This window comes from Capricornis sumatraensis, chromosome 5, assembly GCF_032405125.1.
Source record: "Capricornis sumatraensis isolate serow.1 chromosome 5, serow.2, whole genome shotgun sequence".
Classification (NCBI taxonomy): Eukaryota; Metazoa; Chordata; class Mammalia; order Artiodactyla; family Bovidae; genus Capricornis; species Capricornis sumatraensis.
Genome location: NC_091073.1, coordinates 55,959,105 through 56,466,498, shown reverse-complemented (window position 1 = coordinate 56,466,498; position 507,394 = coordinate 55,959,105). Strand labels below are relative to the sequence as shown.

At 39.8% G+C, this 507,394-nt stretch overlaps 3 protein-coding genes across 7 annotated transcripts; 2 read left to right on the top strand and 1 right to left on the bottom strand.

Annotated features, from left to right (window-relative positions):
* Positions 1-58,014: 58,014 nt before the first annotated feature.
* On the top strand, positions 58,015-115,395 carry CAPZA2 (capping actin protein of muscle Z-line subunit alpha 2). Its single transcript, XM_068972380.1, has 10 exons — positions 58,015-58,132; positions 86,288-86,351; positions 91,659-91,710; positions 97,086-97,149; positions 101,354-101,560; positions 103,005-103,084; positions 107,924-108,002; positions 110,529-110,600; positions 113,290-113,352; positions 113,953-115,395. Exons 1-10 carry the CDS (start codon positions 58,094-58,096, stop codon positions 114,091-114,093), a joined length of 861 nt encoding a protein of 286 aa, XP_068828481.1. The 5' UTR covers positions 58,015-58,093; the 3' UTR covers positions 114,094-115,395.
* Positions 115,396-148,042: 32,647 nt separating this feature from the next.
* On the top strand, positions 148,043-421,915 carry ST7 (suppression of tumorigenicity 7). Of its 5 annotated transcripts, none has more exons than XM_068972729.1 (16): positions 148,043-148,198; positions 297,286-297,368; positions 307,943-308,102; positions 318,167-318,221; positions 318,846-318,961; positions 319,583-319,658; positions 321,763-321,831; positions 323,735-323,889; positions 326,311-326,408; positions 353,812-353,926; positions 374,646-374,718; positions 376,194-376,296; positions 395,162-395,297; positions 408,050-408,142; positions 410,841-410,980; positions 421,690-421,915. In XM_068972729.1, the coding sequence occupies exons 1-16, from the start codon at positions 148,048-148,050 to the stop codon at positions 421,783-421,785; spliced, it is 1,719 nt and encodes a 572-aa protein (XP_068828830.1). In that variant the 5' UTR covers positions 148,043-148,047; the 3' UTR covers positions 421,786-421,915. The 5 variants fall into 5 exon arrangements, with proteins under 5 accessions (XP_068828830.1, XP_068828829.1, XP_068828828.1 ...); XM_068972728.1 differs by having other exon boundaries at positions 395,162-395,312; XM_068972727.1 differs by lacking the exon at positions 421,690-421,915 and adding an exon at positions 412,043-412,966 and having other exon boundaries at positions 395,162-395,312.
* Positions 421,916-461,267: 39,352 nt separating this feature from the next.
* Positions 461,268-506,966, bottom strand: WNT2 (Wnt family member 2). Its single transcript, XM_068972968.1, has 5 exons — positions 506,841-506,966; positions 504,502-504,728; positions 498,660-498,937; positions 481,392-481,656; positions 461,268-462,216 (listed from the first exon to the last, which is right to left on the bottom strand). Exons 1-5 carry the CDS (start codon positions 506,921-506,923, stop codon positions 461,987-461,989), a joined length of 1,083 nt encoding a protein of 360 aa, XP_068829069.1. The 5' UTR covers positions 506,924-506,966; the 3' UTR covers positions 461,268-461,986.
* Between the last annotated feature and the right edge of the window lie 428 nt (positions 506,967-507,394).

The following is a 507,394-nucleotide window of genomic DNA, read 5'->3' as shown; positions in this document are numbered from 1 at the left end:
AGAAGCAGGGAGGCTGTTGAATAACTCCAGGCATGAAATCAAGGCAGGCTTGAAGTTGCATAGAGGTACTGGAAGCAGAGCTAAGTGGATAGATTTGAGATGAGTTTTAAGGAAAAATTAATGCACCGTGGTCCTGAGTTGTATGTGGGTAAAGAGGGGAAGGGAAGGATCAAAAAATCATTCCTGGGTTTTTGGCTTAGACAACTAGATGGATAGTGTCCCTACTTACTAAGAGAGAAAGCTGGGAAAGTCACAGGTCAGATCAGGAGTCCCACTTTGGACATGTCAATTTTGGGTGAGTTTTAGACAAAAAAAGTGGAAATGCCAAGTAGACATTTGAATATGTAAGTCTAAATCATGGAGAGGCAAAAACATCAATCTTTGGTGGTATAAAGCTATGGAACCAGATGAGATCATCTAGGCATGGAAGCTAGAGAGGGCCAAGGATGGAACCCTGAGGGACCACAGTGTTTAAAGGTGAGGAAGCTGAGATTGAGAGTTGCTCACCTCATTATAAAATGCAGAGTTATCATCTAGAAAGATTAAGTAAAAATATGTATGTTTTGTTACTACCTGATAAAGACACTCAGTAGTTGTAATTTCTCCCATTTTTTTAATCCTCTCCCCATTCAATGACTCCCACCATCCAGATATAATTAACAAATTATATCCAAGCTTCTCTTCTTTCATTTTGAAATGGGAAATTGTGCATCCTGTACGTACCTATTCATCTTGAGTCCTCAACTCCTGCTCTTCCTTAGATGACAAGTTTATACGATCATTATCATACTTAGAGAAAATCCCCAGAAACAAAAAGGAAAAAAAAAAGTAGTGATCCTGTGCATCAGGATTAGGTTCAGAAAACCACAAAACAATGTGGCTTAAATGAGAAAAGAATTTCCTTTTACACAAAACAGGTTGGGAGACAGGTAGTGTGGGGCCTGGGATGGAGGCTGCAAGATGTTGTCAGGGACCCAGACTCCCATCTTTCTGTTCTGCTATCCCAATGCACAGCTTCTCTCCTCAAGGTCACCTTTGTGGTTCAGATGGCTTTCTGAGTTTCAGGAAGAAGGAGGAAAAGCTGAGTCAGCATTCTAAAAATTGACATACAGTATTGTGTTAATATTGCTATACAGCAAAGTGATTCAGTTATACATATATCTACTCTTTTTTTATATTCTTTTTCATTATGGTTTAGCATAGGATACTGAATATACTTCTCTGTCCTATGTAGTAGGACCTTGTTGCTTTCCCATTCTATATATAAAAGCTTACCTCTGCTAACCTCAACCTCCCGTTCCCCCTTGGCAACTACCAGTCTGTTCTCTATGTCCCTGTGAATCAACATTCTTTAAGAACCTTCCTTAAAGGCCTGCAAACCTTTAAATTCCATTAAATTCAGTCATCCTGCTGAATTAAAATCCTGCTAAATTCAGTCATTATGTAGTCTGAGTCACAGCTAGATGCAAGGAGTGACTGGGAAATGTAGTCTTTTATTTTTTGCCCCCAGTATACCCAGCTAAAAACCAGGGTTCTGTTAAGGAATAAGGAGAGAATGGATGTTGATAGGCCACTAATAGTCTCTACACAATGTGTTTATAAGACCATTATCAACTAGTGTTTTTTATGGAATAAACCATTTCATCTTTCTCTTTTAATGATTAATTCAATAGAAAGATCTATCCCTGACACAGCCATCCACTCTGGGTCCTTTGTTCAAGTTTTATTCTACCAGTTTCAGTAAATTCAACAATTAGTGGACCATCAGTGTTGTATGAGGCATTTGCTTAAGGAAAGTAAGAGATAGAAAGATTTACAAATCCTCAATTGTAAATCCTAATTTACAATTTTATTAGAAAAGAAAAATAAGGACAAAAATCCTAACTGCAATAGGTTACTATAATAGGCATATAAATTAAGAAATCTGGGAGTTCAGCACATAATGAGATTCATTATTCTAGAAGGCTTTAAAGATTTAGTAAAAGAAGATACATATGAATTGGGGCCAGGTGGATGGACAAGAAAAGGATATTTCAAATGGAGACAGTCATGTCAGTAAAGTATAAGAATGGTTAAGGAACAAGAGAGATTAATTTGAACATAATAGTATTTGTAAAAGACATAGTACTATGTCCATTAATAATAAGCCTTGATGTGTGATCTACTGTGAGCCTCCCTGCCTTCAACATAGTGAACTTTCTTATTCTCTCATGATTCTGGGAAGTGTTTGGAAATTGCAAGATGGGGTTGGGTGATGGGAGGATACAATCAGGATAAAAGAGGAGTGGGGCATCCTTTGTCCTTTTTGGCTTCCAGCCCCTTGCCTCCGGCCATGCCCCCTCCCCCAACTCGTGTCCTGGGAATGAGCCCATCCAGAACCTTCCATGCCCATAGATATGATGCAATATAGAAGCTGCAGATGCTGCACTCGGTGGTTCTCTCTCTTGGAAGAACACGGTACACAGTCAGGCAGATCGGATTGCAAACATGTTGTGAATGAAGACTCACGTGACTCTCATGAAGCTAAGGTGCCTCCTCCAGAGAGGACTCAAATCATCAAAGGCCTTTAATGTCACCTTAAGATGTTAAGAAATGGGAAGTGACAAAAGGCTTTCAAAACAGAGGGGCAACAAAATCAGGACTGTTACTTGGAATAATAATTCCAACACCGTTGACTCGAAAAGGAAATGTTTCAAACACTCCATTAAGAGACTCCATTTTGTCTAGTTAACTAAAGCAGAAGCTACAGCTGTACTGAAGGAGAGTGACAACAGGTCAGCAGCCCATGATCACATTGCACTGTTGCTTTATGGTGGTGTTTGATGGCACAATTGTTTACAACCCTCTGCTTTCTTCCCTGCCTTATCATTAGTGTTACTTTAGAATAATGAAGCCTGTTCAATCCATTAACTCCACTAACATTTGATCTCCCCATGGACTGAGGTTAAAAATTAATTACTCTTCCAACATATTGATTACATGACTATAAATATAAAAACAGAACTACAGAGCAACTAGAGGGACCTTTGTTTAAATAGCATGTTTGCTCTATTTAAAGGCGAGAATTAATGTTGAAGCACCTTCCTGTTAGTGGAAGATGAAAAGCGACCCTAGAGTGCCATCTAGTGTTCACAATATATTTAAATACAGTGAATCAAAGAAAGGTCTGATTTCAGATACTGTGTGCAGCCTTCTTCCTGTTAGAAGCTAGGCAACATCTGACTTTTTTTTAATTGAAGGATAATTGCTTTACAATATTGTGTTGGTTTCTGCCAAACATCAACAAATGTCTGACTATTAAAAGAGCAAATTCTTCCACTGCCTTTACTGCTTGTCGTCTGAATATAGTTCTCAATTTTAAACAAATACTCATTTTGGAATTTCATCGTGACAAAGGCCTCAGTTCAGCTTACAGGGAGTGGTGTGTTAATAGAACCGGAGGGCACTGTTTGCAGCTTTGTATCATCCCTCATACAATGCTCTCGTTTTATCTTTCTAGGAAAAAGTTTGCCCTAAGATAGAGCTAGATTTTCACTCTTTATCTCTTTAACCAGTTTCAGACTAGTTTAAGACCATTTATCTTTAACTAGTTTCAGACTATTTCACCTAATTAAAAGTGAACTCATAATATTTCATGAATTAGAGGATGAATAGTATGGAAGAGGTTAAGAACTGGTGGTAAAATCTCCTGCCGTGGAAATTCATTGTTACTGAGGTGGCTCATATATCAGAGCACTGCCTTTTGCAGACATTAAAATTCACTTTGTTTCGTGTCCCTAATACTGCCCAGCCCTTGGGAAGCACGAATCTGACATTATATTAGGCAATTCACACTGACCTAGTAACTCAAAGCAATCATCACTGGAAACTTTAAGTGACTACACTCCAAGTGAAATAGAGCCCAAGGTCACAGTTGTAAATCTTGCCACAGAAAGGCCAAAGATTATAATCTTTATGCCAAGTGCTGCAGATTCCTTTCTGCTGAGCAGAGTCATATTTCAAAGCCTTTACTAATTTGAAACCTATAGGCGGTTGTGACAATAGCAGATATGGCTTAGATGACATCAAACACAAATTTTAAAGAATACCGGTAAATCAGTGGAAAAAGGGCAATTACATTTATTATAGCTGAGGTTGAGATTTTACAGTGCTAGCTTCACTTTATAGTGAAATTTGATTATCGTAACATTTATGAATTGAGAGACTAACAAATAATTGAATCATGCTTAATTAAGGTATGTGATCCTGTTTCAGTGTATATTTATAAAATTTGCAAGCAGACTCTGAGTTTGCTATGATTATTTGTAGACTGGGAGTTTTAATTCATTTGGAGCTTTTTGCTCTTGCAACCAAAGTCAGAAGTTTGATTTCTAAACAAAATAGACAGCTTCAACGATGGGTCCCTCCAGGCATCTTATCAATGTTTCCTCAGTGGGCTTTGGGACAGTGAATGTGTAAGTTGGCCACTGCTAAAGAAAAACATTTGTTTTAATTTGTTGTTATTCAACATTTATTACATAAGTAATATATACTTTCTGTGTGTAAAATAATCTCAAGATGTAATTTTTTAAAAGGTAGCATTTTTGCAGATTCTAGCAATCCTCTCCAGTGCTACCCTGGTCCAATAGATGCTCTCACTTCCATATTTTCATGCCTTTCATAGAAATATAAACATATATGTTGATTTTAGAGCTTTTAAACAAAAATAGGATTATGCTATGTACATAATCTGCAGCATGATTTTTTTTTCACTTAGCAGTATAACACAGGTATTCTTCTGGCATATAGCTCAGTCTTTTTCATTGCCTGATACTTTTTAGAATGGCTGTTTCCAAATTCACTTAATCAAACGCTTCTTCCTAAGCATTCAGGTTGTTTCCAAGTTTTTTGTTTTGTTTTATTTAGTTTTACAAACTAATGCAAAAAAAAAAAATTCTCACACATAATCTAATACACCAGCCTTTTTATCCTTCTAGGATACAGCCCTAAAGATACAAAAAAGTAATAAATAGTTTGGGTAGCCTTTAATATCATGTAAAATATTTGCAGCTGAAAGAGAAGTTTTCTCTTTTGACACACAATAAATCTGTGCATGTTTCATAACAAAAAGGCATGACACATTTGCTCTAGATCTGAAGTTCTGGAGAAAACATTTAAAATGGAAAAGAACAACTCTTTATTGTTGATATTAGGATCCTCAATGTACTCTCTCCCAAAATTACATTCTATGAAGTGATTTCATAAGATGTAACAACATTAAGTTCTTATTACTGCTCTGTAATCCTGTTATGAGTTAAGTAAAAATCTAAACAAAATGTCCTTGGCTCAGCTACTCCTGAAAAGAGCATTTCAAAAAAAAGTTATTTCAACTTGTTTTTCTAAGAAGAGGACTAACTTGAATGATAGGAAGACCGCTAGACTTGGAGTCAGAGAATTAGGTCAAAGGCCTGGCTGGGTCACTTTTTAATAGCCAGTGTTTATTGAGAACTTACTATGTGCCAGACATAACACATAATGCCTTACATGGATTAACAGATGCACTCTTCACAGTAACTTGATGAGGTACATACTATCATTATCCTCGCTTTATAGATGAGGAAACTGGAGCGCAGAGAGTTAAAGAACTTGCCCAGGATTGCATAGCTAATAAATAGTTAAACTAGGAATCAAACACAGGCAGTGTTACTCCAAGAATCCATGCTTTTAATCATGTTCTATAAGTGGGTAACCTTCAGCCCTTTCTTTCCTAAGACTTAGATAACTTATCTGGAACATGAGGATAATAAACCTATTCTACCTATTTCCCTAGGTCATTTTGAGGAGTGAGATCATTATATGTAAAAGTCTCAGTAAGTTATAAACCATTCAGTTCAGTTAGTCAGTCAGTTCAGTCACTCAGTCGTGTCCGACTCTTTGCGACCCAATGAACTGCAGCACGCCAGGCCTCTCTGTCCATCACCAACTCCCGGAGTTCACTCAGACTCACATCCATTGAGTCAGTGATGCCATCCAGCCATCTCATCCTCTGTCGTCCCCCTCTCCTCCTGCCCCCAATCCCTCCCAGCATCAAAGTCTTTTCCAATGAGTCAACTCTTCGCATGAGGTGGCCAAAGTACTGGAGTTTCAGCTTTAGCATCATTCCCTCCAAAGAAATCCCAGGGTTGATCTCCTTCAGAATGGACTGGTTGGATCTCCTTGCAGTCCAAGGGACTCTCAAGAGTCTTCTCCAACACCACAGTTCAAAAGCATCAATTCTTCGGCGCTCAGCCTTCTTCACAGTCCAACTTTCACATCCATACATGACCACTGGAAAAACCATAGTCTTGACTAGATGGACCTCAGTCGTTAGTTTTCAATTTCTTTTCTGGTTTTCAGAAATGAGAAAGATGCTGCTGCTGCTGCTGCTGCTGCTTAGCAATGTCCACCTCTTTTGTAATCCCATGGACCGTAGCTCACCAGACTCCTCTATCCATGGAATTCTCCAGACAAGAATACTGCAGTGGGTTAACATTTCCCTCTCCAAGGGATCTTCCCAACCTGTGCATCAAACCCATGTCTCATGCATTGACAGCTGGGTTCTTTACCACTGAGCCACCAGGGAAGCCCGAGTAAGATGCATCCTAGGTTAAATTCCCAAGTAGATGTATCTTTTCAACAGAAGTGTTTATAGTTAGATAAAATCACCTGGCATTGACCTTATAAGACAACTGTACTTTAAAAGTGGGGATGATGACCTTTAGATACAGAATATAAGTATAGCATGTGGAATGCATAGGAGATCTAGAATCAGAGATTCAGACCCAACACTGGTTTCACCTCTTACCAACTTTGTGACATACTCTCTTATTCTTCAAACTTCCCATCTGTAAAAATAGTTCCTATCTCACAGGGAATGAAAGTAGCATACCTGCATGTGCTTTGTAAAAGTGAAAGTGAAGTCGCTCAGTCGTGTCCGACTCTTTGTGACCCCCGTGGACTGTAGCCTACCAGGCTCCTCCGTCCATGGGATTCTCCAGGCAGTAATACTGGAGTGGGTTGCCATTTCCTTCTCCAGGGGATCTTCCCAACTCAGGGATCAAACCCGGGTCTCCCACATTGGAGGCAGATGCTTTAACCTCTGAGCCACCAGGGAAGCCTACCAAACAACAAGCTGTTGTTTGTATTACTGCCATGTCAGGGAAGAGTAATATACATGTAGCTCACTCAGGAGAAGAAGGAAAGGGTGCCACTAGCAGGGAGTCAACCTCAACTGCCTCAGTGGGTCAAAAACCCTGGAGACACAGTGAGGGAAGGGGAGGGTGGAGCGAATGGGGAGAATAGCGTGGAAACATGTACCTTACCATATGTGAAATAGGCAGCCAGTGAGAAATTGCTGTGTGACGCAGGGAGAGCCTGAGTTTGATGGCTGTGGCTTTTGTCATACTTTATTTTGCCAACCACAGTTGGCTGAGGCTATTGCCTTGATTCTCTGCCAATCACATGGAAACTATTTTTTTCATTCCTTTTTTTCATTCAAGTACCAATATATTTGTTGAGCATCTGCCATATGCCCAGCATTGTGGCATTCGTAATAAACAGTGGGAATACAATGTAATCAAAATAAAGTCCCTGTCCTTATGGAATTTACATTCTAGTTGTTCAGTCACTTAGTTGTATGCAACTCTTTGCAATGCCATGGACTGCAGCCCGCCAGGCTCCTCTGTCCATGGGATTTCCCAGGCAAGAAGACTGGAGTGGGTCGCCATTCGGTCCTCCAGGATTCTTCCCAACCCAGGTATTGATCTGCGTCTCCTGCAAGTCTCCTGCATTGCAGGTGGAGTCTTTACTGCTGAGCCACTGGGAAGCCCTTACAATCTAGAGGAGAGACATGAGCAAAAGATAAACGAATACACAAAAAATTAAACCAAGTGATAAGAGCATGGCCTACGTGCTAGAAGGAAATTAACACCATAGGTAAGAAGATGGATTGGGAGAGACCCACTTTGGATGGGGTAGTAGAAGTAAAGATGGCATCATGAAGATGGACAAGGGAAGACAGATTTAAGTTCTAAAGAAACCACCTGCAATTCAAGAGACCCAGGTTTGATTCCTGGGTTGGGAAGATCCCCTGGAGAAGAGAATGTCAACCCACTCCAATATTCTTGCCTGGAGAATTCCATGGATAGAGGAGCCTAGCAGGCTACAGTCGATGGGATTGCAGACTCAGACATGATTGAGCAACTAACACTTTAAAGGCAGAACTGGTGTAACTTGATGGATCTGTTGACAGATATAAGGAAAGAGAATTAGAAGATGACTATGAGTCTTCTGCAATAGACAATTGAAAGAACTGTGTCACTATTTACTTGTTCATATGTGAGATGTTGGAAGAGTGGTTTTGGAAATCAGGAGTACCATTTAGGATATGGCGATTTTTAAAAGTCTTTAAGCCAATCAAAAACTGTGAAAGTGTGAGCCCAGAGCACAAAGTCAAGGGGAAAGTCAAAGACTGAAGGGGAAAAATTTGGATGTCTTTTTTCGGGGGGAGGGATGTCTTGACAGTACTGAAAACCATAGGGATCTATATTAAGCTGTTGAATATTACTTTTGCCTTGGTTATTGATGTACTAATCAATAATAGAAGTCTGGAAACTATCAAGAATGGAGTTTTTAAGTCCCTATTAGTGAAATTTCAAGAACACTATAATCCTCAGGAAAAATATTTTGGGCCAGAAATTGAAACGGATTTCTTAGACTCTGGAAAGTTATGCCTATGGTGTGATCTGCCATTCTGGTTGGGACATGATGAACTGGAATGAGATCGAACTTGGACCAAGACGGACCTGGGTTTGAATTCCAGTTCTCTCACCGTGAAGTTATGTGGCTTTAAGGAAGTTTCTTGTCCTTTTCATCTTCTGTTTAATTACCTAAAGAACAAAAATTAAAATGCCTACCTTGTAGTTCAGTTCAGTCACTCAGTCGTGTCTGACTCTTTGCAACCCCATGAATTGCAGCATGCCAGGCCTCCCTGTCCATCACCAACTCCCAGAGTTCACCCAAACTCATGTCCATCGAGCTGGTGATGCCATCCAGCCATCTCATCCTCTGTCGTCCCCTTCTCCTCCTGCCCCCAATCCCTCCCAGCATCAGGGACTTTCCCAATGAATCAACTTTTCGCATCAGGTGGCCAAAGAATTGGAGTTTCAGCTTTAGCATCATTCCTTCCAATGAGCACCCAGGACTGATCTCCTTTAGAATGGACTGGTTGGATCTCCTTGCAGTCCAAGGGACCCTCAAGAGTCTCCTCCAACAGCACAGTTCAAAAGCATCAATTCTTCAGCGCTCAGCTTTCTTCACAGTCCAACTTTCACATCGATACATGACCACTGGAAAAACCATAGCCTTGACTAGTCAGACCTTTGTTGGCAAAGTAATGTCTCTGCTTTTGAATATGCTATCTAGGTTGGTCATAACTTTCCTTCCAAGAAGTAAGCATCTTAATTTCATGGCTGCAATCACCATCTGCAGTGATTTTGGAGCCCAAAAAATAAAGTCTGAAAATTACAAATAATATATGCAAAAAATGCCTAGCACAGGATGGTGTTCAGCAAATAGTGAAGTGAAGTGAAGTCGCTCAGTCGTGTCCAACTCTTTGTGACCCTGTGGACTGTAGCCTACCAGGCTCCTCCATCCATGGGATTTCCCAGGCAAGAATACTGAAGTGGGTTGCCATTTCCTTCTCCAGGGGATCTTCCCGACCCAGGGATCAAACCTGGGTCTCAAACATTGCAGGCAGACGCTTTAACCTCTGAGCCACCAAATAGTAGCAACATTAAACTCCATTTCTTCCCTACATCGTAAGATGTCTTGAAAGACACCACCTCTAATTTCATACCTCATTCTCCCCTTCAGTCCAATCAAGTTTCCCATCCCTCCAATTCCACAGGATCTCCTCTGGTGGTGTTAAATTTGTCCTCGGTTTTGCACCCCTTCTCCACAGCATTTTGACCCAGGTGATCACTTCTCCCTTGCTGATTACCTTTCTTCTCTTGGCTTCAATGACCATACCATTCTGGTTTCCTGCCTGTATCAGAGAAAACTCCTCAGTCTCCTTTGCTGGATCATTTCCCAACTCAGACTCAGTGTCTCAAGTTCAGTGCTAGAGACCCTTTTCTTTTGTGGCCTCACTCTCTCCAAAGTAATGTTATCCAGTCCTGTCATTTTTAAATACTTCTATACACTCCCAAATTTCCTGCTTCCCCTGAATTCCAAATTCATACATTCAGCACCTCCTTGGCATCTTTGTGTAATAAGCCCATCAAGTTTAACAGATAAAAAGACAGAATTCGTGACCTACTCCACTCAAATCTTCTGCCATCCTAATAAGATGGTGTCATAATCCACCTAGTGATACTCTACCAAAATCCTACCCATCAGCACACATTCTCAACTCTACTTCCAGAGTATATCCACAGACTGTTTCATCCATGCTGCCAACCCCCAAGACCCTGTTCTCAGAGTTCCTTATCTAAATTATTGCTCAAATGGTCTCCAAGATTCCACTACAACCCATTCTTCCATAGCAGTCAGAATGAACTTTTGAAGATATAAATCAGGTCATGTCACTTGCACATCTTAAATCTTTAGTTGGATTTCTTAGAATGAAGTCCAAGTTGTTTATGTGGTTTGCAAAAGCTTTCATGATTGAGCCTCAGCTTCCTTTCCAATCCCTTTCATTTTACCCTACCCTCCTATCTCACTGGCCTTCTTTCTTTCCTCTAAGCTTATTTTCCCATCAGGGTCTTGCCCTACTCGTTTTCTCTGGCTAAAACTCCCTGCTCCAGATCTTGTCATGTTAGGTCCTTTCTCATCATTCTCAAAGAGGCCTTCCTGATTATCCAGTCTCAAATAGCACCCACTTCCCTCAGTCATGCTCTGCATCAGTTCAGTTCAGTTCAGTCGCTCAGTCGTGTCCGACTCTTTGCGACTCCATGAATCGCAGCACGCCAGGCCTCGCTGTCCATCACCAACTCCCGGAGTTCTGCATAACCCTGCCTTATTTTCATTTTTTTATAGCTATTTGAAATTTTCTTATTTATCTCTGTGTTTACTTCTGTATTATCTGTCTCCCCTCCACTAGATTATCGACTCCAAGAAAGCAGAGACAGATCTCTCTTTTTCATCTCTGTACCCTTGAGAACCTCAATGGAAGCTAACACACAACAGACTCCCAAATATGTGTATCAAATGAGTGAGTGAGCATTAGTTGGTATTGCTCTACCCTTATACACCTGAGACTCAAATGCTGTGGAATGTCATCCTCTACCCAGCACAGTTTTTGTCACTTGACCCATTTTTTCTGCTTTACCCAAATGCTTTTCCTTCTCTTTCCTGAGGCCCAACTAGCCATTAAATTCTGTCAACCATCTGTTTCTCTCTTGTCCTCTCCCACCCATGTCTACTGCTTAACCTCAGGATCTCGTCATCATTTACCTTAACATTATAGTCTCTTAATTGCTCTATCTCCCTCCAGCTTCATTATTCTTAAATCGAATAGTGAATTTTTCTAACATACTGATTTCAGTTAGTAGCCTTTAGAATCCCCACTTGTTCTTAGATTCCTAGGTAAGTGAGTGAGTGAGGGAAGTCGCTCAGTCGTGTCCAACTCTTTGTGACCCCATGGACTGTAGCCTACCAGGCTCCTCCCTCCATGGGATTCTCCAGGCAAGAGTACTGGAGTGGGTTGCCATTTCCTTCTCTAGGGGATCTTCCTGACCCAGGGATTGAACCCAGGTCTCCTGCATTCCAGGCAGACGCTTTAACCTCTGAGCCACCAGGGAATGTAATTGGGTTCCTGCCTTCAGTGAATATCACAGTTCACAAATTCCCCTATGCTCAAGCCATTCCAAAATGACTTTCAAATGGCTTCTAAATTTCACCTTTTTGCTATTCCTCCTTCTGGAAATGCCCTTCTATCAGCCTATACCCTTCCCATCTGTATGTTAAACTCATAATCTGCCTTTACTAACCAATTTAAGGACCTCCCCTTTATGCAGAATCTTCTCCAATCTACCAAATCCATGTTAGTCTTTTTTGCCTGTGTGGCCTCTTTAACATACTCTTTTTGTTTTACTTTTCTAGCTATATGACAATTATTTACTAGCTTGGTATCATGTAGTGAGCTCTGTGATAACAGACACTATGTTTTATCTTAGCATCTCTAGCACTCATCCTGGGATATTATAAAATGTCATTGATAAATAGTTGCTTATAGAAAAAAAACAAAGAATCTAAAGACAAATGCATTAACAACCATACCAACATGAATTATGAAAAATAAGTTGTGTTTCTAAATCACCATTTAGAAAGTATCAATGAAAGATGTCATATATTATTACTCTTCAGTATTTACCAGTAAGGAGTGATGGGAAAAGAGAAATTATATTTTCTGAAAACCTGCTTAATGATCAAAGCTCAAAGACTTGGAAATCACACAGTTTTGAGAACTGTTTGTCATTGCGATGCCTCTCCTCTCCATTTGCTGTTTTGCAAAACCCCAGGTAACAAAATCTTTATTTTGCATGCATCTTATAGTTGCTTTGATCAAAAAAAATAGCCAGTAGTCTGCTTTTTATGAGCCGTCTAGGTTGTTTTGGAATTCCTGAATTAAATACACTAATCAGTTCTAATAGTCCTTGGAAATACAGAGCAACCAAGCAACTGCTAAAAGGAAAGGAGATGCTTGATGTTCTTTTGGTGGAGCCTGAAAATACTAGGAACACTAAAAAATGCTGGAACCATTGCACTGCAGAGTCATTGTTAACTGGAGAACTGCACTAAAAATATAAAGCTCTTTTTTTCCCACTGTTATTCCCTAAAAATATCTGAAAAATCTACAATAGGATGTACATCTCAACTATACCATGAGATCTCTCCTGCACAAAACAGAAAACAATCTTCCCCACTTCTCATGGCCTGTCCTTCTTACTACTAAAGTTAGGATATTATATTTTTTAAAATCCCTGTTAAAAAGCACCTATTGAAGATGGCAGAGGAGTAGGTGGACATCTCTCCACTGATACATCAGGAATACACCCTCAGACACAGAAGTGCATGCAGAATGCCAGCTGAGAGTGAACAAGAGTACCTGACCAGTGGAAAAGAACATACTGGCCCATGTAAAACTCAGTCACTTCAGTCGTGTCCGACTTTGTGTGACCCCATAGATGGCAGCCCACCAGGCTCCCCCATCCCTGGGATTCTCCAGGCAAGAACACTGGAGTGGGTTGCCATTTCCTTCTCCAATGCATGAAAGTGAAAAGTGAAAGTGAAGTTGCTCAGTCGTGTCCACCCCTCAGCGACCCCATGGACTGCAGCCCACCAGGCTCCTCTGTCCATGGGATTTTCCAGGCAGGAGTACTGGAGTGGGGTGCCATTGCCTTCTCCGTAAAACTCAGTAGGACGAAGGAACTAGGTGGAAAAGGGGGAGTGTTAGAAGGCCTGGAACTGCCCTCAGCAGGTGGGGGACCTGAAGCAGGGGTCTGACCCCGACATCGGGGCAATTGTCTGAGTCAGAGGAGAAACATTTAAGGCTGAGAGGGAAATAGCTGATCTTTGGCAGCCTAAATGGAATGAGAATCAGACAGTCCTTTCCGCAGCCGTACATACCACAGACGGTGCAGCGGCTGGGACCTGGAGTTTAGGGATTGTGGAGCAATCCCAGGGTGAGGGCTGCTGTTGACTGCAGAAAGACAGATGGAGGGGATGTGAGGGAGGAGACTGTGGTGGGAAAAGCCTGTGGAGGAAAGCAGGCAGCCATGGAAGCCAGGAGATAGTGCTGAGTCACATGTAGGGGGTGGAGCCATCACCACAGCCTCTCCTGCCATATGCCATTGTTCATTGCAGCACTATTTACAACAGCTAGAACGTGGAAGCAACCTGGATGCCCATTAGCAGGTGAAGGATAAAGAAGTTATGGTACATATACACAATGGAATATTACTCAGCCATAAAAGGAACACATTTGAGTCAGTTCTAATGAGGTGGATGAACCTAGAACTTATCATACAGAGTGAAGTGAGTCAGAAAGAGAATGATAAATATCATATTCTAATGCACATATATGGAATCTAGAAAAATGGTTCTGAAGAATTTATTTACAGGGCAGCAATGGAGAAACAGACATAGAGAACAGATTTATGGACCTGGGGAGAGGGGAGGAGAGGGTGAGTTGTATAGAAAGAGTAACATGAAAACTTATATTACCATATGTAAAATAGATAGCCAATGGGAATTTGCTGTATGGCTCAGGAAACTCAAACAGGGGCTCTGTATCAACTTAGAGGGGTGGGATTGGGAGGGAGGTTCAAAAGGGAGGGGATATACGTATACCTATGGCTGATTCATGTTGAGGTTTGACAGAAATTCAAAAACAAAATTCTGTAAAGCAATAATCCTTCAATAAAGAAATAAATTAAAAAATAAAAATTTAAAAAAAAATTTAAAGCACCTGTTAAGGTTTCTTCTGTGCAGAAATTCTCATTACTCTGTTGACTGTATTAGTCTGTCAGATTTTCAAAGAGAAAGCAGTTCCCAAGAGGTAAAAAGAGTAAAAAATAGGAAGCTATTGACAGAAAAGGAATTCTGAGAAAGGAGGAACAGAACTGGATGCAAAATTCAGTCTACTTTTGACTAAAACAGGCCTCAACTTTTACATAACAGATGTGGTGATGAAAACCTGCATATAAAGGAACCGGAGCAGTGGCTTTCCAGTGTGATAAGAGTTAGGATCCGTTGACCTGAAACAGACTGCCAGATATTTCTCAGCAAAGAGGAGTTTATTTGGCATCAGTTGTTTAGTTGTTCAGTCATCTCTGACTCCTTGCAACCCCATGGACTGCAGCAAGCCAGGCTTCCCTGTCCTTCACTATTTCCCAGAGTTTGCTCAAACTCATGTCTATTGAATTGGTGATGCCATCCAACCATCTCATCCTCTGTCACCCCCTTCTCCACCTGCCTTCAATATTTCCCAGCATCAGGGTCTTTTCCAGTGAGTTGCCTCTTAGCATCAGGTGGCCAAAGTATTGGAGCTTCAGCTTCAGTATCAGTCCTTCCAATGGCATCAGTAGAGAATTACAATTCTGCAACCATGGAGAGCCACAGGGCAAGGGAAAAAGAAATCTTTTATAGAGGGAAAGGGCATAAGGGAGGTGTGTAGTAAACAAAGAGTCCATGGTTTTTCATTGTCTGAGTCCTTGCCAGAACAGAAGTCTTTCTTCTTGGGGCTTGCTGAGCCCTGCTGTTGTTGCAGGGCATGGGAACTCCCCCTTCTGGTTGCCCAACTGTATTTAACTGAGGCTTCTCTTAATTCTTTTTTACAGATTAAGCCTCAAGAGTCTCTGGGGCTCAAGATGATTCTCAGTCTCCAAAGAAAATCGTTCTTTGTGTTGTGCTAATCTTGCAGTGACAAAGACAGAACTCATAAGTTTTAATGACTTGCATAAGCATCAGAGATTAAAAGCAAATATAGAGTTCCTAGCTTGGAGTGGGCTTCATTTATAATGCCTTACATGGGACCTGACTGAATAAGATCACTTTACATTTGCATTTTCATTAAAAGTGTGAGAAAACCTTAAAAAAACAAGAACTCTGCCTAAAATGTCAGAACCAGAAGGGAAACCCACAATAATGAAATGTTTTGTTTGTGGGAGTTTAAGAAACAATATGATATACAAAACTGCCTGTACTTAGTACACCAGGGTCAATAAACCCCACATGTAACAGATTATAGATTTCAAATGGTAGGTACATTAGAAGGGATCCCAAAACTGAATATCAAACATCCCTGTGGTAGAAATGAGTGGCAGTGTAGAAGCTGGAAGTGGAGAGATTATAGGCAGACCAGTGAAAAATTATTATAGTAAATAAAGTCTCTTTACAGACACAGAATAGAGCTATTAACTTGGTTATTGAGATCAGCTGTTAACTGAAAATATATTTATAAGGGCACATTCAAGGTTTTAAAAATGACTTTCAAAAGCTATAGCTATCTTCCTAAAAAGAACAGTAATAGTAAATCTTTAATAGTGAATTGATGGTGACAATACTGACTGCCTAGAGCATACCTGAGTATATTCAATTTCTAAGGCTGCCATAGCAAAATACCACAAACTAGATGGCATAAAACAACAGAAATTTATTCTCTCACAGTCAGGCAGCTAGAAGTCCAAAATCATGTGTAGCCAGGGCTATGCCCTAAGGCCGAGTAGAAGCCTTTCTCACTTCTCTCTGTCTTCCAGTGGTGGCCATAAATCCCTGGTGTTCCTTGGTTTACAGCTCCATCACTACGATCTCTGCCTCTATCATCACGCAGCATTCACCCTATGTGTCTCTTCACATGATGTTTTCCTTCTCTTCCAAACACAGCAATCATATTAGATTAGTGCCTACTCTAATTGCTTTATCTTAACTTGACTACATCTACAAAGACCTTATTTCCAAACAAAGTCACAGTTACAGGTACTGGGGGTAGAACTTCCACATACATTTTTGAGGGACACAATTCATCCCACAAGACCCAGGATCCTTTCCCTTGATCCAGCTTCCGGTGATAATCTAAAGTAGGTTAAGTCCTAAAATAAAATTGTCCCAACCTCTAAAATAAATATTCCAAGCTCGCTAATTCCAAATGAGACCTGACATCTGTCTTTCACCGTAACCAGTATTCTTTTGGTAATCTTATGAAACTAATCATATGGTCTCTGTTTCTAAAATACCTTTACCTTTGATTTAGATATCATGTAAATAGATTAGTACTTTATACATTCATGTTTCTTTTGCTCCACCTATAGTTCCCTGACATGTGTCTATTCTTGTTTGTTAGCTCCCAGAAGGCATGACTAATTAATGCTTTCTTCTCTCTTTCCTGTTAAGCTCTTTAGAGGGAGTCCTACAGCAGAGTTCTTTGGACCCCTAAAGATAAATATCATACTTAGAAGCCTGGTGGGATTGATTCTACATCAGATAGGTTCATGTGCAGCCACACATTGTATTTGGGATCTTCTTTTACCTTCTAACTCAGACTTTGACCTAAGTGACGTAAGTATCAGAACCCCTGTACTCCCTTATAAAGATTTTTATTTCAAAAATCCCATTGCCCTCCTTTTAATCTGATTTCCCTAAACCTGTTCTCCCATGAGTACATCAAGCATTTCTCTATATGACTAAACACCAAATATGGCCAAGTTCTCTCCACTGACACTCCTGTGGCCCAGACAAATTAAGAGATATACTTGAAAATCTGCTTAAGTGGTCCAGGAATATTTTCTTCATTGTCATCGTTATCATACTCATTCCTGTCATCATTTACAAAGTGCTTAACAAGTATTTTCTCACCAAAAACCCTGTAAGACAGGTACTTTATCATCCTAATTTAATTTACAGACAAGGAAAACTAACGTTCAAGGATTTTAAGTAGCTCACCCAAAATCACACAGCAGTAAGTGGCGGAACACCAGACGTCATGGCATCCAAGGAAGCTCATCTGCTTGAGGACACAGAGGACTCCAGGAAACTCTTACCTACCTTCACTCACAAGTGGCTGGTAGCTAGGACCCAGAAAATATGTTGTGTTATAAAGAAACATTGTATGTATAGGAAGGAAAAATAAGCAGTATTGTATTGGCTGTAGGTTTAAAGTAGTTGACAGCCTCCTGGTTAAGCAGGAAAGCTGTGCTTGTGCAAAATTAAGCTGAGAAAGAAAGAAAAACGAGGGACCTCTGAGGTCATGCTTCTCTTCCAGACAACTCTAATTTGCTCTTTTCCCAATTAGATGAACTGTTTCCTATTTGTTGTTGTTGTTGTTCTTTAGTTGCTCAGTCATATCTGACTCTTTGCAACCCCATGGACTATAGCCTGCCAGGCTCTTCTGTCCATGGGATTTCCCAGGCAAGAATACTGGAGTGGGTTGCCATTCCCTTCTCCAGGGGATCTTCCCAACCTAGGGATCAAAACCTTGTCTCCTGCATTAGCAGTTCACTTTTATTTCTGAGGATTAATTTAGAAACTAATTTCCCTAAAAATGTCATGAGTGAGCCAATACATAATAATGAGAAGAGAGGTGGGGAAAGAATGAAAATAAAAATACTAAGTTTAAAATAATGTTAGAGCTACAGAAAATGGAAAGGAGAGAGGAGGAGTGAAACTCACTCAGTCGTGTCTGACTCTTTGCGACCCCGTGGACTATACAGTTCATGAAATTCCCCAGGGCAAAATACTGGAGTGGGTAGCTGTTCCTTCTCCAGGGGACCTTCCCAACCCTCGGATCAAACCCAGGTCTCCCACGTTGCAGGTGGATTCTTAACCAGATGAGCCACCAGGGAAACCCAGAAAGGAGAGGGAATGAGGTAAAATGAAAATCTTTATAAAATCCCTATAAAAGAACCTAGAAAGGTTTCTCCCATGTAAAAATTTGCTGTCATCATTCTGCTGGGTGTGTTTGTCAGATTTCCAGAAAGTAAACAATGACATGTAAATTCCAAACATGTAAACCAAACAGTTTTCTGTTGCAAGCATAAGGCTATAGATTGTATGTACTGCCCTACATTCTCTTTGGAAGAGAAAAATATTTGTTAGTGTTTGTTTTTTTGTTATCAAAAACACAGCAGATCCTGATGGTAATTTTTGTAAATCAGTCATTTAAAGTATATATCAGTCTGCCCTCATTCTGGTCAGTAAGACTACTTTTACTTTCTGTTTGAATACAAAAAAATATATATATGCCATTTACTGATAAATGGCTTCCTTTTCAGAATCACTTTACATACAATAATGTTAAAAATACTATTATTTGCTGCATAAAGTCAAGAGGGATGGAATCAAATACCACTCTGTAACCCTTACAAAAAATTTCATTTCAGGTGTAATTTTTTGTTTTGCTTTCTGTTTGTCTGTTCTTCTTTTATTCCTTTCTTTTCCAAGAAATATATTTATACAATTAATTCAAAATATCTTAAGACAGCAGAGCTTCTGAGACTCTTTCTGCCAAGAGCTGGCTTGATGCAATCTTGACAAGTGAGAAGTTCACTTTGGTCTTTCACCCTTCTCATTTTTACCTCACTCTTTCTGTTTTTTTAATGAATTCTCACCAAATCTCTTGTTGTGTGTATATGTTAATGTAATTAAGATACTTGAATTGTTTAAGTGGACTCTGGTAGATGCAGTGCTAAGCCTAGAAGAATAACTGTTGAGGATATTTAAATGGTTGAGATGATTAGGGAGATCTTTTTAGTGAGTGCAAGTTTTGGTGTTCCTCCAGTCCTGCCATGAAGCACTGTGCTAGTCTACCTCCATTCCAGGCCCTGACTTGATTGTTTCCTTGACTTTAGCCAGGACTAAGTCAAACTTATCATATATATGCCTAGCAAGAAGTGGGCCTACTATCCATGTGTCTCATCATGATAACAGTAGTGTTTTGTTTTGTTTTTTTTTTTAAGGAAAGACAGACCCTGATCTGAGTTTGTTTCTTGGGTTTTTTTAAATTAAAAAAAAAATTGATCTATTCATTTTGGCTCTGCTGGGTCTTCATTGCTGCACAGGCTTTTTGCTAGTGGCAGCAAGCAGGGACCGCTAGGGGCTTCTCTTTGCGTTGGCTTCTCTTGCTGCAGAGCATGGGCTCTAGGGCAGGTGGGCTTCAGTAGTTGCGACACATGGGCTCAGTAGTCACAGCTTCCAGGCTCTAGAACACAGGCTCAGTAGCTGTGGCTCGTGAGCTTAGTTACCCTGCAGCAGGTGGGATCTTCCCTGACCAGGGATCAATTCTATGTGTCCTGCATTGTCAGGTGAATTCTTTACCACTGAGCCAGGAGGGAAGCAGTATTATTTTTGAATTGTTATATTACATATTCAAGACTTGAAGAGAATAAAATAATATCTATTCATCATGGTTGGTATATACTGAAATGTCCTAAGTATCAAGAATGTTCCAAGCATTTGACTGTTATATCTCAGGTAATTCTCTCAAGAACCTTTTGAAGTAGGAATTAAGTTTACCATTGGAAATTGCTGATCTTTGACTGCCTATAACCTATAAAAATGACAATTTGATTTTTTAGACTAATACTATTATCCCATTTTACAGATGAGTAGACTGAGGCTTCTGAAGATTAAGGAATTTGCCTGAAATAAGTGATGGAGCCAAATATCTGAATTGACATAGTGTGAATTCAAAGCCCACAGTCTTAAAGATGTTTGAATGACATAGTATATAACAGAATCCATTTGGACAAATATACACATTTTTACTTGTGTAAAAACGCTCTGAAAACTGTTACATGTGCTTCATGCTCTTCATCAAGGATAGTTTCTCTTTTTGAACTTGTAATGCTTTTCCTTTTGATACCCAAATACTTAGAGCCAAAATTTTGAAGAAAACATCACTATAATGAATTGTCCATTACTTTCTGAAAGATTCTACTCACCTAGTAATTAACCATTGGTCACTTTTCTGGCCTTTGTCACAGTAATTTTGAGGATTATCACAGGGCTCCACCAGCCTGGAAATGATTCATCCAGTCTGTGCAATTTGTTGGGTGGTTTGATTTGTAGGAGAGTAGGGGTGGCAACCCACTCCAGTACTCTTGCCTGGAGAATCCCATGGACGGAGGAGCCTGGTAGGCTGCAGTCCATGGGGTCACGAAGAGTCAGACACAACTGAGCGACTTCACTTTCACTTTTCACTTTCATACATTGGAGAAGGAAATGGCAACCCACTCCAGTGTTCTTGCCTGGAGAATCCCAAGGACGGCAGAGACAGGTGGGGTGCCGTCTATGGGGTTGCACAGAGTCGGACACGACTGAAGCAACTTAACAGCAGCAACAGCAGCAGCAGGGGTTAAGTAGATCAAACTTTAAGCCATAACCAAGATAGAGGAGACTTGCATTACTGGTTACCACCTATGCAGGCAGCCTAGGAAGGTTTTTGGCTTTGGGGTTTTGTTTTTCTTCTTAATATGTATTTATGTATTTGCCTGCAGCAGGTCTTAGTTGCAGCATGCAGGATCTTTAGTGTGGCATACAAACACTTAGTTCTTACCAGTAATAGAACCCAGGCCCCCTGCATTGGGAGCACAGAGTCTTAGCCATTGGACCACTGGGCAAGTCCCTGGCTTTGTGGTTTTTGTTTTTGTTTTTGTTTTTTCAGATGAATATGAGATGATCAGTGTCCCTGTTACCACTAAAATATACTCCTAATTCAGTGAAAAAACAAAAACCAGACAAAACATTTTATGTGTGTTAGTTGCTCAGTCATGTCTGACCCTTTGCGACCCCATGAACTGTAGCCCACCAGCCTCTCCTGTCCATGGGATTCTCCAGGTAAGAGTACTGGAGTGGGTTGCCATTCCCTTCTCCAGGGGACCTTCCCCACCCAGGGATTGAACCCAGGTCTCCTGCCTTGCAGGCAGAGTCTCTATCATCTAAGCCACGAAGGAAGCCCCAAGACATCCTAAATATGAATAATTTTCTCTATCTTGAACATATTATTATTGAACATAGAATGCTAAAAAGTAGAGCAAGCTATAGAATAAAAGAGATGAACTGAAAGACATGGAAGAGCACATAGACCCATTGAGGAAATGACTGATTCATTTTCAGGATATTTGGATGAGGCAACTTCTTAGTGAAGAGAAGCAGCTGAGAAAAGACATGTCTTATTACATGCCTTATTATTTTCATTGCTGTTACATATGCTTTCTTGATCTCAGTTTATCTTTATAAATATAGAATAATCATTAAAAATAAAGCCACTTTATGCTAAACAAAATCATAATCATTTTGACATAAATAATTGGCACATGATGTACAACAGTGGTTTTCAGTTCTGTCTGCACACTGAGCATTTAAAAATTACTTATTTCCCCTTAAGATAAATAATGCAGAATTTCTGAGAGTAGAGATAGTTATTTCTTCCCAAGTTATTGTATTGTGCAACCAACACTGAAGACCACTGGTCAACAAGAATATTTATTTCTATGGAAAGAAGAGAAACTGCAAAATTCAAAACTCTTTACAGTTTCACTTATTTTCTATTCCATCCTACATTCCAATAGAAGCACAACCAATCAATATGATACCCCAATAGTTATATTGTTTCACAAGATTCATTTTCTTGTGATGAACAAGTTTAGCTTAACTGCTAGCTAGGAAAAGCCAGCACTGACCGTAGGATTCAGCCAACATAAAATAGAGAAAGCAGTAATCAAAAAAAAAAAAAAAATCTATCTGCACACCCAGCCCCCAGATCTTGTTTTCCAATACCACTCTTCAATTTAAAAAAAAAAGAACTAGATCTCTAAGAGAAATGGCTGAGTCTGGGACTGGGGCAGGAAATATACAAGATGAAGCTGGAGCATCTTCTAGTGATAGAAAGCAAGAAAACGCCAAAACATGCACACAGGCACACCCCAGAACACAGTAAAGAGGAATAAGGGAGTGAACTGCAAGAGTTCCCAACGAACAAAGCTGAAACAACCTGAGCAGTAAAATAAAGTGGTATTGATTATAATCCAGAGTATGTTCTAATCTATAGATTGGTACTAACATAAATAAATGATTTAATCAATAAAGAAACTGGAGGAGAAAAGACAAATCTCTCATGCAGAAGAATTCCAAATAATCATATAACTACTCCTCCCTTGACGAGGTGGAAAATAGCCCCCACTCCGTGTGTGTGTTCAGAGCATCATGACTTCCTTCCAAAGGGTGCAGTTTGGAAAGTGACACATGTACGATGCTCTATAAATGTGCATAAATCCCTGCACGTCTGTCACAAATTGGGATCCCTGGGAAATAGCCCCTGAGGTGGAGATTATCATGCCAGAGATTTATTTGGCAGTGTCCTCGGAGGAAACAACTGTGGAAGGGAACTGAAGGAAGCAGGGTGGACAGGGGAAGAGGTTGATCTGCAGTGCAGTCTTAGTGGAGGTCTCAGCCAACCATCAGAGAGTTTTGAAACAGAAATGTCCCTCCAGAGTTGTCCTGACTTGAGGGGAGGGAGCAGGTCTTTCTATAACTACACTGAGTAGTCACTGGATGCAAGCCACCCTTGGGAGAAGGTCTTGACCTTGAGAGCAAAGCAGCTCTCTTTCTGCTGAGGCCATCCATGGGAGGTGGGGGAGGGGGAGCAGCAAAATCTAAGAGCTTTTTACTGACCATGCTCCTAGCACCTGGGACTAGATCCTTTATTCCTGAAAGGGATCAGGCAGCACATCACAATGTCTCCCACAACATGGTTTATGTGTGGTATTTTTCACAGTAAAAAAAAAAAAAAATGGGCAAAGCAGGAAAACCAGGCTGTAAAAGGGAATCATTTAGGAGTGTTGCAGAATCTTGGACAAGACAGGACAAAGTCAGGAACCTAATGTGATGAGACAGAATGTGGAAGAAAACTGAACGCTGATTTAGGAGTGTCCATCCATAGAGTAATAAGTGAGTTTTCCACTGTTAGAGGCAAAACAAGTGAATCAGATGTGACTGGGTAACATTACCCAGACTACCATGATTAACAAACAGTGGAATGAGCAGAATGAGTTAGGTTGACAACTCCCAGGAAGCTAATGTTGCAAATTTGGCTTCTGCTTTGTCCCCGTGAACTGTAAGGGACAAATGTGGATGAGAACTTTTATTCTGTGTCCAAGAATATCTGTATTCCTTTGAGTATACAACAGAAAGGGACCCAATATGGTAATGATAGATATGTCAAGGATTATAGTTTTGAAATAATGCTCATATGATAACAAGAAATCACTTTGTCTTCTATTGCCAATCATCTTGTCACAATAGATGCTATTTATTAGTCCCATCACTATGAACCAGATACCATTTTAAAGTGCTTTATAAACATTGCATCATTCATTCCATACAACAGCTAAGTGGGTAGGTGCTACAATTATTTTCATTTGATTGATAAGAAAACTAATCACTTACTCAGTGTCTCCAAGGGTGTAATAGGATGATTATTAAATTTAAGCAGCTTGGCCCCAGAGACTGTCTTCTGTCTGAACACGCAACTGCTTCCCAGAGATGGGAAGACATTAATGTAGGTGGTGCTGTTTGTTATTCAGTTGCTAAGTCATGTCTGACTGTTTGCAACCCCATGGACTACAGCATGCCAGGCTCCTGGGTCCTCCACTATCTCCTAGAGTTTACTCAAATTCATGTCCATTGAGTTGGTGATGCTAACTCATCTTTGGCCACTCCCTTCTCCTTTTGCCTTCAATCTTTCCCAGCATCAGGGTCTTTTCCAATGAGTCCACTCTCCACATCACTGGCCAAAGTATTGGAGCTTCAACTTCATTATCAGTACTTCCAATGAATATTCAGGATTGATTTCCTTTGGGATTGACTGGTTTGATCTCCTTGCTGTCCAAGGGACTCTCAAGAGTCTTCTCTGAGAAGCACCACAATTCAAAAGCATCAGCTCTTTGGTGCTCAGCCTTCTTTATGGGCCAACTCTCACATCCATACATAACTACTGGAAAAACCATAGCTTTGACTATACAGACCTTTGCCAGCTAAGTGATGTCTCTGCTTTTTAATATGCTGTCTAGATTTGTCATATATTTCTGAGCAAGTGTCTTTTAATTTTATGGCTACAGTCACCGTCCACAGTGATTTTGGAACCCAAGAAAATAAAATCCGCCACTTCTTCCACTTTTTCTCCTATTTGCCATGAAGTGATGGGACCAGATGCTATGATCTTTGTTTAATGTTGAGTTTTAAAGCAGCTTTTTCACTTTCTTCTTTCACCCTCATCAAGAGACTCTTTAGTTCCTCTTCAGTTTCTGCCAATAGAGTGGTAACATCTGCATATCTGATGTTGGTATTTCTTCCATCAGTCTTGATTCCAGCTTGTGATTCATCCAACCCAGCATTTTGCATGATATACTCTGCACATAAGAGGACTCAGTACTGATAAACCTATTTGCAGGGCAGGAATAGAGACTCAAACATAGAGAACAGACTTAGGGACACAACAGGGGAAAGAGAGGGTGGGATGAATTGAGAGAGTAGCTTTGAAATATATACATTACCATGTGTAAAACAGATAGCTGATGGAAGTTGCTATATAGTGTAGGATGCTCAGCCTGGTACTCTGTGATAACCTAGAGGGGTGGAATGGGGTAGGAGGTGGGAGAGAGGTTCAAGAGGGAGAAGACATGTGTATACTATGACTGATTTATGTTGATGTATGGCAGAAACCAACACAACATTGTAAAACAATTATCCTTGAATTAAAAATAAATTTAAAAAAAAGAGTACTCAGGATTCCCAGGTGGTGCAGTGGTAAAGAATCTACCTGCCAATGCAGGAAACAAAACAGACATGGGTTTGACCCCTGGACTGAGGAGATCCCTAGAGTAGGAAATGGCAACCCACTCCAGTATTCTTGCCTGGAAAATTACATGGACAGAGAAGCCTGGCAGGTTACAGTCCACAGAGTCACAGAGTCAGACACGACTATGGCAAGGACTCTGAGGGCCAGAGACAGCCTAACCCTGGCTCTCACTCTGATGCCACAGAAGTCTCCGGGAGCTCCACCCTAAGCCACAAAGCCTGTTCTGTTCTGCTCCCACGGGCACAAAAATAAGAAATAATTAGGATCATGACGTTCTTATTTCAAATAAGAACCTGAAGTTCTTATTTGAAAATGGATTCTGAGAGACTAAGTCATATAGTATCAGTAGACAGGAAAGAATGTTTTGAAGATTTCTCAGTTTCTTGAAGAGGCAGCAGAAACTGAGTGAAAAAAAAAAGGGGCGGGGGGGAGAAAATGTGTTCTCTGAGTCAGAAAATGTCAATACTGGAATAGGAACTTTTTGAGCTATCCCCATAACAGAGAGTTTAAGAAGCAAACTGGCTGGGTCCATGGCCTGACTCCACAAATGAGTAACCAGGGACCCTGAGCAAGATCCTGAAACTCTCTGTGCTTGAAGCATGGAAAAGATGGCACCCACCTCACAGCACCACCAGGAAAAGCTTATAGAGTTAACCCGGGGCCAGTGTTTAGAACTAGGCTTGAGCCAAGTTGTTCTAAGTACCTATGTGCTATTATTATCTCTTCCTGGGTAGCAGGGCATTGTTTGCCTTGACAATTCCATTCCGGTTTTTTTTTCTGCAGGAAATGAGGGTGTGGTTCTGGGATCAAAACCATTCAGAGTAACAAAGTGAGGAACCATTCTGTCTGGAAGGAAGGCAAGTATCCAAGGTAAAAGGCAGGCTATTTCTATTCTAATTCTAGAATAATCAGGCTAGTTCTAATACCTGGAAACACATCAAAGTTTATAATTTAAAAAACAGAAGACACAATCATATTCTTTGGCCCTCTGGTTCCTTATATGTGGAGTGCGGTGGGGCTTGTGGACTAAATTGGTGGCTCCCAAATTGGCTTCTGCAGAGTCGTTGTGGTATTCCTCAGAGGTGTCAGAGGCCTCTAGGGTGGTGTGAGCTGTGCAGATGAGACCCCAGCTCCTACATCAACGAGAACAACTCCACTTGCATCTGTTTTACATATGATTATAACTGTAAGAACAAAACACCTGTAGAACCACAGTCCCTTGACTAAAAATATAATCAAGTTCTTCCCAGAATAAGAGCTTCAAACCTCTTTTTTTTTTTTTGTAATTAAGGGAGGAGCCATTAAAATATTATACTCTTTTCTTTAATTCATAACAAATCCAAATGAGCATGATTTGGGAAGCAGCAGAGAGGGGAATGAATCTGAATTGATTCCTGTGCTGAATATTCATGTTGTTGTTCAGTCACCCAGTCATGTACAACTCTGTGCGACCCCATGCACTGCAGCAGGCCAGGCATCCCTGTCCCTCACTATCTCCCAGAGTTTGCCCAAATTCATGTTCATTACATCAGTGATGTCCAGCTATCTCATCCTCTGATGTCCTCTTCTTCTGCCCTTGATCTTTCCCAGCATCAAGGACTTTTCCAATGCGTCGTCTCTTCTAGTCAGATGACTAAAATACTGGAGTTTCAACTTCAGCATCAGTCCTTCCAATGAAATATTCAGGGTTGATCTCCCTTTAGATTGTCTGGTTTGATCTCCTTGTTGTCCAAGGAAGAGTATTAACGTAGTGCCGCAGAAAGGGAGATGCTTTACAAATTTAAAGTGAAAAGTGAAGTCGCTCAGTCATGTCCGACTCTTTGTGACCCCATGGACTGTAGTGTATCAGGCTCCTCTGTCCATGGGATTTTCCAGGCAAGAGCGCTGGAGTGGATTGCCATTTCCTTCTCCAGGGGATCTTCCCGACCCAGGAATCGAACCCAGGTCTCCCACATTGCAGGCCGACGCTTTACCGTCTGAGCCACCAGGGAAGCCCGAAGGCAGTTGGAAAATACTTTTATCCTTCTTAGAAATTTTGACATCTCCATATCTGAGAAGTACTTTTCTCATGGCAGATGTGTGTGGTTGGTCGAACAGGCAGGCCCACAAGGGATGACTTACACATTAGACACAGTAGGCACGATGCCTAGGGCCCATAGCACTTTTAAGGCCTCACCAAAATGTTTTCATTTTCATCTCTCTTTAAAAAAAAATTTTTTTATTTATGTTTGGCTATGATGGGTCTTCTTTGCTGTGAGGGCTTTCCCTAGTTGTGGCAAGCGGAGAATACTTTCTAGCTGCGGTGCTCAGGCTTCTCATTGCAGTGGCTTCTCTTGTCGTGGAGCATAGGCTCTAGAGTGGGCAGGCTTCAGTAGTTGCAGCTTGTAGGCTCAGCTGTAGTGCTCAGGCTTAGTTACCCTGTGGCATGTGGAATCTTCCAGGACCAGGTATCAAACTGGGTCCCCTGCATTGGCAGGCAGATTCTTAACCACTGGACCACCGGGAAAGCCCTCATTTTCATTTCTTTTGAAATCAATAGAAGAATATATGTACATTATTATTGTTGACCTTACACAAGTAGACTGCCAGGTATTTCTCCAGTAAAGATGGGTTTATTCAGAATCAGCAGAAAATTGCAGTTCGGTGAGTCACATGCCAGTTTCCAAAAGGCAAGGGAAAGAAAGTGCTTTGTAGACAGGAAAAGGGAGCTGGGAAGGCTAGAGGAAACAAAGGGTCCCCAGCTTTTCATTGGCTGAATCCTTTCCAGAAACAGAGGAAGCTTTCTTCTTCCTGCTGGACTCAGCTATGTCAAGGGTGTGAGAGCTCCCCCTTCTGGTTTCTCAACAGTATTTGAGCTTTCCGGCTTACTCATTTGACATTATATAATGTAAATTTGGGGCTTCCCTGGTGGCTCAGACGGAAAAGCGTCGGCCTGCAATGCAGGAGACCCGGGTTCGATTTCTGGGTCGGGAAGATCCCCTGGAGAAGGAAATGGCAATCCACTCCAGCGCTCTTGCCTGGAAAATCCCGTGGACGGAGAACCCTGATAGGCTACAGTCCATGGGGTCACAAAGAGTCAGACACGACTGAGCAGCTTCGCTTTCACTTTCTTTCCATGTAAATTTACCCTAGACAATATTCATCTTTGTACCAATCATAAAATGTCAACATTTTTATGGAGAAAGGTGTCCATAAAGCAAACATGCGTGCAGCCCGTTAATATCATAATGCAGCCCGGATGCCTATAGCTTAGAGTAACAGGTCACAAGGAGGACAAGATGAGCAGAGCCTCAGCCCAGCCCAGAGTCCCCTTGAGGGCTAGATGCCCTTGTCAATGGAACTTGGTCATGGTGGCAGTCTTCCCAGTTTGTTCTGATGAATCCCTTGCCTAGCATGTTATGCTGCTGCTGCTAAGTCACTTCAGTCATGTCCAACTATGTGTGACCCTATAGACGGCAGCCCACCAGGCTCCCCCATGCCTGGGATTCTCCAGGCAAGAACACTGAAGTGGGTTGCCATTTCCTTCTCCAATGCATGAAAGTGAAAAGTGAAAGGGAAGTCGCTCAGTCGTGTCCAACTCTTTGAAATCCCATGAACTGCAACCCACCAGGCTCCTCCATCCATGGGATTTTCCAGGCAAGAGTACTGGAGTGGGGTGCCATCGCCTTCTCCGAGCATGTTATGAGAAACTTCCTATTCAAACAGGAGTGGGAAATCAACATAATATCATCACCTGGGGACTTGTGAGAAACGAAAGCTCTCAAATCCATACCAAGACCGAGTGCATCAGAACCTGCATCTTCACAACATTCTGAGTGAGTTATAAACACATGGAAATTTTTGAAGCATAGGACAAGGCCAGATGATTGAATTATAGGGAACAGAGGAATTCAGAGAGAAAAGTCTCACCCTGGAGCGAGGTGAGTGTCTGAGAATCACCGGAGATTTCCTTAGTAGGAAAGGGACGGCACAGGTAGAGGTAATTCTAAGGGCAGGGGAGCCAGGAAGGAAGGGAATTGGAATTCAAGGGCATCTTTCAGAGAGGTTTTGCCTTTATGGAGCTTTCCCCACTGGACTCTGGAAAAGGCTCTTTAACTCCTTCTGTCTGTGTGGAAAGTCAGAACACATGACCACCCAGCATGTCAGAGCTTCAGAGGCTGAAGGCAAAGCATGGTAGAATCAACAGTTGACTTCGCCACATTCTCCTCGTTGACCTGGGCCCAGGAGAGGGCACCACATCTCACCAGGGCCTGTGCCCAGAGCTCCCTGAAGGGGACCGGTAGCAAAGGGAGCTGTGATTCAGGTGGAGTCAGAATCGAGACAGAAGGTCGAGGGGCACCAAAGAACAGCTTACCTCTAACTATCTTAACAGGCATGGCTGTCTGGGGAGGCCTTACAAACAGCTGTGAAAAGAAGAGAAGAGAAAAGGAGAAAAGGAAGGATATAAGCATCTGAATGCAGAGTTCCGAAGAATAGCAAGAAGAGGTAAGAAAGCCTTCTTCAGCGATCAGTGAAAGAAATAGAGGAAAACAACAGAATGGGAAAGACTAGCCATCTCTTCAAGAAAATCAGAGATACCAAGGGAACATTTCATGCAAAGATGGGCTCGATAAAGGACAAAAATGGTCTGGACCTAACAGAAGCAGAAGAAATTAAGAAGAGATGGCAAGAATACACAGAAGAACTGTACAAAAACATCTTCACAACCCAGATAATCACAATGGCGTGATCACTCACCTAGAGCCAGACATCCTGGAATGTGAAGTCAAGTGGGCCTTAGAAAGCATCACTACGATCAAAGCTAGAGGAGGTAATGGAATTCCAGTTGAGCTATTTCAAATCCTGAAAGATGATGCTGTGAAAGTGCTGCACTCAATATGCCAGCACATTTGGAAAACTCAGCAGTGGCCACAGGACTGCAAGAGGTCAGTTTTCATGCCAATCCCAAAGAAAGGCAATACCAAAGAATGCTCAAACTACTGCACAATAGCACTTATCTCACATGCTAGTAAAGTAATGCTCAAAATTCTCCAAGCCAGGCTTCAGCAATACGTGAACCATGAATTTTCAGATGTTCAAGCTGATTCTAGAAAAGGCAGAGGAACCACAGATCAAATTGCCAACATCCATTGGATCATCAAAAAAGCAAGAGAGTTCAAGAAAAACATCTATCTCTGGTTTATTGACTATGCCAAAGCCTTTGACTGTGTGGATCACAATAAACTGTGGAAAATTCTGAAAGAGATGGGAATTACCAGACCACCTGACCTGCCTCTTGAGAAATCTGTATGCAGGTCAGGAAGCAACAGTTAGAACTGGACATGGAACAACAGACTGGTTCCAAATAGGAAAAGGAGTCTGTCAAGGCTGTATAGTGTCACCCTGTTTATTTAACTTCTATGCAGAGTACATCATGAGAAACACGGGGCTGGAAGAAGCACAAGCTGGAATCAAGATTGCCGGGAGAAATATCAATAACCTCAGATATGCAGATGACACCACCTTTATGGCAGAAAGTGAAGAGGAACTAAAAAGCCTCTTGGTGAAAGTGAAAGAGGAGAGTGAAAAAGTTGGCTTAAAGCTCAACATTCAGAAAACGAAGATCATGGCACCTGGTCCATCACTTCATGGGAAATAGATGGGGAAACAGTGGAAACAGTGTCAGACTTTATTTTTAGGGGGCAAAATCACTGCAGATGGTGACTGCAGCCATGAAATTAAAAGACACTTACTCCTTGGAAGGAAAGTTATGACTAACCTAGATAGCATATTCAAAAGCAGAGACATTACTTTGCCAACAAAGGTCTGTCTAGTCAAGGCTATGGTTTTTCCTGTGGTCATGTATAGATGTGAGTGTTGGACTGTGAAGAAAGCTGAGTGCCGAAGAATTGATGCTTTTGAACTGTGGTGTTGGAGAAGACTCTTGAGGGTCCCTTGGACTGCAAGGAGATCCAACCAGTCCATTCTGAAGGAGATCAGCCCTGGGATTTCTTTGGAGGGAATGATGCTAAAGCTGAAACTCCAGTACTTTGGCCACCTCATGTGAAGAGTTGACTCATTGGAAAAGACCCTGATGTTGGGAGGGATTGGGGGCAGGAGGAGAAGGGGACGACAGAGGATGAGATGGTTGGATGGCATCACCAACTCGATGGACGCGAGTCTGAGTGAACTCCGGGAGTTGGTGATGGACGGGGAGGCCTGGCGTGCTGCAGTTAATGGGGTCGCAAAGAATCGGACAGGACCGAGCGACTGAAGACCAAAACGTCTGTTTTCCCACTGCAACCTAGACAAAGGGGAAGTAGACACTAGCCCATAGGTTATATTAGATTTCATCTAAGTTTTCTTCTTGAAGAAGTGATTGCATTGTTTTAAAATGTTCCAAAGCTTTCTAACAGGAATGAACTCAAATTCCCTCCTGCTATAACGTGGCCTTTTCCAGCCCTACTCCCCTCTGACTGGGAAGGTTTGGGAGAACTAGTCACCGCCTTCCGCTCTCCAGCTTCTGAAAGTGAAAGTGAAAGTGGAAGTCACTCAGTTGTGTCCAACTCTTTGTGACTCTCTAGGCCAGAATACTGAGTGGGTAGCCTTTCCCTTCTGCAAGGGATCTTACCAACCCAGGGATCGAACCCAGGTCTCCTGCATTGCAGGCGGATTCTTTGCCAGCTGACCAGTTGAAAAAATGTACACAGGGAGCCTGAAGATAATAAAAGGACAATACAGATTTTATCACTGGTAATGCTGAATAGAGAAATAAAAATTTTCCATACCCCTATAAGTGGCTCTCCAATGCTGCTTGCAACCTATTCAAGCCATCAACTCACCTCTGTTAACGACTTTTAGAAACCAGCCAATTGGTTTTAATCCCTTTATCGAAAGTCAGCCAATCACAGACTCACCTCAGTAAATACACCACAGCAGCAGCCAATTAACAGCCACAACCAAGTAACCAGACTTCCACAGACAATATCTTTGCTCTAAACTTCTGCAAAGCCACCAGTCCCCGAACTCTGCACTTACTGTGTAAAACACCAGCAGTCTGCTTGGAGAGACTGTCCCTCCTTTACTAGGATTAGCAATCAATTCACTTTTCTTGTTTTATTATTGAAGGAGAGTCACATCAGCCTTTGACACCTTGAACGTAAGAATTTGTAAGAATGCAATGTCCCCAAGCAGTTGCAGCTAACTACATAGTAGTCAGCTAACTACATAGACAAAAAAGCTGTAGCAGAGCCTAGCATTCTTACCAATGAGTGTATCCGCTCGAAGAAGAGAATGAACACTTGGTTTTCACTGTCCAGCTATCCACAGAGTGAGCTGTCCTCTGAACTGTTTCTATTTCACCAAAACTTAGTTACTTCTCAGGTGAATGAGCACAGAAAAGAGGGAAAATGAAAGGATGAAGAGAGGAGGCAGAAATAGTACAGTAGGTCCCATACATTGGAGCAAGTTCCATTCTGAGCCTTTTCATAAGTCCAGATTGTTCACAAGGCCAACAAAGTTAGTCTAGGTACCCAACTAATACAATTGGCTATATAGTACTATATAGATTCATAATATTTTTCACACAAATAATACATAAAAGACAGGCACAAAAATAAAAATGCTTTTAATCTTACTGTACAGAAGTGGAGAGTGAAAAAGGTCACTTAAAGCTCAACATTCAGAAAATGAAGATCATGGCATCTGGTCCCATCACTTCGTGGGAAATAGATGGAGAAACAGGGGAAACAGTGTCAGACTTTATTTTGGGGGGCTCCAAAATCACTGCAGATGGTGACTGCAGACATGACATTAAAAGACGCTTACTCCTTGGAAGAAAAGTTATGACCAAACTAGATAGCATATTGAAGAGCAGAGACATTACTTTGCCAACAAAGGTTCATCTAGTCAAGGCTATGGTTTTTCCTGTGGTCATGTATGGATGTGAGAGTTGGACTGTGAAGAAAGCTGAGCACCAAAGAACTGGTGCTTTTGAACTGTGGTGTTGGAGAAGACTCTTGAGAGTCCCTTGGACTGCAAGGAGATCCAACCAGTCCATTCTGAAGGAGATCAACCCTGGGATTTCTTTGGAGGGAATGATGCTGAAGCTGAAACTCCAGTACTTTGGCCACCTCATGCAAAGAGTTGACTCACTGGAAAAGACTTTGATGTTGGGAGGGATTGGGGGCAGGAGGAGAAGGGGACGACAGAGGATGAGATGGCTGGATGGCATCACGGACTCGATGGACGCGAGTCTGAGTGAACTCCGGGAGTTGGTGATGGACAGGGAGGCCTGGCGTGCTGTGATTCATGGGGTCGCAAAGAGTCGGACACGACTGAGTGACTGAACTGAACTGAACAGTACCTTGAAAAGTACAGTAGTACAGTATATTGGTTGACAAACAGGGGCTGGCACTGAGTGAACAAAGAAGAGTTACTGATTGGGAGAGGAGATGGGAGATGGTACAGCTGAAGGATCATCAACAATGGGAGTTGGATGACCAGCTGCAATTTCACTCATGCTTTATGTTCATGGCACAGGTTCTGATTTCTTCCTGGATTCATTTCTATCTACCCTCTTGCTTCCAGACATCCTGGGCTTGAAATAAAGATACTGTACAACTGTAGTCTAGAGCACTGTACAGTGAAGTATACAAAAGCACAGCCTCCTGTAGAGGATTCACACCTGTGACAATGTATGCCAGACACGTCAACTAATGTGGTGTGGGACATGTAATCTATGGGACATGAAAATCCATATTTGCATTTTTGAAAGTTTACAATTTGAAGATTCTTATTTAGAGGACTTACTGTACTCCAAAACTATTTCTTCCTGAAATTGAAGACTAATCTCTTCACAGAAACAGGAAGAAGAGAGAATAAAACTTCCCCCTAAACATTCTCTGTATTAACAGCTTTGCAAACTGTTTATGGTCAGAATATGTAAATAAAACGATTGAGAAACACTTATAGGACAAAATAGTCTGAGAAAGACAGTGCTATTGGGAATAAGATGGTGAGAAAAGATTTCATAGAGAAAATAGAATTTGAAATGATCTGGGAAAGATGGATTAAATTCATCAAATGTGATCAGGTGTTTATCAAGCACAGCCTGTGTCAGGAGGTGGGTGCTGGGGTGTATAAACAAAGATAAGTAAGTCACTATCCCTTGAAAACTTACCATAAAAGAAAAAATAATTTGGTCTTCATTAAAATTAAGATTTTCTAATCATGGGAAATAGATGGGGAAACAGGGGAAACAGTGTCAGACTTTATTTTGGGGGCTCCAAAATCACTGCAGATGGTGACTGCAGACATGACATTAAAAGACGCTTACTCCTTGGAAGAAAAGTTATGACCAACCTAGATAGCATATTCAAAAGCAGAGACATTACTTTGCCGACTAAGGTCCATCTAGTCAAGGCTATGGTTTTTCCTGTGGTCATGTATGGATGTGAGAGTTGGACTGTGAAGAAGGCTGAGCGCCGAAGAATTGATGCTTTTGAACTGTGATGTTGGAGAAGACTCTTGAGAGTCCCTTGGACTGCAAGGAGATCCAACCAGTCCATTCTGAGGGAGATCAACCCTGGGATGTCTTTGGAAGGAATGATGCTAAAGCTGAAACTCCAGTACTTTGGCCACCTCATGCGAAGAGCTGACTCATTGGAAAAGACTCTGATGCTGGGAGGAATTGGGAGCAGGAGGAGAAGGGGACGACAGAGGATGAGATGGCTGGAGGCATCACTGACTTGATGGACGTGAGTCTGAGTGAACTCCAGGAGTTGGTGATGGACAGGGAGGCCTGGTGTGCTGCGATTCATGGGGTCGCAAAGAGTCGGACACGACTGAGTGACTGAACTGAACTGAACTAAATCATTAAAAGATAATATCATGAGAGTAAAAGGACAAGCCACAGACTGATGGAGATATTAGCAACGAATATGTCTAACAACTACAAATGTACCTCCGTAAAGAATCAGTAAATAAATCATGGTATGTTGATAAAATGGAATTTATTGTTGTTGCTAAATTCTGTCTGATTCTTTTGCGACGCCATGGACTATAACCCGCCAGGCTCCTCTCTCCAAGGGATTTTCCAGGCAAGAATACTGGAGTGTGTTGCCATTTCCTCCTCCAGAGGAGATTCTGACCCTGGGATTGAACCTGAGTCTCCTACATCTCCTGCATTGCAGGCAGATTATTCAGCACTGAGCCACTGAGGAAGCCAAAAAGCACAATCAGTAACAGTAAAAATGGGAAGGAAGAAATGACACTGGGGGACTCAAGGATGATGGGCAACAGAATTTGAATTTCCAACAGAGTGAAGAAACAAAAGCTACTACTGTACATCGGTTTCAAGATTCACATCTTTAGGACAGTAGCAATCACCGCCAGCACTAGGAACTTTGAAACAAGAAACCTTACTGAGCAACTGGGTGGAACTTTTTTTTCTGTTTTGGAGCATGTGATTTCGTAATTTATAATTGTTGTTTAGTCACTAAGTCGGGTCTGACTCTTTGTGACCCCATGGACTGCAACATGCCAGGCTTCTCTGTCCACTGTCTCCCGGAGTTTGCTTAAACTCATGTCCATTGAGTCAATGATGCCATCCAACCATCTCATCCTCTGTTGCTCCCTTCTCCTCTTGCCCTCAATCTTCCCCAGCATCAAGGTCTTTTCCAGTAATTCAGCTCTTTGCATCAGGTGGTCAAAGTGTTGGAGCTTCAGCTTCAGCAACAGTCTTCTAATAAACATTCAGGGTTGATTTCCTTTAAGATTGATTGGTTTGACTTCCTTGCAGTCCAAGGGACTCTCAAGACTCTTCTCCAGCACCACAATTTGAAAGTATAAATTCTTCAGCTCTCAGCCTTCTTTGTGGTCCAACTCTCACATTCGTACATGACTACTGGAAAAACCATAGCTTTGGCTATACGGACTTTTGTCGGCAAATTTGTGTCTCTGCTTTTTAATATGCTATCTTGGGTTTGTCATAGCTTTTCTTCCAAGGAGCAAGCATCTTTTAATTTCATGGCTGCAGTCACCATCTGCAGTGATTTTGGAGCCCAAGAAAATATAGTTTTCCACCATTTCCATTTTTTCCCCATCTAGTTGCCATGAAGTGTTGGGTCCAGATGCCATGATCTTAGTTTTTTGAATGTTGAATCTTAAGTCAGTTTTTCACTCTCCTCTTTCACTTTCATCAAGAGGCTGTTTAGTTCTTTGCTTCCTGCCACTATGGTGTTATCATCTGCATATCTGAGGTTATTGATATTTCTCCCAGCAATCTTGATTCGAGCTTGAGCTTCATCCAGCCCAGCATTTTTCTTGATTAAAGTTAAATAAGCAGGGTGACAATACACAGCCTTGATGTACTCCTTTCCCAATTTTGAACCAGTCTGTTATTCCATGTCCAGTTCTAACTGTTGCTTCTTGACCTGCATGCAGGTTTCTCAGTGACTAAACCACAATTGGCTACCAGGGTAACCAACCTTGTGACTAGGGAGTTGGAACTTTCAGCCCTACCTCTAGCAGGGCTGGAGATTGAGTTTGGTCACCATTGACCAATGATTTAATCAGTTGTGCCTAAGTATTGAAGCCTCCGTTAAAAATCCAAATAATGTCCGGGTTTGGAGAGCTTGTCGTTCTGGTGCACCAGAACACAACCACAGGCCTTGGTGCCAGGCCCCAAACCCCACAGGGACAGAGCTCCTTTGTTGGGACCTCAGCCTGGCTGTTGATTTGTATTCTTTAATACCCTTTGTAATGAATCAGTAATCTAATGAGTACACTGGTTTCCTGAGTTATTCTACAAATTAGTCGAATCCCAGGAGAGGGTCATGGGAACCTCTAATTTATAGCCAGTGAGTCAGAACCACAAATAAAACCCTCTGGCTGTGATTGGCGTCTGAAGTGCAGGGTGGACAGAGTTCTTCACCTGTGGAGTCTGATGCAGTCTCTGAGTAGGTAGTGTCAGAACTGAGTTAAACGGTAGGACACCCAGCCGTTGAAGAATTTACTGGTAGTGTGGAGAAATAACTCACTCATTGGAACTGGTTGTCAGAATCATGGAGAGTAAGCCCAGGATATCCAGGAGGAAGTGCTTTATAAACAGGTGGAAATATAAATTTGAGAGACAGCATAGGCATTTTAGATAGAGCCTGGAAAAAGGACTAGACCAGAGGTATGGGGAAGGCATTCAGGATTGGCTAAGGAGATGGTCAGAGCTTTACCTGCAACAGGGACTAGATGCCTTCCTTGGGACTGTTTTCCTAAATATTTTCCCAGCTACACTTAATAAAATTTATAATATAACAAATACACATACATTTATTTGTGGAAATCAAGTAAGATTTTTTCTAGATCAATCGGTTTCACACTTTTGTTTACAAAGAACTATTCTGGGTGAAGTTAAGAAAAAATATCTAACATGATTCTCTTGTTTATTTGCTTGACACTTCGGTGTGTTGCAGAGCCTTTGTCCTAGGGTGGTTTGTAAATGCTAAAAGAAGAATCTAAGTTTCTCAAGTTTATCTGATGAGAGAATTCTTTCTTCTTGGAGCACTGATAACATCTCCTGGAACCAAGGTTTTGCTAAATCACTTGGAAATCACTGATCGAGATTAGGGTAGTAAACCCGCATCAGAGTCAGTGAGGTGCTTCTGAAGGCAGATGCCGGCACTCTACCCAGGACCTGAAGAATCTGTCTTTAGCAGGCTCCTTCAGGTAATTCTAAGTTGAAGTCAGCTTTGGAAACAGCTGGTCTAGATCATTTCTAAGCCTTCTTATAAGACAAAATAAAATGTTTGGGAAAGGAGAATTTGGAAGAAGAAAGAGTTGTCAGAAATGTGTTTGGTATCAAACAAGCAAGATGAGGGATATCATTGAAAGTTGACTAAGACAAGGTCGAAATTACTTTATTGCATATTTGGTTCCTGTAAACTGAATTCTACCCATTTCTCCAATACTTTTGTTTCTCCAACACTCTTATATCTGTTCACCCTTCCTCTTGTACAGAAAGCTTTGAGAGAAAGTTGCTTAAAACTATTAGAGAATAAGCCAGAAGTGACTCATTTTTTCCCTTTGTATTTCTTTCTCTCTTCCTGCTCCCCATCCACTTGGCTGGCTCCTTTACAACCATCAGACCTCAGCTCAAATGCCATTCCTCAGAGAAGTTAAAGGATGGATCACCTGTGTGGACTCTCCTAGTTACAACTTGTTCCACTGTTTATTTTCCTTTATGGCACTCTTAGAGAAAATTATTTTTTAGAAACAGACTCCAAAATACAGCTGGGTATTCTCTTAAATGCTTGACAAATCCGTTTTAGTCATCATCTTGCTGCCAATGTCCCCCCACCACCCTTCACTCTGCGTCTTGGATTTGTGTACAGACACCTTTCCCAAGACTTGGGCATGGATTTCTGGGTCTCTGGGATTAGTGTCAAGCTAGGGTTAAAGACCTTTCAGGCTTCTGGTACTTTGACTGCACTAGTTTCCTACAACTACAGAGATTATGGTTTGCCTACAGTCTCCCTTTTCTGTGAGCCACAGAGGGGGAAAAAAACCTCTGCCTTTTCCTCTTTCTGTTCGATTTTCTTTCCCCTCTGTAGCCACAGTGTCTCATACCCCAGGCTCCAGCCTCCTCCTACCCAATCAAGGAAAACCTCAGAAGGCCTTTCTTGTCTCCCACTAGGCTCTGGACTCTAGTGAAAACAATTCTGAATTTGTAATTTTATATATATATATATATATATATATATATATATATATATATATATATATATATATATATATATGGAGAGAGAGAGAGAGAGAGAGGGAAGTTCTGAGAACACAGAATCCCAGCTTCCTCAACCTTCTCTGTTTACCTCACAATCAGATTTTATATATAAGGATAAGCACCTTATATATAAAATATAATAAAATATTATATATACATACAAAGTATAATATATATAAAATGCAGAATAATTCTTATGAAATATAACCTCATTTTTTATTTGTAAGGGTAGAAACACAATCTTTTGCTCCCATCTCAGATCCACTGAGTTTGCCTGCTTGATTTGCATACAAAATTGAGTTGCAGTAAATTCTACCAAGCCTGTCCAGGCAAACCACTGGCTTGGTAACAGGACTGGAAAAGGTCAGTTTTCATTCCAATCCCAAAGAAAGGCAATGCCAAAGAATGCTCAAACTACCACACAATTGCACTCATCTCACATGCTAGTAAAGTAATGCTCAAAATTCTCCAAGCCAGGCTTCAGCAATACGTGAACTGTGAACTTCCTGATGTTCAAGCTGGTTTTAGAAAAGGCAGAGGAACCACAGATCAAATTGCCAACATCCACTGGATCGTGGAAAAAGCAAGAGAATTCCAGAAAAACATCTATTTCTGCTTTATTGACCATGCCAAAGCCTTTGACTGTGTGGATCCCAATAAACTGTGGAAAATTCTGAGAGAGATGGGAATACCAGACCACCTGACCTGCCTCTTGAGAAATCTGTATGCAGGTCAGGAACCAACAGTTAGAACTGGACATGGAACAACAGCCTGGTTCCAAATAGGAAAAGGAGTACATCAAGGCTGTATATTGTCACCCTGCTTATTTAACTTATATGCAGAGTACATCATGAGAAACACTGGACTGGAAGAAGCACAAGCTGGAATCAAGATTGCCGGGAGAAATATCAATAACCTCAGATATGCAGATGACACCACCTTTATGGCAGAAAGTGAAGAGGAACTAAAAAGCCTCTTGATGAAAGTGAAAGAGGAGAGTGAAACAGTTGGCTTAAAGCTCAGCATTCAGAAAACGAAGATCATGGCATCCAGTCCCATCACTACATGGGAAATAAATGGGGAAACAGTGGAAACAGTTGTCAGACTTTATTTTGGGGGGCTCCAAAATCACTGCAGATGGTGACTGCAGCCATGACATTAAAAGACGCTTACTCTTTTGGAAGAGAAGTTATGACCAACCTAGATAGCATATTCAAAAGCAGAGACATTACTTTGCTGACTAAGGTCCATCTAGTCAAGGCTATGGTTTTTCCAGTAGTCGTGTATGGATGTGAGAGTTGGACTGTGAAGAAGGCTGAGCGCCGAAGAATTGATGCTTTTGAACTGTGGTGTTGGAGAAGACTCTTGAGAGTCCTTGGACTGCAAGTAGATCCAACCAGTCCATTCTGAGGGAGATCAACCCTGGGATGTCTTTGGAAGGAATGATGCTGAAGCTGAAACTCCAGTACTTTGGCCACCTCATGCAAAGAGCTGACTCATTGGAAAAGACTCTGATGCTGGGAGGGATTGGGGGCAGGAGGAGAAGGGGATGACAGAGGATGAGATGGCTGGATGGCATCACTGACTTGACGGACATGAGTCTGAGTGAACTCCGGGAGTTGGTGATGAACAGGGAGGCCTGGCATGCTGGGATTCATGGGGTCACAAAGAGTCGGACACGACTGAGCGACTAAACTGAACTGAACTGAAGGGTTGAATCACAATCTTTTGCTCCCATCTCAGATCTACTGAGTTTGCCTGCTTGATTTGCATACAAAATTGAGTTGCAGTAAATTCTACCAAGCCTGTCCAGGCAAACCACTGGCTTAGTCCCCGGATCAGTACCCACTACACATCCAAACTGCAAGATAGTTAGCCTCAGTGGAGCTATTGCCTTGATTTATAATGTTTAGTCTGGCATCAGTATGAATTTCATAACTTTTTAATATGGTCTTACTTCAGTCAGTTCAGTTCAGTTCAGTTCAGTCGCTCAGTTGTGTCCGACTCTTTGCAACTCCATGAACTGCAGCACGCCAGGTCTCCCTATCGTCCATCACCAACTCCCGGAGTTCACTCAGACTTACGTCCATTGAGTCGGTGATGCCATCCAGCCATCTCATCCTCTGTTGTCCCCTTCTCCTCCTGCCCCTAATCCCTCCCAGCATCAACGTCTTTTCCAATGAGTCAGCTCTTCGTATCAGGTGGCCAAAGTATTGGAGTTTCAGCTTCAACATCAGTCCTTCCAATGAACATCCAGGACTGATCTCCTTTAGGATGGACTGGTTGGATCTCCTTGCAGTCCAAGGGACTCTCAAGAGTCTTCTCCAACACCACAGTTCAAAAGCATCAATTCTTCTGTGCTCAGCTTTCTTTATGGTCCAACTCTCACATCCATACATGACTACTGAAAAAACCATAGCCTTGATTAGATGGACCTTTGTTGGCAAAGTCTTACGTCACTAAAAATTAACTAATAAATTGAGTATTTTGCTTAAGTAGAAGATTGGAACATTCCAGGGTTTACACATCTCTAGTTATGTAAGTACTCAAGTACATTTTTCTTTCTTTTGCAGTCATCATCATCTCCTCAAGAGAAGTAAATGTGAACCTCAAGGGCTCTCTTTAGTTCTAGGATAGGATGGCTAGGGGTAAGAGAAGATTAACTTGATTAAAAGGTGCCTTGCAATTTTGTACATTCTTTGGGCAGTCTTTACCTCCCACGAGTACTGAATTTAATCAGGAAACTCATTGTATGAATTACTTTAATAGAATGGTACTATAAAATAAAACGCAAACTACTACATTTTGAAGAATAAGCCTTGTCTGTAACTTTAAAAAGCCACCGCTAACCAGAAAGGGACTGTGTAGTTGATTATTATCCAAGATAAAAATCATTGTTATCATTTATCAGTGAAAGGAAATTTTTAGATGTGATCATAATAGGGTTCCTAGGTTCCTAAATATTATATATATATATATATATATATATATATATATATATGTATTCCATTTATTTTATTTATCATACCAGTTGGTTTCTGTGGTTATGGAGGCCAAGAAGTCTCAATCTGCTGATCTGCCAGGAGCAAGCCAGAGAACCACGAAAGCTGATGGTGTAGTTGTTCAGCCTGCATGCCTGAGAAGGGGAAGAGAGGCAATGATTAAGTCTCTGAGTCTGAATGCCCAAAGATCAGGAGCACCAGTGTCTAAGGGCAGAAGAAAGATGGATGTCTCGGCTTAATCAGAGAAAATGAATTTGCCCTTCTTTTACCTTTTTGTTCTGTTCAATTCCTCAGTGAATTAGGTGATGTCTGCCTTCACTGGAAAGGGGGATTCTTACTCATCCTACTGATTCAAATGCTAATGTCTTCCAGAAATACTTCACAGACACACCCGGAAATAATGTTTATCAGCTATCTGGCCAGAAAAAACATCCTGAGAGTAGACAGTGAGGCCACATGGAATGAGATCTTTTCCCCAGAAGAGATGGCAGGTACTCCTTACAAGCTTGAACTGGAGACTCAGAGAGTATTAACCAACGGAATTGTGTGACAGAGCAAAATCTTTGTGTAACCAGAAACCCCTCAGGAAAGTGGAGACCAGTAAGTGGCACTTATCTTCCAACTACATCCCCTCTGGCTTTCTTTTTTTTTTTTTTTTTTGCTTTTTCAGACACCTAGGGTGGGAAGGCATATGGCTAAATAATCTTTCCCATCTTAATGAATAGTACCTGTGTTCACCTAGTTGATCAGACCAGAAACCTCAGTATCACTTTTGACAATTCTTTCTTTACTCCCCAACTTTAATCCATCATCAAATGTACATCATCAAAAATGTGTACATCAAAATATCATTTGATGTATATCTCTCCATCTTTACTACCTTTTCCCCTTTTCCCCCTAAGACTTTAGGTCTTTCCTGGACTTGGACAATAACCTTTTAACTTGCCTCCCCTCATCCACTTTTGCCATTTCCAACCCATGCTCCACATAGTATCTGGAGTAGGTAACTCCCCTACTAAAATTTTCATAGCCCTTAGAGAAAGTCCACAAGTTTTTTTCATCGCTTAAAAAGCCCTCTGTGATTTGGCCCTTGTTCATCCCTCCAGCTTCAATCAGCACCATTTCCCCTAGTTTACATGGTTCTAGACATACAGCCCTTGTCTTTGAGTTCCTCAAACCCACCAAATGTATCCAACATGTGTTTTCTTGGCCTGGAGATTCCTTCCTCAGTTCTTATCTTATCATTCCTCTTTACTCTTAAGGTATCAGTTTTATTGAATCAATAATTCAATAAATCAGAGTATCTACTCTGACCCATGTTCTGTGCTAGGCATTGTAAATGCAATAGAAGGCAAGACAGACCTGGATCCTATTCCACAATCTTATAATTTCGGTGAGAAAAGTGGGCACCAACAAATAGCATCCAGAGAAATGTAAAATAGCTACACGGTGCGAGGAGATCCTATGATGGGGGATTTTATCTCGTCAGAAAGGCCCGAAGATAGAAAAAACAACTGAGTAGAAATCTGAAGAAGGATATCATTAAAGAAAAAACGGGAGGTTATAAGAAGAGCAAGTTATACATGCAGAGAGGCCCAGTAGAAGAGGAATTGTGGAACTTACAAAGAACCAAAAGAAAGCCAGTGTGGTGAAGCTGAGAGGAGGGAACTGTGGTAAGACATGAACTAGGGATGTCAAAACACGCAAGGCAGAGGCAGATGACTCTGCCGCTCAGGGACTGGGCAGATAATGTGAAATTGCAAGAGGGAGGAGCAAAACCTATAAGAAAATGAAGACTATAAACCTTGCTTCTAACAGACTTGTATTTTGCAAAATGCAGTGTTTTGCAAAACTAAGAAAGAAATCAAAAACAAAACTGGATAATATCCTCATGTGGTAAGATATTACACCCTGCAATCAAAACAAGATGCTCTTTCCAGCTGCAGTGTGGTGAGTGGATTGGAAGTTCTAGGTATGTTGGTAAAGTTCACACATTTATCTAGTTCTTCCTCCCTGACAAAACCTCACTAAAAGAAATTTTTTAAATTAATAAACATATAACAATGTGGAGGAAAAAAAGGAAAGGATATAAAAGGCCAGGAATTTTGAGGCTGGAAAGCATAGGGACAATTGCAGCAGATTTAAGGACCTCAAAAAGCCAAAGCCTAAACTAGTGATGGCAAAAACCAAGAACGAACCTCATTTGTACCCACAGAATCCTCAAGGGTCCGTGACTTTGATAGCTCCAAGCCCTTCTGAAAATCGGAAGGACTAGCTGAAGACTATATAAGAATCAGGTAGATCCTCGGATCCCCTCTCCTACTCTACATTGCTCAGCCACTGCCCCTTCCCCACCCTGGCAGAAGTCTGAAGGTTTATTCTCTGGAGAGGGTAAGTTAAAGGGATTCTGGACTGGTGGATACCAAACATAGTTAAAGGTTAAGATATTATGCCAAAATTAGGAATTAAAGGAACTTCCGGATGGCAAAACACCCAGCCTTTTTCCTCTACTTGGCTTCTGGAATACTATAAACCAGGCCTTTCCTCTCTGGCAGAAGATTAGAAGAGTCTGTTCTGGGGATTCTGACCAAAACAAGATGATCGTTACAGAACAGCCCAATCAGATGTTCCTAAAATAAAACTAAACTAGTTAACATGAACTGATAACAAATGAAAGAGAAACCTGGTAGTCAGGTTAGTCAGGGCTGTTACTTGAAAAAGCAGGGTTAAAAAGAAAAGATAAGACTAAACAAAAACAGAACACCAATCCAGGAAGTAGACTATTCAGATAACTGGAGTTGCAGGGAAAGCAGAAGAATGAAAATCATCAATGAAATGATTTTAGTAGTTTCTCAGAACTGAAGGACATGACTTTCCAGATTGAAAGGACCCACAAAGCCAGAATAAAATAGATCCACAAAAGTCACTTTGTTGTGAAATTTCAGAACACTGAACACAAAGAAAAGATCATAAACTGAAAAAAAAAATCTAGAGACAGCGGAGCAATGCCTCCAAAAATCAGAATGAAAATGAATTTCAATCTAGAATTCTGTATAGAATTAAACTGTCACTCAAACATGAGGGTCAGGATAATGATGTTTTCAGGTGTAAAATTTTACCTCACGTGTGGTCTATACTTCTATATCCCTTTGCTTAGGAAGCTTCTGGATGATATGTTCTACAAATATGAAAATAAATCAAAAAAGAAAAATTATTGGATATAGAAAATAAGAAAGCTGACACAGATGTCTAACAGATTCAACACACAGTACTAAAGGAGTTTCAGGAGAAGGAAAAAGGGAAACACCAAAAAGCACTTGAAAAAGAGGGGCATATGTCCAGATTGGAGCACAGTGCGCCTCAAGAAATGGGACATGTTGAGAGAGCCATCAAGGTAAAAATGCCTACTGTAACCTGAGGGTTGAGTGTGGAGGTGATCCTCTCAAGTTCTATCAAGTCAGGGACCATTTCTGTTTTGATCATCGTTCCATCTCCAGTAACTAGTAAGTGCTGATATACAATAGAAGTATAGTGAAAAAAGTTTTTAAGAATTTATGCATTATTAGACTTGAATACAATAAAGACAAGACCAGAATATTAATAACAGTTTACTCATGTCACAAGGTATAATATACTTTAATGATAATTCTTTATATTCATCCATCACTTTTTATCTTTCAAAGTACCTTTTACACGTTATTTCACTGTTTCACAATAAATCTTTGAATTAGATGAAGATATTAAGAGATTCATACGAGATCACTGGAATTTTAACTGCAAAACAAAAAACCAAAACCAAAAAACAGGGCTGAAACATGGGTATTCTAAACCAAAACTCTTTCTTATAGTTCATAAGGCCTTTTTGTCCACAAAAATTACAGGATAGGACAATGTCAAAGCAAACTGAAGAAAATATCTTTTTTTTCTTCCTTTTCTTTTCTTAAAGATGTTTTTTATGTAGGCCATTTTTTAAGTTTTTATTGTTACAATATTGCTTCTGTATTATGTTTTGGTTTTTTGGCCGTGAGACATGTTGGGTTTTAGCTCCCCAACCAGTGATCAAACCAGCAGCCCCTGCATTAGAAAGAAAAGTCTTAACCACTGGACTGCCAGGGAAGTCCAGAGGGAAATATCTTTTTAATATTTTGTTTAAAAGAAAAGCTAAACATTCATGGCAATATTTTAGATATTTATTATGCTTATCACAGTGACTATGAATGAATACAATTCAATTTCCATCAGACTATGAATTACAAATAGCAATGATTTATATGTTTATAAAGTATGCAATGGGCTTCCCAGGTGGCTCAGTGGTAAAGAATCTGCCTGGCAGTGCAGAAGACACAGGAGATGTGGGGTCAGCCCCTGGGTTGGGAAGATCCCCTGGAGGAGGAAATGGCAATCCACCCCAATATCCTTGTCTGAAAAATCCCATGGACAGAGGAGCCTGGTAGGCTATAGTCCTTGGAGTCACAAAGAGTCAGACACAACTGAGCGACTGAACATGCACAGAGTGTACAGCACATACATATTTTTATCACAAAACACAATGAGGTAGATATCACTTTTGTTTCCCTTTTAAAAGGTGATAAAATTGAGGCTTAGAATTATTTCACTAATTGGCAGAAATCACAGAGGTATTTGTCCTAAAAATTAAATACAGAAATATTACACTGAAAATATGAAGCTTGCTTATAAAAAGAAATGACTCTTCCATCCCTTTCTTCAATACTACTCAAAGCAGTACTGAGTAGTTTACTTATTCTAATATACTCTGCTATACATTAACCTCTTACTTTGGCTACTCTGTCAAATATTGTGAAATTAGGAAACTCTTCTAAGATAAGTCAACTCGTCTAAGAAGTGGTTAGTATAAACTCATAGAAGCAATCACATGTATACATCTTTAGAGTATAGATTTTCTCTGGAAGCATTAAGATTTAGATTAAAAATAAATATTAATAGCTTAACATTGTAATATGCCTATATTCACACTTTAGCCATGAGATAGGCAGTGTAGCAGATTACGAAATACAAAGAGTAGAGTAGTATTCTCTATTTCCTCCTTTCATCCATTGCTTTAATATGTTTTACATCCAATCTTATAGGAAAACATTTCTCATTCATGCCAGTTATATTGCACTCATCATATTGCATTGTAGGCCCATATTTTTATAAGTCTAGCTTTCAAAACCAGAATGTAAGTTACTTTAGGATACAGATTATGTTCTATAATATAAAATTCTCTCTTGACTCCACCCCTTTGTTTTGCACAGTGTCTGACCCAAGTCAGGTGAGTTCCTGGCTTTGCTCTATTTCTCTCCATATTTAAAGTCACCTGCAAAATTAGCTCTACTGTATTACCAGGGCTAATCTTACTGAGGCAAGAATCAACTAAAGTCTTTCCAAATCAATATTTTGGGGTTCATATTCAAGCATTTCCAACCTTGGTGAGGTACTCTAAGTTTGATAACTGGCCTCCCACCCCTCAGTCTTGAGCTCCAAAGTGCTCTTGTGTGCAAAACCTATCTTCTATTCTATTGCTGTTCTCCAACAGTGGAAACAGTGTCAGACTTTATTTTGGGGTCTCCAAAATCACTGCAGATGGTGACTGCAGCCAAGACATTAAAAGACGCTTACTGCTTGGAAGAAAAGTTATGATCAACCTAGATAGCATATTCCAAAGCAGAGACATTACTTTGCTGACTAAGGTTCATCTAGTCAAGGCTATGGTTTTTCCAGTGGTCATGTATGGATGTGAGAGTTGGACTGTGAAGAAGGCTGAGCACCGAAGAATTGATGCTTTTGAACTGTGGTGTTGGAGAAGACTCTCGAGAGTCCCTTGGACTGCAAGGAGATCCAACCAGTCCATTCTGAAGGAGATCAGCTCTGGGATTTCTTTGGAAGGAATGATGCTGAAACTGAATCTCCAGTACTTTGGCCACCTCATGCAAAGAGTTGACTCATTGGAAAAGACTTTGATGCTGGGAGGGATTGGGGGCAGGAGGAGAAGGGGATGACAGAGGATGAGATGGCTGGATGGCATCATGGACTCAATGGACGTGAGTCTGAGTGAACTCTGGGAGTTGGTGATGGACAGGGAGGCCTGGTGTGCTGCAATTCATGGGGTCGCAAAGAGTCAGACACGACTGAGCGACTGAACTGAACCGAACTGAACTATTCCTAATCAGAAAGCTTTCCATAATACCTCAGTCACTCCCAGGAAAGGCAGGAAAGGCAAGTTGAGATGGGTTTTCTCCTTCAGGAGGAATCTGGATTGTAAATTATACCTCAGAGAAGTTCTGACCTGAGGCTCGGGAGCTGGGTTTTCATACGCCATCATCTGACAGCCATTGGTTGAGAACTGCTTCACCGCAGCCATGGTAGCCCAAGAGCCATCCTCCAGAGAGAGTTAGGTTCTGTGAAGTAGAGGTGAAGAAACGCTGGAGCATAGAGATAGTCAAAGTGATCCGAGGGGTACTTCCAATGTCTGCCACAACTCCAGCCATCAGAAGTAGCTCACCAGACAGAAGTGCAGAAAGCTGACTGCCCCACAGCCTGTGGCAGTGGCTGGGATCATCATAACACCCACCTGCAATGGATGCAGCTAAAGTCACAGGAGAAGAAAGCCAGGGGACGTGAACACTGAGCCATCTGTCCCATGCGGCAACATCAGGAAAGATGCCCGAGCTGCAGCAACTGGAGAGTTCTGATGAGATAGAGAGCAGCAGAGATGATAACGGCCATTGTCAAACGACAGAGGAAGACCTCACTGTAAATATTTCTGAATAGGCATGAACCACTGTGGCACCTCCGAAGAACCAGGACTTTGGGCTAGTACTCCTGCAGTTCTTTGGAGGCTTCCCTGGTGGCTCAGTTCATAAACAATCTACTGCAATGCAGGAGACACGAGTTCGTCCCTGGATTGGAAAGATCCCCTAGAGAAGGAAATGGAAAACTACTCCAGTAATCATGCCTGGGAAATCCCATGAACAGAGGAGCTTGCCGGGCTACAGTCCTTGGGGTCACAAGAGTTGGACATGACTAAACCACCACTACCACAGAGTACAATATTATTGTAGGTTGGTGTGACTTGAGGAAACACAAATGACAAGCTTTTTTCTCTGCTATACTGTTATTCTGCTATTACTGAGTCCAAATAAGGGTTAAAAATATTACCAGACATTAAGGGAAAAAAAATCAAACATGTTGGACCTATGCTTTTACTTGCTAATAGCAAATCTATTCATTGTGTTGCTTCATTCTCCAGGTCAAGAGTCTGACTTAATTTTTACTCATGCCCCATAATTTAAACTTGCCAAATCAGAGAAATTTTTTAAGTGAGAAATTAGTCTAACATTCTTTATTCATGTTGTTTTCAAAATCATGCAAGAAATCAGACTTATTCATTTGATCCATAAATACTGTTTGAATTATCTACCATATTAAGTGGATTAAAAAGATAAAAAAGAAACAGTCCTGTGTTGGGGAAAAAAAAAAAAGGCATGGGAATGATGAACACTAGATTCAGGTTAGTGCTTACCCATGGGAAGAAGAAATAGAATGGGATCTAGAAGGGGTAAAATCTGTTTGTTTGTTTTTTTTCCCATATATCTGACATCTTAATAATAATTAAGTAGATGTAAATAAATAAAAACTTTAGTATTTTCTAAATACTAAAGTGGACTTCCCTGATGCCTCAGACTGGAAAGAATCTGCCTGCAAAGCAGGAGACCTGGGTTCAATACCTGGGTTGGGAAGATCCCTTGGAGTAGGAAATGCCAACCCACTCCACTATTCTTGCCTGGAGAGTCCCATGGACAGAGGAGCCTGGGGGGCTTGAGTCCATGAGGTCACAAACAGTCAGACAACACTGATGCTTCCCCTTTCAAATATTAAAGTAACCAACAGTTTAGACAACTAAACTACAAGTAACCAATAGTTTAGACAACTGTTTGACTTAGAAAGTAATTACTTTGAAAATATACATGATTTCTAACATTTTTCTACTGCCATAAAGGATATTATTTAAGACTAGTTGTGTTGATCATGAGAGACTAAGAACCAAATAACACTAACACTGGCAGTTTTTCTCAGAAGTGAGGTAAGCCGTATTTTTAAACTACGGATATTAGTTTTTCAGTGCAGAGATTAACTAAGAATACTGGTGAGTAGCCATTCCCTTTTCCAGGGGAAATTCCTGATCCAGGGATCAAACTCAGGTCTCTTGCATTGCTGGCAGATTCTTTACCATCTGAGCCACCAGGGAAGCCCAATTGTGGTGTTACATGAGTCTGTATCTGGTGCAAGTATTTAGCAGTTCAAAATGAATACTTTCTTCCACGGCTTAACTGCAAATCAATAACCTCAGATATGCAGATGACACCACTCTTCTGGCAGAAAGTGAAGAGGAACTAAAAAGCCTCTTGATGAAAGTGAAAGAGGAGACTGAAAAAGTTGGCTTAAAGCTCAACACTCAGAAAATGAAGATCATGGCATCTGGTCCCATCACTTCATGGGAAATAGATGGGGAAACAGTGGAAACAGTGTCAGACTTTATTTTGGGGGGCTCCAAAATCACTGCAGATAGTGATTGCAGCCATGAAATTAAAAGATGCTTACTCCTTGGAAGGAAAGTTATGACCAACCTAGATAGCATATTCGAAAGCAGAGACATTACTTTGCCAACAAAGGTCCGTCTAGTCAAGGCTATGGTTTTTCCTGTGGTCATGTATGGATGTGAGAGTTGGACTGCGAAGAAAGCTGAGAGCCAAAGAATTGATGCTTTTGAACTGTGGTGTTGGAGAAGACTCTTGAGAGTCCCTTGGAGACTCTCAAGGAGAGTCCAACCAGTCCATTCTAAAGGAGATCAGTCCTGGGTGTTCTTTGGAAGGAATGATGCTAAAGCTGAAACTCCAGTACTCTGGCCACCTGATGCGAAGAGTTGACTCATTGGAAAAGACTCTGATGCTGGGAGGGATTGGGGGCAAGAGGAGAAGGGGATGACAGAGGATGAGATGGCTGGATGGCATCACCGACTCGATGGACATGAGTTTAAGTGAACTCCAGGAGTTGGTGATGGACAGGGAGGCCTGGCGTGCTGCAGTTCATGGGGTCACAAAGAGTCAGACATGACTGAGCGACTGAACTGAACTGAACTGATAAATTTTATAATTACTTTTAATTGTATCAAGTGGGTGATAATAGGAGGTTTTTGAAAGAATTATCAGAAACTATACATAACTGCTGGTTGTGTCACTATCGGGAACTGCATTTAGAGTATCACTGAGGTTACAATTATCAACATGCGTGTGTGTGTGCTAAGTCACTTCAGTCATGTCTGACTCTTTGTGACCCTGTGGACTATAGCCCACCAGGCTCCTCTGTCCATAGGATTCTCCAGCCAAGAACAGTGGAGTGGATTGCCATGCCCTCCTCCAGGGTGATTATAAACATAGTCTGACTCAAATTATTACAAAACAGTACCAGATTTGGGAGAGGTTTCCAGAAGAAAAGAGCAGCCAATTAGTCAAGCAACACACTTACTGAGTACCTGACAAATTATTGATGTTAGGTGTTGCTGAATGAACAGAAACCAAAAAAAAAGGAAGAAGAATAAAACAGAAATACTGTTGATGAAGCAGGTTGTGGTGAATACCAGGGTGGTAGAGTAATCAACCTTCGGTAAGTTTTATCTGATGGAGAGTGCCTCAGCTTTAGAGAGGGAGAAGGATCTCAAGGTGGAAAGAACGTGGGAGACATACTATGATGTTAGAATCTAATCTCAATTTAGTCACTTAGGTGCAACCTTGGGCAAGTATTTTTTCTGTTTTTTTCTCCTGTAAAATGGAGTGTAATGCTGATACATGCCTTCCTTCAGGGGGCTGCAGTGAGAAATCGTGAAGAAATTATTTGTAAATTGTAAGAAGTAAACATATTCTTTATTTACATCCACTAAGTCCTTGATCAAACTGTATGGTATATCCTTTACCGTGTCTTCTCTTCACCATTTACCCTCAACAGGGCACCTGCTCTTCCCTGCATGTGTCAGCAAGGTTTCCCTTCCTGTTCTCTCCCCAAATGAACTATGAGCTTTTTAGTAGCACACCTTCTGTTTGCTTTCCATCCGCAAGAAACGATGACTGGCACACCATGACCATTCAGTAAATTGTGTGTGCATGCATGCTCAGTTGCTTCGGTCATGTCTGACTTTTTGCGACCCTATGGACTGTAGCCCACCAGTCCATGGGATTCTCAGTCCATGGGATTCTCCAGGCAAGATTACTGGAGTGGGTTGTCACGCCCTCCTCCAGGGAATCTTCCCCACCCAGGGGTCGAACCGACGTCTTCTACGACTCCTGCATTGCAGGCAGATTCTTTACCTGCTGAGCCACCAGGGAAGCCCCCAGTAAATTACTTAACAATTAAGTTTTACATAGGAAAAATTATTTTAGCTCTTTAAGGTATTCTCACGTGTCATTTACATGCAGCTGTCAAATTCGTCTTGCTAGACGTAGTGATGATGTCACTTCAAAAGTTGCCAAGTGTCTCATTTTCTACTCAATAATGTCTTTTTTAAAATATGCTTTTAAAAATTGAAGTATAGTTGATTTACTATGTTGCGTTAGTTTCTGGTGTATTGTGAAGTGATTCAGTTACACACACAGACACACACACTGTATATATATATATATATATATATATTCTTTTCCATTATGGTTTGTTATAGGATATTGAATATAGTTCCTGTGCTATTCAGTAAGACCTTTTTGCTTATTTATTTTATATAAAGTGATTTGTATCTATCTACTAATCCCAAACTCCTAATTTATTCCTCCCCCACCACTTTCCCTTTCGTAACCATAAGTTTTTTTTTGTTGTTGTTGTTGTTGAAGCATAGTTGATTTACAATATTGCATTAGTTTCAGGTATACTACTACTACTACTAAGTCGCTTCAGTTGTGTCCGACTCTGTGCGACCCCGTAGACGGCAGCCACAGCAAGGTTAATCAATCATGTATATATCCACTCTGTTGTGTTCTTTTTAGATTCTTTTCTCATAGAGGCCATTACAGAGTACTGAGTAGAGTTCCCTGTGCTATACAGCAGCTATTATTAGTTATCTATTTTATATACAAAGTGAAGTGAAGTGAAGTCACTCAGTCGTGTCCGACTCTTTGCGACCCCGTGGACTGTAGCCCGCCAGGCTCCTCTGTCCATGGGATTCTCCAGGCAAGAATACTGGAGTGGGTTGCCATTTCCTTCTCCAGTTTTATATATAGTAGTGTGTATATGTCAATCCCAATTGCCCAGTTTATCCCTTCCCCCCTTTTCCCCTGCTAACCTTGTTTGTTCTGTCTGTGAGTTTGTTTCTGTTTTGTTAATAAGTTCATTTGTGTCATAGTTTAGATTCCACACATTGTTGTTGTTCAGTCATTCAGTCATGTCCGACTTTTTGTGACCCCATGGACTGTGGCACACTACACTTCCAAGTCCTTCACTATCTACCAGAGTTTGCTGAAACTCATATCCATTAAGTCAATGATGCCATCCGACCATTACATCCTCTAACACCCTCTTCTGCCCTCAGTCTTCCTCAGCACCAGAGTCTTTCCCATTGAGTCCAGTCTTCACATCAGGTGGCCAGAGTAATGGAGCTTCAACTTCAGTCAGTCCTTCCAAAGAATATTCAAGGATGATTTCCTTTAGGATTGACTGGTTTGATCTTGCTGTCCAAGGGACTCTCAAGAGTCTTCTCCAGCACTACAGTTCGAAAGAATCAATTCCAGCCTTCTTTATGGTCCAGCTCTTACATCCATATGTGACGAACAGAAAAACCATAGCTTTGACTCTACAGATCTTTGTCGACAAAGTGATGTCTCTGCTTTTTAAATGCTGTCTTAGGTTTGTCATAGCTTTTCTTTCACAGAGCAGGCGTCTTTTAACTTAATGACTGCAGTCACCATCCACAGTGATTTTGGAGCCTGAGAAAATAAAGGCTGTCACTGTTTCCATTTTTCTCCCTGTCTATTTGCCATGTAGTGACGGGACCAGATGCCATGATCTTAGTTTTTTGAATGTTGAGTTTTAAGCCAGCTTTCCACTTTCCTCTCTCACTTTTATCAAGAGGCTCTTTAGTTCCTCTTTGCTTTTAGCACATCTGAGATTATTGATATTTCTCCTAGAAATCTTGATTCCAGCTTATAAATCATCCAGCCCAGCATTTCTCATGATATACTCTGCATATTAGTTAAATAAGCAGGGTGACAATATACAGCTTTGACATACTCCTTTCCCAATTTTGAACCAGTGTGTTGTTCCATGTCCAATTCTAACTGCTGCTACTTGATCTGCATACAGGTTTCTCAGGAGGCAGATCAGGTGGTCTGGTATTCCCATCTCTTTGAGAATTTTCCAGTTTGTTGTGATCCATACAGTCAAAGGCTTTAGCGTAGTAAACAAAGCAAAAGTAAATGGTTTTCTGGAATTCTTTTGCTTTTTCTGTGATCAAATGTATGTTGGCAATTTGATCTCTGTTCTTCTCCTTTTCTAAATCCAGCTTGTACATCTGGAATTTCTCTGTTCACATACTGTTGAAGCCTAGCTTGAAGGATTTTGAGCATTACCTTGCTAGCATATGAAATGAGCTCAATTGTGCAATAGTTTGATCATTCTTTGGCATTGCCTTTCTTTGGGATTGGAGTGAAAACTGACCTTTTCCAGTCCTGTGGCCACTGCTGAGTTTCCCAAATTTGCTGGCATGTTGAATGCAGTACTTTAACAGCATCATCTTTTAGGATTTGAAATAGCACAGCTGGAATTCCATTAGCTCCACTACCTTTGTTCATAGTAATACTTCCTAAGGCCTACTTGACTTCACACTCCAGAACATCTGGCTCTAGGTGAGTGACCACACCACTGGGTTTATCTGGGTTATTAAGACCTTTTTGAACAGATCTTCTGTGTATTCTTGCCATCTCTTGTTAACATCTTTTGCTTCTGTTAGGTCCATACCGTTTCTGTCCTTTTTTGTGCCCATCTTTGCATGAAATGTTCCCTTGGCATCTCTAATTTCTTGAAGAGATCGCTAGTCCTTCCCATTCTATTTTTTCCCTCCATTTCTTTGCATTGTTCACTTAGGAAAGCTTTCTTATCTCTCCTTGCTATTACTGGGAATTCTGCATTCAGACGAATATATCTTTCCTTTCTCCGTTTTCTTTCTCTTCTCTTTTCTCAGCTATTTGTAAGGCCTCCTCAGACAACTATTTTGCCTTGTTCCATTTCTTTTCCTTGGGGATGGTTTTGGTCACCACCTTCTGTACAATGTTATGAACCTCCATCCAGAGTTCTTCAGACACTCTATCAGATCTGTACGATCATAAGGGATTTGATTTAGGTCATACCTGAATGGCCTACTGGCCTTCTGTACTTTCTTCAGTGTAAGTCTGAATTTTGCAATAAGGAGCTCATGATCTGAAACACAGTTAGCTCCAGGTCTTGTTTTTTCTGATCGTATAGAGCTTCTCCATCTTCAGCTACAAAGAATATAATCCATCTGATTTCAGTATTGACCGTCTGGTGATGTCCATGTGTAGAGTTGTCTCTTGTGTTGTTGGAAGTGGGTTTTTGCTATGACCAGTGAGTTCTTTTGGCAAAACTCCGTTAGTCTTTGCCCTGCTTCCTTTGTACTCCAAGGCCAAACTTGCCTGTTACTCCAGGTATCTCTTGACTTCTTACTTTTGCATTCCAGATTCCACATATGATTGAAATTATATGGTATTTGTCTTTCTCTTTCTGACTTCCTTTACTTGGTATGATAATCTCTGCTGCTGCTGCTGCTGCTAAGTTGCTTCAGTCGTATCCGACTCTGTGTGACCCCATAGACGGCAGCCCACCAGGCTCCCCCGTCCCTGGGACTTTCCAGGCAAGAACACTGGAGTGGGTTTCCATTTCCTTCTCCAGTGCATGAAAGTGAAAAGTGAAAGTGAAGTCGTTCAGTGGTGTCCGACTCTTCGTGACCCCATGGACTGCAGCCCACCAGGCTCCTCCATCCATGGGAGTTTCCATGCAAGAGTGGGGTGCCATTGCTTCCTCCGATGATAATCTCTAGGTCCATCTATGTTGCCACAGATGGCACTATTTCATTCTCTTTTATGTTTGCATAATATTCCATTGTATACATGTACCACATCTGGTTTATCCATTTATATGTCAATGGACATATAGTTTGCTTCCATATCTTGGCTATTGTAAATAATTATGCTATGAACATTGGAGTACATGCATCTTTTTGAATTAGAGGTTTCTCTGAATATATGCCCACAAGTGGTATTGCTGGGTCATATGGCAACTCTATTTTTAATTTTTTGAGGGACCTCCATACTGTTTTCCATAGTTGCTGCACCAATTTCCATTCCCTTTAACAGTGTAGGGTGTTCCCTGTTCCCCACATCCTCTCTAGCATTTGTTATTTGTAGACTTTCAAGTGATGGCCATTCTGACCAGTGTGAGTTATACCTCACTGTAGTTTTGATTTGCATTTCTCTAATAATTAGTGATGTTGAGCATCTTTTTATGTACCTATTGGCCATGTGCATGTCTTCATTGCAGAAATGACATACATTTCATTTTTTGATTGGATTGTTTGGTTTCTTGTTATTGAGTTGTATGCCCTGTTTGTATATTTTGGAAATTAAGCCCTTGTCAGTTGCATAATTTGCAAATATTTTCTCCCAGTCTGTATCGAATATACTTTTTTATTGAGATATAATTGACTTGTAACATTATGTTAGTTTTAGGTGTACAACATAATGATTAAAGTATTAATTCCTATCTAAACTCTAAGGTATTGCTACTCAATCTGTGGTCTCCCGATGGGTAGCATTGACATTACCTGGGAGCTTGTTAGGAATACAGAGCCTGCAGCCCTATGCCAGACCTACTGAATCAGCAACTGCACTTTATAAAATTCCTATCCAGTTTAAATACACAGCTTTGACTATATCTTCATCGCTTTCCAAACTTGAAGATTCAGAAGTAGATAATAAATTGACAGACATCCAATAAAATTTGAAAACATAAGTAATTTTTTGATGTTGCTCAAATGTTTCATGGGAGAATACTTAAATTATATGTAATATTATAAGTTATATTCATCGTTTATCCGAAATTCAATTTTTTACTGGGCTTTCCCATATTTAATCAGGCATTCCCTATTCAGAAGGGTAGGATCTATGTTTAACATAACTGTGTATTACGTTCGTTTAACGAAGAAGCAACAAATTTCTTCAGGACTGAGGTTTCTTTGGGTTTTGCTAAACATTGTACATCTCCAGAGACCGCATTACCCGCCATCCACCCCGCACCCCCGCCCCAATGAGCGCGCGTGCGCTCACACACACACACACACACACACACACACACACACACACACACAAAATAAAGGACCAACAGTTATTTCTTTAATGAATATATCTGAACATCTTCCAATTATATACTGGGTTGTAAGCGCATATTTTAACGTCAAATATTTTTTTCGTCACTAAAAAAAAAACGTGTTTAAAAGCTATTTGTGCACTTGTTCACATTTTAGCTGGCAGAGTTCAGGACTTGATGGGAACATAATCAAGGGCTCAAAATGTACTCGTCGCAGACTGACTCCATATGGTCCAACAGCGGGGAAAGAATTCTAAGCTCAGGATGCTGACAAGCCCGTAGCAGACGGCGGTAGGCAACGCCCCCCCAGTCCCCGGCCGCGGAGACACCCGCGCACGCGCACAGCCGTCCTTCGGGCCCGTGGGCCGGGTGGAGGGAGGCGGGGCTCCCAGGGCGCGTGCGCGGGCGGCCTGGGCTGTGAGCCCCTCCCTTGGCGGGGGCGCGCAGCGAGGAGGACCGCACGGAAAGGGGGAAGTCAGGTGCCCGCTACCGCCGCCGCCGCTACCGCGGTTTGTCGCCAGAAGAAAAATGGCGGATCTGGAGGAGCAGTTGTCTGATGAAGAGAAGGTAAGAGCCTCGGAGGCGGCGGAGCTAGTCGTTCGGGGAGCCAGTAGAGCCCCGCTGTATCGGCCCGGAGTCTGGTCGCCGGAGAAGGGCTTTGGCCGCTGCCCTCGGCTGCCCTTCCTTCCCTTCTCCTCGCGGCGCCCGAGTGCCTGCCCCTGTCAGTCACCCGAGGCCGCGCGGGGGCAGGTCTCCGCCGGGCCTGCTCGCTCCGCTCCTTGTAGGGTGTGTGCTCCGAAAATAGGAAGCGCGAGCTGGGCGGCGGCGCTTGGCGCGACGGGCGGGGGCGGGGGCGGGGGGCGCGGAGGGCGGAGGCCGCCGGGGACCCTCTCCTGGCGCCTCGGCCGCGGGGCCCTGTGTCCGGGTCGGGAACTGCAGAAGGGTCTGGGTCCCGGCCTGGAAGCGGCCCAAGGACAGTACGCAGCCCGAAGGCCTGGCCGGGGTGAGGACTAAGGGGGAAAAATCGCTTAGGAAGCAGACCTTGACTTCTCTCTTCTACTCCCTCCTCCTACTAGCAAAATGCTTCCTTTTCTAGGTTCTCTGGTTCTTTTTTTTCCCCTTTACCCGTGGAAGTCTTTTTTTTTTTTTTTTTTTCTTTTCTTTTTCGTCTTTAGGTGTAGGCTCTGCAGTTCCCATGTTCCCCTGGAGGTAATGAAGTTGCTCACAAAAAGACACCCCCCTCCCCCAGCTGTTTGCTACCCTTCTTGGCAGCAGCCCTCCTGGGGGCCGATTTGGTGGAGCCCCACTGTACTGCTAGACTTCTTCGGAAAACGGGAGATTGTGCAACTCCTTTTACTGTATCTTAGATGCTGTGACAGCATTGGAACCAGATGAACTACTCTAAGTTCTCAGGCATTTGAGGAAATCTGATCATTGAACTGGTTCTCTCGCGGTTTCATTTGGCCCCTGTGAGGTCCCACTCCCCAGTCTGTGTTTTGAGAGACAGGAGTACCCTACTAATTTTGAGTATTTCCTGGGAAGATCCTTAATCTTTCCCAAACTCAGAAGTAACTAACATAACTTTGAATAAGATAGTTACAGTTTTCGAAGTGTCCACTCTTAATTTAGTAAGGCTCATTTTCTTAAGCTTCAAAGCAGTACTGTCATATATGAAACACACACATACTGGTGTTTAAGAAATCTTGTTGTAAGCCTAAGGATATTTTCGGTTGGAACGTTCTGCTCCAAGTGTTTTTATATCCTGTGTTCTTGTACTGAAATGTCATGTTCTGTCTTCCCGTTGTAAACGTGCAGCAGTCAGCCTCATCATTAGTTTCGGAAAAAAAGTTGTTTTTTTCAATAACCTCTGTGCTCTTTGGTGAAAGTGATAAAACTACAAAGTGGGGCAACAAGGTTCTCCATAATTCACAGGCCTTTTAGGCAGATCCTTATGTATATAAAAGTTGCTGCGCACTATTCACATGTATGATACTGGTAAATAACCATAAATTGGTAACTGAAAATGTAAAGCAGGTGTGCATACACATTTAATATTAAGTAGTGGTAAAAAGTTTTTTGCAAAGGGATTGTCATGTTTTTCGTTCTGCTGTTTGTAAGTGGTGATTAGTAGCTCAGTTGACTAGAAATCTAGCTGAGGAGAGGAGTACTATAGACCTGCCATGTGTTGTAAACGCCTAAAATAGCGAAGTTTTTTTCAAAATGAGATGTCACGATTTCTTCTTATCTGGCGGTAAACTCCATAAAGTTGCAGGAATGAGGTGGGGGGTCTTATTCTTTATGCATGCCCAACACCATGTTTTAAGAGTAAATGAATGAAAACTCATTTGAAGGAATTTCATGGGTTTGTTTTTACTTAGAGTTTTGTAAGACTATTCTGAAAATATTTTACCTATAAATTTCTGATTACTTTTTTTCGTGATTTAAGAAAAATATTAATTGTGGGATTAAATTCAAGTAACTGGTTAAGTGAAATTCTAACAGTCTTGTTACTTTGTTTAAATGTTCTTTTTAATCTGTTGGAGAAGGACCCATCACATAGAATCGGAAATAGATTTAAGGTGATTTTTTAAAACTAATATTTGAATCATTTTACTTTTTTGCCACCTTGTTTGTAATTTTCAAGAATAAGTTTTTAATACTTCAGTGCTCTTGGAATTTCCGTTACTGATTGCAGATATAAGGAGGGAAACTGTTAAGACATGCAGTACTATGCTTTGTATATGCCTAACTCAGAAAATACTTTTAATTTGTTGTAAGTTTGAACTAGGTTTTATTACTGCTGCTAAGTCACTTCAGTCGTGTGCGACCCCATAGACGGCCGCCCAACCAAGCTCCGCCGTCCCTGGGATTCTCCAGGCAAGAACACAGGAGTGGGTTGCCATTTCCTTCTCCAATGCATGAAAATGAAAAGTGAAAGTGAAGTCTAGGTTTTATTACTACTATTTCACAAAATAATTAAAATAAGTTTTGAAAAGCTTTAAGTTATTCACAGAAGGACACTTAAGTAGGCAGTACAAATGTACTATTTAAACCTTAGTTTGTCTGAATCAAAAGTTGATACTCTTGTAACATTAGTCTTCCTTAACAATTGAGGATGGAATCTGGACTTAAAAGTTTGTTTTTAGTTTGACAGCTTAATTTGAAAAAGGAGAAACAGTAGTTCTGTTTGGTTTTAATAGAAATTGTAAATAACTAAATGTTAAATAGTGTTGGGTTTTAATTTTTGTTTTGATCATTTTAAAACAAAGTTTAGTTTTCTTTGACATTTAAAAGTTTCATGCTGCTGGTATAGTTTCATATATACCTTGTGGTAGGAAGCATTTTAGAAATTAGTCTAGAATAATATCTTTGCTTTTTCAATCATGTACAGTTGTTTCTTGAGGATGCTGTGAAATTAATAACTTTTTTTCCTTTGGCCACTAGGTTAATAGGGAAGAAAATTATTTGAAGAAGCACAGTGAAGTTCTTTAAAGTTATTTGCTGTGGTGTGTCCTATAGACCTTTTTACATAGTTACAGAAGCCCTAGGCCAGAACAGTTCCCTGTTTGCATTCCTTAGTCAGCTGCATTGTACAGAAAAGCATTCTTTGTGATTGAAATTATGTGAAATTGTGGTTGGTATAAGGGCTCAAATGAGAAGAACTACTTCCAAATTGCTCTCTAAATGAGAAATCCTGAAAGTCACTCCAGGCTTTGGAAAACGCCTTAGTTACTGACTCGAAAGGATCTACGGCCCCTAAACTCACCCACCCCAGTGAGTAGAGTGATCCACTCTCATAACTTCAACTTTTGTAACTTTGTAGATGTGTCTCAGATACATAGCTCAGCCCTGCTTCTCTCCTTAGCATTGGTCACACATTTTTATCTGCTGGTCCTACTCACAGTAGAGATGCTCACAGTTAAGGAGATGCTCAGATGGAACCTGTCTAAAAATAAATTTATAAACTCCCCTCTCTCTCCCCTTACCCAAAGCAGGGCAGATAGATACCCATCTCCTCCTGCTCATTTTTCTCTTTATGACAGTTCTCATTATTCAAGTCCCAGGTTTTTAATTTCAGGTTTATTTTAACTTTTTTTCTGCTTGTGCTCTCTGAACCTAACACTCAGTTTCCAAACTGTGTTTTTTCCATCAGAATATGTTTTATTCTAATTATTTTTTGCTTGAAAAAATTAATTCACTTATATTAATATTTTACTTATAACCTCAGTTGACCAGACCATTAACAATTTATGAACAACTGTTGTTTAGTAACAAATTTTTATTGTATGAACAAAATGCAAATTGATTGTTCTGTGATTACACAGTTGAAGAAATAAATCTAAGGGAAGAAAAAGAGAAGAATGTCTCATGTCTGTTTTATTTGCCACTGCTGGACTTTTATTATAAACTCTCTAGACAGATCCCTCTATCTTCCTGCCATTTTTCTACTCCCCAGCTTTTAGTTGCTGGATTCCTCCATTGCTTTTATGAGGAGGCCCAACTCTTGAAAATGGTGTTCGTGCCCTTGTATTCCATTCTAACCTAAACAGTTCTGACATTTCCAATATATACTGTTATTTAATCATGCTGTGACTTCAAAGAGACCTGCATGCTAATCCGCATGTAGCACCTTGAGTTCATTGCTCAGTAGCCTCTGTTTACTCTAAAATGTGGGAATATATAATAGAAGGTTCATTCTCCATTAACTTCCTGTAAGTGTGACCGTTGCCTGGCATGTAGACACAATACATTTCAGTTCTTTTTCTCTGCTCCTGACTTACCTGCTTTGAGAATTGGTACTGCTCCCCAATTTCTCCCCTTTTTTGAAAAAATGAAAATATTACTCATCCTTCAAGATTTAGCTCAGCTCACTTGACTAGTTTTCTTTCTCCTGAAAGCTGTTTTCTCTTTCTTCTGAACCCTGTAACACGTCATTAGTGTTAAATAGAGTTTTGCATATTATTTGTTTACTTGTTTTTTTTCCCTTATATTCTATTGGAATTCCTTAGTGCAGAAATAATGCCATCCTTAGCATCTGTACAATATATGTGCTGAGTACAGGGGTTCAATGAGTGAATGAAGAAAGGAGTCATGAATTCACAGAATTAAGGAAAAAAAGATGAAAAGTAGCAGCATATAAAGTCAGGTTTCAGAGGGAAAATCTAGTATGCCCACATTTTTCACTTCTAAATAATGTTATAGATTTTAAAGATTCAGATGAAGTTCCTGGTGCTCTTTGAGGTGCAGGTGGTGATACTGGCTACAGTTCAAATCACTTACACATGCTAAATATGAATATGCAGTTTATATACTTCTCCCTCATGCACAATCCTAATCGACCATAATTTGGCTTCAGAAGTGTTGTTTGTATGTAAAAACAAGGTAAGCTGCCAGTATATCTCATCATGCTGGGCTCAGTCTCTCAGTCGTCTCTGATGCTTTGCGACCCCATAGACTGTAGCCCGCCAGGCTGCTCTGTCCGTGGGATTCTCCAGGCAAGAGTATTGGAGAGGGTTGCCATGCCTTCTCCAGGGGATCTTCCCACCCAGGGGTCCAACCTGCATCTCCTGTATTGCAAGTGAATTCTTTACTGATGATCCACTGGGGAAGCCCCATATTTCGTCACAATTCATGTAAAGTCAATATTGTTGTTATTAACTAAAACAGTAAATCAACCAATAAGCTATTAATGTAGAAATTATACATTCTTAATTCCATTCTGTAGGTGAATGAATCCTGTTTTTGCACCAATAAAATGTAAAAATTCCTACAGCAAGCAGAAACTTGATAGTTGCTATAACATTCGTGGAGTTTTTCAGACTTTGCACACTAAAGCAAATTTGTAGTACTTTTCTGTACATTGAGGAATCATTCCTACATAAATGTAGAGGTAGGAGAGTCATATACATAGAGGGTACTCATATAAGAGTAGTCATATACATAGAGCATTGCGTTTTATAAGGATTTTTGAAAAAAATTTAATGTTATTTACTTTTGGCTGCACTATGTGGCATACAGAATCTTAGATCCTCAACCAGGGATCGAATCCAAGCCCCTTGCAGTGGAAGCATGGGGTTTTAACAGCTGGACCACCGGGGAAGTCCTGCGCATCGAGTTTTAGTGTCAGAACACAGTACATAAAAACACTCGGAGACTACGGAGTAGATTTTAAGGTTGAAAAGTATGATGGGGAAACTTGACTTGTGCTTCCCTGTTCTGACCTAAAAGCTTAATTGCCTGAAGCAGTAATTTATTGCAAGAGAGTCATATATATCAAAGAAAATAGGGGTTTCATAGAACCACTTGTAGTTGTCAAAAAAAGTTTCATAAATTTTATTTTGAAGGATCTACTTTCTTTTAAGACACATGTTCTACTGTGAACCTATGGATGAGAACTTTTCTTGCTCGTTTTAGTGCACAGGTGTTGTACAATGTTCCTACTGAGAGTGAATGGAAATAATTTTTGTAAACTACCTGGAGGTAGTTTCATTCATTTATCAAATATAGTAATACCATTTTCATTGGTTTCACAACTCATCATTTTCCATATTTTAAAATCTCTGAAATCAAGCTGCATTGTACAATGCATGGCTTGTGAGACTGGTAGCATTTTTCCTTTTTTAGTGATCCATGAAATTATGCATCTTACATTGATTCTGAATCAATGAAGCAAGGATATAATGATATAAGAAACACACTGAAACCTAAACATGAAGGCGTTGGTCTCACTCATTCTTTGTATATCTAGTGTGGGTCAGCGGCAGAAGAGCCGTGATCAGTGAAGTCATATAGTTTCAGGCTCTTGGAGAATTTCAGTCTAAATGTGGGTTTTCTGATAAGATTCTTACACACAATGGAATATTATTTAGCTGTGAGAAAGGAGGATAGCCTACCATCTGTGACAACAGGGATGGACCTTGAGCACCTTGTGCTAAGTGAAATAAGTGTAGATAAAGACAAGTACTGTACATTATCACTTATATGTGGAATCTAAAAAAAGTCAAACCTGTTAAAACAGTAAAAGGTGGTTATCAGGGAATGTAGAGTGGGGGAGTAAGATAAGGGTACAAACTTACGAGTAGTAAATAAACCATAGTGAGTTGATCCTCAATATAATGAATATAGACAGTATTGTACTAAAATTATGTGACTGAATATTGCTTCAGTGGCAATCAAGGTACAGTATATAAATATATCCAAGTAACAGGCTGTACACCTTAAATCCACAAAACAGAGCATGTGAAATTTACCCTTCCCCTCAAAAAAAAGTCTTAGACTTTTTTTTTACCACTGTCCCCATAGCAGTGGGAAAGAAATGCAGTGAATACCATACTGGCTTTTAAAGGTCTCTTCCCCGACTCCTATCCCCCCTTCTCCTAAGAGACTCACTGCACTTCTGCTTAGATTTCCATTTTCTGAAGCAAGTTATATCTATAAACCTAATTTCAGAGGGAGCAGGGAAGAAGAGGAAAAATGCAGTATTTATGAATAAATGAAACCATAGATTAAGTCTTATATTCACTGAAGGCTGGTGATGTGGTTACCTGTTTGGTAGACACAATGTAAGACTATAGATAGATTCAGAGGTGAATTGGACATAGATAACATTCATATTACACAGAGTCAGAAAGCAGTACGTTCTTGGAAATTCAGAAGATGGAAAGGTTATCTCTGCCTTGGAGGATGGTAGGCATCAGTTAGTGTACAAGCTCATGCTAGAGAGCACAACATAGGAAGAAAAATGGAAAAGTAGGAATGAGCAGCAAGTGTGACTTAAGTACATTTTTAAGTAAGAGATGAAAAGACAAACTGTGCTGTTAAACAGCACAGAGTTTCTCAGCCTCAGCACTATTCACTTTTGGGCCAGGTAACTCTTTGTTATGGGACTGTCCTGTGCATTTTAGGATGTTTGGGTATCCTTGGCCCATGTGGTCACAAATGTTTGCTTTAGTATGAAATCGCCCCTGGTTGAGAACCATGGGTCTAGAGAGATTGGAACTAGCTATTGAGACCAGTTGGGAAACTGACTTAAATGTTAGGATGTGATTTAAAGTTGTTTTCACAAGTCACAGAGGGAAGAAAAGAAAATAATTGCTAACATTTCAGGGTTGGGATCAACAAGACATGGTGAGTGTAGAGAAAGGGAAAAATAAATGGTAACTGTGAACATTAAAATCTGGTTGACTGAGAAGTGGAACCACCACTAACAGCTAAAGAAAACAGGAGAGAAGATGCACAGATTGGGGGAATAATAGTGAATTTTGTGTGGGTTCTGCTGAGTTTGAGGTGCTAGCAGAATGTCTCTGTAAACACCTAGCAGATATGGAAATATAGAAGGAGTTTGGACAGGAGATCAAGCCCAGAGATTTTATGTAGATTTGGAGATCCTCACTGTGGGTTCAAGAGAGGTGAGAGTAATCCTTTTAGGAGAACAAATTCAGACGTAGCAGAGGAGAGGACAGAAAGCATGTACTTTTGGATACTTTCGTGTTAAGTCATAAAGAGGAGAGAAACTAGAAGGTGAGGAGTGACTTTTGAAGTAGCACAGGGTAGGTGCTCATCTCACAACCTGAGGGGAATTTCTAGGAGCAGTGCAGTATTGCAAAGGGATTAAAAAGGAATACAGGATTGAGAGGAGCCTTTGGCTTTAAGAGAAAGGGATGAGACACAAACAATATCTATTATGTCCCAGTATCTACTGTATTAATTACTCAATTAATTGTCAGAGCAACCTTGTTATTATCCCTATCTTGCATATGCTAAAGCTGGTGCAGATGAGGTGGACTGTTTTAAGTGGTAGGTGTGAGAGCATTAGTGACCTTTAAGAAAGCAGTTTAATAGCATTATTGTCTACATTGTACTTCAATAATCTGACTCAAAGACATCCCTCCTCTTTGCATACCCTGGCCTATCTCTGTTCCCTTAGCACTTTGTACATACCGTTGTTGTAACATTTACCAATTTTAATAAGTGTCCTGATATTCTTATTTGCTGTGTTCTTCAGGTGCAGGCTTTGTGTCTTATGCTTCTTGGTAGTGGCAGTAAAGTGTATGGCATATAGTAGATCAGTGATGTCAACTCTGGCTGCACATTAGAATCATCTGGAGAATTTATAAACGAAGATGCATGCACAGACTTCACTCATAGGTGAGACCTGAGCATCTGTATTTTTTCAAAAAGAGCTTCCCAGATGATTTGAAGATGTCACCAGGATTGAATTTCACTGTATTAGGTACTCAGCAAATGTTGACTAAAGGATGAGAAGTGGAGACAGTAAGTATAAATTACTCTTTTTTCCTCCTGTGTTTGTCTTTTGATTAATTTTTAAGCTTTAAAAATTGACATATAATTTATAATATTTTATTAATTTGGGGTATACCATGTAGTGATACAGTATTTTTGTCACCATGATAAGTCTTGTCACCACAGACAGTTATTACAATGTTATTCTCAATATTTCCTATGCTGCATATTCTATGCCTGTAACTCACTTACTTTACAACTGGACATTTGTACATCGTTAATCTCCTTCATTTAATTATATGTCAGTTTTGAAAAAAATTCAGTAGAGAAACCCAAAAGAAAGAAGAAGGAATGGATAGTACTTCATTTTTTTCTATTTCATTTTAGGGATACTTTTTTTTTTTTTTAAAGATAGAAAAAATTTAGGAGTGTTTGTGGGCTGAGAGGAATGATTCAGAAGAGAGAAAGAAATTGAAGGTTTAAGATAAATAATAGTTTGTATAACTTTCTCAGTTCATGATAATACCTACTTTGGATTCACAGGTTTCTTAATATTTTAAATAAGTGGTAAAAACATATTAAAAGAACTAGATGTTGAATTCAGTGGATGACCTAGTTGTAGATTAAGTGATATGGGCCCTCTTTTTAATTACCATTCAAAATGATTAATTATAAATGAAAAGGACTCGAAAATTTATCAAAACAAATTTCCTCTTATGTATACTCAGTAAATGAGTCTATAACACAGACGTGCAATTGATGATCACTTGATCATAAACTATGTAAATAAATAACAATAGAGTTTTTTAAAAGCTACATTTTTTTACTTTTATTTTACTTTTAACTCTCAAAAAGGCATAGGAAGTTTTTAGAGAGTTATGGGATATAATGTCAAGTAACTCTTGTAGTTGAAGTAGAAAAATTCTTAATAGCTTTTTAAAATTTTACTGCTGGTCTCTAAGTCAGTGACCCTTTTAGGGATCACATTCCTTGAGAATCAGGTGAAACCTATGATTCTTTTCTTCAGAAGACTGAATGCCTCAAATTTTGCATATATAGGCCCTTACAGGTCAGTAGGTACAATATCTGGCAGCCAGTCGTAGTCACTTGGGGAGATTTTCAGAAATAAGATTTGTAGGTCTCAGTCCTCTGGAAATTGATTCAGTAGGTCTGGAATGCAATGTTAGAGCTCTCTCGCTCAGTCATGTCCAACTATTTGCCATCCCATGGACTTTGGCCCACCAGGCTCCTCTGTCTGTGGAATTTTCCAGGCAAGAATACTGGAGCTCGTTGCCATTTCCTTCTCCAGGGGATCTTCCCAACCCAGGGATTCAACCCTCATCTCTTACCATCTCCTGCATTGGTAGGCGGATTCTTTACCACTGTGCTACCTGGGAATGGCACATGGAAATCTGTATTTTGTCAAAAACTGTGCCAGCAGCTCTACTAGGCATCTAGATTTGGGAAATCTCTACTCTAGTGTCTCTTGCCTTGATCAAGGAGGAGATGAGTATGTGGGGAAATGTCCGACATATAGAACTTAGAGGGGTTGTAGGTAGGGTTCTCAGACAGAATACAGGATGCCTAGTTAAGTTGAATATAAGGTAATTTTTCATAAAAGTATTTCCTATGCAGTTTACTTTGGAGCTCGTGTAGAGGGTAGGGCTGTTTGCCTCTAAATTTAATGGATCTAGATAGCTATTTTTTGTGGTGTGCGTATGCTTTCACGCACATGCACTGTCTGCTTTCTATACTTTTTATCTCCTTTTTCTCAATCGCTTAAATATTTAAAACAATTTTTTTCAGCTTTATATATTTATATCTGCTTTGGAAACAGATTTAAATGGAAGAAGACTCCATTTCTTACTTAATAATTAATGTTTTCTTCAGGCAGTCAAAAGTCTCCTGGATTTTGCCTTATTGTTTGTAAATATTTTGCCAATTCACAGTGCCCAGCAGAAGCATCAGAAAAATCTGGAGAACTCAGACACAGTCAGTTCAGTCGCTCAGTCGTGTCCGACTCTTCGCGACCCCATGAATCGCAGCACGCCAGGCCTCCCTGTCCGTCACCAACTCCCGGAGTTCACTCAGATTCACGTCCATCGAGTCCGTGATGCCATCCAGCCATCTCATCCTCTGTCGTCCCCTTCTCCTCCTGCCCCCAGTCCCTCCCAGCATCAGAGTCTTTTCCAATGAGTCAACTTTTCACATGAGGTGGCCAAAGTACTGGAGCTTCAGCTTCAGCATCATTCCTTCCAAAGAAATCCCAGGGTTGATCTCCTTCAGAATGGACTGGTTGGATCTCCTTGCAGTCCAAGGGACCCTCAAGAGTCTTCTCCAACACCACAGTTCAAAACAGTCAATTCTTTGGTGCTCAGCTTTCTTCACAGTCCAACTCTCACATCCATACATGACTACTGGAAAAACCATAGCGTTGACTAGACAGACCTTTGTTGGCAAAGTAATGTCTCTGCTTTTCAACATGCTATCTAGGTTGGTCATAACTTTCCTTCCAAGGAGTAAGTGTCTTTTAATTTCATGGCTGCAGTCACCATCTGCAGTGATTTTGGAGCCCCAAAAAATAAAGTCTGACACTGTTTCCACTGTTTCCCCATCTATTTGCCATGAAGTGATGGGACCAGATGCCATGATCTTCGTTTTCTGACTGTTGAGCTTTAAGCCAGCTTTCATAGACACAAGTTACCATTAATTTTGCCAACAGCTTTTATAAATTGTACCAATAGTTGATTGACAACCCATGGTAAATTCCCCACTCTATTGTACTTTCCTGTTCTAGCTGGTAATCACAGAGTTGCAGTAGCACTGCCAGATGCTCACCTCTTCCAGTAACAGATGTATCTTCAAGAGGCAGTGTAGGCCTAGGGAATCGAATCACTTCTATCCATGGCTGCTGCTGCTGCTCAGTCGCTTCAGTTATGTCCGACTCTGTGCAACCCCATAGATGGCAGCCCACCAGGTTCCACTGTCCTTGGGATCTTCCAGGCAAGAACACTGGAGTGTGTTGCCATTTCCTTCTCCAATGCATGAAAATGAAAAGTGAAAGTAAAGTCGCTCAGTCCTGTCAGTCGTGTCCGACTCTTCGAAACCCCATGGACTGCAGCCCACCAGGCTCCTCCGTCCATGGGGTTTTCCAGGCAAGAGTACTGGAGTGGGGTGCCATTGCCTTCTCTTCTATCCATGGCATTTCACCACGAAGCTTGGCTTCACTTGCGTAGGGTGCTTTCTATACATTAATAGACTGACAGAGTCAAGGACTGCAAAGCAGAAAGCTACGTATGGAATTTATCAGCCCATTTACCCTTTCTTCTCCTTCCCTGAGAATTTTTTCAGGTTTATTCAGCAGTGTTGATAAGATGGTAGGTTTTAAGAGTATAGTCCTAAAACTGTAGTCCAGGTAACACTTAATGTGTTGTTCTGTACTCATTGTACTCAATGTGTTCTTAGAGATCACCCAAGACAGCAATTCAGTATTCTGTTGATATTTGTCTAAATCGTTAATCTATGCCCTACTGTTGCTCAGGGTTTTGATCACAGCTTCCTATACCAGATGTGCTTATCTTCCATTTGTATCTGTTGCAGCATTGAAAGTACCAAGGAATTAGGAATTCCTTTAGAAAAGTAAGCCGTCCTTGCTCCATGGGTTTAACCAGAAGTAGTCCTCTTTCTAGGTGTTGTGACTGATCTCTTTCCATCACTGTGGCAGTTTGACTTCTACACATACTGGTCCAACATAATGTGCAGGTGCCACATAATTCATCAGTATTATTTGTTTTGCTCATAACATAGTCTCTTAGTCAAATTGAAAAATGTTCAGAGAAACTGATTTCTGTCTGTAGGCTCAAGCTGTGGAAGGCACTGCACAATTTGAGGGGCTTCAGCTTCTCTCTCTTGCCTGTAGCACATGAGGAACGATTTGTGCAGGCAGCTTCCCAGCATTAACATAGCATTTCTTTCACTATGAGGCCCCTCTGGTCCTAGGTGACTATCTACTGACATTCACAAAGAGAAAGTGATGGGTGGTGGAGAGTAGGAGAGAATTTCCTGTAAGATTTATCAGAATGAATAGTATTTTTACTCAGTGGAAAAGATAGCATTCCCTCCTTTCTAGGAAAAGGCTTTGGTAAATTCTAAGAATAGTGGAATCAACTTAATTTGATAAGATTTTGAAAGATGAATATCCTTACTTTTCCCTTGTCTGAATGATTTAATGCTTTACAACCAAACTCCATCCATTTTCTTCAGGTATTTATGAGGATTATGGTCCGAAGAAGTTTGAGCAGATGGTACAGTGTTCATTTTTGAGGAAGTTCATTTTACTCTCAGGCCTTCTAATTTGCTCTGTGGAAGACAGCTTCTCACTGCTTGTCTGTCTTGGGCTGTGCTGGGTCTGCACTGCTGCGTGGGCTCTTCTCCGGTTGTGGCGAGTGGCGGCTGCTCTCCAGTTGCAGTGTGCAGGCTCCTCTTGCTGCGGAGCATGGACTCGCGGGTGCCCTGGCTTCAGTAGTTGTGGAGCACAGACTTAGTTGCCTCATGGCACGTGTGATCTTCCCAGACCAGGGATAGAACCCATGTCACCTCCATTGGCAGGAGGATTCTTTACCACTGAGCCACGAGGGAAGCCCTATTTCTCATTATTTAATAAACTAACTTTATCTTCTTATTTCTGAACTAGCAAATAGTTTTCTGTAGGTCAAGGAGTAGAGAAGACTGAACGAGGTTGCCTAAAATTGTGAAAGAGCCTGTAATTCATCTTGCACTTCACTGGCCACATACACAAGACTTTCCCCAGTTACTCAGTAACCCAGTAGGGTTACAGTAACTCTGGAGATTTTGAAATGTTTAATCTACATCATCCAATAATGGAAAATTCTGATCTTTGTTTTTATCTGAGAAGCCATGCAGCCATGAAGTTGAAAGATGCGTGCTCCTTGGGAGAAAAGCTATGATCAACCTAGACAGCATATTAAAAAGCAGAGCCATTACTTTGCCAGCAAAGGTCCATCTAGTCAAAGATGCTTTTTCCAGTAATCATGTATGAATGTGAGAGTTGGACTGTAAAGAAAGCTGAGGGCCAAAGAATTGATGCTTTTGAACTGTGATGTTGTAGAAGACTCTTGAGAGTCCTTGGACTGCAAGGAGATCCAACCAGTCCATCCTAAAGGAAATCAGTCCTGAATGTTCATTGGAAGGACTGATGCTGAAGCTGAAACTTCAGTATTTTGGCCACCTGATGCAGAGAACTGACTCATTGGAAAAGACCCTGATGCTGGGAAAGAATGAAGGCGGGAGGAGAAGGAGACAACAGAGGATGATGGTTGGATGGCATTACCAACTCAATGGGTATGAGTTTGAGCAAAGTCCGGGAGTTGGTGATGGCCAGGGAGGCCTGGCGTGCTGCAGTCCATGGGGTCGCAAGAGTTGGACACAACTGAGCAACTGAACTAAACTGAGAAGTTTATTGATGTAAGCTTGTAGTTATTCTTAAATAAAAATTCATGTCCTAGGAATTTCAGAGCTCTTTTTTCACAAGATTTGATTTGTATTTTTTTTTATTCCTATAAAAGAACTTTGTTTTCTGCAGCCGTTGTCAGCCTGTTTTTAATGTTGTAAGTATAACTGTCAAACTAACCCTTCCTTCAGATCCATGGAGGGTGGAAAACTAGATAAACATGCTTGTGAATTTATGTCTCAAATAAAAATAGAGAAGCTATATGAAGAATCTCATGCCCTTCTAATGTTGGAACTGTATGTCAGCTTATTTGCTTGTTTAAAATATTGGTTTGGGCAAAAAGTTCATTTGGGTTTTTCCTTATGCTGTTACAGAAAAACCTGAATAAACTTTTGGGCTAGTCAAATATATTTTAAATAACTGAATTCCTTGCTTCTCAATCCCCAATTAACATCTGACATTCAGGCTTCCTAGAGAAGCGAGATCCTGTTTATCAGCCTCATCTTCACTGTGTTGATGAGGGAGGGGTTCCTGCTATAGGCCTATAGGGATGGCTGAACACACAACCCCTGACATTGAAGAGATGAGACGGATAGCAGTCTATTAATACATATACTCAACATCCCAGGAGATGGGGACATACTTGAGGGAACAGAGTGAATGAGCAGAGGCCATGGAGGCAAACTTTGCAGTATCAAGAGGCTAGAGTGATTCTTGGCTCCCGCAGGAGGGTGTGATTGACTAGTTTGAATAATTCCGCAGGCTGGCAGGGAACTGAAGCCCACTACTCAGGGATAAGCAGGAACTGTGTCTGTTCCCTATGGTAGAGGGTCTTCTGGCTAGAAACCTTATCTGCAGGAGCAGACTGAGCATGGGAACTTGGGGTCAGGCTATTCAGGGTCCTCCCGTTTGCCCCCTAATCACGGCGCACATAAAACTGGGCTTTAATTTTAGCCTTTATACTGCAGTTCTCAGTAGTAGTACTAATGCTTTATCAAAAGTATATGCTAATGATTGCTGTACTAAATACGTCAGGGTGTTTTAAAAGCATAATCTGATCTTTGAGATTTTCTTTCTATGTGACCTTTTCTTCTGATAATATGCAAGGTTTAAGATATTCTGCTGCTGTGTACAATTTAATCATAGTAGATAAAAGGTGACCAAAACATATATGCAGTGATGTGGAGGCATGAGAGATGAGAGTTCTCATCTGAAAGAGAGAATGGAGTAGTGAGACTTCAGTACTGTGTATATGTGGGATGTTGTAGGAGCTAGGAAGTAGCATAAAAAGGTAATAGCTGTTAATTGAGTGCATGCTCTGTGCCAAGTGCTTTTCTAAATGCATGATCTCACTGCAAGTGAGGAAACTGAGTTTAATATGTTTTTGGTCATGTAAGTAAGAGTCAGTGGAGCTGTAGTCTGCGTACATACAGTCTTATTTAGGGTTTATGCTGTTAACAGTACATTTTACAGCCTTCAGATTTAGAAAGCCTTATGTGTCATGCTAAAGACTTTAGACTTTACCTTGTTGGCAATGGGCAACTATTAGATGATTTAAACAGAAAAAAAACGATAGGAATTTTCATTGAAAAATACCTATATGATGGCAGAGTGGAAAATGACTTTTGGAGATAAGACTGGAGGCAGGGCAGTTGTAACAATCCAGAAAGTGACTGAGTCTGAAAGAAATGGAATCAAAGAAAAGAAGATTAGATTTGAGAGAGAGAGACACTCTATCATGTGGCTGACTGTGGGAGAAAAGGAGAAGTGTGGCATGTATCCGGGTGGTGCCAATTAATTTTTATGACAAACAGAGGGAGTAGCTTTGGGTGAGACAAGTCTGAGATATCTTTGAGGCACTTGGTGTAGATTTCTAATAACTGAGTTATATTTAGAAAAGTGGATCTTGATCTTGAAAGAGGTTGTAATAGGTATATAGGTTTTACAGCTGTTGTTATGTATGATAATCGAAGTAGTGGAAGTAGAAGAGATTGTCCAGATATTTGGGATGTTTCTTCCGAACCATCATAGGAAGATTATGCTGTTTTGGGAGGCAGCTCCTAAAAGCCTTAGACTTCCTCTGAAGAATTCATTCAGATCCCAGTTCTGAATCTCATTTTTTTTCTTTTTTTTCATGGATTAAAAGTAGTAGCAGTTTTCTCAGAAGGTAATTGTAGATAATATTTAATTTTATCTTACAGACACAAGGGTTTTAAAAGGTTAAGAAATAATGATGTATGTTATCTCCCTTAATTTGCCTATGAGAAATGGAGATTTACAGAAGTTAAAACCTGGGTGCAGACAAAAATCATTTGTCTTAGCTTAAATGAAAACCCACAGGTTAACTGTACATTGCTGTCACAGAACTCAGTTCAGTTCAGTCACTCAGTCGTGTCTGACTCTTTGCGACCCCATGAATCACAGCACGCCAGGCCTCCCTGTCCATCACCAACTCCCGGAGTTCACTCAGATTCACGTCCATTGAGTCAGTGATGCCATCCAGCCATCTTATCCTCTGTCGTCCCCTTCTCCTGTCCCCAGTCTCTCCCAGCATCAAAGTCTTTTCCAATGAGTCAACTCTTCACATGAGGTGGCCAAAGTACTGGAGTTTCAGCTTTAGCATCATCCCTTCCAAAGAAATCCCAGGGTTGATCTCCCTCAGAATGGACTGGTTGGATCTCCTTGCAGTCCAAGGGACTCTCAAGAGTCTTCTCCAACACCACAGTTCAAAAGCATCAATTCTTCGGCACTCAGCCTTCTTCATAGTCCAACTCTCACATCCACACATGACCACTGGAAAAACCATAGCCTTGGCTAACTAGGAACTAGCTTTTTCTTCCTGTTGCACTGCTTTTTGAGGTGAGCAGAGTAGAAAGGGGAGGGATGAATTCCAGGGGAAGAGAAAGAATGTTGGTGTGCAGAAGTGAGTGTACTGCAGGAAACACAGAAATACATGCGCATAAGCCACCGTTGTGCCACTTTGGGCACAGATAAGCATTTCACATGTAACTATGCTAATGCAAATGTATTTACTCTCTGCACTGCTGAAACTAATATTATTATTTATTCACCCAAGTTTACGTAGCTAATGAGTAGTAGAAATGAAAATCCAACTCATTCAATCTGACTCCAAAGATCATATACTCTACCACTTCTTGTATTAGTGTAAGTTTTTATGGTTTTGCATGTATGTTATTTGAAAATTAACTGTCCACATTACAGAACTGCATTAGCAGTAACTCATAGAATGCTGATTTGACTGAAATACTACATTCCCTGACCATCCTAACTAAACAAATGAGAGTTTTTTCTTGATTATAAATTTATTCATCATGTAGTACCTACCAAATTTAGAATATAGGGTTGCTTGCTGATATTTTTAAATATTGAGACATTCTCGAGGAAGTTACATTTTTGCAGTTACTACCTGAATGCTGACTACTAAATGTATTAGACACTTTCAGAAGGATCTTTGAAATTTATTAAAAATTATGATGTGTTTTTCATATCCCAGATTGGAGGGGAAAGAAAAAAGAAAGTAACTCACATTGAAAAAAATAGTACTGAAAAGAGTTACTTTTCTTCTTTCTTTTATTTATTTATTTGGTCCAGTGGGGAAGAGAATCCATTAAAAAAAAATAGCAGTAGGATGGTTTATTTGTCCTTATGACAGTGTAATAAAAAATGAATCTATTCCACATCATACACAAAAGTCAATCTCAGGTGAGTTAATGGCCTAAATGTAAAGAGCAAAACTTTAAAGCTACAAAAAATATTAGAGAAAATTCCTGCAATTTTAGAGAAGGAATTTTTTCCCCCCACTCTCTAAATACTTCACTATGTTTAGGGCTGTGCAATGATCAAAATCAAGAAATTTCATATTGATACAGTATTAAACTCTCTCAATGAAGGCCCTGTTCAGATTTCACCAATCCGTGGTCCAGGATCTAATCCAGGATCATATTGAACTTTGTTGTAGTGGCTCCCTGGTCTTTAATCTGTAACAGTTTCTCAGCACTTTTTTGTCCTTCATGAACTTACCACTTCGGAAGAGTGCAGGATAGTTACTTTGTGGACTCTACCTCGATTTCAGTCTATTTGACGTTTCCTCATGATTAGATCTGCCATGAATTTTTGGCAGGAACATAACAGAAGTGATCGTGTCCTCAGTACATCTTACTGGGGGGCACATAATGTCGGTCTTTACTCTTAGGATAACTTAGATCATTTGGTAAAGGTGATGTGTAGCAAGTTTCTTCAGTGCAGAGTTACTGTTTATCCCTTCTTAGTTAAGTATTGTGTAGAAAGGTTCCCTCACATTTTATAAATTATCCTTTTAGACTGTTACCAACTAATTTTAGCATCTGTGGATGACAGTTGCCTGCAACAATTACTGTTGTTGCTCACCCTGGGTGATTTTCTAATTCAGTCATTACTTCTGCATTTGTTAATTTAAATTCTGCTATAATGAAGAGCTTCCCTCCATTTGTTTATCCATTTTTTAATATCAGTATGGACACAAGAATTCTTATTTTATTCTGTGGGTTTCTGTCATTATTTAATTGGTTGCTTGAATTGTAGCCCGTAAGAAAAGCAAAGTACAAAAAAGTTTCATAGTACTTTTGTGTTTAACAGTCGATGGGCAGAAATTATTTTTTTTCTCAAGTAATGTGTACTAACATTTTGGGTGCTGTTTTCAATGTACTACTCTGTCTTCTGCTTACCCTGGTGGCTCACTGGTAAAAAATCTGCCTGCCAATGCACAAGACACTGTTTTGATCCCTCTGTCAGGAAGATTCCCTGGAGAAGGAAATGGCAGCTCACTCCAGTATTCTTGCCTGGGAAGTCTCACGGACAGAGGAGCCTGGGGTGCTACAGTCCCTGGCGTCTCAGAGTCAGACATGACTTAGCAACTAAACAACGATAAGTAGCATTATAGTATTTGCTTTTTTTCCAAGAAGCACAAGAGTGGAATATACCATTTATGTTAGGTTTATCTTTTTTTATATTTTATACAAAATAATGTTTGGATCCTAGAGAAAGCAAAGAAAAATATAGTTCTTCTAGCTTTTAGCTCTGTATTAACTTTTTAAAACTGTTTTCGATGTGATTGTTATGAAGTATCCTGTCACCTACCAGTCACTAACATAGATAAGAGAGAGTCTCCCATCCAGCCAAACCTTCCCAACAAAACCAAGGCATTCTCCCTTCCCCAACCTAGAGTTACAGTTTAAAAATATAGTAAAAATACTAACTCTTTCCTGAATCCTACGCCAGTTTAGAAGGACTTGAAACAGAGATCAAATTGCCAACATCTGTTGGATCATCAAAAAAGCAAGAGAGTTCCAGAAAAACATCTACTTCTGCTTTATTGACTACACCAAAGCCTTTGACTGTGTGGATCACAACAAACTGGAAAATTCTGAAAGAGATGGGAATACCAGACCACTTGACCTGCCTCCTGAGAAATCTGTATGCAGGGCAAGAAGCAACAGTTAGAAATGGACATGGAACAGCAGTCTGGTTCCAAATCAGGAAAGAAGTATGTCGAGGCTGTATAATGTCACCCTGTTTATTTAACTTATATGCAGAGTACATCATGCGAAATGCTGGGCTGGGTGAAGCACAGGCTGGAATCAAGTTTGCCAAGAGAAATGTCAATAACCTCAGAGTATATCATGAGAAATGCTGGACTGGAAGAAATACAAGCTGCAATCAAGATTGCCGGGAGAAATATCAATAACCTCAGATATGCAGATGACACCACCCTTATGGCAGAAAGTGAAGAAGTACTAAACAGCCTCTTGATGAAAGTGAAAGAGGAGAGTGAAAAAGTTGGCTTAAACTCAGTTTTCAGAAAACTAAGATCATGGCATCCGGTCCCATCACTTTATGGCAAATAGATGGGGAACCATGGAAACAGTGTCAGACTTTATTTTTGGGGGCTCCAAAATCACTGCAGATGGTGACTGCAGCCATGAAATTAAAAGACGTTATTCAATGGAAGAAAAACTGTGGCCAACCTAGACAGCATATTAAAAAACAGAGGCATTACTTTGCCAACAAAAGTTTGTCTAGTCAAAGCTGTGGTTTTCCCAGTAGTCATGTATGTGAGAGTTGGATCATAAGGAATGCTAAGCGCTGAAGAATTGATGCTTTTGAACTGTGGTGGTGTTGGAGGAGACTCTTAAGAGTCCTTTGGATTGCAAGGAGATCCAACCAGTCCATTCTAAAGGAAACCAGTCCTGAATGTTTATTGGAAGGACTGATGCTGAAGCTGAAGCTCCAATACTTTGGCCACCTGATACAAAGTACTGACTCATTGGAAAAGACCCTGATCCTGGGAAAGATTGAGGGCAGGAAGAGAAGGGGACAACAGAGGATGAGATGGTTGGATGGCATATCGCACTCGATGGACATGAATTTGAGCAAGGTCCGGGAGTTGGAGATGGTCAGGGAAGCCTCGTGCTGCAGTCCATGGGGTCGCAAAGAGCTGGACACAACTGAATGAATGAACTGAACTGGCTTTGAATAATATCATGTGGAAGAAGATGATGGTTAATGTAGGAGATTTTGCTGTGGGCCTAGGAGTATACTAGGGCTTATCCAGAAAAACTCTAATATTCGCAGGTGTAGATTGAGTATAGCTCCATGTGTGTTAGAGTTTGAGGAAGTTTGTGTCTGATTATTTTCAGACTTTAATTCTGCTCTTGAGACCTCTTCTTGTTAACTTGTATGACTTTTTTTTCTTTCTTGGATTTGGAAGTGGGCTAGAATAAATAATTTTTTTTTAAAAAGTTAGCTAGGAAGGATGGGTGTAGGGGAATGTTTAGTCTGTAGCAGTGTTTAAAAAATACCCTGATGATAGAACAGTTTCTCAGGAAGGTAAGTAATCCTTTACTGTGGTGGACACACTTTATTTTCTTTAGCAGCTGAGAAATCCAAAAATCTTATCTTTTGAAATTCACAAAGACCAGATGAAGATACTTCAGTTATAGCTGGTAAAGTCCAAGTTGTGTTTTGGATTTTCAGTCAGCTCCCATCACTTCTAAATACTCAGTGGCACTTCTTTTGACCCACTGTTCACTTTGGTAATTGTGACCCATCTGTTAACTCTTTTGGGTTTACTGTATGCATTTTGTGCAATAACATGGGCAAATAAGTCTAAGATGAGAAAGTATAGAGCAGTTTTGCTTTCTCGGTAAAAAACCAAAATAAAACTGAATAAAAGTCTAAATGATATGTATTTTTTATTAAAATAACAAAAAAAACTCAACAATTAATCATTTCACTAAATATGCTGCTATGTGTATTATATATGTGTGTGTGTGTATATATATATGTCCATAATATACTGCTTGCCATCAGTACTTTAATTTGTCAGCTTACTGGTAGTGTGTAAGTCTTCAGGGCTAGTAAAAACAATTTCTTCAAAATTCTAAAAGTTTCCCAAAGAAATATTTGATAAATTCATGAGCAGGATACCACAATTTTTATTTGTTGCCTGTGGTAGTGATTAAGGCTTTCTTACATTTACCCCAACAGAAGAAAGAGAGGAATAAGGGAGCAAAGGAAGTTAAGACATTTATATAGACATAGGAGATTCCAGTGTATGTTTAGTATATGCTGTCTTCCATTCTCTACACCACCTTTGCCTATTAAAAAAATTACTTATTTTCTATATTTTGCCTTTTGATTTTAATAATACTTTTAAACAGTTTAGAAGAAAATAATTTGAAAACACACGAAATATATATTTTTAATTAGCATATAGTAGAAGTGTGCCCTTCTCTTTTATGACTTTCAACATGTGTATAGATGCATGTACCTATTACCAAAATCAAGATATAAAGTGATTCCATCACCCCCCAAAGCTGCCTCATTTTCTTTTCCTTCACTTCTCCCATTGTGTTCACACCCACTTCTCCCAGCCCCTAGCAGCCATTAATCTGTTCTCCCTTGCTATCAAATATTGTTTATTTGAAAATATCATATAAATGGAAACATATCATTGCCGTGTAACCTTCTGAGACTGGTTTGTTTCATTTAGCACAAGGCTTTTGAGATTCATCCAAGTTGTTGCATGCATTGATAATTTGTTCCTTTTCATTCCTGGGTAGTATTCCATTGCATAGATGCCTTATCACTTACCCATTCACCCATATGTGGACATTTTAGTTGTGGACTGTTCCTGGTTTTGAGCAATTTTGAATAGATTTTTGTGGAAACACAGAGTTAGATACCTGGAAGTGGAATTGTTGTGTCATATGATGTGTGTTTATAAGAAATTGCTAACCTGTTTTCTCTGCAGTTGCACCATTTTGCATTGCCAAAGCAATGTTTTAGAGCTCTAGTCGTTTTGTATCCTCGCCAGTACTTGGTATTATCAGTCTTCTTTATTTTAGCCATTCTATTAGGTATATAATGGTGTTTCATGATTTTAATGTTCATTTCTGTAATAATGATATTGCACATCCTTTTTTGTGTTTATCTTCTCTTTATCTTTGCTTAAGTGTGTTCACGTCTTTTGTTTACTGTTTTCTTACTGTTGTATTTTGATAGTATATGTTCCAGATACAAATTGTTTATTGGATATGTGATTTGCTGATATTTTCTCCAGTTTATGGTGACTCAGATGGTAAAGAATCCACCTGCAATGAAGGAGACCAGGGTTTGATCCCTAGGAGAAGGGAATGGCAACCCACTCCAGTATTCTTGCATGGGGCATTCCATGAACAGAGGAGCCTGGGCAGGGTACAGTCCATGGGGTGGCAAAGAGTCAGATATGACTGAGCTACTAACACACACTCTCCAATTTGTAGCTTGTCTTTTCATTCTTTTGTTGTTGTTGTTATTGTTCAGTAGCTCAGTTGTGTCCAACTCTTTGCAACCCCATGTATTGCAGCACGCTAGGCTTCTCTGTTGTTCACCATCTCCCAGAGTTAGCTCAAACTCATGTCCATTGAGTCGGTCATGCCATCCAGTCATCTTGTCCTCTCTCATCCCCTTCTCCTCCTGACTTCAGTCTTTCCCACCATCAGGGTGTTTTCCAATGAGTCTGCTCTTTGCACCAGGCGGCCAAAGTATTGGAGCTTCAGCTTCAACATCAGTTGCTTCAGTGAATATTCAGGATTGTTTTCCTTTAGGATTGACTGCTTTGATCTCCTTGCAGTCCAAGGGACTCTCAAGAGTCTTCTCCAAAACCACAGTTTGAAAGCATCAATTCTTCTTTTGTTTTTTTAGCGTCGATAACAGAGCATAAGTTTTTAATTTCAGTAAAGTCCAGCTTATCAGCTTTTTTAATGGATTGTGGTTTTAGTGTCACGTCTAGAAGCTTTTTGCCTAAGCCCAGGCCATGAAGGTTTTTCTTCTGTTTCCTTTTAATTTTTGTTAATTTCTATATTTTTCATTTAGAGCTATGATCCATTTTGAGGTAATTTTTTTTGGTAAGGAGTGAGGTTTGCATAGTGTATTTTTTGCTCATGCATATCTAATTGTTTGGATATCATTTGTTGAAAAGATATTTTTCAACATTGAATTGCCTTTGTACCTTTGTCAAAAATCATTTGGCTATATACATGTGGGATATATTTTTTGGCTGTCAACTCTGTTCCATTCATTGTCTATCCCTTTGCCAGCACCATGCTATCTTAATGACTGTAACTAACACTTTTTATTATTGTATTTTTCTTTTCCATTGTGGTTTATTACAGGATATTGTACATAGTTCCTTGTGTTCTGCAGTAGGACCTTGCTGTTTGTGCATCTTATATATAGTAGTTTGCAACTCCTAATGTCAAACTCCCAATCTGTCCTTGCCTGGTGCCCCCAAAACCACAAGTCTGTTCTCTGTATTTGGAGTCTGTTTTTGTTCGAAGGTGTGCTCACTGGTGTCATATTTTAGATTCTATATATAAGTGGTATTCTATGGTATTTGTCTTTCTGACTTCCTTTCCTTAGTATGGTAGTCTCTAGGTCTGTCTGTGTTGCTGCTGCTGTTAAGTCGCTTCCGTCGTGCCCGACTCTGTGCGACCCCATAGACAGCAGCCCACTAGGCTCCCCCGTCCCTGGGATTATCCAGGCAAGAACACTGGAGTGGGTCGCTACAAATGACGTTATTTCATTCTTTTTTTATGGCTGAATAGTACTTGTTTGTGTGTGTGTGTGTCTGTGTGTGTACCACATCTTCTTTATCCATTCAGCTGTTGATGGACATTTAGGCTGCTTCCATGTATTGGTTATTGTGAATAGTGCTGCTATGAACTCTGGGGTGTATGTATATTTTCAGTTATAGTTTTGTTCAGATACATACCCAGGAGTGGGATTGTGGTTCTTTGGCAGCTCTTTGTTTTAGTTTTTTTAAGGAACTTCTGTGCTGTTTTCCATAGTGAGTGCATCAATTTACAGTCCCACCAAGAGTGTAGGAGGGTTCCCTTTTCTGCACACCCTCTTCTCAGCATTTATTATTTGTAGATTTTTTAACAGTGGCCATTCTGACCTGTGAGGTGGTACCTCATTGTAATTTTGATTTGCATTTCTCTAATAATTAGCGATGTTAAGAATCATTTCATGTGTCTATTGGTCATCTGTATGTCTTGGAGAAATGTCTGTTTAGGTTTTCTGCCCATTTTTTGATTCAATTGTGGTGTTGAGTTGTATGAGATGTTTCTATTATATTTTGGAAACGAAGCCCTTATTGGTCACATCATTTGCAAATATTTTCTCCCAAATAGGATGTTTTTTCATTTTATTTATGGTTTCCTTTGCTGTGCAAAAGCATAAAATTTTGATTGGGTCCCATTTTTTATTTTTGCTTTTATTTCTTTTGTCTTGGGAGACTGATCCAGAAAAACATTGGTAAGATTAAGGTTAGAGAATGTTTTGCCTTTGTTCTCTTCTAGGAGTTTTATGATATCATGTCATATATTTAAATCCTTAAGCCATTTTGAGTTTATATGTGTTTTAAGCCATTTTGAGTTTATGTGTGTTTTAAGCCATTTTGTGTTTTGATGTGAGCCAGTGTTCTCATTTAATTGATTCACATGTGGCTTTCTTAACACCACTTGCTGAAGAGACTGTCTTTTCTCCATTGTATATTCTTGCCTCCTTTGTCAAAGATTAATTGACTGAGGCATATGGGTTTATTTTGGGGCTTTGTATTCTATTCCATTATGATCCATATATGACTGTAGCTTAGGTGATGTGAACTCTTCAACTTTGTTCTTTTTCAAAATTGTTTTGGCTATTCTATTTCATTTGCCATTACTACTTTGCGTTTACTACTGAAAGTGAAAGTTGCTCAGGGGTGTCCAACTCTTTGCAACCCCATGGACTATACAGTCCATGGAATTCTCCAGGCCAGAATACTGGAGTGGGTAGCCTTTCCCTTCTCCAGGGGATCTTCCCAACCCAGGGATGAAACCCAGGTCTCCCACATTGCAGGCAGATTCTTTACCAGCTGAGCCACAAGGGAATCCTGTTTACTACTGAGGGTGTGAATAATATTTATTTCCTCTAATTTTCTAGCCAGAATCTTTTTTTTTTTTAATACTTTGGTGATGTTTATGGCTGTTCTGGGCATTAGAGTGATTTCTTGATCTTGCTTGCATTTAAGGGAGGGTGTATTAATACATACCCAAAATAATCTGCATTCATTGGATTCTTCAGACGTAGAAAAATAATAGTATAGGAAGCATTGGTGTTAGAATAAGCTTGTTACCATGTATCAAAGAAATTCTTCTTGGATCTTGATTGGACATTCATTGAATTTGTAGAATAGTTTGGGGAAAATTGTTATTTTACAATAGGGAGACTTATAATCCATGAACCCAGCATATCTGTTTATTTAGAGCTTCTTTGATTTCTTTCATCAGTTTTGTGTAGTTCTCAGAATATTAGTCTTGCACATATTTTGTTAGATTTTTACCTAGGTTATAGGTTCTTGCTCGCTCCTCTTGCTTAGTCTTGTCCAACTCTTTGCAACCCCATGGACTGTACCCTGCCAGGCTCCTCTGACCGTGGAATTTTCTGGGCAAGAATACTGAAGTGGGTTGCCATTTCCTACTCCAATTTTAGGTTTTTGAGTAGTTTTCTTTATTTGTTCAAGACTCCTTGGGATTTTTCACTGGAAAGTATCATGTTTGCAAGTAGAAAGTTTTATTTATGAAATTGCCTTTCATTCCATTTTCTTACCTTATTGCGCTCTCAGTGTGATGTTAGATAGGAGGGATGAGAACAGACATTCTTGTCTTGTTCCTGATTTTAGGGGGGAGCTTTCTGTCTTCGACCACTAAGGATGATGTTATCTATAGGTTTTTTTGAAATATCTTTTATCAGATTAAAGACACTGTCTTTTTAGTTTGCTAAGAATTTTTATCATTATTGGTTGTTGAATGTTATTAAATAATTTTCTGCTTCTATTGAGGTAGTTGTGGCTTTTCATCTTAATCAGTTGATTAATCATGAATTACTATCATTTATTTTCAAACATTGAAACAGCCCTACATTTCCAGGATAAACTCCACTTGGTTGTGATGTGTTATCCTCTCTATCTATAATTGGATTAAATTTGCTCATATTTTATTGAGAGGATTTTTGCATCTACCTTCCGGAGGATTTTGGTCTTTGAGTTGTGTTTCTTATAGTATTTTAGTCTTTGGTATAAGACAATGCTGTTCTTTTTAAAAAAGTTGGAAGTTGTTTTCACTTCTGTTTTCTGAAATAATTAGTATAAAATTGGTATTTCTTCCTTAAATACCTGTTAGAAGAAAGCCTGAAGTTTTTATTTGTTGAAATGCTTTTAACAATAAATTTGATTCCTTTCTAGATCTAGGACTATTTCCTTTTTCATTATTTCTAGTTTCCACATCAGAGCAGTGACAAGTGGACAAGATGAAATAAGGCTTTTGTTTTTGCCAAGTGTGGTCCCTTAATTCAGTGACTGCTTGAGTGTGTATTTTAAAAATCACCTGGAAAGCTTCTCTCAATCGTGTGTTCTGGGCCTCACTTCCAGAATCTAATTCAGTTGGTTGGGTAGGGCTCATGAGTGTACATATCTGACAAGATCACTGATCAGCTTAGTTTTATTATATAGTGATTGGGAAATTATTATAATTACTCATAATTTCTTCACTAAATGATAATACTGGGCTTGTCATCTAACCTTTCAAAATATATATATATGTATGTATATATGTATGTATTCATTAGTGTTAATCTCTGTAATATAGCCCTTATTCTCTTGAAATATGTCTGTCAGTATATCTGTTGATGGTGCTTCCTTGGTGGCTGAGATGGCAAAGAATCTGCCTGCAATGCAGGAGACCCGGGTTCAGTCCCCTGGAGAAGGGAATGGCAACCCACTCCAGTATTCTTGCGTGGAGAATTCCATAGACAGAGGAGCCTGGCAGGCTATAGTCCATGGGGTCACAAAGAGTCTGACACAACTGAGTGACTAACAGTTTCAAATTTCAGTTTCATACCTGTTGATATTTGTCTCTCAATTATTTTTGAGCTAAAATTTCCTAAGATTCAGTCAGGTGTCATGTTCAGAGCATTTTGAATTTATGCTTTCTTCCTCGCTACATTTTTCTTTTTACTAATTTGTGACTTTATAGATAAGCACATCTGTGACTGTATAGACACATGCATATATTTTTGTTGTACCTAAATGTTTCTTAATTCTTCATACATATAAATTTTCTTGATGGGTCATTTTTTTCCATTTTAATTTAAAAGAAAAATTTGCTTATAAGAAAATCTTTCTATGTAGGCAGCTTTGAATCCTTAAATGCATTAGTTATATGTATATTTTATCTGCATTCAGCTTATGCATTGTGATTATATTAAATTATTAAAAGAGTAAGGGTGTTTGAGTGAAAAAAAAGCCAGTCTTTAAAATCTTAAGCCATTTTCAATAGAATTTTGAAGCAGTATAATTCCTCATGGTTCTTTTGTTGTTTTAGCAGAGGCCTATGCTATGGAACATTATATCTTCCTTTCTGTTTCAGGTGCGCATAGCAGCCAAGTTCATCATTCATGCTCCTCCTGGAGAATTTAATGAAGTGTTTAATGGTGAGTGTTTAATTCATAAACAGTAAGGCTTGAGGTATCCAGTACTCATTCTTTAAAGAATAAATTACATAATCAGTAACTAAGCTAAAGAGAATGGGTAGAAAAATCTGTATTTTCTGAATTGCAATGAAATTTTTGTCCGTCTGCATTATGTAAGGTATACAATATATTTATGACATAGAGTGTTGTACCTGATAAATTTTAATCCTCGAAAAAGAATAACATTAAATCATTTTAAAAGAAAAGAAAATTTTAATTTTAACTATTCTTTGGAATTGTAATGTGCTTTTTTTAAAAATTTCTTTCAAAGAAAAGATTAGTGGATTAATAAGAACAGCCAAGAAAGGGAGAAACACTGTTTCACCATGCCTGTTTCACCTGCTTAGAAAATGACATCACATGTAAAAAAATTTGTTGTTTAAATTATAGCTCATAAATCAGTTACCAGTATGCCTTTCTTTAAACCTCATACTATATGACAAACAGTTTTATAATTGTTAACCCATAGATGAGAAATTTAAATATAACATAGTCTCCTGGTTGCTGTAAGAACTCTAAAATACTTCGTTTTAACAGTAAGAACAATGTGGTTGAAACATTGAAACAGTCATGCAGAAAATGGCTTGTAGTGATCTTTATACAAGACTTTTTTTTAAACAGTTTTGAGAATAAGCTACCATCAGTTCAGTTCAGTTCAGTTCAGTTGCTCAGTCGTGTCCGACTCTTTGCGACCCCATGAATTGCAGCTCTCCAGGCCTCCCTGTCCATCACCAACTCCCGGAGTTCACTCAGACTCACATCCATCGAGTCGGTGATGCCATCCAGCCATCTCATCCTCTGTCGTCCCCTTCTCCTCCTGCCCCCAATCCCTCCCAGCATCCGAGTCTTTTCCAATGAGTCAACTCTTCACATGAGGTGGCCAAAGTACTGGAGCTTCAGCTTTAGCATCATTCCTTCCAAAGACATCCCAGGGTTGATCTCCTTCAGAATGGACTGGTTGGATCTCCTTGCAGTCCAAGGGACTCTCAAGAGTCTTCTCCAACACCACAGTTCAAAAGCATCAATTCTTCGGCACTCGGCCTTCTTCACAGCCCAACTCTCACATCCATACATCTACTTCAAATGTTTGGCCTTTACTATGTCTTGAATGGGTATTCAGTTTCATTTTTTAAACATTCTACTCCAGAGTAAGCTATTTAAACCTGTTTTTTAAGAAGTTTAATCATTCATTTTCATTCATAGTATAAGATATAATGGAATCTCACCTCAGAAAAGATTAGTTTTGAAAGTCAAAAAATGAGGCAAAAATTGCTGCTGTTGTGCAGTCAATCAGTTGTGTTCGACTCTTTGCAACCCCGTGGACTACAACACGCCAGGCTTCCATTTTCCTTCACCATCTCCTGGAGATTGCTCAAACTCATGTCCTTTGAGTTGGTGATGCCATCCAGTCATCTCATCCTCTGTCATCCCCTTCTCTTGCCTTCAATCTTTCCTAGCATCAGGGTCTTTTCCAGTGAGTCAGGTCTTCACATCAGTGGCCAAAGTATTGGAGCTTCAACTTCAGCATTAGTCCCTCCAATGAATATTCAGGATTGATTTCCTTTAGGATTGACTGCTTTGATCTTCTTGCAGTCCAAGGGACTCTCAAGAGTCTTCTCAAACACCACAATTCGGAAACATCAACACCACCTTCTTTATGGTCTAACTCTCACATCCATACATGTCTGCTGGAAAAACCATAGCTTTGACTATAGAGACCTTTGTCAGCAAAATGATGTCTCTGCTTTTTAACATGCTGTCTTGGGTTTTTCATAGGTTTTCTTCCATGAAGCCAGGCGTCTTTTAATTTCATGGCTGCAGTCACCATCTGTGGTGATTCTGGAGCTCAAGAAAATAAAGTCTGTCACTGTTTCCACTGTTTGCCCATCTATTTGCCATGAGTAATGGGACCAGATACCATGATCTTCATTTTTTGAATGTTGAGTTTTAAGTCAGCTTTTTTCACTCTCCCCTTTCACCTTCATCAAGAGGCTCTTCAGTTCCTCTTTGCTTTGTGCCGTAAAGGTGGTGTTTTTGCATATCTGAGGTTATTGATACTTCTTTTGGCAATCTTGATTCCAGCTTGTGCTTCATCCAGCCCGGCCTTTCACATGATGTTCTCTGCAAACAGGGTGACAATATACAGCCATTATATACTCCTTTCCCAATTTTGAACCAGTGCATTATTCATGTCCAATTCTAACTATTGCCTCTTGTGCTGCATAAGGCTTCTCAGGAGACAGGTATGATGACCTGGTACTCCCATGTCTTTAAGAATTTTTCACAGTTTGTTGTGATCCACACAGCCAAAGGCATTAGCTTAGTCAGTGAAACAGAAGTAGATGGATGTTTCTCTGAAATTGCCTTGCTTTTTCTGTGATCCAGCAGATGTTGAAAACTTGTTCTCTGGTTCCTCTGCTTTTTCTAAATCCAGCCCTTATGTCTGGAAGTTCTCAGTTCACGTACTGTTGAAGCCTGGCTTGGAGAATTTTGACCATGACCTTGCTGGCATGTGAAGTGAGTGCAATTGTGTGGTAGTTAGAACATTTTTGGCATTGTCCTTCTTTGAGATTAGAATGTAAACTGACCTTTTCCAGTCTTGTGGCCACTGCTGAGTTTTCCAAATTTGCTGGCATATTGAATGCAGCCCTTGAACAACATCATCTTCTAGAATTTGAAGTAGCTCAGCCATTTCAAATCCTAAAATACCCTAGAAAAATCCCCTAAATTATCCACAAACTGTATTAATGTATGATTTAGTACATAGAGTTACATATGGTAGTTTTTACACATTTAAAAATTTAACCACTGAGTTACACTCAGGAAGAATGGTAGTCTATATTGTGAAAAATCTGAAAGTTAAAATATTCTCCCTTTCAAGATAACTATAAAATCTGAAGCAGTAAGTTGGGAAGCTGGGGAGAATTCAAAAATACTTTTGTTTCCTGTAGGGCTTAAACTCTGTTTTAGTATTCAGTCTTTTTAATCTAAATACCTGTTAATATGTGTGATGGTTGGGACATTAAAGAAGACAGAGTCTCTTCTCCCTTGGGTCAAAATTGGTGTTTAAAACTGAAATTGATAGGGGGAAATTGCACTAAAGTCACTGGCTCCCAAACTCCTGTACAGTTTACAGAGCCAAGAATAAATTATAATTCTGAGAGAAGTTTTTCACTTACTGTTTTGAGTTAAATGCCTTACAAATGTATTCATCAGAAAGACCCTTGAAGAGTATATGAGTCCTATAAATTGCTTTTGTAAGTCTCATTGGAAATTAATGTTGAATTGATACTGGAAGTGGGAGATACAAGATATGTAGGTTTTAACTACATATAGGAGTATGTTAGTGTTAAAAAGGAATGAAATATTTGAAGGGGAAAAAACCTCATATGTATTTGATTATTTTTATGCTATTTTTGTTGATAACATTAACATCAATAATTTCATGGATGCCACAAAGGTTAGAAATGCAGAGTCATAATCTTGTCAAATTAGTGCTTCCCAAGTGCTGTTTCCCAGATTGACTGTTAGAATCGTTACAACATAGATTTTTGGTCTTAGTTTTCAGGAACTGATGTGTTATCTGGGCAGGAGTTCTGACGTGTATACTGTTCTTTGTTTTTTTTAGACTCCCACTCATCACCCATTGTTCTAATGTGTGGTCTGACTTGAAACCACATCCCTTAAGAGTAGTTTTTATTTTATTCAAATTCTTCTCTTTCTTTCATAGTATTCTACATATGATAAAAGTGTGAACTTTTTTTTCCAGAGTGAAGATAACAGGATCAATAGATTCTGCTTTTAAATTATTTTCCCATTTAAATGGGAGAAGAGACACTACTGTGCAAAACCACTGTTAATGCTTGTGCTTTAAATACTGAAGATACAGGAATCATATGTGTCAAGTAGAATTGCCAGTTTACTTTGTGAGAAAGAAATACCTATAATTGTAAATATCTTTGTTTTAGTTTTTCAGGCAGAAGCTTCCATTGTTTAAAATCAGTTAATTTAGAAATTAAATTGGAATTGTACTAGTGGTTAGTCAAAGAGATTTTTTTTTTTTTTATTGTGACCTACTGCTGAAAAGAGGTATGTGAATAGGCAATATTTTTTCCTTTGGAATAACTTTATATTTTTATTGATTCGTAGTCATTTTAAAATTTCTAAAGTGCAGAAGAGAATCTAGAATCACACAGAATTCTACCCTCTCTTCTCCACTGTTTGAATAAAATACTTAAAACATTTCTCAATTTATACTCATGTATATAACATTACATAAGTTAGTACTTACTATGCATGATGAATTTCCTCCTTCCTGTTCATTGTATATTTATTTCCATGTTGATAAATGCATATCTACATTATATCTACTAGAAGCCCAGTTTTACACTATAAGAACTATTGTCTGTTATATTTAACCAATTTCTTAAGTTATTTGTGTTATTTTCATTTAATGAAAAAATTAGGATACTTTGTTATATGTATATTTTATGATAGCAATTATGTACAATAGCCAAGTGTGTAGGGAAAATAATGAAAGAAAAAACACCAAGACTAGAGTAGAATTTTGTTTGGTTTCTGGTGAAATTTTGTAATTTTTTTTTCCCAACTAAAAATAGTAGTTCTGTTTTAATGATTAATAGATAAAATGTCTGCATAGTTGAGTCTAAAATTAGGACAAAGTTAAGAATCAACAAACAAAATGAGATTACTCAATCAAGTAAAGTAGTTATCTATATCCAACTAAACACATTCGTCTGTCATTGAACATGAGATGTCTGAGAAACAAAATGCCTACGTCTGTACTGCGTTCACAAGCCGTTTCTTGTTTTAATCACTTTTTCCATAAACCAAATACATTTGAGACTCATGATAGTATTGTCACACTAAGAGGCATAGTCCTCAGTCTTTGGCAGATCTGTTCACATCATCTTTTTGGTGTAGGTTATCTTCACTTTATTCTTTGGAGACACAAAGAAGAAAGTTACAGGTACAGGTGGTTACAGTCTCAGTCTGCCTGCATTTGAAATAACATATTTTTATTTCATTCCATCTCCTATTTCCTTTCCAAAATCTTTTCTTTTCTTATTAATACCATGATGTGTTTCTGTGGTTATTTTGGTCATCAAGGTAATATTTTGATCTTCTGTACATATTTTGGGGGGTGGGTAGGAGGCTAATACATGACTGAAATAACTTAAATTCAGTCCATAGAAATTTCAAATATAGGAAAATAGTAATACTGAAAACATAATGTTTGTTTTGCAGATGTTCGGTTACTACTTAATAATGATAATCTTCTCAGGGAAGGAGCAGCCCAGTAAGTATTATGTATTATATTAACATAATTAAAGTGACATGGGAAAAACTTTTAAAGGGGTTTTTAGGTACTAATCCATGAAACAGATACATGTACATCAAGTTCATATATATGTACTAGATTAGAAGAGAAATATTTGGACCACAGAGGGATATAGAGATATAACTATAACATGAAACTTGGTATTCATTGTGTGTGGCTTATATACTTAAAACTACATTTTGACATTTGCACAGTTGGATAAAACTATTTTAGAAACTTTGATTTTTAAAATTGTGATACTTTCAATTTTATGCAAGCTTAACTTTCTATTAAATGCTTGATCCTAATAGATATTTGAGAAGGACCGACTACTATATAGCACAGGGATCTATAGTCAATATCTTGTCATAACCTGTAGTGGAAAAGAATCTGAAAAAGAATGTATATGTTTGTATTACTGAATCACTTTGCTGTACACCTGAAATATTACAGATCAACTGTACTTCAATTTAAAAACTAGATTTTTGAGGGTTAGGAACTTATTTGTCTATAAATACCTAACATAGTATCTGACAAATGTTTACTTAATAAGTATTTACTAGATTTGTGAGTAAATCAAAGAATCCCTAAGCAGTTCTAAATCTTAGTATATCATCTTTGGACCAATGACCACAATCATGACTTGCCACAACTATCTTAAGATTTCAGAGAAATAATTTGTTTTCTTTTCTTCTCTTACCTCCTTGAATAAGGCCTGTGGACCCATATTTAACTAATTTCTTTACTCATTTGAAAATGATGAAGTTAAACTTTAAGGTGCCTTACAAAGAGTGTTCAGTATCCATACAGCCACTTACTTTCATCTTAGAATACTACCAGAATGTGAAATCTTGACTAATGGAGAAAATTTGCTCTAATCCTTTTTTTGTAATGTTTGAAGGCTTTATCAAATAAATTTGTTTTTTAGAGTTAATTCTAATGAAGGTGGAGGTTCAGCAGACTTCTAGACATTTCTGATTTAAATTCCTGTTATCTTTTCCCCATTTTTTAAATTGAAATAGTTGATATACAATGTTACATATGTTATAGGTGTACAGCATAGTGATTCACAGCTTTTTAAAACTATATTCCATGAGTGATTACTGCAAAATGCTGACTATATTCCTTGTTGTACAATATATCCTTGTAGCTTATTTATTTTACACATAATAGTTTGTGCTTCTTAATCCCCTGCCCTTTTCTTGCCATACCCGCTTTCCCTCTCCCCACTGATAACCACTAGTTTGTGCTCCATATCTGTAAGTCTGTTTCTTTTTTGTTATATTCACTAGTTTGTCCTATTTTTAGATTATACGTATAAGTGATACCATACAATAGTTGTCTTCCTCTGACTTACTTCACTTAGCATAAATGCTCTCTGTGTCCACCAATGTTGTTGCAGGTGGCAAAAATTCAGTACTTTTTATGGCTGAGTAGTATCCCATAGTACATATTTACTGCTGCTTCTTTATCCATTCAGCTGTTGGTGGACACTTAGGTTGCTTCCGTATCTTGGCAATTGTAAATAATTCTGCTATGAACATTGAGGTGCAGGTATCCTTTTGAAGTAGTTTTTTTGTTTTCTTCCAATATAAACCAAGGAGTGGAATTGCTGGGTCATAAAGCAGTTCTGTTTTTAGTTTTTTGAGAAAGCTCCATATTGTTTTTCACAGTGGTTACACCAATTTATATACCCACCATCAGCGTAGCGGGGTTCCCTTTTCTCCACATACTTTCCAGCATTTGTTATTTATGTTCTTTTGGATACTAGCCATTCTGACAGGTGTGAAGTGATATGTCACTGTGGTTTTGATTCACATTTCCCTAATGATTAGTAATGTTGAACATTTTTTCATATGCCTGTTGATCATCTGTATGTCCTCTTTGGAAGAAGGTCTGTTCAATTCTTCTGCCTATTTTTTAATCAGGTGGTTTTTTTTTTTTTAAACTACGATTTGTATCAACTTTTTATATATTCTGGATATTAATTCCTTATCAGTTATATATCATTTGCAAATATTATTTTCTGTTCATTATTTTGTCTTTTTGTTTTGTTGATGGTTTCCTGTGCTGTGCAAAAGGTTTTAGGTTTAATTACGTTCCTTTTATTTACTTTGCTCTAGGAGATGGATCTAAAACTAGTTGCGATTTATATCAAAGAGTGTTGTCTATGTTTTCCTCTAGGCATTTTATGATTTCCAGTCTTACAGTTGGGGCTTTAGAGTTTATTTTCATATATGGTATTAGAGAATGTTCAGATTTTATTGTTTTCCATGTCGCTGTCCAGTTTTCCCACACCACTTACTGAAGAGACTGTCTTTTCTCCATTTAATGTCTTATCTTCTTTGTCATAGATTAATTGAATATAAGTATGTGAATTTATTTCTGGGTTCTCTACTCTCTTCCATTGATCTATATGTCTGTTTTTGTGTCAGCACCATACTGTTTTGATTACAATAGCTCTGAATTAGATTGGCCCAAAGGTTCATTTGTGTTTTTCCTTAACATCTTATAGAAAAAAACAAACCTTTTGACCAACCCGGTGTTATAACTCTGAAATATGAAAGCATGATTCTTCCAGCTCTGTTCTTCATTCTCAAGATTGTACAAGCTGTTAGGGGTCTTTTATGCCCTGTTATCTTTTAATAGCAATGTTTATATATTATTTTTTATTGTGGGAAAAATATACCTAATATAAAGTTTAACTTTTTAATGTTTTTTAAGCACACAGTTGTTTGGCATTAAGTACATACACATTTTGTATAACCATCACCACTATCCATTTCCAGAATTTTTTTTTAATTTTCCAAAACTGAAACTCTACAATTTCCCATTCTCCCCTCCTCTTAGCCCCTGAGAATTATATTCTATTTTCTGTATGAATTTGACTTCCCCAGATACCTCTTATAACTGGAATCATACCGTATTTGTCCTTTTGTAACTGGTTTATTCTAGTTAACAGAATGTCTTCAAAGTTCTCCTGTGTTGAAGCATGTTAAAACTTCCTTCCTTTTTAACACTTGCTGTGTGTGTTTTGTGGATGAAAAAAATGTATAAACATTTTGTTTTTTCATTCACCTGTCAGTGGACATTTGGGTTGCTTCCACCCCTGTTAATGATTGACGTGCTTAATAGAAATAAGTTTACTTGATATCTTTGACTTCAGTCATTAGTTTCTGAGTGAATAGCCTCTTATTCCTAAGTTCTTTAAACCTTTTAGATTATATATCCAAGTAAAATTTATTTTCTTTCTTACAGCATATAGCATGTTGACAAAAGTCTTAAAAAAGTAAAGGAAATGGACATTGTTCATGACCTTTTAACAACAGTACTTTTCAGAGTAATTGTTTCCTCTTGAGTTCTCTGTGGTAAATAAATGTGGGTTGTTTAATGTAGCTGCAAAAATCAGTGAATTTTTTTTTAAGTTAAGGAAATAAGAAACTTGATTTGTTGAAAAAAGTTTTTCCTGTGCAGAATAAAGTTTAATAAAGGTCACAAAAATATTCATAATTATATAAGTGTATAAAATAGCCATACATTTGAATAAAGTATGAAAGCATTGAAATTTTATTTATCCAAAGGAATGTTTATCTGATGTTTGTTACTTTTAAATAAATTGAATTTCCTTGGAATGTGAGCTATATTTCTCTTCTGTTATAAACCAAATTTCAGGGACAGGACGTCCTGGTCCATGTTTTAAGAGGTATATACATTAAATGCCTGATATTCTAATTTTTTAAGATTAGTCTTTGAGGAAATCAATACCTAGTGATAAAAACAAGATGTTTATAAGTATGACTTCAAAAAACATCAAAACCTTGAGTAGAAACATCAGTTTTTCTTGCATGTGGTTATAGTTGCAGTAAATGATTGCTAACTAGATGAATAAGGAGAGAAAGTATTGATTCTTTTTGTTGACTTCAGTTGTAATCTTTGTACAGAATTTCTCTTTATTCAAATTCATTTTGCAGATTTTTGAGGTTATCTGTAAAGTACAGAAACACACCTTAAATCATTGGTTGACTTTAGAACTGTATTACTCTGATTTATACTGTCCTATGAAATAATTTTCAAACAAATATTGTGTTACCCCGCCTCATTGTTCCCTTTATTCTAAATTACTTTTGAAGTATCTCCAAACCTGGTTTCATCCTCAAAAGTTAATGTATCACCTGTCCTTGAGACTGTCCAGAGCTATATAACATAAGTTTGGAAAGCATTATAAAAACATTTAGAATGTAGCCTAGTGGCAGTTTCATCAGAGTAAGTGCATAGCCATAGTCCTGTTGCTGCTTCACTTTCATTTTTTGATATTGAATTTCTTTAATATAAGCAGTCTCTTTCTCTGTACTTCTTTTCCACCTTCTGCCTTTTTCCTATTGCTTTAACTCTTTTAATTTTTTTTTAATTTAGTTTTGAGAAATTTCTGTCTTTTTGTAAGGGGAAAAAAACGTGGGTTTTCTTAAAAAGTGGCTTTAATTGGACATCTTTGCTAAAAGGCATAAATTCAGTATATTTCATAGTAAAATTAGGCATACTGAAGACTTGGTACTCCTAAATCTAGAAAACTTTGAAATATCCAGAAATAGCCTTTTATCTAACAGATGTATGAATACCAGACTTTACTGTGATGATGAGACAAATAAACCTCTTAGGGATTTCCCAGTGGGGAGTCAGACATGTTCAGTTTCTAGCCAACTGAAGAAAGTATAGAGGCATATTGGAGCCCAATATCAAAGGCCTTTGGAGCCCAAAGGAAGAAATTTAAAATTTCTATTTAGAGATGATTTTTGAGCTGAGTTTAAATAATGAACAGAATTTGAATAATAGATAAAAGAAATTAGTGGAAATACATGGTGAAAAGTAAAAGATGTGAGTGACTCATAGTAAAGGGCATAAAAATATCTTAACTACAAGGAACAGGTGACTTAGAAATGGGTGATTGGGCTGTAGGGGCAGAGAAATTATTGGTTTCAGTGTGTTTAACAGAGTGCTTAACACCTAAATATTTGCATGGATGGAGAGGTAGGTAAATGGATGAAGAGTGGGTAAATGGAGTGTTTTCTGAACTAGAAGGAACTTTGGAAGTCATCTAGTTCAAACCCCTCTTTTTGTGGATGTGATAAGTGAGGCCTATACTAGCTAAATATTGAAAGCTGGATGTCATTCATCAGTTTTTATAAAGCCATATCTATATAATATATACCTAATATAAGATCAGTAGTGGAGAATTACATTTTTATTTAACTTGTCATGTGCAGTGCAGGAGACTTTTATTGACAAGTGAATTGTTTGTGATTTTTTTAAGAGCATTAAATACATAATTTTAAATAACCGACCTTTTTCTTTTTTAGTGCATTTGCACAATATAACTTGGACCAGTTTACCCCAGTAAAAATTGAAGGGTATGAAGATCAGGTATGTACATTTCATATAAACACAAGATCTGCTATTCTTTATTGCACTTATAATGGTTAATGTATCCTGCAAAAATTGTAAAGTGGTATGTTTTTTTAAAAAAATTTTTTTAAGTGTTTATTGTAACCATAGCCAATTAGGGGCAAAATAATTGAAAATGTAGTTTCTTTTATTGAGACCAATAATGCTATTAGCAAAAAGTCCCTTTTAGAAATACTCAAATATAATTATTTTAAGCTTTTTTAAGATAATTGCTTTAAATATACCTTATTATTTTTTATAGGGAAAAAAATCCTATGTTAATCCAAAATCTAGAATATATATTAGTAAGATTTATGTCATAATTTGGTTACTCTGCAATTCTACAGTTGTTCATGTGAGTAACTTAGCATTTAGTAATTATTAAATCTTTTCTTTCCAAAGTGCAAGTTGGAATTGCTAAGCAAAGAAAAGCCACAAAAAGTCACTAGCATTCTTATTTTTCATTTTTTGGTTTAAAGTTACTAATAATTGAACAGTAGTTATATTCATATTATGCTTACATGAGGCACAATTTATAGAAAAGATGAAGAAGGAGCTCGTAGGTAAAACACAACAGAAAGTAGTAAAAGTCTCAGTGGCTAATTAAAGCTTGCATTTGGCATTATGTAATATGTGGTCCCCTAGTTACAGGGGAAACAGAGAGACTAAACAAAAGATGACTTATAACTGAAGGGAAAAGGTAAATCTGGATAGGTAGATAGGAAGACAAATAGATTTATGCATGTATGTAAATACACACATGTATATATAGAGGCTTATAGTGGGTTTCATTTTATAAAGCTGTTAGTTTTTCTTTCCCCTTGGGAGATTTTGGGTTTGCTTTTTTAACTGTTATAAACAGTACTGTGCTGAACTTCATTATACCTCTGAGCACACGGACCATTGTTATGTTGAGGTAAATCCCTAAAAGATTGGCTAGATCCAGGGAGTGCATATTTTTAAAATGTTGGATAGCTCTCAAATTTGTTTTATGAACCTATCATAATTTTAATACTTAAACCTAATAAATATAAAACAAAAAAGCACACTACACTAATCTCTCATATGACATAAGACTGTAGATTTCAGAACTTTTAAAATATTGACAAATAGAACCCAGAAGTATATCAGAAGAATGATATGCTGAGACGAAATGGAATTTATTATGGAAAGTAGAAGTGGTTCCAAGATAATATATGGCTCTATCAATTAGCCAACAAGTCTTATGATATATCAAAGGACAGTGAAAAGGTGTTTGAAAAATCCAGCAGCTAATCCTCATTACAAAAACCCTATGTAAAACAGAGGTAGAAGAGAACCTCTTAAATATAATAGGCTGTTTAATAAAAAACAGTAGTATTGACTTCCCTAGTGGCTCAGACGGTAAAGCGTCTGTCTATAATGTGGGAGACCTGGGTTCGATCCCTGGGTCAGGAAGATCCTCTGGAGAAGGAAATGGCAATCCACTCCAGTACTATTGCCTGGAGAATCCCATGGACAGAGGAGCCTGGAAGGCTACAGTCCTTGGGGTCGCAAAGAGTTGGACACGACTGAGCAACTTCACTTAATGTGAAATAGAAAACTATCTAGATATGCCAGCTTGTCACCATCATTATGTATCATAAATGGGAGGGTCGCAGATAAGACAAGAGAGCTTTTGAAGCAGAGAGAACTCTTAGGTGACATGATTTTTATATTAAGAAGTAGTGAGAAACTCCCATAAATTAACCTCCCAATCAAAAGAACCTATTAGACTTAAAAGAATTTTGTGAGATGGCTGAATTTAAGGTAAGTATACAAAATGCATTAACTTTCCTCTATTGTGGCAAGTAGGGACTTTACACTAGAAATAATTGGAGGGGGAGAGGTTTCATTTTAAATAGTGTTAATACTGAACATGGGGCTTCACTGGTGGCTCAGCAGTAAAGAATCTGCCTACCAATTCAGGAGATCTGGGTTTGTTCCCTGGGTTGGGAAGATCCCCTGGAGAAGGAAATAACCCACTCCAGTATTCTTGACTGGGGAGTCCCATGGATAGAGAGGCCTTGTGGGTTGCAAAGAGTCAGACATGGCTTAGTGACCAAACAACAAATACTAACATAAACCTTAACAGGAAGTGCATGGGATTGTGAAGAAAGTGATGGATATCTTCTTGAAAAACATAAAATAGTTTCTGAGCAAATAGAAAAGCATAGTGAATTCCATTTTAAAGTAGAAAGTTAAATTATATAAAAACTAAAATATGAATTTAATGCAATTTGATTTGAATCCTGATAGTTTTAATTGGTCAAAATTTTCATAAACTTTATATGAAAACCATGCTTAAAAAAACACTTAGAAAAATGTTTTTTAAGGTGGTGAGAGACAGTTGTATCGCTTGATAGCAGAAAATGCTTTACAGCCAGTGTAAAGTCATATCAGAGTGATATTGTGCAGACAAGCAGATCAGGAGAGCAGCGTATCAAGTTCAGAATTAAATGAATATTTTTATACATAACAAAGTTATAATTTGGACAGGTATAAAGGGTATTGGTACAACTGATTTCTATCAACTATACAAATGAACATCAAGTGGATTAAAGATTTGTAAAATGACTAGAATTTTCGGAGGAAAGCATCTACATGTGTAGTTTAAGGGCAAGGGAAACCATCTTAAGACTGGAAACCTAGAAACTGTAAAAGAAAAGACGAGCATTTTGCTGCTTATCAATTATTTTAACTGTAGAATAAAACAAATCACTGTAAATAAAGGAAACTTGCAAGTTAATAAGAAAAAATCACTCAGATGAAAAATATTAAAAGGTACTTAACTCACAGAAGAAAAATTGGTCCACAAACTTGGAGATATTTGGACTTAGCCAGAGAAATATAATTAAACTAATGAGATATATTTTATGCTCATCAGACTGAAGACAAGAACTCTGTGCTTGTTGATGGTGATAATATGCAGGGAAACATCTCATTTATTGTTCTTAGAAATATAGATTATCACAGCTTTTTTTCAGAAAGCAATCGAATTATGTGTTTAAAAATATAGACTTTACCTACTGTTCTCACTGCTGAGAATCTAAGAGAAATAGAAGCATCCAGTGGAAATAGAAACATTAGCATGTTACATATACAATAATACTTCAACATTTTTAATGTGCTTGATCCTCCCCCCCCAAAAGAAAACAACCTGGAAATAAAGAGATGGTCCAACATAGTGGAATGGCCCAATAAATTACGTTGTATCTGTATCAAGGGATAGTATGCAGCCATTTAAAAGAATGGTGAACAGTTTACCAGTTGACTTTGAAGGATTTCTGTAAGGCATTGATGTTGAAAAGAACCACGTGCAGAAAAGTATGTGTGCATTTTCATTCCTTTTTCATAGAACAGTGACCAAATAAAACCCCTCAATGTGTGTATGTGTGTGTATTTATCTGTATCTGTAGAATAACATGACTGGAAAAAATTTAAAACGTTTGCATAATTTATTTCAGAGGGCTGGGGGAGTCCTGATATAGGTATGGAGTCAAGTATTGGGAGAGTTGCATGGGAAAGAAAGAGTGAAAGTTTTAAAAACAAAGCATAAAGTATCAAATTTATGCATATATGAAGGAATATATACATAAATGAAGAAATTACTTTTTTTAAATTCAAAAGTCAATTGAAAACAGCTGTCAGTGATTAGCTTACTAAAAACAAGCAGCAGGCACTCAACAGTAGGTGAAATTGTGGCCCCAGGAGTAATGTAGGACATACTGAAGAGGATTCTAACTGGATTAAAATCATTCCTTGGTAGCCTCATTAAAGGTTATTACCAGTTCCTTAGTTTTGAGGAACTGGAGACTGATCATAAAAATAGTAACCTGTTCATAGGTCTCCAAAACCAAACCAAACCTGACTCCAGCAGGATATTAGAAGATGAATTTTTTCCCCCAGCTGGGTAGCTGGATGTTATACTGGGAGAAAATGAGATCCACTGATGTAAACTGAATAAGACCACCCTCACTATCTTTATAGTCTAATAATTTGAAGTATTTTAGTTATGCCATATGGTTAGATCAATTGATTGGAGTAGAATTATTTTATAGTTTTAAAGAAAAAGCTTAAGGAATGTATATTAGTATGACAGTATTTAAGTACTATTTAAAAAGAATTTTTTTTTTTTTTTCCAAAATTCTTGGCATCATCGAAGGTACTGATAACAGAACATGGTGACTTGGGAAATGGAAAGTTTTTGGATCCAAAAAACAGAATCTCTTTCAAATTTGATCACTTACGAAAGGAAGCAACTGATCCAAGACCATATGAAGCAGAAAATGCAATTGAATCTTGGAGAACTTCAGTAGAAACTGCTCTACGAGCTTATGTAAAAGAACATTATCCGAATGGAGTCTGCACTGTGAGTCATCCAGTGTGCACTTTTATCTTTTGTCCTTTGTAAATATGACGTGTTTTTGTAATATCTTGAAATTTATAGTAACTTACAGAATAGACATTTAGTAACAATATTTTTTAAGTAAATACTTCTGAGAATGTTTACTAGTTTTTTCAAGAAACTTTAAATAGTAAATCTGTTGTAATCATTAAAAATGGAAAAATGGTTATACCTTGAATTAAATCCAAGTAGTAATTCTCATATATTGGTTAGAGGAACATGATATGATGAGATTCTTTAATCTCATGTTCATGACTCATCTCCATCAGTTTACAGCAAACTTCTTTTCATTAAATTACAAGATCTTAAACAAAATTATTGGAAGTGAACTCTTCTCCTCGTGTGTTTTATAACCAAATTTCTTATATTTTTAATGTGGTTTTTTTTTTTTTCATAGATTTAACCTACTTTTTATTTTCAGGATAAAATATGATAGAAAGTAGGAGTACTTTTTTTCTTTCATAAAATTGTACCTGGTATGCTTTTTAGTCCCCTACATTTGTGTTTCTGTGATCTTCTCCATAACCAATGATCTCCTGAAATGCAAATCAAATTATGAAAATCTCCTCCTTAAAATTCTTCAAAGATTTTGCATTGCACTTCAGAAAGAGTCCAGACTTCTGGACATGGCTTTCAAGGCTCTGTGAACCTGGCCTCTGCCTACCAATCTAAGAAGACTGTACATCTTGGTTTATACCTTCTGTCCCAACTTTGTTATTATAACAATAGCCACCCCATTTCACTCTTAGAAGATGCCTGGTTAGGACAGAAATTCATATGGTTCCCTTAAGTATCTAACTCTCAGTAACTATTTGAAAAGTATAGCACCATGACCTGAAGTACCATACAGGTTCTTTAAGTTATAAGCATGTTGACTAGGATTCTTTTGGAAGAATAACTCGAGGATAAGGTGGTGTGGTTGAGTTAGAGTCCTCACTTATCCCCAGAGGATTGAAAGACACAAATTATTCATTACTTTTAAAACAGTTGGCAAGAGATGAAATATTAAAACATCAACCCATTACAGGCATTCTCTTAGTGAACTTTCTTAGTTATAAGTAAATTAACTTTCTCACTTCAGTCTCAGTACTTTTTTATTTTAAATGTCTAGAGAAATGACAACCCCTGAGATTGTGAAATATTTTTGAACATATGAGAGTACAGTTAGTTTTTTCCCAATAAGTTGTACTTCATCAATTATGAGCTATTTTATGATTCACTAAGAATCTGTGATTCAGTGTATAAGTACTTGTTTTCCTAGCTGCTATATTGGAGTGATGACCTACTTTGTATTCTTTTATATGTTCTTGCCACAGTTCTATACAGTTTTCAATATTTTATAGATGTTTAAAGTTGGACATTCTGTGGCCCTAAATTCACTCTTGTGTTTATTTTCTTTACCAATAAGGTATATGGTAAAAAAATAGATGGACAGCAAACCATTATTGCATGCATAGAAAGCCATCAGTTTCAAGCAAAAAACTTTTGGTAAGTTAAATTTTGTTTTGGGGAATTATGACATTGCTTATATTCTTTGTAGTTCTTGCTTTATTGATTGGGCCTATACCTTGTTTTTGTATGATTGACCAAGAACAGTACAGTATAAAACTTCGGCCTTTTGATATGAGAGAAATACCTGCTCTATAATCCACCCAGTCATTTAAAGGTAGCGGTAAATCTGTTGACACTCAGTGAAAAAAAGGTGGGAGAGGGAGGAGTATTTTTTAGAGTAGCAAGCAGCATTCTAAGGGAACATGTGTGCCTAAGAGCAGACCAGTTGGCAGGCCCATATGTTCATTCTGAGAAGGGGTTGTTCCTGAATGAGACTTAACATGGGGGAGGAAGACAGAGATACTTAATAAAGTGAAGGATGATCATTTTTGTGTGTGAACTTTAATGACTCTGAAGTAGATTTTTCATATGGATTGCTTTATGTCTGGTTGGCCAGTATGAGGAAATAATGACATGTTTTGTACAGTGAGGCAAATTACAATCATACCTTATAATTTCTGTACAAATCATTTGATTTTGCCTTGTACAAGTCCAGCTATCCAAAATACTGGTTTTCCCTACTCATCTTGAAAGTGGAAATGAAGTTACTCAGTCATGTCCGATTGAGTGACTCCATGGACTGTAGCCTACCAGGCACCTCCATCCATGGAATTTCCCAGGCAAGAATACTGGAGTGGGTTGCCATTTCCTTCTTCAGAAGATCTTCCCGACCCAGGGATCAAACCCTGATCTCCTGCATTATAGGCAGACACTTTACCGTCTGAGCCACCAGGAAGTCCTATTCATATTAGACCTTTATTAATCAAGTTGTTGGGCCTTTTTATTCTAGACAATCCTATTTCTTAGATCTCTCCTATTATAAAATTCTGTGGCCCTCCAAGACTTTGTAAGTTCGAAATTGAATGAAATCTTTACTTTTATCCCCATTTTTTGATACTACATGCTAAGCCCTCAGAGTAAGTATGCTTATAGTATTTACCTGAAGTATTTTAGTCTTTGACTTGTTAGCCAAGTTGGTTGGTGGTGTGTTTAAGGTCCAATAGCATGTATCAGTAACCTCTGTGGATCAGTTTTATCTATGGTCCAAGGTTGCTCTACTGCTTAACCATCACAGAAATAAATGTAAGGTTACAGGAACATTTGGAGGAAAGCAGATCCGTTATCACTGAAGGAAAATCAATTCAATTTGTAGATATATGCCTTCTTGACAAGCTGAAGTTTCCTAAAAGTTCTGTTGTATTAACTTACTTGTATGGCCTTAATATAAATGTATTTTGTCCATTTTAGGCCTAAAAACTTGTTGCATTGATTTACTGGTATCTTAAGAAATAAATCTTCACAAAATCACTATTAATTTATGCTCTTTGTGCCAGGATACTTATAATGAAAGCAATCTTGTTGAGATTTGGACTCATTACTCAGTTTTAGTTTAAAATATATTGAGAAATGTTATAGTAAAGTTACTAGTTTATAAATATAGTAAATTTGCTAGTTTTCAGAAACACAGTTTGTGTCAACATATATAAAATGAAAATGATGTTCTTGAATTTTCTAGTCTTTTTCACTTCACATATCTATCTAAATTTTTTTCTAAACCACTGTGAACATTATATTATTGAAGCTAAAATAAAATCACTTCCACTTTTTCGAAAAGATAATTTTATATTACATTCTAAAGTACTAGACATCACATATCGTAATATCCTCACTAAAATCTAAATATTTTGGTATAATGAAATTACTTCAGTTCACCTCAGATACAGATAGAATAAAAATCAGAAGATTCTAGTCATGGACATTTCTTAGATTTCACTAGAGATATTCTTTTCTTGGTCTCTACTGTTTTGCTAACATCCAGCAGTATTGGGGGCTTAATAAATGGTTGTTGAATAAATTCACATTTGTAATTAAAGCATTAATAGAAGAGAAGGGAAGAATATAAGCAAAGGCTAAGAAATCTTGGCTGTTTACTCCATTGATGAAAGGGCACTGTCTACACAGTGCAATATACTGTTCAGTTCAGTTCAGTTCAGTCACCCAGTCGTGTCCGACTCTTTGCGACCCCATGAATCGCAGCACGCCAGGCCTCCCTGTCCATCACCATCTCCCGGAGTTCACTCAGACTCACGTCCATCGAGTCGGTGATGCCATCCAGCCATCTCATCCTTTGTCGTCCCCTTCTTCTTCTGCCCCCAATCCCTCCCAGCATCAGAGTCTTTTCCAATGAGTCAACTCTTCACATGAGGTGGCCGAAGCACTGGAGTTTCAGCTTTAGCATCATTCCTTCCAAAGAGCACCCAGGACTGATATCCTTTAGAATGGACTGGTGGATCTCCTTGCAGTCCAAGGGACTCTCAAGAGTCTTCTCCAATACCACAGTTCAAAAGCATCAATTCTTCTGTGCTCAGCTTTCTTCACAGTCAGATTCTCACATCCCTACATGACCACTGGAAAAACCACAGCCTTGACTAAACAGACCTGTGTTGGCAAAGTAATGTCTCTGCATTTCAATATGCTATCTAGGTTGGTCATAACTTCTCTTCCAAGGAGTAAGCGTCTTTTAATTTCATGGCTGTAATCACCATCTGCAGTGATTTTGGAGCCCAAAAAGATAAAGTCTGACACTGTTTACACTGTTTCCCCATCTATTTCCCATGAAGTGATGGGACCGGATGCCATGAATGTTGAACTTTAAGCCAACTTTTTCACTCTCCTCTTTCAGTTTCATCAAGAGGCTTTTTAGCTCCTCTTCACTTTATGCCATAAGGGTGGTGTCATCTGCATATCTGAGGTTATTGATATTTCTTCCGGCACTCTTGATTCCAGCTTGTGTTTCCTCCAGTCCAGCATTTCTCATGATGTACTCTGCATAGAAATTAAATAAGCAGGGTGACAATATACATCCTTAACGTACTCCTTTTCCTATTTGGAACCAGTCTGTTGTTCCATGTCCAGTTCTAACTGTTGCTTCCTGACCTGCATATAGGTTTCTCAAGAGACAGGTCAGATGGTCTGGTATTCCCATCTCTTTCAGAATTCTCTTTCAGAATTTTCTACAGTTTATTGTGGTCCACACAGTCAAAGGCTTTGGCATAGTCAATAAAGCAGAAGTAAATGTTTTTCTGGAACTCTCTTGCTTTTTCCATGATCCAGCGGATGTTGGCAGTTTGATCTCTGGTTCCTCTGCCTTTTCTAAAACCAGCTTGAACATCTGGAAGTTCACGGTTCACATACTGCTGAAGCCTGGCTTGGAGAATTTTGAGCATTACTTTACTAGCATGTGAGATGAGTGCAATTGTGTGGTAGTTTGAGCATTCTTTGGCATTGCCTTTCTTTGGGATTGGAATGAAAACTGACCTTTTCCAGTCCTGTGGCCACTGCTGAGTTTCCCAGATGTGTTGGCATATTGAGTGCAGCACTTTCACAGCATCATCTTTCAGGATTTGAAATAACTCAACTGGAACTCCATCACCTCCACTAGGTTTGTTGGTAGTGATGCTTTCTAAGGCCCACTTGACTTCACATTCCAGGATGTCTGGCTCTAGGTGAGTGATCACACCATTGTGATTATCTTGGTCGTGAAGATCTTAATGGCTTTGGAAGGATCTTTTGAAACAGCTCTCAAAGTGGTACCATTGCTTGATTTGGAATTTTTTTTTTTTTCCTTTTCATAATCAGTGGTGATATGTGCATATTGCCATTATAAATCAGAATTGTGTATGCTTAGACCTCACTAGTTGTTGATACAAATACCTAGATAAAAGGAATAACCTCTTTTGGAATCGTGAAATAAAAATGAATAGATCTAAATTCTTTTTCCAAAATGACTGAATTGAGTCACTCAAAATCAGAACATGTTATAAAGTTGTCTTTTATTTTGTAGAACATATGCTTTGTTCTAATTATAGTACTTCTCAAATAAGTGTTGATTTTAGGTTTGAGAGTACTATCATACTGTAGGTTTTTGTGATTGGTCAGATTGCAAGACTACTGAAGGGAACCCAGAAATAATTCTGTAGCAAAGCCTGTATAGTGAACCATTAGCTCTGTGAGTATTTACATATTGTTTAAAAAAAGAACTGTTAAGTTTACATATGGATACGTCTTTAGTATGCAAAGAGAAAATAGAAGTTGAAAGCAAAGAAGTTGCTACGAAAAAGCTGTCAGGAAAAAATAAAACCCGTTATCTGAGAGACAAAAATAAATAACATGCTTGTTGCTTGTTTGTAATGTCGCAGTTTCCTACCATTAATCTGTACCAATTTTTATACCAAAAATCATTTTGAAATCTAGGAGGAGGATGTTGTACCTGTTATTTGGAAACTAAATCTAAAATAGGAAAGAAAAAAAATCTGATGCTTATAACCCTTCTCTTTCCAAATATCAAAATCTCCCTAAGAATGTTGAACTGCCATCCATTCTTTTAAAACTATGGTACTTAGTATCATTCAGTGGATGGTAAACTTGTGAAAGCCCTTGATAATCTGAATATTTATTCAGTTTTTTCTTAATTAAGGCATAATTGAGAAAATTGATGTAGTTTTGAACTGTATTTTAAGCCTTAAATTCTGAAATTGCATTCATTATGTAGATCCTTATCAGTCAGGTGAAGATTAAACTAAATGTAGCTTATAACTAAACTTAACCTCTTGATTCTTTTGAATATTTCAGTGATTAAAAAAAATAAATATACATCATCTATCCCCCACACTCTGTCATTATGTAGCGAAAATTTAAGTCTGGAATTTAAATAATTTAAAATTTATTCAAATTATTTTCCCTACCTTATTTACAGCTGCTGTTTTTATTTTTAAGGAATGGTCGTTGGAGGTCAGAGTGGAAGTTTACAATCACTCCTTCAACCACTCAAGTGGTTGGCATCTTGAAAATTCAGGTATGAAATAAATTAGTTTGCTGATGTCTAGATGATTCTGAGCAGAGAAGCAACTAATGCATATGTTTATATTTTCATAGTACTCAGTAGCTATTTCTTTCCCAGATCTTTGTTCAGAGGTAATGGGGAAAAAAAGTAGTGCTGATTTTATCTTTTAAATAACCTTGCAGTTCATTCCCTAGTCATCAGAACTCTACAGGGGTGGTTGGCAGACTCTGAAAACATAGCTAAAACTAGATGCTGCCATTTGGTCTGGTCTTCATACAATTTGGTCATCCAAGCATCTTCTGAGTTGAGTTGTTCTGTTCTTTAAAATTGGGGTGGAGTTGAATGAAGTATAATATTAATATATGTGTGTGTGTAGGTGTATAAGTATGTATATTAATACATGTACCTGTGATATATATCTTAAGTATCTTCTGTACTCATATTTCACTTATGTGAAACCCACTAGAACTGACTCAGTGTAAGCTCAAATGTTTATGTAGAAGAAATCTAATAACTAAGAGTATCTGAATATAAATATTATTAAATAAGTTACGGAGAAATACTGCCTGGTCTCTTCTTGGTTCACTTATTTATACAGTAACATTTATTATATCATGAAACTATCATGAAAGGTATTATGCTAAGAGCCATAAAGGAATAAAGTTGGATGAAACACACTGCTCTATCATTTGACTCCAGAATATATTATTTCTAGTCTTATGTCCTATTACGTTTATGTCTTGATGTAACTGTCCCTTAAGGGCTAGAGAATAGAAGTTATGAACATGGATTCTGAAACCAGATTGCCTGAGTTTGAATCCCCAGCTCTGTCAGTTGAGTAACATCAGGAAGTCATTTAAACTTTTATTTCCTCATCAGCTAAGAAAAAAAAAAAGAAAAATAGCAATAATGGAATAGCTCATACAGTTTGAAAATGAGTTAATATGGGCAAAGTGGTTAGAACAGAGCCAGACATAAAGTGTTAATGAATGTTACCTGTTATTGTTGACATTATTCTTTCCTTCAGTCAGACCTCAGTATCTCTCACCTGCATAATTTCTGAGATGGTGCTCCTGTTGGGCTAAAGCTTGTTAAGAATAAGGATTGTCTGGTGCTATCTTCAGCACTTAACATGATGCCTAGCATATAATGTTTACATTGTTTTGTTGATTTGCTGGAGCCTTTGTCATCGCCTAATCCATTTTAGGGCTTCCCTGGTGGCTCAGATGGTAAAGTATCTGCCTGCAATGCAAGAGACCTGGGTTTAGTCCCTGGATTGAAAAGATCGCTTGGAGAAGGGAATGGCAACCCACTCCAATAGTCTTGCCTGGAGAATGCCGTGGACAGAGGAACTTGGCAGGCTGCAGTCCATGGGGTCGCAGAGTCAGACACGACTGAGCAATTAATGCACACAGTCTGTTTTTTTACACTGCCATCAGAAAGGTGATTTTTTTTAAAATTTAAATCTGGATATGTTACTTGTCACTTGAAACCATTTTATTGGTACATTCTCCTATTAGATATTCCAGACAATACTGCATAGCATACAAGGCCTGCTGTTGTCTTGTCCCCTTATTGTGTATTCTATCAGCCACTCCTCTTCCTCTTCAAACTCACACATGCCGGTCCTAGGTACCTGTAGGCCTTTCTAAAGTATACTCTTCTCTAAGCTTAGTTGCTTCATCTCCCTAGTCCATTATACTCATTTTACTAAACCCAAGAACAATGTCACCTCTTTTCCGAAGTCCTTTTAAGTTTCAGAGAGAGTGGAGTATTGCTAGTGTATTTTGTACGTACCTGTTACTATGTTGTGTTGAAATATGAGGTCAGGGATTGTCTTTTAAAAAGCTTTATGTTTCTGTAACCTCCTGTAGTAGCAGTCGTCTATATTAATGTTTATTGAGTAAATTCATGTCTTTGGATTTGAGGAGTTAAATGCTGCTGCTGCTGCTGCTAAGTCGCTTCAGTCGTGTCCGACTCTGTGCGACCCCATAGATGGCAGCCCACCAGGCTTCCCCGTCCTGGGATTCTCCAGGCAAGAACACTGGAGTAGGTTGCCATCGCCTTCTCCAGTGCATGAAAGTGAAAGTGAAGTCGCTCAGTCATGTCTGACTCTTACCAACCCTGTGGACTGCAGCCTACCAGGCTCCTCTGTCCATGGGATTTTCCAGACGAGAGTACTGGAGTGGGATGCCATTGCCTTAGTGGAAATATACAGATGACTGGTGTTGGGAGAGAACATTGTGAGTTCAATTTTGGAAATCTTGTGTTTAGATACTGGTAGAGGATCTGTGAGGTAAAATGTCCCACAATCCAGTCAGTGGAGGGCTTGCCTGAGTAACTGCAGGAATTGCTGCCTAGTTCCTCACTAGTTTGAAGGCAGTAAGATGCTCACTGAAGTTTAAAAGGTCAGGAGCTCAGCAGAGAAGCCTGGGTTAGAGCCGAAATCGGTAGTCATCTGCATTGGTGTGATTGTTGAACCCGTGAGGATCTTGATAACTCCTGAAGTGTGGTCTCTGTAATTTCTTTTTCTAATAGGTTCATTATTATGAAGATGGTAATGTTCAACTAGTGAGTCATAAAGATATACAAGATTCCCTAACTGTGTCTGTAAGTAATTAATTCCCAAATAAAAGTTAAACAACCTAATACTTCTATCAAACCATAACAGTTTTGGAATTAACATTTAAAGTAGTATTTCTGCTTCAGATTTAAGTGTTTTCAGATAGAGGAAAGATGGTAAGTACTTAGAAATTGGTACCTAACTTTTTTTTTAAGCAGCTTTGTTTAAAGAGATATAGTTCATCATTTGGTTCACCCATTTAAAGTATAAAATTTATTTATTTTTAGTATATTAACAGGGTTATACAACAGTCACCACAATCTTTTTTACAACATTTTCATCCTCCAAAAACCCAGTGTACCTATTAGCAGTCATTCCTATTCCCTCCTACCAGCCCTTCCCCCAGGCCCCTCTCAACCCTAATCCACAATGAATCTACTTTGTAACTATGGATTTTCCTATTCTGGACATTTTATATAAATGGAATCCTACAATATGTGTTTTTTTGTGATAGGTTTTTTTTCCTAGCACGATATTTTCAAGGTTCACCCTGTGAGAGAGGTGTCAGTATTTCTGTCCTTTTTATTGCCAAATAATAACCCATATACCATTATGTATTTATCAGTTGATGGACATGTGTCTTCTTTTTCACTTTTTGTGCTGTGAACCTTCATGTACCATTTTTTGTGTAGAAATTGTTTTAATTTCTCTTCAGTATATACAGGGTGGTGGCTTTAGGTTGGTCAAGCCTTTTGAGAAACTGCCAGACTGCTTCCAAAGTGGCTGAACTATTTTACTTTCTATCAATTGTAGTTTCTCCACATCCTGACCAAAACTTGTCTACCTGTTTTGTTATAGCTATCCTAGTTAGTATTGATCGTACCTTACTGTGATTTTTATTTATATTTTCCTGATGGATAATGATATTGGGCCTGTTTTTGTGCATTTATTGGTCATTTGAATAGCTTCTTTGGAAAAATGGCTTTTCAGATCTTTTGTCTATTTTTTGATTAGTTATTTGTATTTTTTTTTGTTGTAATTGTTGCTTATGTATCCTGATACAAGTCGTGTGTCATACATGATTTACAGATACAAATTCTGTCTGTCTTTTGACTTTCTTGGTAGTATCATTTGCAGAACAGAAGTAACTGGTTTTGATGTGGTTCAGTTTGTTTTTCTTTTATAACTTGTGATTTTGGAATATTAATAGAAACCATCACCTAACCCAGGATCATGAAGATTTACTCCAGTGTTTTCTTCTAAGAGTTTTATGATTTTAGCTCTTAAACTAAGGTCTGTGATCCTGTACTTTAACTTTTAAGCCCTGTTGTAATTTTTTTCCCCTCTATTTGGATTATGATTTAATGAAGTTTTTTAAAGTTCAGCTTTCAAATTCTAGAAATTTTTAACTTTTTTTTTCTTGCAAAGTTCTTTCACACATTCTTTTCATTGCAGATACAACTATGTCTTTGTGGAATTTTTTTCTCCCAAGGGTATTACTAGTACATTAATAATAACATTTCTGATAAACATTTGTGTTGTATACCTAGAACCATTAGTATATTATAAACATCAACTACTAATACTCAAAAATTTACAAATTTTTTTAATTCTAAGAAAGCATTTAATATTAAGAAACATGTGAGACTGTATTAGGCCAGATTCTACCTGAAAAGAAATGAAAACTGTGGGATTTGGGGGTTTTCTTTCTTTTTTCTTTGCTTTTGTTTTTGTTTCTTTCAGTTTTTCGTTAGCACTAAGGTGATTTCTGATTTCTTGCTAAATAGTATTCTTGCAAGATTTGCCAGGAAAAATAATTACTGATGTCTGATTTTCTATAAGGCAGTCCTCAATATAGTTCTTTGTCATGAGTATACATGTAAAGTTACTTTTGTAGCAGGGTACTTGGTACTGTCTTGAGTAATTTGACATTGAGTAACAATTCTTCCTAAGAGAGATTTGCCTGCAAAATTATAGACTGGAGTTGTGCAAGATCTGGTTGTAGTAATTAAACTTGACTAGTATGCCAGTTTGTGCTGCTTATTTTAGGAATTACCTTTTCACTTCATCTTAGAGAATTTTTGTTTGTTGTTTTATTATTTTTGGATAGAAAAAAATGTGCCCATTGTATAAATATAAATATATATAAAGAAGATATTAGATAATTTTGTTAACATTTATTTATTTAAAAAGTCTCACTTACCATTAGCATTTACTATTAGGAAAAATGCAAGGACACATTATATTGAAATGTTTACAAAATTTTCCAGAAAATATTTAAACGCTAAAAATTCACCTTAAACTTTAAAATATGCTCTTTTCTAATTGGTAATATTTTTTAAATGTATCATTATGGTGGTGAATATTGTTCAGTAAGTATTTGGCATATAGTCATTAATTAGAAATCTGTGACTAACTTATCTGTAATGATTATTGACATGTTTCTAAGTATTATAATTGAATTTTTCACCAGCACATATTACTAAGATTTCACTTTCTTTAACCAGGGAACACTAAACACACTCATTCTATAGACTTAAAACATTTTTGCCTGGTTCCCCTGGAATTTAGAATAGTTGATCTTGCAGTATTTTCCCTTTGTCATAATTTCCACCTGTGTTATTTAAATTGTAACAAATCATTAACTGGACATCTATCGACATACCTATTTAAAAGTAATAGTGATATAGTTTTAAGTTACTATTTTATTTTCTTTCGATTTTGTTTTTCATTCAGAATGAGGTGCAAACAGCAAAAGAATTTATAAAGATTGTAGAGGCTGCAGAAAATGAATACCAGGTATGAGTTTCAAAAATATTATATAATCTATGTTTGCTTATAAATATTGGCACTGAAATTTTAATTTCAGTCATAAGCTTGAACTTTTTCATCATTTCACCATAATAAGATAGTCTTTTTTCACTTTATTTCAAGGGCGGACTTGTGAAAATGTAGTAAAAACTTAGTTTTAGCCAACTGTAATTTCTGAGTACTGGTCAAAGTAGACCAAGATTTTGTATGGCTATTTTGTTTCTGACTAGAAATTCTAATATAGGAGGTGTTTCCCAGAACAGTTAGATTATATGTGATCTGCTTAGATCATAGTTCATTTTATACTCTGCTTTTTACAATATAGTCTTTATCAGCTTCTAAACTGCATTCTTGGATTTAAGCACTTATGTATTGGACATGTTTTCCACTCATCACAAATAGCAATTTGTGAAATTGTTCTGAGAGAAATAATAAAATAGATCCAAAATAAGAACACACAGAAAATAAATCTAATTTATAATTTCATTTTATTAAATTTAGTTATTCAAAATGATTATAAGTTTTTTCTTTTAGCTGCTTTTAAATAGCTTTTAAAACCATTTTGGGATTTTTACTTGTTTTTTCTAGACTGCCATCAGTGAGAATTACCAGACGATGTCAGACACTACTTTCAAAGCCTTACGTCGGCAGTTGCCAGTTACACGCACTAAGATTGACTGGAACAAGATCCTTAGTTACAAGATTGGAAAAGAGATGCAGAACGCATAAGATGAACATTGCATGACCGGATCATTTTAGTGTCTTTGCGTTTAAAAAAAAAAAAAAAATCATTGCAAAAGTATTCAAAACTGTCAAGCTACCCAGTCAGAGGGCTGTTGCCATTTAAAATCACTGTAATTAATTAGTTTGGTTAGAGCACAAAGCTTAGCTAATCAACCATTTTTTTTAAAATTTCTTTTATTCAGAGAAGATTGAAAATCAGTTTAGTTTAAATGTCTTTTACTTTCTGTTGTGTCTTTCTTTCTTACAATGAAGACATGATTCCTCTAGTTTAATGTCAAAAGTTTTTGAACTGTTTCAAAAGTGTTTTACTTACCGTAACCCTAAAGTTGTTGTCTTTTGGTCTATGAAGTGGGTAACTGTTGGGGTCAATAATGGACATTCTGGTTTAAGGTGGTTGATGGATTTAGCCATATATGCTGCTAAAGAAATTGTCTACCTTCCCCCCCTCACCTCTTTCATTTATGTAAGATTGAGATTAGAGGGAAAGCATTTTCTATATCAATTATGTTTAAACCTTTCAAGAAGGTTATTTAGCTAGCTTAGTGTTTAACTGAACTTTTTTTAAACAAGGCCAAGGTCTAATGCTGTTTTGAGATTCTGAATTAAATGAAAATTCTTATTTCAGAAATGCATTTAAATGCTTTTTTTTTCTTGTGACAGTTATGCAAATTAGCTTGGATTCCATATGTCCCTGAGTTATTTTTATCATAAAGCCACAAATGTATTATAAGGCAAATTGTAATATATATAATCCTAAACTCATGACCACGTCTCAGTTTATTTTTTTCTTGGAGTGAAAAGTACTGAAATTCAATGTGACGTTAAAATGAAAATTTTCCTATTTATTTGAGTATAAAAATCACTTACCAGTGAATCATATACTATTTTAAAATACTTTCTTTGGATGTTTGTGATTCTTTACTGGTTGTGAATTAGAGAAGCTGGGAACATATGGTGTACAGTGAAGTCTGAATTTTCCCATCCTCCTGTGCATCGTAAGCATGTTTGTAATATTTTAAAAAATACATTTACTGATGCTACAGGAATTTCAAGCCTGTGGTAAATGTTAGTATTTACTGTAGGGAGGGTGGATTTGTGGTTTCATTGAATTCAGTTATTGCTTATTATACTCCAGTGGAATCCTTTCCTCACATACTCCTGCAGATGTCTGGGCCTGGAAATGTTTTTTTAAAAACACTTTTATTATGTACAATAAAATATTTCATTAGCTTGAATTGTATAGATTTTGAAAATTCTCTCAATGAAAGCATGTTGTTTATTTTTAAAAAATCACAATTGGGCTTTGAAAGCATTGAGAATATAAACATACATAAAATTATGACACTTTTGGTTAGATCATTTTTTCTAGCTTTAAAATACAAGTTTTCTCATATTGAGGTTCCAGAAGAAAGTTAATTAATAGTGTTAATTATTCCCTTTTTAAAAACACATTTTCAAAAGTCTAATAATGATTCTGAACTAAGCATTAGGTAAATCTTTAATTGATTAGCTTAATTATGTCAACTGGTCTATCATGGGTTTGTCATGCACTGAAGGTTAATTATTTCGACTCTATTTTATGGCCTAGAATGCTATGTTAAAAACATATATGTAATTGTTTCTGAGGTGATGTGCATGTAAAAGGTAATATTTATCAAAATAGAGTGCAGTCTGAGTAATAGTTGTGTAATAGACTTAGTCTTTCATAGTCTAAACTGTGCATTTTATTAAAGTAGAAAAAGACTAGAAACACTCAGTGTCCTAAAACTCAGGGTTGTCTTTTTAGTAGGAGTCGTAACTGAGTGACTGAACTGAACTGAATGTCTGCTTTGTTGAATAGGCCAGAGTGTGGAGGTAAAGGCAAAACGAGAACAATTATGCCGTAGTTTGGTGGATAGAGAAAGCTGGCTTGGCCTAAGGTGGTAGCTGTAGGCTGTATAGGTAGTGATTTCTGGATATATGTTAAAGATAAAAGCATTTGGATTTGCCAGGATTGGTTGTAGAATGTGAGATAAAGGGAGATGGCAAGGACATTCGGGGTTTGAGAAACTACAGAAGATTCAGGGCTGGGGAGGGCTGGGAGCTTAGTTTTCAAGGGGGAAGTACCTTGTAGCAGTTAGATACTGGAGATAGGAGGTAGGCAGATGCCCTAGACCAGAAGAATAGGAGAGCTGACAGACCTGGGAAGCATAGTTAATAGCTAGGCAAAATGGAAGACTACTAAGGTTAGTGATAGTGAATTTATTCACTTTCACTTTTCACTTTCATGCATTGGAGAAGGAAATGGCAACCCACTCCAGTGTTCTTGCCTGGAGAATCCTAGGGATGGGGGAGCCTGGTGGGCTGCCGTCTCTGGCGTTGCACAGAGTCGGACACGACTGAAGCTACTTAGCAGCACAAGTAAGGCAGTGTGTTATCTTCGGCCATGTAAAGCAGCATGAGTGCAGGCCTAGAGCAGGTGAATTGGATTTAACAGAGGTTGCCACAGGAGTCTTACTGACCCGATGAAGGTAGGTGTTGCAGTGATAGCCTGGGAACTTCAGCTAGGTAAACAGGGAAGTACAGATGTGAGAGGAGGAGAAAGTGGAAACGTGGCACCATCGATGGACTATAAGTCTGCCTAGAAAGGACAGTCTGGAAATGTAGGAAGTGGAAGTTAGCATGATGTGCTTAAAGTTGAGAATTTGAGGAGTTACACTTAATCTGTTATGACAGGTATTATCAAGTATGACAAGTATGATCAGTCAGTCACTGACTGAGGTGAGACAAAAGAGGAATTCAGGAGCCGTGAAGTCCGTGCTTGCTGTGGATATTACAGCCAAGAATTACAGTAGATTAGGTGTTCTGACGTGAGTGCTGTTTTTCTCAGACTATCTGAATGTACATTTATAATACATTTGATAGATAACTGAGCTGTTTCCTCATTTGGGATTTTGGGAACTAAAATGGGAACACGAGCATTCAAAAGGTATCCTGGAGGTTCTGGTTCATTATAAATGTTCTTGGAAAGTGAAATTTTTAGGATAATAATTGTGGACAATTATAGATATTTAGGGGCTTCCCAGGTGGCTCAGCAGGTAAAGAAACCCCCTGTAATGCAGGAGTCAACAGGAGAAGTAGTTTCAATCCCAGAGTGGGGAAGATCCCCTGGAGAAGGGCATGGCAACCCAATCCTGTATTCTTGCATGAAGAATCCCATGGACAGAGGAGCCTGGTGGGCTACAGTCTGTAGCACTGCAAAGAGCTGGACACAACTGAAGCGACTGGGCACTCATGCACATAGATAACTGTATAGCATTTGGGTGGCCCTTCCTGTGATTAAAATCATTTTTGACTTTTAATCACACCAGAAGGCTTGGGGATAATGCAAGGTCCTTTGAAAAGAACTTCCATACTGATCATCAGTTTATATCTTTGCCAGGTATTGGTTATAAAATATAAAGACATACCTTGCCAAACACAGGAGTTTGGTAATGTATGTGTGCTCCTAAATTTCCTAAGAAGGTGTATTTCTGTTCACTTCTCTACAGATTATTTAAAAGCAGAATCGCAATGTCCATGCTGTTCGTCAATTGTGTTTTGGAACAGCTTAACCGAATTAAAAAAAAACTTTTTTTAAGGCAAGGCTCTTTGTATAAGCATCTTTTTTTGACTTTCTGCATATTTTGCAAAAGCTTTATTTTAGGATTGGCTAGTAGTGCTAGCTGTTAGAGAATATGCAAAATATTCACCAATTAAAATAACCAGTTGAACTTCTAAAAGGCCTTACTGGTGTTAGAAATTGATATCAGTTCACTCGTTACCCACTCCAGTATTCTTGGGCTTCCCTTGTGGCTCAGCTGGTAAAGAATCCACCTGCAGTGCAGGAGACCTGAGTTCGATCCCTGGGTAGGGAAGATGCCCTGGAGACGGGAACGGCTGCCCACTCCAGTATTCTGGCCTGGAGAATTCCATGGACTGTATAGTCCATGGGGTCGCAGAGAGTTGGACATGGCTGAGTGATTTTCACTTTCACTTTCCAAATTAATCATGCTGTGTTCAGAGGACTGTTCTAGGCAGTGCAGAGTCAGGAGAATACGGAACTATTCCTTAAAGGAGTCTACAAGGTAGTCGTGGGACTATAGCCATGTTTTCTAATTTTTTCACATCATAACCTGAATGGAAAATGGTGGTATTTTTAAGGCATTCTGGGAGAAATGGATGAGACTGCTTGCCAACTGTCCTAAGGGTTGTGGGGATCAGACTCTTTGTACACCTTGAGCCTATTTGGGAATATGTGTAAAATACTTGATAGTTTACCAGATAAACTTCAAGCCTAACTTAACCAAAGGTAGCTTTTAAAGGGATGTCAGGCCAAGGAAGTTGTCCTGGGAAGGATGAGTTGATACTACTTCAGCACAGTATTTTGGTTAAGTGTGCATGTGACTGGTAGGCAGGAAATCCTCTTGTATCTCATCGAAGTATCAAAATACAGATAACAGCATATCAGTCTCACTGGGTATACATATTATGGGTCAAATAGAGTTACCCAGTTGAAAACGAAATCTGACTTTTTATAAAAAATATATTTCACAATACAAAATGAAGACAGCACAAAGGGTAAAATTTTGAATGTGTTCTTACAAAATTGGAGTATGACTAGTAAGATACTAAAGCATTTTTATCTCTAGTTTTGGTATAAGAAAATTGTACTAGTTAGTTTAATGTTAATATGTAGCGTTAAAAACTTATCAGTTTTCTTTTTTTTTCTTTTTGTAGTGTGACTCTATTGGAGAACTTTTTTTTTTTGTCGCAAACTGACTAGAGAGTACACCAGCCATGTCAAACCAGCCATTCATTCTAATAACAGATATTCACTACATGAACTTAAAACTATCTAATAAATAAAAGCCTGTTAAGGAAACAAAGTTGGTTGCTATGTTTGAGGAGATGATTTCTTGAGGAAATTTATAAAATGCTCAGCTCTTAAACCAAACAAACATTCAAGGAGTTCTCTTACTAGAAGATACCCTAGAAGCCTTACTGACTCAACAGTAAAAATCACTGCCTTCCTCAGTGGCTTCAAGTTTTATGCTTCTAACTTAGCCAAATCTGAACCCGGATGTAAGTCTCTTCCACATTTCTACCTGATGCAGGTCTCTTCCACATTTCTACCTGAAAATGAGGCCTTGCCCCTTGTTTTCCCAAAGAATGTTGAAGAGAAATATGAGGGAACTACAGATCTCTTAGAGATAGTTGACACTGATACTTTAGTTCTTTTGGAATGTGCAAGAAAATAATAGATCAATGTTGAGGACACAAAGTGTCTCAAATGAGGAAAATGCAAAATTTAGGGGAAAAGAAAATATCGGGCTTTTGTGCACCAATTTCCCCTTTGAGCGCCCTTTATGAAGGAGAAAGAAAAGATAAAATGACAGAGACTTGCTGTGGCAAAATCTTAGGCCAGTCTAAATATCCAGTAACAGAGAATGATTATAGGTGGTGTGGACTGTTAACACTGAGATAGCATACAGCTTTTAAAAACTTACTAGCCAGAACTTCATGTGCAACAAAATTATAAATACTGAGAGAAAAAAACAAGTTCCAAAAGGTAAGTACAGATTTGAGTGTAAATTGAAAACCTCTGAAACATATATGTGTGTATGTGTTGTTTTATGTTTACAGTAAAAAGCTAAATCAGGATAGTATATGTGTGGAGAGGAACATAGGAGAATGGAGTTGGGAAACAATATAGAGAGGTTGAGTTATCTGTAAGATTTGTTTCCCAAAATGGAGTGATAGGTATACAGGTCCTCATTACAACATTACTTGGGTTTGTTGTTGTTGTTTTTTGTCTGATATATTTTCTAATTTAAAATACAACTTACATTGACACATTTGAAACTTTAGGAAATGACTCAGTTTGAAGGTAATGAAATGGCAAAGGTCATAACCATAGAATCAACTGTATAGGAAGTTTACTAATACCTCTTTTAAAAGTCATTGAATCCATATTGTTTTATAGTGAATTTTTCAAGCTTTCCATATTCAGATTATTTCTGCATTTTAGAAGTAGATGGACCTCTATTTTATGAGCCTGGCATACCCTTAAATTAGCACCAAAAACATTGATGAAAATTCCTTGTTTCCCTGTAAAGTTAAAAGCAAAATTCTTTAACACAATAATAAAAGCATACTACATTATAACCAAGTAGGACTTACCACTGGAATGCAGTGTTTCTTGATAGCAAATTTAGTAATGTAGCTCACTACATTAGCATATTAAAGGAGATGACAGACATAATTCTTTCAGTAAAACAAAAATCTTTAAACCCAGTCCTGATTTTAAAGACAGCATTTCAAATCATTGAGGTAAAGATGAATTGTATTGAACAATGGGATGGAAAGCTGGAAAAAAAAAAAAAGTTGAATTAAATCCACACTCCAACAAGTTATACCAAGTTAAAACTGGGTCAAAGATTTATTGGTATAAATTGTCATTAAAGTTCTTGAATAAATCATAGTAACCAATTTCTAACTAAGAATAATAGAGTATTAGAAGACAGATAAAACCTTCAGAATCCACATAATAAAATCAATATACTTGATTTTATTTAAAAAAATATAATTTTCTGTAAACTTGAAATGTTCTAAGCAAAGTCAAAAGAAAAACTACCCACAGGAGAAACAATATCTGCAATTTATTGGACAAATGGTTACTTTTCCTAATGTCTAATGAGTATTTGCAACACAATAATTAAAAGAGTCCAGTAGAATTGAAACCATTTACCTCAGATTGGGACTCAACCCACATGGCTGGGACTTGAACCCAGCCAAAACCCAGTTTGGGACTTAAACCCATGTGGCTGAGATTCAAACCCAGCTAAAACCCTGCTTGGGTCTTGAACCCACGTGGTTCGGTTCGGTTGTCTCAGTCATGTCTAACTCTTTGCGACCCCATGAATCGCAGCACGCCAGGCCTCCCTGTCCATCACCATCTCCCGGAGTTCACTCAGACTCACATCCATTGAGTCAGTGATGCCATCCAGCCATCTCATCCTCGGTCGTTCCCTTCTCCTCCTGCCCCCAATCCCTCCCAGCATCAGAGTCTTTTCCAATGAGTCAACTCTGCATGAGGTGGCCAAAGTACTGGAGTTTCAGCTTTAGCATCATTCCTTCCAGAGAAATCCCAGGGTTAATCTCCTTGCAGTCCAAGGGACTCTCAAGAGTCTTCCTCCAACACCACAGTTCAAAAGCATCAATTCTTCAGCGCTCAGCCTTCTTCACAGTCCAACTCTCACATCCATACATGACCACAGGAAAAACCATAGCCTTGGCTAGATGGACTTTAGTCAGCAAAGTAATGTTTCTGCTTTTGAATATACTATCTAGGTTGGTCATAACTTTTCTTCCAAGGAGTAAGCATCTTTTAATTTCATGGCTGCAGTCACCATCTGCAGTGATTCTGGAGCCCAAAAAAATAAAGTCTGACACTGTTTCTACTGTTTCCCCATCTATTTCCCATGAAGTGATGGGACCAGATGCCATGATCTTCGTTTTCTGAATGTTGAGCTTTAAGCCAACTTTTTCACTCTCCTCTTTCACTTTCATCAAGAGGCTTTTTAGCTCCTCTTCACTTTCTGCCATAAGGGTGGTGTCATCTGCATATCTGAGGTGATTGATATTTCTTCCGGCAATCTTGATTCCAGCTTGTGTTTCTTCCAGTCCAGCGTTTCTCATGATGTACTCTGCATATAAGTTAAATAAGCAGGGTGACAATATACAGCCTTGACGTACTCCTTTTCCTATTTGGAACCAGTCTGTTCCATGTTCGGTTCTAACTGTTGCTTCCTAACCTGCATACAGATTTCTCAAGAGGCAGGTCAGGTGGTCTGGTATTCCCATCTCTCTCAGAATTTTCCACAGTTTATTGTGATCCACACAGTCAAAGGCTTTGGCATAGTCAAGAAAGCAGAAATAGATGTTTTTCTGGAACTCTCTTGCTTTTTCCATGATCCAGATGTTGGCATTTTGATCTCTGGTTCCTCTGCCTTTTCTAAAACCAGCTTGAACATCAGAGTTCACAGTTCAAGTATTGCTTAAGTCTGGCTTGGAGAATTTTGAGCATTACTTTACTAGCATGTGAGATGAGTGCAATTGTGTGGTAGTTTGAGCATTCTTTGGCATTGCCTTTCTTTGGAATTGGAATGAAAACTGACCTTTTCCAGTCCTGTGGCCACTGCTGAGTTTTCCAAACTTGCCTCCATATTGAATACAGCATTTTCACAGCATCATCTTTCAGGATTTGAAACAGCTCCACTGGAATTCCATCACCTCCATTAGCTTTGTTCGTAGTGATGCTCTCTAAGGCCCATTAGACTTCACATTCCAAGATGTCTGGCTCTAGATTAGTGATCACATCATCATGATTATCTGGATCGTGAAGATCTTTTTTGTACAGTTCTTCTGTGTATTCTTGCCACCACCTCTTAATAGTTTCTGCTTCTGTTAGGTCCATACCATTTCTGTCCTTTATCGAGCCCAGCCTTGCATGAAATGTTCCCTTGGTATCTCTAATTTTCTTGAAGAGATCTCTACTCTTTCCCATTCTGTTCTTTTCCTCTATTTCTTTGCATTGATCACTGAAGAAGGCTTTCTTATCTCTTCTTGCTATTCTTTGGAACTCTGCATTCAGATGCTTATATCTTTCCTTTTCTCCTTTGCTTTTTGCCTCTCTTCTTTTCACAGCTATTTGTAAGGCCTCCCCAGACAGCCATTTTGCTTTTTTGCATTTCTTTTCCATGGGAAGGTCTTGATCCCTGTCTCCTGTACAATGTCACAAACCTCATTCCATAGTTCATCAGGCACTCTATCTATCAGATCTAGACCCTTAAATCTATTTCTCACTTCCACTGAACCGACGTGGCTAGGACTCAAACCCAGCCAAAACCCACAGTACCTGGTTTCAGGACCTAATGAAGCGCATGTTCTTGATGTCTCATCACAGAATTCAGTGAGAGACGAAGTGATAGGTAAAAAGTGGGTATATTCAGATACAGGGAGAAGCACTCCACAGAGCGTGGGCCCTTGCAGAGGGCGAATGTGGTGGTGAAATGCGGCATAGTTAGTTTCGTAGGCTGGGTAATTTCATATGCTCCTGAGTTGGAGGACTTTTCCAGCTATTTTGGGAATGGAGCGGAGATTTCCTGGTCTTAACAGTGCCTTGGAACTGTCATGGCCCCTCTGGGTGTGTCATTTCACTTGCTAATTCAGGATTAAAATCTGCCACCCTGGCCCCATTTGATTCTAATCAGTTTATGTTGTGTCCTTGGGCTATACCATTCTTTCAAAAGTTGTGCCTTGTCCCTTTCCCTCCTGTTGCAGAGTGTTGAAAAGCAGATCCTCTGAAGTCTGAGTCCCTGACAGAGAGCCTTAGCAGTCTTGGTCAGCTTAATTGGAATTTACTGAGAAAGATAGTAGCTTCTTTAAGCCATTGCTGTTTGAGACATTTTTAAAAGCCACTTCTGCTCTGATTGTACACATAATTTGTTACCAGAAGTGGGATCCTAAGGCATGGCATTGCTTAGAGGCAGCGTACATCAACAGGGTTCTACTGAAGTTTGAATACAGTGTGGTGTGCACACTGTACTCTGTCCCGCATTTATCACCTCTGCCTGCAGGCACCAAGTGCCAGTGACATCATCTAATCTTAGTCAAAAATGCTCCCTAGAAGAAGGAGTATTGTTCCACTGGCTAGGGGGATTCCATAGGGCACAGATACTGGAAACTAGAAAGCTGATGACCCTTGTTCAGTTCAGTTCAGTCACTCAGTCGTGTCAACTCTTTGTGACCCCATGAATCGCAGCACACCAAGCCTCCCTGTCCGTCACCAACTCCCAGAGTTCACTCAGATTCACATCCATCGAGTCACTGATGCCATCCAGCCATCTCATCCTCTGTCATCCCCTTCTCCTCCTGCCCCTAGTCCCTCCCAGCATCAGAGTCTTTTCCAATGAGTCAGCTCTTCACATGAGGTGGCCAAAGTACTGGAGTTTCAGCTTTAGCATCGTTCCTTCCAAAGAAATCCAGGGATGATCTCCTTCAGAATGGACTGGTTGGATCTCCTTACAGTCCAAGGGACTCTCAAGAGTCTTTTCCAACACCACAGTTCAAAAGCATCAATTCTTCGGCGCTCAGCCTTCTTCACAGTCCAACTCTCACATCCATACATGACTACTGGAAAAACCATAGCCTTGACTAGATGGGACCTTAGCCGGCAAAGTAATGTCTCTTCTTTTGAATATACTATCTAGATTGGTCATAACTTTCCTTCCAAGGAGTAAGTGTCTTTTAATTTCATGGCTGCACTCACCATCTGCAGTGATTTTGGAGCCCCCCAAAAAATAAAGTACTGGAGTTTCAGCTTTAGCTGAAACACTGCAGGTGGTGACTGCAGCCATGAAATTAAAATAAGCTTACTCCTTGGAAGAAAAGTTATGACCAACCTAGAGATGGCTGGATGTGATGACCCTTGTTAGACCATGGCAAAATATTGAAATTCTTGCCTGTGAATACCTTGGAAGGTAGAATGACATGGCTTTTATAATAGGCAGGGTGACAAGATTGTAAATGGTGACCTGTGCCCTCAGGCTGAAGATAGCTCCTCTATAAGCTGGGTTGAAAGATAGAAGGAAGAGGTTAAGAACTGTACTTACTTAATCTTCAACTTCTGAGATCCTTGTAGAGCCAAGCCCAGTTGAATTTCTTGCAACATCAAATCTTGTGAGAATTGCCATGTGCTAATTACTGACCCAAAAATGTTGCCAAGTCCACTGAATCTGATTGTCAGGATCATTCATTCTCTCACTTGTAATTTACAGATTGCAGTCCAAAGTGATGACATCAACCAGATAAGGTTGAAGGCAGATAAAAAATAAGGTTATCTGAGCTGGACTGTGAAGAAGGCTGAGCAACAAAGAATTGATGCTTTTGAAGTGTGCTGTTGGAGAAGACTCTTGAGAGTCCCTTGGACTGCAAGGAGATCCAACCAGTCCATTCTGAAGGAGATCAGCCCTGGGATTTCTTTGGAAGGAATGATGCTAAAGCTGAAGCTCCAGTACTTTGGCCACCTCATGCGAAGAGTTGACTCATTGGAAAAGACTCTGATGCTGGGAGGGATTGGGGGCAGGAGGAGAAGGGGACGACAGAGGATGAGATGGCTGGATGTGAGTCTGAGTGAACTCCGGGAGTTGGTGATGGAGAGGGAGGCCTGGCATGCTGCGATTCATGGGGTCGCAAAGAGTCAGACACGACTGAGCGACTGAACTGAACTGATTGCCTTCTGCCCAAGCTTATTGTTTGAGAAGGTGTTTGGTTTTCTATTGCTGTGTAACAGATTATCACAAAGTTAGCATCTAAAATAACAATACAAGTTCATTATCGCAGTTTCCATGGATCAGGAGTCCAGGTACCTGTTAGCTGGCTCCTCTCTTCAAGGGTTCCCCCTGGCTAAGCTCACGATGATGTCTGGGGCAGCACTCTCACCCGAAACCTAAGGTCATCTTCCAAGCTCATGTGGTTGGCAGGATTCAGTTCCTTGTGAACTGAATTGAGGAATGAAGTAATTTATTATCCAAGCCAGAGTACTTTGAGTGGCTTTGAGGAGATAACCCACGTCCAAGCGCAAAGGAGAAGCCCTAGAAAGACAGTAGGAGTGGCAAAATGGCATTTAGACTCAAACCCCAAACCCACTAGAGATGCTCAGAGGGCTCAAACAAACCTTGTGTGCACCAGGACCCAGAGACCCCGCAGAGACTGAAACAACCGTGTTTGAGCATCTCCTGTGGTGGTACAGGTCAGCAGTGGACTGCTCCAGGGGCAGGGGCTCTGGGGCAGCAGACCTGGGTACGGCATAAGCCCTCTTGGAGGAGGTCGCCATTAACCCCACCATAGAGCCGCCAGAACTTACACAGGACTAGGGAAACAGACTCTTGAAGGTCACAACAAAACCTTATGCACACCAGGACCCGTGAGAAAGGAGCAGTGACCCCACAAGAGACTGAGCCAGGCTTGCCCGTGAGTGTCCAGAGTCTCCACTGGAGGTGTGGGTTGGCGGTGGCCAGCTGCAGGGTTGGGGGCACTGAGTGTAGCAGTGCGTGCATGGGAACTTTTGAAGGAGGTCACCATTAACTTCATTACCTCCACCATAGATTGGCCCCTGGGTAAATAATAGAACATCAACTTCTGTTTTATTGACTATACCAAAGCCTTTGTGTGGATCACAACAAACTGTGGAAAATTCTGAAAGAGACGGGAATAGCAGACCACCTGACCTGCCTCCTGAAAAATCTGTATGCAGGTCAGGAAGCAACAGGCAGAATTGGACATGGAACAACAGACTGGTTCCAAATAGGAAAAGGAGTATGTCCAGGCTGTATATTGTCACCCTGCTTATTTAACTTCTATGCAGAGTACATCATGAGAAACCTGAGCTGGATGAAGCACAAGCTGGAATCAAGATTGCCGGGAGAAATATCAATAACCTCAGATATGCAGATGATACCACCCTTATGGCAGAAAGCGAAGAAAAACTAAAGAGCCTCTTGATGAAAGTGAAAGAGGAGAGTGAAAAAGTTGGCTTAAAGCTCAACATTCAGAAAACGAAGATCATGGCATCTGGTCCCATCACTTCATGGCAAACAGACAGGGAACAATGGAAACAGTGACAGACTTGAGTTTTTGGGCTCCAAAATCACTGCAGATGGTGAGTGCAGCCATGAAATTAAAAGATGCTTGCTCCGTGGAAGAAAAGCTATGACCCACCTAGACAGTATATTAAAAAGCAGGGACATTACTTTGCCAACAAACGTCAGTCTAGTGAAAGCTATGGTTTTTCCAGTAGTCATGCATGGATGTGAAAGTTGGACTATAAAGAAAGCTGAGCACTGAGGAATTGATGCTTTTGAACTGTGGTGTTGGAGAAGACTCTTGAGAGTCCCTTGGACTGCAAGGAGATCCAACCAGTCCATCCTAAAGGAAATCAGTCCTCAATGTTCATTGGAAGGACTGATGCTAAAGCTGAAACTCCAATACTTTGGCCACCTGATGTTAGAACTGACTCATTGGAAAAGACCCTGACACTGGGAAAGATTGAAGGCAGAAGGAGCATGGGACGACAGAGGATGAGACTGTTGGATAGCATCACCAACTCACTGGACATGAGTTTGAATGAACTCTGGGAGTTGGTTAATGACAGGGAGGCCTGGCATGCTGCAGTCCATGGGATCACAAAGAGTTGGACACAACTGAGCAGCTGAACTGAACAGAGTACTTTGAGAAAGGGAAGCTTCAATAATTATATTGATAACAGATGTAAACAGGTACTATTCTAGGCAAACTGCTATATTTGAGCGTTGAAAGCGATGCAGCCTTAAGTTGTAGCCAGGAAGGACAATGAAGAACATTCTTGAGAAGAATGGGCAAGGACATCTTCCCAAAGAGCAAAATCAGGGCCTTCCCATTGACTAACCTAGGAACAAATTCTACAGCCAGCATAGGGTTGAAATTCCCACAGAGTGGTATGTGATACACAGTGACAATAAGTGATTGCCATTTTGTTCCATATTTGAATTGTGATTATTCAGTTCTGGTACATCCATTTTTACAGTGGGAGTGTTTGGGCAGATAACATCTTTATGGTTTGCTGGACAGTGAGGAGATACATTTGTTTCTGATAAGGAGAACTGTAGACCCAGATGTCTTGGACTTTTACCTCACTGCAGTAATGGGATGGTTATTTGGGGAGTCTCCCTTGGGGAGTGATGAATATACTACTCTGTGGTAAAAAGTGTGTGTTTGCATAGGTTGAAGGGATAATCTGTGGCAGAAAAAGCTAGTTGTTCCCTAATCATTTTAGTGGCTCAGCTGCTCTTGCAAGAGAAAGACTACTTTTCTCAGCTTTCCTAGAGCTGTGTGCCTAAATGCTGGCTACCTGGAAAAACAAGTGTTAATTTTTGTAGGGTAACTTTGGGGAACTTGCCTAGCGGTCTGAACCTATGTGCTCCCTCCTTGTTTCCCTCTTCCTGTTGCCTGAAACTTCACTGCTTCCATTTTGGGCCATCAGGTTCAAAATGGATCCAGGCATACATGGACCCGATTTGCTTGAAAGGGAAAACACTTTGGATTTTGTGAGCTTAACGTTTGAGTGGGATGTTAGGGAAATTTTCACCAGGAGTAGTTATGCTCATAGTTCCACAGGGAAACCAGTAGGTGTCACTGTTCTCATTTCAGGCAAAGGAAAGCTACTGACAGAGAAATTAGGCCACCATGTGCTTGGACCACGTGGAGCCAGGGACTTGTCATGACTTGGCTGTTACTCAGCGGAAGGACACTGCTTGTTCTAGGAAAGAAATATTTCAGTTAGCATCTGAGGCAAGGGCACTTATGATGTGGAAATGTTTAGCAATAAATTAGAGTTTTGCCCACTAATTCTTCAAGGCAGAGTGCAGCCTTTCCTACTGTTCTGAAAGTCAAGGAGTGCTTTGAAAATGAAGGAAACTAAGATACTTTTCTCAGAAACGTGCATGTGTGTCTGCACATGCATACTTCTTTCTCTCTCTCTTGGCTCACTTTCAGCATGCGTATACACTTCATACTATACAACTTAAGGGAGTTCATAGTCCTGGTAATCTAGTCCTGATCTGAGTACCATTCCAACATATTTTATAGGAAAAATATTTTGTAAAACTCCACTGTTGGAGTGAAATTATTATTGGAGGGGATTCAATTATTTTTAATGTATTTAAATTAAAATTATTTTAAATCATCACTCATTCATTTAACAAAATTTTCTTCAACTCCTCCTAGTGCCCAACACTGTTTAGGTTTTTGCCAGTGTGGCAGTCAGTTAAACAGCGAAGTCCTTACTACCGGAGAGATGGGCACTAAGCAAGTAAATAAGAAAATGCCAGTTAGTGATAAGCATGTAAAGAAAACAAAATGTATCTTAGTAAGTTCACTTCTGCTCCCAGTATCATCACCCTCATACAAACCATCTGGCCTGTGGAAGCAGTCTATGGGGTTTTGCTTCTTTTATTGATCTTCTTCACTATTGTGGCAAATACTTCTGGGTACTTACTCAGTTGCCTTTCTCTTTCCCCTTTTCCCTTCTCCTGTCCCTCTATACCCTCTTTTCTTTCTTCCTTCCTCCGTTCTTTCCTTATTTTTTCCCTCTCCCTCCCCCCCGCCTCTTTTTTTTTTTTTTTAATTAATAGACCTCAGAGTATGTTGAGGGTGGCAATATGCCTTGTTAACATATGTATTTGCCTAGCTTCCTTTGCAGTCAAGGATGGACAAGTGATGAGAGGTGAACAGAAGTAGCTGGATAGGGCTTCAAAAATGTTCTTTAAAGGAAATAGCTCTTCTGATTCCCTCTCTTTGGCCTTTTGCCCTCTGCCCTTCTCCCTGAAATGTGGACCCGTTTCCTGGAGATGCTGCCGCTGTCTTGCAGTGATGGGAATAAAAGCTACACTCTGTACTGGAAACACAGCAGACCTGCAGAAGGACCAGGACTTTGATGACTTCCTGGAGCAGCTTCATGAGCCCTAGACTCTGAACTTCGTGCTGTGTGAGAAAAAGAATCCCCCTGTTTGGCTAAACCACTTTGCTAGATTGTCTGTTATATCAGCTGAACAGTCTTAATGGGAAAAGCCTAAATCCCTAGCTCCTAGAGTGGGACCACTATAGAGGGTTCTCAGTAGTCATTTGTAGAATGAATGAGTCAAATGCACGTGCAGCACTAAAACCTCATGCAGTGGAGAGCTGTAAGGTAGGAACGGGATGATGCCAGTCTGAAGGCCCCTTCATATCCTTGTGGACAGCTCTCCTGAGGCCACCATCAGCACAGTGTGGACACTGCCCCAGGACACACAGTAGGGGGCACTGTCCAGATCACCCCACATGAACATAAATCAGCTTTTCATGATTATCATATAAATGAACAGACTTCATTTAAAAGCTCTTGCAAAGTTCTTTAAAACCTCACAGATCTCCAAGAATATTCCAGACTGAGAGCAAAAGTCCAGAAGGACACTGGCCCTGAGATTCAGTCACAAAGAAGAGGTCACATAACCCATGAAATGTGGGTGCCCCTTAGAGCATATTTTATTGGTAGCCATGATCAGTGATCAATGCAAAGAAATAGACGAAACAATAGAATGGAAAAGACTAGAGATCTCTTCAAGAAAATTAGAGATACCAAGGGAACATTTCATGCAAAGATGGGCACAATAAAGGACAGAAATGGTATGGACCTAACAGAAGCAGAAGATATTAAGAAGAGGTGGCAAGAATACACAGAAGAACTATACAAAATATACAGATCTTCATGACCCAGATAATCACAAAGGTGTGATCACTCCCCTAGAGCCAGACATCCTGGAATGCGAAGTCAAGTGGGCCTTAGGAATCATCACTACGAACAAAGCTAGTGGAGGTGATGGAATTCCACTTGAGCTAGTTCAAATCCTAAAAGATGATGCTGTGAAAGTGCTACACTCAATATGCCAGCACATTTGGAAAACTCAGCAGTGGCCACAGGACTGGAAAAGATCAGTTTTCATTCCAATCCCCAAGAAAGGCAATGCCAAAGAATGCTCAAACTACCACACAATTGCACTCATCTCACACACTACCAAAGTAATGCTCAAAATTCTCCAAAGTAGGCTTCAACAGTATGGGAACTGTGAGCTTCCAGATGTTCAAGCTGGATTTAGAAAAGACAGAGGAACCAGAGATCAAATTGCCAACATCCGGATCATGGAAAAAGCAAGAGAGTTCCAGAAAAAACATTTGCTTTATTGACTATGCCAAAGCCTTTGACTGTGTGGATCACAACAAACTGTGGAAAATTCTGAAAGAGATGGGAATAGCAGACCACCTGACCTGCCTCCTGAAAAATCTGTATGCAGGTCAAAAAGCAACAGTTAGAACTGGACATGGAACAGACAGGTTCCAAATTGGGAAAGGAGTGTGTCAAGGCTGTATATTGTCACCTTGCTTATTTAACTTATATGCAGAGTACATCATGAGAAATGCTGGGCTGGATGAAGCACAAGCTGGAAGCAGGATTGCCAGGAGAAATATCAATAACCTTAGAAATGCAGATGACATCACCTTATAGCAGAAACTGAAGAACTAAAGAGCCTCTTGATGAAAGTGAAAGAGGAGAGTGAAAAAGTTGGCTTAAATCTCAACATTCAGAAAAGTAAGGTCAATGCTTCCGTTCCCATCACTTCATGGCAAATAGATAGGGAACAATGAAAACAGTGACAGACTTGAGTTTTTTGGGCTCCAAAATCACTGCAGATGGTGAGTGCAGCCATGAAATTAAAAGATGCTTGCTCCTTGGAAGAAAAGCTATGACCAACCTAGACAGTATATTAAAAAGCATTACTTTCCTGACAAAGGTCAGTCTAGTCAAAGCTATGGTTTTTCCAGTAGTCATGTATGGATGTGAAAATTGGACTATAAAGAAAGCTGAGCACCAAAGAATTGATGCTTTTGAAGTGTGGTGTTGGAGAAGACTCTTGAGAATCCCTTGGACTGCAAGGAGATCCAACCAGTCCATCCTAAAGGAAATCAGTCCTGAATATTCATTGGAAGGACTGATGCTGAAGCTGAAACTCCAATACTTTGGCCACCTGATGCAGAGAACTGACTTATTGGAAAAGACCCCGATGCTGGGAAAGATTGAAGGCGGGAGGAAAAGGGGACAACAGAGGATGAGATGGTTGGATTCACCCACTCAATGGACATGAGTTTGAGCAAGTTCCAGGAGTTGGTGATGGACAGAGAAGGCTGGCATGCTGCTGTCCATGGGATCACAAAGAGTTGGACACGACTGAGCGACTGAACTGAACTGATTGGTAGCCATGAGCATGATTTGCTATCTTCTAGTTTTGTAATTTCAAGAGACAAAAGAAAGAAAAAAAGTATGCCCGTGTATGCCTGCCCTTACTAAATGTCTTCAGTTCAATTCAGTTCAGTCACTCAGTTGTGTCTGACTCTTTGCGAGCCCATGAACCGCAGCACACCAGGCCTCCCTGTCCATGACAAACTTCAGGAGTTCACCCAAACCCATGTCCATTGAGTTGATGATGCCATCCAACTGTCTCATCCTCTGTTGTCCCCTTCTCCTCCTGCCCTCAATCTCTCCCAGCATCAGGGTCTTTTCAAATGAGTCACCTCTTGGCATCAGTGGCCAAAGTATTGGAGTTTCAGCTTCAACATCAGTCCTTCCAATGAACACCCAGGACTGATCTCCTTTAGGATGGACTGGTTGGATCTCCTTGCAGTCCAAGGGACTCTCAAGAGTCTTCTCCAACACCACAGTTCAGAAGCATCAATTCTTCAGTGCTCAGCTTTCTTTATAGCCCAACTCTCACATCCATATATGACCACTGGAAAAACCATAGCCTTGACTAGACAGACTTTTGTTGGCAAAGTAATATCTCTGCTTTTTAATATACTATCTAGGTTGGTCATAACTTTCCTTCTAAGGAGTAAGCGTTTAAATGTCTTAGCAACTTGGAATTTCGAAGTCAGCACAGTTTAGTGCACAGGATAAAACTATATTCTTCTTTCAGTCATAGGTACCTGACAATTAGCACCGTCTATTTATTCACTCATAAAGCCCTATTCACCTGCAGTAAAACATAAAGCTATTTTTGAATTCTATATATAGGCCTACAAGTGTACAATTTATTTTTATTTGATACTCTTTAAAAGCAATTCTTTCCACCTCCTCAGGGTACCTATAAATATTTGCAAGAAACAGTACTTAAGTCACTCAGCAAGGTAAATCATTACCTTATGGAATTAAGCAAAAGAAAATTATTAAGGTATATCGAAAGAGATTATTGTCTCTTTCCTCCCACTCCTACAGGATGTAAGTTCCAGGATGCAAGCTCCAGAAGGACAGAGATCTTTGTTTTGTTCACCAATGTAGCCCACGCACCTACAACATTGACCAGCATTCAATGATCCCTTCATGATGAATGAACAAGCAAACTGGACTGAAGGCAGCATAACAGCATACTGTGGAGACAATAGTCTATAGGGGACTGTTGTTTGAAATGCAATAGACTATTTCATCCACCGAACTGAATATATCCTATGATAACTTACAAAATATGCAGAATCATTCCTGGAAACATTTTCACAAAACTGCACTTATTGTATAGCTCAGTTTCACACCATACTTATCCCTTTGCTGAATTGCCCCTGTATTTCTACCTATATCCCCTTTCTACAAGTCCACCCAAACCTTCAGGCCTGATCCAAAGGCTATTCCCTCCTAAAAAGCCTGCAAACTAATCTCTCTCCTTTTTTGAATTCTTATAGCATTTGATTTGTACTTGTCTTAAAGATTCATCCTATTATAGTTATTTTGGGAAGATTTTAATGAACTATGACTCTATTTACCATCAGACCTGAAGCGACAACAACAAAGGGACAAAACATGTGAAACAACAATTTTCAAGATCTAAGAACTCAAGGCAATAATGGACAGTGATCCCTCAATGGTTGAGAAACAAATGACCAGTCTGTGAGAAAGTTCCAAGGTCTCAGTGCATGGAAAGGAGACCGGTACAGAGCCTAGCAGACCTCCTGAATTGAGGTGACACTGCTGAGAGTTTGGGGAGAGCAGGATAGCTAAATGTCACAGGGAAGAGTGCTAGCTAGGAAAGAACTACACAAAAAGAAAACCCTGGAGATCTGCAGAGGGGTCCCTGCAAAATATTTCGTCGAGTACTGTTCAATGCACGTGTGGGGAGCGGAGCACCCTAAACTAAGCATTAGAGAAACCAGTTCCCAGTGCTGACATGAGGCTAGGATACTGCCTATTCCCCTCAGCCAAACTGGAGGACCTCATAATTTACAGAACATTGGCTAGACTACTCTCCAGAGTCCTTCTTCAGTACTGGGAAATAACTAGCTCTGAACTAAGCACAGCCCTGGTCCCATTGCACAAATGTTAGAATCAAGACCCTAAAGGGTCAGGTTGTTTTTAAATAGCTTAACTGTATCCCAGAACAAACCTTAAGAACACAGTAAAAATAAGTTCACAATGTCTGGCATCCAGTGAAAACTTATGAGGCATGCAAAGAAGCAGGAAAAATGACCCCTAATGAGGATTAAAATAAAAACATAAGATATTTAGAAGTGTTTAGAAATTCTCAAATTTTATACATACACACTTTTTTTAGCAACTTAATAATATCACGAAGAGAGTTACCATATTCAAGAAAGGCAAAATAGTTTTTGAAGGCAGAAGTTCTCTTAAAAGGAAAACTGAAAGGAAATATCAGGATTAATGGAATGAAAATGATTAAACAGTAAATAGTATTACATCATATTTCTCTGTTACTTTGAAATGCTCTATGATTACTAATGACTTGAGCTTTTTAAAGAACCAATGTGAAAAAAAAATCTAAATTGGCATTTTGTTCAGTTCAGTTCAATTCAGTTCATTTCAGTCGCTCAGTCGTGTCCGACTCTTTGCGACCCCATGAATCGCAGCATGCCAGGCCTACCTGTCCATCACCAACTCCCGGAGTTCACTCAGACTCATGTTCATCGAGTCGGTGATGCCATCCAGCCATCTAATCCTCTGTCGTCCCCTTCTCCTCCTGTCTCCAACCCCTCCCAGCATCAAAGTCTTTTCCAGTGAGTCAACTCTTCTCATGAGGTGGCCAAAGTACTGGAGTTTCAGCTTTAGTATCATTCCTTCCAAAGAACACCCAGGACTGATCTCCTTCAGAATGGACTGGTTGGATCTCCTTGCAGTCCAAGGGACTCTCAAGAGTCTTCTCCAACACCACAGTTCAAAAGCATCAATTCTTCGGTGCTCAGCTGGTTAGAATAACCTAATTTCTTTTGTAGCTATAACATGAAACCAAGGATAATAGCTCTTTTTATTCATCTTTTTTTTAAACTGAAGTATAGTTGTTTTACAATGTTGTATTAATTTCTGCTATATAGCAGAGTGATCAGTTTTTTATACATATATATACACACACATATGTGTGTATAAACATTATTTTTAATATTCTTTTCTATTATGGTTTATTGTAGGATATTGAATATACTTTCCTGTGCTATAGAGTAGCATCTTGTTGTTTAAATAGTTCTTTATTGTAAACAGATTTCACATCTCCAGACTGTTGTTCACCACTCCAAAAGGGAGAACAAGAGTCTGCAGGGTGAATGTAATGGAGGTTGGATGGTGGCTGCCCCCGCCTCCCGCCAAAAGATATGTCCACATTAAATTCCCAGAACCTGTGGGTATTAATTTATTTGGAAAAATAGTCTTTGCAGATATAATTAAGATAAAGATCTCGAACTACGGAGATCACCTTGGGTTAACTGAGTAACACATAAGCGTATAGGACAAAGGCAAAGGGGATTTAGCACAGACAAAACAAGACGAGAAGAAGATAATGAAAAGATGGAGACAGAGATGGGGTTATGCTGCCACAATACAACGAGAGCTAATGGGAGCTGGAAAAGGCAAGAAAGGATTCTCCACTAGAGCCTTCGGAAAGAGCAGAGCCCTACTGACGCCTGATTTCAGGCTTCTGGCCACAAGAACTGTGAGAGGGCAATTCTGTGTTGGTTTAAACTCACAAAGTTTGTGGTCATTTGTTGCAGCAGCCTCAGAAAATTAATACACGTAGGGTGTAGTTTAACCAGTAAAACTTGTTTCTTTGGAAGGTTGCTTCTTAGAGGGAGTTTTAATGACTCTTTCCTAGACAGTGAATAAATGCAAACTCTTGAGAGTAAAATGTGATTTCCAAGGGATGAGGTGTCATTTTAATGATACAGAGTTAAGTACTGCCTTCAATGCACAGTGACTTAAGTTTGCAAATTTTGGAATTTATCTAATGGACTGATGGAAAGTGTTGTTCTCTGAGCATTAAATTATTTTCTATTACAGTTTATGAGAAATTTAGGATGGAAACATGTTCCTCTTAACAAGTCCACAGTCGTATTTCCCCAATTTTCCCTGACAATGTCTATTATATAACTTTGAGTAAATAAATGGAAATGAAAATCTAGTTACGATGAAATTTAGGGAACTATCTGACCGGTAATACTCATAATGCCACAGATAAGATTTATTTGAATCACAGGGCAGAACTCATAATGTATGTTGTACAATCATTTTAAACCATGCTATAAAGTTAAAGCTATGGTCATTTAGGATTTCATACAGCAGGATGAGTGGAGTTTTTATGAACTGCTTTTGAAGAGAAACTGGGCAGCACATATCAAGGAACATGTTCTTAACTTTGACAACTGAGTCCACCTCTGCATATCTATCTCAATAAAATAACCCTAAATTAAAAAATAAAAAGTTATAAATGCAGTGATATTCATTCTGGAATTACTCAAAATAGCAAAATATGAGTAAGTTTAATCTTGGAATGGTTTAAAGAATTTTTGTCATATGGAATATTATGCAATCATTAAAAATTTGCTTTTGAAGACTAATAACATGGAGAAATCTTTTAATAATAATATGTAAGAGTAGTCTGCAACAATAAACTTAGAAGCTCATTAGAATAATGTAAGCAGTAGGCATGGAAAAACTAACTGGAGGAAGTATGCTAAAAAGTTTACTAACAGAAGGTGTATAGGGTCATGATTCTTCATTATTTTTGTCTAATTTTCTTAATTTCTGAATGTTACTGTGATTATTCTGGCTCAAGTTGACCAAAGCCAGTTTGAGCATGTGCACTGGATTTTTTTGTTGTTGATATCAATTGCTATGAATAGCCAAATATAAGCCATAGGTCTTCCCCCCTCATTTCCTTATAGCTTCAACATCCTAGCTACCAGGTAGTATCTTAAGATGAAAGTAGGAAGTTAATTTTTCTTTTTTTTAACTGTTGGCCCAAGTGTGAAACCATATCTCTAAACCTACATATTCACGTACTAAATTTCATGTTGCTTCTACTTTATCATGATTCAGATCCCACTATAGCTGCTGAATATCTGGATTTGGAGTTTCATTTAGGAATTCAGGTGTCTTGAGAACTAGACTAAAATGACAATCTCAATTTGCAGAGGAGAGAAGAGACAGTTTCTCAAATTTAAGTGTCTTTCCAGTGTATTTTTATTAAACCTTTGCCTATTGCTGTTATTTGTTTTCCAGTCCTGGTAAATGATAAAGCAGATGAATAAAAAATTAACGAAGAGAAACAGTAAGATAAAGATGTTTTTGGGGTTGACTGCTTGTTTTTTTTTTAATATATGCATGCTCTTAGCTATGACTTTTTTCATTGCAAATGTATAATATACACATATATTTATTTATTCTTACTTTGTATGCTGGAATTAAACTTATCAGCATATAATAAGGTTCCTTAAGGCACTAGACTCCCAAGATATGCTGATGCCTGAAGACATTGGGAAGCATCATTTTATTTTACAGCTTTGATGTCTGGTGTTTTTTAATAGCACTTGGAAGGAAGAGTAACTTTTTCAGTTGACATAAATTTTGTTTACATGTAAATGAATCAGTAGGAGAGCAGATTTTGAGAAAATAAAAGAGAAGAGAATGAAGGCACTAGGCAGCTGAGGAAGAGAGAAGGCCTGCTAGGAGGTGTGGAAAATAAACATCCTTCTACCTCCCAGTTTGCCTGGGGTAGGCCCTGCATCTTAGAAGCTTATGACTAGAAAGAAAACTCAGAGGTCATTTCGCCCAACTGTGACTGAGGGGGTTCCCAGGACATAGGACTTTCAGTTTTAAAACTGGGAAAGTCCCAGCAAACCTTGTGCAACCTCCCACCTTCTGCAAGGATCCCTTCCTACATGACAAACAAAAGCTACCATTGTTCCCACTTTACAGATGAGGCTGCTGTCAGCCAAACATGTGGTGATCTCAGTGATGGGAAGCCAGCTAACTGGTCTATTGGAGGCTTCCTCCTCAAACAGAAGTATTTTCCGAACATTTACATGTCTTGGTGTTTCCTTATAGGAAAATCACACCGCACTTACCTTTTTAAAGTCTAGAAAACCAACTTGAGAAGTCAAAAATCAAATAACCCCTCACTCTTCAGCTCAATATATATAATCATTTCAATTCAATTTAGCATTCAAGGTCTGTGTTAGACTCTGGAGGGTATCTGATAAAAGAAGAAAGACTGATGAATAAGTCTATTAAGAATACTTGGTTAAATGTATCTAAACATGATAGCCCAAGATAAGAGCCTCTGTTGGAATAAAAGTGTAATATGTGTATATGAGAAATCCAAATGCAGATAATTAAATCTAGGTCATATCAAGCTATTTCCTACAGTGTGTCCAATCAGTCACGCTTGACAAATTAATTCAGATTGGTTTAATTATTTGTACATCTTTACCTCAAAGGGTGAATGACAAACTTTGATCAAAGAGAAAAAAATTATACTATAAAAATAATATTATAAAGATAATTTTGAAGGGGAGGAAAAACTCAAGGGAAGCCACAGTTTCAATTATGACCCATATTCATTAACTGTCATTATTAACAAGGAGATAAATCCTGTTATAATTAAATGTGTATAAGGTGCTAAATTTAGCAACTGTGCAATAGCATTGCAACTCAGAATAAAAGGGAAGCCTGGAATAATTTTTCCAAGACAAAGAAGAGAGCTTAGAATTAATATTAGAAATACAATAATTCCTCTGGAGCAGACAAGTGTATTACTTAATACCAGCCTGAAATGTGCTTTTAGATAAAAATAGTCTGAATTTTCTTTTCCCTCTTTTTAGATTAGGTTTCTACACAGGCCAAATACACCAGATGATTGTGAAATTTTCACTTTAATTTGCATGCCTTAGTTTCACATTAGAAATGAGAACAAAATGCAATGTAACTGACAAAGTGTAAGGGAATACCTCTTGGTTAAAGAACAAAATTAATTATCAAAAATTAAAGAAAAAATGCTCTGTGTCAGTAAAAATAAATTTAAGCTAATTCCATGACTATCACATTTTTCTTAATTCTACTAGTAATTCTATAACATTAGTTTAGCCCAATTTCTAGATTTTTCTGAATGCAACAGATTGTTTAACTGAAGAGTCAGTTGCTTTGGAGGTTTATGCATGAACTTGAAATTTGAAGTCAAAATCACAAAATAACATGCCATGCACTTAGCCAGTAAATAGCATATTATTTTTGTACTTCTCTAGAAATTATTTTATATGATGACTGTCACTAGTTCTGGGTATTTTTGAAAACCTGTAACTTTTAGCAAAGAGATGTGTAGATGTGACTCTGGTTCCTGAAATTCTAGCCAGTCAGGGGCTGAAAATATGCAGTTTCAAAATAAAATAATAAAATTTGGATAACCAATGATATTTTACATATAAAAAATTTCAGACAATGGATTTTTATTTTGATTAAAAAGTGTTATTTTTTTTTTAAAAAACCCTCTTGAGTTTGAATATCAAGATTAAAAAGAAAAATACTGCTATCATTTCTGCACTATTTAAAGTGCAACTGAAAAACCAGCCCATCTTATAGTATCTTCCCAAGAATAAAGATATTGAGTAGCATTGTTAAGAATAGAGTATTAAGATAAATAAGAACTAGGAGTGTAATGTACAACATGATAATTATAATTAACACTGCTGTATATTATATAGAAAAGTTGCTAAGAAAATAAATCCTAAGAATTATCATCACACACAATTTTTTTCAATTTAATTTTGTATCTATATGAAATGATGGATGTTCACTAAACTTTATGATAGGCATTTCAAGATGTATGTAAGTCAAATCTTTATGCTATATACCTTAAATTTATATAGCACTTTTATGTCAGTTATATCTCAATTAAAACTGGAATAAAAGTAAAACAGCAAAAATAGTCACAGACTAAATAGAGTAGGTCATGTTACCTCTTATGATTGGTTAGTCTAGGAAACAAAGGATCAGACAACTTCAGAGGATTCCTTAATGTATGTTTCTGTCTTATTTTTCCTGACTATATCTGATCTATATTATCTCTCAGAATTTTTTTTTTTTTTTTTGAATCTCAGTTTTCTTTTTCTGGTCTCCTCTCCTGATTATATTTCAACAGTGTAAAGGAGTAAACTCCAGGAGATGCTGAGGGACAAGGAAGCCTGGGTGCTGCAGTACATGAGACTTGACAACTGAACAACTGCAAAGAAGACTGTATTGATTCTCTACTTCTTTCCAAAGGAATTTTGTTTTCTGTTTCTCTTTGAAAACAGGGAGCCATTCTCCACTGGCTAGAGCAGGTTTTTAAGTTGAAGATAGGAATAGATTGTCTTCAGGTTCTTTATATAAGACTTTGTTCTATTTTATATTCTTGTTATCAGAATTATTCTGTATATCAACAACACTTATCTTATTAAATAGCTTCCCTGATAGCTCACTTGGTAAAGAATCCCCCTGCAATGCAGGAGACCTGGTTCCATTCCTGGGTTGAGAAGATTTGCTGGAGAAAGCATAGTCTACCCATTCCAGTATTCTTGGACTTCCCTTGTGGCTCAGCTGGTAAAGAATCCACCTGCAATATGGGAGACCTGGGTTTGGTCCCTGGGTCAGGAAGATCCCCTGGAAAAGGGAAAGGCTACCCACTCCAGTATTCTGGCCTGGAGAATTCCATGGATTACAGTCTATGGGTCACAAAGGGTCGGACACGATTTAGCGACTTTCACTTTCACTCATTAAAATAAGCTTGATTTTTAGAATAAATCAGGAAGGTTAAGGAATGTCACTGAGAATTGACATGTCTGTAAAAGGTTTTACATCAGTCAGTTCAATTCAGTCGCTCAGTCATGTCCAACTCTTTGCGACCCCATGGACTGCAGCATGCCAGGCTTCCCTGTACATCACCCCTGAAAGATGAACTCCCCAGGTCGATAGGTGCCCAATAAGCTACTGGAGATCAGTGGAGAAATAACTCCTGAAAGAATGAAGAGACGAGCCAAAGCAAAAACAACACCCAGTTGTGGATGTGACTAGTGATGCAAGTAAAGTCCAATGCTGTAAATAGCAATGTTGCATAGGAACCTGGAATGTTAGGTCCGTGAATCAAGGCAAATTGGGAGTGGTCAAACAGGAGGTTTTGCATAGAAACTAATATATCTTTTTTTAAGGAATCAGGGAGCAAAAGTAAATGTGATTGTAATTTATCACATAATATCTAAGTCTAGTCATTGTGAACTTTTCACTGTAAGATAATCATGTGTGTGTATATCAATTTTATGGAAGTGCATCCTTCCTTAAATATGCAGTATTACATCTTGGGGAGAACTGCAGAATTCTTTTTTAACCGTACAAGGATTATTGAAATTTTATCTCTTCAGTACTCTATGAGAAATTATGTTGTCTTAAAAGGTAGAAATGGCAAATTCCCTCTAAATCCGCATATCTGTTCGACTGTCTCTCAAATCTAAACAAAGTTAAATTTGTATTTACTCAGTTCTAGGTAAATAGCTGGGCTTCCCTGGTGGCTCAGACAGTAAAGCATCTGCCTGCAATGTGGGAGACCCGGGTTTAATCCCTGGGTTGGGAAGATCCTCTGGAGAAGGAAATGGCACCCCACTCCAGTACTCTTGCCTGGAAAATTCCATGGACGGAAGAGCCTTGTAGGCTACAGTCCATGGGGTCACAAAGAGTCGGACACGACTGAGCAACTTCACTTTCAGGTAAATAGCTAAGTAAGGATAACCACTTAGGATGATATTCATGAACATAGACTATTGACTAATTCATAAATTCAACCAATGAACATGGTGAGCTTTTTTTATTTTAAACACCTGCCCCCACCCAATCAGAAGTCATTTCTTGCATTTAAACCTCAGATAAACTCTGAAAATCATTTACAAAGATATATTAAACTTATAACAAAGCATAAAATTATGACAGCCAACATGTGCATATATATTTCCAAACACCACCTACAAAACAATACAAGAAGCAACAGAGAAGTAATTTTTTAAAAAAACCTTTTATTTTTTATTGTTATAGCCAATTATCAAACAATCTTGTGATAGATTCCCGTGAACTGGGAAGGGACACAATCATACATACGTTTGTATCCATTCTCCTCCAAAACTCCCCTCCTGTCCAGCAGCCATATATCATTGAGCAGAGTTCCATGTGCTATACAGTAGGAGCTTGTCAGCTATCCAGTTTACACAGAGCAGTGTGTACATGTCCATCCCAAACTCCCCAACTATCCCTTCCCCCAATCCCCCCACCCAACCCCCCAAAACCATAAGTTGATTCTCCATGTCTGTCAGTCGCTGTTTTGTAAGTTCATTTGTATCATTTCTTTTTAGATACCACATATAAGCAATATCATACAATATTTCCCCTTCTAACAGAGAAGTAATTTTAAATTACTCCTTAACTTGGTTTCTTGGTTTCCTTTCCTCGGTTTCTTACTCAATTCAGGTAGTTTAACAAAACATATAAACCAATTTAAAGGAATTTAGTAATATGTTGTTACAGCATAATTACCATAAATGGTCATTTAAATCCTATTATATAATCCACAGGTGGTTACACCTTCAGAAACAAACTTTCAAGGAAGCTCACCATATGGTGGAAGACCAAATCTTAACTCTCATCTCTGAAGTAAATCCAAGTATAGTATTCTTTGTAAGATTTGGAATTTCTTTTGATGTAATTCATTTTTTATTCCTTCATACAATATTCTCTAAATATGAATATTTATTGAGCAGGTACTGTGTGCCAGATACAGCACTATTTGTACTAAGAGGTAAAGAGGTCTAAAATAAAACAACAAATTACTTAACTCTAAAGGCCTCAGCCATGAAATTAAAAGACGCTTACTGCTTGGAAGAAAAGTTATGACCAACATAGATAGTATATTCAAAAGCAGAGACATTACCTTGCCGACTAAGGTCCATCTAGTCAAGGCTATGGTTTTTCCTGTGGTCATGTGTGGATGTGAGAGTCGGACTGTGAAGAAGGCTGAGCGCCGAAGAATTGATGCTTTTGAACTGTGATGTTGGACAAGACTCTTGAGAGTCCCTTGGACTGCAAGGAGATCCAACCAGTCCATTCTGAAGGAGATCAGCCCTGGGATTTCTTTGGAAGGAATGATGTTAAAGCTGAAACTCCAGTACTTTGACCACCTCATGCGAAGAGTTGACTCATTGGAAAAGACTCTGATGCTGGGAGGGATTGGGGGCAGGAGGAGAAGGGGACGACAGAGGATGAGATGGCTGGATGGCATCACGGACTCAATGGACATGAGTCTGAGTGAACTCCGGGAGATGGTGATGGACAGGGAGGCCTGGCGTGCTGCGATTCATGGGGTCGCAAAGAGTCGGGCACGACTGAGCAACTGAACTGAACTGAAAGGCCTCAGTTTGCAAACAGAGAGGAAAGACATCAACTAGTCTTTGTGCTAAGCATTTCTGGGGCACTAAGCATTTGTGCTCGGAGAAGGCAATGGCACCCCACTCCAACACTCTTGCCTGGAAAATCCCATGGACGGAGAAGCCTGGTGGGCCGCAGTCCATGGGGTCGCTAAGAGTCAGACATAACTGAATGACTTCACTTTCACTTCCATGCATTGGAGAAGGAAATGGCAACCCACTCCAGTGTTCTTGCCTGGAGAATCCCAGGGACAGGGGAGCCTGGTGGGCTGCCGTCTATGGGGTCACACAGAGTCGGACACGACTGAAGCAACTTAGCAGCAGAAGCAGCAGCAGCAGCAGCAAACATTTGTGCTAGGCATCTCACGGGGACATATGTAACAGGGGGCTTTGCAGGTGGCTCAGTGGTAAAGAATCCTCTTGCCAAGCAGGAGGTGTGGGTTTGATACCTGTGTGAGGAAGATCCCTTGGAGAAGGAAATGGCAACCCATTCCAGTACTCTTGCCTGAGAAATCCCATGGACAGAGGAGAGGAACCTGGTAGGCTACAGTCCATGGGGTTGCAAAGAGTTGGACACAACTTAGCAACTACAGGACAACAAATGTAACAGATACAAGTATAACCCTTTGTACAGGTGAACAAAGTGACTCAGGGAAAGTTGCTAACTTGTAAAACACACCCTATTATTCGCAGGGCTAGGAGTAAAGCCTGTCATTGCAGGGCTTTAGGCCTGTGATTTTAGAGCCCACCATAAGCTTTGTGGTACTGCAAACTCAGGGAAGAGAGAACTCTAGGGTGGGGAGGGAGCTGGTGTCACACAGGAGGTAATATTTTAAGTGCATCTCTAAATAAGTTGTGGCAAAGAGAGAAGGTTGAGGTGGGAAGGATAGCACAAGTAAGTATGCTCACAAATAAGTATGCTACAGGCAGGTCCCGTGGAGCAGCTCCAAAGAGAATAGCATGTTTTCCAAAATGCTGGTGGTAAGAAGTGTTTAGGGTGAGATATGAGGCTAAACAAGTTGACAAGAGTGCCCTAGAAAAGGCCTTGTGTACTATCTACAGTTTATCCTTTAGGACTGGAGTGGAAGGAGCCTAAGGTTTGTGCTTCAGAGGTAACTCTGTTAAAGAAATGTGGAAGAAGGTGGATTCAGGGGGTGATGAGGGCAGGTGGTGGTGGTTGTTCTGGTGGTGGGGTAACTGGAGTCAAGGAGCCCAACCGACTTGTTCTCTGTGAGAGATGATCAGACTGGAGAAACTAAAAGCTATTGAAGGGGAAGATAGAAAGTGACATATCTGACACACACCTTGAAGCACCGATGCCCCCAGTTGAATGTGAAGAGGAAAGGTGAGGGAGGGGGAGGAGTCTAGATGACGGGACCCTCAGAGTCCCGAATTAGCGAGCTGGGAGGGTGACACCCATCCCCCAATGGAACTTTAGAAGAGTAAGTTGATGGTGAGGAAGTAATTAGTTCACTTTTGGATATGATGAGCTTGGGGTGACTGTGTGCCAGCCCACTGAGAGATGATCAACCAATTAAGGGACATATCTGGGGTGTCACTATTTCATGAACAATCCCACTCAATAGCCATCCTTCACTCTTTATTCTTTCCCTGCCTCTCCTATCAGTAACCAAGTTATGTCAACTCTACCTCCTTGGTATGTAATTGCCACTTACATAAATCTTGGTCATTTGGATTAGTGTGTGCAATGCCAAATAACTGTGAACACCTTAGCATTTCTACAAGGCCCTTCACATTCAGACACTCTCCAGCTTTATCCATTTTGACACTGCTCTGTGAAGAGCCTGCATTCCAGCCATATTGAAGCAGTTGCAGTTCCCAACAGGTCTTGTTCTCAGTCAGTTCTGCATCTAACCATAAAGACACGTCTCCAACTCCAATCCCCAGCTCTGGCTGCACACCAGGGAGAGGCAATGATGAGTAAGACAGACTGACCCTCCAGGAGCGCCTAGCAGTCAGAATACTGGTTCACCTGAGTCATGTTTATGTCCATTCCTTGAGGTTCACTGACAGCAGAAAGCCAGACTCTAGGATATTCACTTAAATTAAATAATCCTATTGCAGGGAATCTGGTGGGTTACTTAATCATCACAAAAAATAGATGTTTCATGCTCTCATGTTGTTTTATTCTACTGAGAATCCAGGGACCATTGTTAGATAAAAATTTGTTTTGTAAATGTGGCAATGCTGCTGCTGCTAAGTCGCTTTAGTCGTGTTCAACTCTGTGCGACCCCACAGACGGCAGCCCACCAGGCTCCCCCGTCCCTGGGATTCTCCAGGCAAGAACACTGGAGTGGGTTGCCATTTCCTTCTCCAATGCATGAAAGTGAAAAGTGAAAGTGAAGTCGCTCAGTCATGTCTGACTCTTAGCGACCCCATGGACTGTAGCCCACCAGGCTCCTCCATCCCTGGGATTTTCCAGGCAAGAGTACTGGAGTGGGGTGCCATTGCCTTCTCCAAAATGCTGCAATAATTATCTATAAAAAGGTACAGGTGTATCATTTTCTCTTATCCTTTCCAGTATCTCACTGCTTTAGTAGATCAAATGTATCAGAGATACCAGTAGCTTGAATTGAGGCTTGGAATTAGTGAAAATGTAAAAGTAGCTCTATTATGTAAGCGATAATATGTAAAATACATGCAAAAAGTTAAAGGAGCTTGTTTTATTATGGAGGAAATGACAAGTAAGCAAAACAAAATTTATAATAAAATATTCTGCTGAATGCTCAGAATTCCAAAAATGTCTTGGCTGTGGATTACCTGCCACTGCATCATTACCATCCAATACATAGAAAGTGAAATTATTTATGGACAGAAAAAGAAGAAAATTTTATTTGGTGAAGACAACATTGTACTCAGTACAGATAAAAGAAAGTTTATAATTATTGTTTAAAGTAGCCAATTCACTGCGATCCAAAAGTCTACAAGCAATAAATGCTGGAGAGGGTGTGGAGAAAAGGGAACCCTCTTACGCTGTTGGTGGGAATGCAAACTAGTACAGCTACTATGGAGAACAGTGTGGAGATTCCTTAAAAAATTGCAAATAGAAATGCCATATGACCCAGCAATCCCACTGCTGGGCATACACACTGAGGAAACCAGGATTGAAAGAGACACGTGTACCCCAATATTCATCGTAGCACTGTTTATAATAGCCAGGACATGGAAGCAACCTAGATGTCCATCAGCAGATGAATGGATAAGAAAGCTGTGGTACATATACACAATGAAGTATTAGCCGTTAAAAAGAATATATTTGAATTAGTTCTAATGAGGTGGATGAAACTGGAGCCTATTCTACAGAGTGAAGAAGGCCGGAGAGAAAAACACCGATACAGTATACTAACACATATATATGGAATTTAGAAAAAAGGTAACGATAAAGAGACAGCAAAAGAGACACAGATGTATTGAACAGTCTTTTGGACTCTGTGGGAGCGGGTGAGGGCAGGATGATTTGGGAGAATGGCATTGAAACATGTAAAATATCATATGTGAAACGAATCGCCAGTCCAGGTTTGATGCATGATACAGGGTGCTTGGGGCTGGTGCACTGGGATGACCCAGAGGGATGGGATGGGGAGGGAGGTGGGAGGGGGGTTCAGGATGGGGAACACATGTACATTCATGGCGGATTCAAGTCAATGTATGGCAAAACCAACACAATATTGTAAAGTAAATGAATTCATTAATTTTAAAAAAAGTAGCCAATTCAGAGTAAGCCAAAATTTCCCAGAGAACTGTTTATATTAAAAACAGGTTGAGAGTTTTTGAACTATCATCGCCCTCCAAACTGGAAGATAAACACTCTTCTTGTGAAGATTTCTTTCAAAACCCCCGGTATGGCTTTAGGGAAGGCAAAACAAAGGTAAATAGCGTGCAACCCAAATCTCGTTTAACAGAATGATTTATTTTCCGGCCTATTAATCGGTGACAGGACTACATCTGTTTTTTTCTGAGTGCTGCGGGTTTATTCATCCCTCTGAATCTAAATTCTGAGAGAAAGGAGCTAGCATTCATCATGCTGCAAATGAATTTTGGCTCCAGCTGAAGGTAAATTGCTCAACCACTTTGTGCCTCAGTTTCCCTTATCTATATAATGGGGATTGTTGAAGGATTAGGTGAGATTGTACAAACATAATAGGAAGCCCTCAACATAAGTCAGTTACCATGAACATGTCAAGGGTTTCCCTCAGTACGCCACTTGGCTTTTCTAAGTATCAGCATAATATAAGTGGCATCAGAACGTGAGGGGCAGGAGCCACGTGATCCTTCCACGAAAGCCACTTGTAGGGGCCTTCAGAGAGTTAGTAATAAGGCTGGGAAAGAAAGGCCAGCGTGCCCGCGGCCCGCGCGCGATTTCCCGCCGCGCCCGAGTCCCGGGCGGCCTCCGGGGGCGCCCGGGCCTCGGCGGCGGCGGCGGCGGCGGCGCGAGCGGCGCCTCCGGGCCGGTGAATCATCCCGGCAGACACCGAGAGCCGCGGCAGCAGAGAGCAGCGCCGAAAAATGGCTGAAGCGGGCACGGGCTTTCTGGAGCAGCTCAAGTCCTGCATAGTTTGGTCTTGGACTTATCTCTGGACCGTATGGTTCTTCATCGTCCTCTTCCTGGTCTACATCCTGCGGGTGCCCTTGAAAATCAACGACAACTTGAGCACAGGTAAGGCCCGGGCGGCCGGGCCCGCGGCGCTCGCCCTTCCCCCGCCCCGGAAAGTTAGTGCAACTCGCGCGGGGCCGCGACTGGCGGGGGTGGCGGGGCGCGCGCTCGGGGACGCGCCGGCGCCCGCGCACCGGACGCCCGCGGCCAGCAGGCGAGGGCTCGGCGCCTCGGGCTGGGGGGCCGGGCGGCGGGGTCGACGGGACGTGCGAGGGCGGCCGGCGGCCTTCCCGGCCCCGCGGCCCAGTGACCCTGCGGAGGAGGCGCCGCGCCGTGAGGCGGCCCGGGCCAGGAGGTTACCGCTCCTCCGCCTGAGGGGCTTGTCGGCGGGCGACTGAGGGGACGGAGGTCGGGAGCGAGGGCGTGCCCGCGGACGCCCCCTCGGCTGTCTGCGCGTGAACGCCGAGCGCTCCTCAGAGGTGGACCGTGTCCGTCCTCACACGCTGTTTGCCGCCAGTGCCGAACACCCGAAGTGTAGTCGGACGAGGCGTCCCTCCCGACACCCGCGCGACTCCGCCGGTCGCGGGCGCCCCCGTGAGGGTGCTACCCATCGGCGAAGCCCCCCCGAAGGCGCCGACCCCGCACCTGGGGCCGGGACTGCCGAGATTTGAGCCCCCCGCCCACCCCGAGTTGCGGGGATAGCGGCGTCACTGTCTTATAGACGGGAGAGAGATTCTCGAAGGTACCATCAGGGCTATAGATGACGTGTCAGGTTACCAGAGGGAATGTCACAGGGACAAAAGGAGAGACAGGAAATCTGGAATTTATGATGATTTTTAATGATCTCAGCCCTTCTCTCTCTCCTTGTCTCCGTTTGCATAACGCTTTGGTAACTAGTCATGTTCAGGATCTTAGATAAGGCTCCACATGCTAAGAAGGGAGCCCCGCAGGTCTTGTATCCACGGTCGTAAGTGCCAAATAGAACAGGATCTTAAACTTGCAACCAGCCAACTGAATCATTAAAAAACAACCACAAAGAAAACACACACCAGCAGTAACACCCCAGAGACAAATCAAGAACACAAAGTATATTTTGCAGGAAGGGCTATAGTTCTTGAAGTCTGGAAATACTTGTGGGAATCGTCAGAAAACTTTTCTTTTTTTAAAGTTGACAGTAATTTGGGTAAGCCTTTCAGTCTTAACTGAATATATATGCATTCTGCTTAGTGTGTGATTTACATAATCAGAGAGTTAGAGTCTGGAAATGCATTTTCCTGTGTGTTGTTAACTACACTAAAATAATTTTTAGAACACGATGTAATGTACACATTTTGTTAGGTACTTGTGCTTTTAAATGGAAATCTTGATATCTTGAACTCATGTTCATATTTATGTTTGTTTTGTAATATCCCTTGGGATGTTATTCCTGGGATGCACCATGGAATCTGCCCCGTAGAATTCTACACCGTAGAATCATCTTGCCAAATTTATAGGAGCTGTTCAGCCCTTGGATTCAGTTTTCCTAGTGATAATGGCTTTCTGGCTTTTCATCTGTTATGAGTGGCTGCTTATCACAATACTGTCTCCTTGCTTGTGGCAAATATATCTCTAAGATAAGTTCTAGTCCCAGAGTTTTGTTATTTTAAGAAGTTGCTTGAATCTATATGGCAATGAAATCTTATATTTGTTGGTAAGTGGTTTGATTTTTATTCTCCCAAAGAATTCATTTTGAGGCTTAAAAAATGTGAATCTCATTTAATGCACATTTAAATTTTTTATTTCAGAACACACATTTGTTCAGTTCAGTTAGTCTGTCCAGCTCTTTGCGACCCCATGGACTGCAGCACGCCAGGCTTCCCTGTACATCTCCAACTCCTGGAGCCTGATTAAACTCATGTCCATCAAGTCGGTGATGCCATCCAACCATCTCATCCTCTGTCCTCCCCTTCTCCTCCTGCCTTCAGTCTTTCCAAGCATCAGGAATACTTTGTAATACACACGTGTAATACTACATTTTCTTTGTTGTTTTTCAGTCACTAAGTTGAGACCCCATAGACTTTAGCACACCAGGCTCCTTTGTCCTCCACTATCTCCCAGAGTTTGCTCAAATTCATGTCCATCGAGTTGGTGATGCTATCTAATCATCTCATCTTCTACTGCCCCTGCTTCCTTTTCCTTTTTCTTAAAGTAGTTTAAATAATCGTCTGTGAGCGAATTTGTGTGCATGTGCACGTAAGTGCCACAAACCAATGTTTTATACACAACAGGCAAGGAGCAAAATTGGGAAAATGCAAAAATATTAAGGAATAAAACTGTTAGGTCCTCTCCCAACAACTTTAAATCTTTTTCTCAAACTCCTTTGTTAATTTGTATTAGCATCGTTAACTCACTTAGGCTTATAAGAGATAGAGAAAATATGAAGATGAAAAGGCCATCTGCACTGAATCTCATTAGACACATGATGGAACCTGAGACCATTTATCCCAGTGATGCTGGACTTCTGTTTTCATTTGTAGTTTTATGTAGTTTTAGTCATAAAGGAAGGTAAAAGAGAAGCACACAGAGACTCATCTCTCTCTGCTGCTTCTGTGAGAAGGTGAAGGGAGAAGTCCCCTCCTATGTGGAACTTGTCCTCCAGCGAGATTTAAATGGGTTCTAAAGGGACTCATTTTGCTGTTCCTAGGCCCTGTGGTGTTTGCTTTTCTTGTGATGATGAAGGTACAAGTCCCTGAAGAGGCAGCAGAAGCTAGAGCTGCTTTTAGGAAGCTGTGGGTGGCCCAGGCCTCTTTCCTTAGGCAAGCTGACACCATTGGTTGATTTGTAGATATTGAAAAATCTTTGTATCTGTGGGATAAATTCCACTTGATCATGGTGTGTGATCCTTTTAATGTATTGTTGGATTCAGTTTGTTAGTATTTTGTTGAGGATTTTTGTGTCTATATTCAGCTGTGATATTGGCCTGTAATTTCCTTTTTATGTGATATTTTTGTATGGTTTTGGTGTCAGGGTGATGTTGGCCTTATAGAATGAGTTTGGAAGGGTTCCTTACTCTGCAGTTATTTTGGAAGAGTTTGAGGAGAACAGGTGTTAACTCTTCTCTAAATGTTTGATTGAATTCACCTGTGAAGTCATGTGGTCCTGACCTTTGTTTGCTTGGAGTTTTAAAATTTAAACCGTATAATGAAAAATGAATTTTAGGAAAGACAAAGGAGAAAACAAACATATCAGGAACACAGTGGTTAGCTTTGAAATTCATTTGTGACGTTCTACCTTGAGTTGGATAGAAGAATGTTAAAGTAGTTCTACGATTTATTGAAAGTATAATGAACTTTTAATAAGATTTTTGAAAACCCCAAGTTATATTGTTATTTGTCAGTTTTCAAGTGAATTAATTATCCTAAAGCAATGCTTTTCCTAAAGGGCAGAACATTAATTGTAGTTAGGAGCAATCATGCAGTCTGGTATTTGAGAAAAAGCAGTAGCATAGATTAATGTTTAAAAAATAGCACTGTAACTTGCTATATATTGTGGTGTTGACAGCACATTCTCATCTTTCCTGAGTTCTGAGATTTTTAGATGCTGAATTTGAAACACTTTGGACCTTTGTTAAATGTATATCTTTTGACGTTTTTTGTACCAAGAAGCTTAAGTGATTTTCCAGTTCTTTTTCTGTTTCCTGGAAAACAAGTTTTCCAAGATCTTTTAAATCCTATTGTATTCCTTTTGGAAAGCAAATATAATAGTCTAACCTAAGTTTGATTGTTTTTGTTATATAACTCTTTTTTGGTGTTAAGATGATAAATACAGATGCAAAACTCTTACATTACTGAATGGAAATATACATAACTTTAGGCACAGTTCAGATTTACATATTTTCATATTGGAAATAGTTGCTCTAAACTTATTAACACTCTGGATTTCTTATCATGAGGGCCTTGTTGTAGTTAACTTAGGTATTTTTTTGCCCTAGATGTACCTATTGTCTAAAATGTTTTTTCCCACCTGTAAAGCCCATCCATGTTTCAAGGACTAGCTTGAATGCTGCCTTCTGATTCTCTCAACTGGATGTGATATTTCCTCCAGTTTTCAGTGTACGTTATCTGAGAGGCATGTTGAAAGATTTTACCTTGCATTAGTTATGGTTGTGTATGTTTCATATATTTTGTTGGCCAAATATTTCTTTCAGCTTTTTCCATAAGGTATTAAAATAATACCCAAACAAACTTTTTGGCCAATCCAGTATGTTTCAGTGTTTGTATATATGTGTCTCTCTTTCTGTATACATACTAGACTACTAGACTCTGGTTCTTCATTTTCCACTGTACTTCGTTGCACATAGTGGTTCCTTACCGTTCATCGCATGAATCAGTCTCCAACTTGTGGTGTACTCAGTGAGTTGGAACAATGAAATTGATCAAACACATTACTGGCTGTGTGCCTTATTTAAATTTTCAGCTTTAGATAGAAGTCAGAAACTGTCACAAAAATTTAAGAAATTCCATGTTGAGTCATACGTATCTAATCCATGGTGGTCCAATTTATGAACACATAAAAGGACAATTTTATAGTTGTCAGCTTTGAGTTGAGGATAGATTCCAGACATCTTAGTTGCCTTTACTTTACTTTTGGAGACATTTCTCTCAGCCGTAATGAAGCAATCTGAATGATGCTTTTCTTTTCTTTTTTTTTGAAGACCCTTAGTTTCTGTACATGTTTAATGATAGCTTTATATTCCTTAAGATCCTTTCTAGCTCCAGAATTCTGCTTCAGTGCCTTGGGATAAATTTCATTGAGTACAGATTCTATAACCAAGCAAATACATGGACTTGAAAGAAAGAGTTAGTCACTCAGTCATGTCCAACTCTTTTTGATTCATGGACTGTAGCCTGCCAGGCCCTTCTGTCCATGGGATTCTCCAGGCAAGAATACTGGAGTGCATAGCCATTCCCTTCTGCAGGGGATCTTCCTGACCCAGGGATTGAGTCTGGGTCTCCCGTATTGCTGGAGAAGGCAACAGCAACCCACTCCAGTACTCTTGCCCAGAAAATCCCTTGGGCAGAGGAGCCTGGTGGGCTGAAGTCCATGGGATTTCCAAGAGTCGGACATGACTAAGTGACTTCACTTTCTCTTTTCACTTTGAGGCATTGGAGAAGGAAATGGCAACCCACTGCAGTGTCCTTGCCTGGAGAATCCCAGGGACGGGGGAGCCTGGTGGGCTGCCATCTATGTGGTCGCACAGGATCGGACACGACGAAGCAGCTTAGCAGCAGCAGCAGCTCCTGTATTGCAGGCAGATTCTTTACCATTTGAGCCAGCCGGGAATTCTAATTCTTAGTAGACACAAGTCCAGATTTTGTGTGGCTTCCTTCAGTGTCTTTCCATTTCACTTAAAATAAAATAAAAATATGTTATCCTGGCTTACAAAATCTGATGACATGACCCCTTCCTACCTCTCCTGTCTGAACTTTGCCACTTTCCTGAGGTCACTGTCTTCCAGGTGGCTGTGATATTTTCTCATTCTTAAACTTGCTTTTCTTGTTCTTGCCTTGTGGCCTTTGCACTAGCTGTGTCCTCAACCTGTAATGTTTTCCTACTTGATTTTTATGCAGTCATGTTAATACTATTCACAACTCTGCTTAAATTCACTTCTTTTGAGAGGTTTTCCCTGATGATCCAATCCACAATGACCAGTCACTATAAATGTCACCGTATTTGGATTCTCTGTGTGTCACTTAGCCCTGTTTGAAATGGCTCTTATTTGTTTATTGCATTCTCATAGTTTTCCTCCATGTGACTGTAAACTCCATGAGAATAGGGACCTCATTTGTTGTTGTGATTTGTCTGCCTTTTAGTGGGTCCTCAGGATCTTGAACAGTGAGTGAGTGTTTGGACCTAACATATGCTTAGTATGTATTTGCTGAATGGATGAAAATCAATGTCAGTTGGTTGTGGTGACTCAGAAGTAACACTGTCCTTTAGGAAATGATTTTGGAATATATGTGGTAATTTCTTATAAGATTTAGAATTGTGTTTACTGACTCTAAGTTATAAAGATTACCTTGAAATATTTACTGAAGTTCCAAAATTTTAATTCATTTTGATCCATTTTCTTAGGGGCAGAGTTTAAAGAAGGTTATTAAGAGATGGGAATACCAGACCACCTGACCTGCCTCTTGAGAAACCTATATGCAGGTCAGGAAGCAACAGTTAGAACTGGACATGGAACAACAGACTGGTTCCAAATAGGAAAAGGAGTACGTCAAGGCTGTGTATTGTCACCCTGCTTATTTAACTTATATGCAGAGTACATCATGAGAAACACTGGGCTGGAAGAAGCCAAAGCTGAAATCAAGATTGCTGGAAGAAATATCAATAACCTCAGATATGCAGATGACACCACCTTTATGGCAGAAAGTGAAGAGGAGCTAAAAAGCCTCTTGATGAAAGTGAAAGAGGAGAGTGAAAAAGCTGGCTTAAAGCTCAACATTCAGAAAACGAAGATCATGGCATCTGGTCCCATCACTTCATGGGAAATAGATGGGGAAACAGAGGAAACAGTGTCAGATTTTATTTTTTTGTGCTCCAAAATCACTGCAGATGGTGATTGCAGCCATGAAATTAAAAGACACTCCTTGGAAGGAAAGTTATTACCAACCTAGATAGCATATTCAAAAGCAGAGACATTACTTTGCCAACAAAGGTCTGTCTAGTCAAGGCTATGGTTTTTCCTGTGGTCATGTATGGATGTGAGAGTTGGACTGTGAAGAAAGGTGAGCACCAAAGAATTGATGCTTTTGAACTGTGGTGTTGGAGAAGACTCTTGAGAATCCCTTGGACTGCAAGAAGATCCAACCAGTCCATTCTAAAGGAGATCAGTCCTGGTTGTTCTTTGGAAGGAATGATGCTAAAGCTGAAACTCCAGTACTTTGGCCACCTCATGCGAAGAGTTGACTCATTGGAAAAGACCCTGATGTTGGGAGGGATTGGGGGCAGGAGGAGAAGGGGACGGCAGAGGATGAGATGGCTGGATGGCATCACCAACTCTATGGATGTGAGTTTGAGTGAACTCTGGGAGATGGTGATGGACAGGGAGGCCTGGTGTGCTGCAATTCATGCAGCAAAGAGGGGTCACAAAGGGTCAGATGTGACTGAGTGACTGAACTGAACTGAACTGATTCTGGTCCATATTGTAAAGTATGGCTGTGATGCGCAGCATACAGAACTTCCTTAACCACGCATCAAACCTGTGCCCACTGTGGTGGGAGCACAGAGTCTTAACCGCTGGACCACCAGTGAAGTCGTATTGTGAAGTAAATTTATACAAAGAATGTTAGGAGTCCAAAAATTGACTGCTTTGGAAGCCAATTTATGTAACATAACTTGAAACTTCAAACAAAGGAATTTGCTGAACTAAGTGCCTCATATTATCTATAAGGATGGAACTTGGTTTCTACCTACATGGAAAAAATACTTGTCTGTATGAAAGGATAGAGTAATAGAAGAAATAGTTGATTGAGACACTCTTAAGAACAATATTGTCAGGCATTATGAAACTTCATAGAAACATAATTTGAAGTGATTCAAAATAATTAAGCATAATTAATTTAGTTCATATATTTGCATATTTCCCTTCTCTAACCATAGAAACCATTTCTAAGTTTATATGAGAAGCCAGAGTGAACATAGTGTTAGCATTACAGAAGTTTGCCTTATTGCCAATTTTACTGAAATACTTATTTCTCCATGAAGTATTGTATATCTGAAAGAGAGATAGCAGCTCTGATAAGATGAAAGGAACTTTGGATTTAGAAGACTTGAGTTCAAATTCCAGGTTGCCAATTGTTGGGAAACTTGGATAAATTACTTTGTAAGATTCTTTCCACATTTGTAATATGAGAACAGACTAGAGAATAATCTCTATTTCATAGTTGTATTTTGAACTCTAGATGAGATCTTTAGCATTGAGCCTTGAGCATAGCACATAAGAATATTAGCAGCCATATATCATGTACCTAGTCCCAGTCCATTTCATTGACTCTGAACTGTGTTCATTCATTGGTTAATTCATTCATCCACTGGTTTGTTTATTCATTCACTTTGAGCAGCGGATGCCTGTAAAATTGAAGTTATGTTATTCTTGTTATTATTTGGACACACAGTCTCATGTCAGTTATACTTCTCCTAGTTCTGCAATTATTTTGTGTGCTGAACAATGAAAATCATTTAATATACTGCCTAATTCACTTGTGCTTCTAGATACATTTTGTTCCCTATGATTAAGAATGCTGCATGGTAGAAGTCACATCTTAAAAATAAGACTGAAAATCTACTGGGTGAAACTAGGAAGGGGTGAGGAACCAACCTTTATTGAGTCCTTACATGAGCCAGGCTCTGTGCTGCTTGCTTTGTTATGGCTTGTTATGCTCCCTGGGCTTGACAACGAGTCTGGCTATATCCCATATAAATAGCTATATAGTTGATATTCTCTGTACCTGTGAAATGAAAAATGTTCAAACAGAACAAGTATTGCTATAATACTAGTTGTCCCGTTAAAGGAAGCAACACAGATGAACCCATTAAAAAATGTATTTTGATGGGAAAGCAGCTTTATTAATGAGGATGAGAACTTGGTGGAAACTTTTGAAAGGGACTGTTTCTGGAGTATACTCAGAAGAGCTTGAGAAAAGGGATTATGAATTTTTCATCTTTATATTTCCATCATATGATCATTGCTCATGGTGATACATGGAAAGATGAATGTGTAAATGACTCTGGGTGTTTTTAAGGCTTTCCAAGATTGATGGCACCAGTGGTCCTTTCCTTAGTTCATTTTACCACCTAAAGTTTTCTTTATCTTGGTTCATGGCCATATTGCTAATACTCAGCACTCAAGACTGAATTTGTTTTTTGGCTCACAGATGAAGGCAATGGCACCTCACTCCAGTACTCTTGCCTGGAAAATCCCATGGGCAGAGGAGCCTGGTAGGCTGCAGTCCATGGGGTCGCTAAGAGTCGGACGTCCGACTGAGTGACTTCACTTTCACTTTTCACTTTCATGCATTGGAGAAGGAAATGGCAACCCGCTCCAGTGTTCTTGCCTGGAGAATCCGAGGGATGGGGGAGCCTGGTGGGCTGCCGTCTGTGGGGTCTCACAGAGTCAGACACGACTGAAGAGACTTAGCAGCAGCAGCAGCAAGACTGAATTTGTTATTTGGCTCACAGATGAAACTCAGAGATAGAAGGATTCTTATGAGGTAACTGGACCAAGGGTTTGAAGACAAGGGAGGGAAAAGAGTGTTCTTGTGTATTCTGAAGAGGTGAATGCCTGAAGTGGAAGTAATGGAAAAATTCAGAGCAGGAGTACACTAAAGGGAAGAAGGGTTAGTGTGGTATAAGTTTGGTTAGGATAGCTTGGTGGTTGTCTAGATGTGGGGCTGGAATGGGATTGACAAAAAGTGTGTACCTGGCCAAATGTCACAAGTTAAATTGTGTTTTTTCTTTTTAAATACACTGTAATTGGCACAACCCTGGGCATTCTATGAATGTTTGTGTGGCTTAGATAGCTGCATTTGGGTTTCCTGCTTGGTGCAGAATGGGAAGGCAACTTCATATGAGATGGTAAAATGAATGAGAAAGTGCTTTGTAGACTGTAAACTACTATAGTCCAAGGCATTAATAGTAGGTTGTTTCTTTAGAAGTTTCTGTTCTCTAGGCTTTGTCTCTCACAGTGAAATAACAAGTTAAGATATATAATGGGATCTCTTTTATCCTGGATATTCTTTCTAGAGAATAATAAATTAGACATTTTTCCAAAGAGGAAATGCAGATGGCCAACAGGCACATGAAAAGATGCTCAGCATCACTAATCATCAGGAAAATGCAAGTGAAAGCCATAATAAGATATCATCTCACACCTGTCAGAATGGCTATCATCAAAAAGAACATAAATAAAAAATGTTGGTGAGAACACAAAGAAAAGGGAACCCTCCTGCATTGTTGGTGGCAATGTAAGTTGGTGCAGCCCTTGTGGAAAACAGTATGGAGGTTTCTCAAAAAATTAAAAGTAAAACCACCATATGACCCAGCAGTTCCACTTCTGGGTCTGTCCATGTGCACCCGTGGCTGATTCATGTCAGTGTATGGCAAAAACTACCACAATATTGTAAAGTAATTAGCCTCCAATTAAAATAAATGAATAAAAAATTTTAAAAGATAATGTACCCCAATATTCATAGCAGCATTATTTACAATTGCTAAGATATGGAAGCAGCCTAAGTGTCCATCAACAGATGAATGGATAAAGAGAAGTGGTATATATATACAGTATAATACTACTCAGCCATACAACGAATGAAATTTTGCCATTTGCAACAGCATGGGTGGACTTGGAAGGTAATATGCTAAGTGAAATAAGTCAGAAAAGAAATATACTGTATTATATCACTTATGTGTGAAATGTAAAAAAATACAGCAAACTAGTGATTATAATAAAAAAGAAGCAGGCTCATACGGAGAACAAACTAGTAGTTACCAGGGGGAAGGGGCAATATAAGGGTGGGAGAGTGGGAGGCACAAGTTTTTGGGTAAATAAATTGTTTAAAATATAAATTGAAAGAATGCCAAAGAATTGTACTAAGAAGAATAATGAATTATTATTGGATTATTTATAGCCACACTATTGAATATCTGTTGATAACAGGAAACAATATCTACCAACTTCCTTATTATATTTGAGATGTCATTGTAAAGTTATCTATAAAGGGTTTTGAGTTTCCTGGTAGAGAGGGACTATATAATAAAATTCATTTTTTTGTTACAGTGGAGCAGGGCAGTTGCTCATGTGTTATTGTTAGTAGTCATTCAACTATGGCAAGCTTTCCTGAACTATCTGCTGTGCTAAAATAAGAAGCTGACAGGGTCATTTAGCTCTAGCAGTATGTCATATTAGCTATGGCTGGGCCCAGAGAGTCATTGTTTAATTGTAGTTACTACATCTCTCAGCAAAATAAGGCACAATTTATCTGTGGGAATATTTGTTTTCCCTCTAAATTTTGAGAAATTGCAGGTGTTCTAGTAACAAATATACTTCATGTAGAACCCTAAGTTGGTTCCATAAGTTGACTTCCAGATATAATAAAGGTTCTTGGTTAAGTGTTAGTCTTTCTGAAATTTTGAGGAAGCCTATAGATAACTTTAAAGGAATCTTTAGGTCAGTGAGTAAGGACTTTTTTTCTTTTCAATAAGAAAGCTTAATTTAAAATAGCAAAAACAATTGACAAACTCTGAGGCAGAAAAGTCTTTAAAAAAAGAAGTGTCTTTTTAAAAAAATGAGCAATTTGAATCTGAATCTACATATGATCTAGAATTAGGCTTCTGTTTTGTTTTGAAGTCTGCTGTAATACCATTCTAAAATGCTATTCTATTTTGCTGTTTAGTTGCTAAGTCGTGTACCTCTCTTTTGGGACCTCATGAACTGTAGCACACCAAACTTCTGTCTGTGGCATTTCCCAGGCAAGAATACTGCAGTGGGTTGCCATTTCCTTCTCCAGCTATTTTATTAGCAGTAGGTAATAGTAGAATGCTTACAGTTCTTCCCTCAGTTAAGCTTTTCCAATTTCTAGTCTCCTTCTCTTGGAAACAAGAGAATAAAATTTACTTCCTTACCAAATTGATCTTTTCATTTATTCGATAGGTGCTGTTTAATGGGCATTATTAGTAGAACTTAGAAAATACTGCTCTCGGGGTGTTTTGCAATTTATTACACCACTTGACTCAATTGGTGACATACATTTAAATTTCCTGTAGTGTCACATAGTAAGAACTGGTGCGATCTAGTTTGTACTTTTCCCCTGGACATTGCTATAAGGGAAAGAGAAATACTGTCTTCTACCACTGACTTATTTTATTTAAAGTAAAGCAAATTATACTTTTCTCAGTTCAGACTCAGAGTACTTGACATTATGATTTAGAGAAAAACCATAGCTCTTTAGCAAAACCGTAGCTGTTTGGCTCTTTTAGCAAAGAGAATGTTTTTTTATTGCATCTTACATTTGAGAGATGAAGTATGGGAGGTTAAACTACAGTTTTTAAATATTAGAAACTTGCTTCTCAATTGTTTTTTCTCCAAACTGAAAGTTGTGTATGTATTATCATTCAGTAAAAGCCTGAAATGTAAAGAAAAAAGAATCATATAGCAAATCTAATCAATTGAAGAAAGTTATTATCTTAAGAATAATTCATTTTCTTTCTTTTACATAATTTGAACAGTTTTTTCAAGGGAAAGTGCATTAATGAGGACAATATAACATCAATTAAGTCTGAGCAAATATATGCAGATATAAATTAGTTTTAGCTATAAAAGTATTCCTAAAAGTGGTTTTTACACCAATAGTTAAATTTTTTTTTTTTGCTTGCTTACTGAAAATGCAGCAATTTATGGTAGATTTTAAAAGCAATTAAAGGAACTATAATTCTTTAAAGTAATTATTTTTAGTTTTAACCATGAGAATATATGTGATGGAGAAGAGTAATTCAAATATTTTAAAAATATAAGGTAAGGAACATGTTATTCTTCAGGCTGGTGAGGCTCGAAATTCAAAGCTTGTGTGAAAACTGACCAACTGCTAAGAAAAAATAAAGATTTCTTTAGTCCAAAGAGAAAATTTACATGATATTAATAATGTTAGTAAGTATAGTGATTGCAGGCTGGGACTAGCTGGGGAATGGAGTTGTAGTAGTGGTCACAAGCAAGGGCTTTTCTCTGCCATGTCTTGAGCATTATGACCATCTATTGTCTCATGTCTCGCTCACTTCCTAGTGAACAAACATGAGCTAGAAGTAAAATATAAAATGCTTTTTAATATATATAATTCTGTTTGTAACACCTGCAAAAACCAAAGATGGTATAAAAATATTTAGACATTAAGACAGTATTTTATTAATACATTACCTGCTTTTGTTATAATCATTTATTATTTGGATAAAATGTTATATTTCATTAAAAATATGCTATTGATATGTGAATGCTCTTGATACTTGGCTTACAGAAATCTCTTTTTAACACTGACTAGTGGCAGCTAGACTGTGTTAGTCCTTTCAAGTTGCTTTTGTTTTAAATAGTTTAGTTATAGTTCACCTGCACTCCTAGGCAGGAAGTCCATTTGTCTTTGTGAAATAACATTATTTCCACTTTGGATTTTAGGTGAAAACTGCTCTCTCCCAATCTTGACACATTGCTTTCACCTCTTTTCTTAGAGGCACCAGAGAAGTTAACAATTGTTTGCAACACAACGTTGTGTGCCCACATTTAACCTGTCCTAGTTTTCTTATCTCAGGATGCAGCAGATTATCCAAAATGAGATGGTAAAATTCTCAATTAATGAGAAATTAATGTAGCATATATTACTATTAGAAATAAGATGAGTGTTGGTAAATCAAACCCCCTATGATGTGATAAAGTGTTGCAAAATATCAAGGGATTCACTTTGCTACTTATAGGTTAGCTTGCTCCTGATTACAAAGTAACTCAAATCTAAATGTTTCAGGTTATATTTGCCTACAAATGTCAGGCTGAGGATATGTTAGAATGAATAATTAGTAACAATTCTGAGCCCACAGGGTCCACCAAGGCCCCTGTGCCCCCTCATGACTGCTGTTAATGCCCACTCCTGCCCATGAGTGCTCCAGGGCGGTGCTATTGTGACCTGGTAACCCTTGTCCCTTCTTCCCTTGTCACTGGTAACCATTGTTGAGGACATTAAAGAGTGGCCTTGATCAGGCAGCCTGTGTGTGTATATATATACAGTAGTTTGCATTTGCTAATCCTCAACTTCCAATTCACCCCTTCCCCACTCCCCACTTCCTGATGGTTTTTGTTCTCTATGTCTGGGAGTCTATTTCTTTTTCATAGAAAAGTTCATTGGTGACATATCATTTTTAACCAAAGTCTATACTTCACATACATAAATTTCCTTAGTTTTTACCAAATGTTCCTTTACCGTGTTCCAGGATCCCATCCAGTATTGTCACGTCTCCTTAGACTCTTTGGCTGTGACACTGTTTCATGCTTTTGTTTTGATAATCCTGATAGTTTTGAGAGGCGTTGGTTAGGAATTTTGTAGGCTGTCCCCCAACTGGGATATGTCAGGTATGTGTCTCATGATTTTTCTGGGATCATGGATTTGTGGAGGGAGAACCACAGAGGTAAAGTGCCACTTTCTTCACATATCAAGGACACATGCTGTTAATTTATCACTGTGGATATTAACCTTTCTCACCTGGCTGAGGTGGTTCAGTGTTTCTTGAGTTCTGCACTGTGAAGTGATTCCCTTCTCTCCTTCAAATACCATAATCTTAAAACGGAAGTCACTTTGCCCAGCCCATACTTCTGCAGTGAAGAGTTTTGCTTTCCCTTGTGAAAATACACAGAGACCACCTAAAAGAGAACAAGTAAAGGCTATTCAGGGCTTTCCAGTTGGTACTCATGGTGAAGAACCTGCCTGCCAATAGAGGAGACATAAGAGACACAGGTTTGATCCCTGGGTCAGTACTATTGCCTGGAAAATCCCATGGACAGAAGAGCCTGGTAGGCTACAGTCTATGGGGTCACAAAGAGTCAGACACGATTGAGTGACTTCACTTTCACTTTCAGGAAGATCCTCTAGAGGAGTGCATGGCAACCCACTCCAGGATTCTTGCCTGGAGAATCCACAGACAGAGGAGCCTGGTGGGCGACAGTCCTTGGGGTGGCAAAGAGTTGGACATGGCTGAAGCAACTTAGCATATAGGCTATGTATTGCAAATTACTTCTTTGAAAATATGACTGGTATTACAGAATATGCTGATGTTGTGAGTTTCAATCAATGGATTTCTGGGGCATTTCTCTGGGAAGATGGCTTATTGTCACTGTTCCATCTGAGACAGTGCTTGCAGGTGGGCTCCATTCAGGTGAGATGGGTGGGGAGGAAGAAAGGTACCTGCAGAATTTCTGCCTGGTACCTCTAATCCCATTTATGCCAGATCAGACAGACTAGTTCCAGAATGGTGGTGTTTTTAGAGAACACCACCGACAATAACAAAAATGAGTGGAAAAGAATTTCATTCTACACTGCCATTCTTAATGGAGATACAGTTCACAATCCCAGCGCATTTCTGGTGTCCTCTTTGGCTGCTGTTCCTCATATTTGACCCGCTCCTTTGTTCTCTCTCCTGTTCCTAGTCAGTCAGGCCTTTTACCTCCTTACTCTCTTCAGGCTCAGTATTTTATTGGAGAGATTGACTCTTCAGTAAGCCTTTTCTCTCCTCCTCCCCTCTCAGGCCCCATCTTGTCTCTTAGATCCAGTGCTTCTGTGCCCCTTTCTCCTCTGCATCACAGAAAGCCTGGGGACTGCGGACTAGGAGAGGCTTCTGGATCGTGAGGCTGGTGGAGTGAGCAGTTGAGTAGAGTATCTTACTGGGTTCTCCTTGGCAGGCTGTGGACTGGGGGAGGACACATATGCACGGGCCACTGTTACTGCCTTTGTACTGTCTCGCAGGAAGGGAAGGCTGGTTTGGGGCTCTGGGGTGTCCAGTTCTTCCTGTTGCCCTAGCAACCCTTAGCTAGGAGCTAGGAGTTTTAGAAAGAACATGGAACGGAGGCAAGGCCTTCAGAGAAACAGCTATTGAGGCACTCCTGGTTTCTCTGGGACTGAAAAGTCTTGGTATTGGCAAACCAGGTCTGTCCTACAATAGTATATGGACTGTGTTTCTTCTTTCCTGCAGGAATAGCAAATTCTTCTTCTTCTTCTTCTTTTGACTGGACCATGCAGCACTGGAATCTTAATTCCCTGACCAGGAATTGAACTTGTGCTCCCTGTGGTAGAAGCACTGGGCTGCTAGAGAAATCCCCACATAGCACATTCTTATGTGACCTGATACTAAAATGTTCAGGTCTTTTCTGTGCGATTCCTTCACTTTTCAGTGTGATTTTTAGAAATCCCATGGCTTCGTTTTGGTGCATCCCTAACCCAGCCCCGCCTTCCCCCACCCATATCCCACTCTTTAAATACCTTTGGACAGTTGTCACCACTGCAGCAAAATCAGGGCCAATGTGCCTGCCTAGTTTGGTCCTAGAGGGCTGATTTTAATCTGGGGTGTAGCTGACTGGGGCACTAAATCCTGAATGGTAATGAGATCTTAATCTCTAGGCCACAATATCAGCCCACAATGGGCTGGCAGTGCCAGAATTCTCTTTGACAAGCTAGTGGTTGGTGACTTGCTACATTCTTCAGCATCACTTATGTTAGGTAAGCAGGGAAAGGTCAATTTTTGTGCCAAGGGCTTAGCTGAGTCATTCCTTGGCCCCTTCTGGCCATCCTCACATCCTTCGGTAAGATAGGTATGCTTACTGGCCACTGGCCATCTTCAAAGAGAGGAACAGTAGGTCAGGAAGGCTGGGCCACTGTACGTGGAACAACACATTTTTTTTGCCAGGGAGGGGAAAGGCTGCTTCCTGATCTGTAGGTGTGAGCTTTTCTGATGTCTTCAGATCTGCTTTTTCTTGGAGGCTCAGCTTCCTCAGGGGCTAGTGAGGATGAATCCCAGTTCTGATGTCTTAGAATCCAACATCTTCAAAGGCATCAGAGGAGACCAGAGATAGAATGGACCAATTAGCTAGACTGGATCCTAGACTAGAATGTTGTGTAGGATTTTGAGTGGGGGAAGTTAAATACTTTGATATATATTATGTGTATAATTATTGCTGGCAAAGATAAGGGCACTGTCTTTCTATGTATTTATTCGTGGCTGTGCTGGGTCTTTGTCGCTGTGTGGGCTTTTCTCCAGCTGCAGTGAGTGGGGGCTGCTCTGTGGTTGCAGTGCACAGCCTTCTCACTGTGGTAGCTTCTCTTGTTGTGGAGCATGGACTCAAGGACATTTGGACTTCAGTAGTTGTGGTTCCTGGGCTCTAGAACAGAGGCTCCGTCGTTCTGGTGCACAGGCTTAGTTTCTCCAAGGCATGTGGGATCTTCCTGAACCAGGGATCAAACTGGTGTCTCCTGCATTGGCAGGCGGATTCATTGCCACTGAGCCCCAAGGGAAGCCCCAAGGGCACTATCTTAATGAAGGTCTCAGCAGGAAACATATCATATACTCAAATTGTTAATTGAGAAGAATTTATTAAATTTTTGAGCAGGAAAATAATAAAGGAAACTGTATCAATAATGAGAGATAGTGCACTGCTTTGGAGCTGGCAACAGCGGGGAGCCATTGCCATCTGCAGGTCTACAAGAAGTAGCAGATATTGGAACCTGGAGAGATGGCTGTACAGAAGGCTGAGGTCTTTCTAGAGAGCAGGGGTCACACTCACTCTGAGGTGAAGCTGTATATTGGGAGCCAGAAAAGAATGTCCTCCCCCTGTTCCCTGCCCACCCTCTTCATCCCTTGTTGGGGTCTCCCATTAGATGAATCAACTAGAAGGCAGAAGGTAGGGTAGAGAAGGTGGAAAGTAGAAGATGGGCAGATGGAAAATGTCTGACATAAGGTACTTTGCTCTACCTCCTTGGACCATTTTTTAAAAAGGGTTTCTTTTTCCTAATGAGGCATTTCTCAAGATTCTGTTTTTAGTCATCTTCTCTTCTTATGCTGTACCCTTCAGTAATCTCATGTACATGAAACCCAAATGTCTTACTTCTTTTCTGTCTCAGATTCTAGGTTTGCGTTTTGAGTGGCCTGTTGGATATTTTCAGTGACATGCAGATCACTAGCTTTGTTCTCTTCCTCGCAGCAGAGCTCAGTTTCTCTTTCTCACTTTCAAGACTCATAATTATCTTTATCTATTAATATTCTTTCCTTTACATGTGTTTAGTTGACAAATGCTGTCAAATTTTAGTGCCTCATGAATGCTCTTCAATTCCTACTTCTTTCTTTATTTCAGCCTTTATAATCTTATTACGATAATCTCCCAACTGATCTTCCTGCATCTAATCTCTCCTAATCTATCCTGCATACTGGGATTTTGCTTTCAAATCCTTTAATGTCTTTCTGTTGTCTAGTAAATAAAATGGAGACATTGCCAAATTCAGACTTAAAATTGAAGAAAGTAGGGAAAACTGCTAGACCATTCAGCTATGACCTAAATCACATCCCTTATGATTATACAGTGGAAGTGAGAAATAGATTTAAGGGTCTAGATCTGATAGATAGGAGTGCCTGATGAACAATGGAATGAGGTTTGTGACATTGTACAGGAGACAGGGATCAAGACCATCCGCATGAAAAAGAAATGCAAAAAAGCAAAATGGCTGTCTGGGGAGGCCTTACAAATAGCTGTGAAAAGAAGAGAGGCAAAAAGCAAAGGAGAAAAGGAAAGATATAAGCATCTGAATGCAGAGTTCCAAAGAATAGCAAGAAGAGATAAGAAAGCCTTTTTCAGCGATCAGTGCAAAGAAATAGAGGAAAAGAACAGAATGGGAAAGAGTAGAGATCTCTTCAAGAAAATTAGAGATATCAAGGGAACATTTCATGCAAGGCTGGGCTTGATAAAGGACAGAAATGGTATGGACCTAACAGAAGCAGAAGATATTAAGAAGAGGTGGCAAGAATACACGGAAGAACTGTACAAAAAAGATCTTCACTACCAAGATAATCATGATGTTGTGATCACTAATCTAGAGCCAGACATCTTGGAATGTGAAGTCAAGTGGGCCTTAGAAAGCATCATTACAAACAAAGCTAATGGAGGTGATGGAATTCCAGTTGAGCTGTTTCAAATCCTGAAAGATGATGCTGTGAAAGTGCTGCACTCAATATGCCAGCACATTTGGAAAACTCAGCAGTGGCCACAGGACTGGAAAAGGTCAGTTTTCATTCCAATCCCAAAGAAAGACAATGCCAAAGAATGCTCAAACTACTGCACAATTGCACTCATCTCACATGCTAGTAAAGTAATGCTCAAAATTCTCCAAGCCAGGGTTCAGCAATACTTGAACCGTGAACTCCCTGATGTTCAAGCTGGTTTTAGAAAAGGCAGAGGAACCAGAGATCAAATTGCCAACATCCGCTGGATGATGGAAAAAGCAAGAGAGTTCCAGAAAAATATCTATTTCTGCTTTATTGACTATGCCAAAGCCTTTGACTGTGTGGATCACAATAAACTGTGGAAAGTTCTGAGAGAGATGGGAATACCAGACCACCTGACCTGCCTCTTGAGAAACTTATATGCAGGTCAGAAAGCGACAGTTAGAACTGGACGTGGAACAACAGACTGATTCCAACCAGGAAAAGGACTGTGTCAAGGCTGTATATTGTCACCCTGCTTATTTAACTTATATGCAGAGTACATCATGAGAAATGCTGGGTTGGAAGAAACACAAGCTGGAATCAAGATTGCCGGAAGAAATATCAATAACCTCAGATATGCAGATGACACCACCCGTATGGCAGAAAGTGAAGAGGAGCTAAAAAGCCTCTTGATGAAAGTGAAAGAGCAGAGCGAAAAAGTTGGCTTAAAGCTTAACATTCAGAAAACTAAGATCATGGCCTCTGGTCCCATCACTTCATGGGAAATAGATGGGGAAACAGTGGAAACAGTGTCAGACTTTATTTTGGGGGGCTCCAAAATCACTGCAGATGGTGACTGCAGCCATGAAATTAAAAGATGCTTACTCCTTGGAAGAAAAATTATGAGCAACCTAGATCGTATATTCAAAAGCAGAGACATTACTTTGCCAACTAAGGTCCGTCTAGTCAAGGCTATGGTTTTTCCACTGGTCATGTATGGATGTGAGAGCTGGACTGTGAAGAAGGCTGAGTGCCAAAGAATTGATGCTTTTGAACTGTGGTGTTGGGGAAGACTCTTGAGAGTCCCTTGGACTGCAAGGAGATCCAACCAGTCCATTCTGAAGGAGATCAGCCCTGGGATTTCTTTGGAAGGAATGATGCTAAAGCTGAAACTCCAGTACTTTGGCCACCTCATGAGAAGAGTTGAGTCATTGGAAAAGACTCTGATGCTGGGAGGGATTGGGGGCAGGAGGAGAAGGAGACAACCCAGGATGAGATGGCTGGATGGCATCATGGACTCGATGGACATGAGTCTGAGTGAACTCTGGGAGTTGGTGATGGACAGGGAGGCCTGGCGTGCTGTGATTCATGGCGTCGCAAAGAGTTGGACACGACTGAGCGACTGAACTGAACTGAACTGTCCTTCATATTACATGCTCCACTCAAAATATACTTCACATATCATCATCATTTTCATTATGCTCATTTATTAATTACATAAAAAATTCCTCACTTTTTTTTCATTATGAAGACCAGATGACTCCTGTAAGTTTACCTGATTAAATAGTTACCCAAATCTCCAATTCTTAATGCCCCTAAAACCTATATATCCCATTGGCTGTTTAACCTCCTTGCCCTGTGTTTCCTGAGAAACACAGAGTCTCACTCCTACTCATGGTACATCCAGGCCTGTCGGCCCCTAAACTCTGGGGGCCTTCAGTCCTCTCCTCCACAGTGCATATTCCTTTAGAAGCTGAGCCCTTCTATTTGATGTTGTTCACAAGGCACAACTGACAGTCAGTATGATTCACTAGCACTCCTGATTCACTTTTTTTTAAATTAAAGTTTTTATTTTAAAAAAGTCTCATTTACAGAGAAGTTGAAAGTCAGTACAGTTTTTTTTTTTTTTTTCCCTTCCACAATCACTAGAGAGGGCATTGCTGATCTGATTCCCTACATTTTCTTTAGTATTCCCTACAAACAAGGGTGTTCTCCTTCACAACCATAGCAAAACCATCAAAGTAGATTCTGCTAACTAATCAGTTTAATCAGAAATTGGCACAGTACTGCTATCTAGTTCTCAGGCCCTATTCGAGTCTCACCAGTGGTTCCAATAATGTGCTTTATAGCAAAATGATCATTTCCAATTGCGTAAATTGCTCTGTCTCTTTAGGCTTCTTTAGTCTTGAACAGTTCCTCAGTTTTTTCATGACTGTCGGGACCTGGATCTTTTCGATGAATACATGCTGGTTATTTGGTAGAAGGTGCTTCAGTCTGGGTTTGCCCAAATTGATTAAGTAAAGTCAGGTTATGTGTGTACCTTGACCAGAATTTCACAGTAGCAACACTGTGTTTTTTTTTTTTCACTTTGTTCTGTCTCGTACGGAGAAGGCGATGGCAGCCCACTCCAGTACTCTTGCCCTGAAAATCCCATGGATGGAGGAGCCTGGTGGGCTGCAGTCCATGGGGTCGCGAAGAGTCGGACACGACTGAGCGACTTCCCTTTCACTTTTCACTTTGATGCATTGGAGAAGGAAATGGCAACCCACTCCAGTGTTCTTGCCTGGAGAATCCCAGGGACAGGGGAGCCTGGTGGGCTGCCGTCTATGGGGTCACACAGAGTCGAACACGAAGCCGACTTAGCAGCAGCAGCAGCAGCAGCTGTCTGGTAGCTCATGATTTTTATTTGCCCTCTTACCGATGATGCTCATTTTGGTAGTTTGAATCCTTGTGTCTGCAAGAATTTGTTACTGTAAGGTTTTTCTTACTTCTTTTGTAGTTAGTAAGTATTTTGTGGAGAAGAGCCTTAAAAGTATATAAATTCTTCCTCAGACTTTCAGTGTATTCATTTAGTTCCTTATGACAGTATAGACTCCTGGTTTCCTGTGTTATTCAGTGGGTGATAATTTGTAATTATCACCCTTATTATTTTGATACTCAAACTGTGAGCCCCTTCAAGCTGTTCTGTATCCTTCTGACATGTCCCTGTCATTCCTTGAGAACTTGATTATTTTCTAAGATGTTCCAGTCTCCACTTGTACTTTACCTACTCTAGCCTTGGAATCAGCAGTTTCTCTAAGAATCCCCTTTTCCTTTTAGTGGAGAAAAATGTTTACAAGCCAAGATCTGGGCCCAAGGTGTGGTTATTGCTGCTGGGGTTTTACTGCTCCCAGCCCTCTCAGATGATAGAGCAGGGGAATATATGTATATATGCATATATAGAGATAGGCACATTTACCTGTGTATTTCTTTATATCTGTTTATTCCATATCTCTCTCATGAGTTCACATTGATACCTCTTTCTCATCCCTACAGGGTTCATTCCAGTTTTCTTTCTTTCTGTATTTGTTTCTTCACTGACAATGAGGAACTGGAGTCCCAATATCCTCAATATACGTACTGTTTGCTCAGTATATCTGTATGTACTTGCATCTCTTAACATTCCTTCTCACCTTCCTCTGGCTCTGACATACTTAGTTCTGAAACTACATGCTGAACAGTCCTCCGAGGCCCAGCTCTTCTTGTTTGGATTTTAACCCCCAGTCCCTCTACATTCCTCCCCCCCCTGCCCAGGACAGTGTGTTCCTCTCACTATTCAGCTCTGACCCCAAATTTGGGGCCACTCCCTGTTCCTATGCCCCCTCTTACTCTGCCTGGGCTCTGACACCCTGAGCAGAGGTGCTCCCATGTATGGATGCTCTCCTCACCCTGCTCTGGGCCACCAATTATTGTGTGTTGCCACCCCGGCAGAGAGGCCTCCTTGCTTTGCACCCCCTATGAGTTTTGATGTTGTTTTTCAGTGGCTCAGCTGTGTTGAACTCTTTGCAACTCCATGGACTGCAGGATACCAGGCTTCCCTGTCCACTATCTCCCAGAGTTTGTTCAAACTCATGTCCATTGAGTCGATGATGCATACGGCCATCTCATCCTCTGTCACTCCTTTCTTCTTCTGCCTTCAGTCTTTCTCAGCATCAGGTTCTTTTCCCATGAGTCGGCTCTTCCCATCAGGTAGCTGAAGTACTGCAGCTTCAGTTTCAGCATCAGTCCTTCCAGTGAATATTCAGGGTTAATTTCCTTTAGGATTTGATTGACTGGTTTGATCTCTTTGCTGTCCAAGGGACTCTCAAGAGTCTTATTCAGCACCAAAGTTCAAAAGCATCAGTTATTCTGTGCTCAACCTTCTTTATGGTCCAACTCTCACATCCATACATAACTACTGGAAAAACCAGAGCTTTGAGTATATGGATCTTTGTTGGCAAAAGTGATGTCTCTGCTTTTTAATATGATGTCTAGGTTTGTCATAGCTTTTCTTCCCAGGAGCAAATGTCCTTTAATTTTGTGGCTACAGTCACCATCTGCAGTGATTTTGCAGTGGAAGAAAATATAATCTGCCACTGTTTCTTGTGAGTTTAGTATGAAATTATTTAGGAAGAGAAAGAGAAGAGGTACAATCACCTTTAAGATTATCCCCCCCTTCTTCTTTCATTTTAATTTTGCAAACAATTCAAATAATCTGTTAATCAATTATGGCAGACCTGGCATTTCAGTAGACCTGGTTCCAAAGTTTTATCCTCTTCTGTCAAGCACCATCATCTATTTTTTATATCTTTTCAGTTTTTAAAATGGAATTGATCTAAATCTGTGAATATGTAAGGCCCTGGAGAACTGAACTTTTTTGCAAACGGTATGTCTGCTGGAAAGCAGAAGTTTGAATTCAAACCCCAATTTGTACATATTTGTTTGTGTGAAAGAGAAAGGGGAGAGGAGAGAGGAGAGAAGAGAGAAGAAAGAGAGAGACCATTTTGAAAGTTGTGATGAATAACATATGAAAGCCTCTCTTGTGAAGGATCCAGTTTTTATGCAAGAAAAACAAAATTCTGAGAAACTCCTGCTTTTTGCCCTAAACTAGGTTATGGATTAAGTAGCCTCTCCAACTGTGCCAAAAGGACACACTGGTCTGTCACTTTCTCTTCTAGACTATGAATTTCTCAAGGTCAGGACTGTAGGCTCTTTGAGAGCAGGTCATATCTACCTAGAAACTTTCGTGTCCCCAGCACTGTGCTCTGCTGCGTGGGAGGCATTCTGTTAATATTAGTTTGTAACACTGGTTTTAGTTAGGCCTGACACCAAAGTCCATGAATTTTCCACTACACTTAGTCCTGTGTTCAGGACTAAGATGGGCTTTGTCCTCTTTGAGATAGCAGTCTGATTAATCTCAAAGACTGAGGGATTATCTGTCATCCCATATCATGTCTCTCTTTTCTATGTTGGAGTCAGTTACATGCGGCCTAAACTAGTGCTCAGTGAGTTTGTATAAAGTGAAGTGAAGTCGCACAGTCATGCCCGACTCTTTGTGACCCCATGGATAGTAGCCCGCACCAAGCTCCTCCATCCTTGGGATTTTCAAGGCAAGAGTACTGGAGTGGGTTGCCATTTTCTTCTTCAGGGAATCTTCCCAACCCAGGTCTCTCACATTGTAAACAGATGCTTTACCGTCTGAGCCACCGGGGAAGTCCGAGAGTTTGTATACACTTCATCTGTTGTATTACTTTAATTTTCCTCCCAAGGATCCAGTTACAGTTGGAGGAGCAGTGGATGGGAAGGTGACTTCATCACTTCTGTCTGTAGGACTTAAGAAGTCCTTTAATATATGAGGTTCAGCTTCCTCATTTGCACAGGGGAGACTTTAATAACTTCCTTACTGGGCTGTTGTGGGGATTAAATGAGATGTAACATATGTAAATATGCCCAACACATTGCAGAGTGGGGGCTCAATGCAGGTGTTAGTTCACTTCCTTCCACTTCAGATTGAAGAAGGTCATTCAAGAGTGTTAAAACAGCTGAACCTGGACTGTCTGAATGAGCATTTAGTTTTAATCTTTGTTCTTAAAACTGTTCTTAAAACTCTTGATTTAAGAGCCACATGGTTATTAAACATTTTAACAAAACTGGGTCCTAAGCAGCGAATGTCTAAGATTTAGATTTTGGGTAGTAATTTCATTTAGATCTGTGCATGCATGGTCAGTTGTGTCCATCTTTTTGTGACCTCTTGGACTGTAGCCTGCTAGGCTTCTCTGTCCATGGAATTTTCCAAACAAGAATACTGGGTCGGTTATCATTTCATCCTCCAGGGAATTTTCTCTACCCAGGGACTGAAGCTGCATTTCCTGCATTGGCAGGCAGATTCTTAAACACTGTGCCACCTGGGAAGCTACTCTTTAGATCTACTGTCAATGATCTCTTTATCTGGAGTAATTCTTTTTGCCACTAGATGGTGCTTGTCCATACATTTGTGAGGCTTTCCTATATAAAGTTATTTTATTTGGGGGAAAAGACATCTTGTTACTTTTGAGACTTGTGTATGTGATATTGATACTCATATTCAACCTGTTGATTAAATATTTTAAAGTTAAACTAGAGGTTGGGGCAAAAATTACTAAGAACTTAAAAGTTCCTTTAGAGCATTCTATTTGTTTATATAATTCCTGAATTTAAACATATGACATTAATTAAACAAATAAAGAGATGAGAGGAATTAGGTGAGTAAATATGTTATTCTTATTTTTGAGACATACATAAACTTTGACCTAGGCTAATTCATGAATTAGTTATAAATATCAAAGTAATAAACACTTTGTAGGCCTATGTATAATTCTCTTGATTTTTCAGTATGATTAGAAAGACTGAGGAAACAGTTCATCCTCAGATGTATTAGTAGCAGATAATTAGCATCATATTTAGCTCAGAATACTTGTCATTTGAAGGATGGTGATTGTTTTACAAATGTGAAGCATTTTCTATATTGCTTTGTGATAAAATTCAACATTTATCAAGCCTGCCTCTCATGGGGATATAGAAATGAGGAGATCCGTGGCTCTTTCCTCTCATGAAGTCATGAATAATTAATTATGTTTGGCTGCTTTAATAGAGATTATGTGGGATCAGAGGCCGGGATTATCATAATTTGTGGTATAGGACTTTTTTAGATGAACTGCAGGGGGAATCCTGTTAGAGATTTCCTATTCATTGTGTTTTCCATGGATAACTGGACATAACCAGTTTGGGAATAAATATTTACATCAGTGAAAGATAATTTTAATTTTAGAATTTCTCGGTTAACGTAGAGAACAGTTCTGGGCATGTATGATTAGAGTCTGTTATAATTGAAAGTGGGATAACTGCTTTTTCATCGTACCTGTACATAGAGTGAAGGAGAGACGACAGAGTTTGGTGACAGATTGGGAGTTGGTGGTGATAAAGCCAAGTCAGTGAACTGAGAGCTGGTGATTTTGCCCAGTAAGGGGTTTTAGTTGCAGGCAGCACAAGCAGCCTGACCAATTTAAGGGAAAGTGAAAATGTTCATAATCTAATGAAAAGCTGAAGAATTAGATTTCAGAAAGGACAAAATATTGCGCATCTCCAGGGATCTAAGTGTCAGGAACTAGTGGATAGTTACCTTATATGCCGCTGTTCAATGAATGAACATCAGCTACTTCAGTTTTTTGTTTTTGTTTTTAAAAAATACTGCAAAATATCAGATTGCTTGGAGAGATTATCCATGTAACCATCCCACTTGGCACCAAATGAAATGGGGAATGCTAGTTTGAGTGGAAGGAGGAGCAGGTTTGGGGGGAAGACTCATTTGGAATATGTTAACTTGGAAATATTCAGATATTCAAATGGGAGGTATAAGGTAGGGAGTTGGATATTTGAGTCTGAAGATAGAGATTTCAGACACAGTTTATAGGTAGTATTTAAAGCCATGACGTTAGATTAGATTGTTGAAAGAGTGAATACAGAGAAGAGAAAAAGCTCTAGACTGATTCCTGGAGCTTTTCAGTTCTCCGAGATTGGAAAGAAAATGAGGAACCAGCAAAAGTGATTAAGAAGAATGTTTAAGGTCTTCTCTTGCAGCTGGGCCTTTTACTGAGAATTCACGTGCATGTTTTCATCCACCAAGCCCTTTTAAATAGTCCACATTCCCTCACCTCTAACCTCCTAGCCACCAATGTTTAGTATTACTCAAGTCCTTGATCATCCAGCAGGGCATTAGCCAGTGTCCAAAAATTTATGTAGATTCTGAGCTTCAGCCTTTTCTTCTTACAGATGTGTTATTTGAAGTTCTGCCTGCCCAAAGCATCTCTCTTTTTCCTTATCCTCAAAGTCACTCCAAAGAAGGACTGTAAATTGTGAATGAGTGCTAGTGGGTTATGTAGAGCCGTCTAAATGGGCTTAGTGGTTTTTGTCTGTATGCATCTTAGTGGTTCTGGGGAAGTCCCCCTGAAGCCAGGACGTGATTGAGGGAAGGAAACCTTGGGCAGAAGTGCCTCACTGGGACCATGCATTCTCCTGAGACCTTCGGGCTTGCTGTAGCATCACTGGCCTGGCTGCTCAAGACTGTAGCAAGAAAACTGCTCCAACTTGGATTTTCTATGCCTCGTCTCATATTCTTGTTCCTGAAAACTGGCCCTTGCTTTGGTTCTTGACTCTACACCACCCCCTTGAATTTTGTATGTATTATTTCCCATAAGATTGCTCTTGGCACTTTATTCTGCAGATTCATTACTGACCTTACTCCTTACTCAGACAGACCTCACAGGAAGCCTATCACCCAGGGCTTCTCTTGTTCCCACATCTGGAGTCACTTTCTATCTAGTATTGGGACTCACCCATCATGACCACACTCCTCTTTTCTTATTTTCCAAGATTCCAGAGCTGGCTCTTCCTGTTACTAAACATTATCCCTTTGCTGCTTTAGGAGTATTGGCTATTTAGCCTTGTTCTGACCTTAAAAATTCAAAGTGCTTGAGGCATTTTTACAATTCTTTAAAAGGATTCATAAGTACTTTCCTGAATCAGCTCATTTCTTAACTTCATTGGTTGCTTTGATAAATCTAATAGAGTGTTTATTTGGCCATATTTGGGGTGATGTTGGTGGGAAGATTAGATTGCAAGTTTACCCACTTGAATAAAATTGAGTATTTATTGATATTAAAAAAATAATACTGAATAATATTTTCTCTTCTACTTTCACTAAATTGGTTTGAGGCCCATATTTTAGCTCTTCACAGCAATTAATTTTTTACTATGTTTTTTTCTCAGTCTTTCTGCATATTTCCATGTACAGATTTCATGGTTAAATTTATTTTAATTTTTTTGTAAAGCAACTTGATCCCTCTGGACAAATGTATTTACTCTAATACTATTATCAGTGCTAGAGGACAGACTTTAAAAAATGAGAATTTTCAATTTTTATCTTTTGTTGGTCATTTTAAAGTATTTTTGGTATACTTTATAGATCACAATTTTTTCCTCTCATACACTGTTAGAATCTGATGATCATTTTACTCACTAGTCTCAATTATTTGAATAGCTGTGATCACAGAGATTTTCAAAATCAAGAAATGAGGAAATTTGTTTTTATTGTCTCTGTTTCTTCCATTTGTCTTTTAAAAAGAAGTGATTTTGTTGTTTTTGTCACTGTTTTTTTTCTGTTAGAAATTTTCTCTTCACATATCTGGTAATATGTGGCTGATAGAAAGGTGTGTGTGTGTGTCTGTGTGTGTGTGTCTGTGTGTGTGTGTGTCTGTGTGTGGTAATATGTGGCTGATAGAAAACTCTGTGTGTGTGTGTGATGTTTTCAGGAGTGGGGAAATTGGTGATTGTTTAACGTTGACTTTACTGTAAAAGTCAGTCAGTAAGTGAAATGAGTAATTTCTCCTTTTACTTTCTTTTATCTCCAGTTTGGACAACTTTCTTTCTGGTCTGGGTTTTTAACTTTGACTTTTGTTTAGCATGCTAGCAGTGTTTGTGCTTAAGAATCCCTTTTTTTCTAAGGAGTCAGACTGGTTTTGTCCTGTTGTGTTCACATATGAGGAAATAGCCTTTAAAAAAATTACAGTTATCTAGGTTGTTATAATTGCACTAAAATAAGGAAGGAAGGTGGAAAATAGGTGGATAGTTTTCTCTATGTCACATAAATTGCAGTTTATAAGCACAGGTTGAGCTATGTGTTCTAGGTACAGTCCCTTAGATAGCTGCATGGTTCACATGCTCACTTTTTGAGGTTTCTATTCAAATATCACCTTTTCAGCTCAGTTTTCCTTGACCTTTGAAAATAGTAAATCCCTTACTTTACCTGTCTACATACCCATTCTACTTTCTGCCTCTATGAATTTGACTACTTGAAGAACCTAATATTAAGGGAATCATACAATATTTGTCCCTTTGTGACTAGTTTATTTCACTTAGCATAATATCTTCAAGGTTCTAAATTTTTTTTTGAAGCAAACAGATATGAAGATGTTCAGCAATCCCACTCCTGGGCATATATCCAGAAAAGATGAAAACTCTAGCTTGAAAAAATACATGTACCCCAATGTTTATAACAGCACTATTTGCAATAGCCAAGATATAGAAGCAGCTCAAGTGTCCATCAACAGTTGAATAGATAAAGAAGATGTGGTGTGTGTATATGTATATACACACACACAAGGGACTATTACTCAGCCATAAAAAAGAATGAAATATTGTCATTTGCAACAACACAGGTAGAACTCAAGAATATTATGTTAAGTGAGATAAGTCCCATAGGGAAAGACAAATACTATATGATATCACTTATACGTGCAATCTAAAAAGCTAATACAGATGAACTTATTTACAAAACAGAAACAGACTCACAGCCATAGAAAACAAGTTTATGGTTACCAAAGGGGAAAGGAAGGGAGGGATAAATTAGGAGTGTGGGATTAACAGGTACATCCTACTATATATAAAATAGATAAAGAACAAGGAGTTATTATATAGCACAGGAAACTGTATTCAGTCTGTAATAAACTATAAGGGAAAAGAATGTGTAAAAGAATATATATAACTGAATCATTTTGCTATACACCTGAAACTAATAATATACTTAGTTGAAATTAATACTTCAATTGAAAAAGGAGGATGTTTTGCACTTGATTAATAAATATACTTAACTTTGTAGAAGTTAATATTTCTTTCCAAAAGTATGAAAGAAGCTTAAAGATATAATTATTTGCCAAAAAATATGTCTAATTGACCAGTGATTTTTGTACATAATAAATAATAGAATCATTGACTAAAGGAAGTAACTATAATAAAGATATTCTGATTTTTATAGTAGAATTTCCTAAACGAGAAGATATATTTACTTTCAAACAAGGAGAAACTGGTGGGCACAGTGTTTTTAGATTAAGAGAAAATCCTTGGCGATATTTTTATACCAAAGACTATTAGACACAAATTCATTAAGGCACTAGAAGGAGTACTTTGACATGAAGGAGATCTGACTTAGTGACCACCATAAAAAAGAGAAATAAATATGTAGTTCTTGAGCATGAAGTGCTAACAATAGTTCTATAGAGAAATTGATGCTGGAAATATATGTGATATCTTTTCTCCTTTTAGATAAATAATTGGAGATAATTTAGATAAATAATGCACTGGTCATCTTCTGTTTTCTCCTTCACATTCACTTTTTTACCCTTATCTTCTATCCTAGGAGGTGACTAATATAGACTTTTCTAGTCAGATGTCTGGTTTCTGGTTGAGTTTAGTCAATGGGAAAAAGCCTGGTAGGGAACTGGATGACCTAGGGAGAGTGAGTTATCTGGCTGTGCCCCTCTGTGAAAGCCGCATTACCTGTATATGAATTTCACTGTCTATATGGTTTTCGTTTTCCTGGTTTTGGTAATTTCTTCTTGGCTCTTTCCATCTTGGGGGATAGTAATGGTTCTAGGGAACGGCACTATTCCTTATCATAATTCAGTGCCCTTTCCACATCATTGTAAATAGTTCTTTATTAATCTCTGCCTAAAGTATTCTGATCTTGGTGTGATATCTTCTTCCTGCCAGGGCCCTGCCTAATATACATAATGGAATTTAGTGGTAGTTGGAAGAGAGGAAAGAACCACCAGCCCAGGAGATCTGGATATTAGCCCTGGTCCTGCTTTGACTTGTGAGAAACTTTAATTTCTTTTGGGCTTGCCTGGTGGCTAAGAAGGTAAAGAATCCACCTGCAATCTGGGATACCCGTGTTCAATGCCTGGGTCAGGAAGATCCCCTGGAGAAGGGAATGGCAACCCACTCCAATATTCTTCCCTGGAGAATCCCACCGACAGAGGAGCCCGGCAAGCTACAGTCCATGGGGTCACAGAGTGGGGCACGACTGAGCGACTTCACTACTACTGCTATAATCTCTTTTACCTTTTGACAGGTTAGGAGTAGTAATGTGCTGTGTAGGTTTGTCATGACTTTCCTTCCAAGGAGCAAGCATCTTTTAATTTCATGTCTGCAGTCACCACCTTCAGTGATTTTGGAGCCCAAGAAAATAAAATCTATCAGTGCTTCCACTTTTTCCCCTTCTATTTGCCGTGAAGTGATGGGACCAGATGCCATGCTCTTAGTTTTTTGAATGTTGAGTTTCAAGCCAGCTTTTTCATTCTCTTCTTTCACCTTCAGCAAGAGGCTCTTTTTCCTCTTCACTTTTACCTCAGTTTGCTAAGCAATCTGCTGCATAAAGTCTCTGAGCCTGTCAGTTCGTAGAGGATCAGGGACGGAAATCAGGCATGCCGTTGCTGCACTGCCTTCCAAATTACTTTGAAATGTCCCCTCTTCCACCTTTTAATGGTGGACGTATTAATAAACTTCAGTACACCAGAAGTTTTGGAAAATTTGTTTATACAGAATTACAACAGAATTACTGCCCTAATCTTAGAGTTTCCAATAGTGGAGAGGTAGAAAAATACATTTACAGTCTTACCACCTGCTCTTTCAGGAATTTGCATACTAAACATTCTATATAGTTGTAGTGTAGCCTCCCAGGCTCCTCCTTGGACATAATTCCAAGTGTGGTAAGTGAGCGAACTACAAACCCTGTGAGCAAGAGCACTCAGGGACAGATAAAAGAGAAGATGAACTACCTTTGAATTTGGGAGGGAAAAATAGGAGCAAATCTATGCCTTTGTGGTTCCAAAGGGCTACACAGAGCCTTGTGGAGGGCATACTAGCCACCAGACAGTTGTGTTAATAAAACAAAATTGTGACACTTGGTAGATGATAATTTGGAAAAGAAAGATTAGATACCTTCCTAGTATTATTCCACTGATTAATGTCATCTCGTAGAACAATTTGTTTGTGACTATTTTAAGAAAGCTGAACCATTCTGTAGCTACTAATCAACTTGGTCTAATATTGAAGTTTCTGTTTTTGATGTTGCCCATGTCTAGAATTTTGTTCCAAAGGCTTAACTGTTAAAAAAGTTTGGATTTGAACTATGATTACATAAGTGTTTTCTATCACTGCCACTGAAGAATTCTATGCCTTTGCTGTGAATTCCCTTCAGAATGGCAGTGAGATACACTGTCATATGCTTAGGAAGCTTCAGAGCAGTGCTACCCAATAGAACTTTCTGTGACAGTGGAGATGATCTAAAATTAAGCATCTGTTGAACATATGTGACTGGTGTTACTGAGGAACTGAATTTTTAATTTAAATATAAATAGCCATAGTTAGCTAGTGGCTACCATGTTGGATAGGAAAGCTTCAGAGGCAACTTTAATATGAGTATTTTTGTAAGTGACCAAGAAACAAAGTGACCTTTTGGACTTTTTCAAGCTGCATGTTAAACGTTCCTTTAGGGTTTAGTTCTATATTCAATATCATTTTCATTTGTATCTCCATTTAGTTCTGTAGCCTATCAAAATAATAAAGTTAATAAGAAAAGCTTTGTGCAACTTCAAATTTAAGATGGTAGGGAAATATAGTATTAAGGTTGGGAGGACAGTGCTGTCCCACTAGCAGCCATGTAGAAATGTGTGTGTGGGCTTTGTGTTGTCACAGTGACTGGTCGTGGTTGGCCTTTAATGCCTGGGGGCCAGGGATGTTAAAACTGTAGTGTTATTGCTTAAAATACCCATAGTGCCCTCACTGAGAAGTACTGTTGGATCTTTTCGATGGTAAGAGTTATGTTACAGTTGAGAAATCCTAGTGTCCAAAGGCTTATCTCTTCTCTGAAAAACTCAGATAATTTTTCTCTGAAAAATTTGGAAGACATTCTCTAAAGCTTCTGGCTATGAGATTTTTCTCTGTTCTGTAGCCTATGGTGTTGTGAATCTAGGAGTTCTTTTCAGCACCAACCCATTAGTAGAACATTTAGATGTTGATGTTGGAAAACACTGTTTTGTCACTTGCTTAGCGCAGAAGCAGTGAAACTAGAACTTTATCCAGTGTGCATAAAAATCCACAGGGTGGATTGATAAAACTGTTCTGCTGCAAATGAATGGAAGCAACAGAGGTCTAGTCATTGTCAACTGAGTCCTCACCCAAACAGGGCGCACCTCACTCTGCTTTAAAAGACCTGTCAGTCAAACTACTTGTAGTACTATGTGGAGACATGCATGTATTTATAGAATATATTTCCAGATTTAAAGACCACTTTCTTCCTGTAAGAATGAAGTAGAAAACTTCCAATGCTAAGTGCAGTTGAATGGTTTTACTGCTATTTTCTGTTATGGTCCCTGGAGCTCAGGTGTCTGTTTTCCTGGGAAGGAACCTTTCACTTGATAAATGAGCTGGAAAGAGAGGCTTTTATATCAGTGTGAGTTATGGAAAGGACTAGTGGTTAGTAAAGGTGATAAAATTGCAGGGATCAGGAAATGATACTTTCAGAAGCAATCCATGTAGGCTATTAACAGAGCCTACAAACCTTCAAGATTGTTTCTGGGCCAAGCTTGGGAAAAGGTGTGTCATATATAACTGTCATAGTAGCCAGAGACCATTTCTGATACATTCTTGTTTCTTGTGTTGCAGTGCTTTTTTCCCCCATTTCTTGTAACTATGGGTGGTAGATTCATAACTGTATTAATGTCAGTTTTGGGGGTATACTGACTTTTCCTTATTTTTCCCCTCAGTGCCATAGAAATGGCAGAATCCTTGTCTTATTCTAGCAGAACATAATCTGATTTAATCTTGCTTAAAGGCAAAATGTAATTAAAAACATATGGAAACCTGAAAAGATGTCATGCTTTATAAACATACTTTCTTAAATATTGAAGTTTCACTACATAATTTTTGCTGAAGATCCAATCAAGAAAGAATATTTTTGGGAGGAGATTTCAAATTTCTAATGCAGTATTGTTGTTTTTATACAGTATTTGGTTATGCTTACAAGCTTCTTAATTACCTTCAGTTGATAACATTATTAATGCAGCCTATTTCAAATTGATTAGGTATATAGAATTTGTGCTGGTTCCCTAAGGGCTTCAGAGTGTGTGTGTGTGTGTGTGTGTGTGTGTGTGTGTGTGTTAAAGGTAGAATCCCTTCAATGAAAAAAATATGCAAGTCAATAATAACAAAATCTTACTCTTTTTTCTACAATGACAGATTAATTTACTGAATTAGTTTTTTTAGAATGTGCTTTTAAAAATGTTTCTTTGGAAGGAGTTCTAAATGGGTTGTCTATCACTCATAAATTGCTGCTATATTGATTCATGACACATGGAGAGTGTCTTTGCAGGGTGACTACAATCTTTAGAGACCTCACTTTCATTTTCAGTAGTTTTTGAAAATTTAAGGTGAGGGTCTCTCAAAATGATATACATCATTATATATTTGTCTGTTTTTTAAATTGAGAAAACTGACTTTTATGGTATCTTATTTTAAATAATGTTTAGGTTCTTTGTTCTCAAAGTTTCTTAACATTCATGTGGATTAATGTTGAACAGTATGCATCATATTTCTTTGACAGAATAACTTGATTCGGGTGGAAAATGGTTATATTGGATATATAGTAAGAAAATTATTAAATTAAGAAGGGAAAAACCCAGTGTCCTGAAAATAATCTCTTGGACAGTGATAATCAGAGATCTAGGGAGATAGTTAAAGGATTCTTTGACCTTGTTTTTGTATTATCCACTTGGCTCAGAATTTTACCGTTTTGTTATGTTGCCCATGTTCCTTGAAGAGAAACGATGAAATATTCAACTTATTGAATCTCTTAATTCAGAAATATGTTGAAAAGAAATTAACAGTGTATAGAAATTTTTAAAAACTCTGGTAAGATTTAAAGCTTTTGATTGCCCTTTGAAAGAGTCCATTATGATTTTATAGCAAGATGGAGGCAATGATTATGATAATGTAATATATGACAGTTTCTATCATAGTGTTTCAATGTCTCTGATACACATACTAAAGAACCTAATAAATGTAAGTTGTTGTCTTGTTTTTTCTTTCTTTTGTTGAAATGTAAAACAGTCATTTTTTTGGACAATATTATGTAATTTCTAAAGTTATATTTTTTGTCACAATTCAGACAAATACATTTGTATTCTGCCAAAAAAGGGAAAACAACCTCAGTCCTCAGACATTAACTCAAATTCAAAAGTAGCATGCCTCCTATGTAAAGTGAAGTCGCTCAGTTGTGCCCGACTCTTAGCGGCCCCTTGGACTGCAGCCTACCAGGCTCCTCCATCCATGGGATTTTCCAGGCCTCGTACGTACTTTCCCCTAATTCTTTCAGTGGATTTGGAGGACTGTGTAACCAAGTCCTGCTCTGTGCTCAGGGAGAAAAATGTAGAAGTTATAATTGCACTATCCCCCAAATGACCTAAATAATCTATTCACCTTTAGGAAATCGGTCTTTGAATAGGCATTGATTCTAGTTGATGAGTGTCTGAAAATAGACTTTTGATTATAGAAATAAAACATTTTTCTTTTTTATGCATTTTAGTGTGCTTATGTTTATGTCTGGTATTAAGAACTGTCTATGAGCCTTTATTTTTATCTTGTAATGCTTTAGCAATAAGTGCTTTACATTAACTTAAAAAGAGTACTTAATTTTTAAAAATGTGTAAGTATAAATAATTAAAAATATGACATTTTCCATGGACTATTTTGAATAGAAGAAAACATTTATGATACTTTAATTTCTATGAAGACACAACTCAAGTATAATTAGGAATATTTTAGGTAAGTACTTGTAGGAACCTAATATTGAGTGAACTCCGGGAGTTGGTGATGGACAGGGAGGCCTGGCATGCTGCAATTCATGGGGTCACAAAGAGTCAGATACGACTGAGCGACTGAACTGAACTGACTGAACTGAATATATATTTAATTTCCTCAGATATTTTTGAAGCATGGCTATGTTTAAGTGTTTTGCTATGGTATAATGCCTGGAATTCACTGACACTTGTATTTTGTTCATTGTTATACCATCTATCCTCAGTGTATATATGTTTTAAAGAAACATACACACATTCCTAGAGTCTACATTCTCAATGAAATACCATGACATAGTTCTTTTGAATCTAATTTCACTGAAGCAGTAGGTGTTTGTTGATACACTATAATATTGACAAAATAGCTTAAAATTTCTCCCATTTTGTTGATCATTATTCATTATGATGGCAGACTTTTTATGTTAGTAATTCATATTATATAAATATAAAATGTAATATTATTTAACATTGTACAGAAAGGAAAATCTAAAATCTGTTGATTCTAAGTCTAGTCTCGGTTTTCAATCTACTTCACCTTCAGTTATCTCCTGTGGTGATGAGTCATACATAGTCCTTGTTTTTCCTGTCTGTCTCTGCATTGATTGTTATCATTAATATAAAAACATTTCCAGTTTTCATGATTAGTTATGTATATCAAATTTTTGTAAAATGCTATAGAACATTACTGATAGATCCCATAAGATTCAGTTCCTTCTTTGCATATTATACTTCCTGCCTAAGTGCTGATCGGCTGTGGAAACAATGACTAACATGAAGCACTGTTTTCAGATACAGTATGCTGAATTCCCAGACATAAATTTAAAAATAAATTATATTCATGAAAAGTATGTAAGGCATGTTTCTGCTAAAAAAAGGTCCTGGGAAAAAAATCTAAGTTGAATCAAGGAGATGGAGTACCAAGTAAAGAATGATTCAAAAGACAGATATATATATATATTTTTAATCTTTAGGCATTTAACATATTCAAAAGCTGGTGTATGAAGAAATACGTAGATCTTAAATAGAAGTGTTTCAGACATGTTTCCCAGGTGGCACTAGTGGTAAAGAACTCGTCTGCCAATGTAGGAGATATAAGAGATGCAGATTTGATCCCTGAGTCCAGAAGATCCCCGGGAGGAGAGGGACTCCGATACTCTTGCCTGGAGAGTCCCCATGGACCGAGGAGCCTGATGGACGACAGTCCACAGGGTCGCAAACAGTCGGAGACGACTGAAGCAACTTAGCATGCAAGCTTACACAACTAATTAATAATAATAAATAAAGGACTTCCTTGGTGGTCCAGTGGTTCAAAAACTCTGTTTTCCCAATTCAGGGGACACAGATTTGATCCCTAGTCAGATAACTAAGATCCTGCATGTTGCACAGCCTGGCCATTAAAAAGAAAAAATAATACTAATTCCTGACATTTTACCATTTACAGAATGGTCTCACATATGAAATATGGGTAATAGATTCCTGAGAGGCTCATACATTTCATATCTGAGAAAACTTGAGGTACATTGTTGCCTAAAGTAGAATTCAAAATTGGATCTTGCTGTAACTCCAAGTAATTTTTCCAACTCATGTCTTTTTCATAGTTGATTTATAGCAGAGTTGATGCTATTTATAGCAGCATCCAATAAAATAAGGACAGTGCCTTTTTAAAGGACAGTGTCTATATTTGGGCTTCCCTAGTGGCTTAGCAGCAGCAGCAATGGCTCAGAGGATAAAGAATCCATCTGCAATGCAGGAGACCTGGGTTCAATCCCTGTGTTGGGAAGATCCCCTGGAGGAGTGCATAGCAACCCACTCCAGTATTCTTGCCTGTAGAATCCCCATGGACAAGGGAGCCTTGGATTGTAAAGAGTTGGACATGACCGAGCGACTAAGCACAGCACAGTACATATTTTATTGGAAATAGTAAAGTTTTCAAAGGAGAAAAGTTGTTACAAGTCTGTCACCCTTTTTATTTACATCTTTTAAAGTTTCAGAGTGAACTCGTTCCTTTCCTATTTTTTTGTCCTTATATTTTAGGGATGCTGCCACCAGTTGGTAGCAGTGTAATATAATTATATATTCTGAATGCTGTGTAAATTTACTGAGATTCAAGGAGTTGCTGTCATTTCAAGTTTGTCCACTTATTCACTTAAGTAGACATTGAGCATTGCTAGGCACGGAAGTTAAGAATGAAATTTTTATTCTTTATATGCTGTTTCATTCAAATTTAAAATTTAAACAAATTTTGAATAAATGCCATTTAAAGTATTTCCCTCCAAATTTAATAATACAAATATATTTATTTTCACCAATCCTTTATCATTCTTATAGTCAGCCATTCTGACTTTAATTATATGTATAGTTCCTGGTGACTGCATTTAATCTTAATGTATTTCGACTAGATGAATGTAGTTCCATGTGCTTATATATATTCTTTTTCAGATTATTTTCCCTTATAGGTTATTATAAAACATTGAATATAGCTCCCTGTGCTATACAGTAGATTCTTTTGTTTGTTTTATATATGATCGTATATCTGTTACTCCCAAACTCCTAATTTATCCCTTTCACCCTTTCTCCTTTGGTAACCATAAGTTTGTTATCTATGTCTGTGAATCTATGTCTGTTTTGTAAATAAATTCACTTGTATCATTTTTTAGAATTCCACATATAAGTAATATCATATAATATTTCTCTTTTTCTGTCTGACTTCACTTAATCTGATAATCTCTAGGTCCATCCATGTTGCTGCAATGGCATTATTTCATCCCTTTTTATGGCTGAGTAATAGATAGATAGATCTCACATGTTCTTTATTTATTCATCTGCTGATGGGCATTTAGGTTGCTTCCATGTCTTGGCTATCATGTATAGTGTATTGTAAACATGGGGGTACATGTATCTTTTCAAATTATAGTTTTCTTCAGATATATGCCCAGAAGTGGGATTTCTGGATCATATGGTAACTCTATTTTAAGTTTTTTAAGGAACCTCCATGTTGTTCTCCATAGTGGCTGCACCAGTTTACATTCCCACCAAGAGTGTAGGAGAGTTCTTTTTTCTCCACACCCTCTCTAGAATTTATTTTTTGTAGACTTTTAATGATGGCCATTATGACTGGTGTAAGGTGATACCTCATTATAGTTTTGGTTTGCCGTTCTCTAATAATTGATATTGAGCATCTTTTCATGTGCCTGTTGGCCGTCTGTATGTCTTCTTTGGAGAAATGTCTGTTTAGGTCTTCTGCTCATTTTTTCATTGGGTTATTTCTTTTGATACAGAGCTATATAAGATGTTTGTAGATTTTAGAAATTAAACCCTCGTCAGTTGCATCATTTGCACATATTTTCTCCCATTCTGTAGGTTTTCTTCATTTTGTTGATGATTTCCTGTGCTGTGCAAAAACTTTTAAGTTTAATTAAGTCCCATTCATATATTTTTGCTTTTGTTTCCATAATTGTAGGAGACAGATTAAAAAAAATCTTGCTGTGATTTATGTCAGAGTGTTCTGCTTATGTTTTCTTCTAGGAGTTTTAGAGTAACCAGTCTTACATTTAGGTCTGTCATTAATTTTGAGTTTATTTTTGTATATGGTATTAAAGAGTGTTTTACTTTCATTCTTTTATACATAGCTTTCCAGTTTTCCCAGCACCACTTATTGAAGAGACTGTCTTTTCTCCATTGTATATTCTTGCCTCCTTTGTCATTTATTAATTTGTCATAAGAGCATAGGTTTATATCTAAGCTTTCTATCTTGTTCCATTGATCTATGTGTTTTGTGTGTGTGTATGTGCCAGTACCATACTGTTTTGATTGCTGTAGGTTTGAGTATAATCTGAAGTCAGAAAGTGTGGTTTCTCCAGCTCTGTTCTTTATCAAGATTATTTTGGCTGTTTGGAGTCTTTTGTGTTTCTATACAAGTTGAAAAATTTTTGTTCTACTTTGTGAAAAATGCCACTGGTAGTTTGATAAGGATTGCTTTGAATCTATAGATTGCCTTGGGTAGTATGGTCATTTTAACATATTGGTTCTCCCAGTACAAGAACATGGTATATCTTTCCATCTGCTTGTGTCATCTTAAGTTTCTTTCCTCAGCATCTTACAGTTTTCTGAGATCTCTTGCCTTCTTTGTTAGGTTTATTTCTAGGTATTTTATTCTTTTTGATGCCATGGTGAATAAGAGTGTGCCCTTAAATTCTCTTTCTGATAGTCGTTAGCATATGGAAACAGCAGATTTCTATGTATTAGTTTTATATCCTGCAACTTTGCCAAATTCACTGATAAGCTCTAGTAGTTTTCTGGTGGCATCTTTAGGATTTTTCTATATGCAGTATCATGCCATATGCAAACAGTGAGTTTTACTTCTTCCTTTCCAATTGGGATTCCTTTTATTTCTTTTTCTGATTATGATGGTTAAGACTTCCAATACTATGTTGAATAAAAGTGCTGATAATGGACATCCTTGTCTTGTTCCTGATCTTAGAGGAAATGTTTTCAGCTTTTCACCATTGAGTGTGTTAGCTGAGGGTTTGTCCTGTATGGCCTTTATTATTTGAGGATATGTTCCCTTTTTGCCCACTTTTTGGAGGTTTTTAAGTCATAAATGGATGTTGAATTTTATCAAAAGCTTTTTCTGCCCCTATTCAGAAGATCATTTGTTTTTTATTCTTCAGCTTGTTAATATAGTGTATCACATTGTTACACCATATCAAATCAATCACATTGATTGATTCGTGGATATTGAAAAATCCTTATATCTGTGGGATAAATGTGATAAACTTGATCATGATGTATGATCGTTTTACTGTATTGTTGGATTCAGTTTGCTAGTATATTGTTGAGGATTTTTACCTCTGTGTTCATCAGTGATATTGGCCTGTAATTTTCTTTTATCATAATAATTATAATGGATGAGAATCTGAAAAAGAATATATGTACATTAAAAACCAAATCACTTTGGTGTATACCTGAAGCTCCCACCACATTGTAAATCAACTATACTTCAATTAAAAAGAAAAAGACTAATTGGACCTTTAACCGCTAGATTTTTACAGTTTTCAGGCTTTTAGGCTTACTTTACATATAAAAATGAAAATGCATTTTTTCCCCCTGGGTTGAATGTTTTCCACAGTGAACTCATTCTGCTTTTGCAGCAGTGACAAATCGTATAAAGTAGAAGGTGAAAATCGTCAGTAGTTATACTGCCAAAGGAGTCCATTGTATGCTTTTTTAAAGTGTCTTAAATTTTATTTTATTTAAAACTTTACTGAAAATTTTAAATTGTGGGAAAATTTGCATAATGTTAAATTTACCATCTTGGCTAGTTTTTAAGTGTACAGTTCAGTGGTGTTAAGTACATTCACATTGTTGTGTAACCAATCTTCAAAACTTTTTCTTATCTCACTGAAGTGCAAGTGCTACGTCCATTACAATTCCCCTCTCCCCTCCTACCAGCCTCTGCAATGACCCTTCTACTTTCTTTCTCTATGACTTTATCTACTATAGATATCCCATGTAAGTGGAATGATGCAATAGTATGTCTTACCATGACTGACTTATTTCACTTGTTGTTAGATAATGTCCTCAAGATTCTTCCATATTGTAGCATGTGTCAGAATTTCCTTCCTTTTTCTCACTGTATGCTTTTCAAAAAGAAAGCTAAAGTATTAGCGTATTATTCCTATTTTTTAAGCTTAACAACATGTTGCAGATATCTTCTCAAGAACATCAGTATTTATATACCATTGTGTATGTATCATTTCCATTGCTACCAAGAATGGTGTTCCTGTTCCACAGATGGGGAAAATAAGACTTGGAGGTGAGTGAGTACCTTTCAGTTTACAAGTAGCAATGGCAGGGACTGAATTCAGTTTTGCTTGATTCTAGAGGCAGTTGAAGCATGGTTTGTATAGATAAAGGATGTGATTATTGTAGAAAAAATGAAGCAGTTTTAAAGACGAATTTCTGTAGTAGCTAAAGGACCTGATGTGTGCTTTTGTTAACGAAACTTGGATTTTATGGTTGCAGCAGACACAAATATGTGTCTCTGGAAGCATCTTCCAAGTATTATACTGCATTACATTTTCTCTTAAATCACTTATATCTGTGTTAAGAATGGGTATTTCTAAGGAGGCAGCAACTACTCTAATCAGAAGTGTATTTTCAGTGGTCTTTCGAAAAGCCAGAAATAAAAGAGCAGAGAGAAAATTATCTGCTTCTTGTCTGAAGGATAATGAAAAGTGGAAATCGCTGAAACTCTCAGTGAGTTACATCAGATATCATAATTAAAGTACATCAGATATCATAATTATGTAATTACATAATTAATGTAAATAATTAATGTAGCTCTAAAAATTTTAGAGCTAGAAAAGTACCAAAATAATCTAAACCTACTTCTTAATTTCATAAAAATCAGGTGGTGTTGTGAAATAGCTACCCAAAGTAGTTGAATATGCACTTAGTCTTGAAATCTAAGTTTCTTATTTCTCAAGAATTCTCTTTCAGCTACTGTTGGTGAATGGGGTCAGCTTTTTCCATACCAAACTAGCTGTTATTTGTATTTTATTCTCTGAGTGTACTTTGTACAAAGTTTTCTGGCTTGTAGTATAGTTGAGGTGATTTGGAGGTGTTAATGATTTCCATTTTTATATAATTTTTGAGGGCTATAGATGAACGTGGGTTGGAAATGTTTTTGTTACACTGAAAGTAGTTGACTTCTTACAAGTTAATTCAGCATTTATCACTAATTCTAACATGCTGGACAGTGAACATGTAGTGTGGGCTGTCAAGACTAGGTGTTGCTCTTATCATTAAAATGAGGGGAATTGGAATAAAAGTTTTCTTGAGTTTTCCACCCTGATCCATCAAGCTGTTTTTGATGGAATCCATTACCTTTGTGAATTTTGTTAATGGTAGAGACCTAACTGAAAATCAGTTCTTTCAAAGAAAGGTCAAATTAACTATAGTAAAGATTATAGAACAGGGCCGGCAGACTATAGTCCAAGGGCCACCTGTTTCTTCAAGCTAACAATATTTCTTAAAAGTATTTTAAGTGGTTAAAAAAAAGAAGAAAAACATTTCATGATACATAAAATTATAAAAAATTTAGTTCCACAGTCTGTAAATAAAGTTTTATCGGAATACATTACATATACTCATTTATTTATGTGTTGTATGATTACTTCAGGTGTTTCTTGACTTCCTACTTTTGCGTTCCAGTCCCCTATAATGAAAAGGACATCTTTTTTGGTTGTTAGTTCTAAAAGGTCTTGTAGATCTTCATAGAACTGTTCAACTTCAGCTTCTTCAGATTACTGGTTGGGGCATAGGCATGGATTACCATGATATTGAATGATTTGTCTTGGAAATGAACAGAGATCATTCTGTCGTCTTGGAGATTGCATCCAAGTACTGCATTTCTGACTCTTTTGTTGACCATGATGGCTACTCCGTTTCTTCTAAGGGACTCCTGCCCACAGTAGTAGATATAATGGTCATCTGAGTTAAATTCACCATTCCAGTCCATTTTAGTTCGCTGATTCCTAGAATGTCGATGTTTACTCTTGCCATCTCCTGTTTGACCACTTCCAATTTGCCTTGATTCATGGACCTAACATTCCAGGTTCCTATGCAATATTGCTCTTTACAGCATCGGACCTTGCTTCTATCACCAGTAACATCCACAATGGAGTATGGTTTTTTATTTGGCTCCATCCCTTCATTCTTTCTGGAGTTGTTTCTCCACTGATCTCCAGTAGCATATTGGGCACCTACTGACCTGGGGAGTTCCCCTTTCAGTATCCTATCATTTTGCCTTTTCATACTGTTCATGGGATTCTCAAGGCAAGAAGACTGAAGCCAGGCTTCAGCAATACATGAACCGTGAACTTCCAGATGTTCAAGCTGGTTTTAGAAAAGGCAGAGGAACCAGAGATCAAATTGCCAACATCCGCTGGATCATGGAAAAAGCAAGAGAGTTCCAGAAAAACATCTATTTCTGCTTTATTGACTATGCCAAAACCTTTGACTGTGTGGAACACAATAAACTGTGGAAAATTCTGAAAGAGATGGGAATATCAGACCACCTGACCTGCCTCTTGAGAAATCTGTATGCAGGTCAGGAAGCAACAGTTAAAACTAGACATGGAACAACAGACTGGTTCCAAATAGGAAAAGGAGTACGTCAAGGCTGTATATTGTCACTCTGCTTATTTAACTTATATGCAGTGTACATCATGAGAAACGCTGGGCTGGATGAAGCACAAGCTGGAATCAAGATTGCCAGGAGAAATATAATAATCTCAGATATGCAGATGACACCACCCGTATGGCAGAAAGTGAAGAGGAGCTAAAAAGCCTCTTGATGAAAGTGAAAGAGGAGAGTGAAAAAGCTGGCTTAAAGCTCAACATTCAGAAAACAAAGATCATGGCATCCGGTCCCATCACTTCATGGGACATAGATGGGGAAACAGTGTCAGACTTTATTTTTGGGGGCTCCAAAATCACAGCAGATGGTGATTGCAGCCATGAAATTAAAAGATGCTTACTCTTTGGAAGGAAAGTTATGACCACCCTAGATTGCATATTAAAAAGCAGAGACATTACTTTGCTAACAAAGGTCCATCTAGTCAAGGCTATAGTTTTTCCAGTGGTCACATATGGATGTGAAAGTTGGACTGTGAAGAAAGCTGAGCCTCGAAGAATTGATGCTTTTGAACTGTGGTGTTGGAGAAGACTCTTGAGAGTCCCTTGGACTGCAAGAAGATCCAACCAGTCCATCCTAAAGGAGATCAGTCCTGGGTGTTCATTGGAAGGAATGATGCTGAAGCTGAAACTCCAATACTTTGGCCACCTCATGCAAAGAGTTGCCTCATTGGAAAAGACCCTGATGCTGGGAGGGATTGGGGGCAGGGGGAGAAGGGGACGACAGAGGATGAGATGGCTGGATGGCATCACCAACTCAATGGACATGAGTTTGGGTAAACTCCGGGAGTTGGTGATGGACAGGGAGGCCTGGCGTGTGGCGATTCATGGGGTCGCAAAGAGTCGGACACCACTGAGTGACTGAATTGAACTGAACTTATGATTACTTCTGCACTAAAATGGCAGAATTGAGTAAGTGTGAGAGACTGGACTGTCCCATGTAATCTAAAATATTTTTGTTTGGTTCTTTGTAGAAAGAGTGCTAGCCCCTGTTAAAACATCAAGGTTAGTTTATGTTTTGGAGTACATATGGAAATTTGTGACTTTCTTTGCTTACCCAAAACTCTAGGCTGAATACTGCCACATTTCTTGAAGGATTCTCCACTGTTTTTTTTTTTTTTTTGTCTCTGGGACAACCCACAATAATCCATTCGTGACTATTTCTCATGACTTCCTTTGCTTATTTTCCAGTGGTTCCTTTTGCCAGCCAGTTAAACAGACTGAGACCATACAGGTCTGTGGTTTTTCTAAAGAAGCTTTGTACAGAAGGATATGCTTGGCTTGGGCACCTCTCTGTTTGTTGTAGAAACCTGGATTTGCTTGTGATCTTTCCATTAGAGCTTAGATTCAAGCATATATAAAATGATCCTCAAAGTGTAAAATGAACAAATACAGTTATTGTTACATCCATATTCATGGGAAGATCTTGATCTTTCATGTTTTTACCAGCCATTTATTTTCACCCTGCATCCCCCCACCTTTACCAGGCATTTTAATAATATTAGTTATGTTTCTCATGACTCTTAACTCTATGTCAGGGTTAGTTGATGGATTTCTCACTGGTTAACTTTAAACATTTAAACTGATGTCTCTTTTTACAATACTGTTCTGATAAAATAAAAATATCAGTGGTATTCCACCTCTTATAAAAGTTATTTTCCCCCTCTCTCCAGCTGTGGTTACTTGATATCACTGTTTTTGGAGCTCATGAAAGCAGGGAGTGACCCCTCCTACTTCATAAGAGGTCTGAGTTTTGCAGCTACTGAGAGCTTTGAATCCTGCCACCGTTGACCTTATTCTTTTCAAATATAGCAGAGAAGTTGTCTCTGGAAATAATCCCTATCTCAGGGTTTGGAGTTGGGTAAAGTAGATCTGTCAGATTTCACCTTGCCTTTGGTCATAATTGTGCTTTTGTGCTTGGTGAGGATGATTGTTAACTTTCTTGAAGAATGTATAGCACTGGTCTTGGTCCATGGTATTGAGTTGAACAGTTCCTGTCCTGTTTCGTTATCTGGTTGGTGCTTGATGTTGCTGTGTCTTAGTTTATTAAACATTTTGAAGTATGGTGAGCACACTCATGCAAGGAGATGGGCTAATGCTGTTAGAATTTTCTTTAGTCAGAGAACCCTTTTTGCTATGGAGTCTTCTCACATATGGGAGGGACCATGTGATAATCATGTAGACCTGTAAGCAATGAAGGATGACAGAACATGAAAAGCAAATACTGAGGCTGATGCAGGCTGTAATGTGTTGGTAGGAAGCATGGATAAGCAGTGACTTCTTAGGTAACCTTTGTTCTCCCTTAGAGTAAATGGAAATTGGGATGAGGCATACCATTAAAGCATTTTCACTTAAGTGACTTGTTGGTGAGGAGGATGAGAATAGAGACAGGAGGGAAAACTCCATCTTTTCATTTCTGGGATAACAGAGTGAGCTTTTATAATCCAACCCTAGGCATGGGGTTTTAAAATGTGCGATAAAGTAAGTTATTCTATCGGTTGGAAATATGGTGTAAGGTATTATGGTACAATTATGGTAAATGGTATTCAGGTTTAAGAGGAAAGTGTAAAGTGGGAGCTCTGTTTATTCTCTTTCTCTAAGGAGGTGAAGGGCTATGGGCTCACATACAAGGAACTACTCCAGATAGGAAAGCCATGACGAGGAAAGCGAGGAGATCTGTGTTTCAGCCCTGAGTTGTCATCTGTAGGAATCTTGGCAATCCCTGTCCAGCCTGTCTCAGTTGTGTTTTGGAAGGAGGGGTCACGTTCAGAAGCTTTATTGCTGGTACCCAGACCTTGTTGTCCTAAGAGGTATGATCCACCAGACCATGAACTCACCAGTAAGGAGGGCCTCCAACCAGTTGTTTCTATTGTCTTTCGTGAATGTTTGTATTTGTCTGCTCACCCCTATGCTGAGTTACTAGGGCTTGTCTAGTCTTTCACTTTTCACTGTCATGCATTGGAGAAGGAAATGGCAACCCACTCCAGTGTTCTTGCCTGGAGAATCCCAGGGATGGGGGAGCCTGGTGGGCTACCGTCTGTGGGGTTGCACAGAGTTGGACACGACTGAAGTGACTTAGCAGCAGCAGCAGCAGCAGAGAGGAATAGTGTCTGAACCTTTGGAGAAATTAGACATTCAAGGTAAATGCACTAGATTTCAACAATACCTGCTGAGTCGCTGGTTTCCCACCCCTGAGGTGGGGCTGTTCCCAACACCCTAGCACGATGGAGGGGTGGGTGATGTGGGCTGGAGGAAAAGGAAGCACTCCCTGCTGGAAGTCACTTCAGTTTTCTCATCCAGCTATAATTGGCTTAAAGTAGAATCCTGTATCGTTAGAGTTGCACAGGGTTTTAGTGATCATTCAGTTCAACCTCCTCATTTTACCTATGAGGAAATAGGTAAGACACATATATAAGTATTCCAGAACTTTTCCAAACCAGAGAGGTAATGAGTAGCAGTGTTGATTCAACAGGTCTGGTTCAGTAATTTTACTTCTTCTGGCTTGGACCATGAAGGGATAGATTATAGCCCGAATCTGGGATGGGGTTCGGGGATGCGGTGTGGGCAGTTCCTGAGTCAGGCAGTTGCACTTAGGACATTTGTCCCACGGCTGTAGACTGGGAACAGATGACTTGCAAAGAACCTGTGACTCCCATGACTTGTAAGTGTGTTTTGGGGAGGACTGTGATGTAATTGTGTCTGTGTCTGAGGGGTGCATCTAGGCATACTAGTGAGTCTCCTTTGTTGAGGGTGAGATGAGGCTAGAGAAGACTCTTGGGGAGGAAGGCAGGGGGATCTGCCTGAAGGTGCTGTCCTCCTGAGTAAGCTTTGAAGTTACAGTCAGAGGAAACTGCTCAGCCTCTTTGGAGGCCAGATAAGTCGTATCTTCTGTGACATTTGGAAACTGAAAAGTAGAGAGGGGAAGGAGGGACTTAGTGGTTGCTGGGAGAGTGGGGTAGTACACAGTACAAGTCCTTTTACGGTTATAACTTTCTGCACCTGAGTACTTATTTCTGCTTAACTGGCTAGTGCAACTCTCATTTTAAGCTATCACAATGACTTTAGACATTATCCCTTTCATCCTGCTTATCTGTTTAATTTTTCTGTGTATTGGGATTGAACATAGACTATAAAAAGAGTTTTTATGAACTCTGAACTAAAATATTTGGCAAACTGTAGGACTGGTTTTATTGGAAAGAATGAACCTAGTTTTTGGAAATGATCTTTCTTGTTCTGCTTCCATTTATTGATCATCTATCTGTGGAGGTGGTTAAGCACAAGAAATCTAAGTGAGGCTACTTGGGTTGAATCCTGGCTTTGTTATGTATGGTGTGTGGCCTCAGTCAAGCTACATACCCTCCACACCTCAGTTTCCTCACCTATAACATGAGGATAATACCTCACAGGGTTATCGTATGGGTTAGGTAAGTTATTAATGCATGATTCAGAACAATGCCTGGACCACATTAAGTGTGTTTACACACTAGCTGTTGGCACAATCCAGATGTTGATCTAGGCCCTTTGTCACTTAGTTGAGATCAGAGAGATTTAAAAACTTGCTTAAGATTTGTCTGACACAAAGCCTGGCTCTTAACCACTCTGCTGGCGTTCTGAGGTGTGGTGAATTACTTAACTGTGGACTGTAGGTTTTAGAGCCATCTACCCATCTATCTGTCTTTTACTTTCTCATTTGGATTTTTCATTATGTTCTTATTTGTGAATAAAATGCATTTCCTTAAAATATCTGTGATTTAAGAGTTATAAAATATAAAGGATAAAAATAAAACAGTTATTCTTAAAATGATGGTGCTCAAATCCATGCTGACAGCACTAAGTTGTGAAATGCTCAAAACATCATTTCTTGTGACATCTGATAATGGCTATCAGTATTTCCACATACTTGTAAGTTGTGTGGAAATTAAGACAGCTATTATTAGAAATTTTTAACTTACCATTTTAAAACAATCATAATGTTTTAGCCATTTGCACATTTTAATTACCAGGAAAAAAGTATATCAAATTTTTATGGCTCATGGAAAGCTCCCCAGTCAGTACCCTAGATTGAGATAAAGAGAATTAAAACCCCAGAAGTAAGACAGGGCTGCTTAGCAACAGTGACAGGTGAAGTTGATGGGAATTAACAGCTTTTGACTGTTAGCAGAATGGTGGTGTAATGGGATCTGCTTATGGTAATGAAGCATCGCCTAGATGGCTGAATGTAATGATGCTTTCTCATTCATTTCATAGAACTATAGATGATGTTGGGCTCAAAATGTTTAAATTTCTGTACTGTTTATACTTCTGATGTTATATTGAAGATTAGAATCATATTGTTTAGTTTTGTCAACTTTGTAATTATCTCATGGAGAAACCTATTCCACGGAAAGAAAAGTGGCAAAATATCCCACTACTCCAATAAAACCACTCAGAACATCAATACTTTTCTTTCTCAAAGTAATTGCAATCTGGGAGAGTATTGCTATATTTATAAACTGGAAATTATCCAACCATTCAGGTTGCTGAAAAAAAAAGACAGCTGATAAAAAATTTAAAAATTTGTATCTTGTGTCTGTGCGAGGTCTAAAGAATTGTTGTGTCGAGATGAGGTAACCATTCTTAAGGTTTCTTTAGCCAGGACATATTCAAGATGAAAACAATTGGTAATGAAGGAAAAGATGGCTCAGTGCATGTGGCAATGTGACATAAAAGATGACGTCAGATACAGTCTGTTACAGGAATGACCATATGTCCTTTTCATCTGATGTCTGTTTCAGGGCTCAGATAAATGCGTTAAAGGTTTTAGATATGCTCTAAAAGATTGTTCTTTCATCACCTGTATTAGGTTTGTTTACAAATCAAATGTGTTTCAAGTAGATCACATGTGCATACTATCAAAGGAATGAGCATAATGACAAAAGACTGTTTTTCCTAAAACTTTGGTTGCTGACTCTCTTCAGGTTATGCTGCTTGGTAATGTTGAGTATTAGGATGAAGTATACATATTTTGAGTTCTTTTCACTCAGAGAAAGAACAAAATTTATTTTTTCCCTAGTTTTAAACTAATAATATAGGAATGAAATGGGAAGAAATAATACTTCTCTTCTAAGAAAGACTTTTCTAAGGATGACTAAAAAAACAGGCAAAGGAGAGCAGAGCCATGACCGTTGCAGCTTGAATAGAGATAAGCAGAAGTGTGTGTGTGCTCAATGTCACATGGCAGGAGGCTGTCCCCAGAGCGGTTTGCCTGTCCAGGGAGCTGTTTCATTTTGAGTTTGATAGAGTTTTACTTTGGAAAATACCCGGTTCCCTGCCTACTGCTTCTCTATGGATTATACAGGTAGAATTAAATTTAAAATATTTTCCAGCCATGTAGAATTACTTAAAATATGCTATTTTGAATTATTTAAAATTACATTGGTTATGTTTGTAAATGAAGGTATTTAAAAATTACTATGCATTAGTTTACTCCTGTTGTATTACTTTGTTGTATACAAATCATGATTAATTTAGCATACATATATACTTAAGGGAATTTGTCAGACATATGCTTGTTGTTTCTTGTATTTTAGTTTGAGCCATACACAGTTCAGTTCAGTTCAGTTGCTCAGCCATACACAAACAGACTTAAAACAAATAGCAACTCATATTTAATTCACATTTTGATCCTCTGGTCAAGAAGGTTTGGAGTACAAACATCTGAGTTCAGACTATGCCACAGAGAGAATAAAATATACACATGTTTGACATTGTGGTGGTTGTTTTGTACATGTGTGCGGCTCCATCTTTTAGATGGAGTTGACATAGTGAAGTGAATTGGAGAATTTCAGTTTTTATCCTAAATTTCTGAGTGTAACTAGCCTGTTCTTTTTTTAAACTGGTTAACCTTGTTCTTAGTTTCTAGTTTCACTGAGTGATAAGTTGGTACAAGAGTAAAGTTAAGATTAAGTTAACTGTGGGTGGTGGTTCTTGATGATTTAGTAGGGGATTCCCTTAGATTGGATGGGGTGAAAGTGGGGTTGAGAGGTGAGGTGGTAATAGGAGAAAAGGGCATGGATCTTTGCTCAAAATTTGTGCAACTAGTTCAAAATTATATTTCCCTAAATTTGAACTTTTGGGTTATGGTGACACTTTTCTGACATATTCCTTATAAACTAAACAACGAAAACTTTAAGAAGATTCTTCTGCCAGGGCAGAGACCTATTTTCTGTACCCCAAATAATGACAAAATTCTAGTGTGCATTTAAATTAAGCTCTTACATGTTCTTTATAAATGATCCCTTTTGCTCTGTGGATAGATCTTTAGCAAGATAGCTAATTATGGTGAAAATCAAATTATTGTGAAATTGTTAATAAAATGCAAATTTTAGTAACTTGCTATGTAAAGGACTTTTGTGGTGAATATTTTTTGAAGCTGAAACATTTAGAAGTAATTAATTATTCTAAATACTCAAATACATTTTTTCTATAAATCCATATTTCCTATTTTAGAGCTCTTTAAAGCAAATTCAATAATAGTATCTCTCTCTCTGTCTGAATTTTGGATTTTTTTCTTTTTGACTTTAATGTACCAGAATTTTGTGCCAGGACTCTGAAATAGAATATACTTATTTGTTAGAGGGCTTACATGTATGTTAGAAGGCTCTATGTCTGTTTCTATGTTGAAGCAGGAAGGAATACATTTTATAGACAAAGAAATAAAATTTCTGAAGTCCTACCAGGGAGCTTTACTATACATGTATTTTTAATTATAAATTTGTACAATTTTTTCCCCAAAGGATAGAATCACTGATTTTTAAAGTTTTTCTGTAGTTTATATATTGTCATTAAAACACTTCTCTGTTGTTTTTAAGTAATAACCCATACATGGTATTTTTTTTCATAGATGGTATTTTGAAAGACACAACTTTTAACATGCTAAATAAACATCAAGAGGAATACTAAGAAAATAAAACTTTAATGTGAACAAAGGATACAGCTGCAGAGGAACTCCAGATATGACACTTTTAAAATTGCTGTATATACTCTTAAGAGGAAATGAGGTTTAAATTCTTACCAAATTAATAGAGATAATTAAATTAATTAAATTAGTTGTCTGATGTGGTGGGAAGCTATTTTGAGTGTTGTCTTCTATGGTGATTTTTAAAAAATATTTCCATATTTGCAAAAATAGGTATATTTGGTATATTAAACTTTGATGAGGAGAACACATGTTTTCAGCTCATGGGAGAGTGAATTCTTTTGCATTCGAAAATAGAGTTTATTTTGCTGTCAGCACAGTTTAGCACAACCACTTTTGTATTAATGACAGCATCACAGCACTAGAGGGGTTATCTTCCAAGAGAAAATTGAGTCTTAGTTATTTAAGAATAGATATATTTTGTTTTTCTGGAAAGTTCTTTTCCCCATGTAGTTTCCATGTTACCCATGTGGTTTCTTCTCAGTTTTTCAGGTCTCTGTTGAAGTCATCTTTTTAGGATGACATTACTTGACAGTTTTACCTAAAATAACCCTCCCATTCAATCAGTCTTCATCCTCTAATTCCTCTTATCTTTCTTTATAACATATACCCCCACTGAATACATTACATATTTGTTTGTCTGCCTCACCCTCTGGAATATAAACTCCATAGAGGAGGGAGTTTGTTAATGGCTAGACCCTTAGAGTACAAGAACAGTAGGCTTTCAGGAAATAGTTGTTGAGTCGATTTATGAATTGGGTTTCTTCTAAAAATTATTATTGACTTACTTTAATATTTTACTATTGTTTTTCTCACAACATTCTAGTTTAACAATAATTACTTTGACCACTAAATTATTTTGAATGTTGATCTCTTCTTTCATTACTAATTTTATTCTGAAATTAACAGTACTGATTTTACTAATAGAAGGGCAGGGTGGCAGGCAGGCAAGGTCACAGGCAGGCATGATTGTACATAATTGATAATCCAAAGATCACTTTGGTTTTAGAGTATATTATGTGATTTTATGAAGGAGTGTGGAGGACGTTAGTCAGTTTTATTCTTCCTTCATGTCCTTTCTTTACATTTTCCTTAGGTAGCATATTAAAATTTGTCTTCATTCTCTGAGCTCATGCTAGCTGCCCAGAGGAGAGAATGGGAGCAAACTAAAATTTCAAAATCTGTATTTTCAAAGACGGGTCTTCAGCCATATGGATTCCAACCTTCCAGAGGTATTTAGAAATACCTCTGACATCTGAAGATTATAGAGACCTTAATAGGAATTAGAGGCTGTCATATGTGTCCAGTTTTGCGGCAAGTGAGACCTAATTTTTTTTTAACATACTGATCCTGCTATGCTGCGCTTAGTTGCTCAGTCGTGTCCAACTCTTTTCGACCCCATGGACTGTAGCCCGCCAGGCTCCTCTGCCCATGGGGATTCTCTAGGCAAGAATACTGGAGTGGGTTGCCATGCCCACCCCCAGGGGATCTTCCCAACCCAGGGATTGAATCCAGGTCTCCCACATTGCAGGCAGATTCTTTACCAACTGAGCCCTAGGGAAGCCTGATCCTGCTATAGTTATCTAAAAAGTAGATGTCTTGAAAAATAATGCAGCCTCTAATTTACTGTTAGAAGTCTGTGCCAGGAAATAAATATAGGCACTCAAATGTATTTACATATGCATATAGACATCTTCATGTATGAACTGAAGAGAGGGGCTACATCAGTGAGTTGGCAAGAAGTTGTATATAGACTATGGAAAGTACATTTGTCACTCAGTATCTGCAGGGGATGGTTTCAGACTATCCACCCCAAATCTCCAGATGCTCAAATACCTTATATAAAAATTGCGTAGTGTTTGCTTATAACCTACACACATCCCCTCTGCATATTTTGAATCATCTCAAGATTACTTATAATACCTAATATGAGATAAATGCTATGTAAGTTGTAAGTACAATGTAAATGCAATGCAAATGCCATGTCAAAAATAGCATTTTTGACACAAAAAACTTGTGTCAAGTTCAAATTTTGCTTCTGGAACTTGCTGTAATATTTTTTCCTGAATGTTTTGATCCGTTGTTGGTTGAATCCACAGATGTGGAACTGGTTCATATGGAGGAATAACTATATCTGTTATCCACGGATCCTTTGCTTATTCTACTTTTCCTTTGCCTTTCTTTTGGCCACATCCACCCCCTTTTGTGTGACTATTCATGTGCAACATCTGGTATACAATTTAAAACAGATCTCATGTAAGATAATATTCTGGTTTTAGCCCTTTTGAAGTGTATTGCCCTTTCCTACTTCCTACAGCTATATATATCAGCACCATTATTGATACAGGCATACCTCGTCTTCTTGAGCTTCCTTTTATTGCTCTTTGCAGAAATTGCATCCTTTTACAAATTGCAAGTTTTGGGGAACCCTGCATCAAGCAAGTCGGTCAGCACCATTTTTTTCCAACAGATTTGCCCACTCTCTGTCTCTCTCTCACATTTTGGTAATTCTCACAAACTTTTCGTTTTTCATTTTCACACACTTTCATCTCACACATTTTTCAAACTTTTTCAGTGTGACATTTGTTACAATGGTGACCCGTAATCAGTGATCTTTGATGTTATTACTGCAACTCACTGAAGGCTCAGGTGATGGTCACTATTTTTTAGCAATTAAAGTATTTTAAAATTAACATTTTTTAAGACATAATGCTGTGGCACACTTAATAGATTTTAGTACAGTGTAAACATAACTTTTGTATACACTGGAATACCAGAAAGTTGTGTGACTTGCTTTACTGTGGTGGTCTGGAACAGAGCCTACAGTATCTTTGACTTATACCAGTGTTTTCCACTGGTTGTTAACCTGGACTGCTTATTTTGGGAGGGATGCATTTTTCTTAATTTTTGGAATTTTCTCTCATTTTTAGTGTTTTTGGTGACCTTTTTCTTCTAAGAACTTTCTTCTCCATATTTTTTATTGATTTCTATTTTCCTTTTAATTGAATTCTTAAAATATAGTTTTGGTAATTTTTTTTTCAAGAGACATTATAGATGAGTAGTTACGAGCATATGTGTGGAAACCAGAGTGCCTGAGTTTGAATCCCAGCTTATCATTTAGTAACCTGCATGACCACCATCTATCAAATGTGGATAATAATGGTATCTGCCTTGTAGGATTGTTATGAAGATTAAGTAAGCTGATATATGTGAAGTTTTCAAAATAATACCTGGTACAGAGTAAACATTTAGTAAAAATTGGTTATTATTATCTTATGTGTGTGTTTGTTCCGTCACTTCAGATGTGTCTGACTCTTTGTGACCCTATGGACTATAACCCGCCAGGTTCCTCTGTCCGTGGGATCCTCCAGGCAAGAATACTGGAGTGGGTTGCCATGCCCTCCTCCAGGGGATCTTCCCAACTCAGGGATCGAACCCACATCTTCACCATTTCCTGCTTTGCAGGAGGATTCTTTACCACTGAGCTACCAGGGAAGCCCTTAGTATTATCTTTGTTAATGTTAATGTGTTAGTCACTTAGTTGTGTCTGACTCTTTGTGACCCCATGGATTGTAGCCCACCAGGCTCCTCTGTCCATGGAATTCTCCAGGCAAGAATATTGGAGTGGATTGCCTTGCCCTTCTTCAGGGGATCTTCCTGACCCAGGGATTGAACCCAAGTCTCCGGCATTGCAGACAGATTCTTTACCATCTGCTGCTAAGTTGCTTCAGTCGTGTCCAGCTCTGTGCGACCCCATAGACAGCAGCCCACCAGGCTCCGCTGTCCCTGGGATTCTCCAAGCAAGAACACTGGAGTGGGTTGCCATTTCCTTCTCCAATGCACGAAAGTGAAAAGTGAAAGTGAAGTCACTGAGTCGCGTCCAACTCTCAGCGACCCCATGGACTGCAGCCCACCAAGCTCCTCCGTCCATGGGATTTTCCAGGCAAGAGCACTGGAGTGGGGTGCCATTGCCTCCTGAGCCACCAGTAAAGCCCCATTATTATCTTACCTACAATAAAACATTTGTTCTTATGTAGCATCATTGCAATTTCTCCATAATGGTTTAACTTTTTCGGTAAGATGAAGGTCAAATTACCCTTATGCACATCCGTACGATGGACTATTATGTAACCATTTAAAGATGAGGTGGATGTACATATACTGACTAGAAGAACTATTAGTGATGTTTTTAGATGGTAATTTGCAGTTCCACAACCATATAAGAATTTAGTGTTTAAAAGCTGTGTTATCTAAAGACATGCCTATAAACTTTAGAAAGTATTAGAAAAAGTATATACCTTAGATGAATGAATGGAAAAGAAACTTGAGCTTTTGAACTTCTTGTTTTATATAACTCTAACAATGGGATTATTGAAAAACATCCACACATTTTTGTGCATTTCAATATTTTTAAAATATTGAAACAAACTTTCTTTGCTTATGTTGGATAGATATTCTAGTAAAAGTCCGTGCACTTATAGATTTTAGAAAAAAGTAGATTTCTGAGAGTAAAGGTAATGCAGGTAATGAATCAGGAGACAAAATAATAATATCTTCTTTGTCTTGGTGGGCGGAAAAGAAATATGATTGTCGATCATATATGCCTACTTGCACACAGGTGTACACAGGTGTGTGTACACAGCATTAACATTACTGAGTTACCCTGGAAAAATGACAGGAATTATCATAAGACAAAATAAAAATAAAGCAAAAAAAATAGGATAGGAAACGTGTACATACACATATTCCTGGAGTAGTGGTTTTCACATTTGCATAATAGTTGTAAAATAGCTAATAATGTATTCATTAACATTTGAGTGCTCACTGGGTGTCAAACAGTATTTTAAGCCCTTATAGTGTTGTTTTGCATTTGCTTGTGAATTTGTATGCCAGGATATGTGTGGAATAGTGTACATATTTTCACATACTTGTGATTGAGTATACAACCCCTGATTTGTCAGTCTACCCAAGCCTACTGAAAAAGCAATGAACTCTAGAGTTATTTTAAACGGTAGGTTATTTTTCTCATTTCTCATATTCTTAATTCCTTTGAAAAGTTCCACTTGCTGCATAAACTCAAGAACCCTAATTTGCATATCTTTGAGGTTGGTTGCTATAAAGCCAATATTTAAATTTCTTTGAGGTCTCTTTTAGAGCCTAGTATCTCAGGATGAAGATCTTGTCAGGAGGGTGAATATATATGTGAATATGTATGTGGCTCTTGGTCTTGGGCATTTTGTGACAAAGGAATTCCCCTTTGAATTGCCTGCTCCCCTGAAGCCCCTGGAGCCTCTGGCTCAAGCAGCGCAGTCGGTCTGTGCAGTGTCTCTGACGTCACCAGTGTATGCATAAGCCCTGCTATTGTCTTACTGCTATAACTGGGCTGGGGATTGCAGTATCCGCTGTTGCTGCTGCTCCCAGTCTTGCCCCCGTTGCTACCTAGTCCTGCCTCCCTGCATCCCAGAAGACCCACATCGGCCTGCCTTTCCCTATTGGATTTTCAAAAGCAGCTCTTCGATTTTTGGTGCTGTAGGAGACCTTGCTTTTCAATCACACGGGAGAACACTGAAGCTTGTAAGAGGAGAATCTGGCAGCTGGACACAGCTTGGACTGCATTGTCTGTCTTCATGACCTCTGCTGTGTAGCAGCTCATCTCTCCACTCTCACACGTACACTGTCCTCGATTTTTTTCTTCCTTCCTTCTTTCCTCCATTCTTCTAATTTTTTAAAAGCAGCCTCTGGAGCCAGCCATGTTTGGCACTGAATCTTCATGTAAGTAAATGGATCTCACTCTGCTATTTAGAAATCTGCTTGCTGTCATGGTTTCATTGGCTTGGAGTTCATATCTCTTTGCCGTAGGTCATTACCAGCCTTTGTATTTTGACTCTAATTACAGATAAATTGGTCTCAGGTAAAGGACTTCCCCTTCACTGGGTTATTCATCCTTAAGGCCAGGGATGTCAGTGTGGTCAAAATCAGGCCTCCAAGAGGGAGGGAAGAAGACAGGAATCTAGGCAGCCTCCCCAGAACATGTTAATTGATGGGATCAAGTCTGTCACTGATCTATTGTTGTGGTTCTATAATGGCCTTTAAACCCTAAAATAGATACTGTGAGGATCTGAGAAGTTAGTGTTTATTAAGAAAGAAAAAAACGCTTACATTTTTTAATCTAAAAGGGAAAGAGGTGTCATTATAGTTTCTTCCCATATTTTTACAGAAACATAGGGGCAGACATTATATGTAGATACAAAGAATAAAAGTTAAGCTTTTTTTTTTTAATGGATTTTTTTTTTTTTTTACACAATGGCTTAATTTTGATATGCTGGCTAGTGCCACAGTCCAGCAGCAGCATATCTGTCTTAAAACTTATACAATGAAATTGCTTTGGTGCAGAGCAGGCCCCGCAGAAGGGGCTGGGCTGGATGGCACTTGTGGACAGCTAAAATGGGCATTTGAGAAATGATGACCAGCCTAAGTAACGTGAATTATTTAATGCTGGATGTAGAATAGTATAACTTGTCAATGCAGTTTTACAGGCTCTGCAGAATATTTTGTCATTATCCAGAAGCAAAGGTGACAGTTCAGAATTTATAAAGAGACTCGACCTGCTGACCTAGGACTTTAAACATTGGCAAGACACTGGCTTTGTGGGGAGAGAGGGTTAGGGCAGGAATTTAAGAAACACATTTCTTATGAGTATATAATTCAGTCTCTCCTTTCTGATTTTGGGTAATCAGTGTGATTATTTATGCACAGTTGATAATTATTCCAGAATAGCAGTATTTCAAGAGAGCGGATACTTCTCAGGTCTTCTGTTTCTTGATTGGCTATTTTAAAGGGTGGATTATTTTTGTTGTTTTACCTACAAGCATCCCATTTCTGAAATTACCACAATGCCTTATCAAGGTCAAGACAGAATAACAATGAATGTGATTGCCATTCAGCATGTGATAGTTTTATTTTTTTAATAATTTAAAAATGGTTTTTGAATTCACTTAAAATGATACATTTGGAATTATTGTCACCCAGGATTAGAAACAGATTATTTAGTGGCGAAGACCTTCCAGTTTCGTTTCAGTCATTGAATTTTGTTTAAGTAGGAACCTAGGTAGAGTAGATAGGAGTATTTACATCCTAAAGGAAAATTAGTCTTATTACTTTGTTTAGCTGAAAATTGAAGTTGAAACTCAGTGTGGGAACCTTTGGGTTCTTGACATAGGGCCTCTAACATTGTCTGGCCAGGTTTACCCAGCAGACAGCCTTTCTTGATCGTTAAACCTCATCTTTTGATAATATCACCCATGCGCTATGATCTATGTTTGAAAACTGCTGGCTGCTTTTGGTCTCCATAGCTACCAAATTACTGTACAGATAGAATGCCATTCAGATGACAGAACATCATCATGTAGGTTGTTTTTGTGTTTTTTTTTTATTTTAACTTTACTGAGTATTAAGTTTTGTTTCCTGCTTGTCACTAGAAGACCATAGATAGATTTGTACTGTCAGTGGCTGCAAAATGTTCAGAATGGACTGCCTTCCTTAGATAAGGAGATTCCTTAAATGTGTACTTGGAGTTGAGACAAGTGTATTTTCTTTGTGTTTTGAGGCATAGCTTTTCTAGGCCTTTAGTTTCCATCTTTTGGAGGCTGTTTTATAGACTGAGACTATATTTAGAATATTCAGAAAAATTGTCACATTAGAAGTTCCAATTAGTTCAGAAGGGATCTTCCAAACCACTTGGTATATTTTTACTAAATTTTTACAGTAAATACTTGTTTAGCTATCTATTCTGTGTACAGTGCTATGCTAGATCTTGGAAAGTTTCATTTTTTTTTTTCTAACATATTCTAATTTCATAATTCTTATCCTTAATTTCTGGTTGCAGTAACTTACTTGTATTGGATGCTTTTACTTTTAAATTGAGGTATGGTTCACATACAATAAAATGCATAAATCAAAATGTGGAACGAATTTTTGCCTGTTTACACCTTGGAACTGCTACCCAGTTTGAGATACAGAGCATTGTTTTTACTCCAGAAAGTTCTTTTGTGATGACCCTTCCCAGTCAATATTGCTTGTCCCAATATTACTTCTGTTCCTTGCCAAAAGATGATCACTATTCTGAATTCTGTTGATATTGTCACTTGTACGTGATTAAAATTTTCTTTCTCTGCTTTTAACTCTTTGCCTATAAGAAAAGGAAATGTCAATAGCAATTTCCATGCCTTCATTTTCAAGTACTGGATTGATTAAGTTGACTTCATGTTTCAGGTCAGGAATTTGAGGTAACCTAAGAATCACATTATAACATGTTAAGTCTCACTGAAATCGTATTACCTAATGTAAATGCCCAAAAAGCACCCCCAGCCCCCACCCCCTCCAGCCACACACATTTTAAGAGTCTTTAAAATGACAAAAAAAACTTACCTGGAAGAGTAAAAAGTTTATCAGAGTTAAAACTTACATAGTTATGGCAACAGAATTAATAAATGCCCTGTCTGACCTCGCTTCAGTGAATATCTTCTTGATTCACTTTACAGAAGAACTCCAACAGTGCTGGAGTCTCATTTTTTCTAACAGTATATCTGAATCTCCCGTAGTTGTATAAATTGGACACAAAATATTTTCAGCCTACTTTGAAATGAAAGGGTTCTATGTTACGTGTAAATTAATCATTAGTACAAAGCAGGAAGCATAGCTTCTGTAATCTGTTACCATCTTGATGTATTTCACTGAGCTTTTCCTTTACCGAAATTTCCCATGTCTAAAAATGGGAGTAGTAGGTCTGCCCTTTATCTGCTTTGAGGAAATGCAATTTTAGTCTGGTCAAAGTAATTTAGGCTTAGGATGTAAGTACTAAAAAGAAAGTTTAGTGAGGGGAATAGTCATTTAAATGCATATGCTGAATGCTTAATTTAATGATAGTTCATATTTTTAAAATCAATGGAATTCCACAAAAATTAAACTTTCTTTTCCTGTTAATATTTTATAAATAAAGAAAAAGTTCCTCTTTTCTTTTTGTGAAGTAAGGGACACTGACTTTGTACTGTTGCCATTTGGTTACATCCTTCATCATAAAGCCAGTTATTCTCCAAAGAGTAAGCATTTCAAATACATGGACATTTATTCAATTAGTGTTTTTCTAGCTCTGTCCTCCTCCTGCCTCCCTTCCCGTGTTTTTTAGTTCTCAAGGGTACCATTTAAGATGTGCTGTGGTGGGAATTGTGCTCTTTTCTAACAAGTTAAAGTGTTTTATTTAAAAGCACCTACCTTATTAGTTCAGGGAAGAGAGCAACATCCTACCTTTTCAGAAACAGTGTACCCTTGGGGCAAATAGTGTCATCTAATCCCTCCTTTGAACAGTTTGTTGTAGTTGTAACATATTAGAAAGAATATCTACTGTATCTTGAAAGGGAAAGAGAAATTACCCAAATCCCAGCAGAGCAGTAGTATTTTGTGAGTTTAGTGGTGATGGGTATATGGTAGACCTGTGTGTCAGATTGTCAGTTCTCTTTAGCTGTGGTATGACTGTCTTGCAAATCTTCCTTGCCATTTTCTGCATGCCCATCTCACCTTCAGTAGGCAGCTAGATGCTGGAAAGGATTTGTGGTATATGTGCTGCCACATATGATTTTTTTTTGATGCATACCAAAAGGGCAGCTGTTGCTTTTTATTTTCATTACTGATGAATGCATTAATTTGGAACTGACAGCTTCTCAGTTTTAATAGTGAGTATGGTATCATGCTTCTAAGAACAATGTAATTATCTCAAATTTTGAGCCATTATGTGAGAGATAGTAAAATGAATATACTCTAGCAATATTAGATCACCAAGAAACTGTATAATTATATATAATTAAACAGACAAGTCTTTTATAGAAGAATAAATGAGTCACATTGCCTTTTTATGTATTTCAGGGCCATTCTTGACAACCAGTCATACGTGAGATTAAACTTGGGTCTATTGTTTTGGTGTCATTTATGTGAATCAGTTGAGATGTTAACAGCAACTATGGTCTTTCAAAAAATGGCTGTTCACAACTGGACTGTTCTGCAGTATAAGCCCTCAGTTCAGTTCAGTTCAGTTCAGTCGCTCAGTTGTGTCCGACTCTTTGCGACCCTATGAATCACAGTATGCCTCCCTGTCCATCAGCAACTCCTGGAGTTCACTCAGACTCACGTCCATCGAGTCAGTGATGCCATCCAGCCATCTCCTCTGTCATCTCCTTCTCCTCCTGCCCCCAATCCCTCCCAGCATCAGAGTCTTTTCCAATGAGTCAACTCTTGGCATGAGGTGGCCAGAGTATTAGATTTTCAGCTTTAGCATCAGTCCTTCCAATGAACACCCAGGGCTGATCTCCTTCAGAATGGACTGGTTGGACCTTCTTGCAGTCCAAGGGACTCTCAAGAGTCTTCTCCAACACCACAGTTCAAAAGCATCAATTCTTCGGCGCTCAGCCTTCTTCACAGTCCAACTCTCACATCCATACATGACCACAGGAAAAACCATAGCCTTGACTAGAAGGACCTTAGTCAGCAAAGTAATGTCTCTGCTTTTGAATATGCTATCTAGGTTGGTCATAACTTTCCTTCCAAGGAGTAAGCATTTTTTAATTTCATGGCTGCAATCACCATCTGCAGTGATTTTGGAGCCCAAAAAAATAAAGTCTGACACTGTATGACGCTGCTGTTTTTGCTGTTACTATGGTTGACATTTTAGTACTATATCCCTCCCTTTATTAGTTTTTGTCATATGAAGCTAGGTAATTCAGAGTCATTTTCCTTTCCAAATCTTTAATCCAGCTGTTAGTATTTAGCTGTATTGAATTTTAGATGCTTTCATCTTACTTAAAATGCACATACTTAAATATACACACAAAAACTTACTGCTAATTCTATACTTAGAACATTAAATAAAAGAAAAAAATTACATGACTTTAGATAAATAGAAACTGCAGATGGCTAAAGTCACAATAAAGAAAAATAATTATGAATCACTGGAATTTACACTGGGACATAGTCATACAGGAGCCTGGGAAGTAAAGCTCATATACTACTTTTGACTTGTCTGACTGTATTATTGTCTTTTCTTCTGACAATGTTAAGTCTGATGTGAAATTTCCTTTTGGGTTTCTTGCCTGTTAATAGTTGGCATAGTGATTTTTAGAATCAAGGGAATATTTTAAACGAAATAAAGATAGGAATTTGTTTTTTTTCTCCCTGGATATTTTTATACTGATTCTGTTAGTATAGGAATGGAATGAAAATACCCAGTGGTTATTTTAAAATGTTCAGAGTACTTATTTTCACTTGAGTACTGGTTTCCTTAATTGTTAGTCTGGTTTGTTCAGCAGAAATTACACATGAGTTTTCAGTGATCTGTTGTTTTCGTTGTCACAATGGACCAGATTCATATCCTGTATAAACTGTGGGGAGTCTATGGGGAAAAATTACCATATATGGAAACTTTCCTCATAGAATCCCCATGGAGTTACACAGGATGTGAATAGAATTGTTATGGATTCTGGGTTGAATCCATATCAGTTACACTGATAATGTGTATTTTTAATGTTAACAGTAGTTACCACGTTAAATTATGTTCAAATACTATTACATGTTCAATACAAGACCATATGGAACATAAGAAAATAAATTATATGGTCATTTTTACATTTTTTGAAGTGTATTTATAGCCCACTATTTTCCCCTAATAAGTGTAAAACATTCACTAACATGCTTATTAGTGTGTCTTTAATTAGAAAATGCCAGTTTTGAATTATTTAAAAGTCTTGTAATGTCACATTTGCTGTGCGAGTAGTAAATTATAATATTTTCTCTGTAGAGATTTTGCTTTTATTAGTAATGGATTCAGTTTATTTTGAACAGAGGGACCAAGATGTATGTTTAATGCATGTTGTAGAAATGGCAGCAACCACGTGCCTGTTGCAGTGACTTAAGCGTAGAGACTCTGGTGCTCGATTGCCTGAAAGCAAATCATGGATGTACCACGTTCTATCAGGGTTTGGCCATCTACCATCTAAGGTCTCTGGGCCTAAAGTATGACTTATCTGACAAACTCTTGAATGTTAGGGGAGTCTGCCTTTTTGGGTCAGGACATCTGCACCAGGGTAGGGCTTATTAAGGGTCACTCAGGTAGTGGGAAAGACTGGCTGAAGAAAGGGAAATGTCACTTTGTAAGAATGGGTGGAAGTTCCATCACGAGGATCTTTGAAGGGACTCAGTAGGAGATCTGAAGGGAAGAGACTACATAAAACTGATGAAATAGGTCAGGGTTGACAAATGCCCAGTGTTTTTCACTACTAGTCACTGCTGCGGTAGCTATCACTAATTGGTTACAGCAATTTTGTAGGATGGCTTTAAGCCACTAAGAGTTGAAATGTTTTTTTCTTAAAACACTTGGCTGTGCAAGTATTTTCCACATTAGTGTGAAAAATAATCACAAGAATAAATGTTTAAATAAACTTGAAAACAGTTATAGAGTTAAGAAGAAAGATTAAGAATCTTAAGTGTTCCAGTAGTATCCCTTTTGGTTTAAAATAAACATACCATTCTGTGTCACATTATGACTCTCTGGAATATCAAAATAATTCAGAGCCACTTCTCTCTTTTAAATGAAATTTACACCAGTTGAAGACATATCTCCAGAGTGTAGCAGCATACCTAACGTATAGTAAGCACTCATTCTTTGAAATTTGAATCTACTGTAGCTTAAGATAATATTGAAAATATGATGTATTGGTTTCATAAGAGATTGATATTCAGTTTAGTTAAAATTTTCAGGTTAAGGAGTTTATCATACATAACTGGCACATATTGGAAATATTGTCAGTGAACAACTCTTACCTGTCACCCCTCAGGCAGGAGTAGGCAACAATATGGACTTCTTTTACTAAGTGCAGATGTGTTAGCAGTAAATTGCCGTTTACTGATGCTTGACTATATACTGACCTAATGACTACATTTCACCTAAGTTCATGTATCAATTTAATATTATCAAGTAAAAATAAAGAGGAATTATAATCATCAATTCATTTACAGCATGAAAACTAAGAATTGTTTCTTTGCCAATCCTGATGTAATTTTAGAAATTAGAAAAATTATTTTCTACTTCTTTGTGAGAATTTCAGAATAAGGTTCAGGCATATTGGCATATTTGGGGGGACAGTGAGTCTGATTGGAATGCATACAGATTGGGATGCATTACCCACTTCCTTCATCCATGACTACTTCTAGAACACCTAGGCTTAGTGGAGGCTTTAGTAGGGTTTGGCCTGGTGATATGCATGGATAGTCCAAGCATGGGCTTGACTCAGAAGTCTAGAATTTCTTACCTGAAACTTTCCTAGATTTGTTTTAATAGAATACTTTTTCAGTTCTCTATTGCCATACAACAAACCATCCCCAAACATTGTAACTTAAAATAAGCATTTATTATTCTATTCAGTTCTATTCTACTCAAGTCTGTTTAGCTTGACTGATTGATTGGAGCTGCTGGTGGGTCTCATGTAGAGTCTCTGATGTGGTTGCAGTCAGATGTCTCTTGGCTGCAGTTATCTAAAGGCTCATCTGAACTGGAGGTCCAGAATAGCTCTCTCACATGGATATCAGTTGAGGCTGGTTATTGATTTGGGGCTTAGCTAAAGTTGTAGGCAGTAATACCTATATTTGGCTTCTTGATGAGGTTCAAGCTTCTCATTTCATGATGCTAGGTTCTCAGAGAAAGCATCCTTTAGCAGAGTATCCAAGAGACCTAGGAGGAAGCTAAAAGGTTTCTTATGACCTGATCTTGGAAGTCTTAGGAGTCACTTCCACTATGTTATATTGGCTGAGCGTGTCACTAAAATGAGCCCAGATTCAAAAGGAAGAGAATTAGACTCTTCTTGGTGAGGAAGTGGCAAGAGTGCATTGTAGAAGAGCAAGTAGAATGAAAAATATTTTAGTGGTAATCTTTCAAAATGTACTGTGTCATAAGTAGTTTCCAAACTCTGCTCCATGAAATTGGTACTGTGAGGATTTGAGTTAAACAAGGAGTTGGCAGACTTTCCCTGTAGAGCCAGACAGTGAATATTTGAAGTTTGTGGACCGTTCAGTCTCTTTTACAACTACTGAACTCTACCACTGTGGCACAAAAGCAGCCATAGACAAATAAGTGTGGCCGTGTTCCAATATAACTTTATTATGGATGTGGAAATTTGAATTTTTATATAATTTTCACATACCAAAAATATTCTTTTTTTCCAACTCTTGAAAAATGTAAAAAAGAAAACATTCTTAAGTCAAGAACTATACAAAACCAGGTGGTGGGCAAGCTCTGGCCCACGGGTCTTAATATTTGCTGACCCCTGCTTTTAATATTTGATTTGAATTTCATTTTTAATTGCTAAAAAACCTGAAAGAGCAACAGATATATTCACATATTAAAAATAACTAATTTTGATATATTGGGTACTGCTGATAAATGAACTCAGATTCTTATTGGTTGACTTTATTATTAAATATTATAATTCAAACCTATAAATGTACATCTGTTTAACATATTGGGCTCTGGCATAATACTTTGTTTGAAAGAAGGTTGTGTTAAAGTGAGTAAAAGAAAAAAATAAAATCATAAGACATTTGAAGGCTTAATTTCTATTCAGTTCTCAAGAGTAACACTAGGAAAGACAGACTGTGGAGAACTTCTGTATGATTTAATTTCACAAATATTTATAGAGTGTAGAGGAACTGCCCATGATAAGCGATAAGAGGAGAAAAGCTTTCAAGAAATTTAAAGTTCAACTGGAGATGGTGGAGTGAGACAGTGAGAAGAGAACCGAGAGGGTTATAATATTAAAACTATATGTTTCTCTTTCAGTTAAGTCAGTGTAAATTAGATTATTTTTGACACAGGTACCCATAAATCAAACTAAATATTGGATGTCATTGGAATTGCCATTGTATAATATGCAGAATTTGACAAGAGAAACCAGCTTTTTCTTGAAATAATTTTATTGGAGAACAATATGCATATGATAAAATGTATCCATTAAAAATGGATACATTTAAAATGTACAGTTTGATGAATTTTGACAAATGTATACCTACGTATAACCATCGCAATCAAGATACAGAACATATCCATCACCTCCCAAAGCTACTTTGTGCCACTTTAGTTTATCTCCATGTTTCTAGACTTTCACATAAATGAGGTCATACAGTGTATTTTATTCTTTCATATAACTTCTTTCATTGAGCATAATGTTTTCAGTCATGTTGTTATGGCTGTTTGTACTTCATCTTTTTTTATTACCAAGTAGTAGAAAAAATGTATAATTGGCTCAGCCATTTGCCTGACAATACTGAATTGTTTCCTGTTTTTGGTTCTTATGAACAAAGCTGATGTAATTACTCATGTATAATTCTCTGTGTTGGCATATGTTTTCACTTTTCTTGGTTAGGAAAGTAAAATGCAATTGTTGACAAATTGCCAAGCTGTTTTTCAAAATGGTTATACTTTTTTGCATTCCCAGCAGCAATGTGTGGGAGTTCAATTGCTTTATATCTTGGCAATACTTAATATTGTCAGTCTTTTAAATTTTAACTAATTTAGTGAGTGTGTAGTGGAGAAGGAAATGGCAACCCACTCCAGTGTTCTTGCCTGGAGAATCCTAGGGATGGGGGAGCCTGGTGGGCTGCCATCTATGGGGTCGCACAGAGTCGGACACGAATGAAGCGACTTAGCAGCAGCAGAAGCAGCAGTGATATATTATGAATTTAACTTGCATTTCCTTCATCAGTAAAAATGTTGAACATTTTTTCATGTACTTTTGACCATTGATATATCTTCATTGATGAAATGTCTGTTCAAATATTGATACTTTGCATTATAATTGGGTATTTAAAAAAAAATCACAGCCTTCAAGAAAGCTGTGCAATCATTTTTTTGAATTTAATTAAATAATTAATTGATCTATTTATTTTTGGCTGTGCTGGGTCTTCGTTGCTTTGCAGGCTTTTCTCTAGCTGTGGCACGGGGGAGCTGTTCTAGTTATGGCACCTGGAGCTTCTCACTGCGGTGTCTTCTCTTGTTGCAGAGCACAGGCTATAGGGCGTGAGGGCTTCAGTTGTTGTGCATGTGGTCTCAGTAATTGTGGCTCCCAGTCTCTAGAACAGAGGCTCAGTGGTTGTGGCACACGGGCTTAGTTACTCTGCAGCATGTGGGATCTTCCTGGATTAGGGGCAGACCCTGTGTTGACTGCACTGGCAAGCAGATTGTTATCCACTGAGTACCAGGGAAGCTCTATAATTGAGTTTTGAGAGTTCTTCATATATTTTGATATGATCTTTTTAAAGATACATGTCTTGACAGTATTTTCTTATAGTCTGTAGCTTTTTATTTTCTTACTGATGTTAAGTTTTTAATTTTGATAACATACAGTTTCTCAATTTCTTGTGTCCTATATAAAATTTTTTTCCTACTGTGGTGTTGGAGAAGACTCTTGAGAGTCCCTTGGACTGCAAGGAGATCCAACCAGTCCATTCTGAAGGAGATCAGCCCTGGGATTTCTTTGGAAGGAATGATGCTAAAGCTGAAACTCCAGTACTTTGGCCACCTCCTGCAAAAAGTTGACTCTTTGGAAAAGACTCTGGTGCTGGGAGGGATTGAGGGCAGGAGGAGAAGGGGACGACCGAGGATGAGATGGCTGGATGGCATCACTGACTCGATGGACATGAGTCTGAGTGAACTCCGGGAGTTGGTGATGGACAGGGAGGCCTGGCGTGCTGCGATTCATGGGGTCGCAAAGAGCTGGACACGACTAGGCGACTGAACTGAAGGTCATAAAAATTTTTTCCCTGTATTTTCTCCCAGATGTTTTCTATGTTGTGCTTCTATGTGTTCTATGATCCATTTTCAGTAAATTTCTGTGTATAGTACGAGGTAATGCTGGCTATTTACTTTTTTTTCCCCCACTAAAATTCAGTTGTTCCAGCACCATTTCTTTAACAGATAGTCCTTTTCCCATTGAATTGGCAACTTTATAAAAAATCAACTGACCCTGTATTTCTATCCTATTTTATTCCAGAGATCTCTGTGTTTATCCTTAGGCCATGGTATTATGGTTTTGATTGCTACACCTTTATGATTCCTTTTGAAATCAAGTAATGTAAGTCCTCCAGGTCTGTTCTTTTCCAAAATTTTTTGGCTATACTTGATTCTTTCATCCCACAGAAATTTTAAAATTTGCTTATCAATTTCTACAGAAAGGCCTCCTGGTATTTTGATTGAGAGTGTATAATCTAAAAGCAGTTTGGGAGGAGTGGATAGTTTAACAATTTTTAGTTCTCCAATTCATGAACGTGGTATATCTGCCCTTTCATTTAAGTCTTTTTTAACTTGTCTCAGCAATCAGAAAAATGAGTTATGAAATTCCAAGAGTTAGGTTTGTCTTTTTTTCCCCACTGATGAAAGAATACTTATCTGGAGTAGAGTAACAATCTCTAATATATGTTTCTAGGGAAAGCATCATAAAATCTATGTTTGTGGTATTTAGTAAAATCTTATTAATTCAGATTTGAAGGACATGCTTGGATTTGTGAAAAGTCTTAAGTAGCCTGAAAAATGAGACTTTATTAAGCAACTGTTGCCATGTAGAAGTATTATGGGAGATGTGTTTTAACAAATAGATAAGCAGAGTTGTATGTTTATGTAAAATGCTATTTTTATAGCCCTTAAAACATTTGCTCTCTCACCAAGATGAACTACTTTCTTCCTTTTGTTGGTTATCTAGGAAATCACTTTCTTATATTTTAGAAGTGGCTTTCCTCCCATTTTTACCTACAAATTCATGTTTGTTTAATTAGAAGGATCTGAACTTATGAAGTTTTGTATTTAGAAATAGAATCCCTCTTCTTATGAAACTGCTCCTATAGTTCTATTAAGTTACCGTCCTTTTTAGGAGTCTATTAAATCTATGGATCCTTATGATTTCAAGAGAATTGAAGCCTAAAAATAGATTCAGGATGGCATATCACCTTTAAAAATTAAACTGAATTCAAATTGATTTCATTAAGAATGTTTTCTAATTATTTGACATTAGTTGTGATAAGTCTTCAAACTTCATGAAGCCAGATTTGGTAGAGATTGAATTGACATGACATAGCATATTATGTATATACATTATAAATGTGAATCTATAAACATTTATCTAATGCCTAAAGCAACTAACATTAAACTCCACCCTTGTTTTAAGCAGTTTATAAAACAGTGATCCTGTGGGATGGGGGTAACAAGGGAGGCTCAAGAGGGAGGACATAACACCAGGTGGTCAATACAGAAACCAGATTGATTATATTCTTTGCAGCCAAAGATGGATAAACTCTATATAGTCAGCAAAAACAAGACTGGAGCTGACTGTGGCTCAGATCATGAGCTCCTTATTGCAAAATTCAAGCTTAAATTGAAGAAAGTAAGCAAAATCACTAGACCATTCAGGTATGACCTAAATCAAATCCCCTGTTTATACAGTGGAGGTGACAAATAAATTCAAGGGATTAGATCTGGTAGACTTACTGCCTGGAGAACTATGGACAGAGGTTCATAACACTGTACAGGAGGAGGTGACCAAAGTCATCCCAAAGGGAAGAGACACGGAAGAAGGCAGAATGGTTGCCTGAGCGGTCTTACACGTAGCTGAGAAAAGAAGTGAAAGGCAAAAGAGAAAGGAAAAGATCTACCCAACTGAATGCAGCGTTCCAGAGGATAGCAAGGAGAGATAAGAAAGCCTTAACGTGAACAATGCAGAGAAATAGAGGAAAACAATAGGATGGGAAAGACTACAAGAAAACTGAAGATACCAATGGAACATTTTGTGCAAAGATGGGTGCAATAAAGGACAGAAACAACAAGGACCTAACAGAAGCAGAAGAGATTAAGAATAGGTGGTAAAAATACACGGAATTATGCAAAAATGCTTTTAATGTCCTGGATAACAATGATGGTATGATCACTTACCTAGAGCCTGACATCCTTGAGTGTGAAGTCAAATGGGCCTTAGGAAGCATTACTATGAACAAAGCCAGTGGACATTTTCCAGTTGTGCTAGTTCAAATCCTAAAAGACGATGTTGTCAAAGTGCTGCACTCAGTATGTCAGAATATTTGGAAAACTCAGCAGTGGCCATAGGACTGGAAACAGTTTTCATTCCAATCCCAAGAAGGACAGTGCCAAAGAATGTTCAAAGTACCACACAATTGCACTCATTTCACATGCTAGCAAGGTAATGCTCAAAATTCCTCAAGCTAGTCTTCAATAGTATGTGAACTGAGAACTTCCAGGTATACAAGCTGGATTTAGAAAAGGCAGAGGAACCAGAGATCAAATTGCCAACATCCATTGGATCATAGAAAAAGTAAAGGAATTCCAGAAAAACCTCTGCTTCATTGACTATGCTAAAACCTTTGACTGTGAGGATCACAACTGTGGAAAATTCTTAAAGAGATGGGAACACCAGATCACCTTACCTCCCTCCTGAGAAACCTGTATGTGGGTGAAGAAGCAACAGTTAGAACCATGGAGCAATAGACTGGTTCAAAATTGGGAAAGGAGTACGTCAGGCTGTATATTGGCACCCTGATTATTTAACTTATATGCAGAGTATATCATGTGAAATGCCAGGCTGGATGACTCATAAGCTAGAATTAAGATTGCCAGGAGAAATATCAACAACCTCAGATATGCAGATGATACCATTTTAATAGCAGAAAGCAAAGAGGAACTAAAGAGCCTCTTGATGAGGGTGATAGAGGAGAGTGAAAAAGGTAGCTCTAAATTCAACATTCAGAAAACTAAGATCATGGTATCTGGTCTCATTACTTCTTGGCAAATAGGTGGGGATAAAGGGAAACAGTGGCAGATTTTATTTTCTTGAGCTCCAATATCATTGCGGATGGTGACTGCAACCACAAAATTTAAACACACTTGCTCCTTTGGAGAAAAGCTATGACAAACCTAGATAGAAAGTTAAAAAGCAGAGGTGTCTTTTGCAAACAAAAGTCCATCTAGTCAAAGCTGTGGTTTTTCCAGTGGTCTTGTATGGATGTGAGAATTAGACCATAGAGAAGGCTGAATGTCAAAGAACTGATGCTTTCAAATTGTGGTGCTGGAGAACTCTTGAGAGTCCTATGGACAGCAAGGAGATGAAACCAGTTGATCCTAAAGGAAATCACCTGAATATTCATTGAAAATACTGATGCTGAAGCTAAAGCTCCAATATTTTGGCCACCTGATGCTAAGAGCCAACTCATTTTAAAAGACCCTGATGCTGGGAAGAGTTGAGGGCAGGAGGAGAAGGGGATGACAGAGGATAAGGTGGTTGGATGGCATCACCAAATCAATGGAAATGCATTTGAGCTAACTGTGAGAGATAGTGAAGGACAGGGAAGCCTGGCATGCTGCAGTCCATGCAGTTGTAAAGAGTTGGAGGACTTGGCGACTGAAAAGTAGCTGATTCACATTGTTGTACACTGGAAACTAACAGAACATTGTAAAGCAATTATACTCCAATTAAAAAATAAATAACCCAACGGTCATGTAATAACCCCTTGTTAACTAGTGTAGTCTTTTGAAAACTGTGGGGATAAATATATTTAATGGATTATGAATTCATCTGTACTGACTTTCACACCCTTTGTCTGAGTTAGTTCCAGATAACCCTACTTTGTTAACTATTTTTGGTGTAAGTGTAGAGCACAGTGCTTCAGAACCTGGGATTTGAGATGCATAGACAAGGGTGCCTATTTTACTCTGTTGCTATAGGTATCATCTCAGCCTTAGTTTGTTCATCTGTAAAATGGATATAATAGGAAATCTCATGAGATTGTTATAATGCGTAATGAAATAGGTCAGTAGGGGGGAGAAGCCCTTAATAGCACATAAGCAGTCAGTAGTTTAATTATTTTTAAAGTTTTTCATACCAGAATTATGAAATTGTGAAATTACCAGAATTATGAAATTATAGGTATTTTTTATACCAGAATACCTATATATTTGTATATTGGTTATGAGATAGAGTATAATTGAGGATAAAATGGCAGCATCAGATGCATAAAATTGAAAAAAATGAGAAAAAAATAACTTGAAAAGAAAAAGTTATTATTTGGTCCATGTCATCTGGCAGCCTGCATTCTCAGGGAACAAGATAAATTATATACGTCCCCCATTCTCAGGGGGCAGGATAAATTTATATATATATATATTATATATATATACACATACATACACACACACACTTTATTTTCTCATGGACTTCTGTAATAGTCACCTTAACTTGTCTTCTTAGCTCCCCTACTACCATGCTAGGTGAATTTTTTGGCTCTTAAAACAAATTGAGATTTAACTAACATACTATAAAATACCCAGATATTAAGTGTTCTATTCAATGAGTTTTGACAATTTTACATGAACCTATAAGCACCACCAGGCTTCAACAGTATGTGAACCGTGAACTTCCAGATGTTCAAGCTGGATTTAGAAAAGGCAAAGGAACCAGAAATCAAATTGCCAACATCTGTTGAATGATCGAAAAAGCGACAGAGTTCTAGAAAAACATCTACTTCTGCTTTATTGACTATGCCAAAGCCTTTGACTGTGTGGTCTCCACTAACTGTGGAAAATTCTGAAAGAGATGGGAACACCAGACCCCCTGACCTGCCTCCTGAGAAATCTGTTTGCAGGTCAGGAAGCAACAGTTAGAACTGGACATGGAACAACAGACTGTCTCCAAATCGAGAAAGGAACACATCCAGGCTGTATATTGTCACCCTGCTTATTTAGCTTATATGCAGAGTACATCATGAGAAACGCTGGAGTGGATGAAGCACAAGCTGGAATCAAGACTGCTGGGAGAAATATCAATAACCTCAGTACGCAGATGACACCATGCTTATGGCAAAAAACGAAGAACTGAAGAGCCTCTTGATGAAAGTGAAAGAGGAGAGTGAAAAAGTTGGCTTAAAGCTCAACATTCAGAAAACTGATATCATGGCATCTGGTCCCATCACTTCATGGGAAATAGATGGGGAAACAATTCCATCCCCACTGTTCCCAGTGGGGAGGGGAAACAGTGACAGACTTTATTTTGGGGGGCTCCAAAATCACTGCAGATGGTGACTGCAGCCATGAAATTAAAAGATGCTTGTTCCTTGGAAGAAAAGTTATGACCAACCTAGACAGCATATTAAAAAGCAGAGACATTACTTTGCCAACAAAGGTCCATCTAGTCAAAGCTATGGTTTTTCCATTAGTCATGTATGGATGTGAGAGTTGGACTATAAAAAAAGATGAGCGCCAAAGAATTGATGCTTTTGAACTGTTATGTTGGAGAAGACTCTTGAGAGTCCCTTGGACTGCAAGGAGATCCAACCAGTCCATCCTAAAGGAAATCAGTCCTGAATATTCATTAGAAGGACTGATGCTGAAGCTGAAACTCCAATACTTTGGCCACCTAATGTGAAGAACTGACTCATTGGGAAAGATCCTGATGCTGGGAAAGATTGAAGGCAGGAGGAGAATGGGATGACAGAGATTGAGATGGTTGGATGGCATCACTGACTCAATGGACATGAGTTTGAGTAAGCTCCGGGATTTGGTGATGGACAGGGAGGCCTGGTGTGCTGCAGTCCGTGGGGTCACAAAGAGTTGGACATGACTGATCCACTGAACTGAACTGATAGGCAACACCCAAGTAAGATATAGAGCATTTCTCATTTCTTCAGAAAGGTTTCTTGTGCCCTTCCCAAATGGTTTACCTCCTCACTAGGCAGTCATTTTCTGATTTTTATAATTTAAGATTAGTTTTGCCTTGGACTTAGTATATGTGGAATTACATAATTTGTATTCCCTTGTGTCAGCTGGCTTGATCATTTTTTCCAGGGCCTAACACCTGTTCAAAACACTCTCAATGATTCTTCTTTGCTTTTTGAACTAAATATAAACTTTTTGCCTGGGTGTCCAAGCTAGCTACCATATGGTTGCTACCTTCCTCTCCTGGCTTAACTCCCACTACTACTCTGCATTTATTATTTGCTTTTTCCTGAGTGCCTTTTCTCATGCAAGACCTTCTGTTTGGCTCTTACCTCTGTTTCCAGCTATTCAAATCTTAATCATTTGAATGGATTCTTTGAAGTTCATATCAGGTACCAGTTACTCCATGAGTTTTCCTGGTTCTCAAGTTCTTTTTTCTCTCTTTTAAATCCTCATCCCAAGATCATCATAGAAACCTCTTTTGCACACAGAACAATTATTCTCAACTTTTCAAACATCATTCTTCCCCTGTCCCCTGCCCCTCTAAATCACTGCTCCCTACAAAATACATCCCACATTTTTTGGATACCCTGTTGCACTTTTTAATGGAGGATGCATGGTTCCTGGTTTCCATGCTCTGGAATCTGACTATGGGGGTTGAAATTCTCATTCTGCCAACTATATGGCCCTGGGTGGATTAACTAATTTCTCTGCATCAAGTTTCTTCCTCTATAAAATGGACATATGTATTGTATACTATGTCATGGGCTCTTGTGAGTTTTAAAATGTCATTAAATGCTTATTACTTAGTAAAGACTCAGTAAGTGATACCTATTATTGCTGCTGCTGCTAAGCTGCTTCAGTCATGTCTGACTCTGTGCGACCCCATGGACTGCAGCCCACCAGCCTCCCCAGTCCCTGGGATTCTCCAGGCAAGAACACTGTAGTGGGTTGCCATTTCCTTCTCCAATGCATGAAAGTGAAAAGTGAAAGTGAAGCTGCTCAGTCGTGCTGAGCACTACTCTTCGCGACCCCATAGACTGTAGCCTACCAGACTCCTCCATCCATGGGATTTTCCAGGCGAGAGTACTGAAGTGGAGTGCCATTGCCTTCCCCCCTATTATTGCTAGGTATTATGATATTGGAGTCTTTTACGTTATTGCTTCACACTGCCAGTTGCATTGCATTTAACCTGTGACTTGGGTGTATTCATCTTAGTGGCTACCAAACTAAATAATAATAGTAACTTTTCCATTTAATAGTTTTTTGTACAAAAGTCTATCATGTGTTGGGAGATTTATTTATTTATTTATTTTTGCCTATAAGGACTTAAGGATCTATTCTCCACTCCTCTTTTATCTCTCTCTCTTTTATAATAATCTAATTTTATTTCATTTTTTAAAAAAAATTTTTGACCATGTCACGTAGCATATGGGATCTTAGTTCTCAGACCAGGGATTGAACCTGAGCCCCCTGCACTGGAAGCGTGGAATGTTAACCACTGCACTGCCAGGGAAGTCCCTGGGAGATTTATTTAAAGACAGAACAGTAGTGGTTCTGGATTTTATGCTTACTTTGCCAAATATCTGTACTTAGTTCATCTTATTTTTCAGCGCCTTGCTTATTAAACACAATACTATCAGTGTCCTTCTCTTTGTTAAGAAAAATATGAATGAAATCCATGCCTTTGTAGTGGTACCATATGTTATCTTATCTCAACCTTGATATTTAAGGACAATCTTTAAATACAAATAATTATTCCCTATTATTTCTAGTTTATATGTTTGTGGTTTTTTCAGATTTTCTTAAAATCATGCATGTCTGTAATTCTTTCTTTTTTTTAAGTTTCATGATACTTTAATATGAATGCTGCACATGCTTTGCATTGCTTCATCTCAGATCAGTTCAGTCGCTCAGTCATGTCTGACTCTGCAACCCCATGAATCGCAGCATGCCAGGCCTAACTGTCCATCACCAACTTCCAGAGTTTACCCCAACTCATAGTCCATTGAGTCAGTGATGCCATCCAGCCATTTCATCCTCTGTCATCCCCTTCTCCTCCTGCCCCTAATCCCTCCCAGTATCAGGGTCTTTTCCAATGAGTCAACTCTTCACATGAGGTGGCCAAAGTATTGGAGTTTCAGCTTCAGCATCAGTCCTTCCAGTGAACACCCAGGACTGATCTCCTTTAAGATGGACTGGTTGGATCTCCTTGCAGTCCAAGGGACTCTCAAGAGTCTTCTCCAACACCACAGTTCAAAAGGATCAATTCTTCGGCGCTCAGCTTTCTTCACAGTCCAACTCTCACATCCGTACATACCACTGGAAAAGCCATAGCCTTGACTAGATGGACTTTTGTTGGCAAAGTAATGTCTCTGCTTTTGAATATGCTATCTGGGTTGGTCATAACTTTCCTTCCAAGAAATAAGCATCTTTTAATTTCATGGCTGCAGTCACCATCTGCAGTGATTTTGGAGCCCCCCAAAATAGTCTGACACTATTTCCCCATCTATTTCCCATGGAGTGATGGAACCGGATGCCATGATCTTTGTCTTCTGAATGTTGAGCTTTAAGCCAACTTTTTCACTCTCCTCTTTCACTTTCATCAAGAGGCTTATTAGTTCCTTTTCATTTTCTGCCATAAGGGTGTTGTCGTCTGCATATCCGAGGTTATTGATCTTTCTTCTGGCAATCTTGATTCCAGCTTGTGCTTCTTCCAGCTCAGCGTGTCTCATGATGTACTCTGCATATAAATTAAATAAGCAGGGTGACAATATACAGCCTTGACATACTCCTTTTCCTATTTGGAACCAGTCTGTTGTTCCATGTCCAGTTCTGCCTCTTGCTTCCTGACCTGCATATAGGTTTCTCAAGAGGCAGGTCAAGTGGTCTGGTATTCCTATCTCTTTCAGAACTTTCCACAGTTTATTGTGATCCACACAGTCAAAGGCTTTGGCATAGTCAATAAAGCAGAAATAGATGTTTTTCTGGAACTCTCTTGCTTTTTCCATGATCCAGCGGATGTTCACAATTTGATCTCTGGTCCCTCTGCCTTTTCTAAAACCAGCTTGAACATCTGGAAGTTCATGGTTCACGTACTGCTGAAGCCTGGCTTGGAGAATTTTGAGTATTACTTTACTAACGTGTGAGATGAGGGCAATTGTGTGGTAGTTTGAGCATTCTTTGGCATTTCCTTTTTTGGAGATTGGAATGAAAACTGACCTTTTCCAGTCCTGTGGCCACTGCTGAGTTTTCCAAATGTGCTGGCATATTGAGTGCAGCACTTTCACAGCATTCAGTTCAGTTCAGTCACTCAGTCGTGTCCAACTCTTTGTGACCCCATGAATCACAGCACGCCAGGCCTCCCTGTCCATCACCATCTCCCGGAGTTCACTCAGACTCATGTCCATCGAGTCCATGATGCCATCCAGCCATCTCATCCTCTGTTGTCCCCTTCTCCTCCTGCCCTCAACCCCTCCCAGCATCAGAGTCTTTTCCAATGAGTCAACTCTTCGCATGAGGTGGCCAAAGTACTGGAGTTTCAGCTTTAGCATCATTCCTTCCAAAGAAATCCCAGGGCTGATCTCCTTCAGAATGGACTGGTTGGATCTCCTTATAGTCCAAGGGACTCTCAAGAGTCTTCTCCAACACCACAGTTCAAAAGCATCAATTCTTCGGCGCTCAGCCTTCTTCACAGTCCAACTCTCACATCCATACATGACCACAGAAAAAACCATAGCCTTGACTAGATGGACCTTAGTCGGCAAAATAATGTCTCTGCTTTTGAATATGCTGTCTAGGTTGGTCATAACTTTTCTTCCAAGGAGTAAGAGTCTTTTAATTTCATGGCTGCAGTCACCATCTGCTGTGATTTTGGAGCCCCAAAAGGTAAAGTCTGACACTGTTTCTACTGTTTCACCATCTATTTCCCATGAAGTGATGGGACCAGATGCCATGATCTTCGCTTTCTGAATGCTGAGCTTTAAGCCAACTGTTTCGCTCTCCTCTTTCACTTTCATCAGGAGGCTTTTTAGCTCCTCTTCACTTTCTGCCATACGGGTGGTGTCATCTGCATATCTGAGGTTATTGATATTTCTCCCAGCAATCTTGATTCCAACCCAGCGTTGGAATCCAACGCTTGTGTTTCTTCCAACCCAGCGTTCTCATGATGTACTCTGCATATAAGTTAAATAAGCAGGGTGACAATATACAGCCTTGACATACTCCTTTTCCTATTTAGAACCAGTCTGTTGTTCCATGTCCAGTTCTAACTGTTGCTTCCTGGCCTGCACACAGATTTCCCAAGAGGCAGGTCAGGTGGTCTGGTATTTCCATCTCTTTCAGAATTTTCCGCAGTTTATTGTGATCCACACAGTCATTGCTTACCTCCATTTAAGTGGATTAATAGCATTCAGTAAACTCTTCTTGATTCTTAATTAAAATGGATAGAATTATCACTGTTTAAGGAAGTCAGTTCAGTCGTGTCCAACTCTGTGCGACCCCATAGACGGCAGCCCATCTGACGACCCCATCCCTGGGATTCTCCAGGCAAGAAGTCTGGAGTGGGTTGCCATTTCCTTCTCCAGTGCATGGAAGTGAAAAGTGAAAGTGAAGTCGCTCAGTCGTGTCCGACTCTTAGCAACCCCATGGACTGCAGCCCACCGGGCTCCTCTGTCCATGGGATTTTCCAGGCAAGAGTACTGGAGTGGGGTGCCATTAAGAATGACTAGTAGGATAATTGAAATCTGTAAGTTTACTTTGGGGTTTATTTTATTGAGTTTTATATTAGCATGTATCAGAGATGTTTTTGTTTGTGTAAGGGGGAGCAGACAGCAGCATTTTCTGCAGAATTTGTGCATATTATGAAAGACTTTTACTGTGGTGTTGCAGTATGCCTTGCTTCCCTTCAAGCTTTCATAAAGCAAATACAATCTGTGCTTATATTTGATTTCATGCAGAGTTGGTGTTTTATATATAAATACCCAGGTCCCTGAGTTCCTGGGTCTTCAGATGCTGGGTATTCACCAGCTGCCACCTGACTATCATTCATTTGTTTTTAATATTAAATTGACCTTTTCCAGGCACTCTCGTTGAGGAAGTTGGAGTCTGCATAACACCAGCTGTGTGTGGTGTCAGAATGGAACAATAACTCAGGGATACAGAGTATGCCTTGCCTTTGTTTCCTGAAATTGTGCCTTGATTCCTTTTGTCAGTAGAATATTTCAATGAATGAAAGCAACATTTTCTATTTTTAGTTTTTGGGAGGAGGGATACACTTCTTTACAAAACAAATACTTGGCCAGAAAATTCAAATTTTATTTAGTATATCTAATTTGCTTAAAGTAAAACACACACATACAGGAGAGATTTTAGCTGTCTTCACTGTTATGGTTGTCAGACCCTTTCTCTTCACATTAACGTGATTATTTAAAGTTATTTTTTTTAGACTTTATTTTCAATAACGAAAATATCTCCATTCTAACTTTTGCTGCCAGCATGAGAACAGTTTTTTTTTTTTTCACAAATATTTTCAGGATTTTTTTCTCACATTTTTAAGTAGATAAAAGTGGATTGTGTTTATGGAGTTAATATTTCCTTTTCTTTGGCATTAAATGTACTATTATTTGTAACTTCCAAAAATTAGGATTAGTCTAGTTGTTTTTTTTTTTTCCTTTGCCTGGGTAAGTTCTTCGTAGAACAGTCCTCAAAGAATTTGTTAGTTCAGAATCTAATATGAATCAATAAATATTTTCTGATAGCTAATTTGAACAACCAGATGATTGGGAGTTCTTGAGAAGCATACAAAGAACTATATAGCTTCATGTGTGTTTTAGAAATCATTCTGGTGATTTCTTAGGACATTGGCATTAAAAGCCAGAGGTACTAATTTTTCTTTTTCTGACCTCAGCTTCATTTGTGGAAGTCCCAGGCTGACAAGCAAAATAGTTCCTTGCTGTTTAGTAAATCTCTCTGGGAATTGTTTATGGTGGTTTGGGAGGCTCATTCCATGCATTAAAACTTGACTTTCCTGTGTTTTATGTGAACTCCTTACTCCTGAAGTGTTAAGATTTCTGCTTTCCCTCTTGTGCCACTGAGCCACGTCCTTACTAGAGGCCTACTAGAGACATTATCAGTGATTGGATGTCAGGTGATGTGATGTAGCGTATTTTGTTTTATCATTTCATTTGTGTAGGGCTCTCCAAAACATCGTGTCTGGAAGAAGGGACAACATGGCACGTATCATGAATCAGTAGAACCTGGAGAGGAAATTCCTTGTTAAACTGACTCGACTTCTATTTAATTTTTTGCTTTGGAAAATTAGTAGTAGAAACAAAGGTAAATACCAGCTGTGTGAGGTTTTATACTCTTAGTTTCCTTACCATTCACTATGAAAATGAGACATGATCATTTAAGCTGCGTTTTCAAAGAACCCTGTTGAAGAAGGAAGTGGGGATAGAACATTTAGGTAGCAATTATATCTTTTCCTGGGGCAACCATATATCGTATTCATACACTGCTGTGTTTGGCTGCCTGTTTTGTATTCTGAAAAAGTATTTGCATAATAATAAAATGTTCTACATGTAGTGGAAAGACCACGATTGCTTGAATCTCCCAATCCAATCTTCATTTTAAAATCCTGTCCTAGGGTTGGGAATAGACTTGGTAACAGTGTCAGACTTTTTTATTTTTTCATGCCATTTTTCTAGCACTTCAGTCTAAAGGTCCATTATATTCTTACAGAGTTCAGCAGGTGACTTCATAATAACCAGATTTAAAAGCTATTGGTTGGACCCAGCATTCTGGCTCTAGGAACGCTGGCAATACAAGTACATAGAGCAGCTCTGCCCTGAACAGCTGCCGTGGAAGCCACAGGGGCAACCAGTGCAATTGCCTGCGCTGTGTTTTGTGAGGCAGCCTTCCCCTTAAACACTGGTATTTTATACTGGTGATTAGAAGAATTTGGCATTTGGAAGCAAGGTCCTTCTGTTTTGTATGAATATGCATACAGTCCAAACACAAAAGCTTCCTGAGGAGAGCCAATTTAAGGCCGAAGAGGAAAAGATTTTATGATGCTATTTAAACTGAACAAGGCTCTCAAATGTAATGGATTAGAATGAAGTGAAAAACAAACAAGCCTGTGGTAAGACAGATCCAAAAAGGTTGAACTTAGCCTCTGACCATCACCTCTTGCATTGATTAGGCCTGATTTATCAATAGACAGTTTCTTTCAGTCAAGATAATTGAAGTGCTTTGGTCTTTTCAAATTCTGCTGTTGGAGATGGAGGGAATATTTTATTCAGTTTTCATGAAACTATTAAAATGATCTGTTATCGTGTTCGGCATACTGTGGTACGCTTAATTAAAGAGTTTTTTCCCAATTGTTCTCGTTCTCTAAGGGCTTTTACTGCTAGCTCATACTTCTGAAATGTATGAGGGTGGGATCAAATGAGATTTGTTTTAATTACACAACAAATAGCATAACCTTGAATTTCATTTTTAGATAAAGATGAAATCTACTATATGACATTATAGTTTAGCTCATTGCTTCCCAACATTTAAACTATCTATACAGTGGTAAATGGATGGTTTGAGAAATAGTTTACTGTAGCAGTCTTCTGGAGAACATTAGTGTCACTCTATAGAGGGCCTTCTCTAGTGGCTCAGATGGTAAAGAATCCACCTTCAATGCAGGAGACCCAGGTTCGATCCCTGGGTCAGGAAGATCCCTTGAAGAAGGGAATAGCTACCCACTCCAGTGTTCTTGCTTGGAAAATTCCATGGATAGAAGAGCCTGGAGGGCTATAGTCCACGGGGTTGCAAAGAGTTGGACATGACTAAGCTGAGACTAACACAGCACTGTGATTAGGAACAGGGCTTCCCTGGTGGCTCAGATGGTAAAGATCGGTATACAATGCAGGAGATCTGGGTTCAATCCTTGGGTTGGGAAGATCGTCTGAAGGAGGGCATGGAAACCCACTCCAGTATTTTTGCCTGGAGAATCCCCACGGACAGAGGTGCCTGGGAGGCTACAGTCCATGGGGTCGCAAAGAGTTGGACTCGACTGAGCGACAAAGGAGAGTGTGACCCCAGGCTGCATTCAAATAGTTGTTTCAGATGTTTGTGCTCAGCATGTGGAGATGTTGAAGGGAGTTTTTGAAATAAAAACTCTTAAGTGCCTATTGTTTTTTAAGGGGGACAGTTGGGGAAGAAGGAGGCTAGACTTTCTATTACTACAACTTAAATGAAAAGTACCTGATAGATATTAAGTGCTAAAAGGGTAATGTGATAGGTCTAATGTGATAACTTCTGTAATTTGCCTGGAGTCCTCTTTGTTGCCAGTGATCAGTCCTAAGCTCATTGGGAAGGAGTCCCAGTTTACTAAGGAGACCACAGTGAGTGGCCAGAGTTGGGCAGTTCCTACTGCTAAAAAAGGCTTGTTCATGTTGGTTCCTGCATTGACCAATGATTAGTCCTTCTTATAAATAAGATTTTCCCCAGTGATTATTGATTGATACCTAATGTTTTTATTTCTCAAGGATAGGGTGAGAGCTATTTTAAAAACACAAAACCATTTAAATCTTTTTAGTATACATCTGCTGATACTGTTGCTAAGTTGTATCAAGTCATGTCGGAGTCTGTGCAACCCCGTAGACTGCAGCCCACCAGGCTCCTCTGTCCCTGGGATTCTCCAGGCAAGAATACTAGAGTGAGTTGCCATTTCCTTCTCCAATTCATGAAAGAGAAACATGAAAATCTAAAATAACACCTTATTTCCTTAGCACACCAAAGTTCATTTTCATTGTGGATATCTTAACTAATACAAATAATGAGAAAAGGGAAAGAGATGAAAAAGAAGGCCCTGAGCTCTGCAGCAAGGAGGACTTGGGATTGAGTCTTGGTTCTACCCTTTACTGGGCAAGTGATCTTTGGTAATCTTATAATAGAGAATAATACCCAGCCCATGCTGAAAGGTTAATGAGATAGTAAATGTAAATAGCTTAAAAGAGTGCTCCACATGTAGTAAGTGTTGAATATGTACTTATACAGTATAAATGCAAATAAATCTGTATTGAGTACTTATAGATTGGTGTACTGAGAGTTTTGTACTATAGATAAATCTATATAAAGGTATATATATGTGTATATTCTAGTGAACATCTTCAGCTCTGTCTTTAAAGCAGAGTGTCGTGCTCAATGAATGGAAGGTTTTATGATTATCAATAAAATCCCCAAAATCCTCTCCCTTGGTGATAATTTCTCCTAATTTCTTTTAACATAAAATGGTCAATGAGTGATATATCTATAAACGGATATCACTTTCTAGATACTTCTTCACACCTACTTTTTAAAATTTAACACTAGTTTATAAATATGTTGTCACAGCGCCAAATTTAACAGCCATTCATTTTTTACATTTATTTATTAAATTTTTATTGGAGTATAGTTAATTTACAATGTTATGTTTCAAGTATACAGCAAAGTGAATCAGTAGTTATATGTAAACATATATCCACTCTTTTTTAGATTCTAGCCATAGATTATTGTGTTGAAGGTTGAAACATTTTTAAACTAATCCTTTTCTATTGTTACTGTTTTTTTTTTTCTTTTTAATTTTATCTCCTATAAATATGTGGTAAGCATTCTTATGGTTAAATCTTGGTACATAGTGATTTCTTTTTCCCTTTAGGATAAATTCCTAGAAGTAGAATTGGAGGACAAAAGGCATGCAAGGGTTTAAAACACTTACAGATTACTCTGGGAATTTGTTTTCCTTTGGTATATATTTTAAAATATTTTCGTGTAAAATCAAGTTATAAAGTTATGGAATATTTACTTCCTTTTGTATAAGAAAAAGCTTTTAATCTTATTTTTAAAAATTTATGATTTTTGTGTAAAAGAAAAGTGGCTGCAATGAATCGCTTCCCCCTGTGCAGGTCCCTGGGGGGTCGTTGGGGTCCTTGGTTAGGTGATGATAGACCATGTTGTCTATCCTGGCTTGTCATCCTGTAAATGTCCTGTAAATTCCCTGTAAAGTCCCAAGGGAAATAAATCTACCTTGGGAGATAAAGAGCCCAAGAAGCTTCATTAGTTATGTGCTTGCTCAGGAAAACAGTTCATTTTAAGAAACTCAGACACTATCAGTTAGTAAGAATGTATTAGTATTTACACTATGCACAGCAAACTCCCTCTCTGGGCAACACACTTAGAGCAAGTTGCTTCATAATAAGTCTCTAGGAAGTGGTCATAGGTAAACTTTATTTCAAAGGTTGGAGTCTTAATCTGCTGATCTGGTTCGTTTCTTTATCAGTGGGTGTTTGGATGTATCTGTTTGTCACTACAGACTGTTGACAGGTGCGTTTCTTTTGGGAAGCCATCATCAGTATGAAAATTTTCCTGATATAGACTTCATATTTGCATTTAATATAGCCTATGCAATAATATCATTGGCAAAATGTCTACAATTAACTCTGAATCTAGTATCTTGAGCAGTATTTTTCTTATTTTATTCTGTAAAACTTAGTTCATGGAATTATATACACACAGATGCACACACACCATCAAATCTTACTATTCACTTTTTTTTTTTTCCTTTTCTCCCTTCTCTACTATGTACTCTACCCCTTTTTTCTGCATTGAGTTAAGGTTACTTTCAGTAAAAGATACCTTCTGAAAATTCAAGGCTTTCTCTAGGAAAATCTGTAAGGACCACATCTACTTTGTGGTATGAAGGCTCTGAATATGAGCAAGAAAGCCTGGTTGATGTCTGTGCATGTGTACTAGCTAATTTCTACTTAACGGGCTTAGAGATGTTTGATTCTGAAATGCAGGATTGAATTTTTACCGCATATTCATTTTTTTCTTCATGAGGATGAATGTTATTTTGGTAGGTAAGTAAGCAGATTGGTTATTCATTGCAAATTCTGCTGTTGCTGGAGTGTTCTGCTTTTCTCCTCCAGTGAAGCCTACAGATGTTTATGTGCCGAGGAATCATGGTGCGGTAACCAGCGAGAGCTATGAGATAGTTGTGCAGATACTTTTAAAGTATTGATGTTAGCAAAGGGTGAAGGTCTGAAAAAGGAGTTGCTACTGGGAGAATTAATGCTTGATTAACACTTGGTGCTAACTGGAATGTTTCCCTGTTTTCCATACATTTTTCTTTCTTTTACTTCTCTTGCATTATTACTACATATCCATATGTGTATTCTTTTAATAAGATCACTTTTCTTACACATATATTCCCCTTCTGTCTGTACACCTATGTTCCTATTTTCTTAAAAGAGCTATATAGGCTATTTCAGCAAAGCATATTTTGTTTTAAAGAAAGATAGGATTTTAAAGTCCCTTTCCCTAAACTGCATGCTTGTACTTGTGGTGAGCAGAATGGCCTCCAAAGAAGTCTACGTCCTAATCCCTGGAACCTGTAGCTCTATTATATTAAATGGTGATGGAAAATTAGTGTGCCATTTGGAATTAAGGTTTTTAATGAGCTGATTATAAAATACAGCTATTACCCTGAATTATCTAACTATTCCCAGTATGCTCACAAAAGTCCTTTAATGTAGAAGAGGAAGTAAAAGAATAGGCCAGAGTAAAGCAATGTGAAAACTCAACCTGCTGTTGCTGGCTTTGAAGTTGGAGAAAGAGGGCCATGAGTCCAGGAACGTGGGTGGTCATATGTAAATTTCCAAAAATACTCTTGTGTAACAAATGCATGCATATTTTTCCTTCCTTTTATTTTGCAAAAACTGGAATTTTAAAAAAATCTATACTTTTATATTTCTTGAGTTATTGCTTTTTAAATCAGGTGTTGAAAAGATACGTGGGCTTCCCTGGTGGCTCAGTCAGTAAAGAATCCGCCTGCAATGCAGGAGACCTGGTTTCAATCCCTGAGTTGGGAAGATCCCCTGGAGAAGAGCATGGCAACCCACTCTGGTATTCTTGCTGGAGAATCCCCATGGACAGAGGTGCTTGGCTAGAGACTATTGTTTAGATCAGTTATATTTTTTAAAAAAACACCTTCATAGTTTTCCTTTATATGACCGAATAATAGTTTATTTAAATAGTCCTCTATTGATGGACTATTAGGATATTTTCAGTTTTGTTGTGTTAAAACTTTGAGATTTCTATAACAGAATACTATAGTGTCGGAGGCTTAGGGACAACAGAAATTTATTTCTCACAGTTCTGGAGGTTGGGAAGTCCAGGCTCTAAGATAAAAGTGCTAGCATGATTGGATTCTGGTCAGGGCCTGCTTCCTGGTTCATAGATGCCATCATCTTCTTATGTCCTCATAGTGCAGAAGGGCAGAGGAGCTCTTCAGGGTCTCCTTGGGGTTAAGATTCATCCTGTGAATTTGGGGGTCACAGACATTCAGTCAATGGCGTGAGTCTTTGTGAACATGCACAAGTATATTTTCAACATAAATTCCTAAAGTGGAATGGATGAATATGTTTATAAATTTAAAATTTTGATGGTTATTGCCAATTTAACTCTCCAAGGAGGCCAGCCATGGTCTACTCTGTTTTATAGCCTCTCTCTGGGCTATAGTATACCTTACCTTTTTAGTTGTGGTGAAGTGGAAAGTGCAAAACACTTAAGAGGCAGAGATCTGACTCTCACTCTCTTTTGTCCCTATTAAACACAGTGTCAAACACTGTTTCTTGATTTCCAGCTTCAGTTCCACAGATGATCTGGGTCTTAGAGCTGGTGTGGTTCCATTGGTGGTGATGAGAATGGGACGGCAGTTGGAGTGCGCATGTCCTGCAGCCTAGTTCCTGTGGGAGGACTGTGCAACTCTAACAGGGGAAGGAATGGGGACACATGTCCAACCTTATCTTTTCTCTTATTTGAGATACTAATGGACGTAGAAATACAGTATTTAGCTGGTGTGCGTGATTCCTGAGTTAGTTCTGTTTTGGAAATATGCAACCTGTCTCTAGAAAGGGCACAAGGCTTTGGTGTATTAATTTTTCAAGACAAGATGTTTGCCTCGTAAGCTGAAAAAATCATGTAGCACTTGAAGGGGCCATGACAGTGGGATATAGGGCATTTTCCTCCAGGAGTCTTCCATAAAACTTCATCAAAAATGATGTATAAACATACTTGCTCACCCCACTTTAATCAACTTAAAGTTTGTCTGAACAGACTTTAAAAAACTGACAATTCTACCACTTCCTAGCTCTGTGATGTTAGGATGATCACAGTTTTCTCACTTATAAAATGAGGATAATAGTACATTGGAAGCATGATCATTTTGCAGCTATTACTGCTACTCTTTGTCAACCTGATGAGTGAAAACAATATCTCATTTAACTGTTCCTTTAATTGTGAATAAGTTTGAACATTGTTAAATGACACCACCCTTATGGCAGAAAGTGAAGAAGAACTAAAGAGCCTCTTGATTAAAGTGAAAGAGGAGAGTGAAAAAGTTGGCTTAAAGCTCAACATTCAGAAAACTAAGATCATGGCATCCGGTCCCATCACTTCATGGCAAATAGATGGGGAAACAATGGCTGACTTTATTTTTCTGGGCCCCAAAATCACTGCAGATGGTGATTGCAGCCATGAAATTAAAAGACGCTTACTCCTTGGAAGGAAAGTTATGACCAATCTGGACAGCATATTAAAAAGCAGAGACATTACTTTGCCAACAAAGGTCCTTCTAGTCAAGGCTATGGTTTTTCCAGTAGTCATGTATGGATGTGAGAGTTGGACTGTGAAGAAAGCTGAGCGCCGAAGAATTGATCCTTTTGAACTGTGGTGTTGGAGAAGACTCTTGAGAGTCCCTTGGACTGCAAGGAGATCCAACCAGTCCATCCTAAGGAAGATCAGTCCTGGGTGTTCATTGGAAGGACTGATATTGAAGCTGAAACTCCAGTACTTTGGCCACCTCATGTGAAGAGTTGACTCATTTGAAAAGACCCTGATGCTGGGAAAGATTGAGGGCAGGAGGAGAAGGGGACGACAGAAGATGAGATGGCTGAATGGCATCAGTGACTCGATGGACATGGGTTTGGGTGGACTCCGGGAGTTGGTGATGGACAGGGAGGCCTGGGATGCTGCGGTTCATGGGGTCACAAAGAGTCGGACACAACTGAGCAACTGAACTGAACTGAATTGCTTGTTTTATGTTAAATAGGTTAACTGCTTTTCTGCCATCCATTTTTCAAGTGATTTTTTCCAGTTTGTCATTTGTCTTTTGTCTTTATTCATGGTACTCTTCTCTCGTGCATATATTTCAAAATATTTGTGAGGCCAGTTTATATATATGTGTGTGTGTATATATATATCTTGTTCTTTGTGTCTTGCCTACAAAGACCTTGCTTTCTATAAGATTTTTTAAAAATTATGAAAACCTCCCATATTTCCTTCTAGAACTTTTACACTTTTCTTTTTTTTTCTTTAGAATCTTTGATCCACCAAAAATTTTTTTTTTCTCTTTTCAAGGAAACTTATGAAATTAAATTTTAGAATGAGATTTGGTATAATCTTTGCATTAAATATATAGTATGTTTTAACAGAGTGATACTGGTCAGTATATATTTTTCCATTAATGATAATAATTAATGAATAATTCTGTTTTGCTTTTGAAGGTTTCAGTATAATTATATAGAGGTGGGATAAGTAGTATTTTAGACCATAATTACAACACAAAGCAAATCACCTTTTTGTTTTTAAGTTATTTTAGTAATCAATAAGGAATGAGACATTCAACAATGAGTTGTTGAAGCATCACAAATCACACTACTGTAATCAATCTTCAGAACACCTTCTGTTATCTAAGTCTACTTTGTCATGTCTGATTATAGCAGTTTGGAAGTGAGAGTGTTAGTCACTCTGTGTGTCCAACTCTTTGCCACCCTGTGGACAGTATCCAGCCATGCTCCTCTGTCCATGGGATTCTTCAGGCAAGAATACTGCAGTGAGTTGCCATTCCCTTCTCCTCTTTCACCTTCATCAAGTGGCTCTTTCGTTCCTCTTTCCTTTTTGCTATTAAAGTGGTATCATCTCTGTATCTGGGGAAGTCATGAGTTTGAGACAAATTAACTTTTTATGTCAAGAAATATTTTTACTCCTATATTACTTCTGCTGTAACTGCCTCATTTTCCCAGATGAACAGGACTCAGAGGAGGTCAGGGAGTTTCTTGTGTTTAATTGCCTTTCGTCTACGAAGATTTGTTATGAGTGGGATCTAAAAGGGAGCCTTACCTCATCTCCCAAGATGAGGAAGTGATTGTCTACACCATCATAATACATAAACATTGTTATTTATTGAAGTCCCTCAGTTCAGTTCAGTTCAGTCGCCCAGTCATGTCTGACTCTTTGCAACCCCATGAATCGTAGCACACCAGGCCTCCCTGTCCATCACCAACTCCCGGAGTTCACTCAGATTCACGTCCATCGAGTCCATGATGCCATCCAGCCATCTCATCCTCTGTCGTCCCCTTCTCCTCCTGCCCCCAATCCCTCCCAGCGTCAGAGTCTTTTCCAATGAGTCAACTCTGCATGAGGTGGCCAAAGTACTGGAGTTTCAGCTTTAGTATCGGTCCTTCCAAAGAAATCCCAGGGCTAATCTCCTTCAGAATGGACTGGTTGGATCTCCTTGCAGTCCAAAGGACTGTCAAGAGTCTTCTCCAATACCACAGTTCAAAAGCATCAATTCTTCAGCACTCAGCTTTCTTCACAGTCCAACTCTCACATCCATATGTGACCACTGGGAAAACCATAGCCTTGACTAGAAGGACCTTTGTTGGCAAAGTAATGTCTCTGCTTTTGAATATGCTATCTAGGTTGGTCATAACTTTCCTTCCAAGGAGTAAGCAACTTTTAATTTCATGGCCGCAATCACCATCTGCAGTGATTTTGGAGCCCCCCCAAAAATAAAGTCTGACACTGTTTCTACTGTTTCCCCATTTATTTCCCATGAAGTGATGGGACCAGATGCCAATAGTCCATAAATGTTATTTCAGTTTTCAGATTTTAATATTAGTGCTATTATTTTTAAGTCCAAATTTAAAAATAACACCGCCACATCTCTGTGAGATAGCAAATATTATTCCCATTCACAGTTGTGATTGAATATTAGCATCTGCTTTGCCTGAGGATGAAGGTACCAGTCTGTGTTTCTTAACTTTCTAGTCTGTTTTCCTTAATTACATTTATATTTCTCATGGTCTGCATTTCTCAGGGTCAGAAAAGTTTTGATAGGATAATAGAAAAGAATACATTCTTAGCAGCTCTGAGGAAAGCAGTTTAAAATGTTATACCTCTGGACCATCCTGCTTGTCATTATTTAGTTTTCACCCTGTGTTCTTGATATTGCATGACCCTGGAATGGGTACTTAATGCCTGCCTTTTCCTTTTCCTTCTCTCTCAGATATCTTTTCACTTTGGCTTCATAAAGAAAAGAAAAGAGATTTTTACAGTTTTGATTAAGGTATCTCGTTGTCATTTAGTCGCTGAATTGTGTCCCAACTTTTTGCAACCCCATGGACTTTAGCCTACCAGGCTCCTCTGTTCATGAAATTTCCCAAGTAAGAATACTGGAGTGGGTTGCTTTTCCCTCCCCAGGGGATCTTCCTGATCAGGGATCTAACCCACATCTTCTGCATTGCACTCAGATTCTTTACTGCTGATCTACCAGGGAAGCCCACATATCTGATAGAATGTTTCATTTTAGGGGGAGAGGCAGAAGGAAATGGCAACAGCTCCAGTATTCTTGCCTGGAGAATCCCCTGGACAGAGGAGCCTGGTGGGCTAAAGACCATGGGGTCACAAAGAGTTGGACATTTAGCACATGAGGCATGAGGGAGGTGGAAGGAGAAGAGAAAGAAGAATCTTATCTTTCTCACAAAACAAACTGGATAACATCATTAATTTGCTTAAAAATCTGATAACCCAGTACCATTTGACAGCTTGACATATACCAGGCACCATTCAGGAGCTTTGTGTTCTTAATCCATTTAATTCCTACGGTACCTTTTATTATCCCATTTCACACAGGAGGAAATGAATTCAGAGAAGAAGTTTCCATGGTCACACAGTGTGAGAACCAAGAATGAAGAAAGAACTCTGTGACTCTAAAGTTAGTGTTTGTTTATTCATCTATTTCTTATATCTCTAAATACTGTTCCTGTTCAGACATCTCTCATATCTTTTACTTCTAGATCTCTTGACCTAGTCTGAACTGCTTTAGTCTAGACCTTTAGTCTAGTCTTGAGCTTTTCTCTGAACTCTAGACCTGTTCATCCAGTGGCCTAACTCAGCATCTCTGCTTGAACGGCCCATAAATACATCAAATGCCTGATTTCTAGCGCCTCATCTACCTACTACTTATCCATTTATTTCCTTCTCAGATCCTGACTGCTCCATCCTTCTACTTGCTCAGGGCAGAAATTCCTGAAAGTTATCCATAACCCCTTTATTTCTTATACTCCACATGTACTGTGTTAAGAAGTCTGGTTGACTTTATCTTCAAAATTGCAGACACCATTTCTGCCTGGATTATTCAAAGGTCTCCTGGCTGGTGACCAGGCTTTCGCTCTTGATTCCCAAGTATATTCTAGACACATTAGTAGAGAGAGACTTTTCAGTCAATTTCTTTTCTGCTCAAACCCTCCTGAAGCTTTCCTTCACCCTCAGAGTTAAAGCCCTACAGGATCTGGCCCTGGTAGCACTCTGATCTGATCTCCTCTTAGGTTCCCTTTGCTAACCTGCCCTAGCCACACAGGCCTTCTTGCTTTCCCCTGAACCACCAGGCTTCTGTAGGGTTTCTGCACTTCATGTTCCTTCTTCCTGGAATGACCTCCCCTCAGATATCTGCAGGGCTCACACCCATTTCCTCCAGTCTTCTCAACGAGGCTGATGAAACAAAATGTATATTTTAAAGCAAGACAAGAAAAACTGAACATAAACCTCTCTCTGTGTTTGTTCAGGCCTCCATAGATACAGTGTGTAGCTGTCTTACACATTAACCAGCGATCCTCAAAGATGGGAATGCTGACTTGAATGGAGCTATTTTTTTTTCTTTCTTCTGACCCTACAGTGTCAGAACTTCTGTGACAGTAACTTAAAAAAAATAACTTTCTTTCCGAACTCTGTTGGGAGTCATGGTGACTTGCTGCTTGCTTTGCTGTTTACCCGGACTATGTATCCTTGGTGAACTTTATATAAAATATTTGTGTGTCATATTGATATACGATCTTATATCTGAAAAATGTATATGAGTGTGCCTTTGACTTCTAACAGGTGAAATAATTCTCAGAGCTCTCTGTGAATCTGCTTCCTGTATTATAATCCTCAGTTTGGTTCAAATACAATTCCTTTTTCTTCCACTGCACTTATAACTTCCTGAAAAGATTATAAAATTTACTTGTTAATGTGTATTATCTATCTCCCCTACCTGCTCTTTCACCCCCAATTGAAAGATCCATAAATGACAGGTTTTTTCTTTTTTTGGTTTACTTGGTTCATTTTGTATGCCTAGCAATTATCTCAAGGCCTGGTACATTGTTAGTAATCAATAAAATGTGTGGAATAAATTTATTCACAAATGTGTCCAGCTCAGTGCTAACAGTAAGAAATACAGAGATCTTCCCTGGCTCTCAAACTTAATTAATCCATTCTTTTAGGATTTCTGTGTGTGTGCTAAGTCGCTTCAGTTGTGTCTGACTCTTTGTGACCCTATGGACTGTAGCCCACCAGGCAGGCTCCTCTGTCCTTGGGACCCTCCAGGCAAGAATACCTGAGTGGGTTGTCATGCCCTCCTCCAGGGAATCTTCCTGACCCAGGGATTGAACGCACGTCTCTTACATCTCCTGCACTGGCAGGCGGGTTCTTTACCACTAGTGACACCTGGGAAGCCCAGAAAGAGCCAAACTCATGTCTGTCTGTCTCCTCTTTTCCTATGCTTCTCACAGCCTCTCAGAAAGCTTCCCATCACCTGTGAGGTGAGCCCCGTTTCCCAAGCATGGCATATAAGACCCTTTCAGTCTGAATTCAGCCTGTGTGGCTAGCCTTAGTTTTTCTTTCTCTTCTGGGTTACTGCCAACTCCAGCTTCTGTTTAAAAACTTGCTCTTTACCTAATAGGCTATATGCTGTAGTTTCACACCTCTGCAAAATGTTTTTCACTAACTCAAATGCTTCTTCTTCCCATATCTGCTTGGAGAATCTATGCTTGTCCTTGGAATCTCAGCTCTTATGTTACTTCCTCTGTGAAGGCTTTTTTTTTTTTTAAAGCTTCACTTGGGGAGGCAGTTGGCCACTGCACCCTGCTTCCCAGAATGCCACCTATCATGTGGCTTACTTACTTACACTTTCACCATGTTTCTATTTAGTCTCCAGGAATGGGGCTTTCTTCTCTTCTTTGCTTTGCCAGTACCTAGTCCAGGGCCTATTCACAGAATATACAGTACACTAAGAAAATGTTTCTTTCATCACTTAATGATGATATGAGTTATAATGGATAATGCAGACATCTAAGGATTTTGAATTTAAAAACAGAAAACTGTCAATTGTCATCTGAGAAAGTCTAGAAGACATCTCATTAATGCTCTGTGGATGAAGCATTCATTCGTCTATTCACTGCCACAGAGTAGTTATTAAGTACAAGGAATTAATGGGCTCAGCGCCTAGCCCTGCCGCTTGTGTCAGGCTTAACCTCACTGAATTCCTCATCTCTCTAAACCTCCCCCTAGTCTATGAAGTGGAGAATAATGTTGGTGCCTACCTATAGTATTGGTGGGAAGATTTAATTGCAATGAATATAAAGGGACTGCCATATATTCAGTACTAAATACATAAATAAAATGGCAGTAAAGCCTGAATTCAAGAGGAGTTAATATTTGTACAGCATAATTTTAGATTTAAATTGCATTAAATAGATTGAGCAAAATGCTAAACCAAAGACATTAGTCATTTACCCCCAAAAGTCACTTTTTTTGTTACTTTGTGTGTTCATCCTTCAGAATTATTTCTGACACTCATCTTTTTTTTTTTTTTTTTAGAGACCTCATTTGAGGTGACAAATTGAATATTTTAAATGTTTAAATGAAGAGAATTTAGAAATGGCTGTTATAAACAGTTGTAACCTGAGAGTTGTATGTTTCATCAGACCCATTTAATTACAGCATGTGACAGTCTTAGTGTTGTTTATAAGATGGGTTAGGGAGAGGTTTTACCAAGTGGAGCATTTGATTGCAAGAATGGAATCTCTCCCAGAATGTATGGTGGTCCCAGTAATATGGTGTCCAGATGACAGAACTTTGTTTAGAGAGTATTCTATTAGAAATTTAAAACCATGCAAATGTGCATGTCCAATTGCAAAATGATTTTACACTGACTAATGTCTGGCACTTTATACGCTTTGTGCATTGTCAGAAAACTTCCTAGGCTGGCAATCATTAAAGGATTTGGATTAAGTAGATCTAATGCGAAGTCTGACATCTGAGGGTATGTTAGCCAGCTCAATACCAGGTGTTTGGAGGCTAGGGATGTTTTTTATGGTTATACATCTCCATGGCAAATTTTTATTCTAGAAATTGGTGTGAGAGAATACACTGAGAAAATAAACGAAGACACAAAAAATGATTTAAAAAATCAGCTTGGAAGTCAGGGATTTATTTTATAGATGAAACAAAGTATTATTTAATTCATTAAAACATATGGTGTTTAGCTGCTAGAGATCCAACATATTTCAAGACAGAAATAGCCCTTCCCTCCTGAAGCTTATCAGTCCAGTTTGGCTCAGTCGCTCAGTCATGTCCGACTCTGTGACCCCATGGACTGTAGCACGCCAGGCTTCACTGTCCATCACCTACTCCTGGAGCTTGCTTAAACTCATGTCCATTGAATCAATGATGCCATCCAACTATGTAGTCCTCTGTCATCCCCTTCTCCTGCTTTCAATCTTTCCCAGCATCAGGATCTTTTCTAATGAGTCAGTTCTTCGCATCAGGTGGCCAAAGTATTGGAGTTTCAGCTTCAGCACCAGTCCTTCCAATGAATATTCAGGGCTGATTTCCTTTAGGATGGACTGGTTAGATCTCTTTGCAGTCCAAGGGACTCTCAAGAGTCTTCTCCAGCACCACAGTTCAAAACATCAATTCTTCAGTGCTCAGCTTTCTTTATGGTTCAATTCTTGTATCCATACATGACTATTGGAAAAACCATAGCTTTGACTAGATGGACCTTTGCTGTCAAAGTAATGTCTCTGTTTTTTAATATGCTGTCTAGGTTTGTCATAGCTTTTCTTCCAAGGAGCAAGTCTTTTAATTGCATGGCTGCAGGTACCATCCCCATTGATCTTGGAACCCAAGAAAATAAAGTCTCTCACTGTTTCCATTGTTTCCCCTTCTATTTGCCATGAAGTGATGGGACCGTATACTGTGATCTTAGTTTTCTGAATGTTGAGTTTTAAGCCAACTTTTTCACTCTCCTCTTTTCAATTTCATCAAGAGGCTGTTTAGTTCTTCTCTTTCTGCCATAAGGGTGGTGTCATCTGCATATCTGAGGTAATTGATATTTCACCCGGCAATCTTGATTCCAGCTTGTGCTTTGTCCAGCCCGGCATGATGTACTCTGATGTACATCATGATGTACCCCACTTGATGTACTCTGCATATAAGTTAAACAAGCAGGGTGACAATGTACAGTCTTGACATACTCCTTTCCTGATTTGGAACCAGTCTGTTGTTCCATGTCTAGTTCTAACTGTTGCTTCTTGACCTGCATGAAGCTTTTAGTTTGATGAATAAAGCAGACAATAAATATTTGCCAAAGTGCCAAGATAATCAGGCTATTGCTACAGATAAGGCAGTCAGAGGAAGCTTTTCTGTTGACGTGAGAGGTGTGGTGCCGGGTTCCAGGAAGTTAGCCTTGTGAAGAGTTGCTTTTCAGACACAGGGGCTCAGCGTGTACAAAGGTTGTGACCGGGCAGAGAACCTGAGTCTTGGTGCAGTAGAGGGGCCAGTGGAGCAGGAGTGAAAGTGGGAGGCCGATTAGGAGGCTGCTCTGTAAAATAAGAAGCTGTGGTGGCCTGGATCAGGGTGGTCATGGTGGTGACAGAGAGAGAAGATGGTGTGTACAGGATGTCTCTGAAGGGTGGAACTAATGGGGTTTGTTGAACTGGGTGTGGGAGTGAGGTTAGATGGAGAAATCAAGGATGACTCCCAAGTTACTCACTAGAGGAACTGAATGGATGGGTGTGCCATTAACCAACACAGAAAATTGCCTGAAAGAAATAGAGAAGGACACACAACAAAGGCAAAAGGAAATATGACGGTTGGCAGCTCTTAGTAGAGTCTAGCCACCCACAGGTTTTTATTCTCATTCTCTTGCTCTTTACCAAAATAAAAGCTTTTCATCTGCTATAGACTCTTTGAACACAGTGTAACCTGTGTGTCATCAATAATTTATGCAGTGTTCTCAAGTAAATGCACTAGTGTCCAAGGCCTTGTGATTCTGATCTGGTTTCTCAGAATATTTCACAGGGCAGATATGAAAGGGAAGGTTTAAAAACAAAAAAATACCATCATTTATTAGTATGGCTCAATTTAAAGGGCTATAATTAAATTTTACCTATGGTAACTCATCTTTTCATAGGTGTGTCTAAAGGTTATTGTTCTTCCAGGACCTGTTGTACTAATACCTGCACTTTGTTTAAAGGGACCCGAACAGCTTGATTGGTATGTTGTGCTTTCAGTTGATTTTTTTCCCATGTAAATCACCAGAAAGACTTTTGGAGGTAAACTTTGCAACCTTCCACCTGACATTGGATGTAATATAGTTACATTTTATTCTTATCTGTTGTTATTCTTTTAATAATAAAAAACTTGTTATAAACAAAGTATCTTCAGTGAAGGTGATTTAGAAAGTACAGTAAGTTATACAGTCATTTATAATTTTGATACCAAGAGGCAATAGATTTTCCAGTTTTTTTAAAAAAATTTAATGGTATGATGCTTCATATTCTGTGCAGTTTTGTATCATCCACTTTTTTTTTCCACCTAACATCCTATTGTGACTTTCTATATCTTATTAACTATTACTAAAAGACAATATCTTAAATGGCTGTGTACCATTCCGCAGCATGGAGCTATCATTTTCCTGTTGTTGAGTATTTAGATTATTTGCTGTTCTTTGTAGAGAACTTTAAAATGAAGAGAAGTCAGACAATTTTTACAGAACATGGAGTTTTAATGAAAGAAGCAATCTTCTATTCAAAGAAAAAGTCATTTGCAAAACTGTAAACTTCTCCAGGAAGCTTTAGAAGAATGCTTGGGGCATCTGAACAATAGCAGTAAAAAGCCCTAATCTCCTGGGCTCTCTGCTCTTGCAGTGCTTTCCTGTGTCCTGGAGGTGCCAGAGATAAACAGGGACTCCCTTTGCCAAGCTCCTCAACATCGTTTCTCACTGAAATCTTTGCCCTGGTCCTTTGGAATCTCTATTTCATTTGTAGCTGGCACCTCTGAATCTTGCTTGGTAGCACTGCAGGAACTAAGGAGGTAGGCACAGCCTTCTTAGGACAGTTTTGGGCTACCAGATTTGCATGGCTCCATCCTCAGCCCTGTCCTCCCCTAGGGCAGTCCCTCAAGTCTCAGCAGGGTGCATCCTTCTGATTATCCACAAGGGAAGCCCATAGCTAGTATAGATTATAGCTAGTATATATTACTATATATTATATTTTTAACACCTATGCACATACCCATTTAGGTATGAATTGCATCTGTTAAAACTATAAAATGAGACAAAAGAAGCCAGTCAGTGAAAAAGAGGCATTGCTTGGTAATGTTGTTTCTCTCTGCTGGCCTTTTCCATTACTGGAGTTGTCAGTCAGTCTAGATCCTCAGGTGCCATAGTGCAAGGCTATCAGTCCTTCAGGGATCAGAAAGTGCTCTACCCCACTGTCAACAACTGGTGTCACATGGAACGTGCACATGCCTCATGTTAAAGGTGGTGATGGGTAGAGCTGGACTTGAAGTCTGCCTAGAAGGTGACAGTTATTTTTGTATTTCCCTCCTCTTCTTAAGGGCTTCCCTGGTGGCTCAGAGGTAAAGAACCTGCCTGCTAATGCAGGAGACTCAGGTTCGATCCCTGAGTCGGAAAGATCCCCTGGAGAAGGAAATGGCAACCCACTTCAGTATTCTTGCCTGAAGAATCCCATGGACAGAGGAGCCTGGTGGGCTACAGTCTACAGGGTTGCAAAGAGTCAGATACAACTTTAGCTACTAAACAACAGTAAACCTCTTCTTAAAAGGACATAGTGCTTCCCCGGAGGCTCAGTGGTAAAGAATTTGCCTGACAGTTCAGGAGAGACAGGAGATGAGAGTTCAGTCCCTGAGGCAGGAAGATCCCTTGGAGGAGGAAATTGCAACCCACTCTAGTATTCTTGCCTGGAGAATTCCATGGACAGAGGAGCCTGTTGGGCTACAGTCCATGGGGTTGTTGTAAAACAGTCGGACATGGCTTAGCGACTAAACGACAGCAATGAGCTAGAATATAAAAGAGTTTTGCCTTTGTCTGGTCATTCCTTTGTCACACTTGGTCTGTACTATAAATGTGCTGTGCTTGCGGGCAGGGTAACATGTTGTGCTTTCTTTTTGTTTGATAATTTGGCAGATAAATCTTCATGGGTGAAGTACAAGATGGTTTAGCTTGCTAAGCTCTGTGTGAGCATTTTCCCAACACACAAATTCTTTTAAAAAAAAAAACAACAGTATTTCTGATGGACATAGTTGCTATGGAATTCTCTACTGGATGTATCAGGGAAGGACAGCAGAGAAACAAATTCAGATTTTAGCAGTACATCCATCTCATATTCCTTTGCAGAGAAGAAGAAATATGGGCTAGTTAAAAGGAAAAGCAGTTGGATTAGGAAGGTCTTATATTTAGTGATGATGTGGTATAAGGAACCCTAGACAATATTCACATTGGTCATGTGTTAACACCTCTTATTAGTCTTATAAATCTGGGATTTACAATCAGGTCTTTATAACATGCACCAACCACTAAACTGTACTTAACCTACCTACCTCCCATTTTGCTTAGTGGGGTAGTGGGGTTTTATTTATCTGATAAAATATTTATATCTCTGATAATTGATGTTCATATTTTAGTAAATTCCAAGTACCTTCCTGTGCTCATCTTTCTTTTTGTCCAAATTGTTAGTAGGGACTTTTTGTTCCAGAATAACAATCTAGGTGAGATGGGAATATTGATTTGTGCCAGGTGCAAAAGAGTTTCAGTGCATTTCTGAAGAGTATATTGCTTACTCAGACTTATGCGAGTTACGCAAGATTAGATAGGATAAAATAGAAGAACATGTAAACTGGAAATAGCTTTGAGCATAACAGCGAGTCTTCTATAGCAGTGTCACTTGGGTGGATTCTGGTGGTATACTGCAGGGTCCTAACTTCGATCCCGCCCGTTTCAACACTATCAGTATCTGGAGTGAAGAAAATGGATACTGCTTATCAGCAACTTGTGGATGGTCTAAAGCTGTAGATTTAGTTTTCATTGATTCCTTATGTTTTATTTTTTCCTAATGATTTGAAAGGTAAACTTAAAATCTAGTGATTTTAAATTGTGGCCAGTTTAAACCTTTTTATAAATATGCTTAGAGCTGTATTTCACTATTTATCTCATTATACTTATATATTCATTATTTTTTCAATTGAGATATGATTGACATATAATGTTGTATTAGTTCTAGATGTATAGCATAATGATTTGGTTTATGTCCAAATTCATTCATTCTTAGTATATCTGAAAGTGCCTTTCTTTTGCCATAGGAGTGATGGAAAACTGGTCCAGGACAAAACTAAAACAAGAATTTTAAATTTTTTAGACCAGGGACTGTTTCTTCTACTTCTTTGTTTTTCATATAGTTCTCAACATTATAGTTTGGATATAATTGATATTCTTTCCATAATGTTGATTTGATGTGATTAAAAAAAAAATAAGTACTAAGCCTTAGGGAGTTGTAAGATATTGTTTACATGCTTTGAGTTAGGGCTCCTCCTAATAGATTGTTTGAGTTATGTACTAAAACATCTGTGCTTGATTATTTGGCATCAGATGCCTAAACATAGAAAATAATAGCCCAATTGAAGACCTCTGACATCCACTAGTTATGTTATTTCAGACCCATAGGAAATCATCAATTTGAATATAGTATATGGAGCTTCTTTTCTGGGACTTACTTTTCCTTTTAATAGAATGCTTTTGAAAAGAAGTGTGTAGTAGATGAGTCAAGAGATCTGACCTTTGTCACTATGTCGTATGTGATGTCACTATGTCATATGCGGATGTGACCTGTCACTTCTTGGGATCAGGTATTTGTGCTTGAGAGTAAAGTAAGAGGGTTAAAAATCAAGATCCCTTCGGACTCTTTTTCAAGTCGTGTTACCATCTGTGGAGTCTGGCAGCTACAGTAATCCTATCAAAGTAGGATGTTTTGCAGAACCCCAGTTGGTTTGAGGCAGTGCCTCTGACTCCTCTGACTTAGGGTAACAGCTGTTTCTTGTGTGTGGGCCACAGATTCTAGGATTTATGTAAGCTGTCATTGGAAAGCATGCTCATTTTTCATGAGTTTTTATTTTGAAATTCTTTATAAATTGTATTTGTGAGTGTCAGGAGTATCAAGAATGTTGCCTAACTTGTGAGTGAGTGAGTGGAAACACATCTGCTTTTGCTTTTTGAGAATAGACAATTCTTTAACTCAGGTCATCTATCTAAATAAGACAGGCAAATCCATAACACATTTTATTTTTGCAGAAGAGCAATTATTTCCCATATAACTTGCATGATGCAAATTTTTTTGTTTTTATTTCCCACTAAAACATAAACTTTCTTTAGCTTTATCTGTTTAGAAATTAATGATCAGTTTGCATAAAAAAGTTAATGTGGAAAATGTAAAATGTGTTCTACTCAATACCCTTTGCTGTACATCTTTTCTTTTGGTTGTTAATGCAGAACTCTTTTTCATGAAGGAAAATTGTACTACTTTACTCAAAGGCTAAATTTCCTTTGATTTCATGGTTCAATGTGGTTAAATTGAGTATCAGAACCAAGTGTTGAAAAAGAGAAATGCTCTTGAATTGTAAATCCTATATTCATAGCTATCCTGTGTCTTATGAGAAATTACAATCTAGAAAAGTTTTAACTCAGCGTTTATAATTGTTGGCCATACTTATACAAATACTATATGATGGTATCAAAAAAATAGGAAATACTATTTCTGGTCTTGAGTAGGAATAATTTTAAAGGGAAATGAGAAGAAATGTTTTAAGTTAAGAAATGTTTCTTACATGTCTAACACATGCTACTGCTGCTGCTGCTGCTAAGTTGCTTCAGTCGTGTCTGACTCTGTGCAACCCCATAGACGGCAACCTGCCAGGCTAGAATAACACAAATCATGGCAACGTTGTATATGCATGTGTGTGTGATAGTTCTGGCACATATAACTGTATATATGAAATTCCTGTTAATTTGAAATGCATACATCTAGATTTATTCTAGAATTGAGAATAATGTTATTCCTCAGATACTTCATTTCATAAATGTAGTACTTTGGTCAAATGTACTGTGAAGTATAGGACTACTTTGTTTTTTAAGTTGGGCGTATAGTTGCTTCACAATTCTGTATTGGTTTCTGCTGTATAAAGAAGTGAAACAGTTATATGTATACATATATCCCTGCTATCCCACCCATCTGTGTCACCATAGAGCACCAATATTAGATCAAATTCTAAGATACTGAATAATTATTAGTTACATTTTACTTTATTTCTGACCTTGAGCCTTAGGCTTCTACCAGTTTATAGGATTTGATGCTTAAATATTAAAATTAAATATTACTGTCTTCCCTGGTGGCTCAGACGGTAAAACGTCTGCCTACAATGCGGGAGACCCAGGTTCAATCTCTGCCTCAGGAAGATCCCCTGGAGAAGGAAATGGCAACCCACTCCAGTCCTCTTGCCTGGAAAGTCCCATGAACGGAGGAGTCTGGTAGGATACAGTCCATGGGGTCACAAAGAGTTGGACACAACTGAGCGACTTCACTATGCTCTATAAAATTAAGTTTTGAAATTTCATATTCATTTGATCAGTGTAACTAGTCAAGACATATGCATTAGCATCTTTTGCTGAGAAGGCCTGGGGTATAGCCAAGCCCCATGGATAGGAAAGGAAGGGTCCGCTAAACATGAATGGTGGGTGGATCTAGACAATGGTGGGTCAGTGAAGAAGAGTTTGTGCATCACAAAGGTCAAAATGGTCTAAAAACTATGGAATCAGTTGAAGCAGAATATGTGGACAAGGCAAGCAGAGTATCAGGTAATTCATGACTGTAACACCATGTATAAGGGGAAACGTTTCTAATTACAGTGCTGAATTAATTTTCCTTTGCCTCTTTCACAATTCCAGTTGAGTGGAAAACCTTGTCTCTTTCTAGGTGTTTTGCAGCTAGAACAGATGGTGGGCCTTCAAGTATGTTTTGAACTAAGTAAAGGCTGGGGCATAGAAATAGAATCACAGAGACCTTGATATATACAGCAGTCTCAAGAAATAGGCATGAAGCTTCTTCACTCTGAGAGCAACAGAAAGCAAGTATTAGAAAGCCAAAGGATTCTTTCTACGTGCATGCAGCATTTTAATTTATAAATCCAGTCCCTGACCTTTTAAAACTAATTTATGCATATAATATAATTTTAGTCAAAATCAGTCTGAGATTTCGGGGAGAACTTGAAAGAATGATCTAATGGAAAAATAAATAAGGGAGCTTTCCAGGGAACTTTCCAAATAGAGGAGCAATGAGTAATAATGGTGAAAAATTATAAACACAGATCTATGGAACAATACTTGAGTCTAGAAATAGATTCAGCAATATATAAACAATATAATGAAATATGTTCCAGAAAAAGAAAGATTAAAGTTGTGTTGGGGAGCTGAGTAGCAGTTTTTTAAAATTATTTGCATCAACTTATTTAACTATATACCAGTGTAAAATTGAAATAAATTAGTGAACTTAATGAAAAAATTGATGAAATTAATGAAAAAAAGTTATAGAAAACCTAAAGTAACGTAAAACAGAATATATATATAGTGGAACTGTGAAAGGATGTCTTGGGGGCTTAAAGAAATAGAGAAACAAAGAAAAATATAGATTTGAAAACTATTTTAAATGTATATTTGATAACAGTTTTTAGAACGAGGGGGAAAATAGACATACACCTATATGACTGATAAGAAATATGTATAAAGCACAGTCATCCCTTGAAATCTATAGGTTAGGACTCCTGCAGATACCAAAATCTGTGGATGTCAAGTTCCTTGTATAAAATGGTATAGTATTTACATTTAACTTATGTATATCTTCCCGTATACTGTAAATAATCTGTAGGCTCCCATATACTGTAAACAATCTGCCAGGCTCCTCTGTCCATGGAATTCTCCAGGCATGAATACTGGAATGAATAGCCATTCCCTTCTCCAGGGGATCTTTCCGACCCAGGGATTGAACCCAGGCCTCTTGCATCTCAGGCAGATTCTGTACCATCCGAGCCACCAGAGAAGTTCCTAGTTTACTTAATACAATATTATAAATACAGTGCCAATACTCAGCTAATTCAAGTTTTGCTTTTTGGAACTTTCTGAAATCTTTCTTCAAAGTGTGTTTAATTGTGGTTGGTTGAATCCACAGATGGGGAACCTGAGGATGTGGAGGGTTGTGTGTATAAAGCACTGGTTTGCTTTTATCCCTCAAACATCAAGACTTTTATAGATGAATGGGCAAAACAGATAATTCACAGAAAGGGAAATAGAAGTAGTAAAGTGAACAAGAAAAAATGTTCTTCATAATTCTGTATCAAAGACTTTGTGCAAATTTATAATACATAGATGACACTTTTAAATTATTGAGGTAATTCCCCCCTTCCATCACAAAAAGAGAACATCTCATATTGGCATATTTGCAGCAAAATTTGTATGTTTTTATTTTAAAAAGAAACCAGGAACTGTTCATTGCTGATGAAGTCATTGGCACAGTTCCTCCTGGGAATGAAAAAAAAAAAAAATGTAAACCACAGAAAAGTAGAAAAATTGCTAAAACCCTTTGGGCTAGTAATCCTGTCCCTAGCAATCCATCCCAAGTAATACGTGTTCACACCATGATCAAACTGTATTGTTTCCCACAGTAGCAAATAATTGGAAATAACCTCAATGTTCATCAGAAGAGAAATGGTATGTTAGAGATGTTATGTCACTAACATATTATATCATCATGACACAATCTCATCAAATCATTACAATGAAAACTATGACGTGCACTTAAGGTGTCATGTTAAATGGAATAGAACCTATAATACGATTTCAACAATAATAAATGTGTGTGAAAGCTAGTAGGTAGTAATGAAGGTAGTTCCAATAAAATGATAGCTTATGGGACATTTAAAAATAATTAACATAGTGTTTAGTGTAATATTGCTTTTCCTATAAATAAATAGAAAAAGAAAATCTTAATTCCTCACTTGTGAAGCCAATTATAAGTATCCTGGAATTGAAACTCCTAGACATGGAGTTTCAGATCTCTGAGGTGAGTGGGCGTTAGGAAATGAGATAGATCAAATATTTGGCCTTTTTCTTATAGTCCCTGTCATGCAATTCAGCTCTAAAGACTCCTTCACTAACAGGAGAAGCAGTGAGGGCAGGTTTCACAAGTTTCAAGCCCATTAGCCCAGCCTTTTCACTGTCCAGCTTGCCGAAATTTATTTGAACATTTTACAACTTTTATGTCTGTGTGGTGGGGGTGAGAGGAGGGGAGGTAGGAATAACCTATGGTGATTTTTACAGGTAATTTGAAGCAGATAATTTATGATGTAAAATAATTAGATAACCAAAGAACAGCTTATATAAATGATCTAAATCCCAGATTAAGTGATAAGAAAAAATCAGATGTAAATGCTCTACTCTTCAGAGAACATTAGTCAGGAAGTTTGAATTTTACTTCTCTACATCAGAGAGGAAGAATATAAGCTGAAATAGTACTGTAAATGGCAGGTCTGAATCCATAGGTGTAGCAAAGATGGAGGCTTGCATATGAGTGGATACTGGACAGTGACACTGGTGTGAAAAGGAAGTGTGTAGCCGTCACGATGACAGGAAAAGAGAATAAACAACAGTTAAACTAGTTGTCACTTGGAAAATTAATATATAGGACAAAACTTAAGAATCCAAGCCCATTTTTCAGACCGTATTTGTAGTTTGTCCTCTATTGTAAAGGATACCGTGTTTGTCACTGGTTTGATGGAGTATTAGTCATTTGGGGCTGCCATAACAAAATACCATAGACTGGGTGGTTTAAACAACAGAAATTTCTCAGAGTCTGGAGGGTGAGAATTCCAAGGTCAAAGTGCTAGTGTTTCCCGTCTCTGGTGCGCTCTCTGTCTTCCTGGCTTGCAGACAACCACTTTTTTGGTATATTCTTGCATGGCGCGTATATACACACACACACACACACACACAGAGACACACACACAAAGAGAAAGCGCTCTGTTGTCTCTTCTTATTAGGGTATTGATCGCATCATGAAGGTTCTACTCTCATGACCTCATCTAAACCTAATTTTCTCCAAAGCCCCAACTCCAAATACATTGGAGGTTAGAGTTTCAACATACAAATTTAGGGGAACACAGTTCTGTCCATAGCAAATGGTAATCTTGCCAACAGGACCCTATCTTATATTTTTTTAACCTTAAAGCAAAGAGCTCATTGCACATGTACTGCCATGGAGATCAGAGTCATTATTGATTAATTAAAAGTGATAGCTTTTAATTTTGTACTCATTGTGATATGAAATTCAATCACACTTTCATAGTAGTCCTTGGAATTTATTTAAAAGAGTTAGTCTCCTGTTAGAATGCTAAGGAGCAATAGATCAGTTCACGTGGTTTTTTTTTTTTCCTTTTCTAACATGTTTTAAATGTGCTAAATTTTCTAAGATGAAATAAATCTGTGAGATTGCCTCAAAAGATGTAATTCTACTAGTTTATGGTTAAATCTAGATTATGAACTTGCATACTTTGAAGGAAAAAAGTGAATGTTTATGTACTCTATACATCAAATATTGGATAGACTTCAGCACGAGAGATAAAGGAAGAAATCATACACCCTGAGCTTGGCCAACACACCTTGTGACCAACCTAGTGTATCTATTTTGTGCCAAAATAATGGGTTAGTCCTGTCACTTCAGGCAGTATTATTGGCGCCTCAATCCTCCACTTAAATAATAAGATAGAGTGGAGCAAAAACTCCAAACTTTCAGTTTTTTCATCTCTCAAGAGGCAGAAAAGTTAAGAAATCCCTTGTTTTTGACTTTTGCTAATTCTGTTAGCAAGACCGGGAGCAGACTGTGGCTCAGATCATGAACTCCTTATTGGCAAATTCAGAATTAAATTGGAGACAGTAGGGAAAACCACTAGACCATTCAGATATGACCTAAATCAAATCCTTTACAATTATATAGTAGAAGTGAGAAATAGATTTAAGGGACTAGATCTGATAGACAGAGTACCTGATGAACTATAGAGGAAGGTTTGTGACATTGTAAAGGAGACAGGGATCAAGACCATCCCCAAGAAAAAGAAATGCAAAAAAGCCAAAATGGCTGTCTGAGGAGGCCTTCCAAATAGCTGTGAAAAGCAAAGGAGAAAAGGAAAAATATACCCATTTGAATGCAGAGTTCCAAAGAATAGCAAGGAGAGATAAGAAAGCCTTCCTCAGTGATCAATGCAAATAAATAGAGGAAAACAACAGAATGGGAAAGACTAGAGATCTCTTCAAGAAAGTTAGAGATACCAAGGGAACATTTCATGCAAAGATGGGCACAATAAAGGACAGAAAAGGTATGGACCTAACAGAAGCAGATGTTAAGAAGAGGTGGCAGGAATACAGAGACAAGCTATATAAAAAAGATCTTCACGACCCAGATAATCACGATGGTATGATCACTTATCTAGAGCCAGACATCCTGGAATGCAAAGTCAAGTGGGCCTTAGAAAGCATCACTATGAACAAAGCTAGTAGAGGTGATGGAATTCCTGTTGAGCTAGTTCAAATCCTGAAAGATGATGCTGTGAATGTGCTTCACTCAATATGCCAGCAAATTTGGAAAACTCAGCAGTGGCCACAGGACTGCAAGAGGTCAGTTTTCATTCCAATCCCAAAGAAAGGCAATGCCAAAGAATGCTCAAACTACTGCCCAATTGCCCTCATCTCACACGCTAGTAAAGTAATGCTCAAAATTCTTCAAGCCAGTCTTCAATAGTAAGTGAACCATGAACTTCCAGATGTTCAAGCTGGTTTTAGAAAAGACAGAGGAACCAGAGATCAAAGTGCCAACATCCACTGGATCATCGAAAAAGCAAGAGAGTTCCAGAAAACCATCTATTTCTGCTTTTTTGACTATGCCAAAGCCTTTGACTGTGTGGATCACCACAAACTGTGGAAAATTCTTCAAGAGATGGAAATACCAGACCACCTGACCTGCCTCCTGAGAAATCTGTATGCAGGTCAGGAAGCAAGAGGCAGAACTGGACATGGAACAACAGACTGGTTCCAAATAGATAAAGGAGTACCTCAAGACTGTATATTGTCACCCTGCTTATTTAACTTATGTGCAGAGTACATCATGCGAAATACTGGGCTGGATGAAGCACAAGCTGGAATCAGGATTGCTGGGAGAAATATCAATAACCTCAGATATGCAGATGATACCACCCTTATGGCAGAGAATGAAGAAGAACTAAAGAGCCTCTTGATGAAAGTGAAAGAGGAGAGTGAAAAAGTTGGCTTAAAACTCAACATTCAGTAAACTGAGATCATGGCATCTGGTCCCATCACTTCATGGGAAATAGATGGGGAAACAGTGGAAACAGTGTCAGACTTGAGTTTTTTGGGCTCCAAAATCACTGCAGATGGTGACTGTAGCCATGAAATTAAAAGACACTTACTCCTTGGAAGAAAAGTTATGACCAACCCAGACAGCATATTCAAAAGCAGAGACATTACTTTGCCAGCAAAGGTCCTTACAGTCAAAGCTATGCTTTTTCCAGTAGTCATGTATGGAGAGTTGGACTGTGAAGAAGGCTGAGTGCCGAAGAATTGATGCTTTTGAACTGTGGTGTTGGAGAAGACTCTTGAGAGTCCCTTGGACTGCAAGAAGATCTAACCAGTCTATCCCAAAGGAGATCAGTCCTGAAGGACTGATATTAAAGCTGAAACTCTAATACTTTAGCCACCTGATGTGAAGAACTGACTAATTAGAAAAGACCCTGATGCTGGGAAAGATTGAGGGTGGGTGGAGAAGGGGATGACAAAGGATGAGATGGTTGGATTGCATCACCGACTCGATGGACATGAGTTTGAGTAAGCTCTGGGAGTTGGTGATGGACAGGGAGGCCTGGCGTGCTGCAGTCCGTGGGGTCGCAAAGAGTCAGACACAACTGAGTGACTGAACCGAACTGAACTGTTTTTGACTTGCTGATTCTCTCACACATCTATATTTAACGATAGTTTGAAGCAGATTTTTTTTTAGTATACTGTGGTAGGGGCATTGTGCTGTACATGGAAAAATATCTCAATCAAAATTCAGAATAACTGAAAATAGAATCTTGTGTTTGCTTTTTAGTTTGTTTGCTTTTGTCTTTTATTTCATTCAGTTCTCTTTTGAGGCTCTGCTGCTGCTAAGTCGTTTCAGTTGTGTCTGACTGCTGCTAAGTTGCTTCAGTCGTGTCCGACTCTGTGTGACCCCATAGACAGCAGCCCCACCCAGCTCTCCTGTCCCTGGGATTCTCCAGGCAAGGACACTGGAGTGAGTTGCCATTTCCTTCTCCAATGTGTGAAAATGAAAAGTGAAAGGGAAGTTGCTCACTCGTGTCTGACTCTTAGCTACCCCATGGACTGTGGCCTACCAGGCTCCTCCGCCCATGGGATTTTCCAGGCAAGAGTACTGGAGTGGGTCACCATTTCCTTCTCCATTTGAGGCTCTAGGCAGAATTAATTTAGAAAGAAAATCTGAGCAGTAAGGTTCTTTTTATAATATGACTGATGATTTTATGTAAATGATGAAATATAGTTCTAATTCTTTTCTCTTTTTTTTTTTTTGCCTTAAACCAGAACAAAGATCAAATGTTTTCAGAATGATAAAACTTTTGTTTCTATTCATTTTGTTTCCTTCAGTTGAGGGGTAGCGGAGAAAGATTTTTATGCTTACATTTGTATAATTTCATCTACTGCTTTCTTGGTTTCTTCTCTTTTTGTATAGGAGCATAGTTTATTTGCTTCTAGGAAGGAGGCTGGATTTTAAAGAACATAGAAACTCAGAAAATACTTGTAGACAGTGTTATCCTCCCAGTGTCCCCTTCACCCAGCTGATATAATTTTATGCAAATGTGTGCAATTTATAGCAATTTCCAACAGCCATTGTTTATATTAATCTGTATTAGTGTCTGTGTAGAGGATTTGAAGTTCAATAATTTTCTGAACGTTAAATCTCTATTCTTGGAAATCGTTAGATTTCCTACTATTTATTCAGTAATTAATACAGCTATGATGACATAATATGGCATCTATTTAAAGATGCTTTTTGTTTTGCTACTTTTGGCTTTTTAATATGGTATTTTATTAAGACATAAAAATCTTTTTTTCCTGTTTAAGGTAAAAGTTTATGGGACAATATATATGAAAAGGTTTTTCTTTTTTTCTCTTTTTCATTGTCTGATTAAACATATTGATAAATAAACACATAACCCTTTGCTTTTGCTTTAATTAATGCTTTCTTGGGAGACTTTTAGGAAGAAATGTGATATAATTATAAGTGAGCAAAAACATTAATGAGCTATCAAGGTAATTAAAAAACTACTTCCCTATATGCTTCTATCAGGGGCTTCCAGAAAAGTCTCAGAAGAATTTACTTTCCTTTTTTTTTTTTTTTACAATTGTTTAATTAACTTGAGAAAAATCCCAGGTGTACCCTTACTACAAGTATACTTCAGAGAAAGTGGTGACTGTAATGTGTGCAGAGGTGTCTTCACCAGCAGGAAGACCAAAGTGTTTTGTTTTTCAGGTAAAATTTGGGTATAATTTATTTTGGCAGAAGTTTAAGCATGTAAGCAGGATAATTGTGTCATTTACTTTGCCGCATATCTCTTAAAATCAATCATTATATTAGTTGCTTCATAAACCTGTTTTATAGAAAATGTTCACTGCTTTTCTCTATGTTCATACATTCCTTTGCCTGGACTTCTTTAGGGAAGAGTTTTCTTTACAGAACTTTCACTCCCCAGGCTGTGTCTTTGGGAAAGGACTTTTATCTGCAACAATTGTGTGGTTTTCCCAGCAAGTAAGTGCTGTGGAACAAATAGATGGATTCCTGCTGTCTTCTCTACAAACCCAAGTATTTTGGAGAAGCTTAGCAGGTACTCACTGAAAGAAAAAAACAAAAAACAACTTGACCTTAAAGAGAAACAAATAACTAGTCACAGTCTGTACTTTGTTTTTGTTCTGGGTGTATCCCTTAAACTAACACTTATCATTGCCTGAAACTCCGCAGCACTTCCACATGTAAGTCAGTTAAGTCTTAGAGTACCTTAAGTCTACCTGTGAGGTAAACTGTTATTCTGATTATTCTGATAAGCCACAAAGTTAAAAGACACTTCTCCTTGGAAGTAAAGCTGTGACCAACCTAGACAGCATATTAAAAAGCAGAGATATTACTTTGCCAACAAAGGTCCATCTAGTCAAGGCTATGGTTTTTCCAGTAGTCATGTATGGATGTGAGAGTTTGAACATAAAGAAAGCTGAGTGCAGAATTGATGCTTTTGAACTGTGGTGTTGGAGAAGACTCTTGAAAGTCCCTTGGATAACAAGGAGATCAAACCAGTCAATCCTAAAGGAAATCAATGCTGAATATTCATTGGAAGGACGGATGCTGAAGCTGAAACTCTTAATACTTTGGCCACCTGATTCGAAGAACTGACTTTGTTAGAAAAAACCCTGATGCTGGGAAGATTGAAGGCCAGAGAAGAAGGGGATAACAGAGGATGAGATAGATGGATGACATCACTGACTTGATGGACATGAGTTTGAATAAGCTTCGGGAGTTGATGATGGACAGGGAAGCCTGGCGTGCTGCAGTCCATGGGATTGCAAAGAGTCAGACACAACTAAGTGACTGAACTGAATCTGAACTGAACTGAAGGAATTGAGGAGAAAGTCTGCCAAGATTATATCGCTGTTTGGCAGTGGAACTAGGAATTTGAGGGCTTTTGGTTCAAGTAGATATGATGTGCTTTCTTTACATAATGTTCACTTTTCCTTTGGTGTTCTGTTCAGTGCCGGCTGCATGGGTAGCACTGAATGGAAGGGATTATGGTGCAGATCCTTGTTTCATTTCTGTATGTCTCAGCCCGGCCAAGGCTATTAGAATCTCTACCACAGTGGAATACAAGTCACCTTATCTCTTCCCTGGAGCACACCAGTAGCCTTCTTTCCCTTGTAGCAGCCAGGGATCTTTGGAAATGTAATTTGGATCATGTCATACTTCTGCTTAAAAGCCTTCAGTGATTTTCCATTGTACATAGAATAAAATCCAAAATATTATTTTTGTCTATAAGACCTGGCACATTCTGGCTTCTGCTTATCTCTCCCTCACTTAAGCATCAGCTGATCACACAGAGTTCTTGGAAGGCCTCAAGCTCTTCCTTGCCTCAGGACCTTTGTAGTTGTATTTTCCTTTGTCTTTAAATCTTTCTGCCTTTAGCTGATACTTCACATTTTAGCCCAAATGTCATTTTCTGAAATGATACCTTCTATAGCTTCCCAACCTAAGTCCTCTTATTTTATTTATATTCCTTCCCTCTCCAGTATTTATGCTTTGCTTTTATAGTTACTTAGTAATTACTAACAGTCAGGAAGTCCTTCCAATTTGCCAGCCACTGGGCACTTGGGGGATGCGGGTTGCTTCTAGTTTCTGGCTTTAAAAATAATACTGCTGTGGGTATTTATGTACAGATTTTTACAAGGACATATCTTTTCAGTTCCTATGGGTATATGCCTAGGAGTGGAACTGCTAGGTCTTGTGGTAAGTCTGTGTTTAACCTTTTGAAGAATTGCCAAACTGTTTTCCAGAGGGGAACAAGGACTAAGGCCTCTCAAAGAGAACCAGAGCTGGACGGACAATATTTAAAGCAGTAAAAACAGGGACTGTTGCAGTAGGGAGAAAGACATCTCAGTATAGAACTGGGATTGATTCTGAGCAGAACAGGGAAAAGTGGGGGTTCATTGTCAAGGAACAGGGTAGGGGTGGGGATTGGTGGGTAGAAAATTACTAAGAGGGTAGTGTAGTTCTTTGCGAAACTGCTGTAAAGGATTCTAAAAGAATTCTTGCTGAAGACTGACCAGAGTGATCACTTATTGTTTTGGGGGATGGGGGAGGTGAGAAATTTGGTTAAATATTAAGGGTGATCAGATATCAAGGGTGGGAGATTCTGGCTAAACCTTTTTAATAAGATTCTCGCTAAAGTTAGGTGATGCAAAGACAAACATGCCAGTCTAAGAGACAAGGCCTAGTTGGGAGAAATATTCAGAGGAACCTGTTTAAAGGTTAGGTTGATCTAAGAGAGACTCTTTGTCAGACCCATAACAGATGATTCAGTATTACCCTTCCAGAGCTTTTCTTCAGCTGTATTAGCAAGGAGGCTTCTGATCCATTCTCTTAAATTTCCTTCAACTCTACCCAGTGACATTTCATTTAGCATCCTGTTATGCCCAAGTCGCGAAATCTCCCAATGACCCCCAAGGAGCCGATATCCAATGCAAAAGCAAGAGAGTTTTTATTACCAAGCTCTAGCTGGGGCTCCCACCAATACCGACGCAGTGGCTATAGGGAGGAGCCCCGAGCTCTGGGTTTCATTGCTTATATAGGGTATTCTCGCGCAAAAAATTTGAAAAATGGGAGTTTCTGGGTTGGGAGACGTCTAACTGGTTACCTTCTGTGGAAGGGTTAGGTGTTGGGTTCTGATTGGTTCCCATTTCCCAGGCTTGCCATGGGTTCTGATTAGTCCCAGGGTGGTGGGGTGAGGTTAAGGGATTTCCAAAAATCTCTTTTCGGGGAATTTTTACAAAATGGAGTCTTTAACAAAATGGAGTAGCTTAGGTCCTTCAATCCAACAGATATTTATTGACATGATGTTGGCTGAGCTGGGATACAGTTTTTGGAGTATTTTCTCGAAGCTGGTAAAGCTGCTTTATTTTCTGTTTCATTCTTATAAATTAATGTTTTTGTTTTGTTTTTAGAAACATTTAGCAGGTCTGATAGCTTAGTCCTCTTTTGAAGTCTCATTTATCCTGTAAAGAGGGAAAGACAACATCATATATTATCATGAGTTTCACAGTTTAAGACACTGGTCCCATTTAAGTAAGTTGCTATTCCTTCCCCAAATACACTTTTTAAGTGTGAATATCTTTTTTTTTCCTTCTTTTTCTTTTTTTGTTATCTTTTCCTTTTATAGAAAACATTTTTTTTCTCTGCCTCTGAGTGGGTGATGTCTCCAATCCAGTACTAAATTGTTTTTATTACTACTGTTATTTTATCCCACTTATTGAAATATTGTTAGAGTAGGTTGTTTATAAGTCAACCAGCAACTGCAAGTGGAGAAGGCAATGGCACCCCACTCCAGTACTCTTGCCTGGAAAATCTCATGGATGAAGGAGCCTGGTAGGCTGCAGTCCATGGGGTCTCTAAGAGTTGGATATGACTGAGCGTCTTCACTTTCACTTTTCACTTTCATGCATTGGAGAAGGAAATGGCAACCCACTCCAGTGTTCTTGCCTGGAGAATCCCAGGGACTGGGGAGCCTGATGGGCTGCCGTCTATGGGGTCGCACAGAGTCGGACATGACTGAAGCGACGCAGCAGCAGCAGCAACTGCAAGAATGATTTTAACTATCACACAAACTGTTTCGTCCTATGGTTTTTCTACTTTACTACCGCCCATCTGTAGTATGTCACGTATCATCAATTAACGCAAATTCAAACTTATTTTGAGAATTTGGCAATTGGGGAGCAGAGAATCTAGCATTGTTACTCAGTTGGAAAAATGAAGGCTTCCTCTGAGTGACTCAAGCAGAGCTTCCTAACCTTCACTGAAGTTAACTGCTGCCTCTTCTGTGCTGCTGCTGCTGCTGCTGCTGCTAAGTCTCTTCAGTCGTGTCCGACTCTGTGCGACCCCATAGACTGCAGCCCACCAGGCTCCCCCGTCCCTGGGATTCTCCAGGCAAGAATACTGGAGTGGGTTGCCATTTCCTTCGCCAATGCATGAAAGTGAAAAATGAAAGTGAAGTCGCTCAGTCCTGCCCAACTCTTAGCGACCCCATGGACTGCAGCCTACCATCGTCCATGGGATTTTCCAGGCAAGAGCACTGGAGTGGGGTGCCATTGCCTTCTCCCTCTTCCGTGCAGTTAGTGTCTAATGTGTGCCAGCTCCCATTGTAGTGATTATAATTGCTTAGGTTACATTAATATTCATGGGACATGCCTCTCACCTTACGTGGTACTCATTCCCTGAGTCTTTGACTAATGTACCCTTTTGCATTTCATCTTGGCATGGGGAACCATGATTTTAGAGGATGTGAAGCAGCGAGCAGCTGGGGGGAGAATGAATACCCAGCACCCGGCGCCAGGATGAACATACTGATGCAGATATTCTGAGAAGGGATCTTTTGAGACAGGTTATAAGTAAAGGCCAAGTGGAACCAAAGCTGACCTTGCCCTGGAACCTGATGCTAGTCAAAGAGGCGCTTAGCTTTGTTCTGTTTTATTTCACTCTTGGGTTGCCAGCTGCTTCAAGCCAGCTGTTTAGGCACAGTTAAAATAAAGGCCAGAAATCATCATTATGGTATTTGAAAATATGCCAGTAATTTCTAAAGCTTAGAAAGTTAGCAGTAGCATATGGATGAATGCTAAAAACTTAGAGATCCAAAAGGAAAATAGTTTATCCTTCCTATCTCTGCAGAATTATTTTTGCAGGGCTGGAGGAGAGGGGGAAATGGAGAGTTGTGGTTTAATGGGTATAGAGTTTCAGTTTTGCAAGATGAAAAGTTCTGGAGATTGCACAACAGTGTACATATACTTAATATATTGAACATATTCTTAAAAATGATTAAGATGATAAATTTTTGTTATGCATATCTTACCACAATTGGAAAAAAAAGATATTTTTAGGACTCCACTCTTTAATAAAGATAAATTGTTTATTATACTCCTCTTCTAGAGAATTACAGGTATTCAGCATTTGGAAGCTTTTCAGACAACCTGCACAAACAAATTCTTCTTTAACCCAGTGTTTCTCAAATTGCCTCTCCCCCAATTAAACTAACATCTCTTAATAGTCTATGGAACTTATATTTGAAAAAGTTCCATTTAGGAAAAGGTAATTTGAGGTCTTTTCCAGCTCAAAAATGTTATAATTCTTTAAAGACACCATATGATAAAGTGGAATATGTGAAAATAAGCCCTGGAAAACAAAGATTAATTTAGGGCTTCTCATTGTTTTCCATATTGTGACAAGCACAGAATGTAATGATATTTGAATGGTACATGTGGGTAAACAGACAAGGTGGCTTTGGGCTAGGAGTTCTGTAATCCAGTTAGCACACCAGTTGGGTGAAAATCTGGCAATAAGATCTTTAAAAAGTTATCATTGAACAAGCTACATGAAATATTATGCTCTTCAGATGTCAGGTTAGCCTGTGAAAGAGGCATTAGAGGCAGAACATACTATACTTTGTGATCCATTTACTTTTCATTGGCAACAATTTTCCACTTTAGGTAAATCAGAAACTCCTGATGGTCTGCATGGCTGTGGTTATTACTGATCATTAGACCTAACTGGAAATCTCCAGTGGATATGTGAGAGTGAGGGGTGAGGGTTTTCCAGCAGGTTAATACCTTTCCACAGTTTGTTCAATATACCTAAGTGACTAATTCAGCAACCTCTTATTTTTAAAATGAGAACATATGTACTAATGGCATTAGCAGAGTAGTTCCCACTTAATGGGAAACATTTTGTTTTCGACTTTGCATTTCCTAAAGAAATAATTATTTGGGACAGTGATGTGAATTGGATGTGCTGGAGAATAGTATATTCATATTAACGCATTTTTGTAAGAAATATGGTATAGATCAGTGAGGCCTTTCCCACTTAAAGCCTTTAAAGTCATCCTTGTCTCTCATGCTTCATCCTATTCCCCTCAATGGTGTCATTCTGCAATATTATATCTTTTAAATAGCTTGCTTAAAGATCCTAGACTGAAGGAAAACCCAAGAGAATAGATTATATTTGAAAGTGACCTATATTACTGTTTAGTTATTGTTTCTGTTTAGCTTACCTAGTAATGAAGATTAGTCACCATCTACCTAGTGATAGGTATTTTGATTGTGGAAATGCCAAATCCTCTCTTATTGCCTTTTTTTGCCATAAAACAATTCTTACTATTGCTTTTATTCACTCTTGATTTTTTTCTCTAGGAATTCTATTGGAGAAAGTTCAAGTTTTAAAACTAAATATAAAATTACATCCTTGTTTAGCAGCAGGGATCCACTGAGAAATCCCATTGACAACCTCTGCTGGGCTTTTGAAGCAGACGTTTAATTACCCTCTATTGATTGAGCTTGATTTGTCACTGGCATCTGGCTAGGCAGAGCTATTCTTTCTAGCTGAGCAAGGCAGGCAGACAGGTGCCAAAATGGGAAAAGAGATGCAGCCACTGCAACTGGCCAGATTCAGGTGTGGATGAAGGAAGTGAAGTGAAGTGGTCAAGAGACCAAAGAGGTGCTCAGGCAGTGAGGGCACAGGGTAGGCCACTGTGAACGGGAATTTGAGACAAAGCAAATGAGAGCACAGTAACTCAAAATTTAAGGCTCACAGTTCTCAGAAGTCCAGGCAGACTATGCTAGAACCCCCGCCAGGGAGCATTGAGACTGAGCCTCAGTCTTTGAAGAATAGGACTGAAAAGGGGTGGGGTTTTAAGGAAGTTACTAGAATAAGACCCAGAAAAAGAACAAAAGAAACTCAATAAATAAAAATCAGAGAAATCAATAGGATATTTAACCACACCCTGAGGCCTTCCACACAATGTAGTGCTGTTGCAGCATTTAATTTTGCTTATTTATTTTAAAATTGAAGTACAGCTGATTTACTATCAATATACTGTGTTAATTTCAGGTATATAGCTATGTGATTCAGTTATACATATATATGTATACAGTTTCTTTTCCATTAGAGGTTATTACAAGATATTGAATATAGTTACCTGTGCTATGGGGCCTCCCTGGTGGCTCAGACAGTAAAGAACCTGCCTGCAATGCTGGAGACCCAGGTTTGATCCCTGGGTCAGGAAGATCCCCTGGAGAATGGAAAGGTTATCCACTCTAGTATTCTTGCCTGGAGAATTCCATGGACAGAAGAGCCTGGTGGGCTACAGTTCATGGGGTCACAAAAAGTTGGACCAGACTGAATGATTAACACACACACACACACACACACACACACACACACCTGTGCTGTACACCACATCCTTGTTGCTTATCTATTTTATACGTAGCAGTGTGTATCTGTTAATCCCATACTCCTAATTAATCCCTCCCTGCCTTTTCCGCTTTGGTAACTGAAAGTTTATTTTTTGTGCTTCTATTTCTGTGAGCCTACTTCTGTTTTGTAAATAGATTCACTTGTATTATTTTTTAGATGCCATATATAAGTGATATCATATAATATTTGTGTTTCTGTCTGACTTCACTTAGTATGATACTCTCTAGGTCTGTCTGTATTGCTGCAAGTGGCAATATTTCCGTCTTTTTTATGGCTGAGTATACACACTCACACATACACAGAGCACAGCACATCCTTATCCATTCATCTGTTGATGGACATTTAAGTTCCTTCCATATCTCTGATCTTGTAGATAGTGCTGCTATGAACACTGGATGCATGTATCTTTTCAAGCTAGTTTTCATCTCTTGTGGGTCTATGCCCAAGAGTGGGATTGCTGAATCATATGTTATCTCTATTTTCAGTTTTTGAAGGAACCTCCATACTGTTTTCTGTAGTGGCTAGACAAATTTACATTTCCATCAACAGTGTAGGAGAGTTTCCTTTTCTCCACATCTTCTTCAGCATTGATTATTTACAGACTTTTAAATGATGGTCATTCTGACCAGTGTGAGGTGATAAGTCATTGTGATTTTGATTTGCCTTTCTCTTATAATTAGTGATGTTAGGCATCTTTTCATGTGCCTGTTGGCCATTTGTGTATCTCCTTTGGAGAAATGTCTGTTTAGGTCTTCTACTCATTTTTTATTGGATTTTTTTCCTTAAATATTAAGCTATATGAGCTGTGGTTGTATTTTGGATATTAACCCCTTGTCAGTCACATCACTTAAAAATATTTTCTCCCATACCATAGGTTTTCTTTTTGTTTTGTTAATGGTTTCCTTTGTGTGCAGAAGTTTTTAAGTTTGATTAGATCCCATTTTTTACTTTTTTCTGTTATTTCTATTGTCTTGGGACACAGACCTAAGAAAACATTGGTACAATTTTGTCAGAATGTTTTGCTTATGTCCTTTTTTAGAAGTTTTATGATGTCATGTCTTGTCTTATTAAGGTTGTTAAGTCATTTTGAGTGTTTTTTTTTTTTTTTTTTTTTTGTCTTTGGTGTGAGGGAATATTCTAACTTCATTGGTTTACATTTAGCTGTCCGGCTTTCCCCGTGCCACTTACTAAAGAGATAAGTCTTTTCTCCATTGTATATTCTTGCCTCCTTTTCAAAGATTAATTAACCATGGATGTGTGGGTTTATTTCTGGGCTCTCTATTCTGTTCTATTGATGTATCTGTTTTTGTATCAGTGCCATGCTACTTTGATTATTATACCTTTGTAGTATTATCTGGAGTCTGGGAGGGTTATATCTTCATCTTTGTTCTCTTTCCTCAGAATTGCTTTGGCAATTCTGAATCTTCTATAATTTGGTTCTGTATATGTTTTAGGATTATTTATTCTAGTTTTGTGAAAAATGTCAAGGGTAATTTAACTCAACATTCAAAAACTAAGATCATGGCATCTGGTCTCATCACTTCATGGCAGTTAGATGGGAAAACAATAGAAACAGTGAAAGACTTTATTTTCTTGGGTTCCAAGATCAATGGGGATGGTGACTGCAGCCATGAAATTAAAAGACTCTTGCTCCTTGGAAGAAAAGCTATGGCAAATGTAGACAGCATATTATAAAACTTTGCTGACATTACTTAGCCAGCAAAGGTCTGTATAGTCAAACCTATGGTTTTCCCAGTAGTCATGTATGGATGTAAGAGTTGGACCATAAAGAAGGCTGAGCGCTGAAGAATTGATGCTTTTGAACTGTGTTGTTGGAGAAGATTCCCTTGGACTACAAGGAGATCAAATCAGTCAATCCTATAGGAAATCAACCGTGAATATTCATTAGAATGACTGATGCTGAAGCTGAAGCTCCAATACTTTGGCTACCTGATTTGAAGAGCCAATTTCCTGGAAAAGACCCTGATGCTGGGAAAGAAAGAAGGCAAGAGGAGAAGGGGACAACAGAGGATAAGATGGTTGGATAGCATCACCAATTCAGTGGACTTGAGACTGAGCAAGCTCTGGGAGATGTTGAAGGACAGGGAGGCCTGGCATGCTGCAGTCCATGGTGTTGCAAAGAGTCAGACACAATTGAATGACTGAACAACAAATTTAACAAGGATGATTTTAAATTTGTAAATTGCTTTGGGTAGTTTGGCCATTTTAAGACTATTGATTCTCCCATCCAAGTACTATGCAGGTTCAGTCCTGCTTAGCTTCTTACATCAAACAAAATGAGACTCGTTCAGGGTGGTATGACCATAGATTAGAATATTGCTTCTTCCAATTCAAGAGCATGGGATATCTTTCCATTTCTTTGAATCACCTTCAGTTTCCTTTATCACTGTTAGATAGTTTTCAGCATATAGGTCTTTCATCTCTTTGGTTAGGTTTATTCCTAGATATTTTATTTTTTTGATGCAGTTTTAAATGAGATTTTTAGAACTTTCTCTTTCTGATATTTTACTTAGTGTAAAGAAATGCAACAAATATATGTTTATTAACTTTGTATCCTGTTACCTTGCTGAATTCATTTATTCTAATAGCTTTTGTGTGGAGTCTTTAGGGTTTTCCATATAGAGTAGCAACCCATCTGCATCCTGTTCTCTTCCAGTTTGGGTACTTCTTATTTCTTTTTCTTATCTGATTGCTGTGGCTAGGATTTTTTAGTACTATATTGAATAAAAGTGTTGATGGTAGATATCCTTGTCTTGTTTCAGAATTTAGTGGAAAGGCTTTTGGCTTTTCACAGTTGAGTATTATGTTGGTTGTGGATTTGTCATAAATGGCTTGTATTATGTTGATTATTTCAGTATTTTAAATGAATGAGATAGTGGTGGATGTTCTGAAATGGAAAACTAAGTGAAAATGCAAATTATATTATATAACATGTATTTTGAGGGCAAAATATACAATCCTAGCAAAAAGAACCTTGGGACATAAGACTACCCAAAGCAGCGAAACGTCACTGGTCCTCATGAAGACAGGGAATATATTATGGAGGAAGTGGGTAGTGTGCTAGTGTTTAGGGCACAAAACCCAGATCTAGACCACCAGGCTTAAATTTTGATTCTACCACTGATTACTTGTATGACTTTGAGTGAGTCATTTAGCTTCTCTGTGCCCATTTCCTCATCTGTAAAGTGGAAACAGTGGTAGTACTCTATAGGGTAACTATGAGGATTAAATGAGCTAATATTTGTAAAATATATAGAACAGTGTCTGGCACATAATAAGCTCTATACAAATGTCTGTTAAGCAAATTAAAAAAGAAAAAACATACTTTCTCAGCTTCCCGAAATTAGTCAGAAGCTAACTTCAGACTTAATTTTCCAACTCATGTAGGTATCCTTCCTTTAGGATATTAAATTTTAAAAAAAGCATTGTTTCAAAGCACTGTGGGAAAAGTATAGTTAAAATTCTTGTCAGCAGATTACTGGATTGGAATTTTTATCTTAATCCTTCTGAAATTAAGGAAAAAAATCACACTAGTTACTTTAAACTAGTTTTTCTATGCATTTACATGCTAATGGTTTTATAAGTAGATATTGTTATGTGTTTCCTATATACAGTTATTCTAATATATCTAGTTCAGATGGCTGATCTTTGTTCCCTCATGAGCAGTGCTTTGACAGCTAGGAAAAGTACCACACCCAGACTGTTTATGGACTCCTTCCATATATACACAGTGAACTAGTCTGACAGAAGGTAATGCGGTTGGTATATTGTGGATAGCCAGGCCTGACTGTTAACATATGAAAGAAAAGCCATTAGGTACACTGAGACTTCAAATAATGACTTAGAGTAATGGCTTTTGTTTTAATAAGGCTTTGAGAGATTAACCCCTTTAAACCTTTGTAATGCTATCCAGTAAAGTTAAGGAAACCATCACTAGGTAATAAATAAGTAATGGTGTTCTATATATGACCTTTCAAAATTTGGAAATCTGGCTCTCCCTAAAACAATGAGCTGTACTTAACTCACATGTTTGTTTCCAGTGAGTAGTGAGGCTATGGTGAATAATGCTCTGTTTGCATTTGTACTCTTTTTGGTACAGTTGTACAACTTGATAGAATTGTTTGAAATTAATCAATATTATAGCTTAACTATGAAGCTGATATTGGAGAAGGAAATGGCCACCCACTCCAGTATTCTTGCTTGGAGAATCCCAGGGACGGAGGAGCCTGGTGGGCTGCCGTCTATGGGGTCGCACAGAGTCGGACACGACTGAAGTGACTTAGCAGCAGCAGCAGCAGCAGTATGAAGCTGATATAACAATTTGGGTTATTAATGAATTTAACCATAGTTCATTCTTCCTAGCTTAATTGCAAGAAAATGAACATTTGAAAAGTATCCCTTGGTGAAGGTGATGCCAGTGGTATGCTGATATAGGTTAGAATAATTCTTATCCCTTCCTGAGGATTTTTATGAAGAATAATGATGGCAATAATTACTCTAAAATGTATGACAAATTTATTCAAATATTTTCTATCTTTTAATATTTATAATGACTAGTATTCTTTGGACTTCCCTGTGGCTCAGCTGGTAAAGAATCCGCCTGCAATGTGGGAGACCTGGGATCGATCCCTGGGTTAGGAAGATCCCCTGGAGAAGGGAAAGGCTACCTACTCCAGTATTCTGGCCTGGAGAATTCCTTGGACTGTATAGTCCATGGGGTCACAAAGAGTCGGACACGACTGAGTGACTTTCACTAGTATTCTTTATGCTGCTTAGGTATGTAAACATCTATAGTTTAAAAATTTGTGATTTACAATTTTGATTATAAATCATAAGCCCATTGAACTCATCATGGTGACAATTGTTACTTTACTCCATGGCATAAATTCTACTGACAGAAATAATGGAGTGGAGGAGAGTGGAGATAGATTGGAATGGATGTAGAGACTGTGTTTCTTTGCTCCCAAATTAAGACATTTGGACTATGGGGAGACTGAGAAGTTGAGCCTCTCCATGCAGCCAATTGTTGTCCCTGGCCTCTTCCCTGGACATCAGGAAGAAGTCAGGGAAGGAAAGATATCTTTCTGTGCTTCCCTCTCTTGTGTCCTGGTGTGTGTTGTCTGCTGCACCCAGGTCTGTCTGGTGGGATGAGACCTGAGCCAGTGTGAAAGGAGATCTGGAGAAGGACATTTATCCTCTCATCTCCCAGGCCTTTTTTAGAGTTTTCTAGAACAGTTGCTCTATGAATTGCAGGAGATTCCTATAACTGATTTCTCCTTATCATCCTCCATACTGAGGGAATTTCAGAAGATCCCCTTTAAAAATGAATTATTATACAAAGATGCAGAAACTATCTGGCTAAATTTGTGGTAAAACTGAAAGTAGATTTTTCACTTCCAGATTATCAATTCAGGATTTAGCTAATCCAGTATGTGTGTATGTCTGTGCATACATAGCATACACATAAAGCTCCTTTTGTTGTTGTTATTCAGTCACTCAGTCATGTCCAGCTGTTTGCGACCCCATGGACTGCAGCACGCCAGGCCTCCCTGTCCTTCACCATCTCCCGGAGCTTGATCAAACTCAGGTCCATTGTCTTGGTGATACCATCCAACCATCTCATCCTCTGTCATCCCCTTCTCCTGCCTTCAATCTTTCCCAGCATCAGGGTCTTTTCTAATGAGCAAGCTCTTCGCATTAGGTGGCCGAAGTATTGGAGTTTCAGCTTCAGAATCAGTCCTTCCAATGAATATTCAGGGTTGATTTCCTATAGGATTGACTGGTTGGATCACCTTGCAGTCCAAGGGACTCTCAAGAGTCTTCTCCAACACCACACTTCAAAAGCATCAATTCTTCAGTGTTCAGCTTTCTTTATAGTCCAACTCTCACATCCATACATGACTACTGTAAAAACTGTAGCTTTGACTAGATGGACCTTTGTTGGCAAAGTAATGTCTCTGCTTTTTAATATGCTGTCTAAATTTGTCATAGCTTTTTTTCTAAAGAACAAGTGTCTTTTAATTTCATGGCTGCAGTCATCATCTGCAGTGATTTTGGAGCCCAAGAAAACAAAGTCTGTCACTGTTTCCATTGTTTCCCCATCTATTTGCCATGAAGTGATGGGACCCAAAAAGAAGTATTTCTTTTTGGATATTCTGAGTCATTTATAAATATTTTCTTATTATTTTCTTTAGTATCCTTGGAGAAGAGTAGAAGTATAAAATGTACATGTATGACTAGGTATGGCTAGCACACTAATTTATTTAAGATCCTAAAGGACTTCTTTGGCATAGTCAATAAAGCAGAAGTAGATGTTTTTCTGGAACTCTCTTGCTTTTTCCATGATCCAGTGGATGTTGGCAATTTGATCTCTGGTTCCTCTTCCTTTTCTAAAACCAGCTTGAACATCAGGAAGTTCATGGTTCACGTATTACTGAAGCCTGGCTTGGAGTATTTTGAGCATTACTTTACTAGCATGTGAGATGAATACAGGTCAGGAAGCAACAGTTAGAACTGGACATGGAACAACAGACTGGTTCCAAATAGGAAAAGGAGTGCGTCAAGGCTGTATATTGTCACCCTGCTTATTTAACTTCTATGCAGAGTACATCATGAGAAACGCTGGACTGGAAGAAGCACAAGCTGGAATCAAGATTGCCAGGAGAAATATCAATAACCTCAGATATGCAGATGACACCACCCTTATGGCAGAAAGTGAAGAGGAGCTAAAAAGCCTCTTGATGAAAGTGAAAGAGGAGAGTGAAAAAGTTGGCTTAAAGCTCAACATTCAGAAAACGAAGATCATGGCATCTGGTCCCATCACTTCATGGGAAATAGATGGGGAAACAGTGGAAACAGTATCAGACTTTATTTTTGGAGGCTCCAAAATCACTGCAGATGGTGACTGCAGCCATGAAATTAAAAGACGCTTACTCCTTGGAAGAAAAGTTATGAAGAACCTAGATAGCATATTCAAAACAGAGACATTACTTTGCCGACGAAGGTCCGTCTAGTCAAGGCTATGGTTTTTCCAGTAGTTATGTATGGATGTGAGAGTTGGACTGTGAAGAAGGCTGAGCACCGAAGAATAGATGCTTTTGAACTGTGGTATTGGAGAAGACTCTTGAGAGTCCCTTGGACTGCAAGGAGATCCAACCAGTCCATTCTGAAGGAGATCAACCCTGGGATTCCTTCTTTCCTGGAAGGAATGATGCTAAAGCTGAAACTCCAGTACTTTAGCCACCTCATGCGAAGAGTTGACTCATTGGAAAAGACTCTGATGCTGGGAGGGATTGGGGGCAGGAGGAGAAGGGGACGACAAGGATGAGATGGCTGGATGGCATCAGTGACTCGATGAATGTGAATCTGAGTGAACTCCGGGAGATGGTGATGGACAGGGAGGCCTGGCGTGCTGCGATTCATGGGGTCGCAAAGAGCCAGACATGACTGAGCAACTGAACTGAACTGAACTGAACTGAAAGGACTTCTTTAGGTCCAGAGTCACATTTTGGGATATAACAACTCTGCTTTTGTACTGTTGCAGATGTGTATTAAATGGGTATTATAAGGTAAGCCATAATGGCTCCAGATTAGATTTTCTTGGAAGTTAACAATTTAGAGAATATATAGTGATAATAATAATAATTGTTATTATTATAGATAGCATTTAGCATTGCTGCATTTTAAGTAAATTTGAAAGAAATACATGTTACAAAACTTGGATTTTTGTGAGATTCTAGTCAGTGAAAGGGGTTAGGTATTGGTTCCTTGAAACTCTTTATTATTGAATTAGCCTTTTGTGATTTAACTTGCAAAGTTTGTGGTTTGTAGCTTAAATCTTGTGGTAAGTTTGCTAGTAGAGAATTGTCATTTGTCCTTGAGTTGAAAAGGACTTTATAGTCTAAATCCCTCAATTTATAGATGAGAAAAATTCCCTCAGAGACAGTAAGCTGTTTGGCTCAAGAAAGAACAAACCCGATCCCATGTTTTCTACGAGGAGGTGTTCCATTTTGCGAGGAAGGCTTGAAGGACAGAAGGAAGAACTCTTAGTTGCAGCCATGGTTATGTAACAGTTTTATGCAATGTTGACACAGACTCCAAAGCATAGTTTGTAGGTCTTTAGTGTGAGAAGGTGCAACTAGTGTGCAATGCTTTGTCACTCAGTCATGTCAGGCTCCTTGTGGCCGCATGGCCTGTGGCCTGCCAGGTTCCTCTGTCCATGGGATTCTCCAGGCAAGAATAATGGAGAGGGTAGCCATTCCTTTCTCCAGCAGATCTTCTTGACCCAGGAATTGAATCTGGTCTCCTCCATTGCAGGGGAAATCTTTACCTGGTGAACTACCAAGGGAGTCTGCAACTGAGCATTTCAACAATTTAATAGTAGGATAGAAAAGACAAGGATTTCAAAAAACAAATCATTTTTTTAATAATCTTAATTTTAGAAACATTGCTGATTAGATGTTTTATTTTTCTTATTATAAATATTTTATTAAAATTTTTAAAAAATGTGTATAATTTTTAAAGGTTACTTTCCATTTTCAGTCATTACAAAGTTTTGGCTATATTCTCTGTGTTGTATAATAGATCCTTGAGCCTATCTTAGATTCCCTGTTGTTATTGTTGTTGTTTCAGTACTAAGTCATCTCTTACTCCCTTGAGTTTGTATCTATTGTGTCTCCCACACCTATTCTTCCCCCTGTCCCCACCACTGGTAACTACTGGTTTGTTTCCTGTATCTCTGAGTCTGCTTCTTTTTGGTTATATTCACTAGTTTGTTGTATTTTTTTAGATTACACATATAAGTGATATCATACAGTATTTGTCTTTCTCTGAGTTATTTCAGTTAGCATAGTGCCTTCCAAGTCCATCCTCCAATTTTGCAAATTTTGGCAAAATGTTTTTTGTTTTATGGCTGAGTAATATTTCTGTGTGTTTGTATGTGTGTACACCACTTCTTTATCCATTCATTCATCTGTTGATGGGCACATAGGTTGCTTCTATATCATGACTATTATAAATAGTGCTGCTATGGACATGGGTGTGTGTATCTTTTCAAGTTAGAATTTCCATCTTTTCCAGATCTATGCCCAGGAGTGGGATTGCTGAATCATATGGTAGGTCTACTTTAAGATTTTAGAGACCGCCCCCCGCCTGCCCCCGCATACTGTTTTCCATGGTGGCTGCACCAATTTACATTCCCACCAATAGTGTAGAGAGGTTTCCCTTTTCTCCACATCCTCGCCAACATATTATTTATGTACTTTTTGATGGTAGTCATTCTGATAGGTGTGAGGTGGTATCTCACTGTGGTTTTAATTTGCATTTCCCCGAAGATTAGTGATTTTGAGGAGCTTTTCATGTGCTTATCGGCCATCTGCATTTCCTCCTTGGAAAAAATGTGTATTCATTTCTTCTGCCATTTTTCCTGATTAGATGTATTAATTAATCCAGCCATCTGGGGACACAAATTAATTGTACTTACTGGGTTATAATATAAGTATTGTGAATCCAGGTTGTTACTTTTATTTTTTCTTAATGGCATTATTGAGCAATTATCAGCTTATTACCATACAGTAACTCACATTATTTAAACAACACTGCTTAAACCCTGGGATGAAACATAGAAATTCACGCCCAGCTGGAGAAATCTGAATGCCAGCTACATGGTAGCAAGATAGATGCTCTGCATCAGGGTCTTTCCTACTAATGTAAAGCTTGATAAAGAATAAACAAAAAAATGTCATGGCTGTATGGATGCCTTTATGGGTGATAAAGTTTAAATTAGCATATGCAGGACATTCTGAGACAGTTAATGTCTACTCTTAGTTAATTGGTTGGGGTGAATTCTCTCTTACTGTTTCATTTGCTGTATAATTAGCTTTAGCTCAGCAGTTAAGTCATGTCGCCAGCCCACTGTGACACAGAGGGATGGCAGCAGTGCTTGGGTGGGCGGTACTGCTTGGTGCAGACTGTGCATGTTAAATGAATTGCTGGCTTCCTACATGGTTCTCCTTCTCTGGCTTAGGAACAGTCTTTCATGTTCTTGAATAAATCTGTGTGCTGTTCATATGCAATTATAAATACACTGAAATAATTCCATATAAGACTTTGTGACTGTAGCATTGTAATCATTAAAAGTTGCTCACTGTTCATCATTATAAAACTGGAATTCAGATACATATAAACTTTTCCTATATAGTTCTTTTTGAAAACTTAATAGGAGTATTATGTTGTTTTTGCTCTTAATCTATCAACTTATCTTGAAATATCTTCTTTTAAACTAAAATAAATAGACATGTTCTTTAAAAAATCCCCTTAAATAAGAAAATATCTTATTTGTCAAAATTAAAAAGCAGCATGTATTGACTGTGTTAAAAGCACACATTTGAGTGATTATTGGAATAATACATGCATATGTAAAAAATGTAAAACTATAGATAATGTAAAAAGTATAAGATGAAAGTTCCCATAATGTCATGCTCCAAAGATAACTGCTGCACCATATGGTTTTTAGTTTTATGTCATGCTTTGAAAATCTTTTTCCCCTGATTAAAAGAAAGAACACATATAGTAGAAAATTTCAAGTCTATAGTGAAGGAAAAAAAAAATCACACATAATTGCATCACTCAGAGTTGAGCAATACTGGAATGTTTGCTTTCTATCCTTCAGCTTTTCTTTGTGTGCTCAGAAACTGTACTTATGAACCTACAAGATAGTAGATGTATAATCTTTGAATTTTTTTTACAAAAACTGTCAAACTATACAAACATATAATATGATTTTTAAACTAAAATGTGGCAATCTTTTTTCCTAATGTGATTTTGTAGCGTGATTTTTCATGACTGCGTGCTATTCTGTCACAGTAATATGTAATATTTAGCCATTTCTTTTGTTGGATATTTAGTGGGTTTGATTTTGCTTTTATAATTAATATTACAAATTTTTTTTCCTGAATATCCTTGAAGATAAATATGTGCAGAAACCCATGATTATTTCCTTAGGATAAACTCATAGGTGTATAGTGATTTAAAAAACAACAAAAATGTGCTCAATTCACATTACAAGCTCCCAGATTGACAAGTGGTGACCAAGATCTCTTCATATTTTTAGAATGATTTTAGCAAGTAAATTTGCAAATTCCAAATTTTAGGCTTTTGACTTATGTAGATAATCTTTTAGATTCAAATATTCTGGGTTTAGGTATTCACATCCTGTATTTGTATAACCACTCCATTTGTGCAAGGGAAGCCTATTGTGTGTGTTTTAATATTTATATTTGTGTTTATATTACTGAATTTTACATCTGTTGAATGATTGTAATTATGACTATCACATCAAATTCCAAATCCAAAGTGAAAACAGTCAAACATAGGTTTTATGGATCAGTGACAAGTATAACAAGATTTCTTGGAGAGAAAGTATATGGTGATTTTCCAGGATGCTCTAAACTTCTTTTCTTGTTTTAGCAGATTTTACTCTAGGAGCAGAAAATAAATTATGCTTTTTTTGTTTGTTTGTTTCAAGATAAAAATAATTATCATAACTTTAAAAATGTAAAAGTGTACTTCCTCAAGTGTTGACTCAATCAATATATGTTTCTATCAATATATGATTAGAATAACACTATAATTTAATTTATGTAATAACTGTAATAATTACTATGTGGAGATTAGGTGCCCAACTCAGCCCTCAGAGCTTCTTGCCACTCTTATTAATCTTCACTAACCTAACAGAAGCAGAAGATATTAAGAAGAAGTGGCAAGAATACACAGAAGAACCGTACAAAAAAGAGCTTCACGACCCAGATAATCACGATGGTGTGATCACTCATCTAGAGCCAGACATCCTGGAATGTGAAGTCAAATGGGCCTTAGGAAATATCACTACGATCAAAGCTAGTGCAGCTGATGGAATTCCAGTTGAGCTATTTCAAATCCTGAAAGATGATGCTGTGAAAGTGTTGCACTCAATATGCCAGCACATTTGGAAAACTCAGCAGGGGCCACAGGACTGCAAAAGGTCAATTTTCATTCCAATCCCAAAGAAAGGCAATGCCAAAGAATGCTCAAACTACCACACAATTGCACTCATCTCACACGCTAGTAAAGTAATGCTCAAAATTCTCCAAGCCAGGCTTCAGCAATATGTGAACTGTGAACTTCCAAATTTTCAAGCTGGTTTTACAAAAGGCAGAACTAGAGATCAAATTGCCAACATCTGCTGGATCATCAAAAAAGCAAGAGTTCCAGAAAAACATCTATTTCTGCTTTATTGACTATGCCAAAGCCTTTGACTGTGTGGATCACAATAAACTGTGGAAAATTCTGAAAGAGAAGGGAATACCAGACCCCCTGACCTGCCTGTTGAGAAATCTGTATGCAGGTCAAGATACAACAGTTAGAACTGGACATGGAACAACAGACTGGTTCCAAATAGGAAAAGGAGTATGTTAACGATGTATATTGTCACCCTGCTTATTTAATTTATATGCAGAGTACATCATGAGAAACGCTGGACTGGAAGAAACACAAGCTGAAATCGAGATTGTTGGGAGAAATATCAATAACCTCAGATATGCAGATGACAGTATTCTTATGGCAGAAAGTGAAGAGGAACTAAAAAGCCTCTTGATGAAAGTGAAAGAGGAGAGTGAAAAAGTTGGCTTAAAGCTCAACATTCAGAAAACGAAGATCATGGCATCTGGTCCCATCACTTCATGGGAAATAGATGGGGAAACAGTGGCAACAGTGTCAGACTTTATTTTTGGAGGCTCCAAAATCTCTGCAGATGGTGACTACAGCCATGAAATTAAAAGACGCTTACTCCTTAGAAGGAAAGTTATGACCAACCTAGACAGTATATTCAAAAGCAGAGACATTACTTTGCCATCTAAGGTCTGTCTAGTCAAGGCTATGGTTTTTCCAGTGGTATGTATGGATGTGAGAGTTGGACTGTGAAGAAAGCTGAGCGCCGAAGAATTGATGCTTTTTTTTTTTTTTTAATTTTTATTTTTACTTTATTTTACTTTACAATACTGTATTGGTTTTGCCATACATTGACATGAATCCACCACGGGTGTACATGCGATCTCAAACATGAATCCCCCTCCCACCTTCCTCCCCACAACATCCCTCTGGGTCATCCCTGTGCACCAGCCCCAAGCATGCTGTATCCTGCATTGGACATAGACTGGTGATTCGATTCTTACATTTTAATGTAACTGTTCCCCTCTGTTCATTGCTTTTCAGCACTCTTTGAAGCAGATACCTGTCTATCATCTTTCCTGGCAAGATTTTTTAGATCTTTCAAATTACAGAACTATAGCACATGTCTTAATCATATTCTTGTTCTTCAGGCTCATCATCACTCATATAATTAGATATAAAAGACCAGAAGTGATATGAAATTTCTTTGAAACAAGGTCAATAAAAAGATTCACACTCCAAACAAGTGTGTGAATTTTTAACTAGTATCCTAAAAATTAATTTGGGGGGAAGTTTTTCAATTGGAAAACTTTCCTTTAAATGGGGCTATTTTGAACTTGATTATATCTAATTCAGATTGAAATGTGGTAACTAAAGAAAATTTAACTGGTCGTATATATTCATTTTATTGCCTAGAATTAAGGCTGGTAAGTTTGAATTAGAGATATGAAAATATTTGAGTGGCATGATGATATTTAAGGTGATTCTTTGTTTCCACCAAGTTCTTCAGTTCAGTTCAGTTACTCAGTCATGTCCGACCCTTTGCGACCCCATGAATCACAGCATACCAGACCTCCCTGTCCATCACCAACTCTCAGAGTTTCTCAAACTCATGCCCATTGAGTCGGTGATGCCATCCAGCCATCTCATCCTCTGTCGTCCCCTTCTCCTCCTGCCCCCAATCCCTCCCAGCATCAGAGTCTTTTCCAATGAGTCAACTCTTTGCATGAGGTAGCCAAAGTACTGGAGTTTCAGCTTTAGCATCATTCCTTCCAAAGAACACCCAGCACCAATCTCCTACAGAATGGACTGGTTGGATCTCCTTGCAGTCCAAGGGACTCTCAAGAGTCTTCTCCAACACCACAGTTCAAAAGCATCAATTCTTCAGTACTCAGCTTTCTTCCAGTCCGACTCTCACATCTATACATGACCACTGGAAAAACCATAGCCTTGACTTGATGGACCTTTGTTGGCAAAGTAATGTCTCTGCTTTTTCTTTTTAATCATTCATCATTTATTTATTATTTTTTTTTATTTTACAATATTGTATTGGTTGCAGTCACTATCTGCAGTGATTTTGGAGCCCAAAAAAATAAAGTCTGACACTGTTTCCCCATCGATTTACCATGAAGTGATGGGACCAGATGCCATGATCTTTGCTTTTGGAATGTTGAGCTTTAACTCCACTTTTTCACTCTCCTCTTTCACTTTCATCAAGAGGCTTCTTCGTTCCTCTTCACTTTCTGCCATAAGGGTGGTGTCATCTGCATATCTGAGGTTATTGATATTTCTCCTGGCAATCTTGATTCCAGCTTGTGCTTCTTCCAGCCCAGCATTTCTCATGATGTATTCACATCACTGACTCGATGAACATGAGTTTGAGTAGACTCCAGGAGTTGGTGATGGACAGGGAGGCCTGGTGTGCTGTGATTCATGGGGTTGCAAACAGTCAGACACGACTGAGCCACTGAACTGAACTGAACTGAAGGCCAGAATAGTAATGTATATATGGCAGCCTTGAGTGCTTTGGTTTGGAATATTTCTCAAATTATTCATCTTTTTTGATGTTTTAGATGCGGGAAATGTTTGAGTGTCTGTCTACAGTTTGTTAGACTTTTAGTGAATTAAAATTTCTTTTAGACTATGGCGTTTTCATAGAAACTGTTTTCAGTGTGATTGTGCATAACCTGTAGCAGAAGTTTTAATAATTTTATCTATCTTCTTACTGCTATAGTTTATTTAAGACTTTTATACTTTACATGAAAATTCAGTACTTTATACTCTCAAGTAGGTTTTGTTTAGCTTAGTTTTACTCTTGTAGAATTTGTGGTTTGCCAGAGGGAAGTGAGGAATTCAGATGTAATAGGAGTGATAATATAATAATGTGACTATAAAGTAATGAGTTTCATTTCTAGGTGGCTATATTTATCCAAGGGATTGGTTTGTCTAAAATGCTAAGTATGAAGAGAGAACTAAAATTATTTTTGAAATATGTTCAGACTTGATGTACCAGGGTTCTACTAGTAAAACAGAACCAGTGGGAGATTCCTCGGTGTGTGTGTATGTGTGTGTATACACAATAATGCCGGGGTGGGAGTGAGGAGAGAGAAAGGGAGAAGCAGGGAGCTGGGTTACATGATTATAGGCTGCCTAGGTGAGTCTAAACTTCTCAGGACAGGTTGGAACTGATATCCACTGGCAAATTTCTTCTTTGTCAAGGGAGACTTCAGTTCTACCTGCTGATTGAATCAAGTCCATCTAGATTATCTAGGACAATCTTCTTAAAGTTAACTGTGTCCTTTAATCACATCTACAAAATACCTTTATAGCAATACTTAGATTGGTGTTTGATTAAATGACTAGAGATTGTAGCCTAGACAAGTTAACACAAGCAAAATAATATTTGATATCTGAATCGGTGCACAGGTCATATAAAAGAACCAGCTTCTTAGTTTATCTATGAACTATGTGATAAAAACCAAAAATACCAGTTTAACTAGCTAACTAAGGCACTAGTTTGGGCCATACAAAATTTTACATGTTACCAAAGATAAAAGCTACCTTCAAAGTACTAACATCTACCAGAGTTGAGGTTGCTGAAAAGAAAGTACATCAGGCTACAATTACAATTTTTAAAAAGTCTGGAGGAATGGCAGCATTGTTGGAACACTGATGACTCCCCAGCAGGATGTAAAGGAGCAAATGGATGTTTTAAATGTATGCTTCTCAAACTGGGGTTCATGACTCCACTTCATTTTCTTCTGCCATTAAGGGATACATCAATAGAAAATACTAGAGAAACACATTTTATTTAATGTAGGCCAGGGGTCAGCAAACTGTTTCTGCCAAGGGCCAAATAGTGTGAATTTTCAGCTTTGCAGGTGGTAGAGTCTGTCACAAATGTTCAGCTCTGCTTTAGTGGCATGGAAGCAGCCAGAGGCCATACGTAAACTAATGAGCACAGATGGAAATAAATGATCCGACCAGAGACTCTGGGTGAGGGCTGTTGTGCAGTCCCTCCAGTAGAAGATGCCCGTTAGGACAGTGATGAAGCACTCAGCCTTCAGAGCCAGTTGCGCCTGAATTTATGTCTTGGGTATGTCACTTTCTAGCTGTGTGACTTTGGATGAGCAAGTCGAGTAATTGTTATATGTAAAAATGGGCAGAATAATAAGACCCTATGAAGTTGTGAAAATCAACAACTGGGAGTCTTGTGAAGATCCTATAAATATTTTCTGCTAGTCAGATGTCAAGTCTTAGAACAAATGAAAATTTTTAGCCATTTAAAAATTATGATTATAAAAGTCTTTATAAATTTTCCGCAGCTAGGACATGCTCTATTTTTTAAAAAATCTGTTGAGAATAAAGATAAATTTTATGTTTTTACTTTGATCAAATGTATTAGGAGTGAATCAGTTTTAGACTTTAATTTTTTTCTGTTTCCTTGTTTTATTATAGAACATAAATACCTGTTCTCTATCATTTGGGTATGTCCATCTTTGTAATGTTTGAGTCGGCAATAGTCATTATCCCTAAGAAAGAGGAAATAAGAGACAAGTATCTAGCAATCATGTACAAGAAAAAGAAGGGGAGAAGCACCAAAAAGGGAAAACAAAGGAGTACTTCAAGTCACTAATGCTCTGTGGCAAGAAGAGACAGCGTTTCTCTCTCAGACTAAAATGAGGTAGCCAGTTTAAGGTATTTTTAATCCCAGTACCCTGCAAGTGGGATTTTTTTTCCCCCCTAAGTGTTTCCTTTCAGCAGTTAGGTCCCTTGCTTCCCTGTTTTGAGAAATTACTTGATTTTTTTCTGCAGCTGTTGACTTGTTTCACTCCCGTCATTTTTAGATCTGGTTTTGTCTGTGATGCTCCCCAAAGAATTAAAAACTAGAGAAAATAAACATGAAAAAATTTTTTCTTAGCTAGTAATCAAAGAAATAACTCCCTACCTCCCCTTTTCTTCCTTTCTGCCTTCCTTCCTTTCTTCCTTTCTTACTCTCTTTATCTTTTTCTTTCTCTGTGTCTTCCCTCCGACTCTCCCTCCCTCCTTTCCTCTCTACTAATTTGGGAACACATAATGCTTAATTTGATGAGACAGATGCTCTCAAACACTGCTGGAGTGGAAAGCACCACAACCATTTCAGAAAGTAATTTGACAACTTGAATTGAGACTTTAAAATGCTTGTCACCTTTAGGTCATTAATATTACTTCTAGGAATCCATTCTAAGGAAATCATTAGAGATGCCTATCAAAGCAATAGTCACTTTCATTTTAATAGCATTGGTAACATCAAAAACTTTAGAAACAACCTAAATTTCCATTGACAAAGTAGTTTATATAAATTATACTAAAAAAAAACTTTAGGAGGAAGTACTCTTACAGAGCTATTAAAATCATGTTTTCAAAAAATGTTTAATGAGATTGGAAAAAGTTCACACTGTAATTTTAAATGGAGGAGAATGAATGATGCCTAATAAAGAATCAGAGAAAGGAGCCAGATCTACCAATATTCATATTTATGTCCTGACCGTGAGATGGTGCTGCCTGTTTCTCTGTGAAATATCTGATTGTGGATTTTTATCTTGACCTATAGTAATTTAGGCTTCCCTCATAGCTGAGTTGAGAAGGCAATGGCAACCCACTCCAGTATTCTTGCCTTGGAGAGTCCCAAGGACAGAGGAGCCTGGCAGGCTACAGTCTATGGGGTTGTAAGAGTCTGACATGACTGAACATAGAACATAGTAATTTATTTATTTATTTTTAAATTAATTCATTTATTTTAATTGGAGGCTAATTCCTTTACAATATTGTAGTGGTTTTTGCCATACATTGACATGAATCAGCCATGGGTGTACATGTGTCCCCCATCCTGAAACCCCCTCCCAAGAGCATAATAATTTAAATGGGCAATATACAGAATAAAACCGAATGCAGAGCAGAATGCATCAGAACTTGCAGATGTCATGTTTCATTGTCTTGTCTTGAGGGAGAGTCAAAGTCATTTAACATGAGGTTTGTGTGGTAATGAAGGTCTCAGTAATCGGCCACCTTCACTCTCACGTCAACTCAGGAAGTCACTTCAGGGCCTGCGTGCCCCTGAGGCTAAGGTTTGGGGCAGTCCTTTGCTTTTAAGTTCTAGCGGGCTCCCTGAGCCCAGTCTCAGGGTCTGGCTCTGAAGCAAGTGCCACAGTGCCATTTCAAAAGAGACAGTAACTTTGGAAACTTCAAACAGCAAATGTGAAACTTGGGCATTTCTGTTTTACCTTCCCAAATATGGTATCAGCTTTGGGGTCTGGCAGAGCAATGTTCAAATTGCTCATAGCTGCATGTCCTTGGATGAGAATGGGAGTAATGATGTACTTTGTGGATCTGCGGTGGGGATCAAGTGATTAAAGATCTAAAATGTTTAAAATGTTTAACCTAAAACAGTGCCTGACACATGTAGCTCTAGTACTTCTCCTGAGTAAATATTAGTTAATCTTTCTCTCTACACTTTGTTGAACTAAGTATTTTAAAGTGTGGTCTGATGAGACACTTTTTTGTCCTCATAATGATGGTGTTAGACATCTTGCAGATAGTGATCTGATTTATACTAAAAGTAGCATTTTTGCAAATCACTTACTGTACTTGCTTACTGAGTAGTTATGTTAAATGTTGCTTTGTGCTTTAGTCTCTACATCTGTCAGTTTGCATGATTTTATCTTAGCAATTATTCCTAAGAAAAACTTGGCCTGTGCAGGTTATCATTAGCAGTGCTATGTATGCTGGTTTTTCTTATTTTTTTTTCTCTCTCTCTTTTTTTTTTTTTTTGCAGGGGGAAGATTAATTTGTTTGTTTGTTTGTTTTTCAAAATGTTTTGGAAAAATAACCTTGAAAATTAATCATTTTCTTTGGCAATTTTTAAAAATTTATTTTATTTTGGCTGTGCTGGATATTTATTGGGCTTCCCAGGTGGCTCAATGGGAGAGAATTCATTTACAATGCAGGAGACGTGGATTCAGTCCCTGGGGCAGAAAGATCCCCTGGAGGAAGAAATGACACCCCACTCCAGTACTCTTGCCTGGAGAACCCCATGGACAGAGGAGCCTGGTGGACTACAGTCCATGGGGTTGCAAAGAGTCAGACCCGACTGAGCGGCTGAGCACACATGCCGGGGTACTCACTGCCTCGCGGACTTTTCTCTAGCTGTGGAGAGTGTAGGCTATTCTCTAGATGTGGTGTGCGGGTTTCTCATTGGGGAGGCTTCTCTTGTGATGGAACACAGGCTCTAGGACATGGAGTTTCAGTAGTTGTGACTCCCGGTCTCTAGAGCACAGGTTCAGTAGCTGTGGCCCATGGGCTTAGTTGCTCCTTGGCATGTGGGATCTTCCTGGATCAGGGATTGAACCTGTGTCTCCTGCATTGGCAGGTAGATTCTTTACCACTGAGCCATCAGGGAAGCCCTGTTTTTTTCTTTTTAAGTGTGGTTATTTTATACTAATGTGTTGCTTGGCTTCCAAGTGGTAATACCTATTTATAGTACAGCTGGCCAGGGGTGCTCTCTAGTTTGTGACACAGGATTTCTTGGTATGAGATTCACTGACTCATTGAGACTCAGGACAGTCACCTCATTAATCCTGGGTTTTAACCACTACTGATCCACCTGTAGGTAAAATGCTGGATCCTAAGGAATGAGGCATTAGACAATGCTAATTAAAACACCTAAATTTCTTTCTTTCTTTCTTTTTATATTATAGATGAATGGGTCACTCACAGTGAGGGATGACCATGTCTGAAAACTATTTGAGATGGTAAGAATAGATTTGGAAGGGAAAAAAGGCCATGAAACAGGCACTAGGAGCATTTATATTAGGGATGGCATAGGGCATCTGGAATTTAGATACATCTTTTAAAATATATTAAAAAAACAAACTGGCTTACTAGCATTTGAAAATACCAATGTTCCAGTTTCTATTGGCTGTCACCTGTGGACGTTGATTTAAGCTGAATTCGTTTGAGCCTTAACGCTTAGAATTTGCTGCCAGCCCTGGACCTGGGGAGATAATTTTAAGTGTCCTCTGGAATAATAGCTTCATCTGATGCAAATACAAAGCTGAAACTAGTTACTGGAATCGAAAATAATGAATCCAGAGGTTTATTGTGGACCTTTGGAGCTGCTGAGTACCAAAATATTGGTCTGTCTAGTGGTTTCCCCTGTGGCTTCTTTACTCCGTGGGTTGTGTGTCCTCACCGAAAAGGAAATAGCCTAACTTCACTTCCAGCAGACCTTCTGTTGTGCAGCAGCTATTCACTCAAAAGCGAAGTAGATTAGTCATTGATTAAAAGAAACACCTAACTTAATTTTAATTTTACTACTCTGTGGCCTATAGTTGCTTCTCTGGTCCAAACTGTGATCTTCATGTGAGCAAACTCTTGGAGTTAGCAGAGGGTTTCAAAACAGAGCACGGAAATTATTAGAAAGTACAAAAATCAGAATAAATTCAATAGAAAACAATTTAGTTTTGTCTTGTCATTTAATCCCAACTGATAAAAACGGAATGCACATAAGTGTAATTGTTAGGTTCAGAATCATGTCAATTATAATACTTCACACTGTTTTAATTATTCTTTCAGATGTATGTAAAAAGAAAAATCTGAGAGAAAGTAGACACATTTCTAATGATTAACTATATATCTTTAAAAGCTTGGTATAAGAATGAACCAGTATTGGATTTCTTAGGGGGGCTAATATTACTACAGTAGAATAAAGGTTTGAGTTTTATTCCTTCCTAGTTTACTTATTAACTCCTAAGGTGCTATTTCTGTTTTCTGTACTTAAGTCACACTTAATGATAAATGCTCTTCTTTCCTTTCCTGCCAGACTTCCTGTTGAAGTAGCCTGTGCCTGCTGCTGTAATTTCCTCACCACTTACTGTCTTTAATCACTTGCCATTTGACTTTGGCTCCATTTTGCCAACAGTCTCTAAACTCTTACTCTTTGTGTCACATTGTTAAGAGCCAAAACCCATTGAATTTCTCTCTGCAACATCTGATATGCCCGACTGCCCACCCTCATGGTATTTACAGGAGCTCTCTTCTGAAATAATTCCTGAAGCTCTACATTTTACACACTGCTTCATTACTACCAGTCACACCTGTCTTGCTCACATCTTTGTTCACGAATGGTGAGTATGTTCTCGCTGTCCTCTGCGTAAAGTCTGATTTTCTCGGCTTGGTATTTGAGCTAACATTCACCCACTGCTTCTCCTCATCTACCTCGTACTCCAACCCAGTTCCTCTGGGTGTGTTGCCATGTCTCTCTGGAGTCCTACACTATCTTTTTTCATCTCCAACCTCATGCTCTAAGCTTATCCTTCTTTCAAAGCCCAGAAAGAAGGCCATCTGATTCATTAAGTTTCTCTCAGCCTTCTAGAGGAAAGTGATATTTTATTCCTCTAAGTTTTGTCTGTACCTCTTTTCTGATATGTTTCATATTCTGTTCTGTGTTATTTGTGTAGGCATCTTATTTTCCTTTCTCTAGGTCAGTCTCATTATTTTTTAATTTCACCACCCCAGTGTCTAGTTCAGTGTCTTGTACTTTTTATAAGCCAAGTACATTTTGGATAAAAGAGTGAACTGATTAATAAGTACAGAGAATTTGCTGAAAGATGTTTTAGACTGTGTTTCCCTTACTCTTGTTAATGTTCTTACTGTTCTTATTTCCACGCATCTTAGATTTATCAATTATCTATTCAGACTACTGGGTTGCCACAGATATTTTGAACACTTTTAGGTAGTATCTCTATTCTAGTCCTTTACGTAATGAATTTTGCAGCATGTAATCAACTTAAATCGAATCATTAGGGCTTCTTTTTTAAAAAATAACTTCTAGTAAAGTAAGGATGAGAAGCTGATGACCAAATTCTTATCAAGATGATGGAAAAGTCCAAACACATTTTGCATGATTGATTCTGTAAGGAGCTTTTTGGAGTTCCCCATTGTGAACACAGGGATTTCCCTGGTAGCTCAGACAGTAAAGCATCTGCCTACAATGCGGGAGACCCGGGTTCAATCCCTGGGTCAGGAAGATCCTCTGGAGAAGGAAGTGGCAACCCGCTCCAGTGATCTCACCTGGAAAAGTCCTGTGGACAGAGGAGCATGGTAGGCTATAGACCATGGGGTCACAAAGAGTCGGACATGACTGAGTGACTTCACTTTTATTGTGAACACAAGAACCTCCAAGAGTGTTCTTATATTTACAATACTGATTTCAGCCATCCTATAGATGTGTGTATTATAGCTCACTGCAGTGATACTGGACCTTTCTAGAACTCAGCCATCCAGTCATTTCAACTCCTCAACCACCAAGCTGTATATATATATAATATATATATATATATTTTTAAGCCAGTGTATATGGCACATACAGATGAGCATCAAAGAATTACCAATGGGAGGTCACAGGTCTTATTTTACCTAGTTCCAGTGCACATCCTTTGGCTTTGCTTAGCAATCTTATCAAAGGAACATTTTTTTAAATGCATATTCTATCTCCTACCCTACAGGCCATGGGGTCGCAAAGAATCGGACATGACTGATGCGACTTAGCACGCACACATGCACCCTACCCCAAGGCTGATGTAGGAGTACCAACTTTCTATTTCCAGAGTAATACTCAGATGAAGAATTGACTGTTAATTTGTTTCCATGTCTGTTTCTTCCACAAAATGCAGAGCTCCTTGAGGATAAGAACTATGTATTATATATTTTTGTATCCTTAGCATTGTACAGTGTTTGACATATATTGCGTGCTCAGTCGTGTCCAATTCTTTGTGACCCCATGGACTGTAGCCTGGCAGGCTCCTCTGTCCATGGGATTTTCCAGGCAAGAATACTGGAGTGGGTTGCCATTTCTTCCTCCAGGGGATCTTCCTGATCCAGGGATTGAACCATGTCTTCTGTGTCTTCTGCATTGACAGGCATATTCTTTACCACTGCAACACTTGGGAAGCCCCCTTGACATACATTAAATATCAGTATTTATTGAATGACCAAAGTTGGTTACTTGCCTTTGAAGGAACCGTAGATTTTTAAGTAGCTTATTAAAAAGGAGAGAAAGCAGTTTGAAGCAGGCACACAATGACAACAAATAATAGTATGCCAGGTGACAAAAATATGAGAAAGACTGAAAAAACACATTAGTCTGGGATCACTTCATTTTGGAGGGAAAGAATATAGGGTATTGAAAGGGCTTCTAAAAATATTGCTGAATGCTAGCACAGTACTATAGTTTATATTCATTTTGATGACTTACAGCCATCAAGTAAAGATTGAAATATTTTCTGAATATTTTGTTTAAAGATGCCATCAAGTATGTGATGCATTTTGGAAAGATTTCCTTATAAAATTGCTTTGAAAAAGAAAACTGATTTTTAATAGGGCTTTCATGGTGACTCAGATGGTAAAGAATCTGTCTGCAATACAAGAGACCCAGGTTCACTCCTTGAGTCTGGAAAATCCAGGGAAGATCCCCTGGAGAAGGGAATGGCTACCTACTCCAGTACTTTTGCCTGGAGAAACCCATGAACAGAGGAGCCTGGCAGGCTACAGTCTATGGGGTTGCAAAGAGTCAGACCCACGACTGAGCAACTAATATATTCATTTTCACTTTAGTCCAAATAATTCATTACTGAGGGTTCTATATAGCCAAGGCCTTACTATGTGAGGATAGCATAAGTATGTCTGGACTTTCTTGATTTAGCAGTGAGTAGTGGTCATTCAGTCTACCTAATAAGCATCTCACAATGTACAGGTACTCTAGGGACAGAAACACACACACACACACACACACACACACACACACACACACACACACACACACTCCCAGAAGAACAGGTCCCAGCCATTAAAGAATTTCAATTTTTCTAGACTTATGAATTTTTTTTAAAAATCAGAAGTCCTGAGGAATGATTGTTAATGACTTTATCACCTATCAAACATTGAGTATCCCTGTGGACCAAGTTTTTTGCTGGGTGCTGGATGATGGAGAACCTCCAGTGACTGCTTGGAGGTGAGAGGAGGCCTGGGCCTGGAGGACCATGTTTCCATAAGGCTTCTGTCTCATTGTAGAAGTTTCTCCTGTTAGAGGCAATTATGTCTTTTTTTCTTCCTGATGTCAAACAGTTTATGAGAAATAAGAAGAGTCATAAATCTTCAACTCTAAATTAAAGCATGTTTTAAATAGCTAAAAATGTAAAAGACTTAAACAAGCTGCTCTCCTGTTCTTGACTATAGTCTCTCATCATGAGCCTGCTTGTAAATAAAAGGGAACAGGTAATCTGAGATCTCGCTTCTCCAGGTCCTTTGGGTTACCAAGGTTTATATGTGACTGGGCTTTGGACAGTCCTTCGTTGTTGACAGATGGACTCCCTCCAGCAAGGGACAAGGAGCCATGAAGATTAAGCATTGCTTCAATGTAGTTTCTCCATCACAAATGAGGAAAGAAAGAATGTGCTCAGCTCCACTCCTCAGTAGAGCCAGATGCCTGATAAAGCAGAAACAGTATACCTGTAAAACTGCCAATGCAACGTCAAGGGTAGAGGGAAGAGTTGACAGAATGATTTATGAGGGTTTCTTGCAATAAGAACACGTCTAAAAATATACTTCCATGTCTTTCTCCTCTCAAGGATAAATGCTACAGAATTTATCCAGGGAACTGTGATACATAAAAGCCTGAGACCTTGTCACAGCCTAGGGAGACCAGGGTGAAGGGCAAGGAGAGGGGAAGCAGAAACAACAAACGAGGAAGCATGCTCCTGGTGTGCTTTTAATCTTCTGTTGAACTGACATGGTTTTACAGATGTAAAACTGATTTTTTTTGAAACATGTAAATATTGTAAATTTAATATGTGGCCTATTTAAAAAAAAGTTTACTGGGGTAAAATGAAGATATTTGGTTTCCAGATTTAAAAAAAATTTCCTTTGAGCTTCTACTTTAATATCAGTAGATCTGCAAAGGCAGCCACAGATTAGCATGTGGAATAGCTTGCTCTCATGGAAGCAGAGTTTGAAGCTGCATTTTATTTATGAACAGTTGAGAAAGAAGCTCTTGGAGCAGATAGAGTTGGCTTATCTTAACACCCTTTCTGGGCTCACTGCAGTTAGCCAGAGCTATTGGATATCCACATGGATTTCTTTGACTTCTATAATGGCTGCCTTCAGACTCACCCTCAAGTTTACTTCCATCTCAAGCAGTGAGAATCCAGTTCAAAGGACCCTTCTGTTAACTGGCTCTGTTTTGTAGGACATCCGTGTTTAGCATAAAGACAAATCACAGTGCAGGTGATCTATTTCTTGGGCTGTGGTCTGTACCGCAGTGCTTGGCATACAGTAGGTGCTCCGTAAATGCTAGATGACTACTATTCCTACTGTTACTTATACATTCAGCTCAGTCTCCTCTGCTTTCTATGCCATAGTAATAGAAGATGCCCAATCACAAAAGGAAGAGTAATATAAAAAACAACAATAATATTATTTGATGACATCTACTGTGTTAGGCAATTTATCTAAACTGTCACATTGAGTTCTCACAACAACCCTGTAAGACACATTATCTTATGTTGTAGATAATGAAACAGCTCCAGAATCATAGATTTTCAACTTGTATTGAAATAAATTTTACTTATATTTATTTTCTAAGAAAAGTAAGAATTCAGAGTTCCCTATTTCTTCAGTATTCTTTTATCTACTCCCTGCATCAAGTCACTAGAGAGAAGTCCTTGATAAATGATTTTGGAGAATACCAAAGAGCGGTAAACACCTTTAATTTTGAGAAGTGCAATCTGAACTCATCTTCAGTTGTCTCATCTGAGAATAGCTACAAGTAATCTCACCTGGGTAACTCTTGGTTCACCCTACAAGTCTCAGATGGGACGCTTACACTTGGCAGACATTTCTCTTGGTCTCCTAATCCCTTTGAGTGCTGTATGTCTTCCTAACTCCCTCATGTGTTCTCTTAGTCGTTTACTTACCTCTCTCACCCCTTGAATTATAAGCCCCTTGGAGGGACTCTGCTCCTTGCTCTATCCCCAGCACCCCACCCAGGGTGACACTCGGCAAGTATGAACTGGTTGTGAGGGGGTGAGGAAAGGCCTGTTTCAGTCTGAGCCTCAGAGCAGCTCTGGGAGGGTGTCAGAATTTCCCAGGGTGGCTCAGAGGTTAAAGCATCTGTCTCCAATGCGGGAGACCTGGGTTCGATCCCTGGGTCAGGAAGATCCCTTGGAGAAGGAAATGGCAATCCACTCCAGTATTCTTGCCTGGAGAATCCCGTGGACAGAGAAGCCTAGTAGGTTACAGTCCATGGGGCTGCAAAGAGTCGGACACGACTGAGCGACTTCACCTTCACCACTGCTGCTGGTTTCAGTCCAGAGACCAAGTCTCCTAACCCCTCTCTCTTTCCCAGGCATAAAGCTTTTACACAAAGTCTCTCTCTCTCTCTCTCTCTTTTTTTTTTTCCAATACAGCTTAAATAGATATAGTTTCTTTAACCTTTCTTCTAGGGACTTTAGTCCTAATCTTTTCAGTGATTGCTGATTGTCATAACTTTCTAATTCTTTCTACTTCACACGCCCTATTTTAGCAAGGCATTAAATGGAACACGGGACAAAGCAGACCCATGTTTTTGGGTGTTATAGACTTTATCATACTGCATATTCAGTTCTGTCTAGTCAGTACCTCCTAGTCTTTGATGCTGCCTTAACCTGTTCATTCTACTTGTATAAAGTAAAATATATCTTGAGGAGTCAAACACTCTTTAAGCGTTTTGTGTTCAGTGTGTTCTCCAGGAGTGTAATTTGGGAGTTGTTTGTGCTCTGAAGAATATGCGGGAAGACTCTTGGTGTTACAAGGGCCAGAAACAGGGCTGGCTCCTCAGACAGGACCTCAAAGGGCCGTCCCACGTGGTTCCTGAGTAGGCCCTCTGGTATTCTAGTTCCCAGCTCACAGGGGTGACTCTTGACTCTCCACAGTTGACATGTTGCATTATCTTCCTACCTCCTCTCTTCCGTGATCCAGAGAGGTCATTGAGCTTTCAGTTCATTTACCCACCCCTCTTACCTAGTTTATTCTCAGACCTGTACTTAATTCCAGACTGTGCCAAGTTTTGACTTCCCTGGTGGCTCAGATGGTAGAGTCTGCCTGCAATGCGGGAGACCTGGGTTTGATCCCTGGGTTGGGAAGATCCCCTGGAGAAGGACAAAGCAACCCACGCTGGTATTCTTGCCTGGAGAATCCCCATGGACAGCGGAGCCTGGTGGGCTACATCCATGGGGTCACTAAGTCAGACACGACTAAAGTCCAGCATCTTCAAAACGCCTGAAGAAACATTCTCTGAGGCCTGCCATCCTTGAATAATTGACGCAATATTCTTTGAGCAATGACCTGTTAGTGTGTCCAGCAAGGTCAGATGAAAAGCTTTCTGACTTACTAAGTTTTTAATTTTATGAATTGATTCTTACCAAAGCTAAATTAGTCTTTACCATTTGTTTTGCCTGAGTCCCAGCAGCTATGGAGATAGTATTCCTATGTCTATAGATGTCAGGAAATATCCAGTTTATGTTTCAAACTGTACTCCCCAAAGTTTTCTGTCTAATGTTTAGGTATTTCAGCAGGCCCCCCCTCATATTTTCAGAAATAATTTCCAGTGACTCTGATGAAAGTAGGCAAGGTATTCCTAGGTTGAAGACAGTCTGGTTTGCAATGTGCACCTCTCATTTAACGGAGGAATATTTAACTAGATGCTTCCCTTCAGGGTGGCATCCTGCCTCCTCCCGCCACCCCCCTACCCACCCACCCCCGCCCCGCCCCGGGGAATAGCAGTAAAATCATCCATCTTTTAGCATCTCTCCTTTAGAGCTTCCTCTCCCTTTCAAGTGCAAGACTACTGTTTTCCTTTTGCTGTTTCGTTCCTTCATGCTTTTCAGCTTTATCCTCATATGCACCCTTGATAACATGAGCCTGAGCTCTGGGGGCTGGATAACTGTGTTTAGGGCTTTGCCCAGCCACCAGCTATGAAATAAGATGAATAATAATATTGCCCTCACAGAGTTGAAGTGAGCATTGAGTTCTCCAGTCTGTGAAATTGCTATTGTAAACTTTAAATACATAGATAGATTCAAATGGCAAGTACTAATTGTTAATATTTGTGCCCAGAATTGCCAAATGCCAGGTCTTAATGATGTTACCCAGAATGTTTAGTAAGACTATAAAATTAGTAGGTTATTAAATGACCACCTTCCACTCTCTATAAATGCTTCTATCTCTGCTTCTCTCATTCTCTATTTGTCTGTTTCTTTTAGTGCCCACCATTCTCTCTCCCAGCTCTGGTATATATAACTGGATGTAGTAGAGAAGCCTGTTTTAATTGTTTCTGATGGTTGCTATATAATTTTAAGTAAAACTGAATGTATAGAAGGTTTATTTTTCTCTCTTTTAAAAACTCACATAATTTTTTCACTTGTCAATTGGTTCTTCAAATTTTATCTCGGGTGGATCAGTAATTTTTCAGTAGCTAATCTTTTTCTCTCCATTGCTTTATGCTTTTAGCTGGACTACCAAAGCACGTCACAATTCAGGCAGTGCTTTCCCTCTTTCTTTTAGAAATAGATTTCGTTGAATTCTATGTCCCCAGAAACTTACTGAGAAGTGTGTGGTACAGATAGGAATGTTCATAATTATAGAATAACAAAGTGAATGGTCTATTTTGGTGACTTAAAAAAAAAAGGAAATGTTGAATCAGTCATAGTGTGAGGAGGGGAATTTTGAGAATTTTAGGCACCTCAGAATCAGACTGTCAGTTACAAGCTTTAGGTTTGTAACTAGAATTGTTTGCTCGATTTTTTTTTAATATCTTTTTAAGAAATCTGCCTCTTTCTATAGAGACTGTTATGTGGAAGTGACAAACCACAGTCTTTTTTTTTTAATGGCCAAGTGCAGGACCACATTTCAGCTGTGCCTCTTCTTGCCTTACAGCCCTAGGCCGAGCCCTCCTTCCGTGCCTCCTCTGCCTCCCCGAAAGAGTCCACTTAGTCATGTTGTGACTTTAGACTGAGCACTTTGTTAGTCCAGATTTGTGATGGCAAATGATAGACCACGAGTCCTTCAAACTGGTTTGATTAAAGTGGGTGTGGGGGGAGGATGGTTTGCTGAGACCAGGCCCATGGTCAGGAAAGACGGAATCAGTGCATTCTTCTACATCTCTGCCTTTGGGAAGGTCCACAAATGTCTGAGAAGGCTGATGTTTGGGACCTCAAGCAGGCCCTGTCCTTCGCTCACATGGCCCTCCTGTCTTCCTCCTGCCCACTTTGGTGTGGTTAACTCCTGCTTACACTCCTGGACATCTTCCTGAGCCCCCAGACCAAGATGCATACCTTTTAGGTGTTTTCGTAAAATTCTGTGCACAGGCCCTTCTATGCACTTATCAAAACCGTCTGGTGATTGTTTATTTACTTGTCTGTTCGCAGCTAGACTTTGGCCTTCTAGATGGCGGGAGCTATGTCTGATTCATGCTTCCATTCTTTGTCCACAGTCTCATTCATAAGCAGAGAGAAGCGTTTGTTGAATGAGTGAGCATGGGATCTCTGTTCATGTTGGTGACTTTGCTTTCTGGGCTGAGCTCGGGACAAATGCCAAAGCCTTTTCCCCTAATGACATAAAAGTCCTACTTATAATGTTCTTCATTGAAACAGGATTGGATATGATCCCCTTCCACAAGTACTTCAGTTAAGAAATGTGAATATGCAAGCAAAAAACCATTTAGGTCAATTGTTGTTTGGTTTGCAAAGTTTTGTGCAATTTCTAGATACAAATAATGACTTAAAATATACTTATAAAATGTGTAAGTGACCTTACTTAATGGGCAAGCAGATCTACTGTAGTGTTGATTTGAACAGAGTGGCAGGAGCTAGTCTTACCATTGTACTTTCATTTTTATTGGTTTAGTTTTCATCTTTTCTCCATTGAATCCAATTACTTTGATGAGCAATCTAACAACCTTATAAGTTAGTTGAAAAAACTGTATTAATATATGCTAACATTTCTTTTTCAGGGGTGATCATAGTATTAGAATCTTTAATAAATCTTTAATACAGTTAATTTTTGTTTGTTTTAAAGTTGAACTACCATTTGTTGGCTCATCAAAAACTCTGATGTGTGGGCCCCACACACCAGATATGTTTTATATTAGAGCATCTTCCATTCCTCTTAACAGTTCAGTAACCGGCTTTGATTTGACTCTTCAGTGGCTATAAATTCATGAAAATTGTTCACAATGATAGTTTTCAAAACTGCTCTTTCTTCTTGTATGTAATTGTTTTCTTTTAGGATATGTAACTTGAACCTAGTATTCTGAGCCTGTGTGATGCTGAAGCATTTTAATGGTACTTGGCTATGATTCTAATAACTCTGGTCATCAGAAACAAATGATTTCACCAGAAAGAAAAATGAGAGTTGGTTTTACTGATGATATACTCATGCATTCCCTGTTCTCCCTCTTTCTTGTTTTTCAGTGAGCATGTTTTTGAACACATTAACACCGAAGTTCTACGTGGCCCTAACAGGAACTTCCTCACTAATATCAGGGCTTATTTTGGTAAGTGGTGGAATTCTTCCTATTTAAAAATGTGCTGATTATTAATATATGTGTTATATATGTGCAGGAAAAAACTCTGCAAGAGTACACAGCAGCAGCTTACAATGATTGCATGTATGTGTATGTTGAGTGGGAGACCTGCTAGAAGCCTTGCACTGTTCAGATTATGTTTTTAAAATATGTTTGAAATGAAAATTTTAAAAATTGTATGCTACTTTTGTTGAAGGGAAAAACAAAATGTAGGCAAAATGGAAAATACAGGAGGATGTAATTCTGTGTCAAATTCTAATGTCTTAGATACTCTATAGCAAGTGTGACTCAGCTAAACTAAAATGTTTTTCCTTCATTACTGTTTTCAAAATGGATTATTGGACATAATCAAGATCAGGAGAAATATAGCTCAGTTTCTTTAAATGTATTGACATAAATGTGGCAGTTCTAAGCTTCCCCCCTCCATCTCCTTTTCTTCTAAAATTTACATATATTTCCCTATTGTTTCCTTGAAAAAAGATCCCAAATAGGCAAAAAGCAATATGATAATCATTTGCATTATCACATTGGCTCCATTGCCTTATACTCTAAAACAAATAGTGAAGTGTAATAAGTTATAATACTTACAGAAGTTTTCTTTAAGTGACCGTAAAGGGAGCCATCTAAACTAGTGGAATCACTCTAATATAGTTAAATTTATGTTAAGAATCTTTGAGAAGAAAGAAGTTTTAGAAAGTTTTTTTTTTCCCCTTCTGTACATAAAGCTGTGATTACTATTAATTATAGAGACATGGGCAAGAAAAAATACAATGAGGTAGCTACTAGTATTGTTTTCATTTTACTAATACATAAGCTAGATAGGAAGTAACCTGCCTTAGGTCACATAGCTGGCAAATAGTGGAGCAGGATTTCAACCCAGTCTGGCTTGCACCAGAGCCTGTGCTTTTAACACTCATTTCACCACCTTTCTGGTTAAGTGGGTGTCTCAGAATTTAATTAATTAATTAATTAAAGTTAAAGAATCCACCTGAAATGCAGGAGACCTGGGTTCAATCCCTGGGTCAGGAAGATCCCCCGGAGAAGGGAACAGCTACCCACTCCAGTATTCTTGCCTGGAGAATCCCCATGGACAGAGGAGCCTGGCAGACAGCAGTCCATGGGGTTGCAAAGAGTCAGACACGTCTGAGTGACTTTCACTTACTGGTTAAGTTCTCAGCTGTTTTTCTAGCTTCTGAACAAATGGCAGGTCTGAATTTTATTCTAGTAGTATCTCAGTGTGGGTTCACTAGCCTATAAATTAATTACCAGAATGCAGGTTGTTTCCTTTCACTCTGGTGTGTGTGTGTGTGCTTAGTTCAGTTGTGTCTGACTCTTTGCGACCCCCTGAATGGTAGTCCACCAGGCTCCTCTGTGCATGGGATTCTCCAGGCAAGAATACTGGAGTGAGTTGCCATTTCCTTCTCTAGAGGTTCACTCTGGTGAGCTAAGCCCAACAGTCGTTTTCCCTTCTCACTTAGGGATGATGATGTTCCATCTCCCTGCTTCTCTCCTCTGAATAAAGGGATTTTCTTGGACCATGACCATCTTTGCAGACCTAGGCTGGTAATGCTTTCTCCCTGTGTGTGAATTGCAGTTGCTGATGCCTGATGATCACTGTTGTGCTGTTTTATGATGTATTTACTTTGTTGCTTTCTTAGGAACTAGAGAGTTCTCCTGACTGACATAAAACTTTGTGCAAAGGAAATCCTCTGATGTGGGAAGATTTTGAAAGGCCTTCTCAAAAATGCTTGGTTTATAATGAGGTCAGAGTCACTACCATGTGTGGGAATAGCTCTCGTTTGCTTTAGGCTCCAGCTTTAGAGGTTGTTGACACTGGGGCTATCAGCTCTTGGGGATGCAGCTTTGCTAGCCCTTGCAATGCACCCTGGGCTGAGGTTTCTCTTCGGCTACTGTTCCTTTCTGTCAAGTGCGTTTCATGGAGAGGCAGCATTGGGATAAAGGATCGGGTGCTTTGCGAAATAGCTGTGTGCATAGAATTGCATAGTGGTTTCCTGGCACCAGAGAAACAATTACCTAACTACTCTTTCCTGAGCAATGTCAAGGGAGCCAGATGGTGAACACAGAAGCTGCAGGGCTGTCCCTGAGGAAATTTCTTCTTTGGGGACCTCAGGATTCCTATGCTGGAGGCTGAAGTTATCATGCAGTGTGATGTCTTAGGCAAAGAGAGCTAAACACAAACAAACAAACAAACAGAACCCCTGCTATTTTTACCCTGTGAAGGAAAAATCAATTAACTGAACAACATACATAGAAATAAAATGTGTTTGGCAAATGTTGCTGTCTTTTACACTAATGTGTTTAAAAATAAATGAGGACATAGCAGCGTGTATTTTACTAGATGTCACTGGTATCTCTTAATTTTACAGATTGAAAGCCAGCAATGAGTTTGTTACACCACCTACTTCTCACTCTTCCCTTACAGTTCCCAGGCCCATACCCCATCTGGGCACCTCTATCCTTGCTGATCTTCATGCTGCCCCTCAACCCATTTATCACAGTAGTTCTCATCTCAGCCCAGTCCCAGCCACAGGAACGGCACATGTTGCTGCTGCTGCTGCTAAGTCGCTTCAGTCGTGTCCGACTCTGTGCGACCCCATAGACGGCAGCCCACCAGGCTCTGCTGTCCCTGGGATTCTCCAAGCAAGAACACTGGAGTGGGTTCCCATTTCCTTCTCCAATGCATTAAAGTGAAAAGTGAAAGTGAAGTCACTCAGTCGTGTCAGACTCTTCGCGACCCCATTGACCGCAGCCTACCAGGCTCCTCCATCCATGGGGTTTTCCAGGCAAGAGTACTGGAGTGGGTTGCCATTGCCTTCTCCAGTTATCACAGTTCAAACCCACCAATTTAGTCTTTTATCTGCTCTGGGAAGGACAGGCCCAGTCTGCTTGACGTGGCCTCTGTGGGTGATGTTTATTTCTATGGAAAACATTTATGGGTTTTATTTTTGCTTTTGAGAATGGTAAGGTAGATATGTGGAGAAAATGCTCCCTTAATTTCTAAAAATATTGGTAGAATAGAGAAAATGCTGCCATACTGACATTTATAATAGACCCCTGTATCCCTGTTAATGTGTTAGACATGCTCCTATGCCTGCGGGTTATGCATATATGTTCAATAGAGGGATATGGGAAAAAGCAGCCAAAGCATAATTTTTAAAAATGAGAATCAAGAATAAAAAAGAAAATTAAAATAATAAATAAAAGAGTTAATTCAGGGATCCAGTGTAAAACAATAGTTTTCAGGAAAGTGAAAGAAGAGATAATAATTAGATAGGAATCAATTGTAAATAAAGGCCCTTTTGTTGTGTTTTCCACTCTATGCCAGGTACTGTTTTAAGTACTTTGAATATATTATTTCATTTAATTCTAAGTGAATTCTAATATTAACTTTATTGAAATTCTAAGTGGTTGATATAGCCAGTGCCTCTAGCTGTTAAGTATTTTTGTTGTTGTTCAGTCACTCAGTCATGTCTGACTCTTTGCAACACCATGGACTGCAGCATGCCAGGCTTCCCTGTCCTTCACCATCTCTTGAAGTTTGCTCAGACTCATGTCCATTGAGTTGGTGATGCCATCCAGCCATCTCATCCTCTGTCATCCGCTTTTCCTCCTGCCTTTAATCTTTCCCAGCATCACGGTCTTTTCCAATACGTCAACTCTTTGCATCAGATGGCCCAAGTATTGGAGCTTCAGCTTCGGCATCAGTCCTTTCAATGAATATTCAGGGTTGATTTCCTGTAGGATTGACTGGTTTGATCTTCTTGTAGTCCAAGGGGCTCTCAAGAGTCTTCTCCAGCACCACAGTTCAAAAACATCAATTCTTTGGCACTCAGTCATTTTTATTGTCCAGCTCTCACATCCATACATGACTATTGGAAAAACCATAGCTTTGACTATATAAACCTTTGTAGGCAAAGTGATGTCTCTGCTTTTTAATATGCTGTCTACATTTGTCATAGCTTTTCTTCCAAGGAGCAAGTGTCTTTTAATTTCATGACCAGAGTCACCATCCACAAGTGATTTTGGAGCCCAAGAAAATTAAGTCTGTCATTGTTTCCATATCAATTTGCCATGAAGTGATGGGACTGGATGCCATGATCTTCATTTTTTGAATGTTGAGTTTTAAGCCAGCTTGCTGAGTATAAACCAACACAAAATTTATGTAATTTTGCCAAGGATACATATAACAGACAGATGGTGGGATTTAAATTTGGATCTGTCTGACCATGCCCTCTGTCCCCTCCTGTTTAAAAGTAAGGGAGTGGGACTAGAAGCTTGTTATGGCTCCTTTCAACTCTTTTTCATTCATCTAAAATCTTGACCTCCATTTGACTTGAAAATTATGCAGTTGCAGTGCTAGAGGAAGGAACCCTCAGAAGTCATCCAGTTTAAGTCAGTAAAAACCTAAGGAATAGGCACCCAGAAAACCTATGACTTGTAAGGTCACCTTGCTAGGTAAGAGTATAAGGAAGATTAAAAGTGTAAATTTTCACTGCTTTGTCCCAGGATCATTGTTCATCTCATAAATGTGTTGACCAGGAAGATGGATTGCAGCAGTGTGTAGTGGGTGATGTGTTCCTTTTAACAGACCCACAGAAGTGGACCACGTAGATAAGAAAGCAAAAAGAAGGAAAGGAAAAGAGAAAAGAAGATAAAAGAAAGAGAGAGGCAGAGAGACTATAAACATCTCTGGAGGAAACTTTTTCCAGTCAGCTGTGGCTTAGGTCAGACTTGGTTAGTCTAGAACATAAAGCATCACTTAACCACAATTTATAATTCCACTTATGACATTTATGATCTTATCCTCTCTGTGACAGAAGCATCATATAGGCTGAAAATATGTCTGTGTAATACCTTGCTAATTCTTAAATATTTGTTGAATGCACATAGATTCAGTGAACAAATGAATTAATTGATTGTGTCTGGGAATTATCTGGGAGCTTGTTTAAAGTGACGGATTCTGAATACTGCTCCAGACTAGCCAAGTCAGAATCCCTGGAAGAAAGCTGGCCCCCAGGATTAGCTGACAGAGCTTTGGGCATCATGGCAAAGGCTCACATCTCCCAGTTGTCAGTGGTCGCTAGGTGACTTTACCCCAGGACAGTGATCCTCCTGTCCAGGTCATAGTCATTAATGCTGCAATGCAGACACTGAGGTGGGGATGGATCACTGGCTGTTGACCTTGAAAAGAACCTCAGTTCTCTTCCTTTTTTCTTTTCTTGAAGCCTTGGCATTAGGTGGCCAGGAATGGAGGTGGAAGGACATGAAGACAAGTTCTTTACACATCCCCTTCAACTGGTTAGGGGAACAGATGGCTGGTGGGGTGATTGGCTGAGGTCAAGGAAGAAGGAAACCAAGTCCTGTACCATAGCTCTTCAGTATTTCTAAACAAAATAGGAAGGAGCCAGGAATGTTTAAAAAAAAGAAAGAAAATTGTCTTGAGGAATTGGGAGGGACTTTGAAAGAGTCAGTGATTCAGAGCAAAGGATCTACTTGAGAATTCTAACAGGAAACTTCTAAAAAGGTTTCGGATATTACTATAACCCATGCCAACTGCCTTGGTTTATCTTCTTTAAGCCTAGAAGATCGCCTCTTGCCAAAAATCTGTTTACCACCAGATGCATTTCTGAAGACATAGAGCAGGTGTCAGTTTTGCAGCCTATTTGAGAGTAGTCTGCCAGAGTTTCATATTTCCTCTTCAGTCTCTACCATAGCTGTATCTATCCTGTGATATCATCATCTATTTAATCCTTGGGAAACACATAGCCAATTTCAGGCTGTGACATCTTTGTGTTTCCCATGGGTTTAATGGAGTTTGTGTGGAATCATTATGGTGCTTCTCTGTGGAAATCTTGAAGCATTTTTGAGTAAGATAGGAAAGTCCCCATAAGTGAAGATAAAGAAGTATTATATATGCAAAACATGCAATTCAAGAAGGGGAGTTCTTAATGGATAGGATAAATCCAGGCATCTTTAGGAAAGATTCGGCTTTTAGGTTCGCAAGTCAGATGAAAGGGCCTTATTTGTTTACTCTTTGCCAGACTTTTGTTCCTTCCCTGCCGGTGAAAATGAGGTGTTTGCATCTTAGGCCAGCTGGAGACCTGAATCTCCACTCCCAGCCTGCAGCTGCAGGGCTCCTTGATCTGATAGTAATGGAGAAGTTTACAAGGCCTAGAAAACTGGGTTCCTGACAAATGAGTCTTTGTTTTAAGTGTAATCTGGGTCCTGAGTATAGCAATGGCCCTTTGGTCCTGTAAGGTATAGATCCAAACCATTGCTTTGATCCTCACATTCCCAATTCCACCCCCACTTTCCTTATTCTCAGACGATAATCCTTTCCTGCATCTCCACTAAGATAACTGTCACCTACTTTTCATCCGTTTGTTGCCTTTTTACCTGTGAAACAGGTCGTCTCACACCCTATTTCCCAAATAGAATGTATTTGTCTGTGCACTCATGCTTCCCATTCATCCTGTCGTAGAGTAAGAAATGGTAAGTTACTTTTCTCAGGCAGGGCAAATGTTCTTCCTGGGCTCTTGGTGTCCTGCCTCTTGGTCATTTGTACTCTTTTGCACTTCAGTTTCTCTTGTTCCACTTGATTCTTTCCTTTCCAACAAATATATATAGGTCTCCCTTTTTTAATAACTAACAAAATGAACACAAAACCTCTCATTGGTCCTGCTCTTTATTAAGACAGTATCCCATAAGTCACCAGACCAACCCTTATCATCCATCCATTCAACCTTTCAGCCGTCTCTCCATTCAATTATCAACCATCCATCCATCCAACATTAAGAGTGACTTTTTTTACACATTATATTACTGAGCCCCACAGAATCAAGAGAACCAACTAAGACAAACAACTTGGCTGTCTTGCAATACATTAGGGCCTTTGCCTTTCATCAGGATGGTAGGGTCTTACTGACTCACCAAATAACAAATCTAATTGGTGCTTTTTAGTTCTCATCTTACTTGATCTGTATAATTCTTGGTGTAGACAGATTACATTTTAAAAGACTATGAAATGTGTAAATTTATATTTAAATTTTGTGGTTATTTGTCAGATTTAAAAACTGTTTTGTTCCACAATGGCAATTCCATTAAGCTACTAGCATGTCTAAGGGCTAATTTTAAAATCTAAATTTGTTTATGAGAGCTTTGCTGTTTACATTGTAGGTTATGCACCAGGGAGAATAATTCAAAGTGACACCAAATATGTGCGTGTTAAATAACATCATCTGCCCATTTGGATCTGTGCAGCTTTTTAAAAATACTGTGAGGTTCTGGCCCAAGCCTGCTGTGTTTCAGGATATGGGACAGATCATTGGTGCTGAGACCCCAGATTAGAGGTTTTGGTTTGAAGTTTAAGAAGGCTTTAAGTCCTGTCCCACTTCCTTTTAGTAGCTTTTCGTTTAATTCGTATTGGAGTACCTGTCCCATGGTATTGTAGATACCAGTATAAAGGTCTGTATAGCCACATCTACAGCTCTAATAGGACAGATTAGAAGATCCTCCTTTGCCTTCCAAACAGTTGCATGAATAACCCAGTCTTCACTAAAGTCTGTTATCTTTGCATTAGAAATACTGCTTGGAAGGTCTGTGTCCTCTTATAATGCAAATGTTCCATTAATATGAAGCATTTATACCTTGGGATGTATTATCCAGTCCCATTTGATAGATTTCTGGATTACGTTTGATAGCTAAGCAGACAAAGAGACAGTAGAATAGGAGGGCATTTGGAAGTGAAGATTTGAAAAGGAAAATGACAAGTAAATCTGTTAAAATGAGCAAGAGATTTATAAAAAGATATCTTATTTTAGGGCCCTAGTAAGATTAGTGGCACAAGAACTGAGGCTTCCGGTTAAATAGCTACTGAGTTGGCTTTGTGACTTTGGACTACCTTAACATGTAGCCCTCATGCATTCTAAATGAAACTGAGGGTTCCTTTTAGTGCTGGGGTTCTCTGATTTGGCTGGATAAACTGAGAAATCCTAAAGAGTCACAAAATGGGGTTGTGTGTGTGTGTGTGATGAGAGCAAACTGTGAGAGGCGTTGTGGGCCTGTGGCATGGATTGGTAGTGTCAGGGGCCCTATCTGTGCTCTGTGACCCTGGAGCACAGCCTATGCTTGTTACGGAGTGTTTAGTGCTGTGCTACTGAATAAATGAAGGCCTGGCCGGTGCCCAAGCAGCATAATATAAAAAGCAGAGTCTTGAGGCAAAGAAAGCTCTTTCCCACAAGTGATTGAGAGCCATTGCTAGTTCTGTGACCATTGTTCTGGGTCCTTTGGAGCCTTCCTTCTCTTCAATAAAGGCAAAGCCAAAATCTTTTTTTTGGGGGAGGGGGGGCTGCGGTGGTCGGGACCATGGTAAGCAGCCTCCTTTTTCACAATGGTTAACAGGGCTTTCAGCCAACCATTTAGTAACAGACAATATGCTGTATTAGCCTAAACTGTAGAGTAACAAGAGGAGTGCATCATAGCAGTATGTGAGCTGTGCTGCCTATAGGAGGTATGCACAGCATCACTGTGATAAATAATAGCTTTGCTGTTACTTTTGAGAACCAGCTATACAGCAAGCACTGAACTAAGTCTTTTACATGGGGTTTGAATCTGGGTGATTTACATGAGTGTGAAATTAAGGACACTCAAGGATAAATAACAAATGTGATTTACACTTTATAGTTGAAGAAACTGATATTAAAATAGATAAAATAACTCCCTTGAGGTTACAAACTCCCTTCTGGATCTATGGTTCATAAATTTACCGTTCTTGAATGCTGTTCTTTCTTCAAACAACATCTCTTATTCCTCATGTTCCTACATTATAAGCTAGTCCTATCCCTTCTTAGCTTTTACATCATATTCTCCCTGTCTGCCCAGTCGGATTACTTAAATGTCTGTCTTAACGTGAAAATTCATAGAGTCAGAAGGGGTAACTCCTTGGCATTAAATCAAGTTCTCCTGTTATAGAATTGCAAACATTTGGTTTGATTGATAGTTCCTTCTGGTCATTTGTAGATGTTTTTTCTGTCTTTTAAAGGAATTTTTGGTAGAACAAAATAGAGAAATACCAATTTTTAAATGATAGCCCAAAGTCTGTTACAAAGAACTTAACTTTTCCCTTCTTTCATGTGTTAAAAACATTAAGTCCTCTGTTTTGGGAGGCCAGTCTAGCTAAAGGTTTGTCATTTTTGTTGATCTTTTCAAAGAACAAACTTTTGGCTTCATTGATTATATAGTACTTGTTTTTTGCATTCATTCATGAAGTATTTATCAAATCCTGGATATACAGTCATGAACAAAACATGTTTTTTACTCTCTCAAAATTCTTACTCTAGTGGGACATGTAGATATTAAACAAATGTCATAAATGCTGCCAAGAAGAAAAGCAGGGTGCTTTTGAGAGAGGCAAGAGAAGCTGACTGTAGATCTGGTGACTAGGAAAGAGCTCTGAGGAGGTGACATTTAGACTGAAATGAAAGGATGAGAGGCATCATCTTGTTTTTATGAAATAAGGATAAAGGGAATTAATTTTATGTAGTTCCACATTCTATATTATAGAAGTATAGTTCTTAGGAGACTCTGGGATATAGTTGATTCTTAAATTTCTTCTCTGTAATGATTTGTGACTGCTTATGGAACAGATTCAAAATCAGACAGGGAGGCCAGGAAAGGATGTGGGGAGAGCAGCTTCAGAGAGTGGTGAAAAGTGTTCAAGGGGAGGTGGGGCAGGTGGGAGGAATTGCGGGAGGTCGCTTGCTTCCCCCTTGCTTAGGAGTCCTGCTTTCAGTCTAGTCATATGAGCATCATTGCTTCTTTCCTCTTTTAAAGAAAGTTATTTCTTTTCTTCTTTGCAAACAGCACATTATTGGTAGGCTCATGAGCTAGGAAATGTTAATGGTGTACAACAGATACTAGTATTTATAAAGCACATCTCAGCTGGCAGACATTACTGAGTCTCTCAGCAGTTGGGTGCCAGAGTACCATGAACAGGGATAACTATTACTCTTCCTGTAAAGCTAGATTTCTCTAAGGAGATTTTTTCTTTTAAGGAATTTTGCTGTCTTAAAAATCTTGTGCAGGTATGGCCTTATCAGAATATAAAATGCCAAATATTGGAATATTTCATAAGCCACACTTTTAAAACTAGCTTCTTTGTATTTATTTCTGGAATTGCTTTTCAGCTGTGGTGATTTTATTATCAATATTATATAAATTTGGAGGAAAGTAATAATGAGCAGCTCTTAACAATGTTCTTTTACCATGACTGGGTATATAAATTTTCCTTAAAAGCCAGTATTAAGTGGGTAAAGCAACACTGAGAAGTTAAAATGTAAATGGTATTTGCTGCTGCTGCTAAGAATTTCTTAATTTTTAGAATTAAACACTTTTTTTCTGAATAAATATGTTTAAACCAGTATTTAAGGTGGGTATAATTAGTAGATACAACGTATTTTATGAGTATGTACAAAATTATAGCTGGTAACAGGACCGTAATCATGCTTACTATTTTTCTGTTCTAGATATTTGAATGGTGGTATTTTCGCAAGTATGGAACATCATTCATTGAACAAGTCTCAGTAAGCCACTTGCGCCCCCTTCTGGGAGGGGTTGACAACAATTCCTCCAACAATTCTAATTCCAGTAACGGGGACTCAGATTCCAACAGGCAAAGTGTCTCAGGTATGGAAAGTCCTTCAGTTTGCAATATTTACTTACTTTTACTACATTATTATGACTATAAGACAGTAAGAATGTTGTTATTTAAATATTAGACTTCAAAGAAAAATGCAATTTATTTTCCCAAGGAGTTGACAGCTTCTGCCAGAGAAGTTGAGTGTAAGCATCCCAGGTAAAGGAAATAGGTATCTTGTTTAATTTGACTTTTTCTTCCCTAGTGGCTCAGTTGGTAAAGAAGGTGCCTGCAATGCAGGGGACCTGGGTTTGATTCCTGGGTTCGGCAGATTTCCCTGGAGAAAGAAATGGCAACACACTGCTGTATTCTTGCCTGGAGAATCCCATGAACAGAGGAGTTTGGTGGGCTGCAGTCCATGGGGTTGCAGAGTCAGACACAGCTGAAGCAACTGAGCACACATGCACGCAAGCTGCTTCTCTGTTGCCAGTCTTGAATTCTGTCACAATCTTTTCCCTGTCCGTCTCATTTTTTGAACATGCCATGTTTTCTCACCACCCTCTGCCCAGAGCCTGTTTGCCCTCTTTCTGTGCTCGCTTATCTTTCACATGTGCTGTGCTGTCGCTTCCAACTCTTTGCCACCCCGTGGACTGTAGCCTGCCAGGCTCCTCTGTCCATGGGATTCTCCATTCAAGAATACTGGAGTGGGCTGCCATTTCCTCCTCCAGGGGATCTTCCTGATCCAGGGATTGAACCCACGTCTCCTGCATTGGCAGGCAGATTCTTTACCACTGAGCCACACAACCCAACTCAAATGCTGCCTCCAGGGAAACCCTCTCTGAGAGGCTATGCACTATCTCTCCACCTTTGTTGACTCATAATATTTTTACTTTTAGCAACATTTACTAAATTATAATGAAATTTTTAACCTTACTGCTTAATCATAGTATCTCTAGCATTTTGAATAGTCTCTACTTTATCATTGAAACTCAGTAGATGAACGAATGAGGACATACAAGGCCTGTAATTTCTCCCCTCATAAAAGAAGAGGGATGAATATAATTTCCTAGATTGGTCTCTTCATCAATTCAGTAAACATTTCCCAAATCTCTAATGTGAACCTGGCCTGGTTCATATGAACATTATGGTTTAAAAATAATGCCAGAGTGCTTGCCCCCATCGAACTCTTGTGTCTGCTGAAGGAAGCAAAGTGTTCAGTGCTGTGATCATATGAGGGAAACGTGCAACACTATGGAGTACAAAGGAGGGGTTCCCAATCCAAACTAGGGGAGGAAGTTTGCTTCTTGAGGGAGATGGCACCAGTTCTGAGACTTGAAGGGTGAAGAAGAGATAAAAGAACTAAGTCAGATCTTTTTTTCTTTCCTCCGTAAAATAACTCAGTCCATATTTCATAACTGTCTAGCCAGGTGATAGGCATCAATGAGCATTGTGTGTATACATATATATGGAGAAGGAGATGGCAACCCCCTCCAATATTCTTGCCTGGAAAATCCCATGAACAGGGGAACCTGGTGGGCTACAGTTGAGGGGGTTGCAAAAGAGTCAGACACGACTTGGGACTAAACAGCAACTACATGTATGTGTGTATGTGGGCTTCCCAGGTGGCTCTGTGGTAAAGAACCTGCCTGCCAATGCTGGAGATGCAGGAAGCTCGAGTTCGATCCCTGGGTTGGGAAGATCCCCTGGAGGAGGGCATGGCAACCCACTCTACTATTCTTGCCAGGGAAATCTCATGGACAGAGGAGCCCAGTGGCCTGTAGTTCATGAGATCACAAAGAGTCAGACATGAATGAGCAACTGAGCATACAGCACACACACACGCACACAGACACACGTGCATAATATATAATTTCTGATGTTGATTCAGTGCTCTTTTATTAATAATATACTCTTTGCCAGCCCGCCATGGTAATGGGCACCTCTGGGTACATATTTATTTCATTCTAAAGGGTACATGTGTGAGAGATGGTACCACTGAGGTAACAAAATTGTCTGGGACTTTATAAACTCATCTATTTTGTGAAAGAAACAGAAAGAGATCTGACCAAATAAAATACCACGTTGACCAACTATTCTTACATGGGTGGCATATTATTCTAATGAGGAATCTTGATCCTGCAAACATTGTCACATAAGCAGTGTGGATAATCAACATCACTTTGCATCTGTCGGAAGAACCTGCAGGTTAAATGTACTGTCTGACCCAAGTTACTGTAGTCTTTGGATGACACAGAACATTGTAGAAAATTAATAGATTGAACACAGAAAGCAGCCTCATTTAAGGACATTTTTATTGTGAATGTGCTTTTATTTTCATTAAAATTCTTTCTACCCAATTTAAATCTCTTGACATCATTCCTTAATGTGACAAAGAGTTTATACTCTCCTTATTATCACTGTTACTTTGCTCTCTCTCTGTGGGTGCCTTGAACAAATTTTATGCATTATATAAATCTTGATGCTACTCTTAGTGCTTGTATAGCAGCTTTTAAAGGGAAAATTATAGTCCTTTATAAAAATACATTCTACAGTAATGATCATGGAAATTCCCAGTTTTAATTGTACTGAGTTTTTACTTCACCCAGATTGAGCTTTTGAGTATTATTATTAATTCTCTTCCTCCAGTATTGGCTGAATGTCTACTACTATGCATTCAATATTTCTATTCATCTCCTATAACAGATATAGCTTTTATGATCTGATTTTGTAACAGTATTCAAATAATTACATTTAGGAAAACAGAAATTACTCTGTCCTAGTGTGTTTAGGGCTCCCTCAGCCCACTGCTCCTTGACATTTGGGTTTCTACTATTTCACTAACTCAGCTCAACACACATGTATGTTGTTATGGAAATGCCAGATAACATGGGACTAATACCACTTCTCACTTCTCTTTTCTTGTAGTGATTTTTATTTTTGAACAAGCAAAATGCTATTATATGAAAATATGTTGTCTCTCTATATCTTTACCCGTAATCATTGTCTACTTCATTGTCTGGTTTCAGCTAAGTATAAAGGAAAAAGAAGATCCAAAGCTGAGAGTAATTAATATATTTTATTAAAATGGAGGAATTTGTTTCAAAATTTATACTGCCTTAGTAATAACAAAATTACTATTGCTTTAATAAAAGAATCATCACAAGACATTTCTTGGCTGAATATTACATGAAATAAACATGGCTAACCAAGTCCCATGAACATTGGCAAAGGCAGTTAAATAGTATTCCTTATTTGAAAAAAATCATCGAAAAAGCTAAAACAGAGAATACTATTAATATAAGCATTGGACTATATGAAAACTCATAGTATAGCTCTTTCCTTAAAATCATTTGTTTTATTAAAAGCTGAAAGACCTGGCCTACCTAAGAATAATTTGCAGTGGAGAAATGGGAATTGATTGTTATAGGACAGACTGTTCATATGCTGTTTAACATTTGGATCTGTGTAAATTGGCCCAAGTGCAAATCCTCTCAAAATTTGCAGTGATCTTTGTTTATGGACCAGAGCAGAAATGTATAATTAATAATACAGCTTCTTAATCTAGCCAAATTCCTGATTGTTTGGCTTAGGTTAGCATTTGTGAACATTTCACTTGTCTCAATTTATTTGGGAGCTAAATGGCTGTTTTTGTCACAAATACACAATTTCTGATAAACCTTGCTGATGTATTTTCCACATCACCATGTTTCCTGTTGTCAATTTTTGAAATTCATTACATCTAATAACACAATTAATAACCTGTGATCAGAATTATACAAAGAAAAGCTGAATATATTTATTCCTGTCTCCTCTTTGATGATTTGACATGTTCTTTTGAATAATTCAGATGGTTTACTTTCATCCTTTTTCCAAATGACCTAGCTGCACAAAACTACCTAGCCAACTAAGTCTCTAAGTGAGCACTGTCTCATGGAAATATAATGCTAACTGCGAGTGTAATTTTAGCATTTTTAATAATCATATGAAAATAATAAAAATGTACAAGTGAAATGTGTATTTTCTTTAACCAAATATGTCTAAATATTTTCATTTTAACGTGCAATCAATATAAAAATTATTAATGTCATCCAGTGTGTATTTACACTTACTCTTGCTGCCATTGCTTATTTCAGCTTAACTTATGAACTGATGATGCATAGGGATTTAAGATGTGTCCACCTTCTCCCTATCTTAAGGGAAGGGATTCTCAGGGTTTAAGAACATTCTGAATTTGGGTTTATGGGAATATCTGTTTGATAATTTGCCCTGTTCTCAAATAAGATGCCGCAAAGACAAGTTTGCAGTGTTCACCTTCTTCAAGATATTTACAAAAGTGCAGGGTGCTCCATCACATAAGAATTATCCTTGCCAAAGTCAAATTTAAATTCTTTGAGACATGTTAATAGCCTCTTGCATAGAACTGGATCTTTAGACAAACTCTGGTTATAGTCATTTGGCATACTGTCATCTCATTTGGCATAAGTCATCTCATTTTAATCTCACTTTATTTAAGATAAATGTATAACATATCTTTTTTGACCCTATGGACTGTAACCTGCCAGGCTCCTCTGTCCATGGTATTCTCCAGACAAGAACACTGGATTGGGCTGCCATTTCATTTTCCAGTGGGTTTTCCCGACCCAGGGTTTGAACCTGTATCCCTTGTGTTGGCAGGTGGATTCTCTACCACTGAGCCACTAGGGAAGCCCATATCATATCCATTTTTAGAGAAAACTTTTACTAAGAATTTAACCTGGAATTCTTAATTAAGGTTCATTACATCACTAGAGGCAGTTCAAGCACTGGTTTAATACAGGTAACAAATTAAAGAAAAGCAATGGAGATGAAGAAACTCATAGATTGTAAATATATATCCTAAGACCAGGCCTTTCAGAGCTTGCATTTCAAATATATCCGTTAGCAAAATTTCAAGTTGCTATATGTCCAGGGCCTTTAGAATTGCTCTTTGATAGCCTCAGTCAGGGGAAACTCAGTTTATACTTGCCAAAATCTATTTAAGTGTTGAAAATGATTCTCTTAGGCAATGCTTATTACATCTTTTAAAGTCTTTTGCCATTAAAAATGTGTGTTCTAGAATAGACTAGCTCTCCAGTTGACTGGTGAAAAGTCCTCAAAAACACGTTTGGCCCCTGGTAAATATTTACTTAATAAATATTTTACGGTCTTCATATTATTTGATAGAATTGATTGACTTAGATCAGAAATGACCAATCAATGAGAAATGTATGAGAGACACAGAGGTTAGCCATTTTAGCAATATTCTTGAAGAAAGTTGTACACTGTCATGAATAAAGCAGGTCAATAAAAATGATCTTGAAACTCATAATTATTTGCACCTTTTCTCATTCCATAAAAGAATTTGAAAGGGTAATATATTTGTTGAATTGAAAGCTACCTATATATTATTAATACTTTGTGCCTTTACTTCTAGTAATCTTTTCAAAATAATTATTTCAAAAAGTTATGAAAACAGTTAAAGCTTAATTATTTAAGAAAATGAATATTTTGTTACTCTTAATGATTGCTTAAGATGGACTTGTATTCACTGAGAATTCATTTCTGATATAGCAAAGCTAATAAATAAATGTTAGAAATTGACTAAGTTGAGGTTAATCTTGATTGTCATAATATATCTGATAGAATATTATTTAGAGCCCTTCTCTGTTGTACTTTGGACCTAAAATATTTTAAAGTATTATTTTCAAGTGCCTAATATTTCCCTAGGGGAGTTCCAAAACTGTTTCTCTAGTAGAAAATGTAATTGATGAAGTCACAGGATTTTTAAATATGATGTTGCAAGGTAACAGGTCTGTTGTATATTGTAGGTAATTGTTAGGCAGTCTGGATACCAGGCCTTAATCTTACTTTCTATGTCTATATTTTTAATCTTAGGAGAAAAAAGTTTGCAGAGTTAAAAAAATTGGATATAGAAAAATATTTTCTTCCACATGATGATTAAAAGCCCTATGACTTTAGAGACTTTTGGTTTTTCCAGGAATTAAGGTCTCTTTTTACTTGAGGACTGTTATCAAGGGAAAGTCTATGGTTCTCTCAGTATATTTACTCCTTTTATAAGAACTTCTTCATATGGATACCAGATAGTAGTTCAGTATCTTTTTCTTTTACCACCAATGTATAAGTGTGTCTAGGTCATAAAATGTATCCTTTTGTGGGGGGTGGGGGGTGGGGAGGGAGGGACCTAGGACTTCCTGCAAGGACTAAAGCATAATAGCCATTCTCAGTTCAGTTCAGTCGCTCAGTTGTGTCCGACTCTTTGCAACCTCATGAATTGCAGCATGCCAGGCCTCCCTGTCCATCACCATCTCCCGGAGTTCACTCAGACTCACGTCCATCGAGTCGGTGATGCCATCCAGCCATCTAATCCTCTGTTGTCCTCTTCTCCTCCTGCCTCCAATCCCTCCCAGCATCAGAATCTTTTCTAATGAGTCAACTCTTTGCATGAGGTGGCCAAAGTACTGGAGTTTCAGCTTTAGCATCATTCCTTCCAAAGAACACTCAGAACTGATCTTTAGAATGGACTGGTTGGACCTCCTTGCAGTCCAAAGGACTCTCAAGAGTCTTCTCCAACACCACAGTTCAAAAGCATCAATTCTTTGGCACTCAACTTTCTTTACAGTCCAACACTCACATTCATACATGACTACTGGAAAAACCATAGCCTTGACTAGACGGACCTTAGACGGCAAAGTAATGTCTCTGCTTTTGAATATGCTATCTAGGTTGGATTCTATTCGTGCTTAAACCCCTTAGTCCAGTGAGTAACTGGGGCGGGGGCCACATTTGGGGGGAATATGAAAAGACAGGAAATAAGTATCCACTGAGATGGAAAGTTGTGGTAGGGAATGGTGAGCAGGAAGACTGAAAAAATGATTTGAGCATGATTTTGCAAGTCTTTGAAAGTAGTAGGCATTATTTTTTATGTTCTTTATCTCTCACACAGAAATTTATTATCATCCTATGGATGAATGGAATCTTTCCTCCAGACTTCGGGAACTAAACAGGTGCTTTCCCAATATTTAGTGATTTTCTTTCTCTTGAATTGCATTCTAGCTTGTTTGGTGAGGTCTGAACATTTCAGTCAGCAGTTGTAGGTGGAGACTTCTCTGTGAGTTGGTACAGATGGAACCAGAGAGGGCATGGTTAAGTATATCAGGGACGTATTTTTAACTGTTAATGATGTTAGCAAGCCCTTGATGAGTCCCAGTCAACCTTTAGTGCTTCTAAAGAACACTAAAATTGTTGATATTGATGGATAATGCAAAATGCCTTTTGGAGGTAAAGTTTTAATTCAGATTTAAATAAGAAATTTATTTCCCAAAGATACAAGTAAGATAAGGAAGTAGACCTCATAAAGAAAAACTTTTATCCGCTGAAGACCTGAGTTTAATTTCCTGACTTAAACCTTCATATTATGATAATTTTGACATTTACAACCTTTGTCTATATCGTGAAACCATCAGAAATTTATGGGGTATGTTCCCTAGAATGATTCCAGACAAAGAGAGTTTTTGTAGTAAAGATAAAATCATGAAACATAGCAGCAAAGAAGAAATGAGTGTAGCTATAAGCTAATTTGAAGTGAAATTTTACATGTGTTCATAGTAAACCTCTAGATTGCTTATTTCTTAAAAGAAAATTGTACCTTCTCTGCACCCTCAACTTGAAGGATACAGCTCATGAAGACATTTACTTATTTCTTCATCACGTTTGTTCTCATTCAGAACATTTAACATCTGTTACAGTTGTTCAGATACTCATTTCTAAGTATTAGAAGTAGCTGAAGAAACTGCATACAGACCATATGTATGACACTAACAGTAACAATGATTTGTGTTTCTTTTAAGATCAGTACTCTTGAAGTCATAAAAACAATATTTCAAAATGTTTGCAGCACCCCCTGCTGGCTATATCTTGGCACTTCCTAAATAAAGATGGCATCTTTAAATACTGCTAAGTAAAGCTTGAATTATACACACCCGTTCTCTTTGGGGTTATTTTGATTTAGAAATAATTTAATTTCCATAAAATGCATAATAGAGTTAAAATATTAATGAAAGATAATTTTCTTTATAATTTGTCAACTGATATTTGAATAGCACTTATCCTTCCAGGCAATATCATGTCTCTGATGGAGACAAAATTTTTGCCATAACTTTTTACTGATATTTCAGATGAAATTTGTTAGGGGAGAGGCTTCTACAAATGTCCCTATTTATTGTAAATAATGTTAGAAATGACCATCATTGAATACAGATTTGTATGCCTATTTATCATATGTTAAATACAAACCTTAAAATATTCATGAAGCTTTCAGAAGGTTTAAGAAGAGCATTTGGAATCTTAAAAGACATCATCTTAGGAGGGATTGGGAGCAGTGGGGACCTCAGTGCTGTAGAAGCCATAAGTACTGAGATCATGGTTGTTTGGCTCACCAGTTGTTTCAAGCCATAATTTGAAGTACATTAGAGAATCCCAGGAATGGCAGAGCCTGGTGGGCTGCCGTCTATGGGGTCGCACAGAGTTGCACACGACTGAAGCGACTTAGCAGCAGCAGCAGCAGCAGCAGCAGTGGCCCCACTAAGGAGCTTCATGTCTGGGAAAAAAGTATTTACTTAAGGGAAGTGTAATTTTCTAATTAGTGTCATATGAAATGACAGCCATCGAATTTCAGTTTCTCAAGAACAAAATTCAATGTTAAACTAACTTAGCAAAGATCATTTCTTAAATGGCAAGTTAAGCTAAGTGACAAAAAATTTAGGACCATTGTTTCCAAACATAAAGTAAATTTTAGGTGGGATCTTGCCCTAATTTAAATATAAATTTATTTTTTTTAAATAAGGACATGACTTCCTGGTATGTGTACACCTTTCATTCGCTATTTTTAAAAAATGTATTGAGATTGCACACGGTGTTCCCGTGGTGCTTCATGTTTTCCTTCATTTTCACGCTGTATTGTAACCCATGGCTTATGCATTTGTTTCACCCACTGGGTGCTCAGTTAATGTATTCATATATTGGATGGATGGATAGGTGAATGAATGGATGGATGGATGTTGATGTAACAGGACTGAGGGTAGAGTCTTAATGAATCATTCATGGCCTTTAATGTTCTTTCAATTTCTGCAATAATTGCTCACTTTTATGTGTTTTTGTCTTTGGGTGTGTTTTTTTGGCCGACAGCACACATGGATTTTTAAATACTGTTAACTGATTTTATTTTCTAATAAAAAATTATTCATCCAAAGAAATATTAATAGCATTCTGAATCAGTAGAAAGTCTTAATCATAGACTGTTTTAAAAGAATTGCAGCTTATTAGTCACACATTTACTATAACGGTCTTAAAAAGCTAATGGTTTACTTTTCTAAGTTAAAGTCCTATGATTCTGCCTGTGGTTCTTATAAAACAAAATGTACATCTATTAGTACATGTTATCATTATGATATTAGTATGATGATTAATTACCTGTTTCTGCATAAGTAAACCATGGTAAAGTGTTTGAAAACAATTTTTTAATAACATTTCTCCCTATACTGATGGTAGATTTAGTATTAATTTTCTTACCGTTCCTTTCCGGCAGTACAAAAGCAACCTGGTGAATTATCACAAAATCAATATTAGCATAGGCCCTAATTAAGAGCCTGAGGTTCTTTGCACATTGTACTCTGGAGCTTAAATTTAGCTTGTTACATAGGTAGACATTGTAAGATATATTTTAGAGTTATAGAAAGTAGTTTTGCCTCTACCTAACATTTAGAAATAAATTTATAGAATGTATTTGGATCTCTTGAAGTGACTATGGAAGTTATGAACTAGCTGATTTTGGCATGTGCCTTGATTTGACAAATGAGGAAACTTCAGTCCCGAGAGATTAAGTGAAACTTTCCGAAGTCCTGGTGCCTGAGCTACATTTCCTGATTAACTACCCAGAGTTTTTCCACATTGCTTCCCATGTAGAAGATAGAGAATAAAATTATCTTATCAAATGGCCAGGAAGGGTGTTTTGCTGAATTAATTAGCTTGTAGTGTCTCTGAACTTATGTGTAACATTTTCACATTCTCTTTGTTGCAGAATGCAAAGTATGGCGAAATCCACTTAATTTATTTAGGGGTGCTGAATATAATCGGTAAGCATTTTGACAGCTTGGGAAATTAATGGGTCTAGTTCAGAGAGCAAAGACAGCAGTACATGTTTTTGCAGGTTCATTTAGGGGTCATTTAACAGTCTGTTTAGTGCTTCCATTTTTTGATGCTCAAATATTTTGATTTTTCTGTTTCATAAATATTTTAGCTTTGAACTTAGGATAACATACAAACCTGTTATTTTTAGAGATTTTTCTATTACAGTTATTTTTTCATTGTATGTTATAAAGTCAAAATATTTTGTAGCTTACCTGGAACATGGTTATAAAGATGCCCCAGAAGTAATGTTAGAATTTAATTTTGTAGAGTAAGTAGGCAAATCAGAATTTTTATAGCTTTGGGGAAATCTCTATGCATAATACTAATTAGGGAAGGTTTTCATTAGCTAGTGCTGCTAAGATTTTAAGACAAAAATATAGCAGAATTTTTGAACTTTTTTTCTGCTGATATACTTCCTAAAAGGAGACTAGGATGATTATTTTGTTTTTAATTTATTGGCAGTAGTACTTAGTTAATGGGTTATAGTTCAACACCTATGCAGCTTAATATTTTGTAGGTCTTGCTTTCCTCTCTCAGAAGTGTCTGATCATCTTACTTCTCTTTTACAGGTACACTTGGGTGACTGGACGAGAGCCTCTGACTTACTATGACATGAATCTCTCTGCCCAGGACCACCAGACCTTCTTTACCTGTGACTCGGACCATCTGCGTCCTGCAGATGCAAGTATGGAAAATCCTTTAGATAGTTACTGAGTGGGAGGGCTTTTTGTTTGTTTTAGAGATCAAAGTTACTGCTTTTAGAATGTCTGCTCTACAAAAACCCTGATGAATAAAATATTAAATTGGAGATTGACCAGTAAGACGCAGAAAGTTGCTACTTAAATAAAGCTTTATTGCCATGAAGTGTTATTGTAGACATGAGTCCCCTCATTATAATTGAAAATGTTATTTTTAAAACGTATACCAAAGTTGGATTTACTTACTTTAAATTTACTTTCTTTACTAAGAAATATATGAAGCCAACTAAATCCTTGGTTGAGGCAGAATGAAAGGTCATGTCTCCCAGATTAAGAAATCTTAGTTAAGTCTCTATGATTATAGACTATGGGTTAGTATATAAGATATTAGGTCTCTAGTTTTATTAGCCTAAGAAAGATTTTATATCAGCTGTTGAAGGACAATGGAATAGCAAATTAGAATGTATTTGTGTGACTTTAGAGTTTTGGGCTAACCCACTTGGTAAGTGAACTCTTCTTTTGTAATTCAAAAAAAGCTATTAATTTAGCTCTTGTACTGAATCTTCCTAGTATATATTGACTTCTTCTTCTCTCTTTTTCTAAAATAGTAATGCAGAAAGCCTGGAGAGAGAGAAACCCCCAAGCTAGGATTTCTGCTGCCCACGAAGCCTTAGAGATAAATGAGTAAGTGGGGGGAAATCTTGCTTTGCTGAATGTTTTCAGTTGCCATTATGGGATACTTAAACTAAACTATGTATTTGAACTTGAGGATTATTTGGGGGGCATAAATTTATTTTAAAAAAATTTAAAAGACATCCATGTGAAGATAGTTTTAGTCATTTTAGAGAAAAATTTAGTGGCTTTGCTATGGTCCTAAATTAAATCATTTAAGGGCTAGCCATGGAATACTATGTGGACATAAAATAAATACAGTGCTTTCATGCCTAGCACATTATGACAGGGACATTTCCCCAGACGTACAATGCTCATTTGTGCCGTCAGATTTTCTAGGTAGAACTTCTACTGGGGGGGGAACATAGTAAAAACATAAAGTGAAGAAATTACTCTTTAAAAATATTTCAAGGTCAAGACAAGGAGGAAATGATGTCCTTAGTGTTGTTAAACATTCTGTGGGTCACCAAGGAAGGCTGGAAACTCTTGTCTGGAGATCTCAGAAAATGAGAGATTCTTAAAACTGGAGTCATAAAAGCTCAGGGTTGGCAGAGGCCTTAAAGGTCATGTAGCTCAAACACCCATCTGGTGCTTGAATCACCTCAACACTCTCCCTGCCAAGTGGTCATTGTTAAACTATTTTATGATTTTTCTGAAGAAGGCTACAGAATCTTCAGAGGTCTTAGTGAAAAGATTCACTTGAGAGTTGGAAATCCTGCCAGTGTAACCTGTTGATCTATTTGGTTTCTGATTCTGTCATGCAACATATTTATTTTCCAGTTTCTTTTCATCTACAAATTTGATATGCCTATGTTCTATGTGTCATCCATGTTTCTGATAAAAGTGGCAGGACCAGGGAAAGAACCCTGTGACACTACATATAGAAGCCACCCTCTAGAGTTATGTTTTTGTAAATCATCATTCTTTGGGTTTTATTGTACAACCAATTACTAAGCCACCTAGTTTCACCGTGATTCAGGCTATATTTCTGCGTTTTGAGATACTAGTTGTAGCTATGGATCTTTAATGTGCAGTAAATCCATTAGAGTACATTAGGGTAACACAGCCTGATTTATTTATTCTTAGTGAATTTAAGCTAGCTTCCAGCATTCACTACTTTCTTTTTAAAATGCCTAGAAACTCTCCCTTTAATAATCGATTAAAATATCTTTCCAAATCAGAACCCAATTGTTCTGTAGTTTGGGAAGTCTGCCTTCTTCCCCTCTTTGAACATTTTTACTACATTTGTCATTTCATCTTCTAGTACCTCTCCACTGTTCGTGATTCCTTAACAATCCGCAGAGGGCAATTCCCTGGGCTGCCTACAAGATCTTTTGGCTTTCTGGGATTTGCCCATCCCAGTATATTAATTCATCTAGCATAGATCAGTTATGTGCTATCTTACATCTTTTAAATTCATTTTAAAGTTTAATTTCTTCTCCCTTTGTCAGTCTGACAATCATTCTTCCTGATGGAGAAACCAGGAAGAAAATAGGAGTTAGAGAGTTTTGTTTTCTCTTTATTATCTGTTGCTACTAACTATAAACTTTCCTCATTTTGACGTTGTTGTGTTGTTTGTCTTTTTTGCTTATTTATATTGTCATGGTTTTGGAGAAGTTGGGATGGTTACAGGGCCTTAAACATAATATGAATACAGGGACTAGATGGTTGTCTTTAGCATTTTTTGTTTTGCCTTTATTTTGTTTTGCGAGCTTCAGCTAATGTGAAGTTGCAGCTCTCCTGACATTCTTATAAGCTCATTTCACTCTCTTATAGTCCTTCATCACATACCCTCTTTCCATCTTTTTTTACATGTCCTTTAAAAATATGATCTTGTGAGCGACCTCTGTGTAGCCATAGTGGTTACTTGTCACCCCTCTTTTCTTCCCGAGAGGATCATTTGTGATTGGAGTTATGATTAGACATTTGGAAGCTGCCAACCCTCTTAAACCATTTGCCTTCTGCGTCTCATGCCATTGAATCATGCCTCTTTTCTTTGAATTTTTTAAGTCCACCTTACCTTCTTTTACTGTCCTAAACTCTGAAATGACATAATAACTCTCTGAATGTTCCTATCAATTTTCATTTCACCAACTATTTTTTTCTTCTTGGTCAGAATTAGGTCCAGAGTTGAAGTTCCCCTAATTGCTTCCTCTACCATCTGGGAGATAAAATTGTTACCAAAGTAAGTCAAGAACCTGCTAAGTGCCCTCCTTCTAACCACATGAGACGTACTCTAGCAGATATCTGGATGGTTGACACCCCCATCACCATACCTTCTTGCTTCTGTATGTGTACTGTGCTGTGACAAGGACACATCATCTCTGTCTTCCATTGAGCTGAGCAGCCTGTTCTGTCCCCACCAACCATTAGCACTTCTACTGCTCTTTCCTTTCTCCTTCACTCATAAACTCTTAGCATGTTTCTACCCCAGATTCATGAGTCTCCACATAGATGGATGTTTTCTTGGCCAGTAGTGCTACTCTGCCTCTCCTCCTAAGAGAGCTATTTGCAAAATAAACAAAGCCAGCAAGCTAGCCCCAACCTGTCTTGAGTTCCCAGCCCACCAACTATAATCTTATAGCTAATTCCTCTGATACTGTGTCTACCAGTCAGTATTATAATCTCAGTTTTCACTTTATAACCCTGAACCCATATTCATGTGTCAGCACCTAAAGCGTGAAGTATTGCTTCCTGATTGCCCAACCTACTTATTTTCTCCAGTGAATTACTGGGCATTTTCAACATCATAATTGTTCTCTCCAAGTCATATCTGCTGCCTTCCACAGTAATTGGTTTTACAACTTTTTTTTTCCTGGGCATTTTTCCTCCCTACCTCACCACTTTCAGTTCAAAGCCCTATTGATCAGTCCTGCCTGAAATTAGAGGGATTGGCTAAAGAATTAAAAGACCCCTCCTCAAGGCTGAGATTAATGAGTAACCCAAAATCTCATATTAGTCATGAATCCAGCCTTTGTTTCTTAGCTGGCTATTGTAGTTTATGAATAGTAGAAGTAACATTTGGTTTCCCTTTCTGTTTTTCTCTCTTGTGGTCTGATGGAGGCTCTGATAAATAGGGAAATGACCACGAGAGAGGCAGTGGAGAAAGCCAAGGGATATTATAGATCAGGACCTGTGTGGTCTGCTCTGGCCTCACCATTTCCTTATCGCATTCCCTTTCTTTGGCAGTTGAGTTGTTCTTCTACAATTTGGAAAGTTTAAATTTTCAAGAGTTCCCCTTGTTCGTTAGTTGACTATTTATCCTTTCTGACTTTCTATGTTAGAGGTTGTTGAAAGGATTAAATGAGATGATATATGTTAAGTGCCTGGTACAGTCCTTAATATATACTAAGCATCAGGTGGTAGCTATTATTGTTAAAGGTATGAAATTTAACTCTTGCTTGCTACTGAGGCTGAATCAAATTTTGAGCTCTTCTGAAATAACCTCTACCTGTAGGTTCTTCTAGGCTTCTTCTCTGACATAGGAAACCAGTGCTAACTGTAATGAGATGCTGAAGCACTGCTTGTAAAACAACTTACTTGGTTTAATGAATTTCTCATTCTGAATAAATCCTAAGACTAAAGAGAATCTGTGGGTAGTAAATAGAAGTAAACTTTCTGGTATTTCTAACTCTGAGTGTCAGAAGGAGATGTTTAACAACACCTATTACCATTGCCATCATTAGTTGACATTGTTGAGCGTATACCACATGCTGGCTACTACTGTACTGAGCACTTTTCATGCATCATCTTACTTAACCTTCATAACAATGCTGTGAACAGTAGATTCCATGTTGTTCTCCACCAGGGAGGCAGAGTAATAACTTGCCCAAAGTGACACACTAATAAGGGGCTGAGTCCATATGTAAGCTCCATGCTCCTAACACTACTCATCGTCCCTTTCAAGCTAAAACATGGACATTTCTTTTGTACCATTATTTTATGTCAACAACTGCAAGCAGGGGTGCATGAACCAGTTGGCCACTCTGCATGTTTTGGCGTAACTCCTGCCCTTCTGCATGCACTCCTACAGCTATTACAATGTCCCTGGATTTGTAATTGATGGTGGCTATTATCTGCATGGACAGGTGTGCAACTGCTTATATTCTCTTGGCTGAAGAAGAAGCAACAACCATTGCTGAAGCAGAGAAGCTGTTTAAGCAGGCCCTGAAAGCTGGAGATGGCTGTTACCGGCGTTCTCAGCAGCTGCAGCATCATGGATCCCAGTATGAAGCCCAACACAGTAAGGTTTCCTCCAGGTTGATGTACTGGGGGATCAGAATTGTAACATGATTAGTCAGAGCAAATTTTCAGGCCAGTTCAAAGTATGATTCTCCGAGTTTAGAATAAATGTAGTTTTTGGCCTTTCTTTGTTTTTATTAATTTTTCTTCTCCATAAGAGCACAGTACATAATTAAATTATAGCTCCATTATTGTTCATGTTTTCTTTTCACCCCATAGATTTTTAACTCTAGAAATAAATGATAATAACCTTTAATGGTGAACCTTTTTTCTCCTCATAATTCTTACACAGTTCTATATACCAGTTGCTTCTCTGCCCCATAATTTTAAGTCTTAGTTGGCAAATAGGACTTAAATTAGTGTTAATGCTATCAGAAGTTTATCTCATGAGTCTTCTACAGCATGGATTGAAATAGGACAGCTAAGAATTTAACAGCGATTGGTGATTGTCTCAGTATTTAGCTATTGTTTAGGAAGCACTGTTGCTGGCTTCTAGGGAGGAAGAGCCCTAAATTCCTAATTATTTATCTTTTTTATATTTAAAGTGATGACTTCCCATATTTAACACAACTCTTTAACATGTGACCTTTCATTTTAGTACACTAAACTGAGAGTCAGTGATGTTTGGGGGGAATGGTATAAAAACAAGATAACAAAGTCATTTCTGGAATTCCTTGAGCTCCTTGACTTGTCAGTTTGTTGGTTGTTTAAGAAGAAATTTAGTGATCCCTGTGAGAGAGAATGTTTTCATTGTCTAACCAAACTTGGAAGTGTTTCTTTAAAATGATATTTCTCTCAACTCATTTCTCTCTCCTGCATCTTGGAGAGTAGGAGTGTATCTCCTTCATATTTGAGATTATAAAATTAAGTTTTATTTTTAAGCCTGAATTTGGTGCAGAAACTGAGTGCATGAGTCCCTATGACTAAGGTACAGTGAGATCTTTGCATTGTGGCCCGTGTACATGTAAGTGTGTCCACATAACCCCTCAATGCACAGGTTTTTATTTTTATTCTGTAGTAGTGTATATGTTGTGGTTTAGACGGTAAAGAATCCGCTGCAATGTGGGAGACCTGGGTTCAATCCCTGGGTTGAGAAGATCCCCTGGAGGAGGGCATGGCAACCCACTTCAGTATTCTTGCCTAGAGAATCCCCATGGACAGAGGAGCCTGGTGGGCAACAGTCCATGGGGTCGCAAAGAGTTGGACACGACTGAGCAACTAAGCACAGTGTATATGTTAATCAAGTCTCTAATCATCATGTCTCTTGCTTTTTTTTAAAAAGTGTGTAACAGTGAATTTTGTAGACATATATAGTAAATGTCTATTTTGTGAACTAAATGAGGATTAATACATAAAATTACAAAGTCTGTAATATAACCTGAGAAATTTTCTTTATTTCTTTTCTTCTGTAAATTAATCCTTTCAACCTGTTGCCCAAATCTATCCAAAAATATAATCACATCTTTAAAATAATTGGTAGGTATCTGGCAGATTTTCAACACACATCTTGTTCTCATTGTTTGAAACTTGAAATGTTAGGACTTTGGTCTTAACATCTTTTAATAGCTGCGTATTATACATATACTTAATCTATAACAGGTGTGTCATATTTTTCTAAAACATGGTAATTTTATTGAGGATTAAGTACATGCATGTTCTCACTGGTCTGGAAACATATCCAAAAAGACACATAATTAAATAAAGAGATTAAGATGAGAAGTTGTTAATGTGCTTTTTAAGAGCCATTTTGGTGACTATTATTACAACTATTTAGCTTGTCAATACTTTCTCTAACACTAGGGTAGTTTTTCATTTTGTTGCATAGTCGGTTGTCATATCTGGAATGTGTTATGTTGCCATCTGAAATTGACTGCTTTGGGGACCTGGAGATGATTATGATGTCACTAGTGTTAGGGAAAGAATAATATAAAACAGAAGTTCAAGATGAGGCTTCTCTAGACTTATTGTCAAGAAGGAAAGAAATAATAGTTCATCAGGATGCAACCTGAGATTCACCTCTCTGCATCTTCGCCAAAGGCATGCACACAAGAAGAATGTGGAATTTTTGCTTATAAACCGCATGCAATGTGGATATGTCCATTTTCCCAGCACTTTGTGGCAGATGATTTTATTTATCGAATATTCAATATCCTAACTCAAAAGCATGGATTAATAATCAGTCACATGGTTTGACCTTGGAAGGCTAAGTACTTTGACTTCACTCTGTATACCTTCTGCTATTAGCAAAGTTGTCAGTGCTCCTCCAGTAAGGAAAAGTCAAAGGAGCAGACTGTTCTTTCTGAGGTTCTCCTTCAAGGGCATGGAAAATACGCCTCTGTATTTCTGTATTTTTATTTTTTCTTGCTGCTCAACTGAAATCTTTTTTTTTTTAAGTTTTCATGTTTTATGTCTCCCTCTTCAGGACGAGACACCAATGTTTTGGTCTACATCAAAAGAAGACTAGCCATGTGTGCCAGAAGACTCGGGAGGACCAGAGAAGCAGTGAAAATGATGAGAGATGTGAGTGTGAAGCGGTGTTTGGGAGCAATGGCAATGCACCTGACCTAGAGGAGGAGCTCGCCGAGTGAGACCATAGCAGACAGTATCGCTGATGGTGTGGTGCTGCCATGGGGGCTGGGCTTCTCTTCTAACTCACAACTTAGTCAGTGAGTGATCTCAGACAAGTTACTCAACTTCTTTGTGCCCTATTTCCTCATCCATAAAATGGGAATAACAATAACTTTAGCAATAGCAACACACTAATAATAATGATTACTACTTAGGATCGTGGTGAAGATTAAATGAGATAATACATGCAAAACTTTTAATAGAATGACTAGCCTGTTAAAGAAATATCCTTGTTATTAGACCTTTGGGGCTGTAGCCGGAAGCCAAGAATGAGATCAGCCACTTTAGCTAACTGACATTTTTTGTATTTAGTTGTTAGGACGATTTGAATAAACTATGGCTCAAATTGCTACTCTCAAATTTAATAACATTATGATCTAATCTTATTAGAGTCATTTCAAGCATTTTCCTAGGTTCTTGAATCAAGACATTTTATTAATAGTAGTCAACATAATAAGAGAGGAAATAGGTGAGAGTTTTAAAACAAAAGAGAACCAAAGGAGGTTATTATTATGTAACTTCAAATTAAAACAGTGGTTTTAAGGGAAACCAGTGGAGGAACTTTTACTTCCACTTTTTCTTTTTTTATAGTAAGAAATGCTTTTCATAAAGAAACAGACATCAGTGGGGATTGTATTTATAAACCATTTTCTTTTGAAAAACAGTCTCAGAAAGCCTTTGTCAACATTTCATTCTTTTACTGTCTTACTTAATTAGGAGGCATAGGTAAACTGCCCATTATACAAGTAAAAGAAACATGGGGTAAGAGAAAAGTGGTGTTTTGCGTAGGTCTCAGCTTTTGGGTTGAGAACCGGACTGTGTAAACCCAGTGAGCCCTTTCTCAGTTTTCTCTGGACTGGTGTTATTCATGTAAATTCTCAGTTACTCTTTGGCAGTGGGAGTCTGCACTTCAGGATCACCCCTGGTTGTTTCTGCAAGTTACAGCATAACAGGATGACGCAAGTGAGACCCATGCTTCTGGCTTGGGTTCTGGCTACTCCACTAAACAGCAGTATAGCCACCAGACCTGAAGAGAGGAACGCAGGAGAGAGATTCCAAAATAACTCTAACTTGACTGAAGGTGATAGATGTTTCTTAGGCAAAGCCACTGCAAAGGGAACCTGCCAGGATTAAATTCTTTTGTTGAAGGAATAATTGAAAGAATGTTATATAGTATAAATTAAATTTTAGAAAAGGCGATTTCTGTAGAGACATGACTTGCTCTCAAAGCTTTTTCACTTGCAGAAATTCCAGCCTTTAATAGAGTGGAGAAACGCTGCCAGTCGCTGAAAGAGCTGAGAATTTTATGAAGGATAGGGTATTTCTCTATGTGAAAGTGGCCCAGCTACATTAAACTGGCCCTGGCACATTCAGCCTTTAAGGTGTTTTACATTTATAGCCTTTTCTTAACCTTAATTAGCCTGGGACAAGCATGCATGGAGGAACAGATTCTGGTGATTCTCTTTATTATATGTTTAAGCAACTTCATAGGAAAAACAAACTCAGATGATTTTAATTCCGGTTTTTTTTCAATCAGCCTCATTCTGATTATCATAATTTTTAGTATATACATATAAAATTTCACATGATTAAAACCAATACAGCTATACTATGGTTTAATTTTTGTTTAACATTATTTTATATTTGCAATTCCATTTATTGACATAGTCTACAAATAGACTTGGGCGGAGGGGGTGGGGTAAATCTGGGATCCAATAAAATAAATGCTGGGCAGAGGGTAAGAAAACCTGCAAATGAATCTCAGCTTCGCTCTTCATTAACTTTGTGACCTAGGGCAGCTTTCTCCTCTTTCATGGGCTTTTCATTTGTCTTCTGTAAATCAGGGATAATGATTCTTATCTAAAAGTATAATTGAGGGAGTGATGGAGTGACATAATGTGAAAACACCTGACATATAATAGATATGCTTCCCTTTTTTGCCCTACTTTTTCTCCATTATATAATTATGTCTTAAATTTGCTGAACTGTTCCTCTGATGAGCATTTTGAGATATTTCTGATTTCCTTTCCTTGAATGAATCAATTAGTCTTTCTCTTTTCATATGTGTATAAATATATATATATATATATATACACACACACACACATACCTGTGTATGTATATATATTTCTATGTATATGTTTCTTGGGTTACTTTTCTTAAAAAAAAATCTGTCATATTATTAGAATACCAATACATGTTGTATTTTGACTGGGTTTCTGGAACATCCAGTAGATAGGGGTCCCAGTGTTGTAACAGTCCTGTGAAGGATGCTGTCAGACATGTTTTGAAGAGAAATATCCAAAACACTCTCTCCTTCAGAAGCTCCTGGAACCCTAAGCGGAGGAGGGAAGATTGAGGCGCCTCTCTGTTGATGCTGCAGCTGGCCCCAGCCCTGCAGGAGACAGTTGGTCGGTCCTGACTCTTCTCAGGTCACGGGTCATGCATAGACAGGGACTTCACTGAGGGGGTACTCCTTTAACAGCATGCACATGAGCCATCTTGCTGGAAAGCTTCCTTTGATAAAACAGCACACTGGATTCCAGGCACCCTCCTGATAAAGCCTTAGGGCAGAAGGACCTAATTTTTCATTAAGACACAGCCATCCTACCCCATATGCATTAGTTGAAACTTTCCTAGAGCAGATTTTAAAGTGGAAACAGAAATGGTAGAGTCAAAATGCCTTCCATGTAGAAAGTAGACTCTCAAACATTTCTCTGGAAATCTCTTAAGAAAGGGAAAACTGTTAAAAACTGTTCATTAGTGATTTATCCTGAAAAAGAGTGAATGGATTTCTGGGAAGGCTAACTGTTGATGGTTGTGGATCCAAATATTGATCCTCCAAGTGAACTATTGATGAGAAAAGAAAACATAGGCTCCTTAGTGTCAAGATTCATGGTTTCTTTTTTTAAAAGCAAGACATTAATTATTTTTAACTGTCAGGATGTCTTCTCAAAAAACCCACTTTAATTAGCTTCCTTTTGCAGTCAAGAATACAAGAGCACCTTCCTTATTGAAGCTTGTTTGGCAGCAAGCAGAGCTAAGAGAGCATGGTGGCTTTTGAACTTCACTATAAGGTGTTATTTAATATTCAAAATGAAAAGAGTTGTATTTTCTGCTTTCTTAACTTAAAGCAAAGTCTGTTTGCTTGTTTTCATTTAAAAGAATTTTGTCTCTCTTGTTAACATTTGATATATAACACAATTTATTTTCTCTTTTTAACTTTTACCAATGAGCTAACCTCAGGTTCTTTCCTCTATCCTTCCCTGGTCCTGTTTGAGTTGATTGGAAATAGAATTCACAAGACTGACTGGTCTGGCCCCTAAGCCATGCTCCATCTGGCCCCTGGTATGGATGGGACTGTGTGCCCAGATAAGAGAGCCTTCCTAAAGCTCATCTTGCCGCAGGTCGCTGAGTCTAGGGTGGGGTTTCCCAGCCTTGGCACTGTTGACATTCGGGCACCTGTCTTTGCTGTGTGCATCCTGTGCACTGGAGGATGGTCAGCAGCGTCCCTGGCCTCTGCCCACTAGGTGCAGTAGTTGCTCTCTTGCTTGTTGCTTCCCCTATCTTTAGACGTTTGTCCCCTATTAAGAACCGCTGATGTGGAGAATCGTGAAGTGAGTAGACGTGTTTTGGGGCAGACATCAAGTTTTTATTTACTCTGCTTATCTGTAGTCTGAGTTTCCCCTGTGGTAGGTACAAGCCTCTAAAGCATTCCTGGGATTAATCAGTTCCTACTAGAACCCTTGACTGACCTGGGACTGTGCTAGTTTGGGGAGATGAGTCTTAGATGGGACTCACTGAATAGGGATCTGGGGAGTGAAGAGTAAGTGAACTTAAAGATTTGGGTGGGGACCTAGTTGGAGGGTAAGAGAGAGGCGAAATAAAGGCTAATGTGGGGTAGTGTCTTCCTTGGTCCTTCCTTGGTCTAGATCATCGTCTTCCCCTCTTCCCTAAAATGTATTGGCTCTTTGAAAGTTGACCATAGGCCCTCAGACTTACCACCTGTTTCTCCTCCTTTCAGTAGTTTTCTACAGACCTCTGCATCGTCATCCCTGACTCCTGTTTCATCCTGTCTCTGCAGCTCTACCTCTCTCGCTATCCTGGCCTCTCATTTGACACAGGTCATCAAAAGCTTATTAAAACAGTTTATTTCTTTTAGGAAACCATGCTTCTTAGTCCTCATGAAGTCTCAGTCTTCCTGGCTAGTTTCTCCTCATCTTCCTAACTTCCCAAATTTGAAGTGTTTCCTGGACTGTTCTAAGCCTTCTTTTTGATTTCCATCTACAACTCTGGAAAATGACATTTAGACTCAGAGGTATGAGTGCTGATGAACATATCTGCAGTGGTTATTATGTTCTAGGTATTATTTTAAGTGCTTTACAAATATAAATCACTTAATGCTCATAACAGCCCTTGACGTAGGTGCTTGTTCAAGGTTGCATAGCTAATGCATAGTTCTGAGAAGGTGATCTTCCAATCACCTGCATCAGTAATAGCCAGGGTGCTAGTTGAGTACCTACTTCATAGGATAGGTATAAGAATTAAATGGAATAATTCCTGCAAGGCACTTGGCACAGGACTTCACAAAGAATAAGTACTCAGTAAGTGTTGCTATTCTTACCATTACTGTCTAAGATATATTGTTAAGTGATAAGGAAAGGTGTAATAATAAATACAGTTTGATTCCATTTTTTTCAATTAAAAATAGATGCTAATATTAACCCATAGTTCTCAAGCTTTTGGTCTCAGAATCCTTTTAAAATTACTAAGGACCTCAAGACTTTTATTTGTGTGGGTTTATCTATTGATGTTTATCATTTCTGAAGCTAAAACTTATTTATGTTCTCAAAGAGCCTGTTTCCAAGTAAGGTCACTTTCATAGGAACTGAGGGTTAGGACTTCAATATAGTTTTTTGGAGTACGCAGTTCAATCCATGGCACCAGGTTATGTACAAAAGGAAAACTCTCTGTCAATACTTTCATTCTTTCAAAATTTCACCACCTATATGACATTTAGCTAAAGACATATTTTTTTATGCTTTTGACCACGTTAAACCTTTTCTCAGACTAGACGATAGGGTTATAACTGCTTAACATTCTTCTTTTGTTCTTAGTCAGGGTTCTTTATAAAAATTAGTGAGAGGAAACTGCAGTTACCTCATCCCTGGGTTGTATCCTTCCTATATTTTCAGCCTCATTTCTACAATTCCTAGTTGAGAACTGGAAGATTTTCAGTTTTTTTCATGTAAGACACATATTGAGTATTACTATGCACCAGACACTTTGCTAAGAAGTTTACATATACCATCTCATTTAATTCACATACCATGGGTGTCCTATTAAATTTGAAGAATAATTTTTACTCACTGTAACAAGTCAAGAAATAAGGATCTTATTTTCTCTTCTCCACTCCTGCTATGCCATCTCACTGAGGTAACACACTCATGAGTCAGTGTACATCTTTTTGCTCCCTTTTCTTTGTGCCTATAAATTTGTATCTAATCATGTAAGGATTTTGAACAGAGTTGATTTGTATCTTAACCAAGTTTCCATATGAGGATTAAGCCTTCTTGGGGATGTTCAATTTCTGAGCTTCTTCCCTAAGGGGTCTCCTCCACAAGTTTTGAGGTAATACAGTACCATTTTCCCTGACCTCTTCTTTCACAAATATTTTATCCCTGTACTTTACTGTTCTCAATTTTTATCTCAAATCACTTATTGAGATGATCCCTTCATTAAGGAGAAATTAGGGCCAATGAATAGAGAGGGACAGGTGTTTTGAGCCAAATGTTAATAACATACAAAAGGGATAAGTGAAGTTCATTAGATTTTGAGCTTCTTGAGTACTAGTGTGGTATTTAGTTTTCTCATGTGTCCCTCCCAGCACACTGTACAGTGTCTTGTAGACAGACAATCAAGAAAATATTTGAGTCTGTGAATCGGAGCTGTAGCATACAAATTCCTAGTTAGCACTTTGCACCTGTGACTTTTCTTTCCCATCCTTTGTTTAGACACCTCTTTGGTAACGGTTTAATTCTACTTTCCTTAGAAGTGATAATGTTTATTTTTAAACTAATGTAAGTTAAAGTGAGTTTTATTTAGAAAATTATTGTAGATGTTCATTATATATAATCCCTTTTAGGTCATTAGAGGTATCCTAGGATGTAAGCAGTTGACTTTTGGGGATTAATTTAATAGTATTAATAGCAAGAGGGTTTCCTTTAAATGGTTTATGAAGAGAAGCACTTCTGGTGAAATCACACTTTAGAAAATATAAACCTCTGGGACTAATCAGACTCTTTGGAACATTAAGGACTATTGATTTGCCCTTCTCAAATTGTTTTAAAAAATTAGAGAATATTCTGTAACAGAAATTCTGCTTTATTGCATAGGTAAAAGTATCTTTTCAGGAGAAAAATTTTTAATGAATGTTTTACCGGTTAATTTCTATTCCTTTTTCATCTCTTTTTCCTTATTTTTAAATGCTCTAATTTCATAAGGAATAAAACTAGAGCATTTAAGGTCACATGATTTCCATCTTATCAGTATATCCTTTTTTTCTTGAAATTTAATTTGGATTATTATTAATAACTTGATTGACGAATTTATTTAGATGTTGATTGTTGAGAGAAGTCAGGTACCATTATGTGGACAGGAGGCATAGGAGTAGCATTTTAATAAGTTTAGGCAACCAAGTATCACTTGAACACAGTTCCATTCAAGCTTTTACAACAACCACATATATCATTGAACTAAAGACAATGGGACCTAGGGATTGAACCCAGGTCTTCTGCATTGCAGGCAGACACTTTTCCCTCTGAGCCACCAGGAAGCCAGATGAACTAAAGACAAAGTGTGCAGCAAAATATGTTAATTCATAGTAAGTGTTCCTGAAGTGTTTGTTGTCATGTTTTCTAGATTCTATCTTTGCAATACTTACAAATAAAGAAAAAGTGAATTTTGAAAGCAAATGCTACAAATAGTAATGCACTGATCTTCAGACTTTATATGACTTTGAAAACTTTATATAACCTTTGCTTTTTTTTATCATGATTTGCTTCTCTGGATTTGCCTGATTTATTGAGTTAACTTATTTAATAAGTTATTAGAATTAGTGATTCTATAGGAAGGAAAATTATTTAACTAATAAGAGCAAATAATAGATTTATTGGTTATTACCTTGTTGCATCAGTAGTGATGAAGCACAGTTTCATCAGCATTATACTCTATATTCACAGTGAAGAGCTGGTGGCAGATAATCCCTGAGGCAGATAAGAGTGTTATATTTATTTACACATGTCATATACATGAACGTTTTACTTGTAGCATAATAAATATATGGTTGATAAGGTAACTGTCAGTATCAGGGTTTTTCATATATGTGGCCCACGTTTTTCCACGTGGAGAGTAGAATCCACTGTTGAGCTGAGCCTTCAATATATATGCAGTGTGGAAAAAAAGAGAAAAGTCAAGGATGTTTCCCAGGATTTTCCCATGGAAGCAGAGGAGTTCCTATTAGCTAAGATGTGGAAACCTGTTTGCAGGGAGAAAGGTTAGGAGTTCAGTTTTGAACATGCTGTATTTGAGAGAGCACATTACTCATTTTTATCATAATGGCATCTTGATCTTTTTGTGAATCACAACAAATCTCTTTGCTGAGGTGAAGACACCATTATATAGAGGAAAAATAATGGGACCTTTGGGTTTGATGGAAGAATCTGCCTGCAATGTTGGCGACCTGGGTTCGACCCCTGAGTTGGGAAAATCCCTGGGCTGGGAAGATCCCCTGGAGAAGGGAAAGGCTACCCACTCCAGTATTCTGGCCCAGGCAATTCCATGGACTGTATAATCCATGGGGTCACAAAGAGTCAGACATGACTGAGCAACTTTCACTTCACTTCTAAAATATAGTTAATGAGGAACTCCCATTGTCATACCTTTCATTTAAGAAATCCCAGGAAAGTAAAACCTGATTGATTTTAGAGAGACCAGGACCATCACAGTCTTGCAAAATATGTAATGCAGTATGTGTTTAACTTATATCTCTATAGATTTTCTTACCATTTTTACTCAACATTATTTTTCAGGCCTATCTATTTTTACTTCTCATACCTCTGGTATATGGTTGCAAGTTCTAACTTCTGTGTTGTATTCTCTCTTATACTCTTACTCTATTTTACTTATCCTTTCCCCAGTGAAGGCCCCCACATGGCCTCCAGTTTCCCATTATCACAGCAGTGTTGGAGTGAACATCCTTATAGACATGTGAGAAGCCTTCACTGGGTGTGTAGCCAGGAGTGGATTGTTGGATGTTAGGCATATAAATATTGATTTTAGCATGTCCTGCCAGTACACTTCCCAGAATGGCTGCCTGTGATTGTTTAAATTCTCATCAGCAATACATGACTACACCCATTTATCTCAGTACTAGGCTGCTTTAAGCACTATATATATGTTATATATATTTCAAATTCATTGCATATAGCTTTTTATAATGTTATTTCATAATTTAAAAAATATTTGTCTGTAGTTCCGCCCCCCCTTTTCATTTTGTGTTCTCTTTGTCTTTTTTAACTTTTATTTTTGCTGATTAGTCTTGACAGAGATGTGTCTTTTTTATAAAACTTTTCAAAAGAACTAGGATTTGGTTCTATTTATTTTCTCAGCTTTTTGTCTTTATTCCAGTTTTTCTGGTCATACTTGTACTTATCTGTTTCTCCTGCTTCTCTTCCTCCCCTCCCCCATTCCCTGTTTGTTGGCTCTTTACCAGTTTCTTACGTTAAACACTTAGCTCCCTTTGATTCTATGTAAGTATCTCTTTATTTCTTGATAATTTCATCTTATTCTGCATAGTTTTTTTTTAGCCCTTTGTCATTGGTTCATAATCTTCTTTATATTATCTTTAGAGAACTTAAATCATATGATTTTGAACATAAATCATATGATATTGATTTGGGGAAAATTTATTGGAAGCCTCCTCTGAGGTCTAGTATATGGTCAGTTCATAAATGTTATATCTGTTTGAAAGGAGTATGTTTCTGTTGGTTACAAAAGTCTATATGTATTTACTAGTTTAAGTGCATTGCTAATCATGTTATTCAAATCTGTATCTGAGCGTATTTTGTTTGCTTGTTCTATCAGTTTCTGAGAGGTGTGTGATTGATTATTCATTTCTCATTGTTTATGTACCTCCTTTTTTCCATGTTTAATTAATTGTTGCTTTGTATACATTGAGGCTATATTGTTAAATACATTTATGTTGATAATTATTTTGTCTTACTGATTATGGAGTGTATAATGCTCCTCTTTGTTCCTTTTACTTTTCTGCCTTGATTTGCTTTTTAACTTGGGTTAAGATGGACTGCTCTAGCTATTTAGATTTGGATATTTACATATTTTATAATTAAGTTTTCTGTAATTTTTTGATAGACCATTTGGATATGTAAAATGTTGCTGAATATCATCTATTCAAATCTGACAGTTTTTTTTTATTTTGGTTCATGTTTTTCCCATTTGTGTTTATCATCATTATTCTGTTTAGAGTTATTTTTGCTGACATATTCTCTATGTCATACTTTGCCTCTTTATTTCTTCTCTTCCATTGAATAGGTCTAGTGGTTCAATATTTAAAAATTCTGTTTTATTCTTATTGTTGTTGTTCAGTTGCTAAGTTGTGTCTGACTCTGCAGTTCTATGGACTGCAGCATGCCAGGCTTCTTTCTCTGTCCTTCGCTATCTCCCAAAGTTTGTTCAAACTCATGTCCATTGATACAGTAATGCCATCTGACCATCTCATCCTCTGTCAGCCCCTTCTCCTCCTGACCTCATCCTTTCCCAAAATCAGGGTCTTTTCCAATATGTCAACTCTTTGCATCAAGTGGCCAAAGTATTGGAGCTTCAGTTTCAGTATTAGTCTTTCCAGTGAATATTCAAGATTGATTTTCTTTAGGATTGACTGGTTTTATCTCCTTGCAGTCCAAGGGACTTTCAAGAGTCTTCTCCAGCACCACAGTTTGAAAACATCAATTCTTCATCACTCAGCCTTCTATAGGGTCCATTTCTCCCATCCATATATGACTACAGGGAAAACCATAGCTTTGACTATATTATTCTTGTGGTCCCTACTAACTAAGGATCCATGCTTATATTTATGTTTCTTGATCAGCTATTAAGTTTATCAGTGCCTATATCATTTTCCCAAATGATAATTATCTTAGTCTGTACTTGTACCTTCTCTCATTCACACCTCAACCAGGTACTTTTGTAAACAGTTTTTCCTTCTGTGAGATATACAGGGAGAACAGATGTCTGAGTCTCTGCTCTCTTGGCCAGGCTGCTTCTGTCACCAGGAATCAGTGAAGCTGTTGACTTATAGAGTGAACAGAGCGATGATTACTGAAAAAAGACATTTTGGCTGCCCTGGGCCAGGAGGAACAGAAACCATAAAGCATGCAAAGCCAGCAGTGCATGTGATGACCAGGGAGGCTAATGATCTGGGTTTTTTGCATTCCCTTTTTAAATAATCAATACATAAACATTGAATATATCTCCTTCCTGGTCAGTTGTCTGTCCTGCTTGCCAAGAGCAGATGCTCCCATAGCCTTCTGCCTCTCCATGGGCTTAGAGACATTGCCTTTGTGACTCATGAGTTCACTGGTACACAAGGCTGCTTTCTGAGGTATGAGTCTCTCCACATAGCAGCTAGGATGAGCCATTTAAAACATAGTCATTCTTTGCTTAAAACCTTCTACTGGTCTCATCCTTAATTTAAACTCTGTGAGTGGCTTAGAAGGCTCTACATTCTCCAGCCCTCTTTTCTGCTCTATGTTCACTGTGCTCCAGGCACACTAGCCTTCCTGTTTGCTGAATGAGCCAGACTCACTGCCTCTTCAGGATCTTCACTTGCTGGAAGCCTTTCGTGGAATTCTCCTCTTCCAATCTCATGACTGGCTCCCTCACTGCCTCGGTTTCTGCTTAAACAGCTCGTTCACAATCCCACCCTCTCTGTCCTCCCTCTCTGACTACTGTATTTAAACCCGCCTTTGCCTGCTTTGCCAGCATTCCCTAAAATCTTTCTTGGCTTCATTCATTCTCTTTAGAATGTGTACCAGCTGATAGTCTCTCCATATATTTATCTGCATATTTACTATCCCCTCTTCACTAAAATGTCACTTTCAGGAAGGAAGGTTTTTTTTGTTTGTTTGTTTACTTCTGTACCCCAGAAAAGCAATGCCTGGCACGTAGAACCTCTCAGTAACCAGTTGAAAAATTAGCCACTGAATGGAACAGATGTGGAATGAAAGAAATTGTATAATCAGGAAAATCTAGGAGTCCACAGGTTTATAGCTTGAGCGGCTTCCTGATGGTCATAGCATTTATAGAAAGGAAGACAAAATAGGAGAGGAACAGAGTTTCAGGGGAAAGCAAGGATTCTGTTTTGGCCACATTAAATTTGAAATGGCCTTTTTACCTCCAGGTAGGGACATCAAGAGGGCAACTGGGTATGTGTCTGGAACTCAGGGGTGAGGAATTTGGGAGTTATCAACATAAATGTAGGAGTTAAAACCCTGGTATTGCGTGAAATCATGTGTGCAGAGGTGAACAAAGGTTCATCTCTGTATGAAATCATGTAGGCAGAAAGAAAGAAGGTTAAGAAGTGAGCTCTGTGGTCTCCAGCATTGATGGTTTGGGTCTAGGAGAAGCATCCAGTGGTTTCTGAGAAAGAGCACCTAGAAATGAATGAAATCAGTAGATTCTGGTCAAAGAGTTGCATAGATGGGACTCATCTAGATGTCACAGTCTGGAGTTTGGCTATGACCTTGGGTTATTTAACTACAGGAGAGGGATAGTCTTTTCCTTAGAGATGGTAAAACAGTTGAGGCTCTTGAATACTAGGTGGGATGTTTACACGGACTGTAATCATCTATATGGAGGGTAGGACTTGATGTTAAGAATAAGAGTTGGAGACAGGTGTCAGAATTTTCAGTGTATGAGGGTCTGTCACCTGGTAGAAAACCCAGTCTGATGGTGGCAGGTGCTGGTGCTTTATGGCGTGCATTTCAGAGGAGTAGGAAGTGGGCCCCAGGGCTGAGCAGTAACAATCTAGATGTGCTTTGGGGAACTAGAAGAAGCTAGCCCTGCATCCTGCTGGTAGACACGAGCTTTGTCTGGGAAATTGACAGAAGCCGTGAACTCACGCTTCTGTTCTGTAAATAGCTAATGGAGGTGTTGGAAAATTTGTATGTCATGGACTCGGGTTTCAGGAGGGTAGAGTGGAAAGACATGGGGAGGAAGAACACTGGAAGGCCAAGGGATTACAGAGTGGGGTGTGGATGACTGTCAAGGTTGGAGTACTGACCTTCTGCCTGTTGCTATGAAAGCATCTTTCATAACTGTAAACTTTCAGCATGACCTTGTTGTGAAATGCTTGTCAGGATGAGTATTTATTCACTGTGCCTGATAACCAGATGAGTTAATCTTCTGACTAGAGTTATTTACCATTACCTGTGTGGATATGGAATGGTGTCTGCCAAACACAGTTATAGTGGTTTTGACATAAAAAGTCCTTTCTGGCAGTAACTGTTGGCCAGTATGTTTAGCTGCTCCTTGAGGCCACTCCTGGAACAGGAGAGCCACGTCATGTCGTCACAGATGGAAGGATGTTTATCGTCTTATTTCCTGTTACCAGGGTTGTGTCCTACGCATTTGAAATAAGCATCAAATTGTTCAGATTTGTTCATGATTTCAGGGCTAGGGCACAGCCCTATTTGAAGCAGTTTAAGATGATAAAGAAAATGTTTTACTCAATGTGTTCCCTCTCAGTTTTGAAGATTGGTATAAATTATTATTTCCCCAAGACAAGATGAGGCTGATTTCTCTGCCCTCTTCTCCAGCTTCACCTTCAGGGTTCCTGAAACTGCAGTTTACCTTAAAGTTTAAAGTAAGGAGAGATTTTAGATGTATATTGACACAATATTATAACGTAGATGAAACAGTGGTACTATCAAGATCCTTGCTTTTTGAAAGGGATGTCTTACAGGTGTGTGTGTACATGTACGTGCTCAGTCACATGTGCCTCTTTGCGATCCCATAGACTGTAGCCCGCCAGGCTCCTCTGTCCATAGAATTTTCCGGTCAAGAATACTGGCGTGGACTGCCATCTCCTCCTCCAGGGGATCTTCCCAACCCAGGAATCAAACCCGACTCTCTTGCATCTGCTCCATTGACAGGCAGATTCTTTACCAACTGGGCCACCAGAGTGAGGTGAAAAACAAGAATGTCACTAAGGAAAGTAGAGGTTGAGGAAGAGAATCTTTGAAGATTGCCTTTGTTTTATCTTTAACTGATTGAGTACCAAATGGAAGAGGAAGTTTTATATTGAAAATATTTTTATTAGGATCTGTATAAATCCAAAGCTTGTCTCGTTCACTAGAAATTTTTAAGGAAAATTTCTTTCTCTGTAATGAACTGAGCATAATTCTGACAAGAAAAGTAGGTAATTAGATAACCTTCCATCCCTCTTAATTTTTTGCGAGGGACAGGGTGGGGGGTGGTCATACCAAGCTGTCATTGGATAATTCACCATCATCCCCACAACTTCCACTTCCCTTTCCAGTTCTTGGTGATTAATATTTTTACATCATGTACTCAGCTCAGTGAAGAACTAGTTAACTAGTGATTTAACTAACTGTGAATATCATGTATTGGTCATATAACTTTGCAATAGATGCAATTTAGTATTTCCTTTTAGATTCATTCTGAAAATGACATTTCTTATTAACGTATGTTTACACCTCTCAGGACTGCATTTTGTAGAGGTGTGTGTAACTGGAACTTGCAGGGGCCTCTGAGGACACTAGTAAACGATTGTTTTGCTTTCATGGCCCTCAGTGTCAGTAAAAATCAATGACAAAATAATAGGCATGCAATACAGAGTGTATTTTCTATTTTTTGTTTATGTCCTTATTTGAAACTGTAATTAAGCAATGTCAAATTGCAACTGTAAGAAAATAGTATCTGCTGTTTGAATATAATACAGGCCAAGTTCTATAAACTTTAATTAGGCCAAGCTTGCATTGACCTCAGTAGGAATCTGGCTAAGAATCTCTTTTAATTACCTCTGCCTTAAAATATGTAAGAATTTTCATATTGCTTTTCTCACTCAAAGAACAATGCATGGGTAGCTAAACTAATAAAATGTTTAAATAGATACAAATCAAACTTGAAAAGTTTAAACTGTTGTTTTCATCCTGTAAGTCAGCTGAGAAAAAGCATACAGATTGTAGTTCTAAATTATGTCCGTAGAGTATTTCAAATCCAGTAAATTAACTCTCTTTTTTTTTTCCCTACTTGAGCTCATAAATGTTAACCTTAGAAGTGTCTCAAATTCTTTCATTGAAATAAAGTTGAACTGACAATAGCCAGATGATGTAAAATTGAAACTGAAATTCTATCCTTGGCCCATCCCATGTTCTTCCCCCTAGGTATTAGAGGAATCATAGGAGAGTTAATGTTTTCATTGTACGTGAACTGTAATATTTGGGCAAAACAGGGTATATAAATTTCTTACTGCCAGGAGAAAGCAATTACCAACGCAGGGAAGATAGCTGACAATAAATAAACAAAACTATACTAGATAGGAGTTTAAACATTTATTTAAAATGACTTAGCTTATAGAAAACAGGCCTTTGTAGTTATCATATGCCTTCATTTGAGTTTCTTAGTAGGAAGGCTAATTATGTCACCAAGCTATTTTTTGCACATTATTTTAAAATAAATAAATCAAGATACGTTATATTGTGCAGTTAAACTCCAAAAGGAAACTATCGCACACAGCAAAACAAATAGCTCACTTTTCAAGCCCCGAATTGTGTCTGGGTGCACTGTGAGCTAGTGCACATATTATCCTTATCTTGCAGATGAGAAAAATCAGCTCACCTGGTGCCAAGAAACTCCACTGTCCCTGTATGGGAACCCAGGCCTATCTGATTCCAGACTGTGGAGATCTTGGCTTTCGTAATGTGCTACCTTCCCTACATGGAGTCCTTTTCAGCAGCCCCACTGCCATGTCCAGTGCTTTCTCCTTTACTTTGAAAACAATGTGTCATAGGAATCTTTGTGGTTCTGGAGAAGAAGCAGGAAGGAATTTTATGACAGAGGAGTTTTATTGTTAGGTGGTCTCATCTAAGTCTAACCCCAACCCCAACTCCAACCCCAGTCCCAGGACTAAGGGGATAGGGAGGGAAGGAACTTACAGTCATCTTAACTCTGAGGCATCCTTCAAGGTAAAACAATAATTCATATATTTCTTCACACCACATCTGTCCATGGCCCTACTCTCTGAAACTCAGATGGAGGAGAATTGGGTCTCTGAGATGTGGTTCATCTGAGATTAGCTATCATTATCTTGTCATTATTATCAGATTCAACTGCAGTACATTAAAATCTATTAGCTCAAATTATTTTTTTGTTTGTTGAGGAAATTCTCTAAATGTTGTTTAATCAGACATTGACCTTTTCTTAGATGCTAGCCATGAAATTAAAAGATACTTACTCCTTGGAAGGAAAGTTATGACTAACCTAGATAGCATATTCAAAAGCAGAGACATTACTTTGCCAACAAAGATCCGTCTAGTCAAGGCTATGGTTTTTCCAGTAGTCAAGTATGGATGTGAGAGTTGGACTATAAAGAAAGCTGAGCCCAGAAGAATTGATGCTTTTGAACTGTGGTGTTGGAGAAGACTCTTGAGAGTCCCTTGGACTTCAAGGAGATCCAACCAGTCCATCCTAAAGGAGATCAGTCCTGGGTGTTCATTGGAAGGACTGATGCTAAAGCTGAAACTCCAGTACTTTGGCCACCTCATGTGAAGAGTTGACTCATTGGAAAAGACTCTGATGCTGGGAGGGATTGGGGGCAGGAGGAGAAGGGGACGACAGAGGATGAGATGGCTGGATGGCATCACTGACTCGATGGATGTGAGTTTGAGTGAACTCCGGGAGTTGGTGATAGACAGGGAGGCCTGGCGTGCTGTGATTCACGGGATCGCAAAGAGTTGAACACGACTGAGTGACTGAACTGAGCTGAGCAATATTTTAAGGAGCTATAGTCAAACCCTCAACAGGAGGAAGTAATTTTGCTTCAAAAGGAAATTAGAAAATAGGAAAACAAATTAAAGTCTAAATGAGGAGTATGAAACTCTTGAGGAATTACAAATGAAAAGTACATTTAATGAGCTTCCTATGTTTGAAGAAGCGACTTTATATATAAAAGTTTAATATATTGAAATATAATCTCACCACTCAGAATTAATTATAGTTAATAATAAATAGCAGTAAGTTAATAATTTAAAATTTTATCATAAAACAATATAAAGCTATAGACCCCCATATGACTGCCGTTCTCAGCCATCCGTCTCTCCTTAGGTGCCAGGAACTTTGTTTTTCAGTTAGTTTTCATATGTTTATATATAATATACCCATAAACAATATGTAGAATCATTTTGTGTGGATTAAAAGTTTTAATTGTTATACTCTACAGGCTGTTTCCTAGAGTATTTCTAGAGAACACAAAACTGCTTGATTTGTCTACATTACGATATATTAAACATAACTTATTCCTTTTTCCTGCTGAATAGCATTTTGTCATGAGTATGCCTCATTTGATCTATCCATTCAGCATGTTTATACAGTACTCCTCCTCCTGTGTGAATATCCCAGTATGTAAATCCTCAGAAATGTGTGTGAATGGTCTCTAGGAAACAGAGCTGGAAGAGGAAGTGCTGGGTTGTAGAGTAGGCCTTTTTCCATTTTATTAAGGTCTGTCAAACCAGCTGTGTGTAACAGATGTTCTATTTTTCCAATGTAATATCACTATGATACTCATTTTATGAAGACCTTTTGATTTTTGAAACTTATTCCTGTTAACCAGGGATTGGCAATTTAAGGCCTGTGGCCAAATCTGATCTGCCTGTTTCTGTAAGTTGTTTTATTGAAACCTAACCTCACTCGTTCATTTATGTACTGTCCATGGCAGCTCTCATGCTGTAATGTCAGAGCTGAGTAGTCACAACAGAGACCATATGGCTCACAAAGCCCAAACTATTTACTGTCTGGCTCTTTACAGAAAAAAATTTGCTGACTCCTGGAATTATAGTATTACCTACTGTCACTCTGTTTATTGTTTTGCTTTTTAAATTATCTAGTATTCAGCTACATAAATAAATATCATAATTTCAGAATATGATAGAAGCAATGGAAAATGGTTGAGTGAGCTGGTGACAATAGATAGATGGTAGAGAGAGTCTGGGAAGAGGCCATTTGACGAGAAAACCGAGGCTCAGAGAGTAATATGTACAAAGTCACGCAGGTAGTAAGTGGTATAAGTGGGATTTAAGCTCAGGAATAACTCCAAATATAGAGGGCTCTTTCCTCTGTAATATAGCCATCCTCATATGTTCATGCAAACACAATACCAAGCAAATAGCTAAGTGTTATAACAAAGAAGCCTCAGCAAAATTGTTTAGTTCTCCTAGACTTGGCAGGCCAGAGACAGAGTTTTGATGTATTGAAATTTGGAATCGGTAATGATGACTGGGTTTGCATCATAGTCCCAGCACTGACTTGGCTGAGTCACTTAAATTTGCAGCCTTCATTGTTGTTTGGAGGGGTGAGGGTGGGCGGGAGCTGTCTGTAAACTGAGGAGGGTGTTTAGATGATCTCCATGGGCTCTTCTGGCTCTCACTTTCTATGATGCTGTGACTTTAGGAGGTGGCATTTGATCTAGGCTTTGGAGGCTGGGGTGATTTTGACAGGCTGCCTTGTAAATGAAGAGAAAAGGTATTCCAGGTGGTATGAAGAGTCTGAATAAAAACTCAGTGGCTAGTAACTGTAGAAAGAATTCTAGAGATGGTTATAATGGTCTGATCTGACAAGGCTAGAGTTTAATCCTGAGAAGACAGGGGAGGCACGAGTCTGTCACTGAGCTGAGAGAGAGCCTGAAAGTTATGCTTTGGAGCTGGGACATTTTCCCTTGGAATTAGGGGGATTTAAAAGGTCCTCTGCCTTGAGCATCCCTGCCCAGTGACCAGCCTCTCTCTTGCTATGAAATTTCAATGATGGAGACTTCTATAGACCATCTGTTCATTTTCTGATAACTCTAAGAAAATTCTTCCTTACCTTTAGTCAAAGCGTATGACTTCTAGCTATACCTTTTATAAGATGCAGTTTATGCACAGTCATTGGAAGATTTTAAATGGTAGAGGAACATATATACATATATATGTAAAAATATGCTTATACATATTCTTTTCTAGATTCTTTTTCACTATAGGTTATTATAAGATAGTAAATATAGTTCCCTAGGCTGTACAGTAGGTCCTTGTTGTATTTCTATTTTATAGTAGGTCCTTGTATCTCTTTTATATATAGTAGTGTGTATCTGTTAGTCCCAAACTCTTAATTTATCCCTCCTCTCTCCTTTCCCCTTTGGTTAACCACATGAGTCTGTTTTGTAAATAAGTTCATTTGTACCATTTTTTATGTTCCACATGATGTGATATGAAATTTGTCTTTCTCTGTTTGGCTTGCTTTTATTAGTATGTTAATCTCTAGGTCTGTCCATGTTTCTGCAAAGGACATTATTTCATTCTTTTTATTTTATGGCTGAGTAATGTTCCATTGCATATATGGACCACATCTTCTTTATCCACTCATCTGATGACGGACACTTAAGTTGTTTCCATGTCTTGACCATTGTAAATAGTGCTGCTATGAACATGGAAACTGAAGTGACCGCGTTGATTGCTCAATTGTGTCCGACTCTTTGCAGCTCCCTGGACTGTAGCCACCAGGCTCCTCAGTCCATGGAATTCTCCAGGCAAGAATACTTGTTGCTATTTCCTTCTCCAGGAGATCTTCCTGACCCAGGGATCAAACCTGGGTCTCCAACATTGTAGGCAGATGCTTTACCATCTGAGTCACCAGGATGCGAACATGGGGGTGCATGTATTTTTTTGAATTAGTGTTAAAGCTTCTGCCTCCAATGCGGGAGACCCGGGTTCAATCCCTGGGTCGGGAAGATCCCCTGGAGAAGGAAATGGCAATCCACTCCAGTATTCTTGCCTGGAGAATCCCATGGATGGAGAAGCCTAGTTGGTTACAGTCCATGGGGGTTGCAAAGAGTCAGACACGACTCAGTGACTTCACCTTCACCACCTTCTCTTCCAGATCAATGACCAAGAATGAGATTGCTGGATCTTATTGGTAACCCTGTTTTTAGTTTTTGAAGGAACCTCTATACTGGTCTCCATAGTGGCTGTCCCAATTTACATTATCACCAGTGATGTAGGAGGGTTTCCTTTTCTCTGCACCTTCTCCAGCAGTTATTATTTGTCGATGTTTTGATGATGGCCATTCTGACTGGTGTGAGGTGATATCTCACTGTAGTTTTGATTAGCATTTCTCTCATAATAACAGTGTTGAGCATTTTTCTTCAAGTGCTTGTTAGCCATCTGTGTGGCTTCTTTGGAGAAATGTCTATATAGGTCTTCTGCTCATATTTTGATTGGGTTGTTTATTTTTTTGATAATGAGCTGTATGAGCTTATTGTGTAACTTAGAAATTAAGACCTTGTCAATTGTGCCGTTTGGAAATATTTTTTCTCCTGTTTCATATGTTGTCTTTTTATTCTGTTGATGAATTTCTTTGCTATGCAGAAACTTCTAAGTTCAAGATCCCATTAAAAAATTTTTGCTTTTATTTCTATTGCCTTGGGAGACTGACCTAAGAAGACATTGCTACAATTTATGTCAGAGACAATTCTGCCTATATTTTCTTTTAGGAGTTTTTTGTGTCATGTCCTGTATTTAAGTCTTTAAGGCATTTTGAGTTTATTTTTGTATATGATGTGAGGGAGTGTCCTTACTTCATTAATTTACATGTGGCTCTCCAACTTTCCCAACACCACTTGCTGAAGAGATTGTCTTTTCTCCGTTGTATATTTTTGCCTCCTTTGTCAAAGATTAATTGATCACAGGTGGGTAGATTTATTTCTAGGCTCTCTTTTCTGTTCTGTTGATCCGTATATCTGCTTGTGTGCTAGTACCATGCTATTTTGATTATTGTAGCCTTGTAGTATTGTCTGAGGTCTGGGAGGGTTAGACCTTCAGCTTTGTTCTTTCTCAGATTGCCTTAGCAATTCTGAGTCTTTTGTGGTTCCATATAAATATTAGGATTTTTGTTCTTGTTCTCTGAAGAATTTCATGGGTAATGATAAGGACTGGATTAAAACTGTAAATTGCTTTGGTAATATGTCCATTTTAATAATATAAATTCTTTTAATCCAAGAGCATGGGATTTTTTCCATTTCTTTGAGTCATCTTTAATTTCCTCTTTCAATGTTTTATAGTTTTCAGAGAAGTCAATATTCTCAAAAAGAGTTTTTCCACCCCCATCTAAAGAATGTATGTATATTCCTTTCAAAAATATTACAACTTATGGTAAATATGAAGGAAGCAATAAAAATCTTCCTAGATGAATATGAATCTAGATGGACTTGATTCAGTCAGCAGGTAGAACTGAAGTCTCCCTTGACAAAGAAGAAATTCTACCAGTGGATAGCAGTTCCAGTCTGTCCTGAGAAGTTTAGACTCACCTAGGCAGCCTATAATCACGTAAGCCAGCTCCCTGCTTCTCCCTTTCTCTCTCCTCACTCCCACCCCGGCATTATTGTGTATACACACACATACACACACACCGAGGAATCTCCCACTGGTTCTGTTTTACTAGTAGAACGCTGGTACATCAAGTCTGAACATATTTCAAAAATAATTTTAGTTCTCTCTTCATACTTAGCATTTTAGACAAACCAATCCCTTGGATAAATATAGCCACCTAGAAATGAAACTCATTACTTTATAGTCACATTATTATATTATCACTCCTATTACATCTGAATTCCTCACTTCCCTCTGGCAAACCACAAATTCTAAAAGAGTAAAATTAAGCTAAACAAAACCTACTTGAGAGTATAAAGTACTGAATTTTCATGTAAAGTGTAAAAGTCTTAAATAAACTATAGCAGTAAGAAGATAAAATTATTAAAACTTCTGCTACAGGTTATGCACAATCACACTGAAAACAGTTTCTATGAAAACGCCATAGTCTAAAAGAAATTTTAATTCACTAAAAGTCTAACAAACTGTAGACAGATGCCCAAACATTTCCTGCATCCAAAACATCAAAAAAGATGAATAATTTGAGAAATATTCCAAACCAAAGCACTCAAGGCTGCCATATATACATTACTATTCTGGCCTTCAGTTCAGTTCAGTTCAGTCGCTCAGTCGTGTCTGACTGTTTGCGACCCCATGAATCACAGCACGCCAGGCCTCCCTGTCCATCACCAACTCCCAGAGTCTACTCAAACTCATGTTCATCGAGTCAGTGATGCCATCCAGCCATCTCATCCTGTGTCGTCCCCTTCTCCTCCTACCCCCAATCCCTTCCAGCATCAGGGTCTTTTCCAATGAGTCAACCCTTCACATGAAGTGGCCAAAGTATTGGAGTTTCAGCTTAAGCATCAGTCCTTCTAATGAACATCCAGGGCTATCTCTAGAATGGACTGGTTGGATCTCCTTGCAGTCCAAAGGACTCTCAAGAGTCTTCTCCAACACCACAGTTCAAAAGCATCAATTCTTCGGCGCTCAGCTTTCTTCACAGTCCAACTCTCACATCTATACGTGACCACTGGAAAACCATAGCCTTGACTAGACGGACCTTTGGTGGCAAAGTAATGTCTCTGCTTTTCAATATGCTATCTAGGTTGGTCATAACTTTTCTTCCAAGGAGTAAGCGTCTTTTAATTTCATGGCTGCACCATCTGCAGTGATTTTGGAGCCCCCGCAAAATAAAGTCTGACACTATTTCCACTTAACCAGAAAATAACTACTAATAAAACATTTGGATGTATTTCTAATCAAGTACGTCTTTATGCATAGATACAAAAGAAAAGCTTGATATTATTGTCAAGTTTTGTTCGTATCTTGCTTTTTCTAATGTAATGTCACATGTCTATGTTTCCCAGGCCATGCCATTAATAATTATTTGATAATTTAGCTACTAATGACTATATGTTATAGTCCCAAAGATGACTATATCTTATTTTATGTAAATGTCTCATAGTAGATAAATTTTTAAGTTGCTTGCATTTTTCATCACTGTAAATGATGTTGTAAAAAACAGTCTTGTTTGTAAATTTGTACTCACATCTGCCTGTTTCCACACCAGTGGTTGCCTTTTAAGCAGGGTTGTGATGAACTCAAATGTGTTTCTTTGAAAAACTGTTATGAAAGTAATGTGAAGAGTGGGTTGGAAAAAGGTGATTCCAGAAGCAGGCAGAGGAAAGATGCCATTAGAGCAATTTAGGCCAAGTATAAGAGCATAAACTAAATTATTGGTAGCAAGGTCAGAGAAAAGAGGAAGTGGTAATGTTTCTTAAAATGTTTGTTTGTTTTATGTTTGTTTTTTTGCATGACAGAATTTTCTTTGAACTTGATGAAAGCTGCCAGCATTTTTTTTACATGTTAATTCATGGGTTTAAAGACCTCTAAGAAAAAAAAAATAAATAAATAAAGACCTGTAAGGAGGTGGCTGTAGTGGGCATGTTATAGAGATTCTTAACACAGGGCTTAATGGTTCTTTTCCAAAGTATGAAATACCAAGGGGACGAACAGGTTTGAAGGGTTGGCTTTGGAAGGAGGAGTTTATGAGCCTAGTATTAGATGGATCAGGTAAAACTGTCAGGGAGAGAGCTTATAAATTGATATAATGGCTTAGGAGAGAGGTCAGAACAGAATTTGAGGATGTGGGAGCCATCCCCACAAAAGTGGTAGTATTGAGACCCCGGACATGAAAGTGTCCTAGCGATCAGCATGTTTATGCAAAGAATACTTGGGACATACCCAGGCAGACAGCTTACTCCTAAGTAGCAGAAAAGGGGGAAACTAGAGAAGGAGCTATAAGATGAATATGAAGAAAACCAGAAGAAAATGGTATGGAGGAAGCCAAGAGAGACAAGAGTTTCAAGAAGTCATCAAACTGTCAAATGTTGCTGACGTCAAGCAAGAAAAGGACTGGAGGGCGTCCACAGGAGCAATTTAAGTCACCTGGAAATGTGGGATGAGCAGATCCAGAGAAATTGTGGGGCTGGAAGCCAGATTGTAGATTACAGTGAGGAGTGAAGGGAGCAGAGGGAGTAGAATACTCATGGCTCTTCTCTAAGAAAGCCTGTTGTGAAAGGCTGGAGAAGGTCAGGTGATAACTGGAGTGAGCTGGGGCAGTGGAAGGTTCACTCTTTCTTCTTGTTTATATTCAGGAAGCAAAGCTAGACTTCCAAATTGTAATATGACTTCAATTGCCTTTCCAACATTTGCTATTTGCTATGTTTAAAATTCTTTTATTGGTGATTGTTTTTTGGACATGGTATGTTGTGTCCAAGCATCCAGTGAAAGCATTGCTGCCCAAACTCCTAGCATCATCGAGTTCTATTTAAACAAGCCCAGACCTCCATGTTTGATCATAGTTTCATTGGATCTTTTAAATGTATTTATTTATATTACACAAAGAATAATTACTTTACAATACTGTGATGGCTTCTGCCATACATCAGCATGAATCAGCCATAGGCATACATGTGTTAGATTTTAATTAGATTCCCCTTTCAGTTTTTAAGCGTCAACATACTAGTATTTGGAACTGCAGTTTTTAAATTACAGAATAAGACTTGAGTCCTTGAAGTTTGACCTCTACCTAAAGAATTGATCAAAAATGTTTAATGTTTAAATGTTGTAGTTTAGAGAATATCTTTATTGTATTGCCAAATGCTGAGTGATAGAGAGATTTAATTCTAACAAGCACTAATTAGAAAGAAAAAAATTAAAAAGTGATGTGAACCAGAATCAGAGTAAACCAGGCAAGGAATACTTTTACTGGTTGCAGAAAATCAACAATGCGTAATACAGTCATATTCACTTCCTTTACTAGCAGTGGAAATACTGCAGGCTGTCTCTAGGAGGTTTAGACAGGCTTATTGAAGACATAATCATTTTGATAGGTGTTATTTGTTGGTAATATGATGCCTTGAAGTTGCAGAAAATTATTTGTTTTTAGAGATATGATAAATGGTTCTTGGATTTTTTAAAAACAAAACAATATGGCAAAGGTTTCTAACTTGGAGGAAGTGAATAGTCAGTGAAGTGTCTCCACTGGTTTCTTGTTTAATAATAAATTTTCAATTTTGAGGGGTATTATTTCTCTAAGCACAATTGCTTTAAATATACTGACATCAAAAAAAGAAGTATTACTTCTTTAGAGGTCACTGTGTTATAATAAAAAACACTTATCCATTTAGTAAATTAAATAGAGAGCATATATGTATATGGACTTCTCTGTTGGCTCAGGCACTAAAGAATCTGCCTGCAATGCAGGAGACCTGGGTTCAATCCCTGGGATGGGAAGATCCCCAGGAGGAAGGCATGGCAACCCACTCCAGTATTCTTGCCTGGAAAATCCCCATGGACAGAGGAGCCTGGCGAGCTATAGTCCATGGGGTCACAAAGAGTAGGACATGACTGAGTGACTAAGCACAGTTCAGTTCAGTTGCTCACTCGTGTCTGACTCTTTGCGTCCCCATGAATCACAGCATGACAGGCCTCCCTGTCCACCAACTCCCGGAGTTTACCCAAACTCATGTCTATCGAGTTGGTGATGCCATCCAGCTTTCTCATCCTCTGTTGTCCCCTTCTCCTCCTGCCCCCAATCCCTCCCAGCATCAGTGTATTTTCTAATGAGTCAACTCTTCCCATGAGGTGGCCAAAGTACGGGAGTTTCAGCTTCAGTATCAGTCCTTCCAATGAACATCCAGGACTGATCTCCTTTAGGATGGACTGGTTGGATCTCCTTGCAGTCCAAGGGACTCTCAAGAGTCTTCTCCAACACCACAGTTCAAAAGCATCAATTCTTCTGCACTCAGCTTTCTTTATAGTCCAACTCTCACATCCATACATGACCACTGGAAAAACTATAGCCTTGACTAGACGGATCTTTGTTGGCAAAGTAATGTCTCTGCTTTTGAATATACTATCTAGGTTGGTCATAACTTTCCTTCCAAGGAGTAAGCGTCTTTTAATTTCATGGTTGCAATCACCATCTGCAGTGATTTTGGAGGCCCCCAAAATAAAGTCTGACAGCTTCCCCATCAATTTGCCATGAAGTAATGGGACCAGATGCCATGATCTTAGTTTTCTGAATGTTGAGCTTTAAGCCAACTTTTTCACTCTCCTCTTTCACTTTCATCAGGAGGCTTTTTGGTTCCTCTTCACTTTCTGCCATAAGGGTGGTGTTATCTGCATATCTGAGATTATTAATATTTCTCCCGGCAATCTTGATTCCAGCTTGTGCTTCCTCCAGCCCAGTGTTTCTCATGATGTACTCTGCATATAAGTTAAATAAGCAGAGTGGCACAGCCTTTTCCTATTTGGAACCAGTCTGTTGTTCCATGTCCAGTTCTAACTGTTGCTTCCTGACCTGCATACAGGTTTCTCAAGAGGCAGTTCAGGTGGTCTGGTATTCCCATGTCTTCAAGATTTTCCAGAGTTTATTGTGATCCACACAGTCAAAGGCTTTGGCCTAGTCAAGAAAGCAGAAATAGATGTTTTTCTGGAACTCTCTTGCTTTTTCCATGATCCAGCAGATGTTGGCAATTTGATCTCTGGTTCCTCTGCCTTTTCTAAAACTGCTTGAACATCTGGAAGTTCACCGTTCACGTATTGCTGAAGCCTGGCTTGGAGAATTCTGAGCATTACTTTACTAGCCTGTGAGATGAGTGCAGTTGTGTGGTAGTTGGAGCATTCTTTGGCATTGCCTTTCTTTGGGATTAGAATAAAAACTGACCTTTTCTAGTCCTGTGGCCACTGCTGAGTTTTCCAAATTTGCTGGCATATTGATTGCAGCACTTTCACAGCATCATCTTTTAGAATTTGAACTAGCTCAACTGGAATTCCATCACCTCCACTAGCTTTGTTTGTAGTGATGCTTTCTAAGGCCCACTTGACTTCACATTCCAGGATGTCTGGCTCTAGGTGAGTGATGACATCATTGTGATTTTCTGGGTCGTGATACACACACATATATGAATACATCATTGCATATTTACACACGTATATGTGTGCATGTGTGACTTTGCCTTGTAAAGAACCTGGTTGTCTTTTCCTTAAGGTGAGATTTACCTTTCTTGAGGATAAGATTTTACTCTGAAATTCTTGGTCATGTCCTTTCTTCTTTCTCTTTGTTTTCCAGTGGAATTCATTATCATATCTTTTAACTCCCTTCGGACCTCTCTTCCTCCTGATGCTGTCTAGAACCTGAGCCTTTCCTTTAGTCATTCATTCACCATTCTAGCCTGTTCTCTTGCTCCTTGACTTTTCACTGAATCTAATTCAGTTTTTCCCAGGGTCAACCTTGTCATTTGACATCTTTGCCACTGTCCCTGGGCTGCTGAGCCCTGTCAGCTGAAACTTGACAACAGTGCCAATTGTAAACTCTCTAAATCCGTGGTCTCCAGTCTGTTGGGGTCCTAAGACAGCCTCTGTAATCCTTAATTATTCCACACTTTCTCCTCCGTCTTCCTACTTCTTCCCTGTTACCTGTTCCCTCAGTCTCAAAAAATAATCTTGACTCCTGTTTTATTGAGACGAACAGGCAGGAACTCCTTAACATCTTCTTTTACTACCATTCTCTGTCACTACCTGCAAATTTTCTCAACACATATCACCTCCTCGTTATTTTCCTACTTTTTGTCTTTAACTTGGCTATCAGGCTGCTCAAAAGAGCAATGCCTTTTGCTTCTCATTCTACCCTCTGGCTTCCATCCAGAGCTGCTGTTAACACCTAGCGATAGTTTTCCATGTTCACCCTATTTGGCCTTAAAGACATTTTAACGTTCATTACTGCCTCTAAGTATCTTCTTCAGTGTTCATAAAACTCCTCACTTTTGGATTTTTCTCCCACCTTAGGTTCTCACAAATTCAAAGTTGCTGTTCCCAAAAACAGCACAAAAAATTTTAAGCATTTAATGCTTTACAACATTATAATTGATATGAATGCTTGTAATTTAGTATTAATTGTACTTCTAAAAATTATACTATACTTTTATATATAGTATATAAATAACTCAGTATTAGTTATACCTTAAAAAATAAGAAACATATTAATTTTCCCTTGGTTTCTTCTTTCCTAGTTAATGAAGGAGTTCCCTCTCCTGAGCATGTTCAACATCCATGAAAACCTTTTAGAGGCTCTCCTGGAACTACAAGCATATGCTGATGTTCAGGCAGTCTTAGCAAAGTATGACGGTAAGTCCTTGGGTACTTTTATCTACTTGAGTATTCCTCTCTTCTTGATGTGTTTCAATGATTAGATGAGAAGGATCATTTCAAATAGCACAGCACTTTGATAACTATTGTCTTATGAATTTCCACCTGATTTCCATGGTCAAGAATCACTCAGAACCTCTGAAGGCAGCACATGCCCTGTAGGAACAGCACTGACCCCTCACTGGTTGACTGTGATCGCTACCTGTTGGTCGTGTAGATTTTTGAAGCAATAGAACAGCTAGGTTTTGTTGTTGTTTAGCTGCTAAGTCGTGTTCGAATATTTGCAACCCCATGGACTGTAGCCCGCCAGACTCCTCTATGCATGGTATTTCTCAGGCAGGAATACTGAAATGAGTTGCCATTTCCTTCACCAAAAACAGCTGTTAGCTTCTGCTACAAAACTTGTGACAGTTCAGTAATGTTTGAAGATGAAATCATGGCCCCTTCACCCCAGGTCTTCTCTTTTTTAGCAGAATAACTCCCATTTCTTCACATGAGAGCCTTTGCAGTCCCTTTGCCATTCCAACCTACTCACCCATGAGCTTATTTTATTTTGCCTTTTCTTAATAAACCAGAAATATAAGCTGGTACCACCCAGATATTTGAAAAATCTTCTTCTCAATTGCCATTGTCTTTGAATTTACTATTTGATTGATTATACACAATTTTCTACATAATTAGCTGTTAGAATCTCTGCAGAATTTCATACCATTCTGCCGTGTTCCATTAACTCTCTCCCCAAAATAAATATATTTGCTTATAAAATGGATGTTAGGAAGTGATTGTTTATGTTACATGATTTTTTTTTTACTTTATAAAATATTATTTATTAAGTAAGCATTTTTAGTGCATTTAAAGAATTATTGACATGTACACACTGCTATATTTAAAATAAAATGCCTTTCCGTGAAAAAAGAAAGAATTATTCAGGTCAAAATTTCTAGCAATTCATCAAACATATAGAGCCAACTATACTATTTGAGTCTGTGTTTTGACACACAGTTCCTCAAAAGGTATCTCTGAACTAGATTAGCGTTGTTACCCCCTGCAGCTGGAGGAACTGAGGCATCGTGAGACTGTTTTCATTTTGTTTTGTTGTTAATTCTTGCTCAGACTGATGGAAACTAAAAGCCCTCATCCAGTGATGGCACTGCTTGGCCTGTGCAAACATGAGCACCCTGTGTAAGAAAATAAATGCTACCTAGTATGGAACTGATTTGAGAAAGAGAGAAAAATGTGGCACACTTTACAGTAAACAAAATAAAGACTGTTTGGCCTTCATGTCAGCTCACTTTTGTTCTCTGTTACATGCTGGAATCTCACTGTTGGGCTGACCTTGGGAATCTAAGCCAGGAGACTACCTTAGAGGCAGAATGCTTATGGTACGCTGAGAGCCTTTGGTACCTAAGAAGCACGGCACATGGGTTCAGGTGGCCATGCGCCTTCCACAAAGTACCTCGAAGCCAGCAGTGTCATGGCAAGGCTTCAGTGTTCTCATCCCCAGGGTCAGCCTGCACTCAGCCTGCTACATCAAGGCGTGAGAAAGCTTTAGCCAATAGAGCCTTTGGGATCTCAGGTCTCTCCTAAGGCTCCTTTCATGAAGATCTCAGTTCATTACAGAAATCATCAGCTTTGTGTTACAAGACTGATTGTAAAATAAAGCAGTGAACTCATTTGGAGCTTTCTGTCGTCTGTCTCCATCCCATTGCACAGTCTCCTTGCCACAACAACCGAAAGCTGATTTATTAGATTCTGATAACATATGTTCACATTATTTGTTACAAGAGCCTGTCCCACCCTCCACTAAAACTTGGCTCTCACTTTGCTAAATTCCTTTGTTGCAAATGGACAAACTCACTATACCAAAGCCCTGTGTTGAGCTTTGTTTATGTTTGTACCTGGCAACAGAGATGATGTTCTTTCTCATTATTCATGGAAAAAGAGCCTCATTAGTGGCAGGACACATACTGTTGCTGAGATGCCTCGTTAGGGGTTTGGAGTTCAGCAGTGGTCAATACGCTGCAGATGACCTAACCCCAGCTGAATCCTGGAGGGTGTTTTGGCTCAGACTTGGCTCAGGCCTGTGTCATTTACAGTAGAAATATAATGAAGTGGCTGCTGAAGTTACTGTTCTCGAGGAGTAAGCTGCAGCCACACCAGACTATTAAAAACATGCCTCATCTTCTTCTCCCCGGACCAGAAAATGGGCTCTTTCCGGCTCATCCCTGCAGCTTTTCCTGGAGACCCAAAGGACCTCGACCCAGTTCTTATCCAATTTTCTTGCTCTGTGTGAGGAAGTGGAAGCTTCAGAGGGCTTGGAGTACAGACAGCAATTGGGGCGCCCTGCTCTTCACCCGGATTCTGATGTCATCATTGTAATCTGTGAGATGCTGGAGACAGCACTTTGAACCCCAGCCTCCCCATCCCTCACCATCGAGCCACACCCAGAGCAGCAGGATTAGATGTTATCTTTGCAAATCGGAATGCTCTGGTTGGGCAGCTGTTTCTTGGATGTTTTATGGGTACAGCAATCCTTCTTTATTACATTTGCTAGGTGGCTGAATTTTTTTAAGTAGTATGCGGGGAAGTGACACAATGGGATTGGTGCTGCTTCTCTGACCTTTGCAAAAAGGATTCAGAAATATGGCAAAGCACAGGGGAAAAAACACAGCATGTTCTGAGGAAAGGAGGAAGGCGGCATATATTCCCTTTGCCTCATTCTTATTCTTCTTCACTTCTATTTTCTTTTTCTTTGCTTTGACTTTTTAAAATGACATTTACAAAGTTCTTTTATAGGGAAGCCCTTTGGTAAGCCTGGATTCCAAGTTGGGATTACCAGTTAACTGGTCACCCCTCCTTGTAAACTGCAATCTAATTTTTACTTTTCCCTTCAGATAGCTTTTGATCTTATGTTATTCCAGCCATTAGTCTGAAATGCTGTCTTGCCATCCTCAGGAGTTTTCATGGTCTTCTAGTTTCAATCTGTTAACCAACATTATGGGTGAGCAATTTTTATCCAGGTGGTTGGTGTTGCTTTTGGAGGATCCTTCATACAATGACTGAAAAAACAGCAGCAGCTAACATTGAGTTCTTATGATGTATCATGGTCAGACATGATCCTAAGCTTGGCGTAGATGGACTCATTTATTCTTGCCACAGCATATGAGGTAGATACTATTATTAGCCCATTTTACAGCTGTGGCAACTGGTACAGAAAGGAGTTAAGTAACTTATTCAAGTGAAGAGCCTAAGATGCCACAGTAAAGCCATGGAGATATTATGTTGTGAGGGCAAAGAGGGAAACTTAGAACAGCCTTTATTTGATATGATGTGAATTCTACAAGGAAAGGAAAGCAAGAATAAATTGAGGTCATCTGACCCCAGGCCCATGCTCTTAACCATCATTCCACTTCCACTGTCTCTGCTGTTGGCAGTATATTTAATTGTTTCTATTAACACTCTTCCTGTTGTTATCATTGGTTCCAATTTATTGAGAACCTACCACGTGCCAAGCATATTATACACATTACCTATAACCCTTACAATGTCCTTGCAAGAAGGTAGTTATTCTGTTTTATCAGATGCAAAGCTGAGGCTTGTGAATTTAAGTAACTTTCAAAACCATATTCCTTGAAAACTGCAAAACTGCAGAACTGAGATGCAAATTCAGGTCTAGCTGGCTTTAGGAGTCCATGTGTTTTTCATAAACGTAAGCCTCATTGAAGTGACTTTCTTTTTCTCCCTCCTCTTATAAAGAATGAATTAGGCAGGCTGGAGCCATGGTACAGAATTTCAGTAATGCCAAATTGTCTTTTAAGATTTTTTAAAAATTATTCCTTAAGAACTGTGCATATCTGTATTTGTCTATCTTTCTGAAACCATCTCCAATCACCTTGTTCCTGATTTCATTAGTCACAAAAGGGATTTGATGTATGGTGTTCATTTAATTTGTGATTTATCTTTTTTTTCAGTCATACATTAGCTATAAAGACAATGTTTTTAAGATCATAAAGTCATCAGAACCTTCTATTCGAAGCCATTGAGAAAGTTGTTACAAGCTTTGGATTGCCTTTCAAAGATGTTTATAGGCCATCTAGCTTGAAAGCTTAAGTCTGAAGATTAGGGCGGGAGTGAGGAAAAGAATTGATGCGTTTCTTATTCATTATCATTTGCACATTTGAATTTTAGAAGAATCTCACAGATCAAGTAAGTATGAATATGAGTGCTCCCTTCGTGGGCATTTCCTTTGGGAGTACCTAGCTCTGTCTCTAGTTAGTAACTCCTGAGGATGGGAGCAGTGGGGCAGAGGACTAGCCCTGGTGCCAGCCTGCTGAGATCAAGCCCAGCTCTGCCTTTCACTGGCTGAGTGAACTTAGTTCAGTTCAGTTCAGTCTCTCAGTTTTGTCTGACTCTTTGTGACCCCATGGACTGCAGCACGCCAGGCTTCCCTGTCCATTACCAACTCCCGGAGCTTGCTCAAACTCATGTCCATTGAGTCAGTGATGCCATCCAACCATCTTGTCCTCAGCTATCCCCTTCTGCTTCTGCCCTCAATCTTTCCCACCATCAGGGTCTTTCCAATGAGTCCACCCTTTGCATCAGGTGGCCAAAGTACTGGAACTTCAGCTTTAGCATCAGTCCTTCCAATGAATGTTCAGGGTTGATCTCCTTTAGGATTGGCTGGTTTGATCTCCCTGTAGTCCCAGGGACTCTCAAGAGTCTTCTCCAACTTCACAGTTCAAAAGCATCAATTTTTAGGCTCTCAGCTTTCTTTATGGTCCCACTCTCACGATGTGAGAGTGAACTTAAGCAAATCACTTAACCTTCTAAACTTCCATTTCTTTCTCTGGAAATGGAATCAAGACTTAGAAAGCCTAAGCAACTTGCCCAAGATCACACAGCTGGTAATTTGTTGTGAGGATTAAAGCATTTAATCAACGGTGGCTCAGTAGTAAAGAATCCATCTGCCAATACAGGAAATGCTGGTTCGATCCTTGGGTTGGGAAGAACCCCTGGAGAAGGAAATGGCAATCCACTCCAGTCTTCTTACTTGGGAAATCCCATGAATAGAGGAGACAGGTGGGCTGCATTCCGTAGAGTCACAAGAGTCAGACATGACTTAATGACTAAACAACGATGTTTAGAAAAGTGTGGGGCACACAATAAGAATTCAGTAACTATTAACCATTATAAAGAGAGAAGATGACCACTCCTGAACTTCACCACTGTTCTCAACCCATTTTGTTCAAATGGAAAATTGTATATAAAATGTCAATTAAAATGAGAGCATAAGAGCCCTGTCTTGTGTCCCCCTAAAAACTGTTATAGCCTCTTGTTAAAATTAATTATACATATAACAGGACATGTGAACTGACTCATTGGAAAAGACCCTGTTGCTGGGAAAGATTGAAGGCAGGAGGAGAAGGGAACAACAGAAGATGAGATGGCTGGGTGGCATCACTGACTCAATGGACATGAGTCTGAGTGAACTCCAGGAGTTGGTGATGGACAGGGAAGCCTGGTATGTTGCAGTCCATGGAGTCACAAAAAGTAGGACATGACTGAGTGACTGAACAATAAAATAGGACATGTGTGTAGATATTTAATAAGAATGGAAATACTTATTTTTATCTCTAAAACAATTCTTAAACATTTAGAAAACTGAAAAATAAAAATTGCCCAAGATTTTCACTCTTAAGATAAAGACAGATTGTTTCAGCCTCGGGGCAATTTGTACCAATGAAAATACAAATTCAAGCTCTTCTGGATACTTACTGCATTAGAGCCTCTAGTGATTGCCCTAAATTTGGGGTCAAAAGCTTCCCTGTGAAGGACAGCTGGTCTTTTTATATAGTCATGAATGTTATATAAATGCAACAGCTATATAAGACCATTTTTACTGGTACCATCAAGCCCATCCTAAATCTGCATTCTTATTTACTATCTGGTAATGTGCAGAAGTTTCCCTGGTGGCTCAGACGGTAAAGCGTCTGCCTATAATGCGGGAGACCTGGGTTCAGTCCCTGGGTCGGGAAGATCTCCTGGAGAAGGAAATGGCAACCCACTCCAGCATTCTTGCCTGGAAAATCCCATGGAGGGAGGATCCTGGTGGGCTACAGTCTATGGGGTCACAAAGAGTCAGACACGACTGAGCAACTTCACTTCACAATGTGCAGAAGGAATACTTTTAAGTACAGGACATGTTTGTAGCATTGGGGGAATACTTTCATTTCAATAGATTGAAAGCAGAAATTCTAAAGAAAACATGAGGGAATCACTCTATGCTGAGACCCTTCAGGGAGTAAACTTTCTGCTGATCATTGCTTTATAGAGTCAGCATGTAGTTACAAGTAAAAATTTTGTAGCATAAGATAAATATTTCTTCATATAGTTGAATCCTTGTTACCTGCCACTCCCTTTGCTCTAAATTACTAAGATCAGTAGTGTTTGCTGATTGAATCATTGACTTCCGAGGTGGCACACCTTTTTGAAGTTCTTTTTATTTTATATCAGTCCTTTTTATTTCTTCAGTGAAGCTTTCTCCTTTGGTTGAAAGGGGACAACCTTAGACTGACTTTTTGAAGGTGGGACCAAACAACTTCATACTGTCTAGAATCCCCTGCAAAATCTAAGAACACAATTATGCATATATGTTGTTGTTTTCTTTCCATCATATCATGAACAGGAGTAAACAGAGAAATCTTGTTGAAGACAGTCACATTGAAGATAGAATCACATCATGGTACAGTAATAAGACATTATGGTCCACTAACAGGAAGGAGAAATGGGCTGTATTTTCATTAGTTTGTTTTTCACTTTTGTTTGTTCAGTTGGTTTCTTCATGGCTCCAGAAGAATCTGTCAAGGCTACATAAACTTCAGGTATATCAACTTCTTGTCTTACGAAGAAAAGTGATACTTGATACTCTGTCATCTTAGGTGGTTACAGGGAGTAATTCGGTTAATTTTTTCAAATTAATTCAGCAAACCTTTATGCTGAAGATACTTTTAGGTACTTCCAGATTTGAAGGTGAATATGATTTATTCTGTGTTGCCAAGAAGCTTTCAGTCTGTTGGAGAAAGAGGTTAAAAACAAAAAAGCAACCCATAATGAATCAAGGTGGGGTGAATCTGTGCTCAGTGAATCAGTTTGAAACATGCTGCAGGTAGCAGTGAGAAAGAAACTCTTTGAGAGCAAGCCCTGTGTCCTCTTCTTGGACACTGATGTACTACGGTAGATGTTCAGAGTGTCAGTGGTGAATGATCGACTTGTTAGATGGAGCTGCACTGTGAAATAGTGCTCTTACTTGTGAGGTGCTTTGGGACTTACTTATCTACTGGCTGCTACCCTTGAAAACATTGATTTAGAGGTTTCAGTGTGAAATTGACCCTCAGCTGACCAATCTCATACATAGGAAGAGTAATGATATTTTTAAAATTACATCTTGATTGTTATTATAGATGAACAAAGGGAAATTAGGCAAAAAGATCATCACTGGAAAAAATTCTATCCTATCTAAGGTTTTGCCCCATGGGTTTTCTGAGACATCAAAATGACAGCTGTACTCATAATCACATAACTTTGTCCCAAGATTATTTCATTGAATTTCAAGTTTGTTGGTATGAGCCATTCATGACTTTTGAAAACTTAAGAGTCCTCCTCCCTGAGGTGACCTTTCTTTTTTTTTTTTCAGTAGCACCATTCTCATAAAGGGTGCTTGGGAGCCAGAAGAGGTGTGGTTTGCTTTCTTTGTTTCTGGACAAAAATTTCACTTTTGTTTAACCTTGCTTCAGCTTTTACTCTTGCTTTCTTCCTGCCCTGCTTTCCCACTATACTGCTTTGTCAAATAGACATTTAGATTTAGAGCACAATCCAGTGTCATACATTCTGCTGGAATGCTGTGTGTGCGTGTGTGCTCAGTTGTGTCTGACTCTTCCAGCCCCAAGGACTGTAGCCAGCCAGGCTCCTCTGTTCATGGAATTGTAAGCAGAGATAAATGAAGTATACATGTTGAGAAATAACATGTTTCTGACTCCCTCTTAAAGTACACATCAATACAGATCACTTTTGGCTCCTGGAAGCTAAATTAGAAGTAAATGTTTGCATGTCCAAGGAAGGTGATATAAAGTGATTTAATATGTTACTATGTTAATTTAGGATTTTATTCAGCAAACACTGACCACCAACTACGTTTCAAACGTTGTTTTGTATTGTGGGTAGGAAGTGATGAAGAAACACCGCTTTAACCCCTAAAGCACACCATGTGAATAGGAGAGGGAAATGAGAATGGACAGTTGATGTGAAGGGTAAAGACTGACAGAGTTTAACCCAAGACAGAAGGGACACCTCACCCAAGGTGATGAGAGAAGCCACCCCCGTGGAGGTGGGGTCTGTGCTGCACCAAACAGTGAAGGTGCTGGAGGCAAAGAAAACACATCCAAACACATTTGGGGCAGGACTGACACAGCTTGTATGGAAAACGTTGTTTCCCACCGAGCAGAGGGGTGGCGGAGGGCTGCAGCAGAAGATGCACTGGTGAGTTAAGCAGGAGCCAGACCTCAAAGAGCTTTGATTCTAGTTTGGATTTTGTTCTAAAGACTATGGAGAGACCCTGAAGGCAATTTCAGCAGAGGAAGGGTTTCATCTGCCTGCAGAGTGAAGAGAGTGGCATCGTGAATTCACACTCCGCCTCGTTTTGACTTGGAGAGTGGGATGCCGAACCCTGTGGTAGAGCTTTCAGAATTTCAGAATTCAGAATTCTGTCCTTCAGGGAGACATTTTCTAGGTTCTCCAACCAAGAAATGTAAAAAAGTTATTAATAGAGTTTGGTTTTTCTTTCTTTAACAACAGATGGAAATCCCAGTGCAGAAACTTTTTATTTCATGGATAATCGAAACTTCTTTTTTAAACTATAAACACTTAATTTCATTTGCTCTCTGGTGATTTCATTCTTAACTCCAGGAAGTCAAGACCTATATAAACCAGAAAAACCCTTATATAACCTGTTTTTTGAGGGGAATGTAACTAAGATGTTACATTAAGAGTCTGCCACGATTCATGTATCCTACCTACTTTCATCAATACCTGCATACTTCTGTTGAGTGATAGCAGTGACACAAGGAGGAAAAAAGTGAAATGTGAGGAAGAGGTGGAAGGTCTTTAGAGGGATCTTGCTTCCTGACACTTTAATTACAACTAACGTAGACAAAGTCTGAGAGTAATTAATACCTTGGATTTAATTCTTATCAAAAAGAAAGAACTTTCAGTTCAGTTCAGTCATTCAGTCATGTCCAACTCTTTGCGACCCCATGGGCTGCAGCACACCAGGCTTCCCTGTCCATCACCAACTCCCGCAGCCTACTCAAACTCATGTCCATCGAGTCAGTGATGCCATCCAGCCATCTCATCCTCTGTCGTCCCCTTCTCCTCCTGCCTTCAATCTTTCCCAGCATCAGGGTCTTTTCCAATGAGTCAGGTCTTCACATCAAGTGGCCAAAGTATTGGAGTTTCAGCTTCAGCATCAGTCCTTCCAATGAATATTCAGGACAGATTTCCTTTAGGATGAACTGGTTGGATCTCCTTGCAGTCCAAGGGACTCTCAAGAGTCTTCTCCAACACCACAGTTCAAAAGCATCAATTCTTCGGCGCTCAGCCTTCTTCACAGTCCAACTCTCACATCCATACATGACTACTGGAAAAACCATAGCTTTGACTAGATGGACCTTTGTAGGCAAAGTAATGTCTCTGCTTTTGAATATACTATCTAGGTTGGTCATAGATTTTCTTCCAAGGAGTAAGCGTCTTTTAATTTCATGGCTGTAGTCACCATCTGCAGTGATTTTGGAGCCCCCCCAGAATAAAGTCTTTCACTGTTTCTACTGTTTCCCCATAAATTTGCCATGAAATGATGGGACCAGAAATAAACTTAGTTTTCTGAATGTTGAGTTTTAAGCCAAAAACTTTTGGTTCTCCTCTTTCACTTTCATCAAGAGGCTCTTTAGTTCTTCACTTTCTGCCGTAAGGATGGTGTCATCTGCGTATCTGAGGTTATTGATATTTCTCCCGGCAATCTTGATTCCAGCTTGTGCTTCATCCAGCCCAGTGTTTCTCATGATGTACTCTGCATATAAGTTAAATAAGCAGGGTGACAATATACATCCTTGACGTACTCCTTTTCCAACTTGGCACCAGTCTGTTGTTCCATGTCCAGTTCTCACGGTTGCTTCCTGAACTGCATACAGACTTCTCAAGAGGCAGATCAGGTGGTCTGGTATTCCCATCTCTTTCAGAATTTTCCAGAGTTTGTTGTGATCCACACAGTCAAAGGCATTGGCATAGTTAATAAAGTAGAAGTAGATGTTTTTCTGGAACTCTCTTGCTTTTTCCATGATCCAACAGATGTTGGCAATTTGATCTCTGGTTCCTCTGCCTTTTCTAAATCCAGCTTGAACATCTGGAAGTTCACGGTTCAGGTACTATTGAAGCCTGACTTGGAGAGTTCTGAGCATTACTTTGCTAGCGTGAGAGTGCAATTGTGCGGTAGTTTGAGCATTCTCTGGCATTGCCTTTCTTAGGGATTTGAATGAAAACTGACCTTTCCCAGTCCTGTGGCCACTGCTGCGTTTTCCAAATTTGCTGGCATATTGAGTGAAGCACATTCACAGCATCATCTTTTAGGATTTGAACTAGCTCAACTGGAATTCCATCACCTCCACTAGCTTTGTTTATAGTGATGCTTCCTAAGGCCCACTTCACTTTGCATGTCTGGCTCTAGTTGAGTGATCATACCATCATGATTATCTGGGTTGTGAGATCTTTTTTGTATAGCTCTTCTCTGTATTCCTGTCACCTCTTCTTAATATCTTCTGCTTTAGGTCCATACCTTTTCTGTCCTTTATTGAGCCCATCTTTGCATGAAATGTTCCCTTGGTATCTGTAATTTTCTTGAAGAGATCTCTAGTCTTTCTCATTCTATTGTTTTCCTCTATGTCTCTGCACTGATCACTGAGGAGGGCTTTCTTATCTCTCCTTGCTATTCTTAGGAAACCTGCATTCAGATGGGTATATCTTTCCTTTTCTTCTTTGCCTTTCACTTTTCTTCTCAGATCAGTTCATTTGAGTTGCTCAGTAGTGTCTGACTCTTTGCGACCCCTTGAGTCACAGAACGCCAGGCCTCCCTGTCCATCACCAGCTCCCAGAGTTTACTCAGTCATGTCCGTTGTGTCAGTGATGCTATCCAACCATCTCATCCTCTGTCGTCCCCTTCCTCTCCTGCCTTCAATCTTTCCCAGCATCAGGGTCTTTTCAAATGAGTTAGCTCTTCGCATCAGGTGGCCAAAGTATTGGAGTTTCAGCTTCAATATTAGTTCTTCCAATGAACACCCAAGACTGATCTCCTTTAGGATGGACTGGTTGGATCTCCTTGCAGTCCAAGGGACTCTCAAGAGTCTTCTCCAACACCACAGTTCAAAAGCATCACTTCTTCAGCGCTCAGCTTTCTTTATAGTCCAACTCTCACATCCATACATGACTACTGGAAAAACTATAGCCTTGACTAGACAGACCATTGTTGGTAAAGTAATGTCTCTGCTTTTTAATATGCTGTCTAGGTCGGTCATAACTTTCCTTCCAAGGAGCAAGCGTGTTTTTATTTCATGACTGCAGTCACCATCTGCAGTGATTTTGAAGCCCCCCAAAATAAAGTCAGCCACTCTTTCCACTGTTTCCCCATCTATTTGCCATGAAGTGATGGGTCCGGATGCCATGATCTTAGTTTTCTGAATGTTGAGCTTTAAGCCAACTTTTTCACTCTCCTATTTCACTTTCATCAAGAGGCTCTTCTATTCACAGCTATTTGTAAGGCCTCCTCAGACAACCATTTTGCCTTCTTGCATTTCTTTTTCTTGGGGATGGTCTTAATCCCTGCCTCTTGTACAGTGTCACGAACCTCCATCCATAGTTCTTCAGGCACTCTGTCTATTAGATCTAATCCCTTGAATCTATTTGTTGCTTCCACTGTATAATCATAAGGGATTTGTTTTAAGTCATACCTGAATGGTCTAGTGATTTTCCCTACTTTCTTCAATTTAAGTCTGAATTTGGCAATAAAGATCTGAGCCACAGTCAGTTCCTGGTCTTGTTCTAGCTGGCTTTATAGAACTTCTCCATCTTTGGCTGCAAATAATATAATCAATCTGATTTTGATGTTGACCATCTGGTGAGGTCCATGTGTAGAGTCTTCTCTTGTGTTGTTGGATGAGGGTGTTGCTATGACCACTGTGTTCTCTTGGCAAAACTCTATTAGCCTTTGCCCTGTTTCATTCTGTAATCCAAGGCCAAATTTGCCTGTTACTCCAGGTATCTCTTGACGTCCAACTTTTACATTCCAGTCCCCTATAATGAAAAGGACACCTTTTTGGGGTGTTAGTTCTAGAAGGTCTTGTAGGTCTTCATAGAACCGTTCATCTTCAGCTTCTTCAGTATTACTGGTCGGGCATAGACTTGGATTACTGTGATATTGAATGGTTTGCCTTGGAAACAAACAGGGATCATTCTGTTGTTTTTGAGATTGCATCCAAGTGCTGCATTTCAGACTCTCTTGTTGACTGTGATGGCTACTCCATTTCTTCTAAGGGTTTCTTGCCCACAGTAGTAGATATTATGGTCATCTGAGTTAAATTCACCCATTCCAGTTCATTTTAGTTCGCTGATTCCTAAAATGTCAATGTTCACTCTTGTCGTCTCCTGTTTGACCACTTTTAATTTGCCTTGATTCATGGACCTGACATTCCAGGTTTCTATGCAGTATTGCTGTTTACAGCATCAGACCTTGCTTCCATCACCAGTCACATCCACAACTGGGTGTTGTTTTTGCTTTGGCTCCATCCCTTCATTCTTTCTGGAGTTATTTCTCCACTGATCTCCAGTAGCATATTGGGCACCTACTGACCTGGGGAGTTCATCTTTCCATGCCCTATCTTTTTGCCTTTTCATATTGTTCATGGGCTTCTCAAGATAAGAATATGGAAATGGTTTGCCATTTCCTTCTCCAGTCCACCACATTTTGTAAGAACTCTCCACCATGACCCGTCCATCTTGGGTGACCCTACACAGCATGGCTCATAATTTCATTGAGTTAGACAAGGTTGTGGTCCATGTGATCAGATTGGTTAGTTTTCTGTGATTGTGGTTTTCAGTCTGTCTGTACTCTGATGGAGAAGGATAAGGGGCTTATGGAAGCTTCCTGAATGGAGAGACTGACTGAGAGGGAGACTGGGTCTTGTTCTGATGGGCGGGGCCATTCTTTAATCCAGTTTTCTGTTGATGGGTGGGCCTGTGTTCCCTCCCTGTTATTCACCTGGGGCTAAACCATGGTGGAGATGATGAAGATAATGGTGACCTCCTTCAAAAGGTCCCATGCTCGCACTGCTGCACTCAGTGCCCCCAACCTGCAGCTGGCCACCACTGACCCACACCTCTGCTGGAGACTCTGGACACTCACGGGCAAGTCTGGGTCAGTCTCTTGTGGGGTCACTGCTCCTTTCTCCTGGGTCCTGGTGCACACAAGGTTCTGTTTGTGCCCTCTAAGAATCTATTTCCCCATTCCTGTGTAGGTTCTGACAGCTGTATGATGGGGTTGATGGCAACCTCCTCCAAGAGGGCTTATGCTGTACCCAAGTCTGCTTCACCCTGAGCCCCTGCTCCTGCACCGTGAGCCCCTGCTCCCGCAGCACTCCACTGCTGACCCATACCTCCACAGGAGACACTCGAACACAGTTCTGTCTCAGTTTCTGTGGGGTCTTTGGGTCCTGGTGCACACAAGGTTTGTTTGAGCCCTCTGAATGTCTCTGGCAAGTATGTTTGATTCTAAATGTGATTTTGCCCTTCCTACCATCTTGCTGGGGCTTCTCCTTTGCCCTTGGACATGGGGTATCTCCTTAAAGTCTCTCCAGTGCCTCACAGTTTTACCTGTCATAACTATTAATAAATAGTTGCACACAGATTATTGCAGACCACTGCAAATACAGGATGATCTCTAGAATACCATTTCTGGACTCTCTCCTTGGTATTGCTGTGGTCAGTATGTTTTTAAATCAGACTTTGCTGACAGCATAGCACAGTTAACAAGCATGTGCTCTGGGGGAAGCTCATATTTGTTCTAGGTGTGTCATGTTGTCATATTTCTTAACTGTTCTGTGCCTCACTTTTTCCATCTGTTAAACAGGGCTAGCAATAGGTGCTGTCTCATAGGACCTACTGGTCTGAGGATTAATGTGTGTATGTGATTAACACTAGTGTCTGGGACTTAATAAGCCCTCGATAAATGTTAACTAGCGGTAATTTTGATGATGATAATGATCATATAGGAAGGAAGGTATACTTATGACGTGTATGGAGCAAAGCTATAGGTGATAGGTTGAGTTACAACTATGACTGATAGGCTGGAATGATATGCTGAAACCATTACTATTTAATAGTTTAGATTTTATCTTAAGATTTAAAATTTAATGGAGTCATATGTGGATTTCATATTCCATATGAGTCATAGATTCCAAAATTCTCCTGGCTGAAGTAACAGAGAGAAGACCTGGCTTTGGGTGAAATTGGTTTGGATAGAATGTGGAGTAAAGGTTTGTTGACCACATAGTCTTAGAACAAAGTGCTTCAGCTGCTCAACTTCAGGGCTATCCTTGCTGGTACTCAGAGATGGGGCAGTGGCCATGGGCTCCTCAGGCTGCATGTTTCCCTGGCTCTGTACTGGTCAGGTTTCAGGGATCCAAAGGATTATTTACAGTTGTAAATCTCATATTTTGAAATCACTTATGTCTCTGTAATAAAAATAAGTTGAGAAGTTCTGAATACTGTGTCTTCAGTTAAAGGGCTAGAAGTATTTATTCTGGAAAAGATTAGGTTTAGAGGAGATAATTTAATCATCTTAATAGTTGAAAGGTCAACTTGAGAAATAATCAGATTCTGTTTATTAAACTAAGAAGGAGTTTTTAGATAAGGATGCATAGAGGGAATGGAGGGGCCAAAGTGATGAAAGGCAAAGGAGAGAAGACAGCTTCGGGAGCGTAGGTTTGGCTTTTTTTTTTCACCTTTTTTAAATTGAGATATAAATTATGGGCTGTAACATGCACAAGTCTTAAACATATAGCTGGATGACTTTTCAGTTGTGTATGAATGAGTGAGAAAAGTTGCTCAGTCGTGTCCGACTCTGTGACCCCATGGACTGTAACCTGCCTGGCTCCTCACTCCATGGGATTCTCCAGGCAAGAATCTAGAGTGGGTAGCCATTTTCTTCTTCAGGGGATCTTCCTGACTCAGGGATCAAACCTGGGTCTCCCACTCTGCAGGCAGACTCTTTACCATCTGAGCCACCAGTTATGTATACACACCTCTGTGATCACCACCCAGGATCATAGAATTTTCCCCTCCAACCCAGCTGTAACCATTTTTCTGACTTCTCTCACCATATATTAGTTTTGCAAACTTCACACAATCTCTTTGGAGTACTCTTCACCAATCATTTATCTGTCTTCTGACTAAATTCCATTTCCAGTTATATATCCAAGAAAAATGAGGGTTTTTTTTTAATAAGAAAAAAACATACACAAGAATGATAACAACAGCTTTCTGTATCATAGTGAAAAACTGGAAAACAATCCAAATAGCCATGAGCAAGAGAATAAACATATTGTGCTATGTTCACACAATGAAATGCTACTCAGCAATAAGAAGGAATGAGATACTGGTGTACGCTACACCATGGATGAACCTCAGAAACATCATTTGGAATGAAAGAAGCCTGACATGAAAGTGCATACACCATGATTCTAATTCTGTGGAGTTCAAGACTGTAGCTTTTAATTAAAGTCTTTCATGTCTATTTGATTTTACATGCCTAAGATGCTTAGAGAAAGTTCTTCCCTTTTCATAAAAGTATCTATATGAAGCACAAGATGGCAAAGAAGTGGAAGGAAAAGTAACGCCAGCAGTTCAGCTTTGCTTAAGTGAGAAACATCAGCATTCCTTCTTTCTGTAATGAGTAATGGAAATATGTGATGTCTCATTATTTCCTTTCATTTCCTCCTTGGATTCTAATCCTTAAAGAGACTTTCTGGCGATAGTGGTAGACAGAAAAGCACTGCATAGTTAGAGTCTCTTCATACAAATTGGACTTAGAATAATTTCAAGTCTCTTCCTCAAAATAAAATTTCTGAATAAATTATAAGAAGTATAGGAAAGCATCTTATTTGGTGTTATTTCCTGCTTCAAACTTCTGATACGGCCGTTTTCATCACTACTGTTAGTCGCTTGTTCCCCGTACCATTAGTGGTCACTGGGGGACACGTATGGGTGAGAAGGGTACAAATAAAGAGCCAGCATAAGAGAATTCCTTTGGGAAAGTTGTATGTTTTGATAGTAGTGGTGGTTACATGAATCTAGCCTTGGGATGAAATTGCATAGAACCACAAACTTATAGGAATGCATGTAAAAAATGGTGAAAACTGAATAAGGTCTGTAATTGATTTAATAGTACTATACCAGTGTCAGTCTCTGGGTTTTTTATATCATTATACAGTTTTGTGAGTTGTTACCATTTGAGAGAAGCTGAGGGAAGCTTCACAGAACTCTGTACTATATTCACAACTCCTTGTGACACTATAATTATTTCAAAATAATAATTTTAAAAATTATAATAGGCAGCAACCAGCCAGTCTCAGTCTTTTATTTTCCCTACCAAATGAAAAAGGCAGTGCTTATGGGGCAAGCAGCCCATAGTAATTAGCTTTCTCCTAAAGGTAGTGTATATGGTTTTTCTTAAAAACTGTGCCAAAACATGCAGTTCCTGCCTCTGATTTAGATGTTAGGCAGTTATTAGATTAAAATATGGTTAACAATTGCATACTGCAAAAGAATACACTAACTTTTTAAAAGGCATGTAAATACATTTTCTAGATCTGCAGGGCTGACAGCACTTTCTGTAAGTTCTGCCTTTGTCTGTTTATGCTGTCTGTGTCTGGCTCTACCAATGTAATGCCCATGATCTTGCTTCAGGCAGTTAGTAAAAAGAATCCTTCTATTTAGCATCATCATTATCCTTTAAAAATTCACTTATTACATGCACATCACAGGAAGCTTTGGAAATTCAGATAAACAGTAGAAAATTGTCTATAATCCCAGCACCCAGAAATAAAACTTAATATTTCATATGTATGATTCCAGCCTTTTTATCTCTCTGTATATAAATGCCTTTCTTAAAATATGTGAAATCATAATTTTTATAAACTTGTTTTACTTATTGATGTGTACACAATAATGCAAAACTTTCCCAGCTCATTAAATACTTATCTACCGTACAACTTAATGACTGCCCAGAATTGCACCTTGTGGATGGTGTAGCACCTTAGCCTTTCTCCTATGATTGGACATTTAGGCTGTTTGCAGTTTTCTACCATTAGAAACAATGTTGTGGTCAACATCCTTAAGGTTAAATCATCATGCACAGTCATGATGACTTCCCTTAAGATAAAGCCTTAGATGTAGAATTGCTGGGTAGGCAAAATGTTAAAGCATTTGATTTATGTTGTCAGAAATAAGTGTCATTTACAAAGATATGTTGTAAAAGAAAGCCTTATTTGAACAAGATGCTTTACCTGAAGGGATATTTATGATCAATTTCTTTATAATGATTCATCCCCTCCTTAGAGACAGATTGCCATTACCAAATAGATGTCTTGCTTTGACAGAATTAAAAGAAAAATATTGAAACTATATAAGTAAGTTATGCAAGAATTGTTTGCTAGTTTTTCATTTTTGTTTAACAATGAAAGCAAAATAGTATACTGAAGAGGTAACAAATGAAATAACCTTGCTACTAGTGGAGAATTGTGGTATTTATATTTTTCCTTCCCCCATTTGATACTGACTAAAATATATTTTTTAAAATTAAGTATTATGATCATGTACATATACTACCAACATCTTCACATACAATGAAGGAATAAGGGTAAACATTTTTTAAATGGGGAAAATATACCATAGTAGTTGTAATGTTGCAGAGTTGTGAATGTCTTGTCTATAGGAGTGAAAGGGTTAAAAATTGCCTTTGATTAGGCATCTCTAATATTCTGCTGGAACACTTCAGTCATATATATGTTTTTGCATTTCTAACTAGGTAAATGTATTCCTTTGGTTCAAAACAACCTGATCCTTCTCTCTGAGACGCTAAATCCTTAGCAGCAGGTTTTCTTTCATTTTTCAAGTGAGGCTTCCTTTTGGGCTGCCACCTTCAAATAATTTTGACCATTATTTTCAGTTTCAGCTCCTTTCCAGGACTAATCCTTTGTTCCCATTTCATAGAAAGGTTCTAGACTGACACAGAAGGAGCACAGATCCCTCTATGAAGGATGAAAACAGAGCTTGCATGCGTGCTGAGTCACTGCAGTTGTGTCCAACTCTTTGTGACCCTATGAAATGTAGCCCGCCAGGCTCCTCTGACCGTGGGATTCTCCAGGCAAGAATACTGGAGTGGGTTGCCATGCCCTCCTCTAGGGGATCTTCCCAACTGACCCAGGGATTTAACCCGCTTCTCTTATGTCTTGTGCATTAGCAGGAGGGTTCTTCATGAGGGAAGCTATGGGGCTTCCCTCATAGTTCAGTTGGTAAAGAATCTACCTGCAATGCAGGAGACTCTGGTTCGATTCCTGGATCTGGAAGATCCCCTGGAGAAGGGATAGGCTACCCACTCCAGTATTCTTGGGCTTCCCTTGTGACTCAGCTGGTAAAGAATCCACCCGCAATGTGGGAGACCTGGGTTCGATCCCTGGGTTGGGAAGATTCCCTGGAGAAGGGAAAGGCTACCCACTCTAGTATTCTGGCCTGGAGAATTCCATGGACTATACAGTCCATGGGGTCACAAAGAGTCAGACACAACTGAGCGAATTTCACTTCACTCTTTACCACTAGTGCCACCTGGGAAGCCTGAAAACCAGGCTTAGATAATGTTTAAACGAAAGGTCTGAACTTAAAAAAAAGAGGAAAAGGTTTAAACTTTTAAGTAGAATGTGTATTATCTGCGATTTTTTTTATTATCTTCTAATAACAGTCAATAAGTTGACCCTAGCAAACAAGACAATTGATTCCTGGACTGATTTCCCATATTGTTGTTGTTCAGTTGCTAAGTCCTGTCTGACTTTTGCGACCCCAGGGACTGTAGCACACCAGGATCCTCTGTCCAGGATCCTTCACCATTGGGAAGTGGTTAAATATTTAGATATTGGGAAAACAACAAGACAAATCCATGAGTGTCTGACCGTTTTTTTTTTTTTTCTTAGTCACAAGCACATTTTATACTGTGCTTATGATGCTGAAGTTTTGTTTGAATATAACTTATGAGATCAGAATTGCAGAGACATCTGACCCTTTCAATTCTGTATTGGTATTTTCTCTGATTATTTGTATTTTATCAATGTCATTGAAATTTCCTTCAAAGAGAAATTCCTCATGCTGAAGTTGGTGGTAAATAATGGTTATTGAATGAGAGATTGTTTTTATTTTATGAAATTATTTTCTCCTGCTGCTGTCTTATGTCTAGTTATGGACTTTCCTTTTCATTCCTACTATAATGTCATTCTTCTAAAGTTGAAAACAGTCCTACAAGAAACTTGAAGAGAATTCCAAGTGTTAAGAGTTCTTCTAATCTAGAGTGAATTTTGTAGCACCTTAGAATGGCATATTTTCACCTGGTCTGAATTAAGAAAGTATTTCTATGTCATAGTAGTATAAATTACTATGAGTGTTAAAGAAATACAGTTCTGGTATGAAATAAGATCATAATTTAAATACAAATCTGCGCCCCATCAAGGGACTACCCTCTCTGAGTTTATCTACTCTTAGCTGCACTCTGCGCTCTATTCCCTGTAAATGGAATTTGGTACTCATCCTTACCCCTCCATCTGCAATTATCTATACAAACCAAAAGGACCTGTTTTTCTGGGCAACAGATTAGGCTTCTTAATTTGAAAGGGGCTTTGTCATGGGTTTTTAATGAACAAAATTGTATAGTTTTATAAAGATTTCATATGTACATATAAATGTATATAGCTTTATAAAGATTTTTCTTCTCACGGTTAACAAAAAAACTGAATATAAATTTCTTGAAGCTTAATGCAAAGGAAATCTGGTTTAAATTTAAACCAGGTTTAAATTTTTAAATAATAGGTTTTTAAAATAAATTGATTTATCACTAAAATACTTATATTTTTTAAAAATCCAGGTAATATTTTTTTCTTCACTTTAGTATTTCATATACCTCTTAAGAAATTTTATAAGTAACAAAGAGGTCCTATTTGCCTTTCTTGATATCAAGGCTATTCATGTAATATTTATTTTATGTATTTATAGCTATTCTCTGCTTAAACTCAACATATGAAAATACACGTTTTAAAACAGAAGATAATTGCCAAACAGTGTAGTGGGCTTTAAACATGAATTACTTACAGAAAAATGAATTACCTTGTTTGTCACACACCACCCAGATACATAAACAGCTGTGTACTGTATACATTGATTGACATATTCTTAACTTGTGCTTTATTAGGCTTATATGATTAAAATGCTAGTGTATTTAAAATTATTGCTCTTTGTTTCTACAAACGTATAGCAGCTCCTACTTTTCTTTTCTCTCTGACAGATATAAGCTTACCAAAGTCGGCAACAATATGCTACACCGCTGCCTTGCTCAAAGCAAGAGCTGTCTCTGACAAGTAAGTGGATAGTGACCTGGTGGTACTAGGTGTCAGTCTGGACTGAAGGAGACGCTTTGTGTCTGAGGGTTTCTCTGGAAGTTTTCCTTAGTCTGTGAGACCCCTGCTTATAAGCATGCGTTTTCCAAAACCTGCTGATCTTTCCTTTCACTACTAGAAGGAGGGAATGCATATACCCAGGAATTGTAATGGTTAATGGGTCCCTAAAGAGGGATTTGTATGAAATTCCATGCCTCTGAGGTGACTTTTTTCCTTTTTTTTCTTTTTTTTTTTGCCAGACCACAGATACCAAAAGGCCTGCTTGAGACTTACACAAAAATGCCTTCTTCGATTCTTTTTTTTTTTTTTTTTTTGGCGTATTCCTCTTCCTCCAGCAGTCCAGAATGGGGTAGTGGTCATAACAGAGATGTAATACAGTAAAAGGGGATGGCCATCCCCCATTCTTTATCTCAGCAAACTGACTCCCCACCCAGGGTTCCTTTACCTTGAGTCACCATCTCAGTGGGACCTTGGCCCTTTTTATTCAGGCAGGTGACAACGGCATAGAGAATTTCCATAAATCAGGTGACTGGCAGGTGAAAGAGAATAGATGGCTTAACTGGTTTTGAATTCATAAACGCTTACATGTCCCACTCCACTCCCTCTGGAGCATTGAAAAGCAGATACCAGGAAAAGAACACAGCCTCTGCTGTGTCAGACAGGTTTGCTGTTCAGTGTGTGTGCACTTCAAGACCGAAGTAATTTTCTTTCATTCTTTTTTATCCTGTAGATCGCCAGTACCTACTGCAACATCTTTTCTCCCTACACAGCGACTCCAGCTTGGGAGGGCAGGGCCAGGGTTGTCACAGCTTCCCCTGTGGTGTCTGCCTGCCAAGCACAGCTCTGGAGTTAGCCCTGGGTGTGAGGTGAGAAAGAGATTGCATGGTCTGGTTTTTTTCATTCACTCGGGCAGGTGTCTTGCCCGCAGTTTGGGCATGCACACGCCCCCTGCCGGAATGGCCCCCAGCAGGCTCGCCTGCTTCTGAAGCTGCAAGACTTAACCTTCCATCGCAGCACTGACATGGGGTTGGGAGCCTCCTTTAAAATTCTCCCCAGTTCTGTTTTTAACCAAGTGCGCTCTTCTGTAACCTAGTTTTCTCTTTTTCCTACACTGTCTGCCCTTGTCAGTCCTCCCTCCTCCCCTGACCTAAGCAGGTACCTCCTAGAAAACTTAGATTAGCTATTTAGACAGAGAGACTTGACAGCTGAATTGAATTCCTTCCACGATTAGACACAAGCACGCTTTCTGCTTCTGCTGGGGTTTTTGTTGGCCTCTGTCTGAAGGGTCTCTCAGAGGTCTGATGCAGTGGAGGTTTGGAGAGCTCATGCCTTTGACTCGCTGTGGTTTTTCTGGGCCCTTGATGTGTGGATGCCTTTCCGGGTTAATGCCCAAGCAGTGGTCCCAACTGGATGGTGTTTGTCTTTCTGCTTTTCAGATTCTCTCCTGAGGCTGCATCTCGGCGGGGGCTGAGCACAGCAGAGATGAATGCGGTAGAGGCCATTCACAGAGCTGTGGAATTCAACCCTCACGTGCCAAAAGTGAGTCTGTGGAATCCCCATAGGAGCTCGTTATGAGAGCAGAGAGTATGTGGTGACCACAATGTCATGTCTCGAATACACCCAGTTCTAAAAAGACTGAATTGCAACCAGTGAATTTTGGTTGAGGCCCTGCATAGGCTATGCTTATTAGCCTCATTTTTAAGCAAAAGCTACATTCAAGAGGCTTTGGGGCCCATTTGGGGGCTTCTTATAGTAAAGGTAAATTGATAGATCTAGCTTAGGCAGGCCAGATCAGGAAGCCTGAAATTGGCAAAATATGGAGATCCCCAAGGATGCTGATGCATTTGATAGGAACTGCACATCAGTTATGGTCTTACTTAGAACCAACTCGAGAAATGAACCTTGCTGTGAATAGCAGTGGTAGAAAAAAATTACTAATATGAAATTCTGTGTCTCCATAAGTGAAGTGAAGTAAAAGTATGCAGTTGTGTCAGACTCTTTGCGACCCCATGGACTATGCAGTCCATGGAATTCTCCAGGCCAGAATACTGGAGTGATATTTTTTCCCTTCTCCAGGGGATCTTCTCAACCCAGGGGTCAAACCCAGGTCTCCCACATTGCAGGTAGATTCTCTACCAGCTGAGCCACAAGGAAAGCCCGAGAGTACTGGAGTGGGTAGCCTAACCCTTCTCAAAGCAGATCTTCCCGACCCAGGAATCAAACTGGGGTCTCTTGCATTGCAGGCAGAGTCTTTACCAACTGAGCTATCAGAAAAGCCCATAAGTAAATGATAATTAATCAGTATTGGCCAGCAAATAATGAAAACCTCACAGTATGGAGTAATTTTCTTTTGACTTGTGAGTGCTATTTTAATAGGAAATATTTGTCTTATTAACCACAAGACTGATCAACTTATAAATATTCAGTATTTCCTCTGTATTTTTTATCAATTTGATTTTAAGGGAATCAAATCATGGCAGAGGATATTTCTGTAATCTTTTATTCAGAAGGAGAGTGTGTGTTCATGAATTACCTGTCTTTGAGCACCTGCTCCATGATAGGTTTATTGCTGAGGGCCATTTCTGTTTCTGGATATTATAAAGCACATTTTGACCTCTAGGAAACCTCCTATAGTTCACATCAGGTACAAGACAGTTTTCTTGGCAGAATGTCTGATGAAAATTTCCGTTGGTGAAAAGTGACAAAATAAGGCTGTTTTATTGCAGTACTGTAGCAAAAGGGTGAGTTTGGGGCATGTGTATGTGTGCCTGTGTGATGACTTATGGAGTTACCTACTTTAATTTACTTTGTTGATCTCCAGAGTGACAGAGATAGGTGATCTCTATCATTCCTAAGATTTTGCTCAGATCATGGTCATCTCACAAAACAGGAAACTGAAGAGGGGTGCACAGTGCCACATTTGCCCAAGGATATATTTATCTACTGTAGTCTCAGTGGATAATGAGCAGCGTAGTATTTGTAGACTTAGGTATTGTATATAGGGTGGTATAAAATATATATCTATTTAATATCTTTTCAGATAAGTTAAAAATGTATTATCAAATTTAATTAAAATGTAAAATGAATCATGAAAATATTATCCTGAATTACAGTAAACTTAGGTCATCAATTAATATTCATTGAATGCCATTCTCTAACTACATAGCTATTTTATGAGCACACATAAGTCTCTTTTACAAACAGTATTGGGCAATTGAGTCCTAGATTCTGAGACAAAAACTTGGGTTCCAGTTCTGGCTCTGTCATTTACTAATCATGGGATCTTGAGTTTAACATCTCTGAACTCAAAGTTTTCCCTTGTCCTCCAAGTGAAGATAAAAATATAAGCCTCTCCTATGTTCTGTGATAAAGATCAAGTGAGATAATATATTTAAAGTTCTTTGAATATACTTTAGCATACCATATATTTGTAAATCATTAAAATTATTGATATTTGGCTTGTTGGCAGCTCTTCAAGTATGGGACCTAAGTCTTAACTTTTTTGGTTATACCAGCCTAAGCCTTGTCATCCTGAGACACAAGCTAGAAAACTGCAGCAATCCTTGGAACAATGCTTGTTGATTAGACATTTTAACTGAAGCTGTCATTTAATTCTAGATAATGGTCTTAAATGGTTGAGCCTCCAGAAGAGTAATAAGAGCCCTAAGAAATACTTTAAAGCTGCCATGGAAGAATTTGACTCAGTCAACTAGTATTCTAGTTGCAAAATATAAGTCTTATAAAAGTGGAAATAATTAGAACAAGTTGAGAATATTTGATTTCACTCTAGCTTCCAGTCATTAAACCAATAGGACATGGGAATAAACTGATTCTCTACCACTTTGCTTTACTGATGATTGTGCTGAGGAGAAAACTTGTTTCCAGATCCTCCTCATTATTTACATTTCTATGGGGGAAAAGCCCCATGAATCACTGACCTCATATGTGCAGAGTTAATCACAAACCTCTGGTTCAGTTCAGTTCAGTCTCTCAGTCATGTCCGACTCTTTGCGACCCCACAAACTGCAGCACGCCAGGCCTCCCTGTCCATCACCAACTCCCGGAGTTCACCCAAACTCATGTGCATCGAGTCAGTGATACCATCCAGCCATCTCATCCTCTGTCGTCCCCTTCTCCTCCTGCCCCTAATCCCTCCCAGCATCAGAGTCTTTTCCAATGAGTCAGCTCTTCGCGTGAGCTGGCCAAAGTATTGGAGTTTCAGCCTCAGCATCAGTCCTTCCAATGAAATCTCTGGTACATGTGTACATATGCAGACTGCTAGTAATATCTTTTATACATGTTCTGTTTGTTGGGACTGCTTCCTAATACTTTAGTAGACATGCACACACAAATGTGCATGCGTGCACACATGCATGTGTGTGTGTGTGTGTGTGTGTATGTATCAGTTCAGTTCAGTCGCTCAGTCGTGTCCGACTCTCTGCAACTCCATGAATCACAGCACGCCAGGCCTCCCTGTTCATCACCATCTCCCAGAGTTCACTCAGACTCACGTCCATCGAGTCAGTGATGCCATCCAGCCATCTCATCCTTCTCCTCCAGCCCCCAATCCCTCCCAGGATCAGAGTCTTTTCCAATGAGTCAGCTCTTCGCATGAGGTGGCCAAAGTACTGGAGTTTCAGCTTTAGCATCATTTCTTCCAAAGAAATCCCAGGGCTGATCTCCTTCAGAATGGACTGGTTGGATCTCCTTGCAGTCCAAGGGACCCTCAAGAGTCTTCTCCAACACCACAGTTTAAAAGGATCAATTCTTTGGCGCTCAGCCTTCTTCACAGTCCAACTCTCACGTCCATACATGACCACTGGAAAAACCATAGCCTTGACTAGATGGACCTTAGTCGGCAAAGTAATGTCTCTGCTCTTGAATATACTATCTAGGTTGGTCATAACTTTTCTTCCAAGGAGTAAGCGTCTTTTAATTTCATGGCTGTAGTCACCATCTGCAGTGATTTTGGAGCCCCAAAAAATAGGCTGACACTGTTTCCGCTGTTTCCCCATCTATTTCCCATGAAGTGATGGGACCGGATGCCATGATCTTCGTTTTCTGAATGTTGAGCTTTAAGCCAACTTTTTCACTCTCCTCTTTCACTTTCATCAAGAGGCTTTTTAGCTCCTCTTCACTTTCTGCCATAAGGGTGGTGTCATCTGCATATCTGAGGTTATTGATATTTCTTCTGGCAATCTTGATTCCAGCTTGTGTTTCTTCCAGTCCAGTGTTTCTCATGATGTACTCTGCATATAAGTTAAATAAGCAGGGTGACAATATACAGCCTTGACGTACTCCTTTTCCTATTTGGAACCAGTCTTTTGTTCCATGTCCAGTTCTAACTGTTACTTCCTGACCTGCACACAGATTTCTCAAGAGGCAGGTCAGGTGGTCTGGTATTCCCATCTCTCTCAGAATTTTCCACAGTTTATTGTGATCCACACAGTCAAAGGCTTTGGCATAGTCAAGAAAGCAGAAATAGATGTTTTTCTGGAACTCTCTTGCTTTTTCCATGATCCAGCAGATGTTGGCGCTTTGATCTCTGGTTCCTCTGCCTTTTCTAAAACCAGCTTGAACATCAGGGAGTTCACGGTTCATGTATTGCTGAAGCCTGGCTTGGAGAATTTTGAGCATTACTTTACTAGCATGTGAGATGAGTGCAATCCACTAGCTTTGTTCGTAGCGATGCTTTCCAAGGCCCACTTGACTTCACATTCCAGGATGTCTGGCTCTAGATTAGTGATCACACCATCATGATTATCTGGGTTGTGAAGATCTTTTTTGTACAGTTCTTCTGTGTATTCTTGCCACCTCTTCTTAATATCTTCTGCTTCTGTTAGGTCCAGACCATTTCTGTCCTTTACCGAGCCCATCTTTGCATGAAATGTTCCCTTGGTAGCTCTGATTTTCTTGAAGAGATCTCTAGTCTTTCCCATTCTGTTCTTTTCCTCTATTTCTTTGCATTGATTGCTGAAGAAAGCGTTCTTATCTCTTCTTGCTATTCTCTGGAACTCTGCATTCAGATGCTTATATCTTTCCTTTTCTCCTTTGCTTTTCGCCTCTCTTCTTTTCACAGCTATTTGTAAGGCCTCCCCAGACAGCCATTTTGCCTTTTTGCATTTTTCCCATGAGGATGGTCTTGATCCCTGTCTCCTGTACGATGTCACGAACCTCATTCCATAGTTCAACAGGCACTCTATCTATCAGATCTAGGCCCTTAAATCTATTTCTCACTTCCACTGTATAATCATAAGGGATTTTATTTAGGTCATACCTGAATAGGCTAGTGGTTTTCCCTACTTTCTTCCATTTGAGCATTCTTTGGCATTGCCTTTCTTTGGGATTGGAATGAAAACTGACCTTTTCCAGTCCTGTGGCCACTGCTGAGTTTTCTAAATTTGCTGGCATATTGAGTGCAGCACTTTCACAGCATCATCTTTCAGGATTTAAAACAGCTCAACTGGAATTCCATCACCTCTACTGGCTTTGTTCTTAGTGATGCTTTCTAAGGCCCACTTGACTTCACATTCCAAGATGTCTGGCTCTAGATTAGTGATCACAGCATCATGATTATCTGGGTCTTGAAGATCTTTTTTGTACAGTTCTTCTGTGTATTCTTGCCACCTCTTCTTAATATCTTCTGCTTCTGTTAGGTCCATACCATTTCTGTCCTTTATCGAGTCTATCTTTGCATGAAATGTTCCCTTGGTGTGTATGTATATGGGTGCCTTTTCAGGCAGAGAGTAGCCTTAATTCTAATGAGACATCAGTGGAGGATATAAACACTTAAGATTCTGTTAGTAAGAAGGAATTTTAAATGTCATGTGGGATGCCTCCAAGATTTTAAGCTTAAATCTCTCATAATGATTCTATGAAAGTTATGTTTATTATTGATATCTGTTAATGTTTACTGTGGAGAAGGCAATGGCACCCCACTCCAGTACTCTTGCCTGGAAAATCCCATTGACGGAGGAGCCTGGTGGGCTGCAGTCAATGGAGTCGCGAAGAGTTGGACACAGCTGAGCGACGTCACTTTCACTTTTCACTTTCATGCACTGGAGAAGGAAATGGCAACCTACTCCAGTGTTCTTGCCTAGAGAATCCCAGGGACGGGGGAGCCTGGTGGGCTTCCATCTATGGGGTCGCACAGTCGGACACAACTGAAGTGACTTAGCAGTAGCAGTAGCAATGTTTAATGTGTGGCAAGCACAGTGCTAACTGAACCACATATGCCATCTTATTTATTTTTCATAACAACACTGTGATACTGTTATCCCTGCTATGCCGTAAGTAAATGACAGAGCCTGAACGGTTCTGGGTTATCTAGCTCTTAAACATCTCCCTCCACTGTCTCCCAGATCCTGCCAGGTGGCAGACCAGCCTAGGCACAAACCTTCAAATGATGGCAGCCTCATCGCCTCCCAAGGCACTTGATTCCTGTGGACAATCCAGATTTCTTCAGGGTGTTATCGTGTCTTACTTACTTCCATAGTTTCTTTTCCTCTTTCACAAGAAGTTTTCAGTGGCCTACCCCTGGAATTTTCAGTATATACATGCTGTTTTACCCAATTACAGCCTGCTTGGAAGGAGAAAAAATACCAACTATGATAACTGTGAATTGCCTTCCATAAATTTATAGTTTAGTTCCAACCCCAGTAAGAATAGTTAATATTTCAATGTCCAGTGATAAATATTAGTTATTTACCCCAGGAGGGTTATTCCTAGGAACTCTCTTCACCTGCGAACATAAAGAATAGAGAGTGCTGCTCCTAACCACACCACAGGACTGAGAAATAAATAACAATAGTACAAAGTTGTGGATTTTTGTTCTGAAAGAGAGCCTCAAAGTTGTTTGATTCCAAACATGATTTCTAAAGCTTTAGATTGCAGCAAAGTATTAGGAGGAAGCACCCCATAGACTCACACTGCCATCCAATTGTGTTACTCCCTTCCCGAGGAAGTGCAGCTGTGTCTCCAGCCCTACAGAAGGTGTCAACTCCTTGGATAGTTTTTCAGGACTTCTTATGAACTAATCCAACTTGTCTTTTCATTTTTCCCTAGTTCCTTCCAATGGGCCATCCTCCTCACCCTTCACCCCGACTATTACAAGTCACCACTGGGGAGCATGTACCTCCCCATCCCAGAATCATTCTTCCCCTCTGGTCTCTCACTACAGCACACTGATTATGTACCTACTGGTCACCTCTTTTGAGTTTGATGAGGGGTCTTAGGATCTTAATCATGCTGGTGATTTTCAAGACGTGGGTACACAGTTCAAAAAGACAAAGCTTTAAACCATTAGGGGAGTTTCCCATTCAATATGCTTAAAATAGGAGTTTTGAGTTTAAAGAGAGTTTCTCCATTTTTTAAAGAAAATTTCCCTCATGTTGTTGTTGTTGTTCTGTCGCTCAGGCGTATCTGACTCTGCAACCCCATGGACTGCAGCATGCCAGGCTTCACTGTCCTTCACCATGTAATGCTGGACCAATGAAGGGCCAGCTCGGTTCTATATTTTGTATTGTTGCATTGTATTGCTATCTATTGTTTAATGGATTTTTAGCTTCAGTTTTTTTCTTCTGCTTTCCCTACAGATGTGCTTTCCTACCTGCTCTGCTCTTGCTCAGCCTGACAAGGAGGGGTACATTTCTATCAGTGATCTTTACACAGATCTAAGTTAATGAGTTTATGTGCTCTTAGTATGCCACACCTTTATCTCAAGGCTCTCGCTGTGAAGAGACACATTTTTGGTTTGGAGGATGTTGCATTCACTCCTTCAGGGTGCTAAAGATAAATTTCACTTTGACAAATGTCCAAAAAATTACTAAATTATTGATTTGTTACAAGCTGCATTAGGTATGGTTTTTCCTTCCATGCTACTGCTGCTGCTACGTCGCTTCAGTCGTGTCCGACTCTTTGTGACCCCATAGACATCAGCCCACCAGGCTCCCCCATCCCTGGGATTCTCCAGGCAAGAACACTGGAGTGGGTTGCCATTTTCTTCTCCAATACATGAAAGTGAGAAGTGAAACTGAAGTTGCTCAGTCGTGTCCAACTCTTTGCGACCCCATGGGCTGCAGCCTCCCAGGCTCCTCCGTCCATGGGATTTTCCAGGCAAGAGTACTGAAGTGGGTTGTCATTTCCTTCTCCAGGGGATCTTCCCGACTCAGGGATTGAACCCAGGTCTCCCACATTGCAGGCAAATGCTTTACCCTCTAAGCCACCAGGGAAGCCAAAAATATTTCTTTGAGCCGCTTTTTGGGGCAGGGGGCATGTGCAGCAAGAATACTGGAGTGGGTTGCCATTCCCTTCTCCAGGAGATCTTCCTGACCCAGGGATTGAACCCAGGTCTCCCACATTGTAGGCAGATGTTTTACCATCTGAGCCACCAGGGAAGTCACCAGAAGGAGTAAATATATCCCTAATTCCCAACCATATACTCCAACTGAACAGTCCCATGTTAATTTTAAAAAATATGAATATGCTGTGTGATTGTGATTCCTAAGTATTAAAAAAAATGCATAGAAAAAAGGCAGGTAGAAAATAGTCTTAAATATAATCTTATGGTTGGGAATCGGGGATGTTTACTCCTTCTTGGGGAGGATCATCAGATTTTCAGAGTTCTTTGACCTTAAAATGGTTATGCTCTAGCTTCACAGTAAAGTCCAAGTCTTTAGCCATGTGCTTTCAAAAATTTAAAAATATTTTCTGGATGATTTACCTCCTTTTTCATTATAAAAAGTATATAACATAAAATTTACCCTCTTAAGAAATTTTTAAGTGTAAGCATAGTGTTGTTAATTATAAGCCCATAGTAGTACTGCAGATCTCTAGAATCTTTTCTGCTTCATGACTGAAACTATATGCCAACTGAACAGCAACTCAGCATTTCTCCTTCCTCCCAGGTCCTGCTAACAATCATTCTACTTTCTGCTTCTGTGCATTTTACTACTTTAGCTACCTCATACAGGTGGAATCATGCATTATTTGTCCTTCTGTGACTAGTTTATCTCACTTTGCATGATGGTCCAAGTTCATCCATTTTGTTGCACAAAGCAGAATTTCCTACCTTTTTAAGGCTGAACAATATTCCAGTATGGTGTGTATGTGTGTTTATATGTATACACCATGTTTTCTTTCTTTATGCATTCGTTGATGGAAAATTAGATTGTTTCCACTTCATTACTATTGTGAATAATGTTGCAGTGAACATGGGAGTGCAAATATCTCTTCAGTTCTGTTTTCAATTCTTTTAGATGAATCCCCAGAAGTGTGATTTTTGGATCATATTTTCTATTTTTTGAGGGGTCTTCATATTGGCTGTCCCATTTTACATCCTGCCCCCAAACTGTGCACAGGAATTCTAGTTTCTTCACTTCCATGCTAACACTTGTCATATTCAATTTTTTGATAGTGGCCATTCCAGGCAGATGGCATTAACCTCTGAGCCAACAGGGAAGCCCAGTCTAATACGTGTGAGGTAATATCTCGTTGCGGTTTTGATTTGCATTTTCCTGATGGTCTCTGATGTTACCTTTTCATGTACCTGTTGATCATGTATGTCTTCTTTGAAGAAATGGCTATTCAAGTCCTTTGCTGACTCTTAAGTCAGATCATTTTCACTGAGTTGGGGTTCCATTATTTATTTGGATATTAACTTCTCTTCAGATATGGTTTACAAATGTTTTCTCCCATTTCATAGGTTGCCTCTTCTGTTGTTTCCTTGACTATGCAAGAGCTTTTCATTTTAATGTGGTCCCACTTGTCTACTTTGCTTTCGTTGCCAGTGCTTTTGGTATCATATCCAAGCCATCACTGCCAAGACCCAGTGTTAGGAAGCTTTTCCTATGGGTTTAAGTCTTAATGCATTTTGAGTTGATTTTTGCCTATGGTGTAAAATACAGGTGCAATTTTATTCTTTTGCATGTGGATATCCAGGTTTTTCAGCACCATTTGTTGAAGAGAATGATTTGTTTTTTGTGTTCTGTAATTGTAGGCATCAGTTTGAGGTCATCTCAACTAGTGAATGTCTTTGGGCATAAAGATTTTTTTGGTCTTTAAGATTATTAAATTTATCTTAGGATAAATTTATATAATAAGAATGACTGAATAACATACAGAAGCATTCAGGGTTCTTAATATTTATTGCTGAATTGCTTACCAAAAAAATTATAGCAGTTTACACTCTCATCAGCTGGTGACTCTTACTTTTCCATTTTATCACACTCCCACCAGCATTGTTTTAGTTTGTATTTCTTTGCCACTGCTAGTAACATGGAACATCGTCAGCCGTGTGTGTTTATTCTTGTTTATCAGGCCCAGTATGTAGAGTTCCTATTATTACTGGGAAAATGTTAATTACAATGATGATGCAAGGGGTATGAACATAAGTAGGCAGACTCATCAAGTATTATTGGAGAAGTTCAAAAGTATTTGAAACAAGAATTCCCACTTCATGTCCACAAGACCAGAGGAAAGTATGGGAAGGAAGAGTTAATTAGCTCCCCGCCAGGTTTCTTGTTTTGATAAAATGGGGATAAGAATAAAGGCTTCATAAGACTGATGAAAAGTAAGTGGAATTACACCGTGTAACTCGTTCAGAACATAGTAGGTGTGCAGTATGTGCTGGTCCTTTCATCGCCTCTTCCCTTGTACCTTCAGCTGTTTCTGACCAAGCACAGGCTGTTTAGAAATGTACTTTAATGATACTTCTTAGACTGCCATAGTCTGAAGAAGTATAGTCAGAGAGAGGAACAGTGGCGCTACAGTGCCTCGACCTAGAGCGCCCATAGGTTCTCCTCAGCCTCCAGACCTGGAAGAGGCTCTAGCATGTTCCGGGTGCAGCTGTTGTCTTCATGAATTTCTAGTTTGTAACTGCTGGCTAAGTCCTTCACTTGTGACTGATTAAGAGTTACCCATTTCTGACCTCTGCCTTGTACCCTTATTCTAGCACAGTCATTCCTACTTACCACCACCAAAAAAATCCCAAACCAAACACCAACAAACTAGTTAATAATGATTTATTATTTTTAAAGCAATAAACAGTTTTTTCCCTCCTATTGCAATCTTATGTGAAACCTCAGTGAACAAAGTAATTAAAAGTAGAATCACTCTGGTTGAAACTGGGATGAGAAGGCTGGTAGCCCTGCAACCCCAAGGCACCTCTTCATACAGTTTAAAAAATAACAGAAGCCTGGGAGCCACTCCCATCACCACAGGACAGTCCCAAACTCGTGAGGCCCTACCCATAGAACAGGAGGCCCCACACCCATTCTGAGCCCTGGGTGGTTGGAGTTACTTGGGTACTGTGGGTAGAGCTGTTAAGGGAGAAAAATCAAGAAAAATCACCAGGACCAAAGGGGGAAAACTTTCCTCTTCATCTTGCCTAAAATCCCAGTGCTGCTAAATCTCAGGCTTGTCTTCCTAGCCACCCCCAGGGGCCTGCAGGGGGTGCATAGGCATCCTGAAGGTGCTGGCAGAAAGGGGCTCGCCACACTCCTGACCCTCAGTCAGCAACAGGGCAGCCTGGACGCCTGCCACAGAACTTTGAGGTGAGGGTCTAGTTTTTATTTTTTTATTTTTATTTTTTTTTAGGGTCTAGTTTTTAAATGATAAAAGGAGCATGGAAGGAAAGGCATAAGAAAATGTAGAGGGAAGAATGAAGAATGTTATGACAGAAATACACTCCCATTAAAAATTTTGCATTTTTTTTAAAAGAAAAGTTCGTCTCATGTTAATCTAAAATTTCATGGGGATTTCTAGAGCTTTGTGGGGAAAAGCATCCTGGTAAATGTATATGCTAATGGTGTATCCACGGGACCTTGTTATAGTGATGGAAATTCTGTTCCTTGCAAACACTAATGTAATCCTCCCTTTATATCTTAGTAAAGCTGATTGACAGAGTATAAAATTGCTTTTTAATCAAATTTAGGAAACAAAATGTGTCGTGAGTTTTAGCATTTAAAAGTGCTTGAAGCGTGGAAGCAGAAACTCAGAATACCCTGGCAGATTGTCTATGATATTGTATGTCGATGGTACATTTCAGAAATATTATTTCAATATAAGTTTCTTTGACTTGAGTCATATTTTGTTCCAAAGCTTTTATGGATTAGAGAAAGGAGAATGTATTGTGGAAATAGGACCCAGGGAAAAATGAACACAAACCAGTTTTAGCCACATTTCTCAAAAACAGAAAGTTTCTAAGAGGTCTCTCTCTTTAACAAAAAGCAGTGTAGCTGCTTCCACAGAGGATACTCCCACCCAGAACCCCCTCTTCCCCCAGCTCATCCTATCTGATGTTTCCTCAGCCTCTGGTCCCACCGACCACGTTCTAGATTGAGGTCGTCTTGGCTCTGTGCCACCTTCTCCCTGTGCCGCTGCTGCCTCTCCGGGCTCTCCTCCTGCAGCGCTTCCTCCCTGCCCTCCCTCAGGTTGGTCCTCAGTTCTCTCCTTTCCTTCTGGAAGCCCTCCTGGGAGACCTCGTGTACTCCCACTTCTTCTGCCTCTCTGCTCCCTGCACACCCAGACCAGCATGCCTTCACTCCTCCCTTCAGGCCATCACTCCAGAGGAGTTTTGTAGGCACTTCAGCTGTTTCTGTTATCTTCCCACTACTAAGCCTCTTCCTCCGCTGGTGTCTTTATCTTAGCTGATGATCTCCCATTATGGTAGTTTCCTAAATTAGAAATATCTCAATCACCTTGAGTCCTTCTCTCATCCTCAGACTCAGCCAGGTGGCAAGTCCAGGGGAAGTCCCCCTCTTCAGTCTCATCGGCCCTCACTTGGACAGGAGCTTTTTAAGACTTTGCTAACCTTAGTCTGTTCCCCATCTGGTGCTGCTACACATGACTTGCCCATTTCTTTATGGAGAAACTTTGGTACAAACTGTACCAACTCTCTTCCCAGTGCCTACTGCAGGGGTTTTCAGACTCGGCCTAGGAGCTGTTAAGAGTCTTCGGTCCTTCTTGGGTGCTTCCCTTAAGATCCCCCACAGCTTTGTTTTACATCACCTTCACATTCTGTGTTATGTTTCTTTTTTTCTTCAAAACAGAATTTTCAGGGTCTCACAGTTTGAAAACCACAGAATAACTCAGGGGAAAGGTTGTACTCTGGAGCCAATCCCGCAAGGCCTTTTACATCCACGTTTCCTGCTTCACCCCCTGGAGAGCAGCATGAAACCTGAGTTCCAGGATGGGCTCCATCACACACAGACCGTGCAGCCCTGGGCAAGCTATTTAACTTCCCAAAGTGTCCATTTTTTTTTTTTCATCTGTAAAATAGGAATAATAATATCAGCTCCCTCACACAGTTGTAAGGAGTACCTGAGATAAGTATGCTTGACATGTGTTAGTGCTTCATCAGAGTTGGCCATTCCCGTCAGGTTAGTACTCAAGCCCTTCAAGACTGCAAACCCATTATGCCCTGTGATGCTTTGGCCCAGCCTTACAATGGCTTCCACCTCCCCTCATCTTTACAGTTAAACTCTTGTTTATTTAGTAAGACTGACTCATATTTTCCTCTTTCTGTGAAGTTGTCCCAGAGACAATGTTCCTCATTTGCTTCCTTAGTACTAAGTATATGCCTCTTACTAAGACAATCATCATGTTGAATTTTATTGTTTCTTTGTCTGCACATGTGTGCGCACATGCATGTTCTCACACACTCTCACACACACACACGTACATATACTCTCTTTCTCTCTCTCTCACACTCACACTCCTACAAAGATTAAAGGTCACCAAGGTAGGGACCTGACCTGATCGTGTCCATACACTTGAGGTGACTTGTGGATGTGCCCATATCTGTGCCCCTGGGGTAAACCATAGGTCCTCCCACATGTGTCATTGGAGAACACTGTGGCTACTGCTATGGGCTTCCAAGGTGGCACAGACCCCGCTTGTCAGTGCAAGAGCTGCAGGAGATGCAGGTTCCATCCCTGGGTCAGGAAGATCCCCTGGAGGAGGAAATGGCAACCCACTCCAGTATTCCTGGTCTGGAGAATCCCATGGACAGAGGAGCCTGGTGGGCTACAGTCCATAGGGTCGCAAAGAGTCAGATATGACTGGGCATGTATGTGTACCATGTGGCCACTGCTATATCTGTGCCCTTGGGGTACAGCACTCCCATAATTTTTCCTGGGATATACTTGTGGACATGCTGTACTTTATGAATGAAGCAAAGTAGCTGATGAATAGGTAAGTGAACCAGCAAGAAGCCGTGAGATTGAGAAGAGGACCCGTGGGTGGTGCTACAGCTCACCAGGCTGAATTTGACATTTCAGCTTTGCTTTGTGCTTGTCTTCATACTGGTCAGTTGATGACCCCTGGCAGCCAGTTCTCTTTAGCTGAACTGCTACTACTATAAAATTGCTGAAGTGTTTTACCGAGAAACAGATTCAATCATCTGTGGGACATATATCCACAGAAACACAACTTCCCTCCACAGTAATTTAAATACTTCATTTGTTTGTTGGTTAGCAAAAAATAGCTTCTATTTAGTGAATACTCATGTGCCAGGAACTGTGTGAATGCTTTACAAGTATTATCCTATGTAGTATACAGAAGTTAAAGCAGCAAGAAGTTATTTTTATTATTCTGTTTTAACAGATGAGCAAACTGAGTTTGAAAAAATTGCATAACTTGTCCGAGGCCTCTTAGCAGAATAGTGGAGACAGGATTCAAGCAGCAGTTTAAGGGAGCAGGGAGCAGATGAGCAGTGGGGCTGGGGCAAAGGACTGTGCACCTGAGGCCCCACTGCAGCATGGTCAGAGCAAGCCGTGGTCCCCTGCAGGCATCTCTGTTCTATTCCAGCATGTGTCTTACTGACTCCAGGGAGTGGACATCACTGAAACTCAGAGGATGCAGCATGGCTTCCCAGTAGCACTAGTTTATTCTCTGGGCCCTTTACCGATGTTTTTAACACATCATTTCTAAGCTTAAAGCCTCTTTCAGAGCCAGTTGCACCAAAGCACTGAAGACATGAAAAGTTGCTCTCCCTGGTTATCTTGTTTGTGTGATTTGCTTTTTATGTTTCTCATGCGAGTCTAGAAAATAGTTTTGTTTTTATACACACACACACACACATATATATATGTAGAGAGAGATAAACTATTAAAATGCTTATTACAGAAAACTTGGAAAGCATAGAAAAAGTGGAAAAATCTCCATAAGGTCAAGTATTTTCCACCATTAACATTCAATCTGTGACCTTCCAATGCTTTTAATTACTACACGTACATTTGTATTACCAAAATCACAATCTGTGTGATACATTTGTTTTGTTCTTTCTTCATTTAGTGATATATCATGAACATTTCCTCATGCTAATAACTATTCTTCCACTACCTGATTTTGGATGAGGAAAATGATAGGCTTCATCTAAATGTACTGTACTCTAATTAATTTGTTCTTTCTCATTTTCTTTGTCCCATGTTTTTGCCAGTTATTTTCATAGGACTTCTGGTGTTACCAGTGTTGAAAATCCAAAAAGGGAGTAGGGACTATTTGGCATTAATATCTGTGTGAAGGGTAACTTTGGAATCATGCTCACTCTAATTATTATAGAACTTTAAGACCTTCACAGAAGAGAAGCAGTCACCTGGGTAGCCTATGACAGGGCACCTCCCTCCTACACCTTTCCCGACAGGTGAACCAGCCTCTGCTCACAGACCTCCATAAGCAGACACCACTCAGCTCCTCTTCATCTGTGCTAATGTGTTATGTTCCTATCTTGAGCTTAGGAACCAGATTCTGACACAAACAGATTTTGAAAAGTTGCTTCCTAAACCTTTAGAAGCATGTGCTTCAAGAGCAATGTGAGTTGAGAATCTGGGAAGGAAGTCAGAGGCAGGATGGCAGGCAAGATGGCGCAGAATGCTGGCTTAGCTAATCGAAGCCAAGGAACTGCTGTAGACAGGCAGGGAGTGTTCTCTGATTTGCAAGCTACAGTTATTCTAATTGATTTCTGCATAGTTGTGGATAGGGATCTGCCCTCTTCCATTTATTTTTCTCTGGACAAGTAAGATGTGAAATGTTGTTCCATGCCTTTCTAATTTAAATGTTGCACATGTTGAGAACTAATCTTGCCAACCATTTTAAACCAGGCCAGAAACATAACACACTGTTGTTATTAGCCTTCATTATTTGGTTAGCGCCAACATTTTGTTTGAAACAAATATAAATCTCCTTTATAGACAAAACCCGTTTATGCCATAAAGTAGATGTAATGGGAAGGCAGCTGAGTTTTCCTGGTGAGCTGCACTGCTTCGTCTCATGAGGCTGATAGGGCCAGGGATGCTCATTTTGAGAGACTTCTTGGGAAATGAGATTCATGTTCTTTGGGATCTTATGCCTGAGCTGAGACATATAACGAATCTAAGGTGGTTTGTGAAAAGTACACATACACAGAGATCGGAGGGAGCTTAGAGGAGAAACAAGAGCATTACCTCACAGCCCATACTGGGGGCTGTGGACAATGTCCTTGAAGCCATATGCACCACATTCAGTCAGCAGGCTGAGTGAACCAGCTGTCTCATACACATGTGCACTATTGCTTTCCAGATATTGTGTAGACACCCTGGTGGCCAGTAATATTTTTAAATGAATTCTTGTATTATTACTACTTATTCTAACTTTTTGCCTTATTGTTTATTTTTTATCAGTAGATTCAACACACATCTGTGAAATTCTTTCATGTTATAAATGGTTTCAATTACTTGAAGATTAGAAACTTCCATTGTTTGAATCAATGCTGTCCAGTAGGACTTTCTGTGATCACGGAAGTGTCTCTGCCTTGTCCAGTAGTGCAGTCATTAACTCCATATAGCACTTCAGGACTTGAAATATGGCTAGTGGGAACTGAGGAACTGAATTATTAATTTAATTTTAATTTATAAATAGATACACATTAAATAGAGGATATCACGTTGGACAACACAGGTCTAACGTATCCCTTTGTAGATAATTTTCTAAAAGTCCTCCCTCCTTCCCCAAGTTCCTTCTGCCACACCCTTTTCTGGTTTGTTTAGGCTTCTACCCACTTGTGGGTGTCTACCAGGCCCACTTCTTCTCAGGTGCTCCTATTCCTGAAGGTTCTTTAGCCCAAGAGAAGGGTTCTCTCACAGATGCTTAATGATATGATTTTGAAAGCCTTTCCTAATCATAGAAATGAAAAGGAATGGTAAGTTACACTTTTCTTTCAACCACCATCCAATCCTTAGGAACCTGAGGTTTCTGTTTTCCTGGGGTACATGAAATAGTGGTTTTCATATTTAGTTTGTTTCAAAGGTCATATAACATGATCCTTCTTTAAAAGTTGACTGTTTGGTAGGCCATAAATAATTATTCAGTTCAGTTCAGTTCAGTCGCTCAGTCGTGTCCTACTCTTTGCAACCCCATGAATCGCAGCACGCCAGGCCTCCCTGTCCACCACCAGCTCCTGGAGTTCACCCCACGTCATGTGCATCAAGTTGGTGATGCCATCCAGCCATCTCATCCTCTGTCATCCCCTTCTCCTCCTGCCCCCCCATCCCTCCCAACATCAGGGTTACCAGAAACTCAGAAATCAAAATCTTATTCTAGGGCACTCATTAAGCAAGAAATTTTCCCTTTCCTTTGCTCTCTTGATGATTATTGAGAGTGACCAAAAGGTCTTCTTTCTCTAACTTTGAAAAAAATCAACACAGCTCGGAGCATTTTATAAGTTATGACTCTTGGGTCCTTCTAAGATCATCATGGGCAGTGGCAGCATATGATATAACTTCTGTTAAGGTAAAATCACAAGATGATAGCCAATCATCTCTGAATGTAAAATTCACCTTTGTATTTATATTATGATTGATATTTATTATAGATACAGTGCTAGTACAATTAGTAGGTAATTCAAAATCATTATCTTTCCCGAAAGATTTGTGTTGTGCAGTGTTTTAAAGCAAGCAAGATGAAGGAAGAAAGCAATAACATGTAGAATTCAAAAAAGCATATGAACTCACGCCCAAGGAGCTCTCATCAAACTAATGACCACCTTTCATGGACCAGGCTGGGAAGAGGTCTTTCTCTGGAGGAGGGCCTTCAAACTCATTCACTCCACAAGGGTAAAGGTGCAGGCTGCTCTCTGCTGCCTCGGGGTGAGCCTTCTCACTTCCTGCTCTTCCTGCTTTGACGCTCAGAGTTCTCTTCAGGTATCAGACCCAGAGCAAGGGAAGTTTCATTTGCTGAATCCAGAGGCCAGAATGTGTCCACTCGGCTCCTGCTGGGCAGTGTGCCCTGACACGGAACACGAAGGCCACTGCACCCCCGTGCCCAGTGTGCACAGTGAGATGAGAAGGAAATGCTGATGGGTGTCTCGTAACCTCCATTCTGTGTCTTTGGATTCTTCCACTCTTCACCCTCTCTCATAAATTTCCTCCAACACATGAATCCAGACGGTTGTTTCTGACATTAAAGTTGTGTGGACATCTCTTCTCATAGCACCTCCAATCGCTGTGGTGGTGCTGTTTTCATGAAACACATCCCTCTGTGGTCTGCTAATCTCCTTTTGATAGGAGATGCCTGGGTTGTTGTGACTGTGGTTGGCAGTTGGGTGTGTGTCTGTGTGCTGGGGACAGATTCAAAGGGGAGATGGTGAGGAGTGGAGCATGGGGAAGGCCAGCCAGCAAAGACCAGTGAGCTCTTGCAAATATAAACTACCAGCCTGAATTTGCTTCCCTTTTTATTCTGTAGTAAACACAAAGGAATACAGACAGAAACTCAGTCTTCTGTGGGCCCCCAGGAAGAACATCCATCCTCTCCCTGTGCTCTTGAGGCCCCTGAAGTGTTTGAAAGGAGCCAAAGGAAGAGCATGCTTTGGGGTCTGTTCTGCTCCCTCCCTCTGGGCCTTCCTGTGCCCAGGCTGCCACCCCTCCTTCCCCAGCATCTGAGGAGCTACAGGTGACCCTTTCCACAGGACCCTGGCCTTCTCCTTGATAGATCTGTGTAGAAAAACTAATGGGCAGTGCTCGTCATCCTTGTCTCTCTACGACAGTTGGTTTAGGTGTATGACTTCTTAACCATCATGTGTGTGTTTCATGTATTTTCCTTCTGCTTACAAAATTATACCAAATGATCGTATCTTCTAAATTTTCCTTTTTCTGCTTGAGTCTATATGTATATATTTCTTTGATTAGAATGTCTTAGCCTGAAAGCCTCTGATCTTCACTGTAGGAAACTAGCACAAGGCTAATTATCTGTCAGCAAACTTTGGATTGCTGGATGTTTCCGTAATTGCCCTCAAATGTGGTAATGAGGTTGCAGGTTTGAGGAAACACTTATGAACAGCGGCTTTGGGGAAATTAACCTCTTCATTTTCAATACTGAATTCCAAATTACTGTGTATTAACGCATCTGTCTCCTGCCTTTTGTTAAATTTCAGTACCTACTAGAAATGAAAAGCTTAATCCTGCCCCCAGAACACATCCTGAAGCGGGGGGACAGTGAAGCAATAGCATATGCATTCTTCCATCTGGCGCACTGGAAGAGGGTAGAAGGAGCTTTGAATCTTCTGCATTGTACATGGGAAGGCAGTAAGTAATTTTCTTTCTTTGAAACTTTTTTTTTTAAAGCACGAAAACATGCTAAAGGTGTTTTTGCCCTGAGCATTTGTGATGAATGATGAAGATTTACTATCTATAGCTCTGCTCTCTAACCACATCACAGAGATGTGGTTAATTACTCAGGCTCTCTGGTTCCCCAGTGGTAGTGGGTATTATTGTGGTGATGCTGCCTCTGTGCCTCAAAAAGGCAAGTTTATACAGTGGAGGGGGTGAATCAGGACTGTTCCAGCAGTTGTGCTATGCTTAGTTGCTCAGTCATATCTGGCTTTTTGCAACCTGCCAGCCTCTTCTGTCCATGGGAATTCTCCAGGCAAGAATACTGAAGTGGGTTGCCATGCCCTCCTCCAGGGGATCCTCCCAACCCAGAGATCAGAGGAGCATTCTACTCCTTGAAACCCTCCTTGGAGACCCAGACAGCCCCTTGGCATCATGGGAGTCTTTGGCATGGAGCCAGGCTCCTTGCTGCGCTCTGATGACCACTTCCAGATGGGCTTTCTGGGAGGGTTGGCTGAAGAGCCACAGTTATCCTCCAGGAGAGCTCAGTTGGCCAAACAAAAAGGAGCAGCAATTAGACTTCAGGACAACTGGACCCTAGTATGGTGACAGGGATAGCCTTGTGTGTTGAGGAATAAATGCCTGTTAGATGGATGTGGGGGTACATTGATCTGAGCAGCTGCTGGCACCAGCATTCTGTGTGAGAAGTGGTTGAACTGGTGGGTGAGACATGCTCCCGGCCCCAGAGAAGCATCTCATCCAATTGGAAGGAGTAACCAGCAGCATTAGCAGCTGCTCAATGATTTTTCGGATGGGAGAGACCTATGGGGTGGAGCAGTCATGGGTAACCTTATAGGTCATAGGAGATTTGAACCAAGCCTTGAAGAACTAGGACAGTTTTATAAGCAAGGACACTGTGAACAGTGCTGAGTGTGTGGGGGGCAGCTGTTGGGGAGAATGAAAAGGGCTCAAGATTATGGATTATTGAACAAGATGTATATTGACACTGCTATCATAAATTTAAGCAAAACAAGCATAACATGTAGCATGGGTTTTTCCCCTCTCTTAGGGAAAAGAAATTTTAGAGTCTTCTGATAATTTTTCCTTAGTTCACCCCTACTCTGATCAGCCTCACAAGCAAATGTCTTTTTAATCCCTTTCACTGTTTATTTTTTCTCCTTCCATTTTCATTTTGCCAATCTTCTACTCTTCCCTTTTCCTGCCCTTCCCTAACCCAGCAGGAATCTAAACTGGTACAGGAAAGGGGTGGGGAGCAGTCAAATGAGATGGAGTAAAAGTAACTTGACAGAGATAGGACTCAAGTTGATTGAAAGGTTTTTTTGTTTAGTTGTTTTGAAAATATTTCTTCAGAGAATTGTAGCAGGTCTAGTTAAATCATTTACTGTTTATAACCTGAAGGGTGGTGACTTGGTGGATATTTCTACACTCACTCTGTAAGTGTAATAAGCTACTCCAAGTGTCCTGGTCCTGGTATTTGGATGTGTTAAGACAGCAGACTCTTGCTCAGGGAGTGTGTGGACACGTGTGCAGTTCTCTCTGGCTTGGGCTTATTGTTGCATTTATGGTATTCTATACAGATGAGACAAAAGGAATTTTTATTTAAACATGAGAAAGAAAGAGATAAAGCCTAGCAAGACTGAACATGAGAGGCCTTACCTAGTATTAGTCATGGTAAAATTAAATGGACAAATTGGCTTACCAAGTAAGAACATATATATGTATATCTGGATTCAGTTCAGTTCAGTCACTCAGTCATGTCTGACTCTTTGTGACCCCATGGACTGCAGCACGCCAGGCCTCCCTACCCATCACCAACTCCCAGAGCTTACTCAAACTCATGTCCTTTGAGTTGGTAATACCATCCAACCAGCTCATCCTCTGTTGTCCCCTTCTCCTGACCTCAGTCTTTCCCAGTATCAGGGTCTTTTCAAATGAATCAGTTCTTTACATCAGGTGGCCAAAGCATTGGAATTTCAGCTTCAACATCAGTCCTTCCAGTGAATATTCAGGACTGATTTCCTTTAGGATGGACTGGTTGGATCTCCTTGCAGTCCAAGGGGCTCTCAGGAGTCCCCTCCAACACCACAGTTCAAAAGCATCAATTCTTCGATGCTCAGCTTTCTTTATAGTCCAACTCTCACATCCATACATGACTACTGGAAAAACCATAGCTTTGACTAGACGGACCTTTGTTGGCAAAGTAATGTCTCTGCTTTTTAATATGCTGTCTAGGTTGGTCATAACTTTTCTTCCAAGGAGCAAGTGTCTTTTAATTTCATGGCTGCAGCCACCATCTGCAGTGATTTTGGAGCCCCAAAAAATAAAGTCTGTCACTGTTTCCATTGTTTCCCCATCAATTTGCCATGAAGTGATGGGACCAGATGCCATGATCTTAGTTTTCTGAATGTTGAGTTTTAAGCCAACTTTTTCACTCTCCTCTTTCACTTTCATCAAGAGGCTTAGTTCTTCTTTGCTTTCTGCCATAAGGGTGGTGTCATCTGCATATCTGAGGTTATTGATATTTCTCCCCACAATCTTGATTCCAGCTTGTGCTTCATCCAGCCCAGTGTTTCTCGTGATGTACTCTGCATATAAGTTAAATAAGCAGGGTGACAACATAAAGCCTTGACATATTCCTTTTTTGATTTAGAACCAGTCTGCTGTTCTATGTCGAGTTCTCACTGTTGCTTCTTGACCTTCAATTTATAGATTGGTATCTTGGAAATATAGTAATAGAAGGTTATTGATTGGATCTGATTGATAAGATGGTTGCTGCTGCTAAGTCGCTTCAGTCATGTCCGAATCTGTGCGACCCCATAGACAGCAGCCCACCAGGCTCCCCTGTCCCTGGGATTCTCCAGGCAAGAACACAGGAGTGGGTTGCCATTTCCTTTTCCAATGCATGAAAGTGAAAAGTGAAAGTGAAGTCAGTCAGTCGTGTCTGACTCTTCATGACCCCATGGACTGCAGCCTACCAGGCTCCTCTGTTCATGGGATTTTCCAGGAAAGAGTACTGGAGTGGGGTGCCATAGCCTTCTCTGGATAAGATAGTCCTATAGAAAAGGTCAGAAGAGGGGTGGGGCAATAAGTGATAAAGACACAGTGTTATGAATGGCGTAACTGTAAAAATAAAAAATAATGAAAAAAATTCTGTTTGGAAATTCAGTTCAGTTCAGTCGCTCAGTCGTGTCGGGCTCTTTGCAACCCCATGAATCGCAGCACGCCAGGCCTCCCTGTCCGTCACCAACTCCCAGAGTTCACTCAGACTCACGTCCATCGAGTCAGTGATGCCATCCAGCCATCTCATCCTCTGTCGTCCCCTTCTCCTCCTGCCCCCAATCCCTCCCAGCATCAGAGTCTTTTCCAACGAGTCAGCTCTTCTCATGAGGTGGCCAAAGTACTGGAGTTTCAGCTTTAGCATCATTTCTTCCAAAGAAATCCCAGGGCTGATCTCCTTCAGAGTAGATTGGTTGGATCTCCTTGCAGTCCAAGGGACTCTCAAGAGTCTTCTCCAACACCACAGTTCAAAAGAATCAATTCTTTGGCGCTCAGCCTTCTTCACAGTCTAACTCTCACATCCATACATGACCACAGGAAAAACCATAGCCTTGACTAGATGGACCTTAGTTGGCAAAGTAATGTCTCTGCTTTTGAATATGCTGTCTAGGTTGGTCGTAACTTTTCTTCCAAGGAGTAAGCGTCTTTTAATTTCATAGCTGCAGTCACCATCTGCAGTGATTTTGGAGCCCCCGAAAATAAAGTCTGACACTATTTCTACTGTTTCCCCATCTATTTCCCATGAAGTGATGGGACCAGATGCCATGATCTTCGTTTTCTGAATGTTGAGCTTTAAGCCAACATTTTCACTCTCCACTTTCATTTTCTTCAAGAGGCTTTTTAACTCGTCTTCACTTTCTGCCGTAAGGGTGGTGTCATCTGCATATCTGAGGTTATTGATATTTCTCCCGGTAATCTTGATTCCAGCTTGTGTTTCTTCCAGTCCAGTGTTTCTCATGATGTATTCTGCATATACGTTGAATAAGCAGGGTGACAATACACAGCCTTGATGTACTCCTTTTCCTATTTAGAACCAGTCTGTTGTTCCATGTCTAGTTCTAACTGTTGCTTCCTGACCTGCATACAGATTTCTCAAGAGGCAGGTCAGGTGGTCTGGTATTCCCATCTCTCTCAGAACTTTCCACAGTTTATTGTGATCCACACAGTCAAAGGCTTTGGCATAGTCAATAAAGCAGAAATAGATGTTTTTCTTGAACTCTCTTGCTTTTTCCATGATCCAGCGGATATTGGCATGTTGGCAATTTGATCTCTGGTTCCTCTGCCTTTTCTAAAACTGGCTTGAACATCAGGAAGTTCACGGTTCACATATTGCTGAAGCCTGGCTTGGAGAATTTTGAGCATTACTTTACTAGCATGTGAGATGAGTGCAATCCACTAGCTTTGTTCGTAGCGATGCTTTCCAAGGCCCACTTGACTTCACATTCCAGGATGTCTGGCTCTAGATTAGTGATCACACCATCATGATTATCTGGGTTGTGAAGATCTTTTTTGTACAGTTCTTCTGTGTATTCTTGCCACCTCTTCTTAATATCTTCTGCTTCTGTTAGGTCCAGACCATTTCTGTCCTTTACCGAGCCCATCTTTGCATGAAATGTTCCCTTGGTAGCTCTGATTTTCTTGAAGAGATCTCTAGTCTTTCCCATTCTGTTCTTTTCCTCTATTTCTTTGCATTGATTGCTGAAGAAAGCGTTCTTATCTCTTCTTGCTATTCTCTGGAACTCTGCATTCAGATGCTTATATCTTTCCTTTTCTCCTTTGCTTTTCGCCTCTCTTCTTTTCACAGCTATTTGTAAGGCCTCCCCAGACAGCCATTTTGCCTTTTTGCATTTTTCCCATGAGGATGGTCTTGATCCCTGTCTCCTGTACGATGTCACGAACCTCATTCCATAGTTCAACAGGCACTCTATCTATCAGATCTAGGCCCTTAAATCTATTTCTCACTTCCACTGTATAATCATAAGGGATTTTATTTAGGTCATACCTGAATAGGCTAGTGGTTTTCCCTACTTTCTTCCATTTGAGCATTCTTTGGCATTGCCTTTCTTTGGGATTGGAATGAAAACTGACCTTTTCCAGTCCTGTGGCCACTGCTGAGTTTTCTAAATTTGCTGGCATATTGAGTGCAGCACTTTCACAGCATCATCTTTCAGGATTTGAAATAGCTCAACTGAAATTCCATCACCTCCACTAGCTTTGTTCGTAGCGATGCTTTCTAAGGCCCACTTGACTTCACATTCCAAGATGTCTGGCTCTAGATTAGTGATCACACCATCATGATTATCTGGGTCGTGAAAATCTTTTTTGTACAGTTCTTCCATGTATTCTTGCCACCTCTTCTTAATATCTTCTGCTTCTGTTAGGTCCAGACCATTTCTGTCCTGTATTACCAGATAACAATGGGGAGATGCTTTGGAAACACTGGGAAGGACAGTGACATTTTCAGAGATGAGAAGTGACACAGTGATCCCCACATCAAGCAGTGAGGTACCATTGGGGGGATGTAATTATCTCAGATTAGATGGGTTGAACACTTTATTAGAATAAAAAGAAACGGTGAGTTTTTAGACATTAAACAGTATGGCAGGGCAGTCAGGGACCTATATGAAAGGCAAACTCTGCATTTAATCCTTATGGATAATTAAGAACCAAGCCAGGAAATTACACAGCTGTTCAGTTTTCAAAAAGAGAGTGGTACCATTCAGTTTTAGAAAAGAGAACCATGAAAGTGCTTACCAGGTGCTGACTACCTTAGTTAGTAGTTAATTGAGGACCTTAGTAGAGGATCCCAGGAACCTTGAAGAATGTTTGTGTAACTGTAATTCACAGAGGGTTTGCATTTCCATCATTTCATGGACTCCTGATAGAGTTCTGAGTCAGGCAGGACAAAGGTGGCCATGTTAGATGTTCAGAAGAGAAGCAGGTTTGTTGAGGTGAGCAATCTATTGAACGTCCTGCAGGCACTGATGTTAGAATCAGGTTTACTGTGTCTTCACTGCTCTTTTCTGTAACACCAGCTATTTAGGCCTTACCTGGATAGATTAAGAAGAGGAGCAGCCATCTCTGAAACATTTGTTTAGAAGCCCTCAATTTATACCACTGCTTAAGGCTAGGGTATTCCTATGCCCTTTCTAATGTTTTGAAAGCTAATCATTCTACATAAAATTATATTTTGTTATTAAATACTGACTTAAACATTTAAAATATAGAATGAGCCCAATTTAATATAAAAATACATTCTATGTATGTAAAAAGATAAAAGAGGTTAGAATTAGATATACCTTTAAGTAGATTTTTAAGTGATTTTTTTCTTCATATTTGTATTTTTCAAACTTGCTACAATAACCATATATATTTTCTTTAAGCATAAAAACTTATGTGTATATATTACATGTATATATATGTATATGCATGTATTTAGAAAATGATTTTTCATTACAAACAGTTTTGTCTTTAAAAAATACAAAGCTAAAAAAAAAAGAAATACAAAGCTATAAATCTGTCTTGAAATTTAGGAGAAGGAATTACCACTCCAACTTCAGGCAGTTGTGTGTGATTGTTTGACAAGACTTCTAGATCCGTGTCCATTCTAAGTTAAGTGGAGGCATCAAAGCTCTGGATTTTAAAAGACTTGGACTAGAATTCTGGCTCAGCTACCCATTTACTGGTATTAACGTACCCATTTTTTGAAAACTGTGAAGTGCTGATGATATTGAATGCCGCCGCCCTATTCCAAGTTGGTGAGCTTCAGGGCAGTTGCTCCGAGGGCTGCTACAGTTCAGGAACCACTCCTTTACCCTCTCTGGAGGTCAGTGGGGCTCCCCTAGACTGCCCGTGCCTAAGCTCAGGAGGCTGCACTCCCTCCAGTTCACCACTGGGTGGCGCCTTTTGACATCTCCAGTCTCATAGTCTAGGTTTTCACCTTTAAATCATTTTTTTCTTCATTCTGAAATTTAAGACCATTCCCCAACTCCCTTCCACTTCCTCTTTTTCACTATAAAGAGAATTCAGAAAGGAAGGTAGCTATCTAATTTCACTAGGTTCCATGTTAAAAGTGTGTATTCTTTCAAAAATTCACTTTATCTTTTAGAAAAAGAATTAGGTCAAAAGTGTTGGTTAGGGGTGGGGATGAGGTATAGTTTTCTTTGCTTTTTAATGAGTTTATTATGTTGGAGCACTAGTCATCTTGTGGAATTAAGTGAGTCTCCCACCAATCAGGCTGAAATAACTCACATTTTTGATAAAACCCCAAAGTCCAGCTGATGCATGGCAGAGATTGTTTGGGTTTGAAACATATGGTGGTTTGAAGAAAAAAAACCTGAATCCTCAACCACAAATACATCAGCATTTCAAAGGTTTGTAAAATGTTTGATTCATCACTATCCCAGCCCCTGAAATTACACAATGTGTTTCTCAAAGTCAAGATAATCAAGAAAGGGGAAAAGTTTTAATTTATTTAAGATTTAAAAACATGTTCCTAAGTTCATTACACAACTGCCACATTATCTGAATTATATTTATTTTAAGCCCTGTAGGTTCTGGTTATCTTCACAAACATGTACACACATGACTGCAAGTATATGTTGAATATAAAAAACATACATGAATGAGGAAACTCATTTGAACTGTGTCTTTAGTTACAGTGGTATTGTGCTTTATGGTGCCCTGTTTTAAATGGTACGTCTTCTAATTTACCTGTATTAAATTCTGCTGTGGCCTTATCTCCCTCCTGCTTTGATATTTTCAAGACTCTGATTTGGCTGTATTTATTTTTTAAAAGTGAGGTAGTCTGCTGACCACAACTGGAGATATAATTTTCAGGTTCCATATATCAGAAGACTAGAATACCATGGGGTAAAATCACTTAGCTTTTCTTTGTTTCCATTTTCTTCCTTACTCGATCTTTATTTTCTTTTTGGAGATTTTTTTTCCCAAAAAAATTCACTAAATAATGTATAAGATTTGAAGGTGGTGATTCTTAGGGGGATTAAGGCAAATCTTTCCTTTGAGAGGAGAAAATGGCCCATTGTTGAAGCAAAGGATGAGATTCTGATTCTAATTTATTCTCTTTGAACCCGATGGTTAGTACTACTGGCTGTAAGATGTGATCCTTGGGGCATTTCCTCTAATCAAACCTTTCCTCCAAAAGCCTGGCACCTTTGAGACTGCTAAAGAGAAATTCTCCCACCCTTCAGCCCATGGATCCAAGGCTAAATTTTATAATTTGGGAGAAAACAGTGGCAGCTGAAGTCCCTGGGCATAGCCAACTTATACTAGTAGCCGGAATCCAGATATTGTATGATGCTTCCCCACCAACTGCCCAGTAGAACCAGCTTGCTCCTTTCACTTACTCAGTTTTGAGCAACTGACCATAATTTGGATCCACTGGGGCTTTTAAAGGGAAAATTCTGTCTCTTCCCTACTGTGCATTAATTTATTCATTCCTTTATTCAGTGAACATTTATAGGCATTCTTTTGGGGATATCAAGACAAGTAAGACTCTGAAATGCTTTGGGAGAAACAATGTGTGTGTGCACGTATACTCACATACACGTGCCCATGTATATGTACATATAGTGTGGGTAGGAGCAGAGCTATCAAGGAAGCAGGAACAGAGTATTAGAGTGTTACAGGTCACTCAGAAGCTAGTGACTCTGCTCCAAAACTCTAGAATGTTTCTTTGAAATTGGAATAGAACATCTTGTAATCTAAAAGGAAAGTGGTTTTCCAAGGCCATATAACTAGATAGTGAAAAAATGTGGATCAAAATCCAGAGTTTTGACTTTTGAATTTTCTTTCTTGTTGTCCCCAAAGCCTCACAAAAGACAGAGAGCCTTTATGGCCATTGCCTATGTTACAGTCAATAGTATGGAAAATGTGGGTTGTGATAATTTTCTGTTCTATCATTTGTATTTCTAATTGTTCACAAATAAGCAGCATCTGTACTTATAAGCTAGAATATGATCTGATAGAGCAAGTAGGAGCTTGGGGTTGGTGGAAAAGGAAAGCAAAGAGAAAACTATCTTTCACTGAGCAGTCAGGCCCTATGTGTAGACACCTTGAGCTCTGCTGTCACGCATACAGCACCTTTTAACAGCCTCTCGAGGTCCTTGGTGTCCTCATTTTTATGGACACATAAAATGACCCGCTGGACACAGAATAATGACCCACCTGAAGTCATACAGTTGTCAGCCTGGTCCAGTTGGCTCGTCGTGAGCTGTCACCTCTACCACTACCCCATTAGGTATACACTATCACAAGGGAACTTTCACACTTGTTTTCATGATTATTGTCTCATCTGTTTCCCACCCTGGGCAATCAGCTCCATCAGTCCAGAAACAGTGCATGCTTGGCTCACATTCCTGTCCCTATTATACAAGGTAGACACTCAAATTTTGACCATGTAGAGCTGGGATTCAAACTCAGTCCTTAGTATTGCAAACAATCTATATAAAGTTCTCTGAGATCCTCTTTGAAAATTCGACATAGGCAAAGTATCAGACATTGCCTTCTATCCTTGTCTATATTGTGGATAGGATGAAAGGTCATTAGAATTCAGTGGGAAAATCAAGAGTTAACTTGTTCATGTATCCATGCTTGTGTCCATTCTCTTGATTCTTTATCCAGAATTGATCAAGTCTCTGATGGGTACAACACTGATACAGGCTTGAAACCTGTCTAGAAAGTGTGTCTGGGTGAGGCCAGAAGGCAGTAGTGTAATGTCTCACACGTTATTGTGGAGGGCCTGCTGTGTTCACTAAGTAGTTCCAGTTCGTTTTGCCTCTCCCACAAAGGCACAGTAGAAACCAAGGTAGGGAGGAGATGACACAAAAGGAAAATGCAAAAATGCCACTGGCTTCCATGTACTAACACTAAATAGTCCAGATTTTTTTTTTCCTAACCAAATGCATGTACATTTTCATGTATTTCTTCTGAAATGTATGTGTTTGGTTTGTTTGTTTTTTTTTTTTGGATGGAAATATTTTAGGAGGTTTTTAGTCACTCATGAAGTAGATCGAATTCATAAAACAGTTCAAATGGCCTTTTTTTTCATTCTTACCTGCCCTGCTAAATCAGTGTGTTACTACTTGCACTTGGAAAAGTTCTGGCCATTCACCTAAAGCCACAAGGTCCTTGTGGAGCAGTTATACATATTTTGAGTGAAAGGACCAGGAGGTGGGGGGTGCGGCTGGCACGGCTCACGTGGTGCCTCTTCCCGCTCTTTCTAGACCTCCAGTGCTTATCTCACACTTTGCTGGACCCCGCCCAGCAGGGTGGATAAAGGATAGAATTGCAAACAGAAATTGTGTTTGCTTTTGTTTAGTGAAGCCAAGTCTTAACATTATTTTATGAACTCGATGTAAATGACATCTGACATGAGAAAGAGAAATTTTAAGGGCACATAAGCATCCTTACTATCACGGGGCTTGGGGGCAGAGGATGGTACAGGAAGAGTGTGTGTGTATTCTTTGTTGAATCGTATATAATCAGTGTCTTCACCCTCTCCAGAAGACCAGAACTGATTAGAAGGAAGAGAGTAACTTGATGCACAAAATTTGTATGCATGCCAAATACTGGAGTGAAAAGCATTTGCTATCTGATTGAAAAGACACCAACCAACCATTTGATTTCTGTGGTTGAACACTCTCAAGATCTTGCACCCCTATATTTCATTTAAAAAATTGCTCCCTGAAGTGCAAACTGACTTCAGTTTTGAATAAAATTTTGCATTCAAATTTATAGCCACTTTGAAAACTGAGGGTTTATTTATGTTGTATGAACCTAGATAGAGTCTTAATTACAGGAGCCCTAGTGCACATGAAAATCTGGATTAAAAAAAAAAAACCTTCCACATAGGTTTTTCTACATTTTGGAGATGCTTTCATAGCAGCCATCATTTATGGGAAATGGTATTAAAATCCTGCCATGTTGCAGTTTAAATGCCCCGCTTCCCAGAAGAGAGTTTAGTGTATCCTATAAAGCACTAAGTGAGTTTTTCTTTTTTTGGTTTTGTAATTTTTTTCCCTTCTCTTGAAAGCCTGGTTCTACTGAGAGAAATGCTGCTTCCTTCAAGTAATCTTTGTGTGTTAGCAACTTGTGCAGGGTACCCCTCTCTTGCTTGCTGTAATGGGCAAAAGTCATCTTGTTTTGTATGAAGGAGAAGGCCTGATTGAACTAGAGTGAGCCTTTCATTTTAAGAAGAGTTAAAGTCTAGGGTGTTTTTAATGTTTTAATCTCTGTTTAAGAGGTTTCTGTTACAGAGGAAAATTGATAACATTTTTACCTCAGCCAACTGCCAGCAAACTGGCTCTGCTCTAATCCCACGTTTGTAGTGATTTATATTCTCCGTGGCAACGTGCTGTAACCTCAGAGTGATAGCACTGTGGTGCAGATTGACTGCATTCCAAATGCTGGGATCACATACATAATGTTTTTACTTTTAAATAATATTCAGACACCAGAATAAATACCATATGTGCACTGATGCTGGTTACAATGGAACCCTGTCATGTCTCGTGAGGGAGAACATTCTTTGTTTCTGATTTCTGTTTGAAATAAGTATGCAAAAGACAAATATGTACATTGACAGCATTTTGAGAAGACTTTGGTAATTACACAGCTGAGGACATAGCTAGGAGTCCTTGAAATGCAGCATTTACGGCTGAAAAGTTTGCTGTGTTGCCACCATCCCTCTTTGACACACACGAAGGCAAGGATTGTAATTCGACGTTCCCAGTGTAGGGTCTAGTTTTTTCATATTTTACATCTACGACATGCTGTAGTTGTCGGACATCTGTGGAAGAAAAATTACCTCCTCGAGTACTGTTCATAGGAACAGTGAGACTAACATGCTGATGACATTGTAACAGGGAGAGTAACGCATGTGAAAATGGGAAGAGATGGACTGACTGGAAAGTCATAATTCAGGGTGAGACCTAATGTTATCTGATGCCCCAAAAGCAAAGCTTACGTGGCCTGACATCCTCAAAATACAGATACTCAATCTCTCCAGATCCATTTTTTCTCCCACATGATGTTGAAGATTTAAAAGTTTCATAAAGTTCAGAAATACCTCCCAAGTCATGCACTTTGAGATTCTTGTTTTTATCCATCTTGGTTGGAATTCTAATCCACCTAGACATATTTTTGAAATAGACATGCTAGAATGCCTTTCATATTTGTGCATCTGTGACATGCTCCTACAAGTCAGTCCACGTTGCTTCTTGGGGAAGCATTTCAATCCAGGTTTTTGTTATTACTATCAGTTGAGCTATATTGAATTAGTGCTCATGACATTTTCATAATATTTTGTAGCTGAGGAAACCCTGGGCATTGGAATTGATGGCTTTGCCTACTCCTCTGCACCCCCATCCCCACCTAGTGTTGTGAGGTTTGTCCAGATGTATAGTGTGAGGTTAATGTGTGAGTCATTTGTCATAATGCATCTCTGACAATTTCTCTGGTGCATGCCTCAGCATTTGGGTAAGTCTCACATCCTTTCTGAAAGTTACTTGTAGAAATGTTCCCCATTATAAAAATGCTCAAAATGCTCCCCATGAAGTTGAGATGTTATGAGACAAATATTGTGCCTCTAACATACTCTCTCTCCTTTTCAGCTTTTCGGATGATCCCTTATCCCTTGGAAAAGGGGCATCTGTTTTATCCCTACCCCATCTGTACAGAGACAGCAGATCGCGAGCTGCTCCCATGTAAGTCTGCCCTCCTTATTCCTCTCCTGGGCTGGTGAGGGTGATGCGCCAACAACGGGACAGAGAGAGGTGGGAATGATACATGTGTATGGTGTTCCTTGTCTTCTATTGCCCTGTCCTCGTCCGATAGCATAAGCATCAAAGTGAGTTATGTGTGCAGGCTTGGCTTCCTGCTCCTCCATGTCTTTCCAGATTCATCAGAGGGAAAGACCCCTGGTGACTGAAGTTTAGATGAAGAAGCATCATGTCCTGGCTGGTTTGAGCACAGAGACCCTAGTTTGAGGCAGTTGCCCCTCGCTGGGCCGATCCACTGTGCAGGGCTCGGCCTGGGCTCTCCCACTGGTCAGAGGAAGTCTGCACACACTGGAGTCTAAAAGAGAAGCAGAGGAGCTGCAAAAGAGTCTGGTGGGGAGGGCAGGGCAGCATGAGGATGCTGGCATTGCCACCAGAGGCAGACCCATGGGCCAGGTGGGCGTGCTTTCTGCGGTGATGCAATGCTGTTGGCCAGCACGATTTCCCGCGAGCATCTCTTGGATGGCATGCAGTGAGCCGGTGGGATGTGTGCAGGGCACACGTGCAGTCTCAGCTCTGTCCACAGCAGGCAGAGGGCAAACCCTACCCTTGAGGGCCTTACCAGCTGGCAGTCGGAGGACCCGTACCACACGTGGAAAGTATGATTTGGTTTACTGTAATCCAACACTGTTTTGACAATTCCAGCTAAATAGTTATTATCAAATTATACTGTGTATAATGAATCGTGTCCAGGCCCTTCATGTGGCCCTGCCTTAGGACATACTTTTCTCCCTCAGATAATAAGCTCCAAATTTTGTCTATTCTCTCTTCCCTGTCCTCTCTCCTGCCACTCCCACCCTGCACCAGCCCCAGTTCTATCACATCTCATAGCTCTAACATAGTTAGATGCTTTGCCCAGAAGACCAGCTGAACTTGGAGCCCTGGGTGCTTGTAAACTGTCCAATGGCCATATTTTTTGAGACAGTTGTGAATCTCCAAAATGGTGGGGTCCAGGTGCAAAATGAGCTGCCGTCTCAGGATGAAGGAGCAGAAGGCAGCTCTCTGCTTTCTTTGCTGTGTGATGAGTTACCTCGGGAGGTGGAGGCCTCAGTGGTATGGTGTTCCTCACCATCTGTATTTAATGTGTAAAGGGGTTGGGTACCTCACTCTGCATTAGGTTTGATTTCAGAAACAGGGTCTGTGATGGGCCCACGCTTTTTCCTTTCAGCTCTCCCTTCAGGGAGATCCTTATTAGTATTTCTGATTTCTGATAAGAAAGGCAGTTTTCTAAAAAGTACATTATTTTTAAATGTTTTAATTGAGTTCAAACACGTTTCCATGGGGGATAGATTCACTATTAGAAAAAGATTATAGTTCTTAAAAGACAGTGTCTAGGAATAATCTTTATGGTTCTAGAATAGAAAATTATGACTCACGTTGATTTAATTGAATGCAGTGGTTCAAGTCTGATTTCCCTTCACAATCATTGAATGTTGAGGGTAAGGATGAGAGGCGGATGGGTGGTTTCACATGTTACCTGCGTTCGGCACATTAGTGGTGTGGCGTCCACGGTGGCCCTGAGCACACATCCACCCAAGGAGAGCCCTAGGAGGTTGACATCCCTGGGTTCAGGTTCCAGTTTATTTGTCTTTGTCCCTCCCTGGCCCTCTACCCTGTCATGTTTTGGGCTTAGAGTTGAAAGGTTGAGGAGAGGCTTGAGACCTTGGGTTTCCTGAGGAAGATGGAGACCCTTGGTCCTTTGGTTGGAATGGCAATGTTGTTCACACACAGCCACACGGCTTCCTTCCGCAGGGCCAGGCTTTGGTGCTTTTCTCTCTGTGTGGGTCACTTGAAATTTAAGTTATGAAAAGCTCTAAAATCTCCCATTATTGATGGATGGATGATCCTTGCTTAATGTTTCTCCCTTAGGGTAGTATCCTCCACTGATATAGTTAGATTGTACCAGGAAAAAATACAAGCTACACTAATATCTGGGCTTCCCAGGTGGTGCTAGAGGTAAAGAACTCGCCTGCTAATACCAGAGATGCAGGTTCAGTCCCTGGGTTGGGAAGATCCCCTGGAGGAGGGAATGGCTACCCACTCCAGTATTCTTGCCTGGAGAATCTCACGGACAGAGGAGCCTGGCAGGCTACAGTCCACGGTCACAAAGACTCAGACATGACTGAGTGACTTAGCATACACACATACACACTAGTATCTCTCTGTGACAGTGATTTAAAAATTCCAGGACAATGACAATCTAGAGAGAAGAGTTTTTATTTCAGGATACTTGACTTTGGATTTTACAAGTTTTATTCAGTGAACATGTGTTTTATAATTTATAAAACACATAACAAATAAAGTTTTGTTTATGTTTCCTTTTGAGAAAGGAATACTGTGTATTAGGCGTAGATAGTGTCACTGTCCCTGCCCGTGAATGTGTGACATCCCCACGTTAACCCCATCATGCCCTGGATAGAGTCCTGAAGGGTAAATATGGACTTGGGAGAAGCACTAGGCCCCAGAGGCTGGTGGAGATGTTGGCGCTCATTCATGCAAGGGCCCTACGTTTTTCCTTTCCAAAAGGCTTCAGCTAAAGCTCTGAAGAGTCCATCCCACCTCGAGAAGTTCCCTGAGAGTGCATGTCACTGCAGCCCTAACACTCCCCTTTTGTTCTTCTCCACAGCTTTCCATGAAGTCTCAGTTTACCCCAAAAAGGAGCTTCCCTTTTTTATTCTCTTTACTGCTGGATTGTGTTCCTTCACAGCCATGCTGGCCCTCCTGACACATCAGTTCCCGGAACTCATGGGGGTCTTTGCAAAAGCCGTGAGTATTTGCCAAGAGAGAGGCCTCAGGCAAGGGGCAGGGAAAGTCATGAAAAGCAGCATAAGAGAAACGGGGAGGGTCGTGTAAAAGTGGATGTGCTTGTACTGATTCTTTGCTCACTGATACTGAATTTTCAGTATCATCAGTGGAATCAAAATGAGAAAGTGTAGCTTGTTTATTACTGCATGCCTTGCCTCATTTCACATAGAAAAAGATTCTCAGCAGTTCCCCCCAAAATGCGTGCGTTCTAAAAGAATTACATGAAGAATTAAGGAAATCCTAGTAAATGAAAATATTTGGGAGGTTATTCAGTTTTATATAAATTGAATGACATTATTTCTAATCTTTAGACATTGTAGGTCCTTCCTGCAAGAAGGATAGAATTTACATTTTCAAAGATGATTTAAATTTTAAAAGTTGTAATGTCAACAAATTAAATTGTTTGGGGAATGAACTGAGATGGTGTGAAGGGTGTCTAGTATTAATAAGTATAGAAATATAATGTTTAGAACTATCAGAATCCATTAAGACTTTAAAGAAGGTTATGGTATACGTATAGCTGATTCACTTTGCTGTACAATAGAAATTAACACAACATTGTAAAGCAACTATATGCTAATAAAAATTTTTAAAAAGAGATGCATTGAGACTATAATATATCCACCAAATTTCAAACTTAGTCTTGGAAAAGAATATACAATATCTCATTAGTTATTGTACTGAATTCATGTTAAAATGATATTTTTTAGATATATTGAGTTAAATAAAATGACTATTAAAATTTTTTTCTAAAAAAAAAGATGGTTATGGAGAAGAGCTTTAATGAGAAAAGTCATCTGCATTGACAACCAAGAACCATTGTTTCCTTGATGAAAACTGACTATTTCCACCCGTACACACAGTGAGGATAAGTTTACTAATTTTGCCACAGAAGAGTTTCAAACAGAAGGAGTCAGAAAAAGAAAACCAATTGTTTCCCTGGAACTCCATTCTGATTTCAAGGCAAGTGGAGTCAGAAAGGATGATTTCTAACTTGGCTGGGTTGATTCAATCCCTTTCCAGATGATTGACATTTTCTGCTCGGCAGAGCTCAGGGACTGGAATTGCGAGAGTATTTTCATGCGTGTTGAAGATGAACTGGAAATCCCACCGGCACCTCAGTCTCAACATTTCCAAAACTGAACTCATCACCCTCCTCCCCCCACCACCAAAACTGCTCCTCCTCCTGTAGCCCTGACCCTCCGCCAGTGGCTCTGACATCCACCCAGTCACTCAAGCCAGAAACTCGGCAGCCCTCCCAGACTCTTCCTTCTCTCACCCTTTACATCCCATCTGTCTCTGTTTCCACAGTCTGTCGGATCTAACCTCCTGAGCCGCTTGGTGGTCAGTAGATGGAATTCACCTCTCCTTATCTTCTTTCTTCTCCCATGACTCTCTTAGTTTAGATCTCTGTGATTTCTTGCAAGAGTCTTAACTGGTCTCCTTTTTTCCAGGCTTCTCCTCTGCCAGTATTTCCTTTGTACTGACCCCAAAATGATCTTTTTTAGAAAATCTGAGCATGTCACTTCTGTGCTTGAATTTCCCCAATGGTTTCCCACCAACATCAGGATAAAGTCACAGATCTTTAGCATGGCACACAAGGTCCTTTGTGATCTGGCCCTTGCTTGCCTCTTCAGCCTACTCTCTCTCAACTCTTGCCCAGGCACTGCTCTTGGGCCACGGTGAATTTCTCACCATTCCCAGATGCAACAGGCTCTTGTGCCCAGTGCTTTTGCACATGCTGTTTGCACTGTGTGGAATGCCCTTCCCCATTACCACCAGCACTTGTCCAGTCTACTAATGCCTCTTTGTTCTTTTATACTCGGCTTCCTTTCTAAGTTCCTCCTAAGCTGAGTTAGAACCTTTCCTCTCTGATCCCACCCATGAATACCTATATTATTACATTTATTGTACTATATTATAATTGTTAAAATCTTGTCTGACCCCCTTTTAGAATGTGAGCTCCTTGCGAGCAGGACTGTGTCTTCCTCATCTCTGTATCCCCATAGCTTTGCCTTGCACATAGTAGGTTTTCAATAAATGATTATTAAATGAATAAATGGTAGTGGTTTCTGCAGAAAGAATCAGTGTAAAAACTCAGATACAGCTTAGCATTTCTTCTTTTATAATTATAATCATAGATGCTAAGAGTTGAAAGGACCTTAAACAAATTGCCTTCAACAGTAACTTGGTGGAGATCACCTAGATGCATGTTGAATACTTTTAGCCATGGGGCACTCACCTTTTCAACATGGAAGCCCGTTCCATTATTGGATCATTCAGAACTCTTCCCTTTATTGGTCAAGCTGCCCTCCTTTAGTTTCTACTTATGTTCCTATTCTACTCTCCAAAACTATAGTGAACAACTCTACTTCCTCTCTGAAATTCTTGAGGTAGTTACTACATTCATGGCCACTTCTTCTAAGTTAATACTTTCTCTTTTTTTCAGGCAGAATATCTTAAAGTTCCTTACCATGATATGATTCCTGAACCCAGTATCATCTAAGCTTCCCTATGGATGCTCCCTAGTTTATGAGCCTATGCTATTCATTATTTGCTTCTATCCCAAGCCAACCTCTGAATTAAAGTAGCTGCCAAAAGTCTGGGTAGATTAGAATATAATGTAAAATTTAAAATAAGAGTATATTTACAACATTAGACAATGTCATTGGCCCGGTATTCTTCCTTAAACTAATGTACAGCTCTTGGTGGGAGTTTGGGATCAGGACAGCGATTCTTAGCCTCTGGCATGCGCAGAATTCACCTGGCCCCACCATTAGGAGTTCAGAGTGTTGAGTGTTAGCGCCCAGGAATCTGTGTTTTTAACAAGCTCCCTCCCCGCCCACCACTCATTATGAAGATGGGTGGGTTGAAGACTATTCCTTCAGAGAACGCTGGCCTCACGAAAGCCTGCCTTCTAGCAGCCATCTGTGGGTGCATGGTGCAGTGTCAGAGCCATTGAGGGGATCGCTTTCTAGGAACCAGTGGTTTTACCCTGGCTGCACCTTCAAATTATCTGGGAAGCTTAAATTTTACTGATGCCTGATCTTCCAACCCAGGGGACTCTGACTTAATTGGCCTGGGGTGCAGCCTGGGTATCTGAGTTTTCAGATGCTCCCCCTTGGAGATTTGGGTGTGCAGCCCGGGCTGAGAACCACTATGTTATACGGAGTGACTGCCTGAAGCCGCGTTAACCAGGGAGAGGGCTAGAGGGAATGGCGGATAGTACATAGACTATGACTGGGCATTTCCTAGGTTAGGCTGCGTCGCTGCCACAACATCGCAAAGCTGTGTTCATTACAGATTAGACCAAGGGCCACTCTCATTTAATATTTCCATGGGGGGAGCCTGGTGGGCTGCCATCTATGGGGTCGCACAGAATCGGACATGACAATGACTTAGCAGCAGCAGCAGCAGCAGCAGTATAGCTTTATTTTGAGTCAGAGACCAAATGATTAAATAAAATATAAATTTGCCTTTATGGTCCTCTTATTTTATATGCTACCAAGGTGTGACGCAACCCCCGAGCAAGCGTCTGCCTGCAATGTGGGAGACCTGGGTTCGATCCCTGGGTCGGGAAGATCCCGTGGAGAAGGAAATGGCAACCCACTCCACTATTCTTGCCTGGAGAATCCCATGGACGGAGGAGCTTGGTGGGCTACAGTCCATGGGTTGCAAAGAGTCAGACACGACTGAGCGACTTCACTAAGGTGTGATAGTTTGGTCAGCTACTCACAGTTTTCAAATGTAGTTCAGATAAATTTGCTTTTAAACCTCTGCCTGGAGGATCACATTCATCTCCCCTTCATTAAGGTTTAGCAGCTTCCAAAATGTCTGGGGAGCTTTTGTGGAGAAGGAAGATGGATAGCCTGAAGGAGACAAGCCCCGTCTCCCTCCTCCGCACCACCGCCCCCGAGCCCTCGCCACGTCTTCACTCTTGTCACTTCATCAGGCCCCTCGTGAAGACCCCCACAGGTTATCACAGCCGCCCTATAGGCTGCCTGCAACCATTTGCAGCTTGTGAAAATGATTTTCTCAGCCCTAGCCTGAGATAATGTCCCTGGGATAATGACTCTCAGTAGATGGAGAGAGATTGCACCGCCACCCGCCAGGCTGCGTGCAGCTTGGGAACTCTCCAGTGTGTTTACATGTTGATATGCAGCCAGTAAGGAAGCCCGCAGCCAAGTGTGAGCCACTGGAAAATAGTAAAATGAGAGGCTTCAACTGGCTCTCCCCGCCTAATCTAATCTACCTCAATGACTTAGAACTAACTCTTCTTAGAATGTTTGGTTACCAAGATAAGGTTGCTCATATAAATAAGTGATCGTTCCAAACCCAGCCCCTCGCAGAATGTGGGAAGGTCAGTGTGCTGACCTCTTCTGTTTGAAGGGCCCTGTCTTTACTCCTCTGGTCTCTCTCCTTCCCTGAGATCCAGCCCCCTGACTTCTGACTCTCGTCTTCAACTTATAGACCCTGACCTCTTTGAAGTCTGATATTGATTACAGTGAAATGTCAATTGTCTGATTGCAATAGGGCACCTGGAACTTATTCAGATAAGCAGAGGCGTTTCAAATGTTAATGAAGCATGTTGCGAGCCATGACCTTCTTCTAAATAATGGTGTTTTGGGAAAAGGAGGATCAGGCTATTGAAGTGTTGCTCTCTCTTTTATTATTAGTTCAGTTGCTTTTTCTCACCACAAGACACTGATTAAATTATGGTGGGTTTTGGACCATGTATCTCTGCCCTTGGGACAGGAGTTTTGGACACTGAGATAGATGAGCTGTTCCAGGGTTGCCTGGTGTTGCTCATTCAGACTTAACTTTTCAGGCAATAACATTTCCCAAGTCCCTCAGTGAAACTGTTGTTTCTCCATGTGCATTGGTTGAGTTTTGGGTCAGAAAGTGTTGACTGATTTTCAAACTTGCAAAGAAATATAAATGAGCATCCAAGGAAGTAAGGCATGTTCCACCAAACTTTTTTTTTTTTTTTGTAATACCTCCTGATGAAAGCCACTGACAGTTGTCTAGCTACCAAGTGAAAAGAGCTTATTAGTTTCAGGCACCTTATTAGATTGCTGCTTCTTCCTTGTGGGTGAGGGATGGGGAAGAGGACACGAGGAGGGCTACTAAGGAGGAAGGTGACCTAGTAACCAAGGGTGCACATCCCAACTGGGTGAATGCGAGAGAACTAGGATCTCTAGGAAACAATTCAAAGGGTTCTTTTCTCAATTCTCCCAAGGATAGAACATCCTAGATACAAGGGAGAACAGTAAATGATCACATACACGGGAGGTATCAGGACTTACTTCTCTTGCGGAACCTGGTTGAGAGGCGCAGGTGTGGTCCAGGCAGGCAGGGTGCATTGCATCTTGTGGCTCGGGGTGTTTGCAGACCTCAGGCTGAGCAAGGCTTGCCACTGAACTAGGCCTCCCTTTTATCCAAGTCAGGTCAGTGCCCAAAACAAAGCAAATAAAGGGGCAGGCCTTTGTTTTGAACCAACCTTGTAACAGCATCTTCATTTGTTCTGCTACCATGCCGTGGCTCCTGGTGTCCCCCCAACCCCCAGTTAGTACAGAAAGTCACCCAGAACTCAGACTTTGAGTGATGCCTTTCATCTAACCACTCTGGCTCATGTTAATGCGGCAGTCATTCCTTCCCACCCTCAGTCACAAATTTGGTGGTTATAAATCTGTTTTTGGTCAGGTTTTCAGGATATGACAACTTCACCAGCAAAATCACCTTGTTCATCGGGCCCCATCGTCATCTCTTGCCAGGATGCCTGGGTCATCCAGACCAGTTTAGCACCTAGCTCCTCTTCATGGAACTGTTACATACAGGCAAATACATGTTATGGAGCCTTGACAATCTCTGATTACAAACAAATGTTACATATGCATATTTTAAATTCTGCAGTGTTACTATGTTGGGCTGATACAATCAGGAGACTTGCTCCATATTACACTCTCAGAACTAGGATTTAAGTCTCTTTCAGAGGCAGTGTGGGCAGTAATTGCTTGTTCCTGGGTCTAGGATCTCCCACAACTACATCCAGCTCTGAACTGAGAAGTGCAAGCCATCCAGTTAGTAGGGTGAGCAACCACGTGGTACTGCCCGCCCAGCCAAGGATGGTTTCAGAAAGTCAGGCATTGCTGTGCACTAGCACCTTCCAGAGTACAAAGCCATCCTTCCTTCACTCAAGAACTATTGAGGCTGCCTTATTCTTGTATGTTTGTCTTGAAGATGTATACTAATTTATTTTCACATAAGCATAGGTAGAAATTAGTTATTTTTGAAGGAGAACAATACAGAAATAGATAATCATATATCTATGTATAGTTTTTTAGTTTATTTTCCCTTGTAGGTTATTATGAAATGTTGAGTATGGTTCCCTGTGCTCTACAGTAGTCCTTATTGGTTATCTCTTTTATACAGAGTAGTGTGTAGTGTTAATCTGAAACGCCTAATTTATCCTCCCCCTTTCCCTTTGGTAACCATAAATTTGTTTTCTATGTCTGTGGGGCTATTTCTGCTTTGAATGTAAGTTCATTTGTATCTTTTTTTTTTTAAGATTCTACATGTAAGTGATATCATATGATATTTGTCTTCCTCTGTCTGGCTTACTTCACTTAGTCTGATAATTGCTAGGTCCATCCATGCTGTTGCAGATGACATTATTTCATTCTTTTTATGGCTCAGTAATATTCCATTGTGTAACGATTCCACTTCTTCTTTATCCATTCCTCTGTCAGTGGAAATTGAGGTTGCTTCCAGGTCTTGGCTATTGGAAGTAGTATTACAATAAACACTGAGATGCACAAAGCTTTTCAAATTATGGTTTTCTCTGAATATATGCCTAGGAGTGGGATTGCAGGATCATATGGTATCTCTATTGTTAGATTTTTAACAAATTTCTATACTGCTCTTCTGGAGAAGGTAATAATAATAATAATTCCTGCTGGCTTAGACGGTAAAAATTCTGCTTGCAATGTCTGAGACCCAGGTTCAATCCCTGGGTCAGGAAGATCCCCTGGAAAAAGGAATGGCTACCCACTCCAGTATTCTTGCCTAGAGAATCCCATGGACAGAGGAGCCTGGCAGGGTGCAGTCCAACGATCACACAGAGTTGGACACAACTGAAGCAACTTAGCACGCACACACACATATTCCTCTCCATAGCTGCTGTACCAATTGACTTTCCCATCAACAGTATAAAGATGTAGAATGCCATACCCTCTCTGGCATTTATTATTTGTAGACTTTTTGATGATAGCCATTCTGACTGGTATAAAGTGATGCCTCGTTGAAGCTGTGATTTGCATTTCTCTAATAGTGATGTTGAGCATCTTTTCATGTGCCTTTTGGCCATTTGTGTGCCTTCTTTGGAGAAACATCTATTTAGATCTTTTGCCCCCTTTTGGTTTTTTTGAGCTTTATGCACTGTTTGTATATTTTGGTGATTAATTCTTGTTGGTTGCATCATTTGCCAATATTTTCTCCCATTCTGTAGGTTGTATTTTTGTTCTGTTTATGGTTTCCTTTGCTGTGCAAAAGCTTTTAGTTTGATCAGGCCCCATTTGATTATTTTTATTTTCATTAATTACTGTAGGAGACAGATCCAAAATGATATTGCTGGGATGTATGTCAAAGAGTATTCCACATTTGTTTTCCTCAAGGATTTTTATAGCATCTGTTTTTACATTTAGGTCTTTGATCCATTTTGAGTTTGTTTTTTGTGTATGATGTTTGTTAGGGTGTTCTAATTTCATTCATTTACATGTAATTGTTCAGTTTTCCCAGCACCATTTATTGAAGACACTGTCTTTTTTCCATTGTATTGTTCTTTTTTAAAAAATTTATTTATTTTAATTGGAGGCTAATTACTTTATAATATTGTAGTGGTTTTTGCCATACATTGACATGAATCAGCCATGGGTGTACATGTGTCCCCCATCCTGAACCCCCCTCCCACTTCCCTCCCCATCCCATCCCTCAGGGTCATCCCAGTGCACCAGCCCTGAGCACCCTGTCGCATGCATCGAACCTGGACCGGCGATCTATTTCACATATGGCAATACAGATGTTTCAATGTTATTCTCTCAAATCATCCCACTTTTGCCTTCTCCCAGAGTCCAAAAGTCTGTTCTTTATATCTGTGTTTCTTCTGCTGTCTCACATATAGGGTCATTGTTACCATCTTTCTAAGTTTCATATATATGTGTTAGTATACTGTATTGATGTTTTTCTTTCTGACTTACTTCACTCTGTATAATAGGCTCCAGTTTCATCCACCTCACTAGAACTGATTCAAATGTATTCTTTTTATGGCTGAGCAATACTCCATTGTGTATATGTACCACAGCTTTCTTATCCATTCGTCTGCCAATAAACATCTAGGTTACTGTCCTAGCTATTGTTAAAAGTGCTGTGATGAACATTGGGGTACACGTGTCTCTTTCAGTTCTGGTTTCCTCAGTGTGTATGCCCAGCAGTGGGATTGCTGGGTCATATGGCAGTTCTGTTTCCAGTTTTTGAAGGAATCTCCACACTGTTCTCCATAGTGGCTGTACTAGTTTGCATTCCCACCAACAGTGTGAGAGGGTTGCCTTTTGTCCGTACCCTCTCCAGAGGCTGCCTTATTCTTAAGTGCAAGTTCAAACTGACACTGAAGGCCCTCCCCAAAGCTCTTCCGTTTGCTTCTGAGCGCTCTTCTTTTATCCCTTCCAGCAAAACTGAACTGTTTATTATCTTCTGGTCTTCCTAGCTGCTTTGCTTTACCATTTCTGTTCCAGCTGTTTGTTGAGCCTGGAGCCCCCCACCCCATCCTCCACTCCCCCTCCACCTTGCTCACATTTCTTTCCTTACTACTCTTACCTCATCTCTGTTTTTTTCATACCCCAGCCATCCGCTGGGGACTGTTTCAGTCAGCTCATTTTCAGCTTCTCCTGTTCCTTTCAACAGAATGGATTCTCTCCCTTTCTTGACCTTCCTGGTGCTTGGCTTGTACATCTGTCTTCTGCTGCGTTATGGTCTACCTGGTACAGTTCTTAGTAGCTCCCTTCCCCCTCCCCCTAGGTGTTGACCTTCCTGACAGTGGGACTTTTGTCTAAACAATTCTATATCTCATCCAGTACTTAAGTGCCTTACTGAGTAAACAATTGTTGTGAAAGAGGCAACATAGAGAAGGATTTCGAATCTTACACTCTCGAGTTTTCGTTACACAAATCTCACCCTTGATGATCCTTCCATAATGTGGTGCAAGCCTTCCCAGTTTGTATTCTACTGGTTCTTTTTTGAAAAAAGAAGAAGATTCTGAGGTCAAGTAAATTTGGGAAGCTTGCCTACCGTACTTCTTTCTGAGGACCTGCAATCCATAGAGCATGTGACCAGTAGAGGAGCCTGTTTTAACTGGATTAAAGGCATATCTACCAGTTTGATCTCAGAACTGTGCTCTCTGCTCTGTGTATGTACTCATGTCCTACACTGCAAGTTCCGTGGGAAATTCTTGGTGGTGTAGACTGTGCTGTACTCTCTACAGGGGACTGGGACAAGGGATTCCACAGTATGAGGACCAGATAGTGAACCTTTGTGAGTCGATACCTTGGTTCTGAACAGAGAGCAAGCAATCCATCCAGATACCCGTCTCGTGCCTGGCTGGGTTTAGGCACTTCCTCTGCCAGCTGCTGATGGCTTGTGGAAAGAGGCTGATTCTTCATGAGAACATAATAAGAACAGACTTGAGATCATGTTAAATGAGTCTTAGGTGAGGCACCTGGCTTTTTTAAAAGGCGCTTTTCAAGAACATTATTCTCTATGTGAAAGGCAGAAAGGAATTCAGTAACCAAATGAAAGAGATTCTGAAGGTCTCTTCAGAGGAGCACCTTTTCCACAAGGATGTGTGGTCCATGGACTGGCTGGCCTGCTACCTTCACCCAGGCTCCATGGTACTCACTGCTGAGCAGCTGTTTCAGAAAGGAGCCTGGGCTGCGGGTGTTTGGGAGATCATAGGATCCCAAAGCAGCTGACAACCATCCCACAGACTGGACTTTTTGTTGTTGTTGCCTTCTCCACTTAAAGCTCTATAACTACACAAGCAGGCGGAGTTGTTGTCGCCATGTTTTAGCTCTTCTGCTCATTCACCACCCATCCTCCGTCCCCTTTGATGGTACTGGTCATCTCCATGGGCAGCCTCATATCCTGAAGACTAGTTGCAAGGCCTCAGCACTGGGGGCAGCTGTCCAAGGAGTGGAGGGCCTGTCAGCCAACATTTCTTCCCTTGTCCATCAGAACTCGGGCTGGGGTAGCAGGGTTGGGGTGAGGGACAGAAACTGGAATGCAGGTTTGTTCATCAACCAGCATTTCCTACAAACATAAATATGTAATCATAGTGTTTGGGGGCTTTTTATGATGCAGAGACTTAATACGCAAGCATGGGTTGGAGAGGTTCATTTTATAGTCTTGAACAAGATCTCTCCTGAGGGACTTCCCTGGTGGTTCAGTGGTTAAGAATCTGTCTTACGATACAGGGGACGTGGGTTCAGTCCCTAGTTAGGGAACTAAAATCCCATATGCCATGGAGCAACTAAGCCCATGTGTCACAACTAAGACCTGATGTAGTCAAAGGGAAAAAAAACATCTCTCCTGACTTGTGTGCTCTTCTGGTTTGTTCACAGTTCCTCAGCACTTTGTTTGCCCCCTTAAACTTTGTCATGGAAAAAGTGGAGAGCATCCTGCCATCCAGTCTGTGGCACCAGCTGACTCGGATCTAGGGGAGCCCACCCGTCCTTCCACTCACCTTGCCCAGCAGGCTGCCACCGTCTCTTTGTGCCAACTCTTCGTGGACCGCAAGAAAGCATGACTTTGGAAAAGGGAAGCCATTCCAGGATTTTAAAACCTTCATGAACTGTCTGTTCCATATTAAAAGCTGTTTTTGTTGTACAAAATTCATTGATGTTCAGTTCTATTATATTTTGCCTTCAGAAAAGAAAAAAGTCAAAAATAAACTTTTGTGTATTGCAGCAACCAGTTGTCTCCCAACCCTAAAATCATTGGTATCCAAATAAACCTATAGGTTACATTTAATTTACTAAGGCCCCCAAATCTGCTGAACACCACACGATGGTATTCTGAGCTGAGAGGACTGATTTCAGCAGGCCATTGGCACCCCTTGGCTTGGAAAATAGACTCTCTTTAGATAAAAAGCACCATCTTTTCAGCTCCAAACTGTGTGCCCTCATAGGCCAAATACACAAAAGAAGCTTCCAGCATGAATGACAGGAAGCGTGAATGAAAAGTATGTGCCATCACAGGTTGTTCTGGTTCAGAGACTCTACTCACAGAATAGAGCTCAGCACTGTGGTTCCAGAAATCATTTTGGTTTGGCTTTCTGAAATTTGTTGTGAGAAGAAAACTTCTGATGAGAAGATGCTAACCCAATAGTCTATTGTAGAACCTGCCCACTTTTCAACATTGCCATTTTTAAGATGTTTTCTCATAAGGGTAATTTCTTTTTTTATCATCTTTGCATTCTTGATACTTGCATGTGAGCGTTCTTTGAGTGTTTTCGTGATCTGAACCAAAGTGGTCATTTGTCTTCACCATCTTTTAAAGCCTTCTCCATGAGTCACACCTGCCGAGCATGCATCTGGCTTTACTTAAGCAAAAGAGAAAAATAAATAACCTTGACTCCTCTTCTGAAGTGATAAGTACCTCTATTCAGAATCTCAGTCTAGTGCTTTATAAAAAGGACTGTCCTTTACATGGTTTGTTTTCCCTTTTGTTTAGAATCCTGAATCTGTCCCCATGAGTGTTACAGTAGGCAGAGTTGGGGAAAGCACCACACCACAGCCCCCTTGGCATTTGGACTTCCTGCAACCTCCTGGTCTTCATCCAAGAGCAGAGTCAAGAGGCAGGTAATGTTTAGGTGCACAGGCCTTTCCATGCTTCGGGCAAACTTTTTTCTCTACCTTCTTTGTGCAAAGCCACGGCAGAAAAATGCAGTTGGCTCTTGCCCTTCCTCGGAAGAAACTTAAACCCTATATCCATATCAATAGTGCTGCTCTTGGGGGCAGGGTTGTGTCTGCTTTGTTCGCCTGTTTGCCTCTTCTTCCCCCAGTAAAACTCTTGACCTGGAGTGATGCGCAAATGATCTGTTGGACATATCAATGTAATATATGATAGGTACAGATAAACTTTTATTCATTTTCAGAATAATGAGATTGGTTCCAGCAGAGAAGGACCAGGGAAGCCTTAGACTTATAACTTGGTGCTGAAAGAAAAAGTAGTAATTATTTCATGCAGTTATTTAACAGATGAGGAGACCAAGGTTGAAACAGATTTCAACCTGTTCAAGTTGAGACTAGATTGCGATAAGCCTTAAGTGAAAGATTCAAGAGCCTGTAAGTGATGGTAAGTGGAAATGGCCCAACACGAGTTGTTGTTAGAAACCCCAGTTGCAGGAAATACAGCAAAGAAATGTAACACACAAGGATTTAAAAGCACCTTGTGAATTTAATAATTAGGACTTTAGAGCAGTTCCATAGAGAGGGGAGGCCAAAGTTAGACTTCGACAGGTAAGGGGAGTGAATGGGAGAGGCGAAGGTGGAGAAAAGATGGTGACAGAATGAAGCCTGCAGAGGGAATAAGAGGGACTGTTGGAGGAATGAGCCCATGGTCCAGGAGAGGAGCCAGTCATGTGGGCTAATCCCTGCCTCCTGCCTCTCGCTTTAATCCTCTGCTCAACTCTCACCATTCTGACCTCCCTGGGCCTGGACAGCAGGAAGGTTGCTACATTCCCAGCACCTACCTTACATTGCTGCCACTGGGGACAAGAATTCAGGCCTTTTTAAGGGTTATATGCAAATCTGTGGAGAGACAAAACCAGAGCAACCAGTATGTCAGAGCAATTTTTAAGATGATTGATTTTACACAGTTCTTACATTTCTTCCCTAAACTCCACTTTTCCTGACTTCATAAGATGGCAGCTGGAATTTGAGTTGCATTTCTGCCTTCTGCTTTGTTTCTGTTTAAGGGGACATCAAAATCCATCCTAATGGGCTTTCCTCTATAAAGACACTTCCTCCCAGCAGGACAGTAAGTGTCCCATGGACTCAACTTATCTGTGTTTTTTGGAATACAAATGCACATACTCTAAATATTAGCAAATTGGATCTAGCAACATATACAAGATACAATGTGACCAAATGGAAAGGTTGAATTTTTTTAACTTCTTTTATCAGTATTTAAGTATCAAAAAGGATCTTCACGACCAAGATAATCACGATGGTGTGATCACTTACCTAGAGCCAGACATTCTGGAATGTGAAGTCAAGTGGGCTTTAGAAAGCACCACTACAAACAAAGCTAGTGGAGGTGACAGAATTCCAGTTGAGCTATTTCAAATCCTGAAAGATGATTCTGTGAAAGTGCTGCACTCAATATGCCAGCAAATTTGGAAAACTCAGCAGTGGCCACAGGACTGGAAAAGGTCAGTTTTCATTCAAATCCCAAAGAAAGACAATGCCAAAGAATGCTTAAACTACCGCACAATTGCACTTATCTCACATGCTAGTAAAGTAATGCTCAAAATTCTCCAAGCCAGGCTTCAGCAATACATGAACCGTGAACTCCCTGATGTTCAAGCTTGTTTTAGAAAAGGCAGAGGAACCAGAGATCAAAGTGCCAACATCCGCTGGATCATGGAAAAAGCAAGAGAGTTCCAGAAAAACATGTATTTCTGCTTTCTTGACTATGCCAAAGCCTTTGACTGTGTGGATCACAATCAACTGTGGGAAATTCTGAAAGAGATGGGAATACCAGACCACCTGACCTGCCTCTTGAGCAACCTGTATGCAGGTCAGGAAGCAACAGTTAGAACTGGACATGGAACAACAGGCTGGTTCCAAATAGGAAAAGGAGTACGTCAAGGCTGTGTATTGTCACCCTGCTTATTTAACTTATATGCAGAGTACATCATGAGAAACGCTGGGCTGGAAGAAGCACAAGCTGGAATCAAGATTGCCAGAAGAAATATCAATAACCTCAGATATGCAGATGATACCACCCTTATGGCAGAAAGTGAAGAGGAACTAAAGAGCCTGTTCATGAAAGTGAAAGAGGATAGTGAAAAAGTTGGCTTAAAGCTCAACATTCAGAAAACAAAGATCATGGCATCTGGTCCCATCACTTCATGGGAAATAGATGGGGAAACAGTGAAAACAGTGTCAGACTTCATTTTGGGGGGGCTCCAAAATCACTGCAGATGGCAACTGCAGCCATGAAATTAAAAGATGCTTACTCCTTGGAAGGAAAGTTATGACCAACCTAGATAGTATATTCAAAAGCAGAGACATTACTTTGCCGACTAAGGTCCATCTAGTCAAGGCTATGATTTTTCCAGTGGTCATATATGAATGTGAGAGTTGGACTGTGAAGAAGGCTGAGCGCCAAAGAATTGATGCGTTTGAACTGTGGTGTTGGAGAAGACTCTTGAGAGTCCCTTGGACTGCAAGGAGATCCAACCAATCCATTCTGAAGGAGATCAGCCCTGGGATTTCTTTGGAAGAAATGATGCTAAAGCTGAAACTCCAGTACTTTGGCCACCTCATGCAAAGAGTTGACTCATTGGAAAAGACTCTGATGCTGGGAGGGATTGGGGGCAGGAGGAGAAGGGGACGACCGAGGATGAGATGGCTGGATGGCATCACTGACTCGATGGACGTGAGTCTGAGTGAACTCCGGGAGTTAGCGATGGACAGGGAGGCCTGGCGTGCTGCGATTCATGGGGTCGCAACAGTTGGACACAACTGAGTGACTGAACTGAACTGAACTGATCACCTTTTTACTATCTGTAATGGCAATTGGTCTATGCAAATATTCTACTTTTATGTTTGCCTGATTTCATATGTGCCAGGAAATTAATGCTTTCTCTAGGGATCAGGTGTATTATCATGAAGTTACCCAGGTATATCTTTTATTGTATATTTAATGTCTCCTGTATTTGTGGTAATTTCACTTTTCTCATTCCTACTTTGTGTATTTTTTGTCTTTCTCTGTTTTTCTACTCTTTAATCATGTTCTCAAAGTTTATCTTAAAGTTTTGGATCTGTTGATGCATTCTTTTTATCTTGTACTTTATTATTTTTTCCTGATTTTCCTAATTCCCTTAGATGAGTACTTGGTACATTTTTATATTATTTTAGGACGGAGGTATTTAAGGCTATGACTTTTCCTCTAAATGTAGCTTTCTTGTTCCATAGATTTTGCTATTAAGCATTCTTTGCTCTTTGCTAGAATTCTGTGTTTTGGTTTCTTTTTATCCAAGAGGGATCACTTTGGGGGCATTTCTTTTAGTAATTAGTTCTATATTACTGCCTTGAAGGGATTTATTTTTAATATTGCTCTGAAATATCTAATGAAAATATCAAAGATGTTCAACTACTACCCCCAAGTACAGTAGATGCTGACATTTTGTATCCATGGACTACTTCTAAGTAAACCTTTGATCCTTGTTTCCAGCATTTTTTAAAAAATTACATCTTGCTTCAGTGTAAACCTTCAGGGTGGTGTTAAAATATCCAAACTATGCTTATGTCTCTTCCACTGTTTCTGTTATTCTTATTCTCCCTGCCTCACGGCCATGCTCTTCACCAAGCAAAGCCAGGTTCCCATCACAGACTTGTCTTCTGCTTTGCTATCATGATAGCTCAAGCTGTATCATGAACTGAAATGTAAAAGAAGGTGGTGGGGGCTAGACAGGGCTTGAAGGAACTCGTCTTGAAGTTCTGGCTTTTGAGGGTCAAGAATGTCTGAGATCAAATGGGCATTGGCTGGAATAAGAACATCCAGGCAGAGGTGAATTAGCTCTCTATCAGGAATGCCTGGAGTGCTCTGGGGATGAAGACCTGCAGGTCTTCATCTTCATAATTCCGTCTCCTTCAGAGTAACAACTGTGAGTCTCCAGCAGTAGCAAAGGGCAGAACGGAAGCAGGTTTTCTTCCCCTCTTTCTCCAGCTTGTCTCTTGTTTTGACCAGTTCAAGTCCATTTCATAGTACCTTGGATCCTCAGCCTTGAATCATGTGTGTGACCAATCTTAGGAAGAAAATCTCTGGAATCGAACTCCTCAACTGACCATCATCATTAGACAAGCAAACTTCAAGTGGGTCTCTTTTTGTCCAGGGGAGGGGCAGTAGGTTTTGATTTTGGAGAATACATAATATGTTCCTGAAGTCTGGTGACTCTTGGCTTCTGTGGATATGGCTGTCGGACCTGTTGCGCCTCCCCGAACAGGCTCCCCACGTGAGCTTTGCTGCCTCCTTTCTGAGTCTGGGTACAGCTCGCAGGCCCATAGGCCACCCCTTGGTGCCTCTCAGTTTCCCCACTCTCCCTCAGGTTACCCAGGCAGACTCTTCAGTGGAAGCATGTCCTTCCAAAGTCAGGACACTCTCAGCTGCTTTTCTGATGGTTTTCTGGGGCACAGTACTATGACTTCTGCTGAAATAACAGAAGGGAGGATGCTGGGAGAAAATATGAATTAACATCTGCATGATAATCTGCCCCATAATTCAAAGATAACCTCCTTCACATCTAGTATAAATTAGTTTCATTTGCTCTCTCATCCCTGTAAGTGTATTGAAATGTGAAGTAAAAGTGAAAGTGTTAGTCACTCAGTCGTCTCCAACCCTTTGCAAGTCCATGGACTATAGCCCGCCAGGCTCCTCTGTCCATGGCATTCTCCAGGTAAGAGTGCTAGAGTGGGTTGCCATTCCCTTCTCCAGGGGATCTTCCCAACCCAGGGACTGAACCCAGGTCTCCTGCATTGCAGGCAGATTCTCTACCATCTGAACTACCAGGAAAGTCCATATTGAAACATATTGAAGACCTACTATGTGCCAGGGGTAGAATCATGCTCTCCCCACTGCACCTTGAACTGCAGCTTTGATCACCCTGCATTATTTGTATATTTGCTTGCCTGTCTCATGCAAAGGAAACTTAAGTTTTACATTATACACAACCTTGGGATCTGGAACTGGCGATTCTCTATTCTAGAATATAAAAGCCCAATAAATGTTGGCAGGAAGGTAGGACAGACAAGGTAGAGGAGAGAATGATGCTAAATCAGAAGAAATGAGTACCCTTTTATAGAAGTCCAGGGAAAAGATTATGAAAATGAAATAAAATGTATTTATCCTGTTCTTGGGATGGCAGCTTAATGAGGTGCTTTTGTGAAAACTTTGCCCACTTATCATTATCTTTGGGACACATTACTTCTTCTTACTCTGTGTTCCTCAAATAATCATTGTTCACTTTTATGGTGCATCAGATACCCCGTCAGGGCAGGGCCTCTTTGGGTCCTCCAAACCATGTGTGCCCTGCCACTGAGCAGCTGCTGAGTCAAGGAGCTGGGTTTGAGCCACGGCACTGGGGGCCACTGGTCTTGACGCTATGTGGCCACAGGGTCCTTGCTTGCCTGCCTCTAATTGCCCACCCATCTGGTCTTTCCAGCCAGAGGCAGAGTACTCATTCACTGCCTTTAGGCCAGGGGGACACTGCCTGTCAAACACCCCAGAAAGAGGCAGAGCCTGAACAGGTCTCTAAAGACAAAGTGGACTTCATGTTTTTCTTCACTTTTCAGCCATGTGTGTTGTCATGGGAGTCAGGGAACAAAAGTTTCTAGAGTAGATGATATTAGTACAGACCCACAGTGGATTTTGAGAAGCATTAGTTGGGTGAAATGCTCTCAATGATAACAGGACAGTTAACCATTCTCTTGGAAATTCAGTGTCATAAGCCTTGAGAATTCTCCTGATGAAGAAATCCATTTAAGCCAGCACTTCTTCTCCTGCTAATCAAATCATAGATCACCATCCTCTTCCATGAAGAAGACTTATAAACATCTCACAATATTCACTTTGGAAAACCCTGGACAAGACCAGTGCTGAATCAGAAGGAGGATCCCACCGACAAGGCGTGTGCCCCTCAGGTGGGACGTGGTCATACATCCTGACCAGGTGGGACCTGCCTGACAGAATTGGGGGGAACTCAGGGTGCGTGCAGCCTCGAACCCCTGCCATGCTCCCTAAGTGGCATCAGGTACTCCGTGTCCCCTCCTGAGTCTCCTTGGTGCTGGCCATGGGCCCCCAGGAGGGTCCTGGGGCCTTTTAACTGTCTCTAGATATCAACACAGCTGAAAAAAGGGGAGAGATTAAGGACTGGGTTAGGTGTCATAATTCAAGGGTTCTGTTTTCTCTCCAGTTATCTGAGAAAAACCCAGTGATACAGGCTGTTAAGAATTGGTTTTTTGGCCACAGTGACCAGTCAGTAACTGTCACTCTCTTGCAGTTCCCACCAAGTGCGATTTTTCAGCAACCCCACGGCCTATAGGTCTTATATCTAACAAATTATATTTTAGGTTATTTGTTTTAAAAGCTGGTTACTGACAACTAACATTATCCCTCTGCAATTAGAATCTGATGTCAGAGTGAGAAAAATCCCTTGTTCACTGGGAACTCCCATGTCACTCATTCTGAATTAATGGTATTTATTCTCCCTCGTTGTTTTATTCCTAAAAAATGGCTCCCCTGGTTACAGTGTTATGTTAAGCATATTACATGTGACTCCAAAATCAGTTCATATATTATAGCTCGGTATACCCCTTGGGTATACACTTCTGAATAGCTCTCACTCCACAGTTACAGGTCTGGATTAGATATGGTCTGCAGTAGTGGAGCCTGAGAGCAGTGTCTGTTCATTCCTGGCTCCTTGTTTTTCCTGGAAGTTTTCTTCTCCTGTTATCTTATACTCCTCAGGGAAGATGTGCCTTCCAGTGGGAAGAGTATACCTGGGGAAGGTGGAAAGTATTTTTATCTAGAGTTTTCTGGAGAGGAGCTTAGAAAGTGGTGGCTGTTTGGGACAGAGAGCTTGTAGCCTTCAGGATAGTTTGGAGCATGAGTGGCTGCACTGATTAAGGGAGGCAGGAGATGGTTGTGGCAGAATCCATCAAGACCATTGACAAAAATCCACAGTATCTTTCCTTCTACAACATAACATGAAAAGGAGTTTTGTTCTCTGCAGTCATCAAGGCTTTGCCTTCTGTGGCAACCATGCTCTTAAGCGTCTGTATGGTAGTGTCATTGATAGACATTTACACTTGGGGGGATTTCATAGGATGTAATCTTTAATCATGCCAATAAATCCACAACGGCAGCGTATTTTTGTCCAAGCACAAAGTTCTGGTGAGCCACCAGCTTCTTTCTTTGCCCATTCACTCCTTTCTTCAGCATATGTGATGCAATGAGTTCCATCATGAACAGCAACAGAAAAATCCATTGTGCTCATGCTGGTGAGCTTGTGACCACAACGAGGGCCACAGTCCTCTGGGGAAAAAGAGCTCGTGGGCCATCCATCTCTCTGGCTGGGAGTTCTCACGTGGCACCTGATGCCAGGCAACACCTGTAAGCCTTCTCTGGGGTGTAGCTTTTCTGAGTAATAAACACACACAGTGGAACAGCCAGCATGTCGTATCCAAAGGGGCTTAGGAGACTACTCTCACTGGGCCCCAAAGGCTCTCAAAAGGTGAACAAGTCAAGAGCCACTTTTCTCCTGTGAACTTTGCCAGCTCTGATTTCCCCACATGCTTTCTTTCAAACTATCTTAGCCACTGCCTAGCACAGTGTGATGAGCGCCAGGCACCTCTCTTCTTCAAGATAAGAGGAATCTTTAGAGGAAGAGTGACTGCCTCGGGTCCAGGGCATGAGAGCCTCTGGAGGCCACTGCCATCTCCGTCAGCTGCAAAGGTGAAGGCCTGAGACCCTTGAGAAATGAGAATCAGATTGTGTCCAAAATACATCTCAACCTCTTGGGGCTGTCTGTAGCCATATAAGGAGCTGGTCAAGAACTGTTTATCAGAAAGGTTCTTGAGGGCAAAGAGAACCTACGGGCACTTCAATTAGCTGAGCAGGCCCTGGCTCAGCTCTCGTGTGCCTGCAGCTGTCACCAGGAGGGGGATCAATGGCATTGCTACTGAAGTCTCATACGCAAGGCCTACAAAAAGCCCGTTTCCCTCTCCTCAACTCCTCTGAACATCTTTGCCCATATTTGCACAGGGCCTTGGACTCCAGAAAAATGTTAGAGTGTAAAAATAGCCAAGCTATAGGTAAGTAGGTGTTTTAATTGCCTACTTTAATCAAAACGTCAGATGAGATTGTCCAATGATCACTGGTCATCACAGCCACAGACATGCCTTAAAGGATCATTCAGTTAATCCACCTGCTTTCCCAACATGATCCAAGTAAAAACAGAGAATATGAGTCATGACAGCTGCCCCAGGGCCTCATTTCTCTGTCTTGCTCCACTGTGATTATATCCACTGACAGCCTCCCACCCAAGCATCTACAGCAACAAAAACAAGCTCCATTTATATATGTTGACTTTCAGGACTTCTGTATATTTGCCTTCAAAAATATCTTTAGATATGTTTTAGTTCAGAAGGTCTCACTAGACACTTGAAAAGCACATTGGATTTTCAAAAATTAGGAGCCCTCACATCCCACAGTCAGTTTTTCACCACAGTAAGGACTGATCTACCCTTTGAGATATTAGTTTCAGTTTTAACTCTCCAGGGTGCTTTCTTCATCTCTCTTATGAAATATCTGAATCCTATTTGATTTTCCCCTGTCGGGTATAGGAGGCTTTTTCAAAAAATTTCCCTTTACGACTGCACTCAGAACTTCATATTTAATGTCTCTGTCTGTCCTCCTGTCAGATTATTAACTTATTCATCTTTGTATTCTCAGTGTTAAGCACAGTATGTGCATTGCTGGTGATCAGTAAATGCTGAGCAGAGAAAAGAGGCAGAAGTGGGGCAGGGATTAGAATCCTAGAAATGTTCTCTTCCCAAGCTGTAGCACGTGAGAACTTAAGATCCCAGGGTTCAGGGCTGGGGCACTGGCACCCACTTGTACGATTTAACTTGATAGTTGGAATTGAAATATTTTGTCAAGTGTGTTCAGAACCAATTTACAGGAGTCACCTGTAGAGTATCACTCTCTCCACGTGCTAGTAGTAAAGGGCAGGAGCAGCCTAAAGAAAGGTGTGAAGCTGGGACTCCTGAGAAATCCCAGGTCCTTTCCTTGATCCCCACGTCTCATCCTCAGTCTGCTGTAAACCATAGACCTCTGGAACTGGAAGACATAGAAGAAGTTGGAAGGCTAAACTGAACTATTCAAAACAGAAATTAAGAAAGCAATCTCATATACTATAATAAAATATTTAGGAATAAACTTAATGAGGGAGATTATAAAGATGTGACTGCCAACTATAAACATTAATGAAAAAAGCTGAAGATGATACAAATAAAGAGAAAGACACCCATATTCGTGAACTGAAGGATTTAATATTGTTAAACTGTGCATACTACCCACAGTGACCTGCAGTTTCAGTGCATCCCTAACAAAATCCCAATCACATTTTTACAAAAAGAGAAAAAACAATAAAATTCATATGGAATTACAAAGGACCCCAAATAGCCAAAATATTCTTGAGAGAGAATAGAGCTAGAGATATCACACATCCTAATATCAAAGCATATGACAAAGATACAGTAATTAAAATAGTGTGATGCAAAGAGTTGACTCATTGGAAAAGACTGATGCTGGGAGGGATTGGGGGCAGGAGGAGGAGGGGATGACAGAGGATGAGATGGCTGGATGGCATCACCGATTTGATGGACATGAGTTTGGGTGAACTCCAGGAGTTGGTGATGGACAGGGAGGCCTGGCATGCTGTGATTCATGGGGTCGCAAAGAGTCGGACACAAGTGAGCGACTGGATTGAACTGAACTGACCATCTACAAGTGTGCCAAGAATAGACACTGGAGAAAGGAGAATCTCTTCAACAAATGATGCTAGGAAAACTGGACAGCTAATGCAAAATAATTAGATTGAACCCTTCTCTTGAACCATACACAGTCATCAACTCAAGGTGGATTAAAAACTTAAAAGTAAAACTTGAAACTGCAAAATTCCTAGAAGAAAACAGAGGGTAAAATTTCATGATGTTGGTCTTGGCAATGATTTCTTGGATATGATACCAAACGCATAAGCAACAAAAACAAAAATAGACTAATAGGACTATACAAATGGAAAAGCTTCTGCTCTGCAAAGGAAACAGTCAACAAAGTGGAAAGGCGACCTATGAAATCGAAGAAAATATCTGGAAACCACATAACCAATAATGGGGTTAATATCCAAAATATGTACGAAACTCATGCAAGTCAATAGCAAAAAAATCTTAATGACTTAAAAATGGACCAAGGACTCGGATAGACGTTTCTTTAAAGAAGATATACAAATGGCCAACAAGTATGTGGAAGGATGTTCAGCATCACTAATCATCAGGTAAATGTAATTTAAAACCAATGAAATAAAAAAATAAAAATCCCACCACATTATATCAACCTGTTAGGATGGCTGTTACCAAAAACAGGCAAACAAAAGTTGCCAAATCTGGGAGAGGATACGGAGAAACTGACACCCATGTCCAGTGTTGGTGGGGATGTAGAATGGTACAGCTGCTATAGAAGGTAATACAGAGGTTCCTCAAAATAATTTTTTTAAAGTACTACTATATGATCCAGTGATCCCACTTCTGAGTGTTTATCCGAAAGAATTGAAATCAGGAGCTTGAAGAGATAGCCACACTCCCATGTTCATCATAGCATTATACCCAAGTGGCGGAAATAACCTAAAGTGTCCATCAATGAATAGATGAATAAAGAAAATGTGGTAAGATATACAATGGCATCAGCCATAAAGAAGAAAGGAATTGTGTCCTTTGTGACAATGTGAATGAACCTTGAGGCCATCATGCTAAGTGAAATAAGCCGGTCATAGCCTGATTCTATTGTATTAATATGAAATAGCTAAAGTACTCAAACTCATAGAAGCAGAACGTAAAACGGTGAGTGTCAGGGGGTGGTGGAGGGAGGAATGAGGAGCTGCCGTTCAGTGGGTATAGAGTTTAGTCATGCAAGATAGATTAATTCTAGAGATCTGTTGAACAGCATTGTGCTTGTAATTAACAATACTATTGTTGTTCAATCACTAAGTCGTATATGACTCTGCAACCCCATGGACTGCAGCAAGCCAGGCCTCCCTGTCCTCCACTATCTGCTGGAGTCTTCTCAAGTTCATGTCCGTTAAGTCTGTAATGCTGTCTAACCATCTCATAACAATACTGTACTGTATACCGGAAACTTTTTCAAGAGGGGAGATTTCATGTTATCTATTTTTCCTACAGTGGAAAAAAAAAAAAAAAAAAAAACCAGTCCAGAAGGGTGTGTAGAATACTTTCTCATCCTTCTCAAAAATTTGTCCTCTCATGGTTCTGGAGGTCAGGAGTTTGAAATTCAGGTGTTGGCAGAGCCGTGCTCCCTCCAGAAGCTTCAGGGGAGAATGCTTCCTTGTCTTTTCCTGTTCCTGGCGCCTCCAGGCTTTCCTTGACTTGTGGTTCTTCACTCCACCCCATGCCTCTGTCTTCTCATGGTAGTCCCCTCTGTGTATCTCTCCCCTGTGTGTCTCTTGTAAGGACACTTGCTGTTGGATTTAGGGCCCACCAGGCTAATCCAGAATGCTCCTATCCCGTGTCACTTACCTTAGTGAATAGTGAAGTCGCTCAGTCGTGTCCGACTCTTTGCAACCCCATGGACTGTAGCCCACCAGACTCCTCCGTCCATGGGATTCTCCAGGCAAGAATCCTGGAGTGGGTTGCCATTTCCTTCTCCAGGGGATCTTCCCGACCCAAAGATCAAACCCAGGTCTCCCACATTGCTGGCAGATGCTTTAACCTCTGAGCCACCAGGGAAGCCCATGTCACTTACCTTAATCACATCTAAATAAGGTCACATTCACAGGTTCTCTGGGATGTGAGTATCCTTTGTTGGGGGGCCCTACCAGTCCATTACATACTCAAACATAGGTGAATTTTTTAAACATAGAGACTGATATTTTTTATACTTCATTTTTAAAAAATATTTGAAGCCAATAAAAATTTACAGAAAAGTTGGCAGTGTCATCCAAAGGCTTTCCTTTGAGATTTAGTTGCCGATATGCTGCCCCATCACCCCCAAAGACTTCAGTGTGCATTTCCCATAAACAAGGATGTTCCTCTATGTAACCACAGTGTGACTGTCAAAACCAGGAAAGCAACGCTGACACAGAACAACTTCGCTTCTCCGCATCAACCATCCCATCTAAGTTCCTCCAATTGTCCTAATACTGGCTTCATTGCCAAAGGACCTGCTTCAGAACCAAACATGGCATTTAGTTATCCCATCACTTCACTTTTCTTCACCTAAAACAGATCCTCAGTCTTTTTTTGAGCTTCAGTTCCTTAACAATTCTGAAGATTGAAGGGCAGTTACTTTGTAGAATGTTCTTCAGTTTGGGCTGATACATCCTCATGATTAGATTCAGAGAGATGTCCTTCTTAGGGCCACCCCCAAAGTAATGCTGTGTTCTTCTCATTGCATCCTACTGCATAACCTATGTTTTCAATGTGTATGATCACCGGCAATGAAAATTTTGATCATTTGATTAAGGTGTATCTCCCGGGCCTCTCCTCTTATAATTAGTATTTTGTGAAAAGGATTTTTTGACTTTTGTAAATGTCCTATTCCCAACTTTCAATTTATTAGTGTATTTATTTGTGTCTGAAAGGTTTTAATCTGTTAGAATTATTGTTTATTTTGATCCTCAAATTGTGCTGTGTTTAGCTAGAAGGAACCATTTAGTCTGGTTCTGTGTCTTTGTGACATGTCCCCATCATTCTGTGATCACTTCCTTGCTTTCTGGCACAAGATAAGATATTCTAAGCTCATTTTGTAATTTCTTTTCCCCTAAAAGGAGCTCTGGTTCCTTTCAGTGGAAAAAAAGCGTTTCGAGAAACGTGTTTGCTCTGTGCGTTTTCCAGACTGTTGTTGTGACAGTTTCTCTCTGTTGCTTTTCTCTTCATTCCTTCCACATGCCGTGTTTTTACCACCAGTGTGCCTTCCCCTCCCTTCCTCCCCAGCTCTGCCCCCACATAGGCCATTCTGTTTCTCTGCTGATACTTGGGAGCTCTAACTCTGTGAAACCAGCAGCCATACGATAACAACCCTGTACCCTGGGAAAGGCTGGTGTGTTGTTGGCAGGCATGCTGGGCAACCAACTGGCCCTGGCTGGAGAAACTTGGCTTGAGGACTTCACAGCAGGTAGCTCAATGAGCTTCAACATCTGGTATGTGTGAGGCATTCCTAGGCACAAGTGAGGATCAGGCCCAGGGGCTGATCTGCCATTTTACACTGTGAGAACAACTGGTTTCTTATTTTGTCTTAGTTCAGCTTTTCCTGGGATTGATTCCCCTGACTCTTTGAAGTTTGAATGTTGTTGCCTGTTCTTCCCTAGCTAGCATCCTTGGAGAAGGAAAAACTGAAAGGTCTAACTAACCCAACCAGCCTTGCTTCTGCTTAGCTAGAGAATTTTCACCCAGACTATGCCATGGGGTGGGGCCAGTTGGTTTCCTCAAGACTGTGGATGGAGCCTGGGGGCTACCTTGGGCTAGCAGTCCACATGGTGCTCACACATAGCTGACCTGGTCCTTCCAGCTGGTTTCCCAACTCCTACCTCCTGGATTGGCCAGGACAACCCAAGAGGTAGCCCCCAACATCTAGATACTTTATCCTTCTCCTCAGCCTCTCTGTCCTCTCTGACCTGCCCTTAGGTCTTTTTTGCTGAAGCCCTCCCTAGCATGTCTTCCCATACCCTCTCCATCCCTGGTGTCAGCGAAGTCTTGGCTTTCCCCTGGAGCTTTTCACACCCAAATTTATCGTCCATCGCTCCAGCCTCTCTTGAAAGTGAAAGTCACTCAGTTGTGTCCGACTCTGTGATCCCATGGACTGTACCCTGCCAGGCTCCTCTGTCCATGGAATTCTCCAGGCAAGAATACTGGAGTGGGTTGCCATTCCCTTCTCCAGGGATCTTCCCAACCCAGGAATCAAATGCAAGTCTCCTCTGTTGCAAGAGGATTCTTTACCATCTGAGCCACCAGGGAAGCCCAAGAATACTGGAGTGGGTAGCTTATCCCCTCTCCACCAGATCTTCCTGACCTAGGAATCAAACTGGGGTCTTCTGCATTGCAGGCAGATTCAAACCCTGTGAAGCTGCCCAGGAGGGGAGACACTGACCTCTGGGCAACCAACCCAGAGGTGAGCAAGAGGACCTTGACATACTTGCTGAGAGGGCTCAGTTTCTTTCCTTCACTAAACTAGGGAAGAGGAAAGACAGGTGCAGGAAGCATGATGTGGGATGAAGAGTTGGAGTCAATTGTCGTGCTAGATTGTGAAATTTAAATGAGTGAAGGAAGAGGCTAAGAGAGAGGAAAAGAAAGCTGAGTTGCAGAGAGGCTGTAGCATGAATGAAGGGGAGAGTAGCTACCTAGGTTCCCAACATCTTTCTAGAAACAAAGATTATTTCATTCAAAGCTCAACTGCACTTTGCTTCATGTTCAGGAATTCTCTCAGATCTGTATAATCTTACAATAAGTGTCCCCTTTTTTGTCTACCATTTTGAGTGAATTTTTATTTGTTGCCCCCAAAAGAGCCTTTCTTGAATATTCTTGGTGAAGGTTTTGCCTTCAAGATCTGTCCAGTGGAAACAGAGGGGTCAAGTTGAGATGTATCTATAATATCAATCCTTGGAGGATTCTACTCCTCTTACCTCACAGTGCCATTTCCCAGATATTTCTGCAACACTTCTGTTAAACAAACAAGGTCATCCTACTTTTTTAGGTCCATGTCCAGACAAGGATGTACTGTCTTCTTTCCTGTCATCCATTGATATCTGGACACTTTGGTGGTTTAGTCACTAAGTCATGTCTGACTCTCATGACCCCATGAACTATGGCTCACCAGGCTCCTCTGTCAATGGGATTCTCCAGGAAAGAATACTGGAGTGAGTTGCCATTTCCTTCTCCAGGGGATCTTCCCGACCCTGGGATCAAGTGTGGGTCTCCTACGTTGTAGGCAGATTCTCTATCAACTGAGCCACCAGGGAAGCCCCTGGACACTGTTCCATGTTCCCTAATAAGTGTAAATAGAAATGTCCCCTCCCCTTCCTTTCCTTGCCATTATCCTGGGCAGCTTCCATGACTACATGGACGATTCATGCAACAGGTCAGCTCTGCAGTTCCTCGCCCTAGCCACTCCAAAAATAATGAAAACAATACATAAAAAGTGACTCATATTTTATAGGCTAGGAAATGTTTTCCCAGTCATAATCTCACTTTGTTTTGGTTTTTGAACTACACTCCCAAAGCCAAATCATAGACTCATCCTTTTATAACTGGCTCATTTCCAAAACCTGAATGTCTTGATTTTCCTTCCATGAAGACAATTTCCTAGGCTCTTATTTTTTCCCTTTAGTTTCTCCCAGTAAGCCTGCCCTTAGGATTCATCAAGACCCTTTGTCTCTTCCTTACCTAATCTCATAGGCCCCCAGCTCCCTTCAGGTTTCCTTCCCAGGTCAGCCAGCCCCATGCTTGGCCAGGACAACCTGCGTGGATGTAGCGGCACGGCTGCCCTCGTTCTCTCATCTCCACTGCGCTCACCTTGTGCAGCTTGGCTTATCACAGCACTTGCTCTCTTCATGCAAATATATACTCTCTCCCTCTCCCCTTTTCCCTCCCTCTCTCCTAGCCTCCCTCCTTCCCAGTCTCTTTCATTTTCTCTCTCATCCCAGGTGGGCCCCCAATACCATTTAATAACATTGTATTAATTCTGCGTGAGCTCCTGACCTCTATTTTCTTCTCCCCCAGTCTAGATTCTCCTTCTCAGCCAGCCTCTGACTCCCCCAGGACAGCGCACATCAGTTTTTCTCTCTTCCTCTACTGTCGCTGTTTCAGGCCACCTTTTCATTGATCTGAACAAAGAGTCAAGTATGTTTATAGAAACCAACCACTCTTCAGTCTTGCTTCTTCCTGAAACTGTCATTCAGTATCTTCCCACCCCTTCTTTAGATTCATACTCAGTGCTTTGTCCCTGGTTTCCCTTCACATCTTCTTCCTTCAACCCTCCAAACTTTGCTCTGTTAGAATCTGCTGTTTCCAAAGGGAACCAGTGACAGCCCAATTCCAAATTCCAATGTGATCACAGAGCCCCAGGAACTCTCCTCCTTTGACCTTTAAGACACTTCTCCGGATTCTCCTTGAGGCTCTCTGATCTGTTTTCCTTTCTACTCTATAAATACATGCCTCTCCCCAAGGTCTCATCTTGTCCTAGAGGGCCTTCTGGCTTCACTTCTGGGCCATCTTATTCTTTCACGTAGCTTCACCCATGTGCTGCCCACTCTCTCCTCCCACCACTACTCCACCCCATCTCTTCTGAGCTCCTGACCCACATTTCCAACTACCAGTAGGACCTCTCACTTCAAACCTGACATGTCTCAAACAGTACTTACCGTCTTTACCCTAAAAATCCCCCATCTTGTGTAAATGACACCACTGACCAACCACACACATGGAAACCATAGCAGGTGAATTCCCACAGTTAAACAATAGGTCATCCTGCCAGGTGGCCAAATGGTTTGGGGTACATTCTGCAATGGTGGGCCTATACCTGTGCCTAAAATCAGTTGCTATTACCCTTGCCTGATTTACCTGCCTCCAAACAATGAAAGTGAAAGAAGAGAGTGAAAATGTTGGCTTAAAGCTCAACATTCAAAAAACGAAGATCATGGCATCTGGTCCCATCACTTCATGGGAAGTAGATGGGGAAACAGTGGAAACAGTGTCAGACTTTATTTTTGGGGGCTGCAAAATCACTGCAGATGGTGATTGCAGCCATGAAATTAAAAGACACTTACTCCTTGGAAGGAAAGTTATGACCAACCTAGATAGCATATTGAAAAGCAGAAACATTACTTTGCCAACAAATGTCCATCTAGTCAAGGCTATGGTTTTTCCAGTGGTCATGTATGGATGTGAGAGTTGGACTGTGAAGAAAGCTGAGCACCGAAGAATTGATGCTTTTGAACTGTGATGTTGGAGAAGACTCTTGAGAGTCCCTTGGACTGCAAGGAGATCCAACCAGTCCATTCTGAAGGAGATCAGTCCTGGCTGTTCATTGGAAGGACTGATGCTGAAGGTGAAACTCCAGTACTTTGGCCACTTCATGCAAAGAGTTGACTCATTGGAAAAGACTCTGATGCTGGGAGGGATTGGGGGCAGGAGGAGAAGGGGACGACCGAGGATGAGACGGCTGGATGGCATCACTGACTCAATGGACATGAGTTTGAGTGAACTCCGGGAGTTGGTGATGGACAGGGAGGCCTGGCGTGCTGTGGTTCATGGGGTCACAAAGAGTTGGACACGACTGAGCAACTGAACTGAACTAAACTTCTGTCTTCTCAAGGTTGAAACACAGGTTGTGTGTGTGTGTATTCAGTCACTCAGTCATGTTCAACTCTTTGTGACTTCATGGCCAGGCTTCCCTGTCCTTCACTATCTCCCAGAGTTTTCTCAGATTCATATCCATTGAGTTGGTGATGCTATATAACCATCTCATCCTCTGCCAACCTCTTCTCCTTTTGTCCTCAGTCTTTCCCAATTTCTGGGTCTTTTCCAGTGAGTTGCTTTTCGCATCAGGTGGCCAAAGTATGGGAGCTTCAGCATCAGTTCTTCCAATGAATATTAGGTTATATCAGACCATTTCCACCTCAGAGATAGCACTGATTCCTCCTTGTATGCAAAGAAAGGTTCAGACTCCCTGCAAGGGCGTTCAAGGCTTTCCCTACACCATCTGTGCCCTCAATCCCAGTCACAACATTGTTTGCTAATCGGCTATTCTCCAACACAAAATAAAAAGTTTCAAAAAATAATAAATAAAATAACCTGAAATTATAAAAAAGGGGAAAGTGAATGCAGCATGAGTGACCCCGTGAGGATATTTCTTGGCAATTTCTGATAGCAGTGTGTAGCTGTGACAGCCTGCCACGGGAACACCCTTGAGGACTTGGGGAGTGTGACTGACTGTTGCCATGGTTCACACCTACTATGCGTGCTTCTCCTGCAGAGCCTCAGCTTCTCTTCCCATGAAAATAGGCTCTGCCTTGGGATCAGTCTGTAAAGGCAATACGTGTCAACATGCAGCTAGCTGCAGGAGTGATGAAAAAGAGGAGAGGAGGGAGGGTAGCCTGGAGGCAGGCATCTCTCAGCAAAGAAAGGCAACTGAGGATCAATTTGTGAAAACTTAACTTTGGCCTGTGCTTCCTAACTTCTATATATTATTTTGGGAAATTTCACTGGAAGTGAATTTGGGGCTCATATTGACTAGATAATTACTCTCTCTGCTTGTTTTTGCTTTTGAGTTCGTGCCAACCTTAGACTTTAGGGATGAAGCGTCATGAACACTACATGTTTAATGCTGGGGGGAGAACCGAATGGCCTAGCATAGTCGTTTCCAAACAATGTTGCACGTTGGAATCACTGGGCAACTTAACAAATAAATCAAACATCCCAAAGCCTGGGCAACACTCCACATCAATTCAATCAGAACGTCTGAGTGGATCAGTAATTTTTAAAGATTCTCCAAGGTGATTTCCATGTGCAGTGAAGATTGGGAACAACTGGTCTGGGGAAAAGAGACTGAGTTTTGGAGTAAACCGGACCCACATTCATGTTCTGGTTCTTGCTCTCACCAGCTGTGTGACCTTAAAAATAAATGTAACCTCTCTGAAAATTCTGAAAGAGATGGGAATACCAGACCACCTGACCTGCCTCTTGAGAAATCTGTATGCAGGTCAGGAAGCAACGGGTAGAACTGGATATGGAACTGGTTCCAGATAGGAAAAGGAGTACATCAAGGCTGTATATTGTCACCCTGCTTATTTAACTTATATGCAGAGTACATCTTGAGAAACACAGGGCTGTATGAAGCATAAACTGGAATCAAAATTGCTGGGAGAAATATCAATAACCTCAGATATGCAGATAACATCACCCTTATAGCAGAAAGTGAAGAAGAAGTGAAGAACCTCTTGATAAAAGTGAAAGAGGAGAGTGAAAAGTTGATTTAAAGCTCAACATTCAGAAAACGAAGATCATGGCATCCGGTCCCATCACTTCATGGCAAATAGATGGAGAAACAGTGGTGGTCTTTATTTTGGGGGGCTCCAAAATCACTGCAGACGTTGACTGCAGCCATGAAATAAAAAGATGCTTACTCCTTGGAAAAAAAGGTATGACCAACCTAGACAGCATATTAAAAAGCAGAGACATTACTTTGCCAACAAAATTCCATCTAGTCAAGGCTGTTGTTTTTCCAGTGGTCATATATGGATGTGAGAATTGGACTATAAAGACAGCTGAGCACCTAAGAGTTAATGCTTTTGAACTGTAGTGTTGGAGAAGACTCTTGAGAGTCCCTTGGACTGCAAGGAAATCCAGCCAGTCCATCCTAAAAGAAATCAGTCCTGAATGTTCATTGGAAGGACTGATGCCAGAGCTAAAACTCCAATACTTTGGCCACCTGATGCGAAGAGCTGACTCATTTGAAAAGAGCCTGATGCTGGGAAGATTGAAGGCAGGAGAAGAAGGGGATGACAGGATGAGATGGCTGGATGGCATCACTGACTCGATGGATGTGAGTTTGACTGAACTCCGGGAGTTGGTGATGGACAGGGAGGCCTGGCGTGCTGCAGTCCATGGGGTCGCAAAGAGTCGGACACGACTGAGTGACTGAACTGGACTGAACGTCTCTGAGCCTCAGTTTTCCTTCTTGGCAAAGAGAGATTCCCACATCACTTTGAAGAGTTGTGGTAAATATCAAATGAGGTGATAAGAACAAAGCGCACATTACTCAGTAAAGGATTGTTAGTAAAGAACTTGTAGCAGAAATAAAAATAACCAGTCATTATTCAAGACAGAGTCAACTAAGTGCTGACAGTAATGCAAGAAGGAAGACAAGAGGAGCAGCTGCCAGTTCTGCCCAGAAGCTTCACAGAAAAGATGGCCATTGAGTTGAACAGAGTTCCCTGTGCTATCCAGTAGGTCCTTGTCAGGTATCGATTTTAGACACAGTAGTGTGTACATGTCCATCCCAAAGTCCCTAACTATCCCTTCCGTCCATCCTTCACCCTGGCAACCACGATTTTTCTCCAAGTCTGTGGGTCTCTTTCTGTTTTGTAAGTTCATTTGTATCATTTCTCTTTAGGGTCCACATATAAAAGGTGTCACGCATCATTTCCCCTTCTCTGTCTGACTTCCTTCACTCAGTATGATCTCTCTAGGTCCATCCATGTTGCTGCAAATGGCATCATCCCATGCTTTTTAATGGCTGAGTAATATTCCATTATATACATGTACCACATCTTCTTTACCCATTTGTCTGCCAGTGGCCATTTAGGTTGCTTCAATGTCTTGGCTATTGTAAACAATGCAAAGTGAACATTGGGGTGCATGTATCCTTTAGGGTTATGTTTTTCTCCGGATGTATGCCTAGGATGGTATTGCAGGGTCAGGTGGTGACTCTGTTTTTAGTTTTATTAAGGAGCCTCCGTACTGTTCTCCATAGTGGCTGTACCAATTTACATTTCCACCAACAGTGTAGGAGGGTGGTGGTGGTTTAGTTGCTAAGTCATGTCTGATTCTTGTGACCCCATGGACTGTAGCCAGCCAGGCTCCTCTGTCCATGGGATTCTCCAGGCAAGAATACTGGAATGGGTTGCCATTTCCTTCTCCAGGGGATCTTCCCAACCCAGAAATCAAACCCGGGTCTCCTGCACTGCAGGCAGATTCTATACCAACTCTAGGAGGGTACTTGAAGTTATTTTAGTATAGCCAAATTTATGGAAGAAGATTTGAAAACTAGACTATGTCTTTAAAATGTCTGTCCCATTTAAGACAATTTATAACTTTTAGTATTAAGTTCCATCAGTTAGGAACCATCACATGATAAAACTGTGCTGTGAATTTACATTAATTTTCTAATGAGTAGGATCTGCATTCTTATAAAATTATATTAAAGCTTCTGTTTTGCTGCATCTGAGGAGCAGACAACTCAGAAGACCTTTCCGCATATGTAAAGGCCATAAAACTACTCTTCTCAGATGGTATTAGGGTCAGATGTTGGTCACTGCTAGCTATTATCTAGAAAATAAGAGAGGTATGGACATCCTTTCTATATGCTCAAAATTCTGGCTTAATTATATAATTTAGTCACCAAACTTTATTTGGAGTCCTCCTAAGGTGTACACACACACACACACACACACACACACACACACAGTCTAAATACAGAGCCAAGTAGTATTTGTTGTCCAGTGACTCACACAGAAGTGTTGTTTTATAAGGATGCCTAAAAGCTAAGTTAAATGGTCTCTGTTAAATGACGTACTTAAGAAGTAATGAGGGAGATGCTGCAGGGCCTCCAGTGATTGCGAAGTGAAGAGTCCAGGCGGGCGGCTCCTTGTGGAAGGCAAGGAGTCAGGTGGAGCCTGTGCCTTCCATTTTGAACCCCGGTTTCTTTGCAAGACAGGAAGGTCATACCAGAAATTTATTTCTAAGGTCATCCCAGTTCTCATCTGTGGCAAGTCTGGGGGTCTGCAAGAGTTCATGGGATGGGCTGGCCGTGCAGCTTCTGGCAGTGAGGTGTGTATATTCAACTGGGAAGAGGGGAAGTGTCGGGAAGGCTATCAGCCACACCAGTCAGGAAACACACACCACCCCAGTTGTATTAACAGGCAATTTAATAGAGAGAATTCCTAAGTGGGTTCTGGAGAACATAAGGGAAATTCTGAGGTATTACAGAGACAGGAAGTTCAGGAAGCAGCTAGGGGTAGAGGAACAAAGGGAAAAGGTTGGGATCACTAGAAACTTGGAGAAGAGGCCCTGGAGCTGAAGCAGGGCTCTTGCCCAGATGGGACTGGTGTCACTCAGGGTCACAACGAGGCTGGTTCTGGAGTGTGGGAAAACCTGCAAACTGGAAATAGCTGCTGCTTCCGGAAGAACTGCTGCAATAACACCCACGGGAACATCCCACGGAAAAGAGCAGTCTCCCTCTCAGCTCCTCCTTCTGGAAGAGCCTAGCAAGGAGCAGCTGGTAAAGCAGAAATGTAGTTTGCGGCCTCAGCCTTGTGCCCCAGCCAGGAGGGTTGGCTTGGAGCTGAGAAATAACTGTCTAGTAACCAGTCCTAGAGGAGCAGCTCAAGCAAGGGATGTGGTTGACACAAAGGAGTAATCACATCTACCGTGTCCAAGCATTTCCTGTCTATCGTTTTACCCCATTCGGTCATAAATCCTCTCAGGCATCTTATGACATGGTCAGCATTGTTATTCACCTGTGACCAAGGACGAACTGAAGTCAGAGAGGTTAAATAACGCCCCCTGCGCATGAGGGGCATAGTGGGGATCTGGACACGACTGATTGCAAAGCTCTTCCCTTCACAGGATCCAATGTTTGCTGAAAAGGCGCTTGGTGGATATATTTGGAAAGGTGAGTTCTGGCTCTTTTGTGGAGGGGTAGGGGATCTGGGCCTTTTAGGCGATGGAACCAGTGAAAAATCTGGAAAATGGCAGAGAAACAGTGAACACATGTTTTAGAGAGTTTTGTTTGGACAGAGTGTGCAAGATGGGTTGACGAGAGAGGAGTCTGGTGCCAGCAAGCCTCATCATGAATTAATTGTCCTAATTTTGATTTGGGTGGCAGCAATGAGAAAGGAAGGAGAGAGGAGAGATTTTTTTGGAAGAAAGAGTGAACAAGAATGGCTGGACATTGATACTGTATGAAAAGTAGGACTCCAAATTCTAAGTTGGGGGATCTAGGAAACTAACAGAAGAGCGACACTGCGTTCAGAAACAGAGATTCTGTGAGTTCTGGACTTTTTCTTTTAGAATGTGACCTTTGCCTGCCTCACTCCTTCTAGTCCTCCAACACCTCCATGAGAGTTTGGCGAGCAGAAGAGTCCGGCGTTCTGTCTTGCCCTGGCTATCGTCAATGAAGTCGCTAATTTAGATTAGCAGTAACTGCGTACCATGTAGTCAGGGAAAAGGTGAGATTAGAGATGAAGAACTGGATTCTCCTCTCCATCTGTTGTTATTTGCTATGTATTTTACTTTATAAGAGGTATTTCGCAGTGTGACTAGAAGCATTTATTGGGATAATGGATAGCCCTGGTTCTCCATCTTCAGTATTCAACATAATCAGCTGAGGAGCTTTTAAGAATTACCAACACCTAGACTCATTGTCAGAGTGTCTGATTTTATTCATCTTGGACCTGATATTATTTTTTTGCTGAGGCTAAGACCTGTTTGGGGTGGGGCCCCAAGAGCTGGAGGTTTAGGAGGGGAGGTGGAGGGCGTGGCCAGGCCCTGGCACTGTGGGTTCTGTGTTGTCATCTCTGGTTATCTACTGTCTGAGCGCTCCTCATGTGCATTCTTTGTTGACCCCAGAGTGTTCACTAATGCAAACCTCAGGCTCAAGCGTTGTCCTCATCAGAAAACTAACCTGGAACTGGTAAGGAGGGTGGTGAGCACCTTGCAAGACGAGTCCAGACAGGAAAAGATCTCTGCTTGCCAGTAGAGACACAGCTCGGTAGGCATTTTGGATTTTCATCGCCTCAACCAACAAAAACTTATTTAAATTTCCCACTGGACTTAGATGAGAGCAAGAACCTGTCACTTTCTAATGTTATGTGGGTACAGTGGGGCTCTCTGAGAGGATAGGTATTATGTACTACTGCCATTCTTAGAAGGGTAGCATAGTCCAATTAAATGACCCAAACTGAGTAGCGCTCCAGTTCACCTGGAGGGTAGGTACTGCAGTGTGATCTAAACTGCCCTTCTAAGTGTATGAAGATGGTAGATCTCTGCTCACACGGTTCAACACAGCTTCTCTAGTGTGGAAGCAGACTGCTTGCTGCCTCTTTCCTCAGCCCTTGAAGGGTGGTTGCTGTGTGTTTAAAAAGGGCCATTTGTACCTGAAAACTGTGAGTTGTCACAGTAGGAGGCTTGGCCTGCTCTGGCTTTCTGCACCTAACCTGAAAGCAGAGAGCACAGATGAACTTTTTTTTACTATTGTAGTTTCACTGTTATTTATATATATATTTTTATTTTACATTGGAGTAAAGTTGATTTACAATGTTGTGTTAGTTTCAGGAGTACAGCAAAGTGATCTAGTTCTATACACATAGATACACACATGTATCTGTTCTTCAGACTCTTTTCCCATGTATGTTATTACAGATTATTGAGCAGTGTTCCCTGTGCTATATAGTAGGTCCTTGTTGATTATCTGTTTTCTATATATTAATAGTAGTTTGAGATTAGCAGATTGGCTTTTTAAGCTCATGTATCTGAGTACTCTAACTACTACGTATAGAACTGTAGAAGCGAATCAGTCTGGAGCAGAATTTCATTATAAGAGGAAGCCTTTGTGTACCCAGTCTCAGTTAAGCTAATGTGAAGGCACTGGACTCTGCTAGAGGGAGGATGTAACAGAATCTTTAAAAAATTCCTGCGGCTTATCAGTTTGCAAAAAGAGCCCTAGGGGCTTCTGGTAGGTAAGGAATGCCAGACCCCATGCTCTTCTTTCTGAGCGTTGAAATTAGAGAAATCTGTTTCTAAGAGTGTGGCATCTGCTGGCATGAGAAAACTTCAAGAGCCCAAAGGGGAATTCCTTATGAGGTGATGTGGGCTCAGAGAAGGGTACCAGCAAAACATGTAGACGAGGCTGAAGAACCTCGGGGCTGACACGCCATTGTCTTTGAGGGCAATGACTGACCATGCGGGTGAAAATGAAGAGAGTGATACCCTTAAAACCCAAGGGTGAACTTTGGGTTGTACCAGGATCTGGTCCAGCAAGAGTGTCACCTGATCCTTGAGCTAGAGTCCTTGCAACTTTATAGGAGTAGTGAAGTGACAGCACCTTCCCTGAAAAAGTCACAGCAACAATGGTGCCAAGGCCAAAGAGCCTTACCAGTTATGCTGCTTTAGAAGTGCTGACCCATATGGGCTTAGTGAGTCTGTGGGGTTCTTGGACAATTTGAAATGGGAACTCCAAGAGAAAGATCCTGAATTTCTGCTAATTAGGATACGTAGATGAATAAGCGATAAATTGGGGGAAAATATGTAAAGCTAGGTAGGAGGGTTATAAGAGTAATACTGGCTTTCAAGTTCCAGTTTTTCATCTGTGATGAGAAGAGGGATAAAGAGTATGGGGAGATACGATTCTCAGTTACATGCTAATATTAATGTGTCTCAAGACAACCAGCTCTCAGGGACCATTAGGCATTTGGGATCTTTTTGATCATCTACAGGAAATTAATTTGAGTGTGAATTTCTGCTGCTTTCATGAGTAGATCATTGTATTTATAAACCTAAAGATTTACTTGAAGACACCTCCTGAGCCACACAATGAATAGGAAGCTATAGAAATTACTGTATAAAAATCAGAGCTTTGTTGAATTTAAGAAGCATTTAGAAAGTATTTAATGAGTATTTAATGATTTTCTGTTTTTATACTTCAATTCAGTTGCTCAGCTGTGTCTGACCCTTGTGACCCTATGGGCTGCAGCACACCAGGCTTCCCTGTCCATCATGAGCTCCTGGAGCATGCTCAAACTCATGTCCATCAAGTCGATGATGCCATCCAACCATCTCATCCTCTGCCATCCCCTTCTCCTCCTGACTTCAATCTTCCCAGCATCAGGGTCTTTTCCAGTGAGTGAGTTCTTCGGATCAGGTGGCCAAAGTATTGGAGCTTCAGCTTCAGCATCAGTCCTTCCAGTGAATATTCAGGGTTGATTTCCTCTAGGATTGACTGATTTGATCTCCTTGCAGTCCAAGGGACTCTCAAGAGTCTTCACCACAGTTCAAAAGCATCAATTCTTCGGCGCTCAGCTTTCTTTATGGTCCAACTCTTTCACTTTCACTTCATTTTCGCTTTGTTGGTAAAGTAATGTCTCTACTTTTTAATATGCTGTCTAGGTTGATCATAGCTTTTCTTCCAAAGAAAAGTGTCTTTTAATTTCATGGCTGCAGTTACCATCTGCAGTGATTTTGGAACCCAAGAAAATAAAGTCTGTTACTGTTTCCATTGTTCCCCATCTATTTGCCATGAAGTGATGGGACTGGATGCCATGATCTTAGTTTTCCGAATGTTGAGTTTTAAGCCACGTTTTTCACTCTCCTCTTTCACTTTCATCAAGAGGTTCTTTAGTTCCTCTTCACTTTTTGCCATAAGGGTGGTGTCATTTGCATATCTGAGAATATTGATGTATCTCCCTGCAATCTTGATTTCTGCTTGTGCTTCATCCAGTCTGGCATTTTACATGATGTACTCTGCATATAAATTCAATAAGCAAGGTAACAGTATACAGCCTTGATGTACTCCTTTCCCAATTTGGAACGAGTCCATTGTTCCATGTCTGGTCCTAACAGTTAGGGCTTGCCTCTGTGATTAACTGAGTATACAAACCTATTGTAAACTGTAACTTTTCTGTCATTTCTATAGCTGTCCTTTTCTGCTAAGTTTTTTTTTCCTTGACAATAATAAAAATCTCCTCTTACTATACCTAACTGTTGCTGGAACTCCCATCTTAGTTTTGTGGCTTGGCTAAATATTGGCCTCTACTATTATAAGAACTAGAGCTTCTACCTCCCAGGTTTCCTTTCTTTGTGATTCTAGAATTTGAAGGTTTATTGTATAACTGTCAAAGTCATTGTAGCTTTCATCACCACCAAAACTATTTCCATTATTACCAAATCCACTGTTGCCGTCAAGTTCACCACCAACATGGCTTCTGGCAAAGCCATCACAACACTCCATGACCAAAATTGCCATTCCCTTCTCTTCAACCACTGCTAAAATCTTCCGAACCATTTTGCATTGGATGAGGAACTGTCCATCTCTTGCTTACCCAGGGCTGTCCTTATTTCATAGTTATTGCATTTCTGAATGACTGCCTGATCCATGGAGTTGTGGTCACTGAAGGTTGCAAACAAAAAGGCTATCTTTTTGTCATTTCCCTAGTAATGATTTCAATCATTTTATTCTTCCTGTACTGCTCAGATTAATCTCTTACATGACGTTCTTCAGTCTTGTCTCCATTGCTACCAACAAAGGTCTTTTTCATAGGTAACTGGGCACCTAATCTTTGGAAACCTTCTCTGAAAACCTTCTTTGGTTCACAGCTCTTCCGTCCACCTGTGTGGATTCACGGCGCAGCTGCTTGCACCCCAGTGGCCTACGTCAGAACTCGGAGCGTGTGGAGCGCTTGGCGTCGGATCTTCCGTTACCACCCAGTCTGTGGGTGTTCCCCATGGCTCCCCAGTCTCTCACTGTTTTGTTTTTGGTTTTGTTTTTCCTGTTTTGAAGTTCATACCTTTAACCAAGAGTTTCTGTGGCTCTTTGGGGGACTCGATTAGACATTATGGCAGTGGAAGGAAGACTGTAGCAATCCCCTCTCCGCTGTGGCCACAGGTAGAAAACCACTTCGTTTTTAATATCAGTGTTGATATTTTAGTTTCTAGATGTTTTTAAAATTCTTTTCAATTATCTCTTAGCTTTATCTTTTTCCTTTAAGTATTATGTACCTTATTAATGTTTATTATTCATTTTGAATTTTCTTTTATCATCTCTACACAGATTTATTTTATAGTCTGTGTGTGATAGTTTTGTTATCTGACATTCTTGAGTATCTGAGTCCATGGTTTATTTTTGCTGTGACTCTCAATCTTGGAGGCTTATTCTGTGGCATGTTTTGTAATTTAGATTATAAACTCAAGTTTGGGGAAGTTTTACCTGGGAGAATCTTCTGCAGGCCTGGTGGAAAATGTGACCTGCTGAGAGGTTTTGTTCTTGCATCTCTAGGTACCTCAATCTAGAATTTTTTTAAGGTTAATTTCTTGGGTAGGCAATTCCTAGAATAAGTTGTATAAATTCTAACCTCAAATAAGATGAAGAGAGGCTGGTCATCATAGTTAATTGATTAATTTATCTTTCCCTACACAAATCTTAATACTTAGCAGACAGGTTCCCAGTTGATTCCCTGTGCTAGTGGTCAGATTTGTCCTCTATTGACCATATAGCCCTTTGAAGGCTCTGACTTTATGTGGGGAAGGATTGGGTGCTGTGTCCTAATTCTCATTCTTCACTTCAAGAAGGCCCCAAACCTGTTTCCTGCACTGACATGACCGATCTCATAAAGACAGAGATCAGTGAACTTCCACTGAGGCACCAAAACTTGAGTTTTCAGCTTCCTTTTTACTTTTGGCCTTTGAAACTTTCCTGTATTTGAGGGTGGGTGTAGGGAGAATTCACTCACACATCTCGGAGGATGTTTATTTTACCTTACATTGAATTTCTAGACATTTTGTAGCAAAAGGCTTCTTTGGAGGCTATTTCATCTGCCATATTATTAATATCTGAAAGATAAATCTGATTTATTTCACCTACCTTTTCAATGCTGTTTCTCTAACACTGAGGAAAATACCATTTGGTAGTTGGTAAATTGTGCCAGATATTTGTTGAATAAATAATTGTTGAATTAAGGAATAAAGCTCAATAGTATTTATGCATTTTAAAGGAAAAGTCCCTAAGATAGTTTCTTCATCCCCAGGCAGCACTGGTAAGGGTGAGAATTTAGGCCCCATTCTAGGACAATGAGAGGAAATGGCGTTTAGGGGTGAGTTGTTACCCTCCCGATTGTCTATATAATCTACCTAGGGTTCTTACTCTACGATAGTCGTATAAGGAAAAATGCTTACATGTTCAAGAAATATGAAAATTGCTTTTGGACATCATTGCACTCTACTTATTGCTTGAAAAGAATGAATGACATTCTAGGCAGGATTACTTTCCCTAGATTTTATTTACTTATTTATTTTAAGGACTACCTTCTCCATGATCTCACATTTCTTAGCAGTTTTCTCACAAATTAAAATGCATACCTAGGGACAAGTTTTTTTCATCATGAATAAACATGAGTGTAAATCTATTCCATATACTTTTAAAGTAATAAAAATTCTCCACCCTCTCCTCTCCCCTAATCCATTGTTTAAGATTCCATTTAGACAAAGATTCTCTTACTCCCCTATACTCCTCAGATATTCACATAAAGACTTATTCTTGGTTCCCTTAAATTCTGAAGAGAATTTATTTTGCTAATTTAGCCACCATCAGAAGTAATGCCAACCACAAGGTTGAACTGAGTAAGTTGTAGATTAGAAAAGAATTGGATGTCAGTTCCAATAATGTGTACTGGACTGTTTCTAGACCAGAGGTAGAGAAGAGATCATCTGTTGTTTCTAGAACATTATCTAATACTCTAGGGTTATACAAATCTTCCCAGTTTGCTTTATGGAGAGAAAGACCACTCATACTTCTTATTAAACAAGGTAAAAATGTCATTATTGCTGCTAGATGCTAATATCATATAATAATCACTGTATACCTTTAAAATATTTTAAAATACAGTCTTACATTTGAATACAATTCTGAAATTTTTTTCTTGAGTACTCTTGCTAAGAAAATTTTAACCATCTCCCTATTTTAGGGTAATAAGGCAAGACTATTATGAAAAATATTTTAAAAATTATTGACATGTTAATTCAACCTGAGTAATCAAGCATTAGATAGGAATTTGATGAAAAGTCTTGAATAAATCATAATCCATGTCATGTTTGAATTGATACAGAATATTTTTGAACCCTCTTTAGTTGTGGAGTCAGTCTGCCCCTGACAGAATAAATAGACTTCTTATGACTGGAAATCTTATATTTTCTGTAAGACTCTCAAGACCATTGTATTTTAAATATAAATACCTTGTTAGAGGTATAACTAATAGCCACTTTCTAGAAGAGCTTTTTTACATGTGATTCTACAGATGATCTGTATCTAGCTTGCGTATAAATCAGAAATCCTCTGGCAGTCCTCATGTCCACTGGAAAATACGTCATGGAACCAACTAAGCAGTTTTCACTGACCCATTGGACAGAATACTTCTTGAGCTTTTTAAAAAATTTTATTTATTTTTAATTGGAGGATAATTGCTATACAATATTATGTTGGTTTCTGCCGCACAACAACAGTTTCCAGGGAAGAAATGGAGGTGCAGACATAGGGAACAGACTTGTGGACACGGCAGGGAAGGAGAGGGTGGGGCAAATTGGGAAAGTAGCACTGACATATATTTTGAGTTTAATCAAGGAGCTGGCGTACTAGCGAGACTGCTGGAGTGAGACTTGCAAATGAATTTTGAGTCCAGGTTCTCTGTCTTATAAGCCTTTCTATGATCTTGACCAAATTACTAAATCTCTTTGAAACTTACCTAAAAAAAAAAAAGAGGATAATCATATCTATATCGAAGGGTGGTTCAAAGGACTAAATCCAACCACGCAGGTGAAAGTGCTTGTAAAGTAAGAAGTGAAATGTACGTGTCCCATGTAGCCCCCCAGAAGCCTCTGGGCAAGGGCATGTCTGTCTTAGTCACTGCTGTGTTTCCAGTATGTAGCATAGTGGTTGACTCACCGGAGATGCTCAGCACAGACTGATGGAATGAATAATAATTGTTCTTCCCTGAAGATGATTCAGTGTCTTGCTTACATCACAGTTCAAAACTGTGACATTTCTTTTGTTTTCCCATGAATAAAATGAGAAGTTGGGAATTATGTGCATCGTTCCTTCCAGCTGTGGCATTCTGTGATTCCGTAAATTTTAGAAGGATTTGTACTGCTCTGCTGAAATCCTGTATCCATATGACAGAGCAACATAATTTTCAGAAACTGTTTAATTCTATGTCTACAGTATTCAAACCAGAGGGATCATCTTGACCCAATCAGTCAGCTCAGAAAAACATTAATAAATGAAAATCACCAGTAAATGATGAGTTAATAGCCGGAAGACATATTCAGATTCATTTGTCTGTATAGACAGTCTACTGAGTAATTCTTACTCCAGTTACTAAACACTGTAGAGGAGGAAAATTTCTCATCTGTGAATCACGAGTCTAATAAAATCTCTAAGGGCTGGTGTAAATACTTTAAAAAACACGAGTGCTTATTATTTCATGAGAGTTGTTGAGAAGATAAGGCATTGTTTATAGTTACGGCAATATATAAGAAAATTAAATCTCTACGCCTTTCTTCTTCTAGCTGTCCTCTTAGGCTGGGAATATTTGCCTTGATTAAGCACAATTCAACAATGACGACTTAGGAGTTCAAGGCCTTTCATGAAGTCTTCATTACTGTTGGAGAAAAATGGTCAAGGGGCAGATGCCAAAGTTTATGTGGGTGGGTAGACTTTTGGGGACTACAATTCAAATTTCCTTTTCTGTATTTCCTGATATTGGTTTGGCTGGTGTGCAACCTCCACCTGTAACATGAAGCCCCTAAACATTTACAGATGGGTTTGCCAAACTCCCCAGCCTCTGCCCAAGTAACCAGTATGAGCAAGCCAGCAGGGGATACTGGATGCATCTTCATCACTGAAGCATTTGAATTGAGTTTACAGGCAGTAATGTGATTCCTCTCATGCATGGAACTTAGGAAAGCCTACGATGCTATTAAGATAGGATTGTGTGGACTGCCTGGGGAAATCCAGAGCCTGTGATTGAATTACAGGGGCTTTCACAGGGTTAGTCAGTACTCGGAAATTACAAAATCAAGTTGAGTCCAAAAACAGTCTAAATGGTAGATTGATCATGTTGATCAGATTTTACCCATGCTGTATTATCTAAAACTGGATCATAGCATGGAGGAACAGACGAAGAGTTCTTGTGTTCACCCAAGTGGTTCTCATCTGCTCTTTACTTCTTTGTGTAGCCTATATGTAAATCCAGTTTGACCCATGAAAAATTGTCAAGTAAAAGAAAACAGGCTTTCCATGTCCTTCCTTTAGCCAAGTGTCATCCCACCCAAGTTCTCCAGTCAGCTGGGATCATGCTTCATGTTGTCTATAGCCAGTTTCTTTCTTCTTCCCCTCTGCCCCACCTCACGTCCAACACATGTTGGCCCTTCCCACCTTCATTGGCAAATGTTGGACAGCTTTCTGAATGCATTCACTTCACTAAAATATCACCCCTCAAGGCTAGGGTACTTGTAATAAGGGCACCTGTGTGTTTTATAATAGGTTCTGTGTGTTTGTGTGTGTACAATAAACAAACTGCAGCTGATACCCACCCTGGTCTTCCACTGAAATTTTTCACTATCTCTTGGCTTGAAACTCAGACTTCCTTCATCTTGCCATGCACCCTGTTGGACATTACCCCCCACTGTCCTGAGAAGCTCAAAATTACTCAGCTATGTTAGGCAGAGATAGAACATTCTCACTCCTCCACCTTCCAGGTCATATTTTAGGGCTTTTTATTCCTGTGTTGTGAAACTGAGGAGTTCCTAAGAAAAATTCTGTTTCCTGCTTCTAAAACCACATTATTGTTTCCCCTTGCTGACCTTTCATCCTGCCTTTGATTCCTGTCGGCAGAAACCCAGGAGCCCCGTGCTTTCCCACCCTCCCAGGACACAACAGCGTAGGTCTATGTGACCCACAAGTCCCAGCCTGGCTCATTCTGTCTCTGTGTTGGGAAGTTCTGTGACTATACCCTTTTCCAAATCTCCCTTCCCAGCAGGTCTGTTGTATTAACACTGGGCATTAATCCCATTAAGCTAAGACTCCCAAGGAGATGTTCTACCTGACAATGGCAGGAATATGTGTGGCTTCATTTTAATAAGAGGACTTAAAATGCTCGATCCTTGGTTCTCAACTGGAAACTGTTTCACTGTCACCTCCCACTCCCCCCACCCCCGAGGGCATCCGACAGTGTTTAGAGACCCTGCCAGTTGTCACAGGGGGAGCAGGGGAGTTGCTCCTGGCATCCAGAGATAAGAAACTAGGGTTGCTTCTAAAGATCCTACAATGTACAGGACAGTCCTCTTGTACAAAGGCTTAGATAAAAGGGGAATTTCGTTGACAGTGTCTGGGCAAAAAGTATTTGGGGGAAATGCCCTTTGAAAAACGCACACAGACACATATTTTGTGTTGCCACCTCTTCTTCAGATCATTCAAGTGTGGGAGTTTCTAGAAGGAATGATGAAACTCTAGAGGGACCAGGCGAAGCCCAACTAGGGGGCTGATCACCTTGGGGTGCTTGAAGTACACTCAGTACCTTGCCTGCTGCTGCTGCTATGTCACTTCGGTTGTGTCCGACTCTGTGCGACTCCATAGACGGCAGCCCACCAGGCTCCCCCGTCCCTGGGATTCTCCAGGCAAGAATACTGGAGTGGGTTGCCATTGTGCTTGGGTCACCCCGAAACATAGTTCATCAGGGAAGAGAAGATGCAGGGAGGGGCAGATTTCCCTTGCTGTGGGAGAGTTTATTTCCATTTTCTGAGGTTTTGCTGCTTGTATCTTAAGTGGCACACACAATCTGGATGCAGAGATTTCAGTGAAGTCGTTAGAGATCTTATATGTTTTTAATTAAGCTGAGGGGGAAAAAACAACAACCTGTTAGCCAAGAGCAAGCACTGATACAGAAAACAATAACAGAGAGAAGTTGATGGGGCGAGGTCGAGCTGCTGTGCCACCAAAGCATCCTGGTACTGAGAGGTGGTGAGCACTTAGATGACAACCCCAGGAGAACACAGGTGAACATCTGGAATAATTTCCTAATCTAGAATATGACTTACCTGTGAACTCACAAGCTAGTTATCATAGTAAGGTATGCCTTCCCTGAAAATCTTTACAGTTTGAAAGACACCTGTTAATCAAGTTGTTAAGTGTGATCCCAAGAAAAGATAAGGGAATAATTTCCATAACTTCTTTTCACCAGAGGGTTTGGCAAGACTATCATGAGTTTAGAATAACAAAGTCAACACCGAAAATTCGCTTTAATATGTTTTGATTTCGCAGAAAATGTAGACTTGTAAATAACAATAGTTCTTTGTAACAGTCTGCCTGACACTTTTATTAGCTTTTGGACGTGGGAGGTTTGGTTAAACAAGAATCTATGTGAATATCAGGGGAAAAAAAAAAACTAAATCTGGAACAATGATGATTTAGAAAAATAATGATCATGTTGGGCTTTGCAAGCCACCTGTCACCTTGCTGATCCCCAGAAAAATGTAAAGAACATTCTCACGGATGAGTGAAAGTTTTCTCTGCCTAGGTAAGGAGGAGGTTAGAATCAGCACGCCTTAGTTGTCAGCTTACACCAGCGGACCGCTTTGCAGAAGGTCAGTGCAGACCTGACAGGGGCGATTTACCGGCTTTGGAACTGGGAGGTCTATTTGTTGACAGTGCAACTCTTGCTCTTAAGATAAGGAAACTCAGGTTGAAGTACAGTAAATAGACAAAAGAATGGTTCTGGTCCATTGGATACCTCTCTGAGCCTTTATTTTGAGAGTGGGCAAGAGGGGAGATGAATGTTCTTTAGCTGAGCAAGACATCAGCCCTGGGCCAGCCTTTAATAAATGAGAAGTAATAACAATATCCTGGCCTGAAAATACCATCAAGCCCCAGCACGTGTACAGTCACGTTGGCTGTCCCAGAGAGAGAGGCCTGCTGTAGGTCTTGTAGAGTCAGTGTAAGATTCTTTAATAAGTTAATAAGGCTGTGAAATGCTGATGTGAAGTTAGATTTTTCTGACTTTAAAGCTGCCTTCTTTGAAGAAGAAATATGATACCTGATGTTTTCAAGGTTTGTAATGACTCCTATAAAAAGGCAAGTGGTTGTGACAATTGAAAACATCCCTTGAAATTCACATTGGCAGCTGGGAGCAGAGCTGGACACCAGGTATGGACAGCTGAGCAATGGCCTGAGGCTCAGGGCCTCCAGATGCCTGGAAGTCAGTGCTGGGAGGGGACAGGGCCGCAGCAGCAGCAGGAGGCTGGGGGCTACCCACCAGAGCTGCAAAAGCCACACTCCACTGTTGCCAGACTCAGCTGGTCTCTTGGCAGTAGTTACCTGGCTCTTTCCCTCTCACTTCTCCCATGAGCAGGCCATGTGCAGATTAAATTGCCATTTTTGGTGGATCTTCTGGGATGCTGTGTCCAATCTAGTGACAACCACTGTAAGGCAGAGCAGATAGGCAGTGTTCTACAGCTCAGGGCGCTTGTACCTCTCCTCCCACCCTGAAGCAGCAGTGGTCCAGGAACAGGCCAGGGTCCCCATCCTTGAGGGGCACAGAGCCAGAGCCAAGTGTGATCATGGCTCCAGGGGCACTTGTGCTTGAGTTTAAGCCATTTAAGGGGATAATTTTGTCTCTCCTTTTTTTTCCTTTTTAATATTTATTTATTTAGCCACTCTGGGTCATAGGTTGTGGCACGTGGGATCTTTAGCTGTGGCCTGTGAACTCTTCAGTCGTAACATGCAGGATCCAGGTCCCTGACCAGAGTTCGAACCTGGGGCCCCTGCCCTGGGAACATAGAGTCTTAGCCGCTGGGCCACAGGGAAGTCCCTAACTGGTCCCTTAAGGCAAGGTGTTAATGCTTTCAGAGTGACTGTCCAGGACGCTGTAACTAGAATGCATCTTGACAAAGGGTGTTCACAGAATACAAAGATCAGTTGGCACCACAAAGCAAATGAAAAGACATGATCTTGGGCTTAGAGAACTTCCATTTCTAATACGATTTTTTTATTGAGGAGAAATTCATAAGGGGATTTGGCCTGAATGGAGTCTCATTTTATTTTGGGTAATCTGTGCCATACATTCCCTTAAAAGCCTGGATAATCAAGAGTTTAGTATCTTTTAGAGTTATGAAACATTGATCCTTTACCAAGTGCTAGAAAAAATGAGTTTGAAATTAACTTCACCTTTTAAAAAATTTGGAGAATTTCCCCCAAAGAATGGAGATTTTCTTTTTCATAAGTAAAAGCTGGTAAAAATATTTCACTCTCTTATTTTGCCCTCCACAGTGGCTTAATCTACTGCTGCTTGAGAAGGTTGCCATAGTCTCTCTTACAAATTAGGACAATTTATGTAGCAAGAGGAAATTTATGAGCAAGGGAACATGGACATGCCTTGTCCCCTTGTTCCTTATCATGAAGAATACATTTCAGCCTAAAAAGAAAGTCAGATCTAAACATGCCATGGATAAACAAACAATGAACATCCCCTCAAGTTGTTAAAATTGCTTAGAATCTACCAAGTTAGTTCAGAGACAAACTCGTTTCATTTAAGAGATAAAGTGCCTAACTTTCTTGAAGACTTTGAGTGTGTTTCTGTTTGTAGGAGCATCAGGGTAATGACTGGTATTTCTGTAGATCCCTTTACATCTTTTGGTCTCAGTTTTTCCAGATACAAGCTGAGGGGAACTAAAATGCCCTCCAAAATCCTTTCCATGTCTAACTATATCCATAGATTTATGACTTCACAATTTATCCAGCAGGAAGAGAGGTGCTGATGGTTCAGGCATCACTGTAACCAAGACTGAGTCCCACTGCTTGGCTTCTCACGAGACCCCCAGGCCCACATTGGACCCAGAGCAGCCACCATGACACTCCACTCCTTCCCACTAAATCCACAGAATAAAAAGCAGGAATAGCCACTTTGGAAAAATTAGATGGTAAGGCATCTGCTTATAATGTGGGAGACCCAGGTTCAATCCCTGGGTTGGGAAGATCCTCTGCAGAAAGAAATGGCAACCCACTCCAGTATTCTTGCCTGGAAAATCCCATGGACAGAGGAGTGTGGTAGGCTACAGTCCATGGGGTCACAAAGTGTCAGACACGACTGAGCGACTTCACTCTTTTTTAGGATTTGGCAGTGAGGGCAAAGAGATGAATCCTGTCACTTTTGAGAAGGGTGATTGCAGCCATGAAATTAAAAGACGCTTACTCCTTGGAAGGAAAGTTATGACTACTAGACAGCATATTAAAAAGCAGAGACATTACTTTGTCAACACAGGTCCGTCTAGTCAAGGCTATGGTTTTTCCAGTAGTCATGCATGGATGTGAGAGTTGGACTATAAAAAAGCTGAGTGCCGAAGAATTGATGCTTTTGAAGTATGGTGTTGGAGAAGACTCTTGAGAATCCCTTGGACTGCAAGGAGATCCAACCAGTCCATTCTAAAGGAGATCAGTCCTGGGTGTTCCTTGGAAGGACTGATGTTGAAGCTGAAACTCCAGTACTTTGGCCCCCTCATGCAAAGTGCTGACTCATTTGAAAAGACCCTGATGCTGGGAAAAATTGAGGGCAGGAGGAGAAGGGGACAACAGAGGATGAGATGGTTGGATGGCATCACTGACTCAATGGACATGAGTTTGAGTGAACTCCGGGAGTTGGTGATGGAGAGGGAGGCCTGGCGTGCTGTGGTTCATGGGGTCGCAAAAAGTTGGACACAACTGAGCGACTGAACTGAAACGGAAGGGGCAAATATCATTATGACAAAACACTCCATAAAGTTGATATCTATAAGTCTTGGTCTAAATGTCCTGTCTAAAGCAAGGATCGAGAACGTGAAAGCCAAAATATCCAAGGATGAGCAGCATCAGGGATTTGACACAAGATGCCTAAAGGGAATCATCCTGTTAGCGTAGCTGTGTGAAGAGATCACATTTAGATCTAGAACCTAACTGGACAGGGCAGAAGGAGTACCTTCATGCATTTCACCTTTCTTTCATCTGATACATTAAGTAGGGCAGGCAGCCTCTCCATTTCCCCTGGATGTCAATTTTGGGTTTAGGGCAGAAGCCGGCCACAATTTGCTTATTGATGTTTCCATAATTACAGCTGGGTCCCTTAACTATAGTCTCCAAGTTACAATTTGTTTGCAATATAATACACTAGAGTTACCAACTTCATAAGCAAAGTTACATGTCATTTGCTTTAGGTTAGGGTATCTTGTCGTCGTATAAGCATCAAATAACACAATTAAACATGACAGGTCTTTAACGGTGTGCTTGAAGGGAGATGAGTACTAGCTGATGCTCCCTTGTGTATGCGGCCATCTGCTTATAGTAGAGGCTGTCTGGGCGTGACTTTGCTTTGGAAACCTCTCTGTCAGCATTTTGGTTCCCTGGTCTTGTCATTTCAAAAGTGTTCATTCTCAAAGCCATTTTAGTTACAAAATTCCATGGGCCACAGGCATCACACCAAGTAGGAATTTTATTCCCCACTTTCCCCCTTATCTGTACAGACACGTTTTCTAACCTTCCACTCTCTACGCTACTTTTCTCCATCTTCACCCAGTAGTAACAGAGTACTGCCAGATCATCAGTCTCCTTTTTAATTCTCTTCAAATCTCATTCCCTAAAAGGTTCTTTATATTGAGCGGACAGTAATGCAAAGCAGTCACTTTCTGAGGCTTTTGCTATTGCACAGATTCCAAACTGTACCAACGGATAACAGACCCACCTTGTCACATCAGATTTTAATATGGCAACAAATGCCTTGAAATACATGCATTTGAAACCTGAAGTTTATTGAAAGCCATTTTTCTCCAGCCAATTGCCGATTACCCCAGAGGTAGCAGGCTGTGAAAATCACTTCATCAGGCAAAAGCCTTGCTTGGTCTTTTCAAGAATTAAAGTTAAATCAGTGGGGATTGATCCTGCTTTCTTTACTGTACCCTCCAGAGAGAAGTATAGAATTTCTTAACTGTGAACATTTGTTGAAAAACACAGAGGAAGCTCATTTGAGACACTTTTTCTCTCTGGTCATCTGCTCTCAAAAGAGGAAATGTTGAGGGGGGTGGAAACAGTGACCTGGCCCCTCTGCTCCTCTAACAACCTGTTGTGACCAGGAAGAGACATGTCCCAGGATGCCAGAAGTCAGAGAAAATAGGGCAGACTTAGTGTGCAGCGTGTGGCCCCAGTCCTGGGCCCCAGGGAGCAGGAAGGGGCTTCTGTGCCTCAGGAAGTATCTCCCAGAGAGAACCCAAAGGCCCAGCGTCCTCGCAGATCCAATGGAGTCCTTGCGGGAGGGAAGATGGATGGCAGCCTCCACTGGGGTCATGTCGGAGCCGCCCAGTCGGGGCTCTTCGGGGCCTTGCACGTGTGCACGTCCAGGGCCTCCACGCAGTCCTGGCAGCGAACGGCACAGCACCAGTGGAACTTACACTCGCACTTGGTCTTCCGGGTAACGTGGGAGGTGTCGTAGCCTCTGCCACAGCACATGACTTCACAGCTGTCCATGCCCCGGGAGGTCAGGTTGCACACACGGCCCGCTGTACCCAGGGAGCCTGGAAGACAGGTCAGGGCATGTTACTGAATTGGCATGGGTGGAATACAGCATGCTTCTGAAGGAAGGGTTCCGAGATCATCCTCCAGGACTGGGCCCTGATGCCACCTCACCACAGCCCAGGGCTGGACCACACAGCACGTGTCAGCCTCGGCGGCAGTGGCAGTGAGGGCCACATCCAGGAAGGACTGACATGAAGCCCTGGGGCTGTCCTGAGCGTCCTGACTCCAGCACTCCCACTGTAAGCTGGATGAACTTTTCTGCCTGCCCTTACCCAGCCTTGGACTGATGGGTCACTGAATGGCCAAGGCCAGGTCAGAATGAAAGAAGGACCTGCCCTGATCCTCCCTCTCCTGACCTTAAACTGCACTAAGGAAGCAGTGCCGAAGTTATCTTGGAATCTGTCAGGGTGTGGACCTCTCGCAAGGGAGGAGATTCTGCCTCCCTGGACCTGATTACACTGGCTTATAGGAAAGATTAGAGAGCTCTGCTTGCTGAAGGGGATGTGTGGGCACCATTTGTGTAAGGCCTTGAGGAGGGAGCCATGCTCAGCCTGGTTTATTTTTTGTGCTTTGGTCTAGTGGGCCATTGGAATGTGTGTGAGACACCTGATTGAAGACAGGATTCTAGGTCTTTGATAAACAAAACCAGTATAAAAAGCCTGTTAGAAATGACTAGAGGACATTGTCTTAGTTATTTAGGATGATGCTGGCTACATGGCAGTTCATATTTACGTATTTGTTTCTCCGAGAATCTCAAAGATAGGAAGCCTCTTAATTGTTCTTTTCCTGGGGAAGCACTCAGAATTCTTTTACAAGAGTGTTATCAGACAGCAGAACCAAGTGTGGTGGACATTTTTAGAGCCTGCTCAGCTTATAGTGATCCTTCGTGCACAGAGCAGGGCGCCTGGCAGCAATAGTAAACAATGTGACTCTTCTCTGTTAGCAGCAGGTGATTGGGCCAGGGGTGGGCACTGACTTGAACTGGGCCACTCAGGTAGATTTCCCTGAGGATTTGTGCTTCTGATGGAGACAGTACAAACTCCAAGTATAAACTCAGTAGCTCTTGGCAGCTGTGTACCATGATGTGGTCTGTGGATGAGAAGACGTCACAGAGACAAGACGAGACAGATGTCCAGAGACAGTGAGGACAAGACATGGAATGAGAATGCTGCCCAGATGCTGGACTGTTTTCTGGACATTTCTCTCTGAGGTCTGGCTGCATTCCAGCCTTTGGATTCCTAGACACCCTGTATCCTTGTAATAAATTTCCCCTTTTAGCTTAAGCCACTCAAGTTTCTATTACTTGTGACTGACAATCCTAAATAATCTACAAACCTAGAGAAGCTAAGCTCTTTACTGAAAAACTAAAAAAAAAACAAAAACAAAAAAACCTTTTATCAGGATGAAAAAGACAGTGACTTCATTTTCTGTTCCTCCATTATTTAACTAGGAATTTCTCCCTCTTTATAACTCCTCCAGTGCCTCGTGACTCTGTTTATCACATTCCGCCCTGTGTTCCAATTATCTACATAAATGTCATGTTGCCCTGCCTGTCAGGAATGACCAGGGAAGCAGCCAGGTTCAAGCAGGGCATGGGGTCAAGAAGAAGAGTAGGAGGGGCAGGACTTGCTCTGCGTGATCAGGCCACTGACCGCAGGAAGACAGGCAGGGGAATTTCATAAGGACAGGAAGGATGGCAAAGGGCTGGGGTCAGGGTGGCGGGTGGGTCAGCCAGGGATGGCTCAGAGCCTGCATCATGCTGAAGAAGCAAAGGGTTAGAAGAGACAGCAGCCAGATTCGGGGCAACCATCAGGACAGTACTCAGAATTACTGTGCAGAAAGGACTCACTGCCAAATGCTGCCTCTTAACAGCATACCCATTTATTTAATTCAGTAAATGTTTAGTGAATGCAAATGTGTAAGACATTGTGTGGCTACTTGGGGTTTTGGTGGTGATGATGAGGAAATAAAATAATTAGGATTTTGGTTCAGTTCTGATTCTCAGGAAACTCATAATACAAGGAAGAGATAAATATGTAAAGAGGTATTTCCACTACTTCAAGATAACTGCTCCATTTGCTGAAGACTGTCTACAGCCAAAGGCAGGGCTTTGTGAAAATAGCACCATAAAGCTAAAGACAATAGAGTGAGGTTATTTAGGGCTTGGACAGATCAGGGTTCAAATCCTAGCTTTACCATGTATGACTGTGTGACCTTGGGTAAATTAAGTAAGATAAATTACTAATCTCATTAAGCTTCAGTTTCCTCCCATGCAAAATTGGGATAAAAACAGTTCCTTCCTCAGGGGCTGTGGTGAGGATGGAATGAGATTATGCCTGGAGGTGCCTGGCATAAGAAGTGCTCAATAAATGTTAACCATTCATTCACTTGGGCTCAGATGGTAAAGAAATTCCCTGCAATGCAGGAAACTTGGGTTCAATCCCTGGATTGGGAAGATCCCCTGGAGAAGGGAATGCCTACCCATTCCAGTATTCTTGCCCGCAGAATCCCATGGACAGAGGAGCCTGGCAGGCTACAGTCCATGGGGTCACAAAGAGTAAGACACAGCTGAGTGACTAACACTTTACTTCATTCATTCACTTAACAAGTATTTAACAGAAGTGCCTACTATGTGCTAGGCCTAGTTCTGGGAGCTTGAGCTGTGTCAATGAACAAAACAAAGATCCTGCCTGCTTTGAGGAGTTTATGTTCTAGGGAGAGTGCATGAAGCATATTATCATAATGATATTTATTAATATTAATAGTAGCGAACAGGATCAGAAAAGGAGCTGTTAATGGTTTTGTAGAGGAGGTGGCATTAGATATAAGACATGAAGGATGAATAGAAGATTGAAGGGAGAATGGGGTGACAGGCCTTTCTGGCAGGAGAGAACCTCCCAGTAGGAACGTGAAGGTCAAGTACACAGGAGACTGTGTAGATTCAACGTGACCGAGGCAGAGGCTGCATGTTAGGCAACAAACACGGAAAGGGAGGTTGGGGCAACAGGTCAGAGAGTCTTCCTGCTTTGCTACAATTAGGACTTTATTCCATGGTGGGCAGTGAGCCAGTCCAGATTTTTATTCAGAGAAAAATATGTCAAAATGATAAATCTGGAAGAGTGGCTTGGGGCAGGGTGGTATCTTGAGTCCGTTGGATTAGTCCGGGCAAGAGATAATGAGTGGAGGCAGAAGACCAATGCATGAGGTGTTAAAGAGGAAGGATCGCTAGGTTTGGTGACTCACTGGATTAAAGGATGAGTTGTAGGGGGTGATAATGTGTCAGGTAGGAAAAGACTGAAAACTGTTCATTCGGTTCAACAATAAGGGAGGTAACTAGTGCCCTTTAATGGGAGCTGCCTCAGTGGGACAATATGGGTGGACGCAGTGGACCGAAGCATGAACAGGAGGAGAGGCCAGGTGGTGACGGAGAAGCTTGATGATGAAGTGAATGGAAGAGCACAGGTGAAAGGAGTGATGTGGCCGGGACTTCCCCGGGGCACCAGCGGCTGAGGCTCTGTGCTCCCTTGCAGGGGCCTGGGAACTAGATCCCACACGCTGCAACTAAGAGCTTGTGTGCCACAGCTAAAGAGCCCACGTGGCACAACTAAGACGCAGTGCAGCCAAAGAGCACATTTAGAAAAAGAAAAACACTAATGAAAAAGAAGAGATGAGGCTGGAGATGGAACTTCAAGGCGACTTCCGGCCACTAAGTTGACTGGGAGTTTGTTGTGTTGCAGGATCTGATGCACTGCGTGTAGGTGTTCGTTATATAAAGTACAAAAATTGGGAAAACTATGCTATTAGAGGTCAGGGTAGTGCTGTCTTTTGGTGGGTAGCAGTGAAAAGAGGCGCAGAGGAGACTTCCAGAATACTATTCTCTTCAAGTTCCTGATCTGGGCGCATGTTATTAATACCCGGAGGTGCTTCTTCGAGAATTCACTGAGCTGTACATGTGGGATACATGCACTTTGCGGTATGAGAAAAAGAAGAGAAGGGGGAAGAGGAGGCAGAGGAAGCAGCAGCTGACACATGTGCAAAGACGTGGAAATGTGTGAGGAGCAGAAAAGTGTTCACTTTGCTGAGAAGGTAGTGCTAAACAGGGCAGTGGCCGGAGATGAGCCGGTCAGGTGGGCAGAAGCTGCCTGGGAAAGACCTTGTGTCTCAGGCTCAGGGGTTTACATGTTAGCCAAGGGCAGGGGGGTGCTCCCTAAAAGGGTGACGTGACCTGATTTGCGTTTCAGAAGAATCACCAGGGGTGACTGGATTGCAGGGGGCCAGGGTGAAGGCCAGCAGACAAGTTAGAAACCAATGAAACTCTGGGCAGGACACGACGTGGCTTGGACGGAGACAGTGGTGGTGCGAACGGGAGAGGCTGACAGACTCGAGAGACGCTGCGGAGGAGCGTCTCAGGATGTGCGGGCTGACTGGACCAACAGGTGAGAGGATGCGACTGAGCAGTGCTTCCGGGCTTCTGACAGCAGCGCTTGGGTTTACATGGGGCCATTCTCGGAGGTGGGAACACCTGGGATGGGCAGGCTTTGAGGAAAGATAACTCGCTTAGTTTGCAGCATGTCGAGCTGGCTGTGAATGTGAGCCATCCAGGTAGGAATGGTCACTGAAAATCCTCTTTGGGACTCAGGAGAGAGGTCAGGATGGAGACACGGATTAGGACATCTTTTGCGGAATGGCAACTGAAGCCCGGGGTGTGAATGAGACCCCTAGCAGGTGTGAAAAGTGTTCTCACCTGCCATCCACAGGAGACTCAGAATTTTTACCTTTTTTGTGTCTTGTTCATAAGCCCTGCACACTGATAAACATTCCTCACTTCTGCTGATATGCTGTTATCAGAATATAAACCCATTAAAATGCAGTTCGAATTCTTTACCCACTTTGGGGTTGTGGGGCACAGGGGCCAGGACAGGGAGACAAAATGTCTCCTTCCTGAATCAGGCTGTGGGCCTTTTACTGACGTCACATGCGGCAGTCGTCCTCTGGTGGCTTGTGAGCGCAAGGAGGTCTATGCTGGCGTTCTAGCTCAGCCTTGAGTAATGGCCCTGGTGGGTTTTGTCCCCCAAATGCAGTGACTGGACTAGACCCCATCTGGACAGATGGCTACTCAGTGAAGGAATCTCCACATCGTCCAAACTCTGAGAGGAGCAGACAGAGCGACGGCCACTGGCAAGAGCTTAACTCGGAGGTGGTTTCAGAAAAAGAGGCAGAGACGCTGGCACTGAGTTGTCTCAGCAGTTCAGTGTTCAGCTACAGAATGCTGGAGCACTGAGACTCTGAACAGAAGGGTGAGAGTCGCTGAAGTGAGAGTGCTGTGAGGGTGCAGCCTGGAGTGGCCACAGCCCTTCCCGGGGGATGAGCAGCACCAGGACGGGCCGGCTAAGAGGAAGGCAGAGGCAGCCTAGCAACAGACTACCAACCGGCTCTGCTTTGGGCTTTGGATCTTATTAGATCTGAAGACAGAGTGTAGGGAGGAAGGGAAGTTCTGACACTTGCTGTAATTTGGGCTGAAGATATGATTGGAGGACATCACCAACTCAATGGACATAAGTTTGAGCAAACTTCAGGAAATAGTGAAGCACAGGGACACCTGGAGCACTGCAGTCCATGCGTGGGGCTGCCAACTCAGACATGACTGAGTGACCGAACCACGGAAAAAGCAAGAGAGTTCCAGAAAAACATCTATTTCTGCTTTCTTGACTATACCAAAGCCTTTAACTGTGTGGATCGCAATAAACTGTGGAAAATTCTGAGAGAGATGGCAATACCAGACCACCTGACCTGCCTCAGCAATACCTTTCCTGACCTGTGAGGAAGCAACAGTTAGAACTGGACATGGAACAACAGACTGGTTCCAAATAGGAAAAGGAGTACGTCAAGGCTGTATATTGCCACTCTGCTTATTTAACTTCTGTACAGAGTACATCATGAGAAACGCTGGACTAGAAGAAACATAAGCTGGAATCAAGGTTGCCAGGAGAAATATCAATAACCTCAGATATGCAGATGACACCACCCTTATGGCAGAAAGTGAAGAGGAACTAAAAAGTCTCTTGATGAAAGTGAAAGAGGAGAGTGAAAAAGTTGGCCTAAAGCTCAACATTCAGAAAATGAAGATCATGGCATCTGGTCCCATCACTTCATGGGAAATAGATGGGGAAACAGTGGAAACAGTGTCAGACTTTATTTTTTGGGGCTCCAAAATCACTGCAGATGGCGACTGCAGCCATGAAATTAAAAGATGCTTACTCCTTGGAAGAAAAGTTATGATCAACCTAGATAGCATATTCAAAAGCAGAGACATTACTTTGCTGACTAAGGTCCGTCTAGTCAAGGCTATGGTTTTTCCAGTAGTCATGTGTGGATGTGAGAGTTGGACTGTGAAGAAGGCTGAGAGCCAAAGAATTGATGCTTTTGAACTGTGGTGTTGGAGAAGACTCTTGAGAGTCCCTTGGACTGCAAGGAGATCCAACCAGTCCATTCTGAAGGAGATCAGCCCTGGGATTTCTTTGGAAGGAATGATGCTAAAGCTGAAACTCCAGTACTTTGGCCACTTCATGTGAAGAGTTGAGTCATTGGAAAAGACTCTGATGCTGGGAGGGATTGAGGGCAGGAGGAGAAGGGGATGAGAGAGGATGAGATGGCTGGATGGCATCACTGACTCAATGGACGTGAGTCTGAGTGAACTCCGGGAGATGGTGATGAACAGGGAGGCCTGGCGTGCTGCAATTGATGAGGTCGGACACGACTGAGTGACTGAATTGAACTGAACTGAACTGAACAACAGAGCTATTTTATCAAAACCCTGAAGACAGCATTAGCCAGAGTGCAGAAACTATATAAAACTTGTTGGTATTGTTTTCCTGGATCAAAATTAGAATAAGGACTTAGTGTTATTGACAGCAGTAGGCCTCTGTTGTCTTCGGAACCTCCCATTACTCTTTCAAGACAGAAAACAACACCATCACCATCATCTTTAAAAAGAATCAAGACTATGCATTTGTGCATGTGTGTTGGGGGGAGAGAGTGAGCTCATGTGTATGAAAAGGAGTCACTGAGTTATATGATCTGACTCCTTGTTTAATGCTGAATATTTGGGACATATATTTTAGATCTTTTATTCTAAATAATATACCAACTTATTAAATAATGAGTCACTCATTACATGATCTGATGACCCCTGCCTGGGCCACAAATAAAACCAGCTACACTACCAGATTTAAGCCCAAAAGGGCCAGTTTTTACATTTTCAAAGCCAGATAGAGCAGAAGTTCATCCATCCTGTATTTTCTCCTCTCTTTTACCCTTCTTCTTTCTTTTTTTTTCCCCTTTACATTTTTTCTTATCCTCTTTCTCTTCTTTTTGTTCATAACTGGGGCCAATATTTAACTTATACAGGCCAGGCCCTGTGATAAGCCTTTGCCTGCATTATCTCATTTAATAGTCATAAGCACTTATAAAGTAGGTACTGTTATCATCACTGTTTTGGAAATGATCAAAGAGAAGGTCAGGGAGGTTAAGTGATCACACGGCAAGCAGGTGGCAGGGTCAGAATTTGGAGAAGGCATATCCGAGCCCAGAGATGGAGGTCTTGACCTTGTGATTGGGCCTCGTGTCCCACCAGAAAATAGGAAATAGGCCCCAGAAAGCTGGCTCATGTGTAACAGTATGTGATCAGTGCTTCTACCTATTTCCTGCTCTCTCCCTTCATTATTTTATCAACTGAAGAACTTGCAAAGGTCCTGACATGCAGCTGTTTTGGAGGAGAACTTTTTCTCCAGCACATGATATGTCATCGACAATTAAGACATGTAAAGTTATGTAAGAAAGTAGACAAGGCTGGTTAGCATGGTGCTTATAGCTTATACTGCATTCTTCCTTTATAATATTCCTGTTGAATTCCTATCTCCTTTCTGAGAAACTAGACAGACTGATTACTTTGTAATAGCAGGGTATACATCTCTAAAACATGTGTCCCCTCAAGGAGGTTCTAATGTACGTCTCGGATGTGACTGAGACTCTGGGAGGAGCGTCTCTACACTGAATTCTCTAGTTTAGAAAAGCCTGTATCATCATCAACTGGGCTTCCCCAGTGGGTCAATGGCAAAGAATCACCTGCAGTGCAGGAGACACAGGTTCAGTTTCGGGGTCCAGAAGACCCCCTGGAGGAGGGCATGGCAAGCCACTCCAGTATTCTTGCCTGGAGAGTCCCATAGACAAAGGAGCCTGGCGGGCTGCACTCCAGTCAGACGTGACTGAAGCGACTGAGTGCGAGGCAGCACACATCAGCTTGCATCTCACTAAAAATGAAATGGCATCACTTGATCACTCACCTGACTCTTCTCAGACTTCATTCTGAGATTCTCTGTGCCATTTCCAAATGCCAAATTGGTCACATATTTGCATCATACAATGTCTACAATAGCCTGTGTGGCTAAAAATCCTTCAGAGGAGAAATTTTAAAAATATTTTTGAGTAATGGCCTAATATCAGCCTCCTGAATTGATATGCTAAAAGGATAAACATATATTTAGATGCTTCAGATTTGATTGCTTATTTAAAATATTATTAACATTGCTTTATAGTATTATTTCTTACTACACTTTGATTTACTCAGTTCACTGAACAGAAGTGCCAAGTAGGAAACTCTTTTCCCTGACTTCCTTTGCTTTAGGTTTGTGAAATATGCCCAGATGTGTGGCCTGCTGGGTACAGATCCCATTGCCCAGGGTGGAGCAGTCTTAGGCCCAGCAGACCCAGCCTTCTATCATCTTTACACTACGCCGTAGTCAGACCATCTGCCTGGAGTCAGTGCCCGGGAGATCCAGGCTGTCTGCAACCATGGGAAGGTGCAGCTTCCAGCCAGATCGACCTTTCTCCTCCCACAGGTGTTGTCCTCATTCTGACCCACACAAGAGCTCACAAACCTGTGAGGGAAAAGGATAAAGAATTGGAGCTACTAAATTGTGTAACTTTGGGACCACATAACACACCTTTGGTGGAACAAGGCTGATGGAACATTACAGAATCAAGCATGCCATCCCCAGAGCTATAAAATTAATAACGGAGTCAGGGTTCCCAGAGCAGAAACACTTCTGTCTCCACTGACATGCATCTTCCTGACAGCAGAGGCGGATGGGGGGCTTGTGCTAATAGTTCCCAGACCCACACCTCAGGGACCTGGAGGAAGGGCGCTCTCTATCTCTCTGGATGGGTCTGTATCTCTGGAAATTCCTGCCCTCCAGGCTGACAGAAGCCCATATGTTGACCATTAGGGCATAAAGCAAGATTCACTTAAGCCCGTCATCCAATAGGCTGTTTCTCCTCTGGCTGACTTACATGTTGTCATTCACAACACAGATTTATCGAGGGAAGAAAAGAATGTTAAAGAGCACATGTTAGAGGCCGCACATTCATCTGCTTGGAAGGCTTCCCTTCCTTGCATCAAGGATCGTAAAGCTACAGCCGGGACAATGTTTCTCCACTTATCTCAAGGCATTTTATTCAGCAGTCTCATAATCACTAGGAAAGGTTTGACTGGCTCAGGAAAGAGCATCCCATTAAATTAGAGAATCCTATTGGAGAAGGCAATGGCACCCCACTCCAGTACTCTTGCCTGGAGAATCCCATGGATGGAGGAGCCTGGTGGGCTGCAGTCAATGGGGTCGCAGAGTCGGACACGACTGAGTGACTTCACTTTCACTTTTCACTTTCCTGCATTGGAGAAGGAAATGGCAACCCACTCCAGTGGTTTTGCCTGGAGAATCCCAGGGATGGGGGAGCCTGACGAGCAGCAGCAGCAGCATCCTGGAATTAAAGTTGTTGAGTCACACTGTTCAAGGTTTTCTTTATCTGGCACTAACTAGCCTGCTGCTGCTGCTAAGTCACTTCAGTCGTGTCTGACTCTGTGCGACCCCATAGAAAGCAGCCCACCAGGCTCCCCCATCCTTGGGATTCTCCAGGCAAGAACACTGGCGTGGGTTGCCATTTCCTTCTCCAATGCAGGAAAGTGAAAAGTGAAAGTGAAGTCGCTCAGTTGTGTCCGACTCTTCGTGACCCCATGGACTGCAGCCCACCAGGCTCCTCCGTCCATGGGATTCTCCAGGCAAGAGTACTGGAGTAGGGTGCCATTGCCTTCTCTGACTAGCCTAAGCCATGTTTATTTCCCATCACCCTCCACCCACACCCTCATCAAGCTCACTCCTCACTGTCCTACTGAAGTGACTTTCTGATGTCACAGCCATGTAGACCGTAGAGTTACCCTCACCTGCTGCACGGGACTTTCCCCTAACTCCTTTAGACTGAAAGTCTTCCCACCCCTCAAGATTCAGGGCCTACTTCAGCACCTTTCATCGAGCACTCTCTGTCCGCTCCAAGCCCACCTGGACCATCTTCCTAAGTCCCGTAATGTTAGCACATCAGGCTCTGGGGCTCATACACTGTTTTGAAATGTTTGGTGATTTCTCATACATCTTGTTCCCTAAGGACAGTATTAGGTCTCATATTACTCAGGTGGTAAACACATTCTTCCTGATTTATTAAGTACTAAAATCAATTTCGTACAAATTAATATCAACCTTCCCTTGCCAAACAGAGGCATACTTCTCCAGGAAGGGCTCACCCAAGGGCACTGTGATGAGGACAGAGGAGCTGAGAGCCTGGTTTTTATTTGAAATATCTCACTTGATATATAAAGAGAACATATACAAGAAATGTGGCACATTTTTAAATGATAGAAATTAAAAATGACAGGAGACTCTGTGGCATCAGATTCAGGTTCTGTTATTGCAAACTTAGAGTAAGATTAATTAACAACCCATTCATTCGAAGACTGAGTCATAGGAACCTTAGGAATTTCTAAGTGAGATACATATCTTAAGAGACCTAGAGAAGTGAATTTGTCCAAGACTACCCAATTAGTAATCAGTAGAAATAATCATAGGCAGCATCCATCTCCTAATCTATAATGCAGGGCTCTTTATTATATGAAATTTGCAAAATTCATAGGCATATGAAATTTGCAAATTTTAAGATTACCATAGCAGCACAAAATAAGTTGTATGGGGAAAGCTTAAAAGAAGTATGCAGATACATTATTTTAAAGTACTTTAACATTCTTTTATTTGTAACACATTAATATAGTAATTAGAAATAATCACACATTAATACAATAATTAGAAATATTTTTTTCTATTTCCAAAAAAGTAAAGGATATCTATTTGATAAATTCTTTGTTGTTAGTAGTTATGTCAAAGACTTAGAAATAAGAAAATTAAATTTTCTTTTTTTTTAAATAAAAAAAATTTTTTTTAAATACTTCACAAATTCAATCTAATAGTCACTGTCAAATCAGGGTACTTTTTAATGTATCCTAAATGTATAGTAATTCTAGCAAGCTTGTATTCTAAAAGGAAATGCAGATTTACAGATCATGTCTATACTATAAAATAGCATTGGCTGTAAAAGGTATTTTGGTATGTTAACAATGAAATCTGATGAACTAGCCTGTAATCCCACTGATAACAGTAAATGAAAAAGGCCCCCCAAAGAGTAAAAGAACTGAGTATTTGGTGGCAGCTAAAAGTAACATATAGAGTCTGCTGCTGTATTTATTTAAGACCTTTTATCTCATCCAAGGAAGTGGATACCCAGAAGCATCTTAGGCTCTGTAAATGCCCCACTAATGCACTTGAATATGAGGAAAAATTCCATTTAACACTTATGCTTAAATGGGAATTTTCATAGGCTGTGTGTTATAATCAGTGATGAATGAAGACAGGCTGAAAAAAGAAACCAAATTATCTTTAAGCTGCACACTGCACCAACATAAGTATCCAGCTAAAATGATGAACATATTTTGTGTTGCTTATAACTCGCCATTCAGTTCAGTTCAACACATGTTTATGTACTAGGTGCCAGGGATTCAGTGGTGAACAGAGAGATGTATTAATAGTTCCTGCCATCATGGAGTCAGAATCCAGTGGGGCAGACAGGTAGTGAACAAATATTTAAACCAAAACTGCTGGCACATTCTAGGAATGAAAGAAGAAGGCGTTCTGTGATAGATCCTTTGTACATTCTAAGAGGACATGCTGATGGACCAGATGTGGAAGTGAGAAACCAGCGTAACAAAGGATGTGTGGGTTTATGGCTTGACTGATGGAGTGGGCATTCATGCCATTTTCTGAGAAGGGGAAACCTGGGGAAGACATGTTTGGGAATGGGGCAAATCTAGAGCTCAATTTCTAACAGAAGTAGGTTGATAAAAACATGAGCATGCTGGAGCTGTTAAGCAGGGGGTTGAATACAGAATGAGGAGAGAGGAGAGGACACAGATGAGGTCTGAGGAGCAGTTAGAACCGTATCAATGGAGGAGGCCACCCAGAGAGAAAATGCAGAGGAACCAGTGAGAAGAGACTAGATTGGGCCCTGAAGATCTTCAAGGTTGAGAAGTAGACAAGGAGACACTAACAACTGAAACTGAGAAAGACCAATTTCAGGTCAGGAGGAAAATCAGGAGACTGCAGTGTTACAGAGGTCAAGAAGATAGTGTTATAAGAAGGAGGGATAGGCTATCTGCATTATATGCCACCAGGAATTTGAGGGTCCACCAAATAGTATTGATATAAATTATATAAGATAATCAATAATTACTGTGAAAATGGTAACTTAAAAACCTCACCAATATATTTTCATATCATTCTTGCCTATTCTAGCTGTCTTAGCACTTTTTCAGATATCATGAAATTTCTACAATAAAGCTTAACATAGAAAGGGATAAAAAACTTATTCTTTAATTTTCAAAGTGACAAATGTAAGGTAAGACCTCATAATAGAGCAATGGAGTGAGAACTGAAACCTAAGAAAATCACATTTTGGCCCAGGTAGGGTTTCCTAGCACCTAGCCTGTGTCCCCTGCCTGCCACCCACCTGGGTCATCCACAAGGACCGGGAGGCCTATGAAGCCATGAGGGCAAAGACCAATTCTGACTACCTCATTTTTGCATTCCTGGGGCTTAGCGTAGTTTCTGGCATATAGAAGGGCCTTAATAAATATTTGTTCCATGAAGAGATGAGGAACCTCAGATATCCTGGTGGGAATTGTACATTTCGGATCAAAATAAGGCCCACCCACTGCTATTGGCTGAGATGGTGTTCTCTTGTTTTTTTTTAAATCAGGTCATAATCACAGAGTTCGGAGGTTCTGCAAGCTAGTCACACCACGGGGTAGGTCTAGAACACCAACCAGTCTGTGTAAGCCTTGGTTGGGGTTGTGTTCCCATAGGTATTGAGCTGTTTGCTAATATGATTTACGTGGGAAGAACCACGATATCTGAGAACTCACATCATTCACAGTCTGCAGCTGTTAGGCAGGTAAAGCTCTCCTCTGATTTCTGAGGAAGTGCACTTTATGCATTTCACTTTGCAGAAATTCTACATCAGTACCGGTTTTTGCTAACCAGAAGAAATCCCAAGAGAATTTCTGCTTTACCAAAAGAGGCGAAAAGTGAAAGTAGCACTGAGCTTTTGTTTTTGGAGCAAGCCGGCACAGAGGCAGCGCCCGCCCAGAGCAACAGGAGTAGCCCTACCCAGCTCCTTCCCCAGGACCTGCACTCAGCGTCTCAGTACCAAGGCGCCGTCACCTGGCACTGAGTTCGTGAGTGTCCATGCTCTGTCTCCATGGATTCTGTGCATCTGTTAGCAAGATGTGTCCTAAGGTAATCACTTCTTCGCTTTTGGCCATTTCGGCTTATGAAAGTTTTTATAGGAAGGTTCTGCTTCTAGACAGCAAGGGAAACCTGTCTCAGGCTTTCAGTAACAAGTTAAACAACTGGTGAACTCCATTTGCTTTCTGAACTTGACAGGAGGATTGCTTGTTTTCTGCAGCAGGAGAGGAGACCTCGTGGTGACCTCTGGCCCAGGTCAGGGTTTTACAGAATAACCAGTGCAAGTGGTCTGTGATTAGGTGCAGGCCTTCTCTGGAGAGACAGCAGCATTCCTTAGCCAGAGATGCACCTATCTCTAACTTAAGGACTTCTTTGATTTACAGATGCCAGGGGCAATAACCAGAGGAGATAACCACACAACCACCCATCCCCGAAAGCCCAGTTCCTAGATCTGGCCTCCAGTTCGGCCTGCAAAATGTCATATGCACAGCATCACACAGCTGTACCTACTCTCCGAATCTCTAGGAAGTATTTATAGTTGAACATCAGAGCACTCAGCTTCCTCAATGGAAGACTGGGGGGTAAAAAATGTCTTTTGTCATTATTGTTGCCATAAGAAAATCTTCCTTTACAGGTTTTCAAGCTTATCATTTCTTAGGAGCAATTGAAGACATAACACCCTCCAAATCTGAAAGGGCTTGTAATTGAATGGGGTTTCTAGGCAGTCTAAGCTGAATGTGGTTGAAGTTTCCCCACCTCCCAGCTCCCTGCTTTGCGGGCACCTCATTCCATTATGTTCTGTGTCCTCATGCTGCCTTTTTATTACACAGCCCCCCAGTCGCTACAATCAAGTTTCAGGAAGTAAGGTAAGAAAAGTATAGAATTTTGTTTTGATTTTATTTATTTTGTTTTGTTTACCACTTACAGGCCACAAAATCTTGGACAAGTTAACTTTTCAGAGGCTCAGTTTCCTTCTCTATAAATAGAGGTAACTGCTGTGAAGATTTAAAGAAAATGCACATAAGGCTTGCAGTCCAAGGCCTGATTCTCAGTAGGAGTTCACCCAAAGTTCCCATTACCTTTCCAACCTGAGGTTTGGGTCTGTCTTCACCCAGGAATACCCTAGGGTCTTGACTCACCCTTCTGTAATTCTCACCAAAATCTACTAGTCCTGATATCATTGTTCAGGCCTTCACTAAAGGGCTGACTTGATGATCTCCGTCAAGCTAATTCCAAGGGAAGCTTTGATGGATGAGATCATTTCAGAGTGCTCTTCCCAGTAAAAGAGGGTCCCAAAAAATGCCTTAATGTAAAAGAACACCCTCTCATACTGTGTAAGTCAAGGCAGGGATATTTTTTGAGTGACATTTATTTAGAGCTTTTCAAATAGAAAAACTTCTTTTTCCTTTGTAAGAGATCAGATATTTAACAACAACAACAAATATCTCAGGTAAGATTTCTTCGTACCTGATACTTATAGAAAATCAGGGAATTGTGGATTCCCTGAGAAGTGAAGTGACAGTGTTAGTTGCTCAGTTGTGTCCAACTCTTTACAACTTTATGGACTGTAGCCAGCCAGGCTTCTCTGTCCATGGAATCCAGGCCAGAATACTAGAGTGGGTAACCATACCCTTCTTCAGGGGATCTTCCCCACTCAGGGATCAAACCTGGGCCTCCCTCATTGCAGGCAGATTCTTTGCCATCTTAGCTACCAGGGAAACCCTATGGATTTTTCAAACTTTGATGTGCTTGAGTGTGAAAAGCATACAGAATCTCATGAAAAAAACCCTGACATTCTGATCCAACAGGTCTCTGAAGAAGTCCTCACTTTGGAAAACAGTGGACTAGACCGACAGACTTTATCCACTTCACAAATTGAAATTACAAAACAAGCCAGCTCACATCAGTCAGATTAGGAGTGGATTTGAACAGGAAGAAGCCACTAACTAGCAAGAGTAAAGTCTGCCAATTCCAAATATCTATGACTTGACAATGTTCAATCTTCTTACCACCATTGCTTTTCTAAGTGCTGACAAAGGGAAGCTGCCCAATCAGTTGAATATTAAATGTACATGATATTTTTTTTAAAAAAAAAGCAAGATAAAATGACCACAACACAGCAGAGTGGTGAAATCAAGGGAAAAGTTAGTGTCAATTTTAAAAGAGAAAGTGAATATACACACACACACACACGCATATATGTATACACAAATATATTTGATTTAAATTTTACTGAAAACTTCTGACTTATTTTGGAGCCTGGATAACTCTGATGGTAACCCATTTCTAAGGAGAGGGAAGCTGGTTTGTGCAGTCCATGGGGTCTCAAAGAGTCAGACACAACTTAGCAAGTGAACAACAATAACTCATTTCGAACATGTTCCATTTACTGTAAAGCAGGTCTGATGTCGTGCAATCATACAAAGAGACTCTCTCGGCGATGTCCTGACTCGTTAACCGTGAGTGCGTCTTAGAATGTACACCAGAGAATGTCAGCACTGACCCAAATGAGGGTGGAGAGCCCAGAGAAGAAATGCCACTGAGTTAGATTCGGAAATCTCCCTCCTCACAGTTCTCAGACTCTGTCATGTCTCACTGCCTGAACAATCGAAAGCTGGGAGCCACTCCAGGAAGATTCAGAACTACACACTTTGACCGATTCTTCAGAGCACATACCGCAGAAGTCTTTAGTAGAAAGTAGCCTGGAGAAAGTCTCGTGTCTACACAGACCAGGGCTAGGCCCTCAGCAGCCGTTTGGGTTAAAGGAGGCTGTCTCAGGGAAAATCGGCATCTCATATATGTGTTATTTGTAAGTGTTATTTGTCCAGATATGAACAATGACAAAATACTGTCAGAAATCCAAGATTTCTCCACATAATATCAAACACCCTAAATTATATTTTCACTAAAACAGTCATCTAAGGGTCAACAGAACTAAAAAGAAATATTGCAAGTTTTCATAGATGACTTTGGCATTTTTCTAGGCTTAGCTAAAATAAAAAGGCCTTAAGTATAGTTCAATTTATGAATAATCTAGGAATCTTAGTGGAAGTCTGATCTAAAACAATGGAACTGGCTACTTAAAAAGATTACAAGGTGGCCCCTGGTAAATCAGTACCAACCCAGAACCAAATTCAAATCTTTTTAAGTCAGAGAAGCTAAAATAGAAGGGAAATAAGAGAGTGACTAAACTCTGTAACCTCCCTCAGAAAGTCTAGACCTGCAGCAGTAGGCCTTGTGGCTGGTGCATTTGGAGGCAGAGTGAAATAGTTACCAGGATGGGAGGACTTGGATTCAAGTCCCTGCTCTGCCCCTTACCCATTAGAGTCCTTGGGAAAAATCCGTAACCTGTCTGAGCCTCAGTTTCCCCTCCCATGAAGTGGGATAATAACATCCCACTTTACTCAATGAGAGAATATAGATCAAGCCCTATTATGTGGTGGGTACTGCAACTGTGTTTGCTATTTTAGGATCAAGAAACAGAATCATGTTCTAATATATGGGAGTATAAAAAGCAAAGTATGCAAGAATAACTTAGTATCCTGAAGAGGCAGCAGGGATTCAATTCAGAATCTCCCCATTGTGAAGAGAAAGTAAGGTCTTTCTGTCTATATGTAGCAGTTAAATGGTCATCATGCATAACTGCTTCACTGTGCAAACTGCTTCAATTCAAAAGACCAGAAAAGATGTCCAGGGGAAGCCGGTCCTCTTATGTTTGAAGTGAGGTTCATGCCTCACCCGTCCTTTCACATACATGCCCTGGGAGAAAGACAGGAGTAAGTTGTAATGTCTGGGTTAGGAGCACAGGTCATGGGGTCAGACAACTGGACATTCATCCCCTCCAAGACCAGCCAGATCTTGAGCTGGTTACTCACTTTCTCATCTGTACAATAGAGACAGTGATATCCAGGGTACTTAACTGATCTCAAAAATTATAAGAGGTGAATTTGGTTCCTGGTTGATGTTGATCAACCAGGAGCCACCCTCTTCTTAATCATTTTTGTCTTTTTTCTTCAATAATCAGTTCCAGTGCACTGATGTCATAGGGCGGTTCTAAGGATTAAATAAGACCATGTGTGCAATGGTCTTAGAGCAGTACCTGGCACACAGGAGTCAGTACATTGTTCCTAAAGTGATCCTGATGTCATCAGCCCCATGCTTGTCTGAGCAGTCTGAAGTTAAGCAGCTAGTTAGCAGCAGAAAGGAACCCAGACCTCTGGGACCCTCCTGTACCAAAACAGGTTTCTTGGGGATTGGGTGGAAACTTTGGCCTGACAGGTAGGATGACTTGTTAGAGGTCGCAAAGCACGTGAGGAATGCAGCAGGGCACAGCATCTGGCCCTTTCGCTCAGCAGTTATTAATCCAGGGGCTGCATGTCCAAACGTGCTCTGGGGCTGCAAAGAACCAGCTCATCAAACCATGAAGGCAATTCAACCACTTGGGGACAAAGAAGAGGCTCTGGACTTTCTGTGACATCCCCTGGTAACCCTGCTCAGACCTGTGATGGGAGCTGCTGACGTCCGCTCTGTTTTGCTGTTTCCTTTGCAATTACTTTGGAATGAAAACAAATTCAGAATTTGAATTCGAGGATGTTTTTCCTGGTAATGAATTCCCTTGCTTTCTACTAAGCCTGAGAAGTTGGCTTGAGATAAGTTGGCTGTGGGATCCCCATCACCTCCTCTCCACTGAGACATAGTGCTCATTCTTATTCTGTATCAAAGTCTTTGCATGGATTTTGTGCTAAGCCCAGAGGTCAGGGCTGACCAGGAGGGGCAAGAGGTGGAGAAAAGCACGTGTGTAAAGCCCACAGGTGGCAACTGCTGTACTGAGGCTGATGGAGCTGCCCTCTGAGTGAGTTCAGGACAGGGAAGGTGCCGTCAGTAAGGGAAGGGTGTGGCTTTAATAAACGAAGTGCCTCTTACGCAGCCCTCATCCACTGCTCTCCGACAGCTGAGCCAGTGGGGATGAATTCCTGCTTTCAAGTAGCTGGCAACTTCAGAGCATTTTGGAAAGAGCGAAGGAGTGTGAAGTATGGAGGATTTCAGAACAGGCTAACTCTAAAGCCTTGGGATCCTCTTCCATAATCACAAAGGTGGGACTTAAAGGGGCAGATACACTGCAAAGCTGTCCTCCCCTGAGCATCAAATCACAGGAAAGATGCTGGGCTTCTATACAGAGTGGACATGAACCCACCAGTTAGAGTTCTGCCCAGGCTGAGGACTTTTGCTAATCTGCACATTTTGACTTTTTGCCAGGTACATTCTTGTTGGGTTCCCATTGCTCCAGAATCTGCACATTATCAGTGAATTTCTCCAGTTGCTTAGGAAAGCTTTCTGTGCACTTAAAATATGAATGCTGAAGAACCTGAGCTTTGAACCTGAAGACAGCAGGCTGTACTTAGAGGACTGGCAGGTGGAAAATACAGTACTGTTCTTAAATTGAGGAGTGCTGATTCATGGAAGAATTAGGTACTTTGAATAAAGTGTTTTGAACTTACCTGCATCTCGGTCCCTGATACAGTAGTCTGGAGAATTCTCAAAATACACGAGGTCATTTTTCGTTGGCTTTTTAAACCTCTTGTTAGCCACAGTGAAACCAGTGCCATCCTGGTTCATGACAACCTGGATGGCCCCATTGTACTTCCTCCAGAGATAATTGCCCGTTTTCCTGAAGTCAGCCATGGCCAGCCAGCAGGTCCTCAGGGTGCAGGAACCGCTCACGCCATGACACTTGCACTCCTGTTTCAAGAACCTCTTTACAGCCTGTGGGAAAGGACGGGTGAGTTCAGTGGAGGCAGATTCAAATATATACACACGCTGCCACTTTTCTTACCTCCAGGCAATCAGGAAGTGACCATAAACCATCGTGGTAGAAAATATGAAAAAGAAAGTATATATATGTATAACTGCACCACTTTGCTGTGCAGTAGAAATTAACACAACATTGTAAATTAACTACACTGCAATAAAATATATATATATACACACACACATATATATATATATATAGTTGTTTTTTTTTTAAGGCAGGGGTAGGGGAAGGAAAAGAGAAGTAACTGAAGACCCAGGATCCTGGGACTCAGGACTGGGAGATGTTGCAGTCACTCGCTGGTCACTCTGGGCACCCTGCCCTGACTGTAGCAGGTGGGGAGGGACAGCACCTGACTGTGAGCCTGCTTCCCTCTGGGCATAAAAAAAAGCCTCACTAATTGGAATTTACTGGGGTGTGGAGCCAATTTGAAGAATGAGGGGATGAATTAGAGTATTTGCTAAATAAATACGTTTTACTATGTTGAAAATGTATACTATTACTCGAACAAATAATTGCGAAGCCCGTTTCCTTTCGATAAGCCGATAATAGTGATTATTCCTATCTATGAGGTGTTTCCCATGGTCCAGGCATGGTGCTGATGCTTCTGCACTCTGTCTCCATGACCTTGATCTTCACAAGCCTGTGTTACAGGATTCATTTGCAGATGATTGAGGAGCAAGACTTACAGAGTTGTAAAAGCACTTGTCCAAGGCTACACAGCAGGTAAGGACAGAGTCAGGGTACACTGCAAAGTCAGTCGGTGACCCTGAGGGTGACATTGCATTTGGGGGATTATCACTCAGCTCTGGCTGAGTAATTCTGAATAACTCAGTGAGAGCTGAGCTCGCTCTGTTCTCTTGGAGAGAGGACATAGAGGCAAGTGGGATGAGTAGGGTCTCCCTCATCAGCTCTCCAGAGCACTGTGACCCTCATTTCTGAGTGAGAGAGGCTATGGGAGAGACTGACCTTGGAGACCTCACCAAGTCTGAGCCTTTGGCCTCAGCTCAGGCACAGGGCAGAGGACGAGAAGCCTGCCTTCTGAGGGCCTCTGTCCTCTCCATTTGCGTGTCTAAGCCAAGGGGTGTTGCGGACGGGAGGCAGAGGCAGCAGGGGAGTGAAACCCCTTGGTGACATTATCTGAGGCGGTGCTAGGAACAAAATTCTTAGGGTAACGCATTGATAGCCCTGTTTCTAGGAACTTGGAGCTGATGGTTGGAACTCTGCCCACTCTCTGGGGTTCTTAGCTGAGGTGAGTGGGGATATGGGGGTTGGCTCCAGCACAAAACTGGGGTAGAGCTCCCTACAGCACCCCAGCTCACCCCACACCCCATCTCACAGAAACCAGTGTTCCAGGCTGCCTGTCCCTCCCCAGGGCCTCACCCCAGTTAACTCTACCCAGGTTTTGCCTCTTCCACAGACTCAGTTTCCATCCAACGATATGGTGGAACCAAGCGTGCAAAATGTTCATCATTCCAGAAGACCAGTCCCACAGAAGCAGTCTAGAAGGAGCTGAGACAGCATGGGGCCTCCACAGTTATGCATGCCCTTCTTGGCTCAGCCCGGAGCACCACACCTTTCCCACTTTGTCCCACATGATGACTGTGCCCTGTTACATCTGAAGCCTGTCCTGTTCAGCATAAGCCAGCTTTGGAGGGAAGGACACAGAAGGAAGGAGAAATGTCCTGAGTTTGGCCCTCCAGGTCCCGGGGCTCTGGGCATCTTTAAAGGATGTTTCAGAATGGACTCCTTTTCTGGAACTACACTTCCCTTGTGCCCCCCAACTCTGCCCCCCTATCTTTATATGGCAGGTGTTTGGTATGAGACTCATTAGGTGACCCAGACAGCAGGCCTCTGCCAGAGAAACACCACTAGGAGGGCCATCTTGACTCCACCCCCCTGCCCCACTTGGGTCACCTGTCCAGGAGCTTTCTGTTCAAAGATCCTGATGGAGCCACACAGAGCTCACTCCGTGCCAAGCTGGGAGCTGACTATGAATGCTTATTCATCAAAGTGTATTCCTTTAAAAGCTGACTTATTTACTCACAAGTAATACTTCTGTCTGGAGAAGGCAATGGCACCCTACTCCAGTACTCTTGCCTGGAAAATCCCATGGATGGAGGAGCCTGGTAGGCTGCAGTCCATGGGGTCGTGAAGAGCCAGAGACGACTGAGCGACTTCACTTCATGCACTGGAGAAGGAAATAGCAACCCACTCCAGTGTTCTTGCCTGGAGAATCCCAGGGACAGGGAAGCCTAGTGGGCTGCTGTCTATGGGGTCACACAAAGTCAGACACAACTGAAGCGACTTAGCAGCAGCAGCAGCAGCAATACTTCTATCTTTGAAAATAATGGGATATATTACTCTCCTTTGTAATATTAATACTAAGTTTCCAGGTTACAAAGTTAGAACTTGGTATTTTTATATGATTAACTGAAGGGTTTGCATATTAATTTAAAATACACTTTATAAGTTCTTATAAGCACACGCAGGAGTGGTACACCCTGTTGATCATCACTGTCATTCACTGTTGAGTGGCTGCGGCCACTTCTCTCTTCCTTCGACTTCTGTTCAGGTGTTGGGTAGCCATGTGCTTCAGAACTGGCCTGGACTCTTTCTGCCCCAGAACAACCCAAATTATTATACTAATTGCACTTTTCTGCCACTGATTTTTTTTTTTTTTTTTTGCAAAGAGTATGTAGTGATACAATTTGGGCCAATATGATGTTACAAATAATCTGTTGGGAGGCTTGTAGGAAAGGTTCCTTCACTCTTTAAAAGAGATAAATGTCCTTTTCTCTGTCTCTGGATGCAGTTTTCTGCAGCTGCCTCCTTGGGACATGAAGCAGCCAATGCAGAACAAGCAACAGGCTGTAGGCAGCAGCCTGGAAAGACAGGAAGAACTAGCTTCCAGAGGGTGTTGCTGAACTGCTTGAATGAACCCTCCATGGCCCTGCCCTCGTGATCCAAGATACTAAGTTTTCCTCATCTTTTAGGTTCCCTGGGGTCTGTTACTTATAAGTGAAAGTATTTCCACTGGAACCATGATCAATTCTTGACTGTGGTTTAATCACAGACTCTGACAATTAACCAAGGGGGAAGGTGAGACACTTTCTCTGGTACTGGGTTTGCTGGCATCTCCAGGTCCCCTCCCTAACATGCAGTGCTCAGTCACACTTGGGGGTTACCGCTGCCTCTTCTGTATACTGAGTTTGCAGACTTGACATTCAAATCTTTAACCTTGAAGAGGGAAACACCCACTCCATCAGAGAGGCAGAGGGCAGAGGATCTAAGCCTAGGTGGCCTCATTTAGAAAGTAGCTGATGTAAGAGTAAGAAACTCACAATAATGTTTCCAAGTTTAGAAGAATTCAAATATTCAAATGGTATCATAACATAATAATAAGCATAGCACTATGTGCCAGGCTCCACACATTGCCTTATGTAATTACCATGATTAGACAAAGTAGATTATTATTCCCATTCTACAGTTATGGAAACCAGGGCTCAGTAAGGAAAGTCAAATCCCCAGAGTCACCCCGCGAGACAGAGGCAGACTATTAAAAAAATGTGAATCAGATATGTCTCACCCACAGATCCGTGCTCTTTCTACAAACACATTTTAAATATTCTGTAAATTGTGTTTTTCTCAAATTTTGAATTGTGCATACTCTGCTTCCCTCTATTCTTTTGACTAAATCAAGAATTAAATGGATAATGTTATAGACCTATTAGAGCAAAAAAGAGGTAAGGAGGGAAATAGGAATTACATTGCATCTTCCAAACTAATTGTCATAAAAAGCCTAAGAAACAGTTCATTCATAGGAGAATTACAAAGTAGCAATAACAAGATAAAAAGATGTTCAACTTCACTAGGAGTCAGACAAAGCAAACTCAAATAGTGTGACACTTTTTTTCTTTTGCCTAGCAGGTTAGCAAATAGTAATAAAAAAACAATGATTTGATAATATTTGGTGTTGGTAAGAGCATGGAAAGGAGATGCTTTAACGAACTGTTGGTGAGCGATTAAATCAATATGTCATGTAAAATAGAGAGCATTTTTGCAATACTTGTCAAAATTTTAAATGTACAATATCCTTTCACTTCGGTGATACTCATGGAAAGGAGATGCCTTTAACAAACTGTTGGTGAGAGATTAAATCAATATGTCATATAAAATAGCATTTTTGCAATACTTATCAAAATTTTAAATGTACAGTATCCTTTGACTTTGGTGATACTCTGAAAATATTTGCACAAGCTTTGAAGGATACAGACTCATATGGATGTTCACTGCAGCATAATTAGCAATAGCAAAATATCAGGAAAAACCCAGATGATGTCAACAAGACAGTGGTATGTGCTTAATAAAGGAATATGATGTGGCTTTTTATTAATAATATCATTCTTACAGGCATAAAAGGAAATCAAGTGAAAAGCAAACTGCAGAACAATGTAAGTGGTATGATGCACTTTTAAAAAGCTTGCATATGTGTGCATACACAGACAAGGAAGGGAAAGAATGTTCATTTACAGTCTGGATGCTGCCTGAGGGGCTGCATAATCCGAAAGAGGGAAAAACAATCAAACTACTCCTCAAGTTAAAAGAAAACAAACCAAGAATCTTGGGATTGTTCTCTGGCAACTAGAGACAGCAGAGCAGAGCAGTGGTTCTCTTCCTGGTTACACATTAGAATCCATCTGGAGACTGTCTCCATCACAGAGACCCTGACCTCTCCTGGAGCGCAATACACCATAACCTGGCCAGGGGGTGGGGCCCACCTTGAGGGCACTTCCGGTCCAGGTGCTTCTAATACACAGCCAGGCGGAGAGTCACGTCCAAACCAGGGAAGGTGGCGGAGTAGGAAAGGAGTCCGCACCCCGGCCAGAGCAGGTAAGACATTCACGTGCAGAGCCAGGCTTACATTTCTAGAAACTGGGATATCTGAGGACTGAATTAGAAGTTGTGTCATATCCTATGTCTCCAAAATGTCCTGACCTCCAGGGAAAATTTCCCACAAACAGCCCTTTGCGTTAGCGTTGCTTTGGGACAGGCTGCCGCGCAGGGCCCTGCCACAAGGATGCTCCTCCGGGGTCTCCGGAGCCGCGGGAAGAGGGGCTGGGGGCTTCCCACACAGGCAGCTGTGGAGCCGTAACAGACTTTTTATTTGCACTGTGAAGAAATGAGTGAACGAAGCAGAGGACCTGGGGACATCCAGGCACTGCCAGACAGTCTGGGCCTTTTTGTGTTTGTTTTTATATATTACTTTTGAATTTTAAAGTTAAGTATGTGCACGTGGGGTTTCCCAGGTTTCAGTGGTAAAGAACCCACCTGCCAAGCAGGAGAGGCAGTTTTAATCCCTGGTTGGGGAAGATGCCCTGGAGAAGAAAATGGCAGCCCATTCCGGTGGGTTGTCCTGGGAAATCCCATGCACAGAGGAGCCTGGCAGGCTGCAGTCAATGGGCTCACAAAGAGTTGGACACAACTGAGCGACTGAACAGCAGGAGCAGCAGCAGCATGTACACATGATTTTTAAAAATTAGAGTCCAGAAGAGAGAATAAAAAGCAGTAACTCTCTGCTGTACCCGCTCCACCTCTCCCCTCCCCGTGGGCTTGGCACAACCCCAGAGCGGTCATTTTTAATGCGTTGTGCCCTTGTGGTGGTTCAGTATGTGTCTGTAGAACAAGGTCTGCACTAGTTTTCCTCCAACTTTGTGAGAAACAGAATCCCATCCTCAAGGTATTTTATGGACATCCACCAGAAAATTCTCTTAATAACTAAACAAACCTGAACACACAGTTGGCACAACTGAGTGTGACAGTTCTGCCAGTCACTTTATTTACCTTCCAATCAGGTTGTATGGTCCCTGATAAACTTCTTATGAGTGAGGGTGAAAACTTGATTCACATCTCACTAATTTTACCCTCCCCCACACTCCCAACATGGTTCTATCATGGTTGGTTCTGATGGTTTCTCCAGCTTCAAGAAGAATCCTTACACCTCTTCTAGTTCCAGAAGTCACCAGTGCTCTCTCTCATGAGATGAGGATATTTGCAGGCCCCTCCATTCTCCTCCCCTTCCACTTCCTGGTCTCCATCAGCATGGTCTATCGTTTTGTGGTGACGAAGATTAGAGCATTAATGTTCTGTGACCATACTTAAGTCTCTCATGGTATGTCTGAACATCAAATCTAAAAACTGAAAACAATAAATATTTGTTGTCGTTCAGTGGCTAAGTCATGTCTGACTCTTTGCCAACCCATGGTTTCCCTGTCCTTTCACTATCTCCCACAGTTTGCTCAAACTCGTGTCCATTGAGTAGATGATGCCGTCCATCTCATCCTTTGTCACCCCCTTCCCCTCCTGCCTTCAGTCTTTCCCAGCATCAGGGTCTTTTCCAAAGAGTCATCTCTTCACCAGAGTTTTGGAGCTTCAGCATCAGTCCTTCCAGTGAATATCCAGGGTTGATTTCCTTAGTTAACTGCACAACCAAGGACTGTGCCAGGACTGCATTTTATAATCTCTGATCCAATTGGACAACGTGTGGGCTGAAGAATGCTGCTAGAGTGAAGTTCGGTGTTTTCTTACTTGTTACTAAGTGCACTTGCTGTGACCTAATGTCTTCCTCTCACACTCATTCCACCTGTGCCACCGCTTCCCCTCCTTTCCTGGGGGGGGAGGGGTTCTGGGCCTCTGAGTCGTCTTAGTCTCGCCTGGACACAGCTGGGATCATGCCCTCCTAGAGGAGCCCACGGCACTGCCAGATGCCACGTTTGCTCTCTTTCTTTCGGTTCATTCCTTCTCTTTACTGCAGCCCCTTTTTGAGTAACTCCTTCAAGGTGCACGGAGGATGAATTTTCTGAATCTTGTGTATTATGAAGTCTTTACTCAGTCTTCACACTCGACTAATAGCTTGGCTGGTGATAAAATTCTGGGTTGAAAATAATTTCCCCTCAAAATTGAAGGTATTGTTCCAAGGTTTTTGGCTTCTAAGTGTTAAGATGGGAAATCGGATATGCAGCTGATTCTCTGCCAACTGATTGTTGTTTTCATTTCACTGCCCGCCCCGCCCCCCGCCACCGCACCCCCTACATGAAAGGCACTAGAAACTTGCTCTTATCCTTGGTGTTCTGAAATATCACAAGGATGTATTTAGAAGTTTTTAAAAAATTAGTCCTGTTCAGCCGTCAGTGGGCCCTTTCAATCTAAAAACTTCAGCGCTGAGATGTTCCCTTAATATTCCACCCCCTCAACATGCCACAATTTTTTAGTCTCTTTATGGCTTTCTAATTAGTCAAGTTGCTGAACCTTCTGAATCAATCCTCCATGTCTCTTATATTTTCTCTTTTATAGTTTTAATACTTTCTTCCTGGCTTCTTGAGGAAGAAATTCCATTAGAGTAATACTCCTGGCTTTCTCTATCCCCTTACTAATTTCTCCCCAGGGGAGGACAACAGACTTTTCCAACTGGTGAGTTTAGAGGAAGGAGAAGGGCTTGTGTGTCTGGGTTCCTTCTCTTTGGGCATCTGCCAGCATGTGGAGAAGATGAGTTATGATCAGCTCCTGCCCTCCAGCAAGGGGCTCCTTGCAGAGCCCGGGTACGCAGCCTGGACAGGGTGAGTAAGTCTGCCCAGCTCGAGTGGAATCGAAGGTTCAGAGCTGCATTCTCCAGGGCTGCCTTTTTTTCCCATCCTGCAGCAGCTGCTGTTACTCCTTACATCTACATCCCTTATCCACTTTTCAGCTGGTTTCAAACTCAAGTGGGAAAGAGAGGTGATGTTATGACTCTCTTTTTGTCCTTTGGGCTTTTTGTTTTACTTTCTGGGAGATTTTTTTGACTTTCTCTTCCAAGTTCTCTCTTGTTTTCTAATGGTCACTTTTTGAAAGCATCCACTCTTGTTCATGGATATAAACACCTTCTTGGACCTTCTTGATTTTTTAAAATTTCTCTTCTCATCCCTGACTTACTGCTTTTTTGTTTTTTATGCTTCTGAATTTAATCAAGTATATGGTAATTCTTGGACATTCTCTTCATACTTAAGAATGAAGTCATAAAAAGATATTTAGGAATCTGGTTATATGGTAGGGCTTGTGGACCAGAGGTTTGGTTTCTAGTGACTAGGTAGGACACTGTTTGTTTGGGGGACTATAACTCCAAAAAGCCTAAAAGATTTGATGCTAGACTTCCAGGAGTTCTGTTTAGGGGTAAAGGGGAGAAGATGGGGTTCTTTATGCTACCAGTGGGTTTTTCAGTTAATCCCAGTTTTCGGACCTGTGCTTCTTTCCAGCGCTCATTTGTATCTGAAATTTTCTCAGGGCATCTTGGTTTCCATGTTCCTTATCTGCTTTTTTTCCCCCTCCTCATCTACTTTTATTCTTCTAGACTGAGGCTTCTTCATCCTGCTTCAGTTCAGTTCAGTTCAGTTCAGTTCAGTCGCTCAGTCGTGTCTGACTCTCTGTGACCCCATGAATCGCAGCACACCAGGCCTCCCTGTCCATCACCAACTCCCAGAGTTCACTCAGACTCATGTCCATCAAGTCAGTGATGCCATCCAGCCATCTCATCCTCTGTCATCCCCTTCTTCTCCTGCCCCTAGTCCCTCCCAGCATCAAAGTCTTTTCCAATGAGTCAACTCTTCGCATGAGGTGCCCAAAGTACTGGAGTTTCAGCTTTAGCATCATTCCTTCCAAAGAAATCCCAGGGCTGATCTCCTTCAGAATGGACTGGTTGAATCTCCTTGCAGTCCAAGGGACTCTCAAGAGTCTTCTCCAACACCAGAGTTCAAAAGCATCAATTCTTACAATTTCTTCATTCCCTTTCCACTTTCCAGAAATTTGTTGAGTTCTCTCATTTCTTTGACCATTTTCTTTATTGTTGGTTTAAGCCATGTTTATTCTATTAGTATGATTTTAATGAGATCTGAGGGAGAAAGAAGTATAAAAGTATATGTTCTATCCACAGCCTTGCATCTGATTGCACTTTGAAATGTTCTGGAAGGAGACAAGGATTGTGAGGGGAGGAAATGTTCTCACTTTATGATACACACTTCTGCACTTCTCAGTCTGTTACTTTTGTTTGTATGAGTACTGTTTTTATACCAGAAAGAACATGATAAATAATCGATTACAGTGACTTGCTGTCTGTCTTCAATGTGTGATACTGAAAACTTCTTTCAGAAACATAGGCCACACCCCATGACACATTCGTCCTGTTTCCTATTTTGTCTTGAATCTTTTCTAAAGGGTTTCTTCTACCACTTCCTTCTTTGATTCTTGACTGCTGTCAAAGTTCCATTTTCTGCCTCCTTAGACTCCTGTTTTGACAGCCTCACAGCCCTGATAGCTTTTTATACACCCCAGGCAGCCAGCACAATTCCTCACCAACCCCCTCCATCACTATTTGTTTAGTCCCATCAGTGTTTGCTCTGTGGCATCTCATCATTAAACCTCATTTGACATGACAACTTTTAAAAAGATGAATGAATATGACTGCTGAGGACAGCTTTACTCTTGGCATTTAGCCTTGTAGAAACCATTTTAGCTTAATATGTAACTTTTCCCAATAAAAAATCTTCAATAAGCTAATTGTTCCATTATTGCTAAATTTTACTTAGTAGATTGTGGATGGCCCTTACATCTTTGACTTTCAGCATTTTAAGTCTTCAGGTCTACAGAAGTTATGTTCTACTCTTAGAATTTAAGTAATTTATAAATATTAGTATTCTCTGCAAAAACAGAAGTCTGAATTTTTTTTTTAAAAAGGTATAGAAGAAGGAAATACATGAATTGTGCAACAGAATAATTCTGTTTTATAGTTATCTGTCCCAACTAAAGGTCAGAGCATAATAACGAGGCATAACATTCATTAGGCTCTTGGCATATGTTAAGCTATGCTAAGCACTTGATTTAAGCACTTTTATTTAATCCACACAAGCATATAAGGCATATACTATTTTCACCCCCATTTTACAGATGAGGCTATTGAGATACCTAGATGCTGAGGACCTTGCCCTAGGTCTTACAGGCAATATGGTTGAGGCAGGATGCACCTGCCTGTCTGACACCAGGTTGACACCTGAAATCACTCTGCCAGCCTTTCTTATGAAGTCCTGAAGGGTTCATTTACTCTGGTTTCAGTGGTGGGTTCTGCAAAAGTTTTTACATTTAGTGTTTTCACATTAAATTAGTCCACAAAGAATTATTTTGACAGTTTTAAAGACAGACTTCTCCCAAGGAGAGTGAAATTTCCGTTTCTCAACTCAGCCTTTTTGAAGACAGAACTCAAGCAATGCCAGGGTGTCTTTATAAGACTTCTTTGTAGATCATGAGAGTTATCTTTTTTCTAAATACCTGCATTTTGCTAAGTTTATGACCCTTGTGTCATGCCATACTGATTCTCTCCCTATCAGAAAAAGGGCCGTCTATCTCATACCATGTGAAATCTGTGCAAACTTAACTACTGACCTTGCCTTAGAAAGCCTACTTAGGATTTATTTTAGTTCGATATATGCTGTATGTTTCAACTAAATTATTTAGTTTAACTTGAGCATTTGAAGAAGTGTTAGCATGTCACTTTTTAGTTGGGTGTTTGCCACAAAACCACCATATTTCTGGTCCTATATCAATTTTCCTGAGGGACACACACATTAAAATCATATTATTTAATTTTCAGATACTGGCTGAAAGCCAAATACACTTATTAACAATTAAATCCTTTTGACAGGTCCACATCTCTGAGAGTGAAAACCAGACCAACGTATTTTTCGAACATACATGCATGCTCTGGAACTAGGAAAACAAGGAATATTTATTAGCAAACTGTGCAGTTGATTTGCTTATGCAGTCACTTATTAACTTAAATAAGACACTGTGATTTCTTGAGCACTGTCATTCTTTTAAAAACAGTGCCTGTGGGTGGGCTTAGCTAGGAAATATAAGGTGTGGAATTTATATTTGTGGAATTCAAGAACATTACTGTTGACTAACCGTATATATAATAGTTCTTACTGACTAATGAAGCTAGTCTAGAAAAATATTTTGTATGAATAATAGAACTTTACCTGGAACTGTAACAATTTTGTTAAGAGTTATTCTTTGCTTCAGGGCTTTAATTTTGGTTAGTTTTTGATTCATACACAATAAAAGATCAACTGTATCACGAACATACTATTTTGGGGTACAATAAGACAGAGACGAGGCAGGGAGAACTGATCTAATTTTTCAAAATGCATTTAATTTTATGAATGTAGAAAACCAATCAGAAGATAAATCTGTGCTAAGTGAAAGTTGGGCTTCATGAAGATGCTCACCATGAAGGGAAGATGAGGATATATAGGAGTTAAAGCAGTTTGGCTCTAATTCAGTTCAGTTTTATCACTTTCTTTCCACTGCCATTCCTTACTTTTAGAGAGTGATTTCTTTTTCATTACGTCCAGTTCTCTTGGTTCAGAACCATTATGTATTATTTATCTTAGGTGGCATCATAGGATCTATTCTTGGAAGCCTTTATTAGGCCCACAATTTACTTGCCTGTAAAGCTGTGCTTACATCTTGTACAGTATCCATTTGTGTTGACTTTGGAGGCATTTCCTGTAGTCAGAACTGGGAAGCATCTGTTTTGTGCCACGCCCCAGTGGGCTAAGCTCAGGGGTGGGCCCAGTGCTCCACAGCACTGACCTTGCTTGGTGCTGGCCTGGGCAGGGCAGAGAACTAAAACTTTGGATCTTCACCCTCCAAACTCCTCACATATAAAATACAGGCTGTCAAAATATATAAATAAAAATTACAGGAGCCTAGGTTAAGTTTGAATTTCAGCTAGGGAATAAATTCAATTCTAGTGGGAATTAGGAAACAAGTTGAACTTATTCCCTAACTGAAATTAGTCTACTCATATTGCAAAATATAGATAATAATGATACCTATCTTCTAGGTTTGCTTAAAACCTCACGCATAGGTATATATATTTTATGTAGCAATCCTTGTTAGGTAACCTGTCCAAGATTGTGCTCAAGTTTTGGAACCAGTGTTCTAACTCCAGAGTCCCAGCCTCCATGTTGCCTTAGTCAACATGATGTCAATAGCTGAGAACCCCTAATGAGCTAATGACAGTGTAAGTCTGTCTGTCCATGCTTGGGCTCAGTTGTGTCCCACTCTTTTTGACACCATCTGTAGCCTGCCAGGCTCCTCTGGCAGAATCCATGGGATTCTTCAAGCAAGACTACTCTAGTGGGTTGCCATTTCCTTCTCCAGGGGATCTTCCCAACCCAAGGACTGAACCTGTGTCTTTTGTGTCCCCTGCCTTGCAGGCAGATTTTAGGTAGATTCTTTATTCCCTGAGCTATAAGAGAAATGCCAATAACCATGTAAACATTATGTTAAAAATATAAATAGCAATAGCAACATCAGTTGCCATGTGCTAATTTTTAATTGCTACTCATCAGAAAGCTTGTATTAGTCTTTATATGTATAGGTAAGGCTGAAAATAAAATTCAGGGAGGTAAAAATTTCTCATAAATTTCCTATTGAGTCCATTTTTTAAAGTTGTTCATTCAAACCAGAAGATTTTAATTTTGAAATCTATCATTCCATTTAAGTGGACTCTAGAGAAATTAACAATGTATAGAAGTAGAACTTAAGTATTTAACATCTCCCCCAGTACCTTGTTCAGTACCTTCCTGCTTAGTACTTTCCTGTTGCTTCACAGCGGCATCTGAATATCTCAGCATGGCATTTGAGGCTCTCCACAGCTGGCCAAGACTCAGATTTGAAACCTCAGGCCGTATTAATGCTCAGTCATGAGCTCCCCTGGGACCCTTGTCATTCCTCACTTTTGATGTTTTTTCTGCTTTCATATCTTCCTGTGACTTGGAGGCCCTTCATCCTGGAAAGCGTTTGCCCTATCTCAGTCATGGGAAACCTTTATCTCCAACATCCACTTCTTTTATGACATAGCCTTTCTCTCCTCAACCGACTGGCTCTGTTGGGTGATTTTTCTACTATACCATATAGAATAGGGCTTCCTCGCCCTATACTCTCTACAATGTATATACTATATACAGTTGTATTTCACTTGTCTCTCTGACTCAGATTTAGTTTCCTGTGGTCAGAACTTTGTTTTATTCTTTTCTCCATATGCCACAGTACCAGAAACAGTGCTTTCCCCAAATTTAACTCAACAGCACATACTTGCTGTGCCTTGAGTTGAAATTTTGGGAATCCCACCAAATAAGGCTGAGTTGCTTTAGGCATGCTCATGGTGACTAGAAGTTATGTTTTTGGCATTTAAAACAGAGTTTTCCCTTTTATTAAAAATAATAATACATATTCACTTTAGAAGACTTGTGAAATTAAAGACACACACAAAGGGGAAAAATCATCAGTAAACTACCTTCCAAGGGCAGCAGCTGCTGCTGTTTTTTTTTGTTTTGTTTTTAATTTTTTAAAATACAGAAATACTGTGTGTTTATCCTTCTCAACAGAGACAGCACGGAAAAGTAGGTAAAGACAAAAGGGTGAAAGCAGAGGGTTTGAAGCCCCAAGCCCAGTACTCATGACTGTGTGCCCCTATGTGTTAGTCCCTTGACCCCTCTGAGACCCAGTTTCCTTATTTGAAAAACAAAAATACTAATACTATTTTTTTATTCCTATAGGGGTTTTTAGAAATCAAATTACAAAGGATTTTGATCATCTTTTGTACACTAGGGAATACTATTTTTTATGCCTATTTTTTATTAGTATGTTGGACTGTATTTGAAGATGAGTCTCTAGGTACTTGCAGAGATCAGACTGAATCCTAAATACCAGCTCAAATTGGATTTGTGGCTGATTCTGTACCCCGAATTACAGACAACCTTCACATCACTAAGGAAGGAAGAGGGGGACTAACTTACTAAGCACCTACTATGCGCCAGGTTCTCTTCTGCTCCCTTCCCTTGTTCCTCCACAGCATTCTGCACTCCCTTTTACACCTGAGAGAGCTGAGTTCCGTAATCTAAGCCACTGCTGTTGTGGGGTTCAGTGATCTAAGCCACTGCTGTTGTGGGGTTCCATGATCTAAGCCACTGCTATTGTGGGGTTAAAACGAAGGTGGGTCTTGCTTCACATCCTATGTTCCATCTTCACTATGGTAAGAAGTACTTTGGCGGGAAAATATCTTTATGGAATTCCTCTCTTATTATGGAAATGTCCAGTGATTGAAGGGCAGTATTTGATTGGGTACATGGACTATTTAGAGACAGATTCTCTCAGGAAACGTAAAAGAAGTTGGGATTACTTCATGTAGAAAGAGTGGATTAATTTAAAAGCCATTTTCTGGATCCTGAGAGGAAACAAGTGGTGAATATCAACCAAGTACCTTTTGCTTGTCATTTACCTTAACCTACCTTACAATGCAATTTACAAGCTTTCATAGCATGGCTTCTTTAGACCTAAAAAGAACTGCTGAGAGAAGTTATGGAATGTCTTTTCCCATAAAATGTTGTGAACAAGGTAGTTTATCTTTTCAAGACTTATTAATAGCCCTATTTGGAGGTAGAAAACTAGACTCAAGATGAGTTTCAGGAAAACATCATTACAAATTCTGTTGAAGCTGTGATGAAAATAAAATGATATAATAGCACAGATCTAAAATGATATTACAGTACAGAAACACATGAGGGTGCTCTAACCAGCTGCTATAATAAAGGAATTAAACTGCTCCAATATTAGGGGAAAGTTAAGGCCTTTTGTGATGGCAGTGTTGAATTCTCATGTGTAGCATTGGCTAAACGGAACAATCTTGGCATAGATGGCTTTTCTTTTAAAATGTATTGGCCCTACTCCTCCCCCCCATCCCCACTTAAAAAAGTAGAAAATGTTCATATTGGACAATTTGGGAAATATTGAAAAGCAAAGAATAAAAAAACAAATGAATCAATGTTGCTGTCAGCTTTGGAGGCTGGGGTTTACTAGAGCCAGGCCAGTTGGAGGCTTAGCTCAGGAGGTTTGCCTTCAAACACACCCCAGCCTGTTCTCATTTTGATTCCACAGACCTTCTGCTGGAAAGAAGGGGGAGCAGAGGCTGGGGGTCTAATGACCGCAAGAAGAGAATTAGAGACGCATGTTTATCTCAATACATTTACTCTCATTAAAGTTCATATTCACTGACATCATGCATCTCCTTGAAAAAGTCTGCCCACCCACCATTAATTAAAGCCACATTTTAAAAAGTCAGTGTGTGCACTTTTATTCCAATCAAAAGTAGCCTCCTAAATTTTGCAGAGTAGGCAGGAGAATATCTGAGGCCTGACAGCTGTTCACCTCTACCCAGTGAGGAATCATGTGATTTACATTAAAAGTCATATTGATTCAGAGCCTACAGTATAATAGCTGAGATCTATTGTCTTGAAGAATGGAAACATTCAATATCTAATGACCTACTAAGCAAAATTAACATTTATTTTGATGAGTCAACGTTATTTTGGATGCAGTGTATAACCATATGCTCTTATCTGTACAGATAGTCTGAGAGATCTGTATATTGTGCTTGAATAATTGAGCAGCATTCTCCTATCAAAGACACCACACTTTATAACCTATACACGTGGTATCAATGTCAAAACAAAGGTCAATGTAAATTTTTCCTTATCTGAGCCATGCATAAACAGTAATTACCAATAGTTGTAGGGTTGCACAACTGTAGTCTATATTCTTGGCAGTAGTCACTGTATAAGTTCATAAATTCATGAAAATAAAGAATGTTGATTTTCAAAGTTCAAGAAGGTACTATTTGTAAACAGTTCAGGTCACACTCATCTTATTCCATGTGCTAAGCAAGACTTCTTTCCTTCCAATTTCCTTTAAATGAGATCTGTTCCCTCTGTGAGCCTAGTTAAAAGGGTTTTCATCCAAACAGATCTGCATTCTTTTCTATTCTTTTTCCTATTAAAGCCCCCCTGGGGACTTTTCAATTTTATGCTGATCTTTCTTTACATATTAATATCAAGCACATTTTGATTTTGTGTTGATAAAAGACAAATTATGGTTATCTCTTCTCATTGGCAATTAGGTTATTTTAGAGTGGTTCTGACTGAGTGTTTGATTAGCCCAACTGGTTTATGCTTTTCTTACACAAAGGCCTAACATGCAGCATTCAGATTCTCTTGTTATTCTGGTCATGCCACCATATCCCCAAACATGGCTCATCAGTAGATTGATCATTGGCATTAAAATGGTTTAATCCTAGGCCAAACCACCCTGGGGCTGGGAGGTGAAACTGGAATTCTAGTCCTGACATTTCTTCTGATTCTGTAGGTGACCCTGAGCTCTGAAGGGTCTGTTTCCTCATCTAACAAATAGGGGTTAGGGAATGAATACTGACCAGATACCCAAAAAGTTAGGCAGGACTAGCGATTAAGGGGCCAAAGCCTCTGGGGCATGTCTTCCCTTGGTGCATTTACTCAGCCAGTACCAGAAAACCCAAGGTGGGGCTTTCAAGAGTGAAACTGGGGTCTGGTTCTAAAAAGAGCCTCCCTGAATCTAGAAGAAGCCAACAAGCCATGCCTGGTGAGCTGCTTTCATGATAAGTTTGAGAGAAGATGTTCTTGGTCTTGACACCCCTTAGATACAAGCATTCACTGTCCCATCGGTAAGTGGGAAGCAGCCCTAGCCTCAGCCACAGACGCTGTCTTGTGACTACATGGTACAGTATCCAGAGAGACCACAGACACTTGACTGTACACACTGCTAAAAGCAGCGGGTGGACTCTTTCACCTCCGCTGTGGTAGGGAAGCTGGAGTGCAGGTGGGATATTTCAGCCCAGCCGGTGGTATTCTTTAGGGCAAACAGCTCTGGGCTGGGGGACAGTGGGAAGCTGTGATGATAAGCATTTTTGTACCTCTCGGAAAGTTTAAGATAAGCTTGGCTTAAGTGATTTATGAGGCCATGCAGTCTACCCAGTGAGCACTGTCGAGGTCCATACCTTCCTGCCGGCTCGGTTGTTGTGAAGGTTCATCAGGGCTCTGGCATCCTTGCCTTTCCTTTCCTTGGCATCCACAAACGCTCTGGCAAACTTGATCCCATAGTCAATGTTATCACTGCAGCCACCCCAGTCAAAAGTGCCCTTGTTGTCCTTGGCGGTTCCCTTCTTCTTTGGGTCACAGGAACAGGATTTTAATTCTCCTTGGCTACAGGCCCTGGTGATGGCAAATACAACTCCAGCTGAAGAGATGGCGTAAACAAATGCAGATTCCCGGCTACCTGTAACAAAAATGCTGTTCTTAAAAGTAGTCTGGAATGGCTTGTTGTGAATAACTTTCACCTGATGGCTGTTTAATACTTGTTCTGCCTCTGACAAAGTATTCTTGAAGAATTCTTTCCTAGAGCCAAGGTTCGCTCTTGAATATGAATCATGGCACTTATTACAAGCCTTTGTCAATTTGGATAACTGTGTAACAACTATCCTTAAAGTAAATAGAGTATAAAAGAAAATGCAGCAGGAGTCTGCCCTGCACACATTAGTCTCATACATGTGCTTTCTTTACCCTAGAATCTCATGTGTCCCAGAAGAGAGGAGACAAATGTGTCTAGGCCTTCAGTTCCTCCTCTACACCACACCGTCTGAATTTTACAATTCTGTCATTCCATAACATTTTGGTATTCATGCCACTACAGCTCTCCTGGAAAAAACCTTCCAGGCATTATTGAGGACACTCATATGCATGTAAATGATTATAACTGAAATGCTGAATTCAAAGTAACCTAGGGGCTGAGGTGGGAAGACAGTTCGTGGCAGTAACCATCCCCTCCTGGCATCAACTTGCAAGTAAGGGAGAGATTTTTGGAGGCAATATGCAATATACTTGAGTTACATGCTATGTCTAAATATTAAGGTGAATTTACTTTCTTCTGGAACACCTGCGCTAATTGGGTGAAAGACAGTGAAAAGCTTTTCTTTGGTTTTTCTGGAAGGAAACAAATTTACCGCTTATAATTAGACCTGGGTAAGAACCCTTTGGGGTGCTTTCTTAGAATTGTTCTTTATTAGAGCACAGGCTACTTTCACTTACAGACTGAAAGGTACATATTTCAGTGCAATAACTACATTAAATTATTTTAATAATCTGTAGTAACTCATAACACGGTGTTGTGGTATAGTGACAGATATAAGGCTCTTTAGGGTCTGTGTGCACCTCATTTTTCAAGTGGAGCTGTATTTCATTGTTATTAGCATGCCTTTTTATTAATGGTTGCTGCAGCAAATATATTAACAATCAAAATAGAAGCTGAACAAGCTAATGCCAATGCAAGGAAGCAAATGGAGAGCCATTTTGGTGATTCAATATGTCAAAACGAGTGTGACTTTTTGAACCATGCAGCTGGGAGAACAAACCACCTTTTCGCATCGAAGCCCTACTTGTTTCCGTTTGTCATTCAGTGCTAAAATTTATTATACATCCCTTGCAATATTTGCTCTGCTAGTCTCATTATTAAAAATCAGGAAAACGTATCTACACCATATTAAATGGCACTTACCTCAGCCTTCAAAAAAAAATCTCCCCTGAAACCTCTAATCATCAAACAAACCAAGAAAAGGAATCAATCATGCCTTGAAGTTAAGTAGAATCAATTATATGAATATTTGCCATAGGTAGCAGGTAGTGCTCTCCGGAGAGAAATGTGATGGTCGTGGGAGCTGTTTTAGAATTCCAGATTATATTATAAGGATCACAGATGATTTTCTAAGTGAAATTGAGATGTTCCATAAAAAATGGTGACTAATAGATGGAGATGTAGCTTAATCTCTGGTAGCAGCTTTCAGATAAATAAAATTTTTATCTTACCCATTTTTACTGTTTTAAAAAATACCTTGTCCATAGTCATCCCACTGGTCTGCTAAAACCTGGTTTTGAATTTGGAGTTCAGTGCCCACATTTAGAGATATCACATGGGGGAAAATTCTCAAGTGCATAATCTATTATGTACTAATCTTACTTTTTAAGGAGAAAGAAGAGAAGCTTTAGGAGGTGGTCTTGTAGGGGAAAGCTAGGGCAGATCCACATGATAGAATGTCAGTGACCAGACAGTATTTTGCAAGTTGGTAGAGGAATGAATTGCTTACTCATAGACTGCATCCTGGCTTAACTTGCAAACAAGTACATTGACTTATTGGCTGAAAGAAAAAAAAAATCACTCGAAATCTGCTACATTTAAGAAATAATTTCCAAAGCAAAACCATCACCTTTCTGAATATGTGTCATTTATTATTCAAACTCATTACTAAATAGTTAGATATTTGTTTATTTAAATAAAAAAATAGCACATGGAATGACTTTTCATTTTACCTCCAGATGTTTTGGTATCATGTAGATACAGCCTTAAGATGTTTTCAGTTAAGTGTCTTAGATGAATCACTTAAATGCTATGTGCAAAATAGTAGCACATTTCAAGAGTTGGCTTTGTAACAAAATAAATTTTGATCTTAGGCCTTTTAGAAAAACTGATTCTGCTTAAAGCCATTGCAATATTAAACAAAATCCAAATCTGAATGGTGATATTTAGACTTGCTATTATGTTACTATTGAAGTTTCTCTAATTTTTGGTTTGAGATAAGTCAAGCAGTGTTTACTCAGTGTATAGACTAGTATAGGTGACTGGGAGGGCAAAACGTTAGAAGCTAGGTTTTCTGGAAGGCTATGGATTATGCAGCTCTCTTTTAAAATGCTTGTTTTTTTAAAAAAAAGAAAGCAAGGATGCTGCCTAATGACCTTTTTTTGTTTAAGGCTTATTCTAGAATTCTGGAGGTGTGTGCAAATTCTTGTAGGATTGTTTTTAAGTTTACTAGTTCTGTCTGCATTTCTCTGCCCATGTCTGGGGACAGCCAGCTCAACGAGCAAATTACAAAAGTTCCTAAGAATTGTTCTGGTCTTAACTCTTGTTCGCTGAAGCAAAAGAGGCAAATATTCTCCATTTCTCTGTGACCACGGGGTATGTTAGTAACTTTTATGTTCTCCTTATATATGGTACTGCCCTTTGCCTTTCCTATTCATCTATGAGAATTTTTAGGTTTCCGAAGGAGGGTTCTTTACAACTCTAAGATGTGAGTTTCCCTCCAAGCAATTAATTGTAAAACTCTTTGGATAGCTTCATTGGAATTTCGTGATTATTTCCAGGATAAGCTACCTTAGGCCAAATTCAGCCTTCCCATAACCAACACAAAATCATCACTGACAGTCACAGGAGTTTACATAAATGTCCAGGAAGAAATCTGGCCTTCTGTGAAGATTGGAAAGAAATTGTGTAGCATGAGTGTTCTAAGTTTTGAGTGCTTTGGCAGAGCATTCGGCTTCATATGAAAGAAATCTGAAGGAAAGGCAGTTATAATCTCTAATTTACCTGAAGCCTTAGATTGAGGCAAACTTGTTATGCTTTCTCTATTTATTACCTTTTCCCTCTCAGCCACTGTACAGCTCTGAAGAAACCAATATTGCTAATATTAAGTTAAAGTATTTTATGAATGAATGTCCTGCTTTGGGAGATATACTGTCTTTAGGATCAGTGGTCAAACTTGCTTCCTTTGATTTGTGATCTAAAGGGTTTTTTTTCATTATGGAGACATCTTAATGGATTTTCATAGATAGACTCTATAGGTGATCATTTTATAAATGAGAGGTACTCAATTTGTAATCATTGGAAATGGCTGTGAGAACTTTGAAAAGGAACACTCCTAATACATCTTAAATACCGAGAGCCTGTACATAATATATGCAAAGATTTCTTGTGCCAGATATTTGCAAACTCTCTTTGACAAGGTCCAGCACTTTGATTGATTCACTGGTGAACTAATCTAGGTGAAGTCTTAAAATTCCATGTAGCTGAAATTTATTATTATCATCCTTTCAAAAATTTTGCGATGTCATATCGAAACTCCAAAAGGAATGCAGAAGAATATACTTCTTAAACTCAAGAGTAAAATTGCAGAATATCGCAGTAAATTAACTTTAGGGATACACCAAGAGTGAGAGCACTACGCCCTTGGGGGATTTTTAGAGACATTCAGTTATGCGTTTGGCCTCATAAAACCCTAGGGCTATGATGATTACATGATAGAAACACCCTCTGTTAAGCATTACCAAGTGCACAGCCTGAACGATTTTCTTAGGGGGTAGGGGAGGGCAGTGGGCAAAAACAAGAGGAAACTTCCTGTTTCTGCGATTCACACATAGACTGTTGTGTTTGCAGTCAGATTTCCCAGTAGCAAATGGGATGTGCTGCTTCTTGAAGAAACTGCTGAGGCCAGGTTAAGGGATGGTTTTTTTTTTTTTTTAAATAGGATTTGATTTTCAGTTAATTTTCTCTGTTTGTATACAAGCTAGTGAGCTACTTTCCACATTCAGAACATTTAAGTTTATTATGTAATTAGATAATTTTCAATGTGCTTTCTAAAAAAAGTAAGGAAACCACAGGCATACCCCATTTTATTGCACTTTATTGTGCTTCACAGATACTGTGTGTGTGTGTGTGTTTTTTTTTTTACAAACTGAAGCTTTATGGCAACCCTCCATTGTCTGATGACAGAATTTTTTGAATAAAGTATTTAAAAATTAAGGTATGTACATTGTTTTTACAGTAGTTAATAGACATGTACGCTGCTGCTAGGTCGCTTCAGTCGTGTCCGACTCTGTGCAACTCCAGAGACGGCAGCCCACCAGGCTCCCCCATCCCTGGGATTCTCCAGGTAAGAACACTGGAGTGGGTTGCCATTTCCTTCTCCAATGCATGAAAGTGAAAAGTGAAAGTGAAGTTGTTCAGTCGTGTCCAACTCCTAGCGACCCCATGGACTGCAACCTACCAGGCTCCTCTGTCCATGGGATTTGCCAGGCAAGAGTACTGGAGTGGGTTGCCATTGCCTTCTCTGAATAGACATGGATACATAATGTAATATACATATATATAATTTAAACATAACTTTTATATGCATTGGGAAACCAAAAATATTCATGTGACCTGCTTTACTGTAATGACTAGTGATCCAGAACCAAACCTTCAATATCTCAAAGGTCTACCTTGATGTATTCATGGTTCTCACCCTACCTTCCATAAATATCCTTCTGCCTAAAACATACCTGGAGAATAGGTACTCACTGCAAGTTTACCTATTCATTCATTCAACCATTCAATGAATGAGTGCTGCCTACAACATATGAGATACAATGCAGAGAAGCAAAATGCAGAGAAGGCAGAATGAGTCCCGGCCTTACAGAATTTACAGTTTACTGGGGGAGAAAAAAAAAAAAAGTTTAGAAACAGAGTGACCCAAGATGGAGTAGCTGAATGGGAGGTCAAAGGTGACAAGCAGAGGTTTCTCTCTGCTTCTCAATCACACTGATTTGTTATTGTAACAATGACCATTTATGGCCAATAAAAGATGTGGGAATTCTTTCCCAATCTTCTGCTAAATCCTTCTGGAAGGGTCAGGTCCCAGAAAGAAGAGTTTAAAAGTCAAGAGTGCTCTGTGGCTGCTGCTTCCTTTTCTCCTAGAGACAAAATCTGAACCTGGAGGGACAGGCAGGGTTATGACGGGACACGGATAATAGAGCCAAGGACACTGTACCCTGACCCATGACCAGCCTCCTCCAAAACTTTGGGCAGGCTTCTTGATTTCTCGAGCCCACATCTGTAAAAGAGGGCCAGTGTCACCCAACAGAACAAGCTTCTTGACTGAACAGAATGGAAGACAAGACGGGCAGGGACTGTGAAGACCAAATAAGGGTGTGTGTGTGTGAGGGCAGAGCCCGTGAGCTGTGTGAAGGCGAGAGACTTACTTCGGAGCAGGACCCTGCCGAAGAGGCTGTGATCCCTGTCCAGGGTGTTGCAGTTCCAGCGGTGCTGGCGGAACTGGTGCTGGCACTCCATTGTCCACTCAGTCACGCCCAGGCCAATGGCACGCATCACATCCGGGTGTCGGTGGCACAGCTGCCGTTGGTGGCTCACCAGGCCTGGCACGTTGTCACACATCACCCTGGAGGAGCCACTCGTAGCTCTCATGTACCTAGGAAGGACCAGCATTGGGGAGAGTCCTGAACAGCAAGGCCTGGCAGGGTGTTTCCCCGGAGAGGGAAAAGTTCAAAACAGTATTTCATATATGAATTCTTTATCCTGTAGAAAGCAAAATTTGTTTTGTTTTGTTTTTTTAAACTTAAGTTCACTGGAGAAGTGGCACGGCAGGTATGGTGAGTGATCTGGTAGAAGCCACTCCAAAACTAAGTGCTGACTGTTTCTTGGCCATGAAGCTAAGGCCACCAGATGAGGCTCTGGGCAGAGCGGGAGAGGCAAGGTCTGCAGTCCAGGAATGGGGTGAGGGGGAAGGGCCAACAGGTTTTTGGAAGACATTTTTCTCAAGAAGGCTCTGATCTCAATATACAGTGTGTCCAGACTTGGTTTTGGAGGAAGTAGACCTTTAGAAGCTCCTCACTGCCATTTTGTTGATCTGATGTTTAAGTATCTCAAAGAAACTGTCTGTCTAATCAGCACCTACTGGGATCTGATGCTACACTCTCTGCACAGACATGCCATTCTTTTCCTACTAAAGAATCCTTTAAATATTTCCATTTTCCAGCTCTTTTTTGGCTTTATAGAGAACCCTTGGAAAAAAATCTTTCTATTGTTATTAAGGATACTAAGTGTTTGGAAGAATCAAACAGTGTTATAGCTTCATAAAGTACTTTTGAAAAGAAACTTTAACAAAAAATTACATCATCATCTCTACCCAGATGTTCTCTATTAGTTGTGAAATGTTTAGAAAGGTACCTTTTATATAACCCAAGCTGCCATAGGTGTCTTTTGAAGCGATCAAACAAGGAGAATGTCTTTTTCTTGTATTTTCATTATTTTATATGATCATAAAATCGTTACAGCTGTGAATCCCCAAAAATATATTTAAGTGACAGCTGAGAGACAATGTGACAAAAAGCCTGGGCAGTAAATAATGTTTATACACCCATGGAAACCGAAATAGTCATTTTATTGAAAAATGGTCACTCTGATAAATCAATCTTTGATCCTGTGTCAGCAATGTCAAGGCTAAATGCCTTTCTGTTCAAAGCAGCTTAGGAAGGAATTGAACCCCTCTTCCTATCAACCCTTTGCCTTGCTTCTTTGGAGAGCTCATGTCTTCCTAAAGCTTCCTGCTCTAGTCTTTCATTTGGCCAAGATGCCTTACTTTTGCCAGATTCTTAGGAAAAAAAAAAAAAAAAAAAAAAGCACTTCATAACAGATAACCGATCTTTCTAAACCGAGTTTTAAGTGTCTGTTCTGAAGTTTTTAGGTGCAAAAACGTTAGAGAGTTCTCAACTCTCTTTTCTCAAGATCCGAAAGAGATGGAGAAGAGTTTGTGGGTGGGGAGAGCCTCTCCGCTTGTAACATTTAAGGATGATAACTTGTTAGGTTTCAAAGTTCCTTCACTCTGCCAAATAGACAGAAGATCACCGTATAAAGGGACAGCAGCAAAGGTACCCTTTGAGGTGACTGGTTTCGCACAGGGTAACGTCTTAGAGTCCCCGACTTCTGGAGCTTTCTATTAAGGTGGGAGTCTCTACCTGCGGGTAGCAAAATGTTTTTCCGCCCCACTGGGGTGAAGCACTAGGAATGTGGAAGGACGAGAAATAAAGCAAAATCACACGCTTTCGGTTCTACGGCTTGCGCCTGCCTGAATCGGCCCGTCGGTTTACCTTGAGGGTTTTGCGGGGTGGGAGCAGAGGGAGACGATTGTAGTTTTGGAGGTGAGTTTACACGCGCGCGCGTGCGCACGCATACACAGACGTCTCTGCTAGTGGAGCTAGAGACCCGGCTAGCGCTTGTCTAAAAGATCCCGATTTTGCTGTCGCTCAGCTGGATCCAAATAAACCACACATCCGAGCTCTCGTTTGAGGGGCAATGTATGTGTAGTGGGTGGGGGTAGTGGCGGAAGGATTGGAGTCGTCAAAGCCGGAATGGCCTTCCGAGGAAAAGCGAAGGGGCGATAGGAGAGGGCAGCAGCTGGGATTGGGTCGGAATCCGTGACTGCCACGGCTGCGAGGAAGCGCCGCCGGGAAGGATCTATGTGACCAGTGCGGTCTCCATTCCCATCTCCAAAATCCCTCGGCGCCCGTGCGCGTGGACTTACCACCATGAAGAGCTGACCTCAGGGCTGAGCCAGGTAAAGAGCAGAGGGAGCCAGAGCCAGATTCCAACGAGACAGGCGTTCATATTAACCCCCTTGCGTCCGCATCAGGTCAGACTCCGTGTGCGGGCGCCATGCGTGCCCGGAGCAGAAGCGCTCAGCGCTGGGAGCGCCTCGTCACGGCCGCCGGCGCCTCGCCGCGCCCCCGCCCCCCGTTCGCGTCTGCGGCGAGTGGCGAGACTCGCTGATAAAGTTTCAAGCCACCAGCGGGGCGAGCGATAAAGGCCAGCTCGGGCCGCCTCGCCCACAGCCAATTCCCCAGGCGCGGCGAGCGCGGGCTGCTGGAGAGCTCTGCGCGCCTCAGGCGCGTCCCGGTCCCTTCAGCTCCCTGCCCGCCCAGGCGCAGCCGAGGGAGGGGGCGCTGCGCCGGGCAGGGTGGCGGAGGCGGTGGGGGTGGGGGGAGCGGTGTTTTATATAAGGGTGGATGAAACGATGGCAAGAGGGGAGGAAGAAACACCTCTGCGTGGCCTCGAGCACCCGCGGAGGCAGGCACCTTT

Coding starts and splice junctions, on each gene's coding strand:
- CAPZA2 (XM_068972380.1), top strand. CDS start 58,094: ATGGCGGATCTGGAGGAGCAGTTGTCTGATGAAGAGAAG. Junction 97,150..101,353: donor TTGAAGGGTATGAAGATCAG/GTATGTACATTT, acceptor GCATCATCGAAG/GTACTGATAACAGAACATGG. Junction 108,003..110,528: donor TTGGCATCTTGAAAATTCAG/GTATGAAATAAA, acceptor TTTTTCTAATAG/GTTCATTATTATGAAGATGG.
- ST7 (XM_068972727.1), top strand. CDS start 148,048: ATGGCTGAAGCGGGCACGGGCTTTCTGGAGCAGCTCAAGTCCTGCATA. Junction 318,222..318,845: donor AGGGGTGCTGAATATAATCG/GTAAGCATTTTG, acceptor TCTCTTTTACAG/GTACACTTGGGTGACTGGAC. Junction 353,927..374,645: donor AGTCTTAGCAAAGTATGACG/GTAAGTCCTTGG, acceptor TCTCTCTGACAG/ATATAAGCTTACCAAAGTCG.
- WNT2 (XM_068972968.1), bottom strand. CDS start 506,923: ATGAACGCCTGTCTCGTTGGAATCTGGCTCTGGCTCCCTCTGCTCTTT. Junction 481,657..498,659: donor ACAACCGAGCCGGCAGGAAG/GTATGGACCTCG, acceptor CCTTTCCCACAG/GCTGTAAAGAGGTTCTTGAA. Junction 462,217..481,391: donor TATCAGGGACCGAGATGCAG/GTAAGTTCAAAA, acceptor CCTGTCTTCCAG/GCTCCCTGGGTACAGCGGGC.